Genomic DNA, 488,704 nt, shown 5'->3' on the forward strand with positions numbered 1-488,704 from the left:
AACTACATGAAAACACTGTACTGGGAGGCTTCTTACTAAATCCTCATAATAATATAGAGAATTAGATACTACTATTATCTTTATTTCATAAATAAGGAGACTGAGGTTTAAGGATCACCAGTAACTTATGGAAAGTCACGCAGCTAGTAAGTGGCAAATCCAGGATTCGAATTCATATCTGTCCAATTCTAAAACCTACATTATCTAGTATGGTGTAAAGAACATAGAATTGTGTGTCTAAGAAGACTCTCATTTCAGCTCTGCCATTATTAACCTGGTTACTTTAACCAAGTGCCATAAACTCAATAGGTCCTAATGTGTACATATATGTACCCATATAGACTGTGAAGTAAGACCCATTATAGTTCAAAGAATTTTCAACTTTTTATTATATCTCAACTTTTATTCTTTAAATCTACACAGCAATAGAGTAGAACTTCAAGCCAGTGTCTCAGTACATGGTTGTTTTGTAAAGAAAAGCTGATTCTAATCTCAGAGGGAGAAATTGACCCATTTATGTTGCTGTTATATCTTCAAACATTTAAAGAGTATACTATGTCCTAGGCATTGTGATAAGTGTTGAATATGCGATGGTGAGAAATAGATATTACCTTGAACACAAACACTTGCCTTCTACTCTATCTTAAAACAAAAGGTTAAATCATGGGCCCCTGTGCTTATTGGTCTAGTAACATCCTAACCATTAGCTGCAACCACCTTCCTAGATTATATGTTTAGGGTTTCCCTTAAGTTTCAGCATTGGGTTTCTGGCCATATATTCAAAATAAGCAAGCAAAACCTAATTTGTGGCACTAGAATCTTGTTTGGGTCATGTCCTCTTGAAAGTCACATTGACATAATTTTTCTTATTTAATAGAGAAGAATGATTTTCCCCCTCCCTGCCTTACTCCCTCCATCTAATGATAATTTTGGTGTCCTTGGGCAGCTTTATAATGATGCATTCCTTATACAAATGATTAAAAGCTATTAAAAGTTTGAAAATATGACACATAGTAAATTCACTTCTACCAAAATATTTAAGCATTTTGAAGAAAAGTAATTTTACAACTGCAATTTTCATTTCTTACCCCCCAAAAATGCTTATGTTAAAAATTATGTATAATGTATATGAAAATTATCTGTTTTCTAGGTATTATTTTTTACTCTTTCATTTTTATCACAGATAGAGGAAATAAGCATGAAGTATTTGCTTTGTAAGGAAAATAATGTAAATACCAAAATTATTATTTTATAAACTATAAAGTTATCCAACTTATCACACTCAAACTAACATTGAGAGCAACATGGAGACAATTTTTACAAAGCTTATTTTTTAACCCATTGGAAAACAAAAAAATTAGAAAACTAAATAATGGGATAAGTATTAATAATTTCAAAGAGAAGAGTTGCATGGCTGCTCTTATTCCTGGGAGGGATGGAGGGAAAAGGGAAAAGAAGAAATCGTCCCAAATTTACAAAGTTTTACTAACAGTACGTGGGCTTGGAAAGAGTGAATACTGAAGAGCCCAGCCATAGAGATAGTCAGCACCCACTGAGCTGCTCTTTCTTGTGGATTGCATGGAGCCCTCTGCAGCCTATGAAACCTTCAGCTGAGTGCAAAACTGCAGCCTGCCTAAGGCTGAGGGCTGAGCCAGGCAGCAGAGAGAGAGCATCCTACCTGCAGGAGACTTGTGAGCGCTGCACTCACCTTCACAGTGCCAAGGCTTGCTGATGGCTGTGATGGGGCAAGAGGCATGAGGCCTCTTTCAAGGTACAGAAAGCTCTTCTTTGCTGGATAGCACCTCCAGTCTCAGTTCTGAATTGTCAGCCTTTAACTACAAACTACTTTGAATCATGCATACATGCACATGTGATGTATTGGTCAGCCAGAGACTTCGTCAGAGTTCACACAGAGAAGTTGGTATATTAATTTATTCAAGCTGCTATAGCCAAATACCACAAGTTGGGTGGCTGAAACAACAAAAATTTATTTCCTTATAGTTTTAGATGCTAAAAACCCCAGATCAAGGTGCCATCGAGGTGGGTTTCTTGGGAGGGCTCTCTTCCTGGTTTGCAAAAGGCCGCCTTCTCACTGTGTCCTTATGTGGTCTCTCCTTTGTGTGTGCTTGGAGAGACGGAGATCTCTTCTTATAAGAACAGTAGTCCTATCAGATTAGGGACCCATCCTTATATCCTCATTTAACCTTAACTATCTCCTTTAAAGGCCCTATCTCCAAATATGGTTGCATTAGTTGTAAGGGCTTCAACATACATATTGGAGACTTGGTGGAGAGGTTACAATTCAGTCTATACAAGTTGGAGTTGCCCTCCTCAGTTCCTCTCCTTTCTGGGATTGCCTCTTCACTTTGGCAAAGGCCATGGCTGCTGCCCTCAGCTCTACCCTCTGGTAACTCAGACAGTAAAATGGTGAGTTTTCTGTAGGAGCTTCCACTTCTCCAAGTCATGTTGCACACTTAGGCAAAAATAGCAAAAGCAAGAAAATGACTCCATACTCATATTTGACTGTCTTTAAAATCTTCCTGCCTATTTTTGACTCTCCCAAACTATTGTTGTTGTTATTCCTGTTTCGTTATTCCATCCAAAGTTGATAGGTTTTATTGCTACCGATTAATATGTCTATCATTGTGTTAATACCACACTTTCTCTATTTCTCTACTTTAGGGGTTCTCAATCAAGGGTAATTTTGTCACCCAGGGGATATTCAGCAATGTCTGGAGTCATTTTGATTGTAATGACTGGGTGTGAAGATGCTACTGGCATCTCGTGGCCAGGGATGCTGCTAAACATTCTACATCACACAGAGCATCCCATCCTCATCTCTGACAAATACTTCTGAAAGCAATTAAAGATGATCAAATTAATGAAGGTACCTACTATGTTCATGATTTTGATGACACAACATTGTTAAATTGTCCATTCTTCCCAAACCGATTTGTAGATTCAACAGAATTCAAAATCATAGCAATTTCTCTTGGGGAAAAAATGGCAAGTTGATTTTAAAAATTTACATCGAAATGAAAGAATCAAGAAGAATAAAACGACTTTGTAAAATAAGAACAAAGTTGGAGGAATTACCATTATCTGATTTCAAGATCTACTGTAATACTACAGTGTGTTATTGCCATAAATATAAGCAAATAAATCAGTAAGAGCAAAAAGGGAGTCCAGAAATACACCCAGGTATGCATAGTCAATTAATCTTGACAGTGGAGATAAGAATTCAATAGAGAGAGTAAGATATTTGTAACATATAGTACTAGAACAACCAGATATGGAAAAAATAAGCGTCGTCTCCTTCTTCATTCCATATGTAAAAATAATTCTGGGTGAGTCATAAAAGTCCTAAGAGAAGTATAGTTTTACCAAACATTGCCAAACTGCAAAACAATATAATCTTACTAATTTACACTCTCACCAAAGGATATAAAATTCTATTTCTCCCTATCCTTGAAAACATTTTGTTATCATCAGGCTTTTAATGTTTGTCAATTCTGTCACTTATTTTTAAAAAGAAAAACTTCAGTGCCCAAAATACCTAGATCTGCATTAACTTTCTCCGGTGTCTGTACCCTGGCAAAAGGGGTTTCTTAAAATATTTCACAGATTATTAGACACAAAGTCTGAATTGATATTAGTATCTAGAGACCTAAAGCATCATCTTGCCTCCCTTCTTATAGTAGGAACTAACAAGGTCCAGTCCAGGTAAGAAATGGCAGGTGTAAATCCTTATGACCTTGGATTTGGCAATAAGTTCTTAGGTATTATGCCAAAAGCACAAACAACCACAACAATAATAATAGCAACAAAAGTAGATAAATTGGTCTTCATCAAAATTAGAGTGTTTTATTCTTCAAAGGACATTATCAAGAAAGTGGAAAGACAAGCTATAGAAATGGGGAAAACATTTGAAAATTAGGTACCTGATAAGATTCTCTTATCCAGAAAATAGAAAGAACTCTCACAAGTCAACAATAACAAACAGCCCATTTTAAAAATGGGCAAAGCATCTACTGAGATGATCATATGGTCTTTGTTTTTGTTTATGTGGTGAATCACATTTATTGGTTTGCATGTGTTGAACCATCCTTATATTCCTAGGATGAAGCCCAGTTGGTCATGGTGGATTATTTTTGTGATGTGCTCTTGAATTCAGTTTGCTAGTATTTTATTGAGGATTTTTGCATATATATTCATAAGGCATATTGGTTTGTAGTTTTCTTTTTCTTTATTTCTTTGTTGTTGTTGTTGTTGTGTCCTTTCCTAATTTTGGTATTAAGGTGATGCTGGCTTTGAAGAATAAATTGGGGATGATTCCCTCCTTCTTGATGTTGTGAAATAATATCTGCAGTATGGGTTCCAGCTCTTCTTTGTAGGTCTGATAAAATTCATCTGTGAATCCATCTGGTCTGGGGCTTCATTTGGTTGGAAGATATTTTATTACTATTTCAATCTATTTGTTTGTTATTGATCTGTTCAGGAGTTCTATTTCTTTTTTATTGGGTCTTGGGAAGTGTGTATTTCTAGGAATTTGTCCATTTTTTCTACATTTTTGAGTTTCTGTGCATAGAAATTTTCATAGTATTTACAGATAATATTTTATATTTTTGTGGTGTCAGTTGTAATCGCTACTTTTTCATTTCTGATTGAGGTTATTTGGGTTCTTTCTTTTCTATTCCTGGTTAATCTAGCAAGACGGCTATCAATTTTGTTTACCTTTTCAAAGAATCAACTTTTTGTTTCATTAATCCTTTGTATTTTGTTTATTTGTTCATTTTTCATTTCATTTAGTTCTGCTCTGACCTGAGTTATGTCTTTTCTTCTGCTGGCTTTGGATTTGGTTTGCTCGTCCTTTTTCTATTTCTTTGAGACATGTCATTAGATTGTTAATTTGTTATCTTTCTGTCTTTTTGATGTAGGCATTTAAAGCTATGAATTTTCCCCTTCGGATTGTTTTTGCTGAATCCCATAGATTTTCATAGCTTGAGTCTCCTTTGTCATTCAGTTTGAAGGATCTTTTAATTTCCATGTGAATTTCAATATCGACCCAATAATCGTTCAGCAACAGGTTAATTCCCATGACTCTGTTTAGAATTCTTGAAATGCAAGCTTACTATTGATTATTGAGCTGTTTATTCATTTATTTATTTTTTGTCTAATGTATGTATTAATATTTAGGTCTACTTTTTTCTCTGAGTAAAGTTTTAGCTTTACTCAACAAATGATGCTATGTTATATCATCATTATAATTTAATTAAATTATTTTCCATTTCTGCTGTAATTTCTTCTCTGCTCCATGAGTTATTTAGAGATTTATTGATGGTTTCTAAGAGTGCAGATTTTTTCATTTACCTTTTTGATATTGATTTCTAGCTTAATTGCAATATTATTGAAGCATACTCTGTATGATTTAAATCTTTTGAAATTTAGATTTACTTTATAACTCAGCCTATGATCAATTCTTATAAATTCTTTATGAATATTTGAATAAAATATATACTCTAGTGTTTGGGTGTCATGATCTACATAGGTAGGTCAATATTGTTAATTATGATTTTCAAATTTTTTATAAAATTTTATTTTTTGTCTGCTTCTTTTATTACTTACTGAAAGTGGTATGTGAAACTCTGTTGCCATAAGGGAATATTTGTCTATTTAAAAAGTATTGTCATACATTTTTTCATACAATTTAAGGCTGTGTTATTAGGTACATCCAAATTTAGAATTTCTACATATAATAGATGAACTGAACCATTATTTAAGATAAAAGGAGTTTTATTTCTGTACTTTGTGTTTTGTCCCATACTATTAATAACACAGATACATCAGATTTCTTTTAACAAACAAATGCTTCATAATGTTTTCCATCATTATACTTTCCACCTGCCAGTATTCTTATATTTTAGTTGTGTCATTTATAAGCTTCATATATTTGGACTTTTCAGTCTGACAATCTGTCCTTTAATTGGAGAATTTCGTCCACTTACATTATTATAATTGCAGATTTATTTGCTTCCTAATATATACTTTACTTACTGCTTTCCATTGGCCTTGTGTTTTTTCTAAATCTCTCTTGTCTTATTCTTATTACTGAATGAATATTTTAATTATTTCATTTTCCTTCTGTATTAACCTAGAAATGGTATACTCTTTTCCTTTTGTTGGTTACATTCCAGATTAATACATATATCCTTGGATTATCAAAATTTAATTTAATTTAATTTGCATTTTAAATGTAATTTACTATTCTTTCATTCCCTGTATCTTTCTCCTTCTTTCCATACATATCCATGTATGGATGTGTATATACATATTGTTGTTCTGGATAATCACTTGACCTAGCACCACTTGTTAAGAAAACTATTCTTTCCCCACTAAAATTTTTGACAGGCTTGTCAAAATTCAATTTAACATAAATGTCACAGTTTATTTCTGAACTCTCAATTCTATACCATTGATCTATATGTCTATACTTATACCAGAACCACACAGTCTTGATTACTGCATCTTTGTTGTAAGTTTTGTAAATAGAAAATGTGATTTCTCTAACTTTCTTCATCTTTTTCAAGATTGTTTTACCTATTCTGGCTCTTTTAAATTTATATATGAATTTTAGTATTAGCCTACTAATTTCACCAGATCAGATGTTGATAAGGATTGCATTGAATTTGCAGATCAATTTGGACAGTATTGCCTGTCTTAAAAAAATATTATAATGATATCAGTCTTATTTTGAAAAATTTCTGTTCATGTCCTTTGTCCACTTTTTGATAGGGTTGTTTGATTTGTTTTTGCTGATTTTCCTGAGTTCTATATAGATTCTAGTTATCAGCCCTTTATTGGTTGTGTAGCTTGGGAAAATTTTCTCCCATTCTTTAGGTTGTCTGTTTGCTCTCTTGACAGTTTCTTTGGCTGTGCAGAAGCTTTTTAATTTGATTAAGTCCCATTTTTTTATTTTTGTTGCTGCTGTGATTGCCTTTGGGGTCTTCTTCATAAATTCTTTGCCTAGGCCAATGTCTAGAAGAGTATTTCCAACATTTTCCTCGAGAATTCTAATAGTTTCACACCTAAGGTTCAAGTCAGTTACCTAGCATGAGTTGATTTTTGTGAGAGGTGAAAGGTGTGGGTCCTGTTTAAGTCTTCTACATGTGGCTATCCAGTTTTCCCAGCACCATTTATTGAATAAGGATTCTTTTCCCCAGTGTATGTTTTTGTTTGCTTTGTCGAAGATTAGATGGCTATATGAGGATGGTTTTATATCTGGGTTCTCTGTTCTGTTCTACTGGTCAATGTCCCTGTTCTTGTGCCAGTACCAACCTGTCATATGAAAAAATGCTTAATAGCTCTAATCATCAGGGAGATGCAAATCAAAACTGCAATGAGATATCACTTATTTCCAGTAAGAATGGCCTTTATCAAAAAGTCCCCAAACAATAAATGTTGACATGGATGCGCAGAGATAGGCACACTCCTACACTGCTGGTGGGACTGCAAACTAATTCAACCTCTATGGAAAGCAATATGGAGATACCTTAAAGCGATACAAGTAGATCTATCATTTGATCCAGGAAATCCACTACTGAGCATCTACCCCAAAGATCAAATAACACTCTACAAAAAAGACACCTGCACTCGAATGTTTATAGCAGCACAATTCACAATTGCGAAGTTGTGGAAACAACCAAAGTGCCCATCAATACCTGAGTGGATTAATAAAATGTGGTATATGTATACCATGGAGTACTATTCAGCTTTAACAAACGATGATATAGTACCTCTTGTATTTTCATAGATAGAGCTGGAACCCATTCTACTAACTGAAGTATCCCAAGAATGGAAAAACAAGCACCACGTATATTCACCAGCAAATTGGTATTAATGGATCAACACCTAAGTGGACATATAGGAATTACATTTATTGGGTTTCAGGCAGGTGGCAGGGGGGAGGAGGGGATGGGTATATATAAACAAAATGAGTGAGATGTGCAATGTTTGCAGGATGGTCACCCTTGAAGCTCTGACTCGAGGGGGAATGGAACATGGGCAATATACGTAACCTTAACATTTGTACCCCCATAATATGCTGAAATAAAAAAGAAACAATATTATAATGATATCAGAACAATGTTAAGTTTTTTGATCCATTAACAAAAGAAGTCTTTCATTTACTTAGATCTACTTAAATTTATCGCAACAATGCTTCATAATTCTTAGAGTTTAAATGTTATACTACCTCAATTTTATTTCTAAGTATTCTATTCTTTTGAATAGTATTGTAAATGAACTTTTTTTCTTCATTTTTTTTATTTTATTTTTTTTTTATTTCGGCATATTATGGGGGTACAGATTTTAAGGTTTCAATAAATGCCCATTTCCTCCCCACTCCCCCCACAAGTCTGAGTTTCCAGCATGACCATCCCCCAGATGGTGCACATCTCACTCATTATATATGTATATACCCGCCCCCCTCCCCCCTCCCACCTGCCCAATACCCTATTACTGTAGTACCTATGTGACCACTTAGGTGCTGTTCAGTTAATACCAATTTGCTGGTGAGTATATGTGGTGCTTGTTTTTCCATTCTTGGGAAACTTCACGTAATAGTATGGGTTCCAGCTCTAACCAGGAAAATATAAGATGTGTTATGTCACCATTGTTTCTTAGAGCTGAATAGTACTCCATGGTATTTTTCACTGATGATATATATAACCTCAATTGATTTTTGTATATCATCTTGTATCCTGCAACTTTGAAGGATTTATTTAACAGTTATACTTTTTTTAGTGAATTCATTGGAACTTTTTATAAACAAAATTATGCCATCTGTAAATATAATTCTACTTCTTTCTTCCCAATTTGTATGCCTTTTAATTTCTTTTCTTGACTATTGCCCTAGCTAGAAGTTTTAGTACACCATACTCTAAAAAAGTGGTCAGAATAGACATCCTTATCTTGTTTCTCATCTTATAGAAAAAAGGTCCTTCTGATCTTATATATAATATAACCTTATTATATATTTGCTAGTAATATGTTAAGGATTTTTGTAACTATATTCATAAGGAATATTGGTCTGTAGATTTTTTTTCTTGTGATATCTCTTTATGGTTTTAGTATCAGGGTGATACTGGCCTCATAGAATAAGTTTTTAAATGTTCTTTTTTTTGAAAGAGTTTGTGAAAATTGTTATCAGTTATTTTTTTTTTAAGTTGATAGAATTTAAGTTCACCAATATAACCATTGGACTTAGGCTTTTCTTTGTAGATAGTTTTTAAGTTCCTGATACTTGTCATAAGTCTATTCATATTTTCTACATTTTGGGGAGTCAGTTTTGTACTTTGTGTTTTTCTAGGAAATTATCCATTTTATCTAAGTCATTTAATTCATAGGCATACACATTTTCATTTTGTTCCTTATAATCTTTTAAAATTTTTAGATTTCCAAATTTTTTTCCTCTTATTAATTTCTAATTTTATTCAATTGGGGTTGGAGAACAATCTTTGTTTAATTTCAAGGATTTTAGATTTATTGAGGCTTGTTTTATGGTTTATCACCAAAATCTTTGTTGTTATTTAGAGCTCCTTTAGTCTCGAATTTCTTGATACACAGTGTTTGTTAAAAATCAGTTACTTTGGAGAATGCTTAGGAACTCTCTGTTCTTAAGCTCCCTCTACACCTACGTGAAATCTCTGAGACCATGCTCTAGAGCTGGAGGCAGAGACAATAACGTATATTTTAATTTGTAGTGACACTCCTGTTTTAAAATCAGGACACTATGTGGGGGAGGTAGCTTCTGGTTTCTTATCTTGCCTCTCCTGATATGGATCTCTGACTTACAATTCAAGCTGGAGAGAGCATGAATGAGGGCAAAGGGAACTGGTACCCCAATATTCTCAGCCTGATGTGCTGGGAGTTCATGTAAGTGTGGTTATCTCTATTTTATTATTTCTTAGAGTTTATGGAGTTTCATGAGGCTTGAACTTGTCCTCTGTTTTGAAAATTATCTCTTCACATATCGCTTATGTTTTCTTTAGCACTTTTTCTTCTGGAATTCAAATCCTTAAATTTTAGACTCTGTATCTCCTATATTCATTACTTTCTTTTGCATATTTTCCATTCTTTTGTTTTCCTTCATTCTTGATATTTTGTTTTAACCGGTGTTTCTCTCTTCCTACTCCCTTTATGTCTAAACTGTTGTTAAGCTTACTTTCTCTTTAACCCACTGGGATCTAAATTATTGTATCTTTTAGCTCCAGAGTTTCCATTAGTTTCTTTTTTATGATTTTTCAAATCTTTGCCAATTTTTCAAATTGTCTCTCGTTTCTTTTGAAGTACACTTTTGATAATGTCATAATCTGGCTCCCTTATATTTTTAATTCTATATCTATTATAATATTTCTCACAGTTCTAGTTGCATTGTGTGGTCTCTTTTTGTATCTGGTATGGCTGTTGTATATGAAAAGTGGTAAAAAAAAAAATTTAAGCTTAGAAGAATGTCGTCTTCATCTACTGAAGGTTTGCTTTTGCTTCTGGCAGACAATCTGAGCCACTAGCAATCACAGGTCATTTTAATAAAATTATAGGAATTGAAAGTATTTGAAGCTGGGCTTTAGTAGATTTCATAGCTGATCTCTTTCTGGTTCATACTTACAAATAAGTTATAGTTTTTCAGAGTCTCAATCCAAAGTCTTGCACTTTTACGAGAATGACCTATCCTTGCCAGACACTGAAGTACAATCTTTATTCTCCCAGCTCCAGAAGGATTTAAAATTTCTGCTCAACTCCTCAATCTTCCAAATGCTTCTTCTGGCTTAGCTTCTTGCAGAAAAGCTATTCCAGATGTCTGGCTCACCTACCTGGGTTATCCTCTTCTAAAGGACTCAAGACCTGTCATTTCTCATGCTTTGTTAGCTCTTTAAGTTATTCAAGCAGATGATTTTTATATCTCATCCATCTTTTCTTACTGTGCTCAGCAGGAGTGTTATTCCTCAGTAAGTTCTTAGCTATTACCAAAAGCAGAAGCTCTGCAATCTGCTTTATAAAATCAATGTAAGCAATATTTTTAAACACCTAAAACTAAACAAACAAAAAAATCAGTATCTTCTCAATAGATTTATAATAAAACCAAATACCCAATCATGTTCTACAAGGACCTATAAGACCTGGAAAAGATCTATTTGTTTAAACTTACCTTAACTAATCTTTCCTTAACTCACCTTAACTCACCGACTCCCACAAAATTAGTCATTCTATTCCTCATACACACCCAACACCTTCCTACCTCTCGTACTATTGTATTTATTGTTCATCTTGCAACACTATTACCAGAGCTTTCCACATGATTAATTCCTGTACATCCTTATCTTTGCTGAAATATTTCCTCTTGAAAACAGACTTGCCTGTTTATCCAACTTAGGAGACTTTCCCACTTCCCATTCTTCATTGTGACAACACCCTCTTTATTTGTCATATAGCATTTATCACAATCTGTAATGATATTTATTTTTATTAGATTTCTGTTTTAAAATAGACATAACTTTGTGAATCACCACTGTGTCTTTAGCACTATGAATAATGCCTGGCACATAGTAACTGTTCATTAAATATTTATTTAAACAAACGAATTATAGCCCATGACTATAAGCAAATTCATTACATTTTTTTGACCCATACTTTTTTACCTTTCATTTTAAAGTGGAGATGATCATCATAATAATGCCTGGCATACCTAGTTAATAAAATATTAAGTATGAAACTATCTGACACCTAAAAGATAGTCAATAAACTTATTTTTCCTTCCCTCTTCTTTTTCCCTTTTCCAGGTAGTTACTAAATGACAAAGTAAGCATCATTTTACCTTTTTGGCATGATATATTCCCCTGTACGATCTAGTAAAGGGTAATTTCTAATGCAATAAAATTATAGGATGTGATAGGGGGGTTTCAAATTTCCCTGGACGAATATGGGATTTTTTTGTTTTGTTTTGGCGCTTTTTGTGTGCTCTTGATAAAAACAAAACAAAACAAAACAAAAAAAAACCCACCTTGCTCCTTGAAAATAAATATTTTCATAACTGAAAAACATATGTTAAAATAAAATGAATATTTATTTGGTTTGGGTTTGGCATTAATTTGTGTAAAGCAACGGTATTGGAAAGATAGCAAAATGCTTGCCTCTGCTGTGAATCTATTACTGTCTGTCACCTCCTGTTCCCCAGTCACTATCTAATTAAGGCATTGCCTGGATTTTATGTCCTAAAAGTGAGGTGGACAGAATGTATTTACTGCAGGACCCCTGGCTACATGATGGTTAAATGGTCTGAGTACATTTATTAAATACGATTTGACTATGATTTATACCGTGTTAGTGTTGAAATGTTTTGAAATTTCAATTCCCATGTATCCCATTATTTCTGTTCTTAGGTTTTTAATGAACAAGCATTTCACCAAGTAGATCTCATTAGCACAGACATATTAGGACTGGTAGATTTGTTCTATACTTCATTCCATGAGGGAGTAGTTATGATGGCATTCTGCAGAGCTTGGCAGGGCTCTAGTCTGCTGCCATTGAGCTATAGAATATAATATAATGCATACATAATAAATTAGCAGTTTGAAACATTTCTTTCTTGATTTTATGTACCCATGATATATAAAACGTCGTTCCAGGAGAAGTCCTTCTATTAAGGAAGACTCAATTTATTCCATCAATTTTTTTCCACTACCTGTATCTGGCATTAGGAATAAGAAATTCAATTTTATTAGGATTTCACACTAAAATTCTGTGTATTCTCTTTTGTTTGTAGATAGCACAGTGACTGCAAATACCTTGTGTTTAAATATGTTGTGACCCCATTAGAGAGAGGGCACAGTATAAAAACATTCAATGTGTCACAAACACAGTCATTATTTCTAGCACATACTGAAAATTACCAGTATCAACAAGGATATGGAAACCTTCAAATTAAAGTCACAAGCTAAAGCAGAGTAAATAACCACTCTTTTTACAACAAATGCAAGGCTATGAGTCTATCAAATGTGAAATTAGAAGAACCACATACACTATGAAGTTTAATATAATATGTCTTGAGAATTTCCTTTAAGGTAGACACATTGCTCATAATGTCTCCGCTAGAACCACATTATAAATAGAAATATTTGAAAACTCCAACTCTTGAAGGAGGATATCTCTACTAATATAAATTGATTTTGACCTTATTAATGGATTTATTTAGGTAGAGTAAAATGTTTCTTTCAGAGATGAAAGATATTTTAATTTCATTAGGTTTCTTAGAGACACACAAAATCCACAAATCCAGATGCCTTTGAAAGTTCTTAATCATGTAACCTGAGTTCCTAATTATTTCTCATATTTTGAATGACTTTATATTAGTTATTGTTTTGTAGACTACATTTCATTTTCTCAGTTGCAGTATTGGTTTGTGTTTTTTTTTTTATTTCGGCATATTATGGGGGTACAGATTTTAAGGTTTCAATAAATGCCCATTTCCCCCCCTCCCTTGGTTTGTGTTTTTATCACAATTGAACAGATATTCATGTGTGAAATTTTTTGCTAGCAATTTAGAATATTCTCTTATGCATTTAGAGTATTTGGTGTACTTCCCAATAATCTATAATTAATAAATCTGAAGTAGTAGCTGCATTGCTTATATTTTTCTGTTTATTATTCCCTTATGTATTCTTTATTCATTAATTCATATATAATAACATTCTCTACCATTTGAATTTTTTATGACACAAAACATGTATATGGGTTTAAATAGTACTGGCACATAATAATAGCTTAGTTATTATTAGTAGTATTAATTTAACCATTTAATCATTAGAATCCATTATGGACAGGTGGTGCTGTGTAAAAATGATGAGTAAAACACATAAGCCTTCACACCCATGAAACATATTCCATGGTTCAACCAATTATTCAAACATAAATGTATTCAGGGTGAGATGCTTTCCTATTAACCATACCAGCAAAACACATCAAAATGTCAAGCCCTTTTCAAAATGCCTTTTGCCAGTAATATCTCTTTTTTCTTAAAAACTAAGAATTCGGTGTTGTAACAAAAATTTTAGAGCTGTTTGCAATCTTTATAGTCTCTGTAATAGAAAGAGCTCTGTAATGTTAGCTAGAAAAGTTAGTTGCAGTTGGTCTCAAACTGTCTACATAACCTTGCGTAAGTCGTTTAAACTTACTGGGTCATGATATCTTCCCTGATAGAATGAAAAGCAAATATCTGGAAAGTGGGACACAGGGATTTGCAGTTTCAGAAAGCTTACAAGGTGTTTCTGAACCCAGCAAGTCAGTATTAAGAGGATTGCTAACAATTCTAATTCTCTTGCACTCTGACAAGGACTTCAAAAGTCAGTGAATGAGTAGATGATGTGGTTCTTCTTTCTGGGCAGTATGTAAAAGGTACATTTAGAAAGTCCCTGTATTTTAGTTTAGTTTAGTTTAGTTTAGTTTGAGACAGAGTCTTGCTCTGTCACCAGTGCTAGAGTGTAGTGGCATCACCATAGCTCATTGCAACTTCAAACTCTTAGGTGACAGTCCTACCTTGGCCTCTTAAAGTGCTAGAAATGTCCTTTGTCTTAAGATGAGAGCTACTAATTCATTTTATCAAATAAACATTATTTTAGATTCAGAAAGGCCTCAATTAAAATGCAATTTATTCTGTGGCAATTAAACATGTCAGTCCTTCTACAACTTAGTATAAATTACTTTACAATCTCATCATTTTAATAACAACCTCAAATCAGTAGGACACTTTTGCTGTGGGAGGAAGTAAATGTAATTTTGATCTACAGAGTGCAGGTGAATGTTTTTAGAAGCATTGTGGCAGCCAAAGGGCAAAGATAGGTATCCAGGTACTTGGTAGATAAAGGAAAAATTTTAGAAATTTAAACTTGACACCAGAAAGGAGATAGGAATGCGGAATTTGTTCATCCACTCATTGGTACCCCAAATGTTTATTGAATTCTCCTTTAAGCTAGGCATTATGTCTAGCCACAAGTTTACGCACACAATGATAGTATAGTCCTTAGCCTTAAAGTGATTAGAGCTTACTGACCAACAATATTTGCCCACTTAATAATTTTTCCTAATCGCATGTTTCAATTGTTCAGTGCCTTTAAAAACTATCTTACCTCTGTGATCTAATTTATGGATCAGGCAGCTTTATTCTAAAGTTCAGTTCCAGTATACCATCTTCATGACCTTTGCTAAATCACATATAATTTCCATGATTATTTACCTTATATATATATATTTATATCAATTTACTATTTATACCTAAAAAAGTATTTAAAAAGTAAAGTTAAAATCACTACCATAAGTAGGAAAAGAATATCATTTGTCATAAATATATGGTAAACATAAAAGTAAATGCAATGAAAACAAAATAATACTGTTAAGTCATACTTAGATGTGGTTTTCTGATCAATGGTCAGTAGTGGCTCTCATACTGTTAAGAATGGGTTTTAGTAATCATTAGAAAGACAGTTTTTAGCAAATTGTTGTTTTCTCCAAGAACTAAATGGAGAGATATTCAGTGTTAATGAATAGGAGGATTCAATATGATTCTTCTCAAATTAGTCTATAGATTTAAGACAATATCAATCAATATCCCAGCAAGCTATTTTGTGGATATTGAAAAACTAATTCTAAAGTTTATATTAAGAGATGATAGCCCCAGAATAGCCAACACAGTATCAAAGAAGAGCAAATTTGGAGAATTAATAGTACCTAATTTTAAAACATGCCATAAAGCTACAGTAATCAAGACAGTCTGCCATTGGCAAAAATAAATAAATAATTCAATGGAACAGAATATAGAACCCAGAAATAGATTCAAACAAATATAATCAACTGATTCTTTGATAAATAAGCAAAAGCAATACAATGGAGAAAAGATAGTCTTTCAACAAATGGTACTGGAGCAACAGAACATATACATGCAAAAAATAAAAAAACATCTAGGCACAGACTTATCATCCTCCACAATAATTAATTAAAAGTGGATCATAGATCTAAATGTAAAGATTAAAACTTTGAGAAGATAATATAGGAGAAAATCAAAATGATATTGGGATTGGAAATGACTTTATATGTAATACCAAAGCCATGATTCATGAAAGAAATAATTGATAAGCTGGACTTCATTAAAAGTAAAAAACTTCTAATCTCTAGAAGACACAATCAAGAAAATTAGAATTGAAACCTTAGGTTTGTAGAAAATATTTGTAAAAGACATATCCCACAAAGGACTTTTATACAAAACATAAAAAGAACTCTTAAAATTCAACAATAAGAAAATAAATAAAACTAGAGATCAGCTCCAAGAGAAAAACTCAATTATAAAAAAAGTCATAGAAATTAACCTGCTGCTGAACAATTATCGGATCAATATTTAAACTAACATGGAAATCAAAAGATCCTTCAAACTGAATGTCAAAGGGGACTCAAGCTATCAAAATCTATGGGATTCAGCAAAAACAATCCTAAGGGGAAAATTCATATCTATAAATGCCTACATCAAAAAGACAGACAAATCACAAATTAACAATCTAATGACATATCTCAAGGAACTAGAAAAGGAAAAGCAAACCAAATCCAAAGCCAGCAGAAGAAAAGAAATAACGAAGGTCAGAGCAGAACTAAATGAAATGAAAAATGAACAAATAAACAAAATACAAAGGATCAGTGAAGCAAAAAGTTGATTCTTTGAAAAGATAAAATTGATAGCCTTCTTGCCAGATTAACCAGAAATAGAAGAGAAAGGACCCAAATAACCTCAATCAGAAATGAAGGCACTACTATGATGATGCCACAAAAATACAAAATATTATCTGTCAGTACTATGAAAATTTCTACACACATAAACTCAAAAGTGTAGAGAAAATGGACAAATTTCTGAAAACTCAAAACTTCCCAAGACTTAATCAGGAAGAAATAGAACTCCTGAACAGACCAATAATGAGCAAACAGACTGAAGCAATAATAAAAAAAGAAAACCCAGACCAGACCTGTCAACAAAAAAGAAGACCCAAACCAGATGGATTCACAGATGAATTTTACCAGACCTACAAAGAAGAGCTGGAACCCATATTGCAGATATTATTTCATAACATCAAGAAGGAGGGAATCATCCCCAACTTATTCTTCAAAGCCAGCATCACCTTAATACCAAAATTAGGAAAGGACACAACAAAGACGAAAGAAAGAAAGAAAGAAAGAAAGAAAGAAAGAAAGAAAGAAAGAAAGAAAGAAAGAAAGAAAGAAAGAAAGAAAGAAAGAAAGAAAGAAAGAGAGAGAGAGAGAGAGAGAGAGAGAGAGAGAGAGAGAGAGAGAGAGAGAGAGAGGAAGGAAGGAAGGAAGGAAGGAAGGAAGGAAGGAAGGAAGGAAGGAAGGAAGGAAGGAAGGAAGAAAGAAAGAAAGAAAGAAAGAAAGAAAGAAAGGAACTACAAACCAATATGCTTTATGAATATAGATGCAAAAATCCTCAATAAAATACTGGCAAACTGAATTCAAGAGCACATCATAAAAATAATTCACCATGACCAAGTGGGCTTCATCCCAGGGATGCAAGGATGATTCAACATACATAAATTAATAAATGGTATTCACCACATGAACAGAAGCAAAATCAAAGACCATATGATTATCTTAATAGTTGCAGAAAAAGCATTTGACAAAATTCAGCACACTTTCATGAAAAAGAACTTTAAGAAACTAGGCTTATAAGGAACATATCTCAAAATTATAAAGGCCATGTATGACAAACCCACAGTCAACATCATACTGAATGGGAAAAAGTTGAAAGCATTTCCACAAAAAAACTGGAACAAGACAAGTGTGCCCACTGTCACCACTTCTATTCAACACAGCTCTGGAAGTCCTAGCCAGAGCAATCAGGCAAGAGACAAAAATAAAGGGTATTCAAATGGGTAAGACAAAGTCAAACTATTGGTTTTTCCTGATGATATGATTTTATAGCTAAAAAACACCAAAGACTCCACCAAGAGACTCCTGGAATTGATAAATAAATTCAGCAAAGTATCAGGTTACAAAATCAATGTACACAAATCAGCAGCATTTCTATACACCAAAAACAGTCAAGCTGAGAATCGAATCAAAGACTCAATACTATTCACAATAGCTACAAAGAAAATAAAGTATCTAGGAATATACTTACCCAAGGAGGTGAAAAATATCTACAAAAAGAACTGTGAAACACTGAGGAAAGAAATTACAGTGACACAAACAAATAGAAAAACATCATGCTCATAGAAAAAATAATTCTATGCTTTCTTTGGAACCAGAAAAGAGCCTGAATAGCCAAAGCAATTTACTTACTTTTTAAGTAAAAAGAAGAAATCTGGAGCCATCACATTACTAGATTTCAAACTGAACTACAAGGCTATAGTAATCAAAGCAACATGATATTGGCACAAAAATAGAGGTATATACACCAATAGAACAGAACAGATAACCCAGATAAAACTATTCACATATAGCCAATGATCTTTGACAAAGTAGACAACAATATACACTTGGGAAAAGAAGCTTTATTCAGTAAATGGTGCTGGGAAAATTGCTTAGCCACATGTAGAAGAATAAAACAAGATCCATAGTTCTCACCACTCACAACAATTCAAGATGGATAAAAGATGCAAATATAAGGCATTAAACCATAAGAATTTCTAGAAGATAACATCATAAAAATTATTTGCCTAGGCAAAGAATTTATGAAGAAGACCCTAATGGCAATCACAGCAACAACAAAAATGAATAAATGGAAATTGATTAAATTAAAAAGCTTCTGTACAGCTAAGGAAATAACCAACAGAACAGATAGACAACCTACAGAATGGTAGTAAATATTTATAAGCTATACATCTGGTAAAGGGCTAATAACAAGAATCTACAAAGAACTCAAATCAGCGAGGAAAAAACAAACGACCCCATCAAAAATTAGGCAAAAGACATGAACAGAAGTTTTTTAAAAGAAGATAGACAAATGGCCAATGAACATATGGCTGCAGAGAGAAAGGAATGTTTATGCAGTGTTGGTAGGGCTGCAAATTATTACAACTTCTATGGAAAACAGTGTGGAGATTCTTCAAAGAACTAAAAGTAGACCTACCATTTGATCCAGCAGTCCCACTACTGGGTATCTGCCTAAAGGAAAAAAGCCATTTTATCAAAAAGTCACATGCATTTGAATGTTTATTGCAGCCCAATTCACAATTGCAAAGATGTGGAATCAACCCAAGTACCCATCAATTCATGAGTGGATTGACAAAATGTAGTGTATGTTTACCATGGAATACTACTCAGCCATGAAGAAGGATGGATTAGTGCCTTTTGCAACTATTTGGATGGAACTGGAGACCACTATCCTAAGTGATGTATCTAAAGAATGGAAAGACAAACAACACATGTACTCATTGTTATATTGGAACTAACTGATCAGCACACGCATTCACAGAGGAAAGTAAAATTCAGTGGAAGCCAAGCAGGGGGAGTGGGGAGGAGGAGATCAGCAAAAAGCTACCTAATGGGTACTCTGGGTAATGGACACACTTATAATCTTGACTCAAGCATTACAAAAGCAATATATGTAATCAAAAACATCTGCACCACTATAATATATTGAAATTTTTAAAAAGACATAAGAAAAAAAAAAAAGAGAATGAACAACTCAATCCAAAAATAAGCAAAAAGTTGAATAGACACCTCACCAAAGAAGATATATAGAAGGCCAGTAAGTATATGAAAAGGTACTCAGATTCATAAGTCATTAAAAAATTGCAACTTAAAACAATGATGAGATACCTCTACTCAATTATTAGAAAGGCCAAAACCTCAAGCACTGAGAACACCAAATGTTGACAAGGATGTAGAGCAACAATAATTCTCATTCATTGCTGATGGGAATGCAAAATGATTCAGTTATTTTGGAAGACAATTTGGCAGTTTCTTCCAAAACTACACATTCTCTTACTATACAATACAACAATTGTGTTCCTTAGTATTTATCCAAATGAAATTGTACATTTATGTCCATTAAAATAACCTTCACATTGATGTTTATAGCATCTTTATTAATCATTTCCAAAACTTGAAAGCAAATATGATGTCCTCCAGTAGGTGAATGGAGAAATAAACTAATAATATTATTCAATGCTCAAAATAAATGAACTATAAAGCTATGAAAAGACTTGGAGGAATCTTAGATGCATGTTACCAAGTGAAAGAAGCCAATCTGAAAAGGCCACTTACTGTTTGATTCTGACTATATCAGATTCTGGAAAAAGTAAAGATATAGAGACAATTAAAAAAAAATCAGTGATTGCCATGGATTAGGAGGGAGGGAGGTTAAATACATGGAGCACAGAGGACGTTTAAGGCAATGAGATTACCCTGTATGATACTATACAGGTGATCATGTAACACATTTGTCAAAACCCATACAAATGTATAACTATTATGAATCCATAAAAATGTTTAAAAACCCATAGAATGTTTTAATACAACACCAATAGTGAACCCTAATATAAACTATGGACTTGAGTGATAAGAATGTGTCAAGATAGGTCTTTGATTGTAATAAAAATATCACTCTGATGTGGGATGTTGATTGTGGAGAGGCTGTGTATGTGCACAGGTAGCTGGTACATAGGGACACTGTACTTTCTGATCAATTTTGCTGTGAAGCTAAAGCTACTCAAAAAAAATAGACTGTTAAAAAAAAGAGAGAGAGAGGAAAAAATTGCATCTCCATTACATTCCTCTACTAATTTTAAAATATAAATGTATTTGCCTTTCTGTGTGTCTGTGGAGCATTTTTACAAAAAGCCTTATTTTATGAAGTCTCAGTAATTGGTCACTCCATGAAGGTGTTGTGGTCCCAGGTTGACTTGTGTATCAGTTGTTGGAACTCAAACAAACTTTTCCAAAGAAACAACATTCTCAGAGTGTTTAAATTCTTATCCCTGTCTACAAAAGCTTTTTTGACTCAGTTTGTAGCTGATCATTTGGACTCATACTACTAAACAACCCAACCAACATGTTAGAAACATCAATTAGAGTTTTCTACTCATTGCCATAAAAGTAGGAACTCTCCAAATTCTGAATTGCTTTCCTTTGGATCTCTGCACCAGCATTTTTGAGAAAATGGTAATAATCCTAGATTTATGGTAGGGGAGGGGAGGTTTTCTGGCCAATACACATTATCTTGGATGCAGAAAAGATGCTGATTTTCAGGGGAGATTGCAGTTGGGTGTATGTCTCTGGAGTTTACATGGTTAAAAGTTTGGAAACCATATATGCATGGATTATTGGTAAGTTTTTTTTTTCTTTTTGTAAGAGTTTTTAACTTACACCAATATTCTTCAAAATATGAGAATCATAATTACGGTTCGTATCTATTGGGTGCTTTTTATGTGCCAGAAATTAAAGACTTGGTATATGGATTGTCCAGTTAATCCTGAAAATAACCATTAGACATGGGTACTATTATTCTCCCCATTTTACAACAAAAAATTTTAAGCTTAGATAGCTTCACTGACTTGCCCAAAATCTCAGATTTAATAAGTGATTGTGTCTGGATTTAAATTGATGTAGTCTGATAGAATTTAAAAATCTAACTGCTTCTTTTGGAAGTGGCTCACATAAGAGAAAAAAAAAGACGTGTTTAAAAATCAGCCTTGCTATTTGACTTGTGTCCATAAACATATAATGCGACTAGAAAACATAAAATAATTTTGGGCTTTAAATAATTCAGATTGTCATATATTAATACTATGCTTACTCAAAGAGTCCAGGTAAGTATCCAGAGGTCAACAAGAGGGATTTATTGGCCTGAAAAATGTGCACAGTCACCTCGGCTTTAATTTGGAGAATTGAAAGGGAAAGCAAAATTCTGCTTCTCCAAATTGACATATGCATAGTAATTGTTTTCCATGTCACATCCACAGGTACTTTCACTTTTACTAAGTGAACCTTGGCTGAAACAAATACTTTGCTGTTTGATTCTTTTGTAATAGCCTGGACTCAATACTGCAAAGAACTCTATGAAGAGAAGAGAGCAGTAAGCAGAGAACTGAGTAAATGACCTATCTTGGCATTAGCCTCTTCAATTCTTTAATCCGGGGAGCCCTCTCATCAATGCAGCACGCAGAGGCATGGGTCAGGCGTTTTCTCTGCATCCAGTGGTGAAAGAGATGCTTTGCCTAACTGCTACTCAGGGGAAACAATTGGGCTGAAGCTGGAGGAAAGGAAGAAAGAGGGAGTGAGAGACCCAGCAGGGAGCCTGCACAAAAGTGTTCACACCGTGCACTGTTAGTTATGGCATGACCCGGAAGGGAAGGCAGCGATACGAAGCGCATCACAAAAGCAAAACTAGCCCTGTAAGCTTCTAAAACTCAGTTCTAAGCATCTGTGATCTGCCTCCTGAACATTTGTATCTCACTATAGGAATGAGGATAAGACAGCTGCACATGTTTTCTCCAGCGCTGTAAACCTGTCATCAACATTGCATTGTTTACATGTGGCTATAAGGTCTTCAAGCCCAGGATCCCTTAGCTATACAGCAGGGACAGATATTTACATGACAGCTGTGTCAATTGGAAGCAGCCTTGTGAGCTTGTTTGTTTCACTGACGCTGTAGTCACTGCCACCTGCCCCTCCTCCACCACCCCAAAGACACAAATCCAATTCTTCCCCCTTTTTAAATGAGCTCCATGTTAATAATAGAACTGCAGTGCAGATGCTTAAAATGGAAATAGCTGGCATTTCCCTAACAAGACTCATAATTCTGCTAGAAATAATGGATTTCAAGTGAAATAGCTTGAGTCCAAGAAGAGTGCTTATAATTCATGACCAGACACCCAAATGAAATCAAAATCTGGGAAACATGCAAAGTGCTAATTTTCTACATCAGTGAAATTTATCAAGTTCCTACTGATTAATTTGAACAGTGGTTTGGTTGTTCTATTGGTAGAGCTTTGTTTGCCTTGCAAAGACATCTGAATGACATTGATTTAAATATTATTGCAACTTCCTGGTTTTGTGAAAAGCTTTTAAAACTGTAAATCACAAGGGTTTGTAAATCATAAACCTTCTGAATCACAGTGACTAATATTAAGTGTTTCTATTTTTACTTTTATTATTCTTACTATTTAAAGCAAGACTATTTACTTCACCTATTTACTTCACTGAACGGGTAAATAGAAATACATCTTTGGAGAACAATTGCCATGCATATCTCCAGGAAGTGGTGCTTAATTCGTTACTGTTGCTCTAGTTTATTATTAGCTTTCCCAGAGAAAGTATTTATTATATAATAACTACTATTTACAATTAGCTTGGTTGAAAATAAACTATTCCTAAAATGTTTTCAAATAGTTTAACATCAATATACCCTGCTATGATTTGAATGTATCCCCCAAAGTTAATGTTTTGGGAATTTGATCCCCAATGCAACAGTGTTGCAAGATGGGAGATCATGGATGGAGTAGCCCTGTCATTGTGGGAGTAGATTTGTTATCATGGAAGCGGGTTCCTTACAAAAGGATGAGTTTTGCTCTCATCTTGCTTTCTCTCACCTAATCTTGCCCTTCTACCTTCTGCCATGGGACAAGGCAGCAAGAAGACCCTCATCAGATGCCAGCACCTTGGTCTTGGATTTCCCAGACTCTAGAACCATAAGAAAATAAATTTCTGTTCTTTATAAACAACACACTCTGTGGTTTTCTATTATAACAACACAAGACAAACTGAGACATTCCCTAAAACCTCTTTTCTGATATCTTACAACGTAAAATGGAAAAAGTTATCTGACTGTGGTAGGTTGAATAATGCCCTCTCCACCCGCCCCCACATCATGGTGTACATGTCCTAAACCCAGAACCTGTAAATGTTATTTTATTTGGCAAAAGGGCCAATGCAAATGTGATTAAGTTAAGGATCTTGAGATAGGGATCCTGAGTTATTGAGGCGGGCCCAAGGCAATCACAGGGATCACATAATGGGGAAAAAAGATTACAGGGACTGAAGGCTACAGAATGGCAGAATCAGAGAGAGCCATGAAGATCCTTCACTGATAACCGTGAAGACAGAAGCAAACCATGAGCCAAGGAATGCACCTCTAGGAGCTCAAAAAGAAAAAAAAATAGGTTTTTCCCTTTGAGCTCTTGAGGAAGCACAGCCTTGCCAACATTTTAGTTACAACGAGTGAAACCCATGCTGGTTTCGGAGCTATAAGATAAATTTGTATTACTTTAAGCAATGATGTTTGTGGTCATTTGTCACAGCAGCAATAGGAACCTAATACACTGACTAAGCCCAACACTTAGAGCAATTAGTGCTCTAAGTGGAAGAAGTGACTGTTTCATTTGAACTAGAAAATACTGGCTAAGATTTAATATATTCATTTAGCTTAAGGTGTAATATTTCTAGTCATTTTAAAGTGAAACACATTCATCCCACTCTGAAGCCATGTTAGGTGATTCAGGATTCTGTTCATTTGAGCATGGCTGATCTCAGAAGTAGTGTGACTTTGGAATACCCAAAGGGTGCCAAAAGAACCAAGATAATGAATGAGCTGTCCGGTTATTCAGGAAATTATTAACAGGTGCTGTACAATCCGTGTTCTACCATTATACATCATTCATCAAATTAACAGCTTCAGATTGTTAATTGAGGCTCATATTTCTCTAAATCCTTTTTAAAAATTTCAACATATCAATATACTAAATCCCCATTTGTTACCTTATTAAAATAGAGGAGAGATTTTCCAAAACAGCAAGAGCCTAAAATTTGGATTTTGAAGTCAGAGAACACCCAGGTACAAATCTCAGCCCTACCATTAATTAATTTTGTGACCTGGAGGCAGCAGTCCAATCTATTTGAGCCTTGGTAAACTGGGACAAAAAAAAAAACACATTTTGCTGTTTTTTAATAATGATTAAATGAGATAAAGATTATCGATAATGATTATCTGAGAATATCAGCAAAATTGCATCATATTTAATATTGAAAATCTTCTATACTTGTCATCCCAGAGAGTTTTGTTAGTGCATGAAGGTCTAGTACTTAATTTAACACCCAAAACCTTGTTAAAGTTTCTGTAGGAAGAATACTGATCTGGCTGGGAAAATGTATCTCTTATTTGCTGCTGAGGTATGAAGAATGTAAAGTCCAGGAATGAGTGAAATCAAGGCCATAGAAACTGTCTTCTTGATCATTCACAGATGAGAGCTACTCCTTAGACCTATTTTAGAGAACAATCTTTTAAAAAGGGGGTGGGGGAGGTAAGGCAAGATGTATCCCATGGAAGAGTGACAAAAATGAAATAAATTCAAATGATAAAGATAGAGAGTACTATCTAATATGCAGGCTGCCCACTGTGAATGATCACTCTAGACCTATATCAAGGTGATTTTCATGTGAAGTTTCATTTTTAGTGGTTTTATTGTAAATGCCTATATAAAAAGTTTCTGTAAAGATTAAACCAAAAAAATTACCTTGTTTTCTCCCTTCTTTACTTGTCTCTTTAGAAAGTATTGTCTTAAATTGTGTTCCATTGAAACCTCAAATAGATAATTAATATAGAATGCAACCATTTTATCTGGGGCACAGCCTTCAAATTTATAGAACTTGCTAATTAAAATTATCTAATGCTATTGATCACATGAATTTTTTTTCTAGGAGTCACTCATTATTACACATTTTACCTCATTTTTTACCACCTCTAAAATTCTCTCTTGCCTGGATTTTAAAGTTTTCAGATAATATAAAACATGTTATGCCATCTTTTCCAATCACAGTCACTTGAGATGGACTGTCTTTAGTTTTTAATGCATCAGCCTTTTCTTAACTTGTGCAAAATATTATTATTACTTGTGTGTTCTAAGTCCCACCTTTAGTTATCAAATTCTAACTGGCAGGGACATTGAATGATGCTGACTATATAGAGAGACTGTCTGTCCAAAGCAATCCCCATATAATTCTTTCCCATTGCATTATATCTTGGCACAGTGATAGGAAGTAAAAAGTAGATTTATAATGACTATTAATGTCATTTGAAAAGAGAAGTCAGTGTCCATGCAAATGAGAAATTAATTCTGATCCCTAAATGAAATGTTGGTGCAGCCAAATGCTGTGACAGCATTGCCTTGCAGCCTTTTTAAAAGGCATTTCAATCATGAAATGATAAATTTCACCACATTGTTCTATGCAACCTCACTAAAGCAGAAAAGGCCATTCATTCAAAAATATATTGCCATTTGGGACTCTAGCAATATTTTGTTTAGCTTCTACGAGAAAAGTCTACACTATTTCACTTGGATCTTAAAAGCAGAAGTTTGGCCCCTATTGCTTGCAGTAAGTAGTGCTTAGCTCTCATATACAGTGATTTTAACAATGACCCCGGTCACTGTTAAACCATGTATCTTTCATGTTCCAGGTTGGGCTGTAAAGACTTTGCCATCAGAATATCCCCTAGATATTAATGAAAACATACTGTACAGCACATAGGAAATTTGCTGTTGGAATAAGTATGAGTTAAGGCTCTCTGGCTAGTCCATTGTTTAGGGAGTACTGAATTTATATAAACAAATAGGTTAATACGATTGGCCCCATCAAAGTTGCAAGCCTCATTTTGAATTCATTTTTGTGATAGATTATGATAATTTAGAAGCAAAAAATTTAGATTACTTACTTCAAAGTGTCAAATGTAATTATCACTTAGTGATTTTTCACATTTAAGGGTCACAGAGAATACCTAGGACTTGCAATATTTTGTTCTCATCACTGTTGGCATTTTGCTTTGAGACTCTGCTGTGCTTTTATGACCAAATAAAATGTAAAAACAAAATCCCTTTCTTCTTCCCCACCTCCCACCCTCTGCCTCCTCCATGCTCACCAAAGATATTCTTCACAGTCTTTTCAGGCAATTCAAGGCAAATACAGATCTGAGACCCTGCCTCATTTGATCTTCTAATTACAATGATGTTGTAGTAGATCATAAGCTGTCTTTACTGCACGAATCAGAAGCATAAAGAGTTTTATAAATGACCTATGTTTAAGTCTACATCTTTGAGTTCATATTATTTTTCTTCCAATCTGTGAAGCAATTATCTGCTATTATAATTTAAATATGAATTAATTCAACCAGAGACCCAGACTCTCTCTTAGAAGGCATTGTAGATTAATGAGTAAATATGTATTAGCATGTCTTAAAACTGCACATTATTGACCTGAGAGACAACAGGGAACTATAATGACTGATTATGTAAATCCTCAATTGCAGATTGTTGCTATACTCCATAATGTCATTAATTTACATTAATGTCAGTCTTTCCTTACCAGACACTCATTAATTAGCTGTTCCTTGACACATATTCTGATGTAGACTTTTTGTGAGTCATTAAAGTCCTTTGTGTGGAGACCTCCTTGAAGACCTTTTAGTTTGTGTATAATTGACAAGCCAGATGACAGCTTTTACTGTTGATCATAAAACTGCTGCTGATTCACTCAGGGGCTGGGTTTATGTTTCGAAACCTTTCCTTTTAGTGTTTTTGTACTGAAAAAAGTTCAAATGCAGGTACATTTTATTTATTAGATGGTCTAAAATATGCCCTTTTCTGCAAGGTCAAGTTCTTAAGAGTTTTCTAACCAAATGTACAATTGCTTGTAGAGATCTTGCAATTAGAAATCATATGAATTTTCCTTTAAAAATCTCATTTTTAAAAATGATTTTCTAAACTAGAATTTCAAGGTACAGATTTCCATGTGTTTCACATGTCATCTAACTGAATTTAACCCTCTGAGCATCAAATGACTGACAACGTCTATCTCCCAGAAAAAGCCAACATCATTTAGACTTGAGGCAGTGCTTACCAACTAAAAGTAATCCAGGTCTCAGATTGCCTTACTTTTTTATGTCGGTTTCATTTGAACCTATTATTGTATTACTATTCACTGTAATTCATTCAATTCTTTATTCATTCAAAAGTACTTACTAAGTACCACTTAATAAATAATTCTATACCTAATACTATCTAGACAGTAGTGAACAAAAGATTTGAAAACATGTCTGCCTTCATGAAGCTTACTTTCTAAGGCGGGAAGGAGCTAGACAGTAAGTAAGAAAGCCACTTAGAACTTCAGAGGATAATAAATGGAAAGGGATACCAAGAAGCAATATAGGAAGCACAAAAACAGGCAAATAGCAGAGTTTGGGGGGAAGTAGTAATTTTAAATCCGGTGATCAGGGAAGAAGGAATTGGACAAAGGTTTGAATGAGAGGAAGAAAGGAACTAAGCAAGACAACTTGGGGAAGAGAACTTCAGGCAGAGGAAGTTATAAGTGCCTGGAACTGTAAGAAGGTGAGTGTGATGGAGCAGAGTGAGAACACAAGGAGGAGTCAGATTCAGAGAGGTGGCAGGAGAGGGGTTGGCAAAGTTCAGTGTGCCTGGGGGCCATTAAGAAGATTCTAGCTTTTATTCAGATGTGGAGAGCTCTGGAGGTTTTAAAACAGAGCACTGACAGGATCTGAATATATTATCCAAATCTTTCTGGTTTGTTTGTTAAAATAAGCTTTTCTGGGTAGGTGGGTGGGCAAGGGTGAAAGCAGAGAGAACTGTAAAGATGATATTGTGATAATCCAGGCTAGCATCAGGGTGGTAGTAGTGGTACATTGAGAAGAGGCCACATTCTAAATACACTTGGAAAACATACTATAATAGGCATAATATATAATCAAGATTTGCTGATAGTTTCAGTGCTACATACAAGAGAAAATCGAAGATGACTCAAACATTTTTGGCCTGAATAACTGGAAATATGGACTCGCCATTAATCCAGATGGGAAGAACCACAGGAGGTACAAGTTGGATGAGATGGAGGTAGCATCAGAAATTTGTTTTCAAAATGTTAAGTATGTGATTCCTATTACATATCTATTGGAGACTTCCAGTGGCAGCTGAATATTCAAGACTGGATTTTAGGGGAGAGATCCATGCTAAAGATGCTCATTTGGAAATCATGAGGGCATAGATGATGTCTAAAGCCATAAAGCTGAGAAAGATCACCAAGATAGAGAGACCAGAGTGGAGAAGACCTAACAACTGATCACTGGAACTCTCCAGTGGTAAAAGATCAAAGAGATTATTAAAGGTCCGGCAAGGAGACTAAGGAGGAGGAGTCGATAAGGTAGGGCAGAAACCAGGAGAGTGTTGTGGAAGCCAAGTGAAGAAAGTATCTTAAGAAACAGGGAGTGTTCAACTATTCAAAACAATGCTGATAAATCATCTGAGAAGACTGAAGGTTAACCATGGGATTAAATAGCATGGAGGCTATTGGTGACCATGGCAAGAGAGCTTTAATATAATGATGGAAGTAAAGTGTGATTGCGGTTGGCTTAAGAGAGGATGGGGGAGAGGAATTGGAGTCAGTGATTATAGAAAACAATGTTAAGGAATTTTCTTATCAAGGGGAGTATACTGACCAAAATCCAGGATAAGGTTCAGTTGATTACAAAAAACAGTAGGGCTCTTGAACATGGATGTTGATGTAATATTTTTCTTGACATCTTAAGGATCACTGGAGGCAGAGGGCGCTCTAACACAGGTATTTCTTTCCCTGTATTCCTCCCACGTCAAAAATTACACATTCCGGACCTTTTAAAAGCAGCAAAGGCACTTCAATAAGAGATGATCCAGAAAAATACCCAAAGTGTTAGGATCATGGACTTCCTAAATCAGGGATCCTCAAACTTTTTAAACAGGGGGCCAGTTCACTGTCCCTCAGACCGTTGGAGGGTCGTGGGAGAGTGCGGTGTACGTTCCACACATGGGCTTGGGAGGAGTCAGCTGTTAAGCAGGACAGGCAGCTGGGGCAAAAAATACCTGGCAGGCTGGATAAATGTCCTGGGCAGGCCACATGTGGCCCAGAGGCTATAGTTTGAGGACGCCTGTCCTAAATAATGTCCCCTACCTCTAGGAGCCAGAGCTCACCAACACCCTGAGTGTTGCTATCATTGAACAGTGGTTTAAAAATTCCAGAACCTTCATCTGTGGTTTGTTCTCTGACTCTCAGAATAACCTTGGGGACCCTCTCAGGTTACACTTGTTTCAGATGAAAATGAAGGGCCCAACTAGATCTCTGTGGTTCCCGTGGGGCTGAGATTTCATAATGTTGGATGTTGCTAGCACTGTAGACTCCTACATTGTGTGAACAAAATGCATTTTTAGACGGCCTAATGGTGTTTTCCTGTTGTAGTTGGAGCCTGGATCTTAAAGTCATGGCATCTGGAAAATAATATGTGAAAGATTTTTACATCTTCAATTTATTCTAGGAACCATCCTTTTAGTCATAAATTTTTCAAGGTAAAAAAAATATTCATTAGTGTTACTCCCAAATTGTTCCTGGGAAAGCCCCAAATGAAGAAAGTGATCCAAATGTAGATGCTTACTTAAGACCAAGGTTTGAAGTATTAGCTTTAAAATATACTTCATAGGTTTCATTGCAGCAGGGCATCCCTGCAAAAATTTTTCTACTGGTACCTGTTTCGCTCTTTTTTTGACTAGGGTAGAAAAGGATAGATGGATTTTTCAGGCTTGAGAAAGAGAGACCGTGGGCAAGGAGCTTCCACCTATAAGAGATGAGCTGACCTCTGCAATGTGGTATCAAGCACGGAGTTAGAAGAGAGACAGCCAAGGAACGAGCACTTAAAGGGGCATGGCTTGCACCCAGGAGTGCTGATATCGGACATCTCACGTAAGTCTCCATTTCTCCACTGTAAGATTCTCATGCTAACTCAAGCGTCAGTTAAAGCAAACAAAGATTTAAACTATAGACTTCTGTTAACTATGCTTTGGGGGAACTCATGGAGAGAAACTGTATGCATGTCCGAAAAGCAGTATGAACTATCTAGAAGTGTCAAAAAGAGAATCTTGTCTGTGACAAGAGACAAACAAAAAAAATTCATGAAAAAGATAAGGGGTCTTGTTGGATTCCCAGAAATAATAATAATAGAAAACAGGCCGGGCGCTGTGGTTCACGCCTGTAATCCTATCACTCTGGGAGGCCTAGGCGGGCGGATTGCTCAAGGTCAGGAGTTCAAAACCAGCCTGAGCAAGAGCGAGACCCTGTCTCTACTATAAATAGAAATAAATTAATTGGCCAACTAATATATATAGAAAAAATTAGCCAGGCAAGGTGGCGCATGCCTGTAGTCCCAGCTACTCGGGAGGCTGAGGCAGCAGGATTGCTTGAGCCCAGGAGTTTGAGGTTGCTGTGAGCTAGGCTGACGCCGCAGCACTCACTCTAACCTGGGCAACAAAGTGAGACTCTGTCTCAAAAAAAAAAAAAAAAAAGGAAAACAAATTCCCAGAAAACGTAGACTTCCTAAAGACATTTTTTGCAACGTTTGACCATTTAAGTTGCACATTAAATGGAACAGTAACTCCTGGGGACTGGCTAAATTGGGGACATTTGAGTTTACTCCCATTTGGGTCTCTGAACCTATAAGTCACAAGAGAGTATAGATTGTAAAATAATTGGAACACATTATTCATTGAAGGGAAAATGTTGACAAGATGAGAGTTTTTGACAGGCCCTATTAATTGCCCATCCCAGATCCTTTCTCCTCTTCCTCTTTCCTAAGTAACCCTGAATATGTTTTAGGATGGCATTATGCCAGCTGAAAAACTGAGCTTCCCAAGCTCCCAAGGAATCCATGTGGCATGAAAGTTAAAGTCACTGGATAGCACTTGAGGGAAATCTTGTCGATTGCGAATTACTCATATGGCATGCATCTTTTTGCATTTTTCCCTTTGCCTTTATCCTTCTGCTTTTTAAATCTCTATAGGGACAAATGCATGGGGATGTAGCAGATGCCTTGCAATCAGGAAGATGAATGGTGCTCAAAGAGAAAAAGAACAGGAGTCTAGTCCCTTGTACTATTGTGGCACCACCACACAAACCTTGGGCTTCTTCCTTGTGGCCATGTCATTGTGTGAGGAATATAAAGTTTGTTTTTCGATTCAATTAAAACACTATTTGTGTTTCTGTTACATGAAGCTAAACAGAATCCTAATGGTCCTAATTTTTGCTTCGGTAATTTTTTTTTTTTTTAATCCTCAAGCCTTTACTTGTTATTTCCTTTTCTTTCATTTCCAAAGGTAATGACCCTGCTCTGGCATTTCTGATGTCCGCACTTTAAGTTGCTTTCTAAATCGTGTGTCCGATGTGTTCTAAATCATTAGGCCATTTTCTGCTGCTAACAAAATACTACCGACTGGGTAATTTATAAAAGATGGAAGTTTATTTGGCTCACGGTTCTGGAGGCCAGAAAGCTTGGTGCTGGCACCTGCAGCCCTCTTGTTTGTAATGATAAGATGGCCCGTGGGTGTTAACAGGGCCATGGATCAAATCTAGGTGACTTGCCTACCTAAGGACTGTGTACTACTGGCTAATTTCATTAGCTCTGTCACTTGACTTTGTAACATGGCTGGTCCAAGATGAAATTACTACTGTTTTTTCTTCCCAGAATCATGATGTTTATATGTTAGTTCTTTTGCCACCCATTCAAAGTTGTAAAATACTGAATCCCAAATAAGATTTCCAGGGCCAGAATCCAATTACCTCCAGTATAAGTAGTTGTACTCATAATATAAAAAAAATGTGTTATTTTTTAAGTAGATGGTATGAAAACTTTGAATTCATTTTTTGGCTGTTATTGTCTTTATGCGGATAGAATGTGTTAACGCAGAAATGGAGGTGAAATAAGACTAAACTCATGGTAAACTAAACCCACCTTTAAAATGTCAAATTCAGAGAACATTGGATTGTTGAATAATCTCTTCAACCTAGATAATCAAGACTGACCTAAAGATATTAAAAGATTCATCTCACCTCCCTTTTATCCCTTAAATTTTCTCCTTCTGATTAGCTCCCTAATCCTGCTCACACCTCCTTGTAATAACCTAACATCTGCTTCTAGTTTTGGCCTCTTTCTCCAAAATAAAATCTGATTTTCCATAGTCTTATTCTTGACAATAAATGCTTATGACATCTTTTTCTGTGAGAGGAAGGCATTGTGCTGAGGCAGGGTTTGTGAAAAGGTGCGATATGGTCTCTCTATTTAAGGGACTTGCAGTTTAATTAAATAAAGGGAGAGGATGGCTACAATGGTGGTATACAATGTGACAAATTGTACAGAGCCTGCCTCCCAACATGACATTCTCCACGTGGAATCTGAGGATTCAGATAATGTGAGACTTAAATATGCTTTGTGGGAAGGATTTAAATGCACCACTAATAGGTGTGTTGGTACTTTAACAGTAGTGATAATAATGATAGCTATCATTGATTATTTGCCATGTGCTCGATATTATATTAAGCATCCTATAAGAATTATTGCACTAAATCTCCATCACAGCTCTATGGTTTGGAAAATAATTTTTATTATTACTCCCATCTTAGAGAGGAGAATATTGAGTGTTGCAGATGTGTATTACCTTCCCAAGGTTACCTAGCTAATAAATGATGAAGAGAAAATATTAGCCCAAGGTAGTGTGACCCTAGATCTGTCTCAGTTCTAGGCAGGAGGAGCTGCAAGGATAAATATGTCTACTTTTGATCCACTTACCATAATTTAGAATTGTTAGCTCTTAAATTATGCTCAAATTAGTGAACCAATTTCCCTGGATTTCAATATGATGGCTTTAAAATCAAGGAAGTCTATACTTGGGTTTACTTAATGAGCTGATAAACTGCCAGGATTGTGAATTCATTGTTAAACATTAGCCTGGAAGTGAAAGATAAGAATGCACATGCTTTGTCTACAGATGGAGCAAGTTGACATTCAAAGCTGCAAAATATAGCTAAGGAGTTTAAGAACTGAGGGGAACATAAGTTCAAGACCCAAGAGGAGAGCATGAGACCAGACAATATGCCAATTAATGGAATTAAACAGAAAAGATTTAAAATGAGGTCCCCTCAGGAGACGATGTAAAATAAAAGGCAGTTAATTCAATAAGGACAAAAGGATAAGCGAGCTAACTATGAGAGGATCAGAATATTTAAAGTTGATAGTGTCTTAAGAATTAAAGAACATTGGCTTGTGATTGCTGTGAATTTATTATGCCCCAGTAGTTCGGCCTAATTTGGTCCCCTTCATCCTCTGAACAAATACGCTCATCCTGAGATTCCAGGACAAAAGAAATAATCCTTTTTGTTGCAGTCAAGCTGTAAAAGTGATTATGATCAGCGGCCATTCACAGAGGAATAAATAAAGGCCCCATCCATCATGTTGTTAAAGTTTTCTGTCCATCTGCCGGGTTGCATTGCAAAGACTGTTTCAGCACATTTTGGCGGTTTTAAAAGGTGTACTTAAAAAAAATAAATTTTATATTTGGAAACTCCCCAGTACACTGAGAGTTTAAATGTACAAATGTAATTTCTCTTTTCCTAAGCAGGTTTGAAAGTGCCAAAGGCATGGTAGGGGGTAGTTAATAGAGTGCAATAAAGTAAATCTGTATGTCCCTGCAGCAAATAACTGAAAATATGAATTTACGAAATTGTGTTATGGGATGCATTCTCAAGAAAGGCAGTAGTGCAGTGCCGTTATTCAATTGTGTGTCAACAAATGTGCCTCTAAAGACCAACATCTAAAGACCACAGCAGGGAGTAGGTTTAAAATGTTACACCAAATATCAAGGCATCAAATCCTGTTAACTAAGCTCTGGCAAGTGCACATTTGGAGGGAGAGCATTGCCAAGGATGCACAATTAGGAGAGGCAGATAATATCTCAGGACAGAGGGACGTAAACTTGAGAAACTATTTGTGGGGAAGAATGGTTTTTGTCTATGGTTGTCAACGAGGCTGAAACATGCACAATTGTATTAAGGAGCTCTCTCATCTGGTATTTATACCTGGAGACTATCATACTTTATAATCATTCTGCAACTAATAAGTCACACTGTTTTATCTTTTATGAAACCCTGATCTATACAGATTTCATCATCTGAAAAATTCAGAAGGAAGACCAATAAATTTTATAGTATTTGGGATGGGTTTTTTTGTGTGCATGTGTGTGTGTGTGTGTGTGAGTGACCTAGATTTTTTGGTAAACCAATCACACACTTGAAATAACTTTTTTTCTTTCTCTGCTTCATTAATCCTATGTGTATGGACATTATGTATAACTGAAATGAGTTTCTTAGAGGTAGCAAAATGTTGTTAGTTCATAAAGTAGTATAGTAGTGCCTTACAGTCTGTGATAATTCTCTGTTGTAAGGCATTTTTTTAAATATTTAGTTCAAATTGACAGGATAGGATGGGGATTCTGCTCTATTAAACAGACATTCCTGCATCCCCTGGCTTTTGCTAGCCATATAGTTTAAGGGACTTGCCAGTCAGCTTACTGGTGGAAACATGATATGGCAGCATTTCTGATAACTATTCATGCTAGTGAATATTTTCACTTAACTAAGAAGGAAAAAGGACACTCCTGGGGCCCCTGAAGTCCTTAAAAAGAGCTTCTTAAAGAGATTCTTCTCAGGATGGAGCAAGTCTAACACTGCCATAGATCTGCTCACCTAGACTTTTAATATACTTTTATAAAAGCTTATAAATTTACACCCAGAGGGCCAGGATGAGAATCCAGAGATAAACTTCAATAAAATATATCTTAAATTTGAATACATACTTGAAACACATTTATGTTTAACATAGAGCTCAATATTTTGTGGCACAATCCACTGGTGAATGCCAATTTTCATATTACTCTGTAGCTGTTGCATCTTATAGGTGGCATCAGATTAAGAAAAGAGCTTCTTAATAATACTGATCTATGGCACCATTTAATCCAACACTTCTCTGCAATCCAGTGTCACAGTAGAAATGGAAGCTCTAGTAAATGGATAATTCGAATACTCTATCATGTGTGTGGCAGTATAGTAGGTACAAGAGAGGAAGAAAAGATATACGATTCTGAGTCAGCCATAATACAAACATGTGGTCAGCTATGCTAAGTACCAACAAGGAAGTGAAGTGGGGAGGGAACTAACAATTTTATGAAGACCTTAGACCTTAACTCAATGATCTTTGGGGAGGGGATAGTATGGTCCAGACACTATACGAGGAACTTTATAGATTTTAGGTAATTTAATTCCAGACACAAACAATAGAAGTCCTTGAAGTTATTGTTGAGAATGTAGATAATTATTTCAGGTTTGGTTATGTGGGGAAGATTTCATGGAGTAGCTGACCCTACAAATATGTCTTATGAGACAGGGTAGAATGAATGCATGTTGGAAAAATATGTGTGGTGGTTGTAAAAGAAGAAGAGCTTTGAGTTAGACTAATATAAGTAAGGCAAGGTGGGAGGAAGTTGTGAAGAGTATTTGGGGAATGAGGACTATGGCAGTTTTGCTGTGCTTATCATCTGCCATTCCAGTGGCACTTCATTGATCCAAAGGCTGTCAACAATTCATCTGGCCTGTTTACTTTGATAGCCATAGAAACAACTAAAGGGAGATCCTTTTTTATTTCTTCTTCTTCTTTTTGAGATTCATGGGAGGTAGCAAATGATCATTCAGCATAGCTATGCCGACTTCATATTCTGCAAATTGCAAGTGCTGCAGTAGAGCTGTTCATCCACTGTCTTGGCCAGCGTTGAAAGGTCAATGTTCTCTTTTTATATTTAGAGCAGCCAGGGCTGCTTTAATTCAGAGACGGTGTCTGACTTACATTGTACTGTGATGTGTTTAGTCAGCAAGAAATTATCTTCTAATTCTGAGATTGCTGACTATGAAATGTATTCAACTTAAAAAGAAGCCCCTGCTCCTTTCTGCTCCTTCAGCCAAAGAAAATTCTGTGCCATCCAATCACCTGCTTGAGAAAGTCACAAATTTCCCTATGAGGCACTCTTGAGTACCTTGGGTGACATGATCAGGCCAGGAGAAAAAGAAAGATCATTCTATAAAAATAGAGGTCAGAATATCCAGACAAAGAGATCTGCAGCTTTTATTTCATCACTCTTTCTCTCTTAATCTCTCTCTCTCTCCCTTTTGTTTTCTCTCTATTACATTTGGAAATGAGGCTAACACATGGCTGTGTGGCCTTGTTAAAGTGGTGTAGAAGACCTGAGTTTGCAGCTTAGCACTGCAAATCCAGAATTTACAAACACAACCTAAGGTTCCCCAGACTTCCCTGTCCTCTGGGTTATTTTTTTTTTTTTCTTTTAACGTCCTCAAATAAAGTAACTGTATTCCCCAGTCTTCAGCAGTGAAGATATTCTGTGGCCTCTCCTAAGAATTTTTAAGAATGCTTGAGGAGTGCTTACTAAAACTGGGTGTCACCTCTCCCTCTAGACTGCCACCAAGGCAGTTTCCTTCATTTCCTCTTGCTGTCCCCTGACTGCTTCCTGTACTGCATTACTTTCTCTGGTCTGTTTTGCCCACATGCAAAGCCCCACCTTTCTTTCCACTAAGCCCTGTTGAAGTTAGGCTTTTGTATTTAAAAAGCTTTAGAAATGACTTGAGACTATCATAAGGGAATTAACAAAAAAGGCAAAAGTCAGACCTCAGCTGCTCCTAAAGGTGTCCTGGCCATACTGTATGTATGAAAGATGGAGAGATGTCTTACTACTGTCTCTCTTTTAGGGTCTTAGACTTCTGGCCCATTGCAGAGCCTTCTCATGTCTAGGTACACATTGTTTCTCTTTTGCTCTTGCTTCCTACACTTTGGTTCCACCACAGAAAACTCCAAATCCTTCATGTACCTTAAGAAATCTCTCTGCAGAAATTCGACCCCCATCCTTACCATGGAAAAAACTTCTGCATTACTTGTAGATAATTCCCTTTTAATTATTTCAATCTCTCCCTGCATACAAAGTCTGGGGCCAAAATGGCCTTGAAAGCGCATCTTCTATCCCCAAAATGCTGCCTCTATGAGCAAAATGCAAAAATAGCTATTGGCATCTTTTTGAATGGGCAATAATTTTTTCATCTTTGTGAACTGGCTAGAGCCAAGAAAGATGCCAGGAATGAGAAGGAAGGATATAAGAAGAGACCAGAACACTGAATCATTTCGATGAAAACTGCTCTCAGATCTTAGGACCCTGTAAAAGGAGAGCCTAAAAGTCAAACATGGGTGAAGCTGCTAATATCAGCCCAGAGCTCCCTACAAGTTCAAACGTGATAGCCTGAAGACATAGAAGCACATTCTCTACAGTCTCATCTGTGTTATAAAGATATCTGCCAGTGAGAACAGGATCTGGTATGTGCTCAAAGAGACCCTTCCTACAGATCCATTACCAAATTGTTTGGTCTGCAAATATGTATCCTTTATATTAAAATAAGAATGTGTTCCTAGCTATCTCCACAATTAATGTCCAAGTAATTTATAATAGTAGTCTGCAAAAATAAGGGATCATTTAAGTAAAAAAAAATTATATATCATTATGTTCTATTCTTTAAAGTAGATCTATAAGGAGAACAATTAGGTATACACAATGAAAAACATTATCAAAGACATACCTGAACATTTCATAGGAATAGTAGGCCATCCATTTTCTGGAAAAATTGTATTTTAAACACCTCTGTTCAATGAAGCACACTTTTAAAATGTTATTTTACTTTCTATACTAAAGTCATTGATCTGAAAACAAAATAAATATGTATTTGGAAAAGGGCAAAAAAATTTAATTGTCTATGTTATTATTACCTATTTCTTTGTCACTGATACTTTTCTAAGCTTAATGCTTTCTAACTACATTTTTTATGTTTAGTGATGAACATTGTAAAACTTCACACATAGGCATCAAGGCAAATAAATGATGTTATTTTGGTGATCTTGGGAGTAAGAAATCTCCCTCCACTCCCTATTTTTATAGCTGACCTTTTGGAAAGAAATCCCTCTTGAAATGTCCCACTTTAATCTGTTATATTTTTCCAACTAGACTGTCACATACGCTTTAATGACACAGTAATTCTTAACGCCCCAAAATGAAACCAACATCATTTCTGTGATTTTTACACTCTTCATGTGGTCTTATACATTGAGCACAATCTTCATTAATAATATACTATTTTGTACATGTTTTCCTTTTAAGGGATTTATCCACATCAGGGTGGATCTCTTGCTGACCAGAAGTCAATAAAAAACACCTTGGAAAATTCTCTGTAAGATATTGCGTAGATAGAAAAGATCTCCTTGGTAAGAAAGGTTAAATGAAGTTCACAGAGGAGTCCTTTTGTGATTCTTAATGTAGGGCTCAGTGGACTCAGACACTTCTGTGACTGAGAGAATTTAGTTTAGTGCTGAACTGAAGAAATATAAAAGTTGGAAGATGGCATGTTTTCATTTCTTTTGTTTTTGCAGCAGAATCCCACAACTGATAGGGAGGGAGATATGGATGTAAGTCTGTTTCTGACCCAAATCAATTGTCCACCTTTGAATAGGTCCTTTAATGTCTCTAGTCCTCAGTTTACACATTTATACAAGAGGGAGATTATGCTTGTTAATGTTTAAAATACTCTCTAGCTGCAAAACATATCTATCATAAGGGACTCATATCCAGATATATAAAGATCTCTTGCAACTCAATAATAAAATGATGAATAACCCAATTTAAAAATAGGCAAAGGATCTGAATAGACATTTCTCTATAGACTATATACACGTGATAAATAAGCATCAGTAATGATGTTCAACATTGTTAGTCATTAGGGAAATGCAAAACGAAATCACAGTGAGATACCACTTCACATCCACTAGGATGGCTGTAATCAAAAACACAGACAGTAATAAGTGTTCTGAGAATATGGAAAAATTGGAATCCTTGTACATTGCTGGATAAGACTATAAAATGTTGCAGCCAGTTTGGAAACAGTTTTACAGTTTCTCAAAATGTTAAATCTGGAGCTATCACATGACACAATAATTCAACTTCTAAGTATATATGTCCAAGGAAATTGAAAACACATGACCACATCAATGCTTGGATATGAGTGTTCATAGTAGCATTATTCTTAATAGCCAAAAGTGGAAGCAAGTCAATTATCCACAAATTGATGAATGGATAAACAAAATGTGATACATTCATACAATGTAATATTCACTGATAAAAAGGAATGATATGCTCATACATGCTACAATGTGGATGAATCTTGAAAACAGTACCCTAAGTGAGAGAAACCAGACACAGAAAGCCACATATTGCATGATTCCATTTGTATAAAATGTTCGGAATAAGCATTTTGAATGAGACAGAAATGAGATTAGTTGTTGCTTGAGTCTGGGTAGAAGGGTCGGAAGGTAGGAATGGAGATAGGTTGTTAATGGGCATAGAGTTTCTTTATGGGGAGGTAAAATTTTTCAAAAATTGATTTGTTCATGGTTGAAAACTCTTAATATGCAGTCATGTGCCATGTAATGATTTCAGTTTTGGTCAATGGCGGATCTCACATACAACTATGGTCCCATAAGATTATAATGGAACTGAAAAATTCTTATCACCTAATGACATCACAGCCACCCTAACACCATAGAGCAACACATTACTCACATGTTTATGGTGATGCTGTTGTACAGAAAAACCCTACCATGCTGCCAGTCATATAAAAGTATAGCACATAAATTATTTAGAGTACATAATACTTCATAATGATACATGACTATATTACTGGTTTATGTATTGCTTAAAATACTATACATCTTATGATGATTTTAGATTTTTAAAAAGTTAGCTGTAAAACAACTTCAGGCAGTTCTTTCAAGAGGTACTTCTTCAAAAGAAGACATTGTTACCTTAGGAAATGACAGCTCTGTGCATGTTTTGCCCCTGAAGACCTTCCAGTGGGACAGGATGTGGAGATAGCAGATAGTGATATTGGTGATCCAGGTTCTGTGCAGGGCTAGGCTAGTGTGTGTATTTTTTGTCTTAGATTTTCATGAAAAATGTTTAAAAAGTAAGAAGAAAATAAAAATAAAATTTTTTAAAAAATAAGAAGTTTATAAATAAAGATAGAAAGAAAAAATATTGTTGTACAGCTGTACAATGTGTTTGTATTTTAACCTGTGTTATTACAATGGATTCAAAAGGGTTTAAAAAGTTAAAAGGTTTATAAGGCTTAAAAACTAACTTAACTTAAAAGTTACAGTAGGCTGAGGTTAACTTATTATTGAGAAAAGAACAGAATGGAAATAAATTTATTGTAGCCTAAATGTACAGTGTTTATAAAGTCTATAGTAACATGTGGCAATGTACTAGGACTTCACATTTACTTACCACTTCTTCATTAACTCACCCAGAACAAAGTCCAGTCCTGCAAGCTTCATTCATAGTACATGCCCTGTACAAGTGTACCATTATTTATCTTTTATATTGTATTTTTACTGTACCTTTTCTATGTCTAAATATACAAACACTTACCACTGTGGTACAATTGCCCATAGCATTCAGTACATTAGCATGCTGTACAGGTTTGTAGCCTTGGCACCATAGGCTATATAGATCATACAGCCTAGGTGTGTTGTAGGCCATACCATCTAGGTTTGTGTAGGTAAACTCTACGATACTCGCGCAACGACAAAATCACCTAATGGTGCATGTCTCAGAATGTATCCCTGTCATTAAGTGACACATGATTATACTAAAAACCATTGTGTTGTATACTTCAAATGGGTAAATTATATGGTATGAGAATTATATCTCAATAAAGCTGCTATGAGAAAACCCACCTGCCTCTAAAACATGATTTCATTATTATTTATTTACTTTGTAATTATAGAAAATATAATAATATAGGCTATCCCTGGGTTGTGGACAAGATACATTCCTGAAGATGTCCTTAAGTCATAATTGAATGTAACTCAGATCCCTGATGATCAGTGCATATGCAATAATAATAATAATACTGCAATGACTCATATATAGTGACAATAATACAGTGTAATACTGTAATAATAATGATAACCCTGTACTGTAATATTAAGTTATAGAAACTATTGTGCTCTTTCTTTTAATTCCTAGGCTAATAGGAATATTAATTTTATTTTGATCTTCTAACCAAATCAATAATAACCTTTCCATTTCAATAATTAATCCACTGTGCTGCTTAGTAGTGATTGATGCTTTCATTGGAGCACTGCCTTTCACATGTTCCATTATTCTCACTTTATCCTTTATAATTGTTCCAATAGTCAAGCGACTGAAGCCTAATGCTTTCCCAGTGAATGATGGAGTCTGGCCTTTCTCTGAAAGCTTAATTATTTCTACTTTCATTTCCATTGCAATAACCTTTCTCTTCACTGCAGGTTCACTTGAATTTTCAGGGGATGTTAGCTTTGGAGGTATGATCATAAGGGTAAACAACAGACTCACAAAATCAAATAAAAAAGTTAAGATGAAAGTGATGCCACACGTCAGCGAATGTATAAACAATGACACTAACCACTAGTGTAAAGATGCTGCCCCAACAAACCACTCACAGTTACACCATTTGGATTTGTTTATATGCATGGAAAAAACTAGTTAATTTATTAACTTAATTATTTTATTATAAATTATCTTATGGCAAGCCATGGGAGCCCATTCATAAGTACCAATGCTATAAGTTAGGTCTTCCATACCCTTGGGACTGCCTGCACATTATATATAACATTTATATTATATATAACATATATTATACATTCATGTTATATATTATTATAAAATATTTATGTTCTTGTCCTTATGAGCTACTTTTATGACAGTTTGCTTCCAATAAAACTGACTCTCCAGGTAAATTGGACATACACTTCTTTGGAAGACAATTGACTTTTTAAAAAATATGAAGATTTCATACCTAAATTACTGTGCTACTAGTATCTCAACACCATTCTTGGTGCCTAAATGACACCAGTACAACTCCACCTAGAGCAACGGATTTATTTATATTATGATATCTCAAGGGGTCTTAGCAATGACCAATCTTCGAAACAGATTAATTTTAAATCTCTGACACAATGCTCACAAAAATAAGCATGCCAGAAGTGATGAGTGCAGAAGGCATTCTAAATCTTGTTTTTAGTGGTAGAATAAATAAGAAGTGGGTTTTCATACAGGGAGGATGGATGGAAATGGGGAGTAGAGCAGGTATGAGGGTCAGATATTGATTACTAAAGACACTATAGTAAGTTGCAGGTCTCAGCTAGGTTACTTAGATCTGGTATTGATCACCTGAGTTCCACAAAGAGAGGAGCTCTAGGTGGATGGTCAGGGAACAATCTAGAAGCTGCATCACAGCAGATTTGCTCTGCTACCCAGGTGATCAATGTTGCAGAATCAGAAAGATGGCCATGATTTCAGTGCAGTAAAGTATATGCAATGCCTCTTTTGCACTGAATTTTCTAGCACTGAAGACAGGATATTTGTCAGAGACATTAGCAATCTAAAGGCAAACATTAGCAATAATGAGGTATTATCAACCAGGGCTTTTAAGAGAAGCAGATTTCAATCAGGGAAGCAAGAGAAGGAGAAAATAAGAGAATCGTTAATGGGCACACATAAGATGCCCTTTGGAAATTCTCAAAAACACTTGAGGGATGGGAAGAGAAATTGATAACCCAGGGCTTGCTTATATAGGTGAAATTGAGGACTGGCTATTAACATGGAATAAAGAACTGTGGAGAGCCTGAGATTATACACTAGTAATCAAGTGAACTTGCAAATAAGAAATTGCAAGTTAACATGTTAGCCTGTCACAGCTTTACGGACACTAACAGAAGACATACGACACCTGGATCAGAGACAAAGGACGGTTTAGCACTCACAACAGTAGTAGTAGCCAGAGTAACATCAGGATTTTCCATACTAATTCCCTGAGCCCCAGATTTCTAAGGGTGATGTGAAGAGGATGAGATGATGCTTGCACATGCAGCAGGTTGCATCACAGAAGAGAAACTTTGAGCCTAGGGACTCTGAATCTTTTATAAAGGGCAGCAAGTAAATCAGCTTGACCTTTGTCCTGAAGGGAAATAATTATCTTTATTATCCTGTATAGTAAACAAACCTACTCACTGCTCCAGAGGGAGACAAAATTTCCCTTCCAAGCCTGTTCATCACAAAAACATCCTCGAGAAGACAGTCTGGAACAGATGATGTTAGTGCCTTTACTCACAAGATATGCACAAATGCAAGCGACCTGTGGAGAATTGTCTCCCTGTACATGACCCTATATATCTACTTATGTATGGACAGAGTGTTTTGTCTTTCTTTTGAAATGATATTCAATGCAAATAACTGAGTTTATAAGGGAGCATAGATCATTTGGCATAGTGGAGGTATTTGTGCAATTCAGTACTTGGAAGAGCACTGTCTATGCTAAGACCTTTAAGAGTTTCTTTCCTTGATTGTTTATTTATTTTTCATTTATTATCTCTTTTTCCCTACTAAAATGTTGTTGGCTCAATGAGAGAATGTGCTTTATGGTTACACTTCTGGATCCCTGGCATCTATACAGTGCCCAGTATATCAAAAGTATGTACTGAAATGTGATGAATGAATGAGTAATGGCATTGAAGGAGTGAGTGAAAGCAGAGGGAAGAAGAAATGCGAGAAGTACATGTGTGAAAAATCTGATTCATCACTGTTGACGGCCTACTTTGCTTTGCATTTAAACGTTTTAAGTGTATGTTTACCTGTTCTGAGATTCTTCTTTGTTCTAACCCACAATTTTGCCTATACCCTTATTTTCTCTATATTTCAAATGTATACTAGTCAAGTGATGCATACACCAAAAGCCCAGGTTTCACGGCTATTCAATATGTACATGTAATGGAATTCAACCTATACCCACTAAATCTATTAAAATAAAAAATAAAACTGCTGGAAATGGAAACACAATCAGGATAGAGTTAAGTGCCTCTGTTAGTAAAGCCAGTCAGAGTTGAAGATGCAAGTTTTGCAACGAATTCAGTCACCTGTCCAGGTCTTTTGTGCTCACACACCTCTGTACATTGATGCTGTTCTATGAACAATGCGATGATGGCTGTCACTGACAAATATAAGGTCTTGGAATGTTCTTGCATGAAATCCATGGTATTTTATTTCCTTTTCTTTTTAAATCTACTGACCTTGCTCAGATTTTACCAGCTTTACACGCGTTTATGTACGTATATGCATTTAGTTCTATGCAATTTTATCACATGCTTGGATTTGTGTGACCAACACCACAGCCACGACACAGAAGAGTTCCATCACAAAGATTCCTCATGCGACCCTTTGATAGCCACAGCCACCTCTGCCCTTCCTCCCTTTCAAATTTGAATCAACCGCCAATCTGTTATCCATATTTACGATTTTTTGTCATTTCAAAAATGCTATATCACACAGCACATAATCTCTTGAGATTGCCTTTTCTTCACTCAGTCTCATTTCCTTGAGATCCAGCCAAGATGTTCTCTGTCTCAATAGTTTGTACATTTTTATTGCTGAATAGTATTCTTTGGTATGGATGCACCACAGATTGTTTAACCATTCACCCCATGAAGGGCATTTGGGTTGTTTCCAGATTGGGGATATCAGAAATAAAGCTGCTATGAACATTTGTGAACATGTATTTGTGTGAACATAAGTTTCAATTGCTCTGTGATAAATACCCAAGAGTTCAATTTTAAGTAGTAAACATTTTAAGCATGTTTAGCTTTCTCAAAAATTGCCAATTTTTCCCGCCAGAGTGTCTTTACCATTTTATGTTCCTTACTAACATGTAAAAGTGATCCAGTTTCTCTGCATCTTCACAAGCATTTGATGTTACTACTATTTTTTTTATCCATTTTTGATTTTGACAGATATTTCAAATAAAAAATATGTCATATGTAATAGATCCGTGTGGTTTTAACTTGCTTTTTCTGATGCCTAATGATATAGAACACATTTTCACATGCTTTTCTGCCATCTATATAATCCTATTTAGTGAAATTTCTGTGTACATCTTTTGCCCAATTACTAACACAATTTTTTTAACTGTTGAGTTTTCATAGTTTTACAAATTCTAGATATAATTCCTTTGTCAAACATATGGTTTGCATGTATTTTAACCCAGTTAGTAGCTAGTCTTTTCCATCTGCTTAACTAACAGTCCTTTGTAGAGCAAGTTTCTAATTTTGATGAGGTTCACTTTATCGATTTTTCCTTTTATGGATCGTGATTTTGTGTCAAGTCTAAAAAAATCTTTGTCTAGCCCTAGTCATAAAGAATTTCTATTATTTTTCTTAGAAATTTTATAGTTATATGTTTTATTTTAGTGTGTGATCCATTTTGAGTTAATTTTTGTATAATTTGTGAAGTTTAGGTCAAGGTTCATTTTTTTGCCTATGGATGTCGGATGGGTTAGAATCATTTGCTAAAAAGGTTATCCTTCCTCATTGAATTGCTTTTGCACCTCTGTCAAAAACCATTTGAGCATATTAGTGTGGGTCTATTTTTAAGTTCTCTCTTCTGATCTACTGATCAATGTATCTATGATAGGTCTTGATTATTGTAGCTATACATAAATAAGCATTTTCATCAGGTAGAGTTATATTTGCCACTTTATTCTTCTTTTTCAAAATTAATTTAGCTTTCCTAGCTCCAGTGCATTTACATATAAATTCTAGAGTGATTTTGTTGATATCTACAAAAAAAAAAACTTGTTTGGATTTTAATAGAAATTTCATTCAATCTAGAGATCAATTTTGGGAAAATTGGCATTTTTATTATGTTAAGTCTTTCAATCCATGAACATTGTATGAGTTTCTGTTTATTCAGATCTTCTTTGATTTCTGTCATCAGCATTTTGTAAATTTTAGAATTCAGATTTTATACATATTCTGTTAGATTTATAATTAAATAGTTTATTTTTGAAACAAGTATAAGTGATATTGTATTTTTAATCTGTTTCTAAATGTTCATTCTTTTTTATATACCTGTTATTGATATTTTTATGTTGATATTCTATCCTTTGTCCTTGCTGAGCTCACTTTATAAGTTCTAAGAGATGTTTTGTAGATCCCTTGGAATTTTCCATGTAGATATTTATGTCTTCTGCAAATAGCAACAATTTTATTTCTTCCTTTCATATATAAATGCCTGTTGTTGTTACTGTTGCCTTATTGTGATGTTTAGAATTTCCACTACAGTGTTGAATAAGAAGGATGAGAGCAGATATCCTTGCCTTCTTCCTAATCTTAGGAGGAAAAATGTCTTTCACCATTAGGTAAGATGTCAACTGCAAGGGTTTGTATAGGCTTCTTTCCCACTTAAAAACGTTCTCCTTTATTCCTAGTTTTCTGAGTTTTTATCATGAATGAGTGTTGGATTTTGTCAAATGCTTTTTCCGCATCAATTGATATGATTATATGTTTTTTCCCCTTAGCTCTTTGTTATGGTGGATTAAATTAATTGAGTTTTGAATATTAGATCAGTCTTGCATACCTGGAATAAATCCCATTTGGTCCTTATGTATAATTCTTTTTATGCATTGCTGAATTTGATTTGCTAATATTTAGTTGAGAATTTTTGCATCTAAATTCATGAGAGATATTCATCTGTATCTTTTTTTCCTTTTCTTTTTTTATTTTTTGCTATCTTTGTCTGATTTTATCATCAGCATAATATTGGCCTGACAAAATTAGTTGGGAAGTGTTTAATACTCTTTAATTTCTAGAAGAGACTGTGTGAAATTGTTAATTCTTTCTTGAATGTTTTGTAGAATTACCAAGGGATGCCATCTGGGACTGGAAATTCCTTTTTAGGAGTTTTTAATTTAAAATTTAATTTTTAAAATACTTTTTGGGCCATTCATGTTATCGATTTCACTTTGTCTTGTTTCTTTGGGTATGTTATAAGAAATCAATGATCATTTATACATCGATCATGATATGCACATTTCAGTACAGTTTCTACTCACTTTTCCTACAGAGGCCTTTTTACCCCTGGTCCTAATATAAAGTCATTCAGAGTTTCCTTGGTACAAGAGTCCCGTGTATAAAGAAATGCACTTATAGATGTTTTTCCTGCTTTTATGGCCCCTTGGCGAGCTCCGACCACTCACTTGTGTGTGAGCGTGGCTGCCATAGTTCTCATGTGTCCGTACCATTCCCTCAAATCCCCAGAGGCCTCAGAAACCTTTCCATGTAACTTTAATCTGTTATAATCTCAAACGAATAAGCATGGTAGACTGGAGAACAAATAATGGAGGCCATCTCACCCTGAAATTTTGCGTTGGTCTCTGTAACGAGTTGTTTTCCTTGAATTAAGGGTAAGCAAAATTGTAGTAGAGCAGCATGAAAATGTAGACAACTGCTATGGCTAATGTAAACAGTGTTCTCAAAGACTGTTTGAAATGAAATTTGTGGACATTTGAAACCCATGCTCAATTACTGGCATAAATCAGATATTTTTCAATAAATATATTAAAATTTTGTTCTCTATGTCATTAATAATCAAATAACTGTATTGGTTCCATTAAAAATAGCATTTTTTTCAACATAAATTATTGTCAACATAAATCTCAAAAGAATAAAAAAAAATACTGTTCTAGACCATGAAATAAGAATGGACTTCATTAATTCCCTTGTGTCTAATATATTGGAACACCCAAAATGGTTACTCTGACACAGAGAAAAGAGTAAAAATACATACCTGTGGAAAGTATGACTGGAGAGAGACAGGATAATAGCAACATACAAATTTTCAACAGGTTCATGGGCAGTTACCTTCCTGTGTTCCCTAAGCCACATACACATTAGGCTGTCCCCAAAGCACACGCTGGGCCACATGCAATGTCATTATCTTGGATTCTTCGTCCTGCTACGGCATGCTGGGAGTGGGATCTATAAAGAGATTATTTAAAAAGGGATATTACATATAAACTCCAGTGAGTTGCAAATGGTTGATAAAGCATGAAGTAGTCCCTCATTAAGAGATGTTTACATTTTAAGATGGAGCAAAGTGCCTATTTGGTATAAGCCAAAAAATTGGGATATAATTTTGACATTTTGAACACCAGAGAGTAGGATAAGTAGGTCACTGTTTAAGCAAGGGGACTCTCCAGTGGGTTTGAAATTATAGGTATAACTTCCCTTCGCCACTTTGAGTGGACTCTTAATTTTTGCAGTAAGGATCCTGGGAAAGCTATCACCTCATTAAAATAAAAGCACCAAACTACATAGGATTTAGCCACCATGATGGTGAAGAACCACAGTTAGGATTTTGGAAAACAAATAGGTTTTGCTTACTGCTGGAATGGTTTAAAATTGCTTTTGGTGAGTATAGTTCAATTTTGTCCATTTTGTTGGTAGGTTATAAAGACCTAAGAAAATTGCGTTTCGTTCCTATCTCCTTAGGTTATGTCCTCTGCCCAGGTTTGAATGAAGTAAGACTTTCTTCTTCAGCACTGTTAGAAATTATATTCAGAGTAGGAGGACAAATTACTTGGGCTCTCTTTGCATGTCAGAGAATTACCGTCTGAAATAATGGCATCCAAATGACTGCAATGGCCCCTCATTATTCCTGACAGCCAGATCCTCTACGAAGTCAGGATTCAGTCACTCCTTGGAGGTTTGCATGGATCTGGCTCCTAGGAACACTTCCAGTATGATTCATTGTGTTTAGTTATGCAGCTCTCACAACCGTGCGATTCCTTTCTGCAGAGACACATATAACTCCCATTAATGTCAGTGGGGCTGAAGCTCATATTTCAAGGGAATCTAAAACTTGTCAAGGGTGAGAGGACATTTTAGTTTTTCATGCTTTGATTTAGCTCTTCTCTGGCAATTTTGATACCTCTGATAGTTTTCCTTTTCTTTCCATTTGTTAATATGTTACAGAAAATTAACTGTCCCAAGAACATAAAGTAAGTGGCAGTCCCAGAAGTCAGCCTCTCTCTCTCTCTGTCTCCCTCTCTCTGTCTGTCTCTCTCTCTCATCAAAGCATATTTATTTAAGTGGATTTCCTTCACATTTCCTTCTCATTGCTCTTTAGGTCAGTGTCCCAACCATTTCTTAGTTCTGTTACTCATTCCAAACTCTCGCTCCTAGAGGAAATATTGCCACCATCTTCCAGTTTATTCTGTCCAATTTATTTTAAAATGATTCAGTTCTGTCTTTTGATATAACACAGAATCTTGGCTTAAATCTTTAGAAAGACGATGTATTTTAATTCTTTAGTTTACATTAACCTTGAGACTATCAGGTAAAGGTTAAGAAAAAGTTTGTCTCAGTGTCATAAAAATTTTTTTTTCTAGACTCAAAAGTTGATCTCTATAATTTTGATATTATTTAGTTCTCTCATAACTTATGAAGTCACAAAGTTAAATTATTATAAAAACATAGCCAAAAAATATAAATTCTCCTTTCTCCAAAGTCCCTTAGCTTTTAAGAGAAGACTTGAAAATCACTGAAGCCAACTGCTCTGAAATCCATATAAATTCATAGATGGACTTCAGAGGATTTGAAAACTTTCATTAAATTGCTTGTGAAATTTCATCTATGGTCATTTTGTCAGAGAAAGGGTTCAGACCTTACAAATGGATTCATTACTTTTTAAAAAAATTGTTAACCATCCTATTACAAATGCATTCCAAGTTTCCTATGGCGACAGCCTTGATTCTAATTTTCCTGAAAAGTGGATGACATGTAAAAATTTGATGAATCTTTAAAGTTCTCCTCATCCGACCTCATGCTTTTGCCACCCGATAAGCTATCTCTATATCTCTTAACGGAGACCCAACAATTATGGCATCCTCCAACTATCAGTTCCTAGTTATTATGATTCATGGTGGGGCTAGCTCATTTCAAGATATCAAAGCTGTAACCCTTTGGTCCTCTCTGCCAGATGACTAGAGATTCAGCAAATCCAGTGAAGCATGGACCTAGCCCATCCCTGCCCAATAACAAGATGGTCACTGGATTCACTCTACTCAGTTCACACTGAGATGCCTTATTATAATTCCAATATTATGCATTTAAGCAAAAAGGGTTTATCTGAATATAACTCATGCTGTGGATAAACACAAACAGATTTATCTAGTTAAACTAATTATTACTAACTCTAGGTTTCTTTATTTTCTAAAATCTTATTTAACCTATACTCTCTATCATCAATTGTCTGGTAATCTGTTAAATCTGGAGTTCCACACTGGTGGTCAGTAATAGTTCACTAGATACGGGTTACTAGGGTAATATCTCAATATAGTACTTATTTTCTAGGTTTTGATATGTTACTTTCATTTGCTCTGTTATTTGTGTTGCAGAAAATTTGCAAACTCTCTTTACAACTTATTTATTATTTAATTAATCCCTTATGAAGTCAGTTTCTCTTTGCATTCTCTCTCCTGTGTACTTTCTGTACACTTTTTCTTTCTTGCACCCTATAATCTGGCCATTGCTTCCTCTAATATTTGCTCACTTCTTCTAGGTCCTATGCCTTCACAAGGGTCCTATGTTGTTGGCTCTTTCTGTGTCCTTTCCATTGAGTCACTGACTTCATACATTTGAAGCTATTATCATTCCCACTAGGTATTGCTCATGGTAGTTCACTGTTTTCCATTTTATTTGTAACTGTTGATTGGTTCTTCCTGATAGGAGAAATTGTTTCTGTATTTATTGCTTCTTTTCATTGAAGCACTTGGAGATTAGCAAAGCTATTATATACTTCAAAGATATCTACCATGCCTCCAAGTTCCTGTTTGTATGTGTATGTGTGCATTTATTCCATTCAACAGACACTAATGTGTTAGGCACTGTGCAAGCTCCAGGAGGTATAAAGTTAAATGTGTCATGAACCTGCCCTTGAAGGGCTTACAGTCTAACAGGAGAATAGCTTTGCCTTTAAACTTTTACTGAATAATGCACTTAAATTAGGTTTGTGCCGTCTAGCACTAGTAAATCACTTTATTTTCATTTTTCTTCAGAGTTTTGACACTGTTTATGTTTAGTGTGACTAGAATTATGATCCATAAGAAGAGCATTTTTCATGTTATAGAAAAACTTTCTTTTTTCTTCTATGTTGCATTTTCATAGCTACAACCCTGGACACCTGTTTCCATTCCTGTTGTTGCCTCAGAGTTTTTTCGTCCTGGATTTCTTATTTTGTCAGAGTTCTGGGAGGCATTCCTCAGTCCTTTTTACTTTTTTCTTTTTACCTTCTCTTCAGTCTGAAACACCAGCTTGCATTTGTAACACACAACATTGATGAGTACCTCAGAGAGAAAAGCAAACATAAAGCTCAGACTGCATGTTACGGCCATCATTCTGTTCCCTGGTGCTCATGCCTCTTGGGGAGAAAAGGAAAGCCACAGTTCTTTGTAATTCTCTCAGAAATTCTTCCTATTAAATGCCCAAAGCAAACTGCCTTTTGGCGATGCCTGTTTATCTCTGGGCTCCTGGGACCACTGTCTGGAAATCAGCCTGGATACGAGCCTGTGTTTCTTCGTATTGAGAAGAAATTTTCTTCTGCTAAAATGATAGCCTGAATAGTAATTGATAGTCTAGGTGTCTGTCTTCTTCAGATGTCAAACAGACAAGGAACTTTTGCTCAAATATTCTAGAAACATTTATTCACCTACCTATTCCAGTCATTTAAACTGGGAAAATTTATCCATATGTTATACAACCACCACGTGCCTGGTGAAGTGTCAGACCCTAGGAATGCAGAGATGTACAAGGCATGGCCTTTGCCTTCCAACGCCACACAAGAAAAATGGGGAAGACAGGTAGGCAAAGAGGAAGGTACAATAAAATTGTTAAATGTCACCCAGGACATAATTCTGCAGAAAAACAAGAGAAGTTACTTTATCTGCCTTTCTCCTTAATACTATCCACGTATAGGAAGAAACATGATATAATAAAAAGCTTCGATATAATACTAAACCGTGAAGTAAGATAGGTCTGGGGTTGAAACCAGGCCATGCCATTTACCAGCCGTGAGATCTTAGTAAGTCAAAACCTCTCTCAGCTAATTTTTTATCTGCAAAATAGGAATAATGAAAAGTATTTCTTGTAGTCATGAGAATTAAATGAATTATAGGATAGAATGCAAAGCATTTGGCTTAATATGTAATAGATCCTCAATGAAATTCTTGTTGAACGAAGAAATGAATGACAGTCATTAACAGTCTCTGGTGAGCATATGACCATGACACATGGCAGAGTGTTTTGATGTCACAATGGTCTGAGTCTGAATCACAGCCCTCTCAGCTACTAGCTTTGTGATCATGGGTAAACAATTTTTCTGCCCTTCACCTTCCATATCTATGAAATAAGGACAATAATACTTACTAGACAGGTAAGAATTTATTAGAAATGCTTTAAAAAGTATAGTAAAACTTGTATAGTTCAGTTTTTTGTCAGAAGAACTGAAAAAGATAATGTACATAAATACAATTATCGTAATGCCTAGAATAGAGTGAACATTCAACAAATATTAATAATTTTGATGCCATATAAATTTTCCTAAGATTTAAAAATTTTGAAAATAGTAAAAACTTCCAACTGGAAAACTAGTAACCCACTTACTCATTGTCTGTTTACAAATTGTAACTGTTCTCCAGAGTATACAAGGCTGTAAGACAGTTACATAAATAGAATTCACTGTATTTTCAAAGGAAATCGATTATTCTTAGGATTCACTTTTCCCGACACCCCCAATATCTAGTATACATTATCCTGCCTTAATTTTCATTTGCCCCATGGAATTTTTTCGCATTATATATTATGTCTATAATCTTGGTTAAATATTCAAAGGTCAAAATAAATTTTATTTGGTAATTTAGTCTCATTTTTTCCAAACTTTAGGCATTCCAAATTATATATGGCTTTCTCTTAGGCATTACATGTTTTCCTTTCAATTTGGATTCCCTGGATTGGTACCAGAGGTACTACTTTCCATTTAAATTATTTCTGTGAGCACTAGGACTCTGTCATGTGAATGTATTATGTGTCACCAACATTTTTGATCCCTTACATGAGCTCCATGGGTGGAAGGTGTTGTGTTATTTATAAAATCCTAGGCCCAGAACAATGCCAGACATATCGTAGATGGCTAAAAATATATTTGTTGAATAAAAGAATGAATGTATTTATGGAAAAAGAATATGCTCCCGGTTTCCTGTTTTAACCATTCACAATTATATAATACATTTTGTGAACTATAGGAGTTTTATTATACTTTTATTAAGCATTTCTAATAAATGCTTATTTTTTTCTTATCAATCTTGTAAAAAGTTTGTTAATTTACTAATCTGTTCAAAGAAATAAATTTTGACTTAGAAATTTTTTTTTTCTTTTTTGTTTATTTATGTTCTTTCCTTTACTATTAACTTCCTTCAAATCACTTTGGGTTTTGTTTATTCTTCCTTTTCCAGATTATGTAGAAACTTAGATTTTTATTTTCAAACAATTTTTCTTTTCTCATATATACATTGAAAGCAAATTTCTCTTTACGTTTTAGCTGGATCCCACAAATTTAGCTATGTTGTTCTAATATAGATATGTAGCATATATTATATATATATATATATTACTTATATATATGTTTTCCTAATATAATTTTTAGTATTATGTTTTGTTTCTTACATTGAGTTTTAGATATATTTATTTATATAATTTTTAATGCTATTTAGAAATTATAATATATACTTTTAACTTCTCATTGCCTCCTTAAAATTAATATTATACTAGTTTATGTAAAATGTAAGAACCTTGTGGCAGAGTAATCCCTCCCATTCTCTATCCTTTGTGTTATTGTTGTCATCTATTTTTTATTTCTACATACATTATATTATATATCTCATAATAAATGTTCTTCCTTTAAAATATCTTAATTTGTAAAGAAATAAAGAAAAATAGTCCTTTTCATTTACCCACATATTGACCATTTTCGGCATTCTTAATTCTCATAATTATCAGTTTTTATCTAATAATATTTGTGTTCAGCATGAAAAATTTCCTTTAGCATTTCCTCTAGTGTAGATATGCTGGCAGTAAATTTTCTCAGCTGTTATTCAACCAAATATCTCTTTGTTTCACTATCATTCATGAAGGAGAGATTTCTGGCTATACACTTCTACTTCCGTCACTTTAAATATGTTGTTTTATAGGCTCCTGGCTGCCATTGCTTTTAATGGAAGCCACCATTTGTACCATTGTTCATTACATATCACATATGTTATATTTTCTGAATACTTTTAAAACTTTTTTATTTATTTCAGCATAATATGGGGGTACAAATGTTAAGGTTACATGCATTGCTATTGCTTTCCCTCCTCCCTCGAGTCAGAGCTTCAAGCGTGCCCATGCCCCTGACAATGCACAGCGCACTTATAATGTATATATAAACCCATCCCCTCCCCCCCCACCTGCCCAACATATGATAAATGTTTTTTGGTTGGTTTTTGTAATAACATTTTGGTTAGATTTTATAATTTTGCCTTTACTTAGCAAAAGTTAGAGGTATGCCCTTCCCCTCCACACTGTTCACCGCGTCTCTCAGATGTTGGTCTATCCCTTGACCCCCCAAATCTCTGGTGAACACCACCACCCTTTGAGCACCATATTGAAAAACAGTCAGTATCAATGTGATGGTGAGTACATATGGAGCCCATTTATTTGATCTTGTGTCACCTTGCTTTGGATCCGAACATTTTTGGCAACACAACTCACTATTGCAAGAACGTGGAAACAACCCAAGTGCCCGTCAATTCGTGACTGGATAATTAAAATTTGGTATATGTTTACAATGGAATATTACTCAATTCTAAGAAATGACAGCAAGCTAACACCGCTTATATTATCCTGGATTGAGCGTAAGCCCATTATCCAAAGTGAGGTGACATCTTTAAAACTTTTATCTTTTGTGTTCCACAGTATAACTATGATATGCTTAGATGTGGTGGTGTTCATAGGCTGAGCATTCAAAGACAGACTGTATAACGACAGTAAGGACTCCTTCTTCACCATGACTTAGCACAAAGAAAATAAAACACAATAGTCTTATTTTAACTAAAAAGAAAACAAAGCTTAATAGAGTCAATAGGATATACTAGCAATTTAACCAAATGTCAGAACAAATTCAGCACCTTTCTTGCTGGGCTAGACCACTAACTTCTCCCAGCAGTTCATGGCTCTGGGATTTCTGTAGGGCAATCAGCTGCTCTCTGCTGGGCCTGACAGTCTTGTTTGTGCACATGCGAACCAGCGTTCAGCTAGGGTCATTCAGAGAAACCCTGTGCCATCTTCTGGGACACCATTTGCATGACTCCCTTTTCTCTGGTATCCTGCTCCACAAATTCCAGTAGTTTCCACAGTCACAAAGCGCAACCTGCCTCTCAGCCCCGAGGCTCAGAGAGATGCCTGCTCTCTACTTGCACTCTACCTCCCTGTTCTCGGATTGGGGAAGTACTGCCAGGCAAACACTGGTGCAAAATGAGTCACTCTTTTATTTTCATTCTCTCAAATGCCACAGTCCTCTGACTCTGAAGGTCCAATGTGTGAAAATAATTGTCTTGCATTGTTTTCCAGTTTTATACTTACTTACAACTTGCTTAGGGTAAGTTCAATACCAGTTATCCAATGGTGGCCAAAATGGAAGCTCTTCTTTGTTTCTTTGAAAACTCAGGCAATGTCTAATGTATAGCCGAGGTAGAGAAACACTGCCACGGTTCCTGAATGGTGGAGAGGCTGCTACTACTCTTGTCAGCTGCATACTGCCAGGTGTTGGAGCCCAGGGCAGGAAGACAGTTTACCAGAGAGGAGGTGCCAAGGGGAGGAGTATCCAGTTGTCCTTTCCTGGAAGTCTTTTTCCAGGAGATAAATTTCTGAGACAACATGGTAGAGTCAGCTGTTATCCCCGACCCCTGGCCTGTTTGGGAACAGGAGGCAAAGCTCCACCACTGCCCCTCACCCCTACCCCATCCCCCACCACGTCTGTGGAAAAATTGTCTTCTGTGAAACTCAGGAACTGACTATAGAGTAGGAGGTGAGCAGCGGGCAAGTGAGTGAAGCTTCATCTGTATTTTCAGCGGCTCCCCATCACTCGAATCACCGCCTGAGCTCTGTGGGAAAATTGTCTTCCATAAAATCGGTCCCTGGTGCCAAAAATGTTGGGGACTGCTGGTATAGTGAATACTCCTTCAGTGTAAAGAAGCTTAAATTTTAGTTCCAGCTCAGCCAATAGTTATTGGATGCTCATCGTTTAGCTTGTTTCTCTACAGCCACACACACAGAGAATTGGATACAGAATACTTAAGTTTCCTTCTATCATCTAAGAGTCTGAGAACCACAAATATTATGTTATCTAATGACTCCCACAACCAAGTGACATTTCAAAAAGTCAGTGTCTTATAAAAAGAAAAACCCAAAACCTCATGGACTGGACTCATATGCCTCATAAAAATGATAAAATAGAAGTTAAATGGGCCTATAAGAGGCTACAGAAGTTGTAATATATTGTCAAGAACTCTTTGCTAAATTTCATGGTTTTCCAAAGCAGCACACTAGCAGAATCCCAAGTAACTGAGATGATCAGATAGTTGAAAGACCTATTTTCCACTCTCAAATCTGTTCTACTGTTAAGAAGACTAGTGAATCAATTTTTTGTTGTTGTTTTTTTTTGTTTTTTTCTTTTCATTTTTGTTTTCTATTTTAGCATATTATGGGGGTACAAATGTTTAGGTTACATATATTGCCTTTGCCCCACCTGAGTCAGAGCTTCAAGTGTGTGCATCCCCCAGATGGTGCACACCACACCCATTAGGTGTGAATATACACATCCCCTCCTCCCTCCTCCACCTGCTGGACACCTGATGAATGTTACTACTATACATGCACATAGCTAAATGACTATAGCTAAATGAAACCATGGGCAATGAAGAAAAAGGGAATGTGCAAAACAATTTTTAAACTTTAAACAAATTAATTTCTTTAAAGGAATAGTACTTGCCACTTTGTACCTATCATTGCACCCATGCACTTTCTTATCAAATATCTATATTAAAATAATAAATTTTTCTTGTTTTATTCAATATCTATATTGTAAGTTACTTAAGGACTAATGACTGAATCTCTCCCATGAGCAATAGAACTGGTTCTTGGGCTCAGGTTTCTGAGAGTTATAATCTATTTCCAAGGAGAAAATAGCCTAGAAACTCTAGTTAGGTAAAATTTTGGGTATATGTTGAGTTGGAAAAACATATTTGTCTTTTAAAGCATGACCTTAATGACAAGACTAAGATTCTAACAGAAAGTTTAAGCTGGGATTCTGTGTATCCTTGTCTTTTAAAAGTTCTGATTTCTAGCCTTCCTTCTAGCATAATTACATACTTCCTGTCATATTCTGACCTTCTAAGACTCTGTGATTTTTGCCTTTGCTTGCATTGCATTTCCTACATCAGTAAGAAACTCACTCAGAATGGCCCAAACAAATTCATCTGGGTTTTTGTGTCTTTCAAGAATAAAATCAAGACAACACAAAGGGAAATATTTATGGAAACCAATTTTGAGACATGTCTCAGGCTGCCTTTAGCAAGAGCGCTGTGTGTATAAGTAGGGTGAAAGGTGCCCAAATGTGGCATAACCTTGGTAAACTCACAAAATTTTTAAGAAAGGCATAGGTGTTAGGGTTAATGACAATTTCCAATCAATATCTGGCACCATACCATTTACAATAATGACATATCATAAGAACCTGTAGTTTCATTATAAGAAATGAAAATTGATGTCAGCAGCATATAGAAACAAATTATGCTCTAATGATTTCCTAATAAAGTAATTTGCTCATAGATCACAGGGAATATGAGCAAAAACCTGCTAATTTGGAGCCCACATAATTATTTTTTAGCCTTTAAATATTAAGCGACTTGCATAGGGCTTCTCATGGTATGCTAAATGAAGATCTCTCATCCCACCAAGTTTTTGAGGAAGATAAAAACGGTCAAAGGCAGAACTTCAGAGATAACTAAATGCACATAAAATGCAAATGTTTACTAAGAAGGAACAGGTTAGATGGTTTGTTCCTGGTGGTTAAATAAGTGTCCCCCCGTGGCCCATATGATACATTAGGAGATCTGTGAAAGTTTCTGAAATCCCAGTATTTAAATAAGGAGAAAGGAGCACACAACAGAATCTATACGACTTTTCCAAAATGCAATCTAGCCCCACCACATCTCAACTACAATCTAATTTAATCCCAGAGTAGTTAAATAGGAGGATTAAATCAAATGATACATTTAAAAGTGCTTTGGCAATTAAGGAGGAGTATATAAATAGAAGTTATTAAGACACTTTTGACTGGAAAAGTGAAACTGTTTTCCATACTTAATTACATTTCCCTGTGGATTTCTAAAAGTAAGCCATCTTGCAATTTAGTATTAAGGAATAGTGAATGATTATATTTACATACAGGCAGTAGCATAAAAATTATGATCCTATTCAGTGGACTTTCAATCAAGCAAAACAAATTGACAAATTAAAAACACTAGGGATGAAGACTGTGGTAGTGAAGCCCTTTCCACATGTTTTTCTTCAATTATTTTTCTTTGCCTTACCTTGGGCTGCTTCTAAAGTTTATTTTCAAAAGTAAAAATTAAAAAAAAATGATAAAGGAAGCAAAACTAACAAAGTAGATGGCTTATCAAATTAGAAACAGGAAGCTTTTCCAAAATCAGAATAAAGAACGTGGAGACTTATGAGACATAAATATTCATCATGGGTCTACAATGCAGCTCCTTTGGAGGTAAAAACATGACATCACCATAGTTCAGTGTTTATTTGTTCTTCGTTCTCAGTGGATGAGAGTGTTCATTGCCCATCTTCCTTTACCCATAAGGAGTGCTGGGCTTTTGCTCATAGTATCTCCCATTTTTCTGGAAGGTGATCTCTTCAGCAGGTGGACACAGTTCATGCACTAACCCACTGCTATGCTAAGGTCATGAGACTTGCCTATCTCTGTACAGCATTGCTGCAGCACCATAGAAAATGGATCTGAGTTTGAAAACCACCAATTTTGGCACTAAGGCAGGTGTATCCATAGGAAAATTAATGAACTTTCAGTCTCAGTTTTTTAATCAATAAAAATAAGAGACAATAACACTACCTTGCAAATTTTTATACAAAATTAAAAATTATAAGAATATGTTACTTACATGCCATTTAATAGCTACCTTTATTGAGTACTATGTGCCTCACCTTTCACTAAGTGCTTTGTATTTCTCATTTAGTACTCTAAACAACCCTATCCCATAGGAAATATTATCTCTGTTCAAAACTGCAAGTACTGAGAAGTTCATACTTAGATTCATGTGGCTAGTAAGTAAGTAAAAGAGTCGGAGGGATGGGATTGTGGGATTCAGAGCTTGCTCCACTAACTGCTACAGTAGGTGACTAGTCCAAGGCCACGGAAAAGAGAAATACAATTTTTGTATCTTTGGTGACTCTATGCACTTTATCTTTTTAATCAAAAAGTCCCTTGGTGGTGGTGGTGTTGGGGGGTGTTTCTAGGACTTTTCCTCCACTGCTTGGACCTCCTTGGGTGATGGAGAAAAGGTATTAAGGTAGTCTCCATGGTCTTTTACAAAGCTAAAGTTTTTGACTCCTATAAAAGAAAATTGATGATTCCTTTTAGCAACAGGAGGTAAAGGAGTAATACAAAGGAAAAAGATTAAATGAAAGAACTTCTTGGCTATTCTTATGAACTAAATGTTCATCCCACCAGATATCCATAAGTCGAAATTCTACTCCCCAGTGTGATGGTGTTAGGAGGTGAGGCCCTTGGAAGTTTATTTGGCCATGTGGGTGGATCCTTCATGAGTGGGATTAGTGCCCTTATAAGAAGGGTCAGGAGGGAGATGATCACTGTCTCAGCCACGTAGGATATAAGAAGACGGCTGTCTTTAAACCAGAAAGAGTGCTCTCACCAGACACTGGATCTGCCAGTGCCTTGGTACCTCTAGAACCATGAGAAGAAATGTTTGTTGTTTAAGCCACCTGATCTATAGTATTCTGTTATAGCAGCCAGAACTGACTAAGGCAACTATAAAACAAGAGAGAGTTTACTGAAAAAGTAGTGGCTGTAATTGATACACGTGGTCGACAGGTAAACAATTGTTTATCTCCAATTGTCTTAATCAATATTATCTAAAGGCGAGGATAGTGCTTACATTTAGATAATGCTAGTATTATAAGATGAAGGACAATGTCCCTTAGTCAATGAACCTTGCATTTTAAGCAGGACTTGTTTTCATATAGCTGGATATCTGAATCACAAAATTTGCTAGATGTTTATAAGAACCCCAAAAAAGCTATAAGTTTTGCCTTTTAAAATTGAAGTTGTTGACACCGGTGCTTCCAGAGAAACTTTTTGATTCATAAAGAGAAGGATGAACCACGTGAAGAATAACTACAGATGCAAGAGGATGTCAGGTGGGGCATCTGTTCTCTTCCGTACTCTTCCCTCTCCTTCACCACTTTATCCACAGCGCCCTGAGGTGAAGGGTAAGCAGGGAGCTGACGGCATTATCAAGTTCAGAAACACAGTGGGAGTCAGATTTTATTTCCATCATACTTATTATCTTATGTGTTTCTACTATCTGCCTCCAACTCCCTTTTGGGAGACCTCTGGCGTTTACATCTTCCTATCTTTCTCCTCTCTTTGATGTTGGTTCTCTGCCAGACCTTTTGGTACTATTTTCTTTTTTCTATTTCTCCTTCTCTGTTATCCCTTCGTGTATTCTCACTCTGTGTAGACATCATTCTTTTTAAAATAGTCTGTGTCTCCAGAAACTTTTTCAAGAATAAAATACATCTAACCCTATATTTGTTAGAATTGGTCCTTTGAGAATCAGATTATCAAGAGTAAACATGCAAAAGAGCTAGTAGAGAAAATGCCAGTGAGAGAAAATAGAGTGGGAGCTGGGGGGACTGGGAGAGCCATCAGACAGGGTGCAGGTCTGGTCTTCACAGGAGAGTGAGGAAGCAGTTCTGGGTGTAGTTGTAAGGAGAGCTCAGGAGGGGGAGGTCTTGCGTCAAAGGCACTCATTGGAGGAGCCTGATGTGTATCAGGAATAAGCCTGCCTGAACTTCCCTGATGCTCTCTGTCACTGGCTGGGTGTGGCCCATGGGAAGCACAGCCTCAGTCACAATGTGGAGATGGATTTCAGAGTGCAGTGAAGGTCATGGTAAAATTATGCTGTGTTTGGAGGTCCATGGAGTGCATTCTCATGGCCACCATACTATATTTAGAGCATGGCTTGTGAGGGTGTGGGCGCGAGTGTGTAAAATATTTAGCCATCTTATTGATGTAGACCTTACTTTTTGGCAAAAGGATTTTGAAACACTTAAGTAAAATAGCCCGGTTGAGCCATTTGCCAAATTAGAGGGCTGCTCTGAGAATTACCTTCAGATACGCTTTTGCTAAGGTGGTGAAAATTAGACATATTTTCAGGCAAAAAATAGTTATTCAACAAGCTCATGGAAAGACATTTATGCATATTCCAATAAGTGTTAGCCATCATCACTGCTGCTTTGTATTTTCATCTAAAGAAATGTTTATCTGACTGTCAAATTTCTTTTAAAATATATATTAGTATAGTCGCCACAGGAGCCACAAAACACAATAGTTAGTAAAAGTTGTATTTTTTTGTGAACGGTGGTTTTCTCTAACTTTATAAAAATCAACTAAGAGAAAAAATATACACTGAGCAATGTTTTTGGTCTGATGGATTTTGAACTAGTCCAGTTCGGATGAAATGTAATATTTACTAACTATTGCTGGATATAATCCACAACTAAAATAAATGTAGTCTATGTTTTATACTTTCTAAAAACAATAGATCAATAGATATAAAAGAGTTATGATAATCAGGAAGCCAGAATTATATGTTCCAATCCTCAGCCACTATTGAATAATGTTCTATCTTGTCATACGTTCAGTGGAGGTAGCTTTTTTGGCAAGAATACAATAAAAGAATGCGATGAAGAATACAACACGATGCACAAAGGAGAGGGAACAATGAGATGTAGCCTGGTTTAAAGATATTGTTACAATATTTCTTTCTAGACAATTTTCGTTCATTTTGATGACATCCTATATTTTGACCCTTCTTGGTTCCCACCCACATGATAGTATAGTTTCATGATTTTATCTCAGTACATCTATTTTTCAGTTAAAAACAAGCATAAGTAGAAATGATTAATCAAAAGAAAAAATGGGCTTTAGGTAAGGTGTAGTAAGAATTGAAATGTGGTTTTCTGCCATATTTGAGGACACTAATGACAGGAAGAATAAGGCTGTGAAACCAGTAACGGTGATGGTGGTATAGGACTTTTGAGGCTGATAAGCTGTATTAGTCAGAGTTCTCAAGAGAACAGAACCAATAGGATGTGCACGTGTACATACATTACATATATATACATATATATGTATGTGTATATATACATACATGTGTATGTGTAATGTATATGCACAGATGCCCATTGACTTATGATGGGGTTAATCCTGACAAATCTTGATAAACATCCTGAAAAAGCCATTGTGAGTTGAAAATATCCCAAGTCAAAAATGCAACTAATACCCCTAACCTACTGAACATCATAGCTTACCCTACCCTGCTGTAAACAGGCTCAGAACACTTACATTAGCCTGCAGTTGGGCAAAACTAACACAAAGCCTATTTTATAAAAATGTGTTGAATATCTCATGTAATTTATTAAATACTATACTGAAAGTGAAAAACAGAATGGCTGTATGGGTACTTAAAGTATGGTTTCTATAGGAATGCTTATTGCTTTCACCCCACCATAACGTCAAAAAATTGTAAACTGAACCATTGTAAGTCAGGGACCATCGTGTATGTGTGTGTGTGTGTGTGTACATAGATATAGATTTATTATAAAGAATTGGCTCACATGATTATGGAGGCCGGCAAGTCCAAAATTTTCAGGGTGTGGACTGGCATTTTTGATTCAGGCTTTCAGCTGATTGGATGAGGCCCATGACATTGTAGATCTGCTTTACTCTCAAAGTCTATCAATTTTAATGTTAATCTCATCCAAAAATACCCTCACAGAAACATGTAAAATAATGTTTGACCTTGTCAAATATCTGGGCACCCAATGGCCACAAAAAAATTAACCATTACAGCAGCCTTCCAGGGTCCTCTGCTCTGGTAGCAGGAATAGTTAACTAGGTGATGTCCAACCCACTCTGATTCTACATAACACTGAAAATAAGTCATAGAAGTCGGGTCACATATCTCATACCAAACATTTGGGGAACATATTCCCTCTTCTTAGACTTAGCTTCCTAAGTTGTTGAAATTTAAGGTGTATTTTTCTTTTGGTCTTTCCTAGATGAACCTTTTATTGAGATATAGCATACATGCAGTAAACTGTACTAATCTTAGGTGACAACTGAATGTTCATATTTGTTTAACTACCATCCAAAACATTATATACATCATTTTCAACATGTGCGTGTGTGTGTGTTTGTATATATATATATATATATATATATATATTCAAACACACACACACATATAGGTCTGTTTCCCTGGAGAACCCAGACTAATATATGAAGCTTCTAGTTTCCTTTCATTTTTCCCATTGTTGACACTCTCACCAAAACAGTAGAATTGCCAAGAAAAATACAGAAAAAGGGGGTGGGTGAGAATAGCCAGATGAAGTAGCACCTCAGATGAATAATTTCATAATTTTTCTCAGTCCTTTCTCTAATGTATTGGTTAAGAAACACTAATAAAAACACTCAAGCCTAAGAAGCAGTAATAAAAAAACACTCAAGGTCCATATAAGAGCTAAAATATTTCCAGGACTTAATCCAAAAAATAAAAAATTAAAAAACTTCTTGTCACAAAATCCTTAGGCCTGCTCTTCTTAGCAGGTCACATTTATAGCAAATCTTCCTAAACTCAATACTCACCTGCATGTGTTCAATTTTTTTCTCACCTAGCATTAAAAATAAATGTTATAAATTGACTCTCTTCATCATTTGAATTTTTGCCTTTTTGGAATATATGCATTTTAACAAAGGTATGCGTGAAAAATAAGCCTTTGCTCAAGGGGATGCATTACTAATGTTAAAATGTTAGGCATTTCTTAAAGTCTAGTTGGAGAGGGATTTAAAGTTGAATAAGTTTTTCTGTCATGCTGTCATATAGCAGTGCTCAAATCTCATGCCATCATTGTCTCCTTATGTAGGCCTTCATAAAATTCTCTACTTTTCTTATTGCAAAAGTTGCTGTTTGGAACAAAATGGCTGCACATTTGCGATGTGATGTGATGAAGAGGGCACCTACCAAGCCCTCAAAGATCTAGTCCAAATCATAGATCTGTCAATCAATCCAGCAAGAGGTTGGACACATCAGTCCATCTCCCAGAGACCCAGTCTGATGACTGGTAATACTGATATAATAATGCCTGTGACAATACTTTATGAACTGAAATGTGTCTTGTAAACTTAAGGTATTGTCAATGCCACAATCATGCCACAAGCACTCCACATGACCTTATCTGGACTTTATCTGCTAGAGATAAAGATATTTCTTAAAAGTTTAGAACTATGCTTTCAAAATGAAAATATTAAAATGTGGCCCTGTTGGAATTTGGGTTCTAGCTGAAGGGTTGAAGGAAAAGAAGAGGGAAAAAGAAGAATTGAAGACAAGAGATTCTGCTCACTTACGAATGTGCCACAGTTGCTTTCCCTGGAGGAAACGTTACAGTTAGCAGGCACCTTTGCAGTGTAGAACTCATAAGCATAACGTTTTGATGCTCTGCCATAAATCAATAGCGTGTTGCATACGCATGTTAGAAAGCGCTTCAAGTGTCTCTTCGTTAGTCAGTGGAGTGGGAAAGACCAACAATTCAGTTACAAAGATATATGAAGTGTCTTAATAGTGTTAGCTTTGTAGGCAGGTCAGTGGTAGCAACTTTGTGGACTGATGAGTTTCCCATGGTACTCTCTATCCTGATAAATCTGAGAGTATTAAAAGAAAGCAACCACATCCACCTCTTATGGAAAGCAGAACACAGTATTTCAGGGACAGCAATAGCACTGACCAATGCCTGAGCTATTGGAGCACTACTGTTTCTAAATTTATAGTAATGCCTGTGGAAAGGCAGAGAACAATAGAGAAAAGTAATTAATTATATTCCTTGGCTTAGAACAATGCCAGTTAGGTCAATTGCTATTGTAGCCACATCTTTGTCTACAAGAACTGCTATTTTAACTGACTACTTTGTAGCTTTTCAGTTGAGAATTTTTCTCAATGAAGAATGTCTCCTTTGTTTCTAGATGAGAATGAAACCAGTAGCATAATGTCACCTACTCTTTAGAAAGACAGAACAAATATAGAATCCAAAAGTGGGGTACCTGAGGGAGAAGACTGGAAAGATAGTATTCTTGCATTTGGGCAAGAAAAAAGTAGATGTAGGAATAGGTGAGACAAGAGTCAGATGCCCTGTAGGCAGTTAGGGTAGGGGTCACAAAGAGAAGGCCAATAGGATAAGAAAGTCCCCAGAATGTGACTATGCTTAGCTAAGATAAATGTAATGAGTAGGGACCCTTTAGTTATCTTACTCTAGCCAGAACATCTTTATCTAAGGTAAAAGGGGGAATTCTTTTCATTGGGGCATGCACACAGTTGAGGCAACAGTGTTCCTAAATGAACTACCCTTATTAACATAGTAAAAATCACAACCACCAGCACCATGACAGTTTACAAATGCCATGACAACTCCCAGAAGCTACTCTATAAGGTCAAGAAAAAGAAAGGTTCTCAGTTCTGGGAACTCTCCACCCCTTTTCCAGAAAACCTATGAATATTCTGCCCCCAGCTTAGCATATTAGTAGGGATTAGGATGAAAGGACAGTCCCTAACCCCGGGGGTGGCACTGTTCCTCTTTGTATCAGTGTGCTCTTTTGCCTTCTCTTAAGACTGTACTCAGTTTTCAATAAATCTTTCTACTTCTGCCTACTCTTCATGTCTGTTCTTTCTCTCACTTGTGCCCCTGCACTTGAATTCCTTCCTGCATGAAGGTCAAGAACTCTCCCTGCTGGAGTAGGCAGTGGTCTGTGCCAACATCATAGGGAAGAACCTAACTAGCTTGTTCTTTTTTTTTCCCTCCCATTCCTCCCAAATCATGCTCCATTTTGAAAAAAAAGTAAATGAAAAAGAGATGTGTCTATTTTATAGGCAATATTCCATGATAAGTGAGCAGCAAGAACATAATAAAAGCCTTTTGGTACTTGAGAAGTCACAAATGGAAGTATAGAGTTTAGTGTTTTCAAAAACAATGAACTCTATAACTTCATGCTTCTTTTTTTGACTTTCCATGATACATCATTTTTCGCTCTAAACTTGATTCCTAAAGCTTAACATTCTTATAGTTAGGCTTGAAATTTTGGTGTATCAACATCACAAGAAAAGATGGGGGGGGGCTTTGCATCGAATCATGAAGTCTTTGTTAGACAATACAAAGGTCAACAGAAGACCATTACTTGGTGATACACCACTTTGAAATGCAGTAGTATATCAGTTTGCTGTTGGATAAGGTCTGAGGGATGTTCAGCTTAAGAAATTTGAAGAGCTCCAATAGATAGGCTTTCTAACCTTGCCTTCATATCTGCAACCCAAAAAGTTGATTTATAGAGTTTCAAGTAATGATGACATATGCATTATTTTTTCTTGGCTTCTAAGAGATAATTGTTCTAAGAGAAGAAGTAAATGTACCATAATTCAAACAATGGTGTACTGCAACTACACAAGAATATAATAATACCATTCTATTGTGTAGATGTTAACTTCATTTTGTTTGTGGGGGAATCAGAAAAGATTATCCTATAATTCAAATTGAGCTTATTCTTCTAGCTATACTGTAGTGCATTAAACTGAAGGAGTCAGAGACAGTGTTAATGAGTCCAGAAGATGGCTGTATACATTTGAGTTTTTTTAGGTATGTCATACATAGATCAGGTCATGTTTCTGAGTCTTCTTGATTGGGGGAATCTAGTATATAGGTTCATAAAACTTACAGAACAAGTTCTTTTACAGTGTCAGGAAGTTTCCTATGAACTCAAAATTTTATAGGATGCCATTTCTGAAAGATTAATATTTAATGTATTTTTTTACTAGTTATTTTTTTTACTAGTTATCTCTTGTAATATTTTTTTTCTAAATAACTTCTAAGGCATTTGTTCTTAGCCTCTGCTCCTCTATCCAATAAGTCAGATATATAGAAACATAAAAATGTAAAAATTTCATGAACTCTCTGAGTGGTTCAATAGATCCATGGTCCCCAAGTTAAAAAGCACTGTCCTAGACAAATTGGAATTGTATCTGCTTAAATAGATTAATATCACACCCTAGACAGTGCCAGGGACCTGGTAAGTACTTCATAAAACCTATTGGAGGAAATGGCAGATAGAATATTTTTTCATTGTCTGCCCTGAAATTACATTTTCTGCACCACACGGAGACTCAATAAGGTCATCAGTCGTCACTTCCAATATTCTTGCCTTTCATTGTTCAACTACCAGGAATGAGAGTCAGAAGAACAAAGTTCATATTTCAGCATTTCATGAATCTGATCATTACATGACCCCAGAAAGTTTCATTACACTCTTCTCCTGTGCATTTTATTTATGACACTGAATTAGCTAATAAAGGGGACTAAATTACCTTTAAATGGTTTTGTAAAGGAGAGGCAAATATTTTGTTTTCTCTTTTTATTTTTATTCAACTCTCTCTCTCTCTCTCTCTCTCTCTCTCTCTCTCTCTCTCTCTCTCTCCCTCCCTCCCTCCCTCCCTCTTTCCATACACTAAAGATTGCTGGGTGTTACTAAAATTCTGCAACATAGTAATTAAACACTTTGCTCATGAGAAGCAAATAAAATGCTTAATAATTCAACCAAAACAAATAGAATCATCTGAGTTTTGTAAAATATTAATAGTTTTAGCTTCAGATACCACATCAAAATTAACCTGTCTACTCAACCTCAGCCATCATAATTTTACTTCTCTTGTTACTCAGTCATTGAACCCTTCTGGTTTTGAACCAAATGAAAACTAATTTTAAAAATGAGAGGGGAAAAAATAAAGTTTGTGTAATTCAGCTTTTTCAAATTAAAAAAAATTATATACCAATTCACATCTGTCATTGAGAAACTATACAAGTAATAATTTTAGGAAACAGTAAATATAAGCAAGAGAAAAGGACATTTTATTTTCACAATGAAACTTGAGCATAATGTTAGGGAGTTCTGGGACTATAGGTATGTCAATAGTTTAGTCTTTTATTAAATAACTTACAAATCAAGTGTTTTAAAATGTTTTTGTATTGAGGAAAGTTTCAAACATATACCAATGTTGACAGATAGTATAATTTGGTGACCAATCTTTAAACTGATTTTGAAGTAACTGATATAGCATTCTAGAAAAAGACGGTTATTGCTTTATTTCCTTCCCATTCACACTTCTTCCCCCATCTTACTAGAATTGAAGCTAAGTAAATGTCTTTTTTATATAAAATGAACAGGTGCTTAAGAAAATGGCAAGCAGTTCAGAAAAGTATAAAGAAAAAATGTTTTAACACCATACCAATTACTACCACCTCCAAATTACTATAGTCACTATTTGCTAAACACTATTTCATATACATTCTTGCAGAGAGATCAATAGGTAATTGAGTGAAAAGTATTATCATTCTATATTTACTATTTAAAATAAAAATCATGGATTCAGATATTTTTTAAAAAGTAAACTGAAGTATAACAGAAACAATGCTTTTTGGAGATATTCAGCCCTTGACATTTTGATATAAAAGGTTTCATTAAAAATTACATTTCTACTTTAAATAGTATCTATTTTTATTTTAATTTGAAACTGCAATTCCCAAAACTCTGTGTTCAAATCAATTCACTGTTTACAATGTCTTACAACCATATGTGTCTTCTCCATAGGTGAGTTTTTATTAATATTATGCTTCATCTCTTGTATGACTAGTAGTCATTCTGGTCAAGAGTGTTTTGGTCCCTAAGTTGTTTCTGACGTCATGGAAATATATGTTGCCTTTTATTTGATATTGTTTGCTGTCTTCAGTAATTGAAGGTTGCCTTAAGAGACATCTGTAGCTAATCCAGTTTTTCCCATTTGTACACTCTCTGCCTTTCTTGTCCCATGCTCATCGTCTTAGTCAGTTTGAGCGGTTATAACAAAAACACCGTAGAATGGGTGATTTAAACAACAGAGATTCATCGCTCACATTCTAGAAGCTGGGAAATCTAAGATGAAGATACTGGCAGAGCCAGTGTCTGCTTAGGGCACTATTCCTGGTTTACAGATGGCCTTTTTATTCTTACTTCCTCACAGGGGGAGAGCAGAGAGAAAGAGACAAAGCAAGCATGCAGGCTCTTGTGCGCCTGCGCGTGGCTCTTTATCTCTCTGTCTCTCTCCAGTCTTTTACAAGGGCACTAATCCTATTCATAGGACTCCACTCCCATGACTTAATTACTCACCACTTTCTAATATCATCACACTGGGGATTAAGATTTCAACATATAAATTTTTGAGGGGACACATTCAGTTCATAGAACTCACATTATTTTTTTTTCTGAATTGTTAAAGTACAGTCACTTTTATAAAATGTATCAGATATTCCTGTCTGAATTTTTCAGAGGTAGAGCATGCCCTTCCAATTTACAGATTTGAGTTTTTACTCATTTCTGTGACATATTCACCTGTGATATTGCTTTATAATTTTAATTGTTCCACTTTCTATACTCTTCTTCAGAAACACCAATCATGGGTATATAATATCTCCTTTTTTTCATACCTGTCAACTTTTGAACAAACATTATTTATTCTCATTTATTATTATTATTCCTAATATGACTTTTGTCTTTGTCATGGTTTAGCTTGCTCTTATGAGTCATGCTAGCTCAATTTTTTTTCTTCATCTGTTATTTTTTATAGTTCTTTATTTGAATACTTACATCTATCCTCTGAGATCTTTTCAGGAGATCTTATCATGCTGCTTACAATTTCTCTGAGACCTAACAGGATGTGTGCTTTGTGATATAAGAATGGTTGTTGCATTATTTGGTAGGTATGTTTATAGTTGGAAGTCGTGAAATCTTCCTTGTTTCTTTGGAGCTTAAAAGCTTTTTCTATTTATTTTTTCTTTTTCATTGTTCACAGTGGGTTTTAGCAGTGAAGAGTGGCATTAAAAAAATGTCCTTTTCCCCCCAACCATTTAAGCTAAAGCTTTACATGGAAGTTTAAGTCTAAAATTTCATATGACTCTGTAGACTTCATAGATAGCCACCCAGTAGGAGTGGCTTCTTTTCCCTGAGAGAGATCAAGTGCTTAGAACAGACTGATCATAGGAATCATTTTTTCAATTCTTTCAACCACCTTTGCCCCAGAAAGTTTGGGGCATAAGAGGATAGAATCACTTTCCCTGATAACATAAGTGTGACCATAAGATAAAACACTACAGATATGGTTGTAAAAAGCTTTTTCTTTGCCCACATAAGAAGAGAATATGGAGTGTTAGAGGTAGGAGTTTAATGGTGTATTCAAAAGACTGGGCTGGTTTGGGCCACTTCTCACCTTGTATAATGTAAGCTTGTATTATACAGAGTTAAGATATGAGTAACATAGTTCGGAGGTTCTCTTTCTGTTCAAATAAAAACAAAGAAAGTAGCTAGAAGCCTCACCAGGAGTTTGTACCAGTGATAGAAATAAAGTCTAGCTAGAAATATTAACTAGATTATAAGTGTCTCAAGGGATCATAGCTTATTTAAATAATAAGTTCAATTAGTATTTTCAGTATCTTATACAGTAAAATAGGCATTTAATATTAACAAGAATAATAAATGATGTGGTTAATATCTGGATGCATATTGGTACCAATCACTTGATATGCATTGCCACATTTAATTCTCACAATAAAAGAACAACTTTTTTTAACCATTCCTGATCAGGAAACTGAGCCTCACAAAGGTAAATGCCCAAAATTCCTCTACTACTCAATAGATGAAGCAAAGATTAAACCAAGGCTATCTTACCACAGAATACATGTTTTGTTTTGTTTTTGTTTTTTTGAAACAGAGGCTCACTCTGTTGCCTGGGCTAGAGTGCCATGGCATCAGCTTAGCTCACAGCAACCTCAAACTCCTGGGCTTAAGCACTCCTCCTGCCTCAGCCTCCTGAGTAGCTGGGACTACAGGCATGTGCCACTATGCCTGGCTAATTTTTTTAACATATATATATATATATATTTTTTTAGTTGTCCAGATTATATATATATATTTTAGTAGAGACGAGGGTCTCACTCTTGCTCAGGCTGGTCTCGAACTCCTGAGCTCAAATGATCCCCCCGCCTCTGCCTCCCAGAGTGCTAGGATTACAGTCATGAGCCACTATGCTCAGCCCAGAGTATATGTTTAACTACCATAAAAAGAGAGAAAGAGGAAGGGGAGAAAAAAGCAAAAAAGGAAACTACAGAGAGAGGAATGATTGATATGAGCAAGAATTTTAAGGTACTGCCGCATAGTTGCACAAAAAGGAGAAGGGAAGACCTTTGAGCTACAGTGGGAAGCATGAATTTGCTGTGGAGACTCTGGCATTAGGAACACAGAGAATGTGAAGCACACATGCCTCAAGGTACAAAAAAAGTCAATTAGGCCTGCCAATGGTGAGCAGACAATGCTGGCCAAGGGCACAGGAGAAACTGACATGGGGAGGGTAGTTGCCTTTGACAGGTTCAGGGTTGTTCTTAATCCCTGTTTCCTGACTACCAATCATTTTCTTTTATATTCTTTTAAATGAGCGAATAGGGACTGATTGATTGATTGATTGATCAACAGTTTTATTAAGGTACATTTGGTATACAAAAACTTGCACATGTATTTAATGTATACAATTTAGTAAGTTTGGGCATTTGCATATACTACTTTCCATCAAAGAAATCAAGGTAATACATGAATCCATCACCTCCAAAACTTTCCTCATCCCCCTTTGTTTTTTGTTGTTCTTGTTGGTTTTCTTTTTCTTTACAGTAAATATACTTAACATGAAATTTATACTCAATAAACTTTTTAAGTTATGAACTACAGTCACAGTATTATAGAGTAGATCTTCACAACTTACTCCTCTTGCTTATCTGAACCTTTACAACTATTGAACAATTCCTGATTTTCCCCTCCCAGCAGCCCCTGGCACCCACCATCCTTCCCTCTGCTTCTATGAATTGCATTATTTTAGATAACTCACATGAAATGTGATATATACATACAAGGGGATGTTATTCAGCCTTAATAAAGAAAGAAATCCTGCCCTATGTGATAACATGCATGTGCCTAGAAGGTGTTAAGTAAAATAAGCCAGTCACAGAAGAACCAGTCATTTTCTTAACATCTGGAGAAAGTGTAAACATGGGAAGAATACATCAGTAGCCAATATGGACCGAAATAACTCTTGAGATCTTAGTCATCACTATGGATCAAGAATAGCTACCTACAGCAGCCTGAAGTTAGTGGGATGCAAGTTTGATGAGAGAAAAAATCAAAAGACCTCTTCATCTTTTCCTCAATTTTCTTGATAGTTTTAAACTGGGATATGTGTGTACAGGTGTGTATTTACGTGTGTATCTGCAAAACCATGAAATAGTCTAGACTAGGAAAATATAAGCCAACAATATGCAATATTCTCTGTCTAGCCTTGGTGCTAATATTAATGCAAATAAGAAGCATTCTGTGAGTTTAGACAGTGAGATTCCAGCCAAGGCAAACTCAATTCACTGAGCCCAAGAAGTGTGCTAGATCTAGTTTTTCCTCTGTGTAGCTGAGTGATGGGATCTTTCTTGGCCTCAATTTATCACTATGTGGGGACAATTCTGCTTGCCCCACCTGCACTTGCTTCACTGAGTCCAAAACCTATATAAAAGTAATCAATTTGCAGATACTCATCACATCCCAGAGGAGTCAAAAGATACACTAACAACTGAAGAGACTTCTGAGTTCCAGAATCTCTTTGTCATGTTCCAAGCCATGAGGCTGGCCCTGTTCAGACCTTACTCACTGTGCCTTCTGGTTCTTGTTGATTCTACCAGAACCCCACCAGGTCTGTTCCCATATAATATCTTTTGATTCTCTGGGAGACAAAGGTAGCACCTTGACACTCATAACTAGTTGCTGCCACTGTATTCCACTTACTGAAAAGCTCTCTTACTTTCCAGTTATTCAGGATCTTCTTTTAAGATTGAATTCTTTATTTTTCTCATGTCTGTGTTTATTCTTATTTATATGGATTCATTCTGACTACCATAATACCAAATTGTCACACCTTTCCTTTTTTCTGTCTGGCAAAAATTGTCTCTTAACCAAATATGCCTCTACCAGATACCCACCCCCTGCATTTTCTTTTACAGAAATTTGTACTAACATTGAGCTTGCATAAGACACATTTTGTTTGTCATTCAAAGGCCAAGAGGCATATTTATTCATTAGGTGATTTATCAATGAAAGACATATCATTACTACTAAATATTATTACTATCATATTATTATTAAGTCTCAGTGGCAGCACCAACACTATCTGGGCTCTTGACTTATGTTGCAAACTCTTTTTTGTTTTTCACCATATCCCACACCTGTCCCATATACCAGTAACAAAAGCATATAATTCTTATTTTTTTAAAATTGAGACAGGACCTCACTCCGTCTGCTGTCCAGGCTGGAGTACAGTGGTGTCATCATAGCTCACTGCAACCTCAAACTCTTCAGCTTTTGCAATTCTCCTGCCCCAGCCTCCCAAGTGCACCATCATTCCTGGCTAATTTTTAAAATTTTTTTAGTAGAGTCAGGATCTTGTTGTGTTGCTCAGGCTGGTCTTGAACTCCTGGCCTCAAAAGATCCTCCCACCTTGGCCTTCCAAAGTGCTAGGATTACAGGCTTGAGCCACCATACCTGGCCAAAAGTACATAATTCTTAACTGATTCCCAAATGCAGCCAGCCTAAGATGGAAGAATAAGAGACATGGTAATCTCCTAAATAAATAAGCACTTTAGATTTAGGGGGAAAAAAAGTAATATGTCCTATAGAAAGTAAAAGAAAACTGAAAAGTTTTGAAAATGGGTATTCCAAAAGGTATTGAAATAAAAATCCACAAAATCTTTGATCTATCAAGTCCTCCTTTAGTAGTAAATTCTATAGAAATACTTGTGCAATTGCACAAATACATATATATATATATATATATATATATGCAAGGGCATTGGACGTTATGTTAGTGACGTTTGGAGGTAAAAAAAATATCCATCCTTTGGGAGTAATTAAATAAACTAGGATATACCTAAAGAAAGGGCATAGCCATTAAATAGTATAAAGTAGATCTCCATGTACGATATTGAAAGAGATGCATGAGGCAAAGTTGAATTTTTCTTAAACAAATTGCAGATATTACATGGAGACATAATCCCAATTTTTATAATTCATGCTTCATACCCAGGAAGGTGCCTATAGTTTTAAATTATTCAATAAGGGTGAAGATATTTTATAAATGTAAAAGATTCTTAAAATTCATTATAGGTTTAATGGTTTGAGCATTCCTTCAACTGTCGAGGTACATGCACAAATTCTGAAGGTTACTCTCGAAAATGTTAATGGCTGTTATTCTAGGGAAGTGGGAGATTGGAGAGGTGAGGTAAGGAGTTGTGGTTTTTTCTTTTAAAACTCTAGCCATGGAATGCATGTAACTAATGAGGAATACTATACAAAGAGCAACACCCTCTAAACAGGGTTAGCTACACTATCTCCTCCATTGATGACCCAGGCATTGTATCTTCCCTTATCCCTTTTCACCTTGCAGACTCTTTTTCCTTCCCTGATTTATGAAAACACACATTATAAGACAAGTACATAGAAGCTAGCATAGATGTTATTGGAATGCAATTTGAATTCTAATTGGAGATATGCATTTGACAAATTACAGGAGTAATAATGTGTTTGAGTTCTTAGTACTTGCTTTCCATATGTTAGATGGAGATGTATAGGACATGTGAGATTACCAGATTTATGGCAGCAATGACTTAGACCCAAGCTTTGTTTGGCCCTAGAAGAGGTGATGTTATTCATATCAGTTAGAGTCTATCAACATGGTTTAACAACCCCGTGTTAAACCATTTCCATAAAGAGCAGCTGTTTCTTCCAATCTGCTTGTCTCCCCTGTTGTCCCTAACTATCTATTCGTATACACATTTGTCCTGTGCTTTGATATCATTAAAGGTCGACAAAGGTGTTTTACAAATACAAAAGATTATTTTCAAAAGTTATCGGAAGGCTTAATATTTTAAACATGATTTAAACTGTAGATGCTTAGTGTTTTCAGTGGCTTAATGTAATAAAACCCACCTGTTATTTTTGGCTGCTTTATTTAGACCATCTGCTCCACAAAGAATGAAAAGCTCAACAGTGGATGGAGAATTGTCTACTTCTCATGTGTCAATGATTTATTTATTCTCTCTACCCAAGCCTTCAGGTCATTGCAAAACTGTTTATTCGTTTTCCAACAAAAGGGAAAGCCAATATTTGGTGTCTGGCTTTATTAAAAATCATCACAGGGAATTGTATTTTTTTTTTTGATAATTCACTTTCCTATTTCCCCCTGTGTTAAAATAGCTTGCCAGCTGCATTTATTTTAAGAATGCTGATTCTCTCTGTTCCTTCTGTGGCAGGTTGAGTATCTGCTGGAGAGGTATTTTCGGTGATGGTTGACAAATCATGCATCATCCATAGTTCAGGTAGCTATGTGAGCATGCCATAGTCCTGCTCCTAAATTAAGATGGAGTCCTCATTAGAGAGTTACAAAGGTAACTTTGATCACTAACCACCTCCATTTGAATGGATTGGTTTTGTAGTCCTTATCCTGATCTTTCTACAACATATGACACAGGAGATCACCTCTTAACTTTAACTAGTTCACTTAATAGCTATGACATTGTTCACTTCAGGGTTCACTCTCATATCTTCGATCATCTCTAATAATTACAATGACAACAATAATAACAGCTAGTATTTACTGAGTGCTTAATAGGTTCTAAATACCATACGAAACATGCCACTTACGTACTGCTTATCTTTTATTTAGTGCCTCTTTTTTCTCATCCTAGGCTTTCTCTAAAACTTATTCGTACACCTTTCTTCTTCTCTTTATTTATTCATTTCCTTAATGAGAGCACTGCCCTTACTTATGGTTCAAACTACCACTTTTGTGGAGGGTAGCTGACTACACTTCTAGCCACTGAATTTGAACCATAAGTTCCAGTTCCTTGTTTCCAGCTCCCTGTGGAAATGTTTTAGAATTACCTAAGTGGAACAGGAGCTAATATTATTTTAGTGCCTACTAAGCGCCAGGCATTTTATGTGTTAGTTTGTTTAATCCTCACATAAAAAAACTTTATTCTTGTTTTAGATTTGGGAAGACTCAAGTACAAATAATTTAATAATTTTCCTGAGATCACTGCTGGTTAAGAAGCAAGCTGGGGCCGGGCACGGTGGCTCACGTCTGTAATCCTAGCACTCTGGGAGGCCGAGGCAGGTGGAGAGCTCAAGGTCAGGAGTTCCAAACCAGCCTGAGCAAGAGCGAGCTCCCGTCTCTACTAAAAATAGAAAGAAATAGAAAGAAATTAATTGACCAACTAAAAATATATAGAGAAAAATTTAGCCAGGCATGGTGGCACATGCCTGTAGTCCCAGCTACTCGAGAGGCTGAAGCAGAAGGATTACTTGAGCGCAGGTTGCTGTGAGCTAGGCTGACACCATGGCACTCTAGCCTGGACAACAAAGTGAGACTCTGTTTCAAAAAAAAAGGAAGCTAGCTGAGATTCAAACTCAAGTTTAATTCTAAAACCCATAACTTTTATAGCATTCATATAATTTTCAAATGTAATACTTTCTTCACATCATTGACTACCCTTTGTAAGTATTTGAGGATGTCATCCATGCATTGCAAGATATCCTCTTTAATGTTTCCCTGTTTATCTCCTCTCCACCCCCTGCTTTGACCCTGATCCAAGTCCTCAGTAACCTCACCCTTAGATCACCCCAGTTACCTCTCTCTCCTTACTCTTCATTTCCAATCCTTCCTGCACAAAACTACCCAGTTTATTTTCCTGAAGCTCTCTTTCCTACCATCAGCTGTTGGACAGATCACCTGTAATCTGTCTATCCACCAAGACCAAATTATTGATTCAGAGTTTTTCTTCAACTTGCTCCAGGTTACCTATCCTAAATTCTCGTTAATTTAGTAATTCATTTCACTCACAACAATTAATTCGCTGGGTTCTTTATTTGCTCTGCTCCTTACTACTCCTTTCCTCCTTCCAAGTGTCCTTTTCCTTCTCCTCTTGGCCAATCCAATCTTGCCCTAGTTCAAAAGTCCCAATCAAGTTCCTTTCCTCCAAAAAAGCCATCTTTTCAGTCAACAGCCCACTAGCATTCCTACTTCTCTGAGCTACTGCAGCATTTGAAGTGTGTACCAAGACTTTATTGCCTTATATTTGAGTTTCATCATTTGAATCTCCTGGTATCATATTATACAGCAAACTTTTGAGGACACGAGTTCTCTGTGCTACTTTATAGAGCTTGGCATGTAGACTTGACACATAGTATATCCTTAATACACTCTGACATAAGCTGAGTACTTAGAAGTGACCATCATCCTGCCACACACAGCCTATAGCCTCCCTGAAAACCTTTACTACAGCCTGTTTGTCCCCCAGATGGATGGGGCTCCCCAAGTTTGATATTATATATTCCTAAGAAGAACCAACAAACACTATCTAGCTCTTACATATGTTTCATATCCCATACAGTCTTTCATACAAAAATAGAATTGGATTTACAATGCTACTATCCTTCCAAACCTGTCCAAGGTACTTTGAAAATGCAATGCCTATTGTTTAGAGAGAGGGGGAGAGAGGTGAATCATAGCATATCACTAAGTTTCTTACATATAGTCACGATTCTCTCTTCCTCCCAGAGGGCATGCTTATAAAGTACTATATAAAGAATTTTAAAAGTCCTCTCTATCCTCAAAGTGTGATCTCTTATGAAATAGTCTGGAAAGATCCTGAAGAACAGAAAGGGTATGATTTACTTCAAGTCCTTCCTGGGCTGAAACTAACACCTGAACTGTCACTAAGGTACTGACCTCTGCAGAGATATTTATTCTACCATGATGAAGATGGATAATGTGACAATAAATAAGGTAAATGGCTGGGAACTCAGAGCTCACATACCCTGATGGCTTTTGAATAACAAGCCAGGAACTCAACTTCACTGTAATATGAGAACAAAGGACAGTGCCACTGACAAGATTTAGCTTCTCAGCAAGAGCATGCATTGTATGTAGGAAAAACAGGTTTACCTTTCCAATATTTTAAAACACATTGGCATCATTAGTGCACGGCCATTTAAAGGTTATAGAATTCTAATTAAAAAATCAATGACCATTATAGGATAATACTAAGGTCACATAAAAAAGGGCATAAAATGGTGAGATCATTCCCAGAGATTTGCTATGTCATTTCCAGTGGGGCATCTAATACAACCGTGATTAAGTAGAATTTAAAACAATCAGCGATACCTCTGCTTTGTTTGCACACTAAAATTGAATATACATTTTGATAAGCCAAAAACATAATCTAAATTGCATTATGATGTAGAAACACAGTGATACAAAATACACCCCAAAACAAATGGCAAATATTACCACTTTAGGTATTTTATCTTATTTAATCCACTGACCAATTCTATGATGTAAGTATTTTTATTCTCATTTTACAAGTAAGCCTATTAAGTTTTGGAAAAATTAAATAACGTGCTCAAGGTCAAAGTTACTAAGAGGCAGAGCCAGGACTCAAATAAGTCTCAGAGCTAATTTACTTCCTTCACTCACCTATTCAAGGTTTTGAGAAATCCTGAAGTAAATAAATCCATTACACATTATTTAGACCAAGGTTTGCCATCCTCATGTAACTTAAAAGTTAACCATTATATTTCAAGCTTTTAAAATTAAAAATGAGTGCTTCTCCTTCTACCTGTGGCCCTATCCCATTTCTGATTCATGATTAGGAGTAAGAAGTGGAATTTAAGGGTCGGGAATTAGGTAAGGTTTTGTTATGACTATTATTGATACTTTAAAATAGTTACTTTATATTTTGACACAGCTACTTGACAAATGCTCTTCAAATCAAACTTTCCTTGATTAAAAAAAGGCAAGTCAAATGAATCAAGATAACTTGACCTCTCTGGAAGCAATGACTATGTCTTACGTATTTTATGTTCCAGGGATCTAGCACAGTTCTTCACACTACATAGGATCAAAAAGTTAAATCACTGCCACACCCAGTAAAATCAAACCCTCACCTTGAAACCTAGCTGTGGATACTCTCCCTTTGAAGGAGGAAATAGACCCTTTTATCCTCAACTCTAAACCTCTGACTATACTTTTCCTTTAGGAACCTCTGCCTTTTTCCACTATCAACACTTCCCTGGCCTCTGGAGACATGACTTCTTAATCCTCCTCCAATACATCTTTTTGTAGCAAAACTGAAAAGAAGCTAGGTATGTAAAGGGCACTTTTACTTCAAGACTATTGATAAGGATATGGTAAGAGACTGAGAGATAAATATACAACTAGGTACGAAGTATGACTTACTCATTTTTGTTTTGGGAACGCTTTCAGATATGTTCTGTTTAGCTCTTATCCTGCTTCTAAAATATAAAAGCCATCATTTTTCACCACAAAAAGCTACAAACCTCAGAGCCTGGATTCCCTAAGACCCAAGAAAAGGAAATTAAAATTCTCTTTCTCAACTAGGGCCTTCTTGACCATGTTTTTTGTTTGTTTGTTTGTTTGTTTGTTTTTTTAACAAATATGTTTGGAAAAAATGTTTGGAAATATTACTACACGTCCCAAAGCCCCTAGAAGAGTGCACTACACGTAACAAGTACTCAACACAGGGGGCTGGCTAACTCACAAATATCCTTGGGTTCAACTGCAAAAACCTGTAGGCAACAACTTAGCTGAAAACAAATGAATTCAACCTGGAGTTGGGTTTGTAGGAATGCTGGCTTCCGGCCTGCCTGCAGCAAATGTGTCTACCAAGTGTTTCCTCCTCTCTATACCTATTCTCTACCCAGTCTTCTAAGAATCTCACTAGCCTCAGGTTGGCAGATTCTGAATTTGAGGATGTTTTGATAACATTTAACACTCTGGCAGAGGGGGTATTTGTAAAGGTGATTTAGCAGAGAATACCAATAAATAATTTATGGGAAGATTTTTCTGTCTCCTATAACTCGTAATTTTGAGATAATACTTCATTTCAGTCATAGTTCCCATACCTCTAATGCACAAGAACATCATGTTTTTACAAAAGGTCACATAATAAATAACAGCAGAGTATTTTAATGAGTGCTTTTAGACTATTAATTTTTCCTGATATTAAAAAATGTGTTTGGAAATAATTATCGCTCTTTGAGCTATGGTTTTTCAGTTCTTCATAAGAATTAACATTTAAGGCCGGGCGCGGTGGCTCACGCCTGTAATCCTAGCTCTCTGGGAGGCCGAGGCGGGTGGATTGCTCAAGGTCAGGAGTTCAAAACCAGCCTGAGCAAGAGCGAGACCCCGTCTCTACTATAAACAGAAAGAAATTAATTGGCCAACTGATATATATATATAAAATTAGCCGGGCATGGTGGTGCATGCCTGTAGTCCCAGCTACTCGGGAGGCTGAGGCAGAAGGATTGCTTGAGCCCAGGAGTTTGAAGTTGCTGTGAGCTAGGCTGACGCCAAGGCACTCACTCTAGCCTGGGCAACAAAGCGAGACTCTGTCTCAAAAAAAAAAAAAAAAAAATTAACATTTAAAAATGTATATGTACAATTGAGGATTATTTTCTATAATGAGAATGGATGCATATATATATATATATAAAATTAATATGAAGGGCCAATATAGTAGGTGGTAGTAAAGCTATTATCAAAAATTTATTTCATACTATAACTTTCTTTTCAGAATATTTATATGTTTGCTATGTTTAATTAAAAATAGCTCTTTGAGATTCAAAAATATTTTTTTGCAAGATTCTGGAAAGGATTTGATGAGTCAAAGGGATATAGTTTCTTAGGTGGAAAAGTGAAGTTCACTGGAGAAAGGGTAGAAAATTATTGAGTATCTCTTCCAAGGTCAGTGTCAACTTCAATGACTAGCTACATATTTTACAGTAAATACTGGCTGCTCAAGTTAACGTTGCCCATGATGGTTAGATGGAGGCACTCGATTATCCCCTCTCTTGGTCCATTTAGTAGAGATAACAAGAGAAAAATCATCTTTCCTCTCTATGGATTCCTAGTCTCCCATATTCCATGGTGGTCTAAGGTGACAAAGAGGTCCTTGCGTCACCCCGGGGGTACTAAGAGGCTGCTAGTGAGTCTGTGTGCAAGCTCATCTTACTGGGGAATATCTTCCTGTCTCTGGCTCACTAAAATTAACACTCCTCCCTAACTGCTGGCACTTTTTTGTGTTACCTTAAGGAAGAGCATTTCCTCAGCTTGAAAATGTCACAACAGCCACCAGAGTGGTGGTTGATAGAACTATATTTCCAATAATTATGAGTATGAGTTAAAGTCAAGTGCCTAATTATAATATGGGAGTTTTGACTTTCCTGTGAATATGGTGGTCCAAGAAAGCAACATTCTGTGTCCATTTTTAAGCTGTATTTCCATCGTACTTTCTTGGTTTTCCATCACCTATATTACTTTGCCTATGTGGATCGCAAGAATCAACATCTTATGAAAAGATTAAAGATACTCTGTATATGTGGATCACAGAAATATAGACACTTTGTGCAAAAAAAAAAATACCCAAGAAAACACATTCAGTGAGGAGTTTTTCATCATATATAGAGAGAAAAATAGAGTGATCAATAAGGTTATGTAGTTATTGACCTGTGAACACTTGGCTAAAGAAAATGCTCCTCTGATAAATCTAGAAAAGGAGCCAAGCACCACAAATGAGAGGTCGGACAAAATAGCCCATCGAGTTCCATGCACATGTCTGAGGCAGTCAGGAGCGAGCGGGTAGCATGGGCCGTGGGCGAGCCACCAGCCTGACCTCCCCTGACTTCTGCCTGCCTGCTCACGCTTTCTGACTTGATCATTTTTTCGACAAGAGAAAAATCCGTTTTCAGCTGCAGGAACATGCCTTATTTTACAAATGGATGAGATGTTTTGCTAGCATCTGCCACAGCAGTGAAACCTCAGCCGTGGAGAGAGTCCAAAGCAGTGGCCACTGCCTGAGTTCACTGATAGCTGGTAGCTCTCCTGCCAACCATTCCAGCTCTTTCTCTCTCAGAGCAGGTTAAAAAGCTTTCACCCCCTGGTAACCAGGGCATTTCTGCTTGTTCTCTTTCCCACTAAAACCTATTCTGACTGTCCAGCTCAGGACTGCCTTGGACTTAGTAGAGGGCATCAGAAGTGTATAAAATGTTGTCTCTATAGGTTCTATAATGGACTTAATATAAGAGACAGGATATTTTCACCCAGAAAGAACAATTCAGTCTAGTAAATTGCCATATGTTTATCTTAGCTATTGTCTCTCGGCATTATTAATGATTGAATGCTATGTATTTGCAGCTGTGTGGAAGGAGGGGCTGGTCTTACAGACTCCTGATGAACCTGTGATATTCTTGCTCTGCTGCAACACAACAGGTGTGACTTAGAAAAGCACAAAATGACTAAATTCTGAGGTGGTACTCAAAGGAAGCAAAATATGTGCCAAAAATCAGTCCTTGAAAATTTCCTAGAGGCAGTGAGTTCTGAGTAGGGTTTTAGGAAAAGATAATTTATGCATTTGCTTAAAGGTACAAGACGCAAGAGACCAATCCAAACACCATTAGGTAGAAATTGCATAGGAATAGATAAACACGCCTTTTCAATCTTAGTCTTAAAATTGATTTTCAAATGTTGTTAAATCATTAGTTATATTAGCATAGAACTGAATGAGCTATTAGTAGGAATGTGTAAATTGCAAATTAAAACACAAGAAAGATCTGAAATTGGCAATGTCTACTTTTTGATTAAATACCTGTCTTGACGTTTTAGGGAAGAAGAATAATGCAATATTTGATTTATGCAAATGATTTCTTTGAAATGTAACTAGCATTAGATATCGAATAGACATTTTTAATGAGAGACAAAATAACATAATGTGGTAATTTAGAACAAGTAAAAGTAGATTTCTATCAAACTGTCTTGTCATTCAATCTAACAAATCCAAAGTCTTTAATATAGGAGAAAAATGGGCAGGTCTTGGGACAGTATACAATCTAATTCCAGGTCATAATATGCTGTGTGAATTATAAATAGCTTGGCCCAGTCTACTAGAAACACCCTAAATATACAAAAGAGGCAGCACTGAATAATGGATAAGTAATAAATTTTATTTTTAAATCAAATATATGCCTATAACAGGGCTGGACCTGCCTGAGAGTACATGGTCTTCATCTCATCTGTAAATTTACCTATTAATTGTAATCTAGGATTTGCTCTAAATTGTTCAGTGACTATTCACTGCATTCAGAATAAGATCCAAAGGCCTTATCCTCCCCTGCAAAAGTCTTTCCAAATGTATGCCTTATCCAATGTTAGCTTCATCTCCCATTACAACTAGCAGGACCCAGTGCTTGAATAGACAAGCCAGCTTTGCATCCTCTAACCTGGAACATCCAGACGTTGGCTCAGTTTGTTTGATCTTCTTGGCCATCTTTATCCTTGCTCTTCAATGTCTTCCTCTCAAATGTTTCCTCATCATTCATGCCCAAATTTAAATTCCACCTGCTCTAAATAGGCTTTGCAGAACTTCTTAGTCAGATGGAGCTACTCCTTTTCTTCTATTTCTCTAGCAGATTGTTAGTTACTCTGTTCAACAACTAACACACCTAGTCAAGCTCCACGTGATATGGATTTTACCTCTTAAGGCAAAGAACAGTAGTTGGCATATAGTAGGCATTCACTTAACATTTGTTCACTGATTAGCTCAATACTTTTCAAGTTATGCTTTCTTCCCCAAAACTGCTACCACCAATAGTCAGGTCCTCATCTTCTTTGACCTTATCACAAAAGTAAGTCACCTAATAGATCACTTTGCCTTTAGTTTTGTCCTCTGCCACACTGCTTTCAGAATGATCTCTCTAAAACAGAAACTTGAACACGTCATGCTACATTTTAAAACTGCAATCATCTCTCTCTCACTCAGAGGTTGAATCCCACAGGCTTTCTGTGACATGTGAAGCCCTGTGATTTGTCCCTCCTTCTCTAGCCAATGGTCTACAACTTCCTGTCCCATGCTTTATGCCTCAGCAGCATTGAACAGGTGCATCTTATACCAGTGATGAATTACTAACAGCTTATGTAATTCAAAACTATTGGTCAAAAATTAAAATTTTCCCATGCGAAAAAATCTAAAGTTGGAGCGGCATTTTGGAACAGGTGGATTTTCACCATTATAAGTTATTTTTCCTTTTATGTTCTTCTGCCCAGCATTCTCTCTATTCTTTCACACTGGACATGCTCTTAACTTTATAGGAGAGCACTTCCTCATGGCATTTTATTGCACTTACATCCTGTTTCAAAGTTACAGATTTTCAGGCATTACATCAGGCCTAAATTTTAGCCTTAGCCCTGGCATCACTATTTAGTAAGAATTTTGAGTATATTGTTACAGGGTATAGGGAAATAATTTAAACTACAGAGTAGTGAATGTTATTGTTATAGGATGAAAGTCACCAAAAGCATTCACACAAGTTTGAGTGCAGATTAACTTATAATGACCACACATAGTGTTTCTGTTTACTATCTACTAGCTACAGTGGCCACATGCCAATAACAGAAATTGTAAGCTCCTCAGTGTTGACATTAATCATCCTTTAAATTGAGGGGGTTTTTCACTTTTAGAATTTTGTACATAAAGGCATATTTTATTAATACCTTTTGTATTTTGCTATTTTAAATATATGTGTCTGGATTTATACAAAATGAAACTTCATTGTATCTATAGTTCCCCAAACACACTTAATGGGGTTCTTGCTGTGATGCTTCTTTCTACTGCCTGGAATGTCATCTCAAGCTCCTGTCCTACTATGCCACATCCCATCCACATTTCTTTATCTGATGCATTCTGTCATTTCAATCAGTTATCACCTCCATGCTCTGTATCCATCGGTTGTTCTTGGACAGTATTTCCCCTGTGCATAATAACTCTGCCATTGGCCTCATGCCCATCCTGGTCTGAGGACATTTTTATTCACTCATTCTTGTGATCTCAGTAGCCAGTACAGTGTTCAAGTCACATTTGAACATAGGAATAGTAGAAGTCTCGAATCACAGTTACTTTGTGCTTGAATGTCTAGTTCCTCTGGAATTGAAGTTTCTGGAGAAGAGGAAGTGTGTACCACCCTAAGTATATAACACAAATCTTCATACATAATCTATACCCAATCTACAGATGTTTTTGGAATTGAGTTAAATGCCATCTCTCATAAGAATTGCTGAAATATCTTTATAAGTACATTATAACAATGAGATATCTAATTTCTAATGTCTTCTCTCTGCCTTTTTATTAACATATTTGTCATTCCTTTTTCTCTATACATTGACAATTGCATCATATTTTTCCTGTCTGCCATTCAAAGCTGCACCCAAAAGTTTGCACAAGACATTTTCGAAAGTTGTAGAAATTCAGTGATAAGGGCACATCCTGAGGAACTCCTGTTCTTCACAAGCTTGATCGTGCCACCTTCCTTCTTGAACTGTGAGCACCTTCCTCTAAATCATTGATTTCATTTTTCTTTCCTGGAATTGGGTGTCAGTCTATGAACTTGCTCTTTGCTCTTTATCTTTTCTATCTCTTTAAAGAAGTTCATATAAATCCTTTCAATTATATGCTATAATTTCTCATTCAGTTCCATCCTACACAGGTTCTTTATATTCTTTACGGCTTTCCCCTCTGAACCTCTCTTTATGTTTTATAAAAATCTAAGGCACCATCTCTTGAACTTAAGGGTACTTAAGAATCATCAGAGAGAATTTAATAAAATGTACAGCGAACAAATATTATGACCTGATGAATTTGGGGTGGTGTCCGGAAATTTTTATCTCAACAAATAAATGTTACAGAAGTTTCTGCTGCTAGTCTCCGTGGTCTCTAAACCTCACTCTGAGACATTCTTCGCAGGCTCCACCTCTGCTTTTTCCCTTTGTTTCTGATCTATTGTTCTTCTTCCTCTGCTTGTTGATGTTTGTTATTTATCTTTCGACTTTTTGGCATTTACTCTCAGTTCTGCCTAGAGTCAGGAATGTCTATTTCAAAATGTTTAATGTTGTTCCTTTGCTTAAGAATTATCTCTAGAATTTTGTTCAATGGCCAACCACTAATATTTTGAAAGCGACTTGACTAATATTTTTATTATATTTTGCATGTCATCTCATTCTGTAAACATGCTGGTCACATCACAGCCTAATTTTTCAGCTTTTAAAAAATGAATTTGAGATAACCTTATGATCAGAAAAGATGGTATCTTTCAATTTACATGTCACATATTTCAAGTTCCCCTGTGTATAAATTGCCTTCTTTCTCCATAGCCATTTCTCTTCATTAAATTATACTCAGAACCATTAGTATGTACATACAAATAGGTGTCCTTCAATCTTGATAATTTTATAGGCTACTTGTAAATATTTGTCCTCATGAAGCACAGTATCTCGACTCATGCCTCTGCAATTGAAAATCTCATTGATTCAACATATTTATTTTATGTTGAGAAAAGTAGTTAAAATTTCCTTTATTTGGAAATTTATTGGATGGGGGAGCAGAGATTAGGCAGAAAGTGCAATTGTGTTCTGATTCGGTATCCTTGATTATATATTAAATATTTTATGTGCTTCTTAATAGTCGCAAATGCACTTGACCTATTCCACCTTGCTTGAATACCTGAAAAATCTTGCTGCCAGAATTTTTTTAAATGTAAAACTCTTAGGTTAAATATTATGCAATAGATTTTAAAAGAGAGTATTTTTCTACAAAGCTTTTGATTAAAATTGAAGATTATCAAGAGATCCTAATCCAAGTTCAAGGAAGCATCATTGTAATCATAATGACAAAAGTGGGAATCAAGAGAGTAGCAGTTTACATAGATTTGTGAATGGTTTATTCATATTCTAACTCTGTCACTTAAAGATTCCTAGACATGTCTAGCCCTCAGTTTCTTCTTCTGTAAAAGTGGAGAATTGGAATGAATGATTGACCAGTGGTTCTTGAATGTGGCTATCTCCAAATCGCCTGAGTGATTCTCAAGTCTCATTCTAATACCCATGTTATGGATTGAAGTGTATCTCCCCAAAAGTATGTTGAAGTCCTAACCTCCAATCCCTGACAATGTGACCTGATTTGTAATTAGTTACGATGAGGTTATACTAGAGTGAGCCCTTAATCCAATATAACTGATATCATTTTAAGAGAAGAAGATACACAGAGAATACACACACAGAGGAAAAAAAGGCCATAGGAAGATAGAGGCAGAGATTGGTGTGATACACTTGCAAGCCAAGGAATGTCAAAGATTGCTGGACATCACCAGAAACTAGGAACAGGCAAGGGAGATTCCCCACCTAGTTTGTTGCATTTTGTTATGGAAGCCCCAGGAAATAAATATACCTACTAACTCAGAATCTTTAGGAATGCAACAAGAAAATCTGTATTTTAAAAGCTCCACCCTCCCTAGTGATTCTGCTATGATCAAGGTTTGAGACCAATGGATAGATGATGTCTGAGATTCTGTCCAGATCCCAGATTTCTTGATTCAAGGATACATATGTTTGCAAGCAGTAGGAAAATATATATATATATATATATATATATATATATATATATATTTCAATAATGAAGTAAGGTTGAAAACTACTAGCACTTCATGACAATGTCAAAAATTTCCCTCCTGCTTATGATAATGAAGGCCTAAACAATGCTATTCTGTAGCTGCTACCCTGGAAGTACAAGGCACTGGAAGGTCAAGTCAATTCCATCTTGACAAACACATCTATTTAAACTTATTTGCTCTTGGAGCTATGATGCTTATTCAGTTTTTAGTCAGTAAGTGTTGGGGTACTGTTTGTGATAGATTTGCCACATAATAGGTAATATATCTTCTGTGTATGAACATCCAGTTCTTTTGCAATTGTCTGTGATGATTGATATTAAACTATCCTTTCTTGGTCCGTGGCACCAAGTGCAAACTTATCTTTCATATTGCCAACTGTAGACGCTCCTCTCTCCTGCCTGGGTCTGCCCTTGAGACACAGTAATGGGTGGTGCAAGGCCCTGCGGCAGCATCAGGCATTCGCTCCATGCCCAGAGCTGACAGAGTGTCCTGAGTGATGGCACAGCACCCCCAAACACACCGGCGGGGCCTCTGTCTATAGCCGCACCAGACGACAGTGACTCTTACCTCCACCATACATCTTATTCATCATCATTCATGTAAGATGTTCTCTTGCATTTTTATCTTTATTTTGTGTCTTCACTATGGATTACGGATAGCAATCCTGTAGGAAATGCAATTCTATGAGAGAAAAAAAAATGCAGATGAGGAAAATGAAAGCTCTTTAGCTTTTAGCATTTTAGCTTTTCTCTCTTAGAGTATATTATTGAACACAACAGGATTAGCAATTAGTCAAAAGTGATCAGGCACCTGCAAAGCAGAAGGGGAAGCTGTCTTTCACAGGCCTGTCTACTGAAGTGGTTTGCAACTTACGCTTAGTAGGTGCCACCTGACTTCTATCTTTATGACATATGAGCATGCACACATGCACATATATATTTATGTATATTTGTGTTTGGGCTTCTTATCCACAATCTTGCATGATCTCTTTGTCTATCAGAAATTCTCAGATGAGAGTTCACCATCATGGTTGTTTAATAACTATTCTTCCTCAATCCCTTCCCTCACAATGGAATAAGCTTGATTATTTTTAAATCATTGCTGCAAATATATTTTCTTCTATATCTCCTGTTGAAATTGACAAGATTAGTGTATCAGAGTATTTATTATTATATTAAAATTATCAGTTTATACCTAGGTCATCTGCAGTATATTATAAGGTCTTTAAGATTAATGCCCGTGTCTAGACCTAAATCTGTGCCCCACTCCTTAGCTTTATACCTGGCACATAATAGAATCTCTATAAATACCTCTTTCACATAAACTGTTTCCCTGTGTGTATAGCTATTCTGGTTTCTCAAATAGAGTAAAGGAGGAGCACACAAAATCTGGTACCATGGTGGCACTCAATCCAAAATAGCTGGGAATCAGCTTTCAGATGGGAATGAAATCATATATTATGCTAGTGTGTAGGAGTGGTAGGTTGTAGATATAGTTCGCAAGACATGGAGAGCTGAGGGTAAGAAGAATGGAGAAACTGTTGTTCTCCAAACTGTTGTTCCAAGAACATTTCGAGGCATAGAATCTATGGGGGAAAGGCTAACACAAAAGGAAATATACAGAAACTTAATGTCTAATTTAAGATCAATGAGCTGGGTGGGTAGGTAAGGTGCAATATATTACAGCCAATCTCAAAGATCAGCATAGTTCTAGCAAAAGGATTGGGCAACAGGAGATTAGGAACCCCACTACTTTTCTTTTTCCCAGACCACAAAAAAAAGAAAGAAAAGGATGCGTCATTTTGGGTGGCAAAAGAGAGGTGAATTGTTCGGCTAAAAAGAGGAAAGCAAAGTATAGAAAACTTGGATAGATTGAAGAGTTTAGGGATTTTTTTTCTTTGTAGGGCATAGATAAAGAATTTCCCTGAAATAATTTTACCCAAGCTTTCGAATTCAGGTTTCAGATATTTAATGAAATGGCTAATCACCCAGTTTATAGAAAAACAAAAGCTATGGCTCACATTTAGTAACCAGGCTGGTAGACTATGTTGCAACAGAAATTATGCAGTAGATTGCATTTATACCTGAGCTTTAAGAAAGTGCACATACATAATTGAATTTAAGGCAGTGATTAAATGGAGTATGCTGATATTTCTGCTTTAAGAAAAAATAATAGACATAATTTAAAACAATTGTTATTTAGTCAATTGTATACCTGCTCACATCCATCAAATCTCTTCCTACTCAAAGGGACAGTTATTACAATCAACAAAATGGTTCCATATCAATGCAAAAGTTATCACTATGGTGTCTTAAATATTAAACATTCAATCCTTATTGAGTGGTGAGCAGCCCCATGATGGGAAAATTAGCCATGTGGCATATTTTAAGATATACAAAGATCAGATGTATTGACCATTCATTTGACTAACTACTTGAAAATTCTATGTAGAGTAATTACTTAATCACAGAATATCTGCTTACTAAAGCAAGAGGCTATTGGGAGCAACATTAAGATGAATAATTGTGATTTTTACTGATTTTTACTAGTATTTTATTGCAGTATAATTTTTATACAGTAAAATGTCAAATCCCAAATGGCCAGCATAATGACCTTCTTCATCTATATAATTCCATGATGCTACCACTTATTGAAACATACGGAACATTTTCACCCCCTCAGAAAAAATTTGTATCTTATGCTAAACTGTGAATACCAGGAGGAAGGGGTTAAAATTCATGTCCTAAAATTTAAAGGAAGTCAGGGAGAAAACATAATTCAGTTTTACAAATATTTGATTCACATTTAATTTTCAAATATGCTTCTAATATATATATATATATATATATATATATGGATGATCTACATATTTCAAACTTACTTTAGTATTTTCATATAATTCATTAAAGTATTTTAAAAATATATTTGTCTGATCTGGTTTCAAACAAAGAAAAATTATTTGCTGAAGAAACAATTTCCTATTGTTGCTGGGAATGCCTATATTTCTTTACCAATATGCCTCACTTAAAGCTCCTCCGAAGGTATAGATAATTGCAGTTGAGAGTATACTAGTGACACCTAGTGCTTATCCACTAAAAATGTCTGCATTTAAGAGAAGATTTATTTTCTCATGGTTAGCTATGGTTAATCAAGTTCTTGTTTATGTGCAGAAAGTGACAATGATAATGTAAGTGCTATTTCATGCTGTTAAAGACTAAATTGATAACCTTCCAACATAACCTCTTAACATAATTAAAGCAAACAGATTTGACATTAACATTGTGCATTAAGAGCAAAAGCAGGGAATGAGAGGATCCTAAAATGAGAAGACATATGTTTGAATTGCATTTTTATTATTCATAAGCAGATATGAATGCCAAAATGCTGTAGCATATTAGCTTAGTCCACTCTTTAAGAACCAGTAGGTGACATGGGAGAGAGAGCTGGGATCTCTGACCACAGTGAAAAAAGACAAAACTAAGGCTCCTTGTTATTCATGAGCTGGCTGTGAGAATATTTTTTATACCTCAGATCAGACACTGAAATATAACAGAGCCCAGTAGACAAAGGCTTACTCTACAAGGCTTGTCACTTAAATTAGGTAGACAAACCTTAGCATTTTCTCTCCATCCCAAGCCTAGGGAGAAAATCTTAGCTCTCAGTCTTAGCCTATAAAGCCCATTACCTTTGTGGAATAATGGGAATAGCACCAAAAAGCTTTCCACACCAATCAAACTAGTCCCCCATCTGCCTGTCATTTCTATTATGCCACTGTTAGAGATTCTGTCCCCTTAACCTAGCAAAACCTTGGTACAGGTTGAGCAGCCCCAATCCAAAAATCCGAAATTTCGAATGTTCCCAAATCTTAAACTTTTTGAATGCAGACAGGATGCCACAAGAAGAAACTTCCACACATGTGATGGGTTGCAGTCAAAATGCAGTCAAAACTTTGTTTCATGTACATTTTTAAAAATATTACATGTATAAGGTATATATGAAATATAAATGAATTTGTGTTTAGAGTTGGGTCCCATCTACAAGGTATCTCATTATGTATAGGCACATATTCCAAAAAAAAAAAAAAAATCCAAAATCTGAAACACTTCTGATCCCAAGAATTTCAGATAAGTTATACTCAACCTGTGTATATAGTATTATAAGCCAAACCACGTTGGGGATGAGTTAGCAGCTAATCATTGGTCAATGGTGGTGTACCAAAAGTGACTCGGGGAAAGGGAAGGAGAATAGAGAAGGCAAAGGGAAAGAAATATGAAAGTATAATAAAACATACAAAAACCAAACAAATTAAAACAACATGTTGCACAACTTTGCCAAAGATAAGTCATGAAACCATGTAGTTACTTTCACTCTTAGACTGACCATCATCGGCAAACACATTTTTAAGCATCAAAGATGATTGGGTTACTAGGCTGTATATTGAAACATTTCATTCATATATGTATATATATATATATATATATATACATATATATATATATATATTACTACCATAAGATATATATTTCATATATCTTTGTGCACATCAAATGCTTGATTCTAGAGGTAGAGTAATAAACAGTACAGATAAGATATCCTTCCTTATGGAGCTTACCTACAAGCGTAATACACAGATAATAACTGTAAGAGCAACTATAACAAAGACAACTTTAGACAGTGGATAAGTACTAACAAGAACAAAAGGTGAGATCATGTGAGAGACCGTGATGAGAGAAAGATAGGAAAGAAATTTTATACTGCGGTAGCCAGGGAGAACCTCCCTGAGGAGGTGACGCTGGAACTGAGAGCTGAATGACAAGGCATGTGACGACATGGGGGAAATGAGGCCCAGAGGTAGGAATAATCGTGGTTTATTTAAGGAACAGAAACGGGGCCAGTGTGGCAGGGGCTGTATGTGCACCAGCGTGGCAAGAGAGTAGTAGAAGGTCAGCTCTAAGGGAAAGGCTGCAGTGACACTTTGCAGGTTATTATTGGCTGCATTTTTGACCCTTTGAAAACTCATATGTTGAAGACCTAAACCCCAGAGTGACGGCATTTGGAGGTGGGGTTTTGGGGAGTTGATGAGATTTAGATGAGGTCGTGAAGGTGGGACCCTCATGAAGGGGATTAGTGCCCTTATGAGAAGGAGAAGAGAGAGAGGCCACGTGAGCATACAGTGAGAAGTCAGACAACTACAAGCCAGAGAAGCAGACCCTGACCAGACACCAACCTACCTGGCACCTTCATCTTGATCTTCCCAGCCTCCAGAACTGTAAGAAATAAATGTCTTTTATTTATTTATGACTTATGATTATTATTTATGACTTATGATTTATGATTTATTTATGACCAATCTATGACTTCAAACTCAGTATTTTGCTATATAAACTTAAACAAAGTGAGGCACAAGTGATTGCAAGAAAATTGATATCTAAGGATATGGAATCTAAGAATGGTGGGAAACCATTGGAAAATTTTTCACCAGAGAAATATATAGAAAAGAAAACACACACACACACACACACACACACACGCTCACACACACACACACTCACATTCTCATTTTATTTAAGAGCACTATGACCACCATGTAGATAATAGATAATAGAAAAAGGAGGTAAAGATTGGGAACACGATGACCTCATGTCAGTTACAATATATTTGGGAAGTAAGACAAATAAATAACAAAAGCTAAAACTCATAAAGAGGATAGCCTACATCATGTACATACACTACTCCACTGCCTTGATACTAATAAAGATTTTTCAGTAGGTTCACATATTGCATGTGCAAAATGCCTTTAAGAAGGGAGCCAGGATAAGTCAGTGGACCTGGACAGGCTGTATCCAGCAATTCTACCGTCTTTTGGGAATTTATGCTATCACACGCCTTCTGGCCTCATATATCAAGTCACTTGAAGTGTCACCTTACATAATTTAAGGCTGCAAAAGATAACCACTCTGTCTCTGGGCACCACATAGTGGGTGTTTGAAGGGCAGGCCAGTGATTGTTTATTTCTCTGAAAATCTCAATGTCTGGAGATATAACAAGAAATACTTCTAGCAACTTTTTGGAAAGGCTAACAAAAACTCTCATGTAACATCAAAATTTATTCTTTGAATTTTTATTTTCTTATATGCCTCAAGTTGAACTGTACTTAAAGACACAAAGTCTAGTTTTTGTTTTTGTGCTTTCTTTTTTTTTTTACATAATGTATCATTTTGCAATGTGTAGGAATACAACCAACGCTTTCAATCATTGTTCAGTTTAAATTTAGCATTTTAATGATTACAGCTGCTTTCTAAACACTCACGTGCACACATAAATACACCCAAATACATTTACAGTTATGCAAGTTCCAGTATCACCAAGTCATTCTGCCATTTATTAGCTTATTTTTCTTATTTTGCTGTCTGATTAAATGTGGACCCACTGAAGGGCCGACGTTAGATTATAAACTCCTGTTTGGAATTGTAGATGGCAAGGTATCTCTCTGTCTAGCTCCTTTTTGGTTTCTTCATCATTGAATGCTCCATGGGTGACAAAAATTTCACTTTGCATGGATGACAAAATATGATGTGATGTGGCCCCTGTCCTCAAGGATGGCATGACCTCATGGTGAAGCTTACAAAGTTCACCTACTCCCTTACCTACATCAAGAAGATGGGTGAGGGTGTTATAGTGGAGGTGAGGTGTCTAAAAGTGTTATTTAAAGAGGAGTTGCATGATGTATGACATGTTCCAAACATTCCCATTTGGCCTTCTGATCCTTTGTTCATATGTCCATTCATTCAAAAAACATGTGTTCCGAGACTGTGCTGGGCACAAGATACAATGTTGATCATCATGGGGCATAGACCTGCCTTTGCCTCTGGCAAAATGCCCCTCACTCCCTTTAGCAGCCACCTCAAATGTCACCTGGAAAGCATATCTTGGTCAACTCACTGGATCCGTCTATTATTCATAAAAAAGTAGTATTTTCGTATGTTTATTACAGCATTTTACATCACCCAACTTAGTAACGGTTGTCATTGTCTTTTTCTGTGTATTTACATCCCTCTATATTATATCTTTGAAACCACAGATATTAACTCCCTAAGTCAAAACCAAAAAGTATATGTGGTACATACTTACTATTAATATATAGAGCATTTATTAAGCAAAATGCAGGGCTCTAATAGGAGTTAGTATCCAGGTTGATATTTGAATGATGCCTATCAATTATCTGATTTCTTAATAAAGAGTATAGAAGTTATTTGCCCAAACAGTTTCTTCGTGTTTTTCTTGAATTATTTAATAAATGTTTATATAACACTTACAGCGTCTTATGCACACTATTCCACATACACTGTAGGATGTCAAATCATTTAAGGCTCACAGCAGCCCAATGGTGCCAGTACAATCAACACTCTCATTGTGCAGATGATGGTACTAGGCAGGGAAAGATTAGGAACTCATCCAAGGTCACATAGCTGATCAGAGGCAGAGCTCAGTTTTGGATCTCATCCTGGCAGGCTGGTTCCAAAGTCTACGCTTTGACCACTACCCTACGTTGACTCACCTACCATGCTGGGTTTCCTCACATTGTTGGCTCTTGAATCTACACATCCCTTTGTTTATTCAGCAGGCATACTCCTTCCCATCCACACTGCCACCGCCCTGGCCAAGGCCTCACCTCCCCAAGCTTGTGTTTGTGGAATAGTGTCCATTTCCTTCCTCCCAATCCCTAATCATCAGAACCACCTTTGCCTGTGTTCTCAGCCCTCTGCTTTTATATCATTACACGCTTTCCCTTGGAGAACTCCTCCTGCCTTTCTATCTAAGAATGATAACTTTCATGATATTATTTTCTTGTTCACTTCCTCCCCATTCAAGGTGTTGCATCTTCCAGTTCCAAAGTATCTTTGCAATTTTATATCTTAGCTCCCTTTTCAAATATTCTGCCCCGAACGCACGTTGCAGACAAGGCAAGGTACTTGCCAGCCTAGACTCTGCCTTCTTGCTTCTGCTCTGCTGGTCTCTACCCGCCTTTACTGTCCACCTGTGAAAAGGCTAACTGTATCTCTAGGAAGAGGAAACAGACTTCAAGAAGTGTTTGCTGCACCTTTCAGCCCACAGCAATCCCTCCATCTCTCCCTTCTGTTTTCCTTTAGCAGCACGTTCCCTATGCCTCTTACTTGGTACCTTGCAAGTACCTTGCAAGTAGTTGAAAACACAAGCTCTGAAATTAAGCGGCTGGACTCATAACCCAGCTTTGAAGCTTACTTGTTTTATATACTCCCACAAATTATTCTGTCTCATCGATAAAACAGGGATAATAGTATCAAACTCATGAGACACCAGGATGATTAAGAAACTACCTGGCACATATAATTTAACACGTGCTACCTACTGCTATTAGATAATTATACATAGAAACTTGCAACATCTCTGCTGATGATAGCCAACTCTTACAGTGCTTCCTATCTCATTTTCCATACTTTTGTTTCCTACAGTCTGCTCCCACCTTACTCTTATTAGTTTTACTCACTGAATTGGACTTTATGACCTTAATACCTGAACCAGATCTGAAATTGGACCTAATGGATTAGAATTCCTATCTGGATCTTCTCAAGCTTTCACTTGTCCCGTGTTCACACCAGTTCTATTTCTCCCTGCCTTTCCACGGACACACCGATTCTTTCTCCCTATTATCCTCCAATGTCATGACCCCTAGCAACCCCCTTTTTATAATTCTCTGGAATCTATCCAACTAGATCTTAAGAACATTAAAAAGAAGAATATTACTTTTCCTTCTTTTGTTTTTAAACAATGAAAATTTATTCTCACCTGTTAGGAGTCTAAAATCAAGGAAGCTGGGTGTCTAAAACCAAGATGTTGGCAGAGCCACGTTCTCTCTGAAGGCTGTAGGGAAGAATCTGTCCTTGCTTCATCTCAGCTTCTGTTATTTCATAGCATACCTCGCAACCCTTGGCTTTTGTCTGTATCACTCCAATCTCTGCCCCCATTGTCATGTGGCCTTCTTCCCTGCATGTGTCCATATTTCCCTCTACTTATAAGGACACCAGTCATTGGATTAGGTCCCACCTAATCTTTTTTTATTTATTTTGGCATGTTATGGGGGTACAAATTTTAAGGTTTCAATAAATGCCCTTGACCCCCTCCCCCCACAAGTCTGAGTTTCCAGCATGACCATTCCCCAGGGGGCCGGGTATATACATACTTTTCCTTCTTTGTAGTCCACACAGTGCTAAGCACATACTAGGTGCTACAAAAATATTTACTGAATAAATTAATATTGAATAAATTAATGATATGAAAATAAAGATATACATAGCTCATTATTATTTTTCAGTTTCCAAGAAAACACAGTTTATATCAGTGAAATTTCACGGATGTCTATGAAAGTCATATTTTAACAGGTTCAAAGAGACAACCAAACATTTCATTCGGTTTGACAAATATCTGAGAACTTTTTCCACTTCTCCCTCCTACCAGAAATACCACTTAAAAGAGACTCTGTTTCAGTAGAGGGGAGAAGTTGATTTGCTTATGGCTCCTGGAAGACAGAAATTTGATATTTATTCTCAGGCAATTGGAAAATTGATTCCACCCATTTAGGAGTTTAACAATAGATTCATAATAACTCTTCTCAAAGACTATAAAAGAACAAGTACATCGATTGATCAATAGTACATTTAAGAAGAAAAAGAACTCAAGATCAAGAGAATTTAAGGACATTGCTGAAGAGCGCTTTCTATTCAGAGAATTAAATCATAAAGTATCACAGAGGATACAAAACAATAAATTTGGAAGTATTTCCTTAACTTTGGAACACCAATCTCAGGGGATAGGGCTCAAAACTCCTTTCTATCAGTGTAAAACGAATGTGACCATCCCAATCAAAACCTCTGGGTCATTGAAAATGCTTAATTTAGTCCTGTAGTCAGTCTCTGATGTCTGTTTTAAGCAGTTGGAGTCCCTCAAAGTATAAGAGTACAAGCTCTTAGCTGTCTCTTGGAACCAGCCAGATTCACAAATGGAAGAATAAACCCCAGGAAGACCCTGCTGGAAAAGGATTTTGGAGGGAATTGGCTGAATGAATGGCTGCTTGACAGTAAGTACTACCCAGGGAAAACAAGAAATTTGCCTCCTTTCTCATTTCCTGTGGACGAAACACACACAGACTTGGAGAGACTCTTTCTCCTCAGTCATTTGTAGGACTTGGTTCTGATCAGTACCCAGAAAAGTCCAATTCTAACAGGTTGGGTTGTGACTTTGCCAGCTCCAGTTCCAGCTCTAGCTTCATTGGCCTCATTCTCTTTCTTCCATCACTCTAGCTTCTGGAATGCAGCCACCCTGCAATCTGTGATGTGTGCACCAATGTGCCTGCCAGTCTTGCTTCTCTGAGAGTCATCGTCCCTCTGCGCCACTTGTTCTTGTGCCGGAACCAGGTGGCTGAAACCCAGGGAATATTTGCAGATGGGTCCACTCTCTATGTAGTGGGCTTTGTCCTGCCCATCAAACCTGGGCTGGGCTGAGCTGGAGGAGGCAGTACCATTGCCCTAGCTGCTGTGGTTGCTGCTGCTACTGTCCTTAGCCATGACACTCTGATGCTGAGCTCAGCTACCCCCCTCAGTGAGGATCTCAAATCCTTTGCTCTGCACTAACAAAAAAGCCTGAAGAGTTAAGCTGAGAATGCAGACCCAAGCCTTGAGAAACAGCAGCTCCTTCCCAGGCCTCCCACATCTCAAGGATGTTCCCCTCTCACAGGGAATATTAAGCCATGTAGTATAGTGAATATAAAACTAAGGCTCAGAGTCATGCCTCACAGATTTTAATCCCATATCCAGTATGGGGTCAAACTCTCTGAGTCTCAATTTCCTTCTCTGATAAATGAGCACAACACTAGCACCAACCTCTATATTGTATTGTGAGGATGAAATAAGGCCAACCTCTCCACTGAGCTCCTGTTAAACCAGAGGCCGAGCAGAAGATCTTTGCGAAGATCCTTATAGGCAAGACCATCGCCCTTCAGTTCGAACCTAGTGACACCATCAGGCATGTCACAGCAAAAATCTAAACCAAAGAGGGCATCCCACCTGACCAGCAGCACCTGATTTTTGTGGGCAGACAGCAGAAGGATGGCCACCTTCTCTTAGGCGACATCCAGATGGAGTCCACCTACCCTTGGCACATTGCTGCAGGGCTAGACGATGACTCAGTCTTCCCTCCACCAGCTTGCCAGAAATACAACCATGACAAGATAATCTGCCACAGTGGTACACTTGCCTGCAGCCCTGCACAGTCAAGGGTCTCAAGAATTGCAGCCGCCAAGAAGGTCAAAGGTGGTCCCTTCTGCTGACTCCTTCTGCCCTTGAGGGGAAGCCTCCTTCCTCAAACCCCATTGTGCTGAGACTTCAATAAAGTTTCCCTTTCCTTGACTGGGGGAAAATAAAATCATCCTCATAATGGTGTTAGGACAGGGTCAGCACTTAGCATGCCCTCCGTAAATGGTAATAGTGATGGTGACGATGATGATGATGATGGTGATGTGAGACCACTGCAGCTGCAAGGCCAAGACCTCTTTTTGGTGCTAGTCTGGAGAATCAGCACACTGTTGTACATATCATGACTTTCCTGCCTGCCAACGTGGGGACACAGTTGTGACAACACACCCCCTCTAGTCTCATGAAGCCTTGGTTCTAAGTGTGTTATAAAAAGAAAAGCCCTTTATGTCCAGCTATAACTTCTAATTGCATGTTTGTATGTTACATTATTTCCACAGGCTCTGTTAATTATTTTCCAGTGGTTACTAACTTTCTGGTGGCACACATATATATTATAAATACATATATGTGTATATCATATATATGCTGGTAGCATGGATAGATAATGGATAGATAGATAGATAGATAGATAGATAGATAGATAGATAGATAGATAGATAAACTGATTTCATCCCTCTTTTCTCCTGGTTAGATGGGTATCCTTAGTTTTCCAGTAAGGGATGTTACTTGAATAAGACCTCAGGTAATTAATGGTTTTTCAAAAATTTAAAAAAATTTATGTCCCCATTTGGGCATAAAAAAATGCCCAACATCTCTAATCATTAGAGAAATGCAAATCAAAACTACAATGAGATACCACCTAACCCCAGTGAGATCTATCAAAAAATCCCAAAACAACAAATGCTGGCAAGGATGTGGAGCTACAGGAACACTCTTACACTGCTGGTGGGACTGCAGATTATAGCAACTTCTGTGGAAAAGAATTTGGAGATACCTCAAAGAACTAAAAATAGAAATACCATTTGATCCAGCAATAGCACTATTAGGCATCTACCCAAAAAAGCAAAAGACACTCTATTATAAAGACATCTGTACCTGGACATTTACAGCAGCACAATTCACTATTGCAAAGCTCTGGAAACAACCCAAGTCCCCGTCAACTCGTGAGTGGATTATTCAAATTTGGTGTATGTATATAATGGAGTATTATTCAATTATAAGAAACAACAGTGATCTAGCACCTCTTATATTTTCCTGGATTGAGCTTGAGCCCATTATCTGAAGTGGGGTATCACAAAATCGGAAGAATAGGCTCCACTTGTGCTCGCCATCACACTGGCACTAACTGACATTGGCATTAACACTATGGTGCTCACATGGTAGTAATATTCTCCAGAGATTAGGGGGTGGGAGGGTAAACTCACAGCTAAAGGACATAGTGGGCATTGTAGAGGGAAAGGGCATGCTTCCAACCCTCGCTTGGTTACATAAAATGTAACCAAAATGTTTGTACCCTCATAATACCTTGAAATAATAATTAAAAAGATTCAAAATAAATAAATAAACAAACAAACCAAATCTTTCCCAGTTTGCAAAAAAAAAAAAAAGCCTAATCAACTTATTTACAGTTGTTTCTCCTCCTTGAGGTCAGATATTTTCTTATTCTTCAGAATTCACTCCTAGGCCCTCTTCTTCCTCTCTCTCCTTAAATAACCAAAGCCACTCCCCATGGCTTGAATTGTCATGCAAAGATCAACAATGTTGAGTTTCCATATCCAGTCTTCATCTCTGTATTTGAAAGAGGTATATAAATGCCTAGTCAGCATGTCCACTTAGACATCTCAAAGACCCCCGAAATTCAACAGGTCCAAAACAACTAGCCTCATAACTTCTCCTGTGCTAAACCTATTGTTTCTCCACTTTTCCCTATTTTAGTACATGACCACAGACTATGAATTATTCTTCATTCCTCCTGTCCTTGACTCCCCAAATCCTGTTAGTTCTACTCCCTAAATATCTCCCAAATCCATCTCTTCTCTCCACCTTCCATACTGCCAGCCACTATCATCTCCTACTAAGAATACTCAAAAAGCCTCATAAATTATTTACCTGGACCTATTATCACTTTCTTCCATTTCATTCTCCATAATGTGGCCAGAATATTCATTTTAGAAAGCAAGATCTTATCATGTCTCCTCCTTGTTAAATAGCTTTCAGTGGTTTCCCATTCCTCTTAGGGTAGAAGAGACACAGTCCATAACCCTTAATAGGTCCCTGGAGGGTATTCATGCTCAAGCTCCCTCCTCTCCTGTCTTTGCTTGCTCTTCTCTCTGCACTCCAACATTACTGGCCTTAAAAAAATATTCTTCTTATAGACCATTCTCTTTCTTGCACTAGGACCTATATATGTGCTGTCATATGATTTTTCTGTCTCCCACTTACTCAGCCTTTACTTATCTAATGCCACCATTATGGTCAACACAGATTTCATTTCCTTAGGGAAGTATTTCTGGACTCTGTGGTACAATTTCCTCTCATAGGTTTCCAAGAACATTTCTCCTACACAGAACTCAATAAAATTGTTTGATGACTCTCTTCCCGACCAGGCTGCAATCTGTCTTGTTCAGTGCTGTGTATCTAACAACTAATACATTTACAGGAAAGAAAAGTTGAATGAATGAATACATGTTTTTAGTGAAACTATTAGAGACTTGAGTTAAAATTTCAAATCCATTTCATTCTGCTGGCAGAGCAGCAATTATGATCACATACTAGCTTGGCTCAAATTTGTTTGTCAGATTAGCAGAAAGCAAGGCATGAAGGAAGAGTAGCACAACAGATAAGTGATTTCTGTGGCAAAGCAGAGAGGAAATAGTGTAATAGAAATCTAAGACGCTATGCTGGAAGGAGATCAGTGGATGAAGCAAAAGAGAACACTCAAGAAGGAAAGGAAAGACACAGAAATCAATTTTATAATATCTTAGATACAACTTGGGCTTCAGAATCAGAAAGACCTGGATCTGAATCCCAGCTCTGCCATTTATAAGCCAATTAATTAATCTTTCTGAATCACTATTGCCTTGCTGTGATATGGAGATAATAATGCTGCTTAGAAAGGGTATGAGGGTTTTTCTTTTAAATGGCAGGAAAATTCTTGGCTGAATTGTTAGTTTTCTACTCTCCAACTCCAAGAGGACACAGTTTCCTTTTATGTTTTATCATACATTCCGTTTATCGAGCAGTGAAATTTGTGGCAAATAAATTGAATAAAAATTGTGTTTCTGTCATCTGAATACACAAACCACGCCATGTAGTCCAAGAGAGGCTTTTTATACAAGGAACCAGTTACAATGGTATTAAGAAAGTTGAAAATACAAACAGAGGAAGTGAGACAGTCAAAAGATTCGCAGGGAGAGGCAAGGAGAGCAGAGAAAGCTCAGGAGCAAAGCTGCTGGGGCAGGAGGAGGGAGCTGGAACTTGGAGGGAGGGGAACCCAGAGAGAAAGAGCCACTGTCCACCAAAGATGCCAAAGCAGAGAGAAGGGAGAAATGCCCTGACCTCCCTCTCCTTCCTCCTTCCAATCTCTAACTGGAGGCCAGTGGACAGGGCCTCCTGGGAAGTGTAGTTGGCAGAGTCAGACTTTTGAGACAGAAAACAGAAAAGAGAGAGAAAAAAAAGAGAGAAGGGAAAACCCGGGAATAGATCTGAGTGAAACAGGCAAATGACTGGCACAAACAGCAAAGAAGGGCAATGAGAAGTGACTTAGTAGAACTTTGCTAACCGAAAAAGAACTACCTGGTCATGGCAAAACTCATCAGATCAATACAGGAAAAATTTCAAACAATGGCAATTTCACTCTTTGTGCTTTACAAAGCATTTTGCAAATATGGGGTAATGGAAAGAAAACAAGTTTGGAAGGAGATAGTCTTTGTATTTAAACATTAAAGAGATTGTATAAATAGAGAAAGCAAGTCTTTCATCATCTTGTTTCCACTCCTCCCCCCAAATAAATAACCAGTTATGAAATTGGTGAAAATATTCTAGAAATTGTAAATGTATATGTCAAATAGATATGTATATAGATATACACCTTATTTAAAAAAACAATAAAATGTGCTAGACATATTGTTTTGAAACTTTTTTCCGCTTCACAATACACTTCAGTCAAATAATTTTGTCTTATTTCTTTTAATGATTGCAGAGTATCCTACTGTATACTCAGATCATAATTCATTTAACCAATTTCTTACTGGGATTCATTTGTAGTGTTTCTAATTTTGTTCTACTGCATACAAGATTGAAAAATATATATTTGCATAAATACCTGCAGGGTAAAGTTCTAAAAGTGGAATTACTGGGTCGGAGTATAAGAAGTCATAAATTTTAATATAAATTACTAAAAGGCATTCCAAAATTTGTTTTGATTTATATTTTCATCAAGAGTGGATGGAGAACTTTTCTCAGACACCCTTGACAACACAGTGGGTTTTTTAAAATCATTTTTGACCATTTGAAACACACATGTACACACAAAAAATGTTTTTATTATTATTATTTGCATATTTTTATTGGTTAGGTTAACATCTAAGAGTACTTTGGCAGTTCTGATTTTTCTGTGAACTTCTAGCTCATATCATATGTCATATTTCTGTTAGTTGATTTTTAAAATCTGTTTCATGGTTTATAAAATATAATAATCTTTATCCCAAATTGCCAGGTGTTGCAATTTTTCCCCCTTATTTGTCTTGGGCTTCTGAATTTTCATGTTGTTTGCCATGCAGAAATTTGCCATGTACAAACTGTAGAGCATTGAACAAGTAAATTAAATTTAACTTGCCTCTTATTAATTTATTCATCTGAAATGGGGAATAACAATATACTCCTCACATGTTTGTTTTGAGGATCTCTGGGATTATAGGTACAAATTTTCTCTTCCTAGAACATTAATAGCCACGTTTAATGTTAAATGTCCTTTCACATGACATCATCTCGTTTTGTAACAGCTTTCTGAAATGGGTGTGGCAGATCTTAGTATGCTCATTTTACAACTTAGAAGCTGAGGCTCAGAAAGTTTTCCTGAATTTCTTATAATCAGACAATTATAAAGATTTAGAGACTCAATCTTTGGTCTAGAATATGAAAAATAAATGCACTTTTACTCTTCTTCTTTCTAGTGGTTGAATGTGGAAGCCAAAAGGGGAGAACCGCTACTCTTTATGAAAACAGAAGGCTCTAGCAGCCTTATCTTCATTGGTAGTTAAGATGGAAGAAAAGTAGACTTCAGAGGGGCTTTCTCAAATTTGTTTCAAATGAACATGTTAACTAAGGGATGAAGACATACAATTTTTGTCACTAGGAGTGTGGTGAAAAGGGAAGAGGATGGTCGTGAGCTCTTTTTAAATGTATTTTATAACATCATCTTCCACTCAGCTCCTAGACACTGCCTAAAACAGCCTGGTCCTTCATATATTCAAAAAGCCAATTATTTATTGCGCCCTAACCTCTTCAACAAAACTTTATGCATAAATATAACTCTAAGAAACAGGATATTTGAATACAAAAAGGGTATTTTTCAAAAATACCATGTTGGAATATGCAATATTATTTTCATAGCTTTTCATCTGCTATTCTAGGAAAGTTACCTGTGACTTGAAAGAAGATTTAACAATGAAAGTTGATCATGTAGAAAAAGAAAACGTACAAATAAAAATGGAAATGCCCGGCATATAGGGCATTATCAGTAAGCCAGATGAAAGTTTAAGCATTTCAAATATCCTAGGGACTTCGGTTGCTCTAATAAAATGGAAATGCTTCCAGACACACATGCTTAGAGAGATTATTTCAAGGTTTATATAGATGCAAAGTATTTTAGTTTTAGAGGCAAGAATGGGAGCTTAAATCAGATGAGACTAATAGCATGTTTATCACTTCTGAAACCTCACACAGACACTAAAGAATTTTCACAATAATATCGAAGGTCAGCCCTGTGGCTCTGCACTGAAGAAAGACACAGTTGTTTGAATATTTGGAAGGTGGGGTGATATATGGCACAGGCCATAAAAGGAAAAGCCACTGCCAGCAGATGCTATTATGGTCCTCAGAATATTGTTGGGGACAAAAGCGTATCTCCATTATGGTCCATTGCACTAACTCTTCCAGAGAAGCACCACTCTGGAATACTATTCTGCATGGAAGATTTTACAACTACAGCTAGACATTTAAAAAATTCATAATGTTATTAGAAATAAATTTTAAACAATAAAAGAAATGTAGTTAGTTGGTTCTTCAGTCAAAAAATGTGCTAACATATTTTAGAAATACATTTCTCTGACCAAACATCAGCCTGAGTTTGCAAAGAGGCAGGAATATCTGTAAGGCAGGGAGGGGTGAAGTGTTTCAGCTTTGATCTGGCCTGGGGAGAGTTTGAGCTGGTTCTATTTAGAACTGCACATGTGGCCTCAAAGGCTTTCTCTTCTGCATCATTACTACTCATCCAGGTGTCTAGAGAGCTTCTGTCTCCAAAGAGGTCATTAGTGTCCTGGGCTGCTGAAAAAGGAGTTATTCACCTAAGACTGAGGGCACAGTCTCAGGCCATAGTTGGGAATCACTCTTCTTGGATGTCAAGCTGTCAAAGACTGGTGGGAGGGCCTTCTTTGATGCCAATGGAAACTATATTTAACTCGCCATCTTGGTACAAGCAATGCACTAGGCTCCCTTGAATGAAAATTTGATGGTTGGTGGGTGATTTCTTGGCTTCCACATGGTTTCAGGCACTGAGATGGCTCAGGTGGAGATGAGACTGTTCCTGGATGCCAATTCCCCTCCTATCACTCAGGTCTGGTTCTCTAGTCCCGGACCACTGACCTCTGTTCACAACATGACCTTCTGTCTTCTTTCTTCTTTCTCTAAACTCTTCATTTAGACTATGGTCAATATATCTAGTATCCCCAGCTACTTTTCAAGATCTATTCTTTATGTCCTAACTTAGGCATTGGATCTAAAAGGCAAACATTTTACTGTTTGATTTTTTATTTCTCCTATATTCTTTTCCCTAAGGCAGTAGCTATAGGACCTGGAGCTTGTGGGATGGAATGGGGCCAGGAAGGTCACAGGGAACAGAAAAATGCAAAAACTGGAAACACATGCCTAATATATAAAAATGTTATTTTGCCTCATATCTCTTATAAGAACGCAATACTATTTGTGTGATTAAAACTTAGAGAAATCTGTAGACTACAGACCCGCCCAGTTTGCTTTGATCTTTTCACAGATTCTACTTCAAAAGTAACATGTGCTTTTGACAGTAAAGCTTCAAACCCACAAACATCCTTATGTGAACAGAGAGAGTTGGATGGAACTAGTTCTGTCACATGGTTCTTGTTACAACAAAGCAGTAGGAGAAGAGAAAGCTCCATAGTCTGGATGCATTGGGCTTTTGAAATGAAAAAGGAAGGTTGCCTGCAATAGGCATTTCCACTAGAGAGCAATCACAATGCCCAGTTGGTTCTCATGCCTTTGATAGTTCTTGACTGTATCTAACTCTCCTGCTGAGTTCCTGTCTCAGGCTCACAGATTAATATTAACTCGGGCTGCAATGAGTCAGGTTTCTCTTACTGAGAGGGAACTGTTTTGATCTGTGCACTTTATCATTAAAAGGCTTCCTGAAAGCCTATCTTGCAGCATTTCCCAAATCATATTCCATAGAAATCTGGTAACCAGTGAGAAGTAAAAAAGTGTTTCATAGATAAAAGGAGCCTGTAGTCAAACTACTCAGGGATAGTCTGCAAACTTTACCTCTTATCATAAAGATTCAGAATTCAATTAACATATAAAAGGTTCAGAGAAAACCTACATAAAAGAAACCTGTCTAACTTTGATAAACCCAGTAATTCCCAAATTTTGCAAACACAATCTTCGTTTAATTCATCTAGTATCAATAAATATCATATAGACCACATTTTGAAAAAGGCTGCTGTATACACATGACATAATTTATTCAGATATTTGATTCCATATAACCCCTCCAATAAAGATAGAATTCATTTCCATTGATGATAAAAACCATAAAATATTCAGAAGCTTGAAAATATTTTTTTTACTTGTGGAAACTTTTCTACATACTAAATTCAGAACATCAAGTGGTTCTTGAACAACCTGAACTGCTAAAGTTTGAAAGCTGTGGCATCATTAAAATTTATTTGTACAGACATCACTTTCACTGCACAAGCCATTGACCCTCTTTAAGGTAATGAACCAAGATAAGAGGTAGATTCAGGTAAGTCAGGAGCAGATGAACCACATTGAATCAGACTGCATGCATGGTACCCTATGCTGAGAGAGCAAGACTCTGAGGATTGTGAAGACTGAGGCCCAAAGACAAGGCAAGCCAGGGGGCAAACCACGCAGGAGGTCAGGAGCCAGTGAAGCTCAGCACTGAAAAGCAGTTTAAAGCAATGGACCACATTCTAGGATCCTGGAAAAGTACAAACACTGTACCAGATTATGGTGGTGGTAGTGAGGGGAAAGAGGCAGACATAAAGAAGGAAGGGTGCAGGAACACAGGTAGACCGAAGAGCAGGCATGTGTACTCACAAAGAAGATGTTACATCAAATGTCTGCTGTAGTAAAGAACTTTCCAAAGAAAACCTTCCTCCTGGGACAGATGATGGTGGCAAGCAGAGCCATCCAGTGTCTAAGGGCTATGGCTATCACACGGCTTATCTAGATAGAAAGGGAAAAGAGTAAGAAAGACAAAGGCAACAATTATATGGTAAGGCAGGAATCATCCAAATGCTCACCTGAGTTTGGAGGAGAAAAAATTAGATTTTTTTTTTATGGTTGGATCATCATTCAAATCATCATTTATAATCATAATTCCAATGTTACCTTTTTATTTATAAAATTGTAATGGGTTATATAATAGAGATACCCATATCAATGAACTAGCCAAGTCCATCATACATATGTCCTTTATGGGAGATGACAAATTAAATATTAATGAATTATTAACAAATCTCAAATACTAACAAATACAAATGCCAATGTGCTGAGCCAAAATTTGAGTTGACATCATTGTGCACAAGAATCAAATATAAAATAAGAAGAATTTATCATATATTTATAAATTTGGTAAAATCAATTTTAATGAATTGAGTAGTGTCCTATAGTTTTTTAATTTCATTTTTATTTTACTAAAGTATTTTTTAATTAAAATTTTAATTTTTAATAAAACCTTTGATTCTAACCCACAGATCATTATTAACACAAATTAAGAAAGTGTGGTATTTACTATGTTACTCTTTCAAGGGAATTCAAAGTTCCATAGGATAGGTCATAATAATGGTTTTGCCATTAGCCTGCAAAGATATATGGAGTAGTATTTGGCAAAGATTAATACTAGCATCTCTCCTAACTAATAACTTCACTGATTGCCTGATCAAAAGTTTTCAAATATGCTAACCATTACACTGAAGACACTTATATTAGGTGTGCTATTAGAATTTTAGAAATAGAAATTAAAGCCCAATACGATTTCATTAAAAGAATATATCACATTTGCCAAACCACAAGGAAATTCAACAGAAACAAATAGAGATTTAGGTAGGAAAAAGAATCTGAGAAAGGAATGTAGGGTATGAAAGTACTAATGAATCATATGTATATGACAATTATCTATGTCCACATGATATTAGACATTTTTAAATGATTAACTCATGAAAATAATCTGAGTCCCTCATAAGAGAACTCTGAACATTTTTCTGAGCAGATTTTGAAGAGAATGTGGTCAAATATGTGGATACGCATTAAAATTACAACCTTTAAAGGGGCAGAGATTAACGCCCATCTGAGAGCACTATGTGTACTGATTGGTGTATAGTATGGTATGGTCTCCGTTCATGTCTGTTGACATTGTATCCATGAGGGTTTGGTCAGGAAGACAGAGTTCATTTCACGCATTCCAGGCATAAAGAAACTTAATACAGGAAATATGGGCTTTAAAACCATCCAAAGAGCTGAGGAAGACAAGGTCAGGGACGCCACCCCTGGTGAGCTCAGCTTGGGGAGCTGAAGGCGATGTTCTCAGGACTGGCTGGGAAGAGGCAGTGAACCCCTCCTCTGCCCACCCCTTTGCCTGCAGCTGCCTCCAGAGATGAATGGATATTCCTTCTCTTCCACCCTCCAAATCATACCTAAGCACTTCTCATCATCAAACTCCAACCCAGAGCCATGTGAGGAAAAGGATTCTGGGAAGGTAACTCTCGCTCTAGAGAAAGACGGCGGTGAGGCAGAGTTGACTGCAATCCAGAACAAACCTGTAAATGAAGATTCTATGCAGAAAGGATAAAATAATTTGCACGTTTAGCCTGGAGAAGACAGAATATGATAAATTTTCACACCATTTCTGGCCTCGTGTGAAACCAGGTTAAAATTCTTAGCTGATTCATTTGTAGATGATCCAGTCCACAATTGCCACAATAATAACCAACAACTCCAACATCTCAGCGTCTATAATAGCAGGCGCTATGCCTCGCCGGTGTGTCTGCATGAAAGTTGAATACTTTTACCTGCTGCACAGGAAGGTGGAAATGAATAGCTTGGGAGGAATCTACACTGGTCCATTCCAAAGAGCAATCCCAATCTTGTGGCACTCGCTGAAACTAAGAATGTCCATACCGTGTCTCTTGGCAAGGCCTGTCTGTTCATTCTTCAGGGAAACTCCCACATGGTGTACGACAAGACAGACACAGGCGAGAGGATGTTTAAGAGGATGTTTATAGCTGTGTAGTCAAATGTTTTATTGGTAGGACAATAAAATATACATTGTGACACAGGAGTATTATGGCCTATGTCATATACTACACAGCAGTCAAAAGCAGTGAGTTAAATTTGCATGCAGAAACATGGATAGAGTACAGAAACACATGATGGGTGGGAAAAAGAGGGAAGACATGGGCGATCCCATTACACAATACCATTTATGCAAAATTAAATGCCCACAAAGCCCTGTGTATTTTTCAAGCATCTGTAATGATCTAAATAAACAAGTAGCAGGTGGATTGTAAGAGTATATATTAAATACTAATGCGTGCTTTGGGAGGGGGTAGGAAACGAGATTGAGAAAATCAGACGAAGGGAATAATCACATTTTTAAAAAGAAAGGACCTGACAAACAGCTGATAACAATAGTAATTCATAAACGAAGAAGTACTGGCTAAAGCAAGCTCTGCACACTTGATCCCTAAGAAGCAAGGGAGGGAGGGAGAAAAGAAGGAAGGGAAAGAGAGAACCTAAAGGAAAATTAGAGACTCCTGGGAAGAGTAGACGAAGTGTGTGGCAGGCAGGTAAAAGCTTTATAAAACAGCTGAGTTTCTATATCCTGGTCCTTTTTTTCCATTAAGTTTTATATTTGGGACGAAAGATCAATGCTTTCTAGCCTTCTTTAATAGCATGCCATATATATATATATGAATGAAAGAGAGAGAAACTTCTTAGTGAAATTCCTCTGTAACTTTTTCATTTCTCTCCTTAACTATTCTAAGTAAGGTTCCTGAGAGCTAGTTGACCTCAAGGGTTAATATTTAAAACTACATTTCAAGGTTTGCCTTTTTAAAATGCATCTTCCTTGTGAATAAACATTGTGGAATGAGGCGGCTGAGCTGTGTGTCCTCCTCCATTAGGGAACATTTTCTCTGCAGAATGGAAATGGCTTCCATCTTTCAAAGTGAAGCAATGGAGAGAAGCCCGAACCAGCCCATTGAGACTTTAGAGGAAATCTCAGTCTTTCAACGAGAGGGACAATTTAGTGTCCCAGGCTGCTGCAACTGCGACACCACCATGTGGACTGCGGAAGTAAGATGCAACCTATGCTGCTGCTGTCCGTGCTGACTGTAGTCCCCTGCACACATTCTACTGCCATCTGCACTCTCTTAACACCCGTTTCTTCTGGCATTCTAGCTTCACATGCATAACCACTGTTCCTAGAGACAGAGGCTTTGCTGAGATCAAGGACTATGCTGGACACACATAGTAATTTCATGATTACCAGATGAAGTAACAATGAATGAAAAAATGATGCTTTGCATTCTGTCTCTTTCTTTCTCTGTGTATACACGCGCACACACACATGTATGTTCACACCTGCATACATCATACATATATTTTTGTTAGAGATCTATTCAGTCACTTCTTTCTCTCTATCCACTTCCCATTTCTTCTGGAATCCTCCTTCACCAGGCTGCCTCCCTCATTCTTGCCATAGCAACACTTCCTATGGGTCTCCACCAGCCTCTCTTTTCAGCTTGCCCAAGACCAAGATTTAGAACTGCAATGTTTAGTAAATTGTAAGGAAGGGCTGGATATGATGGGAAACAAAAGCAGAAGTTCTATTCTCATAGAATACCCCGGCCTGGATTACTGATGCCTTTTGGCACGCAGAGTGCTGCTGGCCTGGCAGGGCAGCGCAGAGTGTGGACCATGCTGGCTGCTGGCCGGGCTTCCCTCCCCTACCCAGTCTGATCTGCAGCTCCCAGAGAAAACACAAGTTCATTCCTATGAAGATGCAGAGGACTCCCTCTGATTGTACTTCGTTTTACAAGAAAAGATTTTTTTAAAAGAGGTTTCTGTGCTGCTGATGGGATTTCAGGCTTTAGTAGAAAAGATGTGTTAAAAAGACTATTCCCATGCACAAGAAAACAGACAGATGTACCCAAGCACTGCCTCTATATCAACCCATTTCAAATAGGAAGCAAGATGACCACATCTTAGAGTTCAAGCTGAATAATCCGTTCACCAAGGTGTTTGTAAACAATGTGCAGGATGTGGAGAAATGGTTTTGCATTAGCCAGTGGACAATACTTTTCTCCAAAAGTTCACAACTAACCTCCATCCTCAATCACCCACAAACACACTTTCATCCTTTCTCCAAATCTCCAAACTTGCCCACCTATACCCCTCTGGCCTGACAAAAATATTTTCCCAAATACCCACGCTCCACCTCCCTCCCCCAAGGACAATGAGAGTTTTCTGTCACACAATAAAATATGAATAGGTCACCCTGTGAGATAAGAACTGGAAAGTGGGGCTTTTTTTCTTTGTGTCTATAAAATTCGTAGTGGAATGTGCATGTAATGTTAAAAAAGACTCTTCATGGATATTTACCAGTTCGAGTGGTTTTTCTAGAATGAAACAAAATAAAAAAGCAATTGGAACCAGCCTTAAATTAGAATTAAAAACAGATAGCTTTTAAGAGTATATGTAAAAAAGCTCTAGGTTCCCAAGATTCTTTAATCATGACAACCTTAAAAAGTGCCGCTTGTGTATGGCAATAGGGTTCTCATCAGTAAAAAGGTTAAACTGTAAGCAGCTGAAGAGGCTGACTCTTTAAGCTTGCTAAGAGTGGAGAATTCATTACACAGTCATGATCTTATTTAGTATGCAGGGTAAATAGCCTCATTAGGAATATAATATGGAGGAGATTCATGACTTTTCCAACAGGGTCAGAGAGATCAGCTAAGGAGGAGAAGAGAGGCCAGGCAGTGGAAATGGCTCTCTGACATGCTGCAGATGTGTTCGTGTCCTGTTTGGTGCCTATAAACTTAGTCATTTTAAGAATGTCATCAGTCAGGGAAGGACAAAGGGTCCTATTGGAAGGTAAGACACAAAAACCCTGCAGAGGTTTTATCCAGAGGTCATGTGTATGAAATCCAGTAACAGACGGCCAGGTGAGGACGTTCGAAAGGCAAGAGTAAGAAAGTGTTAATCTCTTCCATTACCAGCAGCTCTCTTTAACCCTGAGCTGGCCCTCAGCACAGTTGGGAGGCAAGGGAAGGTTGTTCTCATGGTCCCTGCTTTTATTTCTTTCTCCCGTGCAAAATCTCTTCCTTTATTCATGGCTCCGACTAACTTCTACCCTGAATGCCCCAAATCCAGACTTTCAGCCCAGGAATATTTATGACACTCCCCTGCTGGTGGCCTTGTGCCCAATCTGGGTATGATGACCTCTCCATCTTTCCAAGGTGGCTCATTGCCTCGAGTGAAGTAGTGGCTCATCCTTTCTGGATCCCTTTCGACCTCCTTCTACTGAAATGTATCTGGCCCTCCTCTCCTCATAGCTGGAAGGCTCTAGAAAGGGTGGCCTCTGCAGATGGGCTCAAGGGACAGGCCCAGGGATGCCCAGCCCACAGGGCTACCGGTCGGGCCCCTCTGGTGAGAAATGTGTTGTGGCAGTGCTCTTCTGGAAGCAGCTCTTCCTCTGTTGCTTCCTCTCACAAAAGAATGGTTTTGATAGATATTTCAGAGCTGATGGGTTCCATTTTGGCAGAAGAACCAAAAGATAACACTTTTGACATTAGATAAAAAGGATAGATGGAGAAGCAGTCCTTCTGGGATAGGAACCATCTTTCTAGGGCATGGAGGAGAGACAGTTTTAAAGGTCCTGAGATACCAGTAAATGTTAAAGATAGTAACGCCTTTTCCATGGTCACACATCAGGAAAATGGCCTGATTTCCCTCACAAAGGATTATCTGATAATTTAGGAAGTAAATCTCTGATGTACCAATATTGAGAAATGATAGTATTAACTTCACTATATAATCCCATAATATTGGTCTTTAAAAATGGTAAGGGAACTTTCTGAGACTAGTTAATTTTACTCAACTGTAGCTGTGATTCTGGTTGAATCAACTCCATTTGCTAATTTGAAATAGAAGAAAGGTAAAAATGATCTCACATTTACATACCATCAACCACTGTAATAGGGGAAGAATGAATGTAGGGAGCTTGAAGATTGCAGAGTTACTGCTTTGGGTTTAGACAGGGAACTATAAAAATGTCACTGCTGAGTAAAAATGGGTGAGACTTTAGTTCCAAATCCTCTGTGGAAGCCTGTCATTGCAATTTCAGAGTCCTGATTTTTAAAGGGGAGCAAACTATAGGTTCTTAAGATTTAATTCATTTTGCCACTTTTAGGCATTGAGATATTTTATGCTCTGGCATTTGGATCGTGTATTCCTGACATATGATGAGCAAAATGTGTAATATACACAGAAATAAAAATAGAGCAAGTAGATCGTCTTAGGACAGCCATTAGCCACTTCAGAGACTGAGGATTTTACTGGTAAAGAAAACCATTGTCTGTTTCCCATTATAACCTGGTGGCTAGTAGATAATCTCCACCTTATTCTGTTCGTAAGAAAAAAAAATTCGGAGAGCATAAGAATATGATAATAATAAGATATTGAAAAAATTATTTCTTGCATCTGGTATTAAACATCCTAATGCCAACTCTGAAGATTATAGTCAATGGCTAATGAATATTTTCCTGCCACAGCAAACTCAGTAGTCTGTAACAAGATAGAAAGAACCTCCACCTAGAAGAAATGGATAAATTCCTGGACACATACAACCTATCAAGACTGAATCATAAATAAATAGAAAATCTGAACAGACTAATTACAAGAGATCGAATCAGTAATACAAACTCTCCCCTCAAAGGAAAGTCAAGGACCTGAGGGATTCACTGCTAAAATTCTACCAAACATTTAAAGAAGAAGTAATACAGATCCTTCTCAAATTCTTTCAAAAAACTGAAGAGGAGGGAACCCTTCCAAACTCATTTTATAAGGCCAGCATTACCCTGACCCCAAAGCCAGACAAGGACTCTACAAGAAAAGAAAATTACAGCCCCATTATCCCTAAAGAACACAGATCCAAAAATCCTCCACAGAATACTAGCAAACCAAAAATTCAACAACACGTTAAAAGGATCATTCACCATGACCAAGTTTGATTTATCCCACAGATGTAAAAATAGTTCAACATACACCAATCCATAAATGTGATATATAGCATCAGCAGAATGAAGGACAAAACTCTGATGGTCATCTCAATAGATGCAGAAAATCATTTGACAAAATTGAACATCTGTTCATGTTAAAAACTCTCAACAAAATAGGTATAGAAGGAATGTACCTCAACACAATAAAGGCCATATATGACAAACCCACAGCTAACAACATCATTCTCAACAGTGAAAAGTTCAGAGCTTTTCTTCTGAGATCAAGAACAAGACAAGGATGTCCACTTTCACCAATTCTGTCCAACATAGTACTAGAAGTTCTAGCAAGAGAAAAAAATAAAGGCATCCAAGTTGGAAAGGAGGAAATTAAATTATCCATGTTTGCAGACAACAGCATCTTATGTATACAAAGCCCTAAAGACTGCAACAACAACAACAACAACAAAAATTATTGGAACTAATAAACAAGTTCAGTAAAGTTTCAGTATCAACACACAAAAGTCAACAACAGCATTTCTATACTCTAACAACAAACTATCAAAAAAAATCCCATTTACAATAGCTGCAAAAAATAAAAATAAAATACTTAGGAATGAATTTAACCAAGGAGCTGCAAGACCTATACACCATTAAAAAAATTAAAAGCCTGAAAATGTACCTTATAATTTTACTCCCCCCTTGACTACCCTCCATCAGTATCTAAACCAGGTAAAAACTTGGTAGGCTATAGTATCCTGTTAGAGATGATGTATTTTGAAATAGCCCAAATCCTACTACCCAGTCCCGTCACCTTCACCTCTCCCATGCCATGTACATTATTAGTTCATTCTATATCCACTCATGGATCAAAATGCACAGAAATTGCAAGGCAGGAAGTAGGACAGAACAGGAAGTCACATGTCCATTCCTAAGAAGTGCATTTTGAACAAGTAAAATGCCTCAGGTAATGCTAGAAATTGTAGACTTTTTGGTCATATTCAATGTTAGAGATTGAAAGTGCTTGTGTTTGATTCGTTCAGATTATCAGGAAAACAATCCATAAGAGATCTAGAAGATCCCACCTCAATTCAGACAGAGTTATACCACTGGAAAATCTTTCAGGTACTCATAAAAGTGATTCCTGGGTGGTCCCTTCCATGATACCTCATTTTTCATCTCCATATTTGACAAGAAGTTGCCTTCCAAGCAGGAAATGGGCTTTTGGATCACTGAATTTATTATCACTAGTAGAATGTCATATTCTTCTCTTATGATGTTGTTGCAAAATTCTCGTCATTTCCAAAATCTTGGAGATAAATATTATAATATTTCCCAAATGGTTCAAACTGAACTTGACCCACGTGACAAGAAAAAAATATGTGGATGATAAACTGTGCAAACTTAGGTAAAATACAAGCCTCCCTAAGTCCCCTGTTTTGTAAAATGCTAATAATAATAGTTTTACATAGCCACGTGATAAGAATTAAATGAGATAAACTACTCGGTACATGACTTGTTATAGAGCAAAATCTAAATAAAGCAGCAATTGTTCTTATTAAAATAAAATAGACTAAGAAATAACAATTTGATATTCTTCAAAGCAATATTCAATAAAAATATATGGTCTTAAACATTTTTAGTATTTAATAATATGGGATGGAAATAAACTAATCACTAAACTAGAGAAATTAGAAAAATATATTAGCCATAAAAAGTCAGTAGAGAAGTAGCGATAGAAATTACTGCATGAGAAAATAGAAAAACTGTAAAATTAATGCGGTTTCTATGCTAATACTTCTAAACATTAAGTGGAGAAAATGTATTCAAATTTCATCAAACCCAGAAAATTCAAATGTACCTTATCATATAAAATGTCATATAAACACAGATTCTGAGAAAATAAGTAAGTATTAGAGAATAGCACAATATTTAACATTAAATGGCAGAATAATTGACAATTTTCTAAGAGAAATATTAAAAGACTATAACTGGTACTAATCCAATAATTGCTCCAAAGCCCACCTAGTTCTGTCAGTTTCCACCATTGCTCTTCTAGTCTGGGGGTTAGCATTTTACTATTTACCATTTTTTGAGCCAGATGATAAATATCTTGGGCCTTTCAGGTCCTGTAGTCTCTGTTGCTACTCAGGTTTGTCCTTGTAACATGAAAATAATCATAGACACTGTAAATAAATGAGTTTGGCTGTGTTCCTAGTTCAAAACCAGCCTGGGAAATACAGCAAGACCAGGTCTCCATTAGAATTTTTTTTTATTTTTTTTATTTCAGCGTATTATGGGGGTACAAGTGTTAAGGCTACGTATATTGCCCATGCCTTCCCTCCCCCCTCGAATCAGAGCTTCAAGCGTGTCCATCCCCCAAACTTTGCACATCTTACTCGTTGTGTTTGTATATACCCATCCATTCCTCCCCCCTCCCACTTGCCCGACACCCAATAAACGTTATTCCTATATATCCACTTAAGTGTTGATCTGTTAATACCAATTTGCTGGTGAGTACATGTGGTGCTTGTTTTTCCATTCTTGAGATACTTCACTTAGTAGAATGGGTTCCAGCTCTATCCAGGAATATACAAGAGGTGCTATATCACCACTGTTTCTTAAAGCTGAGTAGTATTCCATGGTATACATATACCACATTTTATTAATCCACTCATGAATTGATGGGCACTTGGGTTGTTTCCACAGCTTTGCAATTGTGAATTGTGCTGCTATAAGCATTCGAGTCCAGGTGTCTTTTTTGTAGAGCATCATTTGATCTTTTGGGTAGATGCCCAGTAGAGGGACTGCTGGATTAAAAATTTTAAAAATTAGTTGGCGGGCGATGGTGGTATGCACCTGTAGTCCTAGCTTCTCAGGAATTTGAGGCACGAGGATCCCAGGAGTTTGAGGCTGCAGTAAGCTATGATCATACCACTGCACTCCAGCATGGGCAACAAAGCAAGACCCTTTTGATTCAGACCTAGTTACTAACATCATGCCCCTAGAGCAGGCGTCCTCAAACTACGGCCCGCAGGCCACATGTGGGTGTTTTTGCCCGTTTGATTTTTACTTCAAAATCAGATATGTGCAGTGTGCATAGGAATTTGTTCTTAGTTTTTTTAAAACTATAGTCCAGCCCTCCAATGGTCTGAGGGACAGTGAACTGGCCCCCTGTTTAAAAAGTTTGAGGACCTCTGCATTATATCCATAACCTTCCAACTAGTGTGCTTGTATCTACTCTGCAAATCAACACCCCCCACCTGTTCTTCACAGTGCAGAAAGGCAAATCTAATTAGTAACAAAACCCTCTTTTGCCTGTAACATCTTTTAGTGTATTTGCTCTTAGAATAAAGACAGAAATTCATAAGAAAGCCCAACCCCCATCTGCTCCTCACGCTGGCTTCCTTCCAGTTGCTTCTGTCTCCTTGCTATCTTCTACGCGGGACTCTTGTACATGCTTGTTTCTCTGCCGGGATAGTCCTACTCCTCCTCATCCCTAATTAAGACCTCATAACTTATATCTTAGCTCATGTATCACTTTCTCAGCTAATTATTCTCTGATTGATCTGCCAATCAAAACTCTTGGCTTTTCCCAGCATTGTATTGTTTGACCTGCAATTTCATACATGCATGTTATATTTGTATCATTATGTGTCTTATCAGTAGATTATATACCCTAAAAGGGAAGAAGGTATTTCCGGTCTGTTTACCATTTTGTCTTCAATCCTAGCATTATGTCTTCTATGTAACAAGAGCTGAATAATTATTAGTTGAATGTGCAAACAAAGTGAAGAATGAATAAACAAATAAATGAACCATGGGACACATTTAAAATCCATAAAGTAAATACCTCTATAAAAGATTCCAAGGCCAATTATAAAATGATTTGTTTCAACTTTTTTAGTTCCAGGCTTTACTAAAATTTTCAGAGCATAAAAATATGGAAGGTCTATCCAATATATTTTGTAAAAGTAGCATTGGCTGATATTAAAACATAAGGGAAAAAAAAGTTGGAAATTGTCTTTCCACAATATTCTTTCTTGACCTACTTGATCCAATCAGCAGTATGTTTTCCGCTCCTCAGGTGATTTCCATGGGCACCCAAGGCTGAGACCCACACATCCAGGTAGTTTCAGCTGGTGCTGGAGGGAGGTTCTGAAGGAATGGGAGGGGAGCAAGAAGACGGGTTATAAGAATAGTCAGTCATTGACATCAAATTTGGATATTTCCAATTAAGCAAACATCTGCTTATGCATTTTTTAAATTTTTTATTTCTTTCCATAGATTTAGGGGGTACAAGTGTTGTTTGTTACTTGGATGAATTATAAAGTAAGAGCTTTTATTGTCCCCATCATCTGCATAGTGTACATTGTACCCAATAGATCAGTTTTGATCCCTCATCCCCTTCTACCTTCCCCCCTTCTTAGTTTCCAAAGTCTATTATGCCACTTTGTATGACCAAATATACCTGTCATTTAGCTTCCACTTATAAGTGAGAACATGTGGTGTTTGGTTTTCCATTCCTGAGATACTTCAGTTAAGTTAAAGATCTCCAGTTCAATCCAACTTGCAAAAGACATTATTTCATTCCATCTGATGGCTGAGTAGTACCATGGTGTTTGTGTGTGTGTGAGGGTGTGTATGTGTGTATATATAAAGTAGTACCATGGTGTGCCCATACACACACACACACACACACACACATATATATATATACACTACTATATATATAATATATATAGTAGTACTGTAGTGTGTGTATATGTGTATATACACACACACCATATACACACACATATACCGCTATATATATATATATATATATACATATATATATATATATATATAGTAGGATCATGGTGTGTGTGTTTATAAAGTAGTACCATGGTGTGCATATATACATATCATATATACACACACACACATACATATATATATACACTACTATATATAATATATAGAGAAAGTAGTACCGTGGTGTGTGTGTATGGGTATGTATATACACAACTCATATATACACACACACACATATATATATTGCCATATATATATATATATATATATATATATATATATAGTGGGATCATGGTGTGTGTGTGTGTGTGTGTGTGTGTGTGTGTGTGTGTATTTTCTTTATCCACTCATCAGTTGATGGACTCTTACAGCAGTTCCAAAGCTTTGCAATTGTGATTTGCACTGTTGTAAACGTTCAGGTGCAGGTGTCTTTTTTAAATAATGCCTTCTTTTCCTTTTGGCAGATCCCCAACAGTGTGATTACTGTATCAAATAGTAGGTCTATTTTTAACTTTTTGAGGAATTTCCATACTGTTTTTCATAGAGGTTGTACTAATTTACATTCTCAGCAACAAGTATATAAACATTCCCTTTTCACTGCATCTATACTAACATCTAATGTTGTTTGACTTTTTAATAATGGCCCTTCTGACAGGAGTAAAGTGATAGTTCACTGTGGTTTTAATTTGCATTTACCTGATGATTAGTGATGTTGAGTATTTCCTTCGTATGTTTGTTGGCCGAGAAATAAAAGCATATACTTACAAACATCTGATTTTCAACAAAGCAGACAAAAACATACACTGGGGAAAAGATGCCCTATTCAATAAATGGTGTTGGGAAAATTGGATAGCCATATGCAAAAGAATGAAACTGGATCCCTCTCTCTCACTTTATACAAAATTAATTCAAGATGAATTAAAGATTTAGATGTAAGATGTAAAGCCATAAAAATTATAGAAGAAAATATAGGAAAAACTCTTCTGGACATTGACCCAGGCAAAGAATTTATGACTAAGACCACAACAACAAAAATGGGAATTAAGTAAACTAAAAAGTTTCTTCACAACAAAGAAAATATCAGCAGAGTAAACAGCCCACAGAATGGGAGAAAATATTTATAAACTCTATGTCTGTCAAAGGACTAATATCCAGAATCTAAAAGGAACTCAAACAAATCAGCAAGAAAAAAACACATAGCCCCATTAAAAAGTGGGCAAAAGACATGAACATATTTTTTTCAAAAGTCATGTATTTTTATTACTAAACAATGCATTGATAAATAAAGTAATACTGAGATTATAAGATTAGAATGTATTTTTATCTCTCCAATTACTTTGAGAACAAGAGCATGTCCATCCAAGAATATCTAAACAGAACAAAAGAGCCCTAAATTCAATGTTGGCCTACATTAGAATTTATTTTAAGGTGAAAGGGATTTAACAAATCTGTGATAAAATAAACAATTATCTGATAAATGATGCTGGATAATTGCTTACCTATTCAGAAGAAAACAGAGATTTCCAGCTCATATAATAATCAAAGTCAATTCTAGTTAAATGTAAAAGATGAAATTATAAAATAACTTGAAGATTGAAAATGCTAGATATTTAATTCATATCAGTTTAGGACTTCCTAAGCATAAAAGTACTGACAGAAATAATTGATTAATATGTCAATGTCCTTTCTATAAAAATATTTATGAACATATATACACGCATATGTATTTATATATTAATATGTGTGTATATACACATATATAATAGATTAATAGATAAAACAAAAAGAGATAAAAGTGTTTTTAGAAAATATCAGATGGGTCTACAGCTATACCACCCTGAACGCGCCCGATCTCATCTGATCTCAGAAGCTAAGCAGGGTTGGGCCTAGTTTGTACTTGGATGGGAGAAAATATCAGATGGCAAGGGTTAATTTCCTTATTATGTAAAGAGATCTTAAATTACTAAAACTTAGAAAAAATACACAACGAGCACCATTAAATAATTTATTAATAAAAGAAGAAATTAAAAAGTTGCTGACATATTAAAACAAATGTCCAATCTCACTAAGGTTATAAGAATAGACAATTTAGCAAAAAATCTCCAAACAATAAATGCTGGCGTGGTTGTGGAGAGAGAGGAACACTCCTACACTGCTGGTGGGACTGCAAACTAGTTCAACCTCTGTGGAAAGCAATATGGAGATATCTTAAAGCGATACAAGTGATTCTACCATTTGATCCAGCAATCCCATTGCTGGGCATCTACCCAAAAGATCCAATGACACTCTACAAAAAAGACACCTGCACTAGAATGTTTATAGCAGCACAATTCATAATTGCAAGGCTGTGGAAACAGTCCAAGAGCCCATCAATCCAAGAATGGATTAATAAAATGTGGTATATGTATACCATGGAGTACTATTCAGCTCTAAGAAACAATGGTGACATAGCACATCTTATATTTTCCTGGTTAGAGCTGGAACCCATACTATTAAGTGAAGTTTCCCAAGAATGGAAAAACAAGCGCCACATATACTCACCAGCAAATTGGTATTAACTGAACAGCACCTAAGTGGTCACATAGGTACTACAGTAATAGGGTATTGGGCAGGTGAGAGGGGGGAGGGAGGCAGGTATATACATACATAATGAGTGAGATGTGCACCATCTGGGGGATGGTCATGATGGAGACTCAGACTTGTGGGGGGAGGGGAGAAATGGGCATTTATTGAAACCTTAAAATCTGTACCCCCATAATATGCCGAAATAAAAAAAAAAAGAATAGACAATTTAAACAGCAATGAGAGATCATTTTCAGATACAAGATTGGCACATTTTTTATTTCCTTAATAACAATTCTCAGTGCTGATGAGAGCAAAGTGCAATGTTTACTTTCATATATAGTTGGTGCTAGTGTAAATTTATAAACTTTGAAGAAAGCAAATTAGGAACCAAGAACCTTTAAAAACATAATTTTGACCCAGTAATACCTTTTCTAGGAATTTATCATGCATAATGATATTTATTGCAGTGTTATTTGTAATAGTGAAACTTTGGAACAACCTAAATAGTATTAATGTGAGAATAGCTAAATGCAATCCTGTGCTTCATATCACAAAAATATGCATTCATTTCAATTTGTGCTAGTGAAGTCTACTTCAAGGTCACAGGAAAATGTTCATGATTGAATCAGGACATAACAATACATGAACTACTAAGGTTATAAAAATTCTGTGTGTGTATGTGTGTGTGTATGTGTGTGTGTATGTGTATGTTGTAGAGGGAGAGAGAGTAATTGAAAGAAAATATGCTAACATGCCAACAACACATCTTTCTAGATCATAAAAATAAAATTGATTTTCATCCTTTTATAGATTGATTTTCCAAATTTTATTAAAAGTTATTATGTCTTACAGTCAGAAAAACATGTATTCTAAAATTACAGAAAATATAACTTCATATTTTCAGACATCACTTGACTTCCTCTTTTTTTTTTCTTCTCAACCAGTATAAAATGAGTTCAAAAAAGAGGGTGGAAATAACAACTAGTGAATCCAGATAATGATCTACTTTTGATGTTTGTATCATAGTCCTTTTTTTTTAACATTGAATGCTTTGCATTTATGCTTGGTAAAGAGACTCTATCATGAATCATGCATGTGTGATACTGGTCCTTATCAGACAATAATATTTAAGCATTATCTTTCCAGATCTAATTGAAAAAATATCACATTTCCACAAAATATACATTTTGCTTACCGCAATAGAAAGCTCTGCTGAGGTTATCAGGAAGAAGCAGCAGTTGTGGAAGATAAGGTTTTAACACACCATTGGGTGGGTAAATATTCCAATTACAATTAAGAATCCATACTGTGAATGAAGAACTAACTCAATCTTTTTAGGTTTCTTTAACTTTCATCTTGGGATAGTCCAGAATGCTCAACTTACTTCAAAATAAAGCAAACTTCCTAGGTATCTAAAGCCTCGTGTTTCAAGAAAAATGATAAATTCTGATCTAGACTCTGAAAAATCTCAAGAAGTGGGGATGAGGTTTTATCACTTCACTGAATTATCTTTATGTTTGAAATCTTCTAACACACACCATTTTTGTAAGCATAGTATTGGACCTCAGTCTTATCATTTGGCTATCAAATTATATTTCTATTTATTATTAATAACCACTCACAGATTTTGACTTAAATGGCAAAAGGGAAACAGGACCTTTTCTCAGCTTTTCTTCCCATAGCTTTCAGTATCCATAGAAGACACATTTAACAACAAATGCCTTATTGATGTCTTGCAATGCTGTTATCTTGCTTGGCACACTGGCATTCATTCCTTGATGCCTAAAGCCCAACACAGAATAATTCAGCTTTTTGTGTCAATGCCATGCAGAGAGTAAAGAATCCCTGTGCTTTAAAACCAGCCCTTTCAATCTAGACCTGACAGGGCACAGACTAAGAGAATCCCATTCTGGCTAAAGGATGTCACCCTGTACTGTCCCCTAACCCAGATGAGGCTCCTTCTCAGGTTAAAAACACTTCCCTCAAGGACAGCTGATTGGGGACCCCAGTTGATCCTAGACCTTGAAAATGAGAATGATGTCCCAGAAACACTTAATGCAGGAAACTGAATAAAAGCAACAATGACCAACATGTGGTGTGCATTTGCCCTAGGTTAGACAGTGTTCTTGTAATGATTTATACATGCTCATTTAATCTCACAACAACTCTAAGGGTTTGATGCTATTATTATCTCTATTTTACATGTGAGGAAACTGAGCATAGACACAGATATAGTAGTGCTACGGCTTCGATTTATTTTATTATAAAAATAAATTATATTTCTATATCATAGGTGAAAACAATAGTAAATAAAAATAAGACTTAAAATTGATTATATTGATTTCTCCTACATTATTCTTATCATTCTAACTCGTGTTGGTTCTTCTATCCCTTTGTCTTTCAGTGTAGGTTTTAGAATAAGCTTATCCATGCCTATATAAAATTTTCCTGGGATTTTTATGAGAATTCCATTCAACGTATAGATAAACTAGGATCAACTATAATTAACTACTATCTTTATAACATTTAGTCTTCCAATTCATGGACACAGTGTATCTTTCCATTTATTTATATCATTAATATTTTTCTTCAGCATCTTGTCATTTCTAGGATACAGCTAGTACACATCTCTTGAGGTAGATATATTCATATGTATTTCATTTTCTTTGGAGCAATTGTAAATAGTATTATGTTTTGAATTTCAGTTCCCACATGTTCGTTGTTAGAACATACAAATGTCACTGACTTTTTGCACATGTTGTATAGATCTTATCTCTGTGACATTTTTGAGTTATTAGTTCTTGGAGATTTTTGTAGATTATTTGGAATTTTTTACATAGACAGCCATGACATCTACAAATAGCGACTGTTGTATGTTTTCCTTTTCAATCTGGGTGTTTTTATTTCCTTTTTGCCTTATTATTCTGGCACTAGCTTTCTAGTACTATGTTGAATATGAGTGGGGACAGTGAATATTCGTGCCATGTTTCTCACCATTGGGGAAAAGCATTCAGTCTTTCACCATTAACTCAGATGTTAGATGTGGGTTATTAGTGATGTTCTTTAACAAGCTGAGAAAGTTCCCCTTGATTCCTAGTTTGCTGAGAATTTTTTATCATGAAAGCATGCTAAATTTTGCTGCATGCTTTTTCTATGGCAATTAAAGTGATCATGTGATTTTTCTTCTTTAGCTTGTTAATATAGCAGATCACATTGATTGATTTTTAAATATTGAACCAGCCCTGCATCCTTGGAATGACCCATACTTGGTCATGGTATGTAGCTCTTTTTTCATATTGCTGAATTCTATTGCTAATATTTTGTTAAGGATATTTGTGTCTATATGTGAAAGGAGTATCAGCTTCAATTTCTTATTTTTCTTTTTTTAATTTTTTGGTCTGGTTTTGGCATCAGGTTAATACTTGCTTCATAAAATGAATTGAGAAGTGTTCACACTTCTGTTTTCTGAAAAAGATTGGGTAGAATTTGGGTTAGTTCATCTTTAAGTGTTTGGTAGAATTTTCCAGTGAAACCATGTGAGCCTGGAGATTTCTTTTGGGGAGAGTTTTTAAATAACAAATTCAATTTTCTAAATATTATAGAGCTATTTATATAATCTTTTTTAAGTTAAATTATGGTACTTTTTATTTTTTGAAGGATTGGTCCATTTCATTTATGTTGTAAAATTCATATGTATACAGTTGTCCATAGCATTTCTTTATTATTTGATGTCTTCAAGGTCTGTAGTGATATCACTTATATTCCTGATATTAGTAATTTGTGTCTTCTCTCTTTTTTCTTTGTCAGTTTTAGTAGAGGCTTATCAACTTTACGAATCTTTTCAAAGAACCAGCTCTTTGCCTTATTATTTTTGTCTTTTTTGGTTTATAATTTCAAGATTTCTGTTATCTTTCTTATGTTAAAGTCTTAAGTCTGACATTTTATATGTTGTTTTCTGTTCGTTCTCTCTTTTTAGTTTCTCTGATTTTTTTCCTGATTTTCTATGGGTTGCTTGTCCCATTTAGAGAATTCCATTCTGATTTATCCAAAGTATTTTTGTGTTTTTCTCTGTACATAAGCTTTTTTCCCAGTGGCTACTCTAGCTAATACTGTGTATTTATATGTGCGTGTGTTCATGTGTGTGTGAACACACAAAATAGACAAGTTTCATCATTCTACCAATTCAAGTAAAATGTGGAAAACTTACCTTCCTTTATGTTTTCTTAAACTGCCTTATTTATGACACACTTGCCTTAAAACTCAAGAGAAAAGGAAAAACTCTTGTATTTGCCCATATTTTTTCGTATCATTTTCTTTCTTGTTAATGCTTCAAAATTCTTTCATTTATTGTTTCTTTTTTGTTACAGACTAATTTTTTTAGCTATTCTTTTAGGGTAAGTCTCCTGGTGATAAATTCTCTTAGTGTTTCTTCATTTGAGACTATCTGTATTACCATTGTTAATGAAATTGTTTTTTCCCCAATGTATAAGGTGTCGTGTCTCTCTTGCTTCTGTCAAGAGGTTTTTTTCCTATGTCTTTAGTTTTCAGACATTGTAATATGATGTATCTTGATGTGGATTTCTTTGGGTTTATTATGCTTGGGGTTTCCTTGAGTCTACAGGTTTTGGTATTTTACCAAATTTGGGGAATTTTCTATTATTTCTATTATTTCTTTGTCATCCCCACCCTATATCTCTCCTCTTTTTGGGACTCAGATGCTACAGAAGTTAGATCTTTCATTGTAATTTCATGGGTCCCTGAGTCTGTGCTCATTTTCCCCAACATATTCTTTCTCTTTGGTTCAGATTGTATAATTTCTATCTTTTATCTTCAAGGTCAGTAATTCTTTCCTTTGTCCATTGCATTCTGCTATTGAGCCCATTCAATTAGTTTTTTGTTTTGTTTTGTTTTTTTAATTTTGGTTATTGTCTTTTCAGTTCTAAAATCCATTTGGTTTTCTACATATTCTATTTCTTCGCTGAAATCACCTCTTTTTCACTTGTTTTGAGCATATTTATAATTGTTATAGTGGCTGTTTCATCAAGATAATCTTAACTTCTCTATAATCTTGGTGTTACCTATTTATTATCTTTTTTTCATTCATTTGGTGATCTTCTCAGTTTGAAATATGAAAAGTAGTTTTCACCTGAAAGCTGAACATGTGGGATATTTTGTAATGAAACTCTGAGTGCTATTTCAATCTTTTGCTTTAGCTTGCTGTTTTTGACACTGTTCTAGAACTGGAAGAGCTGGGGGCTGCTTCTGCCCCATTACTGTAAGACAAAAGGAGAAGTCCACGTTGCCCACTCTGCCTTCATTGACATCTGAGGTGGGGGCTCCTTGTTACTTATGGGTGGAAAATGGGGATGCCAGCTCCCCCCAGGTCACCATCAATAGCTCCCCGACTGGGAGGGATAGGAGTGCTTTGTTATTGCTTCCCACGTGCCTCCCCAGACCCCACAAGAGAGGGGGATGGCCTCGATACAGGGGAGCAGAGGTGAAGTGCTGACTCTCCACTTGGCCTTCTTGGTGGTTATCCCAGTTGTGAGAGAGAAAGGTTATCATCACTACCAAATGTGAATATAAGTACAGGCTCTTCACATAGACCCTACTGACACCATGGGAGGAGGTCTCATCATCACCTAATGGGTGTGAATGTCCGAGTTTCCTGCTGGGCCTTCTCTGACACTACCCTAGCAAGGGTATTTAGGATGCCTCATTTCACCCTTATGAGGATTGTTGTCCAGGCTGCTCACTTGGCTTTTGCTGGTCTGAACCGGGCAGAGACCAATTTTTGTGTGTCTGTGTGTGGCATCTGCTATAATAGATATGTTGTCATCCAAAAATTTCCTACACTGTCCATTTCCTCATCCTGTGACTAGAGAGAGCAAGTTTTGTTGGGAAACTTATTGTCTGTGCTTTTAGGCACTGCCTGCTTCTCTGCTCGAAGTATGGAATATATGAGACTCAAGGTAAACCCAGGGAACTCACTACCGTGTCATGTCTGAGCCTGTCACTTTCTGCTCTGCCCTTTAGAATCTTCTTATGTTTGTTTTAGATACAACGTCCAGAGTTTTTAGCTGTACTTAGAAGGTGAAACCCACTCTATCTTCCCAGAAGGGGTAGTTCTGGTGTCACTTTAAAAAATAGTCAAGCATAGATGTTTCAAAGGATTAAATCTGAATCAAACGTGGAAAGCTGGAGTCACTACTCTGAAATCCTAGAGTTCTGAAGAAAAAGGTTTGAAATCACTGCTTTGACCATGGGAAATTTGAAAGGTTTCTAAGAGCAGGGTTAACAAGGTCAAATTTCCCTCCGAGTGAGATAACCGGGCATTGTGGAGCTTGCCCTGACATGGGGAGACGCTGGCAGCTGGGCAGGAGGCCTTTGTCATAGCACAGGTGTAAAATATTGAGAATCTGAAGGGAAGTGACAACAGTGGGGACAAAAAGGAATGACTTGGGAGAAATGGAAGTTTATTTGATAAAACAGAAGTAATGATTAAAGAAGGAAAGAGGTGGGTGTTGGGGTCCAACAGGGAGGTCAAAGTTTTAATATTCATTTCTTCCACAAGCATTTATTAATTGCCTATGCTGTATTCTGAGTCGGCTTCTGGGAACACAACTATGAACACAGCACATTATTGCCCTTTAGGATACTATAGTGCCACGCATACGTAAGCAAATAACTGCAGTGTAAATACTGTCCATTATTTCGGCCTGATACAAATTTTTGTTGTTGCTTTTGTTGTTTTAACCTTCATAACTGGGAGTTTAAAAGGTGGTGATATCTCAGTTACCTCAGACATGGAGCCATCAATTCATTCCTAAGCCAAAATGTTCTATTGTTTTGGGAAAAATATTAAAGCAAGACATAATTCTGCAAACAAAAGCCAGAGTCCTCTCTGCAGCACAGACGTTTGGGACACTCTGTGTCATGAGTGCTGCTGAGCATGACAGATCACATACAACATGGTCCCTACTGTGCCTAGAGTCTTCAGTGAGAAAAAGATGTTGTTTTTTTCCCTAACTATAGTTTTAAATTATAAGGAAACTCCAAATTATTTCCTGTGAATGTAAAAACAGGTGTACTCTTGTTTAAGCAAGTGCTCATGGAGATCAGGACATGATCTGCAAGATGACTCAACTCATGCTACCAAAAGGGTCATAAAATGGAATTTGATGGAATTTTGTCAAACTGAGTCCAGACTTTTCTGTTGATACTCCACATGGATGCTGAAAAAGTGAATGTCTGGGTAAGCACTGATGGAAATGAATAATGTCTTTCAATTGTTGTTCTAGCAAAAGCAATAAGGGATAACGACACCCCCACAGTGGAGCTTCTTATTTCCCTGAATAGACTTGATAGTAGTGCTTTCAGGCACCGTGGGAAGACACTGAACATGTACATGAAGTGAGACCTTGGAATGGAGGGAGAATTTCTAGGAATTAGATCTGAAATCTGAGCCAGAGGCATTTACCAAAGCTGCCATTTGTAGAGTTGGCCTGGCCTCAGCCCTAGAGGTATTCCAAGAGCCAGGCATAGGAGTGCACTACAGAGAAGTATGGTTGGGTATCTGGCCATAACCACACCTAATAGCAGGTGTAAGTTCTACTCACCTTCTGTTATTCCCAGTATATAGGAAACCTCAACCATGATCTTGATTCTACAGTGTAGTAGAAAATTGGCATATATGTCAAATCACCATTTGGGCAGAATGAAAAAGTAGGGTGCAATCTCTAGTCTCAAGGCCACAGTGCCACTTCACCACTAAGCCTGATTTAGGACAACATAAACCTAAAAGAAATGGCCTAAGTATGACTGGATATTATGTATCTCTAATCATGGTGGGGAGGGAAGAGGATTATTAAAAAGTTAACATGGAAAATACAACTGGGAAACAATATTTGGGTGACACAGGTCTTGTAAAATTGAAAAAAAAATACATCAAGTGTCTCTCAAATTTCATGTAATTATAAGGAATAATTTTCTCTTCCCCTTAAGATGAAAGCCACTTTATTGATTTACCTCTATCAGACTTTCAGTAGCCCCTTAGAATCTACAGAAAATTTTAAGAGTCACAAGAGGTTCAACAGTAAAAGGCACATCATGGGAAGAAACCAAAGTAGAAATATCTCAAAAACAGTGGCAAAGAGGCAACAGCAATGGTTAAACACCCCAAATCATGAGCATGCTACCCTTTCACCATAAATAATTCTTCTAACCAGCAGTTTTTATAGCTGTCCTTCATCATAGAGAATGGCACCTAATTTAGAATCAAATTCTGCTTTTGACAATAGACAATAGAAATGATTGTTGTCCATCTAATCCTAAAAAGTAAAGCTACAGAGAACCTAATGAACATTTGATGGCTCTTTTAGATTTTGACAGTTGAGCTAGATTTGTGAAGACTAAATAATTCCTGTGGGAGAAGAGGAGCAGGGACTTTTATGAATTCAAGTGATTGACAGTATTAGACAGTTAGAATTAAGAGTGTCAACCGTGCAGAGGAAGGGAGGGAAGATAAAAATGGAATGTTGAAGTCTCTGGCAGCAATCTTAATCTCAGAGTAAGGAAAATGCAAAGGAAATTGTGGAAAGGTAGGTGCTTTATACAAATAAGATAAAGCATTGGTTAAATTTTAATAATGCCTGTGCTATGTAAGGTCACCACTGCACCATTTATATGGTGTGTAGAATTTTCTCATTAAATTTCGAGACATAAGAGAGGATTCTTTGCTCTTGTATATGTTATACCTTGTGCCTAGAATATTCTTTCTCTGCTCCCTTTATCTGGCTGAGGACTACTCATGTGTCCAGAAGTATTTCCAGTGTTTTCTTTTAGGATGCCATCTAAGAGGTTGAATATACAAATGAACAAGGGCCAGACCACACGTGACACTAGTACCCTGACTCACAGCCTCTGCAGTAAGGAGTTCAGGAAGTCCAAGCACAATCGCTACAGCAATGGGCCCCAAATAGTCAGGACATGAGCAATGACTACTAGGTTCCCTAGTGTTTTGTTGTTGTTGTTGCTTTCTGGTTTTGCCCGTGCAGGACCAATAAGAGAAAGCCAAATATACTTTCCAAACCAATCACCCAAATTGCCTTACTTCTAATTAGCCCAACCCCAGTGTTCCCATCCCAACAACCTCTCATTAGAGCATACCTGAAACCTTCCCTTTTTTTTTAACTATACAACTTCCCCACTCCCCTGTCTACCTTTGAGTCTCTGCCAAACACAAGTGGTGCTCTATGACCCCTCCTGCTACGACAAGTTCTGAATAAACAGCTTTCGTTTGTTCTTGTTTATGTGTTCATTTATCTCTATACATCCTTGCTGTTCCTTTTTCTCACATCAATGTCAAAGGATTTAATTTTAAATCACATTCATAAATAAGGCTGGTTTATGTTATGGAGCTGCAATGTCTCTCAGTATGAATAAAGATTCAGTAAAAGTACAACAGACTGTTGATCTGGTCTGTATCTTCATTGTAGGTTTTTAGTTTTCAGCATGAAACTCTGTAAATATTTTGTTAGATATATATCTAAGTATTTCAATTTTTGATGCTATTGCACATAGTCCTGTTAAATTTAAATTCCAAACTATTCGTTGTCAGTATATAAATATACGATTGATTTTAATATACTTGTATCCCATGACATTGCTAAACTCACTAATAATTTCAGGGAGTATTTGTAGATTTCTTGGGATTTTATATTTATTACCATAAAACACTAGGGTGATGCAGACTTTTTGGTGGTATCTTTACTGATTGTCAAATCAAATGTGGGAGAAGCCACCGTAGTCAATCACTTTCAAGTATTGTAGAGCTGCAAGTATCTAACAAAATATTCCTTTTTTTTTTCTTTCTCTTAATCTTAACCTAGATTTTCAAAGATAGATACTGTATTCATGGAATGGAAGAGTCATTATTGTTAAGATATCAATTCGCCCCATATTGATCTATAGAATAAACTTAATTCAAATCAAAACCCCTGAAGTTTATTTTGCAGATATCAGCAAGTTTATTGTGAAATAAATTTGGAATGGAAATGACTAAGAACAATTTTTTAAAAGAGGCACACAGTTGTAGGACTCATCCTAGCTGATTTAAGACATACTACAGTAATCAAAATGGTATTATTGAAAGGATAGGCTTATAGATAAATGGGATGTAATGGAGAGTACAAAAGTAGATCCATACAGATATGGTCAATTAATTTTTGGCAAAGGTGTAAAAGCCATTCAGTGGTGCTGAACAATTGCTTATCTATTTATATGCAAAAAAATGAACCTCTTTCTGTAGTTCTCATCTTATATAAGGACTAACTCAAAATGGATTATAACCTAAACCAAATTTAAAACTATAAAACTTTAAGAAAAATACACAGGAGAATATCTTGGTGACCTTGAGTTAGGCAAAGATTTCTTATCTATGACACAAAAAATATAATCTAGAAGGAAAAAAATTGATAAATTGGACTTCATCAAATGTTTAAAAAAATTTTCTCTGTGGGGGACTAAGAGAATGAAATGACAAATCACAGACTAGGAAAAATATTTTCAGATCACTCATTTGACAAAGGACTGTAACCAGACAATAGAGAAATTGTACAAATGCAACAGTAAATGCCCAATTTTTAAAATGGACAAAATTTGAACACGTCACTTTACTCAAGACAGAAGATTGCTAGATAGCAAATAAGCAAGTGAAGAGAAGCCTCATCTTGTTAGATACTAAGTTTACAAGTTAAAGCCACAACTACACATCTATTAGAATGGCTAAAAAATTTTTTTAAAAATTAAATATATAATTATCATATGATCCAGCACCCAGCACCTCACTGCCCAAGTATTTACTCAATATAAATGAAATCTAATATTCACAGAAAAACCAGTATGTGAATTTTTCAGCAGCTTTATTCATAATTACAAAAAACTAATTATAATCCAAATGCCTTTCAATTGGTGAAAGGTTAAAAAAATCATTGTACACTTGTACAATGGAATGCTACTCAGCAATGAAAAGTAACAAACATTCAACGAGTGGACGAATCCACGTGTATTTTGCCAAGTGAAAGAAATCAGACTCGAAAGGCTACAAATACATTATTTCATTTGTATGACACTCTGGAAAAGGTAACACTAGGGAGAAAGGGAACAAATCAGTGGCTGTGATGGGATAGTGATTTTGAGGAAATTGACTACAAAAGGGAAGCAGGGGGGGCATGTTTTGGGGTTGATAAAATCATTGTGTACCTTCTTAAAACTTTTCTTTATAAAACTTTATTTATTTATTTATAAAACTTTATTGTTTCTTAAGTTATGAGTAGGAATGAAGTACAAAGGAAGAAGGAGGTGATATCAATGCACTGCGTTTTGGTCTTGGCTCACCTAAAATAAACCACGTGATTCTAGGCGAAATGTTTAAAAGCGCAGGCAAAGTGGGAAGTTTCAGGTGACAGTGGACAGGATGTTGAAATTGGTCCCTAGCCCATGCTTCTAACTGGATGTGTTTCTAATACAGTCACGCACCATGTTTCGGTCAACAACAGACCACATATATGATAGTGTTTCCATAAGATTATAATATCATATTTTTACTATACCTTTTCTATATGTAGATATATTTAGATACAGAAATAGTTATAGTTGTGTCACAATTGCTTAAAATATCTAGTACAGTAGCACGTTGTACGGGTTTGTGGCCTAGGAGCAATAGGCTATCCCATATAGCTTAGGTGTATAGTAGGCTGTACCGTGTAGGTTTGTGTAAATATACTCTACGATAGTCAAAAGTGACAAAGTCACCTAAAAACATGTTTCTCAGAATATATGCCTGCTGTTAAAGGACACATGACTGCAATCAACTTCTGGCAGAAAGGGATAATCTGTCATAAGAGACATAGTTCTCTGTCACTGAAGGTGATCAAATAACTCAATCAGAAAAACCACTTTGAGGGAATTCTGGAGAGAGGGTTCTTAGTGACATTAAAATTCCTGCAAATCCCAAGATTCCAAAATTCTATAAAAATGGGATTAGTGGATTGTAAAGAATGATAGGTGTGAATGGCTGATACATGTGATGTCAATAATTTGAAAAAGTGGATGGTAGGCTTACCTAACATTGAACATTTGAGCTATTAAAGTTTTAAAAACATCTTTTATATATAAAAAATATATGTAAATTATTTTGAAATTTGATATTAAATCACTGAAATTTTTTGATATTTGAATACTACCTGTATAACAATACCTGTTCATGTATTGTTATATCAATAATGCTATTCAGTGCTATTTTTCCATTGCTATTCCAGTGCTATGCAATATAGATGCAACTGAATATAGTTTTAATTTATTTTAAAAAATTCATTTCTATGTTTCTATATAGAAAAAAGCACCCTATTTTAAAGAAGAAATGTAATCCTTAGTGGTTACTTTATAAAGCTTAAAATAGACAACTGCCCACCTATGTTGGATTACTGTATCTTCCCTTCAGGATATATAGAAATGAATACATAAATAAAGTTTGTATTTTTATTCTTAACTACATTTTTTAGCTTTATTGAGGTATAATTTATATACAAAAAAATTGCACACATTTAATGTATACTTATTGATGAGTTTGAACACATGCATGTACCCATTGATACCATCATCAGAATAAAAGTATTAAACATACCCATCATCTCCAGAATTCCCCTGTGTTCTTCTGTGTTTGGTTTGGTTTGGTAAGAACATTTAATATGAGATCTATCCTCTTATAAAATATCTGTATATTTTAAGGTGCCAAATACTGTATTGTTAACTATAAATATTATGTTGTACAGCAGATCTCCAGAGCTTATTCATCTTGTATAACAGAAACTTTATACCTATTAAAAAACAATTCCCCATTTCCTTTTCTCAATCCCTAGCAACCACCATTCTATTTCTGCTTCTATGAGTTTAATTACTTGGATGCCTTCTATAAGCAGAATCATGCAGTATTTGTCCTTCTGCTACTGATTTATTTCACTTAGCATAATGTCCTCTAGGCTCATCCATGCTGTTGCAAATGACACGATCTCTTTTTTAAGGCTGAATAGTATTCCATTTTATATGTATAGCACATTTTCTTTATCCATTGGTCAATGACTGTTTGGGTTGTTTTCATATCTTGGCTATCGTAGGAAAGAAAAAACAGTATCTATTCCTCACCTATGGCAAAGGTCATGGCTGACACCATGTAACAAAAGGAAGGTTGAAAAAGAAAAGTATAACAAATTTAATGAAAGTTTTATGTGACAGAGAAGCCTTCAGAAATTAAGACCCAAAGACCCAGGGAAGACTGCACTTTTATACTTAGGTTCGAATATCCAGCAAGGTTTGTCTGTTCTGATTCTTCTTGGCCTCTGGGTATGGGAAGGAGCCCTCTGGAGTGATGATCTTATGACCTACTTTCATGCAAGGTAGGTTAAAGAACTCCTTTATGGCCAGCTGTCACCTAGAAAGGCAGGGGAGGAACAGAGTGACCTTCTTGCTTCTGAAGTTTCATCAATAACCCAGGTGCCACACTTTGGGGCATTGTGTTCCAAGCCCCAATGCTATTGTGAATAATGCAGCAATGAGAATGGGGGTGCAGATATCTTTGAAATCCTGATTTTAATTTTTCAGAAAATATAGCCAGAAGTGGCATTGCTGGATCATATGATAGTACTATTTCTAATTTTTTGAAGAACTCCATACTGTCTTACATAGTGTCTGCATGATTTTTCATTCTCACCAACAGTATATAAGGATTGCAATTTCTCCGCATCCTTGCCAGCATTTATCTTTTGTGTATGTGTGTGTGTGTGTGTGTGTGTGTGTGTATGTGTGTTTTGTATAATGTCCATCCTACCAGTGTGAGATAGTATCTCATTGTGGTTTTGATCTACATTCCTCTGATGGTTAATGACGTTGAACCCCTTTTCATATACCTCAGGCTATTTGTATGTCTTTAGAGAAATGTCTATTCAAGTTCTTATACCATTTTTCAGTCAGATTTTTTTTTCACCGTTGAGTTGTAGGAGATTCTTACATATTTTAGATACTATCCCTTTATCAGACAGATAGGTGGTTTGAAAATATTTTCTCCTGTTCTGCAGGAAATGGAAAATCATCAGTGTTTCAGGGACATGGAAATAAATTGATTTGATAGAAGCTGCTTTTAAAAGAAATAAGCACAAATATCTGTAATTCTGAAAACCTTCTTCCCACTGCCTTTATCTTATATATAGTCACTACGCTACTTGGGCCTGAGTTTGGCAAAGGTAAATTGGAGGAAGTTATTCAGAACATTCTTTACTTTACAAAGGCAAGATTAGATTAGATCCAGAACTTTTCATTACACTCTAAATATGTTTTCCTGTTAGTGAATAAGCACAAATACACTCTTAGAGGCACTCATCACCACTTTTCATTTGTCTGTAAACATCATATGTACATGTAGACACCATATGAATAATTTTCATGCAGTGTATACTTTCCCCAGATTATCACAACTTTGAATATGAATCAAACATCAATTTGAAATACATGAAAAGGATTTCTTAATTATAGACTAATTGATTTCAACAACATAGCTTTAAAAGTTGTTTTATTTTTTTTTTTACATGGTAGACATGAAGTTCCTACCAACAAAATATCCCTCCAAAATGAAAGTAGTCTTCTAATATTTTTCTTCCTATTGAATGTGAATTTAATGCCTAATTTTCTAAATCTTTTGAATTGCTTGTAAAGAACACATGCGACGTTTTGAAATGCCTTAGCTTTGCTGAAAGTGATCCAAAAAATCATTTAGCTCAGGCGTGCAAAGAAATTCTTCACTGTGGAAGACCATAGTGTGCAACCAACATACAATTTAGTTGTGCCTTTAACAACGGCAAGCTCAAAGCAATCTAGAATATGGATTTAATAGTCAGCTGGGATTATGAAAGCTTAAATAACTCAGAGAACAATGGATTTCCCCATGCTAATTGTCCTACTAGTTAGCTTAGAGAAGAATATATGATTACAGAAATGTTAAAATACCATTGTGATGGATGGACTTGTACTCCCCAAAGATTCCAATATCCCCTAGCACCTCAAAATGTGAATTTGTTTGGAAATAGGGTCTTTGCAGATGTGATTATGGTATGCATAGGGATAGGATCATATTGGATTATTGTGGGCCCTAAATCCAAAGAAAATGTCCTTATAGGAGATAGAATGGGACACACACAGAAAAGAGGGTCATGGAAAGTGTGAGGTATGTAGACACTGGAGTTATATTGCCACAAACCAACAAACATCTTGGACCACTAGAGGCTGGAAGAGATGAGGAATATATTCTTCTGTCAGCCCTGCTAACACCATAATCTCAGACTTCTACATGCCCGAACTATGATAGATTAGATTTCTCTTGTTTTAAAGGATCATGTTTGTAGTAATTTATTGTGGAGAATCTAAAAATTGAATACAATCATGCAAGGAAAGAATGGAAAAGAATTTGGGTTCATTTTGATCACAGTACATGTATCTTTAAGTTTTTAAAATTTTAATCATTCTGTGTATGCGTATCTTTTTTATATTGAATATCTAAAAGCCAAACTTTACAAGCAGTTTCACTTTATTTCCATCTTTATTTTACTGAAAGATAATTTTAAATTCACTTGAATTTCCCTCTACAAATTGACTTCAGTTTTAATCAGCCAAAATGACCCAGTCCAGTCCTAAGGTGGAATGGTAAAGATAAGTTGATGAACCGGTATCTCAAAATGAGAAAAATACTCCCTGTAAGCGGTTATTCTCTTTGTACTTTCCATTCCTAGACTGGATTAAAAGATTTAATTTATTTAGCATCAAATATACAAGCATAAACACTTTGTCATTCTCCAAATGTCTTCCCTTTCATATTTAGTTTTTCTTTGACTTGCTAATGGATGCCATCTGTTTGATTCAATAAATTACCATCTTATATTTGATTGATTAATAAAATCTTGACTCAACAATTTATCTTTTTTTCAACTACATTTTTACTCAAAGAACAATCTTTTTTAAGAATAGAAATATCTCAATGTGAGAAAACTCTCCAAGAACATAAGCAATGCAAAAATCTTTTCTAAAAAAACAAAACAGATAATTGTAGCCTCCTCTTGTTTTACATGAAGAAACTGAGGCACATGATGATTGAACTTATGTTCTGGACCTACTCAGCAGAAAAACGTGCAGGTACAAACATTTAAAATCCATTCATGGGATTCACAAACACCTTGAAGGTCTGGGTTAAAAAGTACCCTAAGAACTCATCATGCTAAAATTTTAGGGGACTAGCATTTTAACATGTCTAATGATAAATAAAATAAAATGTTATGTGTTAGTTGAGCTTTACTTTTACACAGTGTGGTATATGCATATTCCTTCTTCCTTCCCCTTACAATAAAGGACATGGAGAAATGAGTCCTTTCATTCCACAGTTGTAGCTCCACACGAGAGAATTTGAACCTGAATAGTCCAGAGTAGTTTCTCCCACACCTTATTTGAAAGTCAGGAAGGATACATCAAAAAGAAGAGATCACTCCGGTATTTTCTGGTAATAAATAGCAGAAAGACAGATGGTTATGAAAATACTTTTAAGCCAGAAACTTTGAAATGACCGTCCTCAAAGTTTGAGGACGGTCATTTCAAAGTTTCTTTTTGTCTGCGTGAGATGTAATGGTCACATTTTATAAGTCCACCATGGTCGGTCATTTGAAATGAATTCTCCCTGCGTAATCGCTTTCCTGATTGCACGATTGTTGTTATTGTTTGCACTGCAGTTTCTTTACTCCTACAAGTAAGATGTCATTTCCCTTCTTTATTCGTGTTGGCATGGGCCTTCTGGAGTGGAATGTTGTCCTGGCATGCAGTCACCGTGGCAGAACAGAGATGCGTGGCGTTTGTAAAGCATTTCTCATGTGCAGGGTTACACATCCAAATTGTGCACCATCTGGGTTAATACAAATACAGTTATAATAAATCATTCATCGCTTTGTGAAATATTATATAAATGCACATGAATCCTTTTTTTATATTCACCACATGGATGTTTCCCAACAGATCTATGGCTCTATAAACGCAAGCAACTTTATTTGCTAATAATCCCGATATTATGTCTTCGTTTGTTAGTTGCTTTATGCCTCATGTAAAAATGTCATTTTTTTATTGCTAGTAAGGGAGCCTTGATTCAAAACCTTTTAATACGTCGCCTTTTGTGCAGATGGGTTTCATCCATCCACTGTGCTTTGTCATGCCTAATGATAAAAAAAAAACTATATTGTGATATTTTAATTGAGTTTTACCTTTATACAAGTGTGGTATATACATATGTCTTCTTCTTTCCTCTTACAATAAAAGAAGTATCCTCCAGGTTCAAAAAATTCGTAAGTTGAAGACTTATTTTTACCTTTCCAAAATATTTTCGAAGAGAAAACCAATGGCAGGACTGCACACACAAAGGAAGTAAACAAGCAAAGACATGGGGGCATGGGGCAGTGGATAGGGGACAGCAAATCACTTCCAACTCTGCTAAATTGGAAAGGAATTAAAATAGGCTTTCTTATTTAATATCCTTCTCTACACTTCACAGGAAGCCCCTCCTCACACAGTTCAGGATCCCTGTGGAATCCTGATAGTGAATGGATTGAAAGTAAATTAAACTAAAAAACAAACAATCAATAGCACTTTGTTTTTTCTTAGAGATGGGGGTCTCACTATGTAGCCAAGGCTGGACTTGAACTCTTGGCCTAGTGATTCTCCCACCTTGGTCTCCCAAGTAGATGGGACTATGGGAGCATACCCCTATGCCATGCTATTTGTCTTTGGTGGTTCCCCTACTCTTATCACACCTTGGTGAAATTATTTGCTTAATGTCTATCTTCTCTACTAGACTGTACACTTGGTGTCTTCAGAACAGGGTAGGTTGCTCACGCGGACCAACAATAGCAACACAAAACTATTTAACTGAAGTTTAAAAGGAGGGAGGTTTATTTTAAAAAGAAACAAGGAAATCTCAGGAAACTCTCTCGCAAGCTGTGCCTTCCAAGAATCTCAAAGTTGTCATTCATACACGCTCCCTCCTCTCTTCCCGCCCACAGGGTGTCTCAGCCTTGTTTCATATTTCTGTGCCTGCTTGATTTTCTCAACCCCTGAGAGAAGTAGAGCAAGTATGATCACACCAGTTTACAAATGGCTAAGGTCAGATAACTGCTGAAATTAGAACTTAGATTTCCTGAATTTCAGCTTTGTGCTCCTATTTTGACCCCATAGCTGTGTTAAAAATGCAATAGAGAATGCCTTAGGAATTGCTATTAGCCAAGAGTTAACTGTGGTAACAGGAAAAACAGTGGCTGTGAATGCTAATGAATGGAATTTCAATTCTGCTATGTACTCTCTGGCTGGCCGAGAAGTGAGTCTTTTAACCCCAACAAGCTTCAGTTCTCTCATCTGTGAAATTATAGAAAATAACACCTGCATCCTACACACAAAATTTTGGCATTATCAAAAAAATATATATGAAAGTATTTTAAATTAGTATGTCTAGACAAATGTGAACTATTAACTATCTGTATTCTGTTTTATAAAAGTGGTAACATTTTACAATTCTTCGCTGTTACATTTTTTTTTTTTCTGAGACAGAGTCTCACTCTGTTGCTACAGTGCTATGGCATCAGCCTACCTCACAGCAACCTCAAACTCCTGGGCTTAAGCCATCCTTCTGCCTCAGCCTCCCGAGTAGCTAGAACTACAGGCATACATCACCATGCCTAGCTAATTTTTTCTATATATATTTTTAGTTGTCCAGATAATTTCTTTCTATTTTTAGTAGAGATAGGAGTCTCGCTCTTGCTCAGGCTGGTTTTGAACTCCTGACCTCTAGCAATCCTCCTGCCTTGGCTTCCCAGAGTGTTAGGATTACAGGCGTGAGCCACTGCACCCGGCCTGCTATTACATTTTTTTATGGCTTTTTGAACTCCTTGTATCTTTCTCTGTCCACACACCCATCTCCCCATCCCAAACCTGGAGCAGGAAAAGCAAGACTTTTCCACACATAACTTCTATCTAACATGTTGTTCTTGCTTAGCAGTAGTCCTTAACCGTAACACTCACTAAGAATAGATGATGACAGGTGAATTGTGTCTCACTGACTTCTTGTCCATTCAAAATAAATGGAAAATTTTACTGCTATTTTTACAAGTCTCCACTCTTTATCATTGAGCCCTAGAAGAGTAATTTGTACCTTGGAGGTCAACAGATATAGTAATAATGGCTTGTTGATTATCTCTAGAATTTTGGAATGCCTAACTAAAATCACACATGTATGCATGGCAAAGATACATATGCTAATTATCAGATTTTCTTGTTTACAAGGAATTAAATGGTAACTGATCAATTCCATAGGTATTTAGTTAATTACTTAATAATTGTAATTTATGTGATATGCAATTTTTTAAAAAAAACACCCAGCTGAAGAAGGAAAAACATTGAAAGCATCTCTTAGCAGTACAAAGTTGGAGAAATTCTGCATTCTGGTTTCTAGAGTAAATTGGTTCTTAGCTTAAGTGAGAATGTCCTTAGAGGAGGGAACTTACGCTTGGACACATATCACTGTAGAGTTTCATATTTGGGAGAAACTGCAAAGTGAAATGCTACCCCAAAAACTCCTTCATCAGTGAAATACTTGTTGTATAAGGGGAAGGTGTGGGAAGCTAAACAAAATGGGAAATGCATTGGTTGAATAGTGAGCACTCTCCTCTCCAAATTCATGTTTACCCAAACCTCAGAATGTGACCTTGCTTGGAACTAGGATCTTTACAGATGTTATCAGGTAAGATGAGGTCATAATGAAGTAGGATGGGCCTTAAATCCAAGACTTTTAAGAGAGGGATTGGGAAAGACACAGATAGAGAGTGCCATGTGAAGACACAAGGAAAAGGCCATGTGACAATGGAGGTAGAGATTGGATTGATACATCTATAAGCCAAGAAATGACAGGGTTGCTGGCAACCACCAGAAACTAGGAGAAGACAATAAAGGATTCTTCCTAGAGCCTTCAGAGAGAGCATGGCACTGCTGACAATTTGATTTCATACTTTTAGCCTGTAGAATTGTGAGAGAATAGATTTTTGTTGCTTTAAGCTACCCAGTTTGTGGTGTTTATTATGGAATCTCTAGGAAGCTTACATAGAAGGTTGAAGAATTTTTGGAAAAGAACTATGTTTACCAATTAACAAGACTTACCTCTGTTACTCAGACCCATGAGTGCAGGGCAGATGTACTCCCCTAGATATTTTGCTAACTGTCAGGCTTAAATTTCCCAAAGTCAAGCAGTGACTCACTATGTCAGTACATAAATTAAATTTAGTTGCCCAAACATGATAGTGCAATTTTCCATGGTATTTAATTTACTTAGCTCCCTGATTTGTTTACACTCAGAGCATCTGAGTCATTTACTTGTGCAAGTAAAGTGATGTATTTATACAAAACTCTTTGTGTATATGCATATATTCATGCATATTTTGTTCAGGAATATGATTCACTTTTTCCAGATTCAACACTATTCTAATGATTAGAGTCCCTAATAAGACAACAACCATCAGTTATAAAAGCCATTAAGTGGAGAAGGATTAACTTAAACAAATACTTACTAATATGCAGAATATAAAACATCATCTGTTGCATATATGCCATAATAGAGTTAATAATTTCTAGGCTAGCAAAAAAAAAATTTGTACTAACAAACTTGTCTATAAGGGAGGGAATATGCCTTTATAAGGTTGTTAGGCTGATTTTTATTTGTTAAGGAGAGACTTTTACAGCAAAATATCCTAATATTTCACAATACTCTCTCAAAAGTCCTCTACATTTATTCTGTATACTGTATACATATATCATAAGGAGCTAATTTCTCTATGTGTAATTTAATATTTTATTCAGTAATATCTTTTTCTGCCTGAATATTGGTGAAAAAGATGATGCAGCACGCTTGCCCAAACAATGCAAATACTGTTATTTCTCTTCTTTTTGAGTATAGAATAAGACTGAGAAAATTTCAGAGCTTTAAAATTCATCATTATTAACAGGGTAAAGAAGAAAAATTGTATGATCATATCAATTAATGCAAAAATAATTGGACAAAATCCAACATCCACTCACAATAAAACTTCTAACCAAACTAAGAATAGGGAACTTTCTCTACTTGATAAAAGACATCTACAAAAAGCCAACAGAAACCATCAAACTTAATGTAAAATATGAAAGATTGAATCGTTTCCCTTTAAGATTGGGATTGAGATAAGATAAGAATGTCCTCACTCGCCACTCTTACTCAACATAATGCCACAATTTCTATCCAGCAAAATAAGTCAATAAAAGGCAATAAAAACATATAGATTACAACAGAAGAAACAAAACTGTCCCTTTCTGCAGATGGCATTGTTATCTATGTAGAAAATCTCAACTAATCTATAAAAACCTCTTAAAACTAATAAATGAGTTTAGAAATGTCACAAAATACAAGATCAACACACACAAACATCAATCACATTTCTCTATAGCAAAAAGGAACATGTGAAAACAGGAATTAAAAACACCACAAAAATTACAATTGCTTCAAATAACTTAAAATAATTAAGCAAAAATCTAACAAAATACATTCATGTATCTTGAAAATTATAAGATGCAGATGGAGGAAAACAGGAAAATCTAAACAAATGGAGACACATACCATGTTCATGGATTGGAAGGCTCAACATTGTAAAGATTTCAATGCTACCCAAATGGATCTATAGGATTAATATAATTTCTATCAAAATTCTAATAAGATTTTATAGAAATGGCAAAGCTTATTCTAATATGTATATGGAAATGAGCCAGGCCTAGAACAGCTGAAACAATTTTGAAAAAAGCATAATAAAGTAGGATAAATTAATCTAATTGTTTCAAGATGTTATACAGGTACAGTCAAGATAGTGTAGTATTAGAGAGGGACATAGACATATGGATACAGACTTAACTGCCAACAAAAACATTAATAGGACAGAAAATAAAACCTAGGAAAAGGCACATAGAAATATGCCCAACTGATTTTTGACAAAGGTACAAAAGAAATTTAATAAAGGAAGGATAGCTTCTTCAACAAGTAATGCTGAAACAATTGGATATCTATAGGTAAAAATTAACTCAAAATGGATCACAGACAAATGCAAAGTGTAATACTATAAAACTCTCAAAAATATTTAAAATAAAATCTTTCTGGGCTAGGAAGAGGCAAAATGTTTTTAGACTTGACACAAAAAACATGACCCACAGGAGGAAAAATCATAAATTATACCTCATTAAAATGAAAAACTTTGATTTGGCAAAATACTCTGTGAAGAGGGAAAAAAGACAATCTACAGACATGGAGATAATATTACGAACTGTATATCTTGCAAAGGGATAATATCTAGAATATATAAAGTATTTTTCAAATGCAACAGTAAAAAAAGTAATAGTAATCCAATTAGAATATGAAAAAAAGATATACGACATTTCACTGAGGAGGTCTATAGATGGCAAATAACACATGAAAAGATACTCAACATCATTAGCCATTAGGGAAATAAAAATTAAAAACAAAGAGATATCATTACACACCTACTGGAATGGCTGCAATAAAAAATAATAATACCAAATGTTTGTGAGGATGTGGAGAAACTAGATCACTCATATATTACCATTGGGAATGTAAAATGATATAACCACTCTGGAAAAGAGTATGGAAATTTCTAACAAAAATAAACATGTACCTACTATATGACCCAGTAATTGTTCTCTGGGTATTTATCACAGGAAAATGAAAACTTATCTTCTCACAAAACCTGTACAGAAATTTTCATAGTATAATTATTTATAGTCACCCCAAGTGGAAGCAGCAACTCAGATGTCCTTCAATGGTTAAACAAACTGTTGTACTTCCACACTGTACAATACTGTTTAGCAATAAAAAGGAATAAAGTATTGATACACACAACAACTTGGATCTCAATGGCATTATGCTGAGTGAAAAAAAGCCAATTTCAGAAGGTTACATGCTATATGATTCCACTTATGTAATATTCTTGAAATCACAAAATTATAGAGCTGGAGAACAGATCACTAGTTGCTAGCAGTTTTGGAGGGAAGAGGAGGAAAGACAGCTGTGGCTATGAAAATGTACCACAAAGAATACTAGTGAGGGAGCTATTTTGTATCTTGCCCAAGGTGGTAGTCACATGAATATACACATGTCATAAATTAAACTAAATATACATACACACACACACACACAAATGAGTGAATAAAAACTGATGAAATCATCACATGCACCCTATGATAATTTAAAAATTTTAAAAACCAGTGAAGTGTGAATAAAGCACATGGATTGCAACAATTTCTATTTCCTGGTTGTAGTATTATTGTATCATTGTTGTACCCCATGTAACCATTAAGGGAAACTGGATGCCCCCGCCCCCCTGCAGTGGCTCACACCTGTAATCCTAGCACTCTGGGAAGCTGAAGCAGGCTGATTGCTTGAGCTCAGGAGTTCGAAACCAGCCTGAGCAAGAGTGAGACCTCATCTCTACTATAAATAAAAAGAAATTAATTGGCCAAATAATGTAGATAGAAAAAGTTTACCGGGCATGGTGGCACATGCCTGTAGTCCCAGCTACTCGGGAGGCTGAGGCAGCAGGATTGCTTGAGCCCAGGAGTTTGAGTTTGCTGTGAGCTAGGCTGACACCACGGCACTCACTCTAACCTGGGCAACAAAGTGAAACTCTGTCTCAAAAAAAAAAAAAAGGGAAACTAGATGAAGTGTAGATGAGATCACTGCTATTTCCAAAACTACATGAAAATCTACAATTATCTCAAGATAAAAAATTTTAAAAAATTAAAAACAACAAAAATCCATTCTTCTCTCAACTACGTATCACATCGATTTTGAACATCGGTATGCAACAGAAGCCCATGTAGAGCTCACTGTGTCTGCAGATACCTCAGCCCAGGCTCCAGAAATTCTTATTCAAAAGGTCTGCAGTAGGGCACAGGAGGCTTTAATTTTTTAGCAACCCCCTGTTACCTACTATAAGAATCATGACTCCAGTTATTCTGAAGAAGACTTTTAATAGCTTTGGTCCTCCAGAACCCTGCAGAGAATTTAGATACAACTGGCAAAGACCTCAGAGGCCTTGGAACACTTGTGACAAAGCTAAAGTATGTGTAACTCACTGTATTAAGGAGGGTCTCAAACAGATATCCTACATGGGTTGAATTTTCCTTTAAAAAAATTCTAAAATTTAGGGGGTAGTGATTGCTTAGTGCACAAATATTGCAAAGATAAATCATGTCAAGCTAAAAATTTCCATGCAGTAACTCTAGACCCCAAATCATAAGAAATATGTGCACTAATATTTTATTGCCATCTGACCAAAGAGAAAAAGTTGTTTTTTTTTTCTAAACAAGAAAACTTTTAAAGATATAGAAACAGGATTGGAGGGCTTAACTGGAATTTCATGTGACTAGTAAGGAACAAATTTAGAGCCCTCTATTCTTGACACAAAATTTTGTTTTTCCACCCTATACTTGCTAAGCAGGTAAATAATAAGGGGAAATGACTAATGGAGGAGATAGAAAACATAAATGTTTTGTAATATAATCGAGCTTACAGATAACATAGTGTTATAAAGTCATTATGCTATCTCATATAGAGGTTCATAATAATTGTGATAATTCTGAAATATAAACAGGGAAAATATGATTTATTTCTACTTTTTGGATTTAAAAACTAAGGTGTTTTTCAGACTAGTACTTCTTACTCCAGTGGTTTTAAACCTTTTATGAGCCTTCCAGTCACTTGGAAAGTTTTTAAAAATACAGACTTCTGAGCCCTACTACTGGAAATTCTAATTTAGTTGGTCTGGGATGCAAATTGGTGGTTGGGATTTTTTTAAGCTGATTTTTTTCGAGTGATACTGACCCTGCTGGTCCATAGAACACACTCTGAGGACCACTGTCTTACACCACTGTGTCTTCTTCTTACCCCTCTTTTCACAGTGAAGCTTCTGTATCATCTTGGCATTTACAGATCCTGCACCCATGAATTCAATTATGCAGAGTTAGTAGAGAACGTGCCTTTTGTGTCTTTTGTATGTGACCATTTATAATGTTACCAATATAAAAATTTTAAATATGCTTAAGGGAAGCAATTTGTACTAGCCTTGCTGACTTACCAGCACCTGTATGTAAATGAAACTTTGAATCTCTGCTCCTCATCCATCCACTTGGATAGCTAATTTAATAACATGAACTTTTAAATTATTTTCTTTCCAAGGAAACAAAATCTAATTTGACTGACAGCTGAATAGTCTGTCAATGTATATGGGCTGATTCTCATTGGAAACAGATGACTCTCCATGGAAGTGTGATTTGGGAGAAAACCAGGAGCCTAAACAGTATCTGAAAATCAAGAGTTTTCAGTGCTTTCAGGACATCTGCCTAGAGCAGGGTTTCTCATCTTTGGCACTGCTGACCTTTGGGGCCAATAATTCTTTGTTGTTGGTAGCTGTCCTGTGCATGCAGCATCCCTGGCCTTTACCCACTAGAAGCCAAGAGCAGCCTCCTCGTTGTGACAATCAAAAATGTCTCCACAAATTGCTAAATGTCCAAGGGGCAGGGGGAGGGTGTAAAATTTCTCCAGATTGAGAACCACTGACCTAGAGAATCTCTGCTGTGGCTCATCCTCTTCTTCTTCCATTTCTGAACAATTTCGTCCAAGAGGCAATTGCTGACACTGCATACGGTCTCTATGGCAGAGGTGGGGTGGGGTGGGGATGAATTGCAATGGTCCAGAGCACTATACGTGAGTGTGGAGGGTATCCACACAGGGGTTGGGAAATAGGTCCAGGGTGTCTGAGCCTATGAGGAAAGAGGAGAGTGTTTGGATAAGGTGGATAGTCTGTAACAGGATATCGCAGGCTGAGTAGGATGAAGTTTTCAGTACAGGAGAGTGGCCGGCACAGGGATGTCAGAGAATAGGTGGTGTGAGGAACGTGTCCATGTAGAAAGAGGGCAGTGTGATACACGTGAAGGTTGAGGAAGGCATCCACACAGTGAGGCAACCTGGCGCTGGTTTTCACAGCCAGAGTGAGTTAGACAGGTGACCCCATTAGGGAGAAAAGGTAGATAGCAGTGATGGTAAATTAGATACATTCTTGGGAACAGATCCCATAGCAATTATATTAAAGTAAAAGAAGTCATATTTTTCACTATCAAAGAGTTATAAAATGAAAAGTGGGAAAACTAGGTGTTGGACTGGAATTGAGATTTTTTGATATAACTCATAATTTTCAATATATAAAAAAAGACATAGAAACAAATATAGATGTATAGCACACATCTGTAAGAGATACACATTAAGAGGTTTATTGAAAGGGATTGGCTCATGTGATCGGGGAGTCTGACTAGGCAAGTCTGAAATCTGTAAGACAGACTATAAGAAGAAGAAGGTTAGAATTCTCAGGCACAGAGTGAAACTGCTGTCCATGGCAGAACTTCTTCGCGAAAGGCTTAGTATCATGTTTAAGGTCTTTCAACTGATTGAATCAGGCCAATGCATATTATCTAGGATATTCTGTTTAACTTAAAGTCAATTGATCATGGACTTTAATCACATCTACAAAATATCTTCATAGCAACACCTGCATTAACATTTGACTAAATAACTTATGATTGTACCTTTGCCCTATTGACAGATCAAAAATATCATCACACATTAACATAAATGTATGTGCTAATTATGTTGCTAGGGAGGTCCTAGGAGTAGTGGTGCCTCAGTAGCAATGGGCACATCTAGTGTTCAGATCTAAATACCATTCTGCACTGAAACCAGAGCTACTTGGAGCACTGGATGGATTCAAGGCTGTGGCAGAAAAATTACTAGATGACTTTAGAACAGTTTACAGTACCACAAATGAAGTGCTCAACAAATTATGTAGACATGTCAAAAAGGACACAGAAGCCAGATTGAAGGTGCTCCCATTGGCCAAATCTTAGACAATTTGAGCATCAAAAAACATAAAAATGATAAGTATCGTAATCCATTGACTAAGACTGTATGAGTCCATATTAATATAAATAAATAAATAATAGAGATAGATAACAGAGAGAGTGATAGGTAGAAGGTTTGATGAGAAAGGGGTATTTATATATCCTCAAAATAGTTTCCCATAAAATGTTTATTAAAACAAAGGGTAATTTCATGGAGGAGAATCCTGATAGACAACTCCACAATAAAGTCATCAAATTTAACATTACCCAAAATGAGACATACAGAAACCATATGCCACCTGATAGAATGCAATAATAGACGCACAGCATAACTTGAGTGCTATTTCTCTCAAATATGCAAAAATTGAATTTAATCATGAGAAAATATAAGACAAATCCAATTTTAGGGACATCCCACAAAATAGCAAGGCCTATAGTCATTTTGGAAACTGACTACCATAAAAGTCATGGAAAGATAGAAGAACTGATCTGCAGTGATGAAGACTAAAGAGACATGATGACTAAATGCTATGCATAATTCTGGAATAGAGGCTTTTGCTGTAAAGGACTTTACTGGGATAATTGGATAAATGTAAATTTGATTTCAGCATTATATGGCAGTAATGTTACTTTACTGATTTTCATCTTTGGGCTGTAGATTTTGTTACATAAGAGAATGACCTAATTTGCAGAGAGACAAAAGCATTTGGTGTTTATGAGACATCATTTTGACAACTTACCCTCAAATGGTTCAGGTACAAACTGTCTTTGTACTGCACTTCAAACTCCTCTGTGAATTTGAGATTATTAACAAAAAATAAAACTACAGCATTATTTCTGAGAAGATAGATAATAAGGTAAATATTTTGCTTAGATGATGAAAATACTTTGGTCTGGGATCTGGTCCTGAGTTCTGCAGACTGAGTAAGTCAATTTGTAAATGGGTTCAGAAGTGATGCCTATACGGGAAAGGTCAATTTATGTTAATGAAATTCACAAGAGGAGGCAATGTACATCACAATGCAAAATTATTTGATGACAGTTTGTAAAATATACAATGTCCAAGGGAATTAAGCATTCAAAATCATTGGTGGTATACTTTTCCTGCAAGGAAAATATTTAATGGATTTCTAAGTAAATCAGAAGAGTATGTTTAGTAAACATGGAGCAAAAGTCAAAGGATGGTTAATGGCTAATGTCCTTAAGCTATGGTAAACACATACATATATTTCCATTCATGAAAGCCAAGGGCTTCGAAGTCAAAAAGATCTGGATTGAAAATCTGGCTCCAAACTTTATGCGATCTTGAGCAAATTCATTAATGTCTGTAGCTTCAGTTTCTTCACTCAAAAAAATGAGAATAGGAACTCCACAAGACTACTTTTTAAGGATTAGCTACACTAACACAGGTAGTATACAGTTTATACTAAATAAATGTTAACTTGTGGTTACTATCATATTGCCAGCTAAGTAGGCTGAATGTTTGTGTTGAAAGGCAGAGGTCCCTTTTTTTCCAGACAATACTGGAAATGTACTGTTAAATTCTTACTTATTTTTTTTTTTACCATTTCCAGTGTTCCTGAGAACTTTCTGTTTTGTGTTAACACAGTATTTCTGCAGATTGAGCGCAATATTATGATATGCTAGAACTTCAGAAAAGGTAATACAGCCATTCTTTTATAAGATTCCTAACCAAATGCCTGGAACATATTGGGGGCTTAATGAATATTTGATGAATGAACAACTATGTGAATAAATACTAGCTATGATTGGAATCTGGGTGTCTTGAAATGTCTTCAATCTTTAGCTGTGCAACTGTAGCCCTTATATAGAGATTTTTCCCCCTAATTTCATTCTCAAATTATAATCTTAAAGTTTTAGAGGTACCTTGAAGGTATGAGATATTTTTGGAAAGTACAGTGTCAAAACTTAACCAATAAATTCTATTCTGGTCTATTCATTCTCTCTCTGGTGATTCCAATACATGAGGTGTTACTCTACTATTAACAAAATATAGGCCCAAGGCATAAAACAGCATTGCCTATGCTTAAAAGCATAATACCATTTCCAATAATGCCAAAATTATTCCCTAAGGGTGTTCATCATGTATATACTATCTTGTAAATTTCATTTGAAGTGTAGTGTCATGTTTAATTGAAGTTTATAGACTCTACTGTGACTACCATTTACCCATGAAAACCAAGGAGGAAAAAAGCATTATGACAAAGAAATAACTCCTATTCAAATGTCTGGGGGATTTGGAAGAGTTAAACTATTTCATTGTTAAATGCTTTATTTAAAATATGGCTGATATCCATAGCAAATATGAGTTTAAACTACAGTATTTTTTCCTGTTAAAAAAAAATCTCCTTTTTTTCCTTCCAAGAAATTGGTGTCAGATCCCCAAACTTCTCTTTCTATGCTTCAGTCCTATTCTACTTTCTGAGCTAAAAAGAAAGAAGGCAGGAAAGGTCATGTGAGACAGTTCAATGATGATGATACGTTTTCTGAGTGATTGGACATGGCTAATTTGTACATCATTGTACTCAGGGCCACACACTGCACAGTGCAATCTTTTAGACCTTGCCCTAAAATCACCTCATCAGCAAGATGAGCAGTTTAACTAGCACTAAAATTCTACACCTAGTGGGTTTAGTCCCGTCTCACATCAAACCACTTTTCATTTTCTCAGAAATCCTGATGAAGCTTCTGGACTTAAAAGCAACACATCTTTTGCTTTCTGAATGACTTCAGCTCTGAGACTCTTACCAAACAGGTTTGAAGAGGGGGAAAAATACCTCCTTTTCCTCATACAAGTAAGAACATCTAGAAATAGACGCTGAGTATTTGACAAGAGAAATGATATCACAGAAAAATTATTCTTTTGACGCATTTTCAGCCACTTTGCATCATGTAAATAGTAGTTGTTTATCACCTCTCTGGCACTCATAAAAGAAGCTTCATGAGGTTAATTAATATTACTACAGGCAACCCCTAAGCTCTATGCCTTGCAATTGCTATTGGCTGGGGCACAGAAAAGCAACATCTACCAGGAAATATTTATTTATTCAATAGGTTTTCTAGAACCCATCACTATAATCCCTTCCCACAAAAGTGAAAAACTCCAGTAGCATAATTCATTTGCAGGTTGTGACACTAAATTGAACAATTGTTCTTACTCCCCAAATAGCAGTTGCCTTGTCATTTGAATGAGTTTAAAATGAAAAAGCAAAACATGGGCTATCTCTTCTCCAACCTGTGAAGGATACTTCCTGCCAGAATGCACCCAAAACATTGAATCCTTTATAGTTTCAACCTATGCATCAAATGTGGTCCAATTGTGCTACAACTTAGCACACCCACCATTTGTCATTGGCCCAAAAGGAGTAGGCATTTTTAAGTTAATTACATAAATAAATAAAGGAAATGCCATAAGCTGAATGTTAGCTTAATGATTCATTTTTCTTCAGTTTTTTAGATATTGTCTCCCCCTTTGCAGTCTACTTTAATAATTCCAGTTATAAATATTGCATGCTCTTCTCCAGTTAATTATTTATGTTGATGAAACGTGGCACTTACTGTGCCCTTCTAGGATTCCAAGTTGAACATGGTTCCCAGCTACTGCACAGAAATAGAGGAAATAGAGCTCATGGAAGGTTTTGGGCTGTGGAAAATATTTTCGAGGTTTTTTTTTTTAAGTTAAACATTTCCCAATCCATTTTTTCCTACAAAGTAATTCAATGTGTCACAACCATTCCTATTCTATGAATGTCACTTCGTATATATAAAAAAAATCTCTTATAGCCTCTTACAATTGAGACTTCCAAATTTTCAAAGTCCAGACCATGCTACAAGCACTTATCAACTTATAGTGAATGACTTAGGACTATAAAAACTGAAAGTTTTGGAATCTTTTTGTTTTTAGTATTAAAATGTTTTCAATCAGAATCTCTGGTTACCAGGAACAACCCTATGAGAAATAGTCTTCCCAAAATCCTGGACCAGCTTTAGAGAACAGGAATCCTGTTTCTTTACTGACAAAAAGGAGGAAATTTGGGGTGAACAAGTTTGGAAGACTATTGTTTTATGCCTTCTCTTCTTAACATGTCTATTAATAAATAACTAGATTGATTTCTGGCGAGTTTGAGGTCTAGCTTTCTAAGACAATATACTAAAAGAATGAAATGGCTAAAAATGAGCTTTAGTAAAAAAAGGAAGCTAGAAGCATGGATATTCCACTCACTGTAAATTGAATCTCTGCATACTGTAAGAATTATTGACAGGGGCAGATGGCTTGGGTGACCTTTTTAAGAAAAAGAATACAAGATTAGATACCAAATGAATATTATTTAGAATGAGAAAAAGTACAACAATATCAATTTTTAAAAGTTAACGAGTAGACATTCCAAAAGCCCACAACATTTTATTAATTAATGATCTGATAAATCTTCCATGTTTCTATTTCTTACAATTTTTTTGACTATGTACTCTTTGATCACCTCTTCATATAACAATGATTTGTTCATAGATTAATTTAGCTTTTCCTCTAACATGAGTAATGGATATTTAAATTTTATTATTGAGCATTTAGAAATGTTTCTTTCAGATTCAAACTTGTTTTTAATTATTTCAATGTCAACTTTTATGATCACTATCAAATTTGAGACAAATTATATATGCTATGCAGTTTAGAAAAATTCTCTGCAGGCAATCTTCTGCTTCTGCTTCAGCTCATTTTAAATCTTGTTTCTCTTCTGTATCCATCATGGTTCTCCAGAGAGACAGAACCAATAGGATGTGTAGAGACACATATGAGAGGGGATTTATCTGGGGAATTGGCTTATACGATTGTGGAGGCTAAGAAGTCCCACAATAGACCATCTGTAAGCCAGAGACCCCAGGATGCTGTTAGACTGCTCAGCCCAAGACTGAAGGCCTCAGAACCTGGGCAGTTGATACTATAGCTCTAAGTCTGAGGCAAAAGCCCTGAGAACCTGGAAGGCTACTAGTGTGAGTCCTGGAGTCCAAACACCAGAAAACCTTGAGTTCTGATGTCCAAGAAGAGAAGAAGAATGCATTGCAGCTCCAAGAAAGAGGAAAATTTCCTCTTGGTTCTATCCAGGCCCTAAGCTGATTGGATGATGCCTGGCCACATGGAAGGTACATTTCCCTACTCAGTCCATTGACTCACATGCCAGTCTCCTCTGGAACCACCCTTATAGACACACCTGAAAATAATCCTTTACCCATTTTCAGTAATCCTTAATCTAGTCAAGTTGACACCTAAAATCAACAACCTCTATTCCCCAAATACTTCTGCTGCAGGGTATCTTCTGCTGCATATTGGAGGGAAGGACTATGAAGTTATTCTTATACTAGCACAGCTAACATTAACTTAATTACAAACAAAAGAAACCATAAACCACTGAATTCTATCCCACAAAAGCAAATCAAAACATATCCTCAACTAAACTTTGATTTAGCAAGACTTTATATAAATACCCATGGTCACTACAAGATACTGTATGTGACCAAAAGGCTCTAAAACTCGACTTCATTAGCTTTGTGGTAAATTATAATTATCTGATTATTTCCTGGGAAGGAAACAAAAAATGAGTATTAATATCAACAAAATACAAACACTTTTCTGTGAGCTTGGCCTTCTGGAGGACAAATATGGCAGGTGCTACTATATTCATTATTTGAAATCCAGTCAAACTACATGAATAATGGAAGATAAAGAATATTTTTAAACATATGTGGTAAGCCATAATTAAGAAACTGATGGCACATTCACTATTTTGAAATTTTCAAAGGACTTATATAATTTCTTTAATCCATCCAAGAGATTAGCTAAATTATCTCAGTGTTATGATTAGGTTGATAAATCTGAGAAACAGAACAAGTGGAGAAGCAATTTCTGTCTGCAAGCAATGAAAATACCATTTCCTCTCATACTGTCCATTTCTCACATGAAGGGTAATTTTGAAAGAGCCATTTCCTAAAAGTTCCCTCTCAGTCTTTTTAAACTTTGTTCCTTTGTACTCTAGATGGAGCACTTCACCTTCTGCTTTCACTTTTTGTTTCATCAAGACTGAATTACAATCATGGAGGATTTAGAAAAGGCTTTCTTTAGAAGGTTTTATTGGTGGTCTTCAAAAATAATGAAAGGATTTTAACTATCTCATGCAAAATGGCTTCTTCTCTCCATGTTGCCATGTTTGTGTGTTGTAATGATTACATTTCCAAAGCACGTTTGGTCTTGTCTTTCTGGTTCATAGCGTAAGAAATGACTGTGTTGCTTAGTTCTTTATTACTTAAGTGGTCCAAGAACACTTCTTTAAAAGGGTTAAAAAAATAGAACCAACAATCGTGAGTGAAATTGGCAAGCCTTGTCATCATTAACCCATGCAGTTAGCATATGTGTGTGCCCATGGTAATGTCCAGGTTGGTACTAAATTTAATGTCAAGGCTGAATGTTCCAGGAGCAAATATTTTCAGCAAATTTGCAGTGGTCTTTCTTTCTTTCTTTCTTTCTTTCTTTCTTTCTTTCTTTCTTTCTTTCTTTCTTTCTTTCTTTCTTTTAAATTGGATTTCAGAATCCTATAAATTCCCAGTGATAAGATAATATGATTCCTTGTTTCTAGGAACATTGAATAAAAGAAAAATTAGAGCAGAAGTATCTGAATATTTTACATTAGCAAGCAAACTAGCATTATAAAAACACAAAGCTTTTTAAATTCAAAACTATAAAGATTACATATAACTAATGACCCATTTTACTTGATGAAAATAAAAGATCTAAAAAAAAAATGATTCATATGGCCATACCATAAAGTAACTTAAGATTTATAGTACTTAAAAATAATTATTAATGCTTTGGCTAAATTTTTCAGCCTTTTATGTGTTTTGTGCTGAAAGAATGACTTATTTCTTAAATATAAAAGTGAAATGGATACTTTCCCTAGTGCATTTCTTCTGAGATCCTGGGGACAAGCCAGCTTTACATGCAGTAAATTACATTGGTAAGTACTGCCAATGTAAGTCTAATCAACTCAGCCATATAAAATACACCAACACCCTTTTCCAAACAGAACTGAGATGCAGCAAAATAGCCATGATCAGTGTGTTCTGCTCCCTAAAGTAAAATAGCCATGAGGTCTTCTGGCTTTGAAAGAAGCCAGGTTTGCCCTTACATGTTTTTTATAAGGCTATGAATGCATTTATCTAAGGTAATTTTTTTGGCTGAGGTCAACTAAAAAACAATGCCTTTTTAAAACATTGATCAATCGTATTAAAACTGGATGGCTTCTCTGACCCTCCAGGCACTGAAACTAGTCCCCTGGGCTCCTTCCTGTAGCACCCCAAGCACAGGCACACCACAGCACTTCACTCTCAGTGCAGGCATACCTCATTTTATTGCATTTCTCTTTATTGCACTCCCAGATACTGCATTTTTATACACTGAAGATTTTCAGTAACCTTGTGTCAAGATAGTCTATCAGTGCCATTTTTCCAAGAGCATGTGCTCACTTCATGTCTCTGTGTCACATTTTGCTAATTCATGCAATATTTCAAATATTTTCATTATTATAATATATATAATGGTGATCTGTGGTTATTGAGCTTTGATGTTATTATTGTAATTGTTTTGGAGAAGCACAAACCATGCCCATATAAGACATTGAACTTAACCGATAAAATGTGTGTGTTTTAACTACTCCCGTGACCCAGTCTCTCCCTATCTCCCTCCCACTCCTTGGACCTCCTTACTTCTTGAGACAACAATATTGAAATTATGTCAGTTACTAACCCTATAATGTCCTGTAAATGTTCAAGTGAAAAGAAAAAAAAGTCATATGTCTCTTTCTTTAAATCAAAAGCTAGAAATTATTAAGCTCAGCATGTTGAAAGCCAAGATAGACTAAAAGCTACTCCTTTTGCACCAGTTAGCCAAGTTGTAAATGTGAAGACAAAGTTCTTAAAGAAAATTAAAAGTGTATACACAAATGATAAGAAGTGAAACAGCCTTTATTGATGACATGGGGAAAGTTTCAGTGGTCTGGATAGAAGAATAAACAACCACAATATTACTTTAAGCCAGAGCTTAATCCAGAACCAGGCCCTAACGCTCTTCAATTCTATGAAAGCTGAGAGAGGTGAGGAAGATACAGAAGTAAAATTTCAAGCTAACAGAGTTTGGTTCATGAGGTTTAAAGATGTTGTCTCCAGGAGCAAGATGGCGGACGAATAACACCGCCAGACAGAGGGTCTCTGCGGAAAAGACAGATTCTAGCAGAAACTAGAGGAAAGAAGCAAGAAGACGAGCATACAGCGGACAAGGGCTGGAAGGAGGGGTGCCTGAGACCCCGGGAGACTCCACGGGAGGAGGCTGCGGAGGAGAACTGGAGGCTGGGACCACCGGAGCAGCCCGGAGACCAGCGGCAAGGGTAGGTGGATCTGCTGTTTCCCCTCCCCTGCATTCGGGACTGCTGGTGGGCTCCCCAGCGGGTGGAGAGACCTGCGGACACCAGCCCAGAGACTGCCGCCGCCTGCCAACGGTGAGCCTGTAGCAGACGTGGCACCAGGTTCCCAACTTCCTCCGGGCACCTCCGTGTGCACAGACCCAAGCCGCGCGGCAGGCGCCATATTGCCTCCTCCTCCCCTCGGCCGACCCTACCCGCGGCTGCCCAGAGAGACAATACAGCCACCAGCCGGAGGCACCTCCAGGGAACGGGACCTTCCCGTTTGGGACCCCGCTCGCCCTCCCAGGTGCTGCTGGCACCGTGTTCCCAGGAAAACAGTGCCGACTCAGAGGCTGAGAGACATAGACCCAGCTTGGGCTCCCTATGGGTGAATTAGGACCGGAAATCCTCTCCATGGTGGGAATACAGTTTGAACTCTGGGACCCAGAGGTCAGACCTACAGACCAGATCCCCTGCACCGAGGGCTAGCATTGCCCGGGGCACAGAAGGGTTATACGTGAACAGCCTACTGAGGTCTGTGTGCCTCCAGGGGCGGATCGGTGTCCTAGAGGGCAACCCTCCTCCCAGGAGGAGGTCGTGCGCCCAACCCAGGTGGCGTTCCTGTGCAGGGAACCTCCCCACCTGCATCACAGTCCAGGGAGGCCTGGTAGCTTGTGGTCTGGCCTGCTGGCAGAGGCCCAGGAGTAGCTGCGGAGTTGGGGAGGGTGGAAAGAAGCGAGGCCTGCTGCAGACTGCGGGTCTCAGACAGCCCCACCCCCACACCCAGACTTTCTGGCTGAGCAGGACCATTCCAGCCCCGCCCTGACAGCAGAGAACAGAACTTTGACCCCTGCTAACAGCCTGAGGGCAGGCTTACCCAACCCAGCTCCGCCCAGAACCAGAGCTGATAACAGGACTCAAAATCAACACCATAGCCTGTTCCTCCAAGCAAACGCCACCTACTGACAGGGACGGCATCTTGCACAGCCTTTCCACGGCACCCACTGACTCAATATACAGGGAGGGGTCCAATTTCACCCACAGGCACCACCTAACGCCTCAGAAACTAAACAAGGTGTGTGAATACCCAAACAATAACCTAAGGAAAGAAACAACAACTGATCAACATGGGAAGAAATCAGCGAAAGAACTCAGGAAATATGAAGAACCAAACGGAAAACACACCCCCAAAGAGGAGCACCAGCCCCCTAGAAACGGACACCAACCAAAATCAGGCAACCAATATGACAGAAGAGGAATTTCGTATGTGGAACATAAGAACACTCACCCAGCTGCAACAACAACTCAACAACCAGCACCAAGAAACCACAAAAAATCTCCAGGATATGAGAAAAGAAATAGACACATTGAAGAAAAGTGTAACCGAACTCCTGGAAATGAAGAATCAATTCAAGGAACTACAAAATACAGTGGAAAGTCTCAAGAACAGGGTAGATGAAACAGAAGAAAGAATCTCAGAGCTTGAAGATAACACTCTCCAATTAAATAAATCAGTCACAGAAATAGAGCAGAGAAACAAGAGAAAAGAGCAAAGCCTACAAGAGCTGTGGGATTATGTGAAGAAACCTAATGTGAGGGTCATAGGGTTACAGGAAGGGGAAGAAGACAACACTCAAGGGTTGGACAAGCTGTTTGAAGATATAATAGAGGAAAATTTCCCAGGCCTTGCTCAAAATCTTGATATACAAGTTCAAGAAGCTCAGAGGACCCCTGGGAGATTCAACGCAAACAGGAAGACGTCACGACATGCAGTCATCAGACTAACCAAAGTATCAACTAAAGAGGCCCTTCTAAGAGCTGTAAGACAGAAGAAGCAAGTAACATACAAGGGAAAGCCAATTCGAATAACATCAGACTTCTCTAATGAGACTTTACAAGCAAGGAGAGACTGGGGCCCCATTCTCACTCTTTTGAAACAAAACAATGCCCAGCCTAGAATATTATTCCCTGCAAAACTAAGCTTCGTATATGAAGGAGAAATAAAAACATTCTTAGACAAGCAAAGGCTCAGAGAATTCACCAAGACAAGACCAGCCCTACAAGAAGTACTTAAAACAGCGTTATGCACGGAACATCATAAAAATAACCCACGAATATAAAAACAACCAAAACCCAAAGATATTAAAGGCCAGATATTACAAGGGCTCAAGACAGAAATCATAGCAACAACATCCAACCCAACAGAATGATCAGTAATCTACCTTACCTATCAGTTCTCTCAATAAATGTCAATGGCTTAAACTCTCCACTCAAGAGACATAGGCTGGCTGAATGGATAAGAAAATACAGGCCAAGTATATGCTGTCTTCAGGAAACACATCTAACCTGCAAGGATGCATATAGACTAAAAATAAAAGGGTGGAGATCAATATTCCAAGCAAATACAAGCCAAAAGAAGGCTGGTGTGGCAGTTCTAATTTCAGACGATTTAGTTTTTAAACCAACAAAAGTAGTAAAAGACAAAGAGGGTCATTATATAATGGTGAAGGGCACAGTCCAACAAGAAGAGATAACAATTTTAAATATATATGCACCCAACTTAGGTGCACCCAGATTCATAAAGCAAACCTTACTGGAGCTAAGCAAATGGATTAATAGCAACTCCATAATCGCAGGAGATTTCAACACCCCACTGACGGCACGAGACAGATCCTCCAAACAGAAAATTAATAAAGAAATAATGGACTTAAACAAAACTCTAGAACAATTGGGTCTGACAGACATCTACAGAACATTCTACCCAAAATCCACTGAATATACGTTCTTCTCATCCCAGCTCACCGGACATTCTCTAAGATTGACCATATCCTAGGACACAAAGAAAATCTCAAGAAATTTAAAAAAATAGAAATCATACCATGTACCTTCTCAGATCACAGTGGAATAAAACTAGAAATCAACCCTAACAGAAACTCACATTTCTACACAAAAACGTGGAAATTAAACAACCTCCTACTAAATGATTACTTCGTAAATGAAGAAATCAAGACAGAAATAAAAAACTTCTATGAAGAAAACGACAATGGAGAGACAAGTTATCAACTCCTCTGGGACACAGCTAAAGCAATTCTGAGAGGAAAGTTTATCTCCATAAATGCCTATAACCAAAAGACAAGAAGATCACAAATAGACAATTTAATGAAACGACTCAAAGAGCTGGAAAAAGAAGAACAGACCAACCCCAAACCCAGCAGAAGAAGTGAAATCAACAAGATCAAATCAGAACTAAACGAAATTGAAAACAGGAAAGCTATTCAGGAGATTAATAAAACAAAAAGTTGGTTCTTTGAAAAAATAAACAAAATTGACACGCCATTGGCTAAGCTAACGAAAAGCAGAAAAGAGAAATCTCTAATAAGCTCCATCAGGAATAAAAAAGGAGATATCACAACTGATCCCAAAGAGATACAAGATACAATTTATGAATACTACAAAAATCTTTACGCACACAAACTGGAAAATGTGGAGGAAATGGACAAATTTCTAGAAACACACAGCCTCCCTAGGCTCAACCAGGAAGAAATAGATTCCCTGAACAGACCAATCTCAACAGCTGAAATAGAAACAGCAATTAAAAATCTCCCTAAAAAGAAAAGTCCCGGTCCAGATGGCTTCACACCCGAATTTTACCATACTTACAAAGAAGAACTAGTACCTATCTTGCAGAAACTATTCCACAACATCGAGAAGAACGGAAACCTCCCCGACACCTTTTATGAAGCGAATATTACTCTGATACCAAAACCAGGAAAGGATGCAACAAAAAAAGAAAACTACAGACCAATATCCCTAATGAATATAGATGCAAAAATTTTCAACAAAATCTTAGCTAACTGAATCCAGACACTCATCAAAAAAATAATCCACCACGACCAAGTGGGCTTCATCCCAGGGATGCAGGGATGGTTCAACATACGTAAATCTATAAATGCAATTCACCACATAAACAGAAGCAAAAACAAAGACCACATGATTCTTTCAATAGATGCAGAAAAAGCTTTTGACAAAATTCAACACCCTTTCATGATACGAACACTTAAGAAAATAGGCATAGAAGGGACATACCTAAAAATGATACAAGCCATATATGACAGACCCATAGCCAACATCATACTGAATGGGGAAAGATTGAAATCATTCCCACTTAGAACTGGAACCAGACAAGGCTGCCCACTATCTCCACTTCTGTTCAACATAGTACTGGAAGTCTTGGCTACAGCAATCAGACAGGAAAATGGAATCAAAGGTATCCAAATAGGGGCAGAAGAGATCAAACTTTCACTGTTTGCTGATGATATGATATTGTATCTAGAAAACCCCAAAGATTCAACCAAGAAACTCCTGGAACTGATCAATGAATTTAGTAAAGTCTCAGGATACAAAATCAACACACAGAAATCAGAGGCATTCATATACGCCAACAACAATCTAATTAAGAACCAAATCAAAGACTCAATTCCCTTCACAATAGCAACAAAGAAATTAAAGTACCTAGGAATATATTTAACCAAAGAGGTAAAAGACCTCTACAGGGAGAACTATGAAACACTGAGGAAGGAAATAGCAGAGGATGTAAACAGATGGAAATCCATACCATGCTCGTGGATCGGCAGACTCAATATCATCAAAATGTCTATACTACCCAAACTGATCTACAGATTCAATGCAATACCTATTAAAATCCCATCAGCATTCTTCACAGATATAGAAAAAATAATTTTACGCTTCGTATGGAACCAAAGAAGACCCCGAATATCAAGAGCAATTCTAGGCAACAAAAACAAAATGGGAGGCATTAATATGCCAGATATCAAACTATACTACAAAGCTGTAGTAATTAAAACAATATGGTATTGGCACAAAAACAGGAATATTGACCAGTGGAACAGATGTGAGAATCCTGATATAAAACCATCCTCATATAGCCATCTCATCTTTGACAAAGCAGACAAAAACATACGCTGGGGAAAAGAATCTCTCTTCAATAAATGGTGCTGGGAAAACTGGATAGCCACCTGTAGAAGGCTAAAACAGGACCCACACCTTTCACCTCTCACAAAAACCAACTCACGCTGGATAACAGACTTAAACCTAAGATATGAAACTATTAGAACTCTAGAGGAAAAAGTTGGAAACACTCTCCTAGACATCGGCCTGGGCAAAGAGTTTATGAAGAAGTCCCCAAAGGCAATCACAGCAGCAACAAAAATAAATAAATGGGACATGATCAAGCTACAAAGCTTCTGTACAGCCAAAGAAATAGTCATGAAAGTAAACAGACAACCTACAGAATGGGAGAAAATTTTTGCATCCTATGCATCCGATAAGGGACTGATAACTAGAATATACTTAGAACTCATGAAAATTAGGAAGAAAAAATCAAATAACCCCATTAAAAAGTGGGCAAAAGACTTGAACAGAAATTTTTCTAAAGAAGACAGAAGAATGGCCAACAAACATATGAAGAAATGCTCAACATCTCTAATCATCAGGGAAATGCAAATCAAAACCACAATGAGATATCACTTAACCCCAGTGAGAATGGCCTTTATCAAAAAATCTCCAAACAATAAATGCTGGCGTGGTTGCGGAGAGAGAGGAACACTCCTACACTGCTGGTGGGACTGCAAACTAGTTCAACCTCTGTGGAAAGCAATATGGAGATACCTTAAAGTGATACAAGTGAATCTACCATTTGATCCAGCAATCCCATTGCTGGGCATCTACCCAAATGATCCAGTGACACTCTACAAAAAAGACACCTGCACTCGAATGTTTATAGCAGCACAATTCATAATTGCAAGGCTGTGGAAACAGCCCAAGTGCCCATCAATCCAAGAATGGATTAATAAAATGTGGTATATGTATACCATGGAGTACTATTCAGCTCTAAGAAACAATGGTGATATAGCACATCTTATATTTTCCTGGTTAGAGCCGGAACCCATACTACTAAGTGAAGTATCCCAAGAATGGAAAAACAAGCACCAGATATATTCTCCAGAAAACTGGTATTAACTGACTAGCACCTAAGTGGACACATAGGTACTACAGTAATAGGGTATTGGGCAGGTGGGAGGAGGGAGGGGGGAGGGGGGAGGGGGGTGGATATATACATACATAATGAGTGAGATGTGCACCATCTGGGGGATGGTCATGATGGAGACTCAGACTTTTGGGGGGAGGGGGGAAATGGGCATTTATTGAAACCTTAAAATCTGTACCCCCATAATATGCCAAAATAAAAAAAAAAAATCTTTGAAAAAAAAAAAAAAAAAGATGTTGTCTCCATAACATATAAAGTACAAGATGAAGTAGTAAGTGGTGATATAGAAGCTCCAGCAGCAAGTTTTGAGGAATATCTAGCTAAGATAGTTGATGAAGGTAGCTACATTAAACAACATATTTCCAGTGTAGATAAAACAGCCTTCTGTCAGAAGATGCCATGTAGGACTTTGAAAGCTAGAGGGGAGACGCTAATGCTCAGTTTCAAACTTCAAAAGACAAGTTGACTCTCTTAAAGGCTAATGCATATGGTGACTTTAAATTAAAGCCAATGTTCACCTACCATTCCAAAAATGCTTAGACCTTTAAAAATTAGGCTAAATGTACTCTGCCTGTGCTCTAGAAATGAAACAACAAAGCCTGGATGATAGTACATCTGTTTACAGCATGTAAACAGCTCAATATTTTAAGCTCGCTGTTGAGACTTGCTACTCAGGAAAAAACATTTCTTTTAAAATATTACTGATCATTGACAATGCAGCTGGTAACCCAAGAGCTCTCATGGAGATATATAAGGAGATTAATGTTTTCAGGCCTGCTAACACAACATCCATTCTTCACCCCATGAATCAAGAAGTAATTTTGACTTTCAAGGCTTATTATTTAAAAAATAACATTTCATAGGTTATAACTGCCACAGATAGTGATTCCTCTGATGGATCTGGATAAAATACATTGAAAATTTTCCAGAAAGTGTTCACCATTTTAGATGCCATCAAGGACATTTTTGATCAATGGAAGGAGGTCAAAAAAATCCAGATTAACAGGAGCTTAGAAGAAGTTTATTCTAACCCTCATGAATGACTTTGAGGGATTCAAGACTTCAGTAGAGGGAGTAATTATATATGTAGTAGAAAAGCAAGAGAACTAGAATTAGGAGTAGGGCCTGAAGATATGACTGAATTGCTGCAATCTCATGATAAAACAAGAATGGATGAAAAATTGCTTCTCATGGATGAGCAAAGAAAATGGTTTCTTGAGAGGGAATCTATTAATACTTACTCCTGGTGAAGACGATGTGAAAGCTGTTAAAATGGCAACAAAGGATATAGACTATGACAAGGTTTGAGAGGATTCTTCAATTTTGAAAGATATTCAACTGTGGGTAAAAATGCTATCAAACAACATCACATGCTACAGAGAAAATTTTAGTGAGAGAGTCAATCGATGCAATAAACTTCATTGTTGTCTTATTTTAAGAAATGCCACCACCATCCCAATCTTTAGCAACCACCATCCTAACTAGTCAGCAGCCATCAACGCTGATGCAAGACCCTCTACTAGGAAAAAGATTACGACTCACTGAAGTTCAGATGATTGTTAGCATTTAAACAAGAATGTTAGCAAGAAAGTGGTTTTTAATTAAGGTATGTACATTTTTTTAAACATAATACTATTACTTAATAGACTACAGTATAGTGGAAATATTACTTTTATATACACTGGGATACCAAAAAATTTGTGTGACAATTTTTATTGTGATATTTGCTTTGTTGTGGTAGTCTGGAACTGAATTCAATATCTCCGGGGTATTCCTGTATTGCAATTGCCTGTTTACTTGTCTGTCTCTCTCTGGTCCTATACTAAAGTGGGAGATAATCAAAGGCAGATAACGTGTCTTGTTTATCTTTATTTCACCAGTGCAGGGTCTGCGGAAAGCACTCATTAAATGTTTATTAGATGGATGGATGGATAAAGAGCAGGTGGATGAATAAAAGCAAAATCATCCAGAGATAGTCAAGGTTTTAGAAGCAAATAATATTCATTTTTTTATAGATGTAGCTGCACATATATTTAAACAAGTGACAAATAACTCCCAAAATGCTTGAAAGACTATGTCTAAAACAAGCAAGAAATTTCTAAAGTTTCTACTGCCAAAAAAGGACACTTTGAGGAAAGGCAATATAAAACAATACTTCCAAAAGTTCCATGAATAACAGCTATGTAAATTCTACTATGAATCCACAATGACTGAGTGTCTCCCATCCACCAATATAGTATTAATTTTTTCTCATGCATTTATGTTTCACAACTCTTCTATACTTGTTTGCTAATAAGGAAACTGAGGCAACAGACAGTTTCTCTAATCTCCCTAAGGTAACAGAGTAAGTGGAAGAGCTAGGACTTGGATTCAGACACAGTGATGGCAGTTCGTGTGCTTAATCACTAGGCTATATTGAGAGACTAAAAGAAGTATCAAATTTGACTCACAGAGTATTTTCTGAATGTCAGCCTGAATTAATGACAATGAAAAGAAAATTATTTCAGGAGAGGAAAAAAATGCATTGATTTCAATGATTTCCATTAATTGAAAAATGAACTTGTTGAAATACCATGGTGTCACTTGATACTACTTTATAGCAATACTCAGAATAGATTTGCCTGAGAAAATTCATAAATTATAATCATTGTACAAAGATAGAAGACATTTCAGGCCAAGGATAACAAACAGGTTTCAACTTCTGTGCCAATGCAGGAACTTCCTAGGGATAAATGCTGAAAACCCCAATGTGGAGAAACCCACAGCCAACCAGCACTGCGGGCTGGGAATGCACAAGAACCCTGCCACTGGACAAGCACCACGCACATGCTCTCCCCCTCAAGGCGGCATTGTTGGTGTACATCCCTAGCACAGAGGTTCTTAAATCAGACTGTATATCAGAATAACCTGTGGAGCTTTTCTAAAATACATGTAACAGGGAAAGACAATCCTTGACTTCCATAAGCTTATGGTATTGAGAGGAAAATCATATAGGGATCTTGTAGTGCACAACAAAAACAAAAAATATCTTCCCATGTCTTCATGAGTTAGGTGAACACCTTCTCTTAGTCCATTTTAGCTGCCATAAAAAATACCTACTACTGGGTAATTTATTAAGAACAGAAGTTTATTCCTCACAGTTTTATAGGCTGGGAAGTTCAAGATCAAGGCTTCAGCAGGTTTGGTGTCTGATTAGAGGTTGCTTCAACCATGGTGTTTCTCTCAGCAATCTCACATGGAAAGGGGAGAAGGGCAAAAATCTTTGAATGCAGGGTGAATCCTTTTTTATAAGGCATTAATCCCATTGAGAAGACTTCATCATCTCCTTGAAGGTCCCAACTCTTACTACTATCATATTGGCAATTTAGTTTCAACATATGAATTTTGTGGAGACACAATCAGACCATAGCACACTTCAGGAGTAAAGACTTGAAAATATTTCTAATTGAAGTCATACATTCATTTCTATGAAATTAAATATTTGACCTCCTTTAGGTAACAATGCAATATGTAATTTGATAGAGACACTGAAAATATATACAAGCTGTAATAAAAATTTAATTCTTAAAATATATTTTAATATATAAATTATTAGAAAATAGACAATAAAATGAAGATAGGGAACAAAACAAACCAGGAAATATGGTCCTGTATGATTGCTGTGACTAACCAGTGATGTCCTCAAAAACCTTTCTGAAGTCCCTTTTGTTAGGAGCCATTGGAGGAATAAATCAATGAAATTAAGGGTAAATTCTTTATTTTGTATTTCCATGTCAAATGGCAAAGATTCAATATTTTCCCTATTGAAACATTATGAATGAAAGCTCTTTCAATAACTGCAGAGGTGCTAAAAGAATTTTAGTTACAGGAAAAATGCTTTTGAGAACAGGAAAGAGAATAATACTGAAGAATCTTGAAAGTTACTTTTCTTTTTACCACTGTACCAAAATAATAGATTTCTGAAATATTAGCATGTGAAGGGTAATCTCTGAGACCTTTTGCCACCTCCTAAAATGAAGAAAGGTTGCATACATTTTTTTCTTGCTGCTATGAATAATAATAAGTCATGGGATTCCTTGTAGCAGTCCTGGAATAATTATGAAATAGCTGATTAAGTTCAATGTTAGTATGGAAATCTGTTCCTTTAAAAGTCTTTCATAATCTACCTCTGGAGAGAGATAATTCTATCAAATTTGAATTAACCCATAGATAATGGCAGGACTATTGCCCACCATTATGTATCTATATACGGGAAAGGAATATCACAGATTCTCAGATTTCACATAAAAATAACTCAGTGCCAGATTACAGAAGGGATTAATTGTAAACAAGAAGAATTATGACAATCACCCTGAGAAAGGGAGTCATCAACTTCAAACACATAACTTGACCTAATAATCACAGCCTAAGCACAGATAATACTTTGGAGAGTAGATTTTTTAAAATGCAGGTCATACAATGATCCCTTCATAGACCCAATAAATCGTTTAAAAAATTACCTTATCTGGTATCATTATAAAGTATAATCAGGTCCCTGTATTATCTTCACTACTAAAGCCTATAGTAGAATTAATTGTTCTTCATTTCAAAAATAGGCTCTTTATCAGGAAACCTAAATTACAGCATTCTAAAAAGTTTCCATTTTGAATAGTTAGGCACATTATTAGTAGTTGAGATTTAAGCACTAACTCATTTTATCTTTCTTTCATGCCCAGTTTCTATTCTTTCAGTTTTGAATCCATATATATACCATACATGCAACCAAAGCTAGGCAACATAAATGGGTTTTCCACACCTTGGTATACATTTGTCAAAAGGTGTATGGAAAAGCAATAATAACTGGGGTTATACTTTATATAAGAATAATTGAATTAAGGATTTTTCTACTTGTTTTGAAATTGTGGTAAAATATAGATAACATAAAATTCACCAACATAATAATTTTTAAGTATACAGTTCAGTAATGTTAAGTACATTCACATTTTTGTGCAGCCAATCTCCAGAACTGTTTTCATTTTGTAAACCTGAAACTCTATAACCATTAAACAACAATCCCTTATTCTCCCCTCCTGCCAATTTCTGGCTACAGACATTCTATATTCTGGCTCCATGAATTTGACTATTCTAGGCACTTGATACAAGTGAAATAATACAGTATTTGTCTTTGGGGGGTCTGGCTTATTTCACTTACCATAATGGCCTCAAGATTCCCCCATGTTGTACCATATGTCAGAATTTCCTTCCTCTTTAAGGCTGAATAATATTCCTTTGTATGTATATACTGCATTTTGTTTATTCATCCATGAATGGATACTTGGGTTACTTCCAGCATTTGGCTATTGTGAGTAATATAGCTATGAACATGGGTGTACAAACATTTCTTTGAGATGCTACTTCTAATTCTTTTGAGTAGGCAATTGCTAGAACATACGGTAATCCTATTTTTAATTATTTGAGGAACCACCATATTGTTTTCCACAGTGGCTTCACGATTTTATACTCTAGCCAATAGTAAGAGTGTACAAGGTTTAAAATTTGCCTATATCCTCACCGTTTTTGTGTTTTTTTTAAAAAAATGAATTAATATCTTAACGAGCAACCTTAAATCTAAAGTTCTTAAATTAGGAAGTCACCAATAAAATATTTTTCAAATGATCTACCTAGCATGCTTGATAGGAATAAAATATGAGGGTTTTTTTTTTCCTTTCTAGAAAAGAAGATATTAAAGTTGATGGTGAGGAGAATAAAAGCATCCTGACTCTCTATAATTCTTTTTCCTTTAATACTTCGTCATTTCTTTTTCCTTCATCCATGTGTACTTTTGGTATCCGCCCTCTAGTCTTCTCTTTCTACATATTCTCTCCCTTGGTCCTTGTATCTTCTCTCATTTCACCATCATGAAGATGATCACAGCCTGATGACTCTCTTTCAATATTACTGATTCAAGCACCTAGTGAACAATGAACCAGCAGCACCATTTTGAAAGCAGATCTGGAACACAACTGTCTATTTAAATTGTTATTATTGCTACTACTTGATAAAAGGATGTCAAAATCCTCTAATACTTCTCCTTTATCTGCAGAACAAAACCTGGAAACTCTTTAAGGTTTTCTAAAGTTTCTAAAATTTAAAAGTTTTTCAACTTTATCTTCCCTGCATATACTCTAAACTAATAAAAACATGTTACTATAAATTGTTCTTAAAGAACACATGATTTTCTTTCTTAGGCCTTGAATTTTGTTTTCATCTCTGAATTTTCCTTTTCTTCCTCTCCACTTGTTGAAGTTCTATTTAGACACCAAGATCCAGCTCAAAAACAGATTCCTCCACTCCAATCTGAAGGAGGGTCTCTCCCTTCTAGGATGCATAGTTCTCAGTATATAATCTACATATATTCTGAGGTATCTTATTTCTAGCTATATATGAATATACATTAGATTGCAAGTCCCTGACAATGAATTCTTTGCCTTTGATTCTCCTAAATAAATGAATAAATAAATAAGTGATTAGCTGAGTAATTGACTTAATAAATGAATAAAAGTAAATGTATATTTTTTAAAGGAAATTAACTTTGTAGTCGTATAGAATCAAGGAGAGTACACATTCAAAAAGTCACCCTGAAGACATTAAAAATATATAATCCAAGCTGGAACTGCCACAGCAGAGTGAGAAAGTGACTTAAAGTACTAAAAAGACTTTAATTTTTTTAACTGTAACATTTATGTCTCACATTGTACTTTTATTATACTCAGCTATCTTTGCACATTTCATTTCAAAACTTAACTGCATGGCAGGTGTCTTAGTCTGCTCAGGCTGCCATAACAAATTACCACAAACTTAGTGGCTTATTAACAGAAATTTATTTCTCACAGTTCTTGAGGCTAGAAAATTCAAAATCAAGGTCGTGTAGGGTTCACGTCCAGTAGAGGGCTCCCTTTATGGCTTGCAGACAGCCACCTTCTTGCTGCAATCTCCCATAGGAGATAGAAAAAGCAAGCTCACTGTTGCCTCTTCTTATAAATGCACTAATTTCATAATGAGGGCCCCACTTTCATAACCTCATCCAACTCTAACTATCCCCCAAAAGCTCCACCTCAAAATACAATCACATTGGGGATTAGAGCTTGAACATATCAATTTTAGGGGTACAAAATTTAGTCCATGGAAGTTGAGTAGGTGAGGAGATGTTTTACCTTTCAAACATAGAGGCATTTGACAAATTACCAGGAAATTTATTGAGAATTCCAGAACAAATCAAACTATTTTCCTACTCAAATTTCTATAACTTCACTTGTACATCAAAAAGAATATATCTATATAGATTTATAGATATATATGCCTATATTTTTAGGAGGAAAGAGACCCAGGGATCTTGTTTATAACTCCTTTTATAACTTTATTATTTATTTTTTTAAATTGACAAGTAATAATTGTACTTATTCATGGGGTATATAGTGATGTTTCAATACATATAATGCATGGTGAATAGATGAGGGTAATTAACATTTATTATCTCAAACATTTATCATTTCTTTGTGTTAGTAACATTCATTCAGTATCTTTCTTCTAGCTATTTGAAACTATATATTATTATTAACTCTTATCTTTCTACAATGGTGTAGAATACTGAAACTTATTCTTTATATTTAGCTGTAACTTTGTGCTCCTAATCTAGAGCAATGCAGCTGTGTGAATTCCCAGCAGATCTCCAAACTGGACTCAGAGCTTTAGAAGTCTGTAGGATTCTCCTGTTGTAAGGACTAAGGTGGTTGCACTTGGGGCTGGTGGGAATCTTCTGCTTACCTTTTCCCCACAATAAAATGTCCCTCCTGACTTCAGGCAGATTGAGTCCAGAGACAGGGGAGATAAGGCTGCAGAAGCTGTGTGCCTCCATGCTGCCCTCCTGGACACCTCCTGGATCACCATAGGTGCCTCTCTACTCCCCCACTACACTCCAGCACTCTCCCTTTGACAGTCAAGTCAAATCTGTTTATTCATAGCCTTGGTCCTTTCTGGGGCGGGGGGGGGGCAGTGATTGCTGGGTGTCTGTAGTCAGCCATCTGCTGACATTACCTTGCTGTACTGTTATGCAACACACAGTCTCTGCCAGTGACACTGGATACTGTGTGAAAGAACCAATCCCAGGCTGGGAATGTTGACTCACGCCTATAATCCTAGCACTTTCAGAGACTGAGGCAGGAGAATCACTTGAGGCCAGGAGTTCAAGACCAGCCTGAGCAAGAGCAAGTCCCTGTCTCTACAAAAAATAGAAAAATTAGCTGGACATGATGGCCCATGCCTGTAGTCCCAACTACTTGGGAGCTGAGGCAGGAGGATCCCTTGAGCCTAAGAGTTTGAGGTTGCTGTGAACTATGACACTACTGCTTTCTAGCCCAGAGTGAGACCCTAATGCCAAAAAAAAAAAAAAGAAAGAAAGAAAAAGAAGGAAGGAAGGAAGGAAAGAAAGGGGGGGAGAGAGAGGGAGAGAAAGAGAGAGAGAGAGGGAGAGAGAGAGAGGAAGGAAGGAAGGAAGGAAGGAAGGAAGGAAGGAAGGAAGGAAGGAAGGGAGGGAGGGAGGGAGGGAGGGAGGGAGGGAGGGAGGGAGGGAGGGAGGGAGGGAGGGAGGGAGAGAGAGAGAGAAAGAAAGAAAGAAAGAAAGAAAGAAAGAAAGAAAGAAAGAAAGAAAGAAAGAAAGAAAGAAAGAAAGAAAGAAAGAAAGAAAGAAAGAAAGAAAGAAAGAAAGAAATCTCTATGTAAGCAGTCATGAATTCCTTACTGGCATATCTTAAGTTACATAATTTTCTCACCAATTTATGAATTTCTAACTCTATCAGTCAATATTTTAGCTACTACATCTTGAAACTTCCTGTTAGAATTTACATACTTACTCAGGGAGAAGTAGGTTTATTATAAAGTGAAAGATGCTTTTGCTAAATGCTTTTGCTAAGATGGCAAAACTAGTGTGAGGCTGGCCATACTGAAAACCCGGGATTGCTACCACATAGGCCCTGCAAAGCTCCGATCTGATAAGCATTGTGGATGATCTGCTCTAACATTTTATTTGGTCTCTCCAGATGTTTTTTCTCACTGACACTTACTTGGGTCTGATTTCCTAATCAGTACCCAGCTTCTAGATCCCAATCTTTGTGTTCCTCCTTTATAAAAGAAGGATGGAGATAATATCCATTTCACAGTGCTATTATACACATAAAATGATATAATGTAGATGTAAATGCTTTGTAAGCTATTTATTCGATACCGATGGATCAATACCATGGACTCTACATGATCCAGGCCTATATGAATTTTTAGTTCTATATTCCACTAGACTCACATTGCATATGATATGTTCTAGCCAACCTTGGCTACTCTTCCATCTCTTAATTCAATTTGTAATTTTTGTTAGATCAATAACCACTGCAGATACTGAATAATAAGCTCCCTAGGAAATTACTTCAAACAAACAAGACCTCAGGGTTAAAATATTTTGCCTACTGAATCTTTTAAACTCTTAACTAACATAAAATTCTCTTGCTTTATGAATAGTTTACATCATAAAAACATCTTTTAAAAGACATCAATTTATTTAATGAAGCTAGCAAAACCAGAAAACAAAAATACGTCTTACCAGTTCAATATGTCTTACCATTCAAACAAAAACAACAAAATGAAAAATTTTTAAATTAGGTTAATTTCACTTTTTGCATTTCTGCTACTATAACAAAAATACCAGTAAATATATAGTTCAATGGTTTATTAATACTGTGTTGCTCAAAGCTTGGTTTGTATCCCATGTGTTAGAATCGTGGTGGCCATGGAGGGGGATTACTTCTAAAAATTCAAATTCTCACCCTCCCCTAGACCTACTGAATCAGAATTCCCAAGAGTGTTGCCATAGAATCTGCATTTTAGCATGTTTTGCAGGTGATTTTTATGCAAACCAAAATAATTAATAGTATATTGACACTATCTGTCCCAATCTTCTAAAGACTGAAAGATAACAACAGGGTAGGGAGAGTGGGGAAAAGTTGTAAAAAATATCAGTATAGGTGACATCAGTGCCATCATCCTCACCATGATTTGAATGAAGCACCTTTCCAGTAATGTCTTCCATATCTCTTGATAAACTCTTACCTGGTAATAAAAATTTTCAAGACCATTCCCTTGAAGATAAAGCTAGAACAGCTTTTTACTTCTCTTCAGGCTGAGTATTCTGATAGTATTATTTGTATTTTGTCTTGTTCTGAAAACAAGTTGAGCTATCTTGCAAAATTTAGTCTATATCAATATAACATCAATAGATGAGAAAATGAGCCTAGGAAAATAAACCTAGGGGTAAGTGTGTGTGTGTGTGACAGAGAGAGAGAGAGAGAGAGAGAGAGAAATTTTGAGATAAAATACTTTTTAAATTTTCAGAATATTATGGGAATCCAAACATTTTGGTTACATGAATTGTTTTTGTACAGTTTGAGTCAAAGTTATAAGTGTGCCCACCACCCAGAAATTCTGCATTGTACCTGTTAGGTGTGAATTTACCCATCCCTGCCTCTGCCCCCCACCCACCTGCTTGATATCCATTGAGTTTTACTTCCATATGTGCACATAAGTGTTGATCAATTAGTTCTAATTTAATAGTGAGCACATGTGGTGTTTGTTTTTCCATTCTTGTAATACTTCACTTAGAAGAATGGTCTCCAGTTCCATCCAGGTTGTTACAAAAGGTATTAGTTTACCATTTTTTATGGCTGAGTAGTACTCCATGGTATACATATAGCATATTTTATTAATCCACTCATATATTAATGGGTATTTGGGTTGATTCCACATCTTTGCAATTGTGCTGCTGTAAACATTTGAGTGCAAGTGTCTTTTTGATAAAATGACATTTTTTCCTTTGAGTAAATACCCAATAGTAGAATTGCTGGATCAAACGGTAGGTCTACTTTTAGTTCTTTGAGGTATCTCCATACTATTTTTCATAGAGGTTGTACTAGTTTGTAGTCCCGCCAACAAGGTATATGTGTTCTTTTCTCTCTGCATCCATGCCAGCATCTGCTGTTTTAGAACTTTTGATAAAAGCCATTCTCATTGGAGCTGGGTGATATCTCATTGTGGTTTTGATTTGCATTTCCCTGATGACTAGAGACACTGAGCATTTTTTCATATGTTTATTGGCCATTAGTCTATCTTCTTTTGAAAAAAAACTTCTGTTCATGTATTGCCCACTTTTTAATGGGGTTGTTTGTTGTTTTCTTGCTGATTTGCATGAGTGCTATGTAGATTCTGGTTATCAGCCCTTTATCAGATGTATAGCATGCAAATATTTTCTCCCATTTTGCAGGTTGTCTGTTTGCTTTAATGATAGTTTCCTTGGCTGTGCAAAAGGGTTTTTTTTATCAGGTCCCGTTTATTTATTTTTGTTGTTACTGTGATTGCTTTTGGAGGTTTTCTTATAAATTCTTTGCCTAAGCTAATATTTATAAGTTTTTCCAACACTTACAATTCTTATAGTGTCATGCCTTAGGTTTAAGTGTGTTATACATCGTGAATTATTTTTTGTGAGTGATGAAGGGTGTGGATCCTGTTTAAGTCTTCTACATGTGGCTATCCAATCTTCCCAGCACATTTGTTGAATAGGGATTCTTTTCTCCAGTGTATGTTTTTGTCAACTTTGTCAAAAATCAGGTGGCAATATAAGGACGGTGTTATATATGGGTTCTCTCTGTTCTGATCCATTGGTCTATGTCTCTGTTTTTCATGCCAGTACATGCTGTTTTGGTTACTATGGCCTTATAGTATAGCCTGAAGTCTGATAAATGGATGCCTCCTGATTTGTTCTTTTTGTTTAAGGTTGCTTTCACTATGGGGTCTTTTCTGGTTCCATACAAAAAGTAGAATTAGTTTTTCCTAGATCTGCAAAACATGATGTTAGTATTTTAATGGGGATTGCATTGAATCTGTAAGTCACTTTGGGTAGTATAGACATTTTAACAATGTTGATTCTGCCAACCCATGAGCATGATATGTTTTTCGATCTGTTTACATCTTTGTGATTTCCTTCCTCGGTGTTTCATAGTTCTCCCTACAGAGGTCTTTCACCTGCTTGGTTAAATATATTCTTAGGTGTTTTATTATCTTTGTTGAGGTAAAATGCTTTTAAAAATAGGAGTTATATGTCTTTCAGCTTTTGATTCAACATAAACCTTCCCTCTGCAGGGTATTACAATAAAAAAAGTATGTTTTTTAAGTTGACAGAATGTAAACTCATATCTCTGCTAGTGGAGAAGGTGGTGAAAAGCTTCTCTTGAGAAAGTGAATGGACAAATAAAGAGTTCTCATCGCAGACAAAAGAAAATAACCTAGGAAGAGCGCCAAAACAGAAGAGTCCAAGGAGAAAGATGGAAAGTAATGCCAAAAGGCAAACACATAAAAAAGATTTAGAGATCTGACTAATTAAAAATTTAAAAGCTTTATTTGTCAAAAACATCATAAACAACCCAAATGTTCCAAGATAGAGGACAGGTTGAAACAATCTAACTGCATTTGCTGTGTAGGTGGGAATTTGCTGAGCCAGGGCTAACTTGGCTGATGAAAATTAAGGATCCAGTTCAAGGTTATCCAGCTATTAACTGATAGAGCCAAGAAGTGAGCTGTCTCCTGTTTGCTCCATAGTACATGCTTTTAACCACCATTTCCAGTTTTTTTAGATTCGCCTGGGATTTCTCTAGTTCATTCTCTTTTAAAGCTTTATTATTTCTATCCTGCATTATATGTGTAATTTTTGGTTTCATAAATAGATATATTCTCCAATTGTTCAATAATTTTGTATGATTTGGTTGGTAGTCTGGTGTTTATGGAATAAATAAATGAATATTCAAACTGGTAATTTTGGCATATAGAATCTTTTTTTTGGTGGTTCAAGGCTACCTTATATTCTTTATGAGTTTTTTCATATATTCTCTTGGATTTTAAGTTGAAGGAATAATAGTTTAGGAAAAGTAATTATAATTCTGTTTCCCGTGTCCAACAATTGTCATTTTTATACTTCATATCCTAATGCCAACACCAGAACTTCTGACATATATTAAGTAGTACAGCAGAATTTTAATATCCTTGCTTGACCCATCAGTAAGAATGCTGCTAATGCTTTCCTGCTAAAAATGTGTTAATATTTTATGGGTTTTTTCTGTTTAAAAATGCTGCATTAAAGTAGGTATTTATCACTTTAAGTATGCATCCTTTTATTTTGGGTTTTTTTTAATAGGAATAGATAGATGTTGAATTTTTTTTTTTACTATATTTTCAGCATGTATCCCCTGTGGTGTATTTTTTTTCTTTTTGATAGGGATGGAGAGGTATTGAAGTATTAATAAATGTTTACATCATTAGATATCTTGATGTTAACTATTATTTACATTCCTACTTGCTATAAACACTGTATGGTTGTGACAGTCAATGTTAATATAGTATTTTCTACTTTGGTTTTAAGACTCACAACAACCCCATGAGACAGGAAACCAGCACAGGGAGGTTAAATGACTTGCCTAAGGCCACATTGCTAGTAAATGACAGAACTGGAACTTGAAATCCCAGCTGTCTGATTTCAAAATGTGTGCTCTTATTTATCCACAACCTTTTGCTACAAGTATTTGTTTAATAGGGGGAGAGAAGTGTGAAATTGAGAGAGTCTTGTCTAAAAGCCTCATGGTCTCTCTAGAAGTCATTGCCTATGGTACAGTGAAGTAGCAACCTCAAGGAAAGGCTAAGAATTTGGAATAAGTGCTGTGGGGACAGAGAAAGGAGTTGGCCAATGTCACAGGCTTCACTCGTGGATGTGGTGGACTGCATGCAAATGACCAACCGCCATACACTTATAGTTTACTTAGATCCCAGTGTCAGATATAGCTTGGGTTAAGAGTTTACTTAGCTCAGGATAATATAACTAAGCCAACACAGATGGGTGTTCTTGGCAGAGCTCCCTGTTCCTCCCTCAGGTCCGTAGAGACAGACGGGTTGCCATGGCTAGTCTGAGGAGCAGGAACAGGTCTGAGCAGGCCAAAAGCTCTGAGTGTCTCCCACCACCAAATGCCATCATATCTGTCTTCCTGGTACACAAGGCTCAGGGCTACTCTAACAAGACCCTTCAGATAATAGGATGCATACTCATATTAACAATAAATACTCGCAACTTGCATTTCCAGTTTCCTTCTGCCTCTGGATCACTGCCCTAATAGGGCCCAGGTTTTCTTCTACGTGAACTCTACTATTTCAAGGACACACAGAAATAATGTCTAAGGATGATATCAATGATCGCAGGAGAACTTAATATTTTTCTACCAAAAAGTCAAATATAAGGAAGTAGAATTAGAGAATTGTGAATAGATGATAACCTTGCATAAGAAACAGAAAGAATATGAATGTTAACAAGACAAGACCATAAAAGTTACTGTCAAAAAGGACTTTAGGCTGGGTGTGGTGGCTCACGCCTATAATCCTAGCACTCAGGGAGGCCAAGGCGGGCAGATTGTTCAAGGTCAGGAGTTTGAAACCAGCCTGAGCCAGACCCCGTCTCTACTAAAAAAAAATCGAAAGAAACTAATTGACCAACTAAAAATATATATACAAAAATTAGCTGGGCATGGTGGCACATGCCTGTAGTCCCAGCTACTCGGGAGGCTGAGGCAGGAGGATCGCTTGAGCCTAGGAGATTGAAGTTGCTGTGAGCTAGGCTGATGCCATGGCACTCACTCTACCCTGGGCAACAAAGTGAGACTCTGTCTCAAAAAAACAGGACTTTAACCCAAGTGACTTGATGCCAATGGGGTTATTGTGAATCTTAAAACCGATAACACAAATACGAACCCAGAACAGGGTCTGGCGCCTAAGCACTTAATAATACCTGCTGCCTAATATTAATATATTCACCACCAGCCACACAGCATCTGCTTGTGTAATCTTACCCCTCTTGGCTCAGATAACGACAGGCCTAGTGCCCGTCCTTCCCTCTCTGAGTGCCTGGAGCCAATCCTCCCCAGTGTCCTGGCAGTTAGTAAACCCCTATGGTCAGGTCGCTTTGACTTCCTTCTCTGCTTGACCTCTCCCCTTCAGGCTTACAAACTAGTACTAGAATTTTCATCTGCAAACAAATATATAAAACAAATAAGTAACTGAAAACTTCCTTGATTCCTTTTCTAGTCTGGTCCTCTTCCTCTGACCCATCATAGCCAAGCCACTTAAAACAGTTGCACAAATATGTGTCACAGTCTCCATTTTCTGAATTTATTTCCTCTCAGCCCAATCTGCCTTCTGCTGTCACCACGCCACTGCAATTGTCCTTGTCAAGGTCACTGTGAACTGGCCAGTTACCAAATTCGTAGTTTTCGGTCTTTCTTTGACCTGCCTTTTCTGTAGCGCTTGGAGACATCTCTTGGAGACCATCTGTCTGTGTGTTTATATCCTGGTTCTGCCACTTGCAAGTTATGCAACCATAGGAGAGTTACTTCCCCTCTCAGGACCTCATCTATGAAACCAAATCAATAACATGATAAATTTACCAGGCATGGTGGTTGTGAGGATTAAACAAGATCTTACATAGAAAGCGCTTCAGACTGTGCATTGCCCATAGTAAACAATAAGTGCCAGCCCTTGTTGCTATTATTATTTTTCCTCCTGGTGTTGCCATTTCCAGAATCACTTCAACAAGCTGCTAGAAACTCTAAGATGCAAATCCCAGAATTTGCCAGTCGTGTACCTGAACATCTTTTAAGGCTCCCCATTGCCTGAAAATGAGTTCACATGTAGAGGGCAATGCAGAATATAGCCCCTACTTACTTCTCTAAACTGCTCTTGTTGCACTCTTCAGACTTCTGCAGCTATTTTCCAACAATATACTGAAACCTAAGTTTCAGTAATGTGGATTTACATGAATTTTACCAAATAGTCCATGTTTTTAATATTTAGGTGATTTTGTTTAAAGTATTACCTCTATTTGGAATTATTCTCTCATTTCTGTCCATCTGGTAATGTCTTACTTAACCTTTAAAATTAGCTCAGGTATCTCCTACTCCATAAAGCCCACTATCCTAGGTGAAATTTGGTATTCTTCCTCTCTATTCAAATAGTGCCATGGTCCTTCTTCCATTACAGCACTGAGAAAAATTATTTTTTAGTGATTTGCTGACTTGGATATACTGTTTACTGGCTGTAAATTCCTTGAGGTCACGAATTGTATATATTCGGACGTCCAGATTCTGAGTACGTCCGTCACATAAATAGCACTCAATAAATGTCTGTTAAATGAATGAATCACTGAATAAATAACTATTTCATTTTTTACTGGGAGTTATCGATATTATATACAAGCCATTTCCTACACTTAAAACAGAAAAAGATGACCACTTCAGGCTGGTGAGCAGATTACCTACTCTTCAAGCAAGCAGATGGGCATGAACAAACCATGTGAAATTTCTAAAGCTCGATATTTTTTTCTCCTCTTTGCATTCTCATTTTTCTTTTATTAAGAAAAAAATAAACACCATTTCTCTCTCACACTACCTATCTCTATTTTAAATTTTCATTTAATGTGACTCCTTCCTGGTCTCTAAGGTCTTCCATAGAGACACCTCCCCGACTATTTTGGAGAAAGATAGCGCAGCCTTCAGCATTCCATTCTTCCACATGGGCCTTTCCAAATATGTTCACTAACTTGGTCAAGAGACTATTTGTGGGTAACAAAGATCATATGACAGATTATCTCCAAGTGAGTGTTTAGTGTTGGAGTCTGAGAACAGGAGAAGCGAGTTCACTTGCAAGTACTGATTTCTCATATCAAACAAATATCCTCATGGGTCGGGCATAGTGGCCTAGCACTTTGGGAGGCCAAAGCGGGAGGATTGCTTGAGGTCAGAAGTTTGAGACCAGCCTGAACAAGAGCCAGACCCCTTCTCTACAAAACATAGAAAAATTAGCTAGGTGTGGTGGCAAGCACCTGTAGTCCCAGCCACTCGGGGGGCTGAGGCAGGAGAACCATTTGAGCCCAGGAGTTCAAGATGGCAGTGACTTCTGATGAGGCCACTGCACTCCAGCCTGTGTGACAGAGTAAGACCCTGTCTCAAAAAAAAAAAAAAAAAATCCTCATAAAAATATATCCCACTCCACAAGTACATTTTTTCCTCACAAACCATATTCAATTCTCATAAAATTCTCTTCATTTACAATCATGTAGTGTGGTGTCATAATGGTTAAGAATTTTGAGCAGTGATAGTTTTTATTTATACTTATAATACTTTACAACATTTTGTAACAAATTTATAATATCTTAAATGCCTTAACTATTTTAAATCTTCTCTAGAGGACAGTCATCATTGATTCAGATAAATGGCACAAAAGCTGCACTGTTTTGCTTTCACACTTTAGTAAGTCCTTTTAAGCATTGTTTCACAGGTTAGACTGTACTAAGGAATGTAGTCTCCAACTGTGACAGTTTTCAACATTTCATTAGATTCAAAGAAAATCTAATGAAAAAAAAAAACACTATTTTTTGCAACAACAGCAACATAGAGATGCCCAGAGTTGAGGGGATATTAAATTTATCATTACAAAATAATAAATGGGTGAAAGAATAAGTAGTTGGCCACGTGGAATCTTTCTTCTGATTCAAAGAGATCATTGTGAGTTTCTCCTTGGACACTCTAAGGGGAATGATTTTTTTTTTCTTTTTGAAACAGAGCAATCACATGCTAAAAATTAGAGATTTATGATATTATGCTGTATTTATATTTTCTTTTTTACATTTGGAGCTATCTATTTTACTGATGTTTACCCATTTAAATAGAAGCCTGCTTTTAAAAATTGTGAAAGCAATATTCTGATGGTACTGGTGAGATTAAACACAACCTTTCCGTTTTGTCATGTTGACAATAGCGGATATGCCAGAAACAGAACCATCTCCACTTTCTGGAAGAAAGCTTACCTGAGTGAAAACAAAGAAATAACAAGGAAATAAGAAGCCCCTTAAGTGTGAGCTTAGAAACCTAAGCTATGAAGTAACACTCAGAATTATTTATGTCCCTGACTTTCATCAATTTTCATTGCTCCTTCTCTTTCTTGCTTGCTTTCCAACAACATTTTGCAGATTTAAGCAGTACATTAATGATTTCATTTGTCAGCCTCTATTGTTGCTAATCCTTTTGATCTATTTTCTTCTTTTCTGAGTTCTCAGTATATTATATTCATCTTTTTATATTTTTAGATTATATTAATGTGCTCTTTCAATATTTCACCAAATGTTGCTTTTTATTTTTATTTTATTCACTTGATTTCTTTCTCATGGAATTAGAGTTTTTACATTTAGGACATTTATATAGAGTTTAAGGCTTTTACTTGTACACAGCTCACAAATAGGAACTGCTTTAAGGAAATACAGTGAAATGATAAACATGTGGTCTATGGAATAAGACAGGCAACAACAGATACATAACCACTCTGAGCTTCACTTTTCTTATCTTTAAAATATAGATAATAACACCTACATTGCAGTATTATTTTGAGAATTAAAATTCCAGAGCATCAACTGCCTCACATGCAAAAAATGGCAGCTACTATTATTATTATCATTATGTCTACTATTTCATTGTAGTTGCAATGAAAAGATTTTATGTGTACCTAAATGTTAAAGAAAAAACCACAAGGCTTCTAAAGGAAAGCAAAGGAGAATATTTTCATAACCTTGGGTAGGAAAAGACACAGAAACATGAACTTAAAGGAAAAGATTAATGTATTAGGCTTTATTAAAATTAAAAACTTCTATTCATAAAAAATTAGGAGACTGAAAACATAGGGCTCATACCTACAACATATTAATATAGCATAATATATTAGAAACTTTTAACACTATTTAAGAAAAAGACATAAAAACTAATAGAAAGATTGGTAAAAGACTTCAAATAAAGGACAGCCAAATGGTCAATAAGAATATGACAAAATGATCACCTTTATTAGTCATTAGGAAAATGCAAACTAAAGCCACAGTGAGATACTGCTACCCATCAACCAGAATGACTCAAATTAAAAGACTGACAGAAACAAGTGTCGAGTATGATGAACAACTGAAGTTCTCACACTGCTAATAGGAGTATAAATTAGTCCACAATTGGGGAAAGTATCTATTAAACTTGAATATATTCCTCCCTGATGATCCAGCAACCTCATTCCTATATGGGTACTAACGGATTTGTACAAGATTGTTCAAAGTTGTGATATTTATCATAGCCCCAAACTAGAAAATCCTGCATATTCAATAGTACTTGAATTGGGTGAAATAAAGTGTGATACATTTATACAATGGAATAATATTCACAAATAAAATACTGCTATATATTACAACATCAGCTTGAGTATGGCAATCACAAATATGAAGGGTCTTCAAAAAGTTCATGGCAAATGTGTACTATGAAAAGCTATGCATGGATTTCACGAAATTTTTGCACCAAAAGAAATCCATACCAACTTGTTATAACAAGCTAGAACAGAAACTAGTTTGAAGCACTAAGAAGGACAAAATATCAGTTTGAAAGATCCCATTTCAGAACAATGTGCTAAAATTGAAGTAAGAATAAACATCAAATTTATGGTGAAGCTTGAGTGAGAGAATGGTGAAATTGTTAATGTTTTATGAAAAGTTTATAGGGACAATGACCCCAAAGAAATCAGCAATGAAAATGAATAACTTGTTTTAAGAGGGGACAAGATCATGTTTGAAGATGAAGCCTGCAGAAGACCATCAATATCAATTGAAAATGATGCTGATTCATCTTATCAGTGCTCTAACTGAAAAGGATTGATGGTTAATAGTATAAACAATAGCTAATGCTGTAGACATCACAACTGGTTCAGTTTACATAGTTTTGATGGAAAATTTAAGGTGAGCAAATGTTCCACTAGATGGGTGCCAAAGCTGTTGAGAACAAATCAGCTGCAGACAAGAACAAAGTTTTCAATGAAAATTTTAAGCAAGTGGGATCAAGATCCTAAAGCATTTCTTCAAAGAATTGTAACAGGATACGAAACAAGTCTTTACCAGTATGATCCTGAAGATAAAGCACAATCAAAGCAATGGCTACTAAGAGGTGGAAGTGGTCCAGTCAAACAAAATCAGATCAGCCAAGAGCAAAGGTCATGGCAATAGTTTTTGGGGATGCTCAAGAAATTTTGCTTGTTGGCTTTCTGGAGGGTCAAAGAACAATATCATCTGCTTATTGTGAGAGTGTTTTGAAAAAGTTAGCCAATGATTTAGCAGAAAAAAAAACCCAAAAATATTCATGACAGAGTCTTTCTCCATCATGACAATGCTCCTTTTCATTTCTCTCTTCAAATAAGAGCAATTTTTCAAGTGTTTTTATGGCAAATCATTAGGTATCCACCTTATAGTCCTAACTTGGCTCCTTCTGACTTCTTTTTGTTTTTTAATCTTAAAAAATCCTTAAACAAAACCCATTTTTTCTTCAGTCAATAATGTAAAATAGAATGCATTGACATAGTTAAATTGCCTGTACCCTCAATTCTTTCAGTTTGGATAAATGGCTGATATCATGTCTTAGAAAAGTGTATTGAACTACATGGAGCTCATGTTTGAGAAACTTCTCATGTTGAGAAGTTTATATTTTTATTTTTATCTTTCCATTCCTTTTTCCATGAACTTTTTGAACTCTCCTCATATACATTGAGCAAAATAAATCAGCTACAAAGCAATGCAAATTGTATTGTTCTTTTTACAAAAAGTCCTAAAAAACAAAACTAAATTATGGTATGTAAAGATATGATATGATGGTGATAATCTTTACATAGGGAGGAAATGGTGGCCTGAATGGACATGGTAGATGTTAGCATACTGAGAATGTTCTCTTGCTTGACTGGGTCATGGTTACCCGAGTATATTCACTTTGTGATAGTTCTAATGAACACTTTTCTATATGTGTGCACTTTTCTGTATCTTTGCTCTATTTCAATAAACAAGTTTACCAAAAAAATTAATTGTGCTATTTAGGAAAAATTGTATGTTTTTGTTTGTCAAAGAAGTTGATTCAACAAGGTTTCTTCCCCAAAATAAGTTACATTTTGAGAGGAGTAACAAGCTCAATTTTGAAACTGAAAATGAAAATTAATTCTGTTAATCTTTTTCAAAAATATGTATTTCATTTATTGGTTTTACAAAACCCCTCAAGTCTCCAAAGAGAAGTCTAGACATCCAGTTGACAAAGCCCCAGCCCTGAATAAGACATGAATTTTTATCAGCTAATCACCTTTATAAGCATCATCTCATTTCTTCAAAAACATTAATAAACAGTTTGATACATTTATTGGACATTGAATCAGGGATATTGGATCTTTGGGTTATGTAGAAATCTTTATTTTCATGTCATTCTTTTAGACTAGCCCTGTATTGCTTTTACTGATTTGGGTTTCAGTATTATAAAGTCTGTCTTAATTAAGCAATGTATAAGGAACACATTTAGAAAAACTATTTAAAAACCTCTACTGGGGTGTTGAGGCCTATTGTTGAGGATATTGCTTATTAATTTGCTCAGGGTTCCCATAAGATGCTTCTGTGATAGAAATTTTTTTTAAATATTAGTGCCAGGAAATGACTTGGTTCCCATGAAAGGCTAATGTGTTTTCTTCAATGTAACACAGATGAATGTCTAAATGTCCCTTTCCTTAGACTACCAGAATAAACAGAGTGAAAAGAATTTATTTCCTTTACATTCTATTTTCTAAGCTATTTAATACTTTTTATTCTGATTGGCATTTTTCTGTTCCCAATTTTATGTTTGTTTTATTATTTGTATTTTCTTTAAGTTGCCTTCTACGTGGAAACAGAAAGATAAAAATTCTATCTTCATACAAATACATAAATGTTTTTGCTATTCATACTTGGTGCAAAAGACAAAAAAAGTGTTGTCTTTAATAGGAAGTACTCTGTAATGAATACTCATGTATGAGACAATAGACAGTAAATATGAAATAAATGAAACAGACAATAAAAGCTATGTGTTTAGAAAATGAAGACCTCCCAAGTGCCCTGAAGTTGGTAAAGAAATTTGACCTGGGACCTCAAGGTTTTCTATAAAGCCAATAAGTGAGAAGAACTTACTATGAAACTGAATCATGCAAGAGATATTTACACTTTAAACGTTATCTCTAATTATTGAATGAAACATATCAAATATTATGTTCTATGTTAACAAAACGTGTCATCAAAAAAACACAAACATTTAGGAAATAGCTTAACACAGTAAAATTTAAATATATGCTAGCTATTACTAAAACTATGACAATTACTACCATTATTATAATCAGTAACTCAATGGGATAAGTATTTTTAATTAAGATAACCATCCTAATGCAACTAAAACCACTCTGCATGGATGGTTGCCTGTTCCACCAGTGGGTAAGCACAGGCTGAAAATATGTTTTGTCTTTATCTTTCATATCTGCATTAGATCAGAATAGATCACTTAAATCTGGATCAAGATGATGGAGCTAAAGAAGAAAAAAACAATAAATAAGTTTGAATCAAATCAGTGCCACTTAAAATCTGATAACTTAGAACAAGTAAATCATTTAAAATGAGTATATTAATTTCTGTCTGTGGAGTCTGTCAGACAATTACAAATGATCATATAGATGAAAGATTTTTCATATATACGTAAAGTGTTAGTGAAGGGATGAGAATTTCATTGGCCAATGTATCATAGTTAGATCCCAAACTGTTTTACAAATGCTAAGGCCAGGGAAATAAAACTGCCATACAAATGGAAATGCTCTAATATAACAGTCCCATATGAAAAAGAACCTTTTCTGCTGAGTTCAATGGTTCAAAATTTGATGCCAATGAGTATGTCACTTGAACTTTGATAATTTCTTACTTGACTCTCTTTGGGGTTTTTGACCCCTTTATGGGTCTTGTTACCCCTCCTCAGTTTTGCCTCTCATATTATGGACTTCACCTGTTGACTGCTATGGAAAGCTGACATAACCCTTGGTTTTTATTCCTTTAACGAATATTTACTGAGTACCTCATATACATCAGGCACTGTTCTAGACTCTTGAGTATGTAGCCAAGAATAAAGCAAAATCCTTTTCATATAGAGCGTACATTCCAAGGCATTGGGTTTAATAATGAAAATATTTCATTCACACAGGACCAAGTCTGATTGCAATAATGTGAATAAATATTACAACAATAATCAAAAATAACTAGATTTGAAATAAGTGGATTCATTATAGTCGAATGTGGAGGAATCATTGAAGGCTATTTCAGTAGATGTGAAAATAAAGTACCATCATAATAGAGTGTAGCAGATTGCATATTACAAATATGGCTGTGTCAATATATATTTCATCCCTCACATACTTCTTAAAGTGACATTGATCCTTAAATCCAGGTGGACCTGTATAACCGTCTTAATCAAAAGGCTATGATGGAAGAGATGCTGCAAGACTTCTAGTAATTACACAGGACAAAAGGTGAGCCAAAAATCAACCTCCATTCCCAATGGAGAGATAGTCCAAGGTCCATTCTCCCCAGATACAAGCATGACCTGAAAAGTCATTATTTAGTCACTCCATTCAGAGTGTGTCTTTAAGGTTGATTTGGATCACCATTACATTATTTTTTAAGCCCCATGGGTAGCTTCACTGAGTAACTGTAGCCTTGCAGTTACACATGGCACATCCCCAAAGCCCACTCAAGCATCAGGAGAAATGTAGGATCATTCAGATTGGAATAAGGTTGTGTTTGTATGTGTTCCTGTTAGGGAACTGCTGTTGGCAGCATCAGACACAGCAGAATAGGTCAAGGCCAGCTGTGTCCACCTAAGGGTTTTTTCTTTGTTTGTTTTTATAGCATGTAAACAGAGACGGCAAACTTAGCCTTAGGTTGGATTGTCAGGTGCGGCTGCCACTGGACTCAAGCAGCAGTGCTGTATTTACAGGACAAAGAGGATTCATCATTTCCCACCTGGCCCCCCATTCCTTCTGGGATCTAAGTTCTTCTCTCCCTAGGTGTCAGGGGTTTTTCTCTACCTCTAACCCGACAAAATTAGTGCACCCAAACCCAGTACTTGCAACTTTATCTTTTCTCCAGTTATACTCCAATCATACTTTGAATCTTTTCCCCAGGGAGTAGCTGAGATGAGAGAACCCCTTTTTGGGCACAACCTCACTCACACTCTTACTGAGGGATGTGAAGCAAGAGGGGGTGGAGGTGGTAGAGTCAGAAATCTTTCCAGTGTTCAACAAGACCCCAGATCTATAGATCAGGAGGTATAAAATGTCTATTCAATAATCTGACCATCAACCTATTGCTGGATGGCCTTTGTGACAAAAAGAACATCATTGTCTGATTGTAGAAGATCCAGAGAGCAGAAAACACAACACGGATTAGTTTCAATGGCCCAAGTGAGCACAATACCATAACCTGAAAAACTGTCAAAAGTAATGTGGCATCATTAGTAACCTGAGGAGATAAGGAAGGTCAAAGTTCAATGTAGTCAATCTTCCAAGAGCAGGCAGGGCGCCAATCCCTGCAATGTGTCCTCCTTGAGACAAACAAGTCACCTATTAGCAGAAACCGCCGATCTAGCCTGCAGGGGTAGCCTCTGTATCAGACACAGAACCCCAGAGCCTGATGGTAATGTGTGGCCATATTCCAGTGTGATAACAGATCTGGGCGATGAGGGAGTCGTTTGGGCATTGCAGGTGTGAGCAGCAGCTTTGTTTCAGTCAGAGAATGGACCTTTACCCTGGGCATCTACAGTAGGTGATATGAGGCCACATGGGCCACATGAGTGACCCAGTCCACCAAATCAGAAGCCATGATTTGTTTCCAGTTTGTGACCACAAATGTGGATGACTTTCATCTGCCTCTGTATGGTCTTTCAAGTGGCAGTTCAAATGCTAGACCAACACATGCCAGTAAAAATATCAAGGGGCTTATTGGCCTGAGCTGTGAGCACGACCTGAGTTTTGTCCGGTGAGTGGAGCCACCATGCCCATTTTCAGTTCTGTGTGGCTGGACTGAGTCTAAACAGCTGCAGCATCCCCGGTGGGCACCATCAAGTTTCAGCTTGGCTGAACCATAGGTGAACTAGGCTCAGGAGTTGAGGGGAATCTCAAATTGGAAGCCCCACTGAACTAGCAACTTTGCTTCAGGCAGTAGAGGGGGAGATAAATTTCCCCCAAAGGAGTACCTGCCACCCATCATAAAACACTAAGATGAAGCTGGGTCCAGATTAGCTGATTCCCTAAATATACTATTTTCACTTGACAGGAAAGACTGTTCAGTGAGGCATATGCTGCCTCCAAATATTTAAATAATCCCAATAAGAGTCTAGGCCTTCTTTTTTATAATAATGGGGTCAAAAAAGACAGCAGTGCTTGATTGATGGTTGAAGTAATTGAGCATTGTAAATTTGCCCACATAGTCCTAAGAAACTATATTTGGAATAAACTCTTCGAATTTTGCCAGAGTTTGTTACCCACCCCAGCTGGCTAAGATATGATAACATCACAGCCAGGCCCATTGAGACTGACACTTCTGACTTTCCCATCAGCAGGACATCAGCTATACAGTGACAATTCTGGACATCAGTGGAGAAAGGCACTGATGCTAAATGTTGACTACCCTGCTGGTTGCAAATGGCAGGGCACTTGTCCCACTAGCATGTTTTTTTAAAGCCCTAAACAATAAAATCTTTTCTGATACTTTGTCTTAGTCCATATTCATTGTCATAAAGGAAATACCTGAGGCTGGGTAATTTATAAAGAAAAGAGGTTTATTTGGCTCATGGTTCTGCAAACTGTACCAGAAGCATGTCCTTAGCATCTGCTTCTGGTGAGGGCCTCAGGAATCTTACTGTCATGGCAGAATGCAAAGGGGCAGCAGGTGTGTCATATGGTGAGAGAAGGAGCAAGAGAGAGGGGAGGAGGCGGGTATAAGTCTCTTTTAAACAACTAGTTTTGCATGAACTAACAAAATGATAACTCACTCATTACTGCAGGGTGGGCACCAAGCCATTCATAAGGGCTTCAGCCCATGATCCAAACACCTCCAACTTTGCCCTACCTCCAACATTGGGGATTGGACTTAAAATTGAGATTGAGAGGAACAAAATATCCAAAGTATGTCACACTTTATGAGCATTTATAGTATAACAATGTACTAATTTTGTTCTGCATTTTTATAACAAAAGTATGTTGACTGACCCATAGGGCTTCTCCCTAAAGGTCACTTTAACAGTTTTTCTTTATTGCACATTTTGCTCAAGTCCTATCATCGAAGTTCAGGCACTTTTCCCCCCATGGGAACACATATCAAGGATTTGACCACCTGCATTTCAGGGGCTGCAGTCACACCTACCAGGAGATAATGTTACCTCCCAGCTAGGAGCTTACAGGAGGGTAATGGAGACTATCCTGGAGTGGACAGGAAAGGCTTTTTCTCCTTTGGCTTCTTGCCAGAGGATCTGTGTTCACATTCTCCCCGCACTTCTAGCATCTGGGGCCTTCTCGGATCAGGGGCTCTTTCTTCCTGGCTCTCTGCCCTTTCCCATGTCCCTGTAGTTTCTACCTGCTATTCCTTGACAATCTCCTGCCACCTTGTGCCCAGCACCCCCTATCAACACAGGATCATCTAGGGAGTGACTTGAACTCCTATATCCAATACAGCAATAAAAGTTCGAGTGGATTGGCTTTTTCCTTAAAGCAGCTGAGGGTGTTGTAGAGGGCAAAGAAGGCATCCGGGGCTGTAGGAACTGCTTAGTGTCAGTAAGTAAGGCTTCACATTTACTTTCAGTTTTAAGCAGCTGACCTCTAAGATTTCACAAAAGAACATCAGATGTTCAAAAGGTACTCAAAACTATATATCCTCATTGCCGATCCTAAGTGTCCCAGTTTTGGGTCTCCCACCAGTAATCTTACCATTTGGCTAAGGTCCTGCCTGGGGCTTGCCACCCCATTTTTATCGCAATATTCCTTCCTCCTTCCATTTAGAGGAGAATGAACCTAGTCCCCATTCGGGAGATTGGTTTTAATCCTACTTTAATCATTCAGCCTCTAAACATTCATTAATAGCCAGAACAGTGGGGGAGGGGGCTTTCTTCCATTCCATCACTAGGGCAAGGACATTCACTACCAGATCCTAGAGGGTTTTCTCATACCTCCTACCTAGCCTGTAAGACCCCTCATTATTTATATTCTGGAAATCTTGTGTCTATCAGCAACCCATCTTCGTTGTCAAAACTTAAAGGCTGTATGCAGGATTTTTCACCTACTTTTAGGTAACAATTAGATTGTTTCAAGACTTACAACACTGGAGACAAAAGAGTCCTGGATCAGGGACAAAGTTCTGTATTATTCATGATAAAAGCAGCAGCCAGAGCTACATGATGGTTGGCTTCAGTTTCCTGGAGGCAAAAAATAGGGCCTATCATGGTTCCCTGCAGTTGCAATGGCTTGTGTTACAGGAAAGAAATTAAGTGAGATAACTGAAATGAATAATTGACTAGAGGGGCTCTACAGCAGATTTGAGCTGACAGATAAAATAATCAGTGAACTGGAAGATAGGTCAGTTGAGATTAACCAGTCTGAGGAACAGCAACTAAAAGAACAAAGGAAAAAAGAACAGAGCCTTGGAGACATGTGGGATACCATCAAGTAAGTCAATGTTCAAATAAATTGAAGACCCACAATTAAGGAGAAAAAGGAAGGAGAAAAAAACAATATTTGAAGAAATCATGGAAGACTTCCCAAATTTGAAGAAAAGCATTAATCTACACAGGAAAAGTTCAACAAATTTCAAGTAAAATAAGCTCAAAGAGATCCATATTTGAAAATATCACAGTCAAACTGTCAAAATACAAAGAGAGATCTTGAAAGCAGCTAGACCAAGTGATTCATCATAGAGAAGGGATCCACAATAAGATTAACATCTGATATCTTATCAGAAATGGTGGGTGCCAGAAGCAAATGGGATGCAATTTTCAAGACATAGAAGGAAAAAAAAAAAAGGCAACCAACAATTCTATATGAAGCAAAACTATCCTTAAAAAATATAGAAAATATGAAGATGTGTCCAGATGAAAACTGAATGAATTTGTTGATAGAAGAATTACCCTACAAGAAATACTAAAGAAAATCATTCAAATTGAAATAAAAGAACACTAGACAATAACTGAAATCCTCAATAGAAACAAAGATCAATAGTAAAGGTAATTGCATAGCTAAATATAAGACAGCATAGTTGTATTTTTGTTTGTAACTCCTTTCTTGTCTGGTCTTATCTAAAATATATCATCATAAAGTAATGATTATAAAACTATTGATGTACTTAAAATGTTAAAAGATATATTTTTCTGGATTTTTCTAATAATACTAGAACAAAAGAGAGAGAGGAAAGAATTATATTGAATAAAAGTTTTGTATAGTATTGAAATTCATTTAGTGTTAATTTGTTATTTTAAGATGTTAATGTTAGTTGGAAACATCAGGACCACAACTAAAAAAAAATAAAAAACAAGGGAATTAAAATGATACATTTCCTATTTAACAAAAATACCAATTTAACACAAAAGGACGAAGTAATGGAGAAATAAAGTAACAAAATAACATATGTAGAAAACAAATAGCTAAATGATAGATGTAAATTATACCTTATCAGATTTACTTTAAACATTGATGGACAAATACTCCAATCAAAAGGCAGAAGTTAGCAGATATGCTATCTATAAGAGACATACTTTAGATTCAAAGATACAAATAAGTGGAAAGTAAATGATGAAAAAGATGACTATGAAAGCAGTAATGAACAGAAAACTGGAATGGCTATATTAACATCCAAAGAAATAAACATCAAGTCAAAAATTATTACTAGAGACAAAGAGGGACATTTTATAATGATAAAAGTGTCAATCAAGAAAGAAGATATGTAACTAAAAACATAAATGCACCAAACAAAAGAGTTCCAAAGTACATAATTCAAAACTAACATAATTGAAGGGAGAAACAGACAAATCAACATTGCAGTTGCAGACTTCAATACTCCAATTTCAATAATGAATAGAACAACTCGGCAGAAAGTCAGCAAAGAAAGGGAAGATTTCAAAAAACACTGTGAATCAATTACACTTAGACATCTATAGAACAGTCAACACAACAATTGCAGCACATTCTTTTCAAATGTGTAGGCCATATGTTAGGCCAGAAAACAAGCCTCAATAAATTTAAAATGGTGAAGTCATACAAAGTATATTCTTTGCTCGCAATGAAATGAAACAAGAACTCAATAACAGAAGAAAAATTGGGGAATTTAGAAATATGTAAAAATAAATACACTCCTAAATAACCAATGGAACAAAGTGAAAATGATGAGAAAACTTCATACATTGTTGGTGAGATTCTAAAATGGTGGTGTAATCACTTTGGAAATCAACTTAACAGTTCCTCAAAATGTTAAACATAGAGTTACCATATGACCCAGCAATTCCACTTCTAGGTATATGGATTGAAGATATATGGTCACAGAAAAAACTTCTACATAAATGCTTATAGCAGCCAAATTATTCATACCAGTCAGAAACTGGAAACAAGCCAAATGTCCATCAACTCATGAATAGATAAAAGAAAATTTTGTATAACCATACAATGAAATAAATTTATAAATATAAAGGAATGAAGTACCGGCACATGCTACCACAAGGGTGAACCTTGAAAACTATATGCTAAGAGAAAAAAGCCATACACAGAGGTCACATATTATATGATCCCATTTATATGATATTTCCAGAATAGGCAAATCCATGGAAACAAAGTAAATTAATAGTTGCCTAGTAGTAGGGAAATTGGGGAGAATGGGAGTTACTGCAAATGGGTATGGGGTTTTATTTGGTGATGATAAGAATTTTCTAAAATCAGGTGGTTGTGATGGCTACACCACTCTGTGAATAAACTAAAAAATACTGAATCGTATGCCTCAGAAGTGTGAATCATAGTATGTAAGTTATATCTTAATAAAACTGTTATGTATAAAAGCCCCAACCAAAACAAAACCAATGAACTCCTGGAATGCTACTAGCCCATAATAGAAACTGAACTTCTCCCCATCAGATAGTAGGTGACCATGTGGCCAGAAGTTACCACTATGACCCATCAAGTAAGAAGGTCAAATGATCTCAGAAGCAATCCCTAGAGCTATCTATGAGACTTTATGGTACATTCATCCTCTCACTAAATTTAATCTAGCTAGCTATTGCTACAGCTAAATGTCTGACCTTCTACCAACAAAGAGTAAGGCTGAGGTCCCAAACCTTACTGTCCCTCAATGATACCACTCAGCCTGTTGGTGGCAAGTTGAGGCTTATATTTAGAACTCAAGTGATCCACTGGAGTATCTCTTGGTCCTCCCACATCCAGTTTTAAGTAAATGGGCATGTGCAGAAGCCATAAACTGATGAAGCAGGTTAAATAGGGCTTATGTTCTTCAGAGATGAAGGTCTAAGTCAACTCAGCAGACAATTCCCCTAGACCACCAAATGTGCTTGCTGAGAGGAGGAGTGTAGGGGAAGAGAACCTAGAATTGGTAAAGATGCAATGAAAGGATGCATATGAGTTACAGCAGAATTTCCCAAACTCGGCAGTATTGATACTTTCCACTGATTAATTCTTAGTTGTGGGGGCCATCTTGTGCATTGTAGTACTTAATGCCAGTAGCAACCTCCAAATATGGCAAGCAAAAATTTCTCCAGACATTGCCAAATGTCCCCCGGGTGGCAAAAACTCCCTAGATTGAGAACCACTGAGTTTCAGCCTCAGGAACAATGTAGTAGCAGGGGGTCTAGTTTGTCAGGGCAACCCTCTCCCAAGTTTTCACAGGAAGTGTGACCAAGCAGAATTCCGGAGCAGCTATGCCTGGGTGAATGAACTTGGAATATGAAGCAAGTGGATCTGAGCAATACCAAGTGTAGACTCTACTGTGCGCTGTTGGCATCTCATGCAGACCACCTTTACCAACAAGGACACACACACTCTCCCTGCTTCCCCATCCCGTTGCTGCTAGCACCTTTTTCTTGAAAATTGCCCTCTGTCAAATGGGAGCTCCCATACTGGAAAGGCCACACTTCCCACGCACCCTTACTGCTAGTGCAATTTGAGCTGCAGAGCTTCCCCAGGAAGTCAAGCTGAAGCTAGTTCCCATCAGAGATCATAGTCTGTGAGCTTGTTTCCTCTGCCTACTCCTACATCCCTCCTTACTCTTTTTCTCCAGAGACTACTCAACCACAAACCTCTTGACCAGCAATTTCCACCTTGGGCTCTGCTTTCTAGGAGAAAAACAACCATTTATTTAATGCCTATTATGTGCAAACACTTAAGATTTTTATACTTGATCTCATTTAATCCTCAGCATAAGAGCTAGATATCATCAATCCTGTTTCATCTTGTTTTACAAAGGAGGAAAGAGCCTCCAAGAGGTGTGAGTTGTCCAAAGTTACACCAGAAAAAATGGCAAAGCCATCATTTGGATCTAGTTTGCATGACTTCTAACCAATGCACTAGTCTCTGCTGTCAGTTAAAAGGCACTGAAGATACAGAGGAGCTGTTCCTTTTCTTGCAGGAGAGGTACAAAAGTGTGTAAAAGACTATTGGTTTCCATTTTATGACTCAGTTCACACAAGGTTAGTGTTGGAGATATTCATTAAATGTTGAGAGTTCCATTCCTCAGTATCAAATGATATGTCCTCAGGCTAGAGGGCGTTTCCAAATTCCTGTAAGAAAGCTCATATACTCTCTGGCTCTCAAGGGAGGAAAGGAAGTTTGACGTTCAGTATTAGCTTCTATATTGAGAAGTAGAGGGAGGATAATGTGGAGAATTGCTTTCAAATGCCTCTCACAATGGAAAATAAAAGTAAACAAGGGTAGTAAAAGGTGTCAACAGCTGACATTAAATTTCTTTTACTTAATTATTTAATTAAGAACATGAAAATGATATGGATAGCAATAAATCCTCAGGCAGTTGAATAAGAATCAAATGACTTATAAATGTTTTTCAAAAAATAAAGTTTATGAGATTAGCTTTAAACTATATAAGTGGTTTGGTGCTGATGAATATATTCATTTTATCTGAAGAGTACCATAACCATAATGTACTTTTGTCTTAGCGAGAATTTGTGTTTTATCTATACAAAGACAGGCCAGTAAACATTATCATACTACCTCAGGTAGCTTTGTTTTAATTGAAATGCCACCAAGAGATATATTAAATAATGTCTTCAGATAGAAGGGTATTCTGTTGGTGGTGGTGGTTGTGTTGTTGTTTTTTTTGTTGTTTGTTTGTTTTTACTCATTTATGATTTGGTGAATATTTTTAGCATTATACGCAATAGAATTGGTGATATAGAGAAGAAAATAATAATGGCATCAGTACAGAGATTCCCCAATTCTAAAGCTAATTTATTTTGAGGAAGGTATTTTTTTTAGCCAAAGCAATTTTCCAGATTTTTTCAGGTTTTCTTACCGGACAACAGATACTTTTTTATGGACCACAACATAGGCTTATGAGACCAAACATTGATGTAATATATATAATCACAGTGGTGAAGGGAAATGCTTGATTTCAGGTAAAAACTCATCTTAAAACACCCAACTTAAACCTCCTCCTTCCAATTCTACCACAAACACCTTAGAGTTACTGCTATTGGATGTCACAATTTCCACTATTAGCTTCTTCCTATCCCCACTGTCTATGAGACTTGCCAAACTCTCATCAATGGGGGGGGGGACACCCTATCAATAGACAGTGGCACATGAAAATATGAAAGTATGACCTATTCTCCATTCAGAAATCCTGATAATTTGAATACAAAAGCAAAGAATTGAGTTAGTGCTATAAACAATTTGGAGCTTTTAGATGACTGCATTATAAAGTTTGGTGGTATGTAGAAAGTGGAGTATGATGGAATGCGAAAGAGAATATATAAAACTAGTTGAACTTGGGGAAGTTGGTCAAGGGGGAGAATAGATACCTCATCAGAACCACCTGCCCCAATTTATTTTTCATCATCGTTTTTGACATTTTTACAAGCACCTCCATTCTCTCAATGCCTGAACCTGAAATGGCATCAGTTAATTGGCACCAAATGTACCTCCAATGGAACATTTTTGGTGTGTTAAATCATGGCTCTGAGATTTACTAACTATATTCTTTGAAAAAGTTCTTTAAAGAATTTGAGCTCCAGTGTCCTCCTACATAAAATAAATTTGTGTAGAGATAATACAAGCCTAACACAGTTCCAGACAAACTGTAGAGTCTCAATGTGTATTCTACATTGCCTGAAGTGCTTATTGGCTGACAATCATTCACATCTTATTGTCAATTAGTCTAGTCAGAATGCTTTTTCCTCTAATGCCTAGCCTTATTGAAGAAAGAAGGGTTTTGATGTGAGTGCCTGAGGGGAAGTTTGATGTGCCCAGAACAGCAGGAAAGTACTGGATGCCTCCGGGTTAAAGGAGAGGTGAGAGGTGCCCACAGAGCTGGGAGCTAGGCGGAATGGAGCTACAGGGCGTTAAAGGGAAATTTCACCTATATTTTGCTTTTGAGACTAAAAAGGGAAAGGAAATACATCCCTTCTATTCTATTCCCTTCCTGCTAAAAAGCCTCCTGCACCCAAAATCTAATACTTGGGCACCTCATTTGTATCACTCTTCAGTTACATTACGGATCATACAAGTTTTTCTGAGCAATTTGTTAAGGTCTTATCATTTGAAATGTTCTTTTGGTAGAAAAACAAAGCTTTCTTCCTTACAAGTGCATGTTTCCCTAATGAAGTTTTGATGCACAACCTGTTTGTAATTGAAGACTAATTAAGGTAGCACCTGACTGAAGTCTGTAATCTCCAGTGCTGACGCCATCAATGGTATTTATTTTTCTGGCTTTCACCTTTTTATTTTTTTAGATTAGTTATTTTGTGGAAGAGCACGTAATTTCTTTTGATCATTTTTGAGGTTAGTTTTGATTTGGATTCTCTAAAACTCCGTTATAAACCATGCATATATTTGGTTGCATTGAATGGCTTCCATCTGTTTTTGAAATTGTTAACTCTACCTTCAGAATCTGAGTATAAGAGCAAATGTGGTCCAAATGTGACGATCAACAAGGCTTCAGGAGTATCAGAGAAAACTAAAACAAATAATTCCACCACCCCTCATTTTTTAAAAAGTCAAACAGAATAAAGAGGAGTAACAGGTCCTTGTCCACATAACTGCCCTACTTCTGGGCATGACCTTTACTCTTTACATCGTTCCCCAGCATGCTGAGAATAAGAGTTCAATGTTTCAGCCCCAATCCACATTCTGTCCATCACAATCCCATGGGCAGAAGGCAAATTCTCACATGATGGGACGTTGCATGAAATAATCAGTGTTTGACAAGTCATTTCCATTTAGAGACATTTTCTTTGAAATTCCTCCCCTTGTAAGGTTTTCTGCTTTGTTCCTTCTATGTTACTGTCAAGAATCCAATTGCATGAAGAAGCTTTGACAGTATTCATGTAATGTTGCAAATTCATTTAGTGATGGTACACATTTCATGGAGGAACTGCCAGCACAACAAGAAAAGTGCCATCATTTAGTGTCATTGCTGTTATAAGATCCACAGAGTATAAGGGCAGAAAAAAATCATTGCACCAAGTACAACAGAACACAGAATGAGACTCCTGGAGACTCTGCAAAGTAAGAGTGCAATAATAGGGCATGTTCACAGTCAATTGGAACATTCTCTTCCCTTGGGAACAACCGAACACGACATAAATTGAACACACTATTTTTTCAGCTATTAAATGAACTTGAAGAAACTTGGATATTTTCATTGTTTCCTTAAGCACTAAGGACTATAGAAAATAAGAACATTGGAGGGTAGTATAGCAATTTTGATTTTTGAAAGTATTTTTAAAAGGCTATCCCATGGAATATACTAAATAGAAAATGATCCTGATGGTTTGGATATATTTTTTATTGTCTAGAAGAACCTATTCTAAACAAGATGCCTAGTGGCTTGACATGCTATATTTGACAAAGTGGCAGACCCAATAGCACTAATAGGTGAAAATTTCAGGATCTCATACTAGAGGAAAATAGCTCTGAAATAAAATGAGATCCGATAAGTACAAAAGAGGAACATGAACAGAAAAATAAAAGGGGGCCTCAGGGAAAAAAAAAGGATTGAAAAATATAGGCATAAATCTTGCATAAGCCCAAGGTAAACAGAATCCTAAAAAGTCAGTTCAAAACTTTAGGGCAGCATCAATAGGAAAAAGTCTTATGTGCGGCAGATTATTAATGCTCAGATTCTATGTTTTGATGGCCAAGAAAACAGTTCTGTTTGTTCATTCATTCATTTATTCAACCCCCAGAGGTTTATGTATTGGGCATTGTGCCAGGAACAAAGAGTACCATAATAAATAAGAAAAAAATACAAGAATGAAAGAAACAGATAAATAGAGAGATGCACGACTGGTTGCTAATGCTACATTAGGGATAACTATAGAATGCTGTGATAGATGAAGTACAAACCCCAAGTCTGGCTGCCAGAAAAGTTTTCTTAAAGGAAAACCAGGAAAGAAAAGTTCAAGCAAATAGAAACACATGTGTAAAGGTTCCAAGGACAGAGCAAGATGAGATTAAAGATAGAGAGATCTGAGATATAGATGATAGAGACAGAGACAGAGATGTAGAGATAGCAAGAGTTGGAGAGACAGAGAGAGACAGATGAAGGAAGGAAAGACAGGAGAAAAAAGCAGTCACAGAGTAGTTTGAAATACTTTAATTGTAAGTCTCAGAAACCAAATTCAAACCAACTTAAGCAATAAAGAAAGAGGAATTCATTAGAATTGCATTGGAATATCTCATACACAAAATAAACAACCATACTATGGGAAGAGAAGGAATATACCTGGGTCTGTTGATAGGTTTGAATATTATCAAAACTATCTTTAGCTGTCATCTCTGCATTTTCTGCCCATTGGCTTCATTATTTTCACAGCTTCATTATTTTCCCAATAGCAGAAAACATAGACACCAATGGTCCTTGAGTTTTACACCTAGGATTCAGACTTTAGATAATGAAACTGATTTTCTTTCTTAGTTTTCAGCTTTGGAAACTTGGGGAAAGTAAACTGATGCATTTATAGATTCTTTCATTTAATTCATTGTTCCACTATGTGCTAGGCACTGTTTAGTGTGCTGGGTGCATGTGACAAACAGGCGAATCCACACTTTCAGGGAGTTCACATTCTAGTGGGAGAAAAGAGGCAGTGAACAGGCAAATGAGTGCATGAACAAAACAGTTTTAGGTAGTGCTAAGTTTCAGTAAGGAAATAAAAACATGAGGAAATGATTAAATGAATTAAAGAGGGGGAAACTGATGGGTTTCTCCAAGGAGGAGATATTTGAACTGAGCTCCCTTGAGCAAGTGTCAATTCCTGATAATATCAAGGGCCGACAGTTTTAAAGAAAGGAAGCAGCAAATGCTAAGCTCCAACAGAGGAGACATATTAGACAGTTCGAGAAACAAGAAGGTCAAACAAGTCAGGATAGTGAATGAAGATAAGGATGGTGGGAAATTGGGCTAAAACAAAATCAGGAGTCAGAAAATGTACAAACTTAGAGCCTTGTAAAATAAATTTTATCCCAAATGAACCAGAAAATCTAAAGTAGGTGATAGGATGGGAAGAAAAAGTAAAAGTGGACATACCAATTATAAAACTCTGGCAGTAATTTAGGCCACAAATATCGGTGGCTTGGTAGTAGCAGGGGAGTGGAGAGAAGTGGATGGATCTGGAAAATATTTGGAGGATAAGATCAAGAGAGCCTAATGACAGATTAGATGTAAGAAAGTGAGAGAGAGAGAGAGAAAATTCTTAGGTTTGGAGCTTAAGTAAGCACCTGGGTGGGTAGCAGTCCCATTTACAAAGACAGAAAATTTCAGAGGACAAATAGGGTCATTTTTAGGCAGTGGCTGAGTGAGCTGGATGGCTGGCGTTATCATTTGGCTGTGTTGGGTTAGGCTGTAATGCCTGTTACTCATTCAAGAAAGTGATTAAAAATTCATATAGATACATCCCTGGGACCTAACAGCCGTAGGGATTGTTAAATCTGCGTGGATAGTAACTCTATAAGTTGGTCTAAGGAACAGCAACAGTTTCCAGAAGACGGATAAGGTACTGGCAGACACATAAGCCAAATACAAAGGTATTCATACACACACACACAGAGTGTGGCTATCCATCTGGATCTAGGTATGTGTATATGAATTCAGTCTGGGTTATGGCAGGAAAAATGGCTCACATTAGAAGCAGAAGGAAAGGAGGTGTAGACTGGATGTCCAGGGGTTGAGTAGCCTTACATAACCCCCTGTAGCAGCCATTGGAGTCTACAATTCCCTTCAACTCCAGCATTGTCAGGAGGGTGAAGGGAGGGAGTTTAGATGAAATAAACATATACCGAATACATACTATGTGCTCAATTGGATGTATACCCTTTCCTACATGACTACACATAAGTGAATTTAAGAGTTCAGTCCTTCACTGTGTTTAAAGTGTCTCCCTTCATCCAAAATAAAATAAAATAAAAAACCTTGCCAAAAAGACAGTTACCATTTCAAATCCTGAGGACTTGTCAGGAATGTCCTACACAGTTGACTCTTTCTGCCTCATCCACCAAGGACATTTATAATTCTGACAAGATGTCTCTGTCTTTCAGAACATCCCTGCAGGAGGTTGTCAACCTTAAAAAATGGTGCCCTAAATAGAAGAGGGGAAAATAGTTAATGTGCTTGTTTGTTTTCATGGATTAAAGTTCATGGAAAAACTCTGGACTCCTCCCCAAACATCAGTGACAACTGGTGTGACATGTAATTCATCCTGGCTCCTTTTATTTTCAAAAACATTTCTCTTCCTTAGAAACCTCTGTAATGAATGCTTCCTCCTGGATTGATTATCCTCTCCCCTGGCAATCCTTTTTGCATTTGTGTGATTTAATTAAATGACATATGTTAAGTGTCTTCATTTGTGCTTAATACATAATAGATGTTCAATGGACAGTAGCAGATTGTGAAACTTGTGTGGTATCATTTGCTTAGACTTTAAACTTTGGGGTTTATAGAAGTTGAGTTCCAAGTTACATACTTTATGGTCTATGCTCTGTCATAAATGTTGGCAAGTTATAATTTCTGCCTATTTTGGGTCTATAGATGTTAATCACCCTCACTCTTTCCAAACTTTTCCTGAAACAGCCCACGGCGGTAGTTCACATACATCTATTTTGCAGACATTAATCCCCAATGCAATACCAGAGATGGTTCTGAAATTCTCTTTTTATCTAAAAGGAGCCAGGAAAAAACGAGTTCTTTCCCTTAAGAATTTCATAAAATGCTCTTTGTTTTATCCTTATGATAAAAATATGATTTTTAAATACATTTTAGAATAGAATTGTGTCATTTCCACCTAGAAGAGCTTTTATCAGCATAAAAAACAATAGATTGCCACCATAAGAAACTTGGAAAATACAAAATAGTGAAATCTAGAAGTACGATTTATACCATATCACTTCTTTTTGAGATTTTCAACCCAATTCTTCTGGCCCCCATGCTCAAGAGTAAGCAAACACATTGAAGCTCCACAGGACATGCCACATCCTGTCTTTTGACAGATGGGTGCCTGAGAAACTTGTACTTTTAAGCTGTATTTACATTATAAAGCCATAACTTCTATTTTGACAGCCAAGTTTTGTAGCAGTTCACTTCGGTTGTCATATTAGGAGTTCATTTTTTGACCTGACAGTCTGTGCCAATATTTGCTTTTGTCAGGTTTGGCTTGTCAAAGTAGAAACTATATCAAAACTCCATAATACAAGTGACAACAATTAACCCGACTAAAAAAATTCATTCCAACTTCTAATGCATTTTGCTTATACACAAGGGTATAAAGAAAATATCCATTTAAAAATTGTAAGGTGATACCAAATAAAATGGGATTTGGTTAGCAAGATTCTGACATAGAAAGGATCGACAGGGTACATTATACACATATTTCCAAAATGTCAGTTCCTGGAAGATATTACATGGCTAACAAATTTAAGCACATTTTTAGGAATTTTTCTGCTTGAATTTCTGCATATTTATAATAATGAACACATTCAATTTATGTGAGTTCCATGCATCTAGACTTGTAGCAATTCTACATCGAGAGCATTCCACCACTAAAAAACACACAACTGAGAAATCTATAGTCATAGTTGTAGAATTGTTTTAAGGAAGCAGTAATAATATATTTAATTTTTTAGTTTAATATACAAGTTACTATTTAGTGACCCATCCATGAATTTGTCAGCCTATAAACTATAGGAAAACTTTCATTCTGTAGCATTTGAATGTGTGGCTTTTGCTAATAAGTGGCTTCTCCAACAGGGAGTGAAAATGAAACAAGCACTGGAATCATAACCATGATTCACAACACGTGATTCACTCACGGGTAAGCAAAACAACAAAGATACTTTTATAATTAGCCTCCTAGATAAGATGATATTTGACGATTAAGACTGAAAGCTCATTGAAGGCAGGGGCCAGGTCTCCTTCCCTTACAGAATGCATTTGAGTGAATACTTATCAAATAGATGAATGCTACAGAGACATACTGTTTTTCTTGCTTTCATTTTCTCTAGATAGCTTCTCTTCTTAGTAGCAACATGGATAACAATAACTTCCTAAATTTTCTTTGACCAACCATTGCTGATCTTCATCAGGGATACAAAGTGGAAAACTAACTCAAAAAAATATCCATTAGTTTTGTTCATTCAGAATTTATGCACTAAAAGCAAACTACCAATATGCCAACACCAAGATCAGAATCACAAATTATATAAGGGAAGCAATTTAGACTTTACATAAATGTGAGAGCAGCAAATTATCAGCAGAAGCAACTAATTCAAATGCTGTACGATAGTTTTCCTGTAATTTATGGGCTCACACGTGTATACTATGAGTCACCAAAGAGTAAGCAAGTTATTAAAGTAAAATATTAAATATATTACTGATTCCTTAAAACAACAATTTTGTAACTATGGCTATATGGTTATATAGTTTGGATACAAAGAAAGGAGAGAATGCATTTTATGCTTTAGTAGGAAAGATTGGTGAAATAATTAGAATTAAACATGAAAAAAGATATGAAATAGTCTGAAAGAAAAATATCATTATAGAATTCTATTTAGTTATATTATATAGAATTCTATTATATAAATATCATATAAAATGTATCCCAAGAATGGAAGAAACAAGCACCACATATACTCACCAGCAAACTGGTATTAACTGAGCAGCACCTAAGTGGACACATAGGAACTACAGTAATTGGGTATAGGGCAGGTGGGAGGAGAGAGGAGGATGGGTATATACATACAGAATGAGTGAGATGTGCACAATCTGAGGGATAGTTGTGCTGGAAACTCAGACTTGTGGGGGGAGGGGGGAAAGGGCATTATTTGAAACCTTAAAATGTGTACCCCCATAATATGCTGAAATAAAAAAAATGTATGTTTTCTATTATAATCTCATTTTATATAATTGGGTTTCAAAATATGTCATATGTTTTTCTCTTACATCATAGAATTAATCTACCTTTTCCCCTCCAGTCTAAGATATACACTATCCCAACAATCTCTAGGCACTGGGTAATATAGTATTGTGTTGTCTCTGTGAGTTCTGGCTTTGAAATTATACAGCTTGGATTCAAATCCTGATTCTGTCACTTATTCTGTATGACCTTGTACCATTTCCTTCAAATTCTCTGTACTTGAGTTTCCTTATCTGTAAAATGGATATAATAATATCATATACCTCACAGCATTGTTGGGGAGATTAAATGATTAACACATTAAAGAGTTCAGATGCACTTGAACAGACATCAAGGACTCAATAATTGTCATTATTCTACAAAAGTAATTGGGTACTATTTTCACAGAATGAAGGAATGGCTGAAAATTTATTATAATACAATATGTGACTGGTTATTTCTGTCTATGGTTTTTAGAATTCTGGGAATGAAACAGTCCTGCAGAAATTCATCTTTTGTTTAAAAGAAGTAGAAAGATTAGTAGAAAGGAAAAAGTTCCTGTGTCAAAACATAATTAATAATAATCCTTAAAGAGATACATAGGTCATACTGGTCACGAAATAATTTTAAAGTGTCAGGTTCAGAAATCAGATCGAACTCCTTAATTTTATAAATGAGGAAACAGAATCAGGATTAAATCGCTTGTCCAGAGTCACGCAGCTGGTTAGTAAGAGGCACGGTGTCATCATTTATTAGGAACATTTTATCACTAACTGGGCGACCTCAGCAAATTATTCAACCTCCCTGAGCCCCTTGTTCTCACTGGCATAATGAGTAAAACCTAGCAGTATGGTTGTTAGAAAGATTAGAATAAACCATTGCATGGATGACATACAGGCAAGCTTCCATGCAGCCTCCTGCCCTCTTGTGACCCAGAGAGGAAAAGGGAACTGTCCTTCTTCAAATAAAGAAATAAATGAGTGCACATTATCATCATTGCAGAAAGGGAATGCTGCAAGCTGTCAGAGAATTGTGGGGGAAGGCTGGGGTGTAGCTAGAGTTGCCCTGGGAATTTTAAGATCCCCAAGAAACTAGACCCTTTTGTAGTTTTCCAACAGATATTTACTGAGAACTTACTACTAAGTGACAGCTACTGTAGGTGTTGCCAATAAAGCAGTGAAGAACACAAAAATTTGCCCTATGGGGTTTGTATTATAGTAGGGAGGAAATATAGATCATAAGCAAGTAAAAAAAATTGACAATTTTTTTTAACTTTAGATAATGTGTTAAATTGTGATGAGGGCTCTGGAAAAAACAAGGCAGAGAAAGGTGACAAGGAGTTCCTGTGTATAAGGAGAAAGGTGTGATGAATTTTAAAAAATGTGATCAAGGAACAGAAGGTTCTGTGAGCAAACCACTTTAGAAGTCATTGTTTTACAATGTAGGAAAAATATCTCCCTCAGAAAGATGTAAAAATCCCTGGCTTCAGATGTATTTAGAGTTTTATCTACAAGGGTGTACCATAGCTTTATTTTATAAAGCAAGCAAAATATATATATGTATATGTATGTATATATAAAGCAAGCAATATATATATATATATATATATATATATATATATGGGTGTGTGTATATATATATATGTGTGTGTGTGTGTGTATATATATATATACATATATATATGTATATATATATATACACCATAAACCCCCCAACTGAAGAGTTTGTTAGGTAAAATATGTACCAAAAAAAAATTACACAACGCTTTAATGTTGTGTTGATGGAATGAATTTTAACAATATGGCTATGGGTTCCATCCATAGTTTCAAAGACATACATAACATATGCTCCTAATTTCTTAAGTCCATTTTCTTCAAATTAAAAAAGGGTGAAATGGTATTCCACAAAATGTTGATATTATTTATATTATGGAGATGTGATAGAGATTTTTAATTTTTTTTAAATCTGTTATTGTCTTACATTTTCTACCAGAAACAAGTATTGTTTTGAGGCTAAAAAAAAGTTATTCAAATTAAAATAATTAACCTCAAAAGTTCTAGAAACCAGAGCTCTTACAAATGCCTTTGTCAAGACACAGAAAGGATGCTCATCTAATTTAAAGATGATATGATCTAAAAAGAACGGTTAACATGGTATTACAAAGAATCAAAATTTAAAAATTATGTCGACAGACCAGAAGTAGAGCCAGAGACATCAAGATGGATGTTATTCAAAATACATCTGAATTCTCCATCTGGATTTTTAAAAATCAACTGAAGAGTTACAAGGCTGAGAGTTTCACCTTGATAGCAACTCATGCAAAGAAGGACCCAAGGGTATTAATGACCATAAGCTCAACATGAGCTCACAGTGCGATGCAGTTGCTTAGAAGCCAATGAATTTTTACATCTATTAATATGATTCTGGATACATGTAACCGAAAACATTTATACCCCAGTCACATTTTGAAATAAAAAATAATAATAATTTAAATATGTATACATGATTCTGGTGGCAGCATAGGACCCGTAATTGTCCCACTGTAGTCTACATGGGTCAGATACAATTGAGCCCCCCAGACCCAAGTTTAACCAAATCTGTTTTCTCCAAGTTATTTTATTCTGCCATTTTGAAAATTCACAGCCTACAAATTCACGTTCATTATATTTTTGCCTGACTCATCTGGTACCCACAACAATTAACCATTTGCCATTTATCACTTTCTCCTTTGGCTTGATTACCTATACTGAGATATATGAAACCATCTTCAGGAAAGACAGAAGGGTTAATGAAAGACAGAGGGAAATGCGTGACTCGACATATGCGCTTATACCTTACATATGTAATCTGCAGACCAATAAAGCAGCACATGCACAGAGCTGGTGAATACATAATCAAATTCATTAAAGGAGAGCTTGTCATCTCATAATGTTAGTCAAATGCTATTTGACCAATTCGCCCCAAGCAACTAATGGGGTAAATTGATGTCAGCTAATCTTGAATCTAAAGAGAGGCATATTCTAGAACTATAAGGGTTTTTTTTAAAAAAAAATTGTCATCATTCTTAGGCTTAATTCATTTATCTTTAACAAATGTATTTTAATGCTAATGCCACTGAAATAATACCCAAGAGCGGATCTGAAAATGGATAGCTGTAATTTATTGTGACCGTGGAGAAGTGGAATGGCCAGAAATCTCAAAAAATGCCTGTTAACAAATAGTCAGGGAAGTGTTGACCAGGACACTGCTCTGATTCATTGTGTTCAAGGCCATATCTCACTCACATGCCACAAATTGTAATAAGAATGGAAAATTGATATTTTCCCCTGGAAAAAAAAATAAGTTAATCAACTTCCACCTTAGTTTTAAGAAGAAAATGTCATACTCTTTTAGTCAAGAGTGATTTTACTACGTATTAGCCTTGATCCTATTATTAGGAAACATATATTCAGGCTCTCTAACAACTGAACTGTTCACATGATACAAAGCTAGCTTTCAATTATTCTGCTTTCACCACTGAGAAGAATGTAAAACATCTTTTCTCTTTCCTTTTTAATATGTGTTATTCCTGACATAAGTAGACATTTCTTTGAAGCCATTTGGTATTTGTTTTAGAGCAGAGCTAATATGACCAGAATCTTGGGTTCTAGCAAATCATGAATTAATTGATAATTAATATAGAATTCATTGCAGGAATCTTAAAGCTTAATTACTTCCAAACTCATTTTAATAAGTTGAGATTTATAAAATGTGTTTTAATATATATTGTCTCTTCCTAACATATTCCCGGTTTCAGATAGAACTGAGAGAAACCTGTTAAAATCACATAGCACCACCCCATCTCCACCCAGTTTAAGTTGCATTATAACATTAGACTTTTCCTTCCCTGGAAGCAGCAGCTGACTGTCTAGAGTTATAAAATAGGAACTATGTTTCTTGTTTTACTAGATCTCCTCAGTAGATAGTGTTTAAAAAAAACCAAACCTATATGTATATAGTTGTATATGCATATTTTAATAATACCAGAAAATAGAATTTATTTTATTTTAAAGAAAAAAAATGAGTTGACTTAAAAGTGAGCAGGTAAACATCATCTCAAGACTTATAACAAGTAGCTTCTTTGGGTTAAAAGACTGAAATTCAGTTTGCCTAGACAGCCTTCTTCTCCATATCTGTAAAACATCCTTAGTTCAAGGCTCTATGTATGCTAGATTAGTTGGTTTGGGGAAAACCTGATCCAATTGTATCTTTGTCTTTGAACAAGAAATTGGGACATATCTTACATATTGAGTTATTGAGATACTGACTAAAATCAAAGAGCCCTTTATATTAATTTCTAATTATGATACAGCTCATACATTTGTCTAGATAATAAAAGTTTTTGAAGAGAACACACAAATACCTAGACATATATATTATTTGATTTTTCTATGTATGTCATTTTGAAGAGTTGAAAGCCTTTCCCAGAAAATAAAATCTCAAACCTGCTTCCTAGTAATATATTTGATAGAAACACTGTATAACTCCAATAAGCCTTAGAGATATGTCCTTATTTATGGTTTTATTTTTAGTAGAAATCAATAATTCTGTTTTCAGTGAGGATAAGATAATAGATGCACGCTAGGTTTATAAACTATTAGCACTGTTCTCAAAAGGAAATAAATAAACTCACAGCTGCTTCCAAGACAGTATATTATTAGATCTTAATATTTAACTTAGTTTGCTCACCAAAATTGATTTGCTGTTTCTGTTGTTATGACTGCTTCCAGGTGGTTGTCTACTTTAAAGAAATATGCAATTAAATTAGTTCGGGAATGTTCTATGCCTAAATCATATTTGCTACTTTTATTTTTATTTTGAAATGCCCTGAAGTGAATCATTTCATTTGGCCTCTGACGGCAACAGTGGGGCTTTTTCTCAAAATATCAGTCAACAGAGAAAGCAACACAATGATTGGACCATTCCAATAGAAATGTCTCCCGCACAAATGTTCTCTTACGCAGATTGCCAAACTGAAGCCTGGCCACATTTTTATGGGGGAAAAAATGCATTTCTGGCCTTCTACATGGAATCCTCCCCAGTTTTAGGATTAAAAATCCTTCCTTATGTCAGAAATATTGTCCTTTGAGGCAAAAGGAACAGGCTTTATCATTGGAGTACTTTAACATTATGCTTCTTACATAGATTTTTGACAGATCTTTACTCAGACTTAAGGTGAGCATTCCAAAACTCAACTATTCCCTGAAGTATTTTACATCTCTAAGGCTTGCTCTATAATTCTTTACACTGCATTCGTTTTCAACCCCTAAGCTCTCAAACCAGCTCAACATAGCATCCATGAGCGATTTACCTTTGGGTCTGCTCTCTGTTCCAGTGTGCCTCTTTATGCTGGGTATTCTCTTGTAATACCAACTCCAAAGCCTCAATGTTCCCTTTCTCAGAAGAAAGTAAGCATTACTACAATGAAAATAAAACTACAGAACTTATATGATTATGTACTGCTGCTTTGTACATTCCTCAAATTTCTTGCTTTGGTTTGTTTTCCAAGTTTTGCCCACTTTAGTATTGACCACATACACATCTTTACCAGGGCTGGCCTGGTTCATCGTCTGAACAGCTAACAACCCAAAAGGTGTGACTTCAGGACCCCACGATGATCACCTTCCAATCACCAAGAGACCTTCTCCCCACCCTTGCTGCCCAGCCTTTTCAGTGCTGCCTGGAATGCCTTTGAGCAATGGATGGATTTGTTTTCAGTGCATAATAAAGTCTAGGTGGAAGATTCAAATAGTCTCTTACAAAGATTTACAAATATCATAAAAATTAAATGCTCTCTAGTGTGGAGATTTTAATCTGAGACAAAATGTGAGGGCGTAGAACACATATTACTTCAGAGGAGAGAAACACCTTAGATGGACAAAAGGCCGAGGATGAAATTTAGCCTGCTTCCTATTTTTGCTTATGATCAATCCTTGCAATTTTTATTATTCTTAAAAGAATAATACTTGGTATATAATGTTCTATATGACCTGTACAAAATCCTTTATTTTCCTCTTTGGTAGCTAATTTTTGAGAGCATGTAGAAACATTTTGACATTGGGGTTTTTATGTTTTGTTATAATTTATAGTCCTTTTTGCTTGCTGTATCATGGTCGTATTAGTGGGACATGCAACCTTAAATAACTTAGTTGTCAAAGAGGAAAAGATTGCTTTACATTGAGTTCTAATAGAAGTATACCCTAAAGAAATATAATGTGTAAATCTTAATAAAGTAATTACTGTTAACCATTGTTCATGAGTTATATAATACAGACTAATTAACATTTATTGAACCTCAGCTGTGTACACGTAAAAATAAATGTATCTGTCTAATCTTCTGAGCATGTGCCTTATTCATTTTGAGTCTAACATTCGGAAAACATATTAATGGCATGTCAATTGTTTTTTAATCAAAATTTCATTTTTAATTTTCTGTCACAGTCAATTATGAAAAATCAAGCATAGTTAATTTTTTATTCATGAAGATAATCATATTTTTATATGATAGTATTTATGTTCTTGAGCAACTAATTTAGATTGCTGTAGAATGGGAGTTAACTCCTACACTCCACTCAGAAAAAGACTAATAATCTAATAGAAAAGTGGAGATAGAATCTGAGCAGAAAATTCACAGAAGTGGAAATCTAAGTGCCCAATAAACTTACAAAGGAGCTTTTACATAATTAGAAACTATAAATTGGCAAATTAAAACAAGAGGTTATGTCATATCAATCAGATTGGGAAAAATTTATAAGTCTGACAATATCAAGCATTGGTGCAGTGGGAATTCTTGCAGTGGGAAACAATGGGGATTCTTACACACTGCCAGTATGATCCTAAGTTGAGGCAACTGCTTTGGAAAGCAATTTGGCAATATTCAATAAAAAAAGCATTTTCTTTGATCTAATCATTAAACTTCTAGCTACATAATCCAGAAAAACTCAGGTATAGTTATCCAAGGAGATTTGTACAATAATGGCCACTGTATCATTGTTTGTAAGAGCAAAAGAATTAGCAACAACCTAAGTTGTCAACTAGACAATAAATAGTGGTCACACAATGAGGTATTTAATAGCTATTCAATCAATTAACAAAATCATGTCTATATCTCAATAAGGAAAAAAAGAAGTTGTATGACAATATGTACAGTATGATATCATTAATATAAAGTTTTAAAGGTACAAAAAATAATCAATGGACACATTTTTATAAGTGTAGTAGTAATAACGTTAAAGTATGCCTGGAAATGACAAACATAAATTCAGAATGACAGTGACTCTGAAGAGATACAGAGGCAAGTAGGAGAACATAAGCATCTTCAATCATATTTCAAATTAAAAATGTAAAAAAAATTATTATTTTTACTTGTAAGAAAATTATAATGCCAAACATTTGTTGAGTATCCCAGACATTTCTCTAAGCTCTTTATGTCTATTAAAATGCAGTTATGTATCATATAATGACTTTTTCAGTCAAGGACAGACTGCATATACAATGGTGGTATCATATGATTATAATATTGTACTTTCGCTGTAACTTTTCTATGTTTACAAACATACAAGGTTATATAGCAAGGACTTTATTTAGCTAATGGAACTAGGATTATATCTACATAAATCTCTCTGGAGTCTATGCCCTTAAATATTATACTATACACCCTTGCTAGTCTGCAAATATGGGAAAATGTTGATATTTGATAGACCTGGAGGACATGAGTTTTTAATTATATTACACTGTAATAATTTCATTATATTATAAACATTTTCGTTTGAAAAAAGTGTATAAATACTTTTTAGCAATGATATTTATGAGAATAAGGCTTTCCAATGATTCCATTCCAACCATTTTTATCAATAATAATAATCATAAAATTAAATGATTTTTTTCAACCTTCCTTTACTTTATTCATTTTTTTTGTCTGCAATATTTCTAAGCAGAATCCTTAAAAATAGGATTCAGTGCTACCATTACAGGGAAGCCAAAGTTGGTTATTATTTGTTCACAAATGGAGGCCATTATGCTATTTACGTATTTATAATACCTTAATCATCACCATGGCATTCGGAATTCTCTGCAGGAATGTTCAAGAGCGGCTATGAGGGGACTTTTGTGCTTAGCAAATTACAAATATGTTCAATAATAGAGATAGCAAAAAAAAGAAATTGCCTACATTCCCTTAGTTTGCAATAACATTTGCTTTCTTATAACAAAAACTATTTCACAGTATTCATGAGCTCTCTTAAATACAACTAAGATGTAAATTCTGTCCTGTTTACATGAGATCTTTGTGCAGATGAACAGACAATCACAACGTTGTTCACAGGACCCTGAATCTTGAAGTGCGGAAAAGAGCTGGCAGGAGAAAGGCATTTTAGATGACCAGCAGATCCCCGAGGCAAGAGGAAAGGGAGTGGGGAGTGGGGGTGAAAATCAGACAGTAACAATTGCTGGAACTGACCAAAAATTGGGAAGAAATCAAGTTTGCTTCCATGGAGTGGACGCCAGGGCTCTTCTCCCAGGGAGCCAAATATGTGTTTCATTCTTAAAGAATTTTTTTTAGGTTAGCCATCAACAGATCCATGCCTTAGCAACAAGGCTGTATTCCTTTTTTTTTTTTTTTTTTTTTTTTTTTTGCTGGAGTGCCATGGCATCAGCCTAGCTCACAGCAATCTCAAACTCCTGGGCTCAAGCAATCCTTCTGCCTCAGTCTCCCAAGTAGCTGGGTCTACAGATATGTGCCACCATGTCCAGCTAATTTTTTCTATATATTTTTAGTTGGCCAATTAACATCTATTTTTAGTAGAGATGAGGTCTTGCTCTTGCTCAGGCTGGTTTCGAACCCCTGACCTTGAGCGATCCACCCGCCTCAGCCTCCCAGAGTGCTAGGATTACAGGCGGGAGCCACTGCACTCAGCCAACAAGGCTGTATTCTTGAGCCAAAAAATGAACTCCCAGTTCTAAGTTCTAGTCTCAGAACCCAAGGAATAAAGCACCAGATGATGATAAGAAAGTGATAGTGCCAGGGTGGGGAGGGGTGCGGATTGGGGAGGGCTCAACCCCCTGTAGTCTATGTGTGCCCCACCCCAGGGAGCCCTATGTGCCAGCCTGACCAGTCCTTCTGTCCTCTGGGAGTGACCAAAGATTTAATGGGAAAACATAACTAGGATAACAAAGCGGCTCTGTTTGCAAATTCAAAAGCAGTCAAGGGCTTCAACGTGAAATGTACCTGTGATGCTCTCACTTTCTACACACCAAAAGAAAAGCACTTCTCTAACTTTTCAGCTACCTGAGCCTTGTTTTCTGTTTGTTTGTTTTGAGAGTGGAATAAATGTGATATGTTTTGATATATATGTCATTGCACTAATGCCAGATTGAACATCATTATTGTGATGACTTACACATAGATGCCATTTCATGTTTTTATCTTTTTACATTAAAAACTGCTCATTCCTATGTCGAGTGTGGCTAAAAGACACTTTAGAGATCATTATTATCTTTCTAGACTAGTAAAAGATGATCTATATAAAATTGTAGGAACTGCTATGCAAATAGCAATTAAAGGCAAAGCCCCTAGCCCTGTCTTCTTACCCAATTGCTGCCCTAAATCCATTCCAGTAGCCTACCTACCTACATAGCCCGGAGCAGGTCAGATTTTAATGCCCCATTCTTCCATACAACAGAGTTATTCTCAATAATAATCATAAAATAACACAAATACATTTCTCATGTTAGCCAAAATGTGTACTTACCAAACTGAAATAATACACTTTACAGAGTTCCTTCTTTCTTTCACTGTTTTAAAATTTTAAACACCAATGGTCACATAGAATGACAGGGTTGAAGTAACTCTAGGTCTGTTTCTTCTTTATAATCTTCTCTGTGCTAAAATGTTTGTTTCAAATCTACTGTTTAAAGGCAGGAATCTATAAAGTATCAAGGGGCTGGAAATAAGAATTTTTCTCGACAAAAGCTCAAATCATTCTGAACTGAATGCCCATAGCTGAGTCCACAGGTGTGGGGTCTGGGGACAACTGTTGAGTGAATCAATTTCCATGCCAAATGTAATGTTCATTAAAGGATAACTAATAAAAATATCAATAGTACCTACAGTAATTATTTACTAAAACATGAAGAAATCGTTTTCAGAGTTAAATTTTTTTCCTTTTCAGTTTTTGTCTTGTCTTCAATTGCTTCTTTTTAAAATTTTTTAATTAATACATAAAAATTATATGTATTTATGGGGTATGTAGTGATATTACAATACATATAATGTAGAGTGATCAGATCAGGGTCGTTAGCATATCTATCATCTCAGACACGTATAATTTCTTTGTGTTGGCAATATTCAGTGTCCTCTGCCTAGCTATTTGAATAGTCATTTTACAGTGCTGTGAAACTTGTTCCTCCCATCTAGGGGTACCTTTGTATTCTTTAGCAAATCTCTCCTTATCCCCCCTCTTCCCCTACCCTTCCCAGCCTCTGGTATCCTCTGTTCTACTGTTTACTTCTATGACAGCAATTTTTTTTTTCAGCTCCCACATATGAGTGGAAATATTTGGTGTTTAACTTTCTATTCCTGGTTTATTTCACTTGACATAATGTGCCTCAGGTTTTTAGCACCAACACTGTTTAGAAACACTAGCATGTGGTGATAATACAAAACAAGCCAACTTTTGGTCAGTTTTATTATTGTTTTTAAATTCTTTATGGCCACCGAGGCTCCTATTGCCAGCAGGTGGGTGAACGGTACTCATTGTTCCAGCCTTGGTAAGCCGCTAGCTGGTCCATCCTGTTTAGAAATTCTGGAGCCAGAGCCACTCTCCTGGAGGGCAGAGCATGAGACAGCAATTGCTGCCCGAGGAAATTTGTCCTGACTACCCATGTCTTCCCTTTGATTTCCACACTAACTCCTTTTTTAAAATTCTCATCTTTCTAACAGAAATGCATGAAAATGGGATCACCTGCTTTGTGGTGGCAGTAACCTCCCAAACTGAACCTTTCTGGGTGAACAGGCAAAAACTGTATTCATTGCACCAAGCCAGGTGAGAAAACAAACCTGTAATGAGGGTCAAAGAATCATGTGTGAGAATTGCTCCTCTGGAAGAGTTCTGCTTGAAGTAAATCTGATTAAAGAATACCCTCTTGCATATTCCTGGATAAAGCTGGAACCTATTCTACTAAGTGAAGTGTCTCAAAAATGGAAAAACCAGCATCACATGTACTCACCAGCAAATTGGTATTAACGGATCAACACCTAAGTGGACATATAGGAGTAACATTTATCGGGTGTCAGGAGGGTGGGGGGAGGTAGGAGGGGATGGGTATATACAACTACAATGAGTAAGATCTGTAACATTTGGGGGATGGACATGCTTGAAGCTCTTACTCAAGGGGGGGCATGGGCAATATAAGTAACCTTAACACTTGTACCCCCATAATACGCTAAAATAAAAAATAAATAAATAAATAAATAAATAAATAAAAGAATATGGTTTTCTTCTCTCCCATGATGACTAGATAATGTTGTTGCTTTAAAGTGTGATGATTTAAAGCCAATAGAAATAGCACTAGATGGGAAAGGGATGAACATGTATTGAGCACTTACTGTGTACCCAGCACTCTATTTATTTTATCTCCTTTAATCCTCATGGGCATTATTTCTATTCTATTTTATAAGTGTTTTGAAAATTAAAAGAGGGAGTTTGCACACAGAACCAGTGTGAACAGTAAGGGGAAAACTAGCTTTCATTAAGGATTCATTATGTGCTAGGCATGAAGCAACTTGTTTTAAATATCTTTCCAAAAAGCCTTGCAAAATACATATTATATTCTCAGAATACGAAGAGCAAAAACTTGGTTCAGAGTTTATGATACTCAAACTTAGCTCAGAGTTTATGGTACTCACCCACCTTGCATTACTGTAAAATAAGTTAGTAAGATTCAAACCTGAGACTATCTATATACCCCCACAAAACCCGCCTAATTTACTATAATATGCTATTTCCTGTGGGAGTAAGCATGAGCTTATGGCCCTAAACATAAATCAGGCTAGCTGGAGCCAATGAAGGTCAAGTTCAGAGTCTGAAATGAATTTAATAAATTCTGTGTCCTGATTATAAGAATGGGTTTTTGTGGGAATGTTGATGTATCCTGGCTGCAGACAAATGCATTTGCTCTCCTAGCTCAGTAAATGAAGTGGAACAAGGCAGACATGCTTGGAAGAGAAGGAATTGATGTTAACAACCCGATGAGAACCCACGCACTTATTACATATGTGGTTTAGTTTCGTTTCCCCCAGAAGCAAGCCCTGACTGGAGAAGTCCAGTGTGCACAGTTTATTTGGGAGGTGATCTAGGACATACTAGAAGGGAAGTGGGCAAGTGACGTAGGGAAGCGGAGGAAGGTAGCACCTTGAGGAGGCCATTCAGATTTTCTCTCTGGCTGCCCATTGATGGTTGATGTGGTACATAGGAAAGACTGGTGAATTTCATGGTTATGCGCTCATTGTTGCACCTCCTTCCTTCATCCAAGGTTCATTCATCCAAGCAATGTGATGTGTGATCCCATGGTAATGGATCAGCCTTCTGTGAGCTCTCAGAATGGGTAAGGCACCATGAAGAGGAAAGACAAATCTATCCCCATAACACGTTTCTGTCCAAATAAGCATGAATTGCTGCCCTACAGGATGGCAAGGGCCCGATGTAATCAACTTGCTACCAAATATAGCATATGCTCCCCAGAATTAGAAGGAGTTTGCCAACTACTGTGCCTCTTTCTTAGTAATAGGAGGTGTGAGTTGTAACACTTGTCCTTGGAACCCATATAACTGAACCTCGAGAAAAACTTCCTTATATAGCTTGCCTCATCTCTGAAGGGTTTGCCTTCTAAACTCAGGCATGAATGTTTCTTACAAGGGTATCCAATCATAGCACTTATCAGGTTGAATTAACAAGTCATCAATATGGTGGACCAGTGTGATGCTTGGGAGAATGTCCAGATGATAAGGTTTCCTTTCGACTGTGCTGTAAAAGAGAGTAGGAGAGTTGACAAAGCCCTGGGACAAGACCTTTAATGTGTACTTATGTCATGTCTAAGCCAATGAAAACTTCTTGCTCTCCTTTCTGATGGGGATTGAAAAAAAAACTCAATATCCAGATCAGTAGGACCATGATTTGTTCTATAAATATAGCACATCTGGCACTACCACTGGGATTGGGGTTAACACTTGGTAAAATTCACAGTAGTCTGTTGCCATTCAACAGGATGCATCTGATTTTATCAAGAGTGAGGCTGATGAATTAAATAGGGACATAGGTAAATCCTTTAAGTCTTTGAGGATGACTCTAATCTCTACTTTTTCTCCCAGTGTGCAGCTTTGTTTCTGATGTTCTCTCTTGGCCAGAAAGGAGGTGGCAGTTTTGAAGGCTTCTACTTGGCCTTTCCTATCATTATCATTCCTACTCCACAAATCAGAGAATCAAGCTGAGGTTTCTGCCAACTGTTTCATAGATCAAGTGTATGAAATGACCCAAGTGAGTCTGTGGATACATTAGACCCACCATGAGACAGTCTTGGGCCAGGAATCCATTTATTACCTGGTTTTTGTAGGACTCCATAAAATCCACTCCTCCCAGTGAGGGCCATGATAGTACTTTGGGTCCCCTGGTATCAGTGTCATTCAAATGCTGTATCCAGGAGTCCTAAAAGGATTTAAGTATTTCCTTTTACTTGTGTTCATGTACTCTTGATACAGTAGCAGGTCCCTTTGAGGAAGAGTAGGGGGAGTTTTTCCTGATGGTTGCTGTGATGTTTCAGAGTTTTTCTAAAAGAAACTGGCTTCCATGTAGATCAATGAGCCCCTGGTCTAAGAATTGGCTAGGTCTGGAAATTGGGCAAGGGGTCAAATTTTTCAATTGTGGTTGCTGAAATCACCCGCTTTTGATCTGTTCTGGCTATATTGATGAAACAAGACTCTTCACTGGTTGCCCACTTATCCTGCCCCTAGGAAAACCATGGTATATCAGCCATTGCTAAAGATCCCTGCTGCTCAGACCCCTGGCTGCTGTTCCTGCCCTGATGTCCTTTCCAGAACCCCATTCCCCTTTCCTCCAATGGTGGGGTACAACTATGTGGCTCTACAGTTCTGAAATTCTTCTATGTCTAGTGGCACAGAGGAACCCTTTCTTTAAATACCATCAACACTGCCTTATGGAAAAAATTGAGTTGTCTGATTCAGCAAAAAACAACACACACAAGAAACCACACACATACACACACACATACACGTCACATCCAGTTAGATTTGAATTTCAGATAAACAATGAAAAATATTTTTAGCATAAGTACATTCCAAATATTGTATCTTGTGAGAAAGAGGTATCCTCACCCCCCCCCAATACATATAGGCAATTGGTAGGATCCATGGTCTTATATAATATTTGTTTTAGCATGACCAGCTGCCTGAGCCTTTTGACCTTAACCTCAATACTCTGCCAAGGAAGTTCTGGCATCTGCACCTTATTTATTGTTTCCCATTGTTTTTCCCAAGCTGTGAGAAGATACCTCAGCCATGCAGGTATCCTTGCCAGGATGTGAAACCCTCCGTCCTGGGAGAGTTGCCTCCATGGCACTAAACTCTCTTCTCCCATCTTACATTCCATCCCTCACTTCAGCCTAGCATCCTCTAAGTCCCTCCCCAGCCTTGTTCTCCTGGTTCATGCTGGTACATTTTAGCCAGATACTGGAGCTCTTTCAGTAAATAATCCCTTTTCTCCCATGGTATGCTATGCTGTGATGTGGCCCTAGTTATTAGTTCAGAAACAACACGGAGCAATGGAAGCAGATCTTGAGGAAGATTCTTATCACTTAGGAGACATATGCCTAAGGTGAAGACTTTGCATGGTCTTCAGACAAGGGAATGCTGTTATTTTCCAGCGGGGGGTGGGAGGGGGAGGTAGTGTGCCACTTCTCCTAGCCCAGAGGGTTTAGTGAATCTGAACTTTAAGGTTCTAAAGTATGTCCTCTAAATTTCCCCATTGCAGGTTTCAAGGTCCTAATCTTTCCTCATCAGAGTTCTCATTTTACTGTAGAAAGGCCATGAATTGAGCCATCCATGTAATGCTACCACTCATAACATTAGACACTGGCCAGACTTATAGCACAAGCTACTCCCTATTTGCAGATGAGGATACCTCTAACCCCTACGATAAAGACTTCCTGGATTTCACCTTGTCTTATGATGATGGTTGGTGACCTGAAGCTTCCTTCAGTACTTTATTCAATCCTAGCAACAATCGACTGACTCCACAATCTGTACAATTATCACGGTCCCTTTATTTCTAAAAAATGATAGAGATAGCTCATGGGACCAGTTTGTCTCATTGAACCCGTACCCCACTCCACAGGTAAAGTCTCAGTAATGATGCTGCTATAGTACCTCAAAAGTTATCACTTCACTGGCCTAACTTTTAAGACCAACTGTCTTAATTTGGGTTTCTCCAGAAGCAAACCCTGCAATGAGGATTGGGGTACAAGTAGTTTATTTTAGAAGTAATGTCAGGAAACATTGGTAAAGGAGTGAAAAAGTGAGAAAGAAAAAGGAAAGCAGCCAATTAAAGATGCATTATCAAACAAGTACTAACTTGAATGATACAGCCTAATTCCAACATAGAATATAGTCTTCAGTGTTATCTACCCAAGGGGTTAGGGAGCTGGAACATGGGTTCTATCACTCTCTCAAGTGATGGATGGGTTGTGGGCTGCTCCTGAGGAGGGGAAAAGATTAATTCTCCAGCACATCTGGCCTGCCGCATGATGAAGGAGAGCAGAGAAGCAGGCGGGTGCTGGCAGTGTGAAGTGTAGGGGCTCACACTAAGGCGGGAAAGCCTGAGGAGATTGGACAGCATCTTGCACAGAATGTACCAGAATTTTCAAGGACCTGACTTAGTCAACAAATCCCAGTCCCCTTAGTGGCGATGTGTATAGGATTTTTACTTTTTTACTTTAGAAATTATTTATTTAAATGTTGCATACCAAATATATTCACTAAGTTCCAATATAAACATAAAATTATAAGTGGAAACAAGATAAATACCTCCTCTTATTCCACTCTTCAGAGACTTATTTTCTACCTCACCCCTTACTATTAGTGGTTTCTTTGTCAAATATATTTTTCTAGAGATTATATTAAATAAAAACATAAATTCTGCCTACATACAAATGGTAACGTACAATATGCAACCTTCTCCATCATGTCTTTTTCCACCCAACAATATCGTGGTTTATCTTTACATATCAGTACATCAGTATATCAGCTGCATAGTAATCCCAAATAGAGTTGGAACATAATACATTTGAGGAGTTTACTAAGGATGGGTATTTAGATGGTTTTCCATCATTCATCAGTATAAAGATTCTTCTGTGAATAATTTAAAAACTAATCTTTTCACATATGTAGAAACAATATCTACATGTGTATCACTATAAAATAAATTTATACAAGTGAAATTTCTGTATTAAAATCTGTATGTATTTTTAATTTTTATAGATATTGCCAACCTGTGTTTCTGAGTGCTTTGATGAATTAAAACTATCTAAACATTTAAATGAAGTTCCCATTATCCTTCCTCTTGGTAAGGAAATCTTAACTTATTTAAACTGGTGGAACATGTGAGTGAATACTTCCAGAAAATATCCATAGTCTGTAAAATACTCAATGACAGTTTGAAATTGTCAGTAGCATTTTTATGCTAAAGGACTGTCCAAAACAAAGATTAAAATAATTTAGTTGCTACTGTGCATAAATAATTGATAAAGCCCTTGAAGAAAAAAACAAGTCTATTTTTAGAGGATGAATATGGAAAAATTTGACAGCTTTTCATTTAAAAAAACAAATGGGGCCCATTTGGGCATGTCTATTCTGACAAATCATGCAATAGTTTTGGGGATAAAAATCATCTGTGTGAATCCTCACTTTTGGAACAACACCGGAAATAAATACTGCAATTGGTAACAGTTCTGAACAGATCTATTTATTAATCAGTATTTGGGTTGAGAGTTTAACAACAGCAGCAACAAAAAATCACCTGCTATTTTGTTGTTGCCAGAGAATTATTTTCCATAAACTTATGCATTCCAGGGGTTTTTCTTTATGACACCATTGACACCATTGTCAGACTTTATCAAAAAGCATGTGGCAAAAAGAAACTTTAACTGCCTTTTCTTTGATTTAGACAAGTTGCTCTCACTAACCTCTTCTGTTGGAAGAAGGAAAATAATTTCTTACACTCTCCTCAGGCTGAAAAGATAGTCTATAGCACACACACCAAAATCTTTCTTTTTCCACCTGCAAAATTGATTAATCTATAGCATAAAAAAATGTAAATCTTTGGGGATCTTGTCACTTTTATGGTCTGTCGAAGATGAATTCAAGCAGGATTTCAATATTGCTTGGGCCTCTGGCCCCAAAATAATATAGCCATGTCACCAGGGGACAGTCTGTGGGAACATGCTGTGCTGTAATAGTTTACAGATTCATAAAAAGTATTGATCAAGCTTCATCTCCTGTAGTTCTAAATAAAGTATTAAAGGATTTTATCTTTTTGACTATAGCAGCCCAATAATGCTAAGTGTGGCAACGAACAAACACATGGGAGTCAAATACAACCAACAAACACGAAAACATCTGGCTTTGTGTTTAACTCAACTATCATCAAGTTAATGGTGCAGTCATGTAAAGCTTCTCCTTTTAATCAAATAATTACCTCTTTTCTGATGGACAGCTTTATTCCTGGCCCCACTGGCTGTTTGTACATGCAGAGATGCCAAGCATGCCATGCTAGAATAATTTGCTATTAACCTAGCTTCAACAAGGTTTCAAAACGTATCTATCATTTCCTTTGTGGTTGTGACCTACTGTCCATTTTTACACGTTTTGTTGCTGGTACATTGAGTTATTAAAATATTAATAACATCAGCTTGACAATGGTACTAAAAATCCAACCTGGTTCTGATTCTCAAGTTCAAAAAGACAATTCTAGACTCTTATTTTCCAAAACTGGCTTTCCACAAATCACAGTAACATTTAATATTTACTTATTTATTGTGAAATTGCTACTATTTTTTTTTCCTGTTAAGTAATGCATGCAACTGTTACCATTGAGCCAAAAGTTCACTGTATAGGTAGGATTTTATTTCTTCTTTGTCAACTGCCCTTTTAGTTTTAGATGTGTGTAGATATTTTCTTTGAGTATTGGGAGATTCAGATTGGAAGGCTAAAATTCTTTCATCCTTCTGTGATGAGAAAACTTCAGGTAGATGACATAATAGTTGTACTACTATTGTCAATAGGGTATAAATCCTGTAAATAAATTTATAGTACATGCTATCGTAAAAGTCCAAAAGTCTCTGGTTCTTTCAATATGGAAGAAAATATAAAAGATGTCGGTAAACTCGCATACAAAACCTCTAACATCCACTTATAAAATTTTGTTTCCTAACATGAAAAGAGTCCCAAAGAAAAGTGATACTCATATGTTGCTTTTTTTTTTTCCTTCAGAGAGGATTGATGAGCAGGTAATGTCTCAGGTACTTGGAATTCTCTAGAAAAGACACATCATCGTTGTTTTGTCAAAAATCTAAAACCTAATTGCTAAAAATGTTATTTGCATTTTTGCAACACTTACTATTCGGTGGTGGTTATGGGTATTTAAATGTTTCACTAATTAAATTGGGGAAACAACTAATCTTTGTTATGAATGAATTTCTTAAAGAGGCTTTCAACAGAGCTGCAGGGCAATTAGTGAGAACATGTTTACCTCCATAGATGAGAGACATGTATTTCTCAACAGTCATTTTATGGTAGATTCAGATGATTACAATTCTTATTTTATTATTGATGAAATCAGGCTTCTTCCTAGATCCACATGAAGGAATAATTTACAACCACACTGAGCTTAAAGATTATCTTTTTATTTTGAAGAAATCAACTATATAATAAGACACATATTTTTAATAGAAAGTCAGTATCACTTCAAAAAATAAATATTTTATTCTCAAGGATATGCTCTGAACTCCAGGTGAACAATCAATTAATAACAGCCTTAAGTTTACCAATATAAAAAAATTATCTTGAAGATATTCAAACAGTCCAGTAATGTTGTATGCAATTATGCAAATTTGGTAGAAAAATGTGGCTGTTTTCAATCATTTCTCTGAAAGTCGCTACACAAATGAATATCCTTGAAGAGACAGTTTTGAGTTATAGATTGCCATATACTCTATAAGTAGACATAGAACCTGGACTAAATTTCCTGTTCTATAAAATGAGGAAGTTAAGCTAGAGATTTTCCAAATCTCCTCCAATTCTATAACTAGTCTCATCACTAGTTGAGATTCATCACAAGAACATTCACTGTGACTGCTCTATGGTACAGAGGCCTGTCATTTAGATACCCCAGGGGAAGTGCTATAGCTGAGTTCTTATTTCTCTTTTGGCTTTCTTAGGCAAATTTAGTCAGATCTAGGACTGATTACTAGTCCACTGGGAATCTGTTTTCAAGAAGTTCTGCATCTCCCTGTACTCTGGTATACATCAGTCTATGGCACAAATATGTAGAATTCCAGATCTGATTTTCTTATATCTCTCTCTTCCTTTACTGGGCAGTAAACATTCTTGGAGGGAAAGCTGGTGAACTAGGCACAGAGTTTCTTGACCATTCATAGTTCTTTGGTTTCTTTTAAAAGTAGTACACAGGAAAAAAAAAAAAAAAAAAAAAAAAAGCTCCCATCAATTGACTTCCAGGACTCCTAGATCATGTCTAAAACTAATAGAAATGTTCTCTGCTGCCTCCAGGAGGTGCTATGAAATGACAGCAGAAATTACACTAAAGAATTAGTAGACACCAACAACTTCTTTTAATTGTTGTTCATTTTTGTACTTTGACTTATTCTACCTGCTTGGTAAGAATTCATCTGACTTGATAATTAGGAGTTAATTTCATATTTAGTTACTGCTGTGGAGTGACTGACAGTGTGCCCTTCCAAATGCACGTTGGAACTTAATACCCATTGCAATGGTATGAAGAGGTGTGGCCTTTGGGAAATAATTAAGTCATAAAGACTCCATCTTCATAATGAGATTAGCACCCTTATGAAGGGGCTAACCTTAGAAAAGGTTAAAGGGAGCACACTCTTGCCTTCCTGCCCTCTGCCACATGAAGACACAGCAGGAAGAAGCCATCTTGAAGGTAGAGAGCAGCCCACACCAGACACCACAGCCAGTGCCTTACCTTGGACTTCCCAGCCTCTAGAGCTGTAAGAAATAAATTTCTGTTACTTATAGATTACCCAGTCTAAGGTATTTTGTTACAGCAGCACAAACAGATTCAGACATTCCCTGTTATTTCTCAGGTTACTAAGAAGCATAAACATCTTAGCCTGAGTTAGAAGCCATATCCTTTAAACAGACTTAGATTCTCTGAAACTTACAAATGGATGGATAATTACTTTTGTTTCATGTATCACATAACTTTATGACTAGTACATACTAAGCCATCTATGGGAAATATGCATCATTTTGTGTCATTGCTCTCAGTAGCTAAAGTAAAGACAAACGGGGAAATATATAGGTAAAGGGGATATAATATTCATGAGTCTTTTGGTAATTACTGCAATTTAATAGTAATTTTAATAGAATGAATAACATGCTACATATTTCTGGCATGTTTTCTTTTAATAATTGACTATGTCCACACTACTATAGATAGATAACCTTTATCTGCCCTTTATCCATTCTTTTTTATTCTGATGAATCAGTCATTTGTTGCTTAGATTGGAAAATAGAGAATGCATCAAGATTTTTACTTTTAATTTTTTTCTTTTGCATTAGAAAATCAGTATGTAGTAGATCCAGAAAATAAATAACAAGAAAAAATACACATATAAGAAAAATCAACTTAACTAATTGTCCAAATAAAATTATGAAAACTTAGAATATAAAACCAAAATAAATATTCTAACAGAATTTTGCAATTGCTTATTCTATTTAATAATCATAACAAAAATAACAATGTAAGATAAATCCATTTATTTAGAGTACAGAATATGCCACTATGAAAATAGTGGCTTTTTTCAGCATATAAAATATTTATTCCTTTCTAAAAGTGGAAGTATAGCTCTAACTCAGAAGCATCACATTGGGTAATATGAAGAGAAATAGTTAAACATATTTCTGCTTATGTATTCAGAGGTGAAAGATCTGTGAAAGACTAAAGAATGATCAATACCATTCAATTGTATTATCAAAAGCATGAAGCATTTGTTCTGACACTTCACATGCACCCCAGCCTTTGTCAGTCACAAACTTTTGTCAATAAATAGATTGCAATGAAAGAGAGAGAGAGAGAATAAAAGCTTGGCTTATTTTGTTTCATTTTCTTCTTTACTCAAATTTTATTTTTATTGTTTCATAAGCAAATGTTCCTCCCTTATCCCTCCCCTGCCCTCAGCTGCTTAATCAGTATAGGGCATATGGCACTCCTATGACATGTCTTAATGTCCTGCAATCCTACTTTGAAGTTAAAAGGCAGAAAGAGAAAGAGTGAGGTGGTAAGAGAACAAGAGAGTAAGAGAGAGAGTGGGAGAGAGCAACTGATTTTCTAAGATACTACATGAGGATTATATACCCTAGCTCTAAATATTAGATATTGGCATAAATCATTTAAAGCAATAAACAAAATATTAAGTTAGGTATCTTTATTTGGTTTTTGTTTTTGTTTATGTATCTTACTTTTAAAAATGTTTTCCTTTCTCTAAAACAAAAAGCTTAATTGTATTGAAGAAGCCTATAAGAGAAATAGGAACAATCAATTTTTCCTTAGAAATGGAAATGACTCTCATAATATTCATAGCATAAAAGAATTTAGCTTCTTAAACAAACATGTACTCCTATATTTTTAGGGTGAGTGTGGGATTTCTTACTCATCTCACAGAGAAACATATTTTACCTCTTTTAAGATGTAAAGGTGTTTTGTGGAGTATGCCTGGAGAATATGTATGCCTAATATATCTGAAGAATTTAGTAGAATGTCAAAATGATGAGTAACTAATCAACTCCTTTAGATAGTTCTTCAATGCCTACTCTGTGTGGTGTTAATTTGTGTAACAGATCTCTGCGATAGTCAGAAAAGTTCCAGTTTTCAAAATGCAAAGTTAAAACGGTATCTAATTTTACTCTTTCCACTACACAATTCTGCTTTCCTAAATGAGGAAAATTTTCATACATGAAGAGGGCTAGGGCAAAATATAGCACAAGGAAGACCCAAACAGGGAAGAGGTCCCATTATTTCTGGGGGGTACTTAGATGTCTGTTCTCTCTGAGCACCTTTGTGTCTGGTGCAAGTGATGGTTGAGCTTTCTGAGGCCACATTATCTTGCAAGAATTTTATGAATACATTAGAAGACATAGTTGTTGGAAATTCAACCTGTACTATGGAACATATAATTTACTCTCCAACTAAACTAAACACAGTAGTATCAGAGCCAGAATTTGGAAGACTATAGTAAAATGCTCTCAGAACATGGGGATAGGTTGAAAATGTATGTGGGAAAGCTGAGATGTGGGAAACAACTTAGCTAGTATCTATAAGTGTATCCAACAGGTATGACGAGGATGAATTGGTAAAAGAGGTTCTTGGAGCTTAATCAAAGGGTAAGTCAGTTAAAGAAGGTGGTATGCCTAGAATTCACAAGGAAAATACAGTGGTGATGGGTGAGGGGAAGGGGAAGATACAAAGTATAAACGTTTGTATTTGGGTCTTTAATAATTTGTTGCTGGGCCCAAGAAAGAGGGCATCCTGATGACCCACAGCCTATCGTTTCAGGTTGATTTCTTTGTGTTACAATGGATACGTTGGCTATCCCAGCATGGTGTCCCCTAGCCATGGGGAGAGTTAGTGTGTAAATAGGGCCCTTTGCTTCTTTCCTTAGTTACAAAATAACTCTCCAAACATAATATGAATTAACTTGTACACTGTCCTACTCTGTCTGAGAAGCTATATTTCTTGTTGAAGTAAATACAGTTACATTCTAGTTTTTGCAAGCACACTCTCTTATTAACTCTGGATACACTAAAATAATAAAATAAAACAAGATTTCTGGTGTAAGCTCAGGATTAGTACCACAACTGTGATGATGGCCATTTCAAATAATGCCATTCTAAGAGGTGCTATCTGATTTTATACATTCAGTCCATAAAAAATATATGATATATATATATATATATATATATATATATAGTTTTCAGAGCACCATTGTTTTTCCTTGCATATACCCTGGGTCTCTCTGAAGCTTGTATCACACCTCATCAGCCTCCACCTCCCTACCTCTATACGTTCTAACTGATCTTTCAGACACTTAGTGTTTGGCTTATAGCCTGCCTTTTAACCACACACTTGGCCACAGCCTGCCAAAGTGCTTTTTGGATAAGAGCTGGGCAAAACTGATGATTCAGGCCCAGTTGTAAGGCCCAGGAAGAACTTTGATTAAAAACTAAACCAGAAGTCTTTTACCTCTGCAGGGAGAACTATGAGACACTGAGGAAGGACATAGCAAAGGACATAAACAGGTGGAAAACCATACCATGCTCGTGGGTCAGCAGAATCAATATTATTAAAATGTGTATACTACCCAAAGTGATCTACAGATTCAATGCAATCCCTATTAAAATACCAACATCATTTTTCACAGATATAGAAAAAATAATTTACATTTCATATGGAACCAGAGAAGACCCGATATAGCAAAAGCAATCCTAGGCAATAAAAACAAAATGGGAGGGAGGTATCAATTTACCAGACTTCAAATTATACTACAAGCTATGGTAATTAAAACATCTTGGGACTGGCATAAGAACAGGGACATTGACCAGTGGAACAGAACTGAGAATCCTGATATATAATCATCCTCATATAGCCATCTAATCTTTGAAAGGCAGACAAAAACATACACTGGGGAAAAGAATCCTTATTCAATAAATGGTACTGGGAAAACTGGATAGCCACATGTAGAAGAGTGAAACAGGATCCACACCTTTCACCTCTCAAAAATATCAACACACGCTGGGTAACAGACTTAAACCTAAGGTGTGAAACTATTAGAATTCTAGAGGAAAACATTGGAAATACTCTTCTAGACATTGGCCTAAGCAAAGAATTTATGAAGCAGACCCCAAAGGCAATCACAGCATCAACAAAAATAAATAAATGGGACCTGATCAAATTAAAAAACTTCTGCACAGCCAAAGAAACTGTCATGAGAACAAACAGACAACCTACAGAATAGGAGAAAATTTTCTCAAGCTAGACATCTGATAAAGGGCTGGTAACTAGAATCTATACAGAACTCAGGAAAATCAGCAAGGAAAAATAAAACAACCCTATCAAAAAATGGGCAAAGGACATGAACAGAAACTTTTCAAAAGAAGACAGAAGAATGGCCAACAAACTTATGAAAAAATGCTCACCATCTCTAATCAGGAAAATGCAAATCAAAACTACAATGAGATATCACTATCTCCAGTAAGAATGGCCTTCATCAAAAAGTCCCCAAACAATAAATGTTGGCATGGATGTGGAGAGAGAGGAACACTCCTACACTGCTGGTGGGACTGCAAACTATTTCAACCTCTGTGGAAAGCAATATGGAGATACCTTAAAGAGATACAAGTAGATCCACCATTTGATCCAGCAATCCCAATACTGGGCATCTACCCAAAAGAGCAAAAGACATTCTATAAAAAAGGCATCTGCACTCAAATGTTTATAGCAGCACAATTCACAATTGCAAAGATACATAAACAAGGCAAGTGCCTATCAATACATGAGTGAATTAATATAATGTGGTATACGTATGCCATGGAGCACTATTCAGGTATAAGAAACAATGGTGATGTAGCACCTCTTGTATTTTCCTGGATAGAGCTGGACCCCATTCTACTAAGTGAAGTATCCCAAGAATGGAAAAATAAGCACCACATGTACTCACCAGCAAACTGGTTTCACTGATCAATGCCTAAGTGCACATTTAGGAATAATATTTATTGGGCGTCGGGCAGATGGGAGGGGGGAGGAGGGAATGGGTATATACATACATAATGAGTGTGATGCGCACCATCTTGGGGGTGGACATGCTTGAAGCTCTGACTCCAAGGGGCAAGGGGAGGGCAAGGCAACATATGTAACCTAAACATTTGTGCCCCCATAATATGCTGAAATTAAAAAAAAAAAAGAAAAGAAAAAGAAACCAACCAGTACAAAAACTGGAGTTCAGAGATGTAGGCAAGGGGACCTGACTACCTAATGTAGAGTGAGAAATCTGCCAGGTCAGAGGCACGACAGCCCCAGGTTCACAGGTTTTTAGGATGCTTGGCTTGCAGAAATAATAAGTCAGCACTTGCTCTGCCCCCAGGGACAGAGACATGAGCACTGAGGTGTCCTGTTAACCATCATATCGGCAGGACAACAGTAACTATGGCTGACTACCGCATCCCATCCAATGGTCACTTCCTTTGTAAATTGAACAACCAAAAACAGAATAGCCTGAGATTCTCCTCTTGACCACGTTTTATTTCCTGCAGTCTCAGACAGAGAACTTCCATTCAGATACCGGAGAGAAGACTGGACTCCTCTTTCCACAGCTGCAGCCTGGTTGGGGAGCATGTGGCTTGACTGGCACCCCAACAGTGAATTAACATAACACCAAGATCTCATCAGTCCCAGTTTTCCAATTTTCCACAGGTTAATAAAATACACAAGGATCTTGATGTATCAACTAAACATTCTAAACATTGAGAATCAAATACAAATCCACTTGTCTCAAGCTGGAAAGCTTCATACATTAATATTATAATTCAGACCCACACTTTTCATTGTCATCATGCCACTGGAAGAATGAGAGCATGGAAGTGGTAAAAAAATTTTTTTTCTGTGGTTCACATTATTAAAATGTCAGTAAATATATAGGCCAATTATTCCAAATCACTTAACCTGTGAGGCACTAATAATTTGGAATCCCTATAAGATTAGGATTGCTTTTCTGTAGATTCTATCCCAATATGTTTCATGTTTTCTATTGAATAGTAGGCAACTGATCATATTTTATATGTCAGTAATTGGCCCATGTCCCTAATGCTCTATGTCAGTCCCAATCGGTTTGGTTACAGTTACCAAAGTCACATAGTAACTGTTCAACATTCTCAACCTCTTTCTGAAGAATTAGAAGTTTGGATGGTAAAGTACCACATCTTAAGCATCTGTATTCCTCTAGGTTCTAACTATTCCTGTTACTATTTCTTCCTTTGAAATCTGGACTTTCGGGCTGTGTAGTTCTCCAAGTATGCTCTACAAAATGCCTGTAGCATCTCTACAAACTGCCTGTATCCCTTTGAGATTTTAGAGACCACCCCGAAAACCCTGAATTTTAGCAAAGAGAGAATTATCCTCCAGGCTCAGTGTTCTTGTTCCAAATTTTCTTTATGACTTTAAAGTTCTGTATTCTCTGGTCACTCTTTTGACGATATCACAACAAGTTTGGAGGAGGAACTTCGGATGAAACTTTTGCTGTTCAAATATTTCTTACCTAGCCATTTGCTGTTCAACTTTTCAGTCCAATTTGTTGTTTGGAGTGGGACAGCATTCCAGGACAGCCCCTTGTGTATTCACACTGTTTATCTCCCAATTATTCAGTGAAATAGTAATTAAGGTGTTGCTGTGAATTTTGCAGATGTAATTAGCTCCAAAATTCACTGACCTTCAGATAGGAGAATATACCTGGGCAGGCCTGACCTAATCACATGTGATCTTTTCATGTGGGTTCAGAGGCCAGAGAGAGAGAGCAAGGTCAGAGACATTTGAAGTGTGATAAGGGTTTGACATGAGGGAAATTCTCTACTGTTGGCTTTGGAGATGGAGAGAGCCTCTTAATAAGGTGGCCTCAGGGAACTGAGTCCCCTAGCTGACAGTCAAAGAGGAAATGGGAATCTTAGTTCTGTAACCACAAAGAACTGCATTCTGCCTCTGAAAGTGGACCTGGAGCTTCATATGGAAATACAGCCTGGCTGATACCTTGACTTCAGCCTATGAGACCCTGAGCAGAGAACCCAGCCATGCTCTGCTTGGACTTCTGACCTACAGAACTTCCAGCTAATAGAAGGATGTTGTAGTAACCTGCTAAGTTTGTGATCATTTGTTACTGAGAAATGGAATACTGTTCAACTATTTCTTGTCTATCCACCTATCATGCAGGCTCTATAGAGTTTGCCTTCCAGATTACTTTTTAAAGCTATTACCAAGAATTGGAATACAGAATTGAATTTCATGTAGAATTCATGTAGAATTTCGTGTAGAAGAGAGCCATATGGGGAGAATGTGAAGAACATATCTGAGTCCACAGTGTTTCAAGACAAGGCCTGATGGCCCTTATAAGGATCCATAAAGACTTCGTTTTTAAAGGAAGAGAAGTCATGCCTTTTCCTACCATGCAGATATAAAATATAAACCAATTTTTCATTTATTGAATGTATAAAAGCTTTATCTGAAGTATTGGGGATAAATCATTACTTCACCATATTTCATTCACATATTCCATTGTGTATGTGTGTTTATATATACAGTTATGTGTCCCTTAACAATGAGGAAACGTTCTGAGAAATGTGTCATTAGGTGATTTCATAGTTTTGTGAGCACAAACCTAGATGGTGTAGCTTATTATATACCTAGGCTACAAGGTGTAGCTTATTACACACCTAGGCTACACGGTATAGCCTAATGCTCCTAGGCTACAAACCTGTACAGTATATTACTGTACTGAATACTAAAGGCAATTGTACTACAATGGTAAGTGTTTGATATCCAACCATATCTAGACATGTAATGGAAAAAGTATAGTAAAAATATTATATAGTATTATAATCTTATGGGACCACTGTTGTACGTTTGGTTTCTCATTGACCAAAATGTCATTATTTGGTATATGAGATACATATATATATATGATATATATATATATGTATGAGATGTATGATACACATATATACGAGAGAATTTTCAAACTGTGTACTTTATTTTCTAAAATATATAATACATTGGCTATAATTTTGTATTAATATGTATATTTAGGGTTATAATTTATCATAAAGAAAGAGACCAGAAATATCTTAATTCAGTATATAATATTATTTATTGTTGACACTATTCAATTCAATAGGGAATATTTTAGATACAAATGCAGGTAAGAGAATACATAAGAATTGATATTATCAAGAATTAAGACAATAATGAGTTACTACTATCAGGGTATAATTGTTTAAGGCATCAACATTCACTGAAAAAAACAAATAGAAAAAAAAGTCAATAAAAATAAATAGTTTTCTCTTCTAGTACATGAAAAAAAATAAATGTTCTTACCCATGTATTATGATAGTAAAAAATAGGGAGAAAGATGTCATCAGGGGCACAACATGCTATCCCCTGATTAAACCTCCTTAGGGACCTATGAACACACAAAGATGACCCAGAATAAGCTCAACAGAGAGAGAGAGAGACTGTGGATGAAAACATGATAACCACCCACAAACATTTGAAAATTAAACTTGAAATGGAGCTATATATCATTTCATGCCAGCACAACTAAAAGTGATAACAGGAATTTTAAAAGGGTCAGTTGAGCTCAATCTTATATAAAAGCCCTCAGTAGATTATCTATTCTCTTTGAGATTTGGCAAGATTAGTAACTTGATGAGGTAGGCTCACTTAGTCAAAATAAATGCATGACCCTGGTCAAATTTAAGTGTTTTCTTTTTCTTTTTATAGTCTTTACTGATGTCACATCTGTAACATTTTTAAAATTTTATTTCCCTAAATACCTTCTTTCTATTTTAAAAAATATTTTTTATGATCATCTGTGTTTGTAGTAACACTGTTTTGACTTTTCTAAAAACTAGGCAATTTCTTCAAGTCATCAAAGTGATAATCAGTGCAAAAACTTAGTAATTTAGCAAATGATATGCCTTTGTCCAAAAAAGTATAATATATTTCTTTGTGCTAAGCATAGCATTTCACTGATTAAAAGATAATACAATATCTTACTTACAGTTCCAAGCATGCTAGACTGCCTTAAAAAATAGGTCCTTAGGCGCTAAGGATCATAAAGATAGCATTTGTAAGATTTTTAATTTTTTAAAAAGAGTAGTTCTGTGAAGACCTTGCAAATGCATTACTGAAATACTATTCCCACCACAGGGGGCTGTGGTAAATTATTATTTCATATTAAGTTATACCATTTTATTTTTGCTTAGGACCAGTATTTACCCAGAAAGATAAGGGAAGGTGCAAAACACATAATAGAAATCTATTATCACAAAAGTGTATTATAAACACAGTTTTTAAAAGAGATAGCTGATTAATATATTTACATAGTAAATATATATTTTGGACAAAGTACATCAATGAGCCTGGTTCAATTCACTATAAAGAAAAACGTTAGTCTTCCATGAAATCTCTTAACAACAGCTATTTCAGCAATAATAAAAATGCTTGACTGAAATTCTTGAAAGGCTGTGACAAGTCTAAAGTTCAACTTTACGCTGATAAGCTTAGCTACATATATTCTAAAGTTCAGTTTGATATAGTACTACCTGTGTTGCCGGCGGCAAGTTTCCTATAGATTACATCTCTCCATTCTCTCTACTTTTTTCCCATTCTTGCTGCTAAAACATTCGTCCAGGCCACTATCGTCTCTTGCCTAGATTAATGCATCAGTTCCCTCACTCATTCCCTGCCTCTAGCCTTGCACAATCACTTCTCTGCTTCCAGCCTTGCACAGTTTTCATACTGCAGACAGCATGAGCTTTCTGAAGTGTTCATACCTTGCTTATTACCTCACTCTCCTCGTTGCTTTAGGAATAAAGTTCACACCCTTAAAACAACATACAAGACCCCTGCTAACACGTGCAACCTCACATTACTCACTCTGCAGTATTTTCTATGCTCTAGCCACACTGAGTTGCTTTCTGTTCTTGAAATACCCCATGCTCTTGCTCAACCCTGGACCTAGTTGGGTATTTTTCTTCCTGACCAAAAAGTCTGCTTCCTTCCCATTCCCCTGCTTTGTTCCCTGACCCCATTCTTCAAGCTTGAATTTAATGGTCATTTCTAGAATCTTTCCTGGATTCTCCTTGACTGCTGTCTCAAGGTTCATTGACCCTTCTGTCTCCCTCTGAGGCATTTCCTCCAACAGGTGCTGAGTACCTCGAGACCTAGTGCTCTTCTATTCCCTGCACCAAACATGGCGCCCAGAGCATGGTAGACACTCAGTAAATATGTTTAATGTGTGCTACCTGAATGACTAAACAAATCAGGGTGGGACCTTGCACGATCTGCTAAATGATGTGATTGAACTGGTTGCATATTGATGCTTTGGTCTATAAAGCCTATCTTTATGAGTTTTGTCTAGTAGACAGAGGAGTCCTACTAGAATGGCATACTAAAACTGGGTATATTGAGAAAATATAAATGGCTATCTGCAAAGATGTAGATGGGTTTTAAAGAAATCCTCCAGGAATAGTATAGAGCCCTAGGATTTACTGGAGGAGACTGAGGAGGTGCCAAGTTAGTATCCTGAGGCCTGAGAGTGGAGGGAGTGGTCCCAGGGCCTGGAGCTAGTGGTAGCAGACTATTGACAGTGACCTTGAGAAGAACATCTCAGTCTCCCTTAGGCAACTTAGAAAAGAGAGAGCCAAGGGGGTCAAGATCTCTTCTCTTTCCTCCTACTCTCTGACCTACTGCTTCTCCATTCCTATGGGCAGACCCCAACGGGAATCCAAAAGGCAAGGAAATCTGTACATGCAGTCCATACAGGTCTGCCCTCCAACAAAGAACAGGGTGGGAGGGTGCCATTTGGTTGTGGAGGGGCAAACAGAAAAAGTCCACCACAGCGATCTAATATTTCAAGAATTGGAAATAACATTTTTAACAAATTTTAAAAAATATATGAAGACAATGAATTGTGGGCAAAATTCTGAGTAAATGGAGAAAAGCATGTCCTAAAATCAGCTGGAAATAAATCTAGTAATCAGTGCGTTTCAGGGATTAAAATAACATTATCTTCTCACAAAATGGGTAAAATTACTTAGCCTCATATGCTCCTTATCTACCATGTTCCCAACCTTCTCATTTCCGATCTAGACATCACATGGTAATGCCATTCCATCACTCTTGAACTCTCCTTCCTTAAACCGTAGCTATGCCCTTACCTTGTAGATAAAAGGAGATCTGTAGGCATTGCAAACTGTATTTAGATCAGTAGAAGAAATCAGGGATGTTTGGTTAGGGTAGTTGAAAGTGGGTAGAGGATAGGTTTTTGCAACTCTAGATTACAACAAAATTGCGAGGTTCAGGGCTAAGCAGGTCTCAATTAGCTCCAATCTGCACAAATAGGTTTTAAATATCTTTCCTTTGAATTTTCACATTCCTTATCCCCGATCATATCTCTTGTAATTTCCTACATAACTCTAGCATGCATTTTTCTCCCTGGAATTATGTTGCCTCTAAGGGTTTTGGACAGCCCAGAATTTTACAACATGATTAAAACAGTAAGCAAAATAGTGAAAAAGAATTCCAAATACCAGGGAACGCAGCCAGCATTCATCGGCAATGAGATGAAGGCCTGCTGTTCCCTGTCATCAGAGAACGCAGTCTGTGGTCTCCACGTTGTGGGTGTGTGGCACAAGCTGGAACTTTTCTCTCACAAATTGTAAAATCAACCAAGTCCCTGAGATTACTGTTGTTTCAAGATATAAAAGTCCACAGCAGTCCACAATGTTAGTGGAAATGCCAACAATAAAAATTGAAAGAGACCTTGAGAAATCTTCAATCTACCATTTCTCGACCAAATGAAAGATCTATCCATGACCATGGAGAGATAAAAGCTCACCGGAATTAATTATAGGGCAGATTCTGAAATTCATGATACACTGATGGTGTGATTTATGATTTTCATTAAAGATGTACACTAGAAATAAAAATAACTAACTTGCTACATTGTGCGTGTAATGGTGTGTGTGTGTAACGCAGGCATAAGGGGTCCTCACATTATGATTAATAACACAATTATTTCCTCACACCTAGGGGTGGCCCAAATATAGAACATCCTTCAAGGGGAAAGTTTTCTATTTTAAAAGCTCTTCTAAGCCAGGAAAACATAACACAACTTCTATATTAATTAAAACTATTATTTATTTATTTATTTACGTGCCCTAGCAAGAAATATAAATCTAATTAGCTCCACTTAAAACCTTTCAGAGGTTTCCCCCCTGCACATAAAATAAAATGTGAATGCTTTGTCACATCCTACAACCCTCATGAGCTGGCTCCTTCCACGTCTTCAACCTCAGCTCTTGAACCTCAGTTCACTGTGTCTCACCCAGCCACAGCGTATTCAGCTCGCTTTCCTTCCCCCAAATACACCCAAAGCTCTTTCATCTCAGGGCCTTTGCACATGCTGATCCTTCTGCCTGAAACACCATTCCTTAGGCTTTTGACTTAGTTTATTCCTTCCCATCTTTAAGGACTCAACTCAAACATCACCTCCTTTCCTGAACTCCTACCTCAGTACTCTCTGCCCCTATTAACTGTAACCCGGTTATTTTCTTCATAGAAATTTTCAGTCTTTACTTATCTTGTTTATTTATTTGAATCTTTATTTAGTATCCTTCTTTTACTAGAGAATAATCGCTGTGAAGGCAAGATCTTGTTTCTTTTCCGTATTTACATGGCAATCCTCAGAGGCCATTTTAGACAAGGGAGAATCCCAATAAATATTTGTTAAATAAGTGAACAAAAGAAATGGCTTCTCTCTCTCTCTCTCTCTCTCTCTCTCTCTCTCTCTCTCTCTCTCTCTCTCTCTCTCATACACACACACTTATAATATATTAAGTAATACTTAATGCTTTAAATTTTGGCCCATTTTCTTTAAAATATTTCCATTTTTTTTAATCTTAAAGACAGCTTAAATAATACTTGATTATTTGGTCTTTTCCTGGATCTTATTTTACATTAAATTTTGTCAACAAATTAATTGCTGCTTGCCTGCAGAATTCTAGGCACGATGCAGGCATGTGATGTGATGATGTAGTTTTCCTCCAATTTTATTTTCATTTTCCATACTTCTCTGAGATTATGGGGCTCAGAACTGGCAGGCAATTGGAAAGAATCTTCCCAGAATTTGCATACTCTCAACACTTTTATCTGCAAATTAAAGGTTATAATATCAAGCCTACAGATCTCTAATTCTGTTCAAGTTATAGCTCTGTTTTCATTAATTTATGTCCCTAATAGTTTATATTTATAAGTTTAAATATATTTAAACATAACATATTTAAAATTTATGAATGATTATGTCATATTCTATTTCATCTTCTGTTTTCTTTTTCTGCAGACAAGAAATATTAATATATGCTGGAAAACAATGGCTTAAGAAAAAGAATTTTCCTCATGCCGATACAATGTAAATTTAAAAAAACAAATGTTTAGCAGTGGCCATGTTTATAAGTGACTGACTTCCTAAGGTAGACAATGGTATCTATAAATATTTACTAGTTCTTTTCATCAATAGTCATGTTTTCACAATACTCAGGTAAAGCAGGAAGGAATAACAAACACTGAACTTTTCCTTAACCTCTCAGACTTGGTGCCTTTTCATTGCTTGTTAAGATCATTTCTTTGTTGCTCTCTGTCTCATGCTATAGCATATAGTCATTCACGTGTTCGGCGCCTAAGATAATCCGTTATGGGTAAAAGTCATGCCAATTTTATTGCATTTATTCTGAAGGATGATTTTAAAATGTATTCACATTCCATTTTCACACTTTAATTCCTGATCTTTACCACACTTACAATAAAACCGTCAATTGAAGTATACGTGTTTCTAGATTCCTTAGAAGACGCCTTTGCTTTCCTTCTTGCTGTTTCTTCACATTAACCAGTGAGCACATATGTGTACAGAGGGAAGTAAAACTCAGTGGGAGGGGGAGAAGATGAGGGGCAAAACCTATTTAAAGGGGTACAATGAACACTACCTGGGTGATGGGCACACTTACAGCCATGACTGAAGCATTATGAAAGCGATCCATGTAACCAAAAACATTTGTACCCCCTTAATATTTTGAAATAAAAAAAGAAAATAAACATTTCACTCTTCTCTCCTATTAAAGTCTTCAGTCCGAGTGCCAAGACACGGACAAGCCTCTGTGCTGGGGCAGATATTCACGTGCCTAACCCAGAAGTACAAACAGTGTTCAGAAAATAATATACTGATATTTTCCTCCTTTGCTTTAAGTAGTGGTTGAAAGAAAACTAACAGGAGGGTTCTACAGTTTCTGAACATTTGCATAATGTAGAAGTGATTCAGTACTCCATGAAGTACACTTATATGTGTCTAAAAAACGGAGATTGGACATCTATGTGCAGATTTGTCAAACAGTTCCTCCAATCAGAATGAAAAGAGAAAGCTTGAAAGATATAGCAACTATGATGTGAAAGCTTATAAAATGTGTGACTCAACATCAGAAATTAAATTGTATCAAAATATAACTATAATCAGGCATTTCTGTGCATGCGAGTTTTTACAAAATAAGGTTGATATTCTGAAATTAAGCGTTCAAGTGGTCAGAACAGTGGCCAGTATAGAGAACATGAGGCAACAGGAGAAAGATAACAAAGTGAGACATATTGAGCTAATAGTGATATCACCTCATCGAACTATTTTAATTAATTCTAAAAATTAATTCATAGATATCTAAATCTATGATTCACCATAGACTTAAATATGTGAACTTTTTGAGATAGTGGCATAAAGACATTTCTCCTTGGAAAATTTATTCTTGGATATTACCATGTGTGTTGAGAAATGTACTGACTTTAGCAAGAGATTGTAGCCTAAACCTGCTTACTCTTATCTGAGGGACTAAGGTTCAGGTTACTTTCATGAGTATAAGCTGGAAACAACATCTTTGGTTTTCCTCCTAAAATAAAGCAGTTTTTCAAGTTCTAAATCTCACTGTCATTACCCCTCATAATTACAAAAGCAGGAAAGTAAGTATCTAACAGATATTAACTTCTATCTTTTCTTCTTTTCTAAATATTAGGAGAGGATTTCTAAAAATTCATTTTTTTACTGCAAGGGGAAAACACTCCTTTTCAATAGACTTGGATATGCAAATGATATTTAGAATAATTGTATGTTGACATAGATTCATATGTAAATAGCCAAGTAAATAACACGAGCTTCATGACACTAAGTTGAATTGGTTGTTTTCAGCTTACTTTAAATATCAATATTAGAAATAATATTTGTAACACACTGTTGATATTATACTAATTTTATGAGGAGGCTGAGTACACACTTTCTTTTACACTAATTTTTTTCATCTTATACATTAGTTTTCAAAGACCATTGTTTGCCTTTACCTAAAAAACAATTCTCCCATTAAGGATAACATACTTTGAACAGTCAACAGAATCCCTTTCTCAAAAAAGCTAAGTCAGTCACCATAGTCTGTGTTCCTCTGGGATGAAATGATATTAGATTTGGTAAAGTGAGCCATATATCACTAGCACTCCCAGTGCTGTACAAGAAAATATTTCAGTGCATGGGAGGGGTGGATTTAGACTTACTCAGGGCTCTCAAATGCTATATTTTATCTTAAGATACATCATTGACATACTCTCTCTATTTCATCAAATTTCTTACCAGCTTTCTTTCTTTCTCTCTCTTTTTCAAGCACACAAACACACACCACACACACATATGCACACACACACAGCATTGATAAAAATCACAAAGCTATTTTTATTTTTCTTTCCTCTTTTACTCAAAGAAAATCTTTCATTTTTTCCTACAAGCTTAATACTTCTAAATTTAATGATACGTGACTTGAATTCATTAGTTATCTATTTATGAAAAAGGATCATATCTTACTAATTTTTATATCCAAGCCATCAGCACATAGTGTCCATACTGACTAGACAGGCCATGCTTGGTGAATTAATTAATAAAATATTTGGCAAGGAAAGGTCTATTATTATCGCATCCCTTGACATGACAATGTTGAAACTTAATGTATGAAAGGGCCTTCATTAATTCAGACCATTTCAAATTAATGCTATTTTGACTTAAGATCTTGAAATAATTTACCACTATCTTTGGCCATATCAGAAACTGAGCCCACTTTGAAATAATAAATATTTATGTGTTCAAATACCACTTTAGAGGAAAGTATTGCAATTTTTGGGAAACTGTTCACATAGAATTTTCCCTATGCCAACCACCTATCAAAAACTCTCAACAATCTAAAATATAATTTTTTTATACAGAAGCACATTTATGTTTCCACATTTTATCTATTTCCCGTTTAGGTTTTGCTATATATAAACATTACCTTATAAAATATTTGTACAATTTTATTGCTTAAGACTTATTTGGAAAAGTTTTCTTTTTGATTATTTTTAAAAGGAATTTTTACTTGCTTATTTTAAGAAATTACATACATAACTTCCCAAGTGACTTTGATTTTCCTGAAATAACTGCAAGCAGTTCTTATGTAATCAACCAATCAATACATATTTATTGACCTGCTCTATTTACCAAGACTATTAGGTGCTGACTATTCTAAGTTATTTGATGTTGAATTATTGCTTTACTGGGAGCAGCAGATATATAAGAATAAAGGCAAAACATCTTGTTTCATTTATATTTACTTAGAATTATCTTTTAATTTTTCTGTTTGACCAATATTATTTTTCATACAATTTCAAGTTTTTCATCCTTTAGGCATCATAGTTCTTCCTCATATACTATTAATCTTGTGCTCTTTCCATAAAGCATTTTTTCCTTTGCAATTCTGCTTTTTTCCTCAATATTCTTCTGAATACTTAAATTGTACTGTAGTTACATATATCTAGTCCTTGATTTTTTTCTTGATTTTTAAGAAAATAGTGTCTTCCTAAAAAAGAGTTAAAGACAGAGCCAAATCTTTTTTTTTCTTTAATTCTCCATCACACAATAACTTTGTTCTACCTCAAATTATAAAATTTGCCATATCATGCTTGCTATGACAGCATATAAATCATTAGGCTTCCAGATTCCTCCTTGACTAGAAACTTTTAATGCTTTCACCTTTGTCCTATTTATTTCTGATGTTAAAAAGTTTTCTTCTTAAATTTTAGAAATGAAGTTCTATTATTATTTTGTGTAATATCACATTCTGCATCCTGTAGATCAGCTTCTGTTAATCAGCCCCTACAATCATCTATCTTACTCACATTTTTTGTTTGTTTTCCATTTTGGCTACTGAAATAAAGTCTACACTAGCCTCTTATTTTCTGATTAGAATTCACTTTGAATGTCACTATGTAGATAAATCAGTGAAGGTGAAAATGACCTGAAGGGCTTGCTCAATATAAGTGATCTGGATCACACATCCTGGGATCAAGGAAGTTCTGAGGACAGAATGATCCTTAAAACTCACCCAGTTCAATGACCTCATGAGGATGAAACTGAGCCCAAGAGAAGACTTGCTCAACTTTGTGTGGACAAATTTCATCCTCCAATACTCACTCCATTTCAGAGAACCAATGGAAGCTTTCTAAAAGCCATTTTAAATTTCTCTTTCTCTATGACTTGTTTATTTTTACTTTTCCCCCCCAGAAATATCTGGATAAGGTGGCTTTTATCTTCTATTTCAAGAGTTCTGCCATTCTCTCTTTTTGGTTCAGTGGGACAGTTTGTGTTCTCTTGATGGTGAATCAGCACAAATCACATCTATCACTTTCTTCTAGTTTTACCCTTGCCTTGCAGCATAAAAGCAAGATAAGATAAAAAGAAACTACTGTGGCTACTGGACTATCTTCTATTGATTTGTGTAAAAATATCTTTTTCCAGGTAAATATATCTCTGCTTTCCCTCAAAGAAACAGTTGGAGCCATAAATAAGATGGTTTCGAGGTAATTGGAACACCTACAAGACCTGACATAGTGTGTTAAATGCATTTCTGCCGAAATTTTACTTGGCCGTTCATTAAGCCAACTCATCATTAATTCCCGCATAGTTAAAGAAAAACACAAACTCAAAAATAGCAAGAACTATCCCATAACGGTGCTGTACTCAGACCTTAAATTAGTTTTATTTGTAATTTAAGGATGCCAAGAAAATATCCTTCCCTACTCTTTTACTATCTCTTTACCCTTGTCTTCCTTACACACGTTTCTTCTCTATGAGCATCTCATTGGGCTCATTCTTTATGCTATTAGTTACATTTGCAAAGTTAAATTTAACTAGTTTTTATGCTTAGCCTAATGGTATCAACACTGTGTACGTTTCCTAAGCAAATCTGAGAATGATGAAGTCCTCCTTCCACAGAGGCACTCTTGCTATTGATGGTACCCTGAGATTTGGTGCAGAAACCACTTTTATGACCATAATTGTCACTAACCTACGTATTAAAGGATCAATGGTCCATAAGCTTCACAGTTGCCCAGAAACAGTCCATGTTTAAACATTTTAAGAAATTCAATGAACAAAACAAAATTAATAGACCGGACAATTTAAAAACATGCTGTGAACCAATGTTTTAGAAATAATTCATGGTAAAAATCAGATTAGTTGAACTACAAAGTTAAAAGGTAGTATTTTCACTTAACAATAAAACTTCCAATAAAATGATACACGAAGAAGCATCTTATTCTGATGCTTGGTGTATATCCTACGTAATTCTTTGATCCTTTATCATCAACCTTGGATATTAACAAAATTCAGTTTTCTTAATCATTAAAAATATTTGTAACAGTTTGGACAGAGGTCTAGTTCTAAGTGTTTGACTTGCTATGTTAGATAAATGAATGAAATAGACTCTTAAGACTGGAAAACCCCATAATGGATGAGCAATGCCTAGCAGCCCATCGATCAAGGAAATTCACTCAGACAACATTGATGTGATGCCCAGTTCTTCCCATTAGCTACTACTTAATAAAACTTTTACAATTTGGAAATAATAGAGTTGTAATGATATTCCTGTTCAACTCCTTTATTTCACAAATGAGAAGGTACAGACCACAAAAGTTGTGTGACTTGCTGCAGCCAAGAAATAGTGCCCATGTACTCTGAGGTTAGCCTGGATTTGCTCACTCCTCTGGTATAATGGATAGTCACAACTCCAAGGGTTCACCAACCACAGCGTGATACACAGGGGACCACACCAAGAGCAAATAAACTAAATTGGTTAATTCATTCAAGAAGTGCTCATCACTTGCCTATCAGGCATGTGCCAGTTAAATAAATACAGCTCAGGGAGCACTAACCTGTTTCTTTGAAAGTTCAACTCAGGAAACTTTCATTCCAGTGGTGAACAAGGATCTTCCCCATATGGAGTACAGATCCCAGGTTAAGTCTTCATAATAAGCCACCAGAGACACAATTTAAAAAGAAAACTCTTATATTAATTCAAATCCTTTGCCCATTTTGTAATTCAGGTTATGTGATTTTTTTGTTCTTGAGTTGTAAGAGCTCTTTACATATTGTGAATATTTATCGTATCAGTGATCAAAAGTCGTCAAATTTGTAGGAGCAGAAAGTAGAAGAGTAGTTACCAGGTGCTGGAGGGAAGAGGAAAAAAAGAGGCTGTTTGATGGATGAAGTTTGACTTTTGCAAGATGAAAAAGTTCTGAAGATCTGTTTTACAACAGTGTGAATATACGTAACAATACTGAACTGTATACACTTAACAGTTTTAAAATGGTAAATTTCATATTATGTGTTTTTAATCACAATTTTTTTAAAAATGCACAAAAATAAAACTCTTAACGACAGAAAAATAAATCAGGATCTGTTTAAGAAACCAGAATCAGGCAAGCAAGTCCCATAAGAGTTATTTCTTCAAAGAACCAAATTTCTTTACCATAGGATGTTATTCCTAAGCCATTAGTAACACCTAATGAAAATGCAGTTGGCCAACATTTCAGTTTGAACAACAAAATTCTGATGTACTAATAAGTTTACTTAATGCTTTCAAAAAGTTGAGTTTTTCTTTGTTAATTTTTAGAAACTATTTGAACGCAGAATAAGTAATCAAGGGTCCATTTATTTCTATGTGCCCTAGTTTGGTGAAATTGTTGCTGGTATAAAATTTAGAATCAATTTTTAAATCTCAATGAGGTACTCTCTTTAATGATTAAAAAAATAAATATTCTGGTCTTGGTCTTTGCAAAGCCCTTTACAAACTATCAACTTCAGCTTGTCTGATTTTGAAATGCGTGACCTGGGAGATGTACTGGGTCTCCAATACTGTATGTAAATGGGGGGGGGGCTTTGCTCATTTTGAGGGAGCCCTTGCTTACACAAACCCGCTGCTGAACTCTGACGGCGCTATCCCGAACTCACAACAAGCACTTTGTTGGTCTATTATAGTCAATGCATTCAAACACGCAAGCAAACAAGCAAGCAGACAAAAACACCGCCTGCCCGCAAAGCAAAAGAAATTCTAAGACTTTGGAGTCAGTGTTTTGCAATAGCCTACCAACCTACTGACTCGTCCTTCACGACTGTGTTTCTAGAAAGCCTGGGAAGGCGCCCGAGGGCAGAAGAGAAGAGAGGAGGCGAAGTGGGCGCGGAGCAGCGACGGCTCCCTGCGGGGGAGCGGGGTGGCCCTGGAGCGCGGGGACAGGCCCGGGACGGGGCGGGAGGCGCCACGCCCGCGGAGGTAAGGCCGGGAAGTCGGGGAAAAGGGGGACGGGAGGACGACAAAGGCAGAGCAAACGGAGGGGAGCGGGCGGCGGGCGCGAGGGCGACCAGAGGCGGGGGGCGGGGCGGCCGCGGGCGGGGGCGCGGGCGGGCGCAGGCGGGCGCGGAGGCGGCGCCGCAACCCCAGCCGGGCGGGACGGGCGAGGCGGGCGCCGGGCTGCGCGCTGCCCCAGCTCCCGGCCGCGCTGCGCTCCGGCCCGCTCACGGCCCGCGGCGGGGACGAGTCCGCCCGAGTTGGCCCCGGAGCGCGGGGAAGTTTCGCCGGCAGCCCGGCTCCTGGAGAAGCAGTACCTGCAGGCGCCCGGGCGGCGGCCGGCTCCGCTCCGCTGCCCGAACACTCGCCAGGTAACCGCGCCCGGCTGGGGGACCCGGACAGGGGCCGGGGGCTGTGGGGGGACCCGTGGGGCGCCGCTCGGCCCCGCGCTGGGAGCGGGCTGTGGTGGGCGGGCGAGCGCATCCTCACCTTTCCAGGTACTTCACCGTGTGGGATGCGGGAGGCATCTTTCTTTCTCCTTTTGCCCCTCTCGTCCCCTGTCCCGGTACATCAGCCCACTTCCATTCACTTTACTAGCGGGGTGCAGGGGGCGGCGGGGACCCGAGGACCCCGAGGGGCGGGGGAGGAGGACGGGTGCCTGAACTTGCTAGCTACCTGTGCCGGCTGCCTGCGCGCAGGCGGGGCCCCCTGGACTCCAAGATTCCCGGGCCAGCCCCCGCTTGGGGCACGCAAGGTTGGAAAGGGGACAGCAGAAAGAACTGCCTCGAGTTTCTGATGCCCGTTTATCCGGTCCTCCGGCGGGTTTGGCAGAGACACGAGCACCTCTGCCGCGGGGCTTCCTGCGCGTCGGTCCCCAACTCCGCAACCTGGCTCGGGCTCCCGCGGAGGCTGCGGGCGAGGGGGCAAGGAAGTTAGGGGGGCTCGGAGCCCGGGTTCGATCGCGGCCTGAGCGCAGCGGTGGGCAGGGGGGAGATGAGGAGCGGGTTTGAGCTGGGTTGGGAGAGGAATTGGTCTGGTTGTCTCCTTACTGCTGGTGGTACTTTCGCACGGTTACCCGCCCCTTCTTCCGCCCCGTTTGAACACTCTGCCTCTCCGCCTTTTCTGTTAGAAGGCTAAAACGTATTATGTTTGTTTGATGCCTGTCAGGAGTTATTTCCAACTAAGTTCACAGGTGCTAAGTCTCCAGCTGCCGCCCTACCTCTCTTCCCTCCCTGCAGGTCCACCCCGAACTTCCTCCCACAAGCAAACTGCGCCTGGATAATCCCCAGGGTTTTGAAAGAGATGGCAAGTAAATAATAGAGAGTGTGTGTTTGTGTCACTCCCCCCCCCTATTATGCTATCAGATCCAAATCAAAGCGCGATGGATGTTTAATAGGACTCCCTTTTTGCAGTTTCTCCTGGTAATTAAGAGTATTACTTACCAATGTTTATTTTTCTTCACTTTAACCCCAAACATTGCATTAACCTGTCCCTTTACAGTTTTATCTGCACTGTTACTGTGCCACGCGGTTTGAAGGACATGGGCTTCTTTTCAACTCACTTATACCAACCAAAATGCAGTGTGACTATATTTAATATTTATCTGTCCTCCTGATTCAATTGCCCGGCACCTGCTAATTCCAGTACATAAGCATAACACCATATGCCTGTCAGCCAACGTGAGGATAAGGAGAATATGATTGTTTTTCATGGGCAAGGGTACCTGGAACTACCAGATTTTATTATTATTGCTCAAAGGGTTTTAAGAGCTTCAGTCAAAGTGAATCACATTTACAAAACAAAATTACAATTCTACCCTATTCGTTCAAACAGAATACAATACCTGGGCACTTATAGTTGGCTAGTAATTGAGGAAAAATTAAAATCCTCTCGTCACATGGAAAACATTTAGATTGCATATAGTCGCTAAGAAATAGCACACATTGAATGCCTCCAGAAAACGAGAAGAATTTTCCTCTTACCTCATTTGGTTTTTATCTCCTTCATTACAGTAGCGTCCTCCAGAAAATGAGCACCTTGCATATAGATGTTGGTATGTGCTAACTAAACACCATATTTTTTAATACAGAGGCTTGGTGACAGTCCAAAAACATAAATGTTTTAAATCATTACCAACCATCTGTTCTCTCCCACTCACTTAAAGCGCAATGTTTTGTTTTCACAGGTATCAAAATGCACTTTCTCATTTCATTCATTTCTATGACCAATCATGTTGACCCAAGTTCAACAACTGTTGTGTTTGGCTTATTACACTATAATCTCCTCATTTTTTTTTATTTTCAATGAAAGAAGAAATCAAAAAAGTTTTAAAGCATTTGGCCGAGGCTTGTGTGTACTCCAGTGAAATATGATTGCTTTTTTCCCTCTACCTTTTTGTTACCAGAGAGAAGCTGAAAATTAGTGCAGCTGCAGACTGCTACTGATGACATTCTTTCCCTTCCTTTCTGGCCACAAGGGTAAAGTTTGATGCTCTGAGGCAGTGCCCTAATCAGCCCTGTGACTTCAGAAAGTTAGTATGGCTTTCAGGAGAGAGTAACATCTTCTTAGGAAGAATTTGTGAAATGAGAGACTAACTTAATGTTCCAAACTCCAGATTAAGAAGTACACATGGTTTCCCATGCAAATGCGGGGTACGAATAGTATATTATATAGCATACCAATAAAATGTCTATCTGTATAGTATTCTTTTTATTTGTGTTTGAGAATGTGGATGGGTGAGTATGTAATCAGCAGATAAATCCACACACCCTTCATTTTGTTCATGTCATGATTAAAGCTAGATTTGAGGTTTTGAGTCTTCTCATCCAAGAATGACTTCCCGTTTAGGGCTGTTTGCTCTAACTAGAACTGCAGTGACAGGGTATTTTTATCATTCACAATAAAGTTGCATAATAAATATGTTGTTCCTTCAGAGAAAATCTTTTTTACTCAAATCTGGGCATAGTGTCCCAAAGCACTTTCATATTTTTGAGGAAAAAGATAATGACAATCTTTTTCACACTTCTCAAATAATTGACATGTGCTTAAAGAATATGAAGAACCAAGGAAAAGTGGGGCCTTGTTACCTGCTGTGCTGCTCTATACTTCTCTCACCCTGAAATTGTTAAGATTCCCCTAACTTAATTAACAGAATTGTTAAATCCTGTAACAACCAGGATAACATTGAAAAGAATGAACCCAAACTATGGGTAATTTTGAAAGGAAAGTTGCCTTTAAAAATATAGTCTAATTTAAACCTTTGGATATTACATAAGAACATGTTACATCTTATTTTTCTGTATACTAAAAATGAATTATTGAGGGGAAACAGTTTCTCCATGTATAGTAAACACTCTGAATTATTCATGCTAATGAGAGGAGTAGAGGCAAAGATAATCTAAAATCATGGTTATTTAAAAAGTCATTTGTGTTTGTCTCTGGAATGTATTATATGTGTGGTTTGAAAAAGATTTTTATTGTTGTTGTGGGCAAGTTGCCTTTCTAATTATTTTGTTGTGTTTAGGTTAATTTTTAAATGAGCTTTCATACCTCAAACACCAAAACCAATTTGTGGGGAGGTGGGGAGATGGGCAGCCTGCCCAGAAATGAGCTAGGTGGCAGAAATAAGCAAACCTGGTATGAAAACTTTGAGGTAGATTATATCCAGTTCACAGAAAGATAATCAGGATTTTACTGCATACCTATTTAATGAATATGTGTTAAAGATTAGGAATGTTCTTGGCAAAAATAAAAGTCCTTTAATCAAAATTTGAGAAATTCAATCTCACTTTACATGTATCAGAGGTAATTAGTATGTTTAAAAAAATGATAGTGGATTGCTCCTGAAAACCAAACTGGAATATATTAATTTATGCATCTTGCTAAACTGAATTTTTAAGTGTTTTCCTAAAGCATACATGTATGTATGGTGTTAAATGACATTCCTAAGCCTTGTAGACATACTTTCCAAAAGAAGGAACAGCAAAAGCCGCCTGAATAAGGGGTTTGGTCTGGTCCATTTGATCTCTGTACCAATGCTGCAAATCAAAAACATATTCCATCAAAGAGAAGCTCTCAAGTATCTATTGTTACGGTGGACCTGGTTAGATAAAATAGTTGAAGTTCAGCAAGACTGCCAATTTAACAGATTTCTATTGTGTTTTTCAAAAGCTCTTGGGCAAAATTGGTTATGGATGAGTTACTTAAACAAGAAGCTGATTCATACCGTAGCATTTGCTGTTAAACATTTTGCTTATAGTCAGAGTTTAGTTGTACATAGATTTTGTTGAATCGTTAGTTCTGATGATTTTTAGAATTTACAAAACCTCTGTGTAGAAGGCTGGAATTGCCAAAAATTTATGGTCGGAAAAGCAGATAAAATCATTTTTATTTTAAAAATTCACAGCAACACTGTAACTTTTATAGAAGTAAAGAGAATGGTAATAGAACAGTAGATGTACCCTTCAGAATGGAGAATGTGCTCTCATAATAAATATGTGCTCAATACATAAAGCGCGTAGGGATACTTTTTTTTTTGAGGAAACATTTTCCTTTTTTTGTAGGGCACAACATTTTTTAAAGACTTGACTGGACTGAATATTTTAAAAGAAATACTGTAGTTGGAAATATAATTGAGACCCACAGGTTATATTTTATATACATTTATTAAAGGAATCAATTTCTTCTGATCAGTGCCTAAGTCTTAGCATCAAAATTATGCATTTTTTTAAAAAAGAGCTGGAAAGGAACTTAAAAGTAATTGAATCCAGTACCCTCATTTTACAGTTAAGGAACTGAAGGGGTTCCACAGTGATCACAGTGAGCTGCTAAAGGTCACACTGGTAGTTAGTGGCAGAGCAGAAACTAGAAACTTAATATGACTCCTCATCCAGCTACCATGTAGTAAGCTAGTTAAGTAGGGGAGTTAACTCTTTCTGGCCATCACAGTATCAACTAATACGTGATGGTCATGAAATGAAATGGCCCAGAGATAAGTACACAAGGCTCGTGATGTGCTGTCTTGTGTCATACATTGAATAGTTACTGTGGACTAGACTGTGATTTTCAACCCTTTCAGTCTCTGTCCTGTTTTTTAATAACAAATATTTCATATTACCCTTGTAGTATCCTGAAAGGTAATAAAAAAAGTTACTGAATATACTTATAATTAAAAGGAGCAAATAAAAGTAACTTGTGATAAAATATGTATTTCACTGTACTACTGTTTGAGGATAACTTCACTAGAACACATAGTAAAAAAGTCAGTGCTTACATGTTATATATAATGAATACATTTGAATTTAAGACAAATAAAAACAACGGAAGATATCCCATACAAGAAGTGCAAGAAAATGAAAGAATGAGATTAGACTAAAAGTACTGTGAGGATAATTACAACCCAGACTTATTTATTTTATATAATAACAGAAAGAAGGAGTAATGGTAAATATCATGGGGAACATTTTCCAAGTCAAATTACAGACCGTTGGAGTAGAGAAAATGTGGAAGTATGCTATTTTGCAAGTGAGAGAATAAATACTACTAATATACTTCCACCAAAATTCCCAAACTACTTTTTGGAACCTTTCATATTGTTACTAATGTGACTGCTACTTTCAGAGACTCTATAGGTCACTCAACCATATCATCAATAATAAATAAATATATTTCCAAAATGAAAATTATTGATCTGGTGCTTCTGTGGTCTTAAGTTTATTTTATTTTAATATTATAGTCTACCAATTTTAGAGGTGAAGATAGAGTACATGAAATGATTAAATTATTCCCCATGGCAACCTTATTGTAAATTGTCGGGCTTTTGGTGGAAATTCTGATAAAATTCTTAGTTATGATTCTGTACCAGATTCTGCAGGTTGATGTTCATAACAAGTTTAGTTCAGTGAGACATGTGAATGTTATATGGAATATTTTGGAAAATTCCCAAATTCTTCATTGAGTGGGGCTGTCCCCCCACCACTAAAAGCTATTTGCACCCATCCCCCCCCATCACTGATACTGGGTATACCTGAGCATACCCAGCTCTTCCTGAATATTTTCCAAGGGTGGTACTAGCCCTTATGAGAGCTACAGAGCTAGGTTAACAGATTTTTATGTAAGCATGTATTATTTTTCATGCCCTTACCCATCTATCTTTACTTCTTTTAATTGGGACCATCCATCGATCCCATTTGTCTACAAGTCTCCTGCCTTCAGTAGACCAGACACAGACTTTCGCTGCCCTCAGGCTCAAGATCATGTTCTGATCTTTTTCTGTCATTGTCACCTTTATAAAAATTTACTTCTTCCGATCCTTATTTCCCTTAGGAATCTATCTTTAGTGGGTGACAATGAGTGATGACAAACTCATGTACAAGCTGACTAATATTTTACTTCTCCCAGGCCTTAACCTTGTTTAAATGTGTATATCCTGAAAGCTTTCCTATATATAGACAATATATACATTCATACAATGTATGCATGTAGGTGTATAAATGTGCATTTATATGCATGTGTATATGTATATACACATAATTTTAGGCACTGAAAAAACAGGAAAGGAGGCATTATAAACATAACCTTGAAATATGCTTATCCAGAAAAGAACTACACTCGTCCAGTATTAGAAGTTACATTGCAAACCATAGTGCTATGAAGTATGCTTATAGTATTAAGAGAAGCCAAAATCTATTACCAACCCAAATAAACTGTTATACTAGAATTTTGTTATATTGCTTGAAAAAAAAATGTGTTCTGTGCTAGCATGTAGGAGTTGAGGGGGAGGAGTATAGACATTTTTGTTATCTATCTTAGAGGTATTTAATTGGTGCATTGTTAACATTATAAAAGCATACCAACATCTCTTCTCTTTGTGAAATATATATCATTTGCAGAAAGATTGGTGGGTTTTGAGGATCACTTCTATACACAACATGTACAGGAGTGTAGGATCCCAAAAGCAAGAAGGGAAATGATAGTGAAATTGAAATTTTCTTACTTCTGATGTTCTGTCAACTGGACTGTAACATAAGACGTGCTCTTGAAAATGAAGAGTTAATAAGAATTGTTATTTCACTGTTCGCCATAGCATAATAATTAGCTACAGCATCCTGAACTTACCAAATTGTAAGATTTATTTTCTTTGATTACTTCCCACTCAGGGTCCATCTTACATGTTTTTTAGAACATTGTATATCTTATTCTTTTTAAAGAAAGAAGCAAATTCAGCACTTGAGATTGAAGTCAATAGTATGTGTTTTTGTGTGTGTGCGTGTGAGTTTGTGTGTGTGAATAACCAATTGCTTTGACACAATCACAAGATTCTGTACATAGAACAGCATGTTTTCCCCAATCAAGAGAGGCAGCTTTTCCTACAAAGAGGATGCAGCAATTGTACAGCACACAATTTCATCTATGATTGTTTCGCTGTATATTGTTCATTCTTACTGGAAGCTTCTTGGTCAATTGAATGTCCCCAACATTCAACCTCAGACTGACCCCTAACTTTATTCGGTCTACTTTTGTTACAATTTCTAATACGAGTATAGTGGTGCAATGGGAATTGAGAGAAGATGAAATTGAGGTTGGTGGATTGTGGAGGTGATAAGAAAAATAAGGCACTTCTTTTATTTGAGCAGCACAAAGATCTATATAGGCAGTGAAATTTTATTGGAATATCTACCTTTTTTTATTCTCCTTTTTATTATTGTATGGAGTAAAGGAAAAGATTGTGAAAGTAAAGCCCTCCTTCTTTGTACTGCTAATTCTACTACATAAGAGAAAACCTTCTTTGTCAGAGTAAACAGAGATGACATATTCTTGTCACTGTGCTCAGAGTGCCTCCTTTTACTATAGTACTTTAATCTGACCCTGAACTGAAATCTAAAACACTGAAGAACATAGTTAAGAAAAGAAAAAAATACAAATAGCTAATGTGGTGAAAGAAATTTCAGAAGCCTCTATTAGATATATGGGAGAATGGGAAAACCTATTAAGACGACTCTATCAGTTCAAATGAAGAATGCAGTACTTACTTTTCCATTAGTTTCAGAACCAAGAAGCCCAAAATTCCACTTAGCCTGGTAGTCATTTCTATTGTTTTATTTATTTATTTTATCAAAGAGAGAATTAAAGCTGTGACCTATATATAGCTATAGCTTCCTTTAAGCAAATATAGTCTGTGAAGATTTAAATAAAATGCTCATTATTATATTTTAAAAAATAAATTTCAAAATTAAAATGTAGGCAAGATTTTTTAGAAACATGTCTCTAAATAAATTATTAATAGTTGTTTCCACAGCATTCTCTGAAGAGTAAATTAGAATGAGGGTAATTTGTTCTCCCTCAAAAGATCAATTTCTCAATGTATGAATAAAAATGCTTTAGTGTTAGTGACATTTTTTGGACTAAAAACAGTAACTGCCAACACCCTTTTGCCTTCTAACATTGGCACTCTATTTTCAATTAGGAATTTTTATTATCAGAGAGTAAGATTTTATTACTCCAGCAGGACTGACATTCAGCTAGATGTCCTGGTGTAGTCTTACTGGTTATTTATTTGTAGCTGGATCCCAAATTTTACTAAATGTTAAATATTTCAAATATTAATCTTCCACCTACCAATTTTATTCTCCACTTATCGCTTTTGTACCTTTGGCTCATATATATACCACTTGCCAGTTGATAAAAAGTCCAGAAAAGTCATTTTTTTTTCAGATTTTGCAGATTGGGGAATTAGGACAGCATTTAGAATAGAAAAGAATTTGCAGATCACTGAAATCACAAATATCAGAGGTTGTCCATCTAAAACCTTAGAACTTTGGTTCACCTTGAGTTTCCCTAACATACTGACAGCAAGTACTATCCAATAAGAATTTCTTGGGATTATCAGTATTTATTTAGTGCTGAGCATTCCATAAAACATAATTACAGCTCAGAAAGTCCCTCTAAATTTCCCACTTGTAGATCCAGCTGTATATATGGCATTTCTTCTTGTCTATCTTGTCATCAGATGAAACATGTCAAAATCAAATGTGTCATCTATGCCCTTCTCACCTCAAACCTCCAGAATTCCTAGAATCCGATCTGGTTTTCACCTTGGCATTCCCAATTTTTCAACCCCATTTCAAGTCTTTCACCAAGTTATGGATTTTTTACCTCCAAAGTGTATCATAAATCTGCCTCTGTCATCAACCATCTAAACTTGCACCAGTCTTTGTGTAGATAACTACAGTGGCTCTGTGACTGATCTTATGGCATTGCCACCCTTCATCCTCCCTTGCCAGCTTCATCCTCCAATAAGGTACCAGAGAGGCCTTTTCAAAATGCAAATATGACTATCACTTCTTGGACTACACATACCACTTACATGGATTACCATTAGCTTTGTTTAAAGACCAAACCTGCACCTGGTTTTTCGAATCCCACAGAGGTCAAACTCCTCCAGTGGCATCTCTTCTGGGCCCCCACTCTTCCCTGGGCTTCAGCTGGCTGGCTCTCTTCAACCTGCTCTAATTGGCCACGCTCTCTCCTGTCCACCAAGCCCCTAAACACACATGCCCAAACTGTCCCTGGTTAACTCTCAGTTAACACTTAAAATACCAACTCAAATGTTACTTCCTCAAATGAGCAATCTCTTCCCCAAGACAGAGTCAAATCCTCCCTTATAATATACGCATACATGCATATATATTTGTATGCATAAATGTCCTTCATTGCCCTTAGAAGAGTTGTGAATTCACATTTATTTGTGTAATTATTCAAGTAATCACCAAGGAAGGGGCCCATCTAGTTTTCATGGTCCTTGTATTCCTAGTAAATACTTCAGTGCCTGCTTCAGAGTGGAAACGTAACTGAACACCCCTATCTTGTTTTGTTTTGTTTTGTTTTGTTTTGTTTTTGTGGAGACAGGGGCTCGCTCTATCACTCATGCTGGACTGCAGTGGCTCCATCATAGCTCACTGCAGCTTCAAATCCTGTCCCAAGTAATCCTCCTGCCTCTAAGTAGCTGGGACTACAGATATGTTCCACCACACCCAACTATTTATCTTATATTTTTAGAGAGGGGTCTGTTGCCCAGGCTTGTTTCTAACCCCTGGCCTCAAGTGATCCTCCCACCTCGGCCACCTGATTGCTGGGATTACAAGCATGAGCTACTGCCCTTGGCTCCTGAAAATTCCCACGTTCGAACCCCACGTGAACACGTGCATACATAGAGCACATGCAAACACACTCACACCACTCTCACATTCAATGAAAAATACATACATACATACATACATTACATAAAAGCTTGCAAGCTCTGAGGCCCCACTTTTTTCTTTGTGATCTTCCCAAATATATCATACTTCCCTTTCTTCTATTTCTCTTTCCTGTCAGGAAAATCAGGAGTGATTTGGGTAGTGCTACATTTACTTAGAAAGTGAGGCAGGTCTATTAAATTTCTTAAACCCCCTCAAAATAAATAAATGCCCAGGCATGCCTTTATATTACTACCTCTGACATGTGAAATCTCTTGATAATTTCGGGAATTTTAAAAGGCTTTACTTTATGGGGGTTTTATGCTGTGCTGTTTGTGCACATTCTGGCATTAAGCAGTGATCTAAGATTTTACCATGTTGGAGAATATAAAATAAAAAGTCCTCTGAAGGTTTCCTATTCACATGGCCTGCATATGAAGATAAAGAAAACAAAGAAGAATAAAAATTAAAATAAGAATAAATATATGAAATTGAAAGGGTATTATAAAAGTCTATGTTATAAGCTAAAGATTCATATTTTTAAGAATAGCACAAAGGCTTCAAACTAGGGCTAAAATAGTTAAGGAAGAGACCTACCATACTTACTGTGTTCTAGGTACTATATTAATATTTGTGCATAAATTCAAATTGCTACATTGAAATTGAGTTGGGGTAGCCTTAACTCCTTGTTATTTAATGCCTTCTTGCATCAGCTAGTTTAAAGGAGACTATGGGAAGCCTGGAACATCTTGTGCCAGAAAGGAAAGAATTGCTCAAAAAGTTACAGAGACACATCAGAATGACATAAGAGCTAGATTTAAGGGACTTCCTTTGGCCAAATTCGGGATCTTTTGTACACTAGAAGTAACTATGAATGTAATGTATTCAAGCATATTGAATAAGAAAAAAATCCATGAGCTCATACTGTGGTGGGTAGAAGGGAAAACTCTGTTTCACTGAAGAACACAGGCTGATAATTAAAAGAAATGACAGAATTATAAAGTCATCGTTTTGCACCTACCATTGCCAGAATAATCAAAGGATGATTCATCATTGAATGGTTGATTAATGGGGATAGGATTTTCACACTCTCTCTATGTGTCACCCCACAAGTTGCTTATGAATTGCAAAGGGGGAAAGTACCTCTACAGGAAGGCATCTGACAGACACCAGCTTAACCAAACGATCATACTTGACATCACTAGCAGTGGGACAAACTGAAATCACATGCCTTTTCTTGTGATACAGGAAGAATGACACAAAATCACTTCTGAAGTATTCTGCCCAAAATGTTTCACCTGAACCTAATCATGAGGAAACCAGACAATCCAAATTGGTAGATATTCTTCAACACAACAGACCTGCACTTCAAAAATGCCAGTGTCATTTTTTTAAAATTCTGGAAAATTATTAAGATTAAAGGAGACTAGGAGACCTGGTAGCTAATTACAAGGCATCTATCATTCTTGATTAGATTCTGGGTGGAAAAAGAAAAAGCTATAAGGATAATATTGGGACAATTGAAAGAATGTGAATTTGGGCTGTACATCAAATAATAGTATTACATTCATGTTAAATTTCTTCATTGTGATAACCATATTGGAGTTATGTATAAGAGTGTGTCTTTGGGGAGATGATATATTTGGAAGTCTTTACAGATGAAATTTCATGATCTCTGTAATTCACTTTCAAATGGTTCAGCAAAAAAATATATACTTTTTTAAGTATGGGAAAGAGAGAAATTATACATATATGTATGGCAAAATGTTAACAATTATTTAATATAGATAAAGGTTGTATATCATTCATTATATTATTGCTAATTTTATATAGGTTTGGCATTTTTCCAAACAAAAATTAAGGAAACTATCCTGTGATTCTAAGCCAGCTGTTCAAAGAATGACATAATTGTCATGTATTGAAGTGAACTAACATGTTTGAAAGCTGTTTAACTAGTCAATTAGTAAAATGTCCTCCCCAAAGTATCTAAATGCCTTCATTCAACCTTCTATAATAATTTCATAATTTATTTTTAAACACTGAAGAAATAGTGATCCTGAAAAGAATATATTTCAAGCAATATAGCAGCCAATACTTAATATGATAGTACTAGTAAATATTAAAGTTATCTTTTTTTTCATTTTTTCAGTTATATATGAGAACTTTTCAATGTAAGAAATTTTAAAGGGAAATTCATCATCTGAGGGAATATGTTTTTTCTTCTTCCATATCTTTCCCATATATTGGTGCTTGCTTACAAAGCAAAGTGTAAGATTACTGATGATTTCCCCCAAAATATCTATAGCTTGGCAGAATGCAGTATGCAGGGTAGAATGGATCAGGCCAGGGTCCAGGGAGATTTGAGATCCAGTGTGTTTCTCGACTCTACGTGGTTGGGAAGGCTGGTGAGCACTGTTAGTGCTTATGTATTAGAAGCAGATACTTAAAGCTCAATAACATAGAATTACAAATATCAACAACCAAAGCTCTCCATTTAGTCAACAGATATTTATTGAGAGCCAGCTGTATGTGAGGCACAAAGTAAATGAAGTTAAGTAAAACTATATTTAAAGTTTAGAAATAAAAATTTATTTCTTCAGAAAAAAAATTCAACTGCAAAACAATATATAAAATATTCCTAAAAATAACATTTACGGCTCCTTAGGATATGAATCGTCACATAACCAGAGCAACTGGAGTGGTGCTTTTCAGTATATGATAATAATAACAAAAAGAACTTGTAGATCTTCTATTATCTTAACATACAATACATCGTCTGTCTTAATGTACAGTATAATAAACCAAAAATAAGAATATTGATAGCTATTTGCCCTCATATTTCATATAGTAGTTCATATGTTATAAATAATAGCAAAGACGAAGAAGTTTCAGTTACTGAAAAATCGGAAAGAGACAGTGTCACTTGATAGAGGAAGAAGGTTGAGTTTCTGAATCTGAAAGAACCAATGTCTTGATAGTGCCAGCCTACACTGTCCTAGGCTACATTTTACTATGCTAAGATCTCCTTACTAAAAAAATTATAGTTCATCTTCAGCTGATATTAAGACAAATATTAGTAATCAGTGTGAATGTGATATTGTTTTAGTAAGGGGAAGATGGTAACAAATTATTATGAAGAAGAAGCTTGTTCTATAAAAGTCTTGATTATCTTCAAATAAAGGTAACAATAGCTTTGTTCTTCCTCCCTCCCATTTTCCTCCCTCTAATATGCTATTCATATTTATATCAGTAGTAAGACAAAGAATACCAAAACTGCTGAGAGAATTTAACATCTTCTCTCAGGTGTTAAAACTGGGCAAAATTGAATTTAGTGATCTTATTAAACTTAATATATTTTTATTTCATACACTTAAAAAAGTTCCAAGACCATGAATAACATAAGTTAAAAGTTGTTTGAAGTTATAGCAATAGGAAAGGCAGACTTCCATATAGAATTTGGTATTAGAAGAAAGCAGCTATGCGAACAACTTGTGTAGGTAATTATTAGCTGGAAGCTATTTATACTCTAAGTTTATTGAATATACAAATATGATAATAAGACTTTGCACAAATGGAATCTTTTGATAATAAATCCATGTAAAAGATTGTGCCTTGGGGTATAATTCTAGATGTTATAAGTATATTTGAATTCCCTGCAAATAGCATGTAGACCTCTAAACCAAGAATGTAACTATTTTTCATCCATGATGTTTAATAAGTCATTTTACCTAAAGTCTCAGAAAGGACAAGTAAAACAAACAGTGGAAAATATAGTTGTTCTATTTGTACATGTATTAAAACATTGCAATCACGGAAGAAATAAAACTCTGAAACTTGTCACCAAAAGTGAGCTAAACTACACTCAAAATCGTAATTCTCATAAACAAATATCTAATCATTATCTGAGAAGTATTCCTATCATTGCATATTGGAGTTATTGATTTTTGCTTCTCTGATGTCTACTGACCATCTTAGAAAGAGCACTTTCTCAGTAAGATAAAATAAAGAAGAGCTGCATTCTCTTTACAAACCCTGTACATTTATAACATTTCATGAAGCTGTGCACTCCCCCCAAGTCAGTTGTACAATATGTTAACAAAATAAAAATAAAATGTAGGATTCTTCAATTTTCCCTTCCTCATTTTAAATTTTGGTTACATTTTTATTTATGTCATATTTCATAGTTTCATATTTATTTTTTTGAAATAATTTGGTATATCTAATTGTATACTTTAAAAACAATACATTACAAATATTTCCATGTTAAATAATGTTCATAATTATAAGCTTTAAATTTTATTAGTGGCACAATATTCCATTCTGTCAATAAACCATAAGGTTATTCAATGCAAATTTCTTAAATACTCACCATGTACTTTTTAATCTATTGCTTTACAGGTGGAATGTTTCCAGTTGTTTCCTCTCATATATGATACTACAATGAACATGTCCTTTTATATAGTTTATTGCATACTATAAAATATCACCTTAGGATATATTTCTATAACAAATAATGCTTGATCAAAGACAGTGCATGTTTCTGTTGGCTTTGCTATAAATATTCATATTCATTTCTAATTTTGAATGCCACCAAAGGATATATGATAAACTTGATAGCACTGCCCATTATTTTTTTCTATTAATTATTTTTTTGAAATCAGTATTCAAAACCAACCTTTTTACTATTCTTTTTCTCTCTGAGTTATTTTGCTTTATTCTGTTGATAACTAGATTTCATGATCATGGGGTTTATCTATGAGGACTCATGGACCCTACTTTGTGAATTCTTTTGTGCCTAATCCATATCCCCCACTCCCACCCTTTCCCCTTGACTGGTACCTATGTCTCTAGCTCATAAACCCTTTTCTCACTGTTTTCCATTTTTGAAAGAGCCCAATGATGTGGAATGGCAGGAGGTGGAATATAGGGACAGTCTACTGCAGCTCCAATACGGGTCTTGTCTAGAATATCCTCTCTCATTAGACTTATTTCGCTTGTCTTGAAGTTGGAGACATTCAAAGCCCCTATCCGTATGTTGTGATTTGGTAGTCATGGCTTTCCTTTTGTTTTCTCCCACAGCACCCTCATCTGGGAGCCCACTCCATGGCTAATAAAAATGGTTGGTGGATGTGTTAATTTCTTCAGCCCCACATCCCTAATCATTTTGAGTTTCAGTAGCAGAATGTACGCTTTCCCTATAGCCTGCTATGCCCTGGATCTCACTGTTTTTCAATCTAAGGTTTGCTGGATGGCCTTTTAAGACTATGATACTATTTTTATAAAAATCTATATTCAGCTCAAGGTTTGAGAGTGTATGTGTCAATTCTTAGCCTCTTCTTGTTTCCCTCCAGATCTTATAGAACTTGGCAGGTATACTTTATAGTTAGTGGTTTGAGCAGTGGTTATTTTCTTGTTTAATTGAAAATGGAGTTCTCTTCTTATTTTTCATACTTTGTATTTTTTATTATATTTCAAATATGTTTCTGCTAACTTCTGTTAGCAGTTTCAGAGTTCTAGTGACTATGATTTATTTATCACTATGCAATAAATATTTTATTTAAAGCATGTAATAAAATTACATATATTGATATATTAAAGGATAATAAAAAATAAACACGCAGTTATCCACTATCAAGCTAAAGAGAAAGAACATTTCCAGTATCTTTGAAATGTCTTACTTTTGTCACAGGAGATAACTGCTGTGATCAACCCAGTATCTCAGGCACTTCATACAGTAAATGTTTATTTCACATTCAAGTCTCAATCGGATGAGGATCAGTAGAGAAATTCTGCTCCATGCAATGATTCAGGGATCCAGGTTAACTCCACTTAGCAGTTCTGCCATCTTTTAGTATGCCTCAAAGTCCTCCACGGTTCTCTTACAAATGACATCATAGAGAGAGAGCATGGAGGATTGTGTAGGATGTTTTCAGGTATCAGGCCTTGAAATGGTGTACATGATTTCTCCTCATATTCCACCCTATCACAAGGGAAGCCAGAAGAAGTAGCCTGCCTTTGAGTCCAGAGGAAAAGGAATGGGGATTTAGGGGACATAGAACATTGTCTCAGTTACAGCTTCCATGTGCTTTTCTCATTCTCTCCCTCCGAGAAGTAGCCAACTATCTGAATTTGTGTTAATGATTCCCCTGTTTTGCATATGTGCCTATTTCATATTTACCCATACCTCAAACAAAATCTTGTTTAGGTTTGCCTGCCTTTGAACTTTATAAAAAATGGGCTTATGGTATCGGTACATATGATTCAGTTTTGTTTTATTTCTTCTTTGAAAAGAATTTTTTTTTTTGGTTTTGGAAATAGTGTACTATATGTGTCCAGTGTACTATATGTGTCCATTACATAAAGTCTTTAAATCTATCATTCAAATCTTGTATTCTCTTGCTGATTTTGTCTAAATATTCTGTCAAATACTAAAAGAAGTACATTAAAAATAAGCTAACTTGATAGACTTATACATTTTTTCTCATGGTTCTATCGATTTTTTGCCTTATATTTTTGATGCCATGCTATTAAGTGTATTCAAGGGTATAATTGTAATATATTTCTAGTAAATTTAACTTTTTGCCACTGTAGTGACTTTTTCTATCTTCATATTGCTTTTAATTTTAACTTTGTCTGATTTTGTATCGCTCCACCAGCTTTCAATACTTTTGTATTTAATTAATTAATTAAATTAATAGTTCATTCTTAATTACTTTCAACTCTATTTTTATGTTTTAAGATTATCTTTTATTCATAGTATCTGCTTGAAATTTTTAAAAATTCAATCTGACAATGTATGTTCATTAGCTACTGAGTTTTGTCTTTTCATTTTTATTGTGATTATAATTCTATTTGAGTTCATTTCCATTATCTTATTTTGTATTTTCTATTCTGCTTTCTCTGTATTTCTTTATTCTTTCATTTCTGTTCTTTTTGATAGCCACAGAATATTTTATATGTTGTCTTCACAAGTATTAATAATAAAGTAACATTGGAATGCTTTCATTTTGGCCACTCCTATCCTGACTTTTAGCCTATTGTTTTTTATTTCCACCAATTAGACCCAATTGTTGTTTTAAATAGTAAATATTTATTTAGATTTCCCTATATGTTTGCTATTTTTTTGCATAGCATTTCTTTATCTACCTCTTTATTTTTAAAAAATATCTTATTTTAATAGATTTGGGAGGTACAAATGATGTTTTGTTACATGAATGAATTGTATAGTGGAGAAAGTCTAGGCATTTAGTATACCCGTCACTTGAATAGTGTACATTGTACTTGATAGGTAATTTTTCATCCTGCAACCCCCTCCTAACCTCCCCTTTTGAGTCTTCAGTGTCCATTATGTCACTTTGCATGACCATGCACACTCATTGCTTAGCTCCCACTTATAAGTGAGAACATGCAGTGTTTGTTTTTTGTTCCTGGGTTACTCCACTTAGGATAATGGCCTCCAGTTCCAACCAAGTTGCTGCAAAAGACATTATTTCATTCCTTTTAATTGCTGAGTAGTATTCCATAGTATATATACTATTAAATACGTTTTTTTATCCATTCATCAGCTGATGGGTATTTAGGTTTGGTTCTACGTTTTTGCAATTATGAATTGTGCTGTGATAAAATATGAGTGCAGATTTCTTTTTTATAAAATGACTTCTTTTCCTTTGGGTAGATCCCCAGTAGTGGGATTGTTATGTATCATAGTAGGTCTACTTCTAGTTCTTTGAGAAATCTCCATACCGTTTTCTATAAAGAGTGACCACTAATTTACATTCCCACCAACAGCATATAAGCATTCCCTTTTCACTGCATCTGTGCCAGCATCTATTGCTTTTTGACTTTTTAACAACAGCTATTCTGACAGGGGTAAGGTGATATCTCATTGTGGTTTTAATTTTCATTTCCCTGGTGATTAGTTATGTTGAGCATTTTTTCATTTTGGGGGGGGGCATTTGTTTACTCTTCTTTTGAAAAATGTCTGTTCATGTCTTTTGCCCACTTTTGAATGGTTTTCTTTTTCTTGATAATTTGTTTGTTTTTAGAATCTGGATATTAGTCATTTGTCAGATGCATAGCTTCTGAATATTTTCTCCCCTTTTATAGGTTGTCTATTTACTCTGTCGATTTTTTTCCTTTGCTGTGCAGAAACATTTTAGTTTAATTAAGTCTCATTTATTTAGTTTTGTTTTTGTTGTATTTGCTTTGGGGGTCTTAGTCATAAATTCTTTACCTAGGCCTATGTTGAGGATAATTTTTCCTAAGTTTTCTTCTGATATTTTTATGGTTTGGGGTCTTACATTTAAGTCTCTTCATCCATTTTGAGTTCATTTCTATGTACAGTAAGAGACAGGGATCCAATTTCTTTCTTCTACATGAGGCTATCCTATTTGCCCAGCACCATTTATTGCTTTCCCCAGTGTCTGTTTTTGTTTGCTTTGTCAAAGTGACATCTGTTGGTTGCAGGTGTGTAGCTTTATTTTGGGGTCTTCTATTCTGTTACATTGGTCTATGTGTCTGCTTTTATACCATACCCATAATGTTTTGTTTATGATCACCTTGCAGTATAATTTGAAGTTGATCCACCTCTGATTCTAAATCTTGAGAGATAGCTTTGCTAAGTATGGAAATCTAGAGGAACAGTTATTGTGTTTCAGTGTCATAGCTATTATTCCTCTGAGTTTGTCTGCCCTTGCTGCTATGGAGAAGTTAGCTATCAGTCTAATTGACATTCCTTTGTAGATAATATGTCTTTTCTTTCTGGATTTTTTATGATCTCTTTGTTCTTAATGTTGTGAGGTTTCACTTTGAAGCAACAGGGTATGGATTTCTTTTATTCTGTTTATATCTCTGATGATTTCTTAATATAAGTATTGATATTTTTCATCAGTTTTAGAACACTTGCAGCCATTATTGCTTATAGATTACTTCATTCCATGCTTTCTGGTTTCACCTTTTGGAACTCGTATGAGATGTATGCTGGACTTCTTGTTTCATTTTCATCACTCTTAACCTCTTTTTCAAATTTTACATATTTTTTCTTCATGCTACATTTGGGGCTGCCCTTAGATCTGCTGGTGTACTATTTACCTTCTCACTTTACTATTTAAACCATTTACTGAGTTCTTAGCTTCAATTTAAATCCTTTTCTCTCTAGAAACTCTATTTGATCTTCTTAAAAATCTATCTGACCAGTTTTGATTGTCTCTTTCTTCTTAGTCATACTTTAGACCTCTATCATAACTTTAAACATGTTCAACATAAGTATTTTGTGTTCTGTACATGATAAGTTAAATATTTAAGCCTTTGGAGGTATAATTTTCTCATTTAATGTTTCTGCTGTTACTGTTGATGGCTTATTTCCTATTTACTCATTCATTCAGTAAATATTAATATTTATTCAATTATATACAGAGTGCCAGGCATTATTATTCTGAGATCCTGGGAAATAATAAATAAATAAATAAATAAATACAATATAATGCAATACACAAACAAGTAAATGGACTAAATCCCATCCATACTTAAATTTGGCTACTATTTTTCTAAACTACACTTAGACGTTCTTCTTTTTTCTATGTACATTCTCTTCCTCTTAGATCTTATCTGTTTGCACAGCTTTAAATACTATCTATAAGTTTACAACTTCTAAATTTATACTTTCAGCCTAGACCTCTCCTTTGAGGTTGTATTAGTTTTCTATTGCTGTGTAATAAATTACTGCAAATTTAGCAGTTTAAAACAAACACACATATATCATGTCAGTTTATGAGTTAGAAGTCTGAGAACAACTTAAGTGGAGCATCTGCTCAAGGCATGACAAGGCTACAGTCAAGCTGTTGGCTGGGTTGCATTCTCATCTGAAACCCAGAATCAACTTCCAAGCCCATTGAGTTTGTGGGCAGGATTCAGTTTCTTTTTGCAGCTATAAGACTGAGGGCCTCAGCTCATAGAGGCTACCCCTCTCCATAGGAAGTTCAAAATACAGCTTTTTGCTTCTTTAAGGTCAGTAAGAGAGCGCATTTATAACTTCAGGGAAGACCTACATCCTTTTAAAGTGCTGAACTGATTAGGTCAGGCCTACCAAGAATACTCTCCCTTTTCATTAATTCAAAGTTAATTTATTAAGGACATTAATTAATTCTGCAAAATAGTTTTACCTTTTTCATATGCTTTTTATTAGAAGCAAATTACGGGTTTTATTCACACTCAAGGGGAAGGCATTATGCTGATTCATGCCTGTTGGGGTTTATCTTAGAATTGTATCAGAGATCTTGTCTTGCATGTCCAACTCCCTACCTGATGCCTCTACTTGGTGTTCTCATAATTTAACATGATCAAAACTGACCTGTTGATGTTGTCCGTCAAAAATTTCTCCACATCATAAGCGTCATCTCAAAAATTAGTTTCAAATTCTTTCACTTCTTTTTATTTCTACTAGCATCACCCTGATCTAGGGCATCGGCATTATCTGTATTTGTAGACAACAGTAGCCTCCTTCCTCATTAACTTCTTCATTATTCAGTTCATTATTCCATTCTTCATATAGCAACAAGAGTGATCTTAAAACAGATCTAATCTTTTCTCTCTTCTAATGATAACCATTCAATGCCTATCTGTTACCCTTTAGAATTGTACTCAAAGACCTTGATAGACCTTTGCCTATCTTTCCAAGCTCATTTTAGACCACTTCCTTTAATTCATTAAGCTCCAGCCACACTGTCATCTTTTAGTTCTTGGTATATGTTAAATTATTTTTTTTCTTTCAGAGCATTTTCATATGTGATTCACTTTGTGGAGGGCTCTCTCCCTTTGCCACTGTAACTTTGCACACGATTGGATCTTTCCCATCCGTCAGATCTCAGCTTAAACATCACCTCCTTAAATATACTTTCCCTAGGAAACATGTCCAGAGAAGGTCTTCTGGGCTCTCTACTATTATTCTCTACCTTGTCTCTTGATTTTAGCATTCATCATCCTTTGTAATTATATGTTGAATTTGTTATAACTTATTTCCTTGTTTTCCTCCTGCTAATTTTTGTATCCCAATACCTAAATAGTTCTTGTGTAATAATAGTTCTTCAAAATATATTTGATGAATGACTTAAGTATTTCTGTTATCATCAGTGTGGGCTACAGTAATTCAAAGAAGACTTTATGGGGACATTGCTCTTGAGTTGTCCATTTGTAAGACTGAGAATCAGAAAGGAAGACAGCTCCATGTCTGATGTAATGAAGACCAAAAACAAATGGATGAATGTTGAAATGAGCATGGAGTGTTCAGGAATCAGGACACCAGAAAGGAGGCTTTATGTTAAGGAGAAGTAGAAAATCAGGTTGCAACAGTATAGTGGCCACCTTATGAAGAACCTAGAAAGGCAGACAGAAAGATTTCCTACTTTAAATAAAGACCATGATGGCTTTCTAAGTGAAGGAGTTAAAAATAAGTCACTCTGGAAAATTGACTATGTTGAGTTAAAAGCATTTGAAAAACAGCAGGTGCAAAAAGATAACTGTAACCTTTCTTCTGTTTCTTAAAGGCAGGACATGAAATTCCCATGTGAAAGATGTCCTCCCTATACCAGAAGGAAATTATCATTATTATCAGGGAGCTGAGGCTGACAAACCTTGTTAGACTGATCTTTATCCTCCCAGCCACTTCTCCACCCAGTTAACTACCCTAACCCAACCCCTTTGCCTTGTCACATTTTCATAATTTACTACTCTGTGTCTAATTCAGTATGTAAATGTTTATCTCTAACATCATCTTTGGGTCTTCATTTTCTTATGAAGGCTCTTATGCCACGTAAAACTTGTTTTAAATAAGTGTGTATGTTTTCCTCCTGTTGATCTGTCTTATGCTAATTTAATTATTAGGCCCACCTGGAAAGAAAAGCCCTAACACAGTAGAGAGGTAAAATTTTGCCTCCCCTGCATAAGCAAAGCGAAAACATTTAAAAAACAATATTTAAGAGAGATTAATGAGGAACCGTTATTTGTGTTGAACTGAAGAGACGATCTAGAGATAGATCATCTACTCAGGAGTCTTTTTGTTCATTTAATCAGCAAATGCTTCTATTCCAATCACAATGTCTAAGGCAACTGTACTTAATGTGGAGAATTCTGTGAATATCACTTCAAAGATTAGTCCTAAAGAACAAAATAGAGATTATCTTGAGGTTGGTAGAAGATCTTAAATAGAAAGGAGAGAAAGTTCAGGTGCCCAGGAACTAAAGAGAATGGCAATTAGTTCATAAGAATTGAAATAGTTTAGCTTAGCTTGAGAGTAGAGTTTGAAGCAGAGGTATGTGTGATAAAACTAACGAAGTGATCGACAGCTAAATGAGGAAGAGCCTTGTTTGTTATCATAAAAAATTTGGACCAATAAAGAAATGTGAGAAATGGTGGAATATGCAAATGGAAATGTCTAGTAGGCATTTAGAACTATAAGCCCAAGAACAGATGAGTTTCTGAAACAGGAAACATAGGTGGAGGTTTCATGTTTGAGAAATGATATAATTTTAAGGGGGACTAAGCAGAGAAGAAAAAGAGGAGTAAAACTCCAAGAAACAATAAAGAGAAATGTGTGAGATTGTTAAAGGTTAAACAAGCAACAATCACCACTATAGGAGCCAGAATAATGAGACCTTTCAGAATTGTTGACAGTTCAAATGTCACAAAGAGGTCAGGAACTTAGAGGATATATTTTGTGATGATAAGAAGGCAATAACTTGTAACTTTTAAAAAAGGAAGTTCTATGTGGTTATGGTACTACATTGTGGATGTCCACTTTGGAAAGTACCTTAGATGTGGGTTAACGATGTAAAAGTATTTTTCAATGTTAAAAATAGAATCTTTTCTTGAGACCATAGCCCCTTGTATCTTACTTAGGTTATCATTTATTTAATCAGCTCTTTTGTAACTAATTAAAAATTAGCTTATTTTGAAAAAAATTTTTATCAATTTTATAATTTTAGCATCACTTTATATAAGTTTTATCAGCAGAGGACACTTATGTTTAGTGGAACTAGTGTAATTTGGGGACAGACAGACCTGAGTTTGGACTCTGGCTCTGCTAGTTATGAGTATTCAATGTTTACTTCCATCTCTATCTACATATTGCAACTTGGTATTTCAGTTTTAGGCTTTATTATTGACTTCTCACCATGATAGGATTTAGTGCTTTTTGCCTCATCATCCGGTTACACATACATGTCCTTGTCCTTCCTACCCTCCTATCCTTCCAATATAGTGATATCATTTTGTTTAGATTCGGTGCTTTCATTGTTATGACTATGTAGATGTTATCCACAGCTTAGATAGGCAGTTTAATCTATTTTTTTTTACTTTCCTGCATGTAATATTTTCTCTGAAGTTAAAAGCATCTTTCTCTTTCATTTGCTTAAGGTTCTAAGATTTTATCACTGACCCAAGCAAACTCTTCATCATTATCTAAATATCTCATATAGATGTTCAGACAAACCATCTCAATCTATCAGTTTTATCTTTCTAAAAAGCTTCCCAAGCCTTTGTCCTGCTCCAATTTGAAATGCTTGCCCTCTTAGTTTCTTACACAGCTGTTATGCTTTCATAATTAACCCCAAATTCCTCTTTTCTCTTTTTTTTTTTGGACCTACTGTTTTCTGTATCTCATTTCTTCTTCTGATCTCACTCTCTTGCTTTGTTTGGTCCTCCTCTAGCTTTTAGAGAGGTAAATTTTTTGAAAACTTGTCTGAAATGCTTATTTTACACACACCCTTGATTGAGACTTTGATAGAATTTGGTAGCATTTAATAGAATTTTAAGCAAAAATTATTTTCCTTGACCATTTTCCAAGCATTCTTGCTCTGTTGCCATACTCCTGATTCCAGTGTTGCTGTTGACAAATCTGCCACCATTCTGGTTCTTGACCCTCTGGATGTGATCTGTTTGTTTCTCTCTGGCAACATAGAGAATCTTTTCTTTATTATTAGTTTTCTGAAGTGTCAAGACAATGCCCTTTGATGTGTTTATTTCTTCTCCATTGGCTAAGTACTCAGAGTGCTCTCTTTAAGTTTGTAAACTCATATTCTTTAGTTTCCTGAAATTTTCCTGAATTATATCATTAATGGTCTTCTTCATTTTGTTTTCTCAGTCCTCACTGTCTGCAGTTCCTGTTACTCAGATGTTGAATCTCTTAAACGAATCTCATTTCCTGGCTTTGTTTTTTTCTGTTCAATTTTCCATCTCCTTGTCCTTTTGCTCTACTTTCTGAGAAATCACCTTAATTTACCTTCTAACCTATATGTTGAATTTTTCATTTGTTATGTTTTTCATTTGCAAGAACTTTTTACTGCTGTCTAATGTCTTTCCTTTTTATTAATCATAGGGTCCTATATTTAATGCAACCAATATTTTCTTTTATCTTCTGAGGAGCTAAAGTAAAGTTCACTTGACTTCCCTCCCAGCCCCATGGCCATTCATCTTGCTTCTTTTCTGGTATCTATTGCCTTCTCTCTTGCCTTCCCTCCTCTGAGGAACCTGGTGCATCTTTCCTGCACTTTATAGCACATGGCATCTTGTTTCTTGTTGATCTCTAGGGAAAAACTTTGATTTCAACTTTTATATTATTTAAGTTAGTTATCACTCTTCTGTCTGCATTCCATATTTCTAAAACTTTATGATTAACTCTCTTGTAATCATTTCCTCTTCCCTTCTCTATGTTTTTGTAACTATTTCTTCTCTATTTTCTTTGCTTTCATTTTTATTTATTTATTTTTTTTTTATTTTGGCATATTATGGGGGTACAGATTTTAAGGTTTCAATAAATGCCCATTTCCCCCCCTCCCCCCAAAAGTCTGAGTCTCCATCATGACCATCCCCCAGATGGTGCACATCTCCCTCGTTATGTTTGTATATACCCGCCCCCCTCCCCCCTCCCACCTCCCCAATACCCTATTACTGTAGCACCTATGTGTCCACTTAGGTGCTACTCAGTTAATACCAGTTTGCTGGAGAATATATCTGGTGCTTGTTTTTCCATTCTTGGGATACTTCACTTAGTAGTATGGGTTCCAGCTCTAACCAGGAAAATATAAGATGTGCTATATCACCATTGTTTCTTAGAGCTGAATAGTACTCCATGGTATACATATACCACATTTTATTAATCCATTCTTGGATTGATGGGCACTTGGGCTGTTTCCACAGCCTTGCAATTATGAATTGTGCTGCTATAAACATTCGAGTGCAGGTGTCTTTTTTGTAGAGTGTCACTGGATCATTTGGGTAGATGCCCAGCAATGGGATTGCTGGATCAAATGGTAGATTCACTTGTATTGCTTTAAGGTATCTCCATATTGCTTTCCACAGAGGTTGAACTAGTTTGCAGTCCCACCAGCAGTGTAGGAGTGTTCCTCTCTCTCCGCAACCACGCCAGCATTTATTGTTTGGAGATTTTTTTGATAAAGGCCATTCTCACTGGGGTTAAGTGATATCTCATTGTGGTTTTGATTTGCATTTCCCTGATGATTAGAGATGTTGAGCATTTCTTCATATGTTTGTTGGCCATTCTTCTGTCTTCTTTAGAAAAATTTCTGTTCAAGTCCTTTGCCCACTTTTTAATGGGGTTATTTGATTTTTTCTTCCTGATTTTCATGAGTTCTAAGTATATTCTAGTTATCAGTCCCTTATCGGATGCATAGGATGCAAAAATTTTCTCCCATTCTGTAGGTTGTCTGTTTACTTTCATGACTATTTCTTTGGCTGTGCAGAAGCTTTGTAGTTTGATCATGTCCCATTTATTTATTTTTGTTGCTGCTGTGATTGCCTTTGGGGACTTCTTCATAAACTCTTTGCCCAGGCTGATGTCTAGGAGAGTGTTTCCAACAGCAATCAGACAGGAAAATGGAATCAAAGGTATCCAAATAGGGGCAGAAGAGATCAAACTTTCACTGTTTGCTGATGATATGATATTGTATCTAGAAAACCCCAAGGATTCAACCAAGAAACTCCTGGAACTGATCAATGAATTTAGTAAAGTCTCAGGATACAAAATCAATACACAGAAATCAGAGGCACTCATATACGCCAACAACAATCTAATTGAAAACCAAATCAAAGACTCAATTCCCTTCACAATAGCAACAAAGAAATTAAAGTACCTAGGAATATATTTAACCAAAGAGGTAAAAGACCTCTACAGGGAGAACTATGAAACACTGAGGAAGGAAATAGCAGAGGATGTAAACAGATGGAAATCCATACCATGCTCGTGGATCGGCAGACTCAATATCATCAAAATGTCTATACTACCCAAACTGATCTACAGATTCAATGCAATACCTATTAAAATCCCATCAGCATTCTTCACAGATATAGAAAAAATAACTTTACGCTTCGTATGGAACCAAAGAAGACCCCGAATATCAAGAGCAATTCTAGGCAACAAAAACAAAATGGGAGGCATTAATATGCCAGATATCAAACTATACTACAAAGCTGTAGTAATTAAAACAATATGGTATTGGCACAAAAACAGGAATATTGACCAGTGGAACAGATGTGAGAATCCTGATATAAAACCATCCTCATATAGCCATCTCATCTTTGACAAAGCAGACAAAAACATACGCTGGGGAAAAGAATCTCTCTTCAATAAATGGTGCTGGGAAAACTGGATAGCCACCTGTAGAAGGCTAAAACAGGACCCACACCTTTCACCTCTCACAAAAACCAACTCACGCTGGATAACAGACTTAAACCTAAGATATGAAACTATTAGAACTCTAGAGGAAAAAGTCTTTGCTTTCATTTTAAAGAAGCTTGAGGAAGTGGTACTCAATGCATAAATTCAGTCTGCCCCCATTTAGCTAGAAATTCTCTTCATTGATTAGTTAACTAAATTAACTAAAATTAACCAGCATTAAAGGCATTGTTAATTATTCATGTTATAGTATCATTGAAGTTTCACAATATGTTTTTTTTACATGTTTTGTTGTATTTTCTGCTTGTTTTTATAATGTTAAGTTTTAGTTATATATTATTCCTGCTTTGATTTCCAGGCATTATTCCAGGCTTCTCTATATATCTATATTTATTTCAGTAACTACCTTAGGCAGTTACTTTGAAATTTTAATATGTGTACTGTTTTTGTGGTGTGTCTTTTGAAAATGCCTCAAGAGCTTACTATATGATTGTTGTCAGTAGACATTTTTGCAGTTTTAATTTATTTTTCTGTTTTTAAACCAAGATTTTAGGATTAGCACTTTTGCTGATTTAGTCCATGCTATTTTTCTATTAAATGGTTGCAGTCTAACCACCTATAGGGTAGAATGTGAGACAAGGAAAGACAGGGAATATGTAGTAGAACTTAATAAATATTTGCATGTGATTGCTTGAAGCTAGCAATGAGTTCTTGGCTCACAAACTTTTATCTATATGAAACAAATCATATTTGTTTTAGAATATTCACATACTTCTAGTGTTTATTATAGTGTTTTATGTTAGCCAGAGAATTTTACTCTTATATGGAAAGCAGTATTATTCTTTCTATAAAAGACATTATATAATAATAACAACACATCAGATGTCTAGATAATATATAATGAAGGAAAAAAATTAGCCTTCTAAATATGTATTGATTATCTGGCTAATCATTAACAGAAATAACTATCCAACATATCTAGCATAAGGAAGCAGAATCCTCTGTAAATATAATAATTCCTCTACAAGGATTTTATTGTTACTCTGATGAGCAGAAGGGGGAATTTATAAATAATATAATATATAGTTGACAACATATAAACATATTTTATCTAGATAACAACCAATAACAATAGAATTTTTCTATGATTTATAGTCTCATCATAAAAATACTTATTTGAAAATATGTCTGGACAATTTGTTGAATGTAGAGCAGTATCAAACTTTGTGTCTCAATTATTTATCACAGGAATTTGTTGCATAGAAGTAGTCTAAACTATTTGACATTAATTAAGTGTGGATATTCCTATTTTACTGTAAAATTTACATTCCAAAATCAGTTTGACTCATTCTGTTTTGCATTGTAGCTAACATTGTAGTTTGAACTATTTTTTACTCATAAGAAGTACGTGGCGAGATCAAAATGACTTCTTAACATTCTGTTGCCTCTTAAATGCAGCTAGGTTTTGTTTACTTATTTTTATGAGATCTTTTGAAAGTAATATATTCCTATGAAGTCTTTAAAATTTTCTGTCTCTCTTGTTCCTGCATTGTCCTATGTTTAGACTGTTTCACTTTTCTCAGTCATGACACCCCACCAAACTCACTAGATTTTATATATTGTCCTATCTTCCCCTGAAAAGCAACTAACTTCCTTTGTTTAGTTGACATGAAAAACTTATGTCCTGTTATTAATGAAATAGAAAACAAAAATTTAAGTTACTTTTGATTATTTACATAGTCATGGCAAATTCCCTCAGTGTTTGCTTGTCTGGAAAGGACTTGATTTCTCCATCGGTTGTGAAACTTAGTTTTTCAGTATACGAAATTCTAGGCTGGCTGTTGTTATGTTTAAGTTGATTGAATATGGGGCCCCAATCCCTTCTGGCTTGTAAGGTTTCCACTGAGAAGTCTGCAGTTAGCCTGATGAATTTTCCCTTGTATTAATAGGTTTTGTGATGCTTTCCTCTTGCTGCTTGTGGAATATTCTCCTTCATTTTGACGTTGACCAGGTTGATTACTATGCATCTTAGAGATGATCTATTTTCTGTGAATCTTCCCAGTGTTCACTGCCCATCTTGTATCTGTATGTCTGAATTTCTGGTGCTACCAGGGAAGTTTTCCTCAGTAATTTCCTCAAATATGTTTTCCATGCTTTTAGTTCTTTCTTCTTCTCCCTCAGGGATGCCTATGACTCGAATGTTAGTTCACTTCACATACAGTGTTTCCCCGAAAATAAGACAGGGTCTTACATTTATTTTTCCTCAAGAAGACACCTTAGGGCTTATTTTCAGGGGATGTGTTATTTTCCCCTCAAAGCCTCAGCTTGCAGCACACACAGGATGTCCAGGACCTGACAGGGGGAGCTGACATTGTTCGTGGGGCTGCCTGTACCTTTCCGGTCACCTCTGGAATAGTAGCTGTCACAATGGGGCAGATGAGAAGGGCTGCTCATTTTCTTTACCACTCTGCGATGAAATACATGGGTTGAGCAGATACGCTGTGTGGCCACGCCCATCACCAGGTCTTATTTTCAGGGTAGGGCTTATATTGCGCAAATGCTTATAAATCTTGCTAGGGCTTATTTTATGGGTAGGTCTTATTTTCAGGGAAACATGGTAGTCCCTTATCTCTCTCAGTCAGTGCTTGAACATTTTTATACTCTTCTCTGCCTCTTTGAATGAGTGGGTTATCTTGAGAGCCTTGTCTTCATGCTCTGAGATTCTTTCTTCCCCTTGGTTTAGCCTGTTGTTAAAGCTTTCAACTGCATTTTGAAATTCCAGGAATGACTCTTTCATTTCTTTAAGTTCTATCATCTCCTTTCTTATGTTATCTAACTCTCTAGTGACTTTTGATTTTTTGCATTAATTTTCTGAAATTTTTTTGGCTTATTTTTGTTGGTTTTCAATTTACTCTTCACTTCCATTCATCTTACTTACCATCCATAATCTGAATTCCATTTCTGTCATCTCGGCAATTTCCTTGTGATGGAGTCCACTACTGTAGTTCCATTTTATTCCCTGGAAGGTGTCAGACTACTTTTTTTCATGTTCCCAGGGTTCTTTTCATCTGGCTCCTCTCTTCCTGGCTCTGGGTGAATAGGATTACAGGGCACCTGTTCTCCTTGCTAGGGACTCTCAAACAAAGTCCAGGAGTGAGGGTGCCTTAGGAATGGGGAGTCCCGAGTAAAATGTTTGACCTTAGGCAAGTTCTGACAGCCCAGTGGTAGTGGTGGGGACTCAGTACTTGGGTCTTGGGGTCCAGAGACAACTCTAGTGTCTTGGGAGTGGAGTTGCAGGCCTAGCAGGGCCCCTGGAGCTACAGGGATAGATCCTCAGACTTGGGCACAGTGAGAGCTTCAGAGCTGGTTCTGGGGATTTGGGGGGCAGAGCTGCTGATATGGGTGGCTGTTCCACCAGCATGGCGACTGCTGACACCCAGTTGCACAGGCAGGGGTTTCTTTCAGTGGCCCGGGTTCCATGTAGGAGGGCTGGAGCAGCTGGTTGACCAAGTTTCTCGCCCCACACATATAGGACCCACTGAGGAGTCAATCGAGGCTTCCTAAGTGGTTCCTGTGGCGTCTGGGGCTCCTCCTCTGTTCAGCTTCCACACTGGAGAGGAGGTGTGCTCAGCCCCCAGCCACAGGGCTGGACACAAGGGAGTGACTGTTCCCTCCCCGGCCTGGTGGGGGTGATGCAAAGACTATAGCAGGAAGGCTGCATCCTGAGCAGACCTGGCTCTGTGTACCAGAACAATCAGGACACAAGTTCTCCCCACAATTCCATGGTCACTGCAGTGCTTGGGTTTGTGAGGGTGGAAAAGCTTCCAAGTACCTTGGTAACCTGCTAATCACCGAAGGAGTGTGGGAGGCAGAAAGGGATTTCCCCCTTACCCCTTCACTGGGCTCCTGAGCATTTCTGAGTTTGATCCTCCCTGATATCCTTTTCCCCCTTTTCCTTCTCCTTCTCTGCTTTGCAGTTTTCCTCCATGAGGTCCCCGGCAGGCTCCAGTACTTCTTCCTCTGAACTAAACCTGAAATGTGTTCTTTCTCCTCTCTCCTTTATCTGAAACCTTTCTTTCCCTCCAGGATGGTCCAGTAAATGATGTCTCTAGTCAACCATCTTACCCACAGCTTTGTTGCTTATTTACATGGTACCCAAAGCACCACCTTATTATTTAAAGGTAAAAGGCATATCTGTAACATGTATATATACAACTATCCTTCCCTACTACACACTACAGTAAAGCACATGCATTTTTTTCTCTTCTGACTCTTCAAACTAATGGTAGGGATAATAAATTCATCATATTTTAATTCCTCTCCTCAAAATTCCTTGGTCCATGTTGATTTTCTCTCAATACTTTCCACATTAAGCAAGTCCTCTTTTCTGGCCTCATATTTTTTCATTTTTGGTGGCCATATTTCATAATTAGCCTTCATTCCTATTATTCTTTAAATCCTTTCTTCACACTTATTCCTCACACTTATTAATGTATATTAAATATTTATTTAATGCATACCATGTGATAATATCCGATCTTGGTTTCTTAGTTGCGTGTTCTTTATCATATACCTCCTACTTCACAATTCTTTCCTTCAAAATTTTTTTTATATCTCGTGTTCCCTGTTATGTGGACTGAAGGAAACTCCAAAGGCTCTGACCTGTAGCCTGTTTTATTCTTCCATTTTATCTGTGGATGCGTTCAAGTTTAGTCATCATTTTTACGGTGCTGATTCTCAACACTGTTTGTCCATTTAATCATGCTTGGATTATTGTATTTGCTTCTGAGCCCAGCGTTTAAAGAAAAGCATTAACAAACTCAAATGTGTCTGGAGAGGATGATTAAATTGATTGAATGCTCCTAAACCATGTCCCATAAGGAATGGCTGAAGGAATTGCATATATTTATTGTTTATCCTGGAGTAAAAAAGATTTAAAGTAGGCAGGATAATTGTTTTCAATAATTGGAAAGTCTGTCATGTAAAGGCAGGAACAGGTTTGTTATGAGTTGTTCTAGAAAACTTCTACTAGAACCAACCTGTGCCAGTTGTGAAAAGAGAGGTTCAGATTCTCTAATGAAGATCAGGATTAAACCTTACTCATTTTGCCTTTGCCTGCAATATCTAGCACAGGGCCTTAGTCATATTTGGGCCTAATGGATGTTTATTGATTGAATTTAGTTGGCATGGATTGAGAGAATAAACCTCTCTAATAACAAAAATAGAGTGCCTTTTGAGGTAAAAGTACCCAGTCTTTCAATAAATATAATACTTACAGATTACTTACAATGCAGCTGTCTTTGTGCTAGGCATCTGGGTTATAAAGATATTAACATCTTAAAATCAGAGAGCATTTCTATGGTCAAGACATTCTTCTAAATATTTGTCACATATTAACTTATTTTGCAGTAACCTCAAATGGTAGGTACTTTTATTACCCCCAGTGCAGATGCGAAGAAACTGAAGCACACAGAGGTTATATAATGAGCTATGTCACAAAGCTAGTACATAGTCAAACTGTTATTTGAATCCAGGCAGTGAGGTTTCAGAATCTGCATGATCACATGATATGGCAAGCTGCCTCCAGAAAGCAAAGGCAAGAAGATGCACACAAATAAAAAGAACACAAAGATTTTTTTGGTGGGATTATACTTATACTCTAGTCCAGTTCTCTCCTGGTGATTGACTGGCCAGTGACTATTCTGTTTGCCTGAATGCCTGTGGTCTTTCCTATTTTCAGTCATTCTGCACACTGCCTCCAGAGTGATCCTCCCAAAATGCAAACCTGACCATTCCACTCCCTTCAGACCCTCCACTGGTTCCCCATTATCTACATGGCAAATCTAATGACCACAGTTTGGATGCCAAGGCCCTCTGGGGTCTGTCTCCACAAGTGCCCCTCACCTCATCTCTCCCTGAACCCTGAACGAGACTGTGTGGTTCAATGAAATTTCTTTTCTAGGAAGGAAACAGGGTTGTTGTGAGAATTAAACTAAATAATCAATCCAAAATGCTTAGAATAGCACCTAGAATGTAAAAACTGCTCAAAGAATGTTAGAAAATTTATTTACATCTGTTTCTCATTGTCCTGCAAAAATTGCTATACCCAAAACATGGCTTATTCCTTAGTTCTCTCACTATATCTTAACATTGCTTTGTAATAGATTGAGAAATAAAGAAAATGTATTGGCTTACCTAATTAACAAATTCATACACAGGATTTGACCAGGCAGGGTCCAGTCCGAGTTTTTCCTCTCTTGGTGGATTTCTGAGCTTTGTCTTCCTCTGTGCTGACTTGCTTTTTAGGCTGACTTCCATCAAGACAGCCAGAGGGCTGCCAGCAGGAGCTACAGGCTTTCTTACTCACATTCTCTAGGAGAGAAAATATCATTTCCCATAACCATCCAACTGAAGCTCTGAGTTTCATTCTCAGTAGGTTATGTGCAAAACAATCACTGTGGCCCAGGAAACTTAGGATCATCTGGTACAGTGGTTTGAATGGTGACCCCAAAAAGATATGTCCACATTCTAACCCTTAGAACCCGTGACCTTATTTGGGAAAAGGGTCTTTGCTGATGTAATTAAGTTGAGGATCCTAGTATGAGATCATGGTAAATTATCTGGGTGGGCCCTAAATTTAATGACAAGTACCTTTATAAGAAGCGGAAGAGAAGAAGACATATATGGAGGAAAAGGCCATGTGAAGTTGGAGGCAAAGATTGGGCCTATGCAACCACATGCCTGGAACACCAGAAGCCCAGAGAGGCAAGGAAGGCTTCCCCCTAGTCTCCCAGGAGAGTGTGGCCCTAATTACACCTTGATTTCAGACTTCTGGCCTCCAGAACCGTGAGAGAGTAAGTTTCTGTTGTTTTAAGCCACCACATTTGTGTTAATTTGTTACGGCAGCCACAGGAAACTAACATAAATGGCCATTCTTGAACCAACTTTTCTTTGGATACATGATACTTGCACTATCTATGGAGTACATGTAACAAGGAAAATAGGATTGATTACACTGTGAGTATTATGTTATTTTAGGCCCATGGCTGGAGCTGGATGTGGGAACAATGCACTCTCAACTGTATACCTTCCATACAGAGGGGCAGAATGGATATTCAGGAAGCAACACAACATCCACCTCAATATCCTTTAATTCCACTTCTGACTGTAACCTACCCATTTCTATTGGTTACACCATAATTGATCCTAATCATGGACCAAAAGCCATCCTTCATTCAGCACTTCTTAGGTTACATTATTAATCACTACATTACTGAAACTTGATCATTTCAGTTGACTTGCTAACTGCCTTCCCCATTCCATAGTTATCTCATCTGACATATCCCTCACTGATAACTTCCTTTGAATACTCTTAGATATGACCACCCACGTTGCCATTTTTCTGTGCCACCACAGACAAATCCCAGGACTCCAGAAGGGGTCTCTGTAGTAAAATATAATTTGACTCCATATGTATCTTGTATCTTTTGTGTTACTTAGTGTGATTCTGGTGCATCTCAACACATGTGAGTGATGAGCCTGATGATTCTTGACTGGCATGTAAATAAACACATGCTATAAATTCTCGTGACTGTGTTTAAACAAATGGAAAATACGATATTTTTGTTTCACCCAAAATAACACTTTGAAATCTTTTAAAACTTCGAAATCTTTAGAATGGGAAACAAGCAACATGGAGCAATGGGATAAACAATTCACTTAGCAATCATCTCTGTGAGTGTTTTTTCCAGTGATACAAACAAATGTTTGCAAGAGCCTTTGGTTTTAGTCTTTTGCAACCTTTAAAGATAGGCTATTTGTTGCTTAAAAGAAAGGAACTCTACACTGAATACTAGAATGTGAAATATGAATTTAAATTTTTTTCTTCTAAAACAAAGAATATAAGGGCAAAGCCTTGTCTTGTTAAAAATTTTAATTATAATTATATCCTAATTACAACAGCTAAAAGTAGAAGATAGCTGTTAAATAAATTATAGAGGAAATCAAAGCAACATGATGTATAAGGAAACACCTATAAATTAGTGTCTAGAGAAGGAATATGTTTTTGTGTTCTGTATGACAAAACACATTGAACGGTTGAGCTATTTCAGGAATAGACCATGGAATACAATACCTGAGAAACCATTTAAAAATATTTGAAAAAAAATCAAGATTATTTGGCTCATTCATAGAAATTTCACCAGCTATCTTTCTTCAAAATGATACTTTGCAATGTTATTGTCCTGTGTTGGTTTTCTTTGCTGCTATAACAAGTTATCACAGATGTAGTGGCTGAAAACAAGGCAGATGTATTATCTGACAGTTCTGTAGGTCAGAAGTCCTACATGGGCTAAAATCATGGTGTCAGCAAGATCATGTTCCTTTCTGTGGCTCTGGGTGGGATCGTTTCCTTGTCTTTTTTAGCTTCTAGAGTCTACCTACATTCCTTGGTTGAAGGTCCCCTTTCTCTATCTTCAAAACTAACAAAGGTGAGTCTAGTTCTTCTCACCTCACATCACTCTGACTTCCTCTTTTGCCTTCCTCTTCTACTTTTCAGGACTTTGTGATTGCATGGGGTCTGCCCAGATAACCTAGAATAATCTCCCCATGTAAAGGCCGGCTGGTTAACAATCTTCATTCTATTTGCAAACTTAGTTCTCTCTCCATTGCCATGTAATGTGGCATATTCACAGGCTCCAATGATTAGGAGGTGGACCTCTTGGGGGGCCATTATTCTGCTTGCCATGTGTACCATTGTCAAGTTCCTGGTCTTGACAATTACACTGTTTATGGAGCTATTATTATTGAAGGAAGCTGGGTAAAGGGTACTTGGGGACTCTGTACTATTTTTACATCTTGTATGTGAGTCTAAAATTATTTCAACATAAAACTTTAAAAAACCACATTTATGGAGGATTAATTGAAAACATAAAGAAATGCTTACAAAATTTCAGGAATTCCCCAATAATAAAATGGATAAAAATAGGGTTATTTAACTTCTAAAATAGTAAAATAAATAAATAAATAGAGGTCACATTCTTCATTTAATTAAAACTAACTTAGTCAATATTTACTGTTTTATGGTTGCTACATATTTCATGAGTACTATCTCAGTTTCTTTCTCTTTAAATAAAACAATGTCTATAATTGAGCAAATATCATTAGACTACATACTACAGTTTAACTTAATTATGGTTGGAAGAAATAATATATTTTTTAAATGTTTATGTGCCTACTATGCCTATCAAATAAAAATCTAAAACCCTTAAGCCAGATTACTCAAGTGCTTTATAATACATTCCATACTGTTTTTATAGTTTTCTAAAAGACCATAACATTCTGTTTTACTTAATATTTTCTAAAGCTATCAGAAACATCAGGCAAATTTTATTGTCTTGTTTTTACAGATAAAGAAAATTAGGGCTGAAAAATTACATGAAGATTTCTGCTTAAGAGGGAGAAGTATATTTATATTTTAGCATCCCAGTCTGCTCCCCAAACAAACCAAAGGTAGATGAAATGTAGAAAGAAAAAACACAAGAAGACATAATTAAATTCAAAATCAGGAACAGAAGCCAACAAACAGAAATGATGAAATGGGCTGAAATTGTAGACCTAGTGAGGCTTTACATATGAAAGTTGCTGGAATATCTAGAAGTTTAACTCCTGGGTAGGAACTAGGAGCCAGGCACACTGATGAACAGGGATTAGTGTGGCAATCTATCTCACAGTGAGAAAGAAGATTGAAGAAAAGAATGGTGACGATCTCTACCTAGAGCTTCAGCATTAGAATGTACTAGGTTTAGGGAAGGAGATATACACAGACACAGGCCTGCCCTGGAAAACCAGCTAATCTACAGACTCTCTTGTTTGCAGTAGTACCAATGTCACTCTAGGTCAAGAACACCAAGCAAATATCATTAGACTACATACTAAAGCAACCTTACCCACCATGGTAAAGCTTAGCTCTGGATGGTAATCCAAGGAGCAATTTGAAGGCAGCTGCAAAATTACTTGACAAGGAAGGAAAGGCACAAAGAGAAAAAGAGAAGAAAAGGAAAAGAAAAAAAAAACTTCCACTAAAATGAACTTAAACATAAGAATTCTGAGAACATAAATAAATCTATGCTAAGAAAGAGAGTCAACAAAACTACAAACAAAATTTAATTTTTATATTGCAGTCTGACAAAAACTTTGAAATATATTTAAGATATGCAAAGATATAAAAAAAGATAATTTCCAATAAAAGTATATAAAACTTGAAAAGCATGGAAAAATGAAACTTGAACAAGTGAATATGGAATAGGTGCAATTAAAGTATTAAAAAATGCAGCACTGGAAAAAACACAACAGGCATAGTAAACACTAGAATAGGTAAAGTTGCAGAGGAATTGGTAAATTGCAAAACAGCTCAGAGGAATTCACCCAGATTACAGTTTAAGAAAAAAAAATATTTTAATGAATGGCAGAGCAGTTAAAACCATGTAAGATGTATTGAAAAGTCTCAAAATTTAGTAAGAGTTTCAGAAAAAGAAAATCAAAAAATTACTGAAAGTAGTTTGTAAAGACAACTTCAGAGAATTTACCAGAAAGGAGGAAATATTAATATGAGAGTATTCAAGTGGAGAGAATTCTGCACATACAAACATGTTGATTACAAATACATCCTTAGTGAGATACATTATATTGAAACTAGTAAATTAACAACTGACTTTTCATCAATATTAATGGATAATAGACAATGGATGCTGAGAGAAAATAATTTTTAACCTAAATTCATAATCAACCACACCATCATTCCAGAATGAGGACAAAAATAAGATAGTTTAGATACACAAAATCTAAGACAATATATACCTCTCTTATATTCACTAGAAGAAATATTTAAGGCTATAGTTTAATAAGAAAAACAATGAATTCAGAGTGAAAGGGTAGTATTCAAAAATTAATCATGAACACAGAAATTGATAAAATGCCAATGAATTTAATTAAATAATTAATAACTTATAATTAGTTTTTCTTTTAATTGGGTGAAATTAAGTAGAAAATCTCAAACATGTCCAGGGTGAGGAAACAGTGTTTAGTGAGTGTTTAAAGCATGCTAAGGGCTGGACATAGTAGCTCAAGCCTGTAATTCTAGCACACTGGGAGGCCAAGAGGGCAGGATCACTTGAGGCTAAGAGTTTGAGACCAGCCTGGGTGACAGAGTGAGACCCTGTCTCAAAAAAAAAAAAAAAAAAAAGGCTAAGATTCTTGTGAAAACTGTGAATTTTATTATAAAAAATTTACATTTAAGAAAGACTTTTTTAAAATTAAAATTCTATTTAGCTAACAAAATCTGTAGATTCAAAGAAAACAGGAGAAACAGGTTAGATAATTTTAGGAAACTTCATCAGTCCAACAGAAGAAGGAGAAAGAAACCATTAAAAAATAAACTAGAAACATAAATTATAATTTCAATTGTGAAATATTTAGACATGATTGTCAATGAAAATACTATATATAAATGTGTGAGATGTCACTGAAATAGTTTTGGAGGATATTAGTGGCCTTATACAAATTTTTTTTTCAAAAAGGAATATCTAAAATACATGAATGAATGTTCAATTAAAAAACTTGGAGAATGGATATTCCAAAAGAAAAAAGTAGAATGAAGAAAGTAATATAAGATAAGAACATAAATCAATGAAATAAAGAATAAAAAAAAATAGAAGTTACAATGAACTTTTATATAAAATAGACAAATCTCTAGCAAGCATGATCAAAGAAAATAAAAGATATAAATTTATAATATTAGGAATGAAAAGCTATAGAAGAAATCTTTAAAATCATAAGAAACTCTTATGGACAACTTTGTGCCTATAAATTTGAAAACTAAAAGAAATGATAATTGTAAAGACAAGGTAATTTTCCAAAACTGATTCAAAAAAAAGTGATAGTGTGGTATTAGACCAGTAGAACAGAACAGTAACAGTCTTGGCAAATGGGTAAACACATACCCCCTGAAATTTGATCAATAACAAAATCAACATTAAAAATCAGTAGTAAAATAATAAACTACTCAATAGAGTTGGATGATTGTTATCCATGTGGAATGGATAACCTTGCAATGTACAAAGAGATTCAAGCACTCAATATGAAAAGCAGAATGTTACCACTTTTAAAAGGAAATATAGAATAATAATTTTATTATTTGCAGATAAGGAGTGTTAGCTCAGAAAATTTATAAAGATCACAAACTGAACTTGATATTGCTCATTCTCTATTGTTCCCTGTCCTGCTCTGTGACTTAGGGGCCTCACTGAAAGCACTAGAACAAAGGGCTTCCTGGTCCTCTGGCTCATAGTTGGGTTTGACAAATGGGGGTTACTGACAGGAGGTCTAAGGACAAGAAGAAATTGAGTATGGGCTGTTCTGGTTCCCTTAATCCCCTGCTGCCGTGTGTTGTCCATGCCCCCCTACAATGGGGCTTCTAGCTGCTGTCACCAAGGGTCCAGGACTAGCTCTCTCTGCTTTAGTTTCTTCTCTACTAGGAATGGTTGCTGTTCCTTGCGCTTGGGTACTTGTGCCCCTTGTTGGTTTCCCTAAACCCTGACCACATTTGTGAATGTCCCTTAGTTGAGCGCTTCACAATTTCCTAAGTTTGCAATATGTTTTCTTCCAAGATTCTAGCTGATAAATTGAAAAGAAAAAGAATGATAAATCTGATTTAAAACTTCTGCATGACGAAACAACCACACCAGCAAAGGAAGAAAGGGAGGGAAGAAAGAAAATGTCACAGACAGGAAGATTTTTGTAATGCCCATGTAGACAAAGAATTATTGTCCAAAATGCATAAAGAACTACAAATTAATAAGAAAAATGGGGAATAAATGTACACCGGAAATTTACAGATTTGGAAACCAGAATAGCAAAAAAACTAGATAGAAGTAAAATGGAGAATTACAGGTTCTCAATGCCTACAGGACTGATCCTCATTCTCTAACTTCTCCCACCTCCTGAGCAGCTGTGGATTGAGAAATGGACCGGAAACAAGGTGCAGGAGGGAGTCAGAGTCAGCCTCTGGCTTGAAGCTTATCTGGTGTTAAAAGAAAAACTTCAGACAAATTAAACACTTTAGGCCAGTGGTGGCTCACACCTGTAATCCTAGCACTCTGGGAGGCTGAGGTGGGTGGATCCCTCAAGGTCAGGAGTTTGAAACCAGACTGAACAAGAGCGAGACCCCATCTGTACTAAAAATAGAAAGAAATTAATTGGTCAACCAAAAATATATAGAAAAAATTAGCAGAGCATGGTGGCACATGCCTGTAGTCCCAGCTACTCAGGAGGCTGAGGCAGGAGGATCGCTTGAGCCCAGGAGTTTGAGGTTGCTGTGAGCTAGGCTAATGTCATAGCACTCTAGCTGGGGCAACAGAGTAAGACTCTGTCTCAAAACATACACACACACAAACACACACACACACACACACACACACACACAAATTAAACAGTTTAACTGAGCAAAGGAGTCAGGCATCGAGCATCCCCCCCCCCCAAACCAGAATAGATTCAGAGCTTCTCTGCACTGCCTTGTGGTTGGAGAGGATTTATGGACAAAAAAATGGAAAGTGATGTACAGAAAACGGAAGTGAGGTACGGAAACAGCTGGATTGGTTACAGCTGGCATTTGCCTTATTTGAACAGTTGGCTGCCTGTGATTGGCTGTGAAACTCAGAGATTGATGTGAGAGTAGGTTACAGTCTATTGACACATCTGGTTAGATTATGGTTCACTCTCTATGGAGAAACCTGTTGGCTGGACTTAAAAGATGCAAGGAGGCAGCTTTAGGATAAACTTAACTGAACATTTGGAATGATCGCAATGTGGGCGCTCAGTGGAGGGTTTACAAAGGAAGGAGTCAAAGAGGTTGACTGGGGAGGCGTGAAGGGAGTTGCATTTCACAGGAACCTGAAAAGATAGCCCAAGAGGATGCCTCTTGTTCTGCAGAGACAGACGCAGAATGTGTGGATGGGGCAGACTATGTTAATAAACATATAAGGGCTGGGTAGTAGAGTAAGGGAGTTCAGCCCTGTTGGTCTCTTTGCTCAGAAGTGGGAAAGAGAGAGCAGTGTGGCTGCCATGGGAGCCGAAGAAGGAGCAGGCTGCCAGGTCCAACTGAGGGTGAGGACTGTGGACAGTGGTCCCCTAACCTTGGGTTTTCTTCTGTGCCAAACTGCCTGCATCATTTGCTACAAACCGATTTTCCCCCAAACCCCACCACTGCCTCCCTAAAATCCTACGCGTCTGCAACAGGGCAACTCATAATTTCATTTTATGTAAATTGCCCCTAGCTAGTAATGTATTGCTATACTTAAGTCCCAAAATACTTCCGTTCATGGTCATGGCTGTTTAAAAGAATAATTTTTACAGTGTTGGAGAAGAGATAATGAAACGAAATAATTATCTTCATATTTCCTTTCATAATTGTTAGAGATAAATCAATAGGATATACAAATAAAAATAAATATTTTTAGCAAATATAGACTCTATCTTTAAGTATTTTAAGTATCTTTAAGTAGTTCATATTTCTCCACGTGGAAGTTCTGGCTAAGGATTTACAAACGCAACTATAAAGTTCATTAATTATCTGTATTTTCTTATTGAAGCTCCAAATGCAATTCAGTGCAACAAGTTGTTAAGTATCTATGCAGTTCAAGGTACTGTGTTCATGAGTGGGGAGAGAAGGGAGTTGCACAAAATACAAGAAGCCTTTGGCTGTAGAAATGTATAATGCTTGTACATAAAACTGCATTATTCCAAGTAATTTCAATCTCCAGTAGTCTGCACTTTTTCCGCAGGCTTGGAGGTGGATATATGATCTCCAAATAGGTGTGTTTTCCCATCGCAGCTGACCTTCAGGTTTGCTTGAAGCAATCCTACTGCTCCTACCACCTCACCTTTGTTTAATGAGAGCCATTTCCTAACACCAACCTTGGGTTAACGGACTGAGATGGGAGCAGATCAAACGTATCTCTCCATTTTACACCAGATTGCCTTTCTGCCTTGTGGCTTTAATCACTCAATCCTACTCACATCTGCCACAATAACAATTACCGGTTTTCTACTGCCTTCTCACCCAGGAGGATATGTCAGAGTATATAGCAACATCTCCCGAAGAAAGGAAGGGCAAATTCTTAATCTTTTTCTCGAATTGTAGGTAATAATTCTCCTCCGCAAACCCCCGAGGAGTACTTCTTCTGGCTCTGACACCTACCATTCCCACAGGTTCGTGGCTCTGTTCTGATTTATGAGTTTTCTTCTAGCCTTTCTTTTCTGAGATAAGTTTTAATTATGTAGACAGATTGTAAAAGTCTCCTTCTTCTTGTAAACAACTATTTCTTTGTTAGCAGTAGATTTTAACTGGTTTCCTTTTATCTGAATCTTTTTATGTACCCAGGAATTATGTCTGTTCATTGTTTAACTGCAGCATCAAGAGAAGAGAATGTTGGCTTCTTTTCATAGCTTCCCTTGAGGGGTTCAATCTTGGAACACCTCAAATTGCAAATCTCCCTTGGGAACTATTCTTTGTTACATATGTTTGGAAGCCCATAATATTTTAGTTTTGATTCAATATAAGAGCAAAGTATCGCCCATCAAATAAGCATTATGATAGTACTCTCAGTTCTGCTACTTATTTTAAAACTTTCTTTGCTACCAAAATCAAGAAAATGCTTGAAATTCTCTTAAGCACCATTGAAAATGTTAACAGTTGCCCCTTCCTCAGGGGACTCAGAGAAGTAGATTTGAGAAAGTGTCTCAAGTAATGCTGACAACCATACCTCTTACTCTGGCCCCTTCCAGGTAATAGTTAAAATATACAGAAAAATACATATTTATGATATGATTTTTTTCTTGTTGTGCATAAAGACTTTTAACGATTTTTTTCTAATCAGGAGATTACCTTAATTACTTTAACATATTCACTTCTAATTCTGACCTCTTACATTCCCTTTGCAGCCTATTTGTGTGAACATTGGTTTTGCCAAGAATAGCTAAATATTATCCTTTAACCAGCCTAGCAATTTTCCACAGCAGTTTTTAACTTTTAACTGGCACCCCACCAAATAACCTCTTAAACAGGCTAAATCAATAGTTTCCTTCATAGACTCTCCCAAAGGATTTTGAGACATATTTGGAATAAAAGAGATTACTTTAGACACAGGGATGTATGTAGCATCTTCCTATTGAGGAAACGTTTATTAAGCTTACCCAGAGGGGGTGTAGTCGGTGGCCAAGGAACAGACAGAGCCAAGGTCTCTGGCCAGTGTTAGATACGAAACTGTGACCTTGACCCCATTAGCCAGCTGCTAACCAGGTAAGTTCACCACACAGGTGATGCCTACTAGTTTGATAGTTCATTGGTAGCAGAGCTTCCTAACGTGAGTTTCAGTGAGGGCGTATGAACACACTGGCATTTTATGCAAGATTTTGTGTCTGTTTATATTTTCTAAGAAGAGGGTTCATATTTTCATCAGATTCTCAAAAGTGGATGTGATTTATTTAAAAAAAATAAAAAGTTAAGGTTATATAAAATGAGATTATTCTAAAAGAAAGTAATTTCAGTATGTTTTTTTAAATAAAATAACCTTTTATTACTGAGGTAGGTTTCTGTAATCTGAGGTAGATTTTGGTAATTCCATGTTATTGTGGGAGGGGTCCTTGAACATAGACCTTTTAATATTTATCCTTTTGTGCCTTTGAAAGATTTAAAATATGCCCTTTAAGTTGGAGAAATCTGTTTCACATGAGAGGAAAATGATAGATTAAACCCTCCATTTTTGAACATTATATATTTTAAGATATGAAGTGATTTTTCCCTACAATCTATAAACATGTTTTTCAAAACCCATTCTTTAGCAATTTAGGTAACTCAAACCTTTTTTCACTCTTGACAATGTAGGAGGGCTTAAGTCTGGCCAAACTTCACCTAATTAAATGTTAGGGTGTTACTTATTAACTGTGGGATAATACATTCCTTAGATAAGATAAAAGTATGCGATAGAAAATTGCTGTTCTAGGAACATCTACTGCAGCCTTTTCTGCAGAGCATTAATGTGCATGTAAGTGTTCAGTCTTGTTAATATACTGCATGTGTATACCATATTTGGGAATAAATGTCATCAGACATATACAATGTGCTTTGTTTTAATTTCAGGTTACTTTATGGAATAGGCCCTTAGAAAACAAGCAAGGATTGAAGCTTTATGTGATAACAAAGCATGTGGTCTTCAGATTCAGAAGTCAAGAGAAATGCAGCCATCTGAAATGGTCATGAACCCCAAACAAGTCTTCCTCTCTGTGCTGATATTTGGAGTAGCAGGGCTACTCCTCTTCATGTATCTGCAAGTCTGGATTGAAGAACAACATACAGGTAACACATGGACATATTTTTCTATTTTAACTGTGACAACAATGGCCATTTTCAGTTAAATAAGCTATGATGTTTATAGATATAAAAAGTCACAATATTTTCAACAATAGCAAAAAATGAGTCACATCCTAAAAGTTCAAGTTCCTAAAGGAAAGGAATATTATACAACTTTGATGGGCATTTACTTCATTGCTTAATACCTGAAATTTCTATTATCTTGGTGCAAGCAGCAGAGCCCCATTAGCCCAGCAAGGACTGCTCTCAGAGAATTTGTCTACAGAAGTATAGCATTTATCCTACCTCTGGTCTATCCATGAAGCAGATTGTCCAAGCCTAAAAGGAGGGGAAGACACAGCAACTGCCCTCTTTTAATTCCTTCTTAAATTCTATGTTGATACTCAAAATTGGTGTAAAAATGTTTTAATACCTTTACTGTTAATATAAAGGAGTTAGCAAATCTTTTCTGTAAAGGACTAAATAGTAAATATTTTAGGCTTTGCAGACCATACCATCTCTATCACAACTACTCAACTCTAAACCAATGTATCACAAAAGCAGCCATAAATTACATGTAAACAAATGTACCAGGCTGTGTTCCAATAAAACTTTATTTATAAAATCAGATAATGGGCTGGATTTGGTCCACAGGCAATAGTTTGCCAATTCCTACTCTGTTCACCTTGTACTTCCATTATTTGATTTGCAATTTCTATATATTGGAAGCACTCAATTACTGTTAAAAAGGATTATATTATAATGATAATAGTATTATCAAAGGAAATGTCTTAGAACATCATAGAAATTTTATACATACAGCTTTTATCAAATTCCATTATTTTCCATTGGTAGAAATGGACTATGGTTTATGACTGTTAAGGAAAATAAAATAAAACCAGAAGACTGATTTCTTAATTATCTCCAATTGTAGCCTATTTTAAGGTTATACTAGATATAAGGCCCTTAAGAATCTATGCTAATTCAAAGAAAGATAATTCAAAACTGAGTCATAATTATGATAATTTTTAAAGTTGTTTCCATTTTTCAATCCCTTTCTTTGGTTTATCCTCATAGATACTGTGTATTTATTTAATTTATATAGTAAACTTTGTGAGAAGAGGTTGTGTATAATTGTTTTCTAGAGAATATGTAACATGTTGTCAAAACATTCTTAATTCCATTACAGTTTTCATAAACCATAATACAGTGCCAACTTTTCTATGTTGCTGAAACAGTTTGTCATAATAAATTATATTTGATGAAACCATCTGTGATTAAAATATGTAGGCTAATTCTCCCCAAACTATAACCCCTAACATAATTCCTATAACATAGTAAGCCTTCAGTAGGTGTTTGTTGAATGAATGAATAAAAGAATGAATGAATAGGTTGAAAACTTACTGCAGACTATAGCCTGGAATGCAGCAAAGAAGGAAGAAACAAAAAGATCTCATTGTTAAGAGGTTTGCTGGTATCGTGATCCCATAATAAATTTCATAAAGAGAGTATCACGGCAAGACTCCAATACACAAAGGAAAATGGATTCATCTATATAGACTACTACATGGGAGAAATGTGGTTTACTTTGTCAGTAAAAAGCTATATGATATCTGAGGAAATAGTCAAGTCACATAATAACATCCTACGTATAAAATGCAGTTTACAAAATGTGTTCACAAGCATTAAGAGCTACCATTTAGTGAGAGCTTAATAAGCGCCAAATGTTTACCCGAATTTTCTCTAATCCTCATGGTATCTAACTAGGTGGGTGATATTCTAAAGTCACAGATGTGGAAACTGAGGCACTAGAGGGATGAGGGGCGTATCTGAGGCCTTGGTGCACAGGGAAAGCATGGATCTGAGCCCAGACTGTGCTGCTACGAGGTTCATGCCTCTGCCCTATGTATACCCTTTTGCAAGGGGGAAAGGTGAATATTATTATCCCTCTGTATTACAGAAGAAGCAAGGAAGACTCAGAAAGTTTAAGTGAGGTACAAAGCTAAGAGCTTTTGAAGAATGACCCTCCCATACCCAGGTTTTGCCTTACTCCTTTTGACCTCTGAAAGAATCTCCTAACCAAAACAGTAGGTAAAATCCATGTATAATAAATGCAGAAGTGTCAGTGCAGATGTTTTAAAAACACTGAAATTGGTAAATTAAGCAACACACAAGTTCATAGATATGTAACCTCTTTTACAAGTTGGAATCTTAATTTGAGTTCATTATTTTCTCAAAGTGTTAGAAAATTATTTTCCTTGGCTAAGATTGGTGAAATAGTTACCATTTGTTCTTTTAAATTTTATTTGTAATTTGCTAGTGCTTTCCCTGATTCTTAGTTTGTTTTAAATGAAATATGTAATATTTCACAAACTACTCATTACACTGAGCATAAACATTAAAATCAGGATTCCTGTAGATAGCTATTTCATGGAAGAAAACCTGTATTGTGTGTCAAGAAGACTTCCATCTGGAGTTCTGCCTTATACTAGCTTAGTGTCATGGGTTGTAATTCTGTAGTTTTCTAGGGAGGCAGGTATCTAAGTATTTCATATATGTTTCAGATAACATCAGGAACATCTGACAATTTTAAAGCCAATCTCATTTTAAATCCAAAACATATCTGAATATGTGCTTTGATGTTAAGTCAAAAAAATGGGAAAATGTGTTTTTTGGACATTTCAGAACTGTCCTTCAAAGAACTTTGAAAGATTAGCTGGTTTGGATCCCTGAGACTTTCTACAATTAATGTAGGTTTTTAAAATATGAATGGTTTTGATCTTATATGTATTCAGTTATTATGAGAATTTATAGATTCTCTTCATCCCTTTTATTTGAGGCTTTTAAAATCTAAGATATGGACAATTTTTCTAAGCCTCCTTGATTTTCCTGTGTTTCTTCTATTAAAATAAAATGCCTTAGAATTAAGAAAAAAATCTTAAATATGCTCTGATATACTAGCAGGGGGTTATGAAGAGAGATTTTTTTTTTTTGAGGTAAAGAGTAAATGTGACAGAGAAATTAAAATCTATCCAATTATGCAAAAGAGTTTCATAATGCCACCCATTTTTCCATACCATCATCAATTAATTTATCTGTTTCTTTGTGTTAATCTTCAGTATGTTGGATGTGTTAAGAATTTTATTTAGTAAGTTTTATTCATAGTTGTTGAGAGTACAAGTTTTCCATTCACAAAGATTTCAAAGATCTCCTACTTATTAGCTTCATAACCATAGGCAAATTTCTTAACCTCTCTAAACCTCAGTTTCCTTATCTATAAAATGAGGAAAATAATATTTTCCACACACTTGCAGTGAAGATGAAAGGGTGCAATGCTTGCCCACTCTGTGTGGTGCCTGGCAAACAGTAGTGCACAGTAAATGTGAGCTGTTATTATTATCCTAGAGCATCTGCATACTGGCTTTTTCTGAGTTGTCACAATTAAGACTCAGCCACAATTAAGGAAAAATGAATTGTACCCAAGTTTTAGCCTTGAATTACTAAGACAGAAAGAGAGAGACAGAGAGAGAGAGAAAGAGAGAGCTTAGTTTCAGCTCTAGTTAAAATAGTTGGCAGAAGCCAACTGGCACAAAGCCATTCTGGTTCTCAGCATAGAAGCTGGAAGAAGAATGACAGGATTGAGTGCAGAGAGGGAGGTCAATGGCCAGGAGCATCTCATGTCTAACACAAGCTGCCTCTAAGGTCAGAGTAATCATTCATTCAGCAGTGTTTCTTGAAGACTTAACAATCGGCGGTACCAAGCTCTGTGGTGAATACAGGCAAATAATAGTGAGCCAGATAGAATCCTTTTTCTCAAGGAGACTATAGTCTCATGGATTGCAAAGGAGAAAATGGTTCTGAGTCCAGGCCAAGGCATTGGGACAAAAGGACAGTCCATTGTGACCGAAAGGAGACAGGCCCTCCATTATAGGGCAAAATAATGAGTTGAGATCAGGAGAAACTGCCCAGTCAGTTGACAGGGATACAACTGCTGACCAGATAGAAGCTAGAAGGAGTGGAGGGGAGAAGGGGGTGAGGGAGGGAGGTGAAGGGTGCAGAGGACCAGAACAGAACATAACAGATCCATGCAAAAGATGCAATAATGATGAGGGCCAGTTGGGATAAATCACAAGAATGGCTCATCCCCCCACCCCCCAGCTAATGTTTACATTTGCAGTTTGGTGCGCTTTCTCTAGGTTAGACTCTTGGTGCCAAATAGAGCAAGTACCAAAAGGTGTGGTGTGTCACCTGTATTGTATGTGCCATAAGACAAGAGTTAAGACCCTCTTGTAAGAGAAAGAATCTCAGCTTTGGATAAAAATGTAAAAATCCTCTTGTACACCACCTGTTATTTTTTTAGTAAATGAAAATATAAATCCAATCACATCACTCCCCCATTTAAAACTTTCCCATAGTTATCTCACATCCTTTAACAAAAACTTCTCCAGAGACCCACCAAGCTGTGTGGGCTGTAGCCACTGCCCACCCTCCTGAAGCTCACACTCCATCACTCCCTGCGCCTCCCAGTGCTGCCTCCCTCCCTCTGCCAAGCGCTTTGCTGTCTCTGCGTTCTCATAGCTCCAGAAGAAGCCTGGCATCCTCTTCTGTCAGCTCACCTGCCAGAGCTTAGCTCAGATGTTACCTACTGACCCCATAGTCAGTCTCTCTCTCCATCTTATTTATTTCCTTCAGAGAAATTATCACAATCAGCAATGCCTTGTTTAATTATTTGTTGCCTTATTTATTATCTGTATCCCTCACTGTTTTACAAGCTCTATGTGGACAGGGACCTTGTTTGACTGACTTTCCGTGTCTTCCATAGCATGGGACCTGGTATACAGTAGGTGTTTGGTGGTATTCTTGTGTGGGTGGATAAATAATGCTTTGCTTGGTTTTCCAATATCCCAGCCACATGACCACACAGACTGTGTTTGAATACTCCTGGGACAAAAGATCCACTCCTCCCCAAGGTGTCCACTCGACTTCACAGCAACATCCTTAGAAAGTACCACATATTCAGCATATTCAGTGAGAACTTGCATCTTAGCTTCTGCCCAACAGCTGCCCTAGTTGTATCCCTGATACCTCAGGAGGCTCATTCTTCCTCTGTGGCATAGCCTGATCATTTTCATGGAGAATGAAACCCCAGATTTTTAAATCATTTCATGAAAAAGACATTCCAGGTCACTGTCACCTGAACCATAACACTTACTCTATATTCCTTTTAAAACATGATGCATACTCTTCTCATATATAACTTGTGTTAGAGATGCATATATTTCATAAAATTCCCTATCAAGTAGTAAAGAGTTATACACACTTATTTTTAAATATACAGAGCAGTAAAAATCAATGCAGATCCCATCTAATAGTTTACATTATTTCTTTTCCTGAGATTTCCCAGAATCAAGTTCAGTTTCAACTATTCCAAACTGAAATTGTTCTCTGGATGTATCCTTCATTATAAGAATCTATCTCAACAACTGAGAATTTCTATTCAGGACCAGTAAATTTTTTTTAGCTATTTTATTCATAATCTTATTACATGTTTACTTTAAACCGAGAAACTTTTTTTTTTTAAATAATGACAGCTTTATTTTTTGAGGAGTTACTGGGTCCCAGGCAATGCTCTGAACACATCGCATTCACTGTCTCATTTAATGCTACACGTCCGACATAGGTACAGTTAATATTCTCATTTTTCAAGACAAGAAAACTGAGGCCAAGCAGATCATCTAGAATTCTAACTCTGGCAGCCACATTCCAGGGCTCCAACAGAGCCACTCTGCAGTAAGCAGAGATGGGGAGAATTGTTGAGTCATGCTAAGCAAAGGCACTAGAGGAAGACGCAGCGCATGCCTGCAGCTGAGCAATTGTTCCAGATGCGGGGTAACACGCCATGCTCCAGACCACACCCTAGTGCCTGGGATGCCTGGCCACGCCGCAGTGGTTCATCACGTGTATGCTGGTCGTACAACTTATCCTGGGTTTCTGGGAAGCCTCATCCCAATCTCTTATTTCCACAAGTATCCTTGTAATGAGCCCTCTCCATGGCTTTGGATAAACTCTGGGATCTTTCTGTCTCTGAAGTCAACTGGAAACTATTGTCCAGCAGTGATTCAGTGATTCTCAATCGTTCATGTGCATCAGAATCACCTGGAGGCTTTGTAACACCAAATCGCTGGGCTCCACCCCCAGAGTTACTCATTCATTAGGTCTGAGATGGGGCCCAAGACTTTGCATTTCCAACAAGATCCCTGGTGACACTGATGCTACAGATCCAGGGGGTCACATTTTAAGAACCCCCAATTCCGAGCCTTATTACCCAAAATGTGAAAAGCTGCAGAAGCAGCAGCCTCACCTGGGAGCTCATTAGAAATGCAGACTCTCAGTGCCCACACAGGCCTGCTGGATTGAAATCTGCCTTTTAACAAGAAGCCAGGTGCTTCTTGTGCACTTGGAAGTTAGAGAAGCGCAGTTAGAGCAGTGGTTCTCAGCCAGCTGCTCACTGGAAAGACAGGAAGCTTTTAAGAACACTAATGCTTGGTGCACACCCAGAGACCATGTTTTGGTGCCTGGTGCCCTCCCTGGAGATGCTAATTTGTCAGGTTGGGAGTGGCCTGGGGAGAGGGATGTTTCTCATCTCCCCAGGGGATTCTAATATGCAGCCAAGGTTATGAACCCCTGTCCCTGAGGTGCTGGCTCTTGATTTATTGATGTCTTCTCTTGCCCTGCACTCATCTACATATAGGGCATGTCCTTCAAGGAGGAAAAAAAAGTGGTCACTGTAATATTAAACTGTCAGAAGAAGAAAAAGACTGTAAATAACATTATGTCTGAGATCCCCACTTTGGTCAAGCCATAAAGAGTCGAAGAATTAAATGAGACCAACATTTCTAAACCCAGCAAAAATTACTACAACCCTGATTAGCAGAGCCAGGAGAGGAGTCAGACAGAAGAGTATACTTTTCCCAAACACGTGTGTGTTCTTAGTGTGAAGTGGTCACTACTACCTCCTTTCTCTCTAAAGCACTTTTTTCTCCTGCCTTGTTTTGTTTTTAAAATTTTTAAATTCACAAGTAAAAATTGTATATATTCATGATATACAACATACTTGTATACACGTCTTGATGTCTGCCTTGTGGCATGGCCAAATAAATCCACTTAACGCATGCATTACCTCACATACTATTTCTTGTGGTGAGAACAGTTCATATCTGCTCCTTTAGCAATTTGCAGATACACAGTACAACAGTGTTATTCACTGTGGTCATCATGATGTACAATAGATCTCTCGGTCTTACTCCTCCTGTCACATGGAAATTTTGTGTCCTTTGATCAGCATCTCTGCAGAACTCACAAACTTTTCTGACTTTTATACCTCTGGTTATACACTTGATCTGATATCTACCATTTTCTTTTTAACTTACACCAAATAAGTACCAATATCTGAGTTTAGTTTAGGATTCAGAAATAGCATCTATGGTCAATTACTTAGCTATGAATTATCATTACTAGCCTGTGAAAAAAATCATAGCTGTGGTTCCACCTTTTCAAAACTCACTGTCACCAATCCAGGTGCTGTAGGACTCTGGCCCTAAATACACTTTGCCCAAAAAATATGTTCTTTTTGGTCAGTGACGTGACGTTGTCGTGGGCCAGGGTTCTATTCAAATCCTACATGCTACTGTCAATGCCAAGGTAGCCAGAAGAGATGGCAGTTTGTAATTGTTTTCTTTTTAAAAGCGCCATAAACATCAGTAATCCTGGTTGTCTTTTAACCCTCCGCCCCCCCATTTTTGTGTGAAAGTGAAAAGTAGTGGCTGAAAGCTTCGTTTTCATGCAAAGTAAAACCACTTTATTGCTTTTTCTCAGGCAGTTGTTTCTGGCCCTTACAAGCAAAGAGGCCTCGGTGCTTCTCATGTTTCTAAGGAAACTTCGTCTTCCGTTTTTTTCGAACTAAGTATGCTTTCTCTCTCTACACTGAAACATATAAAGTTCTATTTCCAGACAAGATTGATATAATTCTCTTCTTTCATCAGAGAGAGAAGTGATGAGAGAGTGCATTCTTTTCCTCCAAAATCAGGCTGTTCATCCTGATTGTGATGTTGCTGTGTTAAAATTATATTTTCTTTCAGGGTATCTTTGTATACCTGAACTAGGACAAAGCCAATTTTAACGTGGAAGGACTTTGTGCTTACGATCAATCATATACTCAGGGAAATGAAATTGGTTTTCTTTAGAAAGTCACTGATTTGAATTACTTTCTCTGGTTTCGGTGAGCATGACAAACATTTTTTTTTAATCAAATGAATACATGCTCCCTCAGCACCCTTCTGCACAGCACCACACCCGTCTTTCTTTTACTTGGTGGTTCCTGTGTCAGGGTATTTGATTTAGCTGTTCCCTCTTACCGGAGCCATTTCCATTGTTGGGGTTTTCTAATCCTTTGGGGTACAGCTTCAATGTCACCTTCCCTAAAAATTCTATATAAAGTAGATATCCCTTGATGTCTTCTCTCACTGCACCTGTTTTATTGTTTCTTAAAATTTACTTCACGGCACTGATCTCAATCTGTAATAATTCTTTTTGCTTACTTGCATACAGTCTGTCTCTCCCAGTCAAATTAAGCTTCCTCTGGGCAGGAATCTTGTATGTTGCTCACAAGTGTACCTGCAGCTGCCCCCACTTCCAGGTGCAGATTTCGGTTCTCACTTTGCTGTATACCACCAGCAGCCCCAAATTCAGTGTTTATTCTTATGTACCCAGCCACCTGCAACTCGATTTTCCCGAGGGACCTGTCTTAACAATCGACCCCAGCTTTCCGTGTCTCTTGTATTCTTGTGTGCTTTTGCCCCATACCCCAAAACGTGAAGGAGTAATGGGTGTCAGGTTGCTTAAAGTCTTCTGAAATTGATTATAGTTCAGCAATCAGGCTTTGCAACAGAGTTGATCTGTCCCATCAACATAGATTTTTAAAACCTAGTAACACATTGAATGCATTTGTTCTGTCAATGTTTCAAGCCCACGTAAACAATGAGGCAACTGCTTTAGCCCAGCACTTGCCCTTCTTAAGGGCCCCGTGCCCTCATTTCTTTTGCAGTCTACTCCTCTCCCACACTGTCTACCCAAGGTTATACCAGGAACTACTATATTACCATGCAACCCTTCATTTGAGCCATTGGCTGGTACCCAGCCAATGCTAGACCCATCATTCGTAGTATACCTCATGCCATGTCACAGGGAATTCATCACCCAGGGCAAAGGAGGCTGACCCACGCTTGACCGATGACTCCCTTTCTTGAGATTTTGGCTTTTGAGAACTGGAATACAGGCCTGAATGACTGGACTGTGTGATACAAAACTCAGAAGCTTACACGGCTGTTTTCTGCCATGTGGACCAAAGCGGCTGAAGATAATAGAGACAGGGAGAAGAAAAGCAGACAGGAAGAGGGGAGGGAAGTTATAGAGGGAGCCTCACAAATGTTGGGGTCCCTGCACCTACTTCTTCTAAGATCCAATACTGTTCCTGTTCTTTCTTATTATAATTTTCTTTCTATTCTCTTTCTTTTCCTAGCCATCTTTCTTAGAGAAGGGTTATTGAATTTCAGAGGGGCCTCGTAATGGACCCCATTCGCCCTATTCATAACTTAGAGTAGAGGGTAAAGTGGTAGATGACAGAGACCAATTCTTCTTCACTGTTTTTAATTCATTTTACACCACAGGCCGCAAGATGCTGCCTTGTTCACTACTACACCCTAGCACCTAGCACTGGCACATAGTAGATGCTCAGTAAATCTTTGCTGGATGAGTGAATCCTAAGCTCAATGAAGTTAAGAAAGACTAGCTAGTGTTTAACTCTGAAATTTTTGAAAGTTCAAGTGCATGGTTTGGGGTAGAGTGGGGATTTTTTCCCAGGGGGTATCTGAAGTGTCTCTCTTGAGATTGGAACTGTGTTACGTAGAGAACTTTATTTTTCCTTTTGCTCTACAGTATTTTGTTTTTTCACAAAAGCAGACTTATAAGGAAAAGCCAAAGCTTGAATGAGGAATTATACAAGTTGACCTTTTTAAGGTCTCTTAAATGTTGAATTTCATGTGGCTATCATTTTGTGTCTAAAGGAGAAATTAACAAATAAAAAAAAGTCTCAGAAACTGTCCATTTGGGACATAGTATTTTGTAGTGTGATGTCCTGACCTCTAGCTACTAACTTTGAACCTGTTTTGTGTCTTTGAACATATTGATTCATGTTTCCAGATTTGGGTTTCTTTTCTCCCCCTCGTTCTATACCTTCCTGAGTAACTACCATCCTAAATTTGCTGTTTATCATCACATTCCTGTATGTCTTTATGATTTTGAAAACATGCATATATTCTTCTTTCAGATTTATAGCCTTATATAAAAGATGTCTATTTGTATATACTGAACTTTTGCACCTTTTTCATGAAACAGTAAGTTTTGAGGTTTATTTATATTGAAATATGTATCTCCATTTACCTAACTACTAGATAACATTTCATTATGTGAATTACACTGCAATTTTTATGTCTATTCTCTGATGCACATTAAATTGTTTTTAATTTTTTACTGTAACACATACTTCTGCTAAGAATATCACTGTATAATCTCTTTGTTGACATATTTTAAAGTTTTCATAAGGGACTTAATTGCATATTCTCCAAAATCTTATCAGCTTCAACATTCTATGATTCCATATTATGACTTTTCCTCTGCTCAGATGAATTCCAATTGGGACTTCTTAAAACACTAGAAATGTTCGATGATAATTCCAATAAAACACATAGAGAAATATTTGAGTACACTGATTTCATTCAGACTTATAGCCAAAAGATATAAATATACGGCAAAGAATCTACTCTCACAGTGTTTCTTCTTTATTGATATGCTAACGGAGTAGTTAACAGTTCATTGAAAATCTATTAAAATAATTACTAGGTCATTAGCGTGAACTTTGAGTATGAGTTTAAAGGCTTCACTCACTAAATAATTCATGGCAGTAGCCAAGTTAAGTCCTGTTAGTGAGTATTGATTCAGTCTATAATACCACCTAGACTAAACTATCTAATTTTCCTAATAAAAATAAACTCTTTTAAATGTCAAAGCATCATCTAGTCCAGGTGTCCTCAAACTACGGCCCTCGGGCCACATGCAGGTGTTTTTGCCTGTTTGTTTGTATTCTTCAAAATAAGATATGTGCAGTGTGCATAGGAATTTGTTCATAGTTTTTTTAAAACTATAGTCCAGCCTTCCAACGGTCTGAGTGACCGTGAACTGGCCCCTGTTTAAAAAGTTTGAGGACCCCTAGTTCCAGCCTCTTCCTTTTACAGAGAAGCAACTGAAGGGCTTAGATTTTCGTAGCCAGTAGGTAACAAAACGGGCACTAAAATAGGATTCCTGATAAGTATTATTCCACACAATACTCGTTCCTTCCCTTCCTCCTCACTTCCCTCCTTCCCTTCCCCGTTGAGATCCAAGAGGGCTCAAGAAGCTTTGCAATTATTGGTTCATTTTCCAAAGTAGCTTGAACATAGCTCCTCCCAAACCTGGTTAAAAAGTCTAGCAACAAAATGCATCACCCAGAGGAGAACTTACTTTTGTAAGAGCCACAGACTCTTTGTTCTGTACTATTTGAAAGAAAGTTCAATAGTACAGAAACAATGTGTTTCTCACTCTGGGGCTTGCTTTTCAAATGTACCTTTCAAGAATAAACCAAGCAATTAAGAGGTTTGGTGGGAAGTTGCATGGTATCTAATTCATCACAGATTAAAGAAGTGTAAAACTTGAAAAGGAAACATGAATCATTTTTAAATAAGAGAAGAACCTTAGTTTTCATTAAGTGTTCTGTCTCTTATTTTTCCGTAGTCACAGAATACTAAAAATTTTATTGTGTTTTATATATATGGTTGAAAGTACATTTTTTGTGCTAATCCAACAGACAGAATTAATCACTTGTCTCCTCTCTACTATTTCTCCACCTTTTAGCTACATCTCTTATCAGCCTGAGTTGTAACATTTGCTTTCTGCCTGACTACTCCATACGGACAGCCCCCTGAGAGCCAGGGACCATAGCACCTGGGACATAGGAGACCTCAGTAAAGAGTTTAGTGGAAAGAAATTGAGATTCCAGAAAGAGAGAGCAACTGACAGTTTATCCAGGACACACTACCTTCTAGGTCTGTTTGTAAGCTTTGTAGCTCGGATATTTTATTTTGCCTGTTTCCGAGAATTAAATAACTTTGGGTCACTAATTGAACTAAACGGTCACATAAGAATTAATATATAACCCAGAAAGCATTTAATTAATGATTATCATATTCATGGGGCAACATCTTTCCAATAGTTAAAGAGCTATATACACTGGCCAGTCTCTCCCATTCTCCTAGGTTGGGGTGTTAGGGAAAAAATGTATTCTTCCTAGGGTCACTTATGGAATTTAGAATATTCTTGTGGGAATGTTTTCCTCAGGCCATGAAGAAGCCTTATAAACAGTTTCATAAGATAATATGTTTCATGGTATCATCTCCTGAGATCAGTTAGACTGTCTGTTTTTATATCTGCTGACTATAGACTGTGATAGAAAACACAAGACAGATTGGTACCAGGATAAATTGATGGGTCCTTAACGTTGCCAGGCAATGCTATGTTCCCTATCGAGCTTTTTCTCTCCTGTTTTCCAGAGAGACAATTTCTGATATGTCACTTTCTCCTTGACACTCCAAGCCCACCTCCTCCCCATGTCTCTCTGCAGATTGCCTCTCCTACTTCACAGAAAAGAGATGGCTAGCCTCAAAGAAAACTCTCAGAGCTTCCAGCTACCAAGATACATTCTTATCTGCTCCTAACCCCAGCCTTGGCTCTTCTCTCAGCTACTTCCTCCTCTTCTTCATACCCTCCTCATCCTTCTACCCACATCTTGCTTCCAAGGGCTTCTTCTTCCTTAATGATCTTCCCATCCTCTATTTATTCTTCTGTTCTTCATCTCTTTCTCTACTATTTCCTGGGATCTATATTCAGATACATGGTTCAGTCTTCTTTATCTAAAAATAAAGCAACACTCAAATATCCAATTTGGTCAATAACATTTTCCCTGTTTCCCCAACCTACCCCTCCCCTCCTCTTGCACATCTTATATTTTCCTGGTTAGAGCTGGAACCCATACTATTAAGTGAAGTTTCCCAAGAATAACTTGTTAAAATAATTTTGCGTCATCACCATCTCCCCTTCATGACTCTCCCTCCCCCCCTTACTTTGTGCAGTCTGCACCGTCAACAGCTGCACCTGTTCCCCCAACAACCTCCTCCCCATTACATCCAGCAAGGCTTTCGCAAGCCTCATCTCACTGAGCTCTGTGCACTGTTAGATGCTTCCCTTGACATCCATTAAGACAGACTCTTCCAGTTTTCTTACTGCTCTCTGGTTGCATTGTCAGTTTCCCCTTCAGACTATGTCCTTTCCTTTTGTCATCCCTTAAATGTTGATGTTCCCATAGTTCTACCCTCAGCCCTCTTTTTATCTCACTTTACTTGGGTTTCCTGTGTGATCGCATCCACAGAAACCTGATCCCTTGCAAGTCTGTGTGATGCCACCTGCTTCCTGGGCATCTGTACTTGAATGCCCACAGACCCGTCCAACTCAGTGAGTACCAAGATAAACTCATCATTTTTCTCCAAAGTTTGTTCTTCCTCCAGAATATCCCATTTGTTATTGATGCACTTTCCCTACTTAAAGATGTTGTTGCCATTTGTGGTGCCTCCATTTTCTTCTTCCTTCTCCTCTGCTCCTAACTAAATATTACCCAGATTAGTCTTTGTAGCCACTCTCAAATGTCTCCATGCCTCTCCATCTCATAACTACCACCTCAGTCCATGTTACAATGATGTATTTCTGGGATTGCTGCAGTTGACCCCAAAGCAGCCTCTTCCCCAGTGAGCTGTCCTTGCTCCATCCATTGCCCTCACTGAGCCCTGATAAGCTGTCGACCATGGAAGGCTCATCATCCTCCTGCATGGAAGCTCTTCATGGCTCTCCAGTGGCTCTCAGGACACACCTAAACTCCACACTGTGGCTGTCAAGGCCCTTTGTGACATGGGCTCTACCCAACTCTTCAGGCTCGTGTCTGACCACATTGCTCACAAAGCCTCCAGCTGTACTACATCTCTTTCAGTTTCTCAATTGACCATCAGATACTCTCATCCCTGCAGGGGTTTCTCCAACGTTTCCTGTTTCTCAGATGTTCAAGTCACCCCTCTATGTGCTCCCTGCACTTCTCTATTGAAGCAATCATGAGGGTATATTTAGAGCGATTTTTTAATATCATGCTCACCACCCTCAACTCAGTACACCATGGTATCTTGGATGCTGACACGAGGGTTACATTTCACTATTGCATCTCCGGTGCCTAGCATATGCTTTCATTGGTCATGATAGGTAGGGTTTTATTAATTCAATTTGAAAATTTCAAGTTAAAAATCTTGGGGGAAAAATACAGGTGTGTGCTTTCTATCTTAGTTATGGGCACATGTATCAGCCTTCCAACTTCCATAGCCATGCAAATAATGTTTGTATCAGAGCATTATAAGAATCCACCATCTAGGCCAGGTGTGGTGGCTCACGCCTGTAATCCTAGCTCTCTGGGAGGCCGAGGCGGGCAGATTGCTCAAGGTCAGGAGTTCCAAACCAGCTTGAGCAAGAGCGAGACCCGGTCTCTACTATAAAAAGAAAGATACTAATTGGCCAACTAACATATATATAGAAAAAATTAGCCAGGCATGGTGGTGCATGCCTGTAGTTCCAGCTACTCGGGAGGCTGAGGCAGGAGGATAGATTGAGCCCAGGAGTTTGAGGTTGCTCTGAGCTAAGCTGACGCCACAGCGCTCACTCTAGCCTGGACAACAAAAGCGAGACTCTGTCTCAAAAAAAAAAAAAAAAGGAAAAAAAAAAAAGAACCTGGGAGTTCAAAAAAAAAGAATCCACCATCTGATTTTATAGATAGAAGAGTGTATGATTATACTGTATCAGGGTGGCATACTTTTGCAAAACTTCTTTATCTTGTAGTATTTTAGTGATAGGGTCACTAAATTTTAGTGTAATGTAATTTTCTGTTTCTTTCTGTGATAAAATAATTTTACTTTATAGGTTAGGTGTTAGGCTTCTATTATGTTACTCAGACCCCTCATTTCTGTTATTTTCTCAATATTACCCTTCTAAAATGTCTTTGTTTTCCAGAACATTTAAACTCACTTGGGTGGCCCATGTATATGACTCACAGTGCAAAATTATTGTCTAAAGTATTTGTGATTTTAAACAGCCAGCAAAGAAGAATGTCGGGGCAGAATTAACATCTGACATTGACTACTGTCTTCTAGGAAGCTCTTTATTTATTTGGACCCATCTCAGAGAAAGAACAAAATAATCCTCTAATATACCATTTTCTTCTTTTTGCAAATGACATTTAACTGTTACATGGGTGACTGTGGGGTACATAGTAAAGAATCTTGATAAAGGGAGAATTTTTCTCACTAGGCCAGTAATTGACATCAACAATGGTTCAGATTTATTCAGAGAGAAGGCGATACAGAAGGAAAGTGCCCAACTTAAGACTGCGGCTGTGCCCTGAGTCCAACACTTGTAGAAAATGCCTAAATGTAATCTTAATGCCAACATCACAATGATAAATGTAGAATTCCAGAATGCTTATCAGGTACCCTATGGGCAGAGTCACCATTAATACTTGTTTGAAAATGAAAACCAATATACCTAAATACTTAAATATTTCATGGTCTTATGAACAACTTTCAATTTACTTCTATAACCAATGTATTGTGAAACATTAGTTAGTATAAATTAGGCTCACACAACTTTGCATTTCCAATAATATGAAATATACTTAAAAACAGGCATGATTTCATCATAAGATATTCCCATTGGCTTCTACATGACCCTTTGCATAATAATGAGCTAAGAAAGACATATTTAGCAGCACAAAGAACAATCTTCAATTGGAAAACTCTGTTCAAGTCTATAAAGCCCAAGAATATCTAGTAACAGGAGAACACAAGGGTAGCAGCCAGCTTTCATACACTCAATAAACCAATGTAGGTTGTACTAAGCTTCCTTTTAAGTTTGCTCAAGAGAGAGACAAATCCATAAAGCGATCAGGCTGCTTATTATCACGCTGCCAGAAATACACTGTAAACAATGGAATTGCCTCTGAATTTTGGACTCAGAATTTTATGATTGACATAAAGGGTCAGTGCCTGCATTTTAGATCCATCCCAGAAGCAATTCAATAATCAACAGAAATCAGAAGTCCATTCACTGAACCACTGGCAGAAAATTAGGTAGAGACTCCCTGTTTGCTTTGGATCAAAGGTATGTCCGATGACCTAAAGCTAAGGGAAAAGACGTAACTGCAACCTGAAATCCCGTATCCAAAAAAGCAGGATGCTACAGTGTTGGGAGAGGAGTGAAGAGTTATGAGCAATCCAGAATTGATGGGAAAATAGTGATGTACTTAAATGGAAAACTAGCGGTAATGAGAAAATGTAATGGATTTTAATTCCATTTCTCATTTTCCAGAAATGGTTTGCATCAATTAGATTGAGCTTGTAATGGTAGGTATGCATTTGAAAAACTGGGAACAAATTCCAATTTTACTGTGACACTCCCCATTGAAATTTTACATAGTGTAGTCTCTTTTAATTCACAGCAACAGGTAGGTATCTTTTTGCCTCTTTACCTCTTAAATTTAAATTCTATGCTGTCTGTTTACAATTGGCAAGAGTCAGATTATCCTTGATTTCTGCCAAGATGCCAAGTTAACTTGGCTGATGTTGGATTCCGGAAGGCAAAGAGCCTTCTTCCCCGAAGCAATTTCTGATTAAGAAGAAAATGAGATCTCAGGTGTATTTTTAGCATCTGGAATTCTTAAGTATTCATTTATTCAGTTTTGACTTTGGGGACCCTTTGGGTGGTTACGTTTTTTTGTGTGTACATCGAGTAGCACTACTACATGAATCATTATATTAGCTTCAAAGGATTGCGTTGTCTTTCCTTTCTGTCAGCTCCTTTGTAAGGCTCATATAACTTCATAAGGGCATATGTCTATCTGCATTTGTATTCTCCAAATATTCATGAGAGTCATTGACGGCCAAGCACTGCAGAGATGAGAAAGAATTCCTGAGAGGGGGTTGCTGAAAATGTGACAAGGTAGTAGTATTTCATCTGCCTGGCCCTGTCTGCAATGCGCAGAGCCTGGGTTTTCTGTGGTGGTGCTGGTGGTTTGCAAAGACGAGTCTTGTTGCCAGACTCCGGCTGTCTCCTTAGATCCTAGCAGACCACATTCTTGATGTCAGTGCATAAAAATGGTCTCTCCTATTGCCACAGTATTTATGCCTGCTTTGGAGCAAGCTGCTCACCAGCAATTTTAAAAACTAATAAGGTGTTCTGGAGAAATGAGTAAATCTTCCCTTGTTTTTGACATTTGTCCCCATTGCCTATTAGCTCTCTCCAGACTGCTCCCCTCTTTTTGTTCTGCTCCTGCAGAATTTAAACCCACAGCATGATAGTCTATTTTTATGATATTATAAATTATTTTTTCTACAAATGCAAATTTTTATTAAAAAAAACACCTATATAATTCCTGGAGACTCACTAGAGTATTACTGAATGCCATGGCCTTTTACCAGGGTGACAGTGCACTGGGGGAAAGGAACCAGATTAGAGTTTTGGAGGATTCCTGGGCACTGGCTCTGAGTTGAGACTAACTTTAGGAGACATAAAACGTCGCTGTCAGAGTTAGGGAGGTTGGTGATCAATGGAGTTTCAGTTCAGCTTCATCTCATCGTGGTCCAGTGGGTTCCTGCACTCATACTCTGGTTATTTCCCCAGTTATAGAATGTATAATTGGAGTAAACATAGTAGACAATCCCCATATTGGGAATTCTGAGAAGTATATCTAGTCTAAGAATTTTGTACCCCCGTAATATGCTGAAATAAAAAAAAATAGAAGAACTTTGGCTCATCTGTATGTGATTTCCTAATAGATGTGTATTTTAGAGAGGGAATTCAATCACTGATTAGCACCCTGGGAACTCCCACTGTGTAGCTAGTATACATTGCCCCAACCAAGATCCCAGCCCACCTAAATGGAAGGAAGGGAGTTATGCTATCCTTCCAGCTCTAAAATACTGGTCGTTTTGCTCACTTACAACTCTTCTTTCAGTGCTTTTTTCTTTGAGTAGTCAAACCGGAGATGTATTGAGTTCATATCTATTTTTTTGTATTATAACCATGTAAAGATAGCCGTGGCATTCTCACATATTTTTAGTGATTGATTGTACAATAAAAGCTGATGTTTTCCTACCCTATTTTTTTTTCCATGTGCATTAAATTTGCCTTTTTCTCCTTCACTCTCTTTCAGCTCCACCTCTTCATTTTGGAGTTCTTGCTACTTTGACATGAAAAATGTTCATTAGTAAGTCTAATGGATAATTACACTGGGGCAGATTATCTAAATTTCAAATACAATTTAGAACAATTACCTAGGTCTTAACTGAAACTAGCAGAACATAATTGCATACTTTTTTTTCTTCAACTTTTTTGTTGTTATTGTTCTACATATACAAGGCTGGTCTTTTCATTAACTTTTAATGCTGTTTGTAACACTATTCCAGCTTGTATTCAGTCTAACTTTGAATAGACTTCTACTTACAATAGAACGCAATATTGGAAAGCTTTATTATAAGACAAAAACTCATATTGAAGTTGTAGGAACAGCATTTTTATTAAGGTTTTTTTATTTAGCACAAGAAACAGGCTCACAGAAATCTAGGATCAAATCTGGGCAGTAGCAACATTTATGAGCAGTTCAGATCATAAATCGATTTTTAAATTTTTTATGATATATTTCTCTAGTTCATTCATTTTAAATATGCTGATGCATTTCTTCTTTCATAATTATAATCGAAAGAGAGCTAAAGCAGTGGGGATCCTGTCTCCATCTAGTGTCTATGCCTCTGTTGTGACTCCTCTGGCTTGTCAGAGGGTGACAGTCTCAGCCTCTGTCCTCGAGCTTTGAACACAGCTGCACAGCACTGCAGAATAAGCCATATTGACCACACATTTGTCACCCACCTGTATTGTACAGAATTTGGGGTTATAGTAATGTAAATGCACCTATAAGTAGGTTAAACCTATAGATAAATAAATAGATACCCAGAAACATAGATACATTTTTCTGGTAAGAGACTTTCTCAGTATAGCCCCTGGGTAGTGCACAACAGTTTCAGAAATAGCTAAATCACAAACTCTAACCATGTTGTCATCAGAACTCTCTCCAGCCTCTTTTGGTTATGCTTTACTCTGTACAGCATCATCCTTGGCAGGCTTTGCATTTGACAACAAAGATACCTGTTGGAAATTCCAGGCTTTACAGTCTTCTTGATAGCAATTGCAAAAAGTAGACCCTTTCTTGGTGCCCATATCAGTTAGTGAAAATGGACTCCGATTCTTCCTACTAGGGTCTTCTGTTAGCCTATCTACCATTCCTGTACCCATGGAAGTGTTTTAATTGGTGAACCTGAGTTACAGACCATTCCCTGTTTCAGGGAAAGTATGGTCTGAGAATTTGCAGCCTCATGCCAAGCAAGGGAAGGCAGAGCTCCAAAAGAAGGCATGAAGGCAGGTTTTAAGGCTATACCTGACATCCAGGATACCACATTCAACTCTGTAATGGTGGAGTTGCCCATCTCTTAAAGGAGCTCACAAACTGACCTCAGAAATCAGAACCAGAGATGACTCAATGGGAACCCTCCTATCTTAGGAACAGCCTTGAATTTCTAAAGGCCCTGGAACTGGCATTACTTTTGGTCATTGTGCTTCTGATCCAAACATGTTACGTGAAGTCAGGATTGTCTATTTCTTTTTATGCTGACAGTGACCCCATAAGATAGGTACATTGTCATCCTCATTTTACAGTTGAGGAAACTGAGTCACAGAGAGGGTAAACAACTTGCCCAAGGGCACACAACTAGCTGTTGAACAGAGTTTCTTAGTCCTTCTTCAGATCATAATCACCCAAGAAGCTTATTTATTTCTTAATGTGGATTACTTGAGTCTTACCCTTGGGTCTCACTCTGGGACATTCCAGCGTATTAATACTAGTTCTGGCATTGGTTGGGGCACCCTACAAATTCTAAGATAATCAAAGTTATTCTTATGAGTAGGTAGACTCAAGAGCCACTGACCTCAAGAATAAGAGGGAAGCAGAATGGCAGAAGGCCTGAGGGGTTTACTTATGGGATGATCAATAATAAAGACAAGAAAAAAAATAATTTGTATGACATCATTTGTTGTAACCTGGTCAGGAACCTGTGGTGCTATTTCATCAGAAAAGGAGAATTCTGGGAAGAGGTGAAGTGGCAACATGCTCTGATCCTTCCTTCACTCACTGCGTTCTTTACCTGTATCAAAAATTGACTCTTACTATAGACAACTGAAAGATATCCAAGTGTTTCTTTACTCGGCAATAGTGGGGGGAAAAACATGTTTTATCATTGGTTAACAAATACTAATGTGAAATGTGCAACTTAAAATAAAATCTCAGGTTTTTTTTTCATGCTATTAACATTTCTTCTGCTTGGAATAGTCTTGCTCTTCTCCTCCACTAGCTCTCCTACCTACACTTCATTTCTCAGGTTCAATATCATTACCTCTAAGGTGCCTTCCCTGATCCACCCATCCCTATTAGGTTCTCTGGATATATGCTCTCATAGCACCTTATACCTTTCCATCACAGAAGTTATGATAATTTGCAATTATTAATGTACTTGTGGACCAATAGTCTAGTATTGATCTGCCACACTAAACTGTGAATTTGTGACCATATTTGATTTTTTACTGCTGTATTCTCAGCATGCTGTACTGTGTCTGACACATACTAAATTTTTGATCATTTTCTGTTAAATGAATGAAAAGACTCTTTTAAGAAAACATTGATACCAAGCTTAAGTGCTGAAAGAAAACATTCCCCTAAATGGAATTTGAACCATTCAGATGAAAAAGGAGCAGAAGAATGTTAAGGAGAAATTTAGGAAAGGCTTACAAAGCAAGTAGCAAAAACTACTGATAAGGAGGCAATTATCACCTGTAATCTAAGTATAGACATAAACAAACAGAGCCTTAAGCTGTGAAAATAGCTGGAGGACCCACTGGAAAGGGGCAAGTAATTAGGCCATTAGCTAGAGAAACAAGAACTAATTACAGTGAAACAGAGATAATGTTCTTGGGAGTATTTCACTGTTTCTTTCTCACAAAATGTTACAACTGAAAAAGACTTTTAATATCACCTATCCAGTAGTCCCTAAACTGAGGTCCCCATATCCCAGATGTTCAGAAAAGAGAGCTCTTAAGCTATGTTCAGAACTCCTAAAAGTCCAATGAATGTTAAACCTTTCTCTACAGTGTGGCTAAATGACTTAACTGAAAACAAATGCATTTGCTTCCGATCATTTCCGTTCTGTGGGGCTATAGGTGCATATTATTAATTCAAGTGAGTAAGTCAATGTTCTTGGTTTAGTGGGTCAATCATTTAAAAATAATGGGTCAAAGGGGAGATGAAACAGGATTGGGCAATTTTTTCCAGAGGCAACTCTAATCAGCTCTGTGCCTAGAGACTGTATCTTTTCAAGGACTAGTGAAAATGTTTGGGTGCTGAAAGACAGTTTTTGGTTAAAAAAAGAAAGAAACAAACAAACAACTACTAAATCAAAATTAGTGCATTTTCATTAATTTTGAAAATTATATAATTGTTTAGCCAGGGATTTAGGTAGGGTGGGTGGTGGGGGAAGGAAAGGTCCAGAGGAGTGATGGCTATTCTGATAGACTGAGGGGGCACCTGGGAAGAACGGGCCTCTGCAGTGGCTAAAGTGGCTAAGTGAAGAAAGCCACTCCAGCAATGCATTGGCAAAGATGATGTTTCAAGGCAGCACAGGTGTGAATGGCCTCCGAGTCCCCAGGGGGCGCTGTAGGGTGCACTCTCTAGAGCCAGCTGTGAACCAAAGAGTTGGTTTTCTATTTAATAAAATCTATTTTCTATTTATTAAAATCTCTTTCTAAAGTTTTTTTTTTTTTTTTTTGGATCCCTTAAATCTGGCTTTTCAAACAGCCTGGTTTCAGATCCCTCCTCAGTCTGTGGATCTCTAAGTACCTCATGTTGAGCTCTCTGAGCCTCTGTTTTCTTATCTGTAAAATAGATTATTAATACTCATTTCCAAGGCTGTTGTAAACTTACTAAATAATTTAGAAAGAAGAGATCATTGATAAGCTAGACTTAATTAAATTAAAAACTACTTTGCAAAAGACAGTATCATGAGAATGAGAAGACAAGCCACAGACTGGAAAAAATATTTATTTTAAAAAGATACATATGATATAAGACTGTTATCTAGAATATACAAAGAACTCCTAAAACTCAACAATAAGAAAATGATCAGCCACATTAACGAATGGTCAATAGACCTGAACAGACAACTCACCAAAGATGATATTCAGATGGCAAGTAAGCATATGAAAAGATGTTTAACATCATGCATCATTAGATAATTGCAAAATAAAACAACGATGAGGTACTGTTAGAATGTACCCATTAGAATGGCCAAAATTCAAAACACTGACAACACCAAATGGTGATAAGAATGTGGTACAACAGGAATGCTCATTCATTGCTGGTGGGAATGAAAAATGGTACAACCATTTAGGAAGGCAGTTTGGCAGTTTCTTACAAAACTAAACTTTTACTGTATAATCCAGCAGTCATGCTTCTTGGTATTTACCCAAGTGGTTAAAAACTTATGTCTATGCAAAAACATGCACACAGATGTTTACAGCAGCTTTATTCATAATTGCCAAAACTTAGAAACAGCCAAGATGTCCTTCAACAGGTGAATGGATAAACTCTGTTATATCCAGACAATGGACTATTATTTAGCACTAAAAACAAATGATGTATCAAGTTGTGAAAAGACACAAAGGAAACTTAAATGCATACTACTAAATGAAAGAAGGCAATCTGAAAATGCTACATTCTGTGTGGTTTCACTATATGACATTCTGGAAAAGATAAAACACCAAGAAAGTAAAAAGAACAGTGGTTGGCACTGGTTACAGGAGTGATTAATAGGTAGAACACAGAGGATTTTTAGGGTAGTGAAACTACTCTGTATGATATAATGACAGTGGATACACATCATTATACTTTTGTCAACCCATAGAATGTACAACAGCAAGAGTGAATGAACCCTAATGTAAACTGTGAGTCCACTTTGGGTGGTGAGGTGTCCATGTAGGTTCATCATGTTTAGCAAATGTCCCACTGTGGTATGGGATGTGGAAAATGGGAGAGGTTCTATATGTGTGTGAACTGGTATATAGGAATTCTCTGTACTTTCTGCTCAATATTACTGTGAACCTAAAGCTACTTTAAAAAGATTAAATTTATTGATTTAAAAAGAAATATAAGAACCACTTAGTACAAGGCTGACATAAGGTAGATATAATTTTTATTATCCTAAATATCCAAGTAATTTTAATATAGCATTTTTGTATATTATTTGAGCATTATATTCATTCTTAGTTATTTTAAAGAAAAGTCTTCAAAATTGGATGTGAAATCTGTGGTAAAGAGTAAAGTATGGTGTCCTGATTGCAAAGAAAAAAACCCCATATTTGCAAATGACATAACCTTATATATAGAAAATCCTAAGGAATCTATTTTAAAAAGCTATTAGACTTAATAAGTGGCTTCAGCAAAGTGGCAGGACATAGTCAATTACAAAAATCATTTGTATTTCTGTATGCTAACAATGAACAATATGAAATGTAATTAAGAAAATAATCCCATTTCCAGTAGCATTAAAAGGGATAAAATACATAATTAGGGATATATTTAACAAAAGAGTGCAAAACTTATACTCTAAAACTATAAAACATTGCTCAGTGAAATTAAAGAAGACCTAAATAAATGGAAAAATATCCAGCAATCAAGGATTAGAAGGATTAATACAAAATAGCTAAAACAATCTTGAAAAAGATTAACAAATTTAGAAGAATCATACTTTTCAATTTCAAAGCTTACTATGGAAGTACAGTAATCAAGTCAATGTGGTATTGGCATAAGATATATGTATATGTATATATAGGTCAATGGTTTGAAATTGAGAGCCTAGAAATAAACCCTCACATTTATGGTCAGTTGCTTTTTAACAAGGTATTTAAGACAATTCAATGAGGAAAAAATAGTTCTTTCAACAAATGATGCTTCAACCCAGTCATTCAACAAATGGATGAATTTAGACTCTTGCCTCACAGCATAGGTAAAAACCTCAAAATGGATCAACCCCCTAAATGTAAGAGCTAAAACTGTAAAACTCTTAGGAGAAAACATAGGTATAAATCTTCATCCCCTTGAGTCAGATAGTGGTTTCTTAATTCTGACACCAAAAGTACAAGCAACAAAAGAAAATTAGATAAATTAGACTTCATCAACATTAAAAACTTTTGTATTTCAGAAGACACTATAAAGAAAGTGAAAAAACAACCCAAAACATGGAGAAAATATTTGCAAATGATACACTTCATAAGAGATTTGAAACTAGAATATATAAAGAGCACTTATAACTCAATAATGAAAAACAACCCAATTTTAAAATGGGCAAAGGAATTGATTAGACATTTCTCCAAGGAAGCAATACAAATGAACAATAAACACATGAAAAGATGCTCAACATTATTAGTCATTGCAGAAATGCAAATCAAAACCACAGTGAAATATCATTTCACGCCCCGAGGGATGGCTAAAGTAAAAAAAAAGACAGACAAGTATTAGCAAAAATGTGGAGAAATTGAAATCCTCATACATTACTGGTGGAATTGTAAAATGGTTTGGTTACTTTGGAAAAGTTGATGGTTCTTCAAAAGGTTAAACATAGAGTTATCAACTGACCCAGCTATTCCATTCTTAGTTACATGTCCAAGACAGTGGAAAGTATATGTCCACAAAAAAACTAGTATATGAATGTTCATAGAATAGTATATTACTTATAATAGCCATAAACTTGAAAAAATCCAAGTGTTCTCAATTGATAAATGGATAAGTAAAAGGTGGTATTCCACATAAAATGTGGAATGTGGCATTCTCTACAATGGAATGATATTCACCCATTAAACAAAATGAAGTACTGATATGCTACAACATGGGTGAGCCTTAAAAACATTATGCTAAGTGAAAGAAGCAGGTACAAAATGCCATATATTATATAATTTCGTTTATATGAATGCCCAGAATAAACAAGTCCATACAGACAGAAAACAGATTAGTAATTGCCAGGGGTAGAGGGTTGACTGCTAATATCTATGAAGTTCCTTTTGGGGGTTATTAAAAAATGTTCTGGAATTAAGTAGTGGTGATTTTACAACTCTGTGTATAATTCCAAAAACCACTGAATTGTATACTTTATATTGAATTATATGCAATGTGAATTATATCTCAATATAGCTGTTATTTTTTGAAAAAATGAAGTCTGGAAGAACTTGATTAAATATACGGAAAAGCATCTTAACTGGATGTAATTAAACACTGAAATATTGAAATGTATTGAGGAAGGTTGTGGAATCCTCAGATAAATTTAAAAATAGGACAAACAACCATCTCTTCTGGATAGAATATAATTCTGTTTTGGGATAGAAGGCTACACTTAGATGTTACTCGAAGTCTTTTTTACGTAAGATTCCATCATGCTAATTGAGTAATAATCCTCAAACACAAAAGATTACCTAGTGTATAACATATGACATTATAACAAAGAACTTTACTCATTTTCAGACTTAAGTTAATAAACTGAATTTGCATGATGCTGGTTTGTCTCTTTATATAAGCTCTGCTGTATTTATTAAATACATAAGCACTGTTTAGGTCTGAGGGCAGTACTGCTTAGATTAATGGCATTAACCAATATGATGTAGACAAGTAAATGTCTGTATTATGTTCACTCCTAACATTTAAATTCTCATGCAGATCTGTTGTACGATCTAATTAAGACTTGTTTTTCTATTTGCAAGATGCTAAATTCTTTAAAAATTCACCATTTAGTATAGCTAATGGCTAATTCCTAAACAAAATTTGAATTTAAGTATGTTAAATTGGTTATGAGTACTTAACATAAGTACTTAACGCAATCTTTGTTTTGTGTACAACATTATTTAAAATATTGTATAAAATTACCTTCGAGGTATCTGCATAAGGTACATATGAAACGTAAATGAATTTTGTGTTAGACTCGGGTCTCATCACCAAGGTTATCTGCAAATATTCCACAATCAAAAAACATTCAAAATTCAAAACATTTCTGGTCCCAAGCATACACATCCTGGCATTCAAAACACTTCTGGTCCCAAGCATACACATACTTGCAGATGGCATATCATAAGACTTCTCAACCTCCGTAATTGCATGAGCCAATACCTTAATTTTATATACATAGTCTAGAAAGAGATTTATTTTAAGGTCTGAGCTCACAGAGAACAAAAAGATCTGTTGTTTGTAGGCCTCTCTACTTTATGACTTCAGCCACTCATCCCTTCTTATAAGAGATGTTGGAGAGGCCATACTAATAGAATCTCCTAAATCCATTCTACCAAAGATGAGTAGTGGAAATCAAACTTGAACTTGAATCAAAGTCACTGGAAGATGTGTTAAAGCAAGGATTGCTGGGTCCCATCTCCAGAGTTTCTGCAACAGTAGGTTTTGGGTGGGGCCTGAGATATTTGCATTTCCAGCAAGTTCCCAGGTAATACTGATGCTTCTGGGCCAAAATAACACGTTGAGAACCCTTGATCTAAGGCAGCCAGTACCCTAGCTGGTTGTGAGGGTGAAGGAATGGGCATATGATCTAAATTTGGCCCTGGAAACATGAAGGGGTGTCTGCTGGGAGACATGTGACACCTTGCTTGGGAATGAACGATGCCCCCTCCTTACTCCTCATTCTTTTCTCCTTGGACAGTCTGTTTCTGGGTGTCCAGCCTGGAATCAAGCTGTGGCCATTCTGAGACCATCCTGTGACCACGAGGCAACAAGCCTTATCATGACTCTGAGGCTGAGCTAGCCAGAGCAAGGAACTGGAAGAAATTTAGGTCCATGATGACAGGTGGCCCAGGTAGCGACTGGTCCAGAGTCTGCGCTTCCAGAGTATATAAATACCTTCATTGTTTTGGCCAGTTGGAGTTAGAAATTTCTGGGTTTTATTGTCTAAAATATCCTGATGAATACAGAAATGTCAGGGAACCTCAAAACTATAAAGGGACCAGAAAGTTGTAAGTAGAAAAAAAAAATCATTACATGCAAACAAGAGGAAATATGATACACACAGTGCCAAAAACAAGGACACTGTAGAGCCCTAAGTGGCGAGAGAGCAGGCTAAGGCCAGTAGCAAATCAGCAAAACAAATCTTTTTTTCAAGTGGCAGAAACAATTCAAACAAAACCAGGTTAAAATAACGCTGGTGAGGAACTCTACGTTGAACCTTTACACTTTTACAGGAGGATTTATTTTAATGTGTTTAAACCTGGAGGCAAAAGCTCTTTCTCCATCTGCCCTCCCAGCCCACCCTGGTAATAAATGACTCAATTCTGCTTATACCTAAATAAAGAAAATTGGGCTTTCCCATTTCTCTACTCAGCTGGGCACTTCCCCACCTGCTAATGGATAAGACACAGAGGCCTAACTTCTCTCCAACGTGCCGAGGGCTCAGAGGGCTGACTGCCCTGAACCATCCCTGATTATGAAGAGAAACATCAAATTGTCAAACTCACCTACATAACTGGGGCACAGCCTAGAGGTTAAAAAAAAAGTTGTCAGAATCAATTTTAAAATTCACTAGGACCCGCTGTCAGCCGAATGAAGTGGCAGTGATGAACCGATTCAGATAGGTGGTGACGGGAGCCGAGCAGCTGGCGTCAGCACCAATTAGAGCTGGCACTAGCGGAGGCAGCGTGCACTCATGGCCACATGCTCCCTTGGAATAAACAAGCTGTCGCGGTACATTGGACTGAGCAGTGATATAAAATACAGACCTCCCTCGGGTGGATTAGTCAAAGGCTTTGCATAGTCTTCAGCTGTGGCCGCATGCCCTTTTCTATCTAGGTTGCAGACAGCAGCTATGTCACTCAGTATTTTGCTGCCTAAACCCAAGGCAAAAATGAGCAACCTCTCAGCGCGACTGAAAATAAACCGAGCTCCTTCATTTCTCTTGGGATTTGCTGTCTTTAATTTAACCAAGGTAAAATAAAGACAGCAAATCCCAAGAACCAACAGGTTGTGTCCCATGGGTTTGCAGGAGGGGAAAAAAAAGGTAATGGTGCCTTGATTAAGGACTTCCTTACTGAGATCTGGCTCCCAGGTGGCTGGAGGCCATCCAGGTGTGGGCACAATGGTACCTGCTTCCCCGTGTTTTGTTTATTTTCTATATAAATCTTGCTGTGTGGTGAGATTTGCTAGAAACACTACTGGCATCTAATTTGGGATATGACTCAAGACTTCTGACCTCCTCTGCATGTCTCCTTTACTGCCTTGAGAATTGTCACATGGTATTTTGGTGTGTCCATAAATGCATGTCGGTATAGTCCAATGTAGTAAGGACTGAAGAGAACTAGGATAATAATTATATAATAACACCAAAGCAAATTTTAAGAGCTATTTTAGTTTAAAATTTCTGGGGAAGAATAAAGTTTGTCCACTCCACTCCCTTTCCTTTATAAAGACCAAAAAAATATTTTTTGGAGACAGAGTCTCACTCAGTCGCTCCGGGCTAGGGTGCAGTGGTGTCATCGTAGCTCACTGCAACCTCAAACTCCTGGACTCAAGTGATCCTCTTGCTTCAGCCTGCCTAGTAGCTGGAACTAAAAGTGTGTGCCATGAAACCTGGAAAATTTTTCTATTTTTAGTAGAGATGGGTCTTCCTTTTGCTCATGCTGGTCTTGAACTCCTGAGCTCAAGAGATCCTCCCACCTCAGCCTCCCAGAATGCCAGGATTACAGATGTGAGTCACAGTGCCTGGCCCAAGACCAAAATTTAAAAAAAAACAAAGAATGATTTATATATATCCCAATATGAAAGACATTAGTAAGTCTATCTTTATATTATATCATACTTATAATTAACAGTGGTTATTTCTGATTGGTAGGATAAGAATTTATCATTTTTTCTATATCTCTCATGACCCTTTCCTTTCCCTTCAACTCTTCCCCAAATATTCAGATGTTTCTTTGTAAAAAGTAAAATAGCATCTTGAAAAAGAAAAGTATTCTTTGAGACATAAACATTTATATTTCTATCTACATGCATTTTTTTCTTTTCCTTCTTCTTTCCCCTAATCTATCTTTCAATACCTGTAAATGCGTAAATGTGCACTCTAAACCCTCATTCTCTTAAAGGGATTGCCTGTATTTATCATATAAAACTCTATCAAAGTGAAACACTGTTTAATATGTTGTTCATGTATAATTTAAATACTTGCCCACATTGGAAAAAGCTCATTTTCTTAGTTCTATAAAATAATGTACCTATTGGCATCATTTTATATTCAAAAGTCCTAAAGAACTGTGGCTTGACTGATGATTTAAAATGTTTTTAAAAAGGCCAACCCAGGGAATTTTAAGACTCAGCACTCAACACAATAGCATTACAAGAGTCATACGGGTATAATAAGGAATAATTGGAGGGTTTTCCAACAAACAAGTAGAATAGGTCAACAGAGGGCTCTGGGAACAGGCCATAGGTAGGCGTCGGGGTGGGTAAGTTTCAGAGAGAACTGCTTAGAGTAATAGAAAGACTTCATAATAAGTCTCTGAGAAATTGAAGAAATGGGCAGGGGACCAAGATAGAAACAAGCCCAGAATAATAACACGGACATGAATTTGAGTTAACTAAACAGAAACACACATGGCAGGGAATCTGCAAGGCCTGCTTTGCCCTTGCCCACAATTGCCCTTCACTCAGACTCTCATCCCCCAAACATTCCATTAGAGTAGACCTCGGGAGAGATTTATTAATTCCTGCTAAGTTTATATTGAAATGACAACAGAAAAGCTGTGGTTATTTCTGTGGTCTGTCCTCTAGGATGACGTGGGAGCCAGTGCTGTGAGATGTGAAAGCTAGGGACCACGTGCACTTCAGAGCTGTACCAGACGCCTGGTTAGGAAGCACGCTGTCACGATGAAATCATTCCATTTTTTTTTCTAACTGCAGTATATTACCAAAACCTGCATGTCAGCTATAGTGTTTCACCATCTTTATAATTCCAGAGAGCATTTAACTGACAGAATTAACCCATAAAAAATGAGACCTTAGAAAATTCTTTTTTTTTTTTTTTTTTGAGACAGAGTCTCACTGTGTTGCTCAGGCTAGAGTGCTGTGGCATCAGCCTAGCTCACAGCAACCTCAAACTCCTGGGCTCAAGCGATCCTTCTGCCTCTCAGCCTCCTGAGTAGCTGGGACTACAGGCATGTGCCACCATGCCCGGCTAATTTTTTCTGTATATGTTTTTAGTTGGTTGATTAATTTCTTTCTATTTTTAGTAGAGACAGGGTCTCACTCTTGCTCAGGCTGGTTTCCATCTCCTGACCTTGAGTGATCCCAGAGTGCTAGGATTACAGGCGTGAGCTACCACGCCCAGCTAGAAAATTCTTGACACAAGTCTTCTGTGCTAGGTATGTGTAAAAACCAAGAAACAAGATGGTGCCCAAGCAGCGATGCTACGTGATGGACTGAAATGGGCAGCCATAGCCATGGACACCCTTAGCAGCTCTACGCCTTTCCAGTCCATTTTGATACTGCTGAGAAGGCTGTTTTCCCAAAATAAGTCCCCATCATTCCACTGGCTAAAACTCTAGTAACTTTTCATTGCCTGTAGAATAAAGCTCTAATTCCATAGCCAGGTATTTAATAACAATTAGAAATATTAATAGAACCACTACTTACCTTTCAAGACCACACCACTAATCTTCTACATAGTCATAGACTCCATTCCCCCAGGGCCTTTCATTCCACACACTGTCACATTTTTCCACTTTTCCTTCCCAAAGGCCTTTCCCACCTGTGGGAATCCTCTTCTTCCTTCAATGCCAGCTATAAGCTCTGCCAGCCACAGCTCTTCCAGTATTATCTTCAAATGCACACCCACCCACACAGGCACACGCACGACCTAGTGAAATATTTCAGTGTAAACAAAGTCCAAGGATCTGTTTCTTCCTGTTGAATTATGAGAAAGATCAAGGTAAATTACAAATATTATTTTAGGGAACTAAGGTAGTAAATAGATGAACTTGTCAACTGCTACAGGTAGTTGATATATTGTTGATCATGGAATTTATCAAAATTTTAAAAAAATTTTCATAATATATTGTTTTTTTGTTTTTATCGACAAAGATTACATATTAAAAGGAAGTGTTATGTTATATAAATAAGCAATACTTTAGGCTTTATTTCTACATTTTTTGCCACTAACCAGAAAACAAACTATAAATATTAAATACATTTCAATTTCAGTGAAGTTGAGGATAAATTATCATACATGCAAAATCTGGAAGGGGAATATTTTAGTATACAAACTATTAAATGTGTTTTCTAAAGGTCACGTGCAAAGTCTCAGGGAGAAAGGAGCTGTTGCTAAGACAGTAATTACAGAAAAATGGGAACAAATTGGTTGGGCTAGTAGGTGAATTTATCCAAGTCCAATAATAGCATTAACAAAATTAGAGGGCCAGTTTTCTGATGCAGCTCATCATTAAGATGTAGAACTAAGAAGAATGATCCTTAGTCAATAATTTTGTTCAAAGTTTAGGCTCTGCTAATTCTATACTTAGTGTGGAACAGTCTTCTACTTCCTCAGAGGCAAACAAAACCAGTTGAAAAAAATCCACGATTCAATTAATGCTATGCCAGCTGTTATAAAGATTAATGCCTGACCAAGTTCCCTGGCTGTTTATGCATTGATAGATCTTTAAGAATTCTAGCTATATAAGTTAAATTTTTCTTCTAGATATTAAAATTTATTTTTTTATTTTCATGAGTAAAGTAACCTGCCTCTCCAGAGGTAGAACGTTTACAAAGTAGGTTGGAATGCTAAAAATTGGAGCAATATTTTTGATAACTTGTATCCATTAATGTTTTACAAACTTCCTACGTTTGAAAAATGCTTCATCCTTAGTACCTTAAAAATCTCATTCTAACTTTAAATTGTCCACTTTGACCAGCATCTTAAATTGGAAAAAAACATATTATTGTATGTGTAAGGAGTTGGGGGCTAAAAATCATATTTCTGGTCCAAATAATCAAACTTTTAAAAATTTCCATAACTGCATGTGTAATCATACATGTACCAGGTTTTGCATAACATAGTAGTTAAAGAAGTAGCCAAACAAATTAAGACAGAACTTCAATATTGAATTGGGTTTCTTGAAGAGCACAAAAGAGGTGTAATTCATTATACATAGTAATATTTCTCAAGTTTCTTTCTCTCCGTTGTCTTGCCTTCTCTTCTCTTGTACATTGTAGCTGCTTCAGTTTCTCATATACCAAACCTCCAACACTTTCTCCCAGGAAACAACATGCACAAATTTTCTGGAGGTCACCTTCCTTTCTCTTGTTTTTCATCATGAGGATCTCCACCTGTTATCCAGGTCTCAATCACAGTGTCTTCAGTTCTCTCTGGCAAAGACAGAACTCTTCTTCTTAAGGAGACGGCAAGAGGAAGAAACTGATTTAAAAATTTTTTCTTTCTTATTTTCTTTCTTTTCTTTGCTGTAAGGCAAGTAGAGTGGTTTCAGGAGAGAAAGAGGAAAAAGACCTTGCAAAATTTCAAAATTAATAAATTCTGCCTCTGTTATATAAACTTTGGTAAGTTGAGAGAAGTGGAAGCCCACGTGTCTTTTTCTTATAGTAATAAATTGTTATTACTAAGAAAGAAGAAAAGAAAGAAAGAAAGAAAGAAAGAAAGAAAGAGAGAGAGAGAGAGAGAGAGAGAGAGAGAGAAAGAAAGAAAGAAAGAAAGAAAGAAAGAAAGAAAGAAAGAAAGAAAGAAAGAAAGAAAAAGAGAGAGAGAGAGAGAGAAAGAAAGAAAGAAAGAAAGAAAGAAAGAAAGAAAGAAAGAAAGAAAGAAAGAGAGAAAGAAAGAGAGAGAGAAAGAGAGAGAGAGAGAAGAAAGAAAGAAAGAAAGAAAGAGAGAGAGAGAGAGAGAGAGAGAGAGAGAGAGAGAGAGAGAAAGAAAGAAAGAAAGAAAGAAAGAAAGAAAGAAAGAAAGAAAGAAAGAAAGAAAGAAAGAAAGAAAGAAAGAAAGAAAGAAAGAAAGAAAGAAAGAAAGAAAGAAAGAAAGAAAGAGGGCTGGGCGCTGTGGCTCACGCCTGTAATCCTAGCTCTTGGGAGGCCGAGGCGGGCGGATTGCTCAAGGTCAGGAGTTCAAAACCAGCCTGAGCGAGACCCCGTCTCTACTATAAATAGAAAGAAATTAATTGGCCAACTGATATATATATATAAAAAATTAGCCGGGCATGGTGGCGCATGCCTGTAGTCCCAGCTACTCGGGAGGCTGAGGCAGAAGGATCACTCGAGCCCAGGAGTTTGAGGTTGCTGTGAGCTAGGCTGACGCCACGGCACTCACTCTAGCCTGGGCAACAAAGCGAGACTCTGTCTCAAAAAAAAAAAAAAAAAAAAAAAAAAAAAAAGAAAGAAAGAAAGAAAGAAAGAAAGACAGACAGAAAGAAAGAAAGAAAGGAAGAAAGAAAGAAAAGAAAGAAGGAGGAAAGGAAGAAGGGAGGAAAAGAGGAGAGAGGGAACTCCAAAAACAACAGCTAGCAAAACCCCATTCCCACAAATTACTGGAAAGTGAATAAGTGCTATGTTTAAAATGACGAACATTTGCTTCTTTTATTCATTTGGCAACGATTTCTTGAGTGCCTGCTATGAGTCAGGCACTAAGCAGGCATCTTGCTTACTGCGATTCAGGTGCTGGACAAATTTCATTTTTCTTGAAAAAAAAATGAAAGCATGGAAAAGAAGGATGCCATATTCTAAATAATATATGGGATATAATTATTTGTCCTAATATGGCTGCCCTGCACCCTTGTCTCACCTTAGTCTGTGAGATTTGATTTGGGAGTTCATGGAAAGTACATGTCTCAACAGCATCATCAATCATTTTTCAAAGTTTGAATAAATGGTCAAAATAACAAAAATGCTGCTCATGATGTAGAGATGCGCTGACCCAGTAACCAGTATAGTTTGGGAGCTATCTCTTAATAACATGTTCTAAGAGTCACCCTTTATATGCTCAGTTAATGTTTCCCAATAGTATATCTTGCCTGAACAATATTTGACTTTTATAATAGTCTAAAGGAAGGGTCTTCATTAAGGATGATTTATTACTAGTCACAGAAAGCAAAAGCAACAACTTCTGATATAAATCTCTACCCATGAAAAGCAGGCAACAAGCCCTTACTGATGAGGGCTCGTTAACAGAACACAGAAAATTTTGCATGTGCAGATCAATCAGACACACACTCCTTTCTCAGATACTGGGAAGAATTGTAGCAATGCCTTCACTACGTATTTAAATACATTCAGTCCATCTTCTGCAATTTATAAGACCACCTTAAAGGATGTGGGATTTACTTACACTACAGGTAATAAAGCCCTTTTATTAGGCATCCTGCACAGTGTCTGACTCCTAGAAGGTGCTCAATACATAGAGATTTTTGTGGCAAGAATAATATGGTAGTAGTTATTGGCTTTATAAAATAATAATGGCTATTCAAAATGATAGAAAATTTTAAATGTCATATTGTGTAACAAGCATTTCTCATAGTATGCATTCAAGGTTTATTAAAATTAGTTGAATTTCCAACCTCTTGCATTAGGTAGTATTGATTAATAACTTAGTAACTTATCAGAAAATCCTAGATATTTTGTAATATTCAGGAAGTTCAGGGTAATCAGCCTCTGGCCTCTCTGTTCTCTTTACAGTAGTACTTATATATAAACAGCCATGTGAAAGCAAGGAAAACATTAATTCCGATGGTGTGGCTGGTGGTTACAATTAATTAATTGCCTTGGAGTCTGTTAATGACCAGCAGTTGATGATTTAAAGAAATCCATACCACAAAAGGCCAGTTGGCTTAACTTGCCAAAGGCATCTGTATACTCCCATGGAAGGAGTCCAGGCTTTTTCAATAATTCTCATTGATTGTAAGTGATCATATCAGAGGATGAACTTGGTTTTGGTAAACTCTCCCTAAAAGGCCCCTCGTTTGATCTTATGCCCTCGTAGTTGCTATCTCAGCACCAGGTGATTTGCAGTATGGATTATCAGCCACTAGTGTTTTTTAGACAGTATTTCCATTCACCTTGGTTCGGTTTTAGGGGTTTGTGGAGAGGGCCCTCGACAGAGCCATTAACCTTGCGCTTCTGCACCTTGAAGTGAGTCATGAGGCCGAACCAGGGTGCTGCCTGTCGGAGGTTAGCAGAGACTGACCAGACTGCAGCTCTTTCTCATTAACAAGGGGAGTCAGGGTCCCGGAGCCCACTGGAGGAGAACCACCATGTACCATGGGATCCTGAGACCACAGAGGCACTGGCTCTGTTTCCGCCATCTTGTTATATCAACTCGAGTAAATCACTCACCCATTGCTTATGCCTCAGTTTAGTCATTTAAACAATAAAGGGAAAAGGTTACAGAAGGAATCTCTAAGGCCCATTCAAGCCAAATAATTCTGAGAGTCCATTCATCATTCTGTGGCCATTTTTCAAATTTTTTTTTCACCATCTGTGTACACACTCAGTTGAAAACTTTGGCAGCAACAAGAATGTATTTGGCCACTACTGCACTATCATGGCTAGTGAGTCTCCTTCTCAAAGAGAGACACATGGCCCGGTATATAAGCTGATAGATGCAACACTTTACCTTATCACATGCAAGTTAGTCACAAACAGTACTTTATGTTTTGTTTTGTTTTGTTTTTTTTTTTGAGACAGAGTCTCGCTTTGTTGCACAGGCTAGAGTGAGTGCCGTGGCGTCAGCCTAGCTCACAGCAACCTCAAACTCCTGGGCTCAAGCAATCCTGCTGCCTCAGCCTCCTGAGTAGCTGGGACTACAGGCATGCGCCACCACGCCCGGCTAATTTTATATATATATATATTAGTTGGCCAATTAATTTCTTTCTATTTATAGTAGAGACGGGGTCTCGCTCTTGCTTAGGCTGGTTTCGAACTCCTGACCTGGAGCAATCCGCCCGCCTCGGCCTCCCAGAGTGCTAGGATTACAGGCGTGAGCCACCGCGCCCGGCCACAAACAGTACTTTAAAATTCAGTATATTGAAAAAGAAGGGTTGAGTCCCAGCTATGTGTCAGGCATTGTGTTGAGCTAAGGGCATCACTGTGGCCAAAAGAGACACAGTCCTTGCCCTCAGTGCAGGGGAGGCAGACATTAAACAGATAATCACACAAATAAATACTGCAGCTGAGACCACTCCTGAGAGGGAAAAGTTCTGGGTGCCACATGAGTATATGCCATTGGAACCCAATCTCATCCAAAGGCTAATGTGTGAATAGAATCATCCAAAGCTTAGCATCAGATGTTGACGTGATGTTATGATGGTTAGCCAAGAATTTGTTACATATTATGTACTGAACAACATTCTATATTTACTCAACAAAGTAGGCTACATATTTATAGAAAAATTCATTGTTTTAGATGGAGCAAAAATTACAATATAATCTTACCAACTTTTATGACTCAGGATGGTCAGTTTCCAATAATTTGCGTCACTGGATCAAAGTAGATTAAATCCCCAAATTCCCAATAGGGAAAATCACAGCCATTGTTTTCAAGCCTTAATCATAACAACGCCTTCATAAATTTTGCCATGGCCATATATGATCTGTTCTGTAAATTACTAATACTTTTCCTTAAGTTGATTTCAAAGATGCTTATTACTTAGATTTACCCTGAACAGATATCCATAAATTAGTGCAAAATTTTTAACATGCAAATTATACTGTTTAATTTACTTTTAAAATGAACACATGTTTATTCAAATATAACTTGGTCATCTCCATATTTAACATCATCTTCGGTACCAAACTTTGGGAAAAACTCCAATAGCCCCTTGCACATACACAGACATAACAGTGGAAAAATTCTTTAGTTAATATGGCTAATGCACAAGCCCAGTTACAACTCATTATCTGTGACTTTCAGCAAATTCTTCATAAATTTCCCTCAGGAAGCTGCCTATGATCTCCAGTGGCTTCTAATTTAATCAATCAATAAATATGATGGACCAATTGTGAAGTTTAATTTCTAAATACAATGACACTAAAGATTTAGAAATTTGGAGCTGTTTTCATTTGAATGATGACTAAGAGCATTTTGTACCTCCAGTCTGAGAATATCCTCATGTAATATAATTTTGCAATCACATATTAGAATATATAATTTTTTGGAAATGTAAAGCATTTGCAGAAGTAGCGAGAGCCCTGGGTTATTCTGACATCAGTGATGTCACTTATAGTAAATGATACCTGTGTAATGTTAACAACTATTTAAGAAGAGAGTGTTTAAAGCCAGAAAAGTACTGCATTTTTTTACATCTGTGTAAATGTTAGCTTCACTCTATAATATCCAAAAATAATTATGCAGGGTAAATAAGATAATTTCTTGAATTTTTGGTATGGATTCCTCTTTTCCTTTTAGAATTTAACTGTGTTTTAGCACTTTCTTCCAAATACTATAACTAAAAAAAAATTTTTTTTTTAGTCCAAACTTTGTTAGAATGGGTTACCACCCTACATGATGATGTACTTAGGATTTAACAACAATTACTCTTTTGTAATTACTTGAAAGCAAAGAAAATCAATTATATTTTGACTTTTCAGGGATTTAGGATGCTGTGTTAATAAATCACCAGAGATTAGGGCATGTAGAACAAGAGTTTATCTGTGGCTGGGGACCCAAGTTTTCCTATAGTTGTCCTGACAAGAGTGCAAATTATTCTTAAAAGAGGAGAATTAAAGCAAGCAGTGTACTTCACAGATAGGAAAATACAACTGACTCGTATTTGGCTGATAAAGGTTGACTGCAGCAATCTCCTCTGTACCAACCAATGGGAAATGCTAAAATCAATTAGGATGAATTCTGGACTATGTCAGAGAGTTGTATGTATTCGTTGCTGTTGAAATCCCAACACTTGGGTCTGAATTACATGCCATGATTTCTTTCTGTTCATTTTATCTGAAATTATTTAAAATCGAAAATTGTGGCAAAGATATTTCAGAGCACTATATTGATTTCCTTATCAAGTTATGGTTTTACATTTATTGCCCGCAGAATATACACACCAGGAATTCCATTTGTGAACTGAGCTCTGTTCAACTTAATTTTAGTTAAAAAATTCTTCTATTGGCCTTCATGCCAGATTTGAGAATGATGAAGAAATTTACAACACACCTTGCTTTTCCTTCAGAGTAGCTCTTGTTTCCTAACTGTAAAGACGTGGCACACGGTTCAAAAACCCCTTATCTTGCTAATTATCCAATGTTTATTCAATGCTGGTAACCAGAATTTGCACAGTTCATATGTTCCTGAAGATTGAGAGTTAAACGTTTTGTATAACACCCCATTTTAAAGGAAATCCTCCCCAAAATAATATTTTGTGATGTGAATTATCCTCTATCTGTTAATGTAGTGGACAGATTGTGGATACCAGAAATAGAACACCTGGGTTTTAGTGGTGCTATAAAGAATGTACAAATCACTTAATCTTAGGAGGGCGCAATTATCTCATCTTTAAAAAGAAGACAGTCCGGTGAATGGAGAGAATCATAGACTTTGAAATCACAAAGGCAGAGGTGTGCATCCTGCCTGCAACACTTGCTACCTGTGTGACCTTTGATGAGTCACCTAGCCTCTCTGGGCCTCATTTTGCTCAGATGGAGTTGAGCGAAACATCTGGGGTTGTAGTTTGGACTTTTGTCAGGTTGCCATGGAGATTAGCTGAAATATAAAAAGTTCCAAGCATTGTGTCTGGCCCATGGTGTAAATGTGAGACTTGATAAATCCTTTCTGCCCATTCCTTTATTTCTAAGTTCCTGAAATACTTATCTGGAGTTTTTGAAATGAAACATCATTTATAATTTACATTGTTAACAGTCCGTGTAAATACATATCAATATCAACATAAAAATAGCTGTGCATAAGGAATTTCTAACCCCCCTTAACAATTTGGTAATAGGAACTGAGAACTCAGTCACAGACATGTCGGTGCTGTTGCTATAATGTTATTACCTAGTAGAAAGGCTTTTACATTTTCTAATGTTAATATTTATTCTGAATCTTGAAATAAAAGATGGGTTTTTTTGTATATATGATACCAACAAAAAAATGAGAGGAAAGATTTTCTTTGAATAAGATTTTTTTATATCAGTTCTTCGATACTATAATTTTGTCCCCTGCTTCAGACTCCAGAGGGACCATAGTGAGGTGTTACGGTTCTGTCAGGAGTCTTCATTTTCGATGATTTTTGACCCTCCAAGTTCACTCTACCCACTATAGCAAATAAGAGTTTTCCACTATGTGTGCATAGTTCCCTTGTGAAACACAAATAAAAGTGGAAAAAAATTTCCCTTGCATACTTTAATTCTCCCAATGTGAAAATGACCCATTTTCATATGTTTAACCTAAAATCAATATGCTCCAATATAAGCTTCTTTACCTTTGATTTTGACTTAGCATGAAGTTAAAGAATAAGGAGTTTAGCCTATTTATGTTTGAAGAGCATTATTCAATCATCTTTCAGCCTCTTTGGTCAAAAACATAAAAAACAAAAGGAAGAAGAGAAAGAAAAAGAGGAAGAAAATAGATCTTCATTAATAGTTACATGGAATATTGGTGTGAGTATTGCAAATAGTAGTGTGACATTGGAAATTATGGAAAATTAAATAGACTATTGATTTATAGGTTGTGATACCAAATAAAATAATGACACTTAGTTCCAAACAGTGACTGAAGTGTAGTCTCTTCTCCTCTCGACTAATGTGCAGAGGTTCTCAAGGGCAGACTGATACAGCTGCCAGGTGATAGTCCCAGGCATTCTGCAGGAGCATTCTAAATCAGGAGTCAGGGCTGTGAAATCCTGCCTTTCTCTAGTACGCTTTTCAACCTGTGCATCTCAAAGATGGCATTAAATTTACTAGCAGCTTGTATGGATAGACCCCATCTGTTTCTAAGGGAAGTTTCCCACCATACAAGCAATTTTTTAAAAGTGGTAATAGTTACAAATGCTTGTAACCTAGTATATTAGCAACATGGGGAATTGAATGGGCAAGGGACAAATGTTGTGGCCCGATTGCAGGACAGGGGATGAACACATAAGACAAAGACATAAGACACAGACACAACAGAGTTGGCTGCAGTCCCAGAAAAATAAAGTACACAGACACGAAGATGAATAAAGACTGCAGCACCTTAAAGCGCCAGTCGATTTATTTTTATACAGTTTAATTGAGCAAGCATCCTGCAGCTATTTTCTCATGCCAGCTATTTTCCCAGCTACTTTTTGGCACGTGACTTCCCACGGCCAACAACACCTGTTTCTCCAGTCAAAGCATAAGACATGGCCTTCAATGCTTGATACCATTTGCGGATAACAGACAACCTTGGCTCGCATGCGAGACCACAGGTCCTTGGCCATTTGCCTGGAGGAACAGTTCTCTTCACTGGTCAACAGGTCACGTCCTGCTAATTGTGTGAACAAGCAATGGGCTCCCGTTCTGCTGACTTTAAGTCTTGGCCAATCTGACCCAGGATGGCTTGTTTCAGATGGCTTGTTTCATTATAGGAAATGATAAATGGAATATAAAGAAGATTTTTCTTGGCAGCCCTGTTGTCCTTCAGCTTTGCCAGGCAGCCCTTCCTTTCCAGCCTTTTAATTGCTAACATTGTTCTCCTATGGCTGTATGTAAATTCCCCCCTGCTTTTGTTTACTGTGAAGTCCAAAACTACGTACATAATATGCTGCAAAATCCCGGTATTACAGATTCTGAGATGATGGGAGAACTATCACCTAATGTAAAGCAGGAGCCTGTAATGTAATATTATACTTAAAGGAAGCAAGTAAGTTTCCAGAAACCTCAAAAGACTTTGAAAATGAGCATTTGTCCTTTTGAACAGTCATCATTTGGGAGGAATTGAAAAGATGAAGAATCTATAACAGAATTATCCTGAAATTCCTGAAATTGTTAGGAGAATCCTCGTGATCACACAGATCACTTCGGGCTGTGTCTGGGACCAACAAGTGTAGGGATAGGCTGTCATGTCCCTTTCAAAATGCCATTCTCTGGGGGACAGGTGTGCCCATTAGCTTCCTCGGGAAGGTAGGCTGCTATTAAGGTTATCTGGGTAGTGTTTGTTAGCTAATGGGTTATCCGATACTCATGGTTTAATTCCCAAAGTCATTGTGGGATAATGTCCCTAGAGATCTAGTGAGATCTCGGAGCGGGGATGTATGAAGATATAGTCAACATGACTTATGGTTCTGCACCTTTCAATTCTTATAAATTTGCAAAGCATGATCTACTAAAAATATTGAAGTGAAATATGCCTGGTGTACACTTTCCTTATGAGAAGGAGGCACTCAGCAAATACTAGGGAGAAGAATGAATGATTGAATGACTTGCTGCAGCCTGCAGTTGGAAACCAGCCAAAAGGGCAAGGAGACTCAACAAAAGGGCAAAAACACTCAGTTAAAAAGGTGATTTTTGCCAGTGTTTCTGCTAATGTTGGGTCCAGATGAGCACTGAAAGTGACAGATACTGTCAACAGCGATGACAAGACAGAAACAAGCTTCCTGACATCTTTTAAAGTAGTTTTTTCTTCTTTTTCTACTAGTTCCATGCTGACATTTCTGATGTCAATAAACATAAAGTTTTAGATCAGGCTCTGGGGAACAGAATAGAGGCTAAGAAAGCTAACTTTCAGAGATCCTAATAACTGTTCTGCACTTTTATCATGATATGATTAGATTCACCCTCTTTATAGATTGACTTTCAAGACAGTAGAACACACACTTCAATTCCTGCTTCATATCTCTAACATAAAAGTCACACTGCTCTACGGGAATCATGCTTTCTGTTCCATTTAAACTTGTTTAGAAAGTTTAAGAAACCAGCTCCTCTAAGAGACCCCACATTCTGGTTTAGCAAGATTATCCATGCCTCGTATTCTGACACTTTCCTTTACTTGCAAAAGCTGATTAGAGTCCCTTCTTCTTCATCTAAGTATTCATTAAGTCTTTGAATCTCTGCATTTATATACAAAATGCACCCTTTCTCCAACTTTAGGCTTCTTTAGAACTTACTATCAGAAAACAAGCCAGAAATTGGGGTGTGTGTATGTGTGTGTATATGTGTCTGTTTAAGCAACTATCACCATTATTTAAAAAACATGTTTCAGATTGTGGTTTAGTTTAATAATAAGTACACCAGCTTTAGAGTCTAATAGGCTAGGTTCAAATACAAGTTCTGCTACTTAATAGTTTTCTGGCCTTGGTTGGGCAAACTATTTAATCATATTAATCCTCATTTTCCTTATCTGTTCAAAAACTCTTTCAATTACTGTTAGAATTCAATGAAATGATACTTAGAAAGTACCAGGCATAAAGGAAGCACTCAGTGAAGAATAGCTATTATTCTTAAATTTTCTTGGGTATGGAACCTTTTCTTAATGGAAGGCCACATTAATTTAGCTGTAAATCAACCAAGGCTGCATTCAAGAAACTTCAATTACATATATTTAAAATGTGCATTATTTTGTAAAAATCTAACTACTATGTACTTAATAATTTCAAACTATGAAAATTATTTATTAATTTTAAAGTTCACTAACCTTTTAACGACTTTGTCGCGTCTGCTTTTTGTTGGAAAGCATTTGAACATTTGGTTGCCGCATGGAGATCCGCAGTTTCAGTTGATCCTCCAGATAGATATTAGTCACTTGTGACTTTAAGGGTGTGTCTTGAGTTGGATTAGGTAGGAGAATGTAGATTCCCCCACCTGACTAACACCTGTCCCTGAGATAGCCAATGCACTTTAGAAAGACATGGCAAATCCAGGTGGGGGAAGTTAGAACTAAATCAAGAGTGTAGCAGCAATCAATTTAGCCTTTATGGCTTACTAGTGTTCTAATTATGCTTGTCAATCTGGGAGAATTATTTTGTTGAAATTTATTTTATTCTGTGGTATTTTAAATACGTTCATTTTAAAAATAAAAATATAAAAGATGAACAAAAATATATTCACAAAAATTAAACGATTTGTTCTGTAAAATTTGGAATCCTCAAAAGGCTCCACTTACAAACCTGGAAGGCCAGAGGTTCTCCGCCCGTTTTAAGGAATACCAAGTCAATTTGCTCAAAACCAGTTTCCCCAGGTTAATTGGCAGGGGTCAGATTACCACATTTTTACTCTTCTAAAGAGCAGTTTGTCAGAAGAAAAATTCACTGCAAACTGCTATACAAATATTTTAAACCAGAGCCAGGACAGGTTACTGCTGCCAAAGGCAGGGGCTGCAACAGAGACCAGGGTGGAGAAGACCAGAAGTAAAAGTTCCAAAAGTTCTGGGCATCTAAATTTTGAAACATGCCAATCAAATATTCACCCAATTTGAATCATAAGTCCATGGGGAAAGAGGCAGGAAGGATGTGGTGAAATTAACACTGAAAAAAAAAAAAAATCTTAGATAAAGTGGCAAATTAGTCATCTGACAAATTGATTTTAGATGAACTGGCTTTGGATACATTAGTCATTTGGCAAACTGGGCTGTCTCTCCATGATGCCTGTTTTTCTAACAAGTAGGGCAGAATGAACATTTTTAATTTATCTTATAAAAATACATGTTCAGAGTTAATCAAGTTATATGTCAATGGACATCAACCTTGTAATACAAAAGGAAATGTTTCACCCCATCCAAAGTTTTCATGGGCCTGGATCCCCCTCAGAATGTGCCTTGAACAATTAATTATAATTGATATTATAATAATATCATATAATAATAATAAATATAATAATATAATATATTATATTATAATATAATATATTGTATTATTATATGTTATAATATATAATATATTATAATATAATATAATAATATAAATATAATAATAAATTATAATTTATATTAAAATTTAATAACTCATAACAAGCTCTTCACAATTCTAGATTTGAGGATAAGTGGTAAGTACAAAAAATACTGCATTGTTTCCTTTCCATTACTTATTTAAGCAAGCTTACATGTATAAATATATAGAAATATTGAGCTAAATGGGAATTGATGAGGGCATATATTATATACATATATAACGCTATCATTATTCAGATTAAATTTATTACTTTCCCTTGTAGCTGTCTCTTTATTACTTTCCCTTGTAGCTGTCACACTGATTCTATACTTCTGTATGGATGCTTCACCATTTGGTTTGGAATGAGCAATACCATATGATTTAATAACCTTTCTAACATAAGATTCAAAACACCTACCAAGGAAGCACGATGTTGTCTCACCCTGAAAAATATCCTTTCCCTGGAAGATGTGTGAAAATCTCCTGGTTCCTATAGGGATTGAAACCTAACAAATTGCTCACACCACCCAAAGAAAGCATTTAGAGAAAGTTCCCTTATGCTCGAGTGCCCTTTCAACTGGACAAATCAAAGCCTAAATGTGTTCCTCTTATATGGTCACCTCGCTCCCTCAGGCAGAAAGATGCCTACGGTTGTCTTTTCTATGTGTATTGATGAAACTTCAAGTAAATGACAATGTGAATCAGCTGTGAAAAGCTTTTAAAATTTTTGCCCAAAAGTTTTACTTAAAAATCGGCTTGCTTTGAAAAATTAATCCCGGTTCCTGAATAGTATAATTCATTCAATTTTATTTTTTACTTTTATTGTTCACAGTATTGAGGCAGGGTAAGTGCTACATTAAAGATGAGACAATCAGCTAAAAGGTTAGTGGCCCTTTTGGATGGTCACTGCCACAGACCTCGCTTGGAAAGATGAACATAGCATGGTGGAGTTTGCATATACCTGGGTGTGGTAGAAACACATTGTGTGCATTGTATGTTTTTCATACAATATCATCCTTTATGTAAATCAGTGCTAAATCTTATAATGATCTGATGGTAAGAAAACTATTGAAATTAGCATATTCTCATTTCTTTGATGCTTACATATCAAATATGAACCTTGTGATAAATTTCTCAAATATCTATTATTTTGACTATACTAAAAGGCAAATTTTCATTATCTGAATAACTTCGTATATGTAAATGTCCTTTGTCCTGAGTCTTTTGAAATCCTGTTTTGTGAGATGCCCTTGTACCTCATGGGTTTTTTAAGATACACTTTTAGGATAACTTGGTAGATCTTTTGTTAGAGTGGCATTTCTAGTAACTTAAGTACCAATTACCCCCAGGGGGAGCATTCAGTCTGACAGGCTGATAAACATGTTGCAGGTGACTTTAGGATTAAGTCTCATCGTGGAGACAAAAAGCTCTGGTTTATATTTTTAATTAAGTGCAGGCTTCTGTCCTTTACTTGAACCTGAGAAGTATCATGTAGCAGGAAGTTTCTCTGTTGAACAGCATACCAACTATTTCCATGCTATTCCACTTTGCAAACAAGACAGAATTAACTCAAGGTGTGCTTTTAGCCTCTGGCCTATGCACAGTATTTTTAAGCTCCTCTGTAACTTTTTTTTTTTTTTCATTCCAAGACCCTAGGAAAAATTTAAGAGAAACTGGATATAATATGAAGAAAAAAAATATCCCAACATCTGAATCTCATTAATTTATTACTCTATTGATTAATAAATATACTAAGTGTAAAGAGGTGAGTTCAACAGCCAGGTAACATAAAAATGAAAAGATAAAACCCCTGCCCTCAAGGAATGTGTTGTCTAGGAGAGGAGGGGTGGGAGGAAAGTAAGACACTTCAGTGACAGGAATGGAAAGCAGGTGTACCTCTCTGTGCCATGTAGAAGCAATCACCTGTCCCCGTGTGATCAGAGAAACAGTCATCCGAGGAGAACTGCTCCAGCCTTTATCGAATGTTGATTCCATTCTTTAAAAAGTGCCCTTTCATCTGGATCCCTCTGAATATATTCACCAACATTCTATCCCTCATTCTCTTCTCTTCTCTTTTTCTTTTTGACAATCTCTCCCTTTAAGTCACTCCTGTGGCTGGTACTATCACTCCTAGGGAAACTAACCTCAAACATGACTCTGATTTTTCTTCTAAATTCCATCTCTTTATTTCCTGGTCATCTCAGTGAGCTGTTGCTTTAAATTCTTCAGATTCATGAAGCCTAACGTGAAGTGTTGATCACTTCTGCACCAAACCTACAACTCCCTTGGGTATATATGTATCGTTTCTGTTATAGCCATGACCATTTGCCTGGTTACCCAGGCTTGACAGTTGAGCTTCTTTCTGGGCTTCTCTCTTTTCTCATGTCTCCCAACTTCTCCTCTGCTTTCCCCAACACCCAGTTAGTTGAAAAGGCCCACTTGCCCCTATCTCTAGTGTGTGGCCTACCTTCCCACTGCATCCTCACTGCCCAGAGTGGTACATTTGGCCACATCTGCCTTTTCTGCACAGCGCCTGACCACATTAACTCATTCCTCTAGTATCCTCTGAGTGCCTGTAATATGCAAATCACCACGCGGTGTTGAGGATACAAACATGAAAGGAAAAAAATAGGAAGATTATTTGGAAGACAGGAACAATTTTTAATGAGAGGTGTGCATAAACTATTTTTCAAAAGCAGTGTGACAAGTCTACTATCTCTGCTTAGGCATCAGAGAACATGTCCTAAAAGAAATAACTCTTAAAATTTAAAGACTAAGTAGGAGTGAACCGAGCAGAAGAGGAAGAAATGGTATTTCCAGATGAGGGACAAGCAGAGACAAAGGTATATGTTACCATGTGGAGACTGGGTTGAGATTTTCCGGATCAGTTAGTGACCCATCTCTTTCTTCTCTGAATGCCCATAGAGCTTGAAAGCTACTCTGCCTTATTTAACAGTTTGTAGTACTTGCCAGCTCCTGTCTGGATTACAGGATTTTAAGGGCAAGGACCATGCATCAGTTGTCTTTGAACTCACTGTAGAACTTATGCCCATTCTACCTTTGTGGTAGGCTGAATAAAAGCCCCCACGTTCTAAACCCCAGAACCTGTGACTATATTACCTTACACAGCAAAAGAGATTCTGCAGATGTGATTAAGGAAAGGATCTCAGATGGGGAGATTATTCTGAATTATCTAGGTGGGCTCAGTGTAATCACAAGACTCTTCCTAAGAGGGAGACAGGAGGGGCAGACTCCGACGGGATGCAAGGATGGAGGCAGAAGTCAGAGCAATGAGATCGCTAGCTTTGAAGAAGGTCACTATCCAAGGAATGTAGACCCCCTCCAGAAGGCCAGGACTGAATGGATTCACCCTAAGAACTTCAAGAAGCAATGCAACCATGCCCACACATTTTACCCTTCTGACCTTAGAACTGTAAGATGATAAATTTATGTTGCTTTAAGCTACTAAGTTTGTGATAGCCTGTTACAAGAGTAATAGAAAACTAATACAATGTTTAATATTCATAAATGTTGAATAGGCTCATGACATGATTTTTAATATTTTTCTTCTATATAGTATTAGCATGATAGGTGTAAAATCATATATTTTTTGTTTGTTTATGTTACAGGAAATCCTAAATGTAACAACCACTAGATTGTGCTCATTTGATAAAGTCAATAAAATGGAAAATGTTCATCATACATGTTTTAGTCATCAAAGAGGATTTGAAAAGAAGAGAAATTCAGATACTGTGTTAAAGCCACTTTCCTAAAATAATGATAACCTTTACTTTGGAATACAGTTCTAACAAAATCTCACTGAAGGCAATTGTCAAAATCTGTGAATTTTCACTGTAATTCCCACAAAATGCCATCTACGTATATCTTTAACTAGCTGCATAATTTAGAGTACAAAGACAATGTATTGTGTGCATTGCAAGCATCCCAGTGTTTGCAAAGAAGAAAATCCACAGACCCTTTTGATAGGCGTTGGTGGACGATGATGATGAAACTTGGTATAGAGCTGTGGTCCCCAACCCCGGGCAGAAGGGGGTGTTAGGAACTGGGTGACACAGCAGGAAGTGAGCAGCGGGCAAGTGAGCAAAGCTTCATCTGTACTTACAGCCACTCCCCATCACTCGCATCACCGCATAAGCTCCGCCTCCTGTCAGGTCAGCGGAGGCATTAGATTCTCATAGGAACATGGTGGACCCTACTGTAAACTGCGCATGCGAGGGATCTAGGTTGCGCTCCTTATGAGAATCTAACGCCTAATGATCTGAGGTGGAGCTGAGGCGGCGGTGCTAGCACTGGGGTGCAGCTGCAAATACAGATTACCATTATAATTTGTGACTGCACAATAAATGTAATGCACTTGAATCATCCCCAAACCACCCCCCACTCCACCCCCTGGTCTGTGGAAAAATTGTCTTCCATGAAACCAGTCCTGGTGCCAAAAAGGTTGGGGAACACTGGTGTAGAGTACAGATGATAGGAGGGCGTCAGAGCACACCTGTAGTCATTGCCCCAAGCAGGTGGTAGAGACAAATACCGAGGGTACTTCAAGCCTATACAGGACATTGGTCATTGGTCTAGAAACCAAGCCACCTAGAATTTACTCCTAACCTTAAATTACCTTTGCTGATGCAAGATTTACAAAAACGGTCAACCTCATTCATAAATTCTATATTTGCAAATTTGCCAACACGCTGTGCTTTATTTGAGACACCAAAGTCAATACTCAGGGCACTTCTATGATGGTCATATGTGGACATGTGCAGAGTGGTAAAAAAATTTGTGTCACCCAATATGCACATTCCCAGCCAACGCTGAAGAAGGCCATGCTCTGCCTTCTTGTTTCAGCTGTCATACAGACATGGCCAGAGGATGTAGATTGTATGGACAGTCCAATGTAGTGCAAGAAGCTTGGCTCTGGGGCCATCTGGAAAGAGTTGGAGTCTCACTTCTGATACCTGTTAGGGGAGTGGCCTCAGGCAAATCACTTAACACCACTGAACTTCGATTTTCCTTGTGAAATAAAATAGAATCTAGCAGGACAAGATCTATTTAAGATTTAAGATTATAATCTATGTGAGATATGTGCATATATACCACACATACACATGTATATATTTCTCCTAGGAGCAGTGGCTCAGTATTTGTTAATTCAGTGTTGGCAGAGACTTCATAGAACAAACTACCATGAATAACAAGAATGGACTGTACATTTCAATGTGAGGTATTTTATAGAGTGACTAGAGCTAGGCCTGGTGATAGTTAGAAAAACCCATAATGAACCTTGTTTGGAAATATATGGGCTGCACTTGTGTTTGTGGTACAGGCCAGCTATATACCACACTCTATTACCTCGTTTCTCTCCTTTAGAAACAATAATGGATGAAATAATTAATTCCTCCTCCCGTGCCGTATATTTTTCTGTCTTTAAATAAGTATGCAAGATACATTATTTGCATATTTATTTTTAGCAAGTTACAAATTTTCTTCACAGTATTACATTCCAGAGATGTAGATAAAAAATATACAGAATTCATAGAGATGAAATCACTTTATCACTCCCCCACATTTTCCAAAGAAGTTTATTCCTTAGTTGCAAAAAACATTGGAACCAGCATCGCCCGTCACCCACAACACTTATCTATTATGAAAGAGAATTTTTTTTCCAAGACTCTTTCATTCAACAAGTTTTGATGAAGCATCCTGCTGAAGGCTATGGAAGATTCATATATAGAGGGTATTTTTCCTTCTTACCAATGCATTTTGGGGAAAACTAAAGGAACATACGGAACAGAAAAGGAAAACTATATAATCAAATATATGCAAATATATTGGAGTCTAAATATTTAGTCACTAACTTTTAAAGTATTCCAAGAGAATTTGAAGAGTCTTCAAATTATAATTTTAGCCCTTTGGAATTTTCCTTGATTTCCATTCATGTTCTAATTAAAATTATAATTACTTGCTCTCTTCTATCAATGTGATTGGTTCTAAAGATTGGTGAAGAAAAAAAAAAACCCACTGGCACCAACAGTAACTATAACAAAAATAGTTTCAAAGTTCCCACACAGAGTCAATAAACTCTAGCTCAGTGGGTTCAATGACCCATATGAAGGTATAAATTCAGAATTTTATGCACCTTACGAGAACACAGTATAAAACATAGATGGACTGCCTATTCTAGTGGAGTGAGGACTCCTTGATCAATTTTTGCAGTTCTGCTCTGTTATTAAAGCCACTCGAATCCATTTGAGAGATCACTTCTCTGAAGAACTCAATGTGTGGTTAAATGATTGCTTATCCTTCCCATTCAACTCCTTTCCCCTCAGTGGGCATGTAGGGCTCATCCCCTTTTCCCACTGTGTAAAGAAAATATGGAACAACATCTGTGCTAAGTCTTCTGTCAAGCACTTTATTGGCCTGACTGTGGAGGAGAGAGAGATGCACAGGATTCCAAACTGACACAAAGCATTCATATCCTGGACGGAATTAAAGGTGCTACACTCCAAGGTCTTGCAAAGGAAAATGAGGAGTCCCTTGTGCTGGCTGCAGACTAAATTATTTGTTCTGGTAAACACAAACAAAACCTTGCTGGCTTTAAACAAGGAGTTGGTACAGACCTACAGGCATGGGGACTGTGTATGTTCACTCTGAATCCCTTGGTCTTTGGTTCTCAGTTTCCACACTGGCCCCTACCTATTCCAAGCTTCACTTATTGGTCAGGTACCAAAGTGTTTCAAGCATCCTAAAGACTATCCCTTTTGAAGATAATTTTTAAATGGAAACTTAACAGCCTAGAAAAAGCTAAGCCTACTAAAGTGGACCAACACTACACACACATATACATATACACACATACACGTATATTCATTAATGGCAACTCAGTCTGTTAAATTAAATATTAAATAAAACAGAGCAGAATTATTGCTGCTGCTTCTGGAATTGTCCCATATCAGAGAGAGCCTACTATTTCTAATTACTTCACATTTAACAAAAGTCTCATGATTGAATCCTCCTCAAATAGAACCTATTGTCTTGAAATTGTACCCATTTAGATAAGGAAACCAAGTTGTTTTGCCAAAGTACTTTATGAATGTTGAGAAATGTCAGGTTTAATAATTTATCACCTGGATACTGTGTGCTTTGAAGTTGAGGACTCAATAACAATGTTAATGGCACAGTAAATTGTGTTACCATGGCATGACAGCCTCCAGTGGCCACTCGGGTTTCAGCTCCATGCACTTCACATCCTTATCAGAACCTGAGTCAAGGGTACGTGAGGATCACACATGTATTAAAATCATTTGATCTCCTAGAATTTAACAATTTTCTCCATGAATCCAGCCATCCATGAAATCTTTTAGGTACCATAAAAAGTACCTACATCTGGCATATTTTTAAATGTTTGGGTTGTGTTGTAATCAATTTTAGTCATTTTCACATGGTACATTTAAGAAGAGTGAGTGTTTTCCATTTAAGAAGAGTGAGTGTTTTCCATCTCTAACAGGAGATGTAAGAAGTTTTGCACTTGTCAGAGTCTGTGTGTGGAAGAGATGCTTCATTGTAGGTAACTGATGCCTGGCAAATGAGATTTTTAAGTTTTGTTATAAATTTAAAAAGCATTTCTGGTACAGTCTCGTTTTACATTTAAATAAACTGTGTTCACGTGAATTGTACCTACAAATGGAAAAGTGAAGTAAATCGTGTAAAAATGTCAGACTAGTTGGAGTCAGAATGTATTTTCTCAACCTTGAATCAGAACTTAAGTAACAATGAATGGATACTTTTAGATAAGACCAGTTGGCAGCCCAGAGTTTGTTTTATGCTTTCTTGTTTGGTATCTTTCTGGAAGGCTTTCTTTTCTCTCTCTCTCTCTCTCTCTCTCTCAGTGTGTGTGTGTGTGTGTGTGTGTGTGTCCGTTAGGGTGCTGGGTACTTTGCTTTCTTAAGCAGTGGAAATTTAGTATGTTTGCTATCTGGTTGGACAAGTTTGTAAACTGAGCACGACAAACATCAATCCACCAGTGGAGCTCCTTGTGACTAATGAAATGTATCAGCAAAAAAAAAAAAAAAAAACAAAATAAAACACAAAATCCTCTCATAAGAGCTGCTATATATGCTAGTCAGAGAGGCAAAGGCTGTACCAATTTAGCAGCACTTCATTTTTCTTTATCAGTAATGTACAGTCTATACTTCCCAGCTTTTATACATTAAAAAGAAAAGAAAAACAGTGGAGTAACATTTTTGAAGCATTATTTTTTCCCTATTTGGTGACTATATGTAGACATTAAATCTTATATATTCTTTCTATATATATATATAAGATTTATATATTAGATATATAAGGTTTATATATTAGATATTTAGTATTAATATTATATAATATAGGATTTTGTATAAACTATATATTACATGTTCATATAATTATATGTAATATATATTTTATAATTTTATATAATTACATATTATAAATTAATATTATTTATCTTTTCCTAAGATGTAATATATATGTAAAATCTCACATATTGATATACTCTCTTCTACCTCAGCAATGTGTTAAAAAAAATAAAGTAGAATCATTGTTGCATATGTAATGCTAGGAAATATCATGTGTTTTGTATAAATAGAATACCAACATCAAGACACAAACCCCGACCCTATTACGTGAGACAGGCTGGTAGCACTAGGTCAATGTCAAGACTTGGAGTGCAAAGATAGGGGGAGATCAGGAGGATGGGAGTCTTTTGTTGTCATCGCCTCCTAAAGAAAGTCCCAGTTTGCCAGATAGAGAAAGGATAATATTAGTAGATTTCATTTTATTTAACTCTACAAAGAACACACAAAAACTTTTACCCCCAGGCTGTTTTTTAAATGCTAATTATGTTATAAGTCGCTCTCATTAACTTAGAACATTTTTATAGTTTTGTCTTTGTTTGAAAACTCATACCACCCATTAAAGATTACATCGGTTACTAAATAGATGGTATGCATGTGGACTCAGATATTTTGTGTACCTAACAAAGAAGAAAAGGAAATGAATTTGAGAAAAGATCTTTCATGCTGAGCTGGCCAAAATAAATCACAGTTTTCGAAATAACATTATCTCCTGGGAGAAAGTTGCTTCCATGCTTCATAACTTAAGAATGTTAATCTCACAAAGTTTCACACATTTGAAGTGCCTGGCAAACAGCTAGTTGTCATATTCAAAAGTGCTGGGATAAAATATGAATATCTTTGTTCTGTTCTTAACTTTGTCCCCAGATATGCTGTCGTAGGTGAGACAAGTTTTTCTGTGTCACAGGTAGGGCTCTGTTGCTACTTACCAAAGATGAAGGATACCTGCACCTCCTTCATAGAGTTGTGGGGTGCAATTAAGATTGCAAAAAATAAGACAAGATGAAATAATACATGTGAACCCAGAGAAACAGAAAATGCAGTGGATTTTTCTGTATACAGAAAAATATTTAGTCATGAAAAGTAAGTAAAATGCTGTTTAAAGAGGTGTTGAATGTTGGAAGCCACAAATACCTTCCTGGGGTGAAGGGAGCCAACCACAGAGATCACAGCAGCAATGAGGACTGAGTACGTCAATCACACAGAACAGCCACCTTGCCTGTCCCTGTAGCCACCTCTCAACATCAGCCCCTGGAGGACCCCTCTCACACATACCTAGGAGCTTTCCTGTCTGGATTGCCATCTTCCCTCTAGTCACACAGCTGGTTTACCCCTTCCAAACTATCCTCTCTGATGGTGTCACTTCAGTGTGTCACAAAGTTTTTTGTAGTCTGGGTTATTCAGTCTGAGGGTTTCACTTTCCCACTTTGACCCAAGACCTGCCCTGCCCATCATCTAAGTGGTACCAATGCACACTAGCCTAGCTTGCTGTCCTGGAGGTGGCATCAGTCTCTAGGGAGGATCATGGACAACCTCCAGCCAGGTCCTGTAGAGCAGGTGTAGCAATGCCCCTCAAATATTGTTGCTCTGCCTCTTCCAAGTCACTGTGGCCTTGCATGTCCCCTTGCTGGTTGGAGTTCTCAGAACATTGTGAGACAGATCCGTGTGAATTCCAGCTTCTTCATTCAGCTGGATATTCACCTACAAGTACAAAGTTCCCATTGCAAATTAGGGGGTGCCCAAGTGCTATTTCTGCTTTAGTCACCTGATGATTTAGGCCAATGCTTCTCAAACTTCAATGGGCAAACAAATGACTTAAGTCTCGCTGAAATGCAGATTCTGATTCAGTAGATCCTGGAGGGGGACCTGAGATTCTTCAAATCTAATGAGTTCCTAGATGATGGTGATAACTGCTTGTCCCCCATACTTTGAGTTGCAAGGATCTACCCAGTGTTGGTTTGGACTTCTCAAACAGAAAGAGAACCCCCTACTGGAGCAATAAGTATGCCTCTGCGGCAGTAAAGCTGCCTTCTACTAAATCTACCAGTCACTTTAAAGCCATAACCTGGACCAAAGTCTTCTGCAAGACTTGAGCTGGAGTATCCTTTTTGCATGTTAGGAAAAAGGCTGTCTCTCTGCCAGGATAATATGGCCAGACTTCCTGGATCTGATCGCTGTGGTTTTGGGACCAAGTGAGGCTACACATCTGGCAAAGCAGCACCAGTCTGTCTGTGAGGCAGAGTGTCAGCTTCGTTACAGGTCCCACGTGGACACAACTTCAACCTCTGGCATTTCTTATTAACCTAAAGCATTTCTGCAGCAATGCAAATATTGCCAAGAAGTTGCTAAGAAGAAGCCCTTTGGCATTTAGATGGTCTGCCTTCAATGCTCATCATAAGCCCACTGGAAGTAGCGAATCATGAAATTGTTCTTGACAACCCTGGTTGTACAGCACGTTGAAGTGAGGGAACTGCCAGCAATTATGCCAGAGGGAAGGCTTTAAGGGTGTACTGCAGCCTGGCTTCCAACAACAAAGCTTCACTGCAGACAGCTAGAAAGCAGCGGACACAGGGAAATGAGGCTGGCACATTGAAATCCACAAGGGAAGAATTTTATTTTATTTTATTTTTTCTGAACAAAGATTTCAAAAGCTCACTATTAGTTTAAGAGCTAGAGTTACAAACAGTCACAGCCTCTCAAAAGCCCAGCTGTAGCCCAATCGAGGAACAATCTTCACACTGGGCAATATAGAAATAGCTATTGAGATGACATTGATCTTGACAGCCACTCTTATACATGATGGCAAGCAGGAATAGCCTCGTCTTCAAATATAAGAGACTGAAAATGTGCAGAAAGCCAATTGATAATAAAACATGTCATATGTAGATGTATGTCTGGTGGTGAAGAGGGCAAGATGAGAGACTGTTTACACTAACTCATTGTGAAGATGCTTATAATTGACAGTCTTAGAATCATGAAAATATGGACCCCCCATGACTTCTGTTATTATATTAATGCCTGCTCACCATTCATACATTCTCTTGCAATAATGTTACTTTTATACAAATAATGCACAGTCCATTTTGTCCTAGCAATTAATTTCTCAGCACTGTGTTTATAAAGATAATGCAGATATCGTAATGACTTCTCCAAAAGAAATAATAAATTAAAATTTTTGAATTGAAAAAATTATCTAATACTTTAACTAAAAAAAATTATATAATACCCACCACTTAGAAGAATACAACAATATATTGGTTGAGTACCTGACTTGAGCAAGACATTGTCTTAGGATAAATCTCACAATGTAAGCATGATTACTCACTTTATTGTAGAGTGTGTCCCTGAGCTCAAGGACAGTAGACACATCTACATAAGTAATTATCTAATGAGTTTGTTTTAAGTATCACAAGAGAACCATAAAGCAAAGTGTTGGGGGATTTCAAAGGTTAAGTCAAGAGCATTTCCAGTTTTACAGTTCAGGATGGTAGAAGAAGCCAGGGAAACCTTTACAAGGTAGATGGGACTTGTGCCCTGAAGGGTCAGTGAAATACTGATGTGTATCAAGGATGTAAGGCTAGACAAAGAAGAGGCATATTTCAGAAGAACAGGATACAATCAGAGAAAGGGAAACTACAAACAGGTGGTGGAGAGCTGAGGAGCCTAACAGTAGCTGGTGAGGCACCCCAAGGTTAGCAAAAGCAGGAGGTAGAAGGACAATGGAAGGAAATAGTTCCCAGAAGCCAGGGTCAGTGGGCAGAAGCTGGCCAGCAGGTGCTGGGGCCATAGAGGGAGGGGCTGACCCAGGGGGACTGGATCCATGGAGTTGCCACCTGACCCTGCGAGGTGGTGAGAGGTGGGCGATGGCAGATAGTCTGACTACTGTCCTCCTCTTGTCCTCCAAACTTTCATCAATACCTACCATTGACCAAACCTCCCAAAAAGTACAAGAAGACCTGGGAAATTCAGTTTCTAGTAACACAAAGTAGAAAAAGGGTGTGAATAAATCCAAGAACAAGCCAGCAGTGGGCCAGTATAAATAGCTAAAGCAAGGATGGCAGAAAGCAAGGAGTGTTTAGGAAATGGCAAGTACTGCAGTTTACCTCTAACAGAGGGGTGACTTAGGACAAGTTCATGTCTCTTCTCAGTTACTGGGAGACCAAGCACAGTACCTGGAATATGGTGAGTCTCAATAAATATAGATCTTCATTAAATAAGTGCATGAATGAAAGAATGAATTAAGTCATGCAAACTAAATATAGAACCCTAGATTGGAACCTATCATGGAAGATCTGAATGATAGGCTAAGAATTCGGACATTCACTACTATTTGATGTTGGTAGGCAAAGACAGCTATTTAATCTCCTTGTGCCTGGAAACATCATCAAAATTCTGCTTCCTATTGAACAGATATAGAGATAAAAGCCTTATTATATTTAGCCCAGCCAGCCCATCATATTATGTATAATTTGTAGGGCTCAGCAGAAAATAAAAATATGAAGCCCCTGGCTGGGTGTGGTGGCTCATGCCTGTAATCCTAGCACTCTGGGAGGCTGAGGTGGGAGATTTCTTGAGCTCAGGAGTTCAACACCAGCCTGAGCAAGAATGAGACGCTAGCTTTACTAAAATAGAAAAAATTAGCCAGGAGTGGTGGTGAACACTTGTTCCAGCTACTTGGGAGGCTGAGGCAGGAGGATCACCTGAGCCCAGAAGTTAGAGGTTGCAGTGAGCTGATGAGGCTACTACACTCTTCCTGGGGTGACAGAGTTAAGATTCAGTCTCAAAAAAAAAAAAAAGCAAGGCCCCTTATTCAAATGTTAAGAATTTTAACACAGCAACAGAGGGCTGGGCATAATGGCTCACACCTGTAATCCCAGCACTTTGGGAGACTGAAGCAAAAGGATAACGTGATGCCAGTTCAACACCAACCTGGGCAACATAGCGAGACCTCTTCTCTACAAAAAAAAAAAAAATTATCCAGGTGTGGTGGTGTGTGCCTGTAGTCCTAGCTACTCAGGAGGCTGAGGCAGGAGGATCACGTGAACCCTGGAGTTTGAGGTTGTGGTGAGCTATGATGATGCTACTACACTCTAGCCTGGGTGACAGAGCAAGATCCTGCCTTAAAATAAATAAATACAACACATTAAGTGTGAAAACCCCAATGCTGACCCAAGCCCCGTGCATTATATTATATGCTTCTGAGAAGTAAATTTAATAAGGTCAGTGTTAATTGTCAAACTTAGGGCAGATAGTAGCTGTAAGAGAGTTCCAAGCATAATTTAAGACAACTATCATTATTTGATTTAGTCTTGAATGGACATTATTCTAATCTTTTCTGGAATTAACTCTTTATGTGCCAAACAGGAGCAGACACAGTGCTTTAGATAAAAATTATCTTCCTAGGAAATAATTGTTTTTTAAATCATGTTAATTTGTTAAAGGCATTGTGGCTAAAAATGTTAACCTGTGTTCTCAAGCCTTATTTAATTCATTGTTTCTTAACATAATTCATTTGGGGCCTCTGTAGCTCAAATAAGAAATAGTCCACTGCTGCCTGGTTTACTAATATTCAAGTTAGAACAATATTCATTTGGTTGCAATTTGTGTCTAGTGGTTCTCACTTAAATTTAGGTAGCCAGCAAATTGGTTTTCATGTATCTACTTAGTCTTCATTTTGTAGCAATATAAGATAGGGCTATTTGAAAAATTTCACAATGAATTAATATAGCAGGAATTCGGAAAGTGGAGTTATAGTGCACATAGCGCCTATGTTTCAACAGATGTTAGAGAATGTATTCAGTAGCTTACAGCAGATTTATTGTGCTGTCTGTATATAATGGTTGACATCTACAATCTATCAAGACTTCATGCTCATGAAGAAGGAGTGTTGATTTTGTATTTAATATGAGTGCAGGAAGAAGATTGGTTTTTAGAAATATTTTCTATTATTCTAGTTTTTAAAAGTCATATGTTTTCTCATTTTTCCATGATGAAGACTATAAAAGAAATTATTAGAAACGCTTGCAATTGTCTCACAGACATCTCAAACCAGAGAAATGGAAATAAGAGACTAAGTCGCATGTAGGATCATTGCTTTTTAGAACTGCAAAGATGTATTAGGGAGCCATAAGGTACATTAGAGAGCATAAACAGCCCTCACTTGTAGGATGATGAGAAAACTAGTGCCAAAAAATTAGCAATAAGTAAAAGTATCAGTTCTATAAATTAATATATTCATATTCATTTATTTATCCATTCCACAAATATTTATTTATCCTCTACACTACTTTACATTTAGGCTATTCCTGATATTAAGAGCTTATAATCTACTGGAGGAGAAAAAGATTGAAAGTAAAGAAAAGTAAATAAGTAAATTTAAAGAAAAGTAATTAAGTAAAATAGTAAAGAAAAGTAAATAAGGATTTCCAGTCAATTTGCCAACTTGAACTGATGTGAAAGTATTTCCCTCCCCAACTCCAGATGCATAATATGCCAAAAAAGACACAACAAAAGCTTTCAAGCTCAATATAAAACAATAGAAAATCTCCATGTGCTAGAAAAAAATAGGAACTCAAGGTAAGAAATGTGAGCAGGACCTAAAGTTGATACCGGTCTTGTATGCCACATTTGAAGGAAAATTAGGCCATAGGTCCCATATATACAAGAATATTGAATGAAATTTAACTATGTAGTGTTACAGTTTGATAAATTAGAATGGATTGGTTCAAAATTGATGAAAGACCTGGATATCATCAGAGGTAAACACAAACTACTCTGTAGAAATATTTCTGCAGCCAAAACACATGGAATGTCCACAAAGAGTTATTCTCATCGAAGGTTAAGCTTATGTTTAAAGATTTAAAATCACATAATGATGTGAATTGTCTGAAGGGAGCTCAGCACAAATAACCCAGAAGAGAGTTTTTACTCCAAGAACCAGAAACAATCAAGAACTCAAAAATGAAAAGCCCGAAAGTGCATCTTAAATGTTCAAGGAAATAAATGAGGGGTTAAAAACCATAAAGAAAAATATAAGGGCAGTATGAAAAAAGAACATATAGTATAAGTAAAAACCAGATAGAATTTTAGAACTAAAAAAGTAGCTATTAAAATAAAATTTAATAAATGGAATGGACAGAAGGCCATCACAGTTTTCACAATGACTAATTTGAAAGGCAGATTTGAGGAAATAGAGAAAACTGAGAAATAAAAAATCCGTATCAGTTAAATTAAAAGAGAAGAACAAGGAAGTCCAACATGTGTCTAACAGAAGTGAGAGAAGGAGAAAACAAAGAAATGGTCAATGCAATAATTATTATGCATTTTACAGAATTAAAGATTCTGAGAAGATAAATACATCAAATCCCAAGCATGACAGAGATAAAGCTTCACACATAGAAATAGCATAGTACACCTGTAGAATTCCAAAGACAGAGACTTAAACACTCCCAGAGGGAAAAGAATATTATTTAAACTGATAGTACACATTTTTGGGAGCAACAGCTGTTAGAAGACAATGAATTAATATCTTCAAAGTGTTATGAATGAACAGTTGTCAATCTGGAATTCTATACATAGCTAACCTTTCACTTTAGAGTCAGGAAAAAATAAATACATTTTCAGGCATACAAAGACACTAAGACTAAGGATAATTCTCGCCTTTCTGGCTCAGACAACTGAGTGGATACTGTTACCATTTGCTGAGACAAGGAACACAGTAGGAGTATGTTGAATTTTACTTATTTTTAGAACATATATATGGAGATGTTCATCAGATAATTAGATCTGCCTGTTTTGCTAGAGATATATATGTAAGAGCCAATGGCATTCAGAAGATACATAAAGATAAGGGAATGGATGTAGTTGTCCAGGGAGATAATTTAAAGTCATAAAAGAGGCCCTAGGTAAGAACCCTAAAGGATCCAACATTTGAGGGATGAGCAAGAAGAAGACATGAAGGAAGACTGAGAAGGATTTTTCATAGAGATAAAAGGAAAACCAAAAGGAAGTGGTATCCTGTGAGCAAAAAGAAACAAAGTAGACATCAGTGATAAGCATTAGAGATGTCAGAGATGGTATGAATGTCAGAGATAAAATAGACCAAAGACCGAAAGTCCTTCCACTGGATTCGTGCAAAAGGAGATTGTTGATGATCTAGACAACAAGAGACTCATTGGAGTAATGGGCAGAGAAGGCAGGTACAGTGAGTTGAGACTGAACGTGTCTCCTCTCCCCTCTCCTTTATCTGAAATCCTACCTTCCCTCTGGGATGGTCTCGAAAGTGATGTCTCTAATCAGCCATCTTGCCCCTTCCTCCTGAGAAGCCCATTTAACCATGTCCATTTTCATCTCTGAGGTAAGAAATAGGGTGGTGTGCTTTGCCAGGTGGTTGGTGGAACAGGAAGTCTGCAGAGAAGGAAGGTATGCAATTCCTGTAACAGGGGGTAAGAAAGAGAACTAGCTAAGAAAACACGGAGAAATTGTGTTTTATGTATTCTGAGAGCCTATTTAGGGTTGGTCACCTTGAATATTTTGGTTGTTATTTATGAAAGTATGGATCTTATTTGAGAACTATATGCAATTGGTATTTTATTACTTCTTCACTCAGCAGTCAAATGAAAAGGTAAAAGTTGAATTGATCCCAGAACATGATTTTACCAGAAAGTTAAACAGAAAGGCAAGAGAACAAGGATGTTGAGTTATGATAAGAGAAAGTTTGAAGTAATGGAATGCTGGTGAAATGGCACTAATTTACATATGTAGTACGTATTTCTGGATCAAAAAAAGAAAGAAAGAAAAGAAAAGCAGAATATCTTAGACCAAATTTTAAATGTCTTTTTTCATTTTGGATAAGAGAAAATAATGTTTTCTAGAGTGTCATTGGCATGTTCAATGGCCAAGAACCATTTTTAGGAGTAAATGATTGGAACTGAATTTCATCAAAAAAATTATCTCTTTCTCTCATTATTCCCCATTTTTTTCTCCAGAATAATTTCCTCTTGAAAATTTGTATTATACATAGGCTCCTATTGATATAAGGAGATAAAGAAAATAAGCACTTCATTTTCCCTTGTAGGGGCATGATTAGGGTTGGAAGAGAAAGGAGGAGGAAATGAAAGTTGAAGAAGGGAACATTCATGAGAGTCTTCTATGCATGGGAAAGAGGAAAATGGATCATTCAAAGAGATTCCCCTGAATAATATATAATCATTATAATTTGTTTTTTCACAGATTATTTTAAAAATCTGCTTTGAGTTTTGGTACCCTTTCCCCAGACCATGTCCTGGTGTTGCTGTATTAAAAGGATTGGGAGGGCAGAGGGGCTTAACAAACTAAACTGGGTAGGCACACCCAGAAAAATCAGATGGCCTGCCAATCTGAGTATATTAGGTTTAACATTCTGAAACTAACAGTAACTACTCCTTTTGAAAGTCCTACTTGACAAAAGGGTGAATAGGGCCTATAGAAAAAATGGAGAAAAGGAAGCAGGACTATAAATCCTACTAAAAAAAAATCCATTTCTTTATAAAAATATATAAATGAAAAAGAAACATCTTGGGTACTATCCCTCCATTGAAATTGACAGAATTGAGTTGGTAGTTGAATCCTTTGACCCTGTTACAGGAAAGCCTTTTATTTTCATTCACTTTTCTTTCTTTCTTTTTATTTTTCTGAAAAGGAGGAAAATGTCAGCAGTATGTTGCTACTGCCACAAAATATTATTAAAGCATAACTACCAAACCAGAAAGCATCGTCCTGTAAATTTAATGCAGTGTCAGTTTTGATCTAGGTGTTTTCCCCTCCAAAGAGATGCTTAATCTTCTAAACAAAATTGAACTGAATGGATTTTTTTTAAAAAAAAAAAGTCTGTTGTGGAAAAGTGCCAGTATAGCCTACTGGCCAAATATCCAACTAGAGACATTCTCGTAGGTGAGTATATGAATCTGAAATTTTTTGGTTTAAATATGAAAATACTGATTAGTGCTGCAATAATAAATGGCACCATTTTACTTTCAAGAAGGCAACTAGAAAATTCTGTCGTTCTACTGGAATTTCATGTTTTGAATGTAGGTCATTCTATCTTCATAAAAAAGATCAGAGGGTTCAAAACCAAATGAGATCATATGCATGAAACAGAAATCACTACATAAATGTAAGGCCTTTTTAAAAATAATCATTAACAAGACTCAAAGATATTTACTGAACATAGTGATTTCCTAGAAGTCGTGATATTTACAAAAGTTTGATGAGACTTAGGTAATCTTTTTAGAAATGACTTTAATTATCTTTTTAATAACCAAATGAATACATGTAAGAAATTTAAATGATGTAGAATATATAGTGAAATATACTTAATAAAAAAAGACAACTAATTTTACATAAAATTGCATGTACCACCAGCTGGTTAAGGCACTTCATTAAATAGTGAATGTAGGAGATAAGTGAATGATTTAGACATCTGGGGGTGAGTATCATCCTGACAGCTATAAGAATCATATTGATTTTTATTTTACTGTTTCTTGAAAGTTGAGAATTTAGATTCAGCCTTTATTAATAGTATGATATGCAGCATTTATTTTATTTTTTATAATAACCCTAATCATTTAGTATTGTAGCTTCCATCGTGAACATGAGATGATGGATATTCAGAAAGGAGAGTAACTGGCCAAGATCTCAGATCTATAAGTTAAAAAGTGAGAATCCTAATGCAGGCCCTCCCATCTTACCTTTACTCCTAGGAATTAAAACTTAAAATATGCAAATGAGTAAAGCCTTGTTGTAGCATGCTCCTTTCCTTTTAATTCTCTTGCCCATTCTACTAAGCGAAGTATCTCAAGAATGGAAAAACAAGCACCACATGTACTCACCAGCAAATTGGTATTAACAGATCAACTCCTAAGTGGACATATAGGAATAACATTTATCGGGTGTTGAGCAGGTGGGAGGGGGGAGTAGGGGAATGGGTGTATACAAACATGATGAGTGAGATGTGCAACGTTTGGGGGATGATCACGATTGAAACTCTGACTCAAGGTGGGGCATGGACAATATATATAACCCTAACATTTGTACCCCAATAATATGCTGAAATAAAAAAATAAATAAATAAAAATTAAAAAAAATAAAATCACTTATTCTGTTTTCTTTTAAAAGTTAAAAAAAAAATTCTGTTGCCCAGATCTGAAAGTCTCCCACCCTTCTTGAGTCACCCATTCTTTTAAGATTCAAATAAACTGACTGTTCAGTGTCAGTTTATAAAGTCCAGTGTCTGCTACATGCCCCAGCCCGCAATGGGGCTTATAAGTTCTTCTGGGCATCAACTGTTACATTTTCTGTTTATGCCAAATTCTCGATCCAACTCCATCTTTTACCTCTGGGAACAAAACACTCTCTGACATATATCAGCTCAAAATAACCTTTCACCACCCTCACCCCAGCACCATAATGCTTAACGGACTTGTGTTGATTTGGGTGGGTACATAGAATGAGGTTCAACAGCACAGACTTGGAAATAACTTAATATTGAAAGTATTATAGTTATTGTGCTCCAAGTATTTGCAGCCCATTTCTTAAATAGGAAATTTCTTCTTATTGATCATATCCTTTGTTCAGTTCTAAGTGACCACCATATTCTTATATTCACTGAAGGGCCTCTCTCTTTTCAGACCATTTCTTTCTTTACTATTTTTCAGGGTCACTAAACCTTACCTCCCCCCCCCAAAAAAAAAAAAAAAGAAAAGAAAGAAACCCAAAAATGGACAATTCTACAAGTCTTCTCATTTCATTATACAGAAAATCCACCTTTCCCTTTCTCCATGCTCTCCCAACTAGACTATCCCAGGAATCTCATTTTCATAACCAAAATGGATTTTTAAGGCATCAGAGAATTTTCCTAAAGAAGTATTTTCCCTAGAGATGGCATTGTGCCATCCCCTAGAAGGCAAAAAGTGAGTACCATTTGTTTCATTTTGATAGCAAACCTTCCTTCTTGTTACATTAGTGTTTTTAATACATTATCTATTTATACACAGTGCATATAAAAGATTCAAAAAAAAAAGGTCTGAAATTCTTGGTTTTCAAGAATTGGAGGAAAAAGAAATACTCCAAACACTCTTTGAAAGCATTCCAAAGTCAGACTAAATGTAGCTGGCTGTGAGCTATCCTTTACCCAGCAAACCTCCTTAATATGTATGTGTTTTAATTCCATTACAGGACATTATCCAATCTTAAAGATGAAATATTAAGATGTTGGTGGAAGAGTTTTCTGTCACATAAATGCAGGAAGAAAAGCTTCAGGCAGTGACTGTTCTTTCTATCCCCTCAAGTTTATACATTAGAGACCTTATTTGTATGCACCAAAACCAAACATCCTGCCAGGGGACACATATCCTTGTGTGCCCTGCTAAAGAGGTGGCATGTGATGCTTGAAATGTTTGAGATGACAAATAGCCCAGCAGGTCTGGCATCTTCCCCTCTTGCCCTGAGCTACTGGCAATCTATTTCAAATTGTGTGTGCATTGTAGGGTGAAGCCTGTACCAAGGAGTGCCAGCCTCACCCCAAGCAGTGTCCTATTGAATAAGGGATTAAGTGAAAAGTCTCTAGGGACTAGCTAGAGAACAAAAGTGCATATCATCGCTAGAAGCATGAGCGGCTTAACAGAAGGAGCCTCTGCTTCTTTCAAATGTCTATGATGTCTTATGGAATTCTGTCAGATATTTTAAAATGGAAAAAATAATGTACACCCACCACATTTCCTTAGATGAATAGTTCACCCATCCATGGGGGCACCATTTGAATGCCTAGAACAAAATCTAGATTTTGAACTATCTTGGGTTGAAGCTAGCCTTGCCATTTTGATTAAAAGCCCAAATAGTATTGATACTTCTAAGTACAAAAATGCCACTGCCCTGAATCACACAGAACAGAGTGCTCTGCCTGTATTAATCATGGTGGCGCCTGACTGAGTGGATATTGTTGGAAGCCAGAGACAGCAACCTGGGCCCCATGATTCTGGCTCCAGGAAAATGTTGGCGGAGCTCACAACCTGATTTTTTTTTTCACTGTTAGGCTTAGGTATTACAAACGTGTGATCTGATTTTTGTAACATTTTTCATCACCCTTTGAAATGATTCTTTTCTATATCTGTCTATTATCACTTTTCCCAGGGTTTCCAACGAGCTTGTCAAGAACTGAGATCAGCCTGCCTATTAATACCCAGATCTGATTTTTTTCCAAAATATTTAGCAGTGTCACAACGGAATTGTAAAATATTTGTCAAACTATAGCCCATAGATATTCAGGGTTCTGGGAGAAATCTCACAGGCACATTTGGAATGGGTTTCTCCTCCTTCCAGAACTACGCCCTTAAAGATGGAAAGCAACATTACAAAAGTTCACAGCCCCCCTGGCCTCCCACTCCACCCTCCTCACCCAGATTTCAATATAATTGGTTCCCCTGGAGAATAAAACCTCAAGTTAAAAGAAAAAGACAAACATAATATGCAAATAACCTCATAACTTTTTTAAAAAATCTATAGCAAATAGTGAATTGAAGAGTTCAAAATCTAACTGACAGATTGGGGCTATGTAAGCAGCTAGTTCAGATAATTTGATGGGGAAAAAAACTTATGTATTTTGCACAACAAAGGAAAAAGAATAGAATTGACCCATTTCTACAAAACTTCAGAGAACATTTTATACACATGACAGTGGATCATCTAGATCCTATAATATCAGGCTAGGAGAAAAGGCTATGTCCTACTTTACTTGCTTTATACTGATATAGGATTTTTTTTTTAAGGAATTTTTTTTCAATTTTTTAAAATATATAATAAATTTGACCATGATTCATTTATAAAGAAATTTGATTGTGCTTAATTTATTTGTATTTTACCACCTTAGGGTAAGCTTTGCTAGGTGTTTTTGAGATAGGAAACTACAGACTATACAAATAAAAAGGATAATTTAAATGAAACTACATCTCTCAGTTTTGTGCAGAAAGTAGGCCAAAGTCACTAAAATCTGAGGGAACATATGTGGAAAAACAGTGTGACTTCTGAAAGTCGTGGATTCAAATCCAGGAGCTAATGCTTACTGGGTAATCTTGGGCAAGGTCACCTCTCTGAGCCTCCCTTTCTTCATTTACAAACTATCGACAAAATACTTCTCCCTTCCTTCCCCTGATGTGAGCATTCAGTGAGACAACGTCTATGTGCTAGACACTTCTGCAGTTCCTTCCAGGAACTACTCTTGGTGTTTGTGTCATGACACGCTTGACCCTAAAATTGTGGGGCCTGGGGCAAGAGAACCAGTGTAGGCCCCCTTTTCTTTCTACTCTCAAAAATTCCTCCAGCACTGTGAGAAGCCTCGTGGACATGCACTGGGGCCATCTACACGCACATACGAGCCCCAGGAATCCTTTGAACACCCCTTGGGCCTCAGGGACTACACACCAGTGATGTGGTCTGGTCCCCTCCTCTGGAAATCTGATCTGGGCAGAGTTAAGCCAGAGAATTCTGACATCCCAGCTACTCCAGGCATGGTCTAGGGTGGGCATGGACTCCATAGGCAAACACACCTGGGCGCTCCTCACCCTCTGTTGGGCTGATATGCGTGGAAAAGAGCAAGAGAAGACCCTCTAAAGTGCAGTCCCTGGCTAGGGAATAGTCTCACCCTTACAATTTCTGGAACTATCTTTAAAGCAATGCTCTTTCCCTCAGGTTTTATTGCTAGTACATTTGGCATAGAATAATATTATTTTGTAGTTGGCCTGTGTATACTATCAGCTGCAAATAATTCAAAACTTAAACAGAGATGAATAGTACTCCATGGTATACATATGCCACATTTTATTAATCCACTCGTGTATTGATGGGCACTTGGGTTGTTTCCACAGCTTTGCAATTGTGAATTGTGCTGCTATAAACATTCGAGTGTGATTGGGGGTTACACCAGCAAAGGGAGAGAAGAAAGGCCCTAAGATATATTAGCATAAATAACAGCTCTGAAGACTTAGATTCAATAAATATTTATTGAACACACACACACACACACACACACAAAAAAAAAAAAACTTAAACAGAAAGAGGTTAAATACCTTATCACAAAGTAGGGTGGTCCTATGGTACATTAATTCAGGGAGGCTCAGTCACTTCATCCTTGGGGTGAATTGGTTTTGTCCTCATGCCCCGGGCATTGTTCCCAGGTGTGACAACATCCACAGAAAGAAAAGGAGATGGTTTGTCCCATCTGTCTCTTTTGATTGGCAAGGAAAACCTTTTAATGAAGATCCTCAACAGAATTCATCTCATGTCCTTGGCCAGAAATGTTAAGTGACCACCTAAACCAAGGCAATGGGACCATGATGGTTAGTTTACATGTTTTATGCATGTCACATGGGGACTCATAGAAGAACAGGAGACATGACTGTGGGTAGGCACTCAACTCTATCTGTCATAATTGATAAAGCTAGAAAATGACTGCCCTTCCCTGAGATTGCCAAGTTCTTAGTCTTGTGTCAATCTAAGCTTCCCACAATGGGGTACTCTTGTTGAGTTCCCACTGGCCTTCCTGGTGCTCACCTGCATCCACCCACTTTGGGGCACTCTACTCCCTGCTCTTCTGGGGTAGGTAGCACTCTGTCAAGGCCTGGCTTGGTTTTTCTGCAATCAGCACCTCCCACTGGACATCATAAAAGATTTTTCCAGAAAATAGCTTATTGCCTTGGGCATTCTGACAGTATTTATTTTGCTTCCTTCCTGGAGGGCCTCTCACTCTGTGTCTCTACAATTAGGTAAAAGCCCACTTCTAGCCTCCGCTGGAGGCTGCATCAGTGGAGCCAGTCTACAGACTCTTCCATAAGGCCCCTCCCTGAAGCCTGACCTGTGCATTTCTTGTTTACTCTTTACAATAGCTTTGCAGACATGAAGCGCCTCGCTTTGTCTCTCGTGTAATAGATGCTGAACAATGTTTGTTCTTTTTGTTTCCTCATAAGTGTCCAAGCATCGACGAGCCTATTTTATTAATACAAATGAAATGCAGTAAATAATTAACAATTTTCCTAGCAAACTAAAAGCGTCAACCAAGTTTACAGAGGATGGTTTTTACAAGATTGCAAAGTACAGTGCAATGCCTAAAAGCAGTAAGTCAGTATCCACTAATCTAAGCACACTTGCCTTATTTTCTTCCTTCAGTTCATGAAATATGAGCTTCCCTGAATGTCTAAGGCCCAGACCTTTGATGCAGGTCAATGTGAAGGAAAAGATGAGTGTGATGGGGATATTTTTAAGATAAAAAGGAAAATCTTGGGGCTAGCACGAATAAAAACTGTGCTGACATCTCAAAGAATAAAATTAAGCTCACCTCTGGCCTCCACCAGCTTTCTCCACAAGCTAATGAGGTGATGATTAAGAGCAAGAAGGAAAGAGCATCAAAATGTCCTTGTTTCTTCCAGATGAAAAGCTGGGCAGGAGTGTGTGTTCGTTAACCAAATGAATTGCAATTTAAAGTGAACAAATTCAGACTTCACAAGCATAGAGTTTGATTGGACTCATATCATTACCTTTACTAATGAAATGTTTCCCCTTGTTGCCTTCATACAGAAAATTAACCCTAAATAATATTAAAGCTCTTAATTCAATATAGATTCTACTAATTGATTTTTTTAGAATATTACAGGGGTACACACATTTTGGTTATGCAGGGAAAATAAGATTGTTTTAAATTATTTAGCAAAAGTTGTTATTGACTCTTTTGAGTGTTTCAATTCAGAGAGTGTCTGATTCTAACCATAAACGATAAAGTTTTTGAAGCATAGATGAATATTTATATGTTGTTGTTTCAAATGGGTACCCCAGTTGATGGTTTATAAATTCTGATGTGCTGGATCATTGGCAAGTCTCCTCTGTAGTATTGATCAATAACCTGGACACAGGGTAACATTGTAATACTGTAACAAAACAAAATATGAATTAATCCACAGAGATTGTATTTTAACCACCTTCCTAATAATAATAGGCTTTATTCTTTTTCATGAAAAGGACTAAGGTTAGATGCTAAAATACTGAATAAAAGAACATATTTATAGGCATAGTTGAACAAACCATCTTAGGAAAGAAGGAATCTAAGTGAGCCCTGCTTTAAGAGAAAGAATATAAATATATGTTGTGTATCAATAAATATTATCATTATAAAAAAAAGAGGTTGTTTTTACTATGGTCGTGTAAAAATGTATGACATTGAAACAATTATTTTGCTTGCAGTTTTGTGGTTTGGGGATTGGGGAAAAGGTTATCTGGGCAGTTTGTCTCTAATCCATATGGCATTTGCTGAGGTGGCTTGAGTTGGAGAATCCACTTCAAAGGTAGTTATTTGATTTGCACATTCTGGAATGGGGATGCCAGTTGGGATGGTTGGAACAGCTGGGAGCTGATCATGTGCTATTCAGGCAGCTCTCTTTCTATGTGGCCTCCATGTGTGGTAGCTTGAGCTTCCTTATAGCATGGTGGTCTCAGAGTAGTCTGACTCTGTACATTGTGTCTGGCTTCTCCCAGAGCAAGTTTTTGTAGTCTTAAGAGGTAGAAGCTGCCTGATTCTCAAGGCCCAGTCCTAGAAATTGGCAAAATTTCTGCTGTGTTCTATTAGTTAACAAATTCTTGGACCTGAATAGATTCAAAGGGAAGGGAATTAAACTCTACTTCTTCATGTATGGTTATTTTTATTCTAGCACAGGAGTAAATAAACATATTATAAAAAGATTACTTTTGTAAAAAAATAATTCATGACAATATTTTCATATTCTGAAGACATTTAGAATGTAATGTCATTTAAAAGTGATTATTCACACTTACTAGAAACATCTATCTTACTAGAAACATCTTTAATGCACAAAGGAAAGTGCAAATGCACAAGTCCCTGTTTTAGTCAGTAGCTGAAGCTTACGTAATTAAAACTAGCATTCCCACTTTGCAGAGCTGTTTAAAACCTGGCAATAACTGAGTATTTGCTATTGCCAATCTGACTTCAACATCTAAAGGTCTTCCAAACATCTTCGCTGCCAAGAAATGACTGCCTCAGAATGAGATCCTGAATATCAAAAGGTTTACTTTAAGATTTAATTTACCCAGGCCAATGTTGGGAATCCGAAAGGGACTGTTGTTTGTCACATTAATTATGTGCTTGTCAGGTGAATCGAAGTGGGAAGAAATTCTGTACTTGAGAATTTCCAAGACAACCTAAAGCTGTTGTTTCTCATACTGATGTTACTGTTTCTTTGCAGAGGGGTCAGCCCCCTGCAAATCTTTGAACGTTCAGTTCTTCTCAGGCTTTCAGCAGCTACATTTCTATGCCGGGTGGCAGACCCCGGGGCTGGAGAGTACAGATGGACAGTCGGCTCTGCCAAGGCAGATGGTCAACCGCAGAGGCCCAGATCTATCTGTATCGATATGTTTCCGAAGGGCCAGTTTTTATATCTCAGTCCACACTGTCTGGAGCTCGCAGGACTCGGTGTGCTCATAATGGCTCCCTCTGCCTAAGCATCCTAGCAGCACAGCAACTAACCAAACAGAAACAGACAGAGGAGCAAGTAGAGTGCATCTAGACCTGCAGGAGGGTAGTGAGAATCCATAACCAGACAGAGGCTCATCCTCGAGTGTCTACTGAGGCCAGTGGTGTTTCAATATCATTATGAATTCTGGCCTGAGTTATAAAATAAACTCCTCATCCTTTCATACCATCCACCAAAGAGATCTTATGCTGTTTTCACAGTTTTATGTGGACCCCTTTAGAAAGGTTGGCCTTTAAATTGGTCCAGTTAAGCATCTCTCTTCCTCCCTTTCAGATACAGTATTCAAAATCCTCTCATATGCCTGTTTGCACAGTCTCCTTGGAATTATCAGAAGACAGTATTTAGTTACCCAAATAAAGAGACCATTGAATCTGGGAAAAGCCAAGTCACTTGTCCAAGGTCCTGCCATTCGTTGTAAGGAATAAGTTCCGGCAGGGAGCTCTTCTGATTTCCAGCGCAACTCTCCCTTTCTATTTATTTAGACCATGTCACACTACTGGCAGTCCGCAGCTGCTAGTCACTCTGAAATGTGAATAGTGACTTGAACCATAAAGCCTGGGTCCTAAAATCACGTGATCTTAAGTAATTGGGGAGAATTTTGACATGTAAATTTGTAGTTCATCAAATCAGCTTGTATTTGGAAAGAGTTAGGACATGAAGGGGAGAGAAAAGGAATTCACTAAAATGGAAAACCACTTCTCCCATGGAAATGAAAGGAAGGCATGAGAGAGAAGTGATGATAAAGTTATCAAGAATCTCTCAAAGGCTCAACTTGATAATATTTGTAATGGATGAAGCCATTGGCTTTGAGAATGTAAAGAATTATTTTATGTTACTAGGGAATACCTGTTATGTTATATTCATAAACAGAAGCACCTAGCAATATACTATTTTGTGTGTCCCAGGCACCAATGAGAGCATTATAAATGAGAGCATTATAAATATTGTTGTATCATGCACTCAAACATGTAGGGATTATTATTAAATGAATCGTTTCATTTAACCTTCACAAAGACCTTGTGAAGTCGGTACTTGTATTACCCCCATTTCCGAAAACACAATTCGACTTAGAGAGGTCGAATGATGTGCCCACATCACATAGTGATTAAGTGACAGAGACACAAACCTAAGCCTGTCACCACTCCTCAAAATTGCCCTTAATTACCACAGCCAATAAGCTTAGAAAAGGTAAAAATCTCTAGGTTCATATTCCAATCCTGCCATTCACTAATTGGAATCTTGTGCATCTTACAAAAACATTCTGAGCCTGCTTTCACCACTAGAAAATAAAAGTAATTATTATCTATGTCATTGAGTTTCTGTGAAGATTAAATTAAATAATATTTAAATCTCAATAGAGTGTCCAACGCATAGTAGGTACTAAATAAACATTAAACTACTAAAAAAAAATTTCAAAGTCTGAATGTCTTTTCGTAGCATTCTACTCCTGAAACATTGTGACTAGATATTTAGCAGTTAAAACAAACATTTGTTTCATTCAAACAAATAAGTTAATAAACAATAAGTAGTTATTAAAAAAATAGTCCTCAGAAATGTTTTTAACAAAATAATTTATTCAGGCAACTCTCAAAACCTAGGAACTGATTATATATGGTTTATGGATTTTCTGAATAAGTCTTGTGTTCATGCTTACACACAGGCAAGAGAAAGAGAAGGGAACAAAAAGGAAATGCAACGAGAAGATACTCAATGCTTCATCCCCAGATTTGCATAGCTTTGTCCCCATGGTTAAGATGAAAACTCAGTCCATCCAACTCTGAAATTCGTGTTCCTTTTCCTATATCCTGCTATTTCCTGTAGTAAGAGATTGACTAAGAAAATCTTGCATTTAGATGGATTTTATGTCTTCATATTCCCTCTAATTATAACTGATAAGCAGGAATCTTTCACATATTAAACTAACACCCAAAACAGCAATAGTTTTGAAATTATTTTAAAATATTGATAAAGGCATTAATTAGTCTTATAAAATGCAAATTCCAAAGGCTACTCTTCTCGTAAATCTTGCATTAAAATAGTTAAACATGGCAATAGTGGTGACCTAGGTTTTAGATCTGGCTCTGCAAAGCAGCTAATTCTATCACCTTTACCCTGTCTAGGAAGGAGGCATTGGAAACAAGTAAATCTTAAAGTCTCTTCCTCTCTAAGTATAAAATAAACAGAATTAAAACCCTACCTCCTTCTACTTTTTCTAGTTAACTCAGGAGTCAGGAAGTGCTACACATTCTCATTATCCAAAAATATTGCCAGTGTTTTTCCATTAAAATCCAGGTGAAACAAAAATGACGTTCAACAATTTATGGGAGTTAGCGTTATATTATCTGGTGATTATGTTATTCCTTCCCCTTTTTTTAATAAGTAGCATGTGCACAGTAATTTTCCTTGTCATGATTCTATGCCTTCTTCATAGTGCATTTTGCCAAAGAAACATTGGACATAAATGAACATTCTCAGGTATCCTAGCAACAGGATGTGATTAATAATACCTCTCAGAGCAGGGCAGATAAAATGCCTGAAAGTGAACGCAAACTCAGAATTGGCTACTGAGAAATTGGTAGTGCAGTGGGGCAAGCTTGTTAAGATTCCATGACGGATTTTATTATACAAAGACGGAAGCAGGTAGAAGAGAGAATACATTTTAGATGGGAGACTATATCTAAGCATGAAAATACAGTATACATATGTGTGTATATGTACACACACACATATATATAATTTCCTTTTTCTTGGAATCAACATAAATACTGAGTTATATAATAACACAAATGCCCCCACTGATTATTTCTGAGACATCATCAAATTGCCATTTATGTGCCTGTGGTTTTAAAAGATTAGAAACAATCTGTGTGATTAGGAGATGACTTCCATACTGAAGTACTGAAGTGACTATAAATTGATATATATTTAATGTTTCTCCATGGAACAATATCAATAACCTAAAGCCTAAAATAGCTTCTAAAAATATCAAGAACCAGTTTACACAAATAATGCTCATGAGATGTGGAATTTTAGTGTTCAATTAAATACATTTTTTTCATATAAGAAAAGAAGTTTTATCCTGCAAATTCAATTTTTATGAGATTATGCTCCACTTTTATTCTTCCCAGGTGGAGCGCTGCATCCTGGTTTAAACAGGAATAAGATGCAAACCATACTTTAATGTTTTGTTTTTAAACTAGAATCTGTGATAAAATAAAGCATAAGTAGGGCAGAATGTGTTCATTATTCTGAAAGCCTTTCTTTTATTTTATCACCCACTTTTCTAATATAATAGTTTTCTAGGTTGTCAGTTGTAATATACGTATCTGCTAAAAGCTCTATTCTTGGTTGCACTTTCACTGAATTTTAGCAGACCTAAAATTTACTTCATGTCTCTAGTATGTTTTCTTTCTTTCTTTTTTTTTTAAGACAGAGTCTTACTCTGTTTCTTGGCTAGAGTGCAGAGGCATCATCACAGCTCACTGCAACCTCAGACTCCTGGGGCTCAAGGGATCTTCTTGCCTCAGCTTCCTGAGTAGCAGGAACTATAGGTGTGGACCACTTTGCCTGGCTAATTTTTTTATGTTTTGTAGAGACAGGGTCTCACTTTGCTGAGGCTGGTCTCAAACTCCTGGCCTTAAGTGATCCTCCCTCCTCAGCCTCCCAAAGTGCTAGGATTACAAGTTTGAGCCACCACACCTGGCCATGTTCTCTAGCATTTTAGGATAAATTGGAGCATTTGTATTCAAGGCACAGTTCTAGGCATTAGGAGACAGAAAGACATAGGACTTGCCACTTCTTATTCTTAAGGAGGCCACAATTCTGTTAGGAAAACAAACCCACAACCAATTATGAACCAAGCACAGGAGTTGGGGCTATGGTGAAGACATAAACAAAGGGCTACAGGAGCACAGAAGAAGGGCACTTAATTCTGCAGGGCAGGGGGAGTTTGGGGAGCTGGCCCAAAGGAAAGGATTCACAGAGGTCTGGCATCTAGCTGAGCTCTAAAAGTTGAACAGGGTTTTGACAGATAGAAGCCACATGGCAGGAGATTCTAGGAGGAGAATGCACATGAATGGGGAGTTAGGGTGGGAGGTGTAATTCCAGTATTCTCTGCAGTGCTTGGGGCATGACAGCAGACAGTAGGTTGTGGCCAACCTACATACAGAGCAAGATAAAGAGACTAAAAAAGAAACTTAGCTGGTGTTTTCCATTTAAGCAGTGCTATCTCTATGCCTCTTGATCAATATAATATTGTCTTGTTTATATAATTTTAATTTTTAATTTGAAGTTTAGTGTATATATGAGTATATAAATCTGAGTAGATTCCTATAAAAGAACTAACTTATAATAAAACTTATAAATGACATTTATATAGCACTCTATAGTTTACAAAGCCCTTTCCTATAACACAGGGGCTGAGAATTCTTTGAGGTCTTGGTAGAAAAACATTATCAGCCATACCTTCCAGCATCCTTTCTGAAAACTGGACCTCAATATTTCATGTGACTTTCATCCATTTCTTCTTGGCCCACCGTATAGAATTATTTACTCCTTACAGCATTCCAGGGAAGCAGGTTCTGATCCTCACTTTACAGATGATGAACTCAGGGAGACTCATTGATTTGCCTGCAATTAGCATTACTGTAGGCATATTATATTGAGTAAGTAATAAATTATCACAGACTTTTGTAATATGTATAACAGTTTTCCCCGAACCTAGCAGCTTAATAACAACAATAAACTTTTATCATTTCATACTGTTTCTGTGGGGGACTCTGGAGTGGCAAATTGGATGGTTCTGGGTCTGGGTCTTCTGTGAAGTTAAGGTTGAGATGCTGGCCAGAGCTACAGTCATCCGAAGGCTTGACTGGGGCTAATGAATGGGTTGCTCCTATGCCTGGCAAGGTGACACTGGCTCTTGGCAAGAGGCCTTTGTTCCTCACTGGCTATTGACAGGAGCCTAATTTCCATGCTATATGGGCCTTTTCATATAGGGCTGCTTGAGTGCGCTGATATTATATTATCTAGCTTTCCCCAGAAGGAGTGATCCAAACGAAAGCAGGATGGAAGCTGCAACTTTTTTAAAGCCCAACCTCAGGAGTCAGACTCCATCATTTTTGTAAAATCCTACTGGTTACTCAGGTCACTCTAATTCAGTGGGGAGGGGACTGTGCAAAGACAGGACTATCAGGGGAAAGGAAGAGGAGGATCATTGGGAATACCTTGCTTACCACACCATATTATTAATATTCAGTTCAAATTCACTCACTTTCAACTTTTAGGATTTATGACTCATTCTAATACAAATCAAAGACTCTCCAAAGAGAATTTTTTCTTTAAACATTTTATAACTCAAACCTGGAATGCCATTTTTTTTAAATCATAAAAATGTTTGAGGCCTCTAGTATTTATAAGTATAAAATAGTAAACAGTGGCTTACCCAGTAGAAAACCTAAATGAGGAAGTGCTCTATCATACTTGGTAATGAATGAGGCCTTTAAATGGACTATTCATGTCATTTATCTGTTTGAATCATTGAACTAAATTGCATCAACCAAATCCCCTGGAAATCACCCAAATGATTACAGAATGTGCCATTAATCAAGTGCCAGTTAAATGACTTTTACACGCTTGGCCACTTCATGAGAAAAGAGTGTACATTTTCCACCTTATATTTTAGGATTTTGAAAGACACAAAGGGCTGGTAGAAAAACTTGGGTAAAGTTGACATATAGCTTCCGTGTGTTGCCTAACTTCTTAGTAGGTACTCCAGACGCAGAACATTGAGAGACAAGAAAGTGAGGGCTGGAAGGATGGTCCTCACTAACTCATCCCAAACCAAGGCTGTCAGCTCCACAGTGGTGCTTACACGCCCTCTGGCTTAGGTGCACAGTTCTTACCTACGTCCGTAAGTGTGCTCACCTGTCCACAGCTCAGCAGAAGCCTTGAGTCTGCCTCTGCTTAAGTGTTGCCCTGTCTCACTCATTTGGAGGCTGCCAGATTTGATGAATGAGTAGCCATGTCCTCGACCTCATCATCCTCATCACCCGCTCGCTTTCCAGGCTTTCGCAGTCTCTCTTGTGTCCCCTGTCACTCTCCACTAAAACTACGCTCTCACATTCTAGCAACAATCACACGAACTCAGTAGCAGCACAATGTGCTGTTGAAACCCCCCCCCCCATGCTTCTAAAACTATATTGGTAGTATACGACTCCACATTCTGTTGATCTCCCTGGATCTCAGCTGCTTCTGCCTTCTCGTGGGCCAACATCACAAAACAACAGCCGAGCTTTGGTTTTCTTGGTTATCGTCCTCAGCCCACTGCCCTGTGCCGTCTGCCTGTAGGCTCCATTCACGCCCTCAGCTTCTGCCATCTTCTCAAGAGGGGCATTTCCTGCATCTGGAATTTCAACTGTGGCCTCTTGCAGGCTCCAGGTGCTGAGACCACTTGAGATTCAGTAAGACTATCACTGAACTCATCATTCCTGGCCCCGTCACATGTTACTGTTTCCCCGAATTCCACCATTCTGCCCGCATTCACCTAGGTAGCCATTCATCTTGACCTCTCCTCCTCCCTTGCAGATCCCATTTTGTAACTCCCGGGCCCTATTATTTCTGCCTTCCCACTGTCTCTTGCATCCACTGCTTCCCTCCTCCCCATCCTCATGGTCACAACCCCGTCCATCCTTTCTTTACCTTGTGCCTAATAGCTAGGACAATCCTCTTCCTACGCACTGCCGTTGCTGTTCAACTTCCTCAAGCAAGCACTAAACGTGACTCTTCTTGCTCAAACACCCTGTCCACTTAGCCCATCCTGGTTCCTTTGCCATGAGACAATCCTTTCCATATTGCAAATTTCTTAAATCTCATTTGTATCTCAAGGTCCAAATCAAATACCACTTTCTCCATAACTTCATGAGCACTCCCTCCTTTCTTAAAATAACTGCTTCATCCTCATATCTTTCAACATCATGCACCTTTTGAGGCACTTCTCATTTTCATATTATATTGTCTTTCCTTTCTGTCTTCTCAAGTAGGTTGTAAGAGGACGTGGTATTATTATTTTATTTAGCATATTGAATCCATATGTATTTATTTTTGACTTGCATAAATTGGTTTGAGAGCATTTTTCATGCCTGTCAACTGTGCCCAAACATCTCCAGAAGCATGATGGCCAGGGCTGGAGTAGTGATTGTGTTTAGAAATCACCATAAACTGGGCTCTCATCTTATTTATATCAAATATCATGGCCCGGTGCTGCAACTTATCTGTCACTTCTCATTTCAGGGAGACTGGAGAAGAGAAGAGAACAAAAAGCAACTTCAGGTAAGATTTTGTCTACCTGGGTTTAGCTTTATTTCCTGCTTTTATTTCTACCCTTGAAACAATCTATCTGTAATTTAGTATCCAAAAATTCCCATCCAAAATAATTGTTTATGGTCATTGAATTGACTGATATTAAATTGATTAAAATAAATTGATACATTGAGCTTTTTCATTTTTGTGTCAATCAATTATGTCCTTTTCACTCTAGCCTTCCATTAAAAAAATAAGGTAGAATTTTGTTTAATTTTTTTCATGATTATCTATTAAAAGGTAGGTATTAAGACAACAATTTTAAAATATAGATATAATAGTTAATAACCAGCTTATTTCTCCAAATTTCTATGAATTTCAATTATTTATCTTAAAACCATTTATGTAATGGATGTTTTTCATGACAGTGCTAACTATTTAACTGAGAAGACTCTTTATATTTTAGAGGATTTTTAAGAATGTTTCCATTTCTAAATTCTGTATGGATCCAGAAGTGAGTGAAGCTTTGGCAGAGCGCCATTACACATAGTAGGGGGCAATATTTGCTAATGAATACAAACATAAGTTTTTGCATTTCCGTATTTTCATTACTTGGCTTTTGGCTTAGAGTTGTGAGATATGATGCATTTTCATTTACAAAGTAAATCTTTTCATAGGGCTAGTCTTACCAGCTCACAATGCCTAGATTACCTAAATTACCAATAATCACAGAGAATTCTAATTTGGTATATGTCCCCATGCCCACCACCCTTCCCAAGTCCCCACCAGCCCACTCTTCCTATGCTATATGAGAGCTGCCAATGTGAAGGCACATGACTGCTGAACACTAGCTTCATTCAGATTCATTTTTTGTCTTGTAACAAGGTATTATATGTGTTTCCAAACAGTCAGTGTAGTCAGTAGAAGACAAAAATATGTCTTAATCTGAAAGTGTATAAACAGCCTCAGCTCCTGTATCTTTTCTCCTTCCTAAACCTTAGCATTCACCTCAGACAAATGGGCAACTGTTAACTCTTATTATTTGCTTTCGTTGTGGATCTTTTAAAGTCTAATCATGAAAACACACACACACACACACACACACACACACACACACACACCCCACACACAAATGTGAGGGCAAAAAAGTGATCTAGTCTCCTCCTAGATGTGATTACCTCTGTTATTGTTCCTTGGTAAAAATTATTTGTACTGTTTTTATGCTGCTACTGCTGTGATGCTATAGGTACTGGCTTCTCAGTTAAAGAAACTTTATAGTTTGGAAGAAAGCTAAATTGGGCAAAGTGTTAAACCACAGCCTCTTTAAGTTCCCACCACCTTCAAACTTCTAAAACTCTGTGTGACCAAGGTGATATCCAAGGATAGAGACAGAGGTGGGACAAGAACTCAGGCTCCTTCTCTCTCTGACCTTTGCAGTACCCCACCACCTTAACCTTTCTTTTCAAAACAAAGTACCGGTCACTTTAGCCCTGTGTTCAGTTACTTGCCTAATAAAATGTTTTCAACAACTGGAAAATCTTTTTTAAGGCAACAGCATCTTTGGCAGGGAACACTAGTCACTAGGGTTATGAGGAAGCTCCCTTTTACTAATGGAGCTAATGTGCCTCATCGGATTCCTATCTTGTCAACGTGCCCAATTTCAACAAGAGTGAAATCAAGGATAACTTAATGGATAGAGCCCAAATTATTGGGAAAAGTTGGGGGGCTTCTAATCATCTCAAAGGACATAAATCATGCCCTCAGAAATTTATATTTGTAAAAAATAGCCTGAGTTTTCAAGATTGGAACATAATGTTTACCATTATAGTCATAAATAATACAATCAGTCTGTGATGTACACATATTTAGATAAAGCATATATCTAGGATACCAAAAAGAACATTCTGCACATCCCTCTTTCTGACTCTCTTCCTGGACTTCTTTGTCTCCTTTGTTGTTCAGTTTCCTCAAATTCTATGTCCTGCCTGCTCAATTACTATATACTCTACACTCTTCCTTTTATAGCTGGGTCCATCTCCCAGCTGAGAAAGAACAGTATCAAGCCCTAGACCTTTTCAATCTACCCTATCCTACTGCACAAATTGTGAGAAACCAAAGAATTCAGGGAAAAAAATACATTGTAGACAGACATATCCTCCATTAAAACAAGCATCCACCATGACCCTCATTTTTTTTGGTTGGTTAAAGTTGGTTAATTCTTTCTTTAAAGAATCTTGCACTAAGATGAAGGTGACACCAAGGTAAGTTTTGGGATAAGCAATAACTTCCAAATAAGGAAAACTGTCCAGGACCAGAGAGTATGAGATTATGTCAGTAAAGATGTACAAGGGTGGAACATCCCCTTAGGGCATATTGGCAGGAGATTTATGAAAACTTTGGTGAAATCATTGCTAAGGTTCTTTCTCATTTTGTGTCTATGGTACTACTTACCATTATTACTTAATCGAAATGACTCCACTATGTGTGCATGGATCAACACAAGAAAAAAACTTCAACGGCTCACATTTTGTTATGTAACTGGGTAAATCATGTTCCAAAGCTTAAGCTAGTTTAGTTTGGACTGAGTTTCTCAGTAAAGCATCTAGCTTATGAGGCTATGACTGTGGAATAAAATTGTCTTTCAGTCTATTTTGCTACTTCTGTTTAGAGTTGGTCTACATTCTGATTGCAACCTTGGCAGTAGTTTCATATACGATGCTGTTTTTCATAAGCCAAGAATAACTTGCAAGAGAGTATACATAACTTGGTGTCATTCATTGACATTATTGAAGAACACTTCAAAGCATATGCCCCTTGACACTAAGCTTGGAAACCCGTGTCATATTCATACAAGATGGCCAGAAATATCAAAGCTAAATTTGACTATTTGACTTGGTGAAGAGTATTAAAAATATATGGTAGTATGATAAATGGAAAAAACATCAGGAAGCAAATACTGATGTTATAAATTTTCTCTTTGCCCTTGAATTTTCAATGACCCAATCTCTTCAACAGCAAAATAGAAAAAAAAATGGTGCTATATTCAATAATTTTACATAAAAACTCTACTGTTTGAAGTACCTTTATTGTGTCAGAAGAAAGGCCCCTTTTGAGGTCATGGAATTCTTGATATTAGAAAGCAACACAGCATAAAATACAAAGAAGAATCCTTGTAAAGAAGAGTGCTTCATAAATTATTGTTTAGAAAAAGCTACATTAGAAGGCTCAGTGAGGTAAACTGTGGAACCACCATCTGCTAAATATATATTGTTACAATCTTTCTAAGAAGAAAACCCTTTCAAATTCAGTTAAGTATTAAGTAAAGAATAGTCCTAAGTGTACCAGAGAATAGAGTAATCACTAGAGATGGTAATGAGTATTTTAAAATGAAGTTGCATACTTTTCATTTATGACATGAGAGCATCCCTAAAATTAGAGATGGTTTGTTCATTTGCATAATTTGCAAATAGTTACCCATAAAGAAGAACAATGCTATTTTTTTTCTCAACTCGAAAGTGAAATTTATTATTGGATATTTAGCAAATGCAGAACAGACAGCTGCTTTGCCAGCTCAGTCCCTTGCCTCTTACTTTTTAACTGGGCTTGTTGTTTCTTGGAAACGTTCTATGACAACAATAGCACCTTCATTTTAAAACTTTTTAACACACATTGAACTTCAGTCATTCAGGATAAAAAATTAGTTAAACAGATATTGAATAAAATCTTCCATCTATGGATGAATAACATGTTCACTTTCTTTATGTTATTTATTAAATACAAGTTTTCAAGTACATGAATATTTAGCATGATTTTTCTCTATGTCATTCTTATTTTTGTAGTGCTTTTTGGCATGTTCCTATACACTATCAAAAAAACTTAGCAATAATCATGAGAAAGACCTAATTTGTCTTAGTTTTAATTATTAGTGACCATTAAAACATATGAAGTTAGCAAGTAGAAGACACTATTACAGATACATTTAAGTAAACTTTCATTCTTGAAAAGCCCATCATTCTGGATGTCAATATTCTGTAATATTCTTCATGTTTCATTCTCACTTTGAGAATCATTATTCCAGATACAATTATGCTGGAAAATGCTTATCATTCTAACTTGTTCATACTTAATAAAAGCTCTTTTCTTGACAGCATCTTGTTTGACACAAGAGATGGAATCTGAGAATTTAAGTTGATACATTCAATTTGCCTAATGTTTTCATGGTGGGGGCCTTGTGCTTGGTATTGGAGATACAAAAAGTGAATAAGATTTTAAATAAATGTTCTCAATTTATTCACTTTCCATTCAGGGGAAAAGGCAAGTACACATGATTATAACACAGTGTGAAAAATGCCTTTTAGAAAATTATGTACAAGGTGTCATGAGGAGTTCAAGGAGGGCTTCCTGGAAGAGGTGAGATTTGAGTTACTCCTTGAAGAAAGATTTGAAGGAGTTTCCCAGGTAGAAAAGGGGAACAGGATGGCTGTCCAGAGAGACAAAAGTGGGAAAAAGCATGCCCTATTGAGGGAAAGCCTCAATAGGGCATGCTTTATGACTGTGCTTTCGTTTAATAAAACGAAAGCACAGTCATAAACGGACAAAAGGCAGGAGGTGTGGCCAGAAAAGTAGGCATGAGCCAGAATCAACAAGGACAATCTGTGCCATTCCATAAAGTTTGGACTTTATGTAGCAAGTGCTGAAAACTAATGAAGTACAAGGAATTACAAGATCCATTTGCATTTTTTAAAAAATCCTCCCAGAAGAAGTATGGAATGGAAAGGGAATTGACTGGAGCCACATCGTCTTACTAGATAATTCTCTAGGAATAAAAGATGAAGGTCTGAGGTGTCTCTACTAAGACAGCAACAGTAGAGAGGAAGCCAAGGAAATGGAATCCAGATACATTTACCAGGTCAAATTGACCTGTCCGACTGGATATGGGCAGGAAGGAAGGATGACTCCTAGGTTTTCAGCCTACGAGATGAGTAAGCAGTGCAACCTGTGCAGGGAACACAGATATTCGGTGGAGAAAATAATAAATTGAGTCATACCTATGTTAACTATAATGTGGCATATGGGATATGGAGGCAGCATTTGTCAAGAATATCAAACAAGCAGTAAGTATATGATGCAGGCAACACAGCCTGGAACTTCAGAGAGAAAGCTGTCTGGGAAGCAGGCTTGCCTTTGAAGTCGTTGCTCCCTGGCTAAGAGTTGAAGCCCTGGTTGTGAATGAGCCTTCCCAAAAGGAGTCAGAGGTGTGCAAAGAGACGAGACAGGATGACTCTTTGGAAAACCCCCTACATCAACAAAGAACACAGTAAGAGAAACCAGAGACGGAGAGCCTAAAAAAGATCAGTCAAAGCCACCCTGTGACAATCAGCAGCATTCTGTCTCTGAATCCAGGAGAGAAGGAACTGGTCACGTCCAATGCCATAGAGTGAGCAAGTAAAATAAGCACTGAAAAATGCCCATTGAAGTCAGGGCCGGGGGAGATGACCTCTCATCCCCACGGAGAAATGAGTTTTGAGGGGTTCTGTAAGTGTGAAAACCCGATGACAATGGGTTGAGTGAGGGAGTAGGAACAGATGCAGAATTGTTCTTTCAAAGAGTGTGTGAAGGGAAAGAGAGCAAGAAAGAGGAGGAGGAGGTGGGAGACAGAGAGAAGGAAGAACTTGATTATTAAGTCATTAATTAGGGAATTGATGTTTATTGAGGGACTGCTGTTTATATTTCGGGCTCTGCGTTCAGTGCCATCTCTTGGACCCTTAAATTGAACTTGTGAGGTTTCTTTATTGTCAACATTTTAAAAATTAGAAAACTGAGATGCAGAGAAGTTTAAAAAAAAAGCTTGCCTCAGGTGCTATCAATTAACTGGTGGGACCAGAAATGGAATGTAGGCAGGGGCTTGCAGGAGCCGGCTTGAGCTACCTGGAAGGACATCTGGAGAAAACCGATTGTGCTCCTGTCTTCCCGACTCAGCATTCGGTGAAGTCAGATAGGTAGCCACGGCCAGGATGGGAATATTTACACCATGGGAATTGGAAGACACCACAGACCAGGGCTTGTCTGGTTTTAAGCATTGACCAGTGCACCCTGCATCTAGGTCTGTGTGCCAGTCTGGGTGCCAGACCAACCTAGGCATTGCCCACTCGGTCAAGGTTGCTCGGTTAGCTAACAGATAGCAGAGTGGAGACTTGAACCCAGACCTGGGATCCACATACAGCCTAACACGGGCTCCCAGGCTTTGATGGAAAAAGAATTAAAATATTCTTTCCTCAGATCTTATGCTCAGTGGCATCGGCTGGTATAAACAAAATCTCATATTTTTCTGTTCTCTAGTTCTAAGCTACCAATTTTCTGCCTTGGCCTTCCAAGCAATCCATCTCCAGTGTGTTTGCTTTTTTAAGCAGCTTTCCTGAAGAACTGGCTCTCTGCACTATGTTAATGAATCCTATTTTTAAAAATAACCAATTTTTTCCGGGTTTATGGTTTCAGAACAATATTTATTGTTGAGTGAAATAAAGTCTCTTAGCAGCATTTTTCCATCCACAAAATGGAAGACTTACACTTGGGCTGTTCATTAAAAGGAGTCCTAAAGATTTTATTTTTAAACAAACTTCATTTTCCATCCAGTTGAATTTATGATAGAGAATGAATAACAACACAGCTGTGCCACATTATGTTGAAAACACCTTAAATTTCATTGTATAACACTGCATTTAAAAGAATGTGCTAATGCAAACTAAACAAATCTGCAAGGGTAAGTGGCTAATGAAGGAAAAATCGCCATGCCATACCACACAAAGTCCAGATATGAAAACATCTCCCTGAAATTCCCTCCACATGTTTAAAGTTTAATTTGGATTGCTACTGTATAGTACTCTGAAAAGGATTTATTTGCACACAGTTGAGACTTGGAGCATGGTTTCTTTAGGGAGAGGGGAGAAATATTATATTTAGTTGCAACACAATAAATTTCACCTTCAAGTAGTGTGCCTGGTTGTATAACTAGAAAAGAGAGACTTTTATCTGTGTTGATTCTTGCATAACACATATGTGTTCCTTGCACCCAAAAGAGGAAATGAAGAATACTTTCATAATTCATCTTTGCCAAAAATAACTTTAGGCTTTCATCTTCAATTAAATATTATGTTTAAAAAAACATCCACAAAGAATTCCCAATTAAAATGGAAAGCGACTCAAATAAAAATGGACTTTCGGGAGCTAGATGATAAATCTCATTAAGGCAACACAGGACCAAGCGGTTCTTTACAGAATTAGGCTCATGCTATTTTGAATGTATATTGTGGAAGTTGCATCAAAAGGCATCGTATGTGTGTTTATCTATGTATCAATCATTGTAATAATGACAGTAACTCTACTTTTATCTGACATGACCTGGCGGTGGAGTAGTCTAGGAAAATGCATATTTTGGTTAGTTAAAAGTGCCATTTACATAAACAAAGTATTACAAATGCACACAGAAATAGAATATCAGTGATCCTTAGGCTTTCTTGTGAAAGGAGTCTTAAGTCATACCTGATTTTCCCACACAGGAAAAAAAATGAGGTTGTATTTCTAACCAGGGAACAGATGCCTAACTTTTTTAAAATAGAAGTGACCGCAAATAGTTTAATCAACTGTAAAAGATATGCTTGTATACTGGGCAACTTAAAACCTTCTCAAGTGAACGTACGTCATCTGAGCTGCACAATACAGTAATCAATCATATAAATTGTCCTATTATTTTACTGCAAATCCCCAGATAAGACGATCTGCAGAACAAAAGAGAAGCCTAAGGAAACATGAAACACCTGTAGTCCGCTTACCCCAGGAGCGAGGTTATGACTTGAGTGTTAGTTGAATAGACTCTGAAAGGGACCAAGCCTCAATGGGAGAAGTAGAGAGACTCGACCAGAGGAGGTACCTGTTGTGGGGACACCAGAACCAGGGGTTCTTTCAGAAGCACTTGAGTAATCTGATTAACTAATTCACACAGAGGGGCTAATGGATGGCCATGAAGTCCTACATTATTGATTATAGATAGCATATCTGAATTTTCTTAGCAGTATCAACAGTATCTTGGTTTCCATTGGGACCATTTATAAGAGAGGATGATCCTGTCCATGGCCCATGGCTTTGAACACCTTTCTGTCGTTGGAGTCCTCACAGATGTCTGCTCTTGCTTACCTCCAATTGGTTCTGTATCTTCACTGTGGCCTAGTTAGTTATCAGTGTGACTGTAAATCTCTAATACTTGTCTCACTGTACAGAAACAATCTGTATTTCTCACTCAGATATGGTCCTTTCCTCCTCCAGAATGTCCCTGAAATGCAATTTTACCCAAGCCTTCTCTGAAAACATACAGCTTTCTGTTTCACTGATATCCCCAGAGAGAAACAAAACACTATATTCAAAACCTGACTATTTAATACACTTTTATCTTGTTTTCTTTGGTCATTTTTCTACCTAATCTGCTGGCTTTCTTACCATTTTTAAAAGTTCATCCCAGGACATATAAATAAGCAAATATGAACTACATTAAGTTTAACATTTTTGATTAACTGTTTGTTGGTATACCTAGAAATGCACTAAATCTTACTGGACCAATACGGTTAATTTTCCCCACAGGGTTATATTTTTATTTTTTAATTTATTTTTTTAATTGTGGTAAAATACACATAACATAAAATCTACCATCTTAACCATTTTTAAGAGCTAAAAGTGTTCAATGGCATTAAGTACATTCACATTGGTTTGCAACCATCACCACCACCCATTCGCAGAACTCTTTTCATCTTGTAGTGCTGAAACTGTGTATTCCTTAAATGATAACTCCTCTTCCTTCTGCCAACCCCTGGAAAGCACCATTCTACTTTCTGTCTCTATAAACTTGCCTACTCTGGGCACTTTATAGAAGTGGAATCTATATAATATTTGTGTTTCTGTGACTGTCCAATTTCAAAATATCCTCAAGGATCATCCATGCTGTATTTAGTAATAGGCATCAGAGTTTTCTTCATTTTTAAGTCTGATTTGATTGTATGTATATATCACATCTTATTTATGCATCCATCCATCAATGGATGAGTTGCTTCCACTTTTCGGCTATTGTGGATACTGCTAGTATGAACACAGGTATACAAATACAAGACTCTGCTATTAATTTTTTTTTTTTTGTATATATGCAGAAGTAGAATTGCTGGCTGAATCATATGGTTATCCTATAAGGTTTCAACTTAGGTGGAAAGAATGATTAAATTTATAAGACTCTCAAGATTCCATAATTACTTATTTGTTGTTGCTGTTGTTTTTACTCCTTGCTTTCTTCTAGATCAGCAATATCCAATAGAAATAAAATTCAAACCACGTATGTAAACTTAAATTTTTGAGTAGCTACATTTCAAAAAGTAAAACGAAATAGGTGAAACTAATTTAACAATATATTTAAAACAGTATGATAAAAAAATTATCATTGCAGCATGCAATTAATGTAAGAAATTATTCATGAGCTGCTAGAAATAATGCATATGCTCAACATGTGCACTACAATAAAAAATAGTAAATTATATTATGCAATAGTTAAAGAGAAATATAGTGTATCAAAACAATAAAGTTATGTGTAATGGAAAAACATTTTACACTGTTTTAGATTTTAAACTAAAATGAAAAATTCTGTTCGTAAGTTGTGCCAGTCACATATCAAGATCTCAGTGGCCATGTGTGGCTAGTGGCTCCCATAGTGGAATTTCTGTTGGATGGCATTGCTCTGGGCTGTGATCTCTCTGAGGACAGGGACTTGAGTCTTGGTTACCATCACAGCCTCATAACCTGCCACATAGTAGGTATTCAATGTACTGACTAGTATTTGTTGAGTGATCAACTAAGTTAATTTACAAAGCATTTGTTGAAGGCTCACTGTTTTCCAGGCACTGTCAAGGTACTGGGACTTTGCTGGGTGGACCTATATAAGCAACATGCCTAGTCCTGGGACACCTTCTCCAGGACTGACTAGCTGTGGGTTCCATTTCCTTGGTTTCTGAGCTAGGATTTGAATGAAATGAAAAATGTAGTGAAAACAAAGAAGTCGCTTATGTGGTTCTCTGTTTTATCCCTGGTGCCTCCCACAGGGCCTGGAAGAAGCAGATCCTTAGTAAATATTGCTTCGACAAACAAAGGAGCAAATAGCTTTATTAAATCATCAGGCATAAAAAATGGCCCTGTGGGTTTCCTAAAGAAAGAAATCCCTAGAAATGGTGGAAGGAGATTGCAAAGATAGGACAAAAGAAAACCAGAGAAATAGGAACAGACATGAGGATGGTGTGAATACTATAAACCTGTGGTCCCCAACCCCCGGGGCAATGGATAGGTGGGAACTGGGCCCCACAGCAGGAGGGGAGTGAAGCTTCATCTGTATTTACAGCCGTTCCCCATTGCTCATGTCACTGCATAAGCTCCATCTCCTGTCAGATGGGAGGGGGGAGTAATATAGTCTCATAGGAGCCGGAATCCTACTGTAAACTGCATGTTCCAGGGATCTAAGTTGTTGCTCCTTATGAGAATCTCATGCCTGGTGATCTGAGGTGGCGCTGAGGCGGTGATGCTAGTGCTGGGGAGCAGCTGCAAATACAGATTATCATTAGCAGAGAGGTTTGACTGCACAATCAATGTAATACACTTGAATCATCCCGAAACCATACCCCTACCCCCCACCACCCAAGTTGGTCTAAAAATTGTCTTCCATGAAACTGGTCCCTGGTCCCAAAAACATTGGGGACTGCTGCTCTGAACAGTGTATTTAAAGACATACAAAGCATTGTCTCTAACCAAACTCAGGGCCACGGCACTTCCTTACCCATAAATTATAGTGCAAACTTTAAATAATTCTGCTTTCTAAATCAGTTTGGAGGAGAAGTTATTCAATCATTCATTTACTGAAGAACATTTAATAGAATGTTTATTATTTACTATTATGAGTCAAGAGCAAAGCACCAAAGTTATCCACGTAGCGAAGAGAAATCTCAAATATATATTAATATATGTATTTAAAAATTCTTTGATTGTTTACAGGAAGTGAAGGGTGGGATGGTATTTTCTGAATATTGCCTTCAGATCCATGATGGATACATTTTGATTGCCCTGGAGTGAGTCTATTGGCCTGAAGAGATAATGAATATCACCTTTTCAGCAGCAGCACTACAGCGTTAAAAACAAAGAACAAAAATCACTGGGTTTCTTTGATCATTCTTTCTTTATTACATTATTATCATTATTTCTTTATTATATGGGTTGTTTTGCAATATTCTGCTATTGTTAAAAATATCTATGTATGTAAATAGAAAGAATATTATCTGCATGCAGAATTCTTCTCCTGCCTACTTATGAGCTACTGGAAATGGGAGTCCAGATTCAGCAATAATTTGGAAGGTTGGACTGAAAAGAGATTGCAGGATATCATTAGCATTTGTCTCACAGTTTTAACAAGTCTTTGTTGCATCTCTTTTAATTGCAATCAAGCACATTCATCATTAACTTATTTGCCATTAATATGGGGGTCTCTAAATTTTAGGAAATAAAGGCTATTTATGTCAAGGAATGTTCAATTCCTTTTTCCATTGCAAAGTGAGCCTAACGAAGGTTCCTGTGCCTTCTCAGTGTTTGCTGTAATCAAGCTGTCACTTCTGCTGCTTTCTCCGCAGAAGTAACAGTAGTAGTCTTTGTGTGCCAGTGGGACAGCTGTGAGTTGACTTCCTGGGAATTATAAGGGCATTTGTAAAAAATCAAGCTATAGCATTTAAAGTATCCTTTATCAGCATGTTTGTAGAATCATTGCTATAAAGTTTTAAAAATTCCTCATATTCAAAACTATATAACTCACATTTAATTCATATGTAACTGTGGTTGTTTTTATTTTAAAATATTAATTAAATGACAACATTAAAAATCATCTCAATAATTTAGCTAAAATAATTATTGGTCTAAAATACCTAACACATAAGGGGTTATGACTGTATAATTTATTATGATGTTTTTGATCACTGAAAATATTAGAAAGGTATCATCTTCTTTATGTATAACCCAATGCAAATATACAGAATATTTTTAAAAGATAAGTTATAAACTCATTCTTAGAATTTAATGTACTTTCCTGATGTTTATCCAGAAGACAAGAAAAAATATTTTTCCTCTTCTACATAAAGAAGAGAATCAAGGTCAATTTTCTTAACTCCATAGCAGAAGTCTTTAAATGACAACTTCCCAACACATGTGGATTAGATTTTGATTTCACATTAAAGTATGTACCAGTAATGTCCTATTTTTGGTATTCTAATTATAGTTGCAATGTTTGAATTTCACTGAACTTCTCAGGAAGCATTTAACATACATGCTTTGCAGCAATGTTTTATTGTCTGAGTAGCTTGAGAGTTGGCAGCAGTCAAAGTCTTTCAGAGAAAAAGACTTTGTAAAAATCAAATAATCAAAAACTAAATAACCTGAAAGATGGATTTAATTATCTCTTGTTTTTAAGTAATGTATAATGATTAGTGGCAGAAATAAATAATGCAAAAAGATGCCTCAGATCAGCTTGCATTGTTTATCTTTTCTAAGACCATGAGTTGTGTCCAGTATAAACACGATGGGATCTAGTACAGTGTAAGTTAGGCATCGTACTCTTTCCACCAGTAAATTATCAAATTTGTTATTGTCACTCATGAGAAAATGCCAAAGGAAGATCTTTGTTCCAGGTGAAAAGTAAAAGATTTGCATATAAGATGGCAAATATGATGGACCACTCAGTTCATATTGCTGATAGAAATATAAACACGAATGCTAACAAGTGGCTAATCTAGATTTTTTTAACCATTTGATTTCAGAACTTACATAAGTTATATACTACAGGACACAATAATCAGTGCTTGTTGATGAAGGACGTATCTAAAGAGCAGAGAACGGATGTGTCTCCTAGTACACTTAAAATCTATTCAAAGGATATATTCAATTTTAAGTGTTCTTACCACAATAAGACAAAATTTAGAAAACAATAAATGGTCAAGTTCTATCTAGCAGGAGGGATCAACTAGTTGCAGGTATAAGTACACTAAAAAGATGACCAAAATGTCAAAACCGATCATGGTCCAGTCCTTTGTTCCCAGGCACTTAGAGATTTTTGAATAGTGCTGCAATTATATAAGGAATGCATACAACTCAATAGCAAAATAACCAAATAACCTGGTTTGAAAATGGGCAAAGAACTTGAATAGACATTTCCCAATAGAATGCATACAAATGGCCAACAGGCATAGTAAGAGGTACTCAGCATCACTAATAATTAGGGAAATGCAGATCAGAACCAGAGTGAGATATTACCTCACACTTACTAGAATGGCTATTACCTCACAGGCATTGGTGAGGATTTGGGAAAAGGGAACCCTTGTAAACTGTTGGGATGGAAGTATAAATTGCCACAGCCATTATGGAAAGCAGTATGGAGGTTCCTCAAAATATTAAAAATAAAACTGCCTTATGATCCAGCAATTCCATTTCTCTATATATGTCCAAAAGAATTGAAATCAGTATCTCAAACAGATATTTTAAACTGTTTAACTAGTTTTTTTTCTAATTTTAAATAACCTGCTTCAGTAAGTTCATATTTTTCTATTTTCAGTTGGCCATTATCCCATTAAAAGAGATAAAATTATAATTGTAAAGGGGGTTTTAAAAAAGAAGAAGAAAAGATAAAATTTAATTCTGGGGAGTTCTACATGGGGTACCATTTTAGCTAAAGTTGTAGAGGAAGAGCTCTCTGAGGAGGGGCATTTGAACTGAATCCTGAATGATGTGAGGCAATCCCAGCCATAAGCAAGTTCAAAGGCAGGACAACCTCGGTGGTTTGAAGGAAGAAGAAAGAAAATCAGTGTGGCTGGAACATGGTGAACACGTGTGAGTATACAGGCAGCATCATCCAGTCATTTGTAGGCCTTGTAGACTGTGATAAGAGTTTGTATTTTATGACAATTGCAATGGAAAAATCACTGAAGAATTTAAAGCAAAGGAATGAGATTATTTTGTAAGCACTCTGACCTGGGAGGGATTCTAGGAAGAAAAAAATAGGGAGACCATTTAAGAAAGCTGTTGCAGTAAATCAAGAGAAAAATGAAGTGGCCTGAACCAGGGTGGTTCCAGTAGAAATAATGAGATGCTATCAGATTTAGGAAGGATTTTGAAGTAGTACTCTCAGCACATACCAATAGATTGGATGTGGAGGGATAAGAAAAGAGAGAGAGAAAGAATGACTCTAGGTTTTTGATGTAAGCAAAGTAGTAAATAAAACTATTAGCTGAGATATAGCAGAACATAAGAAGACCAACTTGGAGGGATAAAGGAAAAAGGATATTTCTAGTTTGTATATCTTAAATTTGAAACGACTGTTACCTACCAAAGCAAAGATGCTTCTTGGATGTCTACTGTGATTATATAGGTGAGAAGCAGGGAAATATCAGTGGGGATGGGCAAGTTGGGTGGATTTGAGAAATGTTTGAAGAAAGAATAAACAGGACTTGGTTATTAATGACACGCGAGCAGCAGGGAAATGAATGCAAGAGGAATTCCAAGGCCCCTGATTTGAGTGACTGAGTGGTGCCTTCCCTGAGAGGCAGCACTGGAGCCGGATCATGTTTGGAAGGGAAGAGAACTTGATATTTAGATAAGCTCTGTTTCGGTGCTCATAGAAATCCTAATGCTTTGTGCTCTGAGCACATTCTTATTTGAGGCCAGAGCTCAAGTGAGAGGTACAGTTTAGAAATTTAGGAGTTACCAGTGTTAACACAGACCTCATCAAAGCCAACAAAATGAATGAGATTACCCAGAGAATGCTTGTAGCAAAGAAGAAAAAAGACACTTTGTTTCACATCAAAAGAAAAACTTGATGTGGATCATGCTGATGAGCAAAGCGATCACGGAAAATGCTGAGAAGGGAAGGAATGACGCAAATACTCTTCCAAGTCAGGGACGTTATTTTATCAGGCATAGCTCCTCTTCAGCCAGAACCTGCAACGAGGTAAAATTGGCCATGAGTGCAAGTCTCACATCCAAAGAGCAAAACCTACAGCCACGGAGCAGGCTAAGAAAGAACTCAGAAATTGAGACATTGATCTTAAACACTTGCATATGTGAAAAGTGTGGCAAAAAAGATCGTTGTACTTCCAGATGATTATTTGGGTTGGTTGATTGTCTTTCAGACAGTTGAGAACAGCAGATGACAAGCTGGAAGTGATAGGTACAAACCTACAAATCGTGGTGACAGGGACTGACAGCAAGGGTGCCAAGCTATTCAAAGAAACCTGGTTCTTCTGACTCCAAGATCAGCAAATGTTCACTGTCCCCTAGATGCCTCTTTAGAATAATAGAAGGTCTGTATCTGGGAAGAATTCTGGAGATTATTTGGCGCTAATTTTTAATTTCCCAAATGAACTGAATGAAGCCCTGAGAGGTTAAGTTGTTAAAGGTCACACACCTGCTTTCTGGTAAAGTCTGCAAGGATTTTGGAAGCATTCCTGTTGTACCCTAATACTATTTATGGAGCTCTTTTCAAAGGAAGTAAATTAATTTCACATGTGCCCCCAGCCTGTCACGAAGCTGTACCTAGTCCCGGCGGGAGTCAAGTGTAAAGGTCAGGAGCGCAGGCTCTCATCTCAAACTGCGGGGACTGGAATCCTTGCTGGGTCCCTTATGAGCCTTATGACCTTAATCTCCTTCAGTTTCTCACTTTATATGTAAAGTGGAGATAATAATAGTTTTATCTGACAGAGTTGTTACAAGGATTAAGTGAGATAATACCTGCCAAGCCCTTGGTCTAGCACGTGGTATGTTCACAATAAATTTTAGCAATCTTTTTATTGCATTTGGAAATTACTTGAGATCACTTCCCTCTGCCTCTGAGCATCTAGACTGAAAATGCTAAATAACAAACCCAGAGGTTTGTTGGTCTGACAGGGAGCGTATAAATGAATGACAACAGAAGAAAGAAAAGAAGGAAGAGAGGAAGGCAGGAAAGGAAGGAGGGAATGAGGCTGTAACAATCTTCATTATCTGGCCCATATTCTCCAAATGGGAAAATGTATTCGGTGTTTTATTATTCATATTACCTCTTTTCTCATCTGTGAAATATGCAGCCAGCAGTTTTATCTAATTACAGGAAAGATCAAGGAGGAAGGTGTTTGTCTGTGTGTTTTACACACTGCAGATACTGTCAGGGGCTTGCTGTTGTTTCTACTGCTACACTCCATTCCTGGACCTCTCAGGCTGCACGTCCTGGGTGTCTCTGTGTGCTCATCACAATCCCCCCACCCCCCAGAGAGGACAGAGATGAACAGTCTTCCCTTAAGGAGCTTATGTGTGGAAAGACAGTTGGCACGGAAGGATTTATAGAACCACAGAAGCTATACTACGTCATGTGGTGTAAAGGTTAGAAGCATGGACTCTATGGCCAAACCGTCAGGATTTGAATCCAGCACTAGCAACTTTGTGACCTGGATGTGTTATTAACCCCTCTGAGCCACACTCTCATCTATGAAGTAGGGACAGTAATGCTATGTATGCAATAAGGTTAAGGAACAAATAGGTTAATATGTGAAGGGCTGGCCTGGCATGCTGTTTGCTCCTGTACTGTTGCCTACATCCCAAATGGGCAACACCTACTGGAGTTCAGAAGACAACCGCTCTGAACGTTCAGAGGTGAAACCATCAAGGTGAAACCCCTCTCTCTTGAAGAATGAACACAACATTTTCAAATAGAAGGAGGAGAGCCATTTCAGGCTTAGGATTAGAAATGAAGGTGGCTTATTTGGGGGACTTCCAGAATTTGTATGGGAGAGTTCTGAATTACACAGGTAAGCAGGCACCATATTTTAGTAACCACAGAATGCAAAGTTGGACTCAATCCTGTAACGGTGGGAATAAAATAAAGGATTTTGAAGAGGAGATTAGCATGGGCAAAGCAATTTTTTAAACAATCTGATAAATCAATATGAGGATGGAGATTGACATTAGGGAGACCATTTTGGAGACGGTTGCAATAGTCTAGGCTTTGATGTGCGAAGGACCTTGGCTGGGAGGCTGGGGGGTTAAAGGACTAAAAAATAAAAAAAGAATGAGTTTGAAATATAGAAAGAAAGGATCAAAAGGTGACTGTCTGGAAACAAGTGTGGCGGGGAGGAGATGGCAGGGGGGATGTCAAAGCTACACGCCTGGATGGTAGGAAGAAGTGTCTGTATAATAGACACGTGCAAGTTCAGAGGGACGGGTGGTTTGGGGAAAAGGATTACGAGTTTCATTCAAGTCTAGCCGCACTTGATCCAACAATAGGACACACATGTGGAAGCTAGAATTTGGAGAAGTGGAATTGAAGTTCAGGAGAGGTCAAAGCTGAGGGTGTATATATATTTAGAACTGAATCACATATAGGCGAGAGTGAAAGAATTGAGAGAGTGACATTTCTGATGAGATAGCATGGCGAGATTAAGGCAGGCTACCCTGCCAGCCAGTGACCCAACATCCTTAGGGCACTGCTGCGAGATCACAGGAGGTAACATATACGAGGGCATTTACGGAGTGGCGTGGGGTGGGGGACTAAATACAGCATAGACAGGGAAACCTTGGTGACTGCCTGGTAATGAAGACCCACTTTACTTTTTGTCCTCTTTCCTAGACTCGCAAAGCTGCAATGGATATTAGACATTTCCTAGGTGGAGAGAAGTGAAGGCCCAGAGAAGCTGAGTGAATGGGTTTCTCATAAAGTAGCTGGAAAATCAGGCCTGGGGGCCTGGCCCTCCACCCCTTTTCAGTGCTAGTCTCACTTTCAAGGCTGCCTCTAGGACAAGTCCTGTCTCTCAGACATTCCCCGGATATGATTCAATTTGCACTCTTTTTTATGCAAAGCATGCCATAAAGTGCTGGCTCCACCTGCACAAGGACAAGCACCCCAGACAGCTGGCAGAGCACAGGAAGCCGCCTCTGCTAGAACTAAATCCTGGCTTAGTGACCTTAGCGCACAGTGCCCCGAAAAAGAGCACTGGACACACACTCTGCCACTACATCTCACCCACATGACTCCTTTTACTTGTATTTCCTTTTAGCTAATTAACTAATTCTGAAATCTTTAAAAGAAAAAATGAAAGAAGCCATCTACCCATATTCTCTACTTTTATACTCATGTTAATTAAATAATTAATCCATGGTTTATAATCTCCTTCCAACAAGATAGGCTGTTCTATATGAAGGAGGCTTTCAATCTCAACCACATATACAGCCCTGTGATTGCAATAATTATTTTTAAAACCAGACTAAGTTAAAAACCGAGCACTACATTTTGGAAGTGTATAAAAGTGATGTCCCATGTACAAACATTTTGAACAATTTCACGTAATTTTGTTGAAGGGCTAGCCATTAAAGATCTTAACCTTTTTATGAATTCATTATGAAGTCATAGAAATCTTAATACCTTTCTAATTTTCTTCTTGAAGGAAATAACTTGGAAAATGCCAAGGCAAGAAACAGAGAAAGCGTTTAACATAAACTGAAATCATTAATACTTAATGGGAAAACACTATAATCTATTTGGAAGCATTTTAAAACAGCTACTATAAAAATCATCCTTTGTACGAGACTAGGGAATTCTTCAAAACTGGTGTTTAAATGGTCCTACGCAAAGAAGGACTTGATGGAAATAGAACCTGTAAAACGCAAAAATTAGAAGGAAGTGGCTGATAACATTCAAATGTTAGGGTGGGTCCTTCGTATTTGTACCCATGGATTCCACGTTCGTGGATTCAACCTAACACAGAAAGGCAACATTCAGAAAAAGAAAGGGTGGTTGCAGCTTTACTGAACATGCACAGACATTTTTCTTGTCGTTCTTCCCTAAACAATACAGTATAACAACTATTGACATAGGATTTAAACTTTATTAGGTATTATATATAATCTAGAGATGATTTAAGGTATGTGGGAGTATGTGCATGTGTTATATGCAAATTACCACACTATTTTACATCAGAGACTTGAGCATTTGCATATTTTGGAATACGTGGGAGGTCCTGGAACAAATCACTTACGATACCTAGGGACAACTGTACTTTATTTGAATTGCAGATTTCCCGAAGCTTGATCCCAGCTTTGGTTCCCCATGGGACCATTGAGTCACAGCTTCTTCTGTGTTGTTGTTTATTGTTTGCTGGAGAGAAAGAAGTGATGCCCTTTCAAGAGTTCTTCCAGTATGGAGTTAACAAGAACCAGTTCTGTTGGCAGCATCAGCAGGCAAAATTCATTTGCTGAAACCCCTTTTGTTTGGAACCATTGAGGCACGCAGTCAAGAAATACATGGGTTAACTCAATGGCAGGACTCTTTTGCAAATTTCTAAGACTATTTCATTACTTCCTGGTTTCTTCTATATTCTGTTGCTCTGTTCCCTTGCTGCTCACTCTTTAGCCATCACAAGCCTTCTTTCTGGCCTGCAGCAGTACACCCAACCCAACACAGTCATCTCTGTCCTGAGGCATAATGGTTGGAGAGAAAGAATACTAGACTTCGAGGCCAAATTCTGGAGTTGAATCCTAGTTCCACCTCGAGTTTTGCAATCTTGGGAAAGGTACCTGCATTCACTCTCTCTTCCTCCTTCTCCTTCCATTTTAAACATATTTAAAATTTTAATGTTACCAAGTAATGCATAATCAGTTAAAGCATAAATACAATAGAAGTTCTTTATATACTGACCTCCTCTTAAATGATTTGCCAGATTCAGCAGCCCTTTCCCTTCCTTCAATATAACCTACTGACTGATATTCACGCCAGCTCAACACTAGGTACCTTCTAGCCCACCTGTAAACTTCTGACCCCACCTGTCGAAATGTTATGTGGATCAAAAGCCAGTGTGTTTGTTCCCAGACCTGCTATGCCAGTTGTGCTTGTTCATAGAATTATTCAATTCAATTATAAATTATGTAACTAGATGACATATGGGTATATAAAAGAGAATTTCTGTTTCTATGAAAATGTTTTGAAAAGACTCAATGAAGTTGAATTACTAAAAATAAAATGCTGTAGAATTAGATGTTTGTAAGATAATGGTAAAATTAGGAAAAAAACTGAAACAAAATCTAAAATGTTGGGTTCTGCTTTGCACTTTTAAGTTCTCAATTCACTTTAATGGAACTGAAACCAGGAAATATAAATAAATGATGATTATGGATGTGGTTTGTGTAAGAAAGTGCAGAACTGGAAACATGTAGCCGTATTCCATATGCAGAAGTGCTGATAGTATTCCCATGGGATTTTTATTATATTAAATTAGGTAAGGTTCACATAAAGTGCTCAGCAGTAGGTCTGGTATTTAATAAGCATTCAGTACATGTTAGCTGTTATTGTGGTTATTATTGATTTAATAATTGTGCATCCAAGCAATTTTAAAAGAAAAGAGAAAAAAGGTAAGGTTAGACCAAATCAATATTTCAAAAGAAAAAATTGGGATAACGTTTTAAATCCAACAACCAAAGGACCTAAACTTTACTGTGATGATTTTTTTTTTCACATCCAAATAACCAAAGGACCAGAAATTCACTGTGATGATTTTTTTGTATCCTTATCTGTTGTAAAATTAAGAAGATATTGATAATCACATTTCTGCAAGGTCTAGCTGGAAAAAAAAGATTCATTATTGAAAACAAGGCTTTGGCAATCCAAATGTCATCCTATTTCAATTTTAACAACAAATTTCCACATGGCCTTAGGATGCTGTCTAACCTTTTCCTTGGTAAAGATGTTAGGTAATAATTATGATAAACAACATAATTAATTTATCACTTGATCATAATTACTTTGAGTTCTTTGAGAAAGTACATCATGGTTGTACTTGTGTTCTCTCACTTGACTGTGAGCTCCACCTGGCTCAGTGTGCCATTCATGCTGCATGAAGCTCTCCAATCCTCAGGACTTAGTGAAATCCTCAGGATCAGTGAAATGCTAATTTTTCAAAAATTGATTTTCCATCAAAGCTGTAGACCTATTCACTTATTATGGTGTTTACACCAAGTTTCAACAAGTGAATTGTGTTTCACCACAGAAGACAAAAATGGAAGGCCGGGCGTGGTGGCTCACACCTATAATCCTAGCACTCTGGGAGGCCAAGGCGGGAGGATTTCTTGAGCTCAGGAGTTCAAGACCAGCCTGAGCAAGAGCGAGATCCTGTGTCTACTAAAAATCAAAAAAATTAGTCAGGTGTGGTAGCACGTGCCTATAGTCCCAGCTACTTGGGAGGCTGAGGCAGAAGGATTGCTTGAGCCCAGGAGTTTGAGGATGCTGTGAGCTAGGCTGATGCCATGGCACTCTAGCCCAGGTGACAGAGCAGGACTCTATCTCAAATAAAAAAAAAAAAAGAAGATAAAATTGACTCAAAATAAAGTCATGGGATGCAAGGGAAAGATTCTGTTTCATTAAATGTCTATGCCACTAAATTAATTCTTAATTCTGTATTCAATCTTGTGAACACAGTACAAGAACATGTATACTAGATATGAGGTTTAAACTCTTACTTATTTGGGTGGCTCTGGCCAAATCTAATTAATTTCTGTTTGTTAAGCAAGCCCCACTGCTGACATTTAAAGTTGGTTTCAAAGTTGACCGTTGGAGAACATTCATAGTTATTAAATATATGATCATGTAGCTAGTAAGTCAGTTGATATTTATTGATTGTATATACTGAACCTAACATCCTAGGTATTTATTACATAAAAATACATATAAGAATAACAATTAGAAGATACAGTCAAAGCCTTTAAAGAGCCATATACTCTATTACTATTATTGGGAAATGGAAGAAAATGCTTTTCTTTAGGAGACAATTTATAAAATCAAAAATAAATTGCATTTATTGTATCCTATCTTATCAGAACCTTAAATAAATGTCTCTTTAAAAATTTAATTTAATTCAATACATATTCATGTATGACACTAAACTAGGTTTGGAGAAGTAAAAAAGAGAAATTAAAACTGGATGATCTGTCTGTGTTCAAAAGTTTACTGTATGGAGCCGGGCGCAGTGGCTCACGCCTATAATCCTAGCACTCTGGGAGGCCGAGGCAGGCGGATCATTTGAGCTCAGGATTTCGAGACCAGCGTAAGCAAGAGCGAGACCCCATCTCTACTATAAATAGAAAGAAATGAATTGCCCAACTAAAAATATACAGAAAAAATTAGCCAGGCATGGTGGCGCATGCCTGAAGTCCCAGCTACTTGGGAGTTTGAGGCAGCAGGATCACTTGAGCCCGGGAGTTTGAGGTTGCTGTGAGCTAGGCTGATGCCATGGCACTCTAGCTGGGGCAACAAGAGCGAGACTCTGTCTCCAAAACAAAAAATTAAAAAATAAAAAAGTTTACCGTATAGTGTGGAAGACATGCATTTAACTAACTAATATACTTCAGTGAAGTGTGGAGAGACAAACTAGACCAGGAAAGAGTAGCCAATACCTGAGTGTCTCTCATTATAATGTCGAATGTCAGGTTTCAAGATACCCTTAAGAAATTGGCACATGAACTTGCACAGCCTTCCTAGTTGAGCCAACAGGGAGATGGAGGAAAGAGCCTGTTGTGTCCATAGTTTTTAAGGAAATGAGTTGATAATTATAAACCAGATAGCTTAAAAGCAATCCCTGATGAGAACAATCCCTGATACAATCAATGAACAATTTACCAGAGCATCATAAAAAATGAGGAAGCAGATGATTTTGACTTTTGGAATAGCTACTTGTTCCACACCAATTTAATTACCTTATATGATTAAGTGACAGAATACATAAATAATGATAATATGCTGTATAAAATCAATTTTGTATGAAGGAAGTTTTTGAGTTCTAGCCTTAACAATATTCTTATCACTAAGCCATGAAAGTGCCATCCACATGGGTAGACAGGTAAATATAGAGTTGCAATTATAATAAAGTGGGTTGGAGCAGTGGATTACATATCAAATTCCAACCTGTGGGGATCAGCTGTACTGAAGGACCTATAACTTATTGATGAGCTGTATAAATGACTTATAAATACCTTCATCCAAAATGCAGATATTACTAAATCAAATAGAGTCGCCAATACCTTATACTAGGAAACTCATAACAATACAATTCAAAACGCCCTTGGATATATTTTTAAATCATTCTAAAAATAGAAAAGCATTTCACTGATGCAAGTATAAATGGATATATTTTGGCACAAATAAAATTTGCTGAATGATTGATTAAACAGGCAAGTGCCAATAAAATTTTTGTCTCAACTAAGGTTAGCAAAGCAATATAATAAATGAGTCATATTGAGAGGAGGTTATTTAAATGAAGCAGGATAACAGGATAGAGAATTAATCCTACCATTGCTTTAAGCCACACCATCCTTGAGGACTTGTTCAACTTTTAATCAACATATTTTTAAAAGGCATGCAGAGAGCAAAAATTATATATGTATAAAATAATATAGAATACACATTTATACATAGTATAATTATGTTAAATATTATACATGTTATATTAAAATATTATATGATGTAGCATACAGTATATAATATAGTATGTTATGTGTTATATATTTATAATGTTCTTTAAGGGAAGAATTGAAGCTATGTAACCCAAATGCCAAAAGCTAACTAGTCATATAATGACATTCCCTGGAATTGTTCTCAGAATGAGCTGAGCCTCCCCTCTCCCCATAAGGTGACTGAACAAGAAGAAATACACTGTGTTACATTTGGCCAACTTCATCTGGCAGGAAGACACCCTTCTTGGTCATCATCATAAGAACTCATCAGCTCAAGGAAAACCCCAGAATTTCTTTCTTATAACTCTTCCCCACAGGAAAAAAAAAATACCATTAATTCTGTATAATTTAAATATCCATGAGATTACTTCCCTCAGAGCTTTCTTCTTTTCCCCTAGATTTTGGCTCATTTACTCATCCAAGGTTCCCAAGCTAAGGTATCCAAGAAGGGCCACTGACACTCAATGCCAGGAGATGCATGTGGCTTATCTGTTCTGAGTATCAGTTTTATCCAAAGACATCTATGCTAAGTGCTCAATTTTACACAAATATTTTAAGTGAACATATAACTGTATATTAGCATGTTGCTATGTTACAGAGTAGAAAGCTGGGAATCCATGGAAATCATCTTCCATGTGATGGCCGTGTTCCCACCCTGCCCACTCCCAGCCCCCTCCGAGAGCACAGGCTCAAAACTCAGCCTGTCCTGTGGCAAAGTTTGAAGATAATACCAGGTTTCCTAATAAGTGACCCCAAGCTTGTCACCTCTTCATTAGCCCACAGAGGATGATGTATGTCACATCTCCACCCATGATTTTCCTCGTTATTAATACAAAGAAACTATTAGAGGCGTTGAGGTAGCTTTGTGTAGAATTTTTGTAAATGTCTTTGGATGCGATGGTAATGTATGAATTTCCTTCCTCTTTTTTGTTTCCCTAGGATGGGGGCCAGTAAATTACTTGCAACCTGTAGCCAGAATCGGTGAGTAACCTCCTTTCATAATATTTGAGTCTTGGGTAGTTACAGAAAAGCAGAGAAACAGCTAGAGTATCTGAAAACCTCACAATGTTGTTTTTCAGCACCTGTTCTGTAATGAAAGCCATCACGAGGATGCACAGCCTCGAGGGTGGCATTGTTGGAGTGTATGAAAGTCTTGGAGGGAGGGGAGAGAAGCACACAAACCATGACCCTTCCCTCGAGGAATTTACAAAGGAAACCAAAGGCTTTGCTGATAGATTTTGGTTATATGTAGCTTGATGGATAATTAATGTTTATCTCATTTGAAAAAGTTTACCTTTTTTTTCTATTTTTATTTTAAAAGTATTTAACACTTCCCTGGGACATTGGATTATATTACTTTATTTTCCACAATGCCTTCCTCTATGAATATGGTAAAACTGTATTGATTCAAACATTGCTAATAAATAATTCTTGAGAATTTGATCTAGATTAAGCTGAAATGAACCTTTGAATTGTCTGCAAGGAATGGATTTGCTAAGCGAAATAGAGGGAACACCTGTAACCCAAGTAAAAAGAGTACATGGTTTTTATGGCTTTATCCAGCATATAGTGATCTTTAGACAAAAAGATTCAGCTATAAAATAAGGATACATGTCGTTAAGTAGATGTCTCCTTAGACAGACTTTATTGACAGATCATAGTATTGAAAGCAATAAAACAGCATTGCTTCCAATAAATTCTGACTTCCATATTCAGGCTGGCTTTTCCTCCCCACCTTCCCAAATTATTACAATCTAACGAAGTTCACTATTGTATATTACATGAATATAAGCATTTAGTAATACAAGAGAATGAATTCCTATTATTGTATTTAAAATTTTACTAATACAAATTTTAATTTTTTGATTATTTATCTGTAATGTTGATCACTTGGGTGACAGGAGTTACTTCTATAAGAAAAATTATGTGTCATTCTCTTTCCTTTTGCATTATTTCAAATAACAGGTAATTTTTGTTTTGTTTAAAACTCAGTATTTTCACAAAACAAGCAAGACAAATTTCCAGGCTAATAGCAAAGATTTGAGGTGAGGGAAAAAAAATCAAACTATGCCTTCACTGGGGTGTGTTGAACAATAGGAGTGGCAACTGAGTCATCATTCATTCATTTATTCTTTTATTCATTTAACGAACACTCACCCAAGGGCCCTGCTTATCGTATCAAGGCTTGTAGAGATAAATAAAATTCTCTTCTTGTCTTCTTGTGCTGGCAGCCCATAAGTTAACACAAGAATGAAGACAAATAATTTCCTCATGTGATAAGTGATGTGCTATATCCCAATAAGCAAAGTGCTTTTGGAACACAGAGAATACGCCGTGAAATCTGACTCAAAGAGTTGGGAAAATATCCAATAACAGGTGTGATCCTTGAGCTGATTCTTAAAGAATGAATACAATTTCTACAAGTAGAGAAAAAGAAGGACAGCATTTCAAGCAGTACAAGCAAGAGCATGGAGACATAAAAGCACATGGATTGCTCAAGGAAAACAGAGTAGGCAAGAGCTAGATGTAGAGGGCTGAGGGGTTGGGAGAGTGGTGTGTGGTGTGTATACAAAGGTGTATTGCTAAGAAAAGATGGCCCTGTGAGTGGTGAAAACAGCAATTGGAGCTCAGAGAAAGAAAGGTTTGAGAATCGTCTGCATAGCATACAAATATCAAGTGAGGAGAATAAGACCACTCAGGGACAAAGGAGACCACTTTATCAGCTTCTTATTGAGACAGGAAAAAATGGAGGAGTGGGGTGGGGGTGGAAGAAAGATTAAGTTTGAAGATGGCTATGAAGAAATTTGGGGGAGATTGTGCCTGAACTCAAGCTTTTATTTTCTTTCCACTATACTGTTGAATCAACGTAGGATGTACACTAGGAGGATGCACGTTTGAAATCCAACCCAGCCACCCAAGAACACAGGCAGGTCACATAACCCCTCTAAATTTCAGTGTTACCATCTATAAAATGGAGGTAATGATAACATTTAATCTATAGGCCAGGGAGCTTTATAACATATGTGGAAGCACCTTATAAACTGTAGTGCACTCCGTACTGAGAAGCAGCCGGACATGGTGTCCAGAGGCCTGCTGGGTGACCTCGATGAGCTCTTATTTATAAAATAGGTATAAACCAGGCATAGTGGTGCATTGCACACCTGTAGTCCCAGCTACACATGAGGCTGAGGAGAGAGGATCACTTGAGCCCAGGAAGGAGTTCAAGGCTGCAGTGAGCTATGATCACGCCACTGCACTCCAGCCTGGGCAACACAGCAAGACCCCACCCCTAAAAAATAAAATAAGACAGAATAGGGATAGCAGTACATGGCTTACACAGACTACTGAGATTACAACAGATAAGCTATGTACCATGGATGCACATATAAAAGGTGCTCTATGGCAGCTGTAGAGGTATAGATTATTATCCTCTGTGAATAGGAGCTCTTCTCTGGGGAAAGAGAAAAAAAATTACAATGGGGAATGAAAAGAAGAAAGAGACATGCAAAAATGTTTTTGAACAGAACTAAAAGTCCATTCTGAAAGCATGACTTTGCAGGTACAGCCACACCTAGGCATGCTGGAGCAGCCAAAATGAATGATTTGATGACCTGGGCTTGGGGGAGATGAGAGCAGTTACACTGGTGACTGAGGGCCTGTGCCACTGTGGGGACAATTGGAAGATCTGGGGTCCATGCACATCCCAGCAGTGTAGAGTTCTTGTACTCCAGCCTCAGCACTGGTGTGGCAGAAGAGTGCCTTTTCTATTCAGAGCCAGCAGCCTGTGATCCTAAGACTCTTGTCATTGTCACATAAGTGAGTGGCTTCCTGAAAAGATGTCCACAAGGTCACGTGCTGTCACCATCAGCTCAGTTCCAGCTGTGAGGCTAATGTTCAGAGTAGGACGGTTTTCAGCCATACCCCTGCCTGCCCCTCCTGTCTTCTCACCTCCCACCCTTGGCTCGCCACCCCGACCCTCCCTTATTCAGCCTCCACTTCCACTTGAGTTTTAGTTTTTCCCTAGCACACAACGCGGCAAGTTTTCTATCTCCTCTGCAGTAGAAAAGTAGAATTTGAGCCAAATAAAAAATAAGCCAAAAGGGATCTGTAACCCTCAAAATTTAGGAACCACTAACTTAGACATTAAAATCACTAAGACAACAAACCAATGCAACCACCCATTTGAAAACAAATAGATCCATTTTGCTAATGAATGAATAAAATTTCAAAGGTTGCTTTAAGAAAAAAAAGAAAAAAAAAAAGCCAAACTGCATGCTACCTGCCTCTCACGCCTTTAGTGCCAGTTCGAAACCTCCTGCCAGAATTTGCTGTTTGGGATGGACAAGATTGCGCTGCCTCCCGCACTTGGAAGTTGGTTATCCACCAGCCACTAGGAAAATGTCTAGTGTCCTCTTAAAATGTTTAGTGAGCCTTGGGGACCCCAAGAGAGAGCTGCCAAGCTCTATCTTGATAGTTACTAAACTTACCTCAGAGGGAGATTTGAATTGCTAGAGCTCTCATCCTGAATCTGCCAAATGTTGGTAATAAAGAAAAGATAGGCTGTATCTTACACATTATTGACTCCTATTTTAATTAATGTGAGACTCATTCCTCATTTGGGAACACGGTTGATTCACTCAGTCAGTGATTATTCCATGAAGGACATAGGAAATGCAAGGTGCTAGCTCCCAGTCAAGATCTTCGGAGATAATGAGTGTAAGCATCTCCAGTGAATGATATTTGAAACATCAGGAGAAGCCTATCAAATTCAGACAAAATTCTAGGGTCTTGTGAAAATACAACTCCAGAGACTCCAGAGGGGTTGGGGAACCCAGAGCTTTGCTTTTCTTTCTTTGGCATTAGCTGCCAAAGCCCACTCCTCTGTGACTACCAACGTGAATCACACGAGGTCCACCTCCAAGCTCCCCGCTTCCAGTACATTCCTTTTGATCAGCTGTGAGAACCTGCTAACGTGGACCTCGCCGGAGGACAGATTAACATCTTCATTCTGCATGTGGTACTTCTCTCACGACAGGAGCCATGCTGGAGTGTGGCGGTCCCTGCTGTCTCCATGGCAGGGAGCACCCAGTGATGCTTCCCATGGTTAGTTTCAGGCGGAGCATTCTCCCTCCCTTCCACAAACACACAGCAGTTTTTCTCTTCAAAGTGCTTTAATCCCCCAGTGCGCTGCCAGCCAGCACCCACTGCCCTCCACTACTACCCTTTCATTTCTGCTTGGTTTGTGTGCACTCTTCCTTCCAGATCTGCTCAAGGTAGCAGCCCACCTCTGGTTGAAAACGAACGCAGAGACAAACATCTATTCATTTTATTTGTGTCCTTACCTACCCCCTCCTTCTGTTTCCTCCTTTAATCAGTGTGTCTCCCATTTCTAGGTGCTTTGTGTATTTTCTTCTTTACTCTCATTTCTACCTTTACTTATCTCACAGGGGTCAGTAACCCTTGGGATACAGTCTTTTGGTTTATTTCGCACTTAGACTCATGTCCACCCAGTGGCAAACTCAAAATTAGGAAAGTGTGTATGCAGTGGCATTTCATTTATGTGCTTTTCTCATTATTTAAAAAAAAAATCCTTCACTGTAGTGAAACTGTTTAATTTGGGCCAGTCCTGTGAAGAAGTATTCTTCTTGACAGCAAGAAGACCGCCCAGATTTGCATGTCAGATTTGGGAATCTTGATAAAATGTTCAAGATAGAGTCTAAAACCTGAATCTTATGACTCTCGATCCTATACCTCTCTAGGCCTCTATTTATAGAGACTGAAAAAGAAATACTTTTCTTCTGTGTTATGAGTGGAGAGTAATTCAAAATCATTTCCTAGGGTCATTGAACTGAGAAATGCTCCTTGGAATTTCATGAAGAAAATCTTCAGGCAGGGTTTATGCACCAGCACAAGGATACCATATTCAAGGGTAATACCTTTTTATATATTGATAGCAAACTCTCTCCCGGAGTAAAGGGCTGCTTTTGTGCACAAGCTGCAATGCTGAGTGATTTTAAAGCAAGAGTTGCTCTTTGCAGGCTACCGCCTGTGCCCATGTGGAGTGAGTCCACACACCAGCTCTTGTACCCCAGATCTTTGCATTTGGTATATGCATCCTCCTGGGCACAGTTTCTGGAAAGGACTATTATTTACCTGCACTCAGTGTCCTTGCACTCAGGGAGGGAGGCACATCTCATATTCATGAGCACAGCAGATTGCAGAGATGCGGGACATAAGTCGGGACTCCAGCCTGGCACGGGGCATGGCTCGGGGTATTTTCTAGAGAACACATTGCTGGTTCCTCCGTGCTCAGCTTCTCTGGGTGATCGGACAAACTGAGAAAAAGGTGCTCTGGTGCTAGAGTCAAGGTCAGGATTGTTACTGAGGTTAGAATGCAAAGAGGGCAGTTGCCTATCTTGTAAGGGTGGGTGTCTGGCAGACCTGCACTTGTGCTTGCCTAGGGGCATGCTTCTCCTTGTCAGTCTGAACATTCTCCTCTGTAAATCCAGGATTACCAAAGCTGGTAGGAAGGGATAGTTAGAGACTTTTCTACAGCCTTCCTGAGCTTATGTGAGAATTAAGCCTTACAAATCTTATAAGAATTGATGAACATGATGATATTTTTTTTAAAATGCAGCATAAACCTTCAGATTCACAGCCTAACAATCTCAACTGAAAAGTCCTTATCCTGCAGGGGGAAAAAATAGTACTCTTTTCCGGCTTTATGTACTCTCAGACCGACTCTAGGTTTTCAAACAGTTTGTCCATTCTGTACAAACTGGGGCTGGCTGTTCTCGCATACGTAAAAATAAACCGTGGAGTTGTGGGGGTCTTTTGCTTTTGCAGGCAAAGGGGTTGTATATTATTATTCTTGTGTGGAAATAAGAAAGAAAAAGTGGCATCCCACAGTTAATTTAGCTATTCTTTTCAATGTTGTCTTGGTACCGGAATTACATGAACATATCATTTTAATAAGCTGATCTGCAAGTGTTTTTCCCCTTCTCATTGAGGTGCAAAGTAATCTGGAGGGTCAAGGTTTTCAATCTTTTCCTCTTGCATTAAAATGATCTGTCATTTCCACTGTGGCTACACCCAAAAGTCAATTTTTTTGGTCTCGTTAAAGTGCCCTATAGAATAATTTAGTGGCGATGAAAACAGAATTCTTCTCAAAGTGTAACTACTCCCCTTGCTGGTATACTGTGGCAATGACATTCATCTTTGAAAATTTAATCCTGATTCAGGGCAGGGGATTTTTTTGGATTTTTTGTTTTGGGTAATTCTTTATGTTTTTGAATTTCATAATAAATTCAGGCTTATTCTAATAGAACTGGATGCATTAATGTTTTCATCATACATCAAACTGGCTAAATATATAAAATATAAGAAATGTTAAATGTCTCTCATGCCTAGAAAGTAGGGAAACATTATGAATGGTGTTTAGTGGTAATGGTTTTTTTTCTAAATAATAGAATCTCTTAATTTTAAATTGGGGTACAATTTATATGCAATAAGATGCACAAATTTTAAGTGTTCAGTCCAATAAATTTTGAGAATCATGCATACCTGTAGAATGGCCACCCAAATTAAGATATCAAATCTCACACTCTAAATAGTTCTCTCATTGCCCTCTCCAGTCCATTCCAACTCCTATTTTCTCCATTTCCTCCCTGCCTGCATTTCCTCCCATGGCCCAGGCCACCATTTTCTTACTTCTATCACCCTAGTTTAGTTTGGCCTATTTTTGGACTTAATATGAATGGAATCATACAGCATGTACTTTGTAACGGCTCCTCTCACATGCCGTAGTTTTGAGTTATTACATATATCAATAGTTCATTCCTTTTTATTGCTATGTAATATTCCATTGTATGATCATACTACAGATTATTCATCTATTTGGGTTATGCCCCAATAAACTCATCATAAGTCAAAAATATTGTAAGTCAAAATGCATTTAATGCCCTGATAAACCCATTATCAAATAAAACAATCATAAGTTGAAGCATTGTAAGTCAAGGATTGTCTGTGTATGTTTTTATTTCTGTTGAATAAATACCAAGTAGTGGAATTGCTGGACCATAAGGTAAATGTTTAATTTTATGAGAAACTACCAACAATTCACCAGCAATGTTGAAAGTTCCACTTGCTCCTCATCTTCATCAGTGGGTGTGAAATGGTATCACTTGTGGCTTTAATATACATATCTTTCTGATGGCTAATGACGTTGATCATCTTTTTATATATGTATTGCCTGTATATTTTCTTTGGTGAGATGTCCATTTAGGTTTTTCTCGTCTTTTTTGGATTGCTTGTTGATTGTTGATCATAAGAGTTCTTCATATATTCTTTGGGACATATGAATTCTTTGGGATATGAGTCCATTGTGAGATACATGTATTGTAATACTTTCCTATTTTGTGAGTTTGCCTGTTAATTTTATTAAAAGTGCCTTTTGATGAGCAGGAATTTTTAATTTTGATAAAGAACAGTTATTTTTCTCTCTGTGGTTAATGCGTTTTAGTGTCCTAAGAAATCTTTGTTTACCCCAAGGTTGTAAAGATATTCTAATACACAAAAAGTGGAAATAACAACTTTTTAAATTAGGAATAATAAGAACAACAGTTTTCAGGCAGTTTTAGGCATATTTATAATGACTAAAACACAGGGATGTCTCTATAATTTTATAGACCTCTGATTACTTGTCAATTTTCCAATATCTCCTTGATTTATCCTCCTTTTTTCTAAGAAATAGAAATTTGGGTGTTTTGAGAATTGTTAGGCTTGAAGTGTTAGGAAAGCTCAATGTGAAGTTTGAATGTCCCATGTATAATAATGACTGTAGATAATGATCTCTTTATTACAAGTGATTTTATAGCATTATTCACTGTCCTTGAGCAAGGACTTCAGTCACAGGGAGCAGACCATACTGTTTCTATTGTTTATCTTCACCTTTGCAGCAAGAAGATGATAGCAAATTATCAAACTGCCCTAATAATATCATTTATTGCATATATTAATTTAACTATGTGAAATCTTTAACACCTGATATATACTATCTACATCTATGTACATAGATATAGATTGATATAGATATAGATAATATGTATATAGTATATACAGATAGATACAGATAGTTTATATATATAATGTATATATAGATAGGTAGATGTGTGTATGTATGTATATATATATATATATATATAAAAACATTTTCATAACCTTTACCAAGGTAATGATCTAACATCACCTAGAGCTTAAGAAAGATCTGATAATATTTGTTGCTTTGACTAATGTTTGTTGATCCATACCAGGTGCTAGGTACCTAGCTAGGTGCTAGGTACTAGATACACAGTGTTGAACAAATGACCAGATACCCGAGCTCCAGGGGTTTCCTGTCTAACTGAGGGGAGAGTTAGTCAAGTAAACACTGGTGCTGTTTTAGATGTTGTTAGATGTTCTGCAGGGAAATTACAGGGTGCTGCAGTTACAATAACAGGGAACACTTGTTTAGGGAGGCCTGCCTGAGCAGGCAGCATCTGTTCAGAGACTGGGATGGACAGGGATCCAGCCACGTAGCAAGTGGAGAAGAACATTCTGTGCAGGAAGAGCAGCAAAGGTGAAATCCTTAAGCAGGTAAGAGCCACGTGTTCCAAGCCAGAGTGGCAGGACGCAGTGAGCTGAGGGGAGCAGGGGTGAGGCATCGCAGGAGAAAGAGGCAGTAACGAGCAGGTAGGCCATGCTCGGGAACGATGTTCATGAAAACCTTCCTGCCCTTCAGGAGCTTAAAAGCCAAGCCTCATTCCTGACTAAAGAAGCATCAGGTGTCTCTAGCCAGAATAGGGTTATTCGGGAATACTTTGGTGTAGAGTCCTGGAAGCAGCTCATATTTATAAGTGGTGACTGACAGCACATGGCCTGGGATGACCAGGGTCTGAATTCTCAAGAAAGAGGTCCACAGAAGGCTTTGGCACAGAGAGGTATGCTGACCGTGTGGGTTTGAATATCAAATCCACATAAGGGCCACGGGGTGTGTGTGCCTGCATGCATCGAAGAAGTTGGTAGAAGGCCAGGAGTCACACCATTAGGTTGAAGTCTTGAAATAATGTCTAGGACTTAGACTGAGACCCTGTGAGGGACAAATCACACATACACTGGCCTGTTATTCATCATTGCAAGACAGGTAACATAGACTGGAGAAACACTAGAAGTAGGGAATGCCTAAAAGGGGTTTAAAAGAGCTTGTAAAAATTATGCAGAGTGATAAAGGAAATGAAGGCACGGAACCAAGAGTAATTGTGCAGACTCCTCTACCAATTGGTCAGCCTGGTCAACTGGAGTATAGGAGCCCCTACATGACTCTCTCTAGGACTCAGATTTTTCCAGCCATTAGGAAGTGTGCACAAAATATGTTAGCATGGATGCCTTCCCCATAGAGTCTCCAAGAGAGGCAGGGCTGTGACTGGAAGCTCCAGGCAGGCAGGCAGGTGAAGGAGCTGGGTGCAGTGCTCGACGTCAGCGTCCTCTCCTTGATTCCATGTCCCCACCCCTGGCCGGGCAGCGTTCACCTTCCTTCCTCTTCTCAGGCACCCTCACAGTCTCCCAAGGCTGCAGGGTGCCTGCACAGTCACACAACACAGCTCCTTCTCTGGCGATCATTCATGAAATTCCAGGGTGGTGAGCTTGCAGCAGAGACAAAGTGCAACAGTTATAAAAGTGTCTTAGCAGAAAAGTCAAGGAATTTTAAGACTTTTTTTTTTTTGAGCTTTCGGATCAATTACAATATCTGCAAATGACAATAAATAAAACCTAGATTTAGGAAGAGGCTCAGATGGAAACGAATATTCAGGAATAATTAACTTCATAGGTGGGAGTCAAAACACCTGATGTAGAAATGAATGAGTAAGAGACGCAGAGCAGAGCTCTCAGTGACCGCCACCCCACCCCCAGTGGGATCCATAAACAAACAAATAAAAAAAAGAAAAAGGGAAAAGAGAGAGATCCTAAAATAATGGCAAAACCTAGAATAGCAAGAAAGAAGAGTATCACACAAATAAAGGTAGAGAAAACATCTGGAATGTGTTATTCATAGTGTTTACTATAATTGAGAAATCTATGAGATCTAAGCCAGGAGAAGTGTCTCCCCCCCCCCCCAGACTTTATAATGCATATGCAGAAAATATTTGTCATTCAATCATTGTTCAATTTAAAAAAAATTTTTTTTTCAGAAAATGGACTCTTTTTCTTACATAAATCCTCTAGTTTTCAATTCATTGCTTTTGAAATCTAGAAGTCAATCTGTGGATAAGCTTACTTGTTTCATAACAGAGTAGTTTGAGGGTCTCTTTTACAATACTAAATGCATTTTTGTTGAGTTGGTTGCAAAAACGTTCGTTTTAACAGATCTGCGATTCTGTAAAAGGTTTTTCACTCATTGTATTAGATGTTTTTTCATACCTCCTGAGGCTAAATTTGGCTAGTTGATATCACTGTGGAATTGGAACATAGGAGCATAGAACTAATTTCCTCATTTGACTTTTAAATTAGTTTTGTGTGTGTGTGTGTTAACTAAAATTGAAATGTTTCGATTATGAATAATGCCAAGATGAACTGGTACACTCCATTGACTTTAATGAAGTGCACATGTTCTTGCAGGCTTGTGAATGACGGCATGGTTGCAGAGTTCTTGAATCTTATTTTTTAATATGCGCTGCACTCACATATTTTATTTATGATAAAACTTACCACAATCATAGCTCTTTAATTTTATAAGCACTAGTGAACTTACAATTTTTTTCATCAACTTTTCCAAGAGATCGACATTACTAAGGGTGTGCCCAACCTGTTTTTACATAAAAGAAAGAGTTGGCAATCGATTTATTAAATTCAAATTAGCTAACATTTTCTACATGACTATCCTATGAAAGGCACTGTGTCAAGAGACTAATTTGCTGGGGCAAACAGATCATCTGGGTAATTCTAGGTAATTGAAACTTTAAAATGAAATTTTTGATCTTTAGTGATCATAATAAAATATATATAATAAGTTCAATGCCAAACAACAACTGCTGGTAATATATAAGAGAGGATATAAAAGAGAAAAGCAACTGGTACTTCTGAACAGTGACATTAATTGCACAGTACCTTGAGTAAGGCTCTTTGCTAATTTTTCTAAGCCAAGGAGTCCTTTCTTGAGTTAAATCTTTAGAGGTTGTCAGAAGAGTAAAATATGCTCAGATACTTATAAATGTATTTAAATTTCACGTCATAGATCAGGGCCTCAGGCTCAAGCTTTGGTTTTCTTGTTTGTTTAATTATTTTTGCTAATTTTTTCATGTCAAACAAGTAATCAAATGATAAAAGGATATTTTAATTAACAACTGTTCACTCAATAGTAGAAGGCTAAATTACATAATAATTCATGAATGTACCAATATTGTGTGTTCAAGAACTTTGACATGAATATTATATTCAGTGTGTGTAACATGCTCTGAAAATTAACTATAGCTATAACATGCACAGACTGAGCAAATGTTATGTGCAACACAAATGCATGGAATGAGAAATTATGGGCACCACTTTACTTGTTGTAATTGGATATATTTCATGTGTCATGAAAGTCCTTACTAGTTGAATCATGGAATTCTTTATTTCATAAATGACAGGGTTTTAAGTGGCCCTGCCCAAGCTTATAGACTAAGTGCTAGGTGGCCAGGCTGCTCAGCCCGTTCTGCTGCCCTCTCTTTTCTTTCTCCATCAATCGATCTGCCCTCTTGACAGTTCTTGGCCATAATTCCTGCAAGTGACCACAGCTTCTGCGGCTGATGTCCTGAGCTCCTTAGGAACAGTCCCAATCGGGAAATTCAAAATCAAATACTGAGATGAGGATTCCCCCACACGCCTGGAGACATTGCTGCTAAAGCCAAAATGCACAGTAATAACAGAAGCTAATTCTTGAGTACCTACAAAAGCCAGAAACTCTGTCTCATTGAATCCTCCGATCAACTCTATATAACAAGTATTATTATCTTTGTGTGATAAACAAGAAATCCAGTGTTCAGAGCATTCAGTTATGTTTTTTGTCCATAGCCCCACAGTACTAAGTAAGGAGTTAGGATACAAGTCCAAAGCTGTAGGACATCAAACCTCACTCTCCTCGCATTCCATTTGCCCTGTCTCTGTCCCAGTGGGACATCAGATCTCTCTGGGAAAACTTAAGACAATGACTGTCTTGATTACCCTGACAATTACTTCAAGTCATGTAACATTCATACATGGTTAATAAATTACACTAGACAAGAACACAGGGAGAGAGGGACATTTTCCTCCATATGTAGCTAAAATTATAATAGCCTGAAAAATGACAGTTGAAGTGAGGAAAAAAAAATTATAGACCATAAAAGGTGACCTCACTTAATCCCTGGGGCTGGCTAGATCTCACTTTCAGCTGTCCAGTGTCATTTTGTGATCTTAGATAAATTTACTTCATATGAAACGATGTATCTCCAGCCATGTTATAAAGGATTTCTGAGTATGATAGAATTATATTTAAGTAAAGAACCTAGTAGCTTAGAAATATCTACAATGTTTAAGTCATATAAACTGTCACAGAAAACCAAGGTTAGAGGGGTATATGATTGAAAACAATAAAAGTATGACCTTGTTACTTTTGCTGGTTTAATTTAGAAACTATGTTTTCCAGTTTCACCTCTAAGGCTTATGGTACCAAGTACGTGTTTCCGTTGCAACCTGAAGTAAGTTATCTTGGATTTGATTCTACCAAAGGCAAAAGAAAAAGAAAAGGAAAACATAAAGTAGATGGGAGAAAGGCTTTTTTCACAATTCAATAATGTGAAAGAATTTCAGAAGTTTTGTTTCAGGAGAAATGTCTTTGAAATTATTTGATGATACCCTTTTCAGCAGAGCCACAGAATAATAAAAGCTTATTTAATTTAATTTTCCACTCCATTACTCCCCAAAGTACAGGACCAAGTGAAGAAATGCACTCACAGATTGCATGCCATGTGTCATAAATTTATTACCATACTTCCTGGCATTATTTCACCCATCTTTCTGTAATATTTTAATTCTAATTTGAAAGAAGGGATATTATACTAAGACCCAGATCTTAGTCTGGTGAGAACTTGGAAACCACCCTTAATCCAAAGATCTGTGCTTATTTTTTTTCCTACAAGGTCCGGAACAAGAAATTCAAATTATCCAGCATTTATTAAGCAATAATGCATGCTGAATGCCCTGCTAAAAAGATAAATGTGCAAACTCCTTGCCTCCTTCTAGGAATTAGTTCTATGCCATATTCACAGAGCTGTAAGGTCACCAACTCATGGAATGGGCTCCTCAGGCCACAGGCTTAACCACTATAAGTTTCCTCGTTTGTAAAATAGGATCTGGTCCAGACTGGAGGGGAGAGGAAACTGTCTCTAATATCCTTTTCAACATTAAAGTCTTGAGATTCCATGACTGAGTCAGAGCTACACATATGCACAAATTGTAACAAAATTATGCAGTAGAATCCAACTGGACCTCAATTTCTTTGTTAAGTCCTTGATGTATAGAGTAAAAACCTACCTAAAATATATAGGAAAGTTTTTATATGTGTGGGAGAGAAGGTCACAGGAAGAGAATGAGAGAGTACTCTCAAATGATTGTTTTGGTTTGCAATTTGGGGTTTCAGGGTTTTGGAGGGTTTTGGGTTTTTGCATTTTTTGTTTTTTGTTGTTTTTGTTGTTGTTATTGTTGTTGTTGTTGTTGAGACAGGGTCTCACTCTGTCACCCAGGCTAGAGTGCAGTGGTGTCAGCTCACTGCAACCTCAAACTCTGAACTCAAGAGATTCTCCTGCCTCAGTCTCCCCAGTAGCTGAGACTACAGCCTCGCACCACCACGCCTGGCTAATTTTTTCTATTTTTTGTACAGATGGGGTCTCATTCCTGCTCAGGATAGTCTTGAACTCCTGGCCACAAGCAGTCCTCCCACCTCAGTCGCCCATAGTGCTAGGATTATAGGCGAGTGTCAGTACTTTTGACAAAGGTAAGAAAAAAACAACAATAACAACAACAACAACAAAACAGACAAAAACAAGAACCTGCCACAACTCTACATCTCAAGTTTGAACAGCATTGAAGATTCAACTCACTTCATGGTGGCAGAAGAGATACAATTGGAAATGCCAATGTTATGGAATATTTCCTCTGAGCCCAGCACTTTGCTAGGTGCTAAAGGAATAAGAAAGCAACCAAAAAAGTTAGGGGAAAGAAATAGGTAGAAGAGAACAGGTTGGGGAGCTGCTAGATGAAGGCTTACCTTTTGGCCTAGCAAAGAACTCTTTTTACACTTTGTTTGCAATTAATGTTCACTTTTTCCGATTAATTGCTTTCCATTTAAAGAAACACCAGGCTCAAAACATACTCTTTTAAAGCCAAAATATATATTAAGTTGTGGAGAACTACAAATTAAGCAAAGGACTACATTTTAATCAATTGGTTTTAAAATTTTAATAGCATGCTGAGGAGGGATAAGTGAGGAGGGATAATGCCTTTTGAATTTTTAGCTGATATAATCTAATTTCTAATTGATTGTTTTTACAAATACTTCAAAGGACTGCTTGACCATTCCAGAATTAATTCTCCAGTTAGGTCACTTCTCTAAAATAACGATTTCATACCTCCTTTAGTTTGAAATATAATTACCCCAGGCCCCATCTTTCTCTCCCCTTCAGTGGCTGACCTTGCTTCATGTTTCAGAGAGGGGCATAGAAGGTGCCTGCTGAGAACTATCTCTGGTGCCCTCAGCAAATCGGTAGAGCATATGCTTTTGCTCTCACTTCCTTCTTCCCTCCTGTGCCAGTGGGGGAGGTCGACTGACCTCCTCCCAGCGGTAGTTGTTGCACCTGTGCTCTGGGTCCCATCTCCTGTCATCCCATGGGCCTTCCTAAGTGGGTTACTCATTCTTTCTCCCGGATCTTCAACCTCTTCTTCTCTGCTGGCTGCTTTCTGTCAGTATTTGCAATGCTCTGTTTTCTCCTTTAAAAACAAAAATTAAGCCAGGAATGGTGGCATGGGCCTGTAGTTCCAGCTACTCAGGAGGTTGAGGCAGGACAATCATTGAAGCCCAGGAGTTGGAGGGCACAGTGAGCTATGTTGGCACCGCTGTACTGCAGCCTGGGCGACAGAGTGAGACCCTGTCTCTAAAGTAATTGATTGATTAATTGATTAAAATTAAATAAATAAATGACCCTCCCGAATCCTGTGTCCCCTTCTAGATATAGCTCTTTCCCTTAGCCAAGCACCTCAAAAGTCCTATCTGCATCCTTTCTTGTCTGTCTCATTCTAACCACTCCCCTGGCTTGCTCTTCCTAATGTTCCCCATATTATTAAATCTAAAAAACACTCCATGGCCCAGGTGACTCGACCTGTCCCTGTTTTATTACCCTCTCCTTCTTGAAAAATAGAGTTTCCTCCTCTGACTGTTCTTCTCCATCCCTCTGAGGAGCTGTCTCTTCTATCTGAATGTTACACATTAGATTCTTCTTGGCTTGGCCTTAGGTCCACTTGCTTTCTTTTTTTTTTTTTTTTTCCTTGAGACGATGTCACACTATTTCACCTGGGTGAGAGTGCTGTGGTGTCAGCCTAGAGGGCTCAAGCAGTTTTGCGGCCTCATCTTCCCAAGTAGCTGAAACTAGAGGTGTGCACCACCAAGCCCAGCTAATTTTTTTCTATTTTTAGTAGAGACAGAGTCTTGCACTACCTTGGGCTGGTCTCGAATTCTTGACCTCAAGTGATCCCCTGCCCCCTGCCTTGGCCTCCCAGAGTGCTAGGATTACAGGCATGAGCCACCACGTCTGGCCCCACTGTGCTTTTTAATCTGTATTCTTTCCCTCTTTCCCTAGAGGTTTCATCCACTCCTGTAGGCCAACATCTCTTCTCTACTTGCTGTCTTCAGAACACCAGAGCCATATAACCATGTACCTATTGATATGCCATGATTGTCACCCCCTCACACCTGTCCATCCCTCTGCCAACATCCCTCAACTCAGTAAATGTCCCCTAAGTGCTCCTGCTGGAATCATAGGACTTAACCCTTTATCTCTTCTTCTTTAGTTCACATTATGAGTTTCCAAGTCCTATCAATTGTATCTCCAAAACATATATCATTCTGTCTCCTGTCCTTCTCCACCAGCCACCATCTCCCACTGGCTATTGAAACAGGGGACAGCCATGTCATTACATAATTATAACTGGAAGAAAAACTTAAGCAGAAAAATTTCATAAAGAGCTAATGTGTTGTCAACAATTTACATTTTAGCGAATACACAACTTGGTGAGTTTTTCCACCAAGGAGACTTTGATACTAGAATGGGGATTGAGCATGTTGGATTTGGAATTTTTAGAGGTTGAGGTGAGCTCCATGGAAACCACACACACACACACATGTACACACACATACATGCAATGGGACTGGAATATTGACAGCATACTGTGCCCTTTTTCCTATTTTCAGGCTATGCTTGATATCACCATGTCACTCACCATCTCTGCCTATTCACCGATGCCCAGTTTACCAGCACCAAAGCTGCTCAAATGGCGTGGCTTTACTGGCTCTGACTTGATTCATTTCAGTGAGATTGGACTATTCTATGCAGTGTTTGCATGACAGGTTGAGCAGAAATAACCTCTGGAAAATGCAGCAATCCCAGAAAGGATTTATGCAATTACTTTAGAAAGCAATCGCATAAATCCTTTGAATCTGAAATGGCAGAGGGGCTAGCAAATGAAGGACAAAGGAACAGGGCTGCAAGTGGAGGTGAGAAATGGGTTTTAGAAACAAACATAGAGGGAGGTAAAACTCGATGGAAATCAAGCAGAGGGGAGAGGGATGAGGGGTTGGGTGAAAATCTACCTAAACAGGTACAATGAGCAAGCAGTGGGTGACAGGCACACTTTTAACCCTGACTCAAGCATTACAAAAGTGATCCAGGTAACCAAAAACATTTGTACCTCCATATATTTTGAAATTAAAGAAATATGTGTATAAACACCTTCAAATGAGTTAAAATTAAAAAAAACAATTGCTGCAGCCACGTGTGTGACACTCTAGGATGCTATGAAGATAAACAGCTAGAGATATCTCAACCATGCTTGAAATCAAGTGAATGAAAATTAAATGATTAAACAGGCCAAACAGCATTATAAACTATTGTCAACTCAGTTCATGCCCCACACATTGCTACAGGTTTTCAGAACAATAAAGTATTAATACTTCCTCGTCTCGAGTTCATCAGAATTGAGGGACTTCTATGAATATAACATACCCTCCTCATGCCTCGGGTACAAATTTTAGAGATCTCTGAAAATCGATTTATCAATGAGCAGTTGATCCTGACCACATAAATAAATAAGAAAAATTAGTAAAGCCTAGAGCAGCTGACCTCTTTCTCTAAGGGCACTGGCTAAGGTCTTTCTATTATTCTGATTACATCAGGGAGAAAATTCCAATTGCATACCGATCCCTTTAACTTTATGCTAATCTGTTTTCATTTTATCTAGGTCTGTAAAAAGGTGATGGAAATAGGACTAGGGCAGTATAGGGAGTAGAAGTGAGAAAAACCAGGACTATTTGAAGCTAAAAATTCTGAATAAAGAATGAGAATTCCTTCATAACAATTCTTCTTATGCAGCTATAAAAATACAAGTAAATATAAACATAAGAGACATTGATTCTTATTCAAGATCAGTTACTAACCCAGTGGTCCCTAACTTTGTTTCCATCTCAAAAGTGACTAAGGAATTCAACAGGCTTCCTTCAGTAATAGTGGCCCAGGGGCTACAAAAGCAGAACTGTTCAACTCTTGAGTGTGTCATGTCTCTAGTGGAGGGTGAAAATGTGTATTTAGGAATCACAGGAGATGTATCAAAATTCCCTGGAGGAGCAATTTTGATACCTCCCCTGGAATACTGCTCCTTCCCCCATAGAGACCAATTGACATGACCCCTCTGTGCCTCAGTTTCCTCATCCATAAAATAAAGATAATATATTCAAGAATCTTTTAAGGTACAAAGGGATACACAAAGACAAGTTTTAATAACTCCTATTTGCATTTTTTTATTCATAGACAATATGCTAATATGATACAACAGAACTGGATTTATTGAATGTTCTAGTTAAGCTCTTGAGTACTTAGGCTCTATGGAGATTCTAAAAATAGCATCAATTAGAGGTAAACATGATCCATAGTCTATTTAAAGGTCATTGTGACTCTGTTTCACAGTGTTAAGATTGTTACCACCGAATATTTTTAAAGAAAGAAGAAAAGACCCAAGGTTGGCCTATATCAATTATTGGACTAAACATTTTAATAACTATCACTTATTAAGCCCTAAATATGTTCAGATAGGCTACTTTACATGTAATATCTTATTAAATCCCCACAACAATCTTTTTATTATTGTTCTCATTTTACATGTATAAAACAGAGGCTTGAAGTAATTATATAACATGCCCATATCACACAAGTTACTAAATGTGTATTTCAGCCTAAATATTTATCATTGCAATATCTTTCCTCTTAGCTAGCATGCTAAATTTCTAGGAATATCAGAAGTGATCCGGAGAAATCATAACTGGAAAAGAGTTGTAGAACAGCCTGTCATTCTTTGTGTCTGTGCTGCTATTTTCCTGTTTCATGAGCTGAATGAAAAGAAACTATGTCAGGAATCTCAGTCTTACTATAACTTAACAGAGGAGAGGGGCTATGACTAATCTCATTCCAGATAGTTTATTTTGTAATAGTGTAACTTGGGGAGACCTGCTCTTTAGTAAGGGACTATAGACTTTTCCATTTATAAGTTAATTTGTAAAGAAAAGCAGTAATTCATTGTTATGGTGTCCTAGTCCTACTCAAGAAATTTTCCTTTCTGCCTAAATAAAATAAATTGGTTATAAGTTGGATTCTTTGTCCCAGAGACAGCCACATTTGTGCTGGGAAAAGGAAACGGTTAGAACAGAATTACTGTGAAAGAGATTTTTGAAATTGGACCTTGTCACTAGGGGGCACTTAGGGATATAAAATCAGCATTGCCAAAAGTACTTTCTGAAATAAAACAATTAGTGGCATACGTCTTTTCAAGACAGGGGGGAAAAATCTGTTTATAGACGTAAGAATTCAGCACGTCTCTTGATGAACTCTTTTTAGGTGCCAAGTTAGTTAGAGAAGAAGAAAGTGGGCATGATTTTGTGGTGAAAAGTCCTATTTTCTCTCTTACCTCTTTTTACTTCCGGCCTTTTACCACTGAAAGCACAAATGTGTTGTTAAGGAAAGAGACATAAAAGAAAGAAAGAAAGAAAAGAACGCCTGAGCAAAACCCTTTGCTGGCTCGGTTCCTTTCATTGCTTTCTTGTGGCCTTTCTCCCTGGCACCATCCCTCCTTAATCGTCCCCTGAGGACATTTGTCCTCCCCTCTGCTGCTCACAGTCATTTGCTCTCCGTTTTTACAAGCCTATCTTTGGTTTCATTTTTCCTCCCATTGCGCCTAGTTTTTCTTCTTCTGCCTCATTGTTCTTCTTTGCTTTCATTAGGTATGAGACCGAGTTCTGGTTTTGGTTTTTATCCCTGTTGTGTGGGTCCGTTTGGTTTTATTTTTCCTTTTCAGAACACTCATCTCCCTATTTCCATAAGAAATCAATAAAATAAGTTTCCAGGCTCTGTTTTACCTAAATGGGATGATAACAGACAGCGTGTTATCTGAGGCTGGAGGAGAACAGTTTCCGACACTGATCAAGTCAATGGGAAGAAAAATAGGAGCAAAGAACACGTTCTTACGTTGTAGTCTCTTGTAGGAAACAAACAAGCAGAAAAACATATTTCATGGTGTATAATACAAGACTAAATCCATAGATTGAAAAGTGAAAAGTGTAGTCAAAAAGAATTTGTTTTTGCCCGTGTGATACCCAACAACCCATTTAATTGATTTTCTTTTCCAAATGCACCATTTCTTCTGGCTGTCATGGAAAGAAGCTGTAAACTACATAAAATCATGAAGTGCTATATTTAGGGGAAATCAGATAATCTCAGCAACACCTTATCACAAAGATGGGAGACCTTCAAGTGCCCTACTCCTTAATGTGAGGGGGGAAAAACCTTCCTATATCATGCACCCTATCTGCGGAAATTACCCTGCAGTTATAATTAAGAAAATAATTGCAAGTACAATTTACCAGGTCCATGCCCATCATTTCATCCTGTAAATTGAAACAAAGAAAGCTTCACTGCACTTCACCCAGCGACCTAGTTTGTGAGCTTTGGGCTAACCTCCCATGAGTGGTAGATCTAGGTCTTCTTGGATAATGAAATGGTGGTCTGGGACCAGGAATCATGAATTTGATTCCTCGTTTCCCTGACTCCCCATGTGGTCATGGGAAAGTCTACACATCATCAGTTTTTTTCTGGTAGGAAAATGATTAGGATAATTATTATGCAGATTACTCTAGAGGTTTGATTTCAATAAGCCATTCTTAGCACCCTACCCTGCCCTCAACCTTTAAATAAACTTTTGTTCACACAAATACCAATGTTCCTTCAGATGCCAATTTTCACAAATTTATTATTTTATAATTATTTTAGGATTCTATTAATTTTTTTTTTTTTTTTTTAGACAGAGTCTCGCTTTTGTTGCCCAGGCTAGAGTGAGTGCCGTGGCGTCAGCCTAGCTCACAGCAACCTCAAACTCCTGGGCTCGAGTGATCCTTCTGCCTCAGCCTCCCGGGTAGCTGGGACTACAGGCATGCGCCACCATGCCCGGCTAATTTTTTTTTTTTTTTTTTATATATATCAGTTGGCCAATTAATTTCTATTTATAGTAGAGACGGGGTCTTGCTCTTGCTCAGGCTGGTTTTGAACTCCTGACCTTGAGCAATCCGCCCGCCTCGGCCTCCCAAGAGCTAGGATTACAGGCGTGAGCCACAGCGCCCGGCCCTCTATTAATTTTTTATTACCTATTTAAAGCTAAATCAAATCCTAAGATGTCCAGTTAGTCAACCCACATGGTTGTGTTATAATAAATAGACAAATTAATCTTAATTTAAGTTTTATGACTTAGTAAAAGATTTTTATCTTTCCACATTTTTGACATTAACTTTTCCTTTCACTTGGAACTACTCCATTGATCTAACTTCACAATTTACATATTTATTTACATAGTCATTACTTTCATGTTGCATCATTTCTTAACAGTTCTCCTAGCAAGATAAAATATTTGTTTTTCTTGTGAACTGTAATATACAGATGCTTCTCCACTGACTATGGGGTTACATCTGGCTAAATCTACCATAAGTTGAAGATATCATAAGTTGAAAACACATTTAATACACCTAACCTACTGAACATCATAGCTTAGCCCAGCCCACCTTAAATATGCTCAGAACACTTACATTAGCCTACAGTTGGGCAAACTCATCTAACACAAAGCCTATTTTATAATAAAGTGTTGAAGATCTCGTGTCATTTATTGAATAATATACTGAAAGCAAAAAGCAGAATGGTTTTATGGGTACTTGAAGTACAGTTTCTACTGAATTCGTATAGCTTTCACATCATTGTAAAGTTGGAAAATCGTAAGTCAAACTATCGTAAGTCAGGGACAATCTGTATTGCATTTCTATACTGCAGTCATTCCTGGCTTGTAGAAATACCAAGATGATCCATGATTGCAGAGAGTTCAGTTTTTGTTGCAAGAGCCTATAAACAGACTGTCCACAACAATGTGCCACACCGTAACATGCCAGTGTTAGTTACGAACTAACATCATATTCAACAGAGCAAAGATTTCATCGGGTCTTCGATCCCCTCTTAGAAAGAATTTTTGGAAGTTTATGAAAAATATTTTTTTGTTGTCACAGAAATTGGAGGTTGCTGGTAGTCAGTGGCTAGGAGCCAGCAATGCCAGACATCTTTCCATGCACGGGTCAGTTCTGCCCAACAAGAACTGGCCCCAGTTACACATGGCTAAAATAACAATGGACATTTTTTGTAGTTTTTAAATAAGTGTTGACTCTTACTCTATTTGAGATAAAAACACAAAGAAATTGTTGTAATCCTAAGTAATTACCACCTAAAGCAAGAGAAAATTCTTTTTCATTTTGGTCAGAACTTGACTAGGAATCATTCCTTTGAAAAATTGCAGCACCAACTGCTGCTTTGGGTACTGGACCACCAACCCATCGTGTCAGGATGGAACTGTGGCTGCTGAGACATTCACAGTGTTCTGGGTGTCAGTTCAGTCCTCCTAACATTTCCCGATGCCTTTTTGGTAGACCTACCTGAGCACTTACACATTGAAGTTCATATTATTTTAATATAAATTATTGTCCTTTTGTTCTCCTTTATTTTAATTAGAACATTTCATTGACTTAACATTAAGAGCGCATGTAAGTTTTAACATCTATGTATTTTATTTCAAGGTAGCTATATCAGTTAGCTATTATAGCATAAGAAACCAGTCCAAAACTTCAGAGTTTAAAACAAACGCCATTTATTTGGCTCACAATTCTTCAGGTTGGTGATTGAGGCTGGGCTTCCTCATGATTCTGCAAACAGCTATGGATGTCCAGGGACTGGACTTTCTCACACCTCTGTACCCTCTATTGCGACAACCAGGCCACTTAGCCCTGGTTGAAATGTCACTCAATCCTCTAGTAGACTCACCTAGACTGATTCCCATGACAGAGGCGGGCGCCTCCGTCGTGTAAGCATAGATTCAGAACAGGCACACCGTGATTCTGCTTTCTATGGACCAAAACAAGACACAGAGTCTCCCCGACTCAAAGGATAGGAAAATAAACTCCATCTCTTGGGAAGAGCTACTAAGTCACATTACAAGGGTGTGTGGGTACAGGAGGGGAACAGTTGCTGCACCGTTTGTTTACAAACAACTGATCTCAGGCACTTGCTATGAAAAGCAAATGTTGGATCTCATCATCGGTAGGTTTAAGAACCACTACTGTAGTCAAAGAAGAAGCAGAGAAACAGGAAGTAAGATCAAATTTGCACTCAGGAAGATCATCCAGTAGCTGTATGGAAGGCTGGTTACAGGGACACACGAGGAGTAAAGGAAATAGGTAGGAAGACTAGTCTGCCAAGTGAGGGATGGATTAACAAACAATAATAGTAAGGCTGGTGCAGGCCTCCAGGTAGGATTCCGCAGTTGTGCACTGCAGGGTGGATGGGAGCTGCGAGCTCACTTACATTGTTTCTCAAGCTGTGAGCCCTCGCCCAGCACTGAATTAGCCTAAAGGAAGGAACACCGTTTTCTGATTCATCCACCCAAAGCGCATGCCTTTACTTTGTCAATCTCAAGAGGGCACTTTTAAAAAAAAAAAAAATTTGCCTTTCCACAGGGAAGCATTTTGAAATTCACAAAAGTCTCTGTCTATGTGTAGCCCTGAGTCCAGAGGCTAGATTGTGCCAGCTCATGATCCACACCTTTGCTCACACTGTTCTCTCTGCCTGGAGTGCCCTTTCCCCCTTGTCTCCCTAGCAAACATCTTGCTTTCCCAGAGTAATGCTAAGATGAGCTGGACCATGAGTGTTTCTGAGTCTGTGCCATTCCCCACATTGGTGGAAGAGAATGGAGAATGGCAGTCTGCTTCTCCACCTTGTGGTGATGTTTCATCCAGCACAAACTCTCAGCATAAGTAGGTCGTGTCTGAACTGAGATTCTGAATAACTTGGTTCTGCCGCATTTCTGCTGCCCTCCCACCATGCATTCTGAGGCCTCCGAGGAAGGGTGTGAGACAGCAGACAGAATCAAGCAAAGGCACACTCTCCGTTTTTATAATGCTTTTATGCCAAGCCCCACGACGTCTCCGCAAGCCAGAGAGGCAGGCCAACTGGCCTCCGACTCAATTGAGCCATGGAACCTTCTTTCCCCTTCTAACTAGTTCCACATCCAAATCTCAGCTTATTTTAATAGTCTGAAAGCAAAAGCTCTTCTAGGAAAAAGCAAGAAAATATTTTTGCAAAACAAATTTCTGTATACTTCTGCTAATGCTCCTCCCACATAACATTCTTGGGCTTGATGGAGCATCTCAACACTTCTCCGTGGGCATGAGCTGCCAAGCATGGCGCCTCTATCCCAAGGGAATAAAGTTCTCCCTCTTCCTCCTCTTAATCTGCCAAGTTTAATGTCCAGTCCTGGAATCAGTTGGGCTTTTATTATTCCCGTTACAGAAGATTATGGATGCTTGGAAAAACCCAGCCATTCTTTTCTCAGATCATGCCATGGCTCTTATGAATCTAACCAGGATATAAACACACACAGGCATACACACACAAAAAAAAAAAGAAAGAAAAAGCCAAAAGATTTGATTATCTAAAAATTAAAATCTTCTCTAACTCATATAATCCCTTTGTCAGATAAAAAGGCAAATGATAAAAATAGATTTGCAACACATTCGATTCAAAAAGAGTTAATAATCTTAATCTAGAGAGCTTTTACAAATCAATGAGAGTTAGCAACGAACTCCCTAATGCAATGGAGCAGAGAATGTGGGAACAGACAATGAAAAAAAATGTTCACTATTAATCAAAGAAATCATGGTGTATGAAGTGGGTAATATTAAATGTTTATATCCAATTTTATATAAAACACATCAAAATTATTCAAGAATATGCACGTATTAATATATACTATATGGCACTATATAGTGTACAATGGAGTGCATATGGAAAATATAATTTCATAGTGATTTGTAAAATTATTATGATGATTATTTGGCAGTCACACATTGTGAAGTTTGACATGTGGGTGTGTCATATGCCACTCTGCTATATGTAACTGTCTACATCACTTTGCTGGACCACAATTGAGGTTTCGAACTTATTCACAGTAACCAGCACAGTGCCTAGCACAGAGCAGGAAATTAATAAATAGTCATTAAATGAATAGATTCTTGTGAAATATAGTTATTACTGTTCATTCTTGTTCCTTTGTTCAAACTGGAAAGGAAAAATATTTTACCAAATCAGATGCACTTCTAAATTGTACATCTGAACTTTCTGTATATGTCCTTTGTTTAGAAATCTCAACTCCTACTAGAAGATTGTAGATGAACAGGAAGCTTGGCATTTAGGCTGATACCTTGCATGCCATAAGCGAGTAACCATGAAAAGCCCACAAATTCAAAGGACATAAAGTGATTAAACTTAAGTTTCCCAAAATTTAAATCAGAATTATATTCTTGAAAACTTTTTAAAATAAAGTACAGAAACCTATATTTAAGGAAATCTCTTGTCTGAAACAGTAGTTTTTCAGACCACCCTCCCTGGAGCTCTGAGAGTTCCACGGAGCCCTCTCGGCATTAAAGGAGGGGCTTTTCCTACAATCCCACCTCCCATTTCAACCAGAGAAATTCTGCTTTTATTTATATTATATATTGGGCTTCCATGTATGATCTAAATGGAATAAAGGGTTCAATGACATTAAATGAACAAACAAATACGAACACACTGATGTCAAAAGTAATCCACTATGTACATACACATCAGCACCTTTTACATTATGATGTGCATCTTCCGCATTCTTCAAAGAACCAATTTATCAGCCTGCCCCCTCGGTAAAGTCTGGCCAGGTTCTCCCAGGGAGATAGTCGCTTCTGTCTTTCTGCCTTCTGATGGTGTCTGTTCACATGCCGTATGTCTTTTGGGGGCAGTGATCTCCAGTGTTGCTCGTGTCCCAAGGGGGTATGCAAGATTATCTCCTAGGGAAGACATGATTAAAACTGCCATTTGTGTATATTTTTTATCTTTTTAAATCTCTGTTTTGGAGTGGATGTAAATTTTATGAGATCTAAATATTCTACCACAGTGGCAGATGATACATAGATGATGATAATAGACACACAGATATAAATATAGGTGGGTAGACAAAACAAAGGATGGAGAGGATGAGTGCTGGACAAGGTTTTAAGACTGTTTCTCTAGGCTGTGGACTCCTAGGCAAGAGTTTCTTCATCTCTGTGTCCCCAGGTCAAATACCACTTGCCCAATAATGTTCAAGGAATAAATAATTTATTTTAGGTTCTTTACATTTGAGTTCTCTCAAAGCAGGTCACACCTGAACTAAAAAATTTTAAAGTCCCCTCATGAGTGAACCACTCTGCCACCCAACACATTTTGTTTGTCTTGAAAGTTTCCTTTATTGCTACAGTTTTTCTCTTGCTGAGGTTGCTAGAGCCCACAAGATGCCCAACAAATGTGCAGTTCTGCTGTGGAAACTACGAGTAAAGCAAATGTGCTTAGACAACTTAGAGGTCTGAGGGATCCAGAGAGCATGGTTAGCTATATACACCACTTTGGAAATGAGGGTGGGTATCTGTAGTGCAATCCAACCAGGGCTGGGGTAGGAAGAAGTTGGAAGGTGTCATTCTGAATCTGCCCCCAAAATGAACAACAGCCTAGCTCTCTTCATTTACAAGCACACTGTCCCTGAGTTAAATGAGCTCACCATTGATCTTGTTCTATGTTTCATTTTATTATGCTATTCTACTATATTTAAGGGGTTCCCCCATTTTAATCAATGTATTTTATAACCAGCTACTAAGTAACTGGCTTTGCATCATTACACACTGTCCTCACCCAATATCTGAGTATCTGACTAAACTAAATATACATATTTAAAATTTTATCGATAGACTTCCCTAAATGTTTAGTTAATAATAACTTTCCTATTACTAACTCTATAATATTTACATAAATACTTATGAAATCCCTGAAAGGTAGATAATTTTTATGTTATTGCTTGTAATTTAGGAAGTTAAAGAGAAAAATATAATTTTCTCAAGATACAGAAAAGGATATAATGAAATCCTTTTACTTTCTCCAACTTCCAATGTTTTCTTTATATAAACTTTTAAATTTTTCATTTGCTCTATTTAAATTTAAAATTAAATAGTTAGTTTCCTCTTATAAAACATGTAATTACTTTTGGAAATGCATTTTATGATACCCAGTAAAGGCAGTTTCAATGAGATGAACTAAAAATCTAATATCATACTTGGAACACAAGTTTTTAGAACACAGTCCATCAGTGATAGTATTAACTTTAAAAAATGAAGTATTGTGTTATGGACTAAATCCTGCCAGAATTGATTTTGAAAATTCAAAGCTGAATATTTCAGATACTACAGTTTAAAATGAATTGAAAGGCAAATAGTATTTTATTAAAAAAAAGTAATAAAAATGGTTTCAATAAATTGTTATACTCATATTTATTACCTACTCTGTGGCTCTGAACCGTAAATCCATGGCTATATTTGAAGTGTAAGCAAATACTATTTTGTATAAATGTGATATAAGCATTTTCAAAGCTTGTTGCACAATCTCATTATTGTGATCAGTTATTGCTTTTCTTCCCAAGAGAAAGGTTGTCCATCTTAATTTAGTATTGAAGAACTGATTTTTATTATGTTTTCCCAAGTGAAAAGTAGCTCCAGCTCTTTCAAATGAAATGATAACCAGAATGACTTGCAGGAGAATAGGGGCTGAGGAATGGGCTAGAACTTTCTGCTACCTAGAAAAAAAACCCACTGGTGCCATGGACAGTGCACCTGACTGTCCCCGTAGGGAAGGAGCCTGGTCTCAAAAGTTCTTCCTATGTGCTCCCACATGATAATCAGGAATCTCCAGCATTTATAGGAAATTCTTTCCATTTGTATGAATGGAAAAGAAGACTCAAACATAATAGTCTGTCTGGATTTCTTTCTATGCTCATTTCTTTATTTCATGTTTTGGGTTTTTTTAATTCTCCGTTACCATTCATTAGTTGTCAATTTTTTTTATAGCTGTTTTGTATCTAACCCTGTACCAGATGCTGAGATTGTAGAGACAGGGGATTTAATCCCCCAAAGGTGTGTAATCCCATAAGTAAGACCCAGTGGCAAAAGTGCCACAGTGAAATGCAAGCAGGATGGGTGCTGGGAGAGCACAGTGAGAGAGGGCTGAGTTGGCCCTTGGGAAGCATGGAGAGACTCCGTGCTGATCACCCCTGTGCTGCATCTTGAATGACGAGAACCTGCTCTTCAGCTTGGATTTGGTGTTGTGTCTTTAAGCAGTGACTGGCTCTGACTATTCCCATTGGTGGTGACAATGCTACTGCTGATAGTGATAGAATTAAAAAGTTACAAAATAACCAGCATCATAGAATGGAAAAATTTTAAATAAAAATAATGCTTTTTCATAGTTCCAGGTTGTACACTATAGCACAGAAGTGTGAGCTTTGTGAGGAAAATTAATGGTGGAAGGAATACACAACTGGACTTTTGCAGCCCCTGACCAGATGTCTGTGGCACAAATTTGTCTTAGACCAGAAGAATGATGGTTGAAAGCCTTCTTCCTGGGCCTCTAAGACAGTGATATTTCCTAAAATGTCTTGGTAGATAATGTAGTAAAGTGACAATGTGCTGATATAAAAGGAAAATAATTAGCAGTTGGAGATTAATTTCGAGTGCTCTTGCGTGGCTAGAGTACTGGAATGGCCACAGGCTGTGGGACCACAGCCATCTTCACCCTTTCTTCCTCAAAAGTTTCTAACTCAGTTTGCAAGGACTCTTTCCCGTGGAAGTAGAGTTATACTCTAATCATGCAAGTTGATGGGACCATCCTTTTAATAAGCAGCTTAGCTAAAAATCTCCCATTGCTTGGAAAGATCTCACCATTCTATAGTGGCCCCTCCTTTAATTCCATGCACCGGGATCCATTTAAATGAGTTATGTAACAAGAAGTAACCAAACCCTCACAGATGGTCTAGAAAAATGGATTACATTATAGCTGTTGTGCTTTATAATAGGTAATGTAGATACTATCAGAACATTTTGGTTTTATAGCTAAGGACTATACTACTAATAATAGCACTTTCTCTACTTAGGATTTTGTTTGTAGTTATGTGCTGGGAAATTACTTCTTTTAAGAAAATTTCTTCCTCTCTTCTGCATGATCACTAACATTTATTGACTGTTAGCTAGGTGGGGTGCTAAGCATTCCACAATCCTATCAGTAAGGTTTGCTGTTATCCCCTGCTAGAGATGAAAAGGTGAAATTCACAGAATGAAACTTGCCAGTGAGCTAGCAGGTGGTAAAGCAAAGTTGGAACTCAGGGGGTCAGAATTCAAGACCCAGGCTATGATTTACTCTACCAAGATGTTTAAAATGCTAACACAAATACTGCATATTTTTCTGATAGTTGTGGGACGTGTGTTTAAAGATACAAAGGATTATTGTTGACTAGAAAAATATGGCCCAAAGCAACTAATTTTCTACTTCTTTTCTCTGATAAGCAGCATAGGGTCAAATTAAAGAGATTAGGTATCATTTAGGTACTTGTATGTACATATAGACTTAAGATATCCGACATTATATTATACACACAAGCATCACTCACACACTACACATTCGCACACACATACATTATAGAAAGACAAGAGAATATTGGACAGAAATCCAAGGCAGTGCTTTAACTTGAGTCTATATCCTTGAGCTTCTCTTAGAAATTATTAAACTGACTTCTCTAACACCCTTTGGGGCAGCAGTCTTCCTGCTGCCTTGCAGCTTCATGAGCCCGTGGAGTTTGGTTTTGTTCTATGCGGAATCATTGCTGCTCTAACTGTTAACCAATGATGATAAAAGCATTGACGAAGAACAGACCTTTCCCTCCTTCACTTCCTGTGTCTAGAGACCTCTAGTAAAAAGATATGTTACTGACTTAGAGTCATGTTTACAGAGTATAGGTTATAAAAGAATAAATACAAAGTATGAGGGCATAAGAATGGTGCGTGATGAACTATCTCTTGGAGTTATTCCCCAGGCCTGCCCACAGAACTTTGAATGGATGGGGCAGCTTCTGAGCACCACAGGCTGCGCTGCTCTGCAAAGCACGATGTGAGATTTAGAGACTGGCTTAGACCCAGTCCTTGCCTACAAAGAGTGTGAGCAATAAATATAGCATCTGGCTCTGTCCTCAGATGGGCATTTCATATTTATATAATTTCTTATTCCTAGCACTATTAAAAGCAAGATCTAGGGTAATTCCTGAATGTTTAGTTGTCTCATAAAAGGAAAACTGAAATTGCAACTGAAATAAAGGAAAACTCAACCACAACTAAATAATTTATATAGCTAAAATTTAAAGCAATTATGTTAAGATACCCCCTCAACCATTTTGATTTAATAATAGAAAGACAGAGCAAATCAATCTTTCTTTTCAGGTTCCTTGTTGTGTTAAAAACTGTTACCTGGATTCATCCTAGATTTTTAATTTCAATTTAAAGCTGTTAATGAAAATGTTCTGAAACTGATTTTTGAAACACTTGCTTATTGTTTTATGTATCCATGAACTACAGCTTGAAAAGGGGATGTTGGCCTGACACTTGTAAACTAAGCTTGTATTAGTTATCTATTGCTGCGTAACAAATTACCCCAATGCTGAGCAACTGAGAGCAGCAGACATTTATTATTTCACAGTTTGTGAAGTTCAGGAGGCCAGTCACCGCTTAGCTAGGGAGTTGTATCTTGGAGTTTTCCACAAGGCTGCAGTCATCTTAAGGCTTGCTACTTCCAAGCTCATTCCTGTAGCTATTGGCAAGACTCACAAGATGTGCTTCCAAACTCAATCATATGGACCTTGCCACAGGATGCCCCATGACATGGCAGCTGGCTTCCCTGAGAAGTGAGCAGTCCAAAAGAGAGCACCCAAGATGGAAGCCACAGCCTTTTGACAACCTCATATCAGTAGTGATACCCCAACACTTCTGCTGTACACCATTTGTTAGAAGAGAATCAGTAAATCCAGCCTCCATTCAAATGGGAGGCATTATTCAAAGTAATGAAGACCAGGAGCTACAGACCACTGAGAGCTGTTGCAGAGGCTGCCCGACAGAAGAGTTATTTATCAGAAACCAAAAGGGAAAAGGTATTGAGAAAAAGAGATTGAGAAAGGGTTTTGAGAAAATATCTCTTTCTCTCACACGTGTGCACGCACACACACGCACACGCACACAGGGTAAGCATGTGGTTGATCATAACTATTATGAATGAGGATACTTTAACCATCAGAAGAATTACTAGAGAAAAGAAAAACTAAAAAATCTTTCTAGTATTACTTTTTAAATGTCTGGATTAATGTGTAAAATATATTCCGAAGGCTAGTGTTGCAGACTGAGTTTTGTCCTCCAAACTGCGTATGTGAAAGTGTTAAGCCCCTGTACCAGCGATGTGACTGTGTTGAGATAGGACCTTTAAAGATGCAATTAAGTTCAAGTGAGGCCTTTAGAGTGGGCCTTAATCCACTGTGGCTGGGGTTGTTATAAGAAGAGGAAATTTGGGCACAAAGAGAAACACCAAATTTGCATGTACAGAGAAGAAAGACCACAGAAAGACACTGGGAGAAGAGGGCCGTCCACAAGCCAAGGAGAGAGGCTCACATGAAATAAACCCTGCTGACACCTTAATTTTGGACTTCTAACCTTCAGAGCCATGCTGTTTAAGCTATACAGTCTGCAGCATTTTGTTTTTGTAGCCCTAGCCAACTAGTTATTTCACAATCAAAATCTCCCTGTGCAATCTCAATTCAGTTTCCAAATGTCCTTATACAGAGCAAAGTAAATGTTCTTTTTGCTTTGTTTTCATTTCCTCTACACATAGTTCTAACCCTTACATTTTTAGGATTGTTTGTAACTTCCTGAAGAACAAAGTTAAATTGAATTTAATCTTTATCTTTCTGCTTCTCTTTCTTTAGTTTCTTTTCTTTTGCTCATTTATCATATTGTTTTCTCAGTTGTCTTTGCCTCATCTTTACTAAGATAATATTAAACCACCTTTACAGGGGCTTAGTAGTAGTACTTGTGGCTTGATAGGAATCCTGGCACTATGATGGTAGCATAAAATTCATAGATGAAGAACATTTCTTGTATTCTTTTGTTAATCTTTATGGTAGAGTCATTGGCATAAGTTTACTAATATATATATTTCACCTTGCGCACTTTGTATCATACCAGGTATATAATTCACCTTGTTCATGGATTTTCATATCTACCTTTCAAAGTCAAAGAGACTTCTGAGCTCTATTGCAGTTCCCCCTCTTTATGTCACAGCCTGGAGACTCAAGTTGGTAAACTGGGACCATCATGGCTCACCTTGCTTATTTTCTATGTTTCAGAAATTACTGTCCTCCTTTTCCTGCTGTCCAGTGTGATGAAAACCATAGTGCATTCTATTTTGTCTTTGTTTGTTTGGGTGGTTGGTTTTGGCAGCCACCAGTTATTCCATCTTGATCAGAAGCAAAAGTCAGTCCTCAATTTTAACACCATAGATTCATTTTGACTGGTTTTGAACACTGTATAAATTGAATAGTGACTATTCTTTTGCTCAGTCATACACTTATGAGATTCATCCATGTTTTTGCATGTAGTTGTAGTTCATTCATTCTCATTGCTGTATGGTTTTCTCTTACATTGATATACCACCTATTATAATAATTATCCATTCTACTCTAGCTAGACATTTGGGTCGTTTCTAGTTTGGGTCTGTTATAAATAATGCCATAATGAATATGTTTTGGTGAACATGTGCATGTCTTTCTGGTAGGTGTACAACTGGAAATGAAACTTGTGGGTCATGGGATAGGCATATGCTTGGATGTGGTCGATGCAGATTGCTAAAAAGTTTTCCAAAATGGTTAAATGAATTACACTCCTCCATCAGCATATGAGAGTTCCTTTTGTTCCACATCCTTACCAACACTTGGCACTGTTCAATTTTTCATTTTAGCCATATTGGTGAGTTTGTATAGCATAGAATTTTTGTTTTCCTCATGACTAATAAAGTTGAGTAGTTTTTCATATGTTTTTGATCATTCGGTAATTCTTTTTTATGAAGATCCTTTCCAAGTTTTCTACCATTTTCCTGAGAGGTTGACTTTATCTTATTGACTTGCTGGAATTCTTTATTTATTCTTTCGTCAGATGCACACATTGCAAATATCTTATCCTTATTGGTAGATTTTCCTTTTACTTTATTAATGGTGTCTTTGGATAATAAAAAAGTTTTTAATTTTAGTGAAGCCAGGTTTATCAGATTTTTCCCTTATGGCTAGTTCTTTTACATCATTTGAGAAAGTGTCCACTCCAAGCTTGTGAAGATATAACCTTATGTTTTCTTCCAAAAGCTCTATTTTTTACCTTTCTCAACTAGTTCTACAGTCCATCTAAAATTCATTTTTATTTGTGGTGTGAAGTGAGGGTCAATATAGAAATAATGAATTGGCCCAGCATAATTAATTGAAAAGAACATCCCTTTTGAGCTAGCACCTTTTGAGCATTGGTTATGTTCTAGGCACTATGCAAATTGATACTTCATTTTACCCTCACAAGATTTCTAGACAATAGGTATTTCCTCCTTTTATAAGTAAGAAAATTTAAAAATTATATCAGTTAAATTAATTCCCCAAGTATTCATGTATATTAAGCTGTAAATTTGGGTTTTGAGTTCAGGTCTTGACTCCAAAGCCTTCCCTAAGGTAATCATAAATCAGTTGGCAAAAGGGTCACTTTTATATTTTGGTAGTGAAAACCAAGATGGTGAAGGGGTTGTAAGCCACTGGGATTGTGAAGCTGAAGAGGGGTTAGCCCTGAAAAGGAACAGGTCCTTGAATAGTGTCCTGCATGTAGAAAGACTCATGAACAATTTACTGAATTGCAAAAGGTATCCACTTTTTGAATAACTGCAAAGCTTTGTTATTTACACTCATGGGCATTTATGACTTTTCTACATAAACTTTTTAGTGATCTGTTCCTTGCCTAATTGCCTAGGGAAGTGGTTTTCAAAATGTTGTTCCTCGGATCAATAATATCAGCATCACCTAGATCTTGTTAGAAGTGCAAATTCTTGAACCCCACTGAATACTTACTAAATTAGAAATGCTGGGGATGGGACTCAGAAAACTTTTAACAGGTTCTGCCAGTGAGTCTTATGTGCACTAAATCTGAAAGACACTGGCCCAGGGCCTACACCTTCCCCAGTCATACTCTCTAAAGAGGCCTCCCCTAACCTACCATGCTTGGTCACACCTCCAGTTATGGCTTGCTGACAATGCCTCTTCCTGGATTCCCATCATGATTCTTAGCCTGGCTAGCTCCTGCATAGATATTAGCGCTTCCCTCTCCTTAGACAGATGCTCACACACACAGAGGTCTAGATCCAGTCCCCCAGTCCTTCTTCTTGTCACACTGCTTCGTAATTATCTATCTGCTTGTCTGTGTCTGCCACTGGACTATGCGGAACTTAAGGCAAGAACCTCTGAGATCTCAATTCCCAGAGTGTGGCATATAGTCGGTGCTCAATTCAATTTTTTGAGTATATGAATTTTATTAAATTTTATCCTTCAAAGACTATCCTATGGAATATTTCCTGTTCCACATGATATTCCTTCAAGAAAAGGAATCAGAATCATAGAACAAGGTAGAGTGAATAGAGACCTCAGTAGATAAGGAATGGAGAGATACCTCACCCATAAGGGGTTCAAGAAAGGACTGGAAAATCTTTACTCTGTAACCCCTTTCCCACCTCTCCTTCTAAATTGTGAGCTCCTTGAAGCCAGTGATAGTTTCCCAATTACCATATACCCCCAATCCCCAATAAGGTAAAGTACAGTGGCTGGCACACAATGAATTCACTATAAGCGAATGGATGAATGAATCAAAAAGATACTTAGTGGCATATCCTGAGTTTTGTTGCTACTGTTTTGTTTGCTTGACAGTCCTTCCCCGGGAACAACTTAGTTCTAGCTCATTCAATTGGCAAAGTATGCATATTCTCAGGGATACCTGCAAAGCAGAAGCAAGAAAAAAAGTGAGAGATGTTTAGCTTTGATAAATTTATCTAAAATTTTGCAATCAGAACTGTGCTAAAAAACTACTTTAACTAAAGCATACATTATATGTTTGTGTGTATGCTTTCTTCCTTTCTTTTTCTTAATTACATATGGATGAAGGGACTAGGAAGTGGATCACCATAATCTTTTCAATGTTTAGAGATGCTGAATTCAGCCCCTGGGCAGAGGCCAGATCATGAAGAGCCCTGTGGGTCGTGTTTACTCTGTGTGGGATTTTGTACTTTATCTTAAAGGCAGCTGTAAGCCATTGAATGATGTTAAGGAGGGAAAATAACATAATAGATTTGCTTTTCTAAAGGTCATTCTGACTGCTGTGTGGAGGATTGATTGGGAAGGAGGAAGGGGAGGAGGGGAGACTGGAATACTGAACCAGTTATGTTATAGCCTCACCAGGTTCATTGCCACTGCTCAAGAGGAAGCCAATGCACTAAGAGGGCAGGACTTACAACAAAGAAAGAGTTTACAGTCACAGGTGCCACTCAAGGAGATTGGAGGAAGTTCTCAAATCTGTCTCTGCAAGAATTTGGGAGGAAAGAATTTTAAAGATAGTTTGGTGGGCAAAGGGCTAGGTAGTTGGGTCTGCAGATTGGCTGGTTTCAGGATGGAATCATAGGGGTGTAGAAGTTGTCTTTTTGTGCTGAGTCAATTCCTGGGTGGGGGTCACAAGACCAGCTGAGTTAGTTCCTTGGTATGGGCCACTGGTCTGGGTGGGTCAGCTGTTCCATTGGAATGCAGGGCCTAGAAGACATCTCAGAAACTAGCCTGAGCTTTGACAAGAGTGATGTTATTTATGGGAGGAATGAAGAAAGTTAAGAATCTTTATGACAGCTACATGACTCCTAAGTAGCAATTATAAGAAAGGAAACTAGAGGACAATGGCCACATATGTGTGTGTGTGTGTGGTATAGTCATGTATAGTCATAGTCAAACTATGACTATACATTTGCGGAGTTGAGGCCCCTATCACAATTACCACTTCATGGCCCTTTATTAGTTTTACAAAGAGCAGTTTCATTTAAAGGAAATGCTGGAGCTTATCAAGAGTGTTGATAAGAACTTGAACTAGGGCTATGATAGCATGGACAAAAACAGACTGGATTCAACAGATATTTAGCAAGTTGACTCAGCCCACTTAATTTGCTGACAAAGATAGGGGACTTGTCAGAAATGACTATAGTTAGCTTTAAATTTAATAGTAATAATTACATTTCCAGGTTTCTGCTTCTACTGGATCTGCAAGGTTACGTAATGGAAGTCTTTCTTAACTACAAAGCACTGTACACGTACGAAGTGGGATAATTACCCACAGAAATCATACCTCCAAAGTCCATGTGCCAGAGGCAAGCGCTGGGAGTTTGAAAATGAGTCCATGTTTGTTGGTGATCACCAGCAGGATTGCACATGTATTCCTGAACAATGAACTTACTGTTCATTCTCAAGTGCTCATTACAATGGAAATTAGCAACACTTGAATGATTGATGTTGCTGTATTCTAAACATGCCACTTATCAAATACTTGCTGCAGCTAAGTAAGTCAGGAATTCACACACTGCTGGATGCCAGACACAAGTGGCTATTTTTTTTTTTTTTTTTTTTTTTTTTTTGTGCATGGAATGAAGATGGTTACCTCACCATGAAGAATAAGCATCATGTCAACACAGGTTATGAGCAAGATTTTTTTTAATATAACTTGGTACTTAGGTGTGAAAGACTTTGCCTGGTTATACATATTTATGTCTTTGGCCCTAGAAAAAGAAATCTATAGCTGCTTCTTTCCAGTTATTTTTTTTAGCCAAAAAGACTTTATTTAACATGCAAAATTCAATCTGTAACCAATTATGATTTACCAATCCACTTCTTAATCTGGAGAACTAGAAAAAATGCAATATTCCAACGCTACTGTTAGAGAATGTATGAAATGGGAAGAAAGGGAGCCTCCTGGGGCCTCAATCTCATCCCATCAACATTGCATAGTTGTTTCTAAATAGATAACTATGAATCAGTATTTGGAAGAAAGACTGAAACGGTGAAAAATCGCACATATACTCTTTAAGATCACCTCATTTTTATCCATCTTTCTGCATTGGGATTTAGGATATAGCATATTCAGGCTTCTGTTTTGTCCAAAGGGTTGCTACAAAATAATCCCATCTCCTCTTTCATACCACTTTGCTCATTTTCTGCCCTTGGTAAAATATTCATTATTAACTATTACAAATTATAAAAATCTTTTTTTTTTCCAAGAAAAGTGTGGACTTTCTTTTTTAACAGATTTAGCACTGATAAGACTGCTCGCCCTAGGCAGCGCTACCAGTAATTGAATCTGCATGCTGAAGTGGTAAACCATAAGAAGTTTTAGAGGAAGGAAACCTGATATATAAAATACAGTTTAGGCTGATGGAGAGGGGAAGACTCAGTGTTGTGTAACCTCCTGACTCCGCTGTGTGCATCATTGAATAATTGAACATTATAGCATGTATTAAACATTAATCCTGTCAAAGCTTCCAGAGTAAAGAATTCCACTAAATCTGTAGTCTATCTCTCTGGCCTCCAATTTATGTTTGGTACATAATAATTATTGCCATTATTATCCTTATTCATGGGCCAATTTTATTAGATAGTTGGATTAAGCATTAGTTCCTTATAGTCAACAAGAATGTGTTGAGACTCTGTTATACTTCTAGACACTGGAGATTGTCACAATTAATTTTATGCTTTCCTCTTGCCTTAAAAGAGTTCATAGTCTTGTCTGGAAAAAAAGACAAGTAAATATGTAATTGTAATAATGCATCATAACTCTATAGTAGAAAGTTATGTAGAATTACAGAAGAGGCACACCTAATTGTAGAGCAAGTAGGGCACAGAGAAGGCTTCCTGGAGGAAGAAATATCTGTGCTGTCTTAATGGAGTCTTGATGAATTCTGTGATGTAGCCTGGAAGTGGTGAAAATAGATCCAACTTCTTTAAAAGCAACTGGGTAATACATGTCAAAAGTCATTAAAAAAAATGTTAAAACCTAGGATTTCTCCTCTTTGAATCTTTAGTTTTAAAAAATGTCTGAAGCACAGAAAAAGTATATTTAACAATGTTAATTGCATGGTTACAGGTAGTAACAATATGAAAACCAGCAATGAGAGATTTTTAAGGAAATTAAAATTTATCAACTCAATGGACTGTAGGACAGACACATATGATTTTTGCTAAGAATTTATCATAGTAATCGATTGTTTATTCTACAAATATTCAGTGAGCAATCTATGCCAGGCACTGACCTAGGCTCTGTGTACACAAAGTCAAATAGGTGGGACTCCTACTTGAAGGAGCTCATGGTAAATGGAAATATGGACAATTCAATTAACTCCTAGAGGAAAAAGAGAGATCATTAGAATGCTGATGAGGCTCTTGTAAATCAAATTAGCAGGACAAGTGGAGCTACTAAAATAAGATGGTACAGGACTTGAGTTTTGAAAATGATAAGAGGAGAGAAAAAATATGGAAATATAGAAAATTTCTTATTTTATAATATTATATGGGAAACAAAAGCAGACTATAACATTGAATATGCAGTTTGACCACAGCTGCCTAAAAGCAATCCATAGATAGATAGATAGATAGATAGATAGATAGATAGATAGATAGATATAAATATAAATATAAATTATAATTGCATAGGGGAAAAAAAGAGAACAAAGAAATAAACTAAAGTTAATAATAGTGATTGTTTTATAATTGATATTTTTCTCACTTCTCCTTTTCAGCCTTTCTTAAATATACTATTACAAACATGTATTGTTTTTATAATGAAAGAAAGATGCCAGGGGTTGTCAGCAGGAGAATAAAAGACACAAAGTGTTCATATTTTATAGGGGAACCGTTTATGGCCAAACTCTCATAACAAAACACAATGGGCACATTTCCAAGAGGTGCCAGCACAGGGTAAAATGCCCAAGGATAAAAGACCCTCTGTTCCCCCAAATACTGGCCCCAATTCTTAAAAAAAAAAAAAAAAAAAAAAAACAGCAACAACAAAAACCACAGATATAGGCCATGTCACACCAGTCACCTGGAAAATTCACATTGGCTAAGTTGTGACTCTTTTGTGAATTCATCCCTTTGTAGCAAATCCACTCCGCTCAGCTCTGAGCCCGGCACCAGTCTGTCATTCACTCAATGCATTAGCGCCTTAAATTTGCATAGCACTTTGAAATTTAATGGGGCATTTTCATAAAGTTTTCATTTTTATTTTCTCCACAGTCTTGTGAGGTAGGTAAGACAAGCATTATTTTTTCTCATTTTACAGTTGAAGAAACTAAGATGTACATGAAGTTTTTTTGCCTCTGGTTACAAGGCTGGTGAGCATTAGAAGCAACAGTGGGACCCTGATTTCTCTCTGAACATGTGTTTGTTTCTCTGCATCACAAAATCCAGACAGTACGCACCTCTCTCTTCAGTTAACAAAAACAGACCAACATTTGTGAGAGCAGAGGGGGTGTTATTTTTAATCTGTGTGGGTTCCAGTGCCTAGGAGAGTTTGAGCACACCGCAGATGCTCCATGCATTTGGGGGGGGGGGATGAATGAAAGTATTATTAATACTCTGATTTAATATTTGATAAACATAAAGATCCAAAATAAATCATCTAGCTACATCTTGTCATTGTGCTTAAGGAACCTACTCTGAAGAACAAAAAATAATATATATATATACATATATATATTCATAAATATCAAAAAAAGAGTATAGAAAGTGAGATCAGTTAAAAAGAGCAAAAAGAAAATCTTTGAGAGAAAGACATTCCTAATTAAATAAAATAGAACAATTTATTCTGAATTTCTATTTTATTCCAAGGAAATAAATCAATTTTCCACATTAAACATCATTTTATATTGGAGGAACAAAAAGCACAGAAGAAGAGAGAATGTCTTTGAGAATCATCAAAGAACATCTTATTTCTTACACATGCACATACCTGCTCTTCTTCTGCCTGCATCTGAAAAGGGGAACTCATTTAGCATTCACCGATGAACATAAGAGTATTTCTGTAGTCCTGCTGAGCCTGTGAAAGTTTTATTTTTTTTAACTTATTAAGGTGGCACACGTAATCATGCCCTAGTGACTTCAGCTATATATGCCCTTTGAAAAATCTCTAATGACATGTTGGATACCCTGCATATAAATGTCACCACTTGAAATGAGAGTCAGACTTTTTGCTCATGGGAATGTTCTCTGCTTGGCCTCAGTGTAATATTATCCCTGATCTAATGAAAGCAAATGGTTCTCAGTGACTCCCTCCTAAGTGTAATAATGCATATTCTTTTTCTGCTACATATATGGTGTTGGTAAATAGCTTAGAAATACACACAGAACCAATTCTACTAATGGAGAAGGAAAGAAAATTAAATTGATATCTGTGTAGTCCTAGACCTTTAGATTGTTTTCAAAACTCATCATTGCAACAATGATTTCCCCCATATTACTTTTGACTAGCATTGCAAACTTGGCTTTCTACATATATGGGAGGTACCTTTAAATCCATATTACTTTTTTTTTTTTTTTTTTTTTTTTACAAATGACCTTTGGAAATGATTTCCAATAACTGCAGCCAACTTTAAGCTCAAGGCTTGGTAGTGAAAGGTCACTCTACATTTAGACTAAATGTGGATAGATTTGTACTCCCTGAAGCCGGCTGTTGCTTTAGGACTTGCTATTGTATTTGACCCAATCTTCTTTCTAACCCAAGCATTTAGACAGCTTCCATCTGGGTTTTGTTTAAACTTCTTTTTTTAGCTTCAGTGCAAATTAAATGGCTTTATATGCTACTGGAGAACATTTTTTTTTTCTTTAGAGGTACACATTTTCCATAGAAATATAAGACAATAGAATGAAGTTTGTATGTTGCACTTCTAGTAAGATGATTCTGAGACTTTCACACTGAGGATTCTCCCAGACCCTACAAGGGCCTGGCAAGACACATGGGGCTTCCCAGATCCCTCATCTCCCTCTCATTTTTCCCTTAATACCATTCCTTATACAAGGGGAAGAAAAAAATAAAATCAAAAAAACCTTTGGCCCTAGGCAGCTATGCATAAACACTTCATAAGACTGCATGGTGAAGAATGCAAGGAGGTGGGATTTTTTTCCTCTGCTAAACTCTGAGGACCTTCAGATCACAATTGCTACCTTGATGGCCAGTTCAGGAGCAATGCACTCTCCCACTACCAGCTTTCTTCCCTCCTCATGCCCTGGTGGCTTCCCATATTCATGAGACTTTGCCACATCATGCAGCCTCTACAGAAGAATCATCTTCCTGTCCTGCAAGAGTCCTTCCATGGTAGAGAAAGACTTCAAAGGTGCTCTTGAGACCCAGTCTCTTTCCATGTCTGAGTGGGCTGCAGGAATGCTGAGTGTCACAGTAGAGGAAGGGAACATCCCTCCAACCTCTCCCCTCCTGGATCCCTCAGTCTTACACAGCTGGAAAGTAAAATCGCTTCCTGAAGCTTGGCAGGGAGGAACCTGGATAGGACTCTTGGACTGGGCATCAGGACACCTGAGTTCACGTTCAGGTTCTGCCATTTACCAATTATGTGACTTGGGCCTAAATCACTTGTCTTCTAAGCATGACCCTTTGCCTGAACAGAATGAGTTAAAAGAATTAATTTCTGTAAATTCAATGAAGAAATGTCTAGCCATGACCACAGCCTGTTTTTCCTAAATAAATATCTTCATATCAGCTTCCTCAGGGAGGGAGTCAGATTACTGCAACTCTGTCTGATTCTGATTTCAAAGAAGGTGCCCGGGTGACTCCATCTGCCCTAAGAATGCACCCAAATAAAATGATTTCTTACATTCATGGAGCATTTTAAAAATTCGAAGTTGCTTTCATTTATCCTACTTTATAGTAGCTCACTTAGTCTAAGGCACACGACTTGGGGTACACTGTTGGAGCCCCTCCATGTGTGCTTTGTTGCTAGTAGGCTGGTACTCCCACCATTCAAAGGATTGCTCTGGGCACTGGGTCCTCCTTGTTCTTCTAAGGCGATGGGGGCACCTCCTGCTGTCTGGCCAATACCAGAAGTACGTGGGGATAAGGCCAACTCTTTGCCCTGAGATGAATAAATTCTGAGATGTATTTCATGCTCTACACTGCCCTCTCCCCCAAAATCAAGCTGAGACTGGGCCTCTTCCCCTCCCGTATCCTCCCCACCCCCTCCCCCCACTGGCTTCTCCTGGAAGCACTTGCTCACTACATCACTTGCACCTGAAATCTTGGCTCGGAAGACCTTCATCTAATAAAACAGCAGATTTAAACAGCAAAGTAATGCTGGTATGACGCATTAGGTATATTGCCAAAAGACCCACGTTTACAGCTTTGAGGCCCCCAGCCTGCCCTTCCTCATTTGTGAAATGCAAATAATAACGCCCACTCTCCCTACTGAATGGTTGTTGGGAGGATCAGATAAGATCATGGATGGTGGAAGTGTTTGAAAGCTGCCAAACACCATACAAACATGAGCAAACTAGTTTTTAATCGAAAATAATGTTTAACCTAAAACTGAAATCACTAATAGGGTTTCAGAGGAAACCAGCTGAACAGCAATTGTAAGATTCAGAAAACATACTTCATGTTGGTTTCTTCCTCTCACTTCCTTCCCACATCCTTCATACTGTCCCCCTCCGAATATTTGCTGTCCTTTTAAGGAGTCCCTCTGTGTTCCAGATAGTGACAAGAGAAAGGGCTGCATTGATCTCCCCCTCTCAGTTCCTCAGTCTCCAAGCCAGCTAAAGAACCCACTACTGTGCCCACTAGTGCCTGCTAGTGTCCTGAATGCTGCTTTTAATTCTGTTAGTCCCTTATTCCTTTCATCTCAAACTGTGTTGGGTCTTAAAACTTCAGGGAGGAAACAGACATCTCCCTAAGTTGTCACACGTCATAGTTCAAATCCCCCATTTTGGAACTCATATTGTTGTCATGAACGGATGGAACACAATAAAATAAAGTTAATACGATGTATGGCCCAGATGGTAGCTTGATTAAAAACATCTCGATGTGTCCAAAAGATCGTGGCATGCATGCAAAGTTTTGTTTTTTTTTCCATGAAAGCCCTACAAGATTCATGATAAGATTTTATTTTTAATGAGGATCTAATTAGAGAGCTCAGCGTGAGAGTTTAAAGACATGAGCAATCAGTACAGTTTGGTACAATAAGTATTTCTCCAGCACTCAGTCACCAGGGATGAAAGGAAGAATAGCGCATTGCCCGTGGAAGACGAAACAGCTACAAACACAGAGCGCTACGACAGAATGGGATGAGTGCCCGGCACACTCGGCGTGATGGTATCATTTGGGGTTCAAAAAACACTTCGTCATCTAACACGTCACCTTCTCAAGTTTTTATCAGATTATGTGGATCCTGGGGCCTTCGATGCACTGTTCTGCATCATTGCCTCGTGCCCGCGCACTCTCGGGGACCTGTGATTCGTTCATCTGTTCATGCACACACTTGTGCACCCCTTTCTAGACACCGGGAATTCCACATAGAACAAGACAGACCCAACTCCCAGCTGTCTGGTGGCGGAGCTTACACGCTAGTGGTGACAAACAGGCAATCAGCACGGCCCCTCAGATAGGAGACATTTGAGCTAAGACATGAAAAGGGAGAGACCGTGCTCTGGCTAGAGAGGATGTCGGCGAGGCTGGGAAGAATTCCTTGTCATCAAAGTGACAGAAAGGAGGCCAGAGTAGCTGGCATCAGTGAACCCGGAGCGGGGACAGTGTCAAGAAGGCAGAGGCCATCTCGGGGGTCGTGGGAAGAAACTGGATTTCATTCTCAGTGCCGTGCAGCGTTTGAAACTAAAACCGCAGTTGAAAACACACGCACTTGAAAGGAAATCTGAAATCAGAGCCCGTGGAAAGGAAAAGTGCCATCGGCCGTGTGAGCCACCAGCGCCGTCCGCTGTCACCTAGATCACAGAGTCATTGGCCGCCGCTACCCTACCTCCATCTTCACCCCCCAAAGTCCACTCTCAAAGTGGGCGAAATCGTGTCATGTTTCTGCCCCAAACTTGTCGTTGCTGCTCTGTGTGTCATCCCGAGTGAAAGCAGCATACTCACAGTGAGGCTCTTGCGTTGAGGCTTTGGGGCTGCCACCCCTTCTGCTGGGAACCCCCTTCCCAGAATCACCCCATGCTGGCTCCTTACCTCCTTCAAGTCTTGGCTGGATGTCCTCATTTTAAGGACACCTGTCTCCTCCGCTCCCTCCACCATGGCCCCCAGCCCTACTCTGTTTTTTCCTTTAAACACTCACCATCTTCCGTCACATTCTACCGTCCAGTTACCTGCTGTATCTGTCACTTACTGTCTGCATCCCTTCCAGAGTCTGGAAGAAGCTCCAGAAGGCAGAAATCTTTGTGAGAACAGTCCACAGCCACGTGGCTCTCTGTCTCCTCCCAGGTGGCAGTGGATTGCCCTGAACACTTGAGTTTGGACGAGGCTGTGTGACTTGCTTTGGCCAACAGAAGGAGGGCAGAGGAAATGCAGAGCTCTGCGCAGCCAGCACCCTCCTCCTTCTGACATGGCACTCACACCTCTCAAGATGGGGGCTGCTCAATGAGGCTCCCTCCCTGGGTGATTAATTTGAGCAAAATTCCCCTGGAAACCATCAAAGGACATACAACATGATCAAGGATTAAACCTTTCATCTTAGGCCACTCTGACTTGGCAATTGCTTGTTATTATAACACAACAGAAGCCTCGTATATTCCAACTACATCTCATTTGCTCAGGGATGCCTCCCAAGTACTTACAACAATGCCAGGTGCTATGCTGAATAAGCATTTGTTGAGTGAATTTCTCTGTGTTTATTCTTAATTTTTTGGTTGTTTTTTTGAGACTGAGTCTCTCTTTGTTGCCTGGGCTAGCGTGAGTGCTGTGGCATCAATCTAGTTCACAGTAACCTCAAACCCTGGGCTCAAGTGATCCTCCTGTCTCAGCCTCCCAAGTAGCTGGGACTACAGGCATGCGCCACCATGCCCGGCTAATTTTTTGTTTCTAGTTTTAGTTGACTGGCTAAATTTTTTTATATTTTTAGTAGAGATGGGGTCTTGCTCTTGCTCAGGCTAGTCGCGAACTCCTGACCTCAAGCGATCCTCTCTCCTCTGCCTCCCAGAGTGCTCGGATTATAGGTATGAGCCACTGCGCCTGGCTTATTCTTAAATTTTTATGTGACCTGTTTTAAATTTAAATATACTAAAGTTGTCACCAGTATCTTGACACAGGCTTTATTCCATTAGGGTTCTATGACCAACCTGGTTAACAGCCAACATTAAGTACCTACTTGCTATGTGATCTAGGAAGGTCTTTCTTAGGGCCCCAAAGCAATAAGCCACAGTGTCTACCTTAAGGTAGTTTGCAATATAGTTACAGAAACACAACACATATTTAAAATCATATGCACCACTGTGTGGTGGTCAGTGACACTTCTTAAATTCCCCTGAGAGTTCAGAGGTCGGACCAACCACTGAGGATGAGGCTGATTGGGGAAGGTCATGGGAGGCTACCTGAGCTGGGTCTTGATGACTTTGACAAGCGAAAATATAGCTAGGGCGAGAGTATTCCTTCCAGGAGGAACAGCATTCAGGCACACACAAGTAGGAATGGATTTTGAAATATAAGAAGTCAGCATATACCACTCTGCATTAGAGGCCAGGGTATAGAACAAGACTTCCTTGATGGCAATGCCAGATGTCTATGCGCTGGCTCCATGACCTTACGCAAGTCAATTAACTCCTCTGTGCTTCAATTTCTGCATTTATAAAATGACAATTGTAATAGTACCTACCCCGAAGCGTTGTAGTTGAGGATTAAGTGAATCAATACATATTAATGTTTCATTAATCAATACATAATTAATGTAGTACCTGGTAGATAGCAAATGTTCATTTGAAGAGTTGAGAATTGGGCAGATCTCAGATTTTGAAAGATCTTAAGTCTGAGATAAAGCAGTCTATGGTTGCATTCTATAAAAGTAGTTTTCATTAGCACACTGAAGATTTTGATCAGAAAGCTGTATTTTAGAAGGTTAACATTACAGCAAGGTAAGTCTGAGCTGACAGGGGGAGATATGGAGGCAGACACACTGGTTTGGAGGCAGATGAGATAATCTCATTGTGGGAAGTTTTAAATACACACCACCGTAAAGGGCCAAAGAAGAGACATCCTAAAGAAGGTGCTCTGGACCTACCTACCTACCTACTGGCCAGCTGGGAAAGAAAAGAAAGAAGCAAAATGACCTGAAAGTCTCAGGGTCTGGTGACTAAGAAATATAATGGAAACACCAACCAAAATGGTGAAGACCAGAGGGGAATAGATTTTAAAGGAAAGATAACAAACTCTATCTTAGACACTAAAGTATCAAGGCCAAGTTATTTAGGAGGAAATTAGATATGATAAACTGAAGCTTAACTAACTTAAGGCTATGCTCAAATGTCACTCAAAAAACCTTCTCCAAATAGCTTATCTAAAATACCTCCCTCACTCTCTAGCTCATCGTCCTAATTTATTTTCTTCGTTCTATTTCATGGCACATTATTACATTTTATATGTATTTATTTGCGTGTTATCTAAATCCCTCCCCAAACTCTCTACTGTAAACTCAGTAAGAACAGGGATCTTTTCTTTCTCATTCATTGCTATATCCTCAGAGCCCAGGACAGTGCCTGGCCCTGTAGGATTTCAAGAACTATTTTGTGGAGTAAATACATTTTTATCGGGGAGCATAACTGCCAAGTATAATACATATTAACAACCAAAAGCCACCTTCAGCCTGTGTAGAAACTTTCACTCTTTATTGTTAGAACTTAATACACACAGAGAGAGAGAGAGAGAGAGAGAGAGGAATAAAAAAGGAAGACTAGGTAGTAAAACATATTAAAATATAAAGCTGCATAAACTCAAACAAGAATAAGTAGAGGAATCAGTAGAGCAGAGTTGCGAGAAGACTTTGACCCATGTAAGGATTTTGCGTAGGTACAGGAGGCCATCGGTGGAGGAAAGACATATTCTTCAGTCAATGGTGTGGGCAAAACTGGCCACCCATCTGGAAGAAAAACATGTCTGGAACCTTTCCTCAAGCATTACACCAAAATAAATTTCAAGAGTATCAAATTTTTAAGCATAAAGTAAGAAAGCATCAAAAATAAATTGTAGAAGTACTAGAAGAAAATAGTCCATTTTTTTAAAAAATAGCCATGAATTGGGAAATGCATGTACCATAGTAGAATATTTAATAAATTCATTTCACAAACATGAAAAATATCCACACACATGCAAAAAAATTTTCACAACTTCAAAAGATAGCAGATTAAATACTGTTTAGAATTTGGCACACAAATATCTAATTTTCTTTCATGTGCAACAAAATTATTATAATAAAAAGTCAATGTATGGGTAAATGGGCAAGTCACATAAAAATAAACACAAATAATTAGCAAACATAAAAGAATCAACCTCACTCATAATTTTTTAAATGGCCATTAAAACTGAGAGGCAGCAATGGCAACCAGGTTTGATAATGCTAAAGGCTAGAGGATGTCAGTAAAACAACAAACTCTAATACATTGTTTGTGGGAGTGTAAATATGTACAACCATTTTTATAATCGCTTAGCAGTAATAACCAAAACTTAGAATTTACATATCCTTTGGCCAAGTAATTTCAGTTCTAAGAATTTAACCTACACTACATACTTGTACGAGCACACAAAGCTACAAGAAGGAAAGTTTATTAACAATTTGCTTATAATAAAAAATGTCTAAACTCTTATAATAGTTATATATCTGCCTAAAAAGTTATAGGACTTCTATTTCTTAGAATACAATGCAGTTATTAAAAACGATGAGGTTGATCTATGTGGACCCACAGAGAGATGTTTATAATATACTGTTAAATGAAAGGAAAAACAGAAGTAGCTGAAAAGCATCTACAACATGGATTCATGTGTGTAAAAAGCAAAAAAGAAACAAATATACAAATCATTGTATGTGCGACAACATTTTCAGAATGCTGTATAAGAAGCTGTTAACTGTGGTTACCCATAGGGAGTGTGAATGGGGGTAAAGTGACCCTTTTAATTTTCACTTTTTATACCCTCTCAATATTAAAAATGTTTTTTACAATGAATATGATTACCTTTAGAATTTCATAAAGGAAGAATAAATCCCTCAACATTTTGGTCACACTATCCTTTTGACCCATCCCCCCAAAAAGTGTATCTAAAGTGGTTTGCTTAATATTTCTGAGAGTAAAATGACAAGTTCTCAGCCTACCCCAAGACATCTGCCAACTGGAACATTAGGAAATTATGTTGATTTCCAGAATCTTTTGAAACTCTGCAGGAAGGTCAGCAAATTTTTTTTTTAGAAAGGAACAATTAAAATCTTGTTTTTCTATCACCAATAGTCATCAAAAATTAGCCAGAAACAACCTGAAATGCTCAAATAAAATTTATGTGCCTCAAAGTAGCTAACTTTCCTTCCCTCGTTCAGTTAATAGCAACTCAGGTTCCTTTCCAATACTGCCAGGGCAGGTAGGGAACTGACAGGCCAACTGAGAAGATGGTGCAGTGACAGGAAGATCTGTGGCCAATTCATTGGAAGGCCAAACAATCACAAATAACTGCATCACCAGCACATGTATGTGTGCACGTGTGAACATGTATGTGATGAGAGAGTGAGATTCCAACCCAGTATCAGTATTTCCTCAAAGATTTTGTTTAGATGAAGATACATCATATGAATTATTTATATTCCTACCTCGTGCCAAAAGAATTTAAGGCAGGAAGATAAAATTTTAAAAATCCCCAAAGTGCTAGATTATTATTCTTGTGTCTTAAAATGAACATATAGTTCTGCGTTAGAGTCTAAGACAGCAATAACATATTTTTTAAGACTTTAACTCACTTTTGCTGTGTCTGATCTTTTCCAAGGATTTAGAAGACATTTCTTTAGAAAACTGAAAGCATCTTTTTAATTATACTTTTCCTTGATTTCGTAATAACAGTTGTCAGGTAAATCATAGTTTTTATAGTCCCCCACCTTTTAAACTTACCAGAAAAAATTATTATTAAAAATTAACAATATTGAATTTTCCTAACTTACCCTTGCCATACTAAATCAATTGACTTTAGAAAGTACAAAAAACAATTAGATGAGAAAAATAAAAGCAGCCTTGTGAATAAACTATATATTTTTTTTGCTGTACTGTATAACATTAGGCATAAGAACTGAACATGTCTGTTCTAATTGACGGTCTCATCTCACTAGGTGCTAGTCAGGGTTCTAGAGGTTTGTTTTTCCTCAATGTCAACTTAATTTCTTCAACATCCTTTCTTATCCTACTGTGAGATGTTTTCTTTCTGGGTCCCTCACTAGGCCTACCCATTGGCCACAAGACTCTGATCCCTGAGAGTTTATTCTACATCTAATGGTACTAATACAAGATCTCGTTATTGTTAACTCTATAGATGCTTTTTGCAGCTGTTGCAGGAGTAAATAGGAGAGTGAAAATGTATTAAGCTCTTCTGAGCACTTGACACACATTATTCATCCAGTCTTCCGCAGCAACACTGTGAAATAAATTTTATTATCATCCACATCTCTCCGATCTGTAATCCGTGGGGTTGCACAGCTAATGAGCCCCAAAGCTTGGACGTGAACTCAGGTCTGTGGATGCTAACATCCATGCTACAGGGTCAAACTAAGGGTGAAGCCAGGTGGCCCACTGCCTGGGGATGCCACGCTATAAAAAGCACAGAACATTCCCGGAGTAAGTCAATAATGTGTTGTCAGATCACTCAGGTTTTCGTGCTCAAATCTTCACATAGTTACAAACTGACTGCACTGCGCTTGGACCAGACTGCTCCTACGAATGGAAACAACACTCCTAGCAGCACCAAGGCCTGTTACTTCAGAAGAGTATTTTTGTGAAACATGCTTCAGGTTGCACAGTGCAGCTTCAGGCCATGACTTAGTAACCAGGTGACACTCACACGAAGGTCATAGTCTGTTGTTCTCAGTCAGCTAAAATTCTAAACCCAAATAATCCCAGACCATTGCCGGTGATTGGGACAGCATATTCTCATTTAAGCTATTATGTTATTCTCATGACAGCATTTCTCATATTAAATTGTAAATAATTTTAATAGCTTCCCAAGAAGCTGTTTACTTTGGACAACTGCAAATAATGAAGGAAAGCAATAGATCGTGATTCTGAACATAAAAAAGAGGGGCGCCTCTTATTTCCTTGTCTAAGGCTTCCGCCATCTTGACCTGGCCTTACTTCTGGCCACGAGGCAAAAAGACCTCCCGGATTCCGTCCTTTCCCCGTGCATTTGTCTGTTGCATTACCTGTTTCTCATCTTAGTTGCTTCATGCTCCCTTCTTATGCTCGACTGTGAAATGCAGGGTCAGCCCAGCACGTTTCCTCTGTCCTTGTTCTGAAAGGGCTCAGCTCAAAGCTGCTTCTTCTCCAAAACAGTGCCTTCCATCCTTTTCCATATCGTAGCTCACATCAAACATGGTGGTATTTGTGTAGCACACACAGTAAGCAAGCAAGGCTGCTGGAGGTGGGAGGGCAATGAACTTGGAACTTGGGCTCTGCCATGAGGAACACTAACGTCCCCACTACTGTCATCCGGGCCTAGCTCTGATTTTCTCAGTTAGCACAAATGCATCAAGAAAATAAAACAATAGATGTAAGTGCTGTGCACTAAATGGGAAAAAGAAATTTGACGTATACAATGATCATATTTGTTTCTGGAGAGAGAAAAAAATTCTGCCCTCTCCCTGCCTACACGTGCTTGAATGCATAACTGTCCCTTGCTGAGGTGCCGGCCACACTACTCTCTCAGCACCCTGTCTGAGACAGGTGCAGATAGACCAAAGCAGAGGCTGCCTGTCCTTATCTGGGCATCAGTCCAGGAGCCCAATGGATAGTTGAGGATGAACATACATTTCATGTAAACAATACCTTGTTTAAGGTTGTTGACTGAGAATTACAGGAAAAGAGCTGTCCCTGAAAACATCCACAAATTATTGCATTTATTTCTTAGTGGCTAGGTTAAATGTAAGCAATGGAATTAATCTATTAAGTAGATGATAATGGATTTAGATTTGGTCTCTAATTTTTACTAAGCTTTAAAACTTTAGTAAATGTTATCTAACTTGTGTTAACTACATCAGGGTCTCTAATTTTTACTAAGCTTTAAAACTTTAGTAAATGTTGTCTAATTTGTGTTAGCTACATCAGAGTCCTCATTTTGCTTCTTTTTTCCTATGTTAAGTGAAGTTATGGTTTTTCCCTAAATTTATCTAAAATTGTCTTCTTATAAATGAGGACTTTGCTTCCTGGACTACAAATATTTAGTTTAAACAGTCACCTTCCCATTCCTTCCCAAGTGTGTGGTAAGTAAAAGAGATAATGCATGTAAAAATAATGACTACATTTATTGAGCACTTACTATGTGCCAGGCACAGCTCTAAGTATAATACATGCATTATCTCATTTAGTCCTCATGAAAACCTCGTGAGGTAGGGAGTATTCTGATAATCTCCATCTTAGAAGACAAAATCAAGGGTTAGAGATGCTAAATAAATTGCCTGAAGTCATGTGGCTAGTGAACAGAATTAGTACAGGAATCCATGTCTGTATGAGACCCAAGTCTGTGCTCTTAATCACTATATTCCACTGCTATGGGATATTTTCTAGGTTGAAATAGATGTTTGCTTTTGGAGAGACACCTAAAGCATTGCTTCACTTAAAAAAAAAAATACTCTTTAAAAAGACAAGCCTGAATCTCTGCTACCCAGCACCTCTGTGAAGTGTTTCCATTTGAACAGATGGGGGAGCTTGCAGGTAGCTAATCTTTTCATTCTCTGTGTTCTTAAAAATAGACCCAATGGCTCAGTAATAAGCACCAACATTAGCTTTTGTGACTAATCCTGGTGATGACCTACAGGATGCAGAGTTCTAGAAGTTTGGAGGTACAGCCAAGCTTAACTGAAAGTGTGCATCTAGAAGAAAAGATGCAGAAGTAGCCCATGGTCTGTGATGTCCCACATGGTCTATAGTGCAATGTTTTGGCAGCACAAGGTTTATCAAATACTTAGTAGAAGGCAGCTTGAGACAGTGGAAAGAATACTATGTTCAGAAACAAACCAACTTGAGTTCAAATCTGAGCCCAGGAGGAAAGGAGTTTTTGTTTATTTCATCCCCAGTACAATGCCTGGCACCTAATATGCTCTCAATATTTGCTGAATGAATGAATGGGCAAATTAATAACACTGAATCCTCAATTTTCTCATCTATGTAGTGGGTATTTCTCAGAAAACATCAGCCTTAAAGTTTCAAACAAACAAAAGCTTTATAATTATAAAACCAGTTATGTTTTTTGGCTTTATCCCCATCTCATGAATGATTTCTAGAAGTTTTCTGTTTGTCCTACCTGTCTCATAAACACAATGCCATCTACCATCTACCTGCCACCTGCCAATTTTTTCCCCCACCATCTGCCAATTTTCTCCCCGCTAACACTAGATATCTGTAGAGATATTTCCTGCAGTGGCCTTGGATCTCAATACCCAGGTGATGCTGGGGTCCTCTGTCAGTGTCCAGCTGGGCTGGAGCTGCCCCCAAGCCCAAGCCACCATCTATCAGTACAAGTCCAAAAGGAAACAGAAGTCACACTCAGGCTGAGATACGTTAAAGAGGGCTCATTTAGAAGTGGGTTGTTTCCAAAATATGGGGTAGGAGTGGAGGGAGCAGAGCACAGAAGGTGATGTAGTAACCCCAGGTTGGTAACGGAAGAGTTGTCATCACCCCAGGCTGGAAGAGAGGAGGGATGTGGGGGCTGGGGGACAGTCGTGGGATCTGGAAAGGGAGAATTCTGTAGGAGTATGTCTCAGTTGAAATGGTAGCACCTTTGAGAAATTGTTCCTGACACCCCTGAGTTCTTACTGTGCCTGGCTGTATTCCTGTGACAACTGTCACACTGAAGTTCTTCTTGTCTCCCTGCTAGACTGTGAGAAGGGATTGATTGTGTCCTTTCATCTTTGTATTCCCAGTATCCAGCCCAAAACCAATACAAAGTAGACTTTCAAACTACGAGCCTCCAATGGTTGGACAAGTGGGTAGATGAATGAATGAATTGAATGCCTGTCCTAACATGCAAAGAGGAAAAGACATATTCAAAGCCTTAGCCATGCCTTCTTATCCAAACAGAAATATCACTGTCTTTCCATTGATGCAGTACACTTTCCTAATAAAAAGTTTTGGAAAAAAAAAAACAAAAACAGATGTGTTTAAATTAAAAATGAATATCCCACCAGGCCCTACATATAACAAAGTGTTGAAGTGCATCTCTTCTGACTTCTTTATATATAATTATTTGTACTTTTGAAAATGTATTAATTATACACACTGTTTTGAGAGTACAATGTGGATATTGTTCTACAGCATTACATACAGATTGGACCTTATTATTATTTTTAATAGCTGCACAGAGTTATGCCTTTCCAAGCATGATACTGAAGGCAGGAACCAGAAAAGAAATGACACAGGTTCAAAAGTGAGGGTGTTGAGCTCCCCACTACCCAGCTCTGTGATCCTGGGCATGTTGACGTCAGTAAGCTTCTGTCTTCTTCATCTACAATAGACATATCCGACAAGAGTGTCGGGAGAACAAAGTGAATAATGCATCTAATGTCCCTAGCGTAATAATACCAGTGTATTGTAAGTGCTCACTGAGTACTAGCCATTACTATTATTATTTCAGCCTTTTATTCCCTAAACATTGTAAATAAGTAAAAGCAAATGACAAGTTAGGACAAATATTCATAAATATATGATAGACAAAATTTATTATTACTAAGAGAAAAAGAACACTAGATCAAAAAAGTGACTAAAAGACATACCAATGCCCTATAAGCATATAAAAATGTTCAGCCTCTCCAATAAAAAAATAAAACAAAGTCAAAACAGTGGGATGGCATAAACAACATGTTTCCTTAAAAATTGGCACTTTTTAGGGAAATTTAGAGTTAGCAGAAGTGCTGGGAAACGCATTTATTAATATTAATAGTCTTAAAAATGGAAATATAGTAAAACACTTGAATCCATCGATTCCACTTCCAGGAATTTATGCTAAGGAAGGGTGATGAATGTGCTCAGTCTTATTCATGCACATACAGTATGGTATATGATAGGCTACCCTCTCTCCCCAAAATACAGTAAATAACTTAAACATAAGAGGACTAAAGAAGCTTTGGGTTTAAAAAAAACACTATGTAGCCATTCAATATAATATAGATTGAAAATCTTTAGTGGCATGCAAAGATTCTTTAAGTGAACAAAAAAGTTTTTAAAGCTATAATACCACCTTTGAAAAGTAAAAATAAAATATCTGAAATGGTGACCACAAATGTTAAGAGGCCATACCTAATGGTGCTAGGATCACAAGTAGTTGTTGTTTAATTCTTTTATCTGTATTTTCTAAATTCTTCACAACAAACAAACACATATTAATTTAGTAATAATAAAATAGGACAATAAAGTTTTTTTTTAAAACACCACTATGGTAAAGATACATGTATGTTGCATTTTAATTTCTTTGAAATTCGAACTTCATTATACACGTAACAGAATTCATTGCAGAAAACTAAAATGTACAGAGAAACAGGGGAAAAATCCACCCATGAATCCAACACCCCGAGATTCATAATGTTTTCCATAAAAAAATATACATTTTAATAAAAATAGGTACATGATATGCATACTGTTTTGTAACTTCATTTTTCATTAAATATATCCATGTCCTCATTTTCAACTGGCTGCATAAGTCACACCGGACGATTCTGCTGTGACTTCTCTAGCCAGTCCCCTGCTGAGGGCCTTGTAGGTTGTTCTCAGGTTTGCATCTTCCCAGCCTGGAGGACACATGCAGGCCTGGCTTTGGGTACGACCCTCCAGGTTTCCTTAGAATCAGTCCCGGGAGGGAAATTCATGCTTCCTTTTTGGCCTTTTCTTAGGCCTTTTTGTTGGATAAACAGAAATTGAGTAAGGCGATTGAAATCTGAGCAAGGCAGTTCTATAGAAATGGCAGTAAACCAAACTCAGACCCCTCACTGACAGAAATTCCTTCAAACTTCTTCTGGTGGAAATTCGAGTAAATGCTGCAGTCATATAACTCTAACGATCTATCGTTCTGAGGAAAGTTCATGACAACTGTGAGCTTCCTGCTCCCCTGCAGCCACCAGCGGTCACGGCCACAACGTGATCCTCACCTGGAATTGGTCTATTTCCAAGATCAGAAGCTCAGAGATTCCAGTCTCTGACCATATCTGGCTATTATTATTCTCTGGGCATTTCTCACGCATCTAGCTGTTCTTTGACCTCATGGTTATCTCTGGGCCTTTTATCCAACCAGTCCTGCATTCCCTCTGTCTCTGGCCACCTTCCTTCTCAGTCTGGCCAGGGCCTTCACGGTCCATCATCAGAGCTCCCCTTCTTCGGGGCCACTGAACTGCTTGCACCCTGGTATGTTCACATCACCGGCCTAGAAAAATGGAGAAATTACACCACCATGCTCATGGGTCCCACTGTCAAATCTGGGTGTTGGGTATACTCATTGCTACTAGGATGTTTGTTTTTCTAAATGCTGCCTTCATGTTAACATTTTGAATTGATATTCAGAATTCCTCTGTTTTTGTCACTTCTCCTTTCTCTTACACCGAAAATTTTATTTTCTAATAATATTACTATACTTACTTATTTCCTTTAGCCTACAATATATTTAAAATGATTGCAAAATTATAATGCCTGTATTAGTACTGACAATAAATCTACTGAGTGATGTGATGCTTATAGTTTCTTTACGGTACTTTTTGTTCTTCGAATATAAACCATAAAGATAAATAAAGTACTGTGTTCATAGGCTACTTGAAAATTTTTTTGATATTGTTTTCTTATCAGTTTATTAGAAAGTTAATTTCATTTGTTTCTGTTTGTGTTCAATTTTAGAATTTACCTTTTTATTTAATTTTATATTTTGAACTATGTAAAGTATTTACGACTATATAAAAGGTATCCTCAGAGAAGTATTACTCCTAAACAAGATCCTGTCCTTTCTGTCCATTTGTAAACTTACCCATAAATAACCTCTCTATCTTTTCTTATTGCGAACATAGCCATACAGACATATATATATATCCTTATCTCTGTGAGATTAGCCTTACTCTTTTTTTAATAACTAAATACTCTAGGCCTCCACTGAGTGGATGTATTTATAGTTGTTTCTAATGGGTTACCTTTAGTCTCTCGTTATTATTTGTAATGCTGTAATGAATAACCATGTTCATATATTTTTGTTTTTACATCGTGGAGGGTATCTTCAGGGTAAACTAGAAATAGCAGTCAAAGGGCAAATTTATTCATAAGTAAGTTTATTAGATATTAATAAATTCTCTTCCTAAGGAGTTGTGTTTCTAGCCCTAGCAATTTAAGAGTGGATCCCTCCCAACTTCTTCATTTCCTTGATACTCACGACACCCCACCCTTGGTAAATTTCTTATCCCTTCTGGACACTGTTATCCTTCATCTTTCTGAACTCCTCTTCCTCTGGTCACACCTCAGGTGTTCTCGCCTTATCCATTCTCTCTGAGGAATAGTATTCATTGTCCATCTCAATTAACACCAGCACTCTGATAGTTTCTACGCCTGCATCTATAGTCCACATGGTTCCCTGGAGCTTCAGACTCATGCATTCATCTGGCTGCTAACATTTCCATTGTAGATGCCCTGTAGGTATTGAAACCATGAATAAAATAAAAAACCCCTAACTAACCTTCTAGAACTGCTCCTTGGATGGCACCACCATCCGGGTAGACTCAAACTTCCAAACTGCCGATTGTCGTGATTCCTCCCTTTTACTTACCCATCAAGCAGCCAGTTTGACATCCTGCACATCTGTGGAATGGGTCTGTCCTCTACATCCTAACACCACTTGCCTTCAGTGGTCCTGGAGAGCACTGCAGTGGTCTTCTAGCTTGTTCTCTGCCTCTACCCCAGTCCTTCTGAAAATCATCTCAAACCCAACTGCTGCAGTGAGATTTTTATAGATTTCTAAGTTCTACATTGCTTAGAGTAAAGAGCACTGGGTTTACTTTTTATAACCGCTACTGAACAGCTACTCAATAAAGCTGATCTAGATGCCATGCGTGATTTGTGTGGAAGAAACCTTAGATATCCATTTAAAATGAAAAATGGTCTTCACAGTCTGCCTTCTGAAATGGACCATTCCCAGGTCGCTATTGTTACAGAGAAAGCACAAGGTATCTGGTTATTTGAACCAGCATCATGTTCTTATAACTAAGTTTTTACATAGTGAAGATTTCCTAGCAGGGGAAAAAGAAAATTATTTATATAGTAGTAAATTTAATCAAGACAAGGGGAAAGAATTTTCTAGTTAAGATCATAATTAGTGATTCAAACTACCAAAAAAACATTGACCCTAACTTGGTTAAGAGAGAAAGATGGCTTGACCAATGCAGTGAGAGGAGATAAATGACCATCTTGAATTCTTGGATGTATTTAAACATAATGAGAATTGCAGTGAGGTAAGCATTCATTATAGCACCCTTGTGAAATTAATATTATTTGCCTATATCATAAAATTCCAAAGGTATATGTTTTCTGTTCTTTTGAAGAAAAAAAGAAGAACTAGAGATTTTAAAGTAGAAAATCATATAACAATTCATGTATAAAATAGTTTAGCACTTCATGGATTTAGGTTACTTCTTCAAGTTATTACTTTCATAGCAATAATCAAATTTTATCAAAAGTATATATTTCTGAAATAGAAGAGAAAAAAGTGAAAGAGAACTCTTCTGTCACCATTGCAAATCAGAATAGTCAACACATTTTCCTACAAAGTAAAATAACTGTGAGCTTCAAAAAACAGAAATCTTTATTTACAAAAAGCAAGAAGCTAGGGATCAACCTTGATTCCAATGAATATAAACTGATTTCCCCTAATTAATATTAATGATGCAAAATAAATAAGAATTTGGCTAAAGAAGAATTCTCTATGGTACAACCACAGATCATGTTCAACCTTGTCATGTCTACCCTTTGGGGGCTGTTTTTAAAAAAAGCTAAAAGTTACAGGGTCCCACCACAGAATTTATTTCATGATACCCTCCAACCCTGCAAAACCATCCTACCCCCAGCCCCAAAGGGAATTAGAATTACGCTTAGGACTTCTGAAATGTAAAACAAGCAAACAAATGGAAAAATTCCCCAAATGCCAAAAAATATGCAAAAAAAAATAGGAAGATTATATAAAAGTATCAAATTATAAGTCTACCTCTGCTGTAGGGATTGTACAAGGCAATATCTCATGGGTTGATCTTGGGAAAATGGTGCCACATGGAGCTACCTAAGAGCTGTCTGTTTACATTTGGTCTCTACTGCCTGAACCACAGCCCACTACATGCCACAGGGTTACCCACTAATATAGAGGAACTGTTGAAAAAGGCACAGCCTTGATTTTTTTTCTACAGAACCTTTGTCTACACTATCCAAACAAACTCTGTGGAGGTATGTTTATATCATGTAGAAAGAGCTGGAAAAATAATGATTACCATGCATGAACAATCCTTTCAGCTGGTCTAGCCTTAAGTGGATGACTGTTGATGTATAGACAAGAGATAATTGAAAAAACATCCATATTTACTGTCTGTAGTCCCTAGTACTCCAAAAGTTAGCGAGTTAGCTGAGAAGAAAAAATAGCTGTCCCATTTAGCTGTTTGGGTTTTTTTGGTTTGGCGGGGGAGGGTTATTTGTTTCTAGAAAAATAATTGCTTGAATTTTCAAGGGGAAGAATGTCACTCCATTTTAAAAATCAATTTGATTTAAAAAACATAGAACACGAGCTAGAATAGAATTTCTCATCGCTTTCTAAAGATAAAAACAGGGAGCAGTGGGAAACTGACTTTTAGTAAGAATATGGATTCTCCTATAAGAGATCATGCATGAGCTCTAGAGTCTATCACTGATTGACTGACTGTGATTTAGTTTCCTTGACTATATACTAAGGCTTTGAGTGGTCATTAGAGTTAATTAGAACCTGAGAGTGCATGGGGTCTGCAAACTTAATAAGAAATTAATAAAACTCAGCAATTTGGGAGAATGTAATGAATACAAAGGAAAGAAAATGAATTTAATGCTAGGTGCCACCTTCATCCTGAGAAGTATAAAAGATAAAACAGAAACTGTAGACACCTTTCTTCTCAAGCCTTGTTTTGCATGCGAATCCAAGCTGGTTCACCAGAGTGGCGCTAGCCCGATAATTCTCCCATGAAGTCCCTGCCACCTTTGTGTCAGCTGGTTTCCTCAACTCAGTAATAGAAGATTCTTTCTCCTGTGCAGCTTGGCAGTTTGGGGAACGGAGACCAAGAACAGAATTTGGATTAATGTCTGTGCATATACACCTTAATAGGTAAAATAGGTAAAAATAGGATTCCAAGCACGTTAATTTTTTTTATTTGGCCAAGCTACAGTTCTTGACTATTTGTTAATCATGTCAATTTTGATTTTTTAAATTTTTTTACTTTAAAAGTATATATTATTATTTCTGCCTCTCTTCCATACTCCCTGGCCATTCCAGGATAGCATACATTGCTGTCTTAAAATTTGTTCTCATCCTCTTAACCACATTCAGAATTGCCATCCCTCTGGATTTTAAGCAGTTGGGTTTCATTGTCTTTAGTTTGGGCATTCTATGATATAAGGGAGAGAGAACTAGACCAAGAACCATTACTGATGCCAGGTACTATATAGTAAGCCCTTTACATATGTGAACTTTTTGAATCATCAGAAATGATTCTGTAAGTTTGTTTATTAGCCTTATTTCACAGATGAGGAAGGTGAGAAATTGTCACTTATCCAAGGCTATCCAGACAGGGAGCAGGCAAAATGGGATTCAAACCCAGAATGCTGGTTGCTTGGTCCCCGATCTTGACAATTGTAGAAATCATTGTTCCAGACCCAGCACTGCCCTTAATTGGGTTGTTGTCCTCAAGTAAGTTCCAAACATTCATCAGCCTCAGTTTATAAAACAAGAAAATTGGCCTAATTCTCTTCTGCTAAATCTTGCAATTGCCTTTTAACTCCACAACCTGTGAGAACTTAAGCTGTTACGCCAAACTTCAAATTTGCTAGTTCCTCAGAGCAAATCCTTGTGGTAGCTTAGAAAAGGTGTTTCTCTTTATTCAACAATGGATAATGTAATAAAATTTACATTCCATTATCTAAGATGTTATCAAATTATTCAAATATAAATAAAATGCAACTGTTTTCCGAAGTTCTATTAATATTTATTTCCCTTTTTATACTTCAACTTGAGAATCTTCTATGCTATTGTCTCCCCTATCCTCTCTCTGCAGAAGATTGCCTGATCCTTACCTCTGACTTTTTCCAGAGCTCTGTTTCTGCCTCCAGGATGTTAAACTGAACAAATGCTGGGTGGAGCCTATCATCCCACCCCCACTGTTACTCGCCAGGTTTATTTCTTTAAATTGGACCTATTTCCTTATTACCATCTTTGTATGAAGAGCTTCTTCTCCCAAGTAACCAAGCTTAAAATACTGTTCTTCCTTTATTCCTTTCTGTCCCACTATTTCTTCCATCAGCCTTGTCAAGTCCATTCTACTCACAAAGTGTGTCTCACATTCATACTCTTCCATCTCCTTACCAGGATCCCCCATCCTCAACCAAAAGCATTGTTAGATGGACCCTCCTAAAATACCATTTGGATCACTCACTGGCTCAAAAGTATTCAAGGACTCCCTTACCAAATACATGCCAAACATCTTGCCTCAAGTATTTAGAATCATCTATGACATTGATCCATGATACACTCTTGTGACTTAATCTCTTATTACTTGTTAATATACAGACCACACTTAAGTCCAACAGGACTATTTACTATTTCTTAGACACTCATTTCCTGATTTTGTGTATTTGCTCATGCTCTTCTTTCTGGGTAAAATACAGTTCTCCTAATCTGTTTCTGTTAATATGAAATATTAATGTGCCAGATAAAATGTTGTCACTTCTAGGAAGCCTTCCCCATGTTCCTGAACCAAACATGACCTCTTCCTCTTTTTTATTTGTGCCAATCCTATGGAAATTTTCAATCCCCTTCATTCATTTTAGAGTCAAAGAATGTAAGCAACTAAAAGCAAATTTAGTATTTACAACCTCATCATTATGCACTAAAGAAAAAGCAAAAACCAGAGAGGTAAAATAATTTGCCAAATCTCACATAGCCTGAGAGTGGCAAAGTCAACACTAGAAAAGTCGGAAAGTGACTCTGTCTTACTCCATCTTGTGCTGCTATACAGAATACCACAGACTGAAAAATTTATAAAGGAAAACCATATTTCTCATAGTTCTGGAGGCTGGAAAGTCCAAGAGCATGGGTCCGGTGTCTGGGAAGGGTCATCCCATGGGGCAGAGGGCAAAAGTGAGTGCATGCAACAAAGAGAAGAAACCCAGCTGGACTCATCCTTTCTATCAGGAACCCATTTCCATGATAATGGCATTAATTGAAGAGGTGACCTAATCACTTCTTAATACTGTCACATTGACAACTAACTTTCAATATGAGTTTTGGATGGGACATTCAAATCATAGCAGATTCCACCAGTAGTTTAAATGCAATTTGCATCTGAATTTGCAATTTACTAATAAATATCTTACAGCTCCATGATTTGGCATTGTTGTTTTTGTATATATGAGCTCATCTTGTTTCCTCTGCTTTACTTCTGTACCCCTAGAGAACCTAACATATTACCTTGTCCAGAATAGACACACATTAAAATATTGTTGTAGGATCAAATTAATAAGTTTTGCTAAAGTCAAAGCATCTCCAGATTTGGTGGCAATCTGAAACATCTTTGACCTGAAGACTATGGCAAGTGAGAGCTCATCTTTGCCTTTCTTTACTTAAGCGATGTTTTTTGATTGGTTCAAGTTACGTATTTAAGCTCATAAAAGCTTAAAACTTGAATTAAAAGCTCCAAGTATGTTTCTAGACCAGAATTCATGCATCTATCTCTTGGACTAAATTAATTCTTGTGATTCCACATTGTTAACTCAAACTTGAATTATTTAACTGTTATTGAACCATCACTGTAGCCAACTCACACACTTTTGGAATAAATTAAGAAATAAATAATCAGCAACTTAATTTTTCACCTGATAACCATAAAATGTACCCAGGTACTTTTCTGCCTTTCTTTTGCACAGGCGTGAGAGTGTACACACATGGATGCCCACAAGACACAACCCCACACAGACACACACAATCCACTTGCACCACAGCTGTCTTTGAAAAATGGGAAACTGCAGCTCCCAAGGGAAATTTTCTGACGATGGTGAGAATGAAGCCATTTATTATTATGACAATGATAATTGTTATTACTATGGTCATTATTATTTAAAGTCCAGATTCAATGGCTGGCTTTTTCTGCAATAGAGTTATAAGCCATGAATACAGATTTTTAAAAATAAAGGATCAAAGTAGTAGCTATATGTGATAGCTAAACATCCCTGTTTCTAAATAGCTGTCAGTAGAGGATAAAAAGCAATTGATGATAGCTCTCTTTGGGACAAAAGTGCCGCGATAACATGTCTGTACTATCTATATTAGTACCTGGTCTTCTTAGCCATTTGTCACAGAAACAGACTGACTTCAACCAACAGTTTACATCAAACTCATTTTCTAGACAAAGAAACTGGGGCTTGACAGGGAATGAAGCATCGGATCAGGGAGAGAGCATTCTGAGCTCCGTAATTCACTTAGCCCCTGGGTTCCTACACCCCTCATCCTTTTCATTCTCAGTGTTTCGGGGCATTGTTCCTTCAGTTTGCACTGAGTTGGTTGGAGGTAGGCACCACAGGTTTGATTGATACAGCAATTTGCATCTCAAGGCACCGCTCGATAAATACAGTGCAATGAAAGGCTACTCTCTCACCATCCAATTTCCCCCCCTGGGCTGACTTTAGAAGCTCATTGATGTCACTTCCTTCCTCAGTCAGCAAGTGAATTTTCTTTAATTCTCAAGACCAGCTGTCCATGCTGTCAACAGAAAGTTATTAAAATTCCTTTAAAGTGAATAAAAATAGCCTAAAAGCAAATGTACTTGGAAACAGGAAAGAATCAGTATGCAAAGTCCACAAACCTCTGAGCAAAATAATGTTGATCCAACCAGAGATTTCAAACATTGTATATTCAAGATGCTAGGAAAAAAAAATAATTAAAAGATGCTAAACCCCATACTCCTTAATCTTTTATTAGCAAAGGCTTATATAGTTAAAATTTATCCCCCTAAATTCCATTCCCCCTTTTCTAATATCATTTGAATAAATTTAGGAATAACTTAGGTTTTTTTTTTCCCCTTAAGTGGGATTCCCTTCTTTTTTTCTTGCATGGGCCAAAGAACATTTATGTCTCCACCAGGCTGAGACCATCCATAAGCCAGTGTAAAACATTATCATTAGCAGCAATCATAACCACTAGGGCCACAAAATAAATAATAATATAATTAAATGTTTTAATTTATTAGAGTTTTAATAGCTTAAGGGAAGAGGTTTTTCTCTCGCATTTAAATAGCTGTAATTCACAGAAATGAGCTATCTGGTCCCTGAGTTCCCCTGATCCTCAACTGACTGCTTGACCTCAGTCACTGGAGCACTTACCTTGTTACCTTCTGAATCAGTACCTGCCTTATCCCTCAGTCTGCCAGCAACTGAGCTTCTTCCTCATTGCCTGAGTTGTATGTACATGACCTGGTACCCAAGTCCCTCCAAAGCATGAATATGTTCCTTGCCACTTGTATCGCCAGTAGTCATCTTCCTCCTTTACATTTGGACAGATGCCCTGAATGCTGGGTGCCCGGTGACCTTTTGCCAAGGACACTTATATCCAGCCTGTCTTGTCATCCTGAGACACAGCCCAGGCTGGTGGCTTGGGCCCCTCTCCATCACTTGGGCTCTCAGGTTCAGGCTGTGAGGGTGCTGCCCTTCCTACCACTACCAAAGGCATCCTAGTTACACATAGTGAGCAATGCAATTAAAAAGAAGCCTATATATTTATTTATTCTTGGTAGCTGTGCCAAGAAACCTTATTTTAGTAAAGAGTAGTTTAGTGAAAGAAAATGGTGGAAATATGAGTAAATTCAAACCTAAAAGGACAGTTATAATATTATTGATCTTCAGGAAAAGTGTAGATCATGATCTTCTAAGTTATCTAGAATTAACTGTCAATCCTTCACTTTAGTTCCCACCATTCAGAACACTTATTGTGTTCCTAACACAGAACCGTGATACTGTAGAAGTTGTATAAAATAGGAAAAGAAAAGGGGAACTTTGACATGACACAGTCCCTGACCTCAAGGAACTTACATTACAGAATAGGAGGCAAGCAAAGATGTAAGCAAATCTACAAATAAAATAATTGCAGGTTGCGATGAGTGCCAGGAGAGAAACAAATAATGAGTTGAGGTCAAGAATCACAAGATGAGACAGGGTGACCAGGGAAGAACCCCTGATGGTTTCATACTAAATTGAGACTTTAAAAAATATGAAAGAGCCAGCACTGCATGGTTGGAAAGACAATAGCATGTGCAAAGGAGCATAGGCCAAAAAGGACCAGCAAACATAAGACAGAAGTAAATGGAAGCTAGAAAAAGATGGGAAACAGACAGCAAGGTGAGGTTGGAGAGGTGGGCAAGGAGCAGAGGGTGCAGGACATGCAAGATAGAGTAAGGAGTTTGGAGAGAGCTGGAGTGGAAGCAGAGAGACCCCAGAAGGCTACAGTTGTGATCCAGGGGAGATACACTGATGGGCTCAACAATGTAGTGGCTGCAGGCAGGGTGGCATAAATTATAGATACATCCTAAAGACACTGAGACACTATCCTACTGCCTGTGGACTTCTTTGACCCTACTCCAGACACCGTTATTGGCCCCCTTGCGCCATTTCCTGGTCCCTGTGCCTTTTCATAGCAATGGCTTCAGTTCTGTGCCCTTTGGCAAGATAAAGACAGGGCTCCAGTTCACCGAATTACCAAATCTGCCCTGTTTCAGATCACTATACTGGTCCTCTTCCCAAAATTCTCAGGTTCCTTCTAAAAATACACTTTGATGTGGAATAGCAGGGGGTGGGGAGGAAGGAAGATGTGATATTCCAGAATGCCACAGTTGTAGAATGTCAAATTACACACTCAGATAAATAATAGGCATACTGTACCCCAGGAAAAAGGAATAGACTCATAATCTCGCTTCCTTTTCCTTGCCTTGTTTCAAGACTTCACATGTGGCACCTCCAAAACAGTTTGGGCATCCCCCTAGCAAGGCTCATGCTAAATGCAGGTTACAGTGCAGGAACAGTGTTGTGAAAATGGAGGGAATAGAGCCAGCCAGCTCTTTGGGAACAGGGGACAATCTGTTTAGGATCAACTGCCTTGTTCACAGTTGGGTCCCCAGAACTTAGTACCCGTATATGACACCTGGTAGCTAATCAAATAGCATTTTTTGAGTAAGTGAATAAATAAAGCCAGATATGACTTTTTCTAAACCTTTTTTCCCTAAATCCATTTGTTACCAATTTCTCTTAAACATTTCTTCAACATGCTTTCTCTTCTTTTCCTCTTTATCATCCTTCCCATTTCTACCCCCCTAGTATCAGCCCCAATCCCTCCCCTTTTTTATGTACCCCACCAATGCCTTCTACAAATTCTCCTATTTCCCTACTCTATCCAATTTATTCACCAGTTCAATCTTTCTTCATATCCCGCCTCTGCTGAAGAAACCATAATTGCCCCCAACTTGCCTACTGCTTCAAACGTAAAGCAATCGGCTTGTTTTCAGATCATCCAGTTTGGATGCTATTGCCCCCTAAACCCTCTCTTAATGATTCTATCTATTTTTGAAGGTCTAGTTCAAGTTTCACCGTCTATTATTCTGATTCTTACCTCCTAAGGCAAAAGTCCTGTCTCTGAACTTCTTTATAAGTTCTTATATTCACCATATCTCTAAGCATTTGCTCAAGCATGCCTATATTCAAAAGATATTCTTGAATTTCATTAAGTAAAAGATTAATAAGAAATCAATTAAAATTTTATACCCCTGGTGTTCATGACATACTTCCCCATAAGTTAAAAGAAAGTATAACTGTGCATAATGGCAGCATACCGCCCAGAAAAATGTTTGTTCCCCAAGACCAATCACATTGGTCATGCCTTCCCTGTGTGCCCACAGCGTGTCATTCCTAACTCTTTTAATAGAGGACACTTCTCAGGAGGTGTTACAATTTGTCTCCACTTATCTCTCTCTTCCACTTGACCCTGACTTTAAGGGTGGGCACCCTGCTGTATTCATCTTTGCATACCCAGCATTTAGAAGGTATCTGACACAGTAAAGGTATTACATTTTTTTTGGAATGAATACACTATTCTATAAGACATTGGACTTACACCTTCAGTTCATGAAGTTAGAGGAAGTGGCTAGACAACTAATGAGTCTGTAGTTTTGTTTTGTTTTGTTTTGTTTTTTTCAGATGATCCCTGTTATTTAGAAGCCTCGCCATCTCTGTGTTGTAATCAAAAGTCACATAGCCCTACCTATATTAGAAAGAAAATTCGACCTGAAATACGGTTGTATTTTTAAAATAACAAATAAATATAATAAGTCTGTAGTTTTGAGGGACTCTAGAGTTCTCCAGAGGAACTGGAATCTGAGAAATCATTTCACATGCTACAGCCTACCATTCAAAATAAACTTTAAACCACAGATTCTTGCAAATCCGTTCATGGCTGCAGAAGGTCTGCTTAGTCTCCTGCCATTTTCCCGTTTTTCTGTGTGTTAGCATTTTTCTGAGGAACAGATTCATAGCTGCTCTTAGATTCTCAAAGGGGCCTGGTACCTGAAAGAGGTTAAGAACCACTGTTTTAAACTGTTTAGGCAGCAAAAGAACTTCCCCTGGAGTTTTAGTCAGGTTGAGATGATTAATCAAACCACTTACTTACTGTGGGAAGGATTAGTGAGTCTCTCTGCAGAATTTGGGGAATTTGAGGCAGTTATCCTAGGATTATAAATCTTAAAGAAATAGGCCCCCTCCAATGTTGGCAAGAGTGGGCTGGGATGTTCCTACAAGTTCCATTCCCAAAGCTCATGAATGGACAACAGTTTCTCAACACCACCATCTTTGTAAGATAAGCCAACAAGGTCCACAACTTCCATCTACAGTTTATTCTGTTCCAATTTTTGATGGTAATAATGAGATTAAATTTTAAGGATTCTAGGGTAACTATTTCTATGATCCACTTAACCTATCACTACAACAACCTTCTCAAATTTGAGCCCTGGTCACCTAATCTAAAAAAAAAAAAAAAAAGATAAAAGTAATAATCTCTACTTCATGAATACTGCCTGCCATCCTGTGTTCTTTGCTCCTTCTATTTTTACTGTATCCCTTATGGCACCTGGCTAGGTACTGAATGCTTACTACAATTTTAAAGTATAGGTATTTTTCATTGAATTATTGGTAAGTTTCACTTGTTACATCTTCTTTGAAAACAATTTGGCAGTTTCTTAAACAACTAAACATGCAACTATCATAAAACCCAGCAATTTCACTCTTGGGCATTTATTCCAGAGAAATGAAGGCTTATGTTCACATAAAAACCTGTAAACACATGTTTATAGCAGCTTTATTCATAATAGCCAAAACCTAGAGACTATGGAGATAGCCTTCACTGGGTGAATGGCTAAACAAACTGGTACATCCACACTGTGGAATACTACTCGGCAATAAAAAAAGAACCAACTATTGGTACACACAGCAACCTGAATGAATCTCCAGAGAACTATGTTTAGTGGAAAAATCCAGTCCCCAACGGCCATAAATAGACTGTATGATTCCATTTATATATTATTCTTGAAATGATAAAATGATAGAACAGATTAGTGGTTGCCAAGCGTTAAGGAGGGCATTGGGGTGGGAGGGAAGCGATTTGGCTCTAAGAGGCAATAGGAGGGACCCTTATGACAACAGGAATGTTCTTTTTTTTTTTTTTTTTTTTTTTTTTTTTTTTTTTTTTTGAGACAGAGTCTCACTTTGTTGCCCGGGCTAGAGTGAGTGCCGTGGCGTCAGCCTAGCTCACAGCAACCTCAATCTCCTGGGCTCGAGTGATCCTTCTGCCTCAGCCTCCCGGGTAGCTGGGACTACAGGCATGCGCCACCATGCCCGGCTAATTTTTTTATATATATATCAGTTGGCCAATTAATTCCTTTCTATTTATAGTAGAGACGGGGTCTCGCTCAGGCTGGTTTTGAACTCCTGACCTTGAGCAATCCGCCCGCCTCGGCCTCCCAAGAGCTAGGATTACAGGCGTGAGCCACAGCGCCCGGCCAGGAATGTTCTTTTTAACTAGTAATATCAACATCCTGGTTGTAATATTATAACATAGTTTTTCAAGGTGTTACCACTGGGGCAAACTGGGTAAAGGGTACAGGGAATCTCTCTGTATTATTTCTTACAACAGCATGCGACTGTACAATTATCTCAATTAAAATTAAAGTTTATATTTTTTAAAAGAACACATTTAATGAAGTATATGTAATACACTGAAGTGTTCACAAATGCACAATAACATTGGTGCCACAAAATTTCCTCTTTCTTTACTGGTGTTTTTTTGATGTTATTGTTTTTGTTGTTGTTGTTTATTTACTACTATTAAAGATTTTTTTCCTTCTATTTAAGATGTAGATGATATTGCCCACTTTCAGACTATTTTCACAATGACTGAAGTTTATTTTAGAATCCTTATTTTTTATGTCCCTCTGTTACCTTTCATATATACTGAGTTTTTTTTCCATCCTGACCAAGATGCCACTTATAGAACAGTTAGTTTGTACTTCAATCTCTGTCAGCAGCATAACAACGAAGTATTATAATGTTTCCATCACGTCACAGGTAGGAGAAAAGTTATACAAGTAGCACTTCAGCCATCTGCCACCTCAAATCTCCTTATCTGGTTCTCAAGCTTCCATGAGGTCAATATTAGCATTATGCTTCAATGGGTCATTGTCATTTGGAAACCTTTGAATAGCTGTTCAAATTTTTCTTCAGTCCTTTTCATCTCTTCATCATTTCTCTGCCAAAGTTTAATACATTCTGCTGGTATCACCCTTATTTGATTTCTACTCCACTTTCTGTTATCTTTGCCTAATACAGTTTATTTAGGTTTTGACTTTTTCCCCCCAATCATTGGAGTGATTCTAAATGTCCACATTGTGATACACACCTTTGCTCAGAGAGCACAGGACTGCTAGGAGGGTTTTGACTGAGTACAAGGTGGGTTCAGTACTATGTTTTCATCATTTTCATTATTTACGTGTCAAATCTCTTTTTGCTTTCTCTTTCAGTGACTACAGAAAAAATCCAGGAACATATCACCAACCAGGTATTGCCTCATTTCTCATAAACTGTAATACAGAATTTTGTTTTAAATGTTAATAAATAAGCATTTGTAAATGCAAAAGGAAAAGGTAATGCTAGTTGTTGTTTATGAGCAATATATGTGGTATTGGTTCTGAGAACAAATAAATTGATCATCTGTGGATGATCATGCACTGTCTTTGTCTCTCTCCAACCCCATTACTTCCCTCTCCCCCATCCTACCCAAATGGGAACCAGTAGACAAATGGGACTGCCGGTTCTAACTTGCAAGTATCCCTCTGACCATATCCTGACCCCTGCATTGATACTATCACAGCAGCAAATAGACACTTGCATCTACTTTTCCCTTAACTAAGGTGACTGTCCTCTGATATTTTCTCCAGTTTTAATTAGCTCAGCTGGAAGTCGCTCCCTCCTAAACAGTTAAGAACTGACCCCCTAGCAGAGGAAGCATACCATTAGTTGACATCCCATTCTGATCTTTCATTTCCACTTATAATTAGCCAGCATCTTCCTGTATGCTTCACTATTTTCTTTATCCAATCTTCTTACTAATCTATTATTTTTTTTTTATGTTCAGGTACATGGAGTCTTTTTATATAACTGTTTAGGGCTTGAGACATGCAGCTGCACATAAAAGCCAAAGGAGGCCTTCACTAAAAGTATTTCTTGCCTCACTCCCCCCTCCCCAACTCTTCCCATAGGCCAGTTAAGCTGTAGTTTCTCCAAATGCTGCCTTTGCCACTAGACCCAGAGAGTGCAAACATTGGTCTGTGTGGCAACAGATGCTCAGGTTTCCCTCACAGATATAAATCTCCATGTATTTCTTTTTTTTTTTCTTCCTCTGGCATAAATTATAATGCACCCTTGCCAAGGAGAAGAATGATAAATCTACATTTACACCAGTCAAGGGTGCATTTTTCAAAGTCTTCTGAGTGCACTCCAAAGTAAATTCCAATTCTGGTTCCTATTGTCCCTCCACCCAAATAAAGTTCTAGCTTTACCTAATCTGTGCCAGATGCCCTGTAACTCATCAAACTTTAAAAATAGTTCATTCATTTGGCCAATATTCTATACTGCAAATTCAGTAAGCAGAATTTAATGTTTATCAGGTGCCATTTTGCTTTTGAATATAATTGTAAATCTTGACTTGTCGTAGCAGGCATCTTAACATTTGAAAATACCGTCATTGCATAATAGCAAAATCACTTGGCCATTTCAACTAGTTTACTTACCTTTTGAACTTAGTTTCTTTATCATTGTATTTTCAATTATGTACTCAAGTGGTTTGGTAAGGCTGAGCAAACAGTTAACCAGTAAAGCTTATTGCTGTCATTTTTATTTATTTACGTCACATAGAAAATACTTTTCCTAATAAAGAGAATTGTTTTCCTTATTAACTTAACAAGTTAAAGCTGTTGGTCAAAAAATATGCTCAAGTCACTTCTTATGGGTAGATTTTCATTTCCTGTTTTTCCTTCTTTTTACATTCGGAAAAACTAATAGAATATGTAGACAAAAAAAATAGAACACCAAATATTTACTCATAGTCTCAAATATTGATTTGATGCCAAATAAAACCATAATGGTTTCCAGTCCCAATAGGAGAGTGAAATTCTTTGGGTTTTAACTTAAGAGGAACAGTCTTAATATTTTAATTATATATAGTTGTTCTCAGAACGGAGTGTTGTATTGTTCAGTCATTGTCTATCAGCTTATATTTCTAATCCCATGACGAAATTTCTATTTATTCTTCTCCCAAGTAGAGAAATGTTCCCCACCCTCAAGAACACAATACAATTCAAAACAGCATCTTACACCTCTAATTTATCTAAGTTCTGGCAAAGCGTCAAGAAATGAAATCACCTTCTTTTTCAAATTAATTTGGCCACCAAAAGAATTCGGCTATTGAAAAACATTTTGGAAAACCCACTTTGGATAATCAATACAGCATTTTTGATCAGAAAGGAATGTAAATTGGACCAGTGTTAAGCATTAATTTTGCCCCTGAATCCTCCCACTAGGCACTATACATGGTGTAATTCAATGGAAATTGAAAATCGAGTCCCTCTTTTTCTCCATTAGGCAGGCTGTGAGTTGTGCACCTACATGAGAAGTCAGGGCTGGAGTGGAAGAGAAGCTCGAGCTTGCTGCCCAAGATGCAGCCTGCGTGTCTAGCCCACAGCTATCTCACCACACCTGAGCTCTGAGAACAAACAACCATTTGAGTCCTCCAGAGGGAACGCCAGATCCTTTCCTGTGCAATTCACTGGGGAAATTAGTATGCTTTTTAAAAGAAACTTGTTAATGCAGCTTGTTTACAAGAAGAGGACCAAAATGAGCTGTGCACTGCTTGGCAGCGTATATCCCAGAGTGAGATGAATGCGTGACCCATTTTTTCAGCTGTCTCTCTGGCAGTTCAATGCTGCAACAATTTCCTATCTAAAAAATGTTACTTGGAGAGATAAAATCACCTATAGGTTTTCTGAATGATTTTTACTATGGTAGATTCAAGATCATACCTCAAAATATTACCAAAAGTACCTTTCAAAACCAAATTAAAATATGGTCAACATGAGAATGGGAAAACTGAATGTAAAAACCTTTTCATTTAACTTTGAGAGACTGCCTGAATATATAGTAGACAACTGAAACCTGTAGTAAATTAATACCTTCTGTTTGTGCCTTTTTTCTGTAGTAGATAATTAAAACCCATAGTGAGCTTAGTGTCACTTAGTGTTTGTGTAACTAAGTGACAATGAGGGACACTGAATATGGGGCTCCGGTCCTCATGGAGGGGATGTCCCTATTGTGAAGAGCGGTCCCAGACAGGTGCTGGCTACCAGAAATGCTCGCCGTTCCTGATTACCCAGTTTGGAAGGCATCCAGGGTGCCATTATAACTATGTTTTGGTTTCCCAGGGCTGCCATAACCAAGTACCACAAACTGGGTGGCTTAAAGCAACAGAAATGTATTGTCTGACGGTTCTGGAGACTGGACATCCAAAATCAAGGTGTCAGCACAGCCATGCTCTCTCTGAAACCTGTAGGGGAGGTCCCTTCCTTGCCTCTTCCCAGATTCTGGTAGCTGCCAGCGGTCTTTGGCATTCCTTGGCTTACAGCTACATCACTCCAATCTCTGCCTGTGTCATCACGTGGCTGTCCTCTCTGCATGTCCCTCTCTTCTTGTAAGGACTCGGACCTTACTGGCTTAGGATCTACCCCCAATGTCCTCCTCTTAATTTTATTACATAGCAAAGACCCTATTATCAAATAAGGTCGCATTCTTAGGTACTAGGAGTTAGGACTTCAGCATATCTGTTTGGGGGACGCAATTCAAGCCATAGCAAGCTGGAAAGCTCAGAATCATCCTCGACTCCATCTCGCTCTCTGAACACCAAGCACTTCTGATGCAATCACCCGTAGACCTCTCCAAGCCTAGACTGCATGTAGCCTTAACGATAATGATTAGTCAGAGGAATGAAAGAATCAAAGGGCAGGAAGATCCAGGTCTTTGTTTTACCTTTGTGTCTACCTTCCATACTGCCTAAAGAACGTCAAACAACTTGGTTGGGTCAAGACTTGGGCACCTGATTTTTTTTTTTCTCAAATAAAAGTATGGCAGTGCCATTCAGTGATGCTTTTTCAGTGTAGCGTGATCTTTGGAACTTCTAAACTTAAAGTGGGATTGCATTACCTTGCACTATTCTTATCAAAATCGTCATGCACTCAAGGAGACAATTTTGACGTAAAGATAGTTTCTCTTTGCAAGTGCAGCACTAATGGAGCCAGCAAAGATCCCATCTCCCCCTAATTCTCTTTTAAGATTACCTTCAGAATTGGAAGTTGTGCTTTTAGAAAGCTCTCCACTTCATGAGTCTTTTTAAAAAATGTTTGAAAGCAAGACTGAAAGGCTCAAAAAGTGGCGGCACTAATGGTGGTGGTTAGCAAAGAAGAATTTATAAAAGATGGTCTTTATTAAAGGTTAGATGGCTTCATACCTAGAAAATACTTCAGTGTGGCTGTCAAAGGGCTGGGCCTTGCCTCTTTGATTGGAAGCCAAGAAAGTTAAAACACTGTGTAAGGGTTTTAACTTACACAGTAACTTTCTGTGGAAAGGTACAGAGATTAACACAACAAAGGGAGGGTGAGAAAATGGCCCTCAGGTGTTTTAAGAGCATGATCAGCAAGAAGAAAATAATGGTTGGAATAAACTCCTCCGTGAGAGCTATTTATAATCGAATATGCAGGTAGTTCTCACTCAAACATTCAGAATCCTTCTGAATAATTGCAACCAGTCATTGTGCTAGTCACTCGGTGCTCCATATCTCATTTGTTTGTCACAACAATCCTATGAGGATCGGGATTATAGTATCCATTTCATACAGATGGAAACTCAGGCTTGAAATCAGGTTTAGTAATTTTCCAGGTCTTGCCATGTTTAGCTCGAAATTAATGATAATAGCATTATTATTAAATGCTCAGTGAGCTCCATGTGATAATAATAGTCAGCATTATTATTAAATGCTCAATGAGCTCTGTGTGTAGGCACTATGCTAAATTTTACATAAAGTTATCTCATTTAAACCTTGTAACAGTGACCCTATGAAGTAGGTTCAGATCAAAGGAGTCTAGCTTAATGAGGTTAAATAGCTTGTCCAAGCTTGCACACGTGGTAAGTGGCCACACCAGAATTGAACCAGGCAATCCAACTCTACAGCATGAGCAGTAGCTGCTGGTCTGTTCTGTTTTAAATATAACACCTGTGTGTACACAGCTGGGAAGTGGCAGAGCTCAAATCTGAATCCAGGTGTATCTCATTCTCCAACTCTTGGCCTCAAGCGATCCTCCAGCTTCAGCCTCCCAAAGTGCTAGGATTACAGGTGTGCTCAGCCAAGGTGTATCTCATTCTGAGGTGCTTTCTCTTCACCATTACGCCATACTCCTATCTCCTCTGAAAGTTGTTCTGTTAATTAAACTATCCCACTCATGACCACCCTAATCAGCACCCCAATTCTGATGCCAATACTGAAGCAGTTTGTTATGAGACCCTGGAATACAGATATTTCTGATGTGTTATGTGTTTTTTCAAAGTATTTTTTTTTTATAATCAAGATAAGCATACACTTACTCTGGGGTCCCTGTTGAGCAGTAAATTACTTTTTTAATTAAATAAGCAAAAGATCAAATGAATCTGGTCTAAGAGAAAACTATTTGTCACCTGAAAAGAGATTAAAAACTAGCTTGGAAAAAGTATACGTTGGGATAATCTGTTGCCTCCTGGCCATTTTCCTCAGCAGAGCCCAGACAGAAATATCATGGAGTCAGTATCAAATGAGAATTGAAATAGAAATCTTTATTCTCACTCACTATAATATGTTCTCTTATCCTTTTATTTTCCAGGCAGGTACCTTACTTCTAAAAACTCTCTTGTAAGTTCTTCATTGTTGATGATAACAGTGTCATTGTCTATGTACTCGTGTGAGAAAATATGAAATTCAGACACTCTGTACTCGAAATCAGCATTTGTTAAAAAGAATAAAAATAGTGAATTTACCATCTAATGTAAGTGAATCACACTATCCAAGATGCTATTGCCCAATAGGCCAACAAAATCCATTTCATGAATAATTTTCAATCCGCTTCTCTTCTTTTTCCTCTGCTCTTCTGAGTTGTTCTGGTCATGTCCCTCTCTGGTAACATCTGTACCAGAAGATTAACTGAAATTCTTCAGCTTAGCACATTTTATTAGAAAAATGGTTAGCACCATCATTGGGGATTTTTCTCTCAACACATAGTAACAAAAATCAGCAGCCAAGTTCTAATATCAAAGAACACAATTAGTAGAGAACATTCGGTATTCAGTAACTCAAATGACACGCCTATGTAGAGTCATTCATTCACTTTCTGGGTTAAAGCTACGGTCAAAATGCACCACAGATCCAATTTGTCATTATGTTTGAATATACATTCTAAAATGCGGCATATTTTTGGTCTACCTTTAAACTATCGTACTTATTTTATTCTTTCTTTTCATGATAAACAGTAGAATGAACGACTCAAGCAAAAAGGGTATCTTCTGGAATTGTGTGAAAGAGGTACTTGAGTAGTCGTCATTTTAGATAACAGTTGCTTGAAAAAAGCAACTGTTGAAACAAGCAACATGAAAAAAAGTTGTATTTTAAGAAATAGTGATTATAGGTCAAGAAAGGTGGCTTACACCTGTAATCCTAGCATTTTGGGGAGGTCGAGACTAGAGGATCACTTGAAGCCAGGAGTTCAAGATCAGGCTGAGCAAGAACAAGACCCCCATCTCTACCAAAAAAAATATATAACCAGGTGTGGTGGCATGCACCTGTAGTCCCAGTTACTTGGGAGGCTAAGGCAGGTGGATCACTTGAGCCCAGGAGTTCTAGCCCAGGCAACAAAGCGAGACCTGAGAAAGGAAAGAAAAAAAAAGAAAGAAGAAAGAAAGAAAGAAAGAAAAAGAAAGAAAGAAAGAAAGAAAGAAAGAAAGAAAGAAAGAAAGAAAGAAAGAAAGAGAGAGAGAAAGAAAGAAGAGAGAAAGGGAAAGGAAAGGAAAGAAAGAGAAAAGGAAGAAAAAAAATAGCAATCATTAAAGCCAGGCCAATTCTGTAGAATTCGTTTTATGTATATGGTCTAGATCCCCTAAGGCAGATCTCCTGAGATATCTATCAATGGACTTCCTTGATACTGTGTGTAGATTTTTGTGTGTATCTGCATTTTACTGAGCGTATATTCCTTGGTGCCCATTAGAACCTCAAGAGTGAAGGAAATTACCCCAGAGAGTTTTCTACCTCTCACTAGAGAGAGAAAATAATTCCAGATATCCCTTTTATTATGTACAAATTGAAACCAATTTTATTTCAGCTTTATTTTATAAAGTAGCACTTACCAGAAAACAAATTTCTAGGAAGGAAAAGAAATACAGACAAATAGTGAAAATTCAGAGTACCAGTAAGGATCCAGTGAAAACTACCTTGTCTTTATTATCCTTAATGTGGAAAAAGTTACTATCCGCAGAAGTGTTATGCTATATTCTGTGGTAGGCCATCAAACAAGGATGGAATAAACAAAATTCTTCACTGTTTCATCACTAGGATGTCCCTTGCTCAAAGTGTATTAAAAGGGAATATTTTCATCATACCCTTACTGGATAATTAAATTAGGCCAATGTTCTATGGATGTGGAATAATGTAATTTACTATGTTGAATGATTAGCCAATCAGATTTCTCTCATTTTCTAAAGCAATGGGTTGATTAAAATGTGACCATAAACAAAATAGATTTTATTAGGCATAATCTACTTTGTAAACAAATGAAATTAATTCTTTGCCTGACCTAAAGCTTTGAAAATGAAAGACTAAAATTGAACACATGCTTCCAATTTTGGTTCTGTTACTAAGATGACACTTAATATAAAAGTTACAATTTAACTTCCCCTCAAGTATTCCATACTTGATACTAAATGACTCTTAGAAATATGTTCATCAACAGATGGGAGCCACTTATGGCCTCATAAACTCCAAAGCAAGTGAAATTATCTCAGCAAAATAGAAAGAGATTACAATAAAGCCTCATCTGGTTATCTCAGAGATGATTAATGCATTGCATATTGGTTCAATGATGCAATGAATATTGACAGATAATCACCCTTCTTCATACAACAGAAATACTGAAGAAACAAATGCCAGTGATGTACGCTTTTCATCAATCAATAAGCAATTTCAGCACATCCCCTGCGTATAGAGCTATGCAAAGTGCTATGCAGGATGTAGAAGAAAGTGCCATCTCAGTGACTGTTTGGGAGCTTTCTGTTTTGAAATAAAAGACTAACAAATCTGAAACACTGCACAGAATGGCAGAGGGCATGTCATTACTCGCCTGTGTATTAACTATGTGGTGTAGATAATGTGGGAGTTTGAAGAAGTCAACAATCAATGAAAACTATGTTGATCAGGGAAGGATCATGGAAGGCTTTGAAAACCAAAGTTATTCAGATTTGATTCAGCAGGAAATGTAATGTGGTGGCCCTGAAAATATTAGAGATTGGAAATGACCTCAGAAAAATTAATATGGAATTTTTCTCAAAACTAGATGGTGTATTTTCCTTTTTGCTCCATCTCCACTGGTACCAGCCACCAGTTTCTCTCCATGCTACTCTGATTTCCTCCTGCTTCCACTCTTACTAGCCCCAAGTCCATTTTCCACTTGGCCAGCTGAGTGAGCTTTATAAAATGTAAATCACTTCACTTGATCCCCCTGTCTAAAACCTCCAGTGCCTTATGTTACACCTCTGATGAAACTCAAAGCCCTTACCGTGATCTGATATTCCTATAGGATGTGTTCCTGCCCTCTTCCTTCATTTCATCTTGTGTCACTGGCCTGCCCTCTGTCCTTCCACTGGCCAGGCTCGTTCCCAGGCAAGGGCCCTTTGTATCCACTGCCAATGCCTGACATGCTCTGCTTCCAGATCTTCGGTTTCTGGTTACTGTTCAGATCTCAGCTGTAGTAGCTCCTGCACAGATAGACCTTCCCTGGACGTCTATTTAATGTGGTTTCCCCCACTGTCCCTCTGACATGTATGGTCTCTCACATCACTCTGTTTCAGTGTTTGCATCACACTTAGCACCATCTACATTTCTATTGTCCATTTGTTCACTTGTTTATTATCCACCTCCACCCACATGAACATAAGTACCATGAAAACAGGAGCTTTGTCAGAGTTGTTCACCACTCTTGCTCCAACAGCAGAAAATAAGCGTACATATTAGGTGCTCAATATATACTTCTTGAATGAATGTGTTGCTTAATTAATTCTGCCAGGTGTGATAGTAGTCTAGGCATGAAAACAAAATATCTAAACAAAATATTGACGGTGCGAATGAACATTTCAGGGGGAAAATGAGTAGAGTTTGGTGTCTGAATATGGGAAAGGAATGAACAATCTAAAATGAGGATCAGTTTGAGGTTCCCAGGGTTGCTGCAAAAAGGTGATATTCTTGGCAGAAATATAAACATTGTGGTTAAAAGCCACAGTTACTGGGTATACACTACCCGTCAGACAGTACAAGTTTATTTTCACAACCCCATTAGATAGGCATTACTCAACGTATGAATCACCATGGAGGCAGCATCACAGAGCTAGGTCTCATGATAAAAAGCCATGGGGACCAGGTGCTTGGTCCCTGAGAGTTTATCAGGGATTGAAAGTTACCTCCAACTTGCCTCCTTTCATCCCTGGTCCAGGCACACAGCCTGCAAGATCCCACCTGTTATTGTATGTTCTTCTAGATTTGCAGCTCCTGAAATGCCAAGATTTAAAATAAATTTTCTTAAAAAGGCCAACAAGAATGAAGGCATCATCACTCCATAGCCACCAAGCCTGAATACATGTGTTTCTAATGACAGTGTAGAGACAGAGAGGTGATAAAGATGCCGTGAAGATAAGGAGCTCGGTTTCAAGGATGCCATAAAAGCTGAGCAGATGGTCACAACCTCTGTGTGGTTTATGCTACATGAGGAGAGACCCAGAGTTGGGCAGGGCTAGCTTACATCCCAGTTGGTGAGGACAAGAGCCTAGTATAATACCTTGGACAAGCTAAGCATTCGAGATTTTTCAGTACAGCATCAGGTCTTGGTACCCAACGCATATGGTTCACACTGGAGAAGAGAAGTGAGCAAAGGCTGGGTGACATCCACTGTCCACTCTAACTACAGTTGACTCAGGCACATTTGGCACCTCAAGGGGGGCTGGACACAAACAATTGTATTCACTTGGATCTAATAGCAAGGAAACACTCTGGTACTTACAGGTATGATGACAGTGAGAAGCAAATGTGTGTTATGTAGTGAGAAACATATGGTTTTGGAGCTGGACACGTCTGGATTTCAATCCCAGCTCTAGCAATTGCCAGTTGTAAGACACTGAGCAAGTTTAGTGGAGACATGACCATAATCACCTGGAGTCAGAGCTGGAGTGTGGATTAAATGCAATTGTGTGTGTGCAGCACCTGGCACACATGAAGCATGCCATTGACACTTATCCAAAATCCACTTATTCCACAACTATCTCTCCCTACACCTTCAGGAGCTCTCCTTTTATGAAGGGCCAGTGGAGCCCTGCAAGGGTCAAGACAGACAAATAGACTTTCCTTGCCAACTGATAGAAATACACCCCTCTTCACTCAGGAGAGATGCTCTATACTTTGGAATCTCAATATATGGTCATGAGTTGCAGGTAAGGCAAAAAGGTCCTCCCAGTGGTCAGTGAACTGATCCAGAAGTACATGTCCTTCCTTTGATTCTATAGACGAATGACACTCCAATCCATACACTTCCACCTCACTGCAGTATTGGCTACAACCGAGTTACAGGTGGCCTCCCGTGGTGGGAGGCCCTATGAAAATTCCCAGAATGGAAGCTGAGAATTCCTTCCCCCTTCTGTGGACAAACCCTTTTACTTTGTGTGGGGAGTAGGTGGAGTTAATAAGCTGCGATATTATTCCTGATCCAGGTGCACCTGGACATGTTTGCTCCTTCCAAAGAGCAGATTACAACATCAGAACTGCAGTGAGGAACGAGGGTGATGATACAGTGTATGAAGGACTTTTAGAGAATTACACTTGCTTATTCTATGATATCTGTGTCTCTAGAAAAGATTAGGGGGAATCCTGTCCATCAGTGTCTCAGTGTCAAAGAGAATTGCAGTTGGATGTCACTGACAGCCCCCTGTGTGTCGTCACTGCTCTTGCAGTTGGCACTGCTGGTCTCAGGGCTCAAATGGGTTTGGACCAGTAGATAACGGGTGGGGGAAGAAACAGCCCCCCCCCCTCCCGGGTATATGCTGCTTCCTGGGACTTGGGCTCTGCCTACATGAAGTAAGAGAGAGGGCTGGCATGTCCTGCACAGTTGCACTTACTGAGGCTGGGCTGCAGGTGGCAGGCACCCCTCTGTGATCCTCCCGTGACCAGGAGGAGCTCATTCTGCACCAGCTCTGGGGAATAAAGTATAGGCACTGAACATTCTCATCCTCAGTCTAAAAGATCAGGATCAGTGCAGCAAAGAAAGAGAACAGAAGGCGAGACCATGGCCGTGACCATACCCCATTTTGGAAACCACCAAAAAGCTTCAAAATTTCGAATTAATGAGATGATAAATTGGTAAAATTTATCTGAATGCACGAATACATAAGCCTTTGAAAATATCCATTTGGTCCTCATTTTGTTTTGTTTGCACTCTGTTCACTCCCACCCTGTCATATGACAACGCACTCGACTCTCCTCTTGCCTTCTGTCCTGCTTTGCTGCTAGGGCATGTCCTGTATTCTTCCTTTGCATTCTTTCTCAGAATGACCTCCCAGAAAGAAACCCCATGCAGCATGGCCTCAGGGTCCCCACAGTGTGAGCTGGTGCCACAGCCAACCCTCTCCTGCTCACTAAAGGCCCAGGTGACCCATGGTAGCACCAAAGTGTGAGCTGCCTGCTTTTCGCTGAGCATTGGGCCAGGCTTTGGGGAGCTGCCTTGAGTAAAGCTGAGCTGTCAGATATACAAGCGACATAAGTCAGAGGGACGTGTGTGTCACTCAAAGGCGCTGACACAGGCAAATCTGATCTGGGGCTAGCAGATGCCCGGCCCAGTGAGACAAATGGAATGCATTCCTGCCAGTGTCACTACACTCTCACGCTTGGCGTTGCTGCTCCCAGGGCTCAAGTGGCTTTGGACCAGTAGGTAATGGGGGAAGGGAGAGAAACAGGCCCCGGGAATATGAGGCTTCCTGGGATTGGGCTCTCGCTCATGCTGTAGCCCCCAGCTCCACTGTTATCTTGACTCAGCTGTTCTCTTGGACTTGGGCTCCTATTCCACTTCTCTTTGTGCCTCCTCTCTCTGTCTCTCTACCAACAACTGGCTGAGTCTCTTCATGTTTTCCAGTCTAGAGCCCACAGGGGAGATGGGCTAATTGATTTAGCTAGTTACTCTCCACCCACCTGTGCAATGTCTCTTCCTCCAGGCCCCACTGGCTGCCAGCTGGTCTATGGATAAGCTGCCCTCGGGTCAGGTGTCCACACCTAATGGAATTAGTGTCCACCCCTAATCACTGCTTATGTGCACAGGACCTGTTGTCATGGTCTTTTCAATCTGAAGTTGGGAAGGAAGCATGATAAATGGTATGGCCGGTATTGGGGTGGGGGTACAGAGGCACAGAGACAGAAAGCATTAACATTTTTTAAAAAACTGTCATGTGTCAGACATTATGTGCCAGGCACTGTATCAGGCACTCTGTAACTGCATTTATCTAACTAATTCATTGAAAGATTTATCTTTTCCTAACATCTGAGTGTGAGAATCATAGGGCTGAGGATTGAGTATGGCTCTTGGGGAAAGGGTCCGAAGAGGCCTCCTGTCCAGTGCTAGCTCTTAGCACTGCCCTCACTGAGCAAATCTTTGTAACAGTGTTGGCTGTGCCTTCTGTATTCCTCCTTAATGCCCACACCTACAACTCTGCCTGAGTGAGTCCACCCTGCCTGCATGCAGAGCATGCTGGAATTGGCAGATCTCTCCCCCAGAAGCCTTCAACCTCAGCTGATAGGATTTGGTAGAATAACTCTGGGGCACATGTTCTGCAGTGGCTCTGAGGGATCCTCAGAAGAACTCAGCTCCCGCTCTCACTTGCTCAAAAATTCACCTCGATTCTGTGCTTTCTCTTCCCTGTCTTACTCCCCTAGTTTCCCACCAATGTTTCCTGGAATCAACTTCAAAATAATGACTTGTGTTTAACTCCTTGACTCCGAGTCTGCTTCTAGGGAACCACAGATGATGACACTGTCCTATAATCACCCAACTAATGGGTAGAGGACCTGGTTGATGTGACTCAAGAGTCAATGTTCTTCATACATTGCTGATCTACCCAGACACGTGCTCCCGGTCTCACAACAGTGTTCTCTTGCATTTTCAGTCTCCATCCCAGGGGAGCACCCCAGTTGTCTCCTCAGGGAATGACCCATGTCTCTGGCCCTCCCTGGCCCCCTGGTGTACATGAGTCAGATCCTAATTCCAGTGTCACCTCATGGATCCATCATTCCTGCCTATGAAAATCTTGTACTTGCTAATGCATGCCCATAAGCAGCATTAGCGCTCCCCCAGAAAGACAATCTCTGCTTAGGTATTGCAACTCAGAGCAGCTGGTTCCTTCCGCCCACCGCACACCTAAATGCAAGAGCAAGAACTCTGCCTTGCAACTGCACACTCTAGAACAATGTGTTGGCGTCAAGGTTGGCTCCTCCATTTCCCCTGCAGAACCCTCTCAGATACAACATTATTCTTGGAATTCCTCTTAAATGCAAGGGGAGGAGAGGCTGACCAATACTAATTTTAGAAAACTAACCACCTGGAGATATTAAAGAGCCATTTCTAGAATCTATTAGATACCTACGATTCCAATGAAATACTGAAATCCTAATTGTCAAACACTCACTTATTCTAATTCTTTCATGCCAAATACAATTGGCTGGATTTTGCCATTCCCATCAACATTTAACATGGACAGACACACCCTAGGAAGTAAAATAGTGAGACCAAACATTGTGAATGTATTTCATTTATCAAATCAAGTTGCAGCTCCTCGTTAAAGTTTTGAGTTTCTTTAAAAAGCAAGGTAGTCTGCTAAATAAACTTCACTGGGTTGCAATGAGAGAACTGGACTGTATTCCTGACTTCTCTGTTGGCTTTACAAAGTGACCTTGGGCAAGTTATTACATAAGTCTGTCTTAATTTATTTATCTGTAAATTTGAAAACAAAAGAATAGCCTCATATTTTTTATAAAACTTGGAAGGAAGATAGAATGATAAATCAATAAAAGTATATTGAATCCCTTGGGGGAGAAGCCCTATCTGCTTATATATATGTTAAGGCTATGTCTATTTGCAGTTTCTGATGCTCTTGTCAAACCAGAGAACAGCACTGTTCTCCATGGAAACTCCCCCTGGATGTTCACATTGTGCATTCTCGGTTCTCATATTTTAAGGCTAGTTGGCTGCAAGGGGAAAAAAATAGAGAGGGATTAAATCTAAAATTGAAAGAACTGGCAAATAAAATGATAATATCAATCTTTGCATCCAAGGTGACCATAGAAATTAGCTTGTTGGATCAACTTGAATAACCCCACTACAGAAACCACTGTTTTGTGTTTAAGCAGTTGTGAAGATTGTAGCTTGGAGAAGACTAAAATCCACTAGTCTCTCTCTTTATCCTGTTTTCCCCAGCTGTTGATTATTCTTTCCTATTACCCGTAATTGTGCTTTCTTTTCTTCTGCTTTCTTTCTTTGCTTTTTCTCCACTTCAATTGATCTCTTTTCTCCCACTCATTGTTGTCATTTTGGGCATTTGTCATGTACACTTTGCTGAGTGTTGTAATCAAGAAAGGAGCAGGAGGTGTAAAAAGAAGAAGAAACTAATATTTACCTTGAAAATGCTTGTCACATAGAAGTTGCTTAATAAATAAATATTCATTGACTAAATCAATAAAAATATCTAATATTTATAGAGAGCATGTTTGTGTTAAGCAATGTCTACATGCATTTCCTGTAATCCAACTACCCTATGGGGTAGATACTATTGTTCTCTCCATTTCATGCACAAGGAAACTAAAGCTTAGAAAAACAAAATAGGTTAACCAAGACTGCCCAGAAACAAAGATAGAACAAGGACACAAAACCAGTTCTGTCTGACTCACAAATCCAGGTTCTTAACTACCATACTCTCTTGTAACGTACGCCTGGCGCTTTCCTGGCAGTCGTGCATTTAATGGGCATTAAGCAAGGAAGAGATTACTTGATATATGATGCAGCTGAAAGAAGCCATGACATGACTAAAACAGGTTTGTGGCGCAACTTTAGCAATAGCCATGTTAACGTGGGCTTCAGGTTCTTCATCTGTCAAACAAGCACACCTGTATCTCCTCTTTGAGTTGCTGCAGTGATTAAATCAGCTTGCTCCATGCCCAGCCTTTTAACTAGGAAGACAAGATCGAGAAGAATATCCAAGAGAGAGGAAATAAGTCACAGAGGCAGGATGTGGAAATGATTTTGTATGGCTTACACTTTCCCCAGACCTGACCTCCAAGCCAGGATTAGACAGTCCTCTTCTATGTTCTCCTAGCATCACGTTCTTTCTCTGTCATATCACCTGCCGTAAGTATGGTAATTCCTAGTTTTCTTATCTCTATGTCCCTCCCCGACCCTGACCCTGAGCCTGGGGTCAAGGATCAGAGGATCAAGCCTGTCTTGCTAGCTCTACCGCCAACATGCAGCCCAGCACCTAGCACTGGGTGCTAGGACTTCATAGTCACTCTTCCCAGTTGTCCCCAGGCTGTGTTGGAATGCATTCACAGTAGTCTCCTCTCTTAACTGTGCCATCAGCTTCTGAAGCCCTCGAACCAACATTTGAGCATAGCAGCTGTGGCATGGAGGGGCCAGGGAGAGATTTGCACCCCCAGAAAGGACTGACTTCTGAGCACCCCACTCATTGCCATCATTAATCTTATTAATGACTAGAGATGTTGCTTCTTCCCTTCAATTAAACTCAAACATATGTTGCTAATGTGCGATACTGTTCTAGATGCTAGCGGGGGTTACATAGATTCGTAAGGCTGCACATTGACATTTAATAAAGCTAAAATAAATTAAAGGGATAGTCACCTAAACAACGAACTATGATAACTACCTAGAGTAAAATACAAAGTGCTAAACAGAGAACTTAACACTACAACTGGGCTGGTCTTTTCTTCATATCCTGAGCTCCCATTTCTGCACAGCACCTGATGTGGACTAGGCCCTCAATAATTTTGACAGGGAAAAAGAAAAGCAATTCACTTCAGTGTCAAGGATCAAAGCAGACTACATAGAGGAGGTATACTTGGTGCAGAAACCTTGAAAAATAACAAGAATTAGGGTTTCAAATTTATTGCAGAGTTAATGCATATGCCACACATTTTTTTTTCCATTGGAGTTTTTTGGATACTCATTTTTTTTCATCTGTAGTGACATATCTTTCAACTAACTTTACAATATCCACTCTTTAAAGGTATTTGTGGAAAACTATAGCTTTCTGCCATAGCTAACAATTTAGCCATTGTCAAAAGAGTTTTTCTAACAACAACAACAACAACAAAAATATAACAACATAAGCTGGAATCAAATGACTTTCCCCGCAGGTGGTACACACTCAGCACTGCAGTTGCTTCTAAGGGTGTGGAATCACTCTCTGGAGACCTGGGTGATTTTCATGGAGAAAGCAGGATTTTTATACTGAACCAGAAGATTTTGAAAGTCCCAAGAAAGACTCTGAGTATGGGATGCTGAGGGCTGGGTGGAAGCAAGTGGAGAACAGAGCATGTGTCAAGGGAGAAGCAGAAAACAAAGGTAGAACAGGCCCGGTGGTGCCAGGCTGCAAACACCAGCCAGAAAATGGGGACTTCAGCCATTACCTAGTAGAGCCAGCCCTAAATGCTAAGGGATGAAAAATGAAATGTTTGGGGAAGAGTAATTGGGAATAATTTGCAAGGAGACTAATTAATAGAATAAAGAATATTCAATTAAGAGGTAATAAATTTAAAAAACTGAAAGAAGGAAGCATTATGAGATGTAAAATAACTAATTTACTTTCTGGTTGTTAAAGCCTCTCTCACACTTTGTAAGTAGGTGACCAGAAAAGCAACAAAACCATTTCAGAAATGGAAAATAGCGTAGCAGGAGCCACTCTTGGAGGGAGTAGGATAAAGTCTGGCTTTATGCATGTTTGCTTTACAGACAATCAGAATGTAGTGCCCCAAGGAAAATGGAGAGATGTAAGATTTTACACTTTTTATGATGGGTGGTGGTGGTGTTCTCATGATGATTATGGTGAGGGGAATTCATTGACATAAGCCTTGAATTTGCAATGCCATTAGCTTTGATTTTTATCCAAACTCCTTGGTCATGGAAAGTTTTTGCTGTGATTGGAAAGAAATGGAGTTGGGTGGGAGATGTCACCATGACCTTTTATAAGATGAGCAACAACGAGATGAGGGGCTCCAGGAGGAGGTCTGGTGGCCATCCAAGAGGACTTTGCCATTACTTGAGAGAATTAACCCATTCCCTCTCGATTTGGTCAGAGTAGAGGAAACTGACTGACACTCAATAAACCAGCCAGAGAATGAAGTCTAATTCATGAGTGACAAACTTTCCCCTCCTGCAGTTGTCTCCCCAGCTAAATCAGTCATTAGAAATCAGCTTGGGGAACGTGGACTCCCAGCAAAGGGAACTGGATGAGCAGGAAAAAGATTACATCTGGTCTGTGTGCGAGCTCATGGGACATCACTACCCTACATCCAAGCTCTTTCTCTCCTTACTAAAATATTCAAGTCCACCAGATTTTGTGTCTTCCTCCTCTGGATAGGATGAGAAGAATTCTTCAGGGCTTGTCTCATATTTTCATTCTCTTTGTTATACTCTAGTTGAGGGGTCCCCACATGCTACCACTACCAATGGAGCACCTGGGGATCTTGTTTAAATTAGAGTCAGGAGCCTCATTTGGTTTGTCCACAGCAAGTTGTAGGAATCCAGTTGCTGCAGAGCCTTCCAGGGGTTCCGAGACAGCATAGGGTGACTTTGAACCCAGCTGATTTGGCAGGAAGGTTAGGCTCTAAGCCTCCACACCTACTTCAGCATGATCAGCTTTGCGTGTGCCTATTTTACTTGTTTTCTCTTCTGCCAAAGATTTGCTTAAACACAGATTTTCAGCACCTGAACAAGAATTGTTTGATTGTTGATCTAGGTTAGCCTTGACCTTTTGATTAACGCTGTTTTTCTTCAACAAGATCATAAAGCAATTGTTCAGAAGCCTACCATTAAATCATAACCACATTCACTTAGTCAAGAATTATTTATTTATCATCTTCTATCTTCCAGGCAATGTGCTAAGTTCCATAGAGCTGTAGTCCCCAACCTCCGAGCCACAGGCAGCTATCAGTCTGTGGCCTGTGAGGAACTGGGCTGCACAGCAGGAGGAGAGTGGCAATGAGTGAGCGAAGCTTCATCAGTATTTACAGCTGCTCCCCATCGCTGACTTCACTGCATAAGCTCCGCCTCTTGTCAGATCAGGGCAGTATTAGATTCTCATAGGAGCGCCAACCCTACTATAAACTGGCATGCGAGGGATCTAGGTTGCAGCTCCTTAGGAGAATCTAATGCCTGATGATCTGAGGTGGAGCTGAGGTGGTGATGGTAGCACTGGGGCATGGCTGCAAATACAGATTATCATTAGCAAAGAGATTTGACTGCACAATAAATGTAATACGCTTGAATTGTCCCAAAACCATCTCCTCCAACCTTCCCATCCCTTCCCCTCATGAAAAAATTGTCTTCCATGAAGCTGGTCCCTGGTGCCGAAAAGGTTGGGGACTGCTTCCCTAAAGAACAAGAAAAGTAAGACCTCTACAGTTACATTCTAATGCGTTGGAGGTAGAATGGGGTGAAAAAAGACAACAAACAAGTAAATACATAAAGTCATTTCACATCGTGATTAGTGCTATGAATAAAATAAGCAGAACGCTGTGGGAAAGAACATAACTTAGGGTGTGTAAGGAGAGCCTCCCATGGAGATGACTTTCTAAGTGAGAGCTAAGGAATGAAGAACCAGCCCTGTTGGCTGCTAAGAGCCTGGATAACAGTGAAAAGTAGTCAAAGAATTGCAAAACAGGAAATAACAATGAGCTGGAAGGTTAGAGGAGGGTGGTCGGAGAGATTATGGGGGTGGTACAGGCTCTGGTGATTGGTCTATGTGAAGCGGAGAACTCCTCTGTTAAAAAATGAAGTGGTGGTTGGGTGCAGTGGCTCACGCCTGTAATCCTAGCACTCTGGGAGGCCGAGGCGAGAAGATGGCTCAATGTCAGGAGTTCGAGACCAACCTGAGCAAGAGCCAAACCCCATCTTTACTAAAAATAGAAAGAAATTAATTGGACAACTAAAAATATATAGAAAAAAATTAGCTGGGCAACAGAGTGAGACTCTGTCTCAAAAAAAAAAAAACAAACAACAACAACAAAAAAAACGAAGTGGTGAAAAAACTGAGAGTTTATGGGATGTCAGCAGAGTCACTAAATCTAATGCTAAGAGTAGGAAGAAGAAGCAAAGTCTGATTTGGAAGCTAGAATGCATTAAAGTGAAGAGATCAGTGGCAAAGGCAAATGACACCATGAGGAGGGGGAAGAACGACTTAGCAGGACACGCCTGTCTCACAGAAGCAGGAGGTTCTTCTGGGTGATGTCCTAGAAGCAACCATGCACTGCAGGGAAATCACTCCCTATTTTCTGGCCAGAGAGACAAGTGATTCAAGAAAGTGAAGTTTCATCCACTTGAGAAAGTACAAGGGAAGCAGAGCCTTGGGAGCCAGCCAGGTTTCATTTAGAGAAAGTCTTGGGAAACAAATATTCCAGAAGTCCCTGGAGATTAAGGGGGAATTGGATGACCACAGAGCAGAAGGTCCAGAGGGCACAATGGAAGGCTGATTTTGTTTTTGTGTGTAGGCAGAGAGGAGAATTGACTAAGGCACTTGTAGAGACACACAAATTACAGTCTGGATAATGGGCAACTGGGGAACTTTGAAATTCACTAGGTCACTGAGATAAAATACTATTAGTACTGCTACTACTAAAACAACAATAGTTACTATTTACAGTGGTAATAGGAGAAGAAGTAATTGTAGAAATATCATGGTAGTTTTCTTTTAGGCCTAAGCTAAGTATGTTCCATGGGTGTCTACCAATAACCCCATAATCTTTCAAACCTATAGTCCAATTTTATATTATTGGTGACAACTTTATATACCACAAATCACTGATCAGAGTAAAAAAGGATGAAGGGCTTTGAAGTCATCCTGGTAGCCTCTGGAAAAGACAGCAGACAAATGGTTTTAGAGTTGAACCCCCAAACAGATGGTCCAATGGTATGGAAGATTTTGGGTGGCTATTTTATGGGGCTACACAGTTGGTGTATGGTAATCAGGGGGTTACTCACCCTGTCCTCTTGCACTAGAAAGAAGCAGCTCCCCAAGCTCAGCTGGTGGAAGGTCTATGATTATCTGAAGGTGGCTCTGTCCACAGTGCTTCATTCCTCTGCTCTTTTGCTCAATTTGCTAGAAAATTTCTAATCATCCTTGAAGACCTAATTCCTTTCACTCACTTATTCATCCCACAAATATTTACGAGCAACTATTATAGACTGTAGACCATTCTAGACACTTGGAATACAATAGTTAAAAAAAGATCTATGTGTATACATATAGATATACGTATATATAAACACACATATAAATATGTAGATAGAGACAGACATCCCCTGGGAAATGTTCTCCATCACTCCCTCTACCTCCAGGCTGGTGACCCCATGCATTACTTCCAAAACACAGCATTTATTCATTAATTTTTCCAATAGCATACTGACAACCCTATGTGTATATCTTCACCCCAACTGCTTCTCCACAACTGTTGTTTTCACATCTAAATGAGACCATACTACTTTTCCACCAAGAGCTCTCCAAAGGCTACTTACTGGGTTTACCCAGAGTAAAAGCCAAAGTCTTTACAATTTGTGTCCCTATCGGAGGATGCCACCTTGTAAATCCCACCTCCCATGTCTTCCTTTACACAGTCACTGTGACAGTTGTAGAAAGGATATAGTCAAATGAAGAGTATGTGGTGAATGGGTTCATTTATCCTTCTGGCAAGAGAGCTAAATTTTTATTCTACTGTTGCTACAATTTTATGTAGCAGAACATCAACAAGACTTTTCCGGATTCCTTAGTCATTCTTCACTTGGGAAAAAGGGATGGTGTCATATATGAATGAATGGTATAATGATTAGAGTTCTTAAATTATTGTGACAAATACATTTAGAAAAATAAAACATTTTCCAAAGGCAAAAAAAACCATCATTTTTTTGTAAGTGCTTAGAAAACTGAGGTGGTCATCAGGGTTTTACAATTAGCCTTGCTACAATTTTAAGTTGTAATTTATGACTTTGAACCATTATGTGCATTACAAAGTACCTCCAAAAAACAATAAAAATTTTAATTCAAATACAGGCTGCATTTTGTGTCTCCATTCAGATGCACTAAATAATTAAATCAGTTCTTGAAGATAACATATTCATTAATATCTCAAGAGTCATAGACATCCAGAATGATTGAGTTGATTTTATTGTGTTTCAGGCAAAACCAGGATGAAAATCCTGGCCCCTTTCCTTTCTATCCTCTCTATACCCTTTTTCATTGCTACATTTTCTGTGAAGAAGCTTACCACAAAATGTATATTCAGCGTGCCTTGCTAAGTTGTTCTGGCAGCTCATATGAAATATGCTGTCTTCGATAATATTTTAAAACAAATATGTTAAGTTCCTTCTCTAGTATACCCACACTTGTGAACGTGTTTTCAACATTTCTCCTTCTCTATTTTAACAGAAACCCAAGTTTCTCATGCCTGAGGATCTAAAGGAGAAAAAAGAAAATCTTCTACTCAACCCTGAGAGGACTACTAAGGGCTTAACAAAGACAAGCCACTCACAGGGACAGGATCAAGCTTTGAGTAAGTCCACAGGGTCACCAACAAATGAGTTCATTGAAACACATCAAGGAGCTAAGACTCTTTTCAAGAAATTAAGCAAGATGAATTGGCCACTGGACATTCACCCTTTAAACAAAAGTTTAGTCAAAGACAATAAATGGAAGAAAACTGATGAGACCCAAGAGAAACGCAGATCTTTCCTTCAAGAGTTTTGCAAGAAGTACGATGGGGCGAGTTATCCTCAATCACATCTTTTTCATATGGTATCCAGAATCTATGTAGAAGACAAACACAAAATCTTATATTGTGAGGTCCCAAAGGCTGGCTGTTCCAACTGGAAAAGAATTCTGATGGTACTAAATGGATTGGCACCCTCTGCATACAACATCTCCCATGATGCTGTCCACTATGGGAAGCATTTGAAGAAGCTAGATAGCTTCGACTTAAAAGGCATATATACTCGTCTGAATACTTACACCAAAGCTGTGTTTGTTCGTGATCCCATGGAAAGATTAGTGTCAGCATTTAGGGACAAATTCGAACACCCCAATAGTTATTACCATCCAATATTCGGAAAGGCAATCATAAAGAAATACCGACCAAATGCCTGCAAAGAAGCATTAATTAATGGATCTGGAGTCAGATTCAAAGAGTTTGTCCACTATCTCCTGGATTCCCATCGTCCTGTAGGGATGGACATTCACTGGGAAAAGGTCAGCAAGCTCTGCTATCCATGTTTGATCAACTACGATTTTGTAGGGAAATTTGAAACTTTGGAAGAAGATGCCAATTACTTTTTGCAGTTAATTGGTGCTCCAGCAGAGCTGAAATTTCCCAACTTTAAGGATAGGCACTCTTCTGATGAAAGAACCAATGCCCAAGTAGTGAGACAGTATTTAAAGGATCTGACTAGAACTGAGAGACAACTAATCTATGACTTCTATTACTTGGACTATTTGATGTTTAATTATACAACTCCACTTTTATAGTTTGCATCCATTTTCTAAAGCCCTGTATTTACTTAAGAATGATGAGTTCAAATCAGCTACTGTAATTTTCCTATAATTCTCTGTAAGAGAGAAATTTAAATAATGGCAGTTGTCATGACTTAATGAAGATTTTTACCAAATAGTATGACACCAATTGGCACAAAGTTATAGGAAAATCACCTAAAGGAGACATGTAAACAACTTGAGTTGCTCTAAAATGTTTGGAAAGAGCTGCTTTTGCATTATGGATACTATTGTTGAAGCAATAACCTAGCCAGCTGTTACATTAGCTAAAACAGCCTCTCGCAATGGTAGGAAAAGGATCTAAATAGCATGAGTGTATGTATATATCTTGGAATTTGTTGTCTAAAGTGCATGAATATATTTTTGGCCATCTATGGCATATTAATCAAACCATTGACGAGTTTTCTTACACCCTGGAAATCTTCCTGTTAACTGCAATGATAAATCCACTTTGAAATGATACTTTGGACTTAGTCATTTTATTTTAGATTGGAAGCCATTATGTGATTTACAGTATGAGACTATAGCAGAAAACCCAGATGAGGCTATGGCTTTTTATATTTAACAGCCAATAAAAAATGCACAACATGCTAAGATCAAAGCAACCAAAGCAACCTTCCTCTTCCAGAAAAACTTAAGGGAATTGATTCTGTTTTCTTTTGAGCCCTCCACAAAGAGACAAAATGAACACAAGCACTAAAGGTCTACATTTCTGAAGCAGGCGGTTGAGACGTTTAAGTCTCATCAGATATAAATGTGCTCCTAATTCTGGTTTAATTGGGCAGGGGGGAAATTGTTTCAGGATGGAATAATCATCAAAAACAAAAGTTGCCATTCTGAATACAGACCTCAAACAATAACCAAGTTTTATAAGAATATTATTTGAATCAAAGCATCATGCGCATAGCTTTATATGTGGAATACACCCTAAGAATAGCTTTTGTTTTCAGTTTAATTATTCAGCTTGGGAATGACTTTTTAAAAACTAATATACCACTTCAAAGATAGGTTATGTGCTAGAGAATAAACATAACAAGAGCCCCTAGAAATGTTTTCTAATAGGCTTATGCATAAGCAAATTAAGGTATTTTCTTTTTAAGTTTAGATATTCCATACTAACAAAGTCAAATACCATTGTATTCAAAAATTAAATCAAAGTCTTTGGAAAACAGGACCATGTGTCACCCTAATGAAAAGTTGTAAAGCATTTTGGAAATTTTTTCCAAGCGACCCTAAATTAGAAGACACGTTTGGATGAGAAGCTTATTTTAATTGGTCAACTGTTACCCTGCGTTAAGCAAACCACATGTCATTCCAGCCCTGTTTAAATGTCCTTCTGCAACGTGCTCCTCTCCCTAAGCTATTTTTTATCAGCAAATATTCAGCAACGTCTCTCAAAGAACAGTAGGTATTAATATTTGAATATTAATAGTTCAAGATAGTTACAGTCATAGTTACTTCATTTTGATTTTCCATTTCTTGGCTGAGTATTCGTGAATTGCTTGACTCCTTACATACACCTGCTGTGCCCCATCCGTGTCTCCTGAGGAGTGAGGTGAAACTGCAACGGGCTGAGAGATCAGAAGTATTAAACCTTCTAAACCAACCTTTTACTACTTTTCCACTCCATTAACTCTTGCCTCTAGACCATACACTTAAGGCGTGCTCTATGTTTCTAAGGAGTTTCACTCTAGAGTTATCTAAACTACATAATTTAAAATTTTGCTATCCCACATAGAGTAGATTCCTAGTAACTTAAGGACATTGAAATTATCTTTTTATGGAGGGGTGTGTATAGTGGAGAGAGAGAGAAAGAGAGAGAGAGAGAGAATGGAAAATGTTCCAAGAAGCCTGAAATGTAAACTACACAAAACTGGTTTTAGATGGAATCCGCTATAAAGGATAAAAGCAATTTTCTCAAAGGTGTTCTAAAAACCATATAAGGAACAAACAAACAAAACCGTTTCTTTTTATAGCCTTGGAAAGAACAAGTTGGAAACAAGGGTCCTGTCTCTCTTATTAGCGTTTCCAATGGATTGGGAAGGATGAAATATGTATCGACATCACTGTTTGGCTTTGATAGTGGAGAAGAGGGATGAGAGGAACAAAATGATACCCCCAGTCTCTAGGGACACTGTTCTGCACCTTCTGCCATACACACGCCTTCCCCAACCCATTCCACAGAGCCTGTGTAACCACAGGTGAGCCTTCCCATCATGCTTTTCCTAATTGCATTCTTAGGCTCTCTGATGCCAATGGACACCCTGTGTCCTTGTGAGTTCCAGAGGCCGTGTGTGTTTTTACCAAGGAATAACAAATTTTTTATGTCCCTGCTCTTTTCTTTCGATGACTTATTTTCATCTTAGGTCCAAAGACGCCAGGCATCATTCTGGATTCTTGTGATTTTAAATAGCTACTGCATTTATCTCCCCGGAACTATTCTGCTTTGCAGACCAGCTCCGGTTCTGCTATTTGTCAGCTCTGCCTGT

General features: G+C 37.2%; 1 protein-coding gene across 3 annotated transcripts; it reads left to right on the plus strand.

Moving 5' to 3' along the window:
* The first annotated feature begins 246,501 nt into the window (after window positions 1-246,501).
* Window positions 246,502-487,305, plus strand: CHST9 (carbohydrate sulfotransferase 9). Of its 3 annotated transcripts, none has more exons than XM_020282110.2 (7): window positions 246,502-246,642; window positions 288,773-288,840; window positions 290,771-290,986; window positions 369,480-369,518; window positions 394,002-394,043; window positions 463,553-463,590; window positions 485,100-487,305. In XM_020282110.2, the coding sequence occupies exons 3-7, from the start codon at window positions 290,866-290,868 to the stop codon at window positions 486,189-486,191; spliced, it is 1,332 nt and encodes a 443-aa protein (XP_020137699.1). In that variant the 5' UTR covers window positions 246,502-246,642; window positions 288,773-288,840; window positions 290,771-290,865; the 3' UTR covers window positions 486,192-487,305. The 3 variants fall into 3 exon arrangements, with proteins under 3 accessions (XP_020137699.1, XP_020137698.1, XP_020137700.1); XM_020282109.2 differs by lacking the exon at window positions 246,502-246,642 and adding an exon at window positions 246,828-247,028; XM_020282111.2 differs by lacking the exons at window positions 246,502-246,642; window positions 288,773-288,840 and adding an exon at window positions 246,828-247,028.
* Window positions 487,306-488,704: the final 1,399 nt, after the last annotated feature.

Source organism: Microcebus murinus, chromosome 17 (assembly GCF_040939455.1).
Source record: "Microcebus murinus isolate Inina chromosome 17, M.murinus_Inina_mat1.0, whole genome shotgun sequence".
Classification (NCBI taxonomy): Eukaryota; Metazoa; Chordata; class Mammalia; order Primates; family Cheirogaleidae; genus Microcebus; species Microcebus murinus.

What these genes read in the sequence shown, in the direction of transcription:
- CHST9 (XM_020282110.2), top strand. Translation starts at nt 290,866, where the DNA reads ATGCAGCCATCTGAAATGGTCATGAACCCCAAACAAGTCTTCCTCTCT. An exon ending in GCAACCTGTAGCCAGAATCG is followed by an intron (nt 394,044 to 463,552) that starts GTGAGTAACCTC and finishes TTTCTCTTTCAG; the next exon opens with TGACTACAGAAAAAATCCAG. An exon ending in AGGAACATATCACCAACCAG is followed by an intron (nt 463,591 to 485,099) that starts GTATTGCCTCAT and finishes CTATTTTAACAG; the next exon opens with AAACCCAAGTTTCTCATGCC.